Source organism: Arvicanthis niloticus, chromosome 15, assembly GCF_011762505.2.
Source record: "Arvicanthis niloticus isolate mArvNil1 chromosome 15, mArvNil1.pat.X, whole genome shotgun sequence".
Classification (NCBI taxonomy): Eukaryota; Metazoa; Chordata; class Mammalia; order Rodentia; family Muridae; genus Arvicanthis; species Arvicanthis niloticus.
The window spans coordinates 51,211,422-51,756,041 of NC_047672.1; the positions used below are offsets into that span (position 1 = coordinate 51,211,422).

At 37.6% G+C, this 544,620-nt stretch overlaps 2 protein-coding genes across 10 annotated transcripts; one reads left to right on the forward strand and one right to left on the reverse strand.

Annotated features, from left to right (window-relative positions):
• Positions 1-100,266: 100,266 nt before the first annotated feature.
• Nxph1 (neurexophilin 1) lies at positions 100,267-390,552 on the reverse strand. Its single transcript, XM_034518767.2, has 3 exons — positions 389,927-390,552; positions 388,955-389,118; positions 100,267-102,216 (listed from the first exon to the last, which is right to left on the reverse strand). The coding sequence occupies exons 2-3, from the start codon at positions 389,006-389,008 to the stop codon at positions 101,455-101,457; spliced, it is 816 nt and encodes a 271-aa protein (XP_034374658.1). The 5' UTR covers positions 389,009-389,118; positions 389,927-390,552; the 3' UTR covers positions 100,267-101,454.
• LOC143434569 (uncharacterized) lies at positions 262,685-304,355 on the forward strand. Of its 9 annotated transcripts, XM_076913695.1 has the most exons (8): positions 262,685-262,816; positions 263,988-264,173; positions 270,646-270,767; positions 277,435-277,506; positions 278,588-278,623; positions 278,701-278,766; positions 281,170-281,271; positions 282,272-283,143. In XM_076913695.1, exons 3-8 carry the CDS (start codon positions 270,757-270,759, stop codon positions 282,288-282,290), a joined length of 306 nt encoding a protein of 101 aa, XP_076769810.1. In that variant the 5' UTR covers positions 262,685-262,816; positions 263,988-264,173; positions 270,646-270,756; the 3' UTR covers positions 282,291-283,143. The 9 variants fall into 9 exon arrangements, 3 of the variants coding, with proteins under 3 accessions (XP_076769810.1, XP_076769811.1, XP_076769809.1); XR_013104178.1 differs by lacking the exons at positions 270,646-270,767; positions 281,170-281,271; positions 282,272-283,143 and adding exons at positions 285,765-286,124; positions 303,904-304,355; XM_076913696.1 differs by lacking the exons at positions 281,170-281,271; positions 282,272-283,143 and adding an exon at positions 303,904-304,355.
• Positions 390,553-544,620: the final 154,068 nt, after the last annotated feature.

Consider the following 544,620-nt stretch of genomic DNA (forward strand, 5'->3'; position numbering starts at 1 on the left):
AGTTACTCAAAGTATATAGCACTGGTAGAAAGAACAGTAGCATATGGTTATAGTGAATTACATGGTTCTTTTAAATATGAAAAATCTAGCATTTTCCCAAATGATAGCTTCATAGCGTTGCTAGTTATTTGTTCATATTTTTATTCATGTTTGTCAGTCTGGTTTGAAATGAAATTACCTTAAGTCCTAAAAATGTGCAAGTATATATTGTTCTTTCTATTTCTACTGTACAGATTCTTTTGAAGAGTCCTCATGGTCATTGTTGATTTCAGTTCCTTTAAATCATCTCCCAGGTCTCTATGGGGAATACAGGATTTTTTTTTTCGAGACAGGGTTACTCTGTGTAGCCCTGGCTGTTCTGGAACTCACTCTGTAGACCAGGCTGGCCTTGAACTCAGAAATCTGCCTGCCTCTGCCTCCCAAGTGCTGGGATTAAAGGTATGTGCCACCACTGCCCGGCTATACAGGTTTTTATATTGAGAAACATCTTCTTGAAAGCCACATAGTAAATACTTTGTGTTCTCGGACCCTTATGACACAGAAAGTCAATTCTGTCAAAGTACAAAAGCAGCCACAGACAATATATGAGAGCATGTTTGCTGTGATAATCTGCATACAGATTTTGGGTCACTAAGGCCCCTTGGTGGGAGAAGGCTTGGAATATCAGATAGTGCTATTGGGATTTGGTGATTTAATTTTTTGAGATTATGATATAATTATATAATTTCTCCTTCAATTTTTTTCTTTAAACATCCCTATGTAGTCTCCTTGACCTACTTCAAATCCATATTCTTTTCCTTTAATTGTATTTTGTGTGTGCATGCGTGTGTGTGCGTGCATGTTTGTGCCTGTGTGTGCGTGTGCATGTGTGTGTGTGTGTGTGTGTGTGTGTGTTTGTATGTGTGTGAGAGTGTGTGTTAAAAGATATGAGTCTTAATATGGGGATTCTTTGACCACTGGGATCATCAACTCTTTGTCTCTCTCTTACACACACACACACACACACTGAGAGAGAGAGAGAGAGAGAGAGAGAGAGAGAGAGAGAGAGAGAGAGAGAGAGAAACATTGTTGATAACATGCTTTGTCATTAATTCATTTGTCAGCTATTAAGGATCCTAACTTTGAAACCTTATACATGGTTTATGTGTTCACAGCTGTTAAAGCAAATATAAATAATTCAAATGTATTTAAAAAACAAACATGAGTAATGAGTGATCAAATAATAATATCAGCATTTAGTATGGACTCTATCTACTTACCATTAATCACTATACTTATCACTCATGAATTAACTCCAGGAAACAGGATATGTTTAAGCAGCATAAGAATTAAGGGAAGTACATCAATAAATTCTTTGCTAAACTTCCTATGACTGCACATTAAAAGAATATTTCTTTTATTCCTGACTATTGTGCTGTGTGTTTACACAAAAAGTCATAATTAGGAGATGTGGGGCTCCACTGCTATCCTCATCATAGCCCAGTAACAGATAATACACTTCCCCTCTTGAGAGTATTATTTTGTGTAGTACTGACAAAGAATTGGGTCTTTGATTGATTCAAGCCACAATCACTACTGAGTTCCTACTGAGTTCTGTGTTGCTCAGCTTGGATCTTTTCAAAATCCCCATTGTGTGAGGAAGTCTCCTGTAGGACTAAGAATCAACATGAATATTGTTCTATCAACTCATATGGATCTCCAAAAACAGTGTCATTTTCTTTGCTGTCTAACATATACTACCTACCAATTTAACCATAAGACACTGACAAAATAGCAGAAACAGCCAACTTCCTCAAGACAACTGTGTTCTGCACCCAAGCAGCAGATGAAACATTTGTCCTGACTTACATCCTTGATGATGTAAAATCTTGAATCCATCTCACATATTCTCTATGATAATACTGTATTTATGGGAAGCATGACTTATTGCAAGATAACTTATTTAAAAATTGACAAGATTTCTAAGCAAAAGTAGCTGGTCTCATGTGTTTGGTTACATTGTTTTCTTTGTACTCTAAATCTTTATATTAAATGTGATTTCCATTATCTAATAGCAAAACTTCCCTTTGGATTTCTGACATTTTCCTCAACAATGAGCCAAATGAGATTATACTACTGGAACCTGGCTGCTTAGCTACCAAAATGCATCCCTACAAATCCTCCTCCTCCTTTATTCAGAACATTCACTGTGGAGCACATGGAGATTATAAGTGTTCCTTGTACTTGGTTGTGCTGATGTTTATATTTGGCCCCAGAATTGTGTATTTCATATATTATTATAATCCAAAATAGTAATCTGTTTTGAGAATGTTTTCTGTATAGATTCTTTGCATAACAAATTCAATAATGCACTAATTCACCCATGTAATTCTTTCAGCATGCTATATGCCACAAAAACATTTTTCATATTTAAATATGTTTATAGAATAAAGCATTTCAAATACATAGTTGGCTGATTACTCTGAGTTACACTAAAGAGCCTCTGAAATATATTATTATGTAACTTTTAGATTAAAAGATGTTTGTAAATGTTTATGACTATCTGATATGGGAATTGATCGATCTAACAAGCTTAAACTGCATTACATTCCCCCAAAATTGTTAGAACCTTGAGGCAAGCCGTCAAATAGAAATAGCAACATTAATCAAAACATGACTCTCCACAATAATTGAAGTTTTCATAAGAATAAGCGTACTGAAGCAAAACAGTTGGTTAACACTGTATTCTCTGCTGAATAACCAAACCTTCATTTGCATGTGCTTTAGTGGGGAGGACTGTCTTAGAGAGAATGGACACTAAGACTTTTTGAATCACATCATCATTGTTTTTCTGCTGAATATTTTACGTCAACAGATATTAATTCCCTGGAAGCCATGCTAACCTACAGCATTTATGCTTTCTTGAGGTCAAAAAAGTAACAACGATTAAAATTCTTACTTTTTATTATTGTAAGGTTAACTAGGTTTGTCGATCTTCATTCCTTCTTTAAATTGCAATTGCTGAGTAGTCACTCTGAAAACAATATATTTCAGGTTGAAAATTATGAGGGGAAAATTACTGAATGCATATGAGTCAAATAAAATCAGAGTCTATCTGTGCCATCATTTTAAGCTAGCAAGCTCAAGAAAAATATGTATTCCGAGCTAGCTAGAGTCTGAAAAAAAAATTAACCTTTATACTGGTTTTCATTATTTACTTTTGTTCATGTCTAAGGACTTTGTTAGTATATTTCAAAGCATTAAAGCATTTCATGGTGATAGTATGAATCTCTAACGCTTAAACCTCCAGTGTTCTCTGGCTACAGCGCTTTAAAACATACTCTTTCTACTTAGATTCCCAGGCTCTCAGTACAGTGGCTTGCTCTTACTGAGCACTACCTGTGGTTGTCATATGCTCTTTCCTGTCTCTAGACATGCTCCTAGTTCCCTATATTTTATAGTAAATGTATTTACTTCCTTATTTGTGGATTATATAGTTTTGTTAACACAAACCACACACCAAGCCAGGCAGATAACATTGCAATCACATTCCTTTTTTATTGTGAGTTATGCCTACATTGATTTTATATGTGAGCATATCTACTTGTCACTGTATAAAGAGTGAATATAGCTAAGTATATGAATACATCAAAAGTCTATGAGAAAACTCAATTGTTGGTTCATTATTAGTGGCTATATTACATAATTCTTTATCAACCTAAATATAACTCTTGAGGTGTCAGGTGAAATATCACTCTGGGAAATACTGACCAGAATAAGTCCATCTGCTACAGTGAGCCTATATTATTCATACCCTTATGTAAATTTCTAGCTGATTATCTCTTACTGAGAGGCATTAATGAGAGTAATAAAACAGGGAGGTCTAAATTAGAACACAAATATTTTTCATGACAATAGAAATGCAAATATGAGTCTGATAATGTTTGCTTTTTATAGATACTCAACTCTAGCTGCACTAATACATATGACACATTTTTACATTCTGCCCTTCCTTGAGTTTTGGACACAGGGAAAATTCCTGTAGGTAAGAAAAATTCCAACTTATAATCTATGATTCTTTCATAAAAAGAGAATCTGATGTTCAACACAGATGGAATTGCATTAGTAGACATGGTCATATAGATTAAATCAGTTATGTGTCTAAATATCTTATAATGTGTTCTGTGAGTTGAGAATAAAGCTTGGAAGAGAAATCACTGATTTTATATTATTTATAAAGTCACAATCATTGATTCATTTAGACTAGCCACCTCTATAATTTCAAAACATTGAAAACTCCTAGGTAGTCATGGTAACACATGTCTGTAATCAGAGTTGGAGGGATGGTGTTAGGAGGATCAAGAGTTCAAAGCAAGTCTCAGCTACATATCAGCTACATACATGATAGCCTGGGCTATATGAGATTCTTTCTCAAAAAACAAACAAACAAAAAACAATAAAACAAACAAACAAATGAAAAGTAAATGGAAAAAAAAGCTGATAATGGTGCACCGAGCTTCTTTATCTTTCCTGATCTCTATGTACATTTGAAGTTGTCACAATTATTGGACTATAAAGTTTTAAAATGAAAAAGCAACCATTTCTCGGGTATAAATAATAGTTATATGTTTTTTTAAAATAAATCCTATGGCACAATTTCTAGTTTTGAAGTCCATGGAAAATAATCTATATTTATGGTGTATAGTTGCTATGCGATTTTCAGTGTCAAATCTTATTTTTTTAATTTATTTTTTATTGGATATTTTATTTACATTTCAGATGCCATATCCTTTCCCCATTTCCCCTCCCTAGAAAACCCCTATCACATACCCCCTTCTCCTTTTTGCTTTTATACAAATTTTTTTAATGTCAACCAAAGGCTTTATAAGTTTGGTAATGCTCAATATCAACCAGAAGAGTAACCTAATACCCAATCTAGATATATAAACTATCTTTGACTGGGGGAAACATGTGAACATCTGCCTCTATGACTGGCCCCCCTCTCTCTTTCTCTCTCATCACCTAGCTCCTCCTCTCCTTCTCCTCCTCCTCTTCTTACCCCTCCTCTCTGTACTCCTCCCACCTTAGCTCCTCCTACATATCACCCTTCCTGTTAAAATAAAACTTTTCTCTCAAAATACAGTTAGAGCATAGCTATACTAATTTATATCAGTAAAGTGCAAGATAGACCTAATTCCCAGTCCATCATTTTGTTGACTAAGAAGAACCTCTGTCATCTCTCCTAAATAAAAGAGGCTTTTTTTTTTCATGGCTTTAGAATAAATGTCAGCTGAAAACCATCCTCTCAAATCTTTTCTCTAAAAATAAATAGCAAGGATTGGCTACGAGACTATAAGTTTTCAACCCCATCAGAAATCCAGAATGACTGAGTTAACTGAGATTATGGGAAGCACAAAGCATAGCTTCTAAAACAGCCAATTTATAGAGACTGCTGGATACCTGGACAGTCCCTATACTACAGAATGTTGGAGCATCCAATTTTCAGCCTTCTGGCCCAGGATCATCTGACAGACCTAGTGATGCAGAATTATTAAGGGCTGATTACTCTGTCTTGGCAGATAAAATCAGTCGACTATTCTGAAAGTGTGTCCTTTTCTGGACAGTAATTTGTCTGTAGATGGAAAGAGGCAATTCTTGCCTAGTGGCTGTCTCACCACAACTGGAATAACTCCAAAGATGCTCAATTTCTTCTTAGAATTCAATACAGGAAGCTGTCAGGAACAGATAGGTCTCTAATTAAAATGAACATTAATACAGAAATGTTTGTAACGTCAATTCTGTGGATTTCTGATGTTTTGAAAACCAACTATCCATGTAAGGCAATCTGGATTGTTGTCTGTTAACTCCTCTCAGCTATTTCTAAAGAAAATACAGAAAACTCCCTAACAATAAACTCAAAGCCATGAATTTGCTATAGGCCCTTAACTCACAGTCTAACCATCTCAAATAAGTTAAAAAAGTTAAAGAAGGACTGGGTCTAAGCCTTATATTCCTAAATGTGTTAAACAGGCCCTGCGCCTATGATAGTAACAATATTCATCTCACTTTTATATTAATAAGAAGCTCATACCAATAAAAACCTTAAATTTGAAATCAAATTAAATTTTGTACCATTTAAGAAATTATAATTTCATCTTAATAACAATTATACATATTTCTACCAGTAAGTTATGGCTATGCAATAAATCCTAGCTAATCCTCCCTGTTCCACCAAAACCACTACTTTTCCCTAGAAAGACAGCCCAATATTAACCATCTCAGTCCCCAAGACCAGAGAATAGGGGCGCTGACTCTTCATTAACTTCTTCAAGCTAATTATGGGTGTTGAGATATTAGAAGAGGGGTTGGAGGAAGAATAAATTAATAAGCCTCTGACACTGTCTTCACTGCATCCAGCTGGAATTCCAAGACATCAGAGGTTCAAGCAGGTGTGCTCAGCTTGCCTGATGAGTAGATACACCAAGGCTATGTATTCTGCAATATACAATTCTCAAAACAAATTTTAGTACCGAGATAATTTTTTGTTTGAATTCTGGAATCTACTGGCTGCCTGCCTCTATCATGTCTAACCCATATAATTCTGGGCATTTCTATGAAGGTGTGCTCCCATCATCCTCCCATTTTCACCTCCCTGCTCTCAAATTCCTCAACACTAGGGAATCCAAACTTTCAGGCACCAAGGCCCTCCACTTCCACTGACGCCTAACCCCTTGCCCCCCTCCAATTACTATGAGGGTGTGCTCCTACCATCCTCTCATTCTCACCTCCCTGTTCTTGAAATTCCCCAACACTAGGGAATCTAAACTTTCAGGTACCAAGGCTGTCTACTTCCACTGATGCCTGGCAAGGCCACCCTCAACTACCTATACAGGTGGAGCCATGAGTCCCTCCTTTTGTGTTCTCGGGCTGGAGATTTTGGAATGGCTACTCCAGCTTGTTTCTTAGGACCATTTGCTTGAAAAATTGTTTTCCAGCCTTTTACTCTAAGGTAGAGTCTGTCTTTGTACTGAGGTGGGTTTCCTGTATGCAGCAAAATGCTGGGTCCCGTTTATGTATCCAGTCCATTAGTCTATGTCTTTTAACTTGGGAATTGAGTCCATTGATGTTAAGAGATATTAAGGAACAGTAATTGTTGTCTCCTGTTATTTCTGTTATTAGAGGTGAAGTTATCTTTGTGTGGCTCTCTTCTTTTGGATTTGTTGAAAGATGGTTACTTTCTTGCTCTTTCTAGGGTATAATTTCCTTCCTTGTATTGGAGCTTTCCTGCTATTATCCTTTGTAATGCTGGGTTTGTGCAAAGATATTGTGTAAGTTTGGTTTTGTCTTGGAATATCTTGGTTTCTCCATCTATGGCAATTGAGAGTTTTGCTGGGTATAGTAGCCTGGGCTGGCATTTGTGTTCTCTTAGGGTCTGTATGACATCTGTCCAGCATCTTCTAGCTTTTATAGTATCTGGTGAGAAGTCTGGTGTAATTCTGATAGGTCTGCCTTTATATGTTACTTGGCCTTTCTCCCTTACTGCATTTAATATTCTTTCTTTGTTTTGTGTACTTGGTGTTTTGATTATTATGTGATGGTAGGTATTTCTTTTTTGGTCTAGTCTATTTGGCATTCTATAGGCTCCTTGTATGTTTATGGGCATCTTGTTCTTTAAGTTAGGGAAGTTTTCTTCTATAATTTTGTTGAAGATATTTATTGGTCCTTTAAGTTGGGAATCTTCACTCTCATCTATACCTATTATCCTTAGGTTTGTTCTTCTCATTGTGTCCTTAATTTCCTGGATGTTTTGTGTTAAGAACTTTTTGCATTTTGCATTTTCTTTGACAGTTGTGTCAATATTTTCTATGATATCTTCTGCACCTGAGATTCTCTCTTCTATCTCTTGTATTCTGTTGGTGATGCTTGTGTCTATGACACCTGATTTCTTTCCTAGGTTTTCTATCTCCAGGGTAGTCTCCCTTTGTAATTTCTTGATTGTTTCTACTTCCATTTTTATGTCCTGGATGGTTTTGTTCAATTCCTTCACCTGTTTGGTTGTGTTCTCTTGTAATTCTTTAAGGGATTTTTGTGTTTCCACTTTAAGGGCTTCTTTTACCTGTGTTCTCCTCAAATTCTTTCAGAGTGTTATTCATGTCCTTCTTGAAGTTCTCTATCATCATCATTAGAAGTGATTTTAAATCTGAATCTTGTTTTCCTAGTGATATGGGAAATTCAGGACTTTCTTGTGTGGGAGAACTAGGTTTTAATGATGCCAAGTACCCTGGGTTACTGATGCTTATGTTCTTGCACTTGCCTTTCGCCATCTGTATCTCCTTAGTGCTACCTGCCCTGTCCCTGACTGGAGCCTGTCTTTCCTATTATCTTGGTTGTATCAGAATTTTGTGGGCTGGGTGTAACTACTGGGGTAAACGCTGGGGCCCCAAATCTGCTCAGTGCTCAAGCTCAGACAGGATACTGCCCGAGTTAGAGCACCTGAGATTCCAGCTTCCTCTGGGTTCTTAGAGATTGGGGGTAGAGCTGCCACCCAAGATCTGCTCAGTGCTCTGGCCCAGACCGGAAGGAACCAGTGTTCTGGGCCGGGAGTGACTTCCTAGGTCCTTGTGGGTCCCAGTTACTCCTTGTTTGGGGCAGGCCTTGATGTCTTCTTACCTAAGATACTGCCCGAGTTAGAGCACCTGGGATCCCCGCTGCCTCTGGGTTCTTGGAGTTTGGGGCAGAGCTGCCACCCAACATCTGCTCAGTGCTCTGGCTCAAACCGGAAGGACCACTGTGTCAAATCTTTCCACAGAAGTGAAGAATATACGAGTATTTAGCATCTCACATGAAAACATATAAAGAGTGTTACTGTAGCTCATAGAGCATAATTACAATGCAAGGTTTCCCAGTGATCCCTAACTGAAACTTTGTATAAACTGTAAGATTCATTATGAAAACCACACCCCTGGAAATAGGCTTCCCTGCTAGGTTACCAGGTATGAGAAAATATTAAGAGGAAAAATGTTGGACACAGAATTAGCAGAGCCAGAACTCTTAGGATTTCATTTTGTTTTGTTACTTTTCAATTTTAAAAGAACTGCAAACAATGGGAAACAAAATATACAATTTGAGCTTGACAACTTAACTAGGCAAAAAAAGTCTCCTGGTTGGAGAAATTCTAATTTTCTCATATGAATAGTTACTGTCTACTCCAATGGAGAATTCAATTACAAGCACAAGCAGAATAAAACATCAATCTTAATAATGGATTTCAATCTGGAATAAAAGACAAAAATAGGTGCATATATTAAGAAATGTTAATTTTAATGTTCACATAATATCATAATATGTTTTTAATGTACTTTGACAAAATGGAAACAGCCAACTTTAACAGAAAATAATAGATAGTGTTAGTTTGTGCATCCAGATGCTAATTTTGTAAGCAGTGATTATGTTCTTCTTATCATGCATTTGTAACCAAAAGCAGTAAAATATATTAAAGTGAAAAAGCACCATGGAGGTAGCACCATCATGGAATATATAAACATTCTAGAGTAGAGAGATGGGGCAAGGGAAAGCAATGCATCATTGTATATATTGTATGGTAGTTTGAATGTGCTTGGCCCGGAGAGTGGCACTATTAGGAGGTGTGGCCTTGTTAGAGTAGGCATGGCCTTATTGGAAGAAGTGTGTCACTTTGGCGTGGGCAGTCAGTCCCTCCTCCTAGCTGCCCCTGAGATAGTTCTCTTCTGGCCACACTTGGATCAAGATGTAGAACTTTCAGCTACTTCTCCAGCATCATGTCTACCTGGACACTGCCATGTTTCCTGCCTTGATCATAGTGAACTGATCCTCTGGTCCTGTAAGCCAGCCCCAATTAAATGTTGTCTGTTTTTAGAATTGCCTTGGTCATGGTGTTTCTTCATTGCAATAAAAACCCTACCTAGGACAGAAGTTGTTGCCAGAAGTGGTTCTTTGAGGAGCATAAGTATAAGGGTAAATCTTTTAAGTATCTAGAATTGAAATTTTTCAATTAAGTATGTTGAAATGTTGTGGGAGCTCAAGAAAAATTATTGTGTTGTAATTGTCAATAGCAAGGCCCATCAGCTTAACGGAACCAACACTCAGGTTTCCAAATGGATTAAATGACATTGATCATAGTACTCACAAAGGCTTGTCAATGTAAAATATTATTTTTAATAGAAAGAGGCATAAATAAACTTTTAATGTTGAAATTGTTACAAATATAGCAGCAATAGGATCATTTCTTCCTGACTTGAATTAAAACGTAAAAAATTACAAACTTTCCTTAGTCCATTTTGGAAATTGTTTATCAATGCAAATTAACTTGTAACTAAAATAACTTTATTGTGTCTTTTAATAAAGATAGAAACCAAATAAATAGTGAAGTCATGGAGACATGATGAATTACCATGGATGAAACTAATCTTTAAAGACACATTTCTCATGAATGTAGCATCTTTAATAGAGACAAAAGGAATACTACTTGGGAATCACAGCTGCTGAAATGTTGCATTTAAATTCCATTTGTTCACTGGTGAACCAACCAATACTAAATGCTTACTTAAAAAATGCTACATTAAAAGTTAGAGTCTATGTATAGGATGAAATAAAACTCAAAATTTTCTTTAAACCTTTCAGTCATTTTAAGTGAATATTTACTAAAATTTGGGGGAAAGCAGGTATTTAATCATTTTTTTTCTCAATAGTTATGAGATACAGAGTTTTTTTAAAAGCAAATTTCTGAATGTTACTGTAACAACATGGTTTATCTATTATTTATTTATGCTTGTAATTGTTTAAATATTTAAACATTTTCAATTGAATTTGTGGTAAGGAATGCAATATATAGCAAGGAAGTTTTCAATATGAGTATCTTGCTTATAGCAGCAGTTTGAAATCATTTGTCAATTTAAAAACAATCATGTTTTAAGTCAGCGATTCTCAACCTGTGGGCAACAACCTTTTTGGGGGCGTGTCAACCAACCTTTTCACAGGAGTTTTCTAAGACTATCAGAGAAAACACAGACATTTACATTGTAAGTCATAACAGTAGCAAAATTACAGTTATGAAGTAAAAATGAAAATAATTTTATGTTTGGAGGTCATCAAAAATTGAAAAACTGTATTGAAGGGTCACAGCATCAGGAAGGTTGAAAACAACTGTTTTAAGCAAAGATGGAAGAGAAACCCCAGGTTGTCATAGTATATAATGTGTTAAGTGATTTTCTTCAGCTTGGGAAAGGAAACCATTCAGGTTGTTCACATTTATTATCCTTCAAGTAAAAGGATTCCAAACTAATCATACTTTCTACTTACTGATAACATGATTTGAGTCAGTCCTTTAATGTCTTAGTTTTCTAAAGTAGAAGGTTTCTTTCACATGGCATTTGAGGGGTGACCTCATCGATAATGCTATCTCATGGGACTTACTACATGGTGGTTGTGTTCACTCCAATTTTGTTGGACCCAACCCATTATAGAATGTATTAAAGACCTCCTTGCTCCTTACACGTGAGTAAAGAAAGTCAAGAACATCTATCTTAGACTAGATATGCCCCATATTATTTGCACATTGTTTAGGAAACAGGTTATGCTTCAAGACTGGGATGTAGGAAGACATGACCAAGCAGAACTTCTTGGCTTGAACCACTCAGCAGATTTCCATTCCTTCCTTGCCAGCTGCATTTCAGAAAATGAAAACATCTCAACTCCCTGACATCCTTTTTTCACATTTATATTCCTAGTTTCCTCTAATGCAGCTAAAACTGTCTCTCCTGGGACTCACGGGAGCCACTATCTAGAACTTTTTTACATTCACATCCAAACTCATAAAGCATCTTGAGTACACAGCCAGACACCGGTTCCTCATTTCCCACTTAAACTATCTTTCCATCACTGAGTTGAGACTACTTAGGAATGATCGCTAGGACTCTATCTCACTAAATGTAATGAATGCAAACCCTAGGTGAGGATTTTTGTTTGTGTTTTCTGTGTCTCAGTATCAATAAAACTCAGTTTACTCCTTAGTCCTTGAAATACTATTCTCCCTACTATAAAGCATCCAAATCCCTTAGTCTTCCATATCTGAGTTTTATTTAGATTATTTTTTCTTTACTCTTTTATACAATGTTAGAATTTCTATACAGCTTTTCCCCATTTTTTCTTCTCCCAAAGTACTATCAAAAATGTCATAGCCTTAAACACTACCATTCACTATGAGTGCTTTAATATATGTTCATTCTAAATATCCTTCCCAACTTTAAAATGAAATCATACATCTTACCACATCCTGTTGTCAATTGTCACTGTCATATTTCTCATCTTCAGAGCATGTCCTTGCATCTTTCCTAAGTCATGGATATCAGTTCTCCTTTCCAACATCCTTCCATGAAGCCCTATAAGTTGAGCTGAATGTTAAGTATAAATATCCTAGGCCTCCTTTGTCTACATTCTAACTTGGGAACAGGAGATCACTTCATATCCAGCCTCACTTCTGGGTTGAGCACTTAACAGACTGTTAGGATGTCAATTCCTCAAATATAGGTTTTCTGGATTCACAAAATACATCATTTTTTGTAGCACCCAGGCTCAGAGGTGATCAGTAACCAAGAAAATGTTGGGAAATCTAGTTCATTCTTGTCTCATCAATGGAAGTGGAAGAACATACGTGTTTGAAGAACATGCAATTCTGCTATGTATAGTTCCAAAGGTCATAAATCATCCAGGAAAAACAACATTATGTGTTGATGTATCTGCTTGGTATACATTGTATTTTGGGGGTACTTACTTTATACTGTTCTACTTTTCCCCTAGTTACACCCAAACTGGCTGTGTATGACTTCTAATGAAGACACATAAGGATATCAAACTTCCCCAGAAAGCACCCTAAGCTTTTGAAATGAAGTCATGTTTTTAAAGTGAAAGTTAATTCGAAGTTAGCTTATGCTTTTTATCCCTAGAGTGGGATAAGTAAGTGTGCAATTGATTTTAATTTAATATTCATGGTGTATTACAGCTGCTGGAGACTATAAGGGCTTTTTTTTTTCTTAAGGAAAGAAAGCACAGCCTGGACCCAGCCTCACCCTTAGAATTATCGCTAGAGTTGCAAGGACACTTTTGAATGCTAAACAACTTGTATGTAGAAAATAGCTGTATAAATACATTTTAAGAGATGGTACCACATAAGACATTCAAAAGCAGCCATGGGCTATGAGAGACTTTAAATAGTTTCATCTCCATGTCACAATACACACATAAAACTGGTGCTGTGATCTCTCATCATACAAATTTCTACCTGAATTTTTTTTTCTACCCAGATCATCTCTTGACTGATTCTTCCTCATCATTCACTTCCAGGTTCAAATGTCATTCCTCAAAGTGAAATCAATTTAATGACTTATTTATGAAAAGCCCTGACTTTCTATATATCCTAGGGTAGCATGTAACTAGTAGTAATCCTCAATCTGGCAAGTATGGGAATAAGACTGTACTTCCTGGATCAGAGTATTTCTGTGATTGATCTTCTGGAATCTTCCATTGCTTTTGATATAATTAATATTATTGGGCCTGTTTTTTTTTTTTTTTTCTCTTAATTTCCAGCTTCCCGCAAAAGCAACAAACTCCAGTGCAAGCTACATAATTATAGGGACAATGTTACGTTTATCACTTTCCCAAGTCAGCTCTTCACTACATGTATGCATATTTAACATGTATGTGTGCTATTGTGATACAGAGAAAAACTTATCTATTTCTTTTTTTTAAGATTTATTTATTGTGCAGTGCCAAAAGAGGGCACCAGATCTCATTACAGATGGTTGTGAGCCACCATGTGGTTACTGGGAATTGAACTCAGGACCTCTGGAAGAGCAGTCAGTGTTCTTAAACCCTGAGTGATCTCTCCAGCTCCAACGTATCTATTTCTAAGATAGTGCTTTTTCATTTATCAAATGAGTCTACTGAAACATGTATACAAGTAACAGTATATAAACTAAGCAATATCTATTTATTTGTTGAGGAATATAGATGCATACATATACATGTACATGCACATACATATAACTAACTAATGGGGGAAGAGGCAGAATGAGTGCATCAGAGGGCTTGAAGAAAGGAAATGGATGGGGAAAATGCTGTTATTTTTTTATGCATGCATCTGCCATAGGACAACCTCAGATATTGTTTCAGGGTCCTTCCATTTTGGTTTTACATGCAGGGTTTTTCACTGGGCTGGAATTTCCTGAGTAAGCTATGTGTTCTGGCCAGGAGCTCTAGCTATCAACCTGTCTCTGTTTCCTCGGTGCTGGAATTATAAGTTTATGTTATTATACCTGGTTTTTTATCCCAGTGATGGGGATCAAACTCTGATCCTTTTGTGGGCATAACGAGCAATTTACCCACTAAACTATCTCCCTGACTGTCTTAGTAAAGATTTTTAACACTAAAAATAATATTGCTTCAGAAATCAGCTCTTTTACATCAATTTGTAAAAGGTCTTTGATGCCAACTCTATTTAATTTTTAACCAAATACATAAAAAAGAAAACAAGAAAATATATGACCTAACTTTCCTTTTGATCTTCAAATTTGTAGAGATTACTATTTTCTTAATAATGAAATAAGTTGACTAAGGTCATTTAAGAAAAAGTAAAAATAATGTAAAAAATTAAAAGAATACATTTGAAATCTATGAAGAGTGTTGCACACCTTTAATCCCAGCACTCAAGAGGCAGAGACATGTGAATCTCTGTGAGTTCCAGGACAGCCTGGTCTACATTGTGAGTTCCAGGCCAGCCAGGGCTTCATAGTGAGACCCTGTCTCAAAAAAAAAAAAAAAAAAATGACACAAAAGAATAAAACAAAAACAAAAATAACAAAGGACAATGTTTGTGGTGGCACATTTTGTTTTTATTAATGAGTTTTAGTTCAAAGACCCAAAGCAGGATTTTAGCACACTTGACCACTCCATAGGGAATTGGAGACAAAGGCATGCATACAGGTTGAAAGTGTTTTAAGAAATGTTTAAAATTTTTACCTGAATACACAAACACAGGTAGGACTCTTCAGGTAACACAGAGGCCATATTTTGTCAGTCACCCTGATCCAGGAGCATCTGCCAGACATGGTACCTCCTTGCCCTACACATTTTGCCAGCTTTCCCTATAGGAAGATGCACTTTGATCTGCAGTTCTTATGAATGCAAAAGTGTCTCTCACTTCCCTAAGAAAATTTATGAATATTTTTCTTTTTCACTCAGCTATTAAAAAAGCAGAAAGTTTATAGTTTTTATATGGTTTTTAGTATATGGTTTTTAGTGGCTATTGAATAACCCAAGTATTCACTTCACACAAGCATTATATTTTTGCTTGATGTATATGACTTCTGGGCCCTGTGCAGTCAGACATACTGTATTTTTCTCACAATATCAAGTACCTTTCACTGCTGCATTTTCTAAAGGCTTCTGTTTTTTTGTAAGACATCTTTCCCAGTGTTTCTGCTTCCACATTGAGCACATCTTTTTGTAATTTGTAGGTATATGCATCCAGCAAGATTAGGGTATGTAAATTCTAAGGCACTTCCTAGCTGAAAATAAAACAGCATAGGTGCTTCTGAAGATTCTGGCTCACCATGAGTTTTAACAAAAACTTGCTCACACCTGTTTGGCCTTCCCAGTGATTTCCCTATTATTGACATGTCTCAGATTGAAAGTCAATCACTTTGGTATTCCTACCAAAGCAGATACCAGATTTATTTCTGCCTTATTCCCACTATTGTCTTCATTGCTACTTAATAGGAAAAAAAGCTATTATTCATCTTTACTATTAGTTATTTTACTTACACTATTCCATAAGAAGATATTTAACACTCTCCAAAATACTTCATATTCAAAGCTCTAGATATATGTACATGAATGATATGCATGTGTGAACACTAGGAATAACATTTTCTGAGTTGTCAAAGAATTACACAGTCACATTCACATGCATAAAAATAATGAAACATCAAGCAATATAACTGTAGAAAATCCCTGAAAATATTAAATAATTTAGGCCTTTAAGCACTTCAGCAAAACAGTGAGAATGGAAACAAGAGATATTGGTGAAAAGGTACATTAGAAAGATATTTGTTGTATACTTCTAAACTTAAATAACCCTAAAAACTACTTCTTTAAGAGTATTCTTTGTGTTGGTCTATTTTTACTTTTGTGGTTTGGGGGATTGAACAAATGATCTTAGCCAAGTAAAAAGCAAGCATTTTACAACTGGGACACATACCAACTTGGAATCATTTATTAATGAGGTCCTCTAGGCACTAGGGAACAACAGTGGAATAGACACTTCAGCTTACGCCTTCGTGGGCTTCATGAATGTCTTGTGTTTTGTACCACCGTGATTCTCCCCATCTCTGGTTGACTCACTGTCTTTCCTAGCCCTGTTGTAATGATACTTTTACCATGTGCCTGTAGTCTTCTCCATCTTCAACACAAAACCCAGGCAATCTATCTGTCTCTCGATTCTCAGCACAAATGCTACCTCTCTCACTTTTCCTTGTGTTTACTTGTTTCAAATCCATTTCTCCTCTAACATACAAAATCCTGACATGCTTATCTCATCAAATTAAACAAGCCTGGAGACAGGGCCTGACACACAGCCACCATGCCTGCTTCTTTTTCCTTTCTAATCAGGATGCTGAAATGCTGTGATCAAAGTCCTTAAAATTACTTTATCATCAAAACCTGATATATATGAAGAAAAGGGAAAGGAAAAGAAGGGAGTCAGGAAGAGAAAGAGGGAGGGAGGGAGAGAGGAAGGGAAGGATGAAAGAAGAGAGAAAATATAAAGGACACACATATGGTGCTAATGGGTGGAGAAGGCTGTCTGTCCTGCTTTATGATTGGAGATCACTGAGAAGGGAAGTCAGTCATGATAAAGCAGGAGGCTAACAAGAAAGGCCCTGTGGGGAGTTCTGAGTTTTCAGTCACCTTTAATTTCCTTAAAATAAGTCACCTGACAAGTAGTCCCAGGAACTCAGAATTGGTGTCCAGAAATTTATAGGGTAAATCAGATCAAAATACAGGACATTCTTCTGTAGGGACCAGTGGAAACAACAAAGGTGCATTCTCAGGAGGCAAAACGAAATAGACAAGTGTTTACTAAACATAGTTTCTGTTTCAAATTTACTTAGTTAATCTTGTGCCTTGTAGTTCTCATTCTAAAAATACAAGGAAAATACATTTCCCTTATTGGGAAATGAGCAAACTGAGGCTCAGAAATAAAATTACTATTCATTGAGAATAGTATATAAACTTATTCATAATTAATTTCAATGCATTTGCCAGTGTTTGGGTGTTTGTGAGACAGTCTAACTCTGTAGCCCAGGCCTGCCAGGAACTCTCCGTTTAATCTAAGATGCCCTTAAATGGCAGTTCTTAGATGAGTCTCTTGAAAGCAGGAATGACAAGCACAAGCCACTCTGTCTGGAGTGTGGTTTTCCAATTCATTACATTTTTGTAAAATTTCTGAAATGCAGAGTACAGTGAATGGTAGGACATAGGATGTATGCTCTGAAAGTCAAATATTGTGAAAAACAATCTTTTAAATAAAAAAAAAATGGTTTGTGATAGGGAGATGTTTGTTTTTCCATCTGACATAGTTCTCCAAAATTTTACAGTCAACTGACATCACTGTCTTTGTTGTCAAAACTAATAACATATGGGTGTCAGTGCTGTAGCACTACATGCTTTAGAACATGATTTAGTCTACTCTTTCACATTTATGTTGAAGGAATATAACTCCATATTTAGGAAACTGGTCTGCTTTAATCTACTCATGTTTTTTTAGACAGAATTATATATGATCAGATCACTTTTTAATTATTGTGGAACAAAAGTGATAATAACCAGTTTTCAAAACATGATTGGAAAAATATTCAAAGCAATTTGACTTTATGGTCTTAATGAGAATATTAAAAAGATAGATAGATAGATAGATAGATAGATAGATAGATAGATAGATAGATGAAATTTAGAAGAAACCATTGTTACCCTTTGGTTCCAAAACCAGCAAACAAAGATCTTAGTTAATCAATGCTCACAAATGTTTGTATATTATCTCTTCATTTGAAACAGAGTAAAATATCCAAAGGTTTATTATATATGGAAAAAACTAAAACTTGAAGGTTACAATGATAGAAGTAATCATCCATTAGATGATATGTCAAATGTAGAATCTCTCAAGAAATAATGTTAATAATGATAATGATGAATGTATAAGAATTCCATGCAAGACACTGACATTCTGTTATACTCAAATATCAGTGACTTGCTCTGACATCATCAGAGAGGCCTCATTCTCCAGAGAATGGAAACAAATATAGAAACTCACATCCAGACAAAGTTTGAGCAAGAGAACTCAAACATTCCATCTGCAATAGGAGGTATCCACCAAAATCTTCCCCTTGAGGCTCAGGGAACCCTGAAGTAGAGGAGACAGGAGAGTGTAAGAGGCACAGGGGAAGGAGAACACTCAGGCGACAGGCCTTCTAAACAAACATAGAAGGAGCAGGGCACACAAAAACTGTGGAGACTGTGGTAAAATGCTCAGGGCCAGAAGGAGTCTGCACAGATAGGGTCCAAGAGCTGAGACAAGAAATGAACACAAGCCCTATTCCTAACTCAAACACTAACTCCAATTGATAACCTCTCACAAGTGAAAACTTAGTTTTCTTCAATGAGGTCTCACTGAAACTATAAACAACTCTTAAGTCAGGCCCCATGCCCAGCAATAGATAACAACACAAAACAAACTCAATGGCATATATATACATACACACACAGATAGAGAGAGAGATAGATATAGAGAGAGATAGAGAGAGAGATGGAGATGGAGATAGATAAAATTATCTTACGGGTTCTTAATATATTTATTATGACTTTCTGGTTTTGTCTTTTTATGAAATTCCTGTTAGTAAAAATGTGTGTATCTCTGCATCTATAGTTTTTGTGGTTTTTTCCCTTTGGCTCCTTTTCTTGATTGTTTGTTTTGTCCCATTTTAATTTGTTTGATTTTGTTTCATCTTATGCTATTATTATTCTTTAGATGCCTGTTTGCTTTTTAACAATAGACAGAATATGTGTGTAACTGCATGGGAAGGGAGGTGGGAAGAATTTAGAAAAGTTATAGAGAGGCAAACTGTCATCAGAATGTACTGTAATTAAAAATGTATTTCAATTAAAAAAAGGAAAAAACAAGAGAAGGAACTGTATGACCCAAATGCTGTGGATATGAGTGCTTCCCCTCCATCCATTTGTTACGAATTCAGCAGTTCCTTTCACTGTAGCTTGCATATAAATTCAGGTGTTTCTCTCCCTATTCATTGCTATAAATTCAAGTGATCCATTCTCTCTTTCTTTTCTTCTCTATCTTCCACTCACACAGAATGGCATTTTGTAAACTCTGACGTTGCAAGAGCACTGAAACACTGATTGATTCAGCCTCTAGCCAGGGAACAGTAGTCCATGCATTGACTGCACTTGCAGCTGTCCAGATGGACGAAAGGCCAGATTTTCATTTCAGATTGGAAATTAAAAGGAAAGGCGATTATCTCCATCCCCATCCCCCATTCTAAGACGTTTAGCCACTTAGTCATTTTCAGAAGAAAATCCATTTATAATTGTTAAACTTACCACTCAATTTTATTCCCTACTACCCCTTTAAGTGGCAGCGTCATTTGATCCTGACTCCAAATCTCCAATTAATTCCAACAGCAATTGTGAATACGTGTTTAATACCAGGATCAAGGGTGAAAGATTCAGCTCTCATTTCACAGAATCTTTTGCGGTATCTCAGGACTCATCACCCTTGGGGACAGACACCTAGATAGACTGAAACAATTCCTATGAAGGGCTGCTTTGCATCAACTTCACTTTTAACTACTAATCAGGAAAACCTAATTAGATGTCCTATTTTCTTATTCTTCAATTTCTGAAAAAAATGTAGCTTAAAAAGAATTCTTCCTCTCTGTTTCTAATTATCATCTCTGGTTATAGTACAGACATAAAATTTGGGTGTTGATTTCCCTGACATCTTCAGCTAAGTTTTTCAGGTGAAAAAAATAAAAACTATTTTAAAACGTAGTTATTTGTAATGAAATTATGTTAGCTCTACTTGACTAGATTGCTTTAGAACTAAAGCTTTGAAACCTGTCACAGGTCTTAAAAATAAAATTGCTTGAGTAGCTGAGGAGAACTGTATTAAAATGCAAATTTTCAGCTGTTAATATTTCTTGAAAAACCAATAATCCCTCAAGGCCACCAATATGTCATAATACTTAATGGAAAAATATCCCTTAGGCAGAATGGCCTTTCTAAGTTGACTTTTGATTAAACTTAAAATATTGTATGGCGAAAAAAATTTAAATGAAATATAAATATAGGAGCTAACTGAAATGCCATCCAATATGCAATGAGGTGAAAAGAAGCATAGACTTCATCCTACTTCACTAACATGTCACTGGTACACCATGTTTAAAGATTAGTCAGTATCCATATATGAACTGTAATACTCTTTTATCATAGCCCAGTAATTGTATATATGTACTGATGCATGTTCTTGTTATAATCGCTCAGTTTACTATTCAGAGAAATCATGTTTCTAAAATATATGTATTTGGACAAATGACAGAAACTATATGAAATGCAAACTACATTAAACAATTAAGTAACTATGAGTTTTAAGGAGTTCCTCGAGGTATTGCAATCTAGACAATGAAGGTTTGTAAAGAGTGTGGTTATTCAAGTCCTAGATAGGATTTTCAACAAACAAGACGCAACACTTTCATAAATTTAAAACAAAGCTAGAATTCAAATATTCTTGGGTAACTACTCAATAATAAATTAAATAGTATCCTACAAATGGGTGATACTGGAAAACACTGCTTGAGTCTTTTAGAGAGAATTTACATCTAAATTCTCTTTTATTTGTTTTAAATGCTATGGTTGAAACATAAGGAGTCCAGCTCTTTGGATAAAGGTGCTTTTGCTGCCAAACCTAAAGATCTGAACTCGATCCCTAAGACTCACATGATATAAGGGAACCCTCCCCCCAAGTGATATGCTACCATAACACACAAGCCATGCACACTTCTGCATGTGTACACACACACACATACACACACACATTTTTAAAAATTAATGTTTAAAAATGTTTGAGGAAATCAATAGGTCCAGTTTTCTGGACTTTAGTACAAAGTCTGAAGATACCAGTGTAATACCATCCAATACTGAAACTGTCATCCTGCAGGGAAGCTCTTTAAGACAGAAAATAAGCAACTCAGATTCAGGAAGTCTCTAAAACTGGCCAGGTTCACTAAACTACTCCTTCCATAATGTAAACACTTTAAGACTATAGACGACTATAGAGAGTTCCCTCTTAGATAAACGGAACTGAAAACAAAAACAAACAAACAAAAAAGAAGAACATTCTCAGATAAGCCCAGTGCCCTGAAAGAAGCAAAGAACAACCAAGCTTCTTGAAAGATAAATAGAATAACAGAGCTGTCTAGAAGAGGGCCAGATCAACTGAGCCACCAGGAAAGAACCTTTTCTAAACTACTGAGTTGCTGCCAGTTATGTGGATGCTCTAGGTTTATAGGTTTTGCGAGCTGTTACCTGTTCTGGCATGGGCTTTGATGATGATGCTGTCTTTGAGTCATTTCTGTTCCCATAAGTAACTCTTCACTCATATTTATGTAAAGAACAGCAGTAAAATTCACTGGTTCACCAAGTTGGACTTTGATGGTGTGTATACATTTGTCTATAGTGGGATCCCTATCAGCAGTGAATAAATGTTTGCACTGTCTCCTCTGGAAAAATTAGTCACATAATACATACCAATGACTACTCCCTTTGTTCTACAATGTTGGTCATCTCTCAGCTAATAGCAGCAAGGGCAAGTGAGACAATATGTGTATCTGTATGTATGATCAGCTGGAATTCACAATCTGTACTGTGTCAGGCAATCTCAAAGTTGTAGTTAAGTATAACTGGTTTAAATTTTGAAATAAATAATTTGTCTCCTAGGAATGTCAGAGAGAACTTCCATGAAGTTTCATTGGCAAGACAGCATAAACATAAGCTGAACAATGATGGTACCAACAGACAGGCTAACACGGAATGGGAAAAATTCATGAGGTCTCAACCCTAGAGGAAGAACCACAGGCAACTAAGAAATGCTGAGAGAAGGAGAAATACTCTTTCTGGAGGAGAACATACAAATTGTTATCTAATACCAAATACTCAGCCATGAAAACATACATGCAAATAGCATTCATTATACAAACTGAGTGTGGTATATTTATGTATTTAGAAATAAACACACCCATGCACACACACACACACACACACACACACACACACACACAACACAACACATATGTAAGAACAATTAATAAAAAAGTAAGAGGGTTTATGACATATGGGAGCATTTGGAAGTAGAAAAGGGAATGAGAAAATGATTTAATTAAATCTCACAAAAATAAAAGATATAATTTAAAAATAAGTAAGTTAATATGTCACTACATTTAAAATACTCTGTTAAGTAAAGCATAGATGCTGTTTATGGTTTTGAACAAATCTGTGTAAGAGTCAAAGCCTTTCATTCATTTAATGATCATTAAGTTTGGTCAAATGAACATGAGTTACTACTTAATCATAAATAGCATGAACTTGAAGACCTGCCTACTCTAACTATGACTCCTCTCTTATTTATTTTTATAATTTTAATGTCTTATAAAGCTAGAAAAATTACAAACAACTGAATCCAAATGATAAATCAGAAAGCATAAGTCCTTTGACATTTATATTTCTAATAAATTTATCTATTAAATTAAATTATAACTAATACATGATGGATTCTTAACTTGCCAAGTTTATTTGCAGAAGAGAGATGGCAAATAAAGCAATTTACTTAGAAATCATTTTAAATTGTCATATTAAAATGTTTGTGAATATTAAGGGTTGCAAATATAATTCACTGGTATAGCATTTGTTAAGAATGTGCAAGTTCTGTGTTTGAGCCCCAGGACCTAAACAAATAAACAAATAAACAAACAAAAGCCAGAAAAGAAAGCTTTGTAAATATTGCACTTATGATTTTCATATATTTCTGCATATTCAGATTAAAACTTATGCTTTCTAATTACAGAACAACTAAAGAAGTAAACATGTGGAGAATCAGAATATATAAAATATTCTATTTGTTGAGATAAAGTATACTTGATCAATAGTGCTTCATCTCCCCATACAAGTGTGAATACATTCATGAATGTAAAAGAATTCTGGTATTTGTATAAAATTCTACATCTTTGACCATGAATCATTGCCCCTTACAATAGTTGCGATTTTCTCTTTTGCCAATGGATCTAGATGTAGTTTGGGAAATGATTTCCAACTTTAAGCAGTTCACAGATATGCTCTAGTTGTTCCTCTATGGTATGAAAGACGACAGAGAATAGTGATCAGAGACAGAAAACAATGGCAAAATCTGACAATGTGTTTAACAGCAAAGGAGTGAGGAAAATTGAGTCCCCATACAGAGAAATAAAGAAATAACTTCAAAAGATATCTCAATCCATATGCAGATACTGACTTGAAATGAATCACAGAGAGAAATGGAGAAGTGGAGGTAGTTAATGACTAATTTGGGCATGATAGCTCTCCTCCAATCTGAAAAGATCTGGTTGTTCCCACCCATAGATGTATCCTAAAAATATTTTTTTTTTATCATCACCAATATCTAGGGGGTTTAAAGCTGCTTCCCCATTTTAAGTTGAAAACAATACTCGATACCAATTTCTCAGCTCTCAGCTTATTGGGCAGGATAGTGAGGAGAGATTGACCAATGGCTACTAAACTAAATATAAGAAGTTCCAGGGTGCACACAGGGGAGTGAGTATAGGTAATGATGGACTGTATAGATCAATAGTAGAAAAGCTGGATACAGTTGTGTATGCCTTTTATTCCAGCACTGGGGAGACAGAGGCAAGTGGATATTTGTGAGTTCAAAGTCAATCTGATTTACACAGAGAGTTTCAAGACAGTCAGAGTTACATGGTAAGATCATGTCTCAAAACTAAAAAAGAAAAAAAGTAAATGTTGATTTTGATTGTTTTAACTATAAAGAAATATTAAATATTTCAGGAGATGTGTAAACATAACATTACTTAAACATTACACAAAGTATGTATATACTGAATAATCAAGTGATACCAAAAATGTTATATAATATGTATTTAACTAACTAAATGTCAGTTTAAAATGTTTTTCTGCTTTGACCTGACTCAATATACCCAATTATTTAAAATACTCTACTTTGAGTTTCATGAAGCTTATTTCTATTCTAAGAAAAAAATATAAATTTTGTGATTTCTTGATTGGTTAGTACTGACTTAATCTCCAATAGGTAGTCATTCCTATATTTTTAATATACAATTAATATCATTTCCATATTTGTGGAATCTTTAACAGCATTCTAAGTATTTTGGCAACACACCAATTTTTTTGTTTTGTTTTGTTTTCTATCCATTTCTTATCCTCTGCCAAAAGGAAGAAAACTAAAGCAAGTTTTATGAACAATGCCAAGGGAACAGAATATTTAAGTGAAAATATAGTGAACAGCCAGGTTATTTAAATTTATTTTCTGTTGTAGAATGAATTTATGATTTCTAAATTCTTCTACTTTTGTCTTTCAATTGCTTATTCCTATCAATTATAACATGTCAATTGTGGCGTAAACATAGAATTTGAAATTCAATTCAAAAAAGATTCAACAAGAGAAAGATAACAGTTAAAACTCAAAATATATATCAAGGAGCATTTTCAAATAGATGTGGAAATATGTTCTACATATTGATATGATTTTGATGTCTTGACCATTGTAGGTAAAGATTTTAGAAATGAAATAATACAAGAAAAGAAAAATGACTGAACAGAAAAATGCATTTATTTACTACATATAAGGCATGAAGCTTGCCAGGAAAAGATTAGGTGGAAAAGGCTCAAGGAAGAGTCAGTTCTCTACTTCAGTTTATTCCATGTCTCAGAGCTACTCAGTGATTTGTAGCTCATACTGGTATGTTGAGTTTTGCTTTATTTGATTAAGAACTGTGGATCATACTCTATGGTAGATAAAGCAGAGACTGAGAGAATGGCCAACCAATAACCAGGCCCAACTTGAGACCCATCCCATGCACAAGCACCAATCCCTAACACTATTAATGATACTCTATTATGTTTGCAGACAGGAACAAATTATCCTCTGAGAGGTTCCATCCAGTAGCTGACTCAGATGTAGAAACATCCAAACAGTGGATGAAGTTTTGGGACTCCTATGGAAGAATATAGGAAGGACAGCGGGCTGCAAAGGTGATAGGAACTCCACAGGAAGACCAACAGAGTCGTCTAACCTAGATGCTTGTGTCTGAACACAACACTATCAGTGTCTGAACAACCAACCAAAGAACATACATCGGTTGGACCTAGGCCTCTCTGCTCATATGTAGCAGATATATAACTTGGTGTTCATGTGAGTCCTAAACAACTGGAACTGGAATGGGGCCTATCTCAAAGCTGTTGCCTATCCATGGGATATGTTCTTCTAGTTGAGCTACCTTGTCTGGCATCAGTGGAATAGGTACCACCTAGCCTAGCAGAGACTTGAAATGCTAAGGTGTGGGAATACACAGGGGTTCCTCACCCACTCAGTGGAGTAGGGAGGGGGGGGATGAAGGAAGGATTGTGGGAGGGGTGACTGGGATGGGGGCAGTGAGCCAGCTGTAAAGTGAATAAGAAAAAAAAGAAAGAAAGAATGGTGCCCTAAGTATCTTCATATTGCATTTTCAAGTAAAGATATAGAAGAGAAAGGTCCATCTAATGAATTGTTATAGATATCTAAATGCCAAGGAATAGTTACTCTACGGTGATAATTTGGTCCATCATGATTCTGTTGTTGCTTCTGTAGTACACGGCCAAGCAATGGAGTGGCTTCCTCAGGAGGAGGTTATCAGAGTGAGAAAATGCATTCTGTAATCTTCACACCACCTTCTAATACAGACAAAATAGCAAACCTTTCCCACAGCCCTCCGCGCTGCAGCCCACTCTAAACAATCCCTAGTGCTGACATCACTTTGCAGCACAGTGTTCGCTACCAGCTGAGTAGCTGATTTTTCCAGCTCTCTTACAAAATCTTTCTTTCTCCTTTTTCTGATCCTCTACCTTGCTGGGCAGCCTCATGCCTGGCAGGATTCTTTAGTCCCAAACTAATTGGCAAAAATCCTCCTGGGAAGATGGATTTCCAGCATTCTAACATCTTAGACTATGTCTGTGATCTTGCCTATAGAAAGGCGGTTGGACATAAGCAAGTCTGTGCTCAGTTTGTCAAATGACATAATTAATGGGAAACTAGAATTTTATTGTTACATTTTTTTCCTAGAGCACCCCTGGTGTTTGCATATTAGCAACTGAGTGAATTTCATTATTTTTCTGAATTTATTATGTTCAGAGCACTTAATCTTTTTTATACATTCAAACTATAATACCATTCTTCTATTTTCCAAATTATTCTCATAGAGATTATATACTCTCAAAGTCATATTAACTACTAGACCAAGGGATAAAGTTTGTTTTTCCCAATTAATTCAATTTGCTTATGCATATTTGCTCTACCTAGATTTTTTTTTCTTTCTTTAAGCTTGGTAATACCTCTGAAAAAGAAACTGGAACTAAAAAAGGGAAAAGAAGCATGTATGTCCAAATAAATGTGTTCACACAGCTAAGAACGTGCAATTTCCCATCACCCCTTAATTTCATTGACTGTTGTGTAAAAATGCAAATGGTTCAATGATGTCAAGAGAGGCTCTTAGATATAAATCAGATAGGATTATGGAGTATTAGTACACTCCTGTCAAACCTCCAGCTCCATACCGACCAGGACTGAATGAGGAGCTTCATTTTATCATCAATTTTGAACGTTCTCTTAGTTTGCATCTATAGTTTACATGTTTGGTTTCTACCACTTTTTAAAAACAAACTTTGGAAGAAAGAGATGGTTTGGTGTGTAAGGATGCTTCCAGCCATACATCACAGTCTGAATGATCCCCAGAACCTACATGGTAGTGGTAGAATAAACTCTTCAGGTTGCTCTCTGACCTCCAAATGTGTGCCCTGTCACATGAGCACACACACACAGATACATATACACACAAACACAAACAAATACATGCATGAATGAGAAAAATAAACATTATGTTCTCAGAAAGTATTCTTAGAAAAATTCTATGGAATTACAAATGTGTCTGATACAAATATGTCCTTAGATATTTATATCAAACATTACAGGTCAAAATATTATACTTAATATGGTATCTAAATAAGGTTTATTCAGAACCAAAATAAATACTTATTATACAAACTTTATCTGGAGATTACTAAACATCCAGAAATGAAATATTTTTAAAAAAAAAAACACTTAGCCTCCTATTTTATAATAGATAATCAGTAATATATTGACAGTGTTTCAAACCTTAATTTGTAAAGGAAATCACAAGATCACTATTCTCAGAGCTTAGTTTACTTAATGAATTCTACAAAAAAAAAAACCATAGGACTAACTAAACATCAAAAATATTGAGATGTACATGGGCATTAATTTATATAGCACAAGACAGTTCAAAATTCCTAGGACATATAAAAGAGTAAATTATTTCTGAATCTCAGATAGCCTTCAAGTAAGATTTTGTGTTGTTTTGATTTAATTCATGAATCTATCCATATATTTAACTATGAACTGAAACATAAGACCCTAATTCTATAACAAAAATAAAATTTTAAATTGAATTCAACAGTATATGATTTATATATACTAAACATAAGAATGGGTGTTTTTATCTGGCTAAATTAACATTGTATCCTTATTCCTACATCAAAGACCTATTTCATATATGCTTCTTTAAAAGACTGAGTGTGTGAAAAAGTAATCCCTATAATTTTATGGAATCACTATTTTTAGAATAACCTATTTCTGGTCATGGAGTTAAGTTTAGGGAGAAGAAAGTATTAAATAATCGACATTCAACCTCTTTTTTTTCTTTAACTTACATATATCTGGAAGAGGCTGGTAAATATTGGCTATTTCCTGAGTATGATTTTATTCAAAGTAATCCATCATAAAAAACAGAGAGAAAAAACAAAGAGATTATTTTACGATATGATTTTACTTGTGTGACAGTGAAACAAACATTATAAATCATTTACCCTGGGTGTAGGTCATTAAAAGAACAAAATCATTGAACTACTGTTGCTTGAGATAACACTTCTTGAGATTAAAGGCTAGCTCATTGTTTCACTTTTGTCATTTTCAGAGAGCAATGCCATTTGAACAACAACCCCCCTCACATATTCTGTAATGTTTTTCATGCAGGAAAAAAAAAAAAAAAAACTAACATTACCTTTGAAGTGCAGTTTACCATTCTTCTAGGTACGAAGCACAATACCAAATCCTGTCTCCCTGGCAAAGGTAAACCAGCCTTTTCTGCTGCAACATTGTAGCTGATTTATTTCCTCGTGAGTTTTAATCAAAGTTTCTCCCTAGTAGCTTCATTTTTAAAACCAAATTGCTTCTCGGTAATGGTTTGTTCTATAACACAAGCAATCCGTTAGTGTAACATCCATTCCTTGATGAAGAAAGGGATGCTAGTTAGAAAGTAAGGGCACGGTCCTTTGCTCTAGCTATTTGGCAGGGGCTGGACAAAACCACCCACTCCTGAAGCTCCCGTTGTTCATTTACTAGACGGCTAGGTGTGCAGCACAAAGGCAGGTTAAGAGAACAATACATATTTGTCCTGGAGGAGTTTGTTCAAAGTGTTGCTTGTTTCCATGTTCTCTCCTGGAGAACTGGACAAACAGTACAAAGTCGTAGTAGCAAGACAAAGCTCTTGGCTAAGAATCTTGTTGTTATCTGAAATTAAATATGTTGATACAACATAATCAAGATTATACTGGTGACAAATATTCAGTGAATTAAACTAAAATTCAGCCACCGTACCGAGGTTGAAGAAATATGAGACCAAGGTGGAGAGATACAAAAACCAATTGTTTCCTAAACATTGAAACCTCTAACTTGGCCAGGCGGTGGTGTTGCACGCCTTTAATCCCAGCACTTGGGAGGCAGAGGCAGGTGGATTTCTGAGTTCGAGGCCAGCCTGGTCTACAGAGTGAGTTCCAGGACAGCCAGGACTACACAGAGAAACCCTGTCTCGAAAAACCAAAAAAAATAAAAAAACAAAAAAAAAAAAAAAACAAAAAACAAAAACCTCTAACTCTAGAAAATCACTTTAACACTTACTTTGGTCAAGTCCTTGGTGATTTAACTTTATAATTCATAACCTAATAGCCTATTAAATTTGATTCTTGAAAGATGACCTGGATATAATCATAAAAATTAAAAATTATTGAATGATACTTAGCTGGGATCCCCAGAACAACACAGTCCTAAATGAGATAAGCCTGAATCTTTAACAAGGCCATTCAGCACCCACATATGCATTATATACATATAAGAATGTGTATGTGTGTGTGTGTGTGTGTGTGTGTGTGTGTGTGTGTGTCTGTCTGTCTGTCTGTCTGTCTGTCTGTGTGTATATACATTTTGATTATTCCCAGTGTTTCTGATGAAGTGTGTGTGCTTTAGCTAATGCATAAACTTGAAAGTTAACATCTTCCTAAGATCAACAGCAATACTCTTAGCCCAAGAAGCTGAGAGTAGGTTTTATAGTCTCCTGATGAAGAAAATAGCCACATCTTGAGCCTGCCCCTGCTTTCATTTCCCTACTACCCCTTCACTGGATCCATATGTTTAAGTCAGCAGTATCAAGGATTCTCAGTATTTTCTAATTGATCCTCTTCGCAGTCATCTAGAGCAACAAACAAAGTTTTCTAAAACAGTTTTCTAAAGCTGCCTAAAACAGAAAATGAAACACCACTGCTAACAAAACCAAGAGCTGGTGATTGTAATATAAACAAACATTATAAAACACAGCTCTTTAAAAAAATGTGAAGACTTACGCAGTGAAAGTGTCGCCACCAACACAACACGAGGCAGTTGCTAAGACAGGTGTGCAGAATATAAGATCTGTTATCAAGGTAAGAATGACACTTTAAACAACTTTATAGTGTCAGGAACATATACATTAGGTTTTTCTTCTCAGAATTATATATGTTACTGTCATGGTTAATTTTACATGTCAACTGAACTAAGCCACTGATGCCCTGCTATCAGATCAAATAATATTCCTGAGTGTGTCTGTGAGAGTACTTCCAGGAGAGATTAGCATTTAAATGGATGGACTGAAGAAAGCAGATGGCCTTCACTAGTGTGGGTGAGCATCTTGCAGCTCTCTGAGGACCTGAAGGGAACAGATAGCAGGAGGCTGGACTGGCTTTTCCCCACCTGGCTGTGTTGGATAACATTCCCTCACCCCCTGCATTTGCCATTCCTGTAATTGGGCTTTGAAACAATGGAATCAATACCATCTGCTCTCCACCTCTCTAACTGTTTGAACTACACGCCTGCCCTACTGTATTTTTTGAATCCCCAGATTTCTGGTTGGTTTGTTGTCGTTGTTATTTATTTTGTTTGTTTGGTTTGGTTTTGCTTTTGTTTTGCCTCAAATCATGTAGACCAATATCTTATGTGGTTTGGGGTGGGCCGAGTTTATTTAGTACAGCTTATAAAAAGCTCTTCACTTAGTACCTAGATTCTTAGGCAAAACAGCAATGTCTATTCCACCTACGTCAGCAGGGTCATTGACACCATCACACTTAGCCTTTCAATTAATAAAAAACAGACTCAGTGCAGAGGAGAAAACACCCAAATGTGCTCATTTGCTGTCGTATTTCTTCCTTTAAATTCTATTAGATTTTTGAAATCAGGACTATTTTTAAACTATCCCTCATGAAACTATTACTTTTTAACCTTTCACCTTCTACTAAGTTTTAATACATCTGAATGCACAGGTTTATAAATAATTGTCAATCCCAAAAGAAAGCAGAACAACCCTTAAAGGCTCCAAGTAAGCATACACAGGGAAAAACGTGTGCAGTGAAATTTACAAAGTGTGCATTGGCATTTTCGGAAGAGAGGAAATTACACTGTTTTAAAAGCACAATGATGGAAATTATTAAATAACATGAATGTAGCTCTGCCTCCTCACACTCAAACTGTCTTCTCTGTTGTTTTAAGTGAATTGCTCTGTTACCTTTTGCCAGGCTTACTGGAACTGGGCTAATGCTGTACTGCTATTTCAATTTAGCCCAGCAGATATTCGATCCATTCTCACATGTGCAAACATCTACTTGAGCCTTGTGGGATTTGTTTCTGTTTCCTCCACAAAGCAGTTGTGAATTTAGACAACAAGGAATACATAATAGTTCATGCTTGATCATCCTATTAATGGAGAAAAGAAAGGACACTATTAAATCATTTAAATTATGACATAGCATTCGTTAATACCAATACAATGCAGACTTAACTTATGAAGTACTTTAATAATTACAGTCAAATAAAGAAAAGAACAATGTGTGGTCTGTGCATTTCCTTTTGGACTGGGTTCTGAATAATCCTGTTCTGCAGAGCACACTCCTAAGCACTCTTTGTGCTTGTTCTTTGAAAACAGCATCTTCCTGACTGATGATCTGGAGGCATGTTTCTTCAGTTATTTTTATTTCCTCAAGTTTTATCTATTAAACCCCTCTCTACTTTCAAAGATTAAACTAAACAGCTCTTCCACATTCTTTGTAGAGCTGTGTTAGTATTCTCCAGAGACAAAGGCAAAGCATATGTCTTCATAGAAAGAAAGTGCTTATTTAAAGAATTGGATCATAAGATTATGTAAGCCACAAAGCCTGAAATTTGCAAGGCAAGGCTGCAGTATAGAGAATCAGAAAAGAATTGATATTGTGCCTTTGAGTCCAAAGACAATCTGGACATAGTGGTTGTCCTTACTCAGTGGTTGCTGTGTGCTGTCTTATCTATTGAGACATTTAACTGGTCCACCTACTCAAGGAAAACAACCTACTTAATGTCTGTTTATTTAAATGCAAACCTTATAAAAATAAATAACTTTACTGTAACATGTAGACTACAGTTTAGACAGAGTGAGATTCTGGAATGTAGACATGATTAACTAGGTAGAGATGACAGACTAGGTATGATTAAGTAACAGTGATTGACATTTCCTAATTGAAAGAATATCCAAGACTAGATGCTGAGTGTTTTAATTACTTGTATCACATTTTCTTCATAAAACCTCTAATAATAAGCCAATAATGTGTAATCATTTATAATTTCTCATTTAATGTCTTTTACCATTTCCTGAAAATTAAGTTAAAAATACTTTTTTACTTATAGTTGCATCCTCAGAAACATTTATTCATTTGATAAATGAATTTTCTATCATCCTCTTATAGTAAAAGACTTCAGAGATATTTTATTAAAAACAAGATAGAGTCATTCTAGTCTTTAAAAAAAAAGATGCTCCATTCTAAAAAAGTCATAGAAAGTTACTCCATTCTAAAAATTTGTTAACAGAATCAGGAAGGTAAATCGGCAGTCCTAGTACAGTCTGACAAGTAATTTGTGGTTCCATGACAGCAACCAGAGAAGAGAAACGAAATCTCATCTGCAGGTTTTAGGAGACATTCTTGGAGAACTGGTAGCTGTTTGAGACACCAAAATGGACTAGAAGTTAACAAGCAGAGCTTCATGCTAAGGGAATAAAATATAGTTTACAGGCAAAAAAAAAAATTACCTGTCATGTTCATGATATTTTATATGACTATATGGAAAGAGCATATTTTATATGACTATATGGAAGGAGTAAACAGAATGGCTACAGAGTGACCTAAAATGAATACAAAACAATAACAACAACAACAAAAACAGATTAAATTAAGTTACTAAATTCCATTAAATATCAACTAAGTGCTAAGTCTATTTTACAAACATTAGTACTTATTCTTAAGTGGATATTATCAATCTGCCCTTATGTTAAAACAAAAATAGTTGTAGTCTCACAAACCATTGAATGTTTGAAATGAAATCAAACATATCAGAGATCATATTTTCTCTACTAAAACACACTACCTTGTCATCATCACCCAGCTGATTACCTAGTGTCCTCATGCTAATATTAAGTCACAGCCCCATCTATTATTTTATCAGGCCAGAGCCAGTTTAAGATTTCAAATGAGGCAAAAGCTTCTCTATTTTAATAATAATTTAACATTTTGCATTGATGACATTTTTAAGCTGCTAAAGAGTCATGTCTTTAACCAGCATTATTAAATTTATGGTAGATAACTCAAAGCATAGTGCCCAAATGGATTTGAATCAACATGTGTGGCTTTGTTTTAAGAATGAGAACCAAAGTTAGGGACTCAAACATGTTAGGCATGTTTTCTTCTACTGATCTACATCCCTAATCCTAGAGACACATTTATACACTCTAAACAATATTGTCCAAAGGCAGTCCCCTCATGACTCGGGCTCTTCTCCTGCAAGGTTGGTATAATGCCCTTCTGGTTCATTAAAAGTCCTGCTGCAAAATTGTTTATAGTAATTTTTTTGTGTGTTGTTTGCCTACATTTTGCTTTTCAAAGTCTCGAAATTTCATTTTGTCATTCTCAATATTCATAGTTGTAAACAGTGATAGAGTCAGTGAAATAAAATAATTTTAATCATCCCTCAGATCAATCTTAGTGTTTTTGTTGTATAAGATGACATAAATAAAATGCTTATATAAGTATATAATTTTAGTTCTTAACAGTCTTCTTATTTTAAAAATTAAAAATATTTACATATTTCATTTGAAATATCTTTCTAGTTCTTCAAGGACTCATTTAATTGACAAAATAATTCATTTAAAAGTCTATATCAGACCTAGGGCTAGGTAATTAAGATACAAAGACTAAAGAAACATAATTGAATTCAAGGAAATCTGGTATACTAAACACATTAATTTATTTCTATCTATTTGTATTGCATAGCCCCTAGTAAAATCAGTTAATTCATGTTAGAAACACTAAAAGCCTAATGTACTGACAAGGCTGAAAATTGAAAATGAAATGTTCATTTGAAAATCAATACAAGGATCTATAAGAACACCTTGTCTCCCTTTCACTTATAAAAAACCAACACTAATACCATAATGTAAAATTCAAACAAGAATGAGAAAAGAATATGTAAGCCTCATGAATATTGATTTAAAAATCCTCAACAATAATTCTCGTAATCCAAATACACCAACCTCTTAACAGAATTACATATTATGAAGAAGCAAGAATTATTCCTGAAGTGCATACAAGATTCAAAAATGTAAGTTCTACAGCCACAGGATGTAGAAAAATTAGCCTAATTAATACAGAACAAAATCAAAAATTTTTTAAGTGTATCATACCAACAACAGAAAATATTCAGTAAAATCCCACAACAAATTTAATAAAAGATTCTAAAACCTTGAAAGAATAAAGCAAAAAAAAAAATCCAATAATCACAATAGCTGAAATAATTCTCAATAGAGACATAGTTTGCATATAGGAAAACTGTGCATTGTAACTGCCCCCAAATGGTGTTTAGATTCCAAACCAAAGTCTTGGTTTGGGAGTAGAGGATCAAATCTAATGTTACAAACAGACTAAATCTATCAATATTTCTTAGCACTTTCTTAATAAGGAAGTTGCAAAAACAACACAGTAAGTTAATAAGACTTAACATGAGACTGTTGAGTTCATGCTGCAACGATAACATACAGCTCAAAGAAATAGAAGAACTTTAAGGACAGGTACTCAGACAGAGACAGGTAACTATTTTCAAAGCTGAATTGAAGAATAGAAGAAAAGTGTGGCTCTCAATCAACATGTTAGGTCAAATACAACTCCATATGATAGAAAAAGCATGATACTTGACTTCCACTACATAGGCTACAACATTACATAAAAATCAACTTCAGATATATCATCGTTCTTAACGGAAAATGTTAAAAAATAAATACATGTCATGATAAATATCCTAATAAGTTTGGGCTTGTACATGTAGATTAAATAGAAAGAGTTGATTAAACTGGACCACGTTTCAATTAAAACTATTTAGGCAAATGTCAATGTCAGGGTAGAGCAATCAGTGTAAAAATGATAACTGTAATGCATTTAATGGATTAAAATACTTGGAGAATATGTAAACTCTGATATGTCACTAGGAAAACAACAAATGTTCCAACAGAACATGGGAAGAGAATTGCAACAAGCAAATAGCTCCTACAATCCTTCTTCCTTGTCTTCAAGATTCCCCAATTTCCACCTAATGTTTGGCTGTAGTGTTCTGTATTTGTTCCCATTAGTTGCCGAGTGAAGCCTCTCTAATGACAACTGGGCTAGACACCAATCTATGAGTATAAGAGAATGTCATTAGGAATCCTGTTTGTTAGTTAGTTTGTTTGATTGCTTGCTTGTTTTAGCTTCCATTGATCTAGGCCCTTTGCACATATGTTACAGTTGTGTAGCTTGGCATTCTTGTGGTCCTCCTAAAGTAGGAGCTGTCCCTGCCTTTGGGACCCTTTTCTCCTCCTTCATCTAGCCTTAATAGCAGAGGAGGTGCCTAGACTTACTTACAGCAACTTGAGATGCTCTGGCCCAGTGATATCATGGGAGGCTGGTTCTTTTTGAAGAGAAAAACAGGAGTGGATAGGGGACAAGATGGAGAGGGTGGGGGGGAGGAGAGCCTTCGAGGAAAGGAGGGAAGAAACACTACAGTGGGAATATTAAATAAATAAATAAATAAATTTTTAAAGCAAATGGCTGTATCAAAAAAGAATACTCAAATGACCAACTAATGCATTAACTAAGTTTTTAACCCCATCAGTCCTGAAAAATGCAAATCACCACCTTATGGAAGAGCACCACATACTTTACAAGTGTTAAAATATAAAAACATGTGAATGGGACATTTACCAACTACTGCCAGCATCTGGAACTCTTGGACACTGTGGTTAGAATTGAAGTCTGAGATAGCCATTTTGGAATAACTATTTGGCAGTTTCTGCAAAATATAAATATATACATTTAAAGCCAGAAGTTCCAATCTCAGATATGTTCTCTCCACATATACTTCTATATATGTAAGTCCTCTTGTATGAAAAATACATAAACAACAAAAACCATATATGTATCTGATATAGTTTGATCATATCTAACTAAACCTTTTACTTAACTCCCCATCTCTATCATACACTTACATATCAATAATAGTCTCTCTGTTGCTTTCCTTCATATCCCTCTTGCTTAACTGTACATGTAAATGAGACCATGTGACATTTCCCTTTCTGAGTCTGGTTTATGTCTAAAACTACTAATTGGCAGTCTTACCCATTTTCCTGAAAATGTCATAATTTTATTACTGGTTTTGGCTCTAATAAACCTTCACTGTGAATATATATCACATTTTTGTGTTAGTTCATTTTGATTTTGGTAGGTTCTTCTACTTGTAAGCAAGGTGTCCTATGTAGCCCAGGCTCATCTTCAACTCAAGATGATTCTTCTGCCTCAGCCTTTCCAGTACTTGAATTACTGGTATGTGCTATTATGATGTACTTAGATCAAGATTTTTAAAACTCATGAAAGCCCATGTCTCCCGTCTCCTGTCTCCTGTCTCCTGTCTCCTGTCTCCTGTCTCCTGTCTCCTGTCTCCTGTCTCCTGTCTCCTGTCTCCTGTCTCCTGTCTCCTGTCTCCTGTCTTTTATCTCCTGTCTCCTGTCTCTAGAAATTAAACAAAAACTTGGATCAAGTACCACATGGAGAATGCATGCTAATATAAAAGATCTACCTAATCATACAGCACAGGAAGCAGGAGTATGATTGAGAAGTTCCAGAATGTTCACTCTTGTGGGAAATACTAATAGACACATCAAGACTGTAGTTAAAACAATGGATGAACTCCCAAAAGCATATGTTTGTGAAACACTGGGGGAATCTACTTAAATTTGTGTAACACAAGTCATAATTTTAATGAAAACCTTGGTAAAAATTCAATAACATACAAACAAGCAGAGAAAAATTACCAAAAATTTCAATTTATCAATAACATATAAAAACAACATAAAAATGCACCCTATAATGCATATAATATTGAGGCATGGAACAAAACTTCTATACTCGTAAAAGATGAATATTCTCTAATTTAATTATTTGGACAAAATCATATACATATATGCATATGTATATATCCTTTGATGATATTCTTCCTCATTATCCTCTATTACCTATTTCCCTTTCAGTGAACTCCTTCCTCCTCTCAAAAGTTCCACTTCTACTTTCATATTTTCTTTTGTGTATATGTTGGCATGATCATGGATAAAAGTTATTTACTTAACAAAGTAAATATTGTATATTGGTTTAAATAACTAAAAAGAATAGAAGACTGGAAACCAGGGTATCCTAATCTTCAATAGTAGAAAGTCAACTTAATTTAACATTTAACTTTGACAAGTAAGGAGTATGAAGAATTTATCCATTGCATTTTACAAGAGGAAAGCTTTTGATTTACTTTCCTTACAAGTTTATTGACTTTTTCCTCTTGCTTGTTCAGCCTGATGTCTTTTAGAACCTACAACCACCAGTCCTGGTGTGGCACTGCCCACATTGAGCTGGGCCCTCCAACATCAAAATCAAAAAAATTCATCCCAGGATCAATCAAATGGGAACATTTTTTTTTTTTAATTAAGTTCCTCTTCAACAATGACCTCAATGTGTGTCAAGTTGACATTAAATTAGCCAGAAAATAACGTTCTTGTATCTTTGAAACCTTGATCTCTATAACAATTAAAAATTTATGTGTGATAAATAATATTTAAAAGTAAGGTATCTCAGATATTTCCAGGTATTTATTCAATAAGCCAGAAGATAATGGATACATTGTCTAAAATGGTACATGCACAATTTCGAGCAACTACCTCCAAATGTGTCAGTGTCATGTATTGACACATGTATTGGTGGTCACACACAGCAAAATGAACACAACACCTTCCCTTCACACAATACCATTGACTATTCATTTAAATGAATATTGAGTTTGGATGTCCTGTTAATGTAGAACAGCTGGGATTTAGCCAGCATCAAAAAACTGGTTTAAGGAAGGCTCCCTAACTTGCCCTCTCCCCACACTTTCAGTCCTTATCCTATCTCCATTCTTCTTCCTTTCCTCTATTAGCTTACCCACTGAATCCAAAGAGATCACAACATCAATATCACAAGTATCTAAAAGTACAAACATAGGTTTCACCTCTTGTCCCTCCCAAATCCTAAGGTCATCTGGAGATTTGACCAAAATGTAATTTGCAATCTAGTTGTTGACATTTGCAAATGTTAGAATGATTCAGATGCAGATTACATAGATGTGTTTCTGAAATAATAACAGACCTACACTTTAATTTTGAATTCCCTCTATTTTCATTTTATACACATGTAATAACTGCCCTCTTTCTATTGTCGTTACGTAGTAAATGGCAGAACAAAGAAGTAAATAAAAGTGTCCTTTGCAATTACTTGTAATTACTGTATTGTATTTGTGAGATGCTGCAGTTGCTGAGCTAAAGAGAAGATTTACTAAATTTATATAATACAGCAAAGTCAGCTAACAACATTTCCAGTCCTTTTGTTTTCATTGAAAATAGATTTTTTTTAATATGTAATATAATCTGCATGTGGCTTTTCCTCCCCCAATTGCTCCTAGATTCTCTCTACTTTCCCACCTACCCAAATTTATGCCCTTTCTTTCGCTCTCTCATTAAAATACAAACGCAAGTCTAAATAATAAAATTAAAACAGAAGAAAATCAAACCAGAATAGGACAAAGCAAACAAAGGAGAGAGAGAGAGAGAGAGAGAGAGAGAGAGAAATACACACTGATACTGAGACACACACATTCGCACACACAGAGAAAATCTCATTAAAAACAAAATCAGAATCCAATAATATATAAGAAAGAGATCTGTAACATTTAAAAGAAATGCCCAGATAACACATTATGAGACAAAATTCCTTCAAAACTCCCACTGAGTTCCTTTTATGCTGGCTGTCTGCTACTGGATATGGAGTCTGCTCTTATGCTTATCTAGGAGGACTCCATTTGGAGGAAAATAATTCTTCATTTGCTAGAAGATATCAACTGGAAATAGCTTCTGGGTTTGAGAAGGGGGCTTGTGTCTACTCACCCTCTCAGCACTGGAACCCCACCTGGCTTAGATCTGCCGGCCTTGTGCATGCTGCCGGCCTCTATGAGGTCATATGTGGATCAGTTCTGTTGTGTCTAGAATGTCTTCTTTCTTGTGTCCATCCCCTGTGGCTCTTGCTTTTGCCTGTCTCCTCTTCTTCAGAGTACTCTGAGAACTACAGGGGGGGATTTAATGGAGACATCCCATTTAAGACTGAGTGTTCCAAGGTCTCTCATTCTCTGCACATTGTCCGGTTGTGGGTCTCTATATTTGTTACCATCTACTTCTGAGGCACCTGCAGGGCTCTACCTTCCCTCTCTGTCTCCATTCCATGGGTACTCCATAGACCCTTGCATGACCCAGTCTGCTTTCCTCACCCCATCATGTTTTGTCAGTCACCAACACCAGAGTCACTCTTGACTTGGGACCATAGTAGCCAAGCTAACCTAGGATCCAGATAGATAATCTTCACTTTTCTTCCTTTCTATCATTGCAAATCCTCTAGACTCATCCTCAGCACCGTAGTAGACTACCTGCAGGGTCCTACTTTCACTATCTGCCTCCATTTCCTGGGAACTCCACAGATCTCAGTGGGACCCAGCCTTTACTAGTGTTCCATTGTTTAGAAAACTAACATTTAAATGTTTTGCTACTGTAGACAAGACCTTTAAATATCTTTTAAAAGATTCCTTTACAGTGGTTTCTTTTTTGAAGTCTAATGTTTCCATGCAAACTCTATTTATAAATATTTCAATTAAACATCAAAGTTATGATCTTTGTGAAAAGACTGTGTCTTTTGCTTCCTTGAACATGTGTTTAGCTACTGTTTGGAAATAAGGAACACTTTGAAGTTGGAAAAGAGACAGCTATAGGAGCTTCCAAGTACCAATTCAAGATGTCAGCATAGGTTCATCAGTCAAAAAACATTTTACAATGCACTGGCTTCTGCAAAATCTGTAAAGAATAACAGTTAATTATTGACATTCCTCAAATTATTATATTTAATTTAAAGGACACTTGATTTTTCATTTGACTCAATGTTCTCAAGCTGCTTCTTAGCCCCAGAGGCTTCCTAGTTTCTACCTATGGTAATTGAAAGGCTTAACTGAGATAGTTATGCCAAGTATCTGGAATCCCATCTAACTCGACTCTGTTATTTGTGCTAGATAAGTCATGCTTACAGAAAGTACACTGAGAATGTAGGCCATGGTGTGAAAAAATATAGCAAAAGGCCACACTAACTCTCAGTCCACAAGTATGTGGGACAGCCATACAGAAGAAGGACATAGATCTCAAAGATTGACTTCCATTTGAAAGGGAGCTATTATGGACATTGTACTATATAGTCCACACAGTGACAATTAGACCTCTTCCTTGTCCACTCAAGGTTTATCCATCTTCCTTTTTTCTAGATGATATAGATAGGTGAGAAATACTATTCACCAGAGACAAAATAACTAGATCTTACTTAGTGACTATGTATTTAGTTTTCTTAATTTTATCATAATAATGATATAAATATACCACTTACTTAAGCCTCCACCCCATGTTTGAAAGACATACAATCAAAAGTGAGTCATAGTTATTCCTAATTAAATCCAAAATTTTTCAACTATCATTCCAGGAATTTTTTCAATATTGTAAAATATGCTTTTGTGACTTTCTATGTCTGCCCCATTACCTTCTGAGCATAAACCAGAAGAATGAAAGAGATCAGATAAGGATAAGATAGCTGTTTCTTGACAGAACACTAAAACACTAGGAAGTAAAAGAAACTTTGATAAACTCTATAAATTTCATTTATACTTCATCTGGGCCAAAGGCCAGCCTTGACTTTGTAGCTCTTCTTATCAGTTTTCTTCAAGAAACAGAATTGCCATAATTAAAGAAAAATAAGTGCTTGATTTTCAACCTTTACTGTCTAGAGAAAGCAAAGTTGGAAACTTCTGTAAAGATTTAAAGTACATAGCTCAGACTTCCCAAGCCAAAGAGTTTTTGTTATAGCTGTAAAACAGTATCATTGTACCCTGAAGACAACCATAGAGTTAAGGTGCACACACAGGTATGCATGTGTTCATGAGCATCTATTGTCATTTTATTTTATCATTTGCAAACCCAGTCCTTAATAAGATCTCATCACAGATATCGTTTGCATTTTTCTGTAGACAAATATGATGAAAACTATCTCAAAGTTTTCTCTTTTGTTTATAAAATGATAGAACGATTTATTTTGTATCTGCTGTGGAGAGTTCTTACTGGTTTGCAAGACCTGCTTGAGTAATTTGCATAAAAGGTATTTTCATGTGTGGTATATTATAACTACTACTTATTTGTGTGAGGTTTGCGTTGTATTTTAACTTTTGATTAACATGTTTTATTTTTGTTGGAGTAAATTCCACACATTAAACTGGAAGACTTGTGCTTAAAAATATTTAAAGTTCATATAATGTTCATTTGACATAAAAGATTATTCTTTAGATGATTGTCAACTACTTAAAAATGTAAAAATATCCATAGCTCTTATAAGAACTATTCATGAGAACAAAGAGTCAATCTTAGTAGACTAACCCCTGCTCTAAATAAACACCTCTGAAAACAACCCAGGATGAAACTGAAATACAAATGAGCTTAGAAGAATAATGGAACTATTTTATTTGACTTAAGTGTTACAATTCCCACCTAGACATGCGCTTAATAAAACTGATAGATTCTGCTTGATGCAGTTCTTAAATTTATTTTGAGAAGAAATGTCTCCAATCCTTATGTGTCTCTAAAAACTTTAGTACATCTTACCTGTAAGCTTTCAATTACATGGAGAGCTAGAAGTTCCTTGGGCACTGTCTTTGCTCCTGAGCACACCAGGGGAACTTTCTACAGTCAGTAGTCCAGCTTAAATTGCACCTTATTAACCAATGAAAAGTGTAACAAAGTTTCAGTTCCTTCCAATCTAAAAGAATGATCGGTGGCAAATGTGGAATGCCCTTACAAAGCCAAGCAAAGTAATTTGAAAAAAAACATGTAATGAGTTTCAGGTTCATGAAATGTGATATTGACAACAGCAGAAATAAATTGCTCCTATTTAACTGACATCCAGCTCAGAAGAGATGAGCGTCAGCTATGCTCCAACAATGCAGTGGATGCTGGACCCTGAGAGACACACTCTATTAAGACCAAAGTGCTATTAAGGAGACAGACTTATACCGTAAAGTTGGAACCAGTGGAGAAGAGAAAGAATGCCTCAATCTATACATCTCAGGGACTTGACAGCACTCGCTTTCTTATAAATCTGTCTAAGTAAAGTTATTAAGTGCCTGAGAAATGCACCATTGGCAGCCAACCTGGGACAACAATGGAAAATGGATAGCCAATAGACAAGACAGACAAGTAAAAGGACCAGGAAAGATGCTTGCTCACAGATTCTGAGAGGTAATAAAACTGGAAATGGAATTTACGCTGCATCTTTCCACACCAAGAAATAGCAAATTCTGAACAGAAACCAAATAGCTGCATTATCACCTGCTACTTCCCAAAGACTAAAGGCCGACAATCTGGGTTCTACTGAAAATGGTCTGGAATTCAGTAGTTATGATAAATAACTCACAATTCTTTAGATGAAAACAAACTTGCAATAAAGATAAATAATGAGATTAAATAAAATTGACTTTTCATGAATTTCAAGAAATAGAACCAACACAAAGCAGTACATCCATTAATTGCTAAATCCTGAGGTTTTGTTCAATTCTGTGAAAAAAAATTCTCCTATATAATGAGTACTTAGAAGAGTAGTAATTTTTAATTGCAGAATACAGAAATTAGTTGCCACTGTGACACCTGCTGTCACTTAATGTAGGAGATTGCCTTTAATCTGCCACAACCTAGAGTTTCATGCCTCTGGTATTGAATAGAAACAAAACTTTTGGAAACTATGTTTTCTTCTTTTTTTATTCATCTCCTAAATACATAGATGACAGTTTCTCAAAGCAATCTAACACTGATGTGTTGTGACTCTGGAGCATCTTGTAGTTAGTACAACTAGAGTTCATTCCTTGTGCTAGTGATAGATTCTCATTCGCTGACTGCCCATCTTTAATACTATTTATTAATTCCCAATTTTTAAACATATGGAGACATCATTTACAAAAGATATCAGATCAGAGGCTCTGGGTATTTCTTCCCATACAGCAATAGTAGGGTTCAAAACGGCTCTTCTTCTGTGATAGGAAATACAGCTCTTCATTTTTCAGCATCCTCGCTGCTCTCTGCTGCCTCCAGATACTGAAGTGCTTTGTCAGCTGCCATTCATCACTCCACTTGCCCTGTCAGTTTTCTTAAAGGAGAGTTAAGAGGAAAATGAAAGATTTGTAGAGCCCATGTTCCTATCAAATTTTAAAGGAAAATAAAACTCTACCACAGTTTTTAGATAAACCAGAATACAAAGATGTTGTCTAACATTATTGATAAAACTTATATCTTTATTTTCTGAAATGAAGGAGAGAGAAATTGACAAACAATTGAAACTCCCACTCTGTACAAATCTCTGCCTATCTCATTCACACTGCCGGTCTTTCTCTGAAATTAGTATTATACAACTGAAGAAACAGGCTTCAATGGAAAAAAAAAAATCAATGGAGAAGAAGTCATTGAACTTTTGTCTCTTCTTTAACCCACAAACTTCAGCTGTACCTTGTTTTGCAGTGTTTTATATAAATTATTGATTTTCAAGTAATAGACTTCCCCATTCCCCTTTGCCTCTGAGAGGATGCCTCGAGGTAACCCCTCTCCTGAGCCATCAAAGTCTCATCAGGATTAGGAGCATCTTTTCCCACTAAAGACAGACAAGGCAGCCCTCTGTTACATATGTGCCAGGGGCCTCAGACCAGCCTGTGTATGCTCATTGGTAGGGCTCAATCTCTGGGAGCTCCCAGGTTTCCAGATTAGTTGATACTGTTGGTCTTCCTCTGGGGTTGCCATCCCTTTCAGTTCCTTCAATCCTTCCCTCAACTCTTCCATTGGTGTCCCTGACCTCAGTACGATGCTTGACTGGGAATATCTGCATCTTTCGCTGGGAGAGCCTCTCAGAAGGCAGCTATGCTAGGCTCCTGTCTACAAGCACAACATAGTATCAGTAATTGTGTCAGGGATTGGTCCCAGCATATAGAATGGACCGCAAGCTGGGCAAATCACTGGTTGGCCATTCCTTCAGTCTCTGCTCCATTTTGTCCTTGAATTTCTTTTAGATAGGAGCAATTTGGGGTCAAATGTTTTGTAGGTGGATTAGTGTCTGCATCCCTCCACTGGGGACTGTGTCTTAAGACAAGATTCTTAAATATGAGGAAGCCTAGATTAAATGACTCCCAGACTACAATCTTAGAAAAATAAACAGTAAGGAGGAGGGACTGTTTGGCATAAATGTGACTGAGACACATTTCTAAAATAAATCAAGCTCATGAGTAGTTGTCAGGTTAGTCTTACCACTGCCAGTGTTCCCTATATTTATATAGGTAATCTACTGACAACTATCATTTGGGAAACTTGACATATGATGCTGTTTTATTTGTGTATTAAAAGCTCCCGAAGTGATTTTGTACATCATCTAGTTTTAGTAACCACTATCCCAATTTATATTATAGGGATTTTCATGAATGGATTTATAGATGTGCTCAGATTTATTTATCAGACTTCTCAGCAGATATTTAGATTTATTACCATTTTAAAAGAATTTTAGTAAGCCTACCTTTCAACAGCACTAAGAAAGAGAATATTCCACCTACAGTTGAGCAATTATTTGTAATTCAACTTTAAGCTTTGTTTACAAAGAAGTTGAATTCTATAGAATGCTATTTTTATTTCTGGTAAATGCCTGAATCTTTACCTAAGTAAATTATTTCAATAATGATCCACAGCATACTAGCAGTACAGATAGCCAAACACAAAATGGAAATATGCATATGTACCAAAACAGTGTACGGTCTATATGCCTAGGCATTGTATATATTTCTATCTTACATTAATCTATTAATCTTCAAAAAAAACCTGACATTATTTTTCCTTTATAGAAGCAAATGGAGAGGGATACAAAACATAAAAGAGTTTGCTTATTGGTAGGAAAGGAAGAACTGAAGTTGATGAGGTGATGAATGTGTCCAGAATGTTTTGTATTCATGTGTGGGACAGTCAAAGGATAAAGACAAAAAGTAAAGAAAAAATTTTATGCCAATAACAGTCACCAAAAGTAATGTACACATTATGTGAAAAACATGGGTGAGTGTCCATTCCTGGGCATCTCAATCCTGTGCTCTGTGCCTCTCCAAGCATTTCTATAAATGCACACCTCCAAAGCTCGACTCATAAAAAGGGACACAGCATTGGGAATTTACTGCTTATTAATTTTTATTACCTTTCTTCCCCTCACCTGACATCATTAGCCCTTCATCCATGGTGTCCGAGTGAGTGGTTTCTGTGAGCTCTGGAACCAGACAATAGCAAGCAGTGTGTCATAGAATTCCTATCTTTGTGAGAATAAGGAGCCCGTGGATGCCCAGGAGAAAAAAAAGAAAAAGAAAACGAACTAAATGTCTGTGCTGCTTGGTTGCTTTGCTTTCTCACACCCTCGCATGAGTCATTGTACACAGGAACATCATCTACAACATACCCTCTCGTTTTATACCAGATCGGTTGAAAAAGCCTTGCTTATGTTCTGGTGGCCAATTTTAAGTGTACTTCCTGATGAGTCTCTGATCTTATCAATAGTCTATTGGATTTTTTTCTGATCTCATCAATAGTCCATTGATAAGAGAAAAATATCATTTTTTTTTACTTTGGGAGAGTTTCAAGTATTTTAAATTATGAAAATGATGCTTAAGACCCATATGGAGTTTTTATCTCTCAGTTTTCTATCTCACATAAAACTTTGGCTCACCTATTATATCACGCAAACCCAATAAATAATCAATACAAATAAGACCACAAGGAAAAGGGAGTCATAGCACTAGAATTCTCATCCCCCTTAAGAGTGACCCAAATTTAATATTAATCAAAATAAAAATTAACAAATGGATTTAGATGAGTTAAATATCCAAAGGGTATGCATTTGGGTAGGTGGGTGGAGAAGCTTGGGATGGGAAAACTGTTATCAGAATATACTGTATGAGAAAATAATTTTTTCAGTGTTAAAAGCTATCACTTTTCAAGCACATCTCAAAAATAAAAGCCTCGCAATAGCTGGTGCATGCATCCTGATTACTCATGACGTCTTACTCTTTGATGAATTGAGGGATCAAGGCAAAGGAATAAGGAATGATTGAAAGTGTTTTAAAGATTTACTTGGAAACGTTGCTTATACATCCTTAAGCACCCAAACACCTGATGATGTTTGTGCAAACACATATATACATTCTAAAATGTTATTTTATAATTTATTGTAAAATTCTTATGCTATGCACACTTCTTGATACATAATTCTTTACATAAAGGGTTTTTTCTTTGAAAGTATTTAGGCTTCCATAAACACAAAACTCAAGGATAATTATCTTCGATTTGTCCACAATACACGGGTCATTCAGAGATAGAAATAATGTTAAATAAGACATGATATATCCCTAACACGGGGTTACAGATGACAGCTATATTGTGTACTGTACTAGTTACTTTCTAATGCTATGAGAAAACACTGTGACTAAAGCAATTTATAGAAGAGTTTATCTGGACTTAGAATTCTGCATCCCAGAATCAGGCATGAAAGCATATGTCAGCAAGTAACAGTCATGAAGACTGAAGTGGGATGCTGAGAGAGTGGGATGCTGAAATTTCACATCCTTTACCGCAATCATAAGACAGAGAGAGTAAACTAGAAGTAGGGGGAGGCCTTAAATTCTCAAAGTCCACACACATGCCATACTTTCTCCAACAAGACCACTTCTCTTAAACTTCCCCAAATGGCATCATCAGTTAAAAACAGGAGCCTATGAGGGACATTGTCCTTCAAATTTTACATGTACATATTAAAATATTTGGATTATTATTATTAAAATGGATGATTTGCTTTTTTTTTTTCATTAAAAAAATGAAAAATCAGTCTCACTTCTTTTCACTCCTCTTGAGATAGCCCCCGAGGTTAGACTCCAACTAAGACTGATCTGTGGAGATCTTGTTTTCAGTGTTAGCTTGTGAACTATGCTGTTTCTGAGGGAGGATTAATTTAGTAGTTGATTTTTAGCTGGGATTGTTGTTGTTGTTGTTTTTCTTGTTCTTGTTCTTGTTCTTGTTCTTGTTTCAATTGCTCTGATTTGCTTTGTTTTCCAGAACCAGAATCTCTACAATCTTCCCATCATTATCACTTCCATTCCAGCAGAACTCACTGGTGTGGGTAGGTAAGATAGCTGAGTCACCCCTCAGTAGGGCAGAGCAGGTCCAGAGATGAACTTGGGTCAGGTGCTTTACCACCACTACACAGTTTTCTTGCAGAATGGTACTCAGACCGCTCCTCAAGAGCAGGCTAAATAACGCACCCTCTCTTGTGTTCTCTCTCACAGAAACTTATTTCTCCCTCATTGGTATTTGCTGCATTTCCCAAATGAACCTTGAGCACTCAAAACTTTTTCTATGTATCTGCTTCTGGCGTTAACCTCAACTAACACAATTTTCTTCTTCGTTTTGGATCTGGTCACTTCATTCTCTTCTACTCAGAGCAAGCCTCTGAATTAAGGAAGACAAAGCAAACTCACTTTGTGACCACAAACCATCAAAATCCCTAAATTTCTCAGCACAGACAGAGCCCAGACTCTGGAAATAGAAAGCTCACATACTTTATTTGGACAGTAAGAGAGTACAATCCTCTCAACTTAATTTCCTGGTTTCTATACTCATATAGTCGACAATAAAGAATAAATCTTGCCCAGTATGGTAATTTTCATTCCATATGACTAGCTTTATATGGGAAATAAATATCTGGCCTATAGAAACCTCATTCTCTATTATTGTAGATCCTATTTTATTTTTCACTGCATTAAAATTTATATTCACATACAAAGCAAAGGCATTTCTACAGGAAAATGTACCACAGTCTTTTTATATAAAACTACTCAAAATTTTGGTGATTGAACTAAAATAATTAATTCTTCTGGACTGAGTTGACTTCTCTTTAGCTATAACTGGAGATATCAGACAAGTCTAGGCAGATACATGTCTTGGGCCCATTCAAGTATCTTGGTGTTAAGGGTAATATTTAAAACGGCGACAGCGATCTGGCTTGTAGTTATGGAGCTGCCATGTTTCCAAATAGGCTAGGCCTGAGGCCATGAGAGGCAGCTGTGTGTTCTTGCCACTCAAGCCACTGGCTCATGTGGCCAAAGACACCCGCCCTGCCACCCACGAGATGCCAGCATGGGAGATAACTCTCTGTCTACAATGCTGTCTCCACAAGGCTTGGCTGAGCCCAGACCATCCGGCCATCCATGCAGTACTCAGTAGAAATGAGACTCTAATGCTTAAAGATTATCCAAAGGCTCTATATGTTTGGTAATGCTCAAATAACAAGATGCCCACATAATTAGAGGTGTGTCCCAATATCTAACCTTATGATACAAGTTGTTACCCAGGACTGATGATATAAGTTGTTAACCAGGACTGCTCTCTCGATACATGTGTGGTCTTCCATGGCTCCTACATCTCTGCCTCCCCTAGCTCCTCCTCTTCCTTCTCCTCTTCCTCTCCTCATGCCACCTACTTCTCATACAGCCCAATCACTGAGCTTTATACAAATGTAGTCGGATTGTTTCCCGCTACATCTTGGTGGCTCCAGGCGGCTTTTGGAAAGGTTACACTAGAAGTCATGCTAGCATTTAAATGGTGGAATTGCATGTTATCTGTAGCCTGAACAATAATTGTGACTGCCAAATTGATTTTCATTAATTTTGTGGTAATTTATATTGAAACGTTTGGTAATAGTTATGATATTCTTACATCTTAGTTTTGCTCTTTAATACTTTTACTATATTAATTACCACATTTAAAAATTCAATATGGTGAATTATATAATGTTTTCATGTTAGTATACATTGTGGAATAATAAAATGAATTGATTACTATTTTAGTAACCATTTAATTTTCATATTGAGGTTAATTTATTTTGAAAATAGTCTCTTTTCTCATATGATACTTTCTGATCACAGGGTCTCATCCTTCTACTCCTCCCAGCTTCCCAATCTCAACTCGACTGTCCCCCATATTCACTCCCCTGTCTCTTTTCAGAAAGGAACAGACAATAATACAAGACAAAAGCACTCATACCGAGGCTGGACAAGGCAACTCAACAGGAGAGAAGCATACCAAGAGCTGGCAAAAGGGTCGGAGACATACTCACTCCACTGTTAGGAGTCCCACAAAACCACCAGGCTAAGAACCATAACATGTATGCAGAGGACGTGGTGCAGACCCCTGCAGGCCCTGTGCTTGCTGCTTCAGTCTGTAAGCCTATGTGTGCTCTGCTTAGTTGATTCAGTGGACTATGTGCTGCTGGTATCCTCCATCCCCTCTGACTCCTACAAACATTTCTCCCTCTCTTCCATGGAGTTCCCCCAGCTCTGATGGCAGGGACCTGAGAAAATTTTAAGGTCTACTGTATAGGCTGAATTTATAGCCACAAAATACTAACATTATAATTATAGTCTCCTACAATGGGTCTCTAGCCGGCACTTTTGGGGGTAACTGCGGCTCCTGCCTTTTTGAACTTACATGCTTCCTTCTCTTTGGATTTCACCTGCATACATGTCACTCATTTTCTTAAGTCCTTTCCTAAGGAACAAAAGAATGCTATTCACTCTGGTTCTCACTTGTTGAGGTTTCATGCATTGCAAATTCCCTTTCCTAGCCTCCGGCTCCTCTCTTAAATTCGTTTGTGCCTTGTATTTTTGGCTTGAATATAAATTGTTCCATTTGCAGTAAAACAAATTATCAATGTATTTCTCTGTATCTTGTTGACTGAGTTTAGATAATCTGTGTGTCTGGAATTTGAGTCATACCTTTATTGAAAAGTACTAAAAGTTATTTCGACAGTGTAGGAAAGAATAATGTAACTATTTACCTCAGGTTCTTTTAATAACTGAGGACATACATGTATCAACTTTATTTCTACTCCTTCGTGGTATATAAAACAGGATAAACTTTTTCTCTGGAAAGGGGAAAGACTATAAGCCTTAGTAATGAACCAGCGAGGTTTTACTTCCCATTCTTGTAGGATACGCTTTCTGACAGTTCAGCCTAGTGCATGATTGAATTCTAGAAGTCAGAATCAATTAGAAAACAAGTTTCAATAAAGGATGTCCAATTTCTCACTTAATAACTGTTTAATTATGAATGATAATGATCAGAATTCCTTGTCAAGATCTGGCTAATCACCAATGGTATCAGTGGAATGAGCTCAGTCAGCGAAAGGAACATATTTAGGATAAGTTCAGAACAGCAATGGGGGAACATATTTTAGAATAGACAAAATATGAGGTACTGGGAAGATACCTAAGTGACTAAGAGATAGTTCTAATTTTCCAGGACCAAAGTTTGGTTCCTAAAGTCAACATCAGATGGCTCACAGCTGCCTGTACCACCAGCACCTCTGGCTTCTGTAGTCACCTGCGTGTACATTTATATGCCTTGATACCTCATAAAAATACACATAATTTAAAATAATAAAAGTTTTTAGGAGAATAAACAAAATGAAAATCAATGAAAAATATTTCTACACTCATAAATACAAATCACATGAATGCTTGTGTGGGTGGAGTCCTGAGTAAATAAAAGTATGACAAGCTTCAAATAATTGTTGTTCAAATAATTGTGTAATAATTGTGTAATAATTGTGACTGCCAAATTGATTTCCAGTAATTTTGTAGTAATTTATATTGAAACGTTTGGTAATAGTTACGATATTCTTACATCTTAGTTTTGCTCTTTAATTCTTTTACTATATTAATTACCACATTTAAAAATTCAATATGGTGAATGAATTATATAATGTTTTCATGTTAGTATACATTGTGGAATAATAAAATGAATTGATTACTATTTTAATAACCATTTAATTTTCATATTGAGGTTAATTTATTTTGAAAATAGTCTCTTTTCTCATATAATACTTTCTGATCACAGGTTCCCATCCTTCTACTTCTCCCAGCTTCCCAATCTCAACTCGACTGTCCCCCATATCCACTCCCCTGTCTCTTTTCAGAAAGGAACAGATAATAATACAAGACAATAAAGCCTTAATGTCACTAAATAATAGCTCAGATACAGAAAAATCTAGCCATAGAGCTACTGTGGTGCATCTCTCTATAAGTGGCTCAGCGGTGCCACCTGGAAACTTATGGGGTTGTTACTTTAATGTTGTTTTGCTGTTCTTATTGTATATAGTATTGTATACTGGTGGTGCTCACTAAAAGGCAAGAAAAAAATCCAGTTGGGATAGCACTTTTTCTTCTGAATTAAACATTCTTTAAAAGTCTTTGGAGTCTCCTTGTAAACATTAAATATAAAAATGATAAATTGATTATGGTAGATGAATTTTAAAATATACATCGTTGTATAGCATTCTTAGATGAAAATTATGTAGATTTGACACTTTTGTCATGAGGAAGGTAACAGTGAGAAATAGCCAGAACATATCCCAATAAATGTCGTACACATTATTTTACAGGCATTGGGAACCTACTAGAATATTTAAAGCATAATGCAATTATCATAACTTTCCTGATGGAGATTTAGTAGGAAACTAGAAGATAAGTAAAAAAAGACAAGGATTTTCAATATAATGGTTTATATAATGATAAAGAAAAAAGGAAAGCCAGGCAGTGGTGGCACATGCTTTCAATCCTAGCACTTGTGAGACAGAAGCAGAGGCAGGTGGATTTTTGAGTCCGAAGCCAGCCTGTTCTACAGAGTGAGTCCCAGGACAGCAAGGGCTACACAGAAAAAACCCTGTCTTAAAAATAAATGGATATATTCAATGCATGGGAGAGACGTTTGGCAGGGAGAAAAATAAAAAATAAAATAAAAAATTGGAGAAAATGAAACGACAAATATTTGCTTTCACATACTGGGAGAATAAAAAGTAAATGCCACTAGTGGTCAGAAATGTTTTATGTTCCTTATTTAACTAAATTGAAGCGTATTATGTAATTAGAAAATTGAAGGAGGATGGGGCTACAAAAATTAAATATTCATTAGGGTTCACTGCCCATCAACTGCTTTATCATGTTTAGATCAACCAGATCTAATAATTTCTTGATAAATTCATCACTTTTTATTAGAAAAGTAATTGTAGTTGGTAAAAGATAGTGGTTACAATGTGTCACACAATTAACATAGTGTGAAATGAACTAAAATTGTTATCTATCGATCATCTCTGGAAAGAGTAGATACTGGATTTAGAATACTTAAATGTAAAGCTTTTTTCTCAATGTTTTATCATTTTGTTGAATCAGTTGAAAAATATTTATTTAAACATTATAAAACTGTATCATATTCTGAAAGATACTTTAAACATAAAGAAGAAAATCTGATAGTTCAATATTTATTATCAATATTTTATTAATATTAGTATATAACATATTTTGTATACTATATATAAACATATGATACTTATAATATTATAAATGAAGAATATTAGTTCTCTGAGAGTTTCACAGTCTTATTTTTAAGTATTTCTTTGGTTTTAAACATGACATCTTAATATAAAAAGGACAACATAAATTACTCCTTTTGAAAACTATGACTGAGAGCTCAAACTCTAAACTGCATATTTCTTCTCTGTATTTCAAATTTTTATTTTCTATTTTAATAAATTTTCATTTCATACAGCCAATATGAGTTCTAATGAAGAAAATAAAACATAATATAAAAAAATAGAGAATAAATTACTTTGATCAGGTCCCTAAACCTCTCATAGGTGTTTTGATCTTTATATGAATCTTTTCTCTTTTTATTAGTTTTTTCTTTTGATCAGTTTTTTGTGATCATCTTAATCAATTCTAAGAAATCATCTAATATTTTCTATGTGTACAATTGTCATGAAAGTTTGACTCCATTTTTTTTTGCCCACTTACAAGTTTTAAACTCTATTCCTCCTTTCTTGCTAAGCATCTATATTAACTGTTCAGAAAGCCCCAGCTCCTCTCTCTTCTTGGTCAAGTACATTAGGAACACTTAGTACATTAGGAGCACTAGAGAAACAGCCTTACAATGAAAATCCCATCCTATTTTTACCTCTCCTTCTCTCTGCCTCTTCTCTCGGTCGGTCTGTCTCTCTCTCTCTCTCTCTCTCTCTCTCTCTCTCTCTCTCTCTCTCTCCCTCTGTGTGTGTGTGTGTGTGTGTGTGTGTGTGTGTGTACGTGCTCTCAGCTCTGCTCTGCTTCATTCTACTCCTGCTTCATTCATTATGTTTTTTTAATCTCAAACCCCTCCTATTTTCCTATCTCTGGCAGATATTTCAGTCTGCTGGCCATGTTCAGTCTACTTCTTTCTCTCTCTATTCTCGACTCTCCCACATACCACTGCCCCTCCAATATCTTTAATAAAAACATTCCACTAAACCATATCATGGAGTGACTAAGTCATCAGTTTATACAAACACTTGACTTCTTTGTCTTATGTCCAATTTGGGAGAGAAAGAAGACATATTTAGCCTCTTATCTGAAACTAACACAACTGTCAAGTTGGTGATAAATTTTATTCAGAGATCAATATTTTATTAAGACAAGGGGATGGTTCAGGAAAAAAAATGTGTATTGCACAAGTATGAGGAACAAGTTTGGATCTCCAGCACCCACACAGATGTTAAGTCCCAAAGGTGTTCTGCTTGTAATCACATTTGAGATAGGAAATTGGAGATATGGAGGCCTTAAGCAAAATGACTAACTAGACTAAACAAATCAACAGGCTTTGAATTTCTTTTGGGGCTTGAGAGTGGTGTTTGTGGAGAGTAACACTATTTGTGTATACTCGATACATGCTCAAAACATGTTCTCACAAACTTTATTGAAGCATACACTTAATTGGGCCATCATCATACTTTCTTATTGTTTGCTGATACTTTCCCATCAACATGCTAATTCAGGGAAAGGGGTTCATTTATTATTTTACTCCCAATATTTACATAATTAGGAAATGGTATTTTAAGAAAAGTAATAATGATGATTAGAGTTTTACATGTTAAGTTTTAATTGATATGAAGCCTATACCTACCTGTTCAAGTATTTGCCTTGAGGGTGAGACTCATGCAACTTCTATTGATCCTATTAGGAGCATACATTTGAAATAAGAGTGATAGGTTTTAATATCTAAGAAATTGACATAAACACTTGTTTACACTGAGTTAATTAAGTTAATTACAATTAATTAATTAACTTAATTAATTGCAAGTTAATTAATTAACTTAATTAATTACAAGTTAATTAAAACATGTTTCCTTGAATTAGGAAATTTTGCATATGATGTAATAAATTGCAAGTGATTTAAGTATAGATATGTATTTTTCCATTATGAAGTCAAAATCTGTTTGCAATGTCATAGTTAACCTGTGACACCTCTGTGATTCACCTCTCTGATATTGGCACAGCCTAGTCTTCTGAGCTCATTTTCTACCATCTTCTTCCTTCACACTCCTGTCAGTGCTATGGTTGAGTCTGTTGGTGGTGTGTCTTCATCAAGTATTCTGTCTTTCACCTTCTTGAATGAATGAATGAATGAATGAATGAATGAATGAACGAAGAAGTAAACTACATTTTGGAAATGAACTCTTACAATATAAAAGTAACTCTTTAGTCTCAATAACTTGGACTTTTAAAAATATGAATGCTTTCTTAAGGGACATTGGAAAATCATTCTCAAACCAATCACTGAACTTCCCCTTTGCAGCTGGCTTTCATAGTGCTAGAAGGCATTTTGAAGATATTGTGGAAGAAACAAACATTGATGTTAATATGCTGAGATGGACTCTGCATGCTATGATACTGGTCTACATGGCAAGATCTGTCTGCTGGTGAAATGGTGCCAGAAGTGTTAGAGATTATTGTAATGTGAATGAGAAATGGTTTCCATAGGTCCATGTATTTGGAAATTTGATCCCCAGTTGAGATATTCTAAAACTTTAAGGACATGGAAATTTAGTGGAGGAAGTTATATATACCAAAGTAATGATAGGTTTTCAGAATGTATAGCCCTGGCCTAATTCCTGTTCTTTTTCTGTTTCATAAGGGCTGTGGAAATGTGATCTATCTTCAAGCTCCTGCCACCATGCCTTTCCCTCCTTTATGAACATCTAGACCTCTGGAATCATAGGCTAAAATAAATTTTCTTCCTTAAATTGATATTTGTCTTGTATTTCATCAAAGCAACAGAAGACTGACTAATGCAGAAGTTGGTACCAAGAAGTAGGATGTGTCTGCAAAGAGCCTGTTGATTTCCTTTTTTGGAGGAACTTAGATTTTGGATTAGAAAAGAAGTTGGATGTTGTAAGCAGATCTTAATAGACCATTCCAGCAGGATACTAGAAGACAGCACTGCAAAGAGTAATATGGTCTATGGACATCCTGTTTATGATGCTTCAGGGGGAACCAAGGACTTTATTAGCAAATAAGATGGAAGTTGTTTGTGTGATATATTAGCAATGAATCTACCTGGCTTCTGTCTGCATAAGAAGAACCTGCTTGAGGCTAAATGAACAGCAGTGAACATGTTTCTTTGGCAGAGAAAATGTTAAGACAACATAATGTTGAATCTGTGGGATGATTATTACTGATTACTTTTAAGAGGTTTACTGAAAACAGTGCAAATGAACCAAAACCAAACCAAACCAAACAAACAACCTGCAAAGCTTTTGGTGGGGTGAGCATTTGGGATATTACAGCCAAGACTGTGGTGACTGGAAAGCTGTAATGGTTAAGTAGATGCTTACACTGAATTATAAAGATAAGAAAGGCACCTTCAGGTCAAAATCCCACGCACCTAAGCCTCCAACTTGTACAGAGAGCCCAAGGCTTTAATACTCCTAGAAACCATAAGAAAACCTCTGCAAATGTAGTCTATCCCAAACATGGTGGCAATGCCTTCCACAAAGTACTGGATTTGGGGACATGAAAGATCCAAGAATGAAGGGGTCCAGGAGTCTTCAAGGTTTCAGAGAGCCACTGAAGCTAGGTAACTTGAGGAAGGTCTGGAATCTCTGTAAAAAAAGTTTTGAGACACTATTGAATGAAGCTATAGAAATTTAATGCATCACCTAGCTTCTCCTCTCCTTCTTCTCCTCCTCTTCTTACTCCTTCTCTTCCTCTCTGTACTCCTCCCACCTTAGCTCCTCCTACATATTACCCTTCCTGTTAAAGTAGAACTTTTCTCTCAAAATACAATTAAAGCATAATTATTCCTAATTGTACCAGTGAGGTACAAGATAGTCCTAATACCCAGTCCATCATTTTGTTGACTAACCAGAACCTCTGTCATTTATCCTAACTAAAACACTTAGTTCTGAACCTGGCTTTTTACCCTTGGCTTTAGAGTGAATGTCAGCTGAAGACCATCCACTCAAATCTTTTCTCTCAAGGTAAATAGCCAGGATTGGCTATGAGGCTATAAGTTTTCAACCCCGTCAGAAATCCAGAATGACTGAGTTAACTATAATTGTGGGAAGCACAAAGCATAGCTTCTAAAACTTAGCCAATTGATAGAGACCTCTGAACACCTGGACACTCCCTCTACTACAAAATGTTGGAGCATCTGTTCTTCTGCCTTCTGGCCCAAGATCATCTGACAGATCTAGTAATGCACAATTATTAAGGGCTGATTACTCTGTCTAGGAAGATATAATCAGTCGACTATTCTGCAAGTGTGTCCTTTTCTGGACAGTAATTTGTCTGTAGATGGAGAGAGGCAATTCTCGTCTAGTGGCTGTCTCACCACAACTGGAGAAGCTAGGTGATGAGAGAAAGAAAGAGGGGGGAGACAGGGAGGCAGATGTTCATGTATCTCCACCAGTCAAAGATAGTTGATATATCTAGGTTGGGTAGTGGGTTGCACCTCTGATTGAGCATTACCAAACTTATAAAGCCTTTGATTAACATTTTTTTTTTAAAGTGTATAAGTGCAAAAAGGAAAAGGGGGCATGGGATAGGGGTTTTCTAAGGGGGGATGGGGAAAGGGGATGGCATCTAAAGTGTAAATAAAATATCCAATAAAAAATGAAAAAGAAAGAAATTTAATGCAGTGGAGACCCAGAGATATTGAGGATGCCAGAGATGTGAAACATCTGCCAATGAAAATGGAACACCAGTCCAAGAGCGAGGTGTGTATGTGAAGCACACCTGGAAGGGTAGAGCCACATAAGCACTTTGAAATAAAAGCACTGAACAACAGACATGAATTTACAGGATTTTAAATTCTTCTTACTGGCTTTCAATTTTACTTTGGCCCCACTCTTTTCTTGTTTTGCCTCCATTCCTTTCTATTGATGTGGGAATGTCTATTCTGTATTATTGTATGATGGAAATATGAAATGTGTTGTTTTAGTCTATACAGAGGAGTCACAATCTCTTGAGTTTCAGGGGGGTGATTTTTTATTTTAAACAGTGTTGAGACTGTTAAATACTATAGAGACTTTTGAGACTACATTAAGTAAATTTTTCCTTATGATATGGCTACATGCCTATGAGAGGCGATGGTTGAATGTGATTTGAATGAGAAATGTCACCCATGGGATCATATTGATGGCATTATTTGGGCAGGTGAGGGACATGGGATCCCCATGGAGGATGGATGTTCCTGGGGTTAGGATTTAATACTTTATAGTCATACTTTATTTCTTATTCTCTTTTATTCTGGGAATTGTTGAAATGTGTTCTCTTAACTCCTGGATCCTGCTGTCATGCTCTTCCCTCCATGGTCATCAGCTAAGCCTCTGGAACCATAAGCCAAAATAATTTTTTCCTCAAGTTGCTATTGGTTGTACCATTTTACCACAGCAGCAGAAAGTAATGAATACATGTGATAACGATTGGATTGAAAGTCTGCTCTATATAAAGGAATTCATGCCTCATACTGTAAGCCAGGCTTGAAGCCTACAGCTGGGGAAGTCATAGGTCCTGGGTTGGGGGATCTATTGTTCTTCATTTGGCCAATGAACATTGCATCAAACTGCCTTCTAAATATTTGTTTATACCCTTAGACCCGTGCTGCTCTCAGTGTTGGTCAGAGGAGCTTGCTTTTGAAATAGGCTGTAGTCGATGGAGAGATGAATAACAGCTCAAATGTTCTGAGAATCAATGACTGTAGTGCTCAGCTCTAAGTGGGACATCTTTATCAGCTCTTCTGCCAATATTAATCATGAAGAGGAGGCAGAAATAATGTAAAGCCAGAAGATGAGGAGAAATGATGAGAAATGCTGTCTTCTTTTCCTCACTTGGCAATTATACTCATGAACCCATGGCAGCCACTGTTACCTGTACAAAACTTGGACAAGATAAAGACAGATATTTGGATCTTGGTTTTTTTTTTTTTCATTCATTTTAAAACCATCAGCTTTTGTTAAGGCCATTTTTATTTAAAATTATTATTGAATGGAATCTATTCAACTCATACACAGGGAGATTCATGCATCCTCCTACAACTCTCCTCTTTATCTAACTTCTCAGGATCTGTGGATTTTAGCATGTTTATCCTTTACTTAACAGCTAATGTCCACTTGTAAGTGAGTATATATTATGGAGGTTTTTTTTATTCTTAATTGCCTTCATCAGGATGATTAGAGCTGCAGGAGGCAGGGATGGATCGAGAGAGATAACTGGAATAGGTGAGCATTTACAGGCTATATGGAAACCTAGTACAGTGGCAATATTCTAGAACCTATGAGGGTAACTGTATTGAGGATTCCCAGTAATGAGAGATGTGAAGTCTGAATTATCTTCTATAACCAAGTTAGGTTCCCTGTGATAGAAATGGGACACCAATAGAGTCACAAAACATTCCTATCTGAAAGATGTGCTGGGGCATTGATGGCCCAGTCTTTGTGGGAATAGCCAACCAATGACCTATTTAACTTGAGGCCTAACCCAAGAGAAGGAACCCATGTTCCACACTACCAAAATGGCCAGGATCCTGACGCTACATGGCTCAGAGACATAAGGTACCAAACACAGCTGACAAAAAAAACATTAAAAGGTTGCCATAGATCAGTGCCTAGCCCAGTTATTATCAGAGGGGCTTCCTCCAACAGCAGACAGAAGCAGATACAGAGACCTATACACAAACATTAGGTGAAGCTCAGGTTAACCTGCCACAAAACAGGGAAGAAGGACTGTAGGAGCCATAGGAGTCAAGGATAACCGGAGAACATGTCCCACAGAATCAATTAAGAAGGGTTCATAGGGTCTCACAGAGACTGAAGTGACAATCAAGAATCCTACAAGGGTCTGCATCAGGCCCTCTGTGGTTGTTTAGCTTGGAGGTTTTGTTGGATATCTAAAAATGGGAGTAGGGGTGTCTCCGAAATTTTTTGACTTCTCTTAGAACTCTCTCCCTTCAGTTAGTTTGCTTTGTCCAGCCTTGAGCTGTGGAATCATGTCTAGTCTTACTGCATCTTCTTTTGCCAAGAGTGGTTGATGCCCCTGGGAGACATGCTCTTTTCTTAAAGAAAATGGAGATGCATTGGATGTAGGGAAGAGAAGGCTGCATTTGGGATATATTGTATGAGAGAAGAATAAAGAGAAAGAAAAACTATAAAAAATAATAAATGTGTGTGTGCGTGTGTGTGTGTGTGTGTGTGTGTGTGTGTGTGTTATAGTGTAGTGTATGAGTGGTTCATAAAAGTAGACAGAACCATAAGAAGAAAATATATCTTTAAGGGAGAGAGGGATGTTGGGATTCATGTGACATTAAAGCAGAAGTAAGGAGTATTTTGATGGAGAAAGGAGAAGAACAACAAGAGTATAAGAGAAGTAGTTTGGGGACATAGAAGAATAAGATAAATAAGACCAGGTATAGTGCCAGGTGTTTGAGAATGCCATATTACAGTTCATTGCTGTTCAAATGAGGTAAAGAGAAAAAAATCATAATACCTTGACATCATTATTTATGTACTATCAGTATTTTATTGTTTAAACAATTATTTTAAACAAAAAGATGAAATTCAATCTTCTGCTTTGTTCCCCTGTATTTAAAAATATTCATATATGAAAGCTATACTTATGATCTAAATCCATGAATCAATGTGACACATCCATGTAATACTCAGAAATATCAATCCCATATTGTAGTGCAACTTTATGCATGATGCTATAATATTTAGCATTTCATTATAACTCATATTTGTCCCAAGTCTACCTATCACATAATTAGCATATTCTGCTTAATTAATATGACTGAGTATTTGAAAATGTAATCACTAATAGATTTCACTAAGATATTTTTAACTTCCAATTAAACTTCTATATTATGTCTTTTAAGCTTGCCACCTTTCGTGGTTTAATAAATTCCTCATTAAATTTGAACAGAATTCCTTTGTTGTTAAATTTTTATACATTTATGGTCAGATGAGATGATTTAGTGGGAAAGGTGCTTACTGTTCCAACAGGAGTACCTAAATTTGAGTCCCCGGACTCCTTATAAAAAGCTCTGCATGGCAGGACACACCTGTATTCACAGAGCTGGGAGACAGAAACAGAAGGATCCCAGAGACTCTCCGTCATGCCAGTCAACCAATTCAGCCTCAAAGGGAGATCACATCTCAAAAATTATAGTGCCCAGAAATAGAAGAAAACACTACACCTCTAACACTACATTAGCCTGAATTTGAATCCCTTGCACTCTTATAAAAAAAAAAAAAAAAAAAAAAAAAAAAAAAAAAAAAAAAAAAAAAAAAAAAAAAAAAAAAAAACTCTTAATGTCAGGGTACACCCAAACACACACACACATTTTAGGGGTATTGTTTTTATTTTCCTCTTTTAAAGTTTTAATTTATAGTGTGGGGGTTAGGTTTTGTTTTACCTTTTAAAATTTTAATTTATAGTATAGGGGTATTAATTTATCTGCTTTTAAACAAAGTGAGAAATATCATTAGAACTGGAAAGGGGGATAACATTTGAAATGTAAATGAATAAAATAACCAATAAAAATGAGAAAAAAAAAACCACTTCTGGGAAGAGCAGGAAGGACAGCCTGGATACCTGAATATAAAGCAATTGAAACAAGCCATGGATCTCCATGTGTCTCTGTTGAGCGTGTTCCCGTTTAATACCAGATGGATGGGACTGGACAGCACAGCAAATGAAGGCAGAATTCCCTAGTGGAGAACCTGTCCCCTCTCACACTGCCAGGTGTACAAAGGACAGATGAGATCAGAACTTGTTAATAGGATAAGAAAAAAAAATCCACGATTTGCAAATTGAACCTGTGAAAATGTAACTGATGATAATTGAAAGCTAATTATTATCAGCTAGCATTTGGCAACCAGGTATGCCAAGCCACCTCAAAGGCAAGCCAGGGGGGATTGTGAAGATGTTGTCTCTTGGCCCAAATCAGATAAAAGTGTTTCCTGACAGAAAGTTCAGCAGAGGAAAATTAATCTTACCTTTGTAGTGTTTTGGCCATCCTGGGATCTAACCGGGATGCAGAGTATGGTAAAAGCAAAATGATTATGGATTTTATGTCATTGACACCTTATACTTTTCTAAGTTGGATTTTTCCAAGTAAGAAAAAGCAGAAATACAGTAACCACAAAAGCCACATCGTTTGGCTGAAAGTCATTCTGGGAGCATGCCACCTCCAATCTTTAAAAAGCTCTGAGCACCAAATTCACTAGCATAAAGTAAAGGATACTTTTTGTCTAATGATGCATACTATATATTCCTGTAGTGGCATTTCCTTTACAAGTAAATATTTAAATAAACTGTGCGATAAAGTCAAGGTCATAAAGTTAGTAAGCAGCTGACTTAAGATAGGAACAGAAAAAAAATACCTGTTCTTTGGTGCAATTTTATTGTTGTTCTCTGCTGCTTTTTGATGAAAATATGTTTTATGCTTGAAAAAAAATAATAGGTTCCTTCTTTTTTTTCCCTACAATTTTTTCCATGACTCTGCCAATTCTATGATACAAAATTTTAACAAAGGCTTATTGTATTCAAGTTCATTTGTATAGAAAAGAAACGACAAGTGCTTTTTCAATGAGTGAACATGGTGAGTGCACCTATCTAGGAGAGAAAGCGAGGATTACCAAGAATTCTGACAGCCAGAGCCTCCCTTGGATAAGAACTACTGTCCTGACTCTTCAGCAAGCTTTATCCGGCCAATACTAGAACTTTATACAAACAAAGAACAGTTTGTGCATTTTTATGGTTGTGTAATCTTTTTTTTACATATTTATTTATTTATTATTGATTACTTTATTTACATTTCAAATGTTATTCTCCTTCCTGGTTTTCCCTCCACCAACCCCTTATCCCTGAGGGTGCTAACCCATCCACCCACTCCTGCCTCACCAGCCTAACATCCCCCTACCCTGGGGCATCAAACCCCCACAGGACCAAGGGCCTCCCCTTCTTTTGATGCCAGACAATGTTGATCCTCTGCTATATATGCAGCTGGAGCCATGGGTCCTTCCATTCTTTGGTTAGTGGTTTAGTCCCTGGGAACCCCAGGGGCGGTTACTGGTTACTGGTTACTTGATACTGTTCTTCCTAGGGGTTGCAATTCCCTTCAGCTCTTTCAGTTCTTCCCCTATCTCTTCCATTTGGGTCCAGATGCTCAGTCTGATGGTTGGCTGCAAACATTCATATTTGTATTCATCAGACTCTAGCAGACTCTCCTCTCAGGGGACAGCTTTACAGTGGTGCCACTGCCAAGGTTGCTACTGCATAGTATGAAAAAGCAGGCTAAGAAAGGCACAGAGAGCAAGCCAGTCAGCAGCCATTCTCAGTGGCTTGTACTTCAGTTCTTGCCTCTGTATTCATGACCTACTTGAGTTCCTGTTCTGACTTCCCTTGGTGATGGAATGTTACCTGGAAATGTAAGATGAAATAAACCCTTTTTTCCCCATTGCTTTTTATCTGAGAATTTTATCGCAGCAGGAGAAACCCTAAGACAGTACTCAAAACTTCTAGCCTTGTATTACAATATGAAAAACAGAGTATTTCAGGGGACATAGTCTAACTATGGATAGGTAGTTGAGGGGAAGAAAATTATCAGAAATAAGTTCAAGGAGTTGAAAACTAAAAGTGGTCTTCCATGCTGATTACAGAACATTCACAACTAAGGAACCTCTGTAGTTTGAAAGACTTGAGATGCTCACACTCGTCTTGGTGTCCCTATTGCTTCACCCACAACTCTGTGGAAAAGGTAAGCATTTGATACATCATAATTATTAAATTATACATTAAATGATACATTTTAAACTGAATTATCTTTCTTGTTTTTCTGCCTGCATCAAACCAAATGACGCAGCCAGCATGCATAGAGTCTGCACAGATATGCACCAGGTCTTCTGTGTATATATTTTGGCTTCTAGTTTATTGTTTCTATGGGTTTCCTGAGGGTGCAAATGAATGGACCTGTTTCTTGTGCCTTCTCTTGTTTTTTTTTCTCTTTCTGTTTGTTTATTATGACAAATTCTGATATGTTAGTTTTTGTTTTGTCTTTTCATATTTTACTATATGATTTTATTTAAGCTTATTATTAACCTTAATAAGGTTTCCCATAGAAACTTGTTTGTTTTCAAATGAGAGACAAAAAAGAGGCATGAATCTGGATGGAAGAGGAGTTGAGGAAAGGAACTAGACAAAGAAGAAAGAGGAAAAAAATCTATATTAATAATATGTTATGTGAGAAAAACTCTATTTTCAATAAAAGTATAAAAGTATTAATTATAGAAAAGACTAATTGGTTAGGTCAGTGTGTTTAAGGGTGTACAGCAGGATGCCTAAGAGACGAAAGTGAAGAGGTCCTCTCTGTGGAAGGGATGTGGGGGCAGAAGGACACAACTGTCACCTCTGAATAAACAGCTGGGCCATTTTCTTGAACTTGCTGCTGCTTTTCTTCTTGTTTTCTCCTTAAGAATCTAAGTCCCTACTCTTTAATTTAGATGCTAATGAGCAGTGCAATGACTAAACCATGGGCATGAATAAGGGGAAGGCAGACAACAGAGGTCTTAAGGGGAAGCTCATGAAGAAGATAATAAACTCTTGATGAATGCAGCATCACCTGCACACTCTGACCTGCTATATTCAGGGCAGGAAGACTCACTCCTCTTTCTGAACCCGGGGTCTGTTCACAGGTACCTGCTAGAATGGTGCAAGCTGAATTAGTTCTATGAATCTCTCCTGGAAACTTCCTGGTATTTAACCTCCCCTGACCTTCTGCTGGCTGCACAGAGATGGACATTTGTCTCCTTCTGATTGGTGCTCTTTATTCCTCTTTTCCACATCCTGTACTAGGCTTCCTTGATTCCCTACTAATAAGAACGTAAATGTCTCTAGAAGCATATCATGCAAATTTTAACCCACCCTGACTTCCATGTGGCAAACACTTTTCATCCCAATGTTTCTTAATCTCCTTTGTTCTGTAAGCAAGAGTAAGGACTGAAAGGTACAGGTGCAGTTGTTTATGTGGGTGGTCAGGATTCTAACTGAGAGGAGGATCATGGTCTTCCTACTTGACCTCTCCGGCCTTCGAGTACTAGAGCTTATGTGCGGGCAAGAGTCATCTGTGCTTATACTGAAGTCACAGCTCAGCGCTGGACATAACTAACTGGTTTTCAGTGGATGATCATAATTAAATTTGACATGTGACTGTATTTCTGAGGCTACCTTTCTTCAAAAGCTCCTTTAAAAGAGTTTAAAGAACTGTCCTCTACTTTCTGGAGTTCTCTATCACTTTTTGCTCTCACATTCTTACTGTAGGGTTTCCTGAGTTCCGAGGAGAGAGATTTAAAGGAGAATTCCCATTTAGATCTGAGTGTTCCAAAGCCTCTCACTCATTCCATAATGTCTGACTGTGGGTCTATATACTCACTCCCATCTGCTTCAGAAGAAAGCTTCTCTGAGGATGGATGGGCAAGTCATTATAGCAAAAAGTCATTTTATTGCTATGTTTTTAGGTTTAGTTCATTCTGTTTGTGGGGTTTTATTGCTGTGGTTGGTGTTACTTTGGATTTTTGTTTGTCTTGTTTTGTCTTTTGGGGTTTCGTTTGTTCTTTATTTTTGCTTGGTTTTGCTTTGTTTTGGTATGGTTTGTTTTGATTTTTTTTTTTAAGAACAGTAGTATTTGGATTTATCCTAGTTCCCCTTGGGTATTTAAAGTTCTTGATCACCTAATCAGTTTCAGGCTTGGCTTCCATATTATGGAGTAAGACTTCAGTCAAATCAGACATTGGTTGGTCATTCCCACAAACTTGTGCCACCATTACCTTAGCATAACTTGAAGGCCAGAAACCTTATTATCAAAGAGTCTGTGTTTGTATTGGTGTTTATGCTTCACCTGTGGAAGCATGACAGAGTACCTCTCTAAACCAAAGATACTTGTATGAAGGGTGAAATATGGAGGCACCATCTCAACTTCCTCATGTTCAATGAATTGTGTAGCTGCTGTCTTCAATAACGGAGCTTGGATCTCAGTTTGTAGAGAAATCTTGGCAACAGGATGGGTTGTTTGGAGATTTTATGGGACCCTTTTAGCCAAAATATGTAATACAATTATATAGAAACCAATCATGGTATTGAAAGATTAATTTACAGATTAAAGATGACCATTTAGTGAAAGGTATAGAAAACTTATAAAAAATATAGAAAGTTTTTATGAACCCTAGACCTGAGCGAAAGAATGCAGGTTCACCATTTCCACCAAGAAAGTAGAACTAAATGTAAGATTTTAGGCCTTCACTGCCCCGAGATACATTCTACATTCCGGGAGGGGTACATTATCCCTGAGTCAGAGGACACTTGCTGGATTAACATTCAGGAGAGGAAAGAAGGGGCTGGTTAACATTCCTCAGACCTCAGGGAAGAGAACCCACCTGCAGGTGGGGAAGGCCCAAAGCACAGATGGTTGGCCAGTCTTACAAAAAATAAGTGTACAAGATGTTTCCGCATGATTCCGACTGAATTACGGGTTGGGACTTTTTGAGACTTTCTACTGTTTTTATGTTATGTTTCTTTGGTTACTACTTCACCCCCCCCCCAATTGTGGGTTCCCCTATATAAGACCACCCCTAACCAGACTGTCTTGTCAATTCCTCTGCTTCTGCATGGGTTATGAATTAACCATCAACTGATTGATCCTGAAGTATACCTCTTGCTGTTGCATCAAGAACGGTGTCTTGTGAGTTATTGAGTGGCTGTGAATTCCTGAGGCTTGAAGGAGGTCCTCCCTTCATGGGGGTCTTACATTAGGGTTCTGCCTACCTATTATTTGGTGATTTCATAACCTTGATATATTCATATGTCTTAGGGAAGAATCTACTGCATTATGTTTCCATAGTACCTCTCAAATAACCTTTAATTTGATTAATTAAATGACAATTAATCTCTCCCTGTATTTCCTGTCTTGGCTCCCTCTTCTCTCCCTGTCTCCACTTGATCTTCCTGTTCCAGCCCTCTACCACATCCATCAATAATTATTAATTCTAGTTTCCTTTCTTTGGGATTTCTATACATGCACCACTCACATACCTCTAATCTATTACTCTGTACCAAACTTCTGTGATTCTAGAGATTGTAACTTGTTTATCATTGACTTAACAGATAAAAGCCAAATATAAGCAAATACACATCATTATTTGTCTTTCTCAATCTGGGTTCCCTGAGTCAGTATGATTTTTTTCTACTTTTGTCCATTTCATGATTTTTTTTAGAATAAATAATACTCCACTGTGTAAATGTACTATTTTTTTTTTTTATCCATTGTTTTGCTGGTGAACATCTAGGCTGTTTTCAATTTTTGGATCTTATAAATAATAAAGTAATGAACATGGATGAAAAGTATCTTTGTGGTAAAATGAAACATCCTTTATGTATATACCTAAGAGTTACTAGATCCTGAAGTGTATCAATTCTCATATTTCAGAGGAACAACCAAAGAATTGTCTATACTTGTTGTACAAGTTTACATCCCCACCAGCAATAGATGAGTTTCCCTTACCCTGTGTCCTCACCAACTTAATTTGTCACTGATTTTATTAATTTAAGCTGTTCTGAAAGACATAAGATTAAAATCTCAAAATAATTTTGATTTGAATTTCCCTGATGACTAAAGGTGTTGAATATTACTTTAAGTGTTTTTCAGTTATTTGAGTTTTCTCTATTGAGAATTCTGTTTAGATCAGTACTCTACTTTTGATTGGGTCATTTGTTGTGTAGATTTTGGGGGGAGATTCTTTATATATTATGAATCTTAGCCCTCTATTGGATGTATATTTGTAAAAAAAAGAAAGAAAAAATTGTTGCTCTTTGGGTTGCTGCTTTGTCTGAATGACAGTGTCCTTTGACATGCAAAAGATTTTTAGTGCCATGAGATACCCTTGATTAATTGTTGCCCTTAGTGTCTGAACTAAGTACATTCAGTCAAGAAGTCTTTTCTTGTGCCAATGAGTTCAAGGATATTCCCATTTACTTTTTTTGTTAGGGCCAGTGTATCTAGTTTTATGTTGAGGTTTTGATCCATTTACAATTATAGGGTGAAGAGTATGGATCTATTTGGATTATTCTCTATGCAGCCATCCAGTTTAACCAGCGGCATTTGTTAAACATGCTTTCCCACTTTTCAGCATGTATTTCTGGATTCATTATTAAAAAAAAAAAAAAAAAAACAGGTGTCCATAGATATGTGGATTGTACCTGGACCTTGAATTTTATTCCATTGATGTATATGCCTATTTATTTTCCAATACTGTGATGCTATTATTACTATAGCTCTGTAGTACAACTTGAAATAAGAAATAGTGATTTCTCCAACACTTCTTTTATTATAAATGATTGTTTTAATTATATTGGATTTCTGTGTTTCCATGTGAATTTTAAGATTGTCCTTACAAAGTGTGTGAAGGATTGTGTTGAAATTTTGATGGGGAATGCATTGAATCTGTAGATTGCTTTTGGTAGAATGGCCATTTTTGCAATATTGATGTTAAATCCTACTGATCCATGAGCATGGGACATCTTTTGCATCTTCTGATATCAACTTCAAATTTTTCTTCAGTGCCTTAACACTTTTATCACACAAGGCTTTTACATATTTGGTTAGAGTTATTTTACAATAAATTATATTATTAGAGGATGTTGTGAAAGGTGTTGGTTCCCTGATTTCTTTCTCCTCTGTGTTTGACACTAATATATAGGAGAAATAGCAACTGTGAGTCAATTCCATATCCAGCTACTTCACTTAAAGTGTATATCAGCTCTAGGAATTTACCTATGGAATATTTGGGGACATATCTTATCATATTGTCTGTAAATGAAGATACTTAGACTTCTTCCTTTCCAATTTGCGATCTCCTTCATTTGTCTTTCCTCTATTTGAGACTTTAAAGTACTATATTGAATAGGCATTGAAAGGGTGGATAGTGTTGTCTTATTTCTGATTTTAGTTGAAATGTTTTGGGTTTCTATCCATTTAAGTTGATATTGGCTATAGGCCTGCTCTAATCTGCCCTTATTATGTTACCATATGTCCCTTGTATCCCTAATATCTCCAGGACTTTATAACAGAAGAGTATAAGATTTTTGTGAGTCTGTAGCTTGCGCATGGGCACGGGTCCAGTTGAGCTGAGTTTTGGTTCCCCCGCATCTGTTGCCCCAGGCAGCTGGAACTGTAGCTCAAGGAGACAGAAGTGCGGGAATTTGACTGAGTTCACTCCACGCAGCGCTGGGCAGTTGCTGACCTATGAGAAGCCACAAGCTCCTCCTGGGCATTTCTGCATCTAATGAAATAATCACGTGTGTTTTGTTTCAGTTTGATTATACGGTAGATTACGTTCATCATTTTATATACATTGAACCATCCCTGCATATTGATTTCGGTGGATGTTATTTTTGATGTGTACTTTTACTTTATTGAGAATGTTTACATCTATGTTCATGAGGGAAAACAGTCTGTAATTTTTTTTCTTTGTTGGAACTTTATGTGATTTTGGTTTCAGAATAACTGTGACCTCATAAAATTATTTGGGCAATGTTCTGCTGTTTCTATTTTGTGAAATATTTAAAGTGTATTGATGTTAAATCCTCTTTGAAAGTCTGATAGAATTCTGTGCTAAAATCACTTGACGCTGGGCTTTTTTTGTTAGGGATACTTGGCTTTTTTTTGGTAGGGAGACTTTTAATGACTGCTTCTATTTCACTAGAGGTTACAGGTATGTTCAAATTGCTTATCTGATCTTGATTTAACTTTAGTAGCTGGTATCTATGGATAAAATTATTCATTTCTTTTAGATTTTCAATTCAGTAGAATACAGATTTTTAATATATATCTTTAAGTTACTCTGGATTTCTTTGATGTCTGTTATGTCACTTTTAACTATAATTTTGTTAATTTAGATCTTCTTTATCCACACTTTAGTTAATTTGGCTAAGGGTTTGTGAACATTGGTTGTATGAAAGTACTAACTCATTTTTATTGATTCTTTGCTTTGCATTGTTGTTACTTTTGTTGTTTCTTTCATTTTTATTTATTTCACCCAAGTTTGACTATTTCTTGCCATCTACCTCTTTTGGGTGTGATTTCTTCTTTTTATTCTAAAGCTTTCAGGACTGCTGTTGAATTACTGTTATGAAATTTATCCAATGTTTTTATGTATTCACTTAATGAAATTCGTGTATTCACTTGTCTCTTAGAACCATGTCCAATAAGTTTGGATGTGTCATGTATGTTCATTTTCATTCAATTCTACAATGTCCTTAATTTCTTAATTTTCTCTCTACCCATTTGTCTTTTGGTAGTGAGTTGTTCACTTTCCATGAATATGTAATCTTTCTTTTGTTTCTGTTCTTATATATACCCATCTTTAATCTGTCTGTGGTGGTTAGTATGTGGTTAATTGGGAGAGAGTTTCATAAAATGCTGAGAAAGTATAATCTTTTGTGTGGGTAAAATATTTTATAAGTATCTGTTTGATCTAATTGGTTTACAATATGAGATAGTTCCAGAATTTCTCTCTTTATTTTTCTGTCTTCATGATCCATCTATTGGTGATGTGGGTTACTGATGTCTCCCTGTGTGAGTGTGGGAGAATCAATATGTGATATATTATGCTGTAAGAATGCTTTACAAACTTGTGTCCCCTTGTGTTTCAGGCATAGATGGTAAAATTTCAATGTCTTCTTGGTGGGATTTTCCTTAAGTATGTGGTGTCCTTCCCTATCTATTCTGATTAGTTTTGTCTTGAGTCAATTTTGTCAGATATTAAAATGACTTCACCAGCTTGTATCTTAGGTTCATTTTGCATGGAATATCTTTTTACTTTGATGTTATGTCTATTCTTGATATTAAGATGTGTTTCTTGGATTCAGCAGAGGATAGATCTTGCTTTTATATTCATTCTGAAAATATGTGGTTTTTTATCAAGGAATTGAGACTATTAATGTTGAGAGATATCTCTAAGCAGTGTTTGTTTGTTGTTGTTATGTTGTTTCTGCTGCTGCTGCTATTGTCATTTTGTGGGGTGGGGTGACAGTGGTGGTGGTATGTCTGTGTACATATGTGTGTTTGCTCTCTTTAGATTTTATTTATTCCTTGTGTTTTCTTCAGTATGTTTAACCTCTATATAGGTTAGATTTTTCTTTTGAGTGCCTTCTTTAGAGCTAAATTTGTAGAAAGCTATTGATTCAATTTACTTTTATCATAAAACTTATATTTTCCATTTACTGTGATTAAAAGTTTTACTGGGTATAGTAATCATGTTCTCTTAGATTATGTAGAATACCTTTCCAAATCCTTTTGGCTTTTAGAGTCTCCATTGAAAACTCAGGTGTTTTTCTGATAGGTTTGCCTTCATCTGCTTCTTTGTCTTTTTTTCCTTGAAACTTGTACTATTCTTTCTTGGTTTTCATTGTTATGTGCTGAGAGGAATTTTTCTTTTTAGTATAATCTATTCGGTTTTATGTATACATCTGGTTTTTGTTGAGAACCGCACTAGCCCACATTTGGGGGCCAAAATGTCAGGGACTACTCTATCAATGTTGGAACCTGCACTGCCAAAAGCCTTGGGGGCTAAGTTGTTAGAGCCCACACTGCCCCAAGCTGCTCCGGTCCCCAGGTCGGGGTTCAGCAAGAGAGAGAGAGTGAGGATGGACTCGAAGAATGGAGACCAGTCAGTGTGTGATTCAATCCTGTTTATTCTTCAGTCTCTCTTCCTAGTCCAAGTCCCATGTTCCTAGTATCAAGTCTCAGGGCCCTAGTTCCTAGTACCCAGTCTCAGGTCTTAATCCTAGTTCCAGCTGTAATGAATCTCAAGTCCTAGTCTCTTTCCCAGTTCCAAGTTCCAAGTCTCTTTCCGAATCACTAGTCTTCTTCCAAGTTCCAAACGCCTAATAACAGTTGCCTGTCTTGTCTCAAGTGCCTACTCTTTCTTCTGTCTGACTCTTGCCTTTTATATGTCTCACTTCTTTAAGTCATGCCTTTAAGTCTAGGCTCTAAATCACACCTTTAAGTCTCACACACCCAAGGGAAAATCCTGGGTATCTAAAACAAGATGTTATCAGAGTGTGCTCAGCTGTTGTAGGCTATTGTAAACAAGTCTCTTGTCAGAGTATATGGCTCAAGATGGCTGCAAGGATGATACCTGCCTTCTGTTGGCTCCCCACAGGTTTTCTGTATTCTTTTTGTACTTTGATAGGAATTTTTTTCAAGTTACAAAAATTTTCTTCTATGATTTTGTTGAAAGGCTTTCTTTGTCTTTGATCTTGGTTTCTTCTCCTTCTTCTATTCCTATTATCCCTAAAATTGGTCTTTCATGTTGCCCCAGATTTCTTGGATGTGTTGTGTAAGAAACTTTTAGATTTAACATTATCTTTGACTAATATATCTATTTCTTTTATTGTATCTTCAATGCCTGAGACTTTTCTTCCATCTCTTATATTCCATTGTTGAGGCTTGCAACTGAGTATCTTGTTTGACCTTAAATTTTTCATTTCAAGATTTCCATCAGTTTGGATGGAACATTCAGCTTTCTTCCCTCTTATTGAGTGCATAAGCTGCCCTCCTATCCCATAAAATTCCTAAGTGTCAGCGCTGAATACCTAGTGAAACATTTTATTGCAAATCACTGCTGCCATACCTATCAGGATCCCAGATGAATATCCTACAAAGCAGAACATGCGCGCGCGCGCGCGCGCGCACACACACACACACACACACACACACACACACACACGAGATACAAATTATTTTTCTCTTTTCCCATTTGGATCCCAGGAATGAAACTCAGCTCTTTAGGCTTAATGGTATTACATACACTAGATGACAAGAATCCAAGAATCTTTATCCACTAAACCATTTCGCCAGCTCAGGTTTTAACTTTATAACTAGAGGGAGATTTTCCTTTGGGAAAAATGAATTGTGTTATACAATTAGTAAATATCTTAATATATTTACTAAAAGCTGGTATCTATCAAGGAAATGACATGAACATGCAGGGAGGGACTCCAGAAATATCAGTCATCTTTCACTGTAACAAGAATAATCACTGTTTTTTAACAAGCAGTTGAAAACCCAACTTTTGGTTCCAAATAGTGAATAATTTCAGGCAACATAAAGGAATGCTACTTTCTTCTAGCACTGGTGTTGTATACCCTTCCATGCTAATCCTAAAACTCAAACATACTCTATATAACATCAACAAAAGCAAGTGTCAACTAAGCTCCACAAGGTCCTTCAAACCTGAGCCTCTTTGTCTTTTTGTTCTGTCTCTCTCTGCCTCTCTACGCATCTCTCTCTCTCTCTCTCTCTCTCTCTCTCTCTCTCTCTCTCTCTCTCTCACACACACACACACACACACACACACACACCAAAAATTGAATGCTATTTATTTAAATCATAATTTTAGGCCTGATGGAAGTCAACTATGATATTGCTCAAAAAAAAAAAAAAACAAACACACACACACACAAAAAAAACAACTGTTTCCCGTTGCTGCATAAAGCCTTAACCACATAGCCAGGCATATCAAGAACCTCTACCTAGGTCCCCCAGAGTCGGACATACCCAGAGACAGATACCCACAACTATCCATTAATCTGATCAAAGGTTCCCAATGGAGGAGTTAGAGAGTAAATAGAAGGAACCTTAAGGGCTGGTGGCCCCATGAGGAGAGCATCAATACCAACCAGCCAGAGCTCCCCAGGGTCTAAACCACCAGCCTAGGAGCACATATGGAGAGACACATGACTCCAGCTGTATATGTAGGGGAGGATGGCCTTGTCGGGCATAGGTGGGAGACAAGATCATTGGTACCCTGAAGGCTGAGCACAGAGGGAGGGGAATCTGAGGGTGGGGAGGGGGGCTGGGAGTAGGTGGGTAAACACCTTCATAGAGGCAGGAGGAGGGGGGATGGGATAAGGGGTTCCTGGGTGGTGGGGGAAATATGGTAAGGGGATAAAATTTGAAATGTAAATATTATATCCAATAAAAGAGGGGAAAAAATAGAAAAGCGGTTAGAACCAACATTCTTAATAAAATGTCAGCCCTCTTTAAAAAAAAAAAAACTATCTTGATACTAAAAGTTGTTTTGAGAATTGTATATTGCAGAATGATCAGCCTTGGTGTATCTACTCAACAAGCAAGCTGGGCAGACCTGCTCAAACCTCTGAGGTCCGGGAATTCCAGCTGGAGGCAGCGAAGACACAGCATCAGAGGATTGTCAACTTGCTCTCCCCCCCCCCACTCCTAATATCTCAATGCCCATAATCAGCTTGAAGAAGCTAATGATGAGTCAGCGCCCCTATTCCCTGGGCTTGGGGACTAAGGTGATAAATGTTGGGCTGTCTCTCTAGGGAAAAGTAGTGGTTTTGTCAGAATAGAGAGGATTAGCTAGGGTTTATTACATAGCCATAACCTATTAGTAGAAATCTGTATAATTAATATCAAGATGAAGATATAAATTCTTAAATGGCACCAATTTACTTTGTTTATAAATTTTAAGATTTTCATTGGCATGAGCTTCTTAGTGATAAAAGAGTGAGATGAATATTGTTACTCCCATAGGCATTGTACCAGTATAACACATTTAGGAATACAAAGCTTAGACCCAGTCCTTCTTTAACTTTTTTAACTGATTTGAGATGGTCAGCCTGTGAGTTAAGGGACTATAGCAAATTCATGGCTTGGAGTTTATTATAAGGGTGTTCTCTATGTTTTATTTAGAAATAGTTGAGTGGAGTTAACAGGCAACAGTCCAGATTACCTTACATGGATAGCTGGTTTTCAAAACATCAGAAATCCTTAGAATTGACATGACAAACATTTCAGTATTAATGTTCATTTTCATTAGAGACCTGTCTGCTCCGGACAGCTTCCTATATTGAATTCTAAGAAGAAATTGAGCATCCTTGGAGTTACTCCAGTTGTGGTGAGACAGCCACTAGGCAAGAATTGCCACTTTCCTTCTACAGACAAATTACTGTCCAGAAAAGGACACACTTGCAGAATAGTCGACTGATTATATCTGCTAGACAGAGTAATCAGCCCTTAATAACTCTGCAGCACTAAGGTCTGTCAGATGATCCTGGGCCAGAAGGCAGAAGAACAGATGCTCCAACGTTTTGAAGTAGAGCGAGTGTCCAGGTGTTCAGAGGTCTCTATAAATTGGCTAAGTTTTAGAAACTATGATTTGTGCTTCCCACAATTATAGTTAACTCAGTCATTCTGGATTTCTGATGGGGTTGAAAACATATAGCTATTGACCTTAAGAGAAAAGACTTGAGTGGATGGTCGTCAGCTGACATTCATCCTAAAGCTAGGTTCAGAACTACATGTTTTAGTTAGAATAGATGACAGAGGAGCTGGTTAGTCAACAAAAGGATGGACTGGGTATTAGGACTATCCTGTACCTCACTGGTACAAATTGGCATAATTATGTTCTAATTGTATTTTGAGAGAAAAGTTTCATTTTAATAGGAAGGGTGATGTGTAGGAGGAGCTAAGGTAGGAGGAGTACTGAGAGGAAGAAAAGGAGTAAGAAGAGGAGAAGAAGAAATAGAGGAGAAGCTAGGTGAAGAAAGAGAGAAAGAGGGGGGAGACAGGGAGGCAGAGGTTCAAGTATCTTCACCAGTCAAAGATAGATGTTATATCTAGGTTGGTCAGTGGGTTACACCTCTGATTGAACAATTCCAAACTTATAAAGCCTATGATTAACATTATTTTTAAAAAATGTATAAATGCAAAAAGGAAAAGGGGGCATGGGATAGGGGTTTCCTAAGGGTGATGGGGGGGAATGGGTAAAGGGGATGTCATTTGAAGTGTAAATAAAATATCTAATAAAAAAAAAAAAAAGAACCTCTACCTAGTTGCCCAGTCTTATCACATTTCATTCTTATATACATTAATCTAAATTGTCAGAAATAGCAGGCACTCTGCCTATAATATCTTCTTCCTTCAGCTTATTCAGTCTGAGACATGAATCAGCTTAGCTTTCCTGCCTAAGACATTCATAATTGCCAATTCTATAATTCATTATTCCATAAGTCTGAGTGAGTTTCATTGTTTATTTTCTGAAATTTCGTTTTTGATTGAGTAGATTTCACTCATGGAAGATAATGTGGCTTTGCTCTGTATCTTCTTAAGACCTGTTACGGTCCCAAATATACAAGAGAAGATTGCTACATGCCACTTTGTTAGCCAATAATTTACTTTCTGTTTTTGTATTGTTTAGTTATTAGTAGTTATTATTGTTGTTATTTATTATTATTTTTATTTTTTTTCAAATTATATACTTTGTTCATATCTCTTCCTCTCTCTCAAAAAACACACACAGTAAAACTTGTTTTTGTGTTGGTCAGCTACTCTTGAGCAAGAGGCCTGCCTTGTTGGAATGTAGCTAATACACCAGTGCCATTCCATTGGAGAAAACTGATTTCCCCTCTCCCAGCAGCTACCAATTGCAAATAGCTTCTTAGTTAAGAATGAACTTTCTCTTTCCACACTGTGATTTTTAGATCACTTACAGTTGTGCAGGTTTTATTCATGCTGCTATAGCTTTCTGTCTGTTTACATGTGCATCAACTCTGTTATTTCTAGAAGACACTGTCTCCTTGGAGCCATCCATCCCCCTGTCTCTAACAGTCTTTCTTCCTTCCCTTCTCCATAGATTCCTAAGATTTGAGGGGAGGAGATTGATGTAGACATTGAATTTGGAGTGGAGTGCTTCAAAGTCTTATACTCTTTGCATATGGTTCAGTTGTGTGGGCCTCTGTATTAATTACCATCTACTTCAAAAAAATTCTCTGATGAGTGTTGAGTCATTAATTTATGGCTACAGCAATATGTCATTAGGAGTAATGTCAGTGCTGTGTTCATTTAGCAGGATAATAGTAATAGGTTTACCACTAGGGCCCATTACCTATGTAGTATCAGGCTTGGGGGGCTCATTCTCAGTGCCAGGTCCATACTTACTGTATGGGCTTCATAGCCAATCCCAAAGTAATTTGTCATTTCTGGAAGCATTTTTTTTTTTCTACTGTTGTACTGTATGAGTAGATCTATCTCCCAGGAAGGTCACTATTGTATGTCACAGGGCTTGTAGCTGGGTGATATTAAAAATATTTCTCCTCTAGCAGCTTGTATAGGATTTTCCAGCCCTATGAATGCTATTCAATAGGAATGAAGCATCTAATTGGGAACTGGTTTTATTACTCTCTGTTTGATGTTATAGATAAGTGGTCTCTTCTGCAATAGGGACTCACCCTCATGTTGTGAAGGGCATCCAATAGCATTTTAAAAAGTCTATGATATTTAGGAAGTTTGGGAAACCTCTTTATCCAATGACGTAATACCATACAACCCATTTCAGCTGCTGTCGTTTTTCAGTGTGTGATAAGACATCTAATTTGGGCATTTCAATTGTATGGTAACTACATTTCAATTTCTTTATATATATTAGGAAGCCTATAGATGCTACTAGAAGCTTCTTGCAGATTTTCACATTGCTATTCAAAAGGCCTTTAGTGAGCTTTATTCTGCTATTAAGGACTATAATTTAGCTAAAAGCTGATTTGTTTTCACTTTGAAGATGACTTCTTTTCATATTAATTTATATAAACATAATATATTTTTAATAATAATTTTCTGGATATTCTATCCATTTACCTGAACTTTAAAGAGCAAATGGTTTCCCTTCACAAAACAATATGGTTTTTACTATCTGTAATTGTTTAATAATCACAGATACCAATCTTACTCAGAACAACAACAGCCAACCTTCTACTTATTAGCATAATCAATTTAATTAATAGCAAAAGAAAAAATAAACTGTGTGATTTTACTTTGCCCACAGGATACAGTTATTGCTAGGGAGTTGTTGTTTGTTGTATTAACATATCCTCTCAAGTCTAAAACTCAAGCCATTACAAAGTTTTCTTAATCTGGGGAAGTGCTGCTGCTCAAATTTAATATGAAATCCTTTCCCAGGGGAAAAAAAAAAACACTCCCAGGTGGGGAGACCCACTGTTAGAAGCACAGGGTTATAACTCTGTTCAAAATGGCCTTGCCATGAAACTCATTCCTGGATTTTAGCACCCATGAAATTAGAGGAATGAGCATACCTTGAAGTGGTTTTATTTTCTTTTAGTAAGCAGGACAGCTCTTCCTTGCTTTGCTGCTTCTTGAAGGTTTTTGGATCTCCAAATGGCATTAAAAGCTAGAGAATGGAAAACAAAAACTACGAGCAATTGCCCAGCTAATGTTTGTCTGGAATGCAAAGTCGGGGAAAAAGTAGACCATCTTCAAAGAATGTAATCAGCTTAAAATGAGTGGTAAAAATTCGATATGTACCAGTGCAAATTTGTGCAACAAATTACCATCAGCCATGTGCAGTCCGGGAACATATTTGCTATTTTCATATCTTTTTGACTTTCACTGGAAAAAAAACATAATCACAAAGACCTTAAAAATATTTTTTCAGGTTTTCACTATATATAAAATATGACTATATATGACATCCACGAAAACTCAATTAAATTTTCTTCAAAACTTTTTAGTGTAATGTTGAAACCACTAAACATACATTTGTGTGGTTATAATTGATGTTTCTAGAAACAAGAAAACATCAAAAGAAACAACTTGTTTTGGTGAAATCTTTCAGAAACACTATAGACAGAGCCAAATCGATTCTTGGAACTTGTTCTATAGACTGACAGTGTCAGATTTGTTTGTGTTTAGTTAGTTAGTTGTTTCTGATGGTGCTAAAGTTTAAACCCAGGGTCTTGTATGTACTAGCTGTTGAAGGAACAATGAGCTGCATTGCCTGGTGTCTGTGGGGTTCTTGATCTAAAAAAAAAATGTTAGAGGCTGCATTAATCCAACATGCACTGTGAACCTGCCTGAAGGGACTGTGTTTTAAACTCATGTGCTCACAGGAAATAACTATGCTACAACATATTATTAATAAGGCCACATTTAAGTATTGATGAACAGGTATGAAAAATCAAAACAAACTATTTCCATGGCAGTAAATTACACTTTATAAATGTAGGCTTTGTTGTTGCTAAAGTTCTTGCTATGAATCAGTTGTCTTATGATGATTCTGGAAGGGCCAAGCCTATGTTTGATGTGAAGAATGTCTAACTATATGGCTTCTTAGGAATTAATAAAACGAGTAACTTTGAGGGGAGGTTCAAAAATTTTCATCAGGTTTGTGGTAGTCAGAATTTTTATTGTATACTAGTTCATTATCTTTGATACAACAAAAATCAGTAATCTAAGTAGTTTAACAACCGAAATGTACTTCTCACAGTCAGCCGGGGAAGTCCAAGGTCAAGGTGCATCAGGTTTGGTATCTTAGTTTCTTCCTTACATGGTATTTTATTTCTGTCCTCTCAGGAGAAGGACTGAGGAGACTCCGGCTTTTTTTTTTTTTTTTTTTAAACGGGAACATTAATTCATTAATGAGCATTTCGTACTTAAAAGCAAATCACCTATTGAAGTCCCATCTTCTGTTAGCATCGTCTTGGGAATTAGGACTTCAGCAGATGAGTTTTGCCAAGGACACAGACAGAGTGCTCTGTTCTTCTCCATAGCTCTTCTTTCCCACATACACTTTCTCTATTTTTCAGAGAGTAAAGCAGACACTTTTAAGATAGTTATTCCTTCATTGTCAGGACTAGAAGAATTTGTAGGGCTCTATCTTGGCATCTACACAGCTCCAATATTTACTCCCTCAGAGTTTAGCAAGAAGCCATAGTAACTTGAAGATGTGTTATCATTGTTCAGACCTTATAAAAACCCCTCTAATATGAAGTATATAGTCCATAGAACTCTACAATACAATTTCATAAGTATTTAAATGTAGAAAACTTGTCTGCTTAAATTTTGGTCAGTGTAGCAGATAATTTCCACAGAAATTATGATTCAAAAGTAGATACAAATCTCACAAAGACAGAACTTTACATGTCCTGTTCTTGTTGTTTTAATACCAGTGTTTCTAGTAAGGCACACTGTAGAGTACAATCTTATCGACTGAATAAATAGAGTAAAATATTATGGAATGAATAAATGCATTTTAAAACATAAATTCTCTTATTTCTGAGATGCTGCAAATAAGAGAAAATATGGTAAAGGCAAAAGAAACTGGTCATTCTGATCTTCTAGAATATAAAGTAGATCTTGACTAACTCTCCGGGTTCATACAATAAATTCTGTCTCATTTATATACATATACATATACATATACATATACATATACATATACATATACATATACATATACATATACATATATATATATAACCATTACCAGCTAGTATCACATTGCTGCTTGAAATGTAAGTAAAAGTAATTTCTTTATCCACATATAAAGGGGTAAAATATGTTCAACCAGCTTCTGTCGGAATCCTGCAAGCGTATTCCTTACTAGTTGTGGCTCCAAGCTTTTTCCTTTATTCTAGTTCCATTTGCCTTTATTTAGAAACAGCCACTTCTAAACAGGAAAGACATAAGTATAGCCAACATTTATTGGAAATTTAAGTCAATAGGTTGGGTTAACATTTCAACATAAATGCTCTTAACATTCCTTTGGCAATCTCACCGTGAAGAAAGTGAGGTTGAGCAAATGCCTCATAGACTTCTGAGCTGCTACAATCAGGTCACTCTTTTTTTTTTTTTTTTAATTTACAACTTAAATCTAATGCATATATTTAGATAAAAAGGATCATACTGGTTTTCCATTATCTGCCTGTGAGAATTTAAATGAAAAAAAAAAAAAAAGAAAGCTCAACCAAACTTATTTTCTTCCATAATTTTTAATTGTTGAATATTTACTTCCTATACCTCTATACATAAATATAATCCCAGGCTCTGAGGTAACACTGTGGTTTAAGCTTCAACAAAAGCAAGGTTTCTGAAAGACAGAGTCTTATTGAGTTGGGACTGACTGACAGACAATCAATATAAGAATGAATTCATAGTCAAGTTTAACATAAAATATGTGAAAGCATTCTTCAATGTCCCTTTTTTATGAGAATGTTATGTACTAATGAGTCTTTTAAACACTATATTTAGCTTTTTATCCCACAATGTAATGTTGAAAACTGAAAATTTGGAGAATGAAAAATTTAGAGAATGAAATAAATCACATTGACAGCTACCAAATACAAACAAACAAACAAACAAACAAACAAAAAATCCCATTTCATTACATTCTCACGTTTTTTGTTGTTGAGGTTCCTCTAGGCAAAATTGTTAACATCATTTGGGCAGATTCATCGATATATTCTGGTGTTTTTCCTATTTTTGTTTAATTAACGCATTTAAAGCATTTTCAAAATGTTGTTTTTAATTTTCACATGATAGTTCATCAAGTAGCTATCCTGTGATTAACTTAATGGTTTTCTTAGTAGATATTTAATTTCTATCAAATATTTGACCATTTAAAATAGCACTTTGATGATCACATTGGAATATAAAAATTCTATATTATTTTTGGTACTTTTCTTAAAATTCTTGGAATTTATCTTTAGAATGGAAATTAATTACTACAAAATATGACCATTTTTAAGGCTTGATATTTACCACAAATTTCTTTCCAAAACGTTACAATTTTCACATTGTAACGTTTAAGTTTTTGGAGCATTGTCTCTTTATTCTTTGATCTGAACTGAACATTTCTTTCTATGAAACTGTTGAATTTGAGAATAGCAGAGTTGACATGAAGCCTTTGAGTTTAGCACAAGGTCAGTGGAGGCTTCTGAATATCTTTTGGCTTCCTGTGTTTCACTGGGATGATCTGGTCTCTCAGCTATAGAGCAGATCTCTCTCAGGCTGTGTTTCTCTAGTTACCAACAAAAATGCTTTGAAGTGATAAGCTTTGAGGCCCATGGTTATCTGTGCTGAGTTGTAACAGAGACTGGCTCTTCCTTTGTCTCATCTTCCTGAGGGAAAACTATATAATCATTGTAAGCAAAATGAATACATAAAATAATGAAGAGGAAATCCTTCTTATATAATTTATAAATTAAATTATAAATACATCATTTTCTCCCTTCCCTTTGATGTGAAATTCTTAACTATTTGCAATGCCATTAGTCTAGCAATAATCCTTTTCAACATATATTACATTTCTTCTGGATATATTAACACATAGAATAGCATATTTATGATTTTATTATCACTAAATATAAATAACTATAATAAACTAAAACTCTGAGATCCTGAGATTTTACAGAGAGAATGATAAGTCATTTTTGTTCTACAAAACATCCAATGATAGATATCTGTTCATAAGGCATATTTCAGAAACTGAAGAAGTGTCTCAGTGCTGACGAGTACTTACTGCTCTTGCAAAGGACCAAAGCTCAGTCAACTATGTCCACAACAACTTTTAACTCCATCCTGGGGATCTGATGCCATTTCCTCACTTCCTCGGGCATTTGCTTACATGCTTGCATGCTAAGCAAGGAGTTTTATGTAGGTACACACACATATATATCAAAATAATACATAAATATTAAAAGAAAGCATGTTTTGAACAATGTGAATAGGATACATTATATTCGATAGCTCTGTTTTCAGACATTCAATATTTTCTTCATATTTTTTCATTTATGAAATCAAAGAATTTGAGTAATTGTGTATGGATTTGTGAGTACTCAGGATGAAATCTTATGTGGATTTCTGAGATAGAATCTGAGCTAGAATTTGAAGGCTTCACTTTCCTTGTTCTATTATAAAAGAAACAATAGATGGCAAATAAATAAGATAAAATCTATGATAATTTCATAATTCCAGATAATCTGCTATGATAGTTTTGAGATATAAATGTCTTATATTTCAAAATGAGCAAAACTTAAAACTACTTAGATAGATTCTGATTAATATTTATTTATTGCTTATGAAATAACTTGTTAAACACTAATTTATTCAGTTTTTTAAAACATTAGAACAAAAGCACAATTTTGTTCTGTTTTGAAATTTATTAATGATAAAAGGCAGAATCAGTGTATGCTGCACATATTCCACCTTAAAAAATATTCGTGTACAAAGTAATAAAAATTGATTTAATAAATTTAAGCTATCCTGACTTTCTTGGATAAAATTATAAAAGCCACTACAGAAAGCAATGTTAATATATATACACATAATACCACCTCTATAATTATACATATAAACATGTACTTTTCCATAAGAAAGCAATCTTAATTTCTATATACAGTTAGAGCAAAACTTTAGGTATAACCAATTTATCTTCAGGGTATGAATCCTATAACCCTAGTGAATAACTACAACTACATATAGTATAAGCCTTACACTGCATTTTATTTCTGCTATTCTCTATATGCATTCTTATGATAGGATTACCTTATAAACTAGGCATGTAGAAAACTGACAAAACTGACATCAAATAGAATTATTATAACAATGTACTATAATAAAACTTGTGTCTGTTCTTTTCTGCCTCTCCCATTACTGCACTTTATACAGCTTGTGATGTTGTAAAATAATATTTAGATCAGCACTTTTCATCCAGTGGGTGGCAACCCCCTTTGGGGTGGAGTAACCCTTTCATGGGGGCCACTTAAAACCACTGAGAAACACAACACAGATATTTATATTATGACGAATAGCAGTAGAAATTACAGTTATAATTTTATAATGTGGGTCACCACAACAAGAGGAACTGTACTAAAGGGTCATTGCATTAGGAATGTAGAGAACCACTGATCTTGATGAAGGAACCCATGACCTCTCTTGAGATACCTGAATTTCATACATCATTTATTCTGTGTTTCAGTGATATTATTCAAAAATAATAAAGTTTACTAGGGCTAAAGCAGGACACTAAAAGAGTTAATTTGATAATTAAGATGCCACAAAGTGACAAATAGGCAGGTACTGTATTCAATGATGATGTTCTGGCAAAGAATGATTTATATCCAGGGAAGAATAGAGCAGAGTGTTCCAAGCTTTTATCATGCTAAGCAGAACACCAAGCAATTGAAAAATTATAAATTATTTATATTAGAAAATTTCCATTTAATATTTTCAAACTATACTTGACAATGACTTTCTGAAACCATAGAGAGTGAAGCCAGAGGTAGTTGCAAGTAGGACACTACAAGATTATGTACCTAGAGTAATATCAAATGGTACAATTTGATTCAATCACAGATTTATTGATCATAGAAAATACAGTCACAGTATTAGAGTGAATTGTTCTGGGTCTTAGTAAAATATAAGAAGACTATGAGATCTAAAGAGGAAGTTACATGAGTGAAAAGTATTCAGCAGTACATAACTATATGTCAAAAGAAATGGATCACTTAAATGTAAAGAGAGAACCAAGTGATTTGCATATTCATTAGGTTAAGCCAGAAAATCCAACAGCAAAGAATATTTTCATACAGTTCTTTATAATGCTTGAAGACTTTAAATTTGTGCATTTATGATTTTTTAAAAGGTCATATCAATCAATCTACATTATTTCTATAATGAAGATAGGTCATTTCCTTAGGCAGTAATACCTACATTTCTTTCTGGACCAAATAATTACTGTTTGGTACCATCAAAACTAATAGTAATAGGTAATCTGCTGATTTGCTTCATAGGGAATTGCTATCATAGTATGTCTTTGCCATTTCAAGGCCAATTTACATATTTGGAGTGCAGAGATTAGGGTAATGTATACTGCATATAGCATTGTAGATGTAAAATGAACTGCTAGAATTATCTAATATCACATACAAGTGTTGATGCACACATTTACCATTACAAATATGTAGACACAGAAGAAAAATATGTTTTCAGAGATGACAATTTAGAAGTGGATAACCAGTTGGTATTCTTTCCCCTAGGGGAGTCTTCTTTCTCCTGCCCTCAGCATTTCCACAGTACAGAATTGAAGCCTTATTGGCTTTCTCAGTTCCCTTTCTCATTTTTACTATTGTTGTCCTTGCTGAGCAAACACTGGGGTCGTCGTATTGATGAAACTTTAGGAGTTTAGCTTCTGATGTTACTAGGAGACACAATCTCACAGAAAATGTCCAGATCTAACAATCTTTCTACCCCCTCTTCCTTAGTGTTTCTTGAACTTAATATGTATGGCACTGTTTTGTAGATGTATCCATAGGGACTAGACTCTGCTACTCTGCATTTGATTGGTTGTAATTTTCTATAATGGTCTCTTGCTGTTGCAAAGAGAACTTCCCTTGATGAAGCACAAGGACTGTTATCTCTGGTCAAAAAGTTAAATGTTTAAATTGTTTAGGAATTATGCTGGTTGAGTAAAGTGGTGGTTTTCAGTCAACCCTGAGAACTTATATACATGAAATATTTATAGAGATTGATCAGGATATAGTATATATATACAGTATATATATACTATATCCTGATCAATCTCTTGCTATCCTTGTAGTGATCACTGTTATCAGAGAATTCTTTGCATTTCCAGTTTTCAAACCTCCAGGTGGGCAGAATGAGTGAGAATGCCTCAAACTTTTGTTTGTCTCACTATATTTAAGTCAGCCAAAACTCATCAAGTCTTAGGTATCGTTAACTTCCCCACTATGCCTTTTACATACTTAACTTGCACACTATGTGCTAGGGAATATCCTTATTTAAGATTTAGTTGCAATCTCTTCAGAAAATAATATTAAAATAAAGAACTAATCAGTAATCAGCAGCTGATCATTTTCTATTCAATTCTCTAACTGAAAATTCTGGGTTGTTTGTTTACTAGTTTGTGCACCATAGCAGCCTATTCCATGACATGGCAATGATAAACCTTACTTTATTACACATTTCTAGTCTTACCTATAATCCAGGCAGAAAAAGGTTCAGAGAATCTCTTTATGCATTACAGCTCAAGATATCACTAATATCCTTAACCTAAATTAATTCTTTTTATGTTGCACAACTTAGAAAAGTAATATATCAGTCTTAGGACAAAATGAATGGAAGACCAAAAGTTCATTTTAATGAACACACATCACTAGAAGTTTTTAAGACCAGCAGAGCACAGGCTTCACCTTTGAGAATCTGATTGGGATAACACATAGAGAAAGCCTAAGCCTATATTTGCTGAGTAGTCTGTTAGTCTGTATTGTAATGCTAAATAATGGTCCTGGTTGCCTCAGGGAGGGAGAGAGATCACATACACCAAGTGATGCTATGTAACCTTGCACTCCAAGTTATTTCTGGTGAATAAAAATGCCCACAGCAGTAGCTGGACAGTGTTTTGGTTTCTGGGCCTGAGGTTTGAGACAGAGATCACTAGGAAAAGAGGGAGAAGGTAGAAAGAGAAGAAGACAAGAAGATACTATGAAGTATGAGATTGTGAGAACTGGTCATGAGTGCTGGCCAGTCGGTAAAATGGCCTAGGTGGAATATGGTAAGTCGTATCTTTGGGTTATTGGCAGAGAAGTACACATAATAGTATGGAGGATAACTATATGCCCAGTTTTAGTACTGATTAAGACTTAGTGTAAATATAAAAGCTTGTGTCTTTTATCTGGGAACGGAATGATCAAAGGCATGGTATTACCACCACCCTTCAATTAATATTAAATATTTATCACATCTATTTTTCAAAAATATCTAGATCCCTTAGGATCTCAGTGGGAGTTGTAAAAAGGGATTACTTTATACTGAAGGTGTATTTATCTACATAAATACAGGAAGAAAAGAACACAGTCATTTGTAAATCACTTTGTCTCAAGAGACTTCACAAGCCTATTGTGTTTGCTTCTGTAGTAATTTTAAAATGAGAGATACCATTGTCATTCCTTTTTACCATTCTCCTCTACTTCTCATCTTAACATATAATCTCTACTGAAATAAGCATAATATTGTATTGTTGTTATGCCTTTAACATTCTACTTAGATCCTCAGGTTAGAACGTATTTGTACAAAAATCAGTAATACAGTATTCATCAAGTATAAAGCAAATCAAGTTACATTGTAAACCTTATGTTACTAAATCCTGACAATATTTGGAGGTAAATGTTATTACATCTATCTTACAAATTAAGAATCTGAGACTCAACGGAGGTAAAAGGATTTTTGTCAGGTGCACGAAAACAGCTTATCTCATGTATAAATTTTGCCAACCTTTTCTAAATCCAATCTATCAAATGAACTGATCTGGTTCCATTTCTACTCTTTTTTGGATTCAAGATACCACGTTTCCCAGGTCAGGGACCAGTCTTCTCTACTAGTTGATATAAAGAATTAAACGCTGATACAGGGGTCTGTATTTTGCCTTCATAAAAGTTTCAATAGTGGGAAGTAGACCTTGAAAAATAGCATCAAAATGTGCAGTAACACTTTCTTTTCCTCTTAGAGAACTTGGAACCAGAATGAGATGCTTCTTCCCTGCAAAAGAGCAGTAGCAGAGACATTGAATCCATAAATATGCCTTGGGATGACAGCTTGCCGGATTTAGTGAACATAAATCATCCCAGAAAGCCCTAAATCTCATGCACTGCCATACAGTATTTTAGCAGAATTACAAAGTCACTTGCACAGGGGTGAAATTATCAACTTACTTTCCTCCTGGTTTTAAAAGGAATATATTTCAGGCCAAAGTTGGGTTGGTATTTATTTTGCTCGCAGTCTCATACTGTTGCTTTAATAGTATAGATTATACACAGTCCCCAAAGGAGCATGTGTAAGGTCGCCAGACTGAGGCACTGTTGGAAGGAGATGCAATGTCTAAAATGTAGGCTCTTGAAGAAGCAAGCCACACGATTGGTCACATGCTTTGAAAGTTATATTGAGAGTCTGGTCCCTTCCTCTCTCTTTTTGCTTCCCAGCTACCAGGAAGTGAACATGTTTGTTCTACCATATACTCCTCATCATGAAGTATTCCCTTGCCACTGGTCTAGAAAGCAAGGAGCAATTGGGCTGAAGCTAATGATTGTGAACCAAAAATAAATCATTCCTCCATTTAAGTTGCTAATTTCAGGCATAGCACAGCAATGGATTGCTAACACAACAAATTTCATGTAAAGGTTGGTGAGAAATGTATCAAAAAGGTCTTTATTTGTGTGATATTCTACTCATGCAAATTTTTGTAGAAAAATGAAAATTGGCATCTCATTTCTAATACAAATAAACTGGATTAAAAATCGAGAATATAATTTGGTGCAAAATATTACAGTGCTTTCTGCATGCCTACAAACTACCTCATCCCTCACCACAAAAACACATCTATATTTCTGATGATATTGCTATAAAATTCTTCAGTTAATTTTAGATGTTGTTTGTCTTTTCACTTTTTAATTGGTTGTAATTCCCTGTTTGCATAGACCTTACATCAATTTTAATAATAATAATAATAAAAGCTCAGGTCATTTAGGAATGTCTGGCAGAGCAGGAATCAGGAATTTGCTCCTCTGTGACCTGATCCAGTGATTTAGCCAAAGACTTCATTTCCTCATCTCTCTAATACTGTTTTTTTTTTTTCTGCCAATCTGAGAAGGATTAATACAAAAGATGTAAAATGGCATAGTGATAGAATTTTTAAAATAAAAAACAGTATTTTAAAAACATAATCCAAAGGAAATTGATCATGTAAAATAAAGATTTTCATAGATTTAGGAAAAAAAATTAGGCAACTTTTAAAAATTGTATAAAAATTATAATTTATATACAAATTTTAAATAATTTCAGAAGTCCTATATTCAAAAGAAGGAAATGCTTAGGACACTATTAGGTCATTATGTCCCTCAGTTAGTTTTAGCATAACTTTTTTTAAAAAATGTAAGCATTTCATTGCTTAGACAGGGAACTTTGGAAAACTGGAGTAGAGTACACTCAGCTCTCTAGAAGTATTCGGGCTGAGGGTGTGGCCCTGTGGTAGAACACTTTCCAAGTGTATATAAGACCCTACTTTTGCTCCAAAGTAGGTTATAAGTTTGGATTTGCTTTTAAAACAATTAAGTTTTGGTTGTTTGCAAGTTAAATATTTGTTGATTAAGAACTATTACCATGGACGATGGCAATATTTCAAAATGAAAAAAAAAAGTCATGATTTGCCAAGAAGATATAATGTACTAGCTCTGTAGGTACTGAATGATATATTCTCGAAAGCACATGCAGCCAAAATGGCAGACCTGCAGCTGTAGAGCTGTTTCAAAAGATAAGAGCAGTTGCTGTTATGAAAGATTTCTTGATTCAGTTCCTAGAAACTATAGCAGCTGCTTTATATGCAGTAGACATGAACTCACATAAATGTACACACAGACTCTTAAAATAAATGGTAGAGATAGATAGATGATAAATAGATAGATAGATAGATAGATAGATAGATAGATAGATATACATCTACTTTAAAATGACATAAATGAGAAAATAGATGAAAGTAATATTAATAGTTTCAAATTTTAATATACTTATTAATGAAAAAATCAAATATGCACAAAATCTGGAAAGATATTGACTATCTAAATGTTTTCTACCAACCTGATACAGTTGACATCACACAACTTCACAACAATAAAAAAAACCATCACTTTTAAGATCATATAAACAAACCTTAACTAATAGAATATATGCTGACTTACAAAATAACTCTCAATAAAACTAGAGTTTACACTCATGTAGGCTATTGCCCTGAGCCACAGAGAAATAAAAATAAGTAGCCAAAAGTTGCGAAAATCCTTAAATATTCAGAAATTAAACACCATACATCTAACCATATCATGGGCCAAAGACAAGAACTCTTTGAAAACACATAATAATAACAATGAAATTAGCATATATCAAAATGCATATGTGAAAGTGACAGAAATATGTTGATAAGTAGATCATGTACATATGTTCAGTCACTGATTTTTACAATGATTTGATAACTTAACAGGGAGCACAGTTTTGTTAACAAAAATAGTGGAAGAAAATTATTCTCCTTTGAAACCACTGTATCAACTTTTATGCAGAACACAAAAGCTAACTTTAAACATATTGTATACCTAAATAAAAATAATGATACTCAGAAAATTCTGAAATAAAATATATAGAGACAAAAAGGTGTTAAAATAACAATAATTCATCAACTATTTAAATGGCACATTGAAATTCTTTTTTCTTAAAACCTCATTAATAAAACTAGACAGTAAGCTAAGAGTGGACAAAATTGCTTATCTGACAAGCTTTAATTAATACCCACAATATATACTTTAAAAATAATAAGTAGAAATTCTACAATTCAATTTCAAAATAAAAAATATTTCAATAAACTATGAAAAATAATATGTTTATACATTGTTAATAAGCATCTAACACAGTACCCTGAATCACATGTCATGAAGAAAATACAAAGTTAACTACTAGCAGATAGTTTTACATATGATTTATAGTAAATAAGACTGACAATACCCAGTGTGAGAAATCCGTAAGACAACTATAACTCTAAACCATCCATAGAAATGTAAAATTAATAAAACCATTTCATAAACTAGTTGCTCTATTTTGCAAAAGCATACTCTTATGATCATAAATCCCATATTTCTAGTCATAATTATTCACCCTAAAGGAATAAGACTCAACACCACATAGAATACAAACTCACAAATATCCAAAACAACTGACTTCACATTAGCTAAAATCCAAGTGATTCTTAGAACATAAACTGAATGACTCTCAAAAACAGTATAGAACCTGGGAAGCTAGTAAAAAATGAATGTATATTTCACCATGAGAACCTAGAATAAGAAAATGTTTATCTTTGTTGAAAGATGGCATACCAATTGTGGTGTTACACTGACTACAAAAAGACATAGGGTGATGGGGTTCTGTGTTAGGGTTGCAATGGTAAGTACAGCCGTATACAAGTCTATTAAACTATACCTTTAAACTGATTACATGCTACTATGCAAGTTTTACCTCAGTAAATGTGCTTTCTGAAGTCTTCATGTACAAAGTATCATTTCGCAGTCATGACTGAGAAAGAACATATGATCAAATACAAATTTGTAGTCTTAGTTTGATACAGATTTTCTAGAAGCATTTTCCTATCTCAATGTTGACTGTAGCTTATCGTCAGGCAATTGCAAATGGAAAAATCAGTAGTGGAATCAAGAACTAGGAAGGAGCAAACCTAGCAGGGAAGAGGAGAAAGACAGCAGAAAATGTTGACCCTACAAGCCGAGTATGGGGTGTGAGAGCCAATATAAGACACACAACTTGTCTGCTTAGGAGCTCTGAATGAAGACGGCCATAATCATCATAGGAAATCTGTTCCTGGGCAGAATGTTATTATCTTGTCCCTTCCAGCCTGCTGCACAGGAAGCAAAGCACATTTTATTGGACAAAGAAGACTTTCAGAAAAGCAATGGTTAAAAAATGTGGACTGAGGTGATAAGGAGGGTAGAGATCTAAGGGAGACGTTCTCCAGGTCTGTTGGTGAATTGCTGGAAGGTCACACACAACAATTAGAGTACATTTCATAAAATGTTGGGCATTGGCATATTCAAGTCAAGGAAAATGTTGGCTGCTCCATATGCCATTTCTAGTCATTTAAAAGTAAATATGTCTTTTGTAACTATAATTGTACAAGCCAAAACATCTGACCCAAACTTTTGAAATCTGCTTTCTATGATTCAGAAACGCTGAAAAGTGTAAATGCCATCAAGTTCTGTGATCACATTCTATATGAAATCATGGATAGAATAAAAATCAGAGGCAGCACTCATAAACGTGCAGCTAGTCCTCTTTCAGGGGTCTTTATTCAGCACTTTCCCTGGATAACTCATTACGAGCAATGTATTTAGGATGAATGTAATAGTTAAGAAGCTTAGCTAATAAAACTATGTATTAAACTATTATTCTGTAACAGAAGATCATAAACTATTTTCACAGTTGACAAGAAATAGTAATATGAAATAAATCTCACATATGAAATGAATCAGTTCTACCTAGTATTGTGTGTTTTACAAATTATATAAGTCACCAAGAACCTATGGCTGTAACTATTCAAGTAGCAAATGTATTTACATTTCTAAACAAATATAGATTTCGTATGTTTAATATACAGCACAATACTTTTGAATCAATTATCCATCAGCAGCATATTTATCTGGATAGAATGAATCAGCCCCGAAGGCACAATGACATACACAATTACATGAACAATAGATTATTCTAGTCACATTAATTAACATAACGTTTGCATATTACAACTCAAAGCTTCTTTCTTGTGTTGTAACTTTCTAGTTGCACAATTAAGAGGAGATGGAGATGGACTTTCATGTCACTACCTACAAACTTGGAAAAGGTTTGCTGGCAAAATTGGATCATTCCAAAGACTTTTTGATGAAATATTTTGTTTTATTATTTGTTATTAATTTCTATTCCAAAATTAAAATGCATAAATTATGTTTTAATAATTGTTAAACATTAATAAAATGTTTACTAAAATGATTACATTCCTTATAGTTAAGTATATAATGAATATACTTTTAAAAGCAATCTTAAATTTTTAAACATTTTTTACTAATTCAATTAATATTTCTTTTACTCATTCAGTTTCACTGTTATTAAAAGTTTTGAGCTTAAAAACTCTCTTATATGCAATGAAACTAAATTTTCTCTTCCAATAAAAAAGCTGTATGTACACTTTGGGAAATTTCATAGCCAACATTAAATTCTGCTTTGTAAATCACCATATTTGCAGACAATGTGAAAATGTGTTAGATACCAATTATAAGTAACTAGACTTTTTTGAACATAAAATATATGATAAAGTTATATAATGTGCATATATGAAAATGACATGATGAAACCTATTATCATATTTAATTATTATACCTTAATAAGAAACAAGAAATCTTCAGAATCCACTATCTACTTAATTACTCCTTCCAATTTACATAACAGTTTTCCTCTCAATTTTCCAGTGAATTAGCATAACATGAATCCTATCCAATATGAAATAAAGTGTTCTTCAATTATTTTCAAATAGTCACAACTCAGGAAAATAACTACACAAAAATAATGAAATGCATTAAAATGTTATAAATACCCAAAGAAGATATATAAACTTTTCGAAATGTAAGTTCCTTTCCTTTTCAAGGTTTCTGAAGAGATAGGCCAACAGTACTAATACCAGTCAAATAATATGTGAACATAAGTAACTGTCAGCACATTTCAAAATGTGTCTTAAGATGTTTGTTTGCTTAAAGATTATATTGTTCTTATTTTATGTGTATGTGTGCTTGGCCCGCCTGGCTGCATGCACAGTATGTGCATGCCTGATGCCCTAATAGACCGGAAAAGGAAATTGGAACCCTTAGAAGTATAGCAACTGGTGACTGTTAGCCACCATTGGTTCCTGGGAACAGAACCAATGTTCTCTGCAAGAACAGCTACTACTCTTAATTCCTGAGCCATCTCTGGGTTAAATGATACATTTTTAAATAAATGTCTATCTACCTCTATACATAATCTAGATATAAAACATAAAACTAAGCCATCAGTGGATCTTGTTTCTTTCATGTCTCACCATCTACAAATGAATCCAGGGCTCCATCTTTGCAGTATATCCAGAATTTAATGACTTCTTGTTGCCTACACTACTACCACCTTAATCTGAATATGACACACCTCATCTCTTACCTGCCTTATTATAGCAGTTTTACACCTGGTCTTCTTACACTCGTGCTTCCCTTTTATATAATTTAGTTTCATCATGTAATTTATCTGCACAAAACCCTCTGGGTGCTCCTATTGCAGTCAAAGCACTGCTTGATTTTAGCCTAGTTTATCTTTCTCTGCAGTCTTCTCTCTGCTCTATCTTAACTAGCCTACACCTACATAGCCAAATGTACCTCAGCCATTTACAATGCTGTTTGCCCATGCTCTGATGTACATTATACATAAGTGGCTTGCTTCCTTTCTTCTTTCTAATGTCACCATAGAAGAACCAGTTACCAATGGTAAATATGAACAATAAACTGATAAACTTTTGTATCTTTTGTAGTACTTACTACCACAAAAGCATAAGAAAGTACATTTTTAGTGAGGGTTGTCTTCTCCCATGATGTTGTAAGATTCACAAAGTTGGGTACAATGTCTAGATTTTTTATGGCTGCATCTTTAGAATCTACACAGGGCATAGCACATGAAAAGCATCGAATAAATATGTTCAATGAATAAATTTATACCCAGGGGTAAGGGAGGCTGTCAGACACCCACTTTCCAGGCTCCGTAAGTCCCCGCTCAGAGGCTCAGGAAGAATTTCTGTTGAAGTTGACTGATATCTGAGACATACATTGTGCGCCTGATATAGAAATGTAGTATTCAAATATATAAGCCAGGCAATTAAGGGGATATAGACTAAGTTTTTGATGTAGTAAAAAAGAAAGCATTACACTGATATCCTTAAGCATAAGACTGAATAATATTTGTAATTCAGTATATTACCTAGAGGAATGATCCGTGAGATTTCCTTAAAAACGCTGTTCTTTTTTGCGTGTCACTTTGTAAAATTTACTATGCTATTTGGAAACTATGAAAAAATGGGATAATTTAGAGTGTGGATTGAAAATATTATTTATCCTCTACTACCTCCTTCCTAATTCTGGAAGTTTCCCTTTAATCCAGAAATACCATTGTGATTATTATATAAGCAAATATAAAATTATGGAGTTAAACTGGACATAAAGTAACCAAGAGTTCTTTGCATGCTAATAAGTTGCTCTGTCCTTCAATAGACTTTATTCCATGATTCACAGTATACTACTTCTTCTACTTCTATAAAAGAATATCTACAAACTCCATTGAATGATTTAAGTTATACCCACCAGATATTAATTTCATGCTATGTTGTTAATTGTAGAAAAACATTCTAATCTCTAAGTTTTCTCTGGAACTCTGATATCCATAGAGCAGACCCTAATAACTTAGGCAACTCAGGTTTGTTGAGGAGTCTTCCCATGCTGTCCCAAAGGTTGCATAAGACTTCCATGGGTCCGGTTTTATTTGGAAAAGGTACCTGATTTTCCTTCATCATTATCCTATTCTGCCATCTCCAAAGGCCCACATCCCATCTGATCATCCACAGTCAACACTGTCAAACAATTTTTGTATGCTTGCATCCTAACCTTGTGGATCCATCAGCCTCTGCACTCAACATACTAACTTCACTCTCTGTGTCCTATATGTTCCCTATTAAAATCCTTGCACATTTCAAAAACTTTCACATACAAGCAAGGAATTTATGTTCAAAGAACTGCTAAAAGCTCTTTCCCGGGAATATGCTATCATGAATCAGTACATTTCTAGCAAAACAAAACTCCTCTGTGATGTAAATAAGAAGCACCTGCTTTGAATGGAATGTGCAAGGTGGGATTATTACTATATATTCTTAACCTGCCCAGCAAACATGGTAGATATAATGCAGACTGTGTATCCTAGTGCCTCAAGATTTCTCTTTTAGTATAATGTTTTCAAGCTCTAAGGAAACAAAATGAGTTTCTTCTTTGGTGGTGGTGGGGGGGTGGGAACCTGGCAAACTACAAAAATAAAAAATAAAGGGAATTTTAAACTCAACTAGTGGGGAGGCAGAGGGGGACAAAACAAGGTAATGGGAGGTGAGTGAGTATGATAAAAAAAAAAACATACATGTATGACATTGTCACAAAATAAATCACAATGTATTTTAAAAGAATGAACTAGTATAGGAACCACCATAGTGGCCAAAATGCCCATCAGTGAGGAGCCAGGGGAGTAAGGTTTGGAGGAGTTGCCAAAGATGAAAACAGGGCACAGGGAATTTGTGGGAGGAAGACAAATGTGTTTCTTATTATTATACACTGGAGTTAGTTGTGTGCATACACCATCACATATCAACATTAGGTACTGTATGCTTCTATAATTTATTGGGTATCAAGTGTACCTCAGTAAGCAAACCCATTATTGTATGGCTTATAGCAAACAAAATATTGTATTTTTGGCAATCTAAGGTATGTTAATGTTACACGAGGTTTTGCTAATAAGTTCTATTCCCTTAACACTTGAAGAGAATGTGAAGTTGATGATCAGGCTCAGGGACTGACGAAGAGAGTTCTCAGACTGTACTGGAAGAAAATGAACGTGGTAAAAAAAAAATGGTAGAAAGTCATCTCCTTTACACCGTGTTTTCTTTAAATAATTATTGTTTTGAGCATTAGTAGTTATGTGCAAGTAAATTTAAAATTTTGCATGAATAGAAGTCAACTTGGTAGTTAGAATTCCAGGAAACATCAGTGAAACACACAAAGCAGCCCCCAAAGCTGCTTCCATGTAAAAAAAATTCAGAAAACACAAAAACAGTTTTTGCTATATTTGTTTGCATAATGAAATAGTGAAAGAAATGAAATTAAAACATAAGTTTAAGCAACCTTTTCAAATTTACCCATGCATTCAACTTCATATAGAAAATATCCTATGTTTTGTATGTGTGAAAGTATATCTGCGAGAAAACTCAATTCATAACCTAATAACACAAGAAGATTCTAACTGAACACATATAATAATTATCTGAGTCATTTTCAGTGAATAATAAAGTTACCATGTTGAAGGTTTCCTAAGCATACAGCAGACAGTTCCCTGAAATGAGACTCCGAACAGGAACCTAAAGTAATTCAGAGTTACATTACCAATCTCCATGTTGCTAATCTGCAAGTCGCATATTTATCAAGCTCGAAGACATCTCTCTGTCTCTGACCCAAAATGATTTAGCAAATAGTAGTTTGGGAAATGACCTTGACTGCTACATTTGTGTACTTGCAGTGACAATCAGAGCTGACTTCTGCCTAAGCTGGTGCCAGGGATGGAATTTGTATAAGAACATTGTCTGAGGGATCCTGAACATGAAATTATAATCATCCCCTGAACAGATATCATGTGACATGTATGCTCCTGAAACATTGTTAGAAATGCAAAAATAAATATATAAACTTAATATAAAAATTAGATTTCATGAAAGTTAAAGAATTAATTTTGACAATGACAATTGTGTGTGTGTGTGTGTGTGTGTTTAAATGTAGTTACTTAGCAGTTGCTGCATGCTACCAAAGTTCTTGCTGTATTTCTTCAACAGTCACAATTGCAAGGATGAAGTCCAAACCCTTGTTTAACCAGACCAGCGAATCAAGACTAGGAATGCATAGAGCTGTTACTTGAGACCCTAACACAGAATCTTTAATAATAAAACAGTATCAGCCAGGTGGGAATAGAAATGGCTGTGGGGGTTGAGGTGGTGGTGGTACATACCTTTAATCCCAGCACTCAGGAGGCAGATGCAGGTGGATCTATTTATTCAAGGCCAGCCTAACCTACAAAGAAAATCAGTCCAGGAGAGCCAGGGCTACCCAGAGAAGAATAGAGGTGAGTGTCTAATCCAGGTTAAAACCTAGAATAGATCTAGACTTTCCCTATCAACAACTGCAGCCACCAAGGAAAGGCAGCTCAGCTCACACTCCTAGAAATTTAACCACCTCCCTGTAACTCATCAGATATGATGCATACCCATGCAAGGCAGAAATACAAACACTGAAGCTCACTTGGTCAAACTTAAGACATTTTTCCATGCATGGTTTAGAATGTTTCTCTCAACAGTGGAAAAAAAAAAAACACTAGAATTCTTTCGTTGTAAGATGTATCTGCACCCTAGTAAAAAGAAGCACACTTATGTTTCTTACTTTAACCATGTTTTTTTCATTGAGTATAAAATTTGGAGAGCAGACCATAAATTTTCCAGTGTTTCCCAGCAACCATTCTCTGATACATATATGTCTAAAATCTCTTCAAAAGACTGACCCAGTAATCAGGTTTTAAGACTTCTTCTCAGACTACAGGAATGAATTCATGTTTTTGACACTTATTAACTAAGTAAATAGTGATCACATTTACACAAATCAAGTTCGAGGGTTTTTTTAATCTTCAAAGGTGTCCACTGACTTCTATTTGATTTGAATAAAAGTACGCTAAATAAAATAGATTGACGGTTAATAAAGTGAGTGCAGCTGATTTGTCAACTAGGTCTTTGGAAGTTTATATGCATATCTGTTTGTGTTTGCCTCTGGCTAAAATTTGGCATGCACAGTTGATGGTGAAGATGCAAATTCCTCTTCCAAAGGCCTGTTGATACTGGTTAAGCAGCTTTTCCATGCAAAGCAGTGGAAAACAAAAAGAAAACAGTTTCTTGAGCTGCTCAGGATTTGTTTAAATTGATTGTGTTAAAAAAATACATGGCTTACAATTCCTTGCTGAAGTGAAGACTCAGGCAATACTTTCACATTTAACAGGCCTCTCAAGTCCTTGCAGAATAACACTAGTATCTGAATTATTCCCGCATTATTCTCTTTCTACCCAAACACAAAAGTTTCACTGATCGTCATGGAACCGAAAGCTGAATCTATATTATGCTGACATTTTTATTTTTAATCATAAATGGATAAACAGACAATATTGTTTCTCATCGTAAAGGCAAGAATTTATGATAATACATTTTTTTTTCTTAATTTCAATTCTGTTGAAATGGTTTTTTAAAAAAGAAAACTAGGTGACTGATAGGCTCTTGCTTCCTTCAGATGCACTGTAGTCCTGTAGGTTTTCTTCTGTATCTTCTCAAAAGTGTGAGATCATTTTCAAAACCTGAGAGGTGTTTCTTTATCACTACATGAAGTTCATTTTTTCACAGGATCAATACATTTTTAGACATAATTAAAACTTAGTTAACTGGCTCGCTGAAGTAGCAAGTTGCGCTAATAGAATTTTAGTATGCATATCTGAAATCTCCACATTGATGATCTTCCTCTACCTAGTTCCTGGCAACCACAGGAAGAATACATTAGGTACGGATAAATTGTTGAACTTTGGTGTCACCATGAGTTCTTTGTATAATACATTGTCAGTGTTGAAAATGTTGGAGTTTAGAAAGATATTTATAGGCCCAGAAAGAGTCTGAAAGTTTAGATTTCTAAATAATTGAAATCAAAAGTTGCCTATGTGTTTTCATTTGTTTCTCTAAAGAAACCTATAAAATGGCAGATAAATGAATCACAGTGTTAGGTATACTCTTTATGTTTTTAAAGATATATGAACAGTATTTTGCAGGGTAGGGTGGGCACTATAGAACAGAGTACAGGGGTAGAGTCTGAAGCAGGTCTTTATCTTACTTTGAGTTATGGATTGGAAAAACAAAACTTCAGACCACATAAATGAAAGCCACAGTTTCAATCAACAAATAACCCTAAAGAGAACAACTGATTTCTTCCGTTAACTCTTTGTATTTGCTGGGAAACAAGTCTGAAGTGATCATGATTTATAAGCACCAGGAAAGACTTATCTGAGACAAGCTTAGCAAAAGGCTGGAATGCATGAAGCTCTTACTGCCTGTTTTGTCACAGTTCTTCTAAGTTTCATGGACAGTTGATGCACATACTGATACAGATGGCTACCTACAGGTGGCAGGTGGCTCTAAGGACACATAGAAGGGTATCCATTTGCTTAACAGAAGAAGATTCCTTCCTGAGAGTTCTCATTTTAGAATTTTGTGGCTTTGTTTCACCATCATCTTTCTGTTGTTTACTCTATGGGAAAGATTCCTGGTTTAAGAATGAGAGAGGGTAACAGTGGCTGAGTGCTCTTAATCTGACTTCTTTGACTAACTTTTGAGATTCTTCATATTTCAACACCAAACCTGTGGTCTTAAAAAGGAGTGACCTTGTACATTTTCTTCAGCTGTTTATTTTTCTAGGGTTGTGTACAGCAACTGTAAAAATAAATCTTAGTGTCCATATACAATGCTACATACATAGTTTGATCTCCTCTGGTATAAGTCATTTGAGACTTGGAGCCCTCCACTGCTGTCCCAATTTCTCCAGTAGAACGGTGTCATCACAACCACTCAGGGAAATTCACATCTTCAACACAGGTCGGTTTTCTTTTAAAGAGAACACATAGCCTTCACTTCAAAACTCCAATTAAATAAAGGCTGTACATGGGAGAAAGTCTACTTATTATAATTAACTTAGGCAACAACAATATTCTCCCTATGTTCACTGATGATTTTTTTTCTTTCTTGGTACTCTTGAATAGCTAACATTACAGTAAACCAAAAATGCATGCAATGTTGTATGCCACAATTATTTCCCAGGCTTGAGACTGAGACTCTTAAGTTGTTTTGACTAGGCAACTAATAGCAATTTAGATAATTCTGCTCAAATTCAAAGACGTGTGATGCAAATCCATGGCTGTGTTCCAGCACATTCTTCTTGTCAGAACCATTTAAATCACCATGTTACACACATAACGTATTGAAACTCAACTTTAAGTGTTTTATTTTTATGTACATTTCTTTTTTTCAGAAATAAAATATCTAAATACAGACAGTGTAATGTTGTATATGTATAGCTTTCAACAATACTTGAGCTGAATAGATGCTTTGTATATTAAATTTGTCTTTTTAATGGAGTTCACAGCTACGTTGATAAAATTGATTCCTTAGATCCTTTTTTTTTCTTTTTAACCAATAACAAGCAGAGAGACAAGTACAATTTAATATTAATAAGCAGCTCAAATAACACTTGGTTAAACTATATACAGTACAAACCATTCATACAAATGAAGACTAGGATATTGAGTTTGTTACAATATGTGTAGTAAAGATAAGACAGACACTTATAACTTACATGGTGTCTGTCCAGCATTTCCCTTCTTATGTAATGATCAGAACTTGTGTTAAGCAGCCTTAGTTGGTCTCAACATTGCAAAGGTCCGGTGATAGGCAAGAAAAGCTGTAATCCCAGTGTCCGCCCACATGTAAATTCCAAATGTTTGCTCATCTTTACTGAGAACAAGCTCCTCCCTCCATAGAAGGAAAAGCCATCCTGTATCACCTTGAATGTGCCTACTGTATGCTGGGAGAAAGCTACTACACTGTGTTGTGTTCATAAAATAAAGAATACTGAGCTCTAAAGACACAATTTTTTCCATTTAACAAGCATATAACTCCTACAGTAGTATTCACCAGCACAGCTACTCCAAGCAGTAGGAATGCATGAGTGGGGATTATTGATTAGCATGGACTTAAGACCTTAAAAGAGACTTCCGTAACAGCATGTTAGACACATCCTCTGTCTAGTTAATTCTTTTTGTTTGATCATAGTTTATCCTGAACCATCATGAGTCAGACAATGAAAGCCCTCTCAAAGGGAACCGTGATAGATGGGAGCTGAAATGTGCAGGAGTGGACACTCATGTGCCTCTATACTGACAGCATGTCTTCAGATGAGACTCTGAGATCTATGGTGATTTACAACTATGCTGAGAGATGAAGCTGACTGTGCAGAAATTACATCAATTGTTTTCCACTAGCATGTGTGCACCAGTCAACAAGAGCAGCAGTGTAGACACATTCCAGGCAACAGATGTGACCTTCTTCCTTAAGGTGACAGCCCTGTCCTATGACTCCTCAGACTTCAGTCTCACGCCCTGTTGTTCATCTTCATCCGGAGGGGAAGTAAGGTGTGTCACTGTGGTAGTTGTAGTCAGGGCATACTTTCTGTACTAGTTTATAGTCTGTACTATAAAAGGAAATGTAAATACAGATCACCTTGAAGGGCTTAGAGCAGAGCCAGGACACGTGACTTTGGGTCTGCTCCTGGTAACAGGTTTTTGAAGGATCGTAGTTGCAGAGTGTGTTCTTGGTGGCCTTGTCAACCTTCTCGTATTCAATGCGACAGTTGAAGGACTTGGAATCTTTGGCATCAATCACGGTTTGTTGTGCCAAATCGAATTCCACGATTTTTGTTGGGGGCACTAAGCTGACAGATACATTCCCTTGACCAGTGGAATTATGCCTGAAATAAACACTAAATGTTCCGTTGCCGTGATCTACAATTTTCCCAGTTATCAACAGGTTTAGCTTCACTGTTTTGATGTTGGAATGAAAATCTCCCCATCCAAACATTTTCTTAAATTTGCCGGTTTTAACAATGGGCCGTCTTTTGGCCCTGGGCCGAGGCTCCTGAAGATCTGTGGAGTTCCTCAGCCAGTCCCAGAGGTCTTGTTCAGAATAAGGTTCTGGGGTGTCATAGCGCAGGTCCAAATCTGTGTCATTTTCTTTACCACGGAAAGTCTGTGAGAGGAGCCGACTAATAGACAAGTCTTTGCTGCTTTCTGTCCATATGTGCTTTAGTGTGGATTTGCTGCTTCCTGACTTCAGAAGTTCCGATTTTCCACCATTTGTTAGATTGGCACACGTGACCTGAGAAAAGAGTTTAAAAGATGAGTGTTTATTTGTATCCCCACATCTAAAAATAGGCAACACATGCATTCCAACCCTTGTTGGAAGGCTTAGAATTAAATGACTTTTTTGCTGCTGTTGTTATTGTTCTTAAAAGCACCTCCAGTGTCCGGCCACCATTTATTAGGCTGTGTTAAAATACCACTTCTATTTTTACTCAACAGTAGGAAAGAGGAGGTGTGGGTGGCTGAAAACCACCAAGCCTGACCTGAAGATCCAAATAAAACATTGACTAAAAAAGAAAAAAGGCTGCCTAGCATGAGTAAGCCAAATTGAATTCAAATATCAACTAAAGTAAACAATCTCTCAGCACCAAAACCCACCTTTGAATAACTTTTATAATCAGTATGTTATTTTTCAACTTCAGAATCACCAGAAGCTCTAAAACTACCTGACACTTATGAATATGGTAGCTGATACCACATTTACTTTTAAATTTTTAGTTGCTTATGTGAATAATATTAGAAACTAGTTATACAAAGGGAATGTGACATGTTTTAATTTGTCAATGCACACACACACAATTACACATACTTATTATCACAATCATAAGCATCAGGCACAACACATGTCACTTTTTTAATTTCAGGGCTAAAAAATGTGGTTTAAGAAAAGAGACAGTTAGACATTTGACAATCTGAGAAGCAACACAAAGTCGGGAGATCACTTCAAATGAGGCTGTAGGAGTCATGTTTGGAAGACATTCTCCAAGATCTCATCTTGTCTCTGGGAAACAATTAATTCCTCAAAGAACCCAGGGGTTCAAAGTAACAACTACACTAATGGCCTCAAAGCAACAGTTGCTCATTCTGACATGGGTCACTCAGGACAAACAATTTGTAAACACAACCCAGAACCTACAGAAACTTACAGGACAAACAATTTGTAAACACAACCCAGAACCTACAGGAACCTACAGGAACTTACAGGACAAACAGGAAGCAACAGCCAATGAAGGCAAATCACTGGCCTCATGGACATTTGGCTGAGGTTGTTGAAGGAATTCCCCTAGATGCCCATTAAAACACTAAGTTTCTCAATAAGGTCCTTTCTCAAACATGAGTCTGATGACTATTCCTATGAGGTGCATTAGGACTGTATTCTAGACCATGCCCTCCTGTACCCATAGACTTATCCATGTGTGCTTCTTGTTATGACACAGTTCCCTACCAACAATATCCTTCTATCAGATGCTTATAATGGAAAGAGTTCACACCACGTCCTAGAGTCCATAAGCATAGGAACCAGGATTTGTTCCCTGCTCTGCCACTTCCTTGACACAACATAACTGGTGGAGGACCATTCTCACAAATAGCAGACAAAGTTGTTTTATTTGAAAACCTGATGATCTTAAGAAATACTGTACCAGTTTCCGTGTAAATTTACTGCATCAAAGATAAAATATGGTTTTCTTGTGGGTTTTTATCTCATGCCTTACAAGTCTAAAACTCTGGAGAAGCTAGCACAAAAAAATCTAAAAAGCAAACAAACAAAAACCAAAACCAACCAAACAAACAAACAAACAAAAAACCCTTTCAAGTTTAGAGTCAATTATCTCCAAGGTTAGAGCTATGCAATCTATGCCAACCTGGACACCCACAACAGATCGAAGAAGATTTTACAACCAGATAGACAAAACAGGCAAAAGGATAGTTGGGAAATTAATTTCATACTTACTCTATACTCATTCCTATGTCTAATTTTATTGAGTAATATTCCCCATTCTATTTTAGGTCATAGTATTCAGTGTATGTTAAAATGCTGCTGATATTCTAGGAACAGGATGTGTTGCTGAAAGAATAGACAGATAACAGTATGGACGTGATCACACATAAAAGGAAGTTAAGGCCAGACTTCTGTTCACTGACATTCTTCACTCTTGGTTTATCACCTACCATACAAATCAAGACTCTAGTGTCCACAGAGAGGTAGGTAGAGTATTTCCATCTTAGAGTTATGCAGGGAATTGGGAGAAGGGTGTCTTTGCTACCAAGTTTTCTTTTAGAAGAAATGCTAAGTATTCTTTCTTCTGTTGATCCTGTTCTGCCCTTACATTGGTTTCTCTGTTTTTCCTCTACCCAAACTGTTTCCTATGTTTTCTCCTCATTAATCAAGAATGGATCATTCAAGAAGCATTCCTGACTAATAACAGCAACATTTTAACGTAGACTGAATACTATGACCTAAAATAGTTGGGAAAATATTACTTAATGGAAGAGAATTAGACATAGGACTGTGTATAGAATGAGTATAAAATTAATTTCCCAACTATCCCTTTGCCTGATTATGTCAATCTGTTATGGGCTAATATTAGTATCTCATATGAAGTCAAAATCACGATAGTTTCAGTGTTAATATCCAACATCATAACAAAATAGTAGAATCAGGTGAACTTATTTTGATAATTTCCTAAATGAAATGCACTTCAAAGTATATTATTTTAGGATGAAATGATTGTACTCAATTATTGTACACTAGCCAGTAGACTCCCTGGATTCAGTACCCAGCAATGAAACAGAAAAGGGGTAAATAAAGGTGGATAAAAGCAATTTAAGAAGGTATGACGCAGACAGCTATTATCACCTATAATATATATAATTGGCAAGACCAGTACTGATCTTTTAGTTTTAGAATTTTTTTTATGAGTATTTGCCTTTTATATTTCAATAGCATCTATTTTGTGGTTAATCATTCAAATGTATACTTGCCTAACCATACAGGCATCCTTTTCCTACAATCTTCAGAGAAGAAAAGACATAAATCCATATACTTTTCTTTGATTCTTTTCCTCAGAGTTAGATGTGTTTCCATTGTTTGGCTAGCAAAGATAAATTCAAGCATACACAGGGTAGCTTTTATGGCACTTTAACTCAGAATCAACAAAGGACCGTAATGCGATATTTCTGCCAAGCACTTGTTAACAAAGCTGTAGTGAAATTGTCCCAACACTAAAGAGGAAAAAACACTTACAGTACAATTTATCAACAGCAGATAGAGAATAAAAAGGGAAAATTGTGTAGAGGTAGGGCATATGATTTAAAGAAGAACCACCGTATCCACGATATGCTATGATTCTAATGAACAAGCAAAACTCTGGTTTTTTTAGGCAGAATACCTACGGGTTCAGATCTAAATTATATTCTCCACAGACATAGTGATTATGAGAATGAACTTTGGAGTAGATCACCTGAATCGCAGACTAGGCTCTGATCCTTGACAACTGGGTTATGTGCAAATCTTATATAGATACTTATGTCTTTCAAATCTAGAAACTAAGGGGTATTTCCCATACCTCTCACAGGGATGGTGTAAGGATTACATCAGACACTGTATTCAAAGCACCAAGGAAAGTCTCTGGCATGTGTTGAGCACTCACCATCAGTGTCAACGCTCATAGTCATCACAATTTCACATGTGGCTTATGGACATGAGTGCCCATGGGTAACGTGATGGTATTTGCAAGTAGCCAAAGGTTTGAAGAAAACCTGTCTTTAGCAGGGCTATAAATGTAAACAATTTTTAAATATATATATATATATTACTAAAAGTGAGAGACAATGGGCAAGATACATGCCAAAAGTTTCATGTAAGAAAAAATGAAATAAATCCTAGAAACCTGTTGTGCAAAATTATAACCTTAGCCAGCAAAACAATATTAATTACTCCCAAATTGGTTCAAAAGGCAGCCCTAATGGGAAGCATACTCACCAAAATAAAATATTATAAAATATATCTTAGCAAACTTCAGAATATATATTGGATCTAATAATTAAATGTGCTGAAATATTTTTAAAAAGAGAGGGAGTACATTGTTTTCAAGTGCTGATGTGACAACCTAAGAAGCATGGCCAGTTAAACAAGCATTAAAAGACCAGGTAACACAGGACAAATGTAAGTTCAGCTATTGACTATCTCAAGCACCAAAAGCAATAAATGCCTCTGCCTTAGGCAGTCAGGTGCAAAGCCTCCAGCACTGCAATCAAGAAAATCCGGAGTGTGGTTTCCAAATCAAAACTTCTTCCAGCGGTAACTGTCAGCCATACCTTTATATGCTGCTACACATTCTGGTTTTTTTTTTTTCTCTCACTTAGTTGAGGAGAATAGGACAGTATCTATGGGAGAATATCAATAATAAAATACCAAATTACAAAAAGCCTTAACAATAGGTCTCTTGATGTCTTCAATATTAACTACTGTGATTTCTTTTGTTTTATGAATTCAATAGCTGTGGAATGAGAATCTGTTAATAAGAAATTCAATAGAGAAAATCAAAGATAAATGGTGCATGCATGGTTCTTGATCACAAGGATTTCACAGGCTAATCTGGGGATCAGAACTGTGATGCCACCAAGGGCAAGCGTAATGTTCTTCAAGATGAAAAGTTTAAAAAGAGCATGGATATAACACAGGAGATGATCCTAAGATCTGAAAGATTACATTGTCTTGATTTTTACGTAGTAGATAATGAGCTAGAGGGATTCTTTCAAACACCTGGAGCATAATGTGGAAAAATAACAAAGTCCAGAAGGGAACATGACAAAGGATGACATGGCCAATAGTTTCCTACAGTGTCACTATGACATCACGACTATCTCCTCTCTCTGTCTATCCAGCAACTGCCATCTACTCCCTTCCTGATTTCAAACTTTTATGTGTCACTCATAGTGAAATCAAGCCAAAGAAGAACTCCATCAAAACCAGAGATGAATGTGAAAGCCATTACATGTATTATTAGAAAGTTTGATGTAGCCATTCCATGATGCATGTGGATATGTGTGTGCGCATAGATGTATCAATATAATTACACCATACTTTGGTATGCCACAGTAGACTCACTTTTTATTTGTCTACAGGATGGAAATGAGGAAGAGAGAGAGGACGGAAGGAAAATTTCTGTCTCTGGGCTCCAGGAAGTTTGTCAGCTACATGGATGGTACATGCAGAAGACCACCTCCATATTGTGAATGTTCTACTATTAAATTTAATTTTAATATTAGGTAATAGAGAATTGTTGAGATTTGGTTTTGCCTTGTTTTTAAAGTAGGTAATCCTAGCTCTAGAAAAATCACCCACTAGGCATCATAGGCAAATTGGTAGAGGAAACTCTTGAGGACCGAGAGGCTAGTTAAATGATTAATTGCAAGACGTGCTGATGAAATCAGTACTAAGTAGTAAAAGAAAAAAGAGGAAGTAGAAAACACGAGTTTCACCAATATTTTACAAATAGAAATAAATCAATTTTGTTACTCATTTTTTAATATTTATTATTTTGAGACGGAGTCTCACTACATAGCTCAGGCTGCTCTTGAACTCATGATCAAGACCGTGTTTCCACATCTGAAGTGTTGAAATTACTGTTTGCCACCAAGTCTGATTGAATTGGATTATTTATTGACTAAAGGGAAACACAAAAATGCTGAAAATTAATGAAATTTCTTATACTGTAATGAGTGCCAAAGTAATAATTTTCTGGGATGCAAAATTGCATCTCATAGAAGCATCTACAAATAATTCTTGACATCCAACTGGAATGTGAAGAAATGGGCCTGAAGGTGTAATAACTTACCCAGTTACAAAAAATCAAAGCATTCTGAAATATTTTTGAAATAGTATTTTCCATATAATATTACAAACAAAACATGAAATATTTGCTAACTGATTATTCTCTTCCAAATGATAATGATGTCAGCAAGGTATGTTTGCCTCTGCACCATCCATTTAAATGTGTATTTTTAAGACTATGCATCTTGGAGAACATAAGCATTAAGCACATTGACAGAGTGTGTTTCTGAAATGAAACATTTATATCTGAGACAGGAGCTTTGAATGGAAATATATAAGGAACAATGGCCAATGCAGGTGAAATATGCCCATATAATAATACTAGCTCTTACTTGGTTGGTCCACCTTTATATGTCTTATGGTTAAGCTTTTAAAATCTTTTATCATTGATTTCATATCATGACAAAGTGCTATTGCAGAATCATTGAAAAGCAATATTTTTAATGAAATAAATCATCCTTCAACTTCCTTCCCACCTAATCTACATTTCTGGCCATCTGAAAAAGAGGTACCTAAGACACCCATATTTCCAGATATATAAAATGCAATGAGATGCCTTTTAATTTCCACCAACTTCATCACTGTACTGTTGTCATAATGTATTAAAATATATCATTTTCTCTGTGTCAAAGCTTTCAATGCAATGTTACCTCACACTTGTTAAAGTAGTTCACATGAGATTGTTAAAGAAAAATAACTATTAGTCAGACTGTGAATGAAAATAACAATCATGGAAAATAGAGATTTGTTTAAAGGCAACAAATAGAACTACAATTTAATTCAGTAACCACATTTCTTAGTATGCATTTAAAAGTAATAATATGAGTATCTCAAAGTTATATCTGAATTCTCACATTCAATCCTTCACAGATTAGTGAAATATAACACCTAGCTGCATGTTTACTTATGAATAATAAACACATGAAGAACATATGCACACATACACACATGTAGCAAGAATACGTGTAGAAAACATCATATAAAGTAAAACAACTCACTCATTGAAATACAACCGCAACATAACCTTACTACTACATGCACCATGCAACAGCCAAATTCCAAAAAATGAAAAAAGAATTGAACAGTAGTTACCAGAGGATAGGATAGGAAAGTGAGAGCCCATTGGTCAATAGGTCCATACTATAATTTTCAACTTATGGAATTCTAATAAGCAGCATAATGATTAATATTTATAAAACTGTAAATTTTAAATAGACAAAAGACTAGTGTTTAGTGTTTTCACCAAAAAGAGTTAACTACATAGTGTCATGCTGTATTAAATTACACACAGTAATCTCTTTATAATGTAAACATATGATACTAACATCGCATTTATACCTTAAATATGGACAATTTTTGTCATTTCGTCAATTATCCTTCAATAAAACTTGTCAATTATCCTTCAAATAGAACTAAAAGTAAATAGTTTTTAAAACTAAAAGTGAAACAAACAGAAGTTTAAGAAAGAGCAATAACAGAAGTTATGAAATTTCCTCCCTCAAGTCTGAGGCAGGCTCCAGTAGCAGACCTGTTTCACTGGCAATGGAACTTCTCCATGGATGAAGAGCTTCCTTTAACCCAATAAATGCCGGAAGGCTGTGTGGCATGGGAATCAAGAGAGTGTGTGTGCTGATCAATCTTTATTGAGAACGTGATTCAATGGATAGAACCCTAAGCCATTAGAAAAGCATACCCACTGGGTTTGTCAGTATGGACACTTCCAGACTGAAGCAGAAAAAAGGGATACCTGGACACCTGCCAGCAAAGGTTTACTTTCTTCTCTCTGCTTCCTGGAGGCAGTTCTTGGCCTCCTCAGTCATTTCTATTATTGATACTATGGTGTGCTTACAGAAAGGAGCCAAGCATGACTGCCCTACAAGAGGCCCAACAAGCAGCTGAAAGGAGTCAGATGCAGATATTTAAACCCAACCAATGGACAGAATCACAAGATTCCTGTGGTTAAAGCTGGAATAAGCTGAGGAGGAGGGCAACCCCACAGGAAGACAAACAGTCTCAACTATCCTGGACCCCTGAGATCTCTCAGACAATGAGCCACTAACTAGACAGCATACACCAGCTGATATGAGGCCCCCAACACATATACAGCAGAGAACTGCCTGGTCTGGCCTCAGAGAGAGAAGAAGCACCTAACCCTCAAGAGACTTGAGACCCCAGGGAATGGGAAGGTCTGGTGAAGTAGGGGTGAAATGGGGACATCCTCTTGGAGACTGAAGAGGAGTTATAGGTTGAGGAACAGTCAAAGGGCAAACTGGGAGGAGGATAATGACAGGACTGTAAAACGAAGATTAAAGCCAGGCAGTGGTGGCACACACCTTTAATCCCAGCACTTGGGAGGCAGAGGCAGGTGGATTTCTGAGTTCGAGGCCAGCCTGGTCTACAGAATGAGTTCCAGGACAGCCTGGGCTACACAGAGAAACCCTGTCTCAAAAAAAAAAAATAAAGATTAAAGAATAATAATAGCCATCCTCCCCAGAGAATCAATGGATGCACCAGATATGAACTGACAACTCTGAGATTATGAACTAAAAACAAATAAACAAAACTAAACATACAAAAAAACAAAATTTTCTTAAAAGTTAGGTTTTTTTACACATTTGTCATGGAGACAGAAAACTGACTAATACAATAGGTTTTGAATGAAATATCATAGCTTAAATGTTAATTTTTACATGTCATTATTAATATTATTTTGGGGACACTTTTTTCCAGTTACAAAATGCAGAGGACACTTATTGAGTTTTTGTAAAGAATAAAAGATTTATATGGCAAATTTAGAGGATCAAGCTCAAGCCTACATATTTGGATTTATATTTGTCTCATTACACAAACTTTTAAAAACTGGATAATTCTGAATAAAAACTAAAACAGTATTTCCTCTATAATAAACACATATACAGAATCTACTTATCAAATGCATAAACCAAGGCCCTACACAACCTGAATACAACATGGGAGAGCAACTCTACTGTTAGGTTACAAGAGCCCGGAGAAAATGAGAACAAGACTTCAGACTGCACATAGCTATGTTCATCCTATCTTCTGAATAAACACACTATGTCTGCTTAGATGATCTAAACAAACTGACATGGATGTTTCCATTGTTTGGACAATTCTTAGAAAAAGAGCAATGGGTTAAAGGAAGATTTTTCTGATAATGTTACAGTGCAAGCAGGACAAAAGACTAACTTGTCTACAAGTATATTCGATGTTGTCCCCAAGCCATTCATTCTCATCAGTTCGAAGATTTCTCAGTGGCCATGTATATCTGCCACATGCACCTTGTGGAGAATCACTCACTTCTAACACTGCACACCAACTCTCCCTTGTGTTTCTTCAGTGAGAGCTGATGCTAACTTGTGTGTAAGAAAATTGAGATTTTTATTTAATTCTGTTTTGTGCAAAAACTCATAAGAATTATCTTTAAAATATTCTGTGTGGTTTAACACTTGGGGAGGCCATGATTGATGGACAGCAGTGAAATGTTGCTAAGAGCCTGTCTTTTTCATCCTTTGAAAAATTTTACCTTTTCTACCACAGTTATTGTACACATATACACACAAGTTTTTACACATGCATTAATATTGATGAGAAATTAATAATTATTAATCTAAATAACCCTGCTTAGCTATTCTCTTTAAATATAATTACAGATTATTCAGGTTTGTATTATCAAAGTTTTCTTCTTGTTGATATATGTATGAAAATTCACAGTGACAAAACAACTCAGAAAGATATGGTTAACTTCTTCTGTGACTTCTTTGTGAAATATGTACAGAGCATCTCATGTGAGGAACCCTAGATTCATAGTTAAAATAATGAACAAACTTCTCCAAATAGCATAATGGAGGCCTGTTTCTTCATTAATGCAAAGTCACTACTCGTCATTTTTCATTATTCATAAAATGGTTAGAATGTGCTAGTAAATCTATGTTTCCCCTAGCAGAGGATAAATGTACTCTATGTATGGACAACTTTCTATCTGAATCAGCGATCTGAATGAATGACTACATGGCAAGGCCTGCTGTGTAGATGCAAACAAATAAATCTGCGGATGCTTAAAGTAAAATAAGTCACAGGTATGTGTACCAGGGACCACAGCAGGAAGTATTAGTTCATACTCTAGTGGCATTTGAATGTTATAACATTCAAATGTTCATGGGCTGGAAACCTTTTCTCCATCGTAGCTAGAGATGGTTGAACCTTAGAGAGGTAGACCTAGCAAGAGGTAATTATGTCATGGAGATTCTACACTCAGAAGCAAGTACTATACTTCTTAGGAGAGTGAGCACGTTCTCACCGACAGCTTAGTTACCAGAAAACAGATTTTAAAAAAATGAGACTCTTCAGATCAGCTGTCTACTCTGCTCTCATTCATGCATTTCTGCATGTGATTCTGTCCACCACTGACCCAGAATGAAGCCCTCACATAGAGACCCAAGCTTGGACTTTTTTTGTAAACCAGGCATTTTTTTTATTATGCTTTGAGATACAAGATACAATAATATAACTTTGGAAAGTGTGTCCTTTCTTTCTTCTTTTTTTACTCAAATATTAATTTTTACTTTTTCACACAGAGATTATAAACACAAAAAGGCTGGATGTGGGGAATGGGATGAGACAGGAGCATAGGTGTTCAGCGGGAGTACAGATATCTTTCAGAAGCTCCTTAATCATAAGCCAAATTAAACCACTTTCCCTGATAAAACATACAGTGTCAGGTATTTTGCTATAGCAGCACAAAACAGGCCAATTCAGGTTTCAACCATTTTCAACAATGTGATTCAACAATGTGTATATGCCCAGATTTATATGAAGACATATTTCCATAAAACATATTTAAGTTAATTGTATTTCACTCTTTTATGCCTAGTGGGTGGTACTATTTACCAGAAAATGAGTTGTAATGAAATGAACACATGCTACACATTTGACCTTTTCTACATGGTACATGAGAGCATAGTGAGGAGAAATACACAATTTATCAAATAGGGGTTGGAATCCGTGAGAAAATAGTGATATTGATAATGTATATAATATGCCTATGGAATACCCTGTGATATTGAGAAACTGATTTGAAAACCTTTCCTTAGACAGAGGAAAAAGTCCTGTAAACAAATTAAGTGATACCACCTGCAAAGGAAATGCTGGTGGTCTGTGGTGTTTAAATCCTGGATTATCTCAAAAGAAGTTATTCATGGTCTCTTTCTTATCACACTCTAATGCACATACACTGCTGAGAGCATTCTTTGTGCATAGTGAATAAATCAGCTAATCCAGAAAAGTAAAATGGGGCAAATCTCCTGAGAGTGAAGACCCTCCAAATTCTATAAACATTTCAGGGGCCAGGGGTTTCCCCAAAGCAGGAGAAAGCCAAGATATTCTGGTTGCATTTTCTAAGATAATTAAAGCATAGCAGAAAGATGGTATACCTTGTCTCCTCCTTTTAACAAGAGATGGAAATCTGTGGTTTAGATTGTGTCAAAACTTTTGAGATTATACAAATGAATATCTTTGGATCATGCCTCATTAGAGAAAGAGTGATTTTTTACAAAGTATACCCACCCAACAGGACCAGAGTCCAATTAACTATTAAGCATAGCTCTGGGAAGACATGTGTAAGGGAATATTCACACATCTATAACTATATATGTGCCACACACATGAATATGCACACAAGAGTGAATGTATACAACCTGTTTCTCTGGAAAACTCTGAGATATCTTTTTATAAAAATTCTTAGTAATATTCATAGCACCTGTAAACACAGCCTAAACATCTGAAACATAGCCTCAGAAACACAAATATGTATGGGTCTGATCTCATTCTTTTTCAACAGTCTGAGCTAGACTCAACTTGTACAACTCCTTTTTTCTGCTTCTATGGTTCTGATAGCATGACATATGAAGTAACATAATTAAGAACCAGGTGGTAAAGTGGATGATATTTATACAGAGATATCCTAAACAAACAAAAAGATAACGTCTAGATTTAGAACCTTGCTTTAAGGAAAGCCAATCAGAAAGCAAATGAACTGATATGCTTGTAGTAAAACACAAAGAGGAGAAAGCAGAAGTTTATTTAAAAGGAACTTGAATAAAGCAATTGCTCTAAGCCAAAGTATATCTCAATAAATATTAATGGAAGAAACAGGTCATCAACCGAATGGCTTGAACAGAAGAACCCAAAGACAGTGAGAACTGTAGGAGAGGCTGAAACAAAGCGATCAGATAATTATTAGTTTTTGGTAAGAGATCAACAAATCGTCAGCTCTATCTTTAATGCCCCCTCAAATAGGAGAAATAAGAAAGACAAGATGTCAAGAGATGTTCCTACTCTCTATGACCCCCAAATAACTTCCTCATTCTGACAAGTCATTAAGTTACCTCTCTTTGAGAAGCTGGATAAAGGTCCACTAGAGGGAGCAGCTGAGACACATGCCAGCTGTCTCTGTTCATGGTGCTGGAAGTCAGACAGTTGAGTCACCCCCAATGGTCAGAAGGTTCATAGAACAAAGGCGTACCAGGAAACTTTATTCCCACTACTGGTTGATACTATCTCAGAATGCTACATCTTCTATGAGCTGCAGAAAACAGTAAGGAAGTGTGTTGCTCAAAGAATTAGTAGAAGCCATTGTCACCTGGAGAAGCTCTTATGAGTTTCTATAGCTTCTAAAGCATTGTTTAAGGACAAAATATTCAAGTTTGTTTATATATGGTAAAGTCCTCTAGATCAATGGAACATATAGCAACATCTAGCATCATCTTAATCTCTGTCATTTTTCATATGTTCTATTTCTTCAAACCACAGGATCATAGCATAAGTTTCTTCATTTACTAGCATCCATCTACCCACTCCTTCTGCTAAGATAATTTTACATTCTCTAAATCAACTTAGGCCTCTAAATGAATCCGTCAGCACTCCCATAATATTTTATACTATTCCGTTGTAAATATAATACATATGTGAAGGAGGAAATATACATATACATACATATATACGTAATACATACATACATGCATACATACATAGACTATCATCTTCATTTGAAGGTCATCTCATGTGTTTTTATTATTTTTCTATTACACATTATTTAATCTACATATATGACAAAAACTAAAAATATTCACTGGATGAATAAATTTATGTTTGGGTAGAATGCATATTCACATACAACAACAATACTTTGCAGGTGATATTTTTCATAAGCAAATAATAAATTCAGTTTCTGGATCAAATAAATAAATTTATGATGCAATCTTTCATGTGAGTTTTATCCAATTTTTATTAACGTGGAAAGTGATGCAAGGGAAAGGTTAGCAACAATAACCTGTCAGAATTGTTACATTTACATTTATAAATGAGTATATTTTATTTTTGGTTTTTGAGATATAATTACAGTATTTATTTTTTCCCTTTATTCTCCATTGACTATCTTATATATGTCTCCTTTCAATTTCATACCATCTTTTTCATTACTTATTCTCTCTCTCTTTCTCTCTCTCTCTCTCTCTCTCCTTCACTCACTTATACACACACACTTTTTAATACATATACATATTTTACTTTATGTAAAAAAATGAGTGAAAAGAAGTGAACATGCCTAAACCAACACGAAACAGCACTGTGAAAAATGTGTGAGAAAAAAAAATAGTGAAACAATCTGCTGACCAACAACATTTGGCATCATGCTCTGGTTTTTCATCTATCCATTCCTAGAAATTTGATCCCAAAACAGTTAACTCAAGAAATGCAAGTAACAGTCAAACAGAACAGAGTTTGTCAAACTTCCTGGAGGTATTTTGTTTCTCAAATGGACATTTTTACTAGGAAATAATAATTTCCTTGAAGCAAGCAGTCAGGCATATGTTAGTTTATTTCATTGCACAAATGCTCATTTGCTTGAGACATGAAATCAGATTTTGAAATGTGAAGGAAAAAAATCAAATTATGAATATGTTTCCAAATGCTTTAAATGATGCTGTAAAGTACCCATTAACAGCATGGATTAAAATGATATTAAAATGTGAGTCTTGGGGGCTTTTAATTGGCTTTATTCTATAAGGACAACAAATTATAAATAATAGAATTTGGTTGTGGTGGTGGTTTTGCTTTGTGGCCACATAGTGAAAAATCCATGACTGTTAGAATAACACAGTATTTGAAGCTTAAAGAAACTTTTGAAGGTATTTTATAATTTGAAAAGCTAATCATCATACTTTTGAACTTGTATGAGATACCACAATGATTTAGGACAGATAAATTTGTGGTAAAAGTTTTCTTAGCCTCGAGCCCATTATTTATGATACAGAGGTTCCCTTACTGAAAATCAGAGTTTAGAGTCTCCTTCAGGATTTAAATCAGCATGTCACATTAAGATAAGAAACTGGCTCATGTCCAAGGAGTCTCTTGATTTCATGGACGAAGAGAACGTTAGAAATTCAGTAACATTTGTCAACACTGATACAATAAGATGATAACTTAAGGATTTGTAATATCATAAGTTTCTCTAGGCTTGATTATGAAAAGTGCTTGAGCATTCTCAAACCTAGGTCTAAAATCTAAACCATTACCCTTGACCACTATGATGGAAAAAAAATCAAGCAAGGTTCATTGTCACAGGGCTTTAATTAAATAAAAGATAAGACAGAGCAATTATTCTTCACAATGTGATACGAAGGCTATTCAATATCTCTTGCACAAATACGATGTCCATTTTCAGAACATTTAGTTTTGAAAAGAGAAAGTCAAAATAAAAGGCATGTTATGTTTACTCTTTCTCCTCAGCAAAATATAAATTTTAAAAGTCTACTATAATTTTTAAAATTTTTCAAAAAGCACTTCCATAAAATAGTTTTTATATCAAATTTTTCTGTAACTCAAGTCACTCCACATGTGTGAATAAAAGACTTTGTTTTAAATTATGTATTTTGCCTCTGTGTGTGTGTGTGTGTGTGTGTCTGTATATTATATTCATAACTTGCTAAGGAAACCAGGCAATGGCATTAGACAAACTGAGTCGGTAGTTACTTGATTTTGAGCTACCATGTGTGTCCTGAAAATAAAACCACAGTCTTCAAGATGAACAACAAATATTCTCACTAACTGATCTATCTTTTAAACTTCAGAGGTCCAACAGACTCCTAAAAGCACCACAGGCTATTAATAGTCAATGCTATTAGTTACCCTCCAAATAATAAGACATGATTGATAAAGACGTTACGTAGTTATGTCATTGAATATTGACTCTCAGTTTCTAACAGTGGAGAAAAGCAAACACTAGTCAGTCTTACCCAACTATCAGCCGTGTAAGCTGCATTATCAACATGCTGCTAAATACATCCACTATGCATTAGTGGCACAAATATTATAGGAGCAACCAATCACAATTTGATTGGATTTAAGGCTCACCGCATCACATAGAACTCATATCTGACACCATTAATGAAGCAAGAAACTGAGACTAGATAAAGAGCACATGGGCCCTGAAGGAAAAATCTATTACAATTATTCTGCTAAATAAATATTTCAATAAAATAATTCCCAATGACGTCTTGCTATACTAAGGTCAGTTCTCCTGGAAAAAAAAAAAAAAATCTCAATGCTGAAAGCATACTTTACATCTTTCTTTCTGCTACAAGCCTCAAATTTAATGATTTTCATTAAGAAGTACTACAGGAAATCCAGAGTTCAATGAGCTGAAATATATTATGAGGATCATGTGTGAATCAGGAGTAGAGCTGACAAAATATGTTATGTCGAGTAACATGTCCCAAATGTACCACTACTTTGTTTTTTAGAAAAATTGCATATGTCATAATTGCATATAAAGATAGAATAAGATGACTGTGTATTTTCTCATGTTGAAATCTTGTTTTACTTGGATAGACAGGAAATGCCTTTAAAAAAAATGAAGTCATCTTTCTCTGTGTAACTTTAGTTCTTTAAAGACTGAAAGAGTAATTTTCCTTCACTAAAATCTCCATATTAAATAGTATTTGTGTCTAAATGCTTATAACGTTTCATTCTGATATAATTTTTCAGCTACAAGTAATTTCACATACTCTTTATGTGAATTAACAAATTAAATTTACTTCCTCACATAATACATTGTTTGTCTTCTGTTCTCTTACATATATTCAGATATTCATGTATGTGTTTATTTCCGAGTCACTCCAAGAGTAAATCACACACATCATGTTCATTCAACCCTATATACCTGTTGAATGGGGTTCTTAAAGAAAAAATACATGTTCATATGAAACCACATTTTAGTTAGCAAAATCAAGACATAACATTAGCACGTTGTTGTGATTTAATTTAAATTCAGTGCAAAAATGACATCTGTCAGGCTAATGACTATTCTGTGATGATTATCATGACTGAGGATTCAATAAGGGTCATACATTTTCTGTTTCTGGGTGCCATGCTCCTTTGGCTGCCTTTTGTCTGTTTTTTTTTCTTTACAATTGTAAGGTAATTTCTAAAATACCCCTCAGTTTGCGTTCAACTGATGTTCATTGGCAGTCACTTTAAATAGAACTAGATTCTAAAACTTTAGATTGTCAACAATGCTATCAGGGAAAATGTATCCCTTGATCTGAGAGGTTAGGAAGCAATGTTGTCAGTAACTGTAGAAAAAACAATTTTGTACTGTGTTAAATCATAGCCTTACAAGTCATTTAGAAAACGTAATATAATTTTACAGGCAATTACTCTACATTATATACAATTGTTTTACTATTATTGATAATAAACTCATTAATATTGTCATTTTGTGGTTTCCTTTTCTTCTCATTTAAGCTAAATGAGGCTAAGTTTTCTTTTTTCTTTTTTCTTTTTTTTTTTTTTTGCTGGATTCACTGAACTGATCTATCAATCAGATGCTGACACTAGATTCATGCATCACTTAATGACAGAGAGACATTCTGCTGATAGGTGTTTCTTCATTGTGCAAATATGGTACAAGCCTATATAATGTCTACTGTCGTGACCTGCATGGTTTCAGACTTGAACTGACTCAATGATGAAGGAATAAAGAAAAGAAAGACACATAGTCAAATATCTGGTAAGCTAAGTGCTCTTTTGGAGATGTATCAACAGCCTGGAAGCTCAATGCACTTATTATTTATCACTGAGTAAGGAGATGGGCTTAGAGTATACAGATGACTGAGGATGGAGAAGATCAGAAAAATGAGATGAAGGAGGACAAGGAGGAGGATAAGAAGGAGGAGGAGTAAAAGGAAGAGGAGGAAGCAGGCTAGTTAGCTTGGTAGAAGGTCTCTTTAGGAGAGTGCTTTCAGATTGCAATCATTGGTGGAGAAGATGCTGAGGCTGATAGTTTCTTCATGCACTGGTTTTATCTAAAGATCAATGTTTACAACATTTATACTAGGACCAAAATAAGTCTTTGCTATTTTTCTAAGCCTAACATAGGGAAGGTCTTGTCATTTTCATGGGCCTGATGACTTGGGGTCCTTGGCATGATCATTCCCACGTCAATGTCAACAATATACATCATTCAGGACTCCATCCACTGTCTATAATTTATCAGTGCCTCAATGTAGTCTTTTGAAATTAGTAATGGTAAGATAGATGAGGCTCCTGCTAAAATAACATGGGAGATTTGGGTTGTTTGTTTGTTTGTTTTGCATTTTTAAAAAATTCTTTTATTGGATATTTTATTTATTTACAATTAATATGTCATCCCCTTTCCCATTTCCCCTCCCTAGAACACCTTAGTCCATCCCCCCTCCTCTTTCTTGCTCTTATACCATTTTAATTATATGCATGTATTAAGGACAGCTCTAGGTCGAGGGTCTAGCGATACAATAGATACAAATAGTCAAGGAACAAGCAAGACAATAAACACAAATACTCAAAGAAAAAGCAAGGCATTAAACCTAATTACGTTAACACTCCCATGATCAGTGTTTCTAAGGGCTTATCAGGATGACTAAAGTATCTGAGCCTACTTCCTTGTCCTAGCCCAAATTCATTTTTGTGTCTGAAGCCTACTTACTTGTTCTAGCCTAAAATTTAAAATTCTGTCTGAAATTACTTCTTTGTTCTAGCCTAATATTTAGATTCCTGCCTAAAATTACTTCTTTGTTCTAGCCTAATGTCCAATTCCCACCTAAAGCCTAATTCCTTGTCCTTGGCCAATGTCATATTCCTGCCAAGCAGCCCATTTCCTTGTCTTTGTACCATGTCAGATTCTTTCGAAGCAGCCCCAAAGGCTCTCCACCTCTCCCCCTTTTTTATTTCATTAACATAACTGAGCCTGTCTTAGATTGTTCCCATGGCCTGAGGCCAGTATTTTTATTTTGGTCAAGCTTCAAGAATGGCATATATAGCTTGATCATGCTAGCCCTTACTTGTCATGGGAATACTTTTATTTCTGCCCATCATGTTAAAGCTTTTCTTTAACAACATCAACATGTTGGCAGCCAAAGTACATGGCTTGAACCTGAAAATGGACCCCCAGACAGAGTTACTAAATTAACAGGCTATCAAGCCAAGGACGGGTAAGATTCTGCACAGAGCCTTACCAACCTAAAGCATAAGTGCCTTGCTTTGGATAATGTATATTCCATGATGAGTAAGGAAGGCATTTTTGTCAGAACAGGAGATTCTTTTATGCCAAACATTTTTCATAAGTAGAAGTAACGTACTCTAAGATAACAACTAAATCATATGGCAAGTGTTATGGTTAATCTTGACTGTCAACTTAACTGGACTTGCAATTAACCAAGAGGTGTACTTCTGGGCAGTTCTATGCAGGAATTTCTTCAAAGGATTAAGTGAATGAAGAAGACCTTCCCTCGGATCAGGAATAAATGGCCCAGAAATAAATGTCTAAGGACACACAGAGCTGTTTTTGCCTTCCCACAATCATCCATGGTTATCAGTACATTCACCCTGTTGCTACCTCCACATTGTTCTCAATAGAATACAGATTGTTTACCCTCCAAACATGAAGACCAGGTGCTTTCAGGGATTCTTTAAGCCTTTAGTTCCAGATTCAGGGTTCTAAGCTAACCAATCTTTTCACCTATGACATCTACCAGGGTCTCAGTCTCTACAATATGAACAAAAGCAGCATTGAATAGTTCAACCTACACTTTGTAAGATACTTTAATAAACCTCTTTTGTAATGCATATTCATTCTATCCATTTCATTCCTCAGGAGAACCCTGAATAATAGAAGTACATTCTTAAGCAGTAAAATAACAAGACACTCAGGAAAAAATACCAAGTAATAAGAATCATATGCAGTTGAATATACTACTCTTTTTCTACATTCAAAGTTAAACTCAGGGAACTAGTGAATAAGATCAAAGAGAAGAAAAGAGATCCAGTGCCTAAGTCACAGCTCTAACTTCTGAACTAGTCCTTCTAACCTAAAATCAGAACATAGTTCTGTGGTACCAGAGAAATCAAGAAAACTAAGAAGGAAGAAAAGGAGAAGGTTAATATACTTCCTATTGGTGCTACTATTTAACAAGTATGTGCATGAAATGGTCACTTCATGAATGGACATATTTGCAGAGTACACACTTCACCAAGAAAAGATGTCATCAGCCTTTTATGGATATGGAATTCTCAGTTCAAGCATGATCTTAACTACAATCCCCAAAGAAGCTAACAAGTTGATTAGAACATTTCTGCTACAACACAGCCAGCAAGGACTACACAGTTAGATGACAATGGATTTCAAAGTCATAACTTCTGATACTGATATTTTCTCATTCTACACAGAAGCATCAATACACTCATAACAGCATGACCTTAAGAATTAAAATTAATATGTATTAACTGATGAAAGGTAATAATTTAACTTCCACTCTTTAAGATGGCCACAGGGCCACATCTCTTGCCTAGGAAGCCTGGAAGAGCTGGTCCTGGTGGCATGACTACTTAAGAGCTGGCCCTGGTGACACACACATGGAAGAGTTGGCAGGCTAACCAACTCAACTACCACTCAGTCCTAGATTCAGGGCTGTGAGCTGGATCACCCCAACATCTACCCCAACTATGAGATGCTGGAGCACATGAGTGGGCCTGTCCTACAGAACTAAAGCTATAGGATCTCCATGACTCAGGGCCACAGCAGGATATCAGAAAGGAGTCTCAGTAAGGATCCAGTATTGATGATATAGCAGAAGGCAGGGATCTCAAAGGAGACCAATGACTTGCTGACATGAACATTGTAACTAAAGCTGTTTGGACAAAAAGGTATATGGTGGTAAACACCATGACATACCACAGCTTCCAGGGAAAGATGTTTTGTTCTCGTTATTTCTTCTTTTTCTTTTTATTGTTTTATTTTCTTTTGTGGGGAAGGTCACAAGGGTGGAATGTAGATATGGACAGACTGGGAAATGGGTGAAATAGGGTGCATGATATGAAATTCACCAAGAATAAGTAAAAATCATTTTTTGAAAAGGTGGCCATATGGCTCTATGTAGATAACTCTGTATGTAAAACTCTGTATGTATGTACAGATCCATACTTCAAATTCGGTTAGCAAATTTAATTGTTATCAAGTAGTTTGGCATAATGGTTGAGTGCTGACCTTGGTTCCAGACTGCAGCCTTGTATCTAGGCCCATAAAGCAGATGCCCTTGCCCATGAGAACTTTTTAGAGTGTGAGTGTCCAAGTCATTCTGGCAGGCAAAAAATGCAATAATCTTTTTGAAGTGGTTATCCTTCACACAAAATTTTTATTAGTAACCCTAGTTTTAGAATATTAAATTATAACCACCCACATAGAATTGGGGCTGTTTATCCTTTTTGAATAACACAAGGATTAAAAATACCATTTGATATCCCTAAGGAGTTGTACTAGCAGAGTCATGACATGCTTGATCTATGCTTTACAGACCTTGCCATTAGTGTTTCAGAGAAATCTGTACTTTCTATTATGGTAACACCTTTGTTGGCCTGCAGCCATCACCAGCTTTGGTTGAACTGAACCATGAAGCTCTGTCTCTGTAACTAGGCCAAATAGGCCACGACCTGACAGGATATAAGCAGTCATTGTCTCTTACTAAATCGGAAATCTGCACTTTGCGTATTTTAAAACAAGTATCCAGTTACCCTATAAGGTATAGCTGCCAAATGAATAATTAGATTTTTAAGAGACTATAAAGTGTATCAAAATGCTTTTCACTGTGCCAAAAAAAAAAGTCGATTTAGATTTTATTTCCTCTCCACCCATGTTTTTATCCCCATTCTTTGGCACTCAGACCAAAAATATTTCAACAACAAATAAATATACTTCTCCAATACAATATACAGTAGAAACTAAGTCTGGATGGAGATGAGGAGGGGGATGGAGATGATGAGGGAGCTAACACACTCTATACTGTGAAATGCAGACTGTTGCCTAAATGGCTAGGAAGTTGTATATGGTTGGTAACTAATATTGCCTTGATTGCTGAATGCGATTACAAAGAGACTTTTATAAAATCCAAAAACTGACTGAATGAACACTTTAATGCCAAGGCTCAAAAGAGAGATTTTTTTTCTATTTAGAAATTTAAGTGCCCTCCCTCCCCAATAGCTACTGCTCCCTGGAGATGTCTAAGTGGCTCAACTCACAAAGCTTTAATGGAAGAGACACAAGTGACTTTAAAAAGATTTGGAAAGGGATTGAAACGTAGCTGTATAAAATATCCTATTAACTCTTGCCCCCCGTTTTATATTTTGAGAAAGATTTTTAACTAAACTCTCAAAGCTCAATACCTATGATGTCATTAAACATTTTTCACTTCAGTGAATTGTAACTCAGGGACATTTGCAACTACTCTTTTCAGCAGGGGATTAAACTTTCTGGGAATAAATTAAATTGGGTTAAAATGTCTAACACAGTTTTCAGATGAGTGCTTTATTCGAGTAGCACAGAGACATGTTAACTTTGAAATGAAACTCTAGTTAGGTAAACAACGTTTGTCAAGAACCAATTGCTCAGGTGCTATGCTGCTCGAAGCCTACTTTATTAATACTGGGCTGTGATCTTCAATGCAGGTGCAGCAAAGAATTTTAAATGCAATTAAAACTGAGCTGGAAGGCCACACAACTGGATTTTAATCAGAAGTTGAGTTCAAGCCTGCTTTACATATAATATGTGCAAAGAAAGATATTTTTTCACATTCAGTATGGCTGTGTAAATGCTCAGTTTTAAAAGACAGCAAATTTATTTCAAGGAGAGAGGCAAAGGAAAAGCAGTGCCTCACCATGAAGGATGCTATAAGCACTAGAAGACAGCTATTCTCAGGAATTTATGAATACATTATTACATATTCATAGTTAGGATTTTTAACACCTTAGCCTATCAAGTCAAAATTAAAATATAGAGGTGCAGACCTGTGAAAATGAGCATATGCATTTAATTTCTACATGTGTTTGCAAACAGATCTGTATACATAAACATATGATCCATTTTTGAAATTTTATGTCTTAATTTATTAGAAAAATTATAATCCATTGCTCTCAGATTCATTTTAAAATAAACATGGAAGCCATAACCACAAGAAGTTTGACATTGTTTCATTACTAAACCATATTCACAGAGGGTAGCAAAACAAGTTCATTACATTCTCTGTGAACCAGGAAGGAGGAAGCATTTCTCAGGAGTAGCATAATGGAACATTACTGTGGATGATATCTCAACAAACATTTTCCTGGTTCTTTTGGCCCAGAAAATAAGGACATTTCAGTGTGAACTTTTTTTTAAGTTAAAAAATATAACTAATAATCCAACACCAAGTGGACAACACACAAAGGGTATGCATGCAAGCAATGATAAATGGAGTTACCATGTTGTATTTATATACTTTTGTATATAGATACATATGCATGAATATAAATTTTTGAAGTAACAATAGTTAGAGAAGAAGAAGCCATGAAATTAAGAGGGATCAAGGAGAGTATACGAGGGCTAGAGGGAGGAGAGGGAGAAGGGAAAGGATGTAATTACATTTTAATTTAAAAATTGCAGATGAAAAATACAAGTTAAAAAGGAGGCTTTGATAGAAGTCCCTAGCTGGTGTTCAAAATTCTCATTAAACTAATGATTGAGTTTTAGGAGCCTCATCAAAAGTTGGGGAAATAGCTCAGCAGGTAAAGACCCTTGCTTTCAAGCCTGGTAACCTGAGTTCAGTCTCCTGGCCCCATGTGATAGAGAGAAAAACCAGCTCCTGCAAGTTGTTCTCTGACTTTCACAGACATGAAATACACAGAACTACATGTAGGTGTATGCGTGTGCATGCACACACATGCACAAATAGTAAACGGAAATGTAACACAAATTTTAAAGAGTCAAACATATCTGAAAATATTAAAAATACATATATTTTCATCTGCATCATAGGAACAGTTTTTAATTCATGTAAGATCGGTGATCTAATTTTTTTTAGCTTTTTATGCATCAGTGTGAGAGTTATCCTAAGGTAGAGAACATACATAACAAAATTTCCACTTTTTAAGTCCTGATACATATACAACAGCAAACTAACAAAGACCATTACTTTTAATAATTTTTCCTAAAATAGTGTCTAGGAAATGGAATTAGAATGCCTGGAAACAACATTTATTCAAGAAAAAGATGCAATGTTTCATGAGCCCTATGTGTAAACACCTCTGCAAACCTACAGAGCAGAGAAGGACAGTTGCAAGCAGGACCAGGGTCTCTTGAGAAAGAAGAAATGGATGCATTTGAAATTACAAATTTCATTAAAGATTACTTTGCATGTTAATTCTTGGGACAAAGTTCAAAATGATTAACAAATCAAGGGAGGATCATAAGGTATTCAATGCCTGAAATCTTCTACTGTACTAGTCAAGCATAGGGGCTGAAGCATAGGGAGAGAGAAAAGGATCCTGGGATAAGACCCAGAGTAGAATGCCCAACAGAGGCAAGAGAAAGATATGAAACTATGCCAGTGACCCAGGACATTAGTGCTTGTCCATTCTCACACAGAATTCCAGTGCTTTAACAGTGGAGCATACTACCTGAACGTCCTTTCTGTACTATTTACTATTATTCCCCATTCAACAGCCAAGAACACAGACCTTCAAACTAGTATTTATTTTATCACTAAAGCCAGGAAACTCAAGAGCTGCAAGGCTATGAGAAGTAGAGAAATACAAGTTATACATAGTTGAACTTCATATGGTCAAAACACACACACACACACACACACACACAGACACACACACATATCTCAAGGTTTTAAATAAGCTTGGCTTACAGGTTTTTGCTGGGTGGCATTTACAGCTATCTTTGACCATATGAATGAAGCCCACAAGTCTTCAGTTAAACAAGTCTGCATGATTAAATGTATATTCATAGTTATTTTATCAAGAATATTATGAGTGTGATGAGGGGATGTATGTGATGTGAGAAACACCCTGATGAAAAATTTTGATACGTGAAATTTGACAGATACCTATACGACTTTACCTCTTTAATTGTTTTCTTTTGTTGTTATTTCCTTAATATTTGTTTTGTTGTGTTTCTTTGGCCATCACTATGACTTACGATTTTTGCCATTAGATTAGCGTCATATCATAAGCCCTGTCTTCTCTTCCTCTCTCTCTCTCTCTTTCTCTCTCTCTCTCTATCTCTCTCTCTCTCTCTCTCTCTCTCTCTCTCTCTCTCTCTCTCTCTCTCCCTCTCCCTTTCTCCTTTTCTCCCTCCCCCCTCCCTTTCTGATGTCTTTGCCATCCATGGTCCCTGTTCATACAGCACCATCATGCCAATATATAATGGCAATATGGCTTCATATTCAGCACTAACCTTTCTCATCAGGATTTTCGGTACTAGTGGTACTTTTATTTTACAGTGCATCTCCCTTCATCTCTTATCTCACTGCTAGAGCACACCTGCAGTCTTATGCACTGTAAATATGAGGCTATCACTTCCCTTACCCAGAGAGCATCCAGCCAGCTGAAGACTCTTAATGAATCTGTGTTTCCTTTACACAACTCTAGCTGTCCCTAAATCATAATTCATTGTAATCATCAAAATCGTAATTCGTTGTAATCGTCAAAATTTACTTTATTTGGGGTTATAAAATAACAAGCATATTTTTTCCTTTTTATAACTGATTATAGTAGCCCCAAAAGGAATCTAGCTTAAAATTAAAGAATCAGGAGTTCAGATGTGGGCTCTGATTTACTAGTTTTGCTACGTAAGTGAAATGGCTAATTTCTCGAAGCCTGACTTCTTGCCTGCAAAATCAAGGATGTTAGGGATGTATGCCGTAGTGTTTATTGGACAAGTAAATGAGATAATGTCTGAAAAGCTGGTACAGAGCAATCATTTGACTCGGTGCCTTTATTAGTTTGGATCTTTTATTAGGATACAATTTAATATGATTTTCTTTTTTCTCTTATACTGTCGCAGTCTAGACACAGTGGGGAACTGGCTTTGTGCTTCTTTGTGTCGTTCTAAAGCATATTCTATGAATAAAGACTCCTTCTTCAATGGATACTCCACCAATATTGACTGACTTTTTGAAGGAGTTTAAGCTGAATGTTTATTTGTCAGAGAAGTTGATTTATTTTGCTGTTGTACTCCATCAGAAAAATGTAGAAAAATGAAATCTAGTAAGTATCTGATAGTTGCTGACATCAAGATTTATTACCTAGGTGAAGTATTTAATGTATATTAAATTCAATAATACAGACCTGTAAAATATTATGTCTCTTGGTCAAAAATAAGAAGTAATCTGATCGTAAAATTAAGCACATTGAATTCAACTTGCTTTAGAGAAGAATAATGAATCATGTCATCACAGTCTGTCTGTCTTTGTTGCAGAATAGCTTCCACACTGCAACCACATAATTATTCCCAAAGTTTTCTTTCCACAGTAGCCACATAAGCTCTATGAGATATGACCAATCATAGCACACAATTTCTTCCAGCACAAGCCTCTCCTTAACTAACATTAATTCCCCCTTTCCTCCCATCAGAGCATAAACTCAGTGCTCAGTCCATCCTGAGTTCCATTATGAGTTTAAGTCACTGTTTATTTTACAGTAAGCTTCATCCCCACTATACACACACACAAACACACACACCCCACCACCACACATATCACATCTCACATACACATACATACACACATACACCACACACATACCACACCACACACATATTCCAAACACTACACCACACGCACACGATCAGATACACACACACACATACACACACACACACACACACACACACACACACACACCACATTGGGCTCTTTTCGGAAAAAAAAAATTCTCCTCAGCCTCCACAGCTGCCTTAGTTCTATTACCAAGTGTACCATACAACTTGGTTGACCCTCTTATTCTAAAAACACACAACCTTATACTGTTAACTGTTATTATAGATACACCCTATGTTCCAGGTCACACTATAAGCTTTTAAAGGGGAAAGTGTCAGCTTATAGTTCAGTCTTTATGGCTCATAGGAAGAATACAGTCATCCTCTCATGAAAAAACTGTACTATCTTTCTTATATTATTGGTAAATATGCCTGAACCATGACTGTAACCCATGTGATACTGTTTGATTGATTGCGAATAGAAACAAGAAAAGGCAAAGAGAACCACATATATAAACATCCAACAGGCCACTGGAGTCCATGAAAAGATATGTCAATAACTTACCTTCCTAAGAGTATTGAGTATTTAGGACACTCATAGGCAGTCATTATTTGGAAATGAGCCATCTTTTCACTTTCCGTTTACTAGAAATCTTCCTAGGAAATGACTTGAAATTTATTCTGCTTTACCTGAAATTGCTAAAGTTGGAAGTACTTGTATAGAAGCATGATCTATTTTTCTTGAAATATGGTATCTTGCATTATCATAAAACCATAACATTTGACGTGATTTTGTTCAATAAAACACATAGGCAAACCCGAGAAGATTTATGTGTTTGGCAGTTGGTTACACTTGGCCTTCAGTGCTACTTGATTAACGGGTTTCTCCTTGAGCTTGTTTTGCTGAAAAGAAAGTCAAGGATTAATTCAGAAATCTTAGGAAAATGTGGATCTTGATAATGTGAATTTTAGAAGATAGGGAATTAGTCTCACACTTTAGCACACTGCTGTCCCTCTTCCATAGAAGGGGACTTGATTAGAAGGCAAAAATCCACCTCAAGATTTCCAGAAAGGCAAGGAAGCCCATTGTTCCCAGCAGCCTGGAGCCATTTTAGCGGCAGGCACTTGAGCATTTAATGAAAATCAGGTTGAACAGTGTGGTATCAGGGAACTGCCCAGCCTATCTGTCTGCCAGAAAAAAAAATGTTCAACTTGCTGCAGCCCTCCTGTTCTAATCAAAAGCTCCAACACCCCCATAACATCTCAGAATTATTCTTCAAGCCAGGGCTGATGCTGAAGAAAAAGCTTTTAAAACTATGAATATGGCTACTGCTAATTATACAGTTCTACTCAAAGGGCAAAGGAGATTCTTTTCTGACCCCTGCAGTGATTAATTTATGCCCCGAAGCATAAGATTTGATTACCCCTCTCTTAGCATGTGTAACTTGTGAGCCTTATTACTGGTCATAAAATTATTCAGCCACCATAGTTGGTTCAATGGCCTCCCGAGGCAGTCCGTTCAGCTATTTGGCTTCCTGCTGGTAGAGATATATAGCCTGACATTGGCTCAGGATTTACCTGATACTGGCTTCATCAGTACATATTTGATGTGAATAATTTCTAAGTTTCTAGAAAATTGTTGTGCCTGCTTTTGAAAAGAACTAGACAAATAAAGGACCAATAATCCAATAATCGGCAGAATACTCATTTAAAAAAAAAAGGATATATTTTAATTGAAGCAAATGTTCCAATTTAGTCAGAAATCTTCTGGGTTTTGAATTCTTGGTTAAAATCCTTATAAAACACATTAGTGCATGTTTCTGGCTCAGTAAGTACAGTATTGTGTGCTGAGGATACTTAATGCTTCCCTGATATCTATAACTCCCAGACTGCCTCAAGATCTCTATCCTGAAAAATTGTTGTGGTGCTACAGAAAAGTGGGTAACAAAGAGCAGAAGCAGCCAAGGCCTGTGAAGCAGCCAAGGCCTGTGATGCTCGGATCTTTCAGAAAATTCTGAAAATATTTAGCCTGTGCAATTTGCTTTTGTTCCTTTATTCTTTGCCTAATCATAGCGAAGACTTAAGGCCCCGAAACACCTCAGGGTAATTAAAACGTATTAGAACCAGGGCAAAGAAAACATGTGGAGACTTGCAAACATACAAAAGGATGAATGGAAACATTTTTTTTAAAAAAACCCAGCAGACAGTGCTTGAAAGCATGGGCCTTTAAGGTGGCTGAAGGAGAGGGAGAGGATCAGCCCTAAAGTCTAGTCTTGAATAGATTAAAACCTAAAACATAAAATTTATCTTTGGAGAAACACAGTTCTGATTCTTGACTAGGTGTGCTATTGTGATATTTTGTAACTATTTTATTATAAATCTCACCAATGGACACTGTTAGGGCATGATATCCACAACTTTTCACATTGTGTGTACAGATCACCTAGGGAGGAATAGTTAAACAAGGAGTCTGGCTGTCGTGAGGTTGGTATACCTAGTGACATTACATTGGATAAAACTGATTTACCTCTTCCCAGCAGACATCAGTTGCAAACGTCCTATTGGTTAGGGTTGAGAAACTGTGTATACTTTCCTTTCTCTTTGTTGGGATTTTGACTGGTTTGACTTTAACCAGGTCTTGTGATTTTGGCTTTATTTATTTTTCTATTCATACACACACATACACACAAAGGGGGGAAACACATAAAGTTGGGTGGATGGGGAGTTTGAGAGAGTCTAGGAGGAGATAAGGGAGGGAAAAGAATATGATCAATGTATGTAAAAAAAAATATTAAATGAAAAAGTTGAGTTTTGATTCCAAAGATTTTTGGATAAAGCTTGTGATTCTGAATTTTTCATAGCTCAGATAATGAGAGGTGTTAGTTTGTGAATGAACAACAAGACATGGATAGTAGTGAGAATAATCTCGCTAGAAATCCACCAATAATAAATGTCGTCAGTTTCTTACAGCATTCTTCATGGTATACTACAGATAGTCATCAGTTCTATAACTATGGTTCTGCAACTATCTTTCTATGGTAGGAATAGGAAGACAGTAACTTGGGCATGCATTTCTCCTAATGTCTGCTTTGTCTTGAGCTGAAAATTTAAAATATTTAATCATAAAAGGCTAACAACATATCTCTATACATGTAAGTCAGATGAATTAATAGGCATCAATTTTTTTATATCTGATCTTTTTTTCTGATAGGAAAAGAATTAAGAGTACATTATAGTCTGCAGTTTGGTTCTTTGTCACTATAGTGATTCTAAATGTAGGACGAAGCCTTTGTAATAGGATGTAATAAATATTTTCAGTTTCATATTAATCTAATTTAGAATTTGCATATTCATGTATATGAGTGTATATTAAATTATTTAAAGATTTATGTTTTCTATCCTAGCAAAGTTTCAGGCATTGATCATTTTCAACAGAAAAAAGGAAAGCTTTTATCTCCACTATTTAAGCAATTATTCTAAACTATGTGAAAATGAAGACTAAGGAAAAGAAATTTTTAAAGTTAATTGTTTCTATAATACAATTTCTTCCTGTGTGTGAAGTCATGAAACAGTAGAATTACAAAGTTAAAAGAGGCTTTTAGGGGAGATTAAAGGACACCCTCAAGGTCATACTACTTTTGACTAGTATACTCACAGTTATGTTCCCTATTTTATACAATCTCTATCCTAGTTGATGTACAGATTTCAGAATCATTTCTATTAACCATAAAAAACAGGACCTGATTCATTAACTAACCAAGTACATATGGAGAACTAATGATGTAAATATCACTGCCTGTTATGTATCACTATGCATATATGTGACATATATGCAGAATGCAATCATGGACAGTGTTAGTGGTTCCTCCTAGGACACATGAGAAGTATATTGATGGGTAAGAATTTACAATACATCCAGAATAATCTGAGTAGAGTTATGTGGCATGTACATATGAAATCATATCATAAACTAAAGGAAGTAAAGTTTGTGATGGGCCTTTAGAATTAGATCTCATTTTGGCTAAAGATAACAGAAAAACTTGTCTATGAGAATCTAGAAGAAGCCCACATGCATTTCTTGTGACTAGAATAATAAAAGTAGAGAAAAGTGAAGAGCTTAGAAGAAAGATATCAAAGATATATTTTGGCTTTTACCTAAACTACAAGAATGAAAATAACACTATCAGGTGTCATTACAACATATTAAACATTTTCTTAGATATTCACATGCAGTATAATATAGTCAAACATCCTCGGGTAAGTTTCTTTCTTTCTTTCCAACCAAGTACAGTGTCATACTCACAGAAGACCTTTGTGGCTATGGAATTGGCCATTCAGGACAGGCAATAATTGATTCAGTACTGATAAAGGAATGTCCATGTTTTCAGCAACAGAGATAAACTTTCTTTTGACTGCCACGTACACTGTGGACATGGCCCTACTGGATAGAATAATAATAGCTACATGAAAAAAAAAAGCCTGACAATAAGAGGATAAGTTTAACTAGCTTACATGACTGTTCTGGGCTGCTCTCTGGAAGATTATCTTTGGTTAATACACATAGGAAACGCAAATGTCTTTACACAATGACCATCCTTGATGATTAGATGCACATCGTAAACAAGTCTTCATGCTCAGCACACAAAATACCTAACAAGAAACTCAAGTACAACAATCAACTGTGTGCTGGGAATGTATGAGATCCTGGGTTCATGCCGCAGTGCATGCATGTGCTCGCGCACACACACACACACACACACACACACACACACACACACACACACAAGAAATTACCCCATGAAACCTTAGACATTAGAAAGTAGAGTGGTAGCGCACGCCTTTAATCACACCATTTGGGAGGCAGAGGCAGGCAGATTTCTGAGTTAGAGGCCAGCCTGGTCTACAGAGTGAGTTCCAGGATAGCCAAGGCTATACAGAGAAACAAAAAAAATAAAAAAACAAAACAAAACAAAAGGAGAGAGCTTAATATATAAGAGAATAGATAGTAATATCTCACACATCTATTCTGACTTCTTGAAACTGCTTCAACTTGATTAAAATTTTTCCCCATTAATAATTGACTGCTGCTGAACACGCCTCAGCAGATACTCAGTCTATGAGGGCAGCTAACACTGCATGCTGACTTGATGGCCTATTGTTTGGCATTACAACTTCATCAAGGCCTGACAGCTTTCCAGGGACCATTTCACAAAAGTTAAAGATTATTGATTGGCAGAAATTGACCTAGTTTTGCTCTAAGCCCTGAAGGTCATAACTGTGATTCTTTTTCCTTTAGAAATTTGTCAGATGTTACTCAAGTTTATTTATTTCCAGATACATCGAATATTATTGGACCTTCTGGGTCATTAGTCACAAATAGAAGAATGGTTTTCACTGCAGCCTGACTACCCTTTTCTTCTGAAGAGAAGCCTTTTGGAAACAGGAAGAAGTAAACTCAAGTGTGGCATGTACTGTCTCCAAAACACAAATAAATTAAATGAGTATTAGGTCACCATGGTCTTTGAAAATTAAAGAAATGTTGGTATAATTTTAATAAAAACTATAAAAGTTCACTGTTGATTCTGCCATGACAAACCATTCTGTAATTAGTGATGTTTTTAATTTTTATGAAAACAAAAGCATTTTTCTGATCAATTGCTGTGCATCAGGTCCAAGGGGCTTGGTTAATCTGGCTCAGCAGAGAAAACACATCTGGAACGACAGCTGCAATTGGAATCGACGCCTGATTGCATTTAAGATAATCCACAGCAGTTCTCTAAGACATATCCATCTTCTTCAAAATCCAAGTGAGTTAAATGAGAACATAACAAAAATCGCTACACTTGCATATTTCAAGTTTTGATGACTCCGTTGCTCTGTAGTTTATCTGGGGCTGCCGTTGCCTTCATTTTTTTTTTTTTTTTTTTTTGGCAGAAATGGGAAGTTCTAAGAGTTTTCTAATCTCTTGCTGTGATAGGTCTCATCATATTAGTTGGGGGTCACTATAAGAAACTCTACAGTTGACATATAAGCATCTTCTAATTGCACAGAAAAAAACAGCAAAAGTAATAATCACATTGTGGACCAGTTGACCTAGTAGGAACATAAACTTTTCTCCAAAACACAAATGCACATTCAGGTTTTAGATCTCAGCCAGTACTTGCATAAATATGTGAACTTCTTCAAAAGTTGTGTGTCCTAAACATCCAGTTCATATTATCCTTGTCTTGGCCTTAGATACTTGGCAGCCATATCCCCACATTTCCTGGTAATTGTGATATTATTTTGGGTTCTCATAAATTAAAATAAGTTTACAGTTTTGTTTAGTTGGTTGGTTGCCTGGTAATGCCGAAATATACTTGAGAGTTTCATTCTCACAGTGTGTGGTTATCCAAGGCAGTATTTGCTAATTAATCCCTTTGAGGAAATAAAAAGATAACCTATTTAGTGGCTGCGTGTTCCTTTGTGGAATATGGCAAGAAAGAGTAAGCAAATGCTTTAAGCTAGTGTCAGAGTTCACATTGAAATCATATCCAAGGGGTGATCCCACCATTAGATGCAAGTTTTTGTCTTTCTTAGTGAATAAAGCAATACAATAGAAAGACAACCTATATTTACTGTTGCTATGAAAACCACAGAAACTACAACACCAAAAAGTCAATGCAGCTAATAAATGCTGAGTTATTATTTGCCACTGCTACTTTCTACTGGACTTTATATGTTAGACACTGACATTGGGACCTTTCTCTTCCAAAACTTTCCATATCCAGAAAGGCTATCTCAATGCAAAATCTCTGATCACCACTGGTCCATAGGAAATAACATCTGTGTAACTCTACAAAACAATGTATCTTTCCTTCTCTGGCCTAAAGGACTGTTTCCGGGACAGTCTAGGGTATGACATGGCTGTGGCTGTAGTAGCACTGAGAGAAGGAATTGATTGTACTGGTCACAGAAATTCAATTTACCTCAGTATCTGCCTACACATGCTTTGGAATTTTTCCCCAATATAATAGCTCTGAAGTGCTGGGAATTGAACCTTTGTGGATGCAGATCATGATTCAATGAAGATTTTTGTTAACGAACCAGCTTTCTGAACCACTTCCAGCTGTGTAAGCTGAAACACCAAATCACAACTTTCATATCAATGAGTTGAGCTTTATGCAGTCATAAGTTGTTCTTTTAGTCTAAAATCCCCAGAGGTTTCAATACTATAATTCCACAATATAACACAGCATCTTGGGTCATGTTTCATATGTGTCTGGAGCATTTTGATATCTGATTGTAGTTATGGATCTATAAACAGTGATGTTTTACTGAACCCTGAGAAGAATGCCATTCCCTTGAAGAGCAAATGTACCAATTAACTGAAGACACATTAAGCAAGGTGAGCATAATAGACTTTTTTCTTTGCTATTTAGGGCTGCTATGAAAGTTGTTCTCCAATAATGATTTGCAACAAAGGCATTAAAGTCATGAATTTGTCTGCTCTTATTTTTTTCTTTATTGAAAATTGATTTTTCTATACGCTGTATTCCGATTGCCATTTCCCCTCTGTCTCTTCTTCATAGGTCCTCTTCACTTTTCCTTCCATCCAGATCCATCTGCTTTCCATCTCGCATTAGAAAGCAAACAGGCTTCTAAAGAATAAGAATAAAATAAAACAAAAACTAATACAAAAGAATGGCACAAAACAATGGAACAGCAAAAAAAAAAGTGCCCAAGAAAAACACAAGAAATAGATATAGACACAGAGATGCACTCCTTTGCACTCTCAGGAATTCCATAAAAACACAAAACTGAAAGCCATATAATATGTAAGCAGAAGAATTGTACAGTAAAAGGGGAAAATAAACAAGTAAGTTATATAAATATACATATATAACAATAAATATAGAGAATTTAAACTGGCATATACATTATTATGCAAGACCTCTCTAAATACCCTGTTGAGTTTGTTTTGTATTGGCCATATACTGCAGTGATGCAGCCTTAAGCATATATTGTTTCCTCAGTGAGACTCCTTTGGCAAAAATTGATTTTTAATTGCATTTGGTTATCAACTGGAAAGTGCTTCTGGATTGAGAATGAGGGCATGTATTCAGTTCTCCTTCAGCTTTAGGGCCTCATTTGATGCAGACCCCTGCCCTATGTACGCTATCCAAGTCTCTGTGAGATTACGTGTGCATCAATCCTGCGATCAATCACGATTCTTGGTGTCCTCCATCCTCTCTGGCTCTTACCAAGAATATAGGTTGCTCCCAAAACATTATTGGCAAAGTTCTGTTATTTAAGACAACTTCCATACAATTCATTGAACACTGAAAAACTGTGCTGGTGTCTACATGGAGCCTTCATCTCTATGTGCTAGCCTTCATCTCTATGTGCTAGCATCTTTAGTACAGAAAATTACCATGTATCCCCAAAGGAGAAACATATATACCAACTCCAAACTTTTTGATCTACAATCATGTTCTGTGTACAGTATATGCTATGCAACGATGATACAAAGCTTGGATATAACCAACGAATATCTTATTTGGCTCAAGGTCCATTCAACCAAATGGAAATCGTATCTGATACTATCTAGTGACTAAGAACATGACACTAGATAGCCCAGGGAATTAAGGGAAAACAAAATACCACTGTTCTACTAAAACTATGCAGCGAGAAAATGTCTCCTAATGACATTACGTTCTCTTTATATATAGGTGCCTTATTCAGCCATCATAAGAGTAGATTCTGCCTGCACAAGATGGAGGTAAGCAGAGAATCACAGAAAACATTAGGCATAGAGTGAAAAACCTTGAAACACTCAGTCCTAACCAGGATGTTTCCATCAAACCCCTCTCCTCAGGGTTCAGGGAATTCTGTACAAGTGGAGACAGGAATTTGTCCCTCACTAAAATGTTCAAACTTGTCTTTTCACCTAGTATATGAAAATGTAGAAATTATACACATTTACAGGGCATCAGCTTTTTTAAAATATGTATTCATTTAGAAACACTTTTATTTATTTTATTTACTCTTCCAATATCCAGTACCAGGTATTTCATTTTAGCAATGGAGTGGTGGCTAATACAAATATATTCTCCAACAGTGCAGTCTGAGTTTAGATCAGGTTAAATATATCCATATTCCTAAGCACTCGTTATCTCTTTATGATGAAATATTAAAAATAATTTCTTTTGACTTTTTCAAGTATATAATACCCATTGTCATCGATAGCCACCCTGGCATGCAATAGCAAATTGAAAAAAGAAAAGCTTTTTAAGGCCTATCAAACTAAAATGAGTACTATGCATCCATAGTCTCATTCTCTGTATCTCTCTGTTGCTCTTACTCTCTAGCCTCTCGCAGCCATCAGTTATACTGTCCCACCCAAAGGATTTGTTGTCACCATCGCTACTCTAACAGCCAAGATTCAACACCCATTTTATCACTCCAATATCTTGCTTCAGCAAACACTTCATTTAAACCCACCGGAGGCAATGATTTAATTATGTGCCACTACATACTATGAGCAAAGGGGTCAGCACTACTTGCAAGAAAATACCTAAACAAACCAATCTCACAGTTTTAACCAAAATCAGAGTGTATTTCCTAGAGACATTCATAGTGCTAGCCATACTGTTATGTGAAGTTTTGTTGGGAAAACTAAAACTAAATCCAGCGTTTCAACCAAGAGGATATAATATGGAACTGTTAAAAACTAAAGGGGAATGCAGGGTACAGTGCCTAGCAAAGATAACAAATGTACAAGGAATACAGTAGATGTATAGGAGGGAGCTTTGGTGCTACATGGGGGCTAGAAGCTCATAGACGGTGTAGAAGTTGGAACTCTGAGGACGGTCACTGCATTGTAGTTTGAACAACTCTGAGAAGGTACGATGAGGCTTGTTTGGTGAAACCTGGAAGTTCAAGTCAATTTATGTTGCTAAATATGCTGACAGTGACAAGCACATGGGCAAGTTAAGTCTATTCTCTTCTACTACAATCCCCAACCTCTTTCAGGCGCCCCCTACTGGAGGACTCTAGCATGAGCTTTGCTTAAAGAGAATTGGACTCTGCTGTCTTATCCCCATGAGAAAATAGCTTTAGAGCCAAAAGATAATAGCTTGATAACCAGGACACATGCTAACAGAAAAAAAAATAGGAAAACATCACAGAAAAAATTATATAGGCTTAGGAACTTGGTTTTAGTCTCGACCATATGTCTAACTAAATGTAATAATTTTAGCAGGCAATTTCATATTTCTGAACATTAGTGTCACAGGAAGAACTCTCCTAACAATACTATGTCTGCCTTATTCACAAGAAGCATAATGGAGGTCAAGCCTTTTGAATAAGTATAGGCTGCTAGAGAATTATAAGTGTCCCTCACTATTATTGTCTATACTAAAGGAAGGTAGAGAAATAATAGATGAATGAAATTCAGATAATCTTAAAAATCTTCTTTTAGACAGTTTTATATTTATTCTTATCCAATCAGTGTGTCTAAGGCATATGCAAAACAATTAACTGAGATCCACACCTAGCCTCCTGCAGAGTTGCTAACAAGCAGTATATCCATACTAGGAGAGTAACCCTGTAAGGATGAGATACCAGGACCTAGCTAATCCCTGTGTGGACACAAATATGTATTGTCAAAACACAGTCACATAATAGTTATGCATCAACCTCAACAGCTACAATAATCTTTTGAGATGCCCAAGAAGCCCCCCAAAAAGTAGAATTTGAAAATGGAATTATTACCCACTAGAATGATCAATCATTTTTGTATTATTAAAGTGGATGGATAATATAAAGCAAATAACAAAATTGGAATGCAGACAGTTTTTTTTTTTATTTTACATATGGATCTTGAGTACTTTTGAAAAGGGAATATTTAAAAAATAAATTTGTACCTTTTAGATAATAATATTTCCATTTAAGAACCCCAACCCCAAGCAACAGAGAGAGGGGGAATGGAAAAAGGGAGAGAGAGAGAGAGAGAGAGAGAGAGAGAGAGAGAGAGAGAGAGAGTTCTGTACATAGCTCTCAGATTCTGGTTTGTTCTAAATTGGGAAGGATTATAGACCTCCTCCTTATTTCAGAACTTCAGCTCTAGTGAATTAAACTGAAGGACATCTTTCAAAGTAAATGATACTTGTCCAGCCAACAAATAGTTACTATCTAATTTGTGACAAATTCAACATTCTGAGACTATGAAAATGAGGAATAAATCTAATATCTAATAGATGATAACAAGTGGAATGAGTGCATAAAATGCAGTGGACAAGGAATTATTCCTACCTGCAAGTTCTAGGAAATGATTCTCAAACGTGACCTTTAAGACGAGCCTAACAATCCAAAATCAAGCTTGCTATTTAGAAAGTAATGAAAGGGCCATAAAGATAAGACAGCTGCATGGCCAAGGCAGACTCATGAAAGGCAGCAAGATATCAGGGAACAATCGGTAGCACTGTGTCCACAGAATTTAAGATGCAAGCGGTGGAAGCAGAGGGGACAGGCACAGACAGGAGGCTTAAGCTGGGGAAGAAACTGAGCCCAATGAATAAAAGGATTTGTTCAAGTGCTGCAATGTATGCACTTGGTTCTGTGGTTTACAGGATATTAACAGCATGCTTATTAAGGGAGAGGAATCCTCTAGGTTATTAATGTTCCCATGATAGCATTGATACTGGTAAAGATGAAATGTACTATAAAGAACAGAAGTTGAAAGAAGTATTTAAAGGGATCTTATCAGGATGCCCTAAAATTCTAAAAAAGTTAAAAGGAGGAGTCCAAGATGAGGATAGTGTCCGTCCAAGCACTACGATATGAATACGAAGAGGAGATATAGGCAACACTTAACTGATTGATTCACTTAACTAAATAATGCATTCCAAGAAAGCATTATTTATTTGCAATTAATAATTATGTATTGCAATTGATTGCCATAGAGCAGAAAAAAATACTTTTTTCTCTCAACCACTTACAAATGCAACAGCTTTTCTCAAGTCCCAGGATAGGCAAAACTAGATAATGAGTGAACCAGGCCCATACCATACTGGGCCACAATTAAAATAGAGAAAACAGAGGAAAGAGCAAACCCTGTACTGTTTAAGTGTAGGATGCTGTAGACACCACAACAGGCATGTCTAGGAATCAGATATATAGCTGAGAAACTCAGTAAAGAAACTTATCAAATGCTGTGCAAGCATTGCTCCTCTGGCCATAATAAAGAACCAAAAGTATGAGAAGAGACAAATCCAATATGGAATTGACAGACCATATTGTACTCTAATGCTACTTTGAAAATACTTTTTGATTGGAGGTAAAACAATATTTGAGGTTTTATATTATCAGACCCAGGTATTGATCCCCATAGCAGACAGTTAGAAGGCAAGGCCAAAGAGGCAGAGCATCTGTGACAGAACTTATGAAAGTAATGACCGATGATGGAGTATAAGAACTATCAAGAAGCAAGTAACATTTCATCTTTTATGGGCAACAGGCACAAATGGAGCCTGATTTAATGTTAGAGAAGAAATTTCACTTGTCACCTGTCAAGCACTAATGCAAAAGAGAACTGGGACCAGTAGAAACCTTCTTCACAGAAAACGTGGAACGATGACCAACAACACCATGTTTCATGTTAAAGAATGTGAAGAATGCTCCAGCTGTACCAAATAGAATGAGCTTACAATTTAATATGGCGCATAAAGGATGGCAGCCTCTCAGGTGCCTCTGTGGAAAGCTTTCAGACATGTGTAGCCTGCCTTTTGCAGACAGTGTAATGGAAAGTAAATTTATCTTCACGTTTCCCCATTTGCTTGGCTGAGGTGCGGTATCTCTGGTCCACACTGGTTTTTTTTTTTTTTAAACCAATGAAATATTTCCTAAACCAAGTAATTTGATTCTGTGCAGATAGTAACCACAGGCAGTGTAATTAATTTCTTTTATATCTTCAACAAAGTAAGTGAGTGGCTCTTCTCTTTCTAACCGTAAGACAAAGCTAGACACAAATCACCATGAGAGGCAAGGTGCAACATGAAGATTAGTGAAATGCTAAAAATCAATCTTTAATACCGTGTCCATTTCCAATGCAGAGTAGCCCAAACAGACGGAGACAGATTATTTTAACTTGTAATTTTTCCATCATCAGAACTCTGTCAAAAATTTTGATATAGCACAGAGCGTGTTGATATATTTATTCTCTGGTAACGATTTTTCTTAAATGTTGCAAAGTTTTTCAGTGTTGAAATTAAAATACCTGGTGAAAGTGCCTGGGACTACGGCTCACAAAACTGTCAAATCCCTTCAAAATTACATTTTTGGTGAGAATTACTGCCAACTTAATTCCTCTCAGCCATTCTTCTTCAGAATAATAATATTGTTGGTACCTGATAAGATAAAATGCTGACACTAAGGAGAACATTTCTCTGTGTGACTGTCTACAAGGAAGAAGGCAGACACAAAACTGAACAGCTTTCCTTCTGAACAACTGCTAGTTTTAAGATCTGAAACTAAAAATCTATAGGTTTTCTGCTTGTAACACTCATGAATCAAGTGTGATGAGACAGACCTGTGATAAAAAGAGATAATTCAAAATACATATAAACATGCTTCCAAATTGAAATTAAAAAAAATCACAACAAAAGAGGGTTTCTTACTATACCACCCAATAACTGGATTGAAATAAAAACAAATGCTGTAATTACGATTTTCTAAAATTTTCATTTTAGCAGCCTGAATATTATTAGAGCCGTTCTTCCCTCCAAATTTACCTTTTTACTAAAATGGTTCAGTTGACAATTTTATTTTATTATTAGTGGATGCACAATTTAAAATTTAAGCATTTATGTCAAGAATATTAACAGGGTATTACACTACAATGAAGAGGGTTCTAAAAAGCAATGTGTGCTGGCATGACTGAAATATGCAATGAACATGATCTTTGGAGCAATTTGATTAAAAAGCAGTACCTGGTGCGGGTTAGCCAAGTGTCTTGGGGAAGTTCATCTAAGAGACTGATTATTTCGCTCTTTCCAGAAATTAAGAAACCAAAGATCATCTACACTACCACTACCTAGAAGCAGTTTTCAACTTAGCAGACTAATATTCCCTCACACAGGAAAATAGTTTATTATTCAGAAATAAAATGCATGCTTATAACTTACACACACTACAAAACCTATATGCAGTGCCACCACAAGTTTTATTTAGTATGAAGGTACAGATGAGATATACTGAAGTCAGAGTCTCATTCTTATATAGGATGTCATCAATAAGATGCTAGGAATCAACTTACTAAACACTATGCATGTCATTGTTGTTAATGGCTTGGCTTTTTCCAAACAATAAACAAAGATTAGTAGTATGGCACTGAACAAGATGGTTACAAAGGTTCCTTCAATATGCATAATAATCACATTTTAGAAAATTTAGTATACAGTAAAATTATGGAAATGTGAATATATAACACATAATTGTAAATATGCTTCTGCTTGCATGATTCTCCAGTGAAAAGAAAGAATTGTGAGTGCAATTTTTTTATTATGTAAAAGTCACCTACACACTGTAAGATAACTGGTGTTTCTTACTGTAGTGACCTTATAATATGTCCCTCATCTCTGCCTCCGTCTATCACACCCCCTCCAAATCAATTATTCATGTAATAGCCAGGGGGACACTTAAAAACATTGCTAACCCTACCATTTCACACACCCTCAACTCCAAACTGCCTCTGCTTGTGTTCATTTTCCACACAACGCCAAGGGTGACATTTTTAAAAGAAAGGTTGTGTTGCTTTCAATCTCTCCATGACGATCTTTCACTTTTATACCCTGACCCAAATTCTTGGCACCATCGTCTGCTAGAGTGCCAACATCCAGTTCCCTCACCACATTGTTTACTTTCATCCTGCTCATTCTCTGCACAAACGACCTTCTTTCTAGTATAAAAAAGCCATACCCTTTCACACTGAAGACTTCAGCTCTTCCCTAGATTTGTGTGCCTGCCAGAATATGCAACACATTCATATAACTGACATCTAATCTGAGGTTATGCTTAAAATGTCATGGACCCCGAAAATCATTTCCAACTCTCTTAAGTCTGATGAAGCCCTGACCCAATTCTTTAAATTATCTTACTTTGTTTGTATCACAGAATTGATTGTTATATGGCATTTTTGGTGCACTTCAGACTTTATTAAGTTTCTTCCTTGAAAATAAAAAGTATTCAATTAAACATTAGGATGTATACACTACCTGTATAGTCATTCCTCAGTGTATCTGCTGAGTGAATAAACGTGTGAGAGGCTAAGTATTTTAGTAGGGGTCATGAATATGTTCCTTATCATCATGATTTTCAAACTGCATGGGAATAACCCTAGAGATGATTAGTAATTAGCAAAAAGATACACCAAAATACAGATGAAGCCGTAACAAAATGTGGTATATTTTACTAAAATGCTTTCATACAATGGCATTTTAGACAATATATCTATATAATAGATAAAAATATAAAATTAATTAGACCATATGATTTATGTAATCTTGTGAGATAAGTCATGCTTTCTGTGAAATTTCAAACTTTTAGCAGCTGCTTGAAACATTGATTCAAACATCTTTAGATATATGGCACAATCATCTTTAGTTTTAGGTATAATTATATTAAAAGAAGAAAAAAATAAAGAGAAGGAGTTGTTTCATGAATATGTCCTGGGTGATGGATTGGAAAAGAGCAGCATTAGAAATATCACCAAAAATGATAAGCAAGGCCTCATGTGGGAGTAATTGACTTGTAGGGTTTGGTTTTTTTTATTAGAAAAATTTAAACGTTATTTTCTGCCACTGGTGGTCAGGTTTTGTTGTGGAATAAAATACTTCTTCTATATTAAATCTGGGTTGAGAATAGGGTACTTCTTAAGAAGAAAAGCCAAGGGGCTCTTATACATGCTAAACAATGGAAGAAGCAAGAGGCGTAACTAGTGTGCACTTGAGTCTTAAGATGCCGATGTCAGTAAAGGAATGTGGAGGTAGTCAACAAGCATTTAGGTCAAGAGGAAGTTATGACTAAAGTTACATAGTCTGAAAATAAAGGATGGTGCTAACGCCAGACATAGTACACTTCAAAGAGTATCTGTCATAAAGCTCTTAATTATAGCTATTATATCCACAACATAATGCACCTTTCATCACAGAAACTAAAAGTACCCTATTCTCAATCCAGATTTAATATAGAAGAAAGTTTTATTCAGTACTACCAATGAATATTTAATTTTTTCCAAAAGAAATGTTTTAATAAAAGTGGATTTCCTACTTCTGCCAGAAATCCAAATTTTTGTCCAGTACGTTTAAAAGTCTAAACTCTGTAATACTTGACTTTAAAGTAATAATGTATTCAGAGATTTTCTTTCCTAGGCAGACTGAATTATCACTGGAACTCCAAATCCTGCCCTGAAGTATTCATTTTAAACTTAATTTCGCACTTATTTTCTTCAACTTTTTCAATGTGTTACACTTCTGGGAAGTTAGTGAGCTACCTGAAGGGAAAGTTATTTCATGTAACTTTTTAGTCATATTACAGGATGGAAGGATTGAAAAGTAGGAATGAGAAATTTTGTAGGTGATTGTCATTTCTTCATTAATTACTTGCTAGAACTTAAGGAGGGATATCCAGGATATTTAAAGCATGTCACCCCATCCCCATTTGGCACTTTATTGGGGCAATGTACCAACTATAGTTTATTAAAGATTTTTCTTCTATTATATGGAAAAGTCAAGAAATTAAACCATCATCTTCAAGTTCCAGAGCCATCTATTCAAACTTTCTGATGGGACTTCGAAAGGTAACCTCCATTCCAAAAAATCAGTGATGCTCTGACAAGCATTTGGAGACAGCAAAGAAAAATTCATTTCTTCCAATGACACATGCAGGAATTTGAATCACAGAGATCACTTTGAAGCTGCACTGAGATAGTTAAAGCATTGGAGCAATGAAAATGTCCCAATGTCAAGGGACTTTCATTACATACAGTTTGAGAAAATGGTCCACACAAATGTGTCTGTTCAATCACTATTTTTCCAGTACTGACAGACCATCAAAACTGTCACCATCATTTATGGGAGGGTAGTGATCTTTTTACACATTTGGCAAATGGGGAACTTCTTTTTCAACCAGAAAGTCATTTTTGCAAATATAATCCTTCAATTTTCCTTTATAGAGCCTTAAACCTTCCAAAGATATTTTCAATTGTTCTTGGGTAGTCACATGAATAATATGCACTTTAGGTAAGATAGCCATGTAAAATGTCCAAAGTTGGACTTTTCACGGGAATACAGAAACACATTAACAATTGTATTATACCAAAGGGATAAAATTATTTATTGGATCTTAAGAGAAAATACCTCAAAATAGGTACAAGGAAGCATGTGGAATTATAAGATAATCATTGTGGGGAGAAGTTTGCCTACAATGGGAAATGAACAGTAATTAAGAAGCAAGAAATTGAGATAAAATAGTGATTATTGATCATCTTATTTAGGTCAAGCAAAGCTCCAACAATAAGACGTCAAGTGATGTCAATGTATTAGATAGCCATCTTAGAGTATATGCATACTGTTTCAGGGCTAGGAATTAAACTTTGGAGTAACTAAAGCTTCCTGTAAAAGACAGATCACAAATGATGGAAATTTAATTAGAGCACTGCTCACTCAGTTCTTCCCAAGATCATGATAGTTTACTGTTTTTCCACTTGGTACATGAGAATGTGAAAGTAAGCAGCTTTTCTCTAGTCAAGTTTACATGTCTAATAGGCAATACAAACTCAAACTCGAATCTGCCTGACTGTGAATTTTATCTTCTTTCTCCCAAATATGGACTGGATTTTGTTTGTAGGATTAGATTTTCTTTCCTATTTACATTTACGAATTTTCCACAGGGACCTTCCTCCCTCCATGTTTTGACTCTGACTAAGCTCCATATCTACTCTCTGTTTCTCTTTCTGGCATCTCAATTTTCTTTTTCTTTGCCTTAGAGAACCTCCTAAATGTTTAATCAAGATGTCAGACTAAGGCTTGTCAGAAGTCATAGCTTTTCTGGAAGGGGCTTCAGTAACTCACCTCCTTGTACCAGTTACAGGCTGTGCTTTGTCTAGGCCTGATTTATTCAAACACCCTTTTCCATGTCAAAGGTATTCAGTGTGGGTCATGTTATCCTCTGCAGCAACAACACTCCTTTCTACGACACATGTCCATCTTCACCTTCAGCTCTGAAGTAACCCTTACCTTTTCCTGAAACAAACATAAATCTATAGTGTGTTCTGTCTACAAAAGATAAAGTGAACTGAGCTAACACAAAGCATTCATGCACATTATCAGAATGGAAGGAAACAGTAGGAAACTTGTTCAACAGTGTTCTATGAGAAAAATCAGCTATCACCATTTTAAATAAAATGGTCTAAGAAAATTATTCAGAGAAAAGGTAGTAGCTAAGCCAGGCGTAAACTTCTCTTTAGACCTTACTTGGGATAGTCTAGTCTAACAATAATAGTCTTCTGATTCTACTCGCCTAATATTATAATCATATAGTTTGTTTTATTTTCTACATTGCGTGTGTGTATGTGTCTGTGCATATGCACACACATGCTCCTGAGAGTGCATGTTTGTGGGTGTGAGGTGACAGCTTGCCATTTGGTCAGACTGACCAGCCAGAAAGATCCAGGGATCTTTTGGTTCCCTCCACCAAAAGCACTAGATGTTTTCCAATAAGTTTTTTTTATTTATAATTTGTTCTTTTTAATTTTTTTCTGAAATTTTAAGTACATTGTGTTTCCTTTACTAATGGTTTTTAGTCTTTCAATCTTGTCTGATTATGGTTAATTCTTTTTTTCAGGTGCCAGAGTGATCCTGAAAATATTTTATCAGATCATTTCATTTCACTGTCTCAATGAAATATACTCCAATTATATCCCAGACTATCTAGAATAAAATCTGAATTCCCTCTAAGGTTTGTGAAGCCTATTAGTCTTTATAGGCCTTTCTTACTCTCTTTAGTACCTTTTCCTTATGTAGTCCCACCTCCTCAGATAATCACACTGTTCCTGGTCCCTGGTATTTTGTGCTAGCTCCTCCTACTGACTAAAAAGGAATCTCTCCAGACCATCGCCTGGCCAGCATCTCTTGTCACTCAGACTTCCACTGAAATTCATGCCACGCAAATGAGCATCCATAACCATCAGTATTTTATTTGAGCTCTGGGTATTCGAATCCAGGACCTCATTCTTGTGCAGTTAGTACTTAACACACAGATCCATCTACCTAGTCATATAAAAGAACTTCTCATAATCAGATAAGCCTATGCATAACATGCTTGGCAATGTTGCATAGCATAAATTCCTCAATTTCTTTTTGTAGACATAGCCTTAAAAGAGAAAGAACTCACTGGAAAGTTATAAAGAATTTTTTCCAAGGGATTGTACTTTATCTCCCAGGGAGCTTTGAAATGCATCAGAGCTGAGTGAGCCATATGTCACTTCAACCAACCAGAGTCAAGTAGACTCTTCCCATTGTTGGCCAAAAGGAAGTCTCTAAATGAAAGAAAGAAAGAAGTCTTTAAGGAGTCTTTACTTAAATCATGATGTCAGAAGAACCAGTTTAAAAGCCTATCAACAAGCTGACCCATTAAAACCAGAAAAAGAAAATATTTTGAAGTAAGTAATTAATTTAGCAAAGCAAAGTAGCTGTTACTGAAGGTGGCATATCGGTAACAAGAAGGGCAATATAAATGTCCATGTAAAAGTTATTTGTCCTTATTAGCAACCAGAAAATACCAAGGTTATTTATTTCCCAACTATAATTGTTAAAAGTACTAAGGAACACATGTATAAGTGATAAACCTATAAGTGGTAAACCATTCATAATTTTCACCATTAGAGTTTTCTGTTTTATGCAGTCCATCACATTTGATATCTCCATTGTTTAATTTAAGTGGTTATTTTTGTGTGTGTATTTGAGTTCATATGTGTCTCTGGGGATATTATACAATGTTCAATGATTTCATTTTATCAGTATCTGTTTTCTTTGTACTCTTCAGTATAATAAGTAATGGCAATGTAAATGATTACTCTTGCCCTCCCTCAAAAAAAAAAAAAAAAAAAAAAAAAACAGGTATCTTTCAAAGCAAAGCAGCCAGCCAGTGTGTGAATTAATTAGTTCCAAGATGTAAATAAGAATCAAAGACCATGGCTACAGGGATATAGAAAGCTCACCATATTCCTTCAAACAAAATCTGTGCATCCCACTTACTAACTAATGATACCTGTTTCCTCTTCTGCTTTTAAGGTCCACAAGAGGTTTCTAAGCAGAGGAGACTACTAAACTAAATAACTGGGATATGGGTTCAAAGAAACACTTAAACCTTTCACATGCCTCTGGCAGATTTTATCAAGGGATTCAATCATAATTACCAAGTTTAGTAAGCCTGCCACAGATGGATGAGTCCAGATTGCTTCATTAAGATAATCCAATTTTTCTTTCTCAAAATGCCCATATTACTCTGTCACAACAGGAAAGAACTTGAGAGGTTGATAGAGGGTGGGAAGTACATTCTATTCACTCAGCCTTATTCTTCTCTACAAAGGTGAAACTGAGCTCAGATTTTCCTGGCATCCTTAAGTGCTATGGCTCAAGTCTTTCTACAATTGGGAATAATCATCTCCCTTTTCATTCTCAAAAAAAGATTGAAATTTAGACAGTCATATAAAGCATCTATCACTCTATTCATAAACAAAAAGATAACTGAGTAAGTTTATTTTGTTTTCCCTTCACTTTGCTCTGTTTCTCCAAAGCTGGCCTACGTGAGCTCTTTTATTAGCTTCCTTTCTAAGTGAATGCTATCAATCGGAATCTGTAACAAGTTCAGTAATGTGGAGCCAGATTATTTATGCTCTGGTCTCTCACCTACCTGGCTAAGGTCTGTTTGCACCCCTCTATACCAAAATAGGGGTTTCAATAGCTCTCTGGTAACACAGCAAAGTCCTGGCTTCTAAAGTCAACATCCCTTTCTTCTTTTAGACAAAGGCATATAAAGGGTTCTTCACTTACTCCAGGTTGTTCATAGAACCTTTGTAAATTTCTTTAATCATGCCTACATAGTTAATCAAATAATTTCATCCCCAATTTCATGCATCCTGTATTTCTTGCTAAGAGGCTGGATGATGGAATGTGTCCTCCTTTTTTCCTTTCAATTTATCTAAAGTGAATGTAGAAGGCATACCTAATTTGCTTATGAAAAAGTTTAAGCTCAAAGAAGAATGAAATTCAATTTTAGGTGCCCCTGACTCTACAAGCTTCATCCTGTCACTTTGTATCAAGTTAGTCAACTTATCAACTGTTTCCAATATTAAAAAATGAAGGAAAGAAACATTTCTTATAATTTCTCATCACAAGAGCTCATGAATTGGGAGATGGATGTAGTGGTGTCCAGGAGGGGGAAGGAGACTGTGGATAAGATCTAAATATATTATATATGTGTATAAAACAACTAAAAATAAAAGGGAAGAAAATATTTTAATTATATATGTATATATTTTCATTTAGAAATACTTCTGTATATTTTTTTGAAAATAATTTTATACTATATATTCCAATCGTGGCTTCCTCTGCTTCATCCCCACTCAGATCCTTTCCACCTTCCCATCCATCCAACTCCATGCCTCCCCTATCGAGCAAGTACATTCATATGAATTGAGCCCTGAACTAGTTAGAGAAATCAGTAGACAAAAACAAAATAAACGCCATATAAAACAAAGGTACCTAGAGACTTTAACAGGTGTCAGCTTTAAAATGTGATCATATAAGATATTAGAACAACATTAGGATAGCCCTAAAGGCCAGAAACCATTTCTTTGACACTTATCAAATGCTTTCTGGTAAACTGAAATCTGGATCATTTGCTGTGTCTTAACAAGGAACAACTGTCTGCAATCTCTAAGTATGATTCCAAATAAAACTGAGATGATAGTGTAGATAAGAACAAAATACATTATTTATTCTCCTTTCTAATTATACACTGCCTCTTTATGAGTGCCAAAGATATAATAGAAGATAAATTTATTTTTCTAATTTAAGTATAACAGACTAAACTCAACCACTGCATATCTGTTTTGCCTGTGGTGTCACAGATCAATGACTTGTACCATTTGCTTGTAAAATCTACAAGTTTCAAATGTAAGAAATCTACAGCTTTTGTCTAAGATGAGTAGGACCTACAAAATAATTCAGAAGCAGCATTAAAATATTGCATTCAGTGGAAAGGTGAAAACACGTTGACCAATACTGATTTTAGTGTGAAATATTCACCACAAACTCATATGTTTGAGTTCTTGTTCCTTAGTTGCTGCAGATATTTGGGAGGTTGTGGATCCTGGATGGCATAGTGCAGGTCTCTGGGGATGAACCCCTGCAGATAGAGTTTAGCCCTGTTTTCCATCTATGTCTCTCTGTTGGATGCTACACTCACCATGTGAGAAGCAGCAGATGCACAATCCTGCTACTGTGCCTTCATGACGAATGGAAATTCCCCTACACAGGAACCCAAAGTGAGTCCTGATCTCATCAATTTCTTCTTCTAGGCATTTTTGTCACAATAAAAAGACAATTAATACACTAAGATCCAAACTGTACTACATTAATTATGGGCATGAACAAACTTAAGGAGAGTTAATTCTACAGACAGATGTGCAAAGAAACTTACAACAAAAAAACACATATACCCTATGACTTCCATTAATATTATGCTGACTTTTTTTTACAATTCTCTTACCTACATTGAGAAATCAGATTCCAGAGCAAGAGCTCAGTCTGTTCTGCATTGTGAAGATGCTTTCATTTAGAAGGCTCATTCAGAGTAAGTAAAGGCTCCTCTAAGACACCAGGAAAGTATATGTTGTGAGTGCACTTCAAATTGCCTGCATCAGTTTTCAAACATAGACTCTTTAATATTTTGACACTAGAAGACTAATGTTCCCTTAACTCATCTGTTTTATGCTAAGTTGAATTACTTACAATACTTGAATATTTACAATACTTACACATTACTTACAAACTTAAAATAATTGAAATAAAAACCTATAAAACCTGATAGTTCTGTTTTAGAACCCATAAAACTACAATTCCATTTACACATGTGGTATCTGATCTTAAAACTGTTTTGCAGAGAGAAAACTTATTCGAAATGTGTCAGCAGAGAAAAAGTTCTATCAGTAACAAAGGTGGCAACTGATACTGACACTATGTCATTTTGACAAGTATCATGCACCAGGCACTTAGTCAGATAACACACAAGTGTAATCTCTGTTCACCCCAGAGTCTCATCATCTTAATACTGTCCTTCACTAAAAGAAAACAAGTGGACTGTGTAGTTGTAGGTTGGAGTTTGTGATAAGATATATTTCTTGGGCTATGTTGGCCCAAGGAGTAGCACTATTAAGAGATGCCTTGTTGGAGTAAATATGTCACTGTGCGTGTGGGCTTTAATACTCAACCTAACTGACTGAGAGTGAGTCTTCTCCTACCTGCCTTCAGATAAAAATGTGGAACTCTCAGCTCCTCCAGCCCCACATCTGTCTAGATGCTGTCATGCTCCTGCCTGGATGATAATGCACTGAACCTCTGAACCTGTAAGCCAGGCCCAATTAAATGTCATCCTTATAAGAGTAGCCTTGGTCATGGTTTCTGTTCACAGCAGTAAAACCCTAAGGCAGGGTTGGTCTTGGGTACTGTGTATTCAGATGCTAAGTTCTGTGCCCAACTTCAAGTTGCAATCTAGACATGAACATTATATTGACCAATGTGCTATAAAGAATGTACCCCAATAATCTCTCATTGCTAATAAAAGAAAGGCAAGAGGCTGTAACTGGGCAGGGGTGAGAAGAAGACAAAACTTTGGATCGAGTGAAGATATCTCAGGTAAGGACCACGAGGAGAGAGAAGGGAAAAGGAAGGGAAAAAAGGAGATTGCCAGGTAGTAGAATGGACTATGAGGATGGACCATGAGCATGTGACCAAGAAAAGCTTGCTCTGAGGACACCCATAAATGCAGTTGGCGAGTACAGCATTTATCTGGTTATTAAGAGACTAGTTGTGTTAAAATAGCTCAGAATCTGCCCAGTTTAGGTTTCCAGTTTGTTAATAAAAATGCCAGGTTTATGTGTCTTTTATTCTGGACCTATTCAGGCTAAAGTGGGTATAGAAATGTCTTACAGGTATCTGAGAGAAAAACTGGGCACAGCAAGTCCAAAAAAAAAAAAAAACACTACTACAGTTGATACTTTCCCAAGATCTCTTTGTACCTCAATGGCAATACCATTATTTAAACCCATTTGTTTCTGATTCTGACTCAAGTACTCTGAGAGACAGAAAGGTCCAATGACATGGATCTGACAAAAAAAATATTCTTCAGTAAGAAAAGTAAAGGTAAAATGTGTTTTGAAGTAGTATTATCCTACATGAAACTCTGCATGTTCACTTTTTATAAAGTTATCAATTGGGAACAGTGAAAGATTCACATAAAATTAGTTGTACTCTTGAGAATTGATTACATCTGAATGGTTTTCTTTGCATGTTAGTAACCTCGTCCTTTCTTAACTTCCTTCTTGCCACACAAATGCCTCACTACTTCCATTGGTTTTCCCACACAGAGCAGATCTTCTGAAAAGCAAACCCAGTCTTATGAGTTTGCCCTTCTGTTATAGTTTACCTGCACAAAGCTTGAGGCACTAAGCCCAGCCATTCCACGTACTAAGGCTGTGGCTTATCATTTACATTTAGCATGGCTTTTTATGACAGGGAGCTTGTTCTGCGCCTGGGGTCTTTGAGTAGCACCTTCCAAACTACATCATATTAAAAAAACAATTTACTTTATTGCCAAAACAATTTACCTATATTGCCAAAAAGTAAAACTTCCTACTTTTCTTTGAAATAACTTATAGACAATGGAATTATCCTACTCTAAATACTATAATGTGTAAATCAGAATACAGTGCAGCATTCTTAGTCAGAAATCCTACCTGAGGTTAGCAACAACAGTTTCAGTTTGTCATAAAACTGAGCTTGTTTGGAGAAAAACAGAACAATAAATGAGCTGCAAATTCATTCTGGACACATTTTTTTTAAATGTTACTATAGTCCTTTTAGCAGAGCTGCGACTAACGGCTGGTGAAATTAAACCACTTGTCTCTTTGGCTTTAGCATATTTGTGGAGTTAACCTCCCTTGTTATTTTTTCTTGCTTATCAGAATGGGAGTATAATTCTGATATGAGCAATTACATAAGAAACTATAGTTTATCTGTGTACAGATGACCTTCCATCCAACCAGACATCTCTACTCTTCCCACAAGACAGCCAGGCACGCTATTATTTCTTCAAAGGTCATATTCAAGTGGAACAAATACACCTGATATTTTCAACATTATTTGCATGTAATTTGCTTATGCCCAAACAGACTGATTTTGAGGAGTACAAATCTAATTTAAATTTTTCCTGAACTACCATAGTGAAATGATAACTGTGCTTTCTGAATTTTGACAGCAGTACAGAATTTTCATTAGATGTTAGAAGAAAACATCAAACACTTGAGGAATGGAACATATTCTAAATGCAAAGTAGAAGCAGGAACCTTGCAGATATAAAGCACCAGGCACATTTGCTAAACTTAAGGTCATACCTAGCAAGAAGCTTCAGAAATACTCCATCAAACACTTAATTTAAAGTAGCTTTTTGTTCCTGGGGTGGGAGGGGGTAAAGGTTACGTTATTTATTTTAATATGCTAGAATATCTCTCTATACAAAACATAACCAGTTAGAAAATAATTCCTTTAGTTTGGAGTATTAAAAGCAATTTTAAAAGCAGATAGCATAAATAAGAGATAATTTGCAGCTATCAGTTCATTAAAGCCTAGTGTGAATGAATTTGAAGGAGCATCACTCATGAACAGATGCTTGCAGGGGCTGTCAGAAGCTGTTCCTGAGAGAGGAGGCAATGGACAAGCAAAGGACAGAAGACAAGGCTGAGGACCCAGAGTAAGGTCCCCACTTCCAGTGCTGCCCATGTCTAGCTCCAGATAAACTTGGTGGACTCCCACCTTGCAAAACTCTATATTCTGGACTGACTGTACTGGGGGGAAGGGAGGGCAGAACCATTGTTTTTTTTTGTTTGTTTGTTTGGTTTTTGGTTTTTGGTTTTTGGTTTTTTATTGGAAGATAACAGTTCTATCAAATGCATGTTATGAAATATCTTCATCATCAGTTGTAGAAAAAAAGTAATTAATTGAAAAGGAGTAAACAAGGGCTGCCACTGGATTGCCACTATACCTAACAAACCAAGTTCAATCCCAGGACTCATGCAGTATAAGGAGAGAATTGACTCCCTCAAATTTTTTCTGACTTCCATGTGCAGGCTGTAAAATCCATGTACACACATAAACTAAACTACACACACACACACACACACACACACATAAATTAATAAATAATAAGTCTAAACAATAAAATGGTGAGAAAAATGACTGCCAGAAGAATATGGTAACTATAACAGGAGCGATGGCTTGCGACTTCATGTCCTTATGAAAAATGTTGGTTTCAGAATACATTTCCTGTTAAAGTAAAACCTTCCCAAACACACGCAAACTCTCATTGCAGTTGCTGTTCTCTACCTGTGCTGTGTTGCTAAGGACGAAGTCGAGAAGCAATGCCCAAAGTTTCCTCCATATAAGGAGGCTTGTATTTTCTATTTTCTATTAATCAGTAGTCTCTCCTTCCAACACTCATATCATCTTGAACCATCCTATAATGAAGAAATTAAGAATTAATAAAACCAATCAGAGGCTAGCCTGAAAGAAAAGTCAAAATAATAGGAAGATGAAATGTAACCTTTCTCATTAACTATGACATATCAAAGGCCAAGTTTCAAGGCCAGCACAGCAGTTACCTGTCTCCTGAAAATGAGGCCTAGTATGACCACTACCTCATAAAGAACACAGGTAATAGCAAAGGTACCTCTCAGGCAAAAATGGGAAATTAACAAACACATAAGGCCAGGTTTACAGAAAGCTTCTTCATGATAAATCAAACCATGAAGTCTCAATAGTGATGCTTCACTATCTCTCACCAAACCCACTTACTGTTCCTTTCCCAGTTCCCTATACACTGAATAGTTTATTCACTTCTCTCTAAACACACTCTAGTCCTTTCAATTCTCTGTGCTTTCCAACTCCTACCTGCACACAGATACAAGTCAAGTTCCTCCTCTAGTAGGTAAATCTAACTCACACCACAGACAAGCTTCCCTAGTATACTTATTATGAGACTCATTACTTTATAACATATTGTTTCTACCTTATTGGTCACAGTCTACGTCTTGTCATTGCTATTAATCTCTAAGTTCCATAGAGGTAGATCTTTCATATTAAGTAATTATGTTCTTCAATGTCTTGAATATGTGTATATACGTGTGTGTGTGTGTGTGTGTGTGTGTGTGTGTGTTTCCATATGTGTGTGTGTTTGTTAGTAAGTGAGTCTTGGGAGATGGCTCAATTAATAAACACTTGCCACACAACAGAGTCTAATCCCATAGAACACATGTTAAAAAAAAAAAAAAGTCAGATATCTGGATTTACATCTCTAATACCATTGTGCAGACAAACATTGGGGAAACCTGGTGCTTGCTAGTCAGATATTTTAGCCTAATTGGCTACAATAAGTTTAAGTGAAAAACTTCAAAAAGTAAAAGAAGTGTGGGAGTGTGGGCTGGAGAAATGGCTCCGTGGTTAAGAGCACTCATTGCCCTTGCACAGGACCCATGTTTAACGCTCAGCATCCATATAGTAGCTTACAACTGTCTGTAACTCTAACTCAAGGGGATCTAATACTCTCTTCTGGCTCTACATGGGCACCAGGCACACACATGGTAAATGTACGTCAAACACCTATACACACAAAGTATAACAGCAGCAGCAGCAGGAAGAGGAAGAAGAAGAAGAAGAAGAAGAAGAAGAAGAAGAAGAAGAAGAAGAAGAAGAAGAAGAAGAAGAAGAAGAAGAAGAAGAAGAAGAAGAAGAAGAAAATAAATTTTTAATGAATTGGGGGTGGAGAGATGACTCAGTGACTAGGAGCACTTGTTGCTCTTGCAAGGACATATTTTATTCTAAGCACCCATGTGGTAGCTAGCAATTGTTTGTAACTCCAGCCCCATGAGATTCAACACACTCTTCACATCTCTGTGGTCACCTGTACATACCACAAACACACATACATAGTATTTAAAATACAATGAATCTTTTAACAGATTTAAAATAAGGTGGACAACAGTTCACAAAGACACTCAGTGCAGACTTATGGTCTCCACGTGTTCATACACACACACACACACACACACACACACACACATACACACACCTATACACATAAACAGATACGGATATCTACAAACTTGTACACATACATAAACACAAAAAAGTGGGTTCAATGTCTAAATACATGTTATGATGATATGAAGGGGAAAGACAGCATAGAGCTAGAATCAGCAGTTGACAGTCTTTATAAGTAAGAGATCTAGGGCATGCAAGGTGGCTCAGTAGGTGAAAACACTGGCTCAGCAAGCCTATTGATCCAAGTTCAGATCCCTGGAAGCCATATGCAAAGCCAAATGTCATCACATGCATCTGTATCTCCAGAGCTCCCGCTGCAAGGTAAGAGGTAGACACAGGAGAATTGCCTAAAAGCTTGCAGGCCAGCCTGCCTGAAGTACAGTGTTCAGTGGCAGGATCAGAGGAAACTGTTTTGACATAAGGTGGAAGATGAGCATCAGCTCCTAAAACTTGCACATGCAGAGAAGAGGGAGACAGAGTTAGAGAGAGAAAAAAGAGACTGAGAGGCAGAGAGAGAGAGAGAGAGAGAGAGAGAGAGAGAGAGAGAGAGAGAGAGAGAGAAAGAGAGCGGAGAAACAGAGAGGGGAAATATATAAGGATGATAAATTCATATTGAATAATTATCTTGTAAGTTTAATGTCTCATGGAAAGACATAAACTCTTCAAAACCTTTTTATTTTTCTTATTCTCCATCACAGTAGCATTTTAGCACTGTGATCATCTGGACCACGCTTATAAGTCCTGAATCACCATGAAAAATAGGATATATTGTTAGGTACATATCCATGGAGATATGGACCCTCCTTTTTGAGACCAAGAAAGAGCACATACAGGGTACTTAGCTAGACATAAGTTAAATGAGGCCCAGAATCCAGATTGTGAGAGCAGAGCTTAAGGACCCTGCTTGCTCACACAATCTGTCTCATGAAGAATAAAATATGTTCTCTCTGCTCTCTGAAAATATTTCACATCACATTTTAATGACTTGAACTACAAAAAGGTTAACAATGTGTTTTGTGCTACATTTTAGAAAACGCACCAGTCCTCCTTAATAAAATGCTGAAATGATTTCTTTTGACTGATGGTCAATAATTGCATTTATGCATGCCTAGACTAGTCAGTGGGTATTCCCTTCCAGTAAGCATTAGAGGCATGACATTGTATTTTAGCTTGGTAACTGTATGTTGACTGCCCCTTGTTATTTAAATGACCTTCATATAAACCCAAAAGAAATGTGATAGAGTGGAGATGTTATAAGCAATCTAGGACTGTATTAAACATTAACGTATGATTTTTGATTATCATAGTTATCACTAAGTTTCAGAGTAATGTAACCCTGAACCAGATGTGAATGAAAATGTTATAGGATTGTATGTCAGATGTACAAAGTAAAGTGAACCTCTCACCATGGGGGATCTGATCAGAGTTTCTGAGGCATCTTGCATTTCAAAGTCACTAGTACAAGCAATTCTTAGGGTCTTCTAGATGTGCTTTCTTCCCATGCAGACCCACTCAGATTTTGTTCCTGGTAACTTAACTACTCTAGGTAGTATCCCTTAACATCTAGTGCCTAGCTCTCCCAGGGTTTACTTGTTGTTTGTTTGTTTGTTTGTTTGTTTATATCTCAGTGTCTAGTCTTGGCCTTGATCTCTTATTTCTGTCCCCCGCCATGAGACCAACCAGGTACAGTCATCCTCATTTCATTTTCTGCCCCTGAGTAGCCTTCTCGGTGAGACAAACATGCCGAGGATAACCCACCACTCCTTCCCCATGATTTATAGAGATGTTTTCACAGGCCTGCTCACCTGTTACTTCTCTTCTTTCTGCCTTCCTGTCATGGTTCCTGATGTTGATACCTAAAACGACTCCTGTCTTGCAGTCTCAACTTCCAGGTTTTTAAAACAGAGACAATGCCTTTGCCATTTTCTGAAATTAACATTACACCTATGTGCTGGATATGTTCCAACACAGAGATGTGGAGGCTAAACTGACCTGTGTTTCCAAGTTGACCATGATGACCCATGACCCACCTGACGTGACTTGCGTGTTTCTCAAAGCAAAAGACTTCCATGCTGCAGCAGTCACAAGCATCTTAGTTCAATATAATAATTAATATCAAATTTGTCAGTATGTCTTATGAAACCAAAGCCCTTATGCAGATCTGTTAAGCTGAAAAAAATTCCTTAACTTTGTTATTATCCTCTTTGTTCATACAGCCTCTTAAAAGTCATGTGACATTCCTGTCAAGTTAAGGGCAAGACTACTATTGCAGCAGAGGTCAGGATGTTCACCTTATGCTACCTAACGAGGTTTTATAGCTTAGAGTAGTTCTATTAAATTTTATATTACAACACATACATATATGCATGGTCCCTTTGGTCTTGAGAAATTAAAGAAACCTACATTACTGGTGAGATTATCCTGCAGTAACATGCAACCTTCAGAAAAAGGAACATAAATCAAATCTATGTGATATTAATTTTGTACTTCAGTATATGTCTTATTGTAAGATAGAAAGTATTTATGTGTATTATGGTAGAAATATCTCAAATATAGAAGTAAAAGAACTGGATAGTAATAATTGTATACAATCTTATTACTACTATTCTCTCTCTGACACTAAATAACTTGGAAATGTACATATACATGCACACACACTACACACACACACACACACACACACACACACATATATATATATGTATATATGTGTATATATGTATATATATGTATATATATGTATATATAATGTGTACATCGTTGTCTAATCACCTAGCATAACAGAATGGGTTTTTCTTTTATCTGTGTGAGGAGCAGACTATACTTGGCCCCTAGCCAGCTTGTGATGCTGAACAATGAAGTGTACCTGTGTGTACCTGTGTGAGCCTGGTTTTATATGTGTGAAATGAGAAAAAGAACTAGATATTCTCCTAAGGATGACCTAGTTGAAGCATTCGAGTTTCTGTAAGCCTCAGATCATGATGATCCTTTGCCAGTGACAACAGTCTGATAATAGGAATTTTCCCCATGGGTTGTGTGGGAGCTGTTTTAGCACTTCTGAGCTAGTAGGAGATGCTGATAGCAGGTATTTTCAGCTGAAGCTATCTCATTAGTGATGCCAACTCCAAGTTTTGACTTCATATGAATAACTCCTATGGTGACCCTTGTATTATATGTATTCTTTCCCTCAATCATCTTGATTCTATGGTGTCCTCAGTTACTCCTAAGTGTCTAGACAAAACACTTAACTTATTCAGAAACCCCACACTTGCTTTCTACTTTTACACACACATACACACACACCACACAATTCAATTCATTTTAAATACTTTTCTGTGACCAAGTGAATGTTAACTAGGTATCGTGTGCAATAGCCATGAATTACTCTTGCATCACTCAGAGAAAGGTCCGTAAGAAAGTATATTTGCTTTGCTCAGTTGAAACTATGATTGCCTGATTGGATTACACAATTTTTAAATTTTGAGATTGTTTTTATGTGTATATGTATTTCTCATACATGTATGTCTGTGTATCATATCCATGAAAGCTCCTATATAGACCAGAAGAGGCTATTAGATCCCCTGGCACTGGAGTTCCAGGCAGTGTTATTCACCATGAAGGTGCTAAGAATTCAATCCTGGTCCTCTGACACTCTTAATCACTGAGCAATCTTTTCAGATCCTGCCTTACAGGAATTTGAAGCACAGAGTCTATGTCTTTTTAATTTCAGCTATAAGCAATCATTCTGGATACAGTATGCTGTGTGAGCAGGTTTTTCCTGGCACCTGAAAGAAAATGAGTTTTTTTTCTTCTTAAAACTAGTACATAAAGTAATTCCTGAATTTGCATCCAAACCTCTTTACATATCTGTTGTTTCATGGGTGCTAGAGAACTGATGGAAATACATTTTTCTTCTTTTGTACAATTATCAGTATAGGCAAACCTACTAGCACCAAATAAAAAGGTTTCCAATGATGACAGTTAATCATACCTTAGACAAATGTCATTCTGCTTCTGGAAAATAGTCATTGGACTAGGTACCTAGTGGATAAGTTATGAGGTTATTATAGGCTCTTTCCAGCATGATCAGCTACAGTGCTAAGAAACTTGGTTTACCACCTGTTGTAATGAACACTTGAAATAGGGACATATTCCTACATCCAACAAGTTACCTTAAAACTATCTCTCATCTCCCTCATCCTTAAAGATATCTTCTCCTTAAGTTGCTGTTTACATCATAACTGTTGGGCCTTGGACGAGGTAACTCCATTTAACCTGCCACCTTCAGTCACGTAACACACAGGTAGAGGGCGTGATTAACCACCTCCAGAGATTTAAATATTAATGAATTATCAAAAGGCCAGGGGCGTAGCTAATTAAGTTATTCCCTCCCCTTCCCCCCCTATAAAAATTAGGCTTCCCTGGCTTTTGGCGGGGAAGCCCATACCATCTATATCCACTCAACACGCCATGAACAATAAAGCTTTGGAAAACCGGACTCCACGTGTTGCCTGGTCTCGCAGCCAGATTCCCAGCTTTTGGAACCCTGGATCCTTGCAGCCTCTGGCCCGCCCACCCACAGCTGCATGAATGTGGGACCCTCCGCGGTGGGGTGGGAAGCCTGCCGCTGAGACCCCGCCACCGGACTCCCTCCCCCCCCCCCCCCCCACCCCCCCACCCCACCCCCGCGACATTTTTTCCCCACACATACCCACATAAAATGAGATTCTGGTGTTTTCTGATGTTTAGAATAACTTTTGAATTTAATATAATCTATGTGCATTTTGCATTAATTCTTTGGGTAACTATTTGGAACGCAATAATAACCATTTTGATTATGGTGAGTTAAAAATATTTCACCAATTTCTTCTATAAACCTAAATTATTTCATAGTTTTAAAAGCACAGCTTTAGAGGGGGAGAAAAAGAGAATTATTCTGCAGGCTAGTCATAGGGGCTAGCATCTATAATCACATCACTCTGATGTAGGTACAATAAGGTCAGAAGTCCAAGGTCATCCTTGACTAGCTAGTGAATTCAAGGTTAGCCTGAGCTACACAAAATGCTCTCTCAAAGATTAACAACAAAAAAAGAGAGATGTATGGGGAAAGGCAGGAGATAGGGCCAGAGGGACAGGAGAATGAATGGCAGTCTGCAGTGGCCAGGCTGGGACAGGAGAGGGCTGGGGAGAATCTCTAGGAAGGCTAGAGAGCCTCTAGGGTAGGCTCCAAGGAGTCAATGTGTGTGAGCTTTGCTGAGATGCATAGCAGTTGGGATATGGAACTTGAAGTGGCCACTTCCTGAACCCAGGTAGGACCCCCAGTGGAGGGATAAGGACATTGAACCCACCCAAAAAAACTCGACCCCAAATTTTTCCTGTCTAAGACAAATGCAAAGATAAAGAACAGACATTGAAGGAATGGCCAACCAGTAACTGGTCCTACTTGAGACCCATCCCAAGGACAAGCACCAATTTCTGACACTTATCAATGATAACTGTTATGCTTGCAGACAGGAGCCTACCATGGCTGTCCTATGAGAGGCTCCACATAGCAGATAGCTGAAACAGATGCATATACCCATACCCAAACACTTGGAAGAGCTTATAGAAGAGTTCAAGGTTGGATTAAAAGCCCTGATGGGGATAGGTACTTCACAGGAAGACCAACAGAGTCAACTATCCTGAACCATTGGGTGCTCTCAGAGACTGAGCTGCCAATCAAGAGCATACCCAGGCTGGACCAAGGACCCTAGCATATATATATATATATATATATATATATATATATATATATATAGCAGATAGGCAGCTCAGTCTGTATGTGGGCCCCCAACAACTGGAGCAGGGGTGGAGCTGTTCCTAAACCTGTTGCCTGTCTATGAAATTTGTTCCCCAATGGGCTGCCTTGTCTGTCCTCAGTAAGAGAGAGGATGGGCCTAACCCAGCAGAGACTAGATGCCCCAGGGCATTTGGATACCAAGGGGAGGCCCACTCTCTCAGAGAAAGGGGGAAATGGGAATTGAGGGAGGGACTCTAGGAGAAGGGAATGAGATATAAAATGAATAAATACAAAAAGAAGAAAAATAAAGATATGATTCTTTTTAAATTCTTAGATATTTAAATTTTTAATAGATATTTTATTTATTTACAATACAAATGTCATCCTTTTTCCCTATTTCCCCTCCCTAGAACCCTGATATAGCATCCCCTTCCTCCTTTATGCTTTTATACCATTTTGATTACATGCATGTATTAAGGCCAGTTCTAGGTTAAGGGTCTAGTAATACAATAGTTGCAAATAGTCAAAGAACAAGCAATAAAATAAATACAAATATACAAAAAAAAAAAAAAAAAAGCAAGGCATTAAGCCCAATTACATAAACGCTCCCGTGATCACTGTTGCTAAGTGCTTATCAGGATGACCCAAGTATCTGAGCCTACTTCCCTATCCTAGCCCAAGGTCATTTTCATGTCTGAAGCCCACTTCCTTGTTCTAGCCTAAAATTTAGATTTCTGTCTGAAATTACTTTTTTGTTCTAGCCCAATGTCAGATTCCTTCCTGAAGCCTACTTCCTTGTCCTTGACCAATGTCATATTCCTTCCAAGCAGCCCATTTCCTTGTCCTTGGCCCATGTCAGATTCTTGCCAAACAGTCTCAAAGGCTCTCTGCCTCTCCCCTTTTTTTATTTCATTAACAAGACTGAGCCTGTCTTAGGTCATTCTGAAAAGAATTCCTTCCTTACCTATTGTGGAATATGCATTATCAAAAGCAATGCACTTTGTCTTAAGGTGGTAAGGCTCTGTGCAGAATTTTACCCATCCTTAGCTTACCAGCCTGTTAATTTAACAACTCTGTCTGGGGGTTCATTTTCAGGTTCAAGCCATGTACTTGGCTGCCAACATGTTGATGTTGTTGAAGAAAAGCTTTAACACAATGGGCAGGATTAAAAGTATTCCCAGGAGAAAAAGGGCTAGCATGATCAAACTATATATGCCGTTGATTCTTTTATGGCTGTTTATTTTTACTTTGCTTGCTGTAAATTAAATGTGCCAGAATTCTGTTTCACTAAAAGGCTTCTTTCTCTAGAAATCAAAGACAGAAAATGTTTATCTCTTCTTCTGTTTACTCTCTTGGAATGAGTTCCATCTGTCCCAGAGATTTTGTGAGACTACATATTCCAATACTTAAAGTATCTGATTTTATACAACCTTCACTCTTCCTTTGCCATCTGAAGGATATCATGAATGCTTCTGGAAATATGTCTCTGGCTTTTCTTGGCAGTATCTTAGTAAATAAATCATCTAATGCCTAGTGTTTGTATCATGAAACTAATGCTTCCCTTTTGGCCTGTCATTGCTTCAATGTACTTCTTAATACCTTTTCATTAAAATGTAATAACCTCTGCAATGTCTAATACCTAATAATAACACTATGTAACAAATAAGCTACCTCCCTACCCATCCAACCTTATCTTCTGTGTATGTCTCTCTGTATCTGTCTCTTTCTCTCTCCCTCCCTCCTTCTCTCCCTTCTATTTCTCACCTTCAGAAGGAACCACAGAAACACAAAAATGAAAGTCAAAACAAAATAACAAACTAATACATCTAGATAAATAGTGAGTTCTGAAATATAAATGTATAAAGGTGTATATTTCAGTCAGTACATCTTTCTAGTCAGAATGCCCTAGAATTTGAAGTGTCACCTGTAGATTATTATTTTGCCTAATTAAGTAATTAATTAATGTGTTAAGAACCACTAAGAACTACCCAGAGGAAGCCAAGTTCTATATAATAATTAAGTACTCAGCTGCCATTTTAAGTCAGTAGCCAACATTTTATTTCTAGCAACATAAATGTATGTTTTGAAAATATGCTTACATATCTAGACATTTTCCCTGTGTACAAACTTTGAGAATATATATATATATATATATATATGTTCTAACAATGCACAAAGAAAAGGATGTTTGTTTTCCTCCAAAAAGTCTTTTCTAACTATTTTTCTAGCTAAAATAAAAGTCACAGATATATTTTAAAAGGAGATGATTTGAGGCTCTCAGGTGCAGTATGCAAGTGAGTTTAGCTCCCTGCTGCTCACTTTAGTTCACAGGGTCACCTGGGTTGCACACAGCTTCAGAATTTTGTTTCCCTCTGATACTTTGAACAAAATATAAGTGCTGTGTTAAGCACACTGTTTCATCAAACATAATAGATGCTTAGAATCACAGAGCTTTAGAAAGGGGAAGTTGACACCTGTTTAGTTGTTTAACGTATATTGTGGCTAAGCAACGTGTTCTTAGAGATGTTCAAAACTAACACAATTGAAGATTTTAATAATAGCACATTCTCAGCTCTGACTATGGTCAGATTGTTTAGAAAAATTATCTAATATTATAGCCACAATCCTAAAACCTATCCCAAGAGCTTTGGTTACACAGCTAAGAAATAGAAAATGAATAATAATTAAATATAGGTAAGGTCCAGGATGGAAGGCAATGTTTGGGAAGAAATAGATAATAAGTGCTTCTCTTATTATTCAATGCCTAATTGAATTCGAGGTTGGAAGTCTTTCCAATGTTTTAATGGGCTGAATCTAGTAGCAATTGCATGAAATTTATATTTAAGCATCTTGAAGCAGAAAGACTGGAATTTCAAAGCCAATCTAAAAAATTAGTAAGATACTGTCTGGAAAAAAATAATACTTAAAGGGGACTGAATTTTATTTAACACACAAAGCTTCCTTATTTTCTTATACACCATCTTCCATGGAAAACATCATTATATTCAGCCTCTTTGAGCCAGGTAGTCTACACATTAAATGCACTGCAGATACAGGCATTGCTTACTCTGTTCTAGATACTTCCTAAGCACCTTGTACCCATTGCTTTTTGTAAGCTATTTCCTTTACCTCTACAGTGATGAATTTCTATAATGTCAGTCACTGGCACATCTTCCGTCATAATTGGTATGTCAATTGGTGATTGTGATGTCCAAGGACAAATCATAACCTTCATCAGGAACTGAAGAAGTTATGATTGACAAGTTGTTTCTAGAACACTGTCTTCCAGTTTCTATCTCTCAATAAGAAGACAAACACCACTGATATTTACTAAAAAAAAATATTATGAGACAAAATGTATGTATTTTATCTTAAACATTTTAGTCAGGTATTCTCAGTCTCATTTTAGGTATTAAAACACCTGAGAAGTTACTTATGGAACACCACAGGAAATAGCTGGAAGAGCTGGCATTTCAATCTCTCTGACTCCAGAGTGTTCCTATTCTTTGCCCTAAACACAAAACCAGGAAGGCTTAGCCTAACCAGTCTTTGTTCTATTTTAGAAAATAATGATACACATTCAGTCCAAAAATCTCTGTCAGCCCTGGTAGGACAAAGTCATGGCTACACTGGCCACTAAATTGGTTTAGAAAAAAAATTAATTTTGCAACTTTACCTGCCTTGACCAAAGGGGGCTAAACTGTAAGATCTCTCACCACCACCAACTTCCCCCCGCCCTCTCACCTTGGAATACTGTCTGTGTTTCTAGGTCAGCTGTTCCTGATGAGACTACATATCTTCACTGAATGATGTATATAGTCTCGTTAGCTGCATCCCTTCTGTGATAGGCCTCCAGAGAGCATGATTTATGCTTTGGTGCCTGCTGCTGTCTGTCAGCTTGGTTCACCCCAAATTGACAAGAACTTGCTTCATTAGCACTGGTTCCATCCAGGCCTTCTGCCATCGGGCTCATACTTTCCCATGTTGTCTGTTCATCCGTATCTCCCATTATCGTCTCTGTTCTGTGAGTGTCTGGAACCTGCATTCACTCAGAGGGAAACTGTTTCCTTTCTGCCTCTGACTACCAGCCAGTCTCCATCTGAACACATAAATACGTCTCTGAAGATGTAATTTCCAAAAGGGAAATTTCTTTTTAACTACTGTGCAATGTCTGAATAGAAGATAACATGACCATTGAGTCAAGTCCATTGACAAATAAAACTTGTTGAATAAGTTCTCTTTTTATTTATTTATGAGATTATGATACAATTACATTTCCCCTTCTTATTCCTACCTCCAAACTCTCCCATATACTGTCTTGCTCTCTTTCAAATTCATGACATTTTTATGTTTTAATTGTTGCTATATGCATATAAACTAAGAAGACACAAGGTCTAAATCATTCACTTTTCTGGTGTCTGGGAGTATTTAATGCTTAAAATTAATGAATTCTGATGAAATTACCAAATATAGTTGTTTCTTTGTGGCACTATGCTATTGTACACCACTTTCCTACAATGGTGGTAAAAACAGCCCCTAACATAGATTGAATACTTAGTCTTTGCTAGACAAGAATTGTTTCAATTTTATTAATTTGGTTCAGTTACTTTTTTTGTCCATACAGGCAAATAAACACAAACTATACTGAAAAATATTATTATCAAATTTCTACATAAAAGCATGAAGCAGAAAGCAGATAGGTAGTCCAAAGCAAGATAACTACTTACTAACTGAAGAAAAGCAATAGAGACTATCACACTCATATTCAAGGTTCACATCCTTCACCCTCTTGTACACACTCTTCCCAACTTGGTAACGAGTACATGCACATAAGCAAATTAATTTGGCTTTTAAACTATTATTTTGCTATTGGGTCCTCTAATTTACAAATATTAGCAGTGGCAGCATCCTGTAATTACATCTGCAAATTTAATGTTGGTCTCAGTATTTATTATATTTAACAGTAAATATCTCAATTAGAACCATCTACATGAGGTGCATTTTTTCTTCTATATCTCCCAAATATCATTAGCTTTCCTTTATAAGTTTTTCCTTTTAAGAAAGTAAATTTTCATTCCTTTACTAAACTTAAAGTAATTGTGTATAAATTTGGGAGTTATCCTTGATACAGTATCTAAAACTGGAGTAATTTTGTTTAGTATTTACTCAGAATAGAGTGTGTGTTCACGATTGTGCTATTTTCTAGTTATCGTTATTTTTTATTATTTTGTAAAATCAGGATGTGTTTCAGTCTTTGCAGATGAGTACGGATACTATGATTGAGGCAGAGTAATAAAAGATTCACACCCTCATCTGTCTCCCTGCCCCTAACTTTAACAGCACAAAGGAGAAGAACAGAGGATACGGTTCTGAAAAGTAGTAAGAAAGAAGCAACAGAAGAAACAGTGGAAGAAAGGCTGGAAGAAGGGAAATCTTTATAGTTGGAAAGAAGACTGAATGTTGATGGTGACCCTCATTCATTAGTAGTTCATGTCAGTATGAATCGAAATCACTGGCATCACCTCCCTGAAACAATGTTCACGCCTAATTCCATGCCCACATTTCATGTCTTCAAAATAGATACCTTTCCTCCCAGGGGCTTCAATCATTCACAGCACAGCACCTTGGCTACAGAAACTTGGGAAGGAATTGTACAGGACCATTCCAGATTTATCACTCAAGTTTTTTTTTCCTAAAGAGGAAAAAGAATGCCTCCACTTTTACTTAACATACCTTTGAACATGTTTTTTTTAGAAATGATGAAAGAATTAGTATTTGCATAATAACTTCAATGGAACCAGTGTCAAGCCTATTTTTTCTGATCATCAGTGTTTTCCTGAACCAACCTTACCTAAGCCATTAAAACTATTCAAAATAAGACCTAAAATGACCTCGGCACCATGATGGCATCACCCACCCACTGAAGAAAGAGCTTCATTAAGACAACTCCAGGAGTATAAATAGCCATTCTGTTTTTAAAGCCCTTAATGGGAGGTAATTATACGACCTTCTGCATGAGCTCATTTCAGGACTCTAAAACGCTTTTCACACTGAAACTCAGGGAAAGCATCAGGGTTTTCCTTCTCTCTAGAAAATATATTAAAGGAAGAGTATCCCAGAACCAAACCTCTTAGTACTAATCAAAAAGTTGTTTTTAGAATGTTCAAAGCTTCCATGACTAAAGACAACTGGATGCCTAATATGGTAAAATTCTTGTCAAATGCAGAATTCTTAAAATGTTAGAATTTTATATAATGACTAGCCCAATCTTTCTCTCTTTCACACAGAAATAAGAAATATTTATTTCAGCATTATCACCAACATAAACGTATAGTATCCATTGTTTGCTTAACACATGATACAGAAACATTTTTACCATTATGTGTAATTAGGAAAGTGTTCAAATTTATTTAGTCAAATGGAATGAATGTTCTTTTGTCCATAAAGCATGTTAAGGGAAAAATTTTAGGAGATCTTGATGGTGATTCAGAGAGATGGAAACATCTTAGGTAAATCAGACTGTCACACACGCTCTCTCACACTCACACACACACCCATACAGATTAAATGGCCAGCCTATGTGCCAAGTAAGATAATAAACATTAACTAATCTAAAGAATTGAAAAGAAAAATCCCCAAAAGGAACATGCAATAATAATAATAACAATAATAATAATCCAGAAATTTGTGGATAACAGGAAAAGAGATGCCTGTATAAGATTTGCATGGAAAGAAAGAAAGAAAGAAAGAAAGAAAGAAAGAAAGAAAGAAAGAAAGAAAGAAAACCATCCATTCAGGTACTTGAGATGTTTAAAAGTTTAGGTGTTTGTCTTTTTAATGTTTGTATAGAGAGGTGTAATATGTCAGACTTTGTTTTATCACTAGCTTCCTTTTCAAAGCGTATTCAGTTTTAAATAAGGACATGAGGTGGCCCAAAGGTAATGTTAATAGCAGTTACAAGATTTATTTAAATAATGAAAAATAAACTTCATTGAGATCAAATAAAAAGGATGAGGTTGTTTCTGGAAATGTTGGCACAAAAGATGGGTAAGTGTACTTTAGGCATTTTCCTTTGGATAAGAGATTGAGACAGTAGTTGGCATCACTGAAGGGAAACTGGGATCACAAGTCATGATGAATGTTTACTGATTAAAATTAATTTTATGTGAATTTGGGTAAGGCTAGTTTCATTGTTTTTTTCATTAGTTTTCATTAGTTTTTTTTTCAAAATTTAATAAGGTAAAACAAAAACCATCACATCAGAGATGGATAAGACAAACTAACAGGATAAATAGATCCTAAGAGAAGACACAAGAACCAGAGACCCACTTGTTTGCACACTTGGAATCCCATAAAAACACTGAACTGGAAGCCATAGTACAAACGTAGAAGATCTGGTGCAGACTGGTCTCAGTCTCTGTAGTTTCATGTGTGCCTTGCTCATGTTGATTTAGAGGGCTTTAATTTAATTTCCTGGTGCCCTCCATCCCCTCTGTCTCAGACACTCTTCCCACCTCCTCTTCCACGGGGTTTCCTGAGCTCTGAGGGGAAGGATTTGATGGAGACATCACATTTAGAGATGAGTGTTCCAAGGTCTTTCAATGACCCATGACATGAGAATGTCCTTGGGAGTCATTTTCTTAAGACATCCTTTTTTTTCTTTTATTAGAGTTGTATTATCTGGTTTTACCCTAGGTCCCTGGGCTATCTAGTCGCAGTTTCTTGATCAACCAAGTAGTTTCAGAATTGTGTTTGAGCAGAGTACCTTCCGGTAAAAAAGAAAAAAAAGGAAAAAGAAAGACACACACACACACACACACACACACACACACACACACACACACACACACACACAGAGAGGGGGGGGGTTAGTGGGTGAAGCCCCTACATAGACACCAACTAGACATCTCCATCTTCAATGACTTATATAGGTGCTGTCTTCAGCAACAATTGCTTTCAGTTTATGGAAAACAATCTACCATCTTTGTAATAGCTTGGGTTGTTTGGAGATTCTTGTGTGGCTCATTTGGCAAAAACCAAACAAAACAAAAACAAAAACCTCTTAGATATTATTTAATTCAATTGACAGGAGATGACCAGATCAGACTCTGTTTCCCCCATTATTTGGTGATTTAATTTAGACTGCCTTCACAAATGTATATTGTTTATGAAATTTACTGTATTAGGTTTACATATTAACCCTCAAATGCCCCTTAACTTTAGCTGTCTCTCCCTATATACCCCAATATACTCCCTATATGCCTCTTTAACCTCTTCCTTCCCACTTGATCCTCTCATCCCACAATGCCTATCCATTCATAACTATCTATATTATTTTCCTTTACTAACAAAATCTATCTGTTCCCTTAGTCCTCATACCAATACCTTAGTCAGTTTACCTACCCTTTGTGGTTCTATGGACAATGGCTTTGTTATCATTGACTTCAGAGTTAATATCCACATGTAAATGAATCCTTACCTTATTTGTCTTTCTGAGTCTGTAATACCTGACTTGAAATATTTTCTTCTAGTGTCACCAATTTGCCTGTAAATTTTATAATGTTATTTTTAACGGCTAAATACTACTCCATTATGTGAATGTACCACATTTTCATTATCCATTCTTCTCTTGAGGAAAATCTAAGTTATTTCCAATTTCTTCCTGTTATAAACAGAGCAGCAATGAAGACAGTTGAGCAGTTGCCTTTATGATAGGATAAGGCAGCTTTTGAGTATACGCCCAACAGTGGGATAAATGGATCTCGATGTGAATCAATTCCCATTTTCTTGAAGAATTACCACACTGATTTCCATAGTGGCTGTACGAGTTTTCACTCCCACTTGCAATGTATGAGTGTTCCTCTTATTCCACATCCTTAAAGGAAGATCTGTCACTTATTTTGTTCATCTTGGCCGTTCTGACAGGTGTAAGAAGAAATCTCAAAGTAGATATGATTCACATTTTTCTGAGGGTTAATGAGGCTGAACATTTTTTAGTGTTTCTCAGCCATTTGAGCTACCTCAATTAAGAATTCTCTGTTTAGATCTGTACCTCAATTTTAACTGTTTGATTTGTTTTCTTGATATACAGTTTCATAAATTCTTTATATGTTTTGAGTATTAGCCTTCTATTAGATGTGGAGTTGGTAAATTCTTTTTTTCTATTTTGTAGGCTACCACTTTATCCAAATTATGGTGTCCTATTCCATGCAGAAGTTTCTCAGTTCCATGATGTTCTATTTATGAATTGTTGATCTTAGTGTCAGTGTTACCAGTGTTTAAAAAGGCTTGTCCTATGCCAATGATTTTAAGATTTCTTGCTATCTCTTCTATGAGGTTCAATGTATCTGGTTTTATATTGAGATCCTTCAACCATTTGAAGTTGACTTTTGAGCACAATGGATCTCTTTAAATTTGTCTAATTTTTTTTATTTAAACTATTGGTTTTGGATAGAACATTTTAGTAAGAAATTAAAGCAAATTACTTTTTTTTTATTAGACATGACAGAGGTAGGCCGCCAGAAGACTAGATTCCAGAATTCAAACAAAAAAATTATCTCAATACTAAAATTTGTTTTGAGAATTGTATATTGCAGAATACATAGCCTTGGTGTATCTACTCATCAGGCAAGCTGAGAAGACATGCTCGAACCTCTGATGTCCTGGAATTCTAGCTGGATGCAGTGAAGACACAGTGTCAGAAGCTTATAAATTTAGCAAATTTCAATAGTGAAAGTATATTTGGTAAATTACCCTAAAGAAAGCCTATTAAATTAGAATAAAAACACTGACTTTTGAGTCAACCGTAATTAGAAAGAGAGAGAGAGAAATAGGAAGTCAGGGGAAAAAGAAAAACAGTCAAAGTCTAACAGACGTTCATCTCAGAATTTGAGCATCCAGCTCAAACAGCAGAAAACCAAAAATGTAAACTGGCTTCTACTACTGGGAATCACTTCTGACCTTCAGGAGAAAAGTCTCACTGTTTGTTCTTAAAACAAAAGATTGTTAAGTCCTTAACAACTGAAGATTAGCCTCTTGATCAAGAGGATAGCAGTAAGATATCAAAAAAAAAAGATTTTCTAATTATCCATGCATGAATATAACTTCACACAGGCTAAGAAAAGCAAGGCAAGATATTAAACAAGAAAACAGGAACTGAAAAGAATAGCAAAGACAAGTTCATATTATATGCACCACCTTCACCACCTACCCAGGTAGCACCATATGAGAAGAGAAAGTATTTGCTTGCAAAAAGGAAGGGGAAGTCAGCATCAGATTTTTCTACTACTGTATCATAAGCTCTGCCCAAGTAAAAGCAAGTACTGGGCCTGAAGTGACAGCTGACATTCTTTCTATACCAGTACTTTTGTCCTGGGAGAATTATAGCCTCTGACCTCCTTACCATAAACCCAATTATCAGACTCACAAAGAGGAACCAGAATGGAGCGTTGAAACGATAATTGCTAAGTACCAAGTTCACCAACGTGCTGATTCAGGAAGATCAGTCTGCATGAGCATTCTAGATAGTCTACCTGTGGCTCAAATCTGATGGCTGGATTGGAATCCTATGATAGATGGGATGTGAAAAGCATTTCTAAATAAAGCCATTCTATAAATACTATAGGGATTATTTGTATTTTCAAAAGTATGAATATAAAGGAAAAATAAGACACAATAACAGAAAGGAAATAGAACATAACAACAAATTTTCAAAAGCTGAAGCTGATGTCAGAGAAGCAGTGGTACACAAACTGCTTGACCATTCAAGATGATTTTAAGAAACCTCTGAACTTCAAAACATATACAGAAATTGTTTAATATAAAACACTGATCAACAATAATTAGGAGTTTGAAGCTATAAATTTGTTTAAAATAGGAATTATAAAAAAAATGAGTGGAAATTCTGTAAGAAGTAATATTAAAGCTGATCCAAAAAAGAGAAAGAATTAGTGAAACCAAAGAAGAATTACTAAACATGTATAATAGAGAAGAAAAAGTAAAAGCTGAAAGGTCAAATGAATCCCAAAAGAGGCATGGTATATAGACAAATGAGTATTTGGATAGTGGGGCATCAAGATGGGAAATAAAGAAATGAAGGATACAGAGTTTATTTAAAGAACTACTAGTGAGAGCTGTGGGTATAATTCATTGGCAAAGCATGAAGTTCCACTAAGCACGGCATATACTCTGTACTCAATCTGAAGAGTCCTTCCTTACAAGAAAAAGGAACAACAATAAACTCTCTAAATATTGGTAGGCTTCCACCTACTAGCAATAAAGTACCTATAATAACAATTTGAAAGAAGGATATATTTCAGCTCACAGTTCCTTAGGTATTAATTAGTTCATGGTTTTTTAGCCTTGCTGTCAGGAGCCTGTGGCTAGAAAAGAACCATGATGAAGCAAGTGAAGTGGACCGGAATGGTATAACTCACGATGAAATAAGAGTAGAGTGAGAAAGAACGAGAGGGGCTGTGCAGCCTAAAAATTTTGCGGAGATTTTACTGTGAGAACAAGGTGATTGGTGTTTTAAAAAAAAAAAAAACATTTTAAAATGTTAAATTACTTTTTAAAAGCATTGGACTATATTTTAGGTAAGCTTCCTCATAAACCTAGAGAAAAAGAAAACTAAAAAGAAACCTAGAGAACACTGATTCTCAACTTGTGAGTAGCTAAACATCCCTGACATGGTGGTCAACTAGACTATCAAAAAACACAGATATTTATATTAAGATCCATAATAATAACAAAGTTACATTAGGAAATGGAAACAAAAATAATTGTATGGTTGGGAGTCACCACAACAATAAAGGTCCAGTGGCATTAGGAAGGTTGGGAACCACTGCTCTAGAAGCTAAACAGAGCAAGAGGAATAAAATATCACTCAAGAAAAAGATCTAATCTCATTAGAACACATCCAGAGCAGAATAAGGAAACAACAGATTTCCAAAGAAACCAGGAAACATTAACAAACTGGCAGTGCTAATTTCTTACCTATTAGCAATTACCTTGAAAATAAGTTGATTAACTTACCCAATTGTAAGACTTAGAGTGCTTCAATGGATTTCAATAAAGAAGATCCAACTATATACTGCCTTTAAGAGACCCAATTAACTTTTATAGACATCCGTAGACTAGCAGTGAATGGAAGTAGTTGGAAAAAAATATTCCATGCAAAACAAAAATTAAAAGGAAGTAACTCTGTTTATACTTATACCAATGAAATGAACACTAAGTCAAACGCTACTGAAAAACAAAGACAACTCTTATATAATGATAAAGGCTTCGTTCAGCAAGAGGATATGACAACATTACAAACATCAACACTCAATAAATACTATAGCACCTAAATTCAATAATAAAGAAATTGTTAGTGTCAAAATAGATAGTGATGGGATTTAGTATGATAGGAGTGGAGACTTCAGTCAGTATGACATTTTCTACAGTCATCAAATCATCCATACAGAAAATGTAAGATATATAGGAAACCAAGTATGTATCAGGCTTAAGCTAGAATATATACCAATAAAACCATCATATAAAAAGAGTCTTCATCCAAATGTAATAGAAATTACATTTATTTATTTTTTAAACCTTTCTTGTGAAAGGTACAGGAACAATCAAGTAGATTTTAAGCTACAAAGTGAGTCTTAAATTTAAAAAAGGATTCAATCATATTGAATATTTTTCTGAGCAGAGCATGAAAACAGACATCAACAAAAGGTCAAATGTTGATGAGTTCATAAATATTGGAAACTAAGCAAGATACTTATAAATAACCAGTATTTAAAAGAAAATACTAGAAGACCAATTGAAATTATCTTGATCCCAATGAAAATGGATACTAGACTTACAAAATAGTTTTATGAAAAATCTGAACTTGAAAAAAAATTCCCCTCAGTGTTAGCAGAGTGGAATACAATGATAAAGATTTGAAGAAAGTAAATGGACTAGAGACAAAAGTAGCAAAAATTGTGAACACCAAGAGTTGATATTGGCAAACTTTAATAAATGTTAAAACAAAGTAATAAATAAAAATAATGAAATAATCTGAAATAAAATCAGAAATGAAAAAAGGCATTACTAGTAATGCAATATTTATACAAAGGACCTTAAGATACTACAATTTAAAGACATGTGCAATGCATAAATGCTGGACATGTAAAACCCTTCGTGATTGAAACACAAATAAACAAAATATCTGAATGGATGATTTGAACAAAGATTAGGTTAGCATTAATTATCTCCTGTCATGGAGCAACCAAGGATATAGAGATTTCACAACTGACTCCTGACATCCTTTGTGAAGGGCAGGACAGAGATTTTCAAATTGAGGGGTAGAAAAAAAATCCAAATTTATTTTATAAGGCTTGAAACTACAGGACAATACCTTTGATGAAGGTGGAGGAAAAGTAACACAAAAGAAAGTAGCAAATCAAATTTTATTAAAATGATTTCATTTTATTATATCAAAATGATTCCGTATATTAAATGGTTCTGTATAATGATCAAATGGGATTTTTCTCAGAGGTGTAATAATGGCTCAAACTATACAAACCTTTAAATTTGTATTAAGAAAACCAAAGACAAAAAACTATATGTTCATTTCAGTAGATGTAGAAAATACATTCAAAAATTATTACCAACCTTCTATGGTAAACATTCACAGAAAATTAGATACCGAAAGAATATACAACAGAAAAGGATGTATATAACAAGCCCACAGTGAACATCACATTCATCGGTAAAACAGGGAAAGCTTTGTGTTGGATTATAAAGTAGAATATTCCCATATCCCTTCCTTGAACTACTGAAAGTCTTGGATGAATAATAAGTAAGAGAAAATAAAAAGAACTTCTGAGTAAGAATAGAAGTGAAATTGAAATAAATTTAAGAACTAGTCTTATTCAAATAAATCTAGTGCTATTTAAAGCAACATGCATATTCAGTTCAGTCTTGGCCTATGGTATCCTTTACAGAAATGAAAAACAAATCTGTTTTCTTTTCATTGAAAAACTATTTTTAGATATTATATTATGATCCACCACTCTGTCTCTCTGTCTCAATTCCTCTGTCTCTCTGTTACTGTCTTTCTCTGTCTCTTTCTGTCTTTATGTTTTTACATTTCTGTTTTTCTCTGTCTGTCTATGTCTATCTATTTACCTTTCTATGTTTCTATCTTTCTATCTATCTATCTATCTATCTATCTATCTATCTATCTATCTATCCATCTACATATTTTTTCATCAATTTCACAAAGGCAAACAACAACAGCAAAACAAAAAAAATTGCTAATATTTAGTTTCTTACCTGATGTCTATGACAAGCCTTGGTTCTTGATTAGACTTTGCTCACTTATCTAACTAAGAAGGAATCATCATACAGATGATTGACATCATGCAGACTAATTATATGCACCTACTAGATAGTGAGAATCAAACTTGGAAGCTAAGACAAGGAGATAAGACATCTTCTTTCAGGGCAGTGGTTTTCAGTCTCCTAATGCTGGGACCTTTCAATACAGTTCCTCATGCAGTGGCGAACTCCCCAAAACATAAAACTATTTTCATTGCTACTTCATAACTATAATTTTTCTGTTATAAATTATAAGCATGTGTATTTTATGATGGTCTTAGTGGACTCCTGTGAAGAAGTCAATTCCCAAAGGGGCAGTGATGCAAAGGTTGAGAACCATTGTCTTAATATGTGTGTGTGTGAGAGTGTGTGTAGGTGTGTGTGTATTTACTCATAAGCCATATTTAATATGCGTGAATTTACTACTCAAAGTAGGTGAGAACAGGCACTGGACACTTAGGAAGCTATTTTAAGATCTATAATAAGTTTGGAAATTGAAACTCCCTGAAAAGTCTTATTTTATTTGCTTAATATATTTTATTCATTTCATGGCTTTAAGCTAATTGTTTACTGTTTGTTCTTTGTGTATAAGTGTTTGTGCACTTGAATTTTCTTGGTGCTAAGATGTGTAATTTTATGTGCCACCCATACTTGGTGGGGCATTATTTAGAAATATGAGAAATGATTGTTTTAGTGCAATCAAGAAATGAGGCTTGTCACCAGTTAGGAAACTAAAAATTGAAGATAATTTTATATTGGAAGAACTTTTATCTTAACTTGGCTACTTCCATACATTTTGGATACTTAGAATAAATTGAGTCAAGGACGTCATTTATATTAACACTTAATTTTTCTTATTTCACACTGCCTTTTAAATACCCCTTATTTATTTATTAATTATTGCTCGACACATTTTGTATACAATTAGATTAAATTCTCATAATAATTCTAGATATGATGAAACAGACTGTTGTTTAAGATGTGAAGATAAGAGGTGAGGACTTTGATGTGGGCTTCACTGGGGAGGAAGTTGTAGGTCAATATCAATTGATACTCTTCACTGAATCTGTTTTATGTGCCACAACTTTAGAGTGACTCCAAGTTTCAAATATTTGAAGGAAAAAACAATTGGCAAAATGCTTAGAGGTTTGAAAATGAAGACCCCTCAACGTTATTCTTCTGTGACTGCTTATTATCCTGAGCGACTTTCAGAGGAAGCAATCATGCTCCTGTTCTTCCCTGCGCGAGTGACACTTCTTAATTAAAAGAGATTACCAAGGAAAAGATCATTCCATCTAAGGATATGTATAATGGTGTCAGCCACATTTATTATTAAGTATGAGAACCATATATAAATTATGTCCTTTGATTTTTCAAGTAATGTCTGCATTTCTCATTACAAAATTAACTACTTTTAATCTGAAAATTTTAGATAAGGAAAGCTAGAAATTAAATGTTTAATCTTCCAGTCTAACCTTCAAATTGATACCTATTATGCATTTAAAATACATATATTTGTCTACTTCCAAACTTATTATTGGAAGAATGATGTGAATCATTCCTTTTTGTATAGAACTGTTGCAACCAAACATAAATACTGTACAGTTAATGCTCATGTTGAAAAAATATTCCCTCAGTTGTAATCGTTGAAAAAGATTTCTGTTCCAGTGAATGGGTTCACGGTTGTCCAATTGGATTTAAATTTACATTTCTTGTTCTACAGATAACTCCCTTCAAATGACATGCATTTTACATGCAAGTCTTATTGAATCATAAAATCTCAGTGCATTAGACACTGCCATCTTCAAGATGAGTAGCCATTTTTAAGGTAAGTAAATATGGGAAAGTCTGCCCCTGATTTTTAGCAGTAGTTGAGCTAATTATAAACACTACAGAATGATACCTAGTATATCTTTACAGCAGTTTTGTACACAGGTTTATATGCAAGCAGATTTTGAATTCCATTACTACCTTTGACTAATTCTATATTGCTCAGACTGTTAGCTGAATTTGTCTCACTTTCCTTATCTGCAAAGTCGTAACAGTAATAAAGAAAAGGATAGAATAATTTTGTATATTATTAAAGTGGGATAATGGGTATAAAACATTTTCATAGTGGGAGTATATAAAAAGATTCTCAATATATGTTTTGTAATTATCATATTATCAAATTAAGTAAACTGAAGTTTAGATAGAAAATAAAACAAATGTTAGCTAAATTAATTCTATGCAGGATTATTTTACCCCTATGATTCCAAACATCCCATACACAGCCTGTGTCAGCATTTCTGTCCTCATTTTATGACACCTCAAAAGCTTATCTATATAATCCTTGATGCACCTCTGCCATTCTCCACAAGTTGGGTAAGAGCTGACTTGACTGTGCCGTCTCCAGCTGTACTGCAAACAATAAGTGTGCTGGGCTGACAAGGTAACTCATTATATTTCTGAAGTTGCACTCATGCACTTCTGTTAAAGGCCATTTCCTTCTGGTAGCACATAATAGACCATCAAAAATAATCCTGTGGACTGTACTCATTTAAAGTTTTCGAAATAAAATGTTTCTTGGGCCTAAGAAACCTGTTTAGAATATTTTATCTCCACTTAGTTCTGATCAGGTAACACTTCAGGAAACTCTCTTTTCAACTATACTAATTAGCTTTAATACTTCTGTTGTTCTCCTAAAGCCCCCCAAGGGGGCAAGCTCTACACACACAAGGAAGTACCTGCAATCTACCTTTGATTCCTGGAGCAACTCCATTTGCTGATCTAGCAACCTTATAATTTTATAACTTAACCAAAAAGAAAATTTTCCTTCTGCCAGCTTCCCTTTATTATTCTCCTACAAGTCATAACATGTAAGTATTAAGAACATGAAATGCATACATACACACATATACACGCATACACAAACACACATTCACATATATACTATATAACACACATATATTATATTTATAAAATTACAAAACACACATGCATGTATGTGTTATAATTTTAGGTAAATATAAAATAATATAACCCTAAAGGCTTTATTAACAAATTTTGTGTTATTTATTTTTGCATACCTCCTTCTCATTATGTACTGACTTCCTTCTTCTCAGATCAGAGTACCTGTCCCATTATTCCACTTTCTTTTTCATATCACCTGTATCAACTATTTACCTCACTAGATACACACACACACACACACACAGAGAGAGAGAGAGAGAGAGAGAGAGAGAGAGAGAGAGACCCTTAATAATACTTTCCTTGTTATACTGGACAGTCACATCTGAGAACTCACATGCATTATCTGTATTTCTAGGTCTATGTTACCTCATTCGATATAATCTTTTCTAAGAATAGTAAGTTGGGTTACAGTATAGATTTATTTTTAGTTATTTGAGAATTCTCCAAACTGATTTTCAGAGTGGCTGTTCACCAACAGTAAATGAGCTGTCTTCTTTCTACAACTTTGCCAGCATTTAGTGTGTGTGTGTGTGTGTGTGTGTGTGTGTAAGGATATTAAACTACTTGGGTTGGCAATGTTCCCCACAAGAACCATAGACTAAAAAACAAAATCTAAGACAAGCCAAGATAAACCTTCCTTTTTAATTGTTGGGGGCCAACTTTTAGCAGAAAGCGGCTATCAGCTTTGCAGCCATCTTGAGCCATATACCCTGACATGAGACTTGGATTACAATAGCCTACTACAGCTGAGCACACTCCGATAATCTTGGTTTAGATACTTTGAGATTAAAGGTGTGTGAGATTAAAGGTGTGTGAGATTAAAGGTGTGTGACTTAAGAGTATGACTTAGACGTATAGAGATCAGAGTTAGAGACAAGACCTAAGGGCATGATTAAAGGTGTAACTTAGAGGCGTGGCTTAGAAGTAAGACATATAAAAGGCAGAGACAGAACAGATCAGAAATCAGACTATAGAGAGAGAATCAGAGACAGCAGACTATAGAGGGAGAATCAGACAGGAGACACTTAGAGGAAGAAAGACTGAAGAATAAACGGGGTTGAATCACACACTGTCTGGTCTCCATTCTTTGAGTCTGCCCTCACCCTCGCTCTTGCTGAACCCTGACCCGCAGACCGGAGCAGCAGCTTCGGCCGGGATACAGTGGCTGCCCAAACGTGGGTTGGCCCGGGCCTCAACATTTTGCCTGGGCTGCAACATTTATTTTGGCTGCCCCAACGTGGGGCTAGTGTGGACCCCAACATCATTTTGGCGCCCGAACAGGGACGTGTGTGTGTGTGTGTATGTGTGTGTGTGTGTGTGTGTGTGTAAGGATATTAAACTACTTGGGTTGACAATGTTCCCCACAAGAACCATAAACTAAAAAACAAAATCTAAGACAAGCCAAGATAGACCTTCCTTTTTAATGGTTGATCAGATAGGTCATGTGAATCCCAAAACAATATTGATCACACATGTATTTCTTTAGTAGTTGTCCCTCATAGTTTGATGATGGACCACTATTGTTGAAAGCACTGCACAGGTAGAACACAGAAATCCAATGATTTGAGCCGTCTCTGACCTGAATGCCTCTTTCCTGTAATCTAGCTTGCATGGATCTAAAAAGTGCTACACAAGCTTCTGAAGGAAGGTGAGTGAACAGTCCTACTCAGCTGCAACCCCTATGAACCATGACAAAATGCACATAAAGGTGCAGAAGTGGCATACAAATGTCAGTGGCAACCAACAGCTCTCTAATTGAGCATAAGGCCCACTCAATACACAAGAAAGCATGCCTGATACTAGAAATCTTGACAGTTTGCCAGAGTAAGTGAGGTCAAGAACCTTAGAAAAGAATCTATTACCTTCCCTTTGTTAGACCAACATCATTCCTTAGGACATTCTAAATCTTATCTTTACACCCACATCTCTGCCACCCCTCATTAAAGACGCTTCTCTTTATTACAAATGGAGACCATAATGAACCCCATACCTGGACACAATACAGAAATCAACAGTTCGTGGGAAGCCCAGGTGCATTGAATACATCTACATCACAACTCCTATACCTATGGCTCAGTGAAGATAATGGAAAAGGAACCCAAAAATGAAAAGATAGAATTCCATAATCCCTTCTGTTACAGTCTTTCCTAGAAATGGCTGCATAAGCAAGTCTAAAATAATCATAATATCCATTTACATGTTTACGTAAAAGAAGTGTATCTTCACATGGTTCTACCCCTAGACAAAGAATTACAGAAAACTAATGATTCCAAGAAAAAGAAAAGAGCACCCTTTCCCAAAGATGAACCCCCGTATTCACTGTCCAATGGGAAGTGGTTGGCCCCAAAACCATATACATACACAAAAATCAAAATGTATTCAGTAAGTAGTATTTACTTTTATTTGCTTATACATGATTCTTGTTGTTATATATTTAATAGTAATAAAAATTTTTAAAGATTATCAACTTGAGGGGGAGGTTCAAGGAAAGGTAGCTGGGAAGGAACAGAGAGATGAAAGGGAAAAAGGAAAATGATATGGTTGTATTTAATTAAACTCATGTGTTAAGAATCGGAATTATACAGTTCCTGTTACAATTCATTGTGGCTCTCTAGATGATTCAAAACAGCCCAGTTTCTTCTAGGGTACTCTCATACAATATGAACTCTTGCCTATCACACTGGTCTTATATCATTAATTTGTATTGCTGTATTTTTACATCTGTGACCTAAACTGCTTCTATGAAAGCATAAACACACAGGAGCACAAGGAAAACAAATGTAGAAAATATTGTGTAAAATAATGGAATTTTAGTGAGAGCAACAGATAGTTATTAATAAGCAGGAGGGTGAGACCAAGATCTTTAATATCTATAAATATTATTTGATTGTATAAAGTACAAATAAGTGACAAATTTATATAAAAGGTTTTTCTTTAAAATATTTGAGGGTAGCCATGATTAAGTTATGTCTCTTTTCAGTAAATCTGTGAGTTTATTGAGATAACTTAAGAAGATAATTTATTATGTCTTAGATTTGTTCATCGCTGGATATCACCTTATCTTAGTGTCTCATAGTTTATATCAGATATATTTAATTGTAGTTACAATATGTTCTAAAATACTAAATCAATTTAAACTCAAGAAATACTTTCTTAAATACTATTGTGTACTTAATGAAAAGTCATTCTCTAATAAAATAAAGTGCACTTGATATCAGTTAGGCACTGTGGTAAAGACTAAAGTCAAAGAATGAGTAAAACATATCAGTAGGAACTTGTGCTAATGAGCACACAGGCATTATAGTTGATTTTCTTTAAAGTTACAAGCGAGCACATATGGTCCTGTCTGATAGAAATAACTGCACTTCCACAGTCATCAAATATTGGTTTGAACACAAGTAGAGAGTATGAAATTAACTTTGAATGATTACATCTCACTTAATTTTTATTTTTACAGCATTCTCATATTGCTATTATTCAAACAACGAAACTTTTGATATCTGTAATTTGTGATCACAAAGATATCCTTTATCCCCCAGCTACTACAATACATATTATCATTGACCCTCCTCTGCCAACTGTCATTTCAGTAGGCATGAACTCATCCCAATGACACCCCAGTTTTTCTGTAATATATCTTTTGTACTTCCATAACTTTACAGTCTCAGTGGTGGTTTTCTTTCTATTTTTGTCTTTGTACTTTTGTTTAAGTTGAGAATTACAAATGGAATATTATGTTGTTTCATAAACTTAATTGTTGTGTCAAGTGGACAATATAGGTGAAATAAGTAAAACATAGCTTTTTCCCTTAAATAACTAAAACTGTATATTTTGAAGCAGCTACGAAATCACCATGTACATAAAAGTATAATGAACGGTTGTTGAATCAGAAAGCAACCAACTGTGGGAAACATACCTTACTCTACCACACATGACTGGAATGCAGAACTAAATCCATGGACAACACAAGATTATTCATTCCATTTATTTTACATATAGTTTGTGACAGCAAATTGCTAATCACTAGAGACACTATATAAAGTACCCTCGTGACTTTACATCATTGAAGACAGCCATGAAGAACAACACATGCAAAACAAAATATTGTTTAGAACCTAGCATGCAAAGGATGTCTGCAATTATCATAGGATCTAGAAATTATATCATAGAAAAAATCATTTGAAAGGAACCGAAAATGCATATTTGCAGGGCTTGGAGAGATTGCTCACTGCTTAAAGCCACATGCTACTCTTGTGCAAAACCTAAAGGCTGCTTACAACAACCTGTAACACAAAGCACAGGACATCTAAAACACTCTTCTGGCTTCTGAGGCATCTACATTCATATGCACATACCCATACAGACACACACACACATACACATGATTAAAAACAAAAATACATCTCTTTTCAAATTTCACACGCAATGGGAAGAAGCCAAGGAGAGAAAAAAAAAAAAAACTGTAAGCAGAGTGGGAGTGAGCGAGAGTTTTCTCTGAACAACTGTCCGTGAGCTTCTGTTGAGCTACTGGCTCTCTCTATTCAGGGGCATTTCAATAAAAAGATAATGATATATGAAAAGGTCCCCCTCATTATCAAAGATAAGGTACCACTGCTCTCTTCCTATATTTAGAAATATTTCACATTCTTAGGAAAGAAAACATAGTGGGGAAACTTGATGTCACAAAATGCTGAATTTCTGTAATTCTATGATAAACTACCTAAATGGTAATGGTTCCTTAACTTATTCTTGTAAATATCTGCCTTTGCATTCACTCCTTGGATTGCTTGGTCTCTCTCATCCTTCTAACACACACACACACACACACACACACACACACACACACACACACACACACACAGAACCTCAGTCACGAACATCCAGGAAGGAGATATGGTGGTTTGAGTATGCTTAGTCCAGAGAATGGCACTATTAGGAGGTGTGGCCTTGTCAGAGGAAGTATTTCACTGTGGGGATGATCAGTGAATGAGGCTTTCCTTTTAGCTTCCTGGAAGACAGTCTTTGCCTGGTGGCCTTTGGAACAAGATATAGAATTTTCAGTTCCTTTTCCAGCACCATGTCTGCCTTGATGATACTGAACTGAGACTCTTAACCTGTAAACCAACCCCAAATAATTGCCTTATTCATGGCTTTCTTACAGCAATGGGAACCCTAAGACAGGAGGTATACTTAGAAGTACCACATAGCAATGCTAAAATCATTACATTCCAGTTTTTTAAAGTAAATCAATGTTTAATTTCTTATTACTTCTCTTACTTTTGAGATTATAATATAATTATATCATTTTCCCCTTCTCTTTTCTCCCTCCAAACTCTCACATATGCGTTTTTATTGATCTTTTTCAAATTCATGGCTTTTTTGCATTACTTTTTGTTATATGTAATATAAAACATATATACATATATATCCCTAAATACCACTTGTTCAGTCTTTATAATGTGACTTGTATGTATGTTTTCAGGTATGACCATTGGCATTGATTAGCCAGTTATTGAGTCCTTCCTCTAGTGACTCTAGAGATTAGCAATTTTCTGTCACAAACTATATGTGAAGTAAATGGAATGAATGATCTTTCAAATAGTTGGAAAGACTGTTTCTCTTAACCTCTGATGATAATTTTATATTAATTCTAAAACTTAAATATTTTACAAAAACAGCACATATGGTTGAAAAAATATTCTTCTCCAAATACATCAAAAATCATATGCCCATATTCTAAAACAAAAATAAGTACAGTCATTAGAAAGAAATGATACTATGACCAAACATGGAATACAGAACAGATAGAAGAGAGACTGGAATGGAACCAAACTTACAGAAACAACAGAGAAGAAAACTGCAGTCTAAAGTAGGCCTGAGAAATAGCTACTTCCAAGGTGAGGACCTTTCTTCCCACAGGAGCGTCAGAGAAATCCCATCTCAGAGTCAGCAAATTCAAAGGGCACACATTCATGGGTACAATTAATTAAAAGACCATCAGTCAAAAAACAAGCACAGTGCCAGGATTGGCCCTCCTGCCTCCAGTAGAGGAAGAATGCAGCTGAAAGTACTGGCATCTGCTGCCCAGGGTAACACCTTCAGAATTATTTGCAAGAAAGGAGAATCTTTTCAGAGAGGGTTCTTAGCCTAAGTATCTAGGTCAGAATTTAAAACAAAAGTAAACTTCCACAGTGTTAAGAAAATAGATTAATACCAGGTAAGTTTGCATGACCCAAGTGTGAAACACTCCAAATTCATCTTAGTGAGGAATGACCTGATGTTTTTGGTTCAAAAATTATGTAGTCATGGTAAGGAAGAATTAGTGATATATTCACAGAAGAATAAGCAGAGAAAAATAAAGCAATTCAAATGAGGAGTGGGAAGAATATACACAAGTGAGAACAAAGTTACAAAGCTGTGTCAGTCAACCGCAGGTGCTGACATAATCAGAATGATGCACCTGAAGAAATGAACTAACCAAAAGAAGCGACTACAGTCGGGGAGGAGAGGGAAGCAAGAGGCTGAATAAGAGAACAAGGCATTCATCAGTCAATTTAGGGGTCAAACACCACAGCGATGGCTAACTAGAAAAGACAGAAATGACAGGAAAGGAAGGATACAGCAAATAATGGTATTTAGAGACATATGTGCACAGCTTAGATACTGATGAAAACACTGCACTTCTTCCCAGTGGCTTAGGGCATCTGGTGGTCCTGTTCTTGCGGTAGGCTAGTAAAAATTTAAAATTTGTTCTTTGGGGGTAAAATGCACAAATTTGTGGAGTAGGTGCCAAGAGACCCATGTAAACTTGCTGTAACCCATCAGCGTTAAGGTCCAAGAATGAAGCTCTTATTTTATTTGATGTTTAAACCTTATTCACATATTACTTTGAGAAACAAATTTTAGTGCTTACTATAATAGCTTAAAGTTTTAAAACAGCAAGAAGGAAATTTCTTGTAAAACAAGTAAATTATAAAACACAGAAATAGGTGAAATTAAACAGGTTAAAGTCAGAATAAAGACTATGACAAGTACTGTCTGAAGATATTTTCTAAGACAAGGAAGAGACTTCCTCACAAAACAGACTGTGTAGAATCAAAGTGCTAAGTTTCAGCCTAATTTAAATTGTATTCTACTAGAATGTTTTCAGATAATTCTAAATTTTATCTGAAAGACTAAGAATTATAAGATAAACATTTTGAAAACTTAGCGAGTAAGAACTTCATTGTATGGTAAAATATATCATAAGGCTATGTTTACTTAAGTATTACATTAATAACTAATAATTGTATTAATTCAACAAATAGTGGTTATTAGTAATCAACACAATATATCCATGTAAGGCAAAAATAAGCCAATAAATTCATAGAAGAAACAAAATTATTTTACAACAGTACATATATTTAATACCTATTAAATGTGATCTTAAGATGAAAGATAAGAAGAAATGAACTTGTCAGAAATGGTGTGAATGGGTTGGATATGTATTTTAATGATAGAGCACTTGGACAGCACGCAGAAACTTTTAGTTTAATCCTTAGCAACACACACACACACACATATACACACACATACACACAGATAACACAGAAATGCTGATAAAAACCTAAATGTTCTACTAGCAAGAACAGTAGTATATACATAGACTTGAGTTCCATGTATTAGAAAATAATTTTGAACTCTGGAGATAAATAATGAGGCATTTTTTTAAAAAATCAGAAGCATTTAAAATGCAAATTTCTATATAAATTTTAAGTTCAGAAGTCTTCCTGAATTAATCATAAAACTTCAGCATCTTTAAGAGAAAGATTTACAACGACATAAAATAAAGACTAATAATTCCTTTAAAGCAAAAGATGACACAAAAATTAAAAGAGAATGATAAAATTGGGACAAGAACTTGCAATATATACAGAGTTAAAATATGCATAGCAATTCCTCAAAGCAATAGCAAAAAGTTTAACAGGGCAGAAAAGTAGTTGAGGAACATGGTCAAGCAACTCACAGAATCTAGGTGAATAGCCAATAATGTAATTTACAAAGACCCAGTCTCATTAATAACTCAGAAAGTATCAACTGAAAGAACAATGGCTAGCTACTATAATAGCAACATTACCACATATATTAAAGGCCTTTTTATTTTTGCACTGAAGGTAGCAATATTTATTCATACAACCTTTCACGGCAGGATTCAGCAATATCTTTATAATCTGATACTCATGGTTTTTTGGTGAATAGTGTCTGAGTCAGAGTGTGAAAACCTGCTTGACTACACAGAGGTGTAAATATCCAGGGAATTTTCTTATTCCCAATTATCTATATAGATACAGACTTTTTTTTTTTTTTTCAAATTAAAACAGCTATAGTCAGGTCCGAGGTTTGATAACATATTTGCAGGGTCTGACTTCTCAAGATAATAATTATATCAATTAATCATTAAACACTTCATCTTTAGCTTATATAAATTTTAGTAATTATGTGATTGTTGTTATGCCCTTGTGGAACAGATGGAAAAGGGTTTTAATGTCAGTCACTTACTACTTGCTTTTTAACACAAGCTATGTTATGCTAAGCAGTGAGTGACTGTGTCCTAGATGCTTTGTGTTAGCATAGATGCATTTGTGATGCTAATATTGGATTCTCAGTTTGGAGATGAGGATACAAATGGTTAGAGAGATTAAGGAATTTGTCAAAAGTTACACAGCTAGTTACAGGCTTAGCTCTTACACTATGCTGTACCTATAAAATGCAAGTGAATGATGCAATGCAATGGGTAAAGCATACTATATACAAGACTGATTTGTTATGAGTTATACTACACAGAATTAATTAAAATGTCAGAAATATGTATTGAAAAAATATGTAAACATTCACCTAGTGAACACTGCCCTAACAAAGAAAGTTTTAAGTGTCTTTGCTTTATCTTCTAAGAGAACATATATTTGTTACTGTACCGAAAACACAAGATTTTATGAAAAAAAGAGATACAGTTGATCTCAAGATAAGAAATCTACTCATTTTTCTCATTCTTTATTAAATGTCCCCCTACATTTTATTACCTCTTCATATATTCCATAATTCCTTACTTAACTAGAATATTTAAGAGAGGATACACTGGAGCTACCATCCTCAGCCTCTACTTCAGCCACCTGGCCATAACGACCTGAAGCATCCACAGATTGGTGATCCCTCTGTCTTTTTTCTAATCTACCTAAGACAATGGGCTTGCCAATGACAATTTGGAATCCTTGCTCTTGGACATGGTTGCCAAGGTGTTTGTTCGCTTTTATTAGTCCATCGTAGATGTTGGCTCTTCTCCCAGACTGGCTGCTTTGTTTTCCTAGCCTGCGATTGTTTGGACCATCTGCTTCACTAGATCATCATTGTCCTGTTTAGGTTCTCCACTGAGAGTTGCTACAAGTTGGAGTTTTTTCTTTATAAAACATGGCCACCTGCATCACATCCATTTTTATATCAAATTCTCCAATTTTCTGTAGCTGACTTTTGTTTTTTGTTTTGTTTTGTTTTGTTTTGTTTTTTTTATTGGATATTTTATTTATTTACATTTCAGATGTTATCCCCTTTCCCCATTTCCCCCTTAGAAATACCCTATCCTACCCACCCTCCTCCTGCTTCTATGAGGGTGTGCCCCCATCACTCATCCACTCCTACCTCCCTGCCCTCACATTTTCCCACACTAGGGCATCCAGCCTTCACTGGACCAAGGACCTCCTCTCCCACCTATGCCCCACAAAGCCATCCTCCCCTACATGATTCCTAGCTGGAGTCATGGGTCCCTCCCTATGTGCTCCCAGGCTGGTGGTTTAGACCCTGGGAGCTCTGGTTGGTTGGTATTGTTGCTCTTCTCATGGGGCCGTAAACCCCTTCAGCTCCTTCAGTCTTCTCTCTAACTCCTCCATTGGGAAGCCTGTGATCAATTCAATGGTTAGCTTCAGAGTATCACCTCTGTCAGGCTCTGGCATAGCCTCTAGGGAGACAGCTATATCAGGCTCCTGTCAGCATGCATTTCCTGGCATCCACAACAGCATCTGCCTGCCTTTAGTAACTGCACATGGAATGGATACCCAGGTGGGGCAGTCTCTGGACAGCCCCTCCTTCAGTTTCTGTTCTACACTTTGTCTCCATATTTGTGCAGCTGACTTTTGTATGTTGAAGGATTGTCTTTTTCAATCGGAAGGCTTGTACTTGGATTTTTAAAATCTATGCACTTTTAAATAAATCTTTTTGATGTGCTGTAGCTATACCATCAGAATTACCACTAATACATTACCCAGCTTGATAAATACCCATGCCTATGTTAGCAGCAAACTTGACAAAGTTCAGCAGCATTTATGAGGCTCTGATCTTGTGCTACCAATTGACAAAGATAAGAGTATATCAAACCTAAAGGTTATTTCTACACCTGAAATACACAACATTTAGGCCAAAAGCAGCTGCAGATACACCTGCAATAGAGAATAATCAGAGAGCTACTGGTCTCCCTCGCTAGACAATAAAACTAGAGTCAGCAACAGCAAGCAAGGTAAGCGGAAAGATGCTTAAGCAGTGGGGCTTCAAAGAATAGAGCTGAGTAACAGGCAAAGCCAAACACATTCATGGTTTATATGTTGAACCTAGCCCACATCTGTGGTCAGTGGCATGGGGTGAGAAAATAGCATGTTCAGTAAGAATCACTATACAATGTACTTTGTGGTCATAAAAACCAGAGCACTGTACCTACTTTGGAAATCTTTCAGGCCAGTTATCCAAGCTGGCCTGTTGGCAAACCTTCTGTCATTGCTCCTATTCTAACATCTCATTGATTGAAGGGATCCATTGTCCTTAACGTCCAACAAAACTCACTCAACTTAAGCCTTAGTAGCCTAAAATAGAAAATGAGTAATGTACATCAGGAAGACAGGAAGACCAAGAGAATGAGAGACCTGTAGAAGTCAGTGCTGAGCATCTTCAGTGGAAGCCTAACAAAGGATAGCATATGCCATCACTTGCCTTTCTACACCCATAGCAGACAGATATCAGCAGTCAACCACAGCACGCTTCCCCCAACCCAGACGCAGTCTCATCATTTCCCTTGGCTCACTCTCCATGCACACTTACTAATTGATTAGAATTGGCATTCTATTGGAATTGAAATCAATTTGCTATCCTGGAGTTGCCCTTTCTCTTTTCAGTCCTTTGCTGTTAACTTCTCATGAAACCTTTTTTAAAAGGAATATTATTATCTTCTGCAGACAGATGGCTGTAGAACCCATACCTATTAATATGGGAAGAGGGTGACTTGCAGATATCAGAGGCACTATGGAAATTCTGCTGACTGATGAACACTTTTATGGGCCAAAAGGTATTTTTTTTTTTTTTTGGATCTTATCTAGAAGGCAGTTCTTCAGATAAATTTCTTTAAATATTCCCAAAGTGTCCTGAGTTAAACTTTTGTTTAAAAGGGATACAGAGACAAACACAAGGCACTTTCTCTTACATTCACTCAAAATCCCAGAGGGCAGTTGCCAGAGTTTGGCTATTATGTGGAATAGTCTCCTGAGTCTGTGAGCTCAAACACAATCCTTTTCAGAGTGGAAATGAAGCTGGGCACAATTAGGCAGAAAACGATATCTTTTAAGGAAAAAAAAAGCTCTATGCAGGCTGCAGTCCAACTTCGGTTAAAAACTAAAAGGAAGAAAAGCTTTTCCACTTGGACAGAGAAAGTGACCTTCAGTAGGTGTAGCAAAAAGTAGTGCTTGTAAGCATTGTATCCTCTGGGTTTTATTTCTCTCAAGGAATAGTACTTTTCTATACGTGAGAAGTAAAATTCATATACATTTTAAAATCTTACAAGTTCACTGAAATAATTGACCAATTTTCTTCAGCATGCATATTCTAAATTTGGCTGAGCCAATATTGTCATAGATGAAAACTTACCAAATGTTCCCATGTATCAAGTATTTCAATTTTGATTTTCTTTTACATTTTGTTTTTAAATGTCTCAGACACATTTTTCCCAGTTTTGCCCAAGATTTTGTCCAATGATTCTTCGTCTACATTCTCTCTGTTTAATTTTTCAGTTGACCATGGCATTACCTTTAAATTTTAACAGTGGTCTGTCTCACTAGTGAAATCTCATAACAATCTAGAACTTTAGAGAATATAATGAAAATATTACCAAAGCTACTAAATGTACTTAAAATATGACACACACACACACACACACACACAGAGAGAGAGAGAGAGAGAGAGAGAGACTCACTTGAAACTCTGAAGATACTTTTTTTTTTTAGTTCAACAGCTGTCCAACCAAATTGAATGAAATTGAATGTGATGTGAGATTTTAGGACAGAAAGACTCCTGTGTGTTAGTTCTTAACTTCCAGCCTGCTGATAGCTGTCATTCCCATAACCTCTGAAGAAACACATGCCACAAACTGGCTATGAGTTCACTTCAACCTTAGTGACACAGCATTTTCTTCCTATTTCCAACTCTTATTCAGCAGCTGAAGCTCTACTTGAGAAACTGCACCCTGTTTGACTGTTTCAGATAGATAAGACCTCTAGCCTCTTTTGGATAAGAATGGCTAATTTTTTTTTTAAATCTCAAGATTATAATTATAGCCTCAAAAATTGCATTTCTAGTGATATGAAAATCATGAAGAGGAAAACATCATTTCTATCCCCAATACAAACTGACACAAAATTATCTGCCATTTAGTACTTCAAAATTGCCTACTAAAAGATCTTAACTTCTAAATTCTAGCTTTCTTCAAACATACAGCTAGTGAAATTTTCTAAGATTGGGTCCAGAAAGGAAGTCTTTGTCTACATGATTTTCTATTAATTAAGCACACTGGCATTAAGTCCTGTCATTTGCTGTATGGTTTCCACCTTCAAGCAAACACTCAACAAAGTAAGGCTGTTCTTTTGGAAATAAATGCTCTGGGAAATATCTATAGTGCCAGAACTGTGAGAGAAAAATTTACTCCAAAGGATATTATTCCAATGGCCTTATAACTTAATGCAAATGTATCTAGATTATGAGGCTGCAACAAACACAAAACAAAACCATACTAATTTCTTCCTCATCCAAGACATTAGAAAAGAAACTGAAGCTCCCATGAGATGGATTTAAACACAACATCAGATCCACCTTTAGACCATTAGACCTTCCATGTGGTGAAGCAGAGGGTCCCAGTACAAAGTACCCAGTTACAAGTGCGTTGGAGTAAAGATTTGCTAATGGCTATTTAAATTGGTCAAACATTTGCCATGTAAACTAGAAAAATATTTAAATTCAATACAAGCAAAAAAAAGGTTTTGTTAAGCAAACTTGGAGGTTTGGGGGGGTTAAATGTGCGTTCAAGGCAGCTCACACAAGGATCAGCCCAGTAAGCTATATATCAAGAATCATATAGCCTTCCTTCTGCTTCTGTGTTCAGTTGACTCTAAGTTTCTCTTTGCATATGAACAAATGCTACTACATAAGCAGTTGAATAACTGATGATGTGTTTTGGAAGTTCAAGAATGCAATGAATTTTAGTAGATCAAGAGGACTTGCTAAGGCCAACTTATGCTGTCTGCTCAGAGCTAGTCACAGAGCACTGGGTCACAAGTGAATGAACTTTGACATTGCTACAGTTTTAAGAATTGAAGTTCCCTATATGATTTTCAACAGGGACATGTTGTTCTGTCAGAAAGTTTTGCCTTCTGCTATCTCTATGTTTGAACATTATGGCCATTTGGATGTCACTTTAATGATTTTATGTGAATTGTTTGAGTGTATGTAAAAGCACATAAGCATAGCTATAGCATTAATTATTCTTTAAATTTCTAACAACTAGTTTTCTACATACTAGACAAATGCATTCACTTCTTGGAAAAAAATTTCTAAACTTCTACAGCAAAAGTGGTACATAATATAAATGGAAAAATAGAAAAAAAATGTCTGCCCTGAAATATGTTCATGATTCTTCCTTTTCATTGTTTTTGTCCTTTTCCTTTAATTCACTTTTTATTTTTTTTTTTAGTGGAACACGTGTGCCATTTATTTTTTTTATTAGATCTTTCATTTACACTTCAGATGCCATCCCCTTTCCCCATGCCCCCCCCTTAGAGAACCCCTATCCCATGCCCCCTTTTCCTTTTTGCATTTATACATTTTTTTAAAAAATGTTAATCATAGGCTTTATAAGTTTGGAATTGTTCAATCAGAGGTGTAACCCACTGACCGACCTAGATATAACAACTATCTTTGACTGGTGGAGATACATGAACATCTGCCTCCCTGTCTCCCCCCTCTTTCTCTCTTTCATCACCTAGCTTCTCCTCTCCTTCTTCTTCTCCTCTTCTTACCCCTTTTCTTCCTCTCAGTACTCCTCCCACCTTAGCTCCTCCTACACATCACCCTTCCTGTTAAAAGGAAACTTTTCTCTCAAAATACAATTAGAGCATAATTATGCCAATTTGTACCAGTGAGGTACAAGATAGTCCTAATACCCAGTCCATCCTTTTGTTGACTAACCAGCTCCTCTGTCATCTATCCTAACTAAAACACTTAGTTCTGAACCTGGCTTTTTCCTTGGCTTTAGGATGAATGTCAGCTGACGACCATCCACTCAAATCTTTTCTCTCAAGGTAAATAGCTATAAGTTTTCAACCCCGTCAGAAATCCAGAATGACTGAGTTAACTATAATTGTGGGAAGCACAAAGCATAGCTTCTAAAACTTAGCCAATTTATAGAGACCTCTGAACACCTGGACACTCGCTCTACTTCAGAACGTTGGAGCATCTGTTCTTCTGCCTTCTGGCCCAGGATCATCTGACAGACCTTAGTGCTGCAGAATTATTAAGGGCTGATTACTCTGTCTAGGCAGATATAATCAGTCGACTATTCTGCAAGTGTGTCCTTTTCTGGACAGTAATTTGTCTGTAGAAGGAAAGTGGCAATTCTTGCCTAGTGGCTGTCTCACCACACCTGGAGTAACTCCAAGGATGCTCAATTTCTTCTTAGAATTTAACATAGGAAGCTGTCTGGAGCAGACAGGTCTCTAATGAAAATGAACATTAATACTGAAATGTTTGTCATGTCAATTCTAAGGATTTCTGATGTTTTGAAAACCAGCTATCCATGTAAGGTAATCTGGACTGTCACTTTTTAATGTATTCGCTTTACATCTCACTCACTGCCCCTCTCCTCATCCCTCTCTGCCATAATCCTTCCCCTATGCCCCTTCCCTTCTCCTCTGAGCGGGTAGCAACCCACCTGGGTATCACCCTACCCTAGCACTTCAAGTCTCTGTGAGGCTAGGTGCTTCCTCTCCCACTCAGGCCACACAAAAAAGCCCAGCTTGAAGAACACATTCCTCATGCAGGCAAGAGCTTTTGGGATAGCCCCTGTGGCAGTTGTTCAGGCCCCTCATGAAATCCAAGCTACACAGCACTTCCTGTAGCCATGTAGGAACTCCAGTGGATCAACAGAGACATCAATCCACGCACAAAGTTTCAACCCCAAATTTATCCTGTCTAAAAGAAATGCAGGCATTGGTATGGAGCAGAGACTGAGGGAATAGCCAACCAATAACTGGCCCAACTTGAGATCCATCACATGGACAAGCACCAGTCCCTGACACTATTCATGATACAATGTTTTGCTTGAAGACAGGAGCATGTGGTCCTTCTTTCTCACAGTCTTCATCTAAGTAAACTGTGGCTCAAAAAAGAAAAAAATGTTATATGAAATTTTTTTCTAGTATACTAGAAACTTTTAGGAGAGTTGAAAGTTCTATTTTATAGTTTCAACTCTTTGTCATGGAAGTTCTTCCCATAAGAGTAGAGATAAATCAAAATGACAGTTTTTTACAGGAAAAATTTTGACACCATCATCATCTCTTGAGAAGGGCACTTTCTGGAGTAGAAGGGACCCAATTACCATAAGTAAGTTGAAATCAGTGATTCCCTGCTTCAGATGCTTCCCAGCAGACCTGATTAGGAAGTAAGGAAGACTAGCCACTAGGCAGAGAGAAAAAAATTAGTAAAAACAAGACCTAACATGACAGGTGAGCCACTCACTTCTGACAGCTTGACTAATCAAAGAGAAACTACTAGACAATCCTAGGAAGGTGCAGGATTATACATAGGCACAGAAATGAGAGAAGCGTATAAGTGGAATGAACATAAGTGGAAAATGGGGTACTTGGTATTTTAACATACAAAATCTTTCAAGTTATCGGTAATTGATAACTGCTTGGGGAAATAGAGACAGTGTTTGTAAGGTTGGGGCCCCTGGTGGGTTGACCATGATCCAGTGTAAGGTTAAACATCCAAGAGAGTATATGGCCAATACTAATTGTGCCTGATGGGTTTTTGTTTGTTTGTTTTGTTCTGTTTAAGATCAGAAAGTGGAGTAGGTTGGCAAGGGGGAGTATGTGTGGGAATAGTGGAGGAGGAGGCAATATGATCAAAACACATCCTCCAAAATTCTCAAAAATTAATAAAAATGAGAAAAGCAAATTATTAATTCATATAGACATATTTCCCCTCTAAAAAGAAAAATTACCAAGAATGCTAAAGGATGAATTTTATTATATACTTATACACTTGCAAAATATTTTTACAACTTCCATGCCAAGCTGACTATATGTGTGTTTTCATTGCTTCTTACACATGTGTCTTATCTTTTTCAAGGAGATACTTTGCATCTAGAATACCATCCAGTACTGGGCCCCAAATCCACAAGTGTTTTAAGAATAATGAGGATTTATAAATCACAGTTTATGGTGATTTGAATGAGAATGTGTTCCCATAGGCTCATATATTTGCATGCTTAGTTGCCAGTTGATGAACTATTTGAGAATATTAGGATATGTGGTTTTGTTCAAATAGGTGTGGCCTGATTGGAGGAGGTGTGTTATTGGAGATTCCTTTGAGGTTTCCAAAAGCTATGTTAGGCCCAGTCTCTGTCTCTATCTCCTCCCTCTCTCTGTCTCTGTCTCTGTCTCTGTCTCTGTCTCTGTCTCTGTCTCTCTCTCTCTCTCTCTCTCTCTCTCTCTCTCTCTCTCTCTCTCTCTCTCCCTCTTACTTGTGCTCTCTCTCACTCTCTCAATATAAATCTCTTAGCTACTATTTCAGCACTATGCTTGCCTGCATGCTCCCACCATGCTCCCTACCATGACGATAGTGCTCACCCTCTAAAACTGTAAACAGGCCCCAGTTAAATATTTCCTTATATAAGAGTTGATTTGATCATGGTGTATCTTCACAGAAATAAATCAGTAAATAAGTCAGGAACATTTCATACAGAGAGTCATTTTTATAATAGTTTCCTAAGATTATGAGTTGAGTTAAATTCAACCAAGTACTAGAAGAAGCATTAATTGGAAAATCAAACTGTTTTACAAATTCTCATTATTTTCAAAACACCTACTGGTGGCTTTTGTGTTCAGTACTGGATCTTTTTCCAGATGCAAAGTCTCCCCTCAAGGGGAAAAAAGAAAGGAATATGTGAAAAGGCAATAAAAGCACAAATATGGGCAGTTTGGCATGACATTTACAAAAACTATTTTCCAAGTGTATAAATACATAAAAAAAATCCATTCTTTAACATCTCTTGATAAGCAAAAGACCCTAGTGTATAATGTCACCTGAGATTGACTCTCTTATTATAATATTATGTCAATGTGATGCTACTGAGCCTCCATCAGTCAATCTTACAACATAAATTGTACAAGAAAAGTTAATAATGTACTTTTTCTAAACCCGTGGGTAAAAGGCAGGAGAAGAAAATGCTCACTAACCTACCCATCTGGGTTTCTCTACCACTGTAAGCAATGTGATGAAGGGACATATAAATTTACAGCCATAATGTAAGATATCCAGGGCGAGATATCTAATTCCACTGAAGCAAAGGGTTGTAGAATCTAAATTATCCACAGTAACTGTCTAGGCTGATAAATGCAGCAGATAATTTCTGGCCTCTGTAGTTCACTTTGTCAGCGTAGCTATGACTGTGTTTGGAGAGTCCCACATAAGGCTCTAAATTGACTCATTTGTAATATACGGCAGATGGTTCTTCCCATTTGTTACTGGGTGTTGCTCTATACCCTCCCATAACTCCAGCCTTTGGACAGCGATCGGGACATTTTTCACCAAGTAGCCTCCACTTTATAGATAATACTTTGTAGTTACTGCCTACCGATATAAAGAGCAATTTCAGCAGTTCTGGAGAATTATCCACATAGCAGCTTGTAGTATCATTTTAACACACCAAACTCAAAATGAGTTCACATTATTTTTAACTAGGTATAAGAACCTAGCCTAAGATTTTAAAAGAAATGATATTTCCCCCCAGTTGCACATAGGTCATTATAAGCTTCCTTTAGGAAGTATTTATTATGGTTCATACAAAGTTAATTTTCATCGCAATTACAAATGGGCTATAATTTCTGAAAGTCGGTTTCTTAAGCTTTCTAGAGCTCAGTTAGCCAATGTTTGATGCCATACAGTATTAATTTCAAAACTCTTCACTAAATCGTACAAACTTTTATGGGTGGATAAAAGGAATCCTCGAGGAAAAAAAAAGAAAAAACGCTGTAAAATGTTTGTGTCTATGCAGTGGATTCTTACAAATATAGGCTTTAAATTAATTAATTCTGTGATCAAAAAAATAAAGACAACAATATGAACAAATAATTTTAAAGTCACTTTGCACCAATGCTTCTAAAATGAAACCTCAAGAACGTTTTATTCATTCTTCAATTCTTTCACTGTTCCTCCAAACAGGAAAGGACACACAAAGCTCTTAGAACAGTCTACTGAACTATCTTACATTTTGCCAAGAATTAGAATGTCTTGACCAATCTCATTAGCCTAATGATAGTAAGATGTATGAGGCTTTTGTCTCCCTAGCCCACTATGGGGTCTGGCTCCAAGGGAAAAAGCAGCCTTCATAAAACAACCTCAGCTGATAACAACTGCTCAGCTGTCTGCTGAGACCATGCTGAAATCTCTGCTGAATGTGGACCCCAGATCCAAACCTGGGTTCTTCATTTATCATTTGCATTTCTATTCTTTCAAACACACTAGGCTTTTACAGAGCCCTCAAAAATACAGTTGACTTATCTTGATGGAATCTTTGCATCCATTTTTGATCTATAAATAGAATCCTTTCCTGGCCCGTTTCTTTGTCCATGTACAAAAGTTCTCGTTCGATAAGAAGAAAAGGATTTCTAGTTTAACTACCCGTTTATTAATACTATCAACAGAAATTGCATTCCCCCCTTGAGGGTCCTATTTTAAAGAAAAGATCTGTTGTGAGATTTCGGTTTTGATATTTCTTCTTACATTATTAAGGAAGAATCCACAAACGCTCCAATGATCCCCACCTGGTCAGATTACTTAAGTTCCAATATTTGAGCTGATATTTTGTCTGCAGACAGTTGCCACCAAACAGACTAACATATTAGTGATATTTTTATTTGTACTTCTCATCTCCTTTTACCACAGAAACCTTCTGCAGAAATATTAGCAAGTTACGAAGCCATCACGAACTTTGTTTTACATTTCCTTGGCTTTGATTCAGGAAGGAAACCATAGCTGCTATGTTTAAAAATAAGACTAACTTCTGAGCACCCAAGTGTTCCTCGTTGTCATGATCTCTCATTCTGACTCTGGCAATTATTCTCATATGCACCCGAGATAAGCTCTCCAGTCTAGACACTGCTTCTCCATTGTCCTTTGCTTTTGCAAAGTACTTTTTTAGCCATGCAGTAGCTTTCATCCACAGACCTCAAAGTGGTTCCTTTCCTCTAATATGCCTTTATATCCTCTAGAGAACCAAAAAGCTTTTTTTTAAAAAAATATATATATATATTGTAGTTCCAGCCTTCTTTTATAGGTGAAATCTGGCCTGGTTGCTAAGAAGCATGGATTTGAATACACTCTGTAGCAGCAGTGTCTACCTTTTGCTTTTAAAATGGTTCTTTTTAATCCATTGAAGTGCATTTGACTATCATTTTTAAAAATCTCCTTTAAAAGTCAAAATGCAACTCTCGGGAAACCAATGAATCTCATTGCCACGGTATGGTAGGTCTCCTGCTTCCAGATCTATAATCATTTCTTCAGTGTCAGTAATAAAATGCTTCAGTAACCTCTCCCAGCCCCTTGGCAATCTGCCTAATAGTGTCAGGCCACTCTCCCCTGAAATCCTATGACTCAAAGAGCCAAGAGTGATGGGGCTGCTGCCATGGCAACTTGGAGTATTGAAGGCCTGGAAGTCTTGTCTGTTTTACATGAGATATTAGCTTAAGAATATATGTTACAGAATTGAGGTTTAATTCATTACGAATGTCCCACTGAGCCTAGTGTGTGTGTGTGTGTGTGTGTGTGTGTGTGTGTGCCCATGTGTTTGTGTGCCCATGTGTGTGTGTGTGTCTGCTTGTGTGTGTGTCTTTTTGTGACTTTTATTTTTGAGGCAGCTAGTGATTCTTTACATATCTCATGTACCAAGTGGATGTTGTTCATGATCACTTGAGTCTCAGTCACCTAAATAATTGAGTTATGCAGTGCATATGAAATTCTGCACAAATATGAAGTTGTGTTCATCCTTTTCTATCAGCCAGTTCACTCTGACACACACATATTATTACCCTACTGTGTGCCAAGCACTGAAAGGACCTTGAGATCACTCTCTAGTAAAGATTCCAGGTAAACAAAAAAAAAAATAAGTAAACAAATAAAGATGAGGCATGAAGTCAGAGATTCTCACAATGTATAAATAGGATGGATGCAAGTTACTCTGTCCACTTGAAAGAAGAGGCCAGGAAAGATAATTTCAAACTGCTTGTATTAAGTGTGCATTGAAGTTTAGAAGGGTATGATGGGAGAAGGGTCTTGAGAATAAGAAAATGTAAATAAGGTTTGAACAAGATAATGAAGAAAATTATCACAGCTAAATAATCTCTTGGTTGCTATTATTAACACAAAATCTAAACAGAGCATGCCAGTAAGAGTCCTAGAAGAAACTACCCAGGATCTACATTACAGAGGGCCATATGCAGCATGAGAGTTTCCCAGTGAGATAAAGAATACTTGGATTTCATATTACCTAAAGTCACAATCTTGTATATATTAGTACCAAGAACTGGGCACATGCGCTAAAGAAACCTGTCTCCATTAGTGCCCTAACAGGTCACTTAAAGGAAAAGAACGGAAACTCAGGTATTTGGTAAAGTCATGAAGCTTGAACAGCAGCCTGGTACCTATCTTGCCCAAAAGCAAGGACTAGAGAAAATATCATGAGGTATCAAAAACAGGATAGGAGTGAGGTAAACTGTTAACAATGATTACATGCTAGTAAAAATGCCAAAATTCCCTTTTTTGTTTTATATTTTTGTGGCTTTCATTATAATCAGATAATTTTATTTAGCATAAAAAAAAGAAAAAGACAAATTTTACAAAAATTTGTATCTGGACTGGAGAGACGGCTCAGTAGTTTAGAGCTCTTGCTATTTTTCTAGAGGACCCAGGCTTGATTCTTAGCACCCACATGGAGGTCATCAACCATCTGTTATTCCAGTTTCAGTGGATCCAATGTCCTTTTCTGGACTCTGTAGGCACCAGTTTAGCACCTACTCCATACACACATACACTGGCAAAACACTCATATGTATAAGAGGAAAATGCATACATGCTTTAAAAGTCTATCATTTTAACAGTTATTGCTCACAGTGGAGACAAATACCCAAAGGCACACAGCCTCTGCTTGTGCATCAGCCATATGGCATCAAATCTCAAGACATCCAGCGTAGATGCCAGGACCTCCCTGATCCTCTTCGTACAATTGGCTTTCCTCCTCAGATTTAGTCTAACCTCTCTTTGCTAAGGAAGTCTCCATGTTCAAGGGGAAAGATGTCCTCTAGCTGGGATTCAAGGAAGAATAAATCATTGTAAAAGAGAGAACAGCACCTTGAATTTTCTGTAGCCCTAAATGAACCAAGAGAACAACAGATTAGATAACTGATTTGCAGACCAAAAGAAGATTATGTAACTAATTGAAGGTCACAGCTGAAATCAGTCACCTTGGGACCAGAGGCCAAGCCTCTGACTCATTGTTCTAAACCCTCATTATGTCATCAACTTGAAGGAATGCTGTGGGTTAATCTACAAATGCACTTTTACAAAATCCTTTCCAAAACCCTTAGATTGACATTGTTCTAGAATAGCAGGTGATGCTTGAATCACAAAGAGGATTTGAAGCTTTTTGTTTTGTGATAAGAGAGATCTGAAGACTTTGTTAAGGAACTTGGTGAGGATACAATCCACTTTGTGCTCAAGCCTCTGGCAAATGTTCTGAGAATTTGGGAACCACAGAGTTAAGGGGAACAGGAGGATACCTAATGGAACACGCCCCTCTTCAGATCTGTAATCTGTAGTTCAGAGTAACAACACTGTTCTACACAATTCCTCCAGCCACCAACAGCTCTGCCAGGACTTGGCCAGAGAAAGTATGTGTCTCTCCAGTTTAGTCACTTAAACAGAATAGTACCAACTGTACATTTTTCTATATATTTAGACATAATAAGGTACAAAAAGTTATAAAGAGTTTTACAATGGAGGAAAGATATAGGGTTGGCAAGAATAAGCAACTTGCTTTGCCTTGTCTGATCATCTTCAGAGTCTGTTTGCATTCCAGAACATACTTTCCAGTTTTCATAACAAGTTGGAGCCTAGAATTGGAATGATTGACTCCAGAGACTTTATTCTCTTCTTTGGGCAACCATCCTACTTTCTAAAGTATGATGCAGCCCCCAGCCAAGATTAACATGGCCAAATAGTGAGAGAAGAATCTCACTATTTGAATCTCACTATTTGAATCTCACTATTTGAATCTCAGTATTGAATATTTTGAATCTCAGATGGCCTTTTATGACAAAGAAGCCATGACTTGATTCTGTCTTACCTCCTCCTCAGCTCAGCTTTCTTTCTTCTTGTGATGGTCTGCCTCTTCTATAGGTCACCATGACAGCCGTTTTGAACAAACCTCTAGCTTAAGTTTAAAAACTACTCTTTTAACTAATCCCCAAGGCCTTTTGTCTATACTGCAATTGTCCGTCTCTTTTTACCTTAATGACTTCCACTCAGATTTAGAATGTTAACAATCTTCCTGCCATGTGTCCTGTGTCCTCTGTGTTTTATTATATGATATAGCTCCTGCATTTGCTTCTGATTTGGTCTGTTTGCTTGTGTTGTTGACACCATTTTTTTCTTCTCATCACCTTGAGGCACTTTTACAGGTCATTCCCAGTTTTTCTTTTTTATACTGATTTCCCACATCACCATGAATTCAACCAGCAACCTCTGTGGCTGACCCCTCTCAAATTGGTGACTCTAGTCCGGATCCCCTGAGACCTTCTTCTAGCACATACTCTCCTACAGAGCTCTTCTGCACCCGAGCAGATGCTTCTGAAATGGAGTACATTTCTTCCCAACCTTCTTTCCCTAAAACTTTCCTGTCTCTTTTTAGAATGTGTCCATATCTAGTCTGCAAAGCCCCGATGTTAAGAATCCTTCTTAAGAAACTCCTCTGATGCTTTGGGTTAACAACTCACCCAGTGCTGCCAATTATCCCAGCAACATCTGCTCCTTCTTCACCACTCACTCTGCTTCTGCTGTAGGCTCCAATGCCTGACCTATTTCTCCCCATTCCCCCTAGCTCGGTTATTATGATAAAAGTCTTCAGCATAGAGAGAAATTGGAAGAATAGCACAGTACTCTACTAAACATCTATACAGACTACATTCAATGATTTTTAACATTGTGTCAGATTTGGGTTTTGTGTATCTGGATTAGGTTATAGGTATAGAAATTGATATAGAAATGATTATAGTCATTGTTATAGAAATAATTGTTCACATAAGTGTCAACATAGTATTATAGTTTGGAACTCAAAAACTTCTGAAAGGCCTATGTATTGTAGACCTTGTCTCCAGTGTGGCATTACTGAGAAATAGTTCAACCACTGAGTTGAGAGGTTTATAGAATGTACCTTAGGTTTTTGGAATGTATCATGAGCTTATAGACCCCTTCAGCCTCTTTCTGTTTTTTTATGCATATGCAAATAAGTACACATACATACACACAAACACACACACATACACACTGCAAACAATGGAATTTGTCTTCCATCTACACCAAATGTTATCATAGATAAAAATAATAATAGTATCTAAAAACTAGCCATAAGTCAAATATCCTCACTGATGCCCAAGACAGATTCATAGTTAGTTCTTTAAACTATGATGCAATTACATCTTACAAATTGTGGTGGTTTCTACTCATTCTGCTTCTTTGACTGCATTTTTTGGTTTGTTTGTTTTTTTTCTTCCTCTTTGTCATGGCAGTATATTCTCTTTTGGAGAATGTCAGCCAGTTTGAATATGTCTGTTTCCTTAAAAAGTTGTTTATCATGTTTCTATTTTCCTTATAACTTACAGGAGTCTAACCAGTTCTAATTTTTCTCTAATTTGTGATGTATATTTCCCCTAATCTTGACTATTACATAACACAAGGATTCTTATTTCTATCTCCTCAAAGTTTAATTCCTCTCTTAAAATCCCCCTGCCCTCTAATTCTATCTGTCAGTCTCTACCACAACTAACCCTCCATAATAAAAACAGGTTTCTTGATTTTATAACTAAAACTTTGTCAAACTGTCCTGACCCATTTTTTTTTTTTTGGTTTTATTTCTAACTGATCCCAGTTTAAATCTTAGTTCCAGAGAAACTGCTCCCCAGAGTGGGCCCCCCTTATTCACCTCTCTGCTTCTACTTTCTCTGGTTTCAGAACACACTGTTCTCCAGAATTCTAAGCAAACATTTGTTGTGAAGTTTCTTTAGGACACTGCAGTGTCTAATGTCATTGTCTTCTTGGAACTCACAGTTCTTGATGCTCATAGCTTCTCCTTATGGGTCGTACTTTCAAAGTAGCTGTTTACTACGTTCTCATAGATAATTTAGCACCTGTACACCTTTTTAAGTTCTGCTGACCATTTTGTCTTTATCTATATTTTACATTCTACTATGGCAAGCCTCATTTTAAACTCTGTTTTACATTCTACTTTGACAGGGTTCATGGTTATATGCTATCTGATTAAAAAGTCATTCAATAGGAGTCATTTTATTACATTTTTTTTCCAGAACAGTAATATTTGGTTTTCCCCTAGGTTTTGAGGCTATCTAGTCTTTGGTTTTCCAAACAGCATTGGGTGGGGGGTTCTATAGCAATAAAATAAGTTGTAATGACACTTTGTTCAACTCCTAGATCGCTGCCTTGATCAGCCATCATCAGAGAGCTTTCTCCTGCTGCAGTTAAGAAGAAACACAGAAACCCACAGGCAGATATTATATAAAATACAAATCCTCCCCCTCAGATTTCAGGGAAATCTCGGAAAGAGGAGCTGGCAAGAGTATGAGTGCCGTAGAGAATGGTGAACACCAACCAAACAAGATCCTCAGAATCAGCAGGATCAAGCACACTCAACTGGATTCACAAACTGAGGCAGCATGCAAAGTGCCTGCATGGCTCTGTCCAAGTCTTCATGATACATATTATGCCTTCTAGTTAAGTGATTTTATTGGGAACACTGGGGTTTTAACTCTTGTGTCTTCACTTGTGCATTTTGCCTTCTCTTTTCTTGGTCTTGTCCAAGTCCAATGTGATAGTTTTCATTTTATCTTATTATACTTTATCTTATTATATTTCATTACTACTCCTTAGAAACCTATTTTTTTTTTAAATAAAAGACAGGATGAGAGTGGATCTCAATGGGAAAAGATACAAAGAGGACTAGAGAGAGGAAAGCTATAATCGGGTTCTATAATGTGAGGAAAATAAATCTATTTTCAATAGAAAAAAGTCATTTAGTAAATATTTTTTCAACTAATCAGTAGAATAGGTAGCATATAACTAAATAAATATAAAACTCACAGCTTGAGAGAAACTTAATCCCTGTTGAATCATACTGATATGCAAATATTGCTCTAGATGTTCATAATAACTAACACTACATCTGAACACCAATTTTTCCTGTATCCTTTAGTTACTTGTGGCAGAAAGTAGTAAATACAGAGCTAGACAAGACTGAAGAACCTGAATGTAAATCCCATGTCATCTCATACCAAGTGTGTGCCTTTAAACAACCATTTAAGTGCTTTAAACTTTGGTTTTATTATCTATAAAAAGGGAATGGTATAGAAATGGGATAATACATGCATTGGCACAGGGGAAACTTCCTAATCAGATCACCAATGGTTCAAGCTCTAAGATCAACAATTAACAAATGGGACCTCATGAAATTGAAAATATTTTGTAATACAAAGGACACTGCCAATAGGACAAAATATCAAGCTACAGACAGGGAAAAGATCTTTACTAACCCTACATCCAATAGAGGGCTAATATCCAAAACATAGAAAAAACTTAAGAAGTTAGACTACAGAAAACCAAATAACCAAATTTAAAAATGGGCTACAGAGCTAAACAGAGAATTCTCAACTAGAGGAATCTTGAATAGCTGAAAAACACTTAAAGAAATGCTCAGCATCCTTGGTCATCAAAAAAAAAAAATGGTTATCAAATTTCAGAACCCTGAAATTACACTTAATCAGAATGCCTAAGATCAAAAACTTAAGTGACAATACATGCTGGCAAGGATATGGAGAAAGAGGAACACTCCTCTACTGCTGGTGGGATTGCAAACTGGGGCAACCACACTGGAAATCAATCTGACGGTTCCTCAGAAAATTAGAAGTAGTTCTATGTAAATACCCAGCTATATCACTCCTGGACATATACCCAAAAGATGCTCCTCCATATCAAAAAGTCTTGTGCTCTGCTATGTTCATAACTGCCTAATTTGTAATAGCCAGAAGCTGAAAACAACCCAGATACCCCTCAACCTAAGAATGGATACAGAAAATGTGGTTCATTTACACAATGGAATACTAGTTAGCTACTAAAAATGAAGTCATTATGAATTTTGCAGGCAAAAGGATAGGACTAGGAAATATCATCCTGAATAAGGTAACCCAGACCCAAAAGGGTATACCTGATATGTACTCATTGATAACTGGATATAAGCCAAAATGTTCAGAATACCAATGATACAACTCACAGACTACATGAAGCTTAACAAGGAGGAAGGCCCAAGTGTGGATACTTCAATCCCACTTAGAAAACGGAACGAAATAATCACGGGATGCAGAGGGAGGGAGGGACCTGGATGGGAAGGGGATGGGGAGAAGGGGACAGGATTAGGTATGTGACAAGACAGGAGAGAAGCCCACTAGGCCAGGAGAATGAATAGAAATACGCAACTAGCAGGGCTGTGGGGTTGGGGAAAACCTCTAGAGTCCCAGACACCAGAAATATGAGAGGCTCTCAGGACCTAATAGGGATGACCTTAGCAAAAATGCCCAAGAGTGGGGAGATGGAATCTGAAGAGACCACCTCTAGTAGACAGACATGGTCCACATTTAAGGCATAGGGCCACCTGCCAATCTTCAGTTTTTGACCCAGAATTCTTTCTGTCTAAAGGAAATACAGGGACAAAAATGGAACTGAGCCTGAGGCAATCCAGAGACCTGCCAAATTTGGGATTCATCCCATGCACAGGCACCAAACTCTGACACTATTACTGATGCCATGTTGTGCTTGTCGACAGGATCCTAGAATGACTGTCCTCTGAGAGGCTCTACCTGCAGATACTTACAGCCAACCATTGGACTAATATCAGGGACCCCTGTGAATGAGTTAAGAAAGGACTGAAGGAGCTGAAGGAGATTGGAACCCCATAAGAAGAACAACAGTATCAACTAACTGGACCCCTCAGAGCTCCCAGAGACTAAGCTACCAATCAAAGAGCATACATGAACTGGTCTATGACCCCTGCTACACACGTAGCAGAGGACTGCCTTGTCTGGCCTCAATGGGAAAGCGCACTTAATCCTGTAGAAACTAGATGCCCAAAGGAATGGGATGCTAGCAGGGTGAGGTGGGAGTGTGTGTGGGGGGGAAGGGGGTACCCAGAAGCAAATTGGAGAGGGGATGGGGTGGAAAACTCCTGGAGGGGAACCAGGAAGAGGGACATTTGTGTTGTAAATAGATAAAATAATTAATAAAAAAGTAAAAAAATAAAGTATGGTAACACATTTCTTTCATGTGCTGTGGAGGTAGCAAAATAATAAAAATAAAGCTTCCTCTAACTTAAGAGAACCTATGTGCTTGCCTCAAAAAGGAAGAACAAATCCCATGTTAAAAAGACTCTTCAAATACTTGAAATCAATCATCTGAAGAATTTGTAGGTAGTAACTTTGAATGTTAATGTCTATTAGCTCTGAATATTTGCCAATGCTGCAGATGCTTACTGAAGTGAGGAAAGAACTATAAACCTGGCATTGCTAAGATACTATTCTATTCATCTGAAAGAGGAGAGGAACTTTCTCTGGCACAGAACCTGCATGAATTTCCAAGGCAGACTATTCTCAGATGGATCTGATGAACTCAGCCACTTACAAGATGGGTAAATGTGCATACTTCAATATTAGATGCAGAAAGCCATAATGACTATAGAACAGTACTTCAGTGTTGCCAAGAGAGAGGATCACCCGACATATTTAACCAAATGCCTCCTATGCAGTCAACACTAAAGAATGTTACTCTTATGTGATCATTTCTCTATACAGATCCTAAGAAAAGAGTCTGTTCCAAGGCTCTTTTCGGAAGAGGTGGAAAGCTCTTTCCACCAAACTATTTCTTCCTCGCTCTTCTCTTTTGCTGCAACTCTTCCTATTGAGTCACTAACATCCTTCTTCATTCCAAGTCCAGGCAGGTGTTCCTGCACAGACTTCTTCCTCATCACATGCTCACACAGTAACAATTATACTCCATTCTGCCTCACCCCTGGAGACTGTCACTTTGCAATCTATGTTGGTTTTATCCTCCTTTCACATATCCCAATGACAACATATTATATGTGAGTGCATGTATGTATGTATGTATGCATGTATGTGTACTTTTTAAAACTATATAAATAGAGAGCATCAAACTTAATATTCAATCCACAATGAAATGTCTTTTTCTACCAACTACATTATTAACCTTTCAGAATAAAAATGTCTTGTGTTCCAAACTCCCCCAGTTTTGCAATGATAATTATTTGTTTAATTAAAACAAATCATGACAAAAAATATCTTTCAAAGTTCATAGATTATGTGAAATGTAATTTTTACAAAAGCCAGAAGAGAACAGATCAAATGTGAACATGCATTTCCAAGCCTTTCCTATATCCACTGGGCATTTAAAGTGACAAATCAGAATTTTAAATTCTTATAAGATGATTCTGTTGTTATTTAACTAGAAGTATATTAGGATTCTTTGTGCTTTATATGATAACATCTAATCAAGTCATCTTAAAAGGAGATTTGGGGTTCATGTGTTCATATCTATTTCCAAAATTTATTTTATTTTTAATTATATGTCTGTATGAGTTTATTTGTGTGGGCTTGTGTACATGAGTGCAGTGCCAGAGTCCAAAAGAGGGCACCAGATCATCTAGAGGTTGGGTAACAAATGATTGTGATCAAGCATACTTAGATAAGAAACTAAATATGGGTCTTCCACAAAAACAGTATGTGCTCTTAACCACTATGTCATCTTTCCAATAACAAGTTCATGTAGTTTGAAAGTGCAGAAGTAATCTTAGCATTTTTGTTCAGAGGGTGAAGGTGAGGGGCACTCAGCCAAACTCTCCATTGTCCCCAGTTTTACTACAGTCTTCAATATTAACCTCGATGAAGTATACAATTTGTAGATACCACTTCAAACTCTTTGTACTCAGTATCCCACTTCAGAAATAGACTGGATAATTATAGAAGATCCCTATAAGACTTTCTGATGCACAATTAATACTATCATCCATATCTTCTTCAAAGTTCAGTGTGCTCATATAGACTGAAGAGGTTGTCAATAATAAATGCAGCTAACACTATGGACACACATAGGAAGAAAAGAGTAGGCTAAAAATGCATATATCTTAAGTTTTAAATTATTGATCCAACTACTTTGTAGCTCCTCTGAAAAACCACAAAGCATCATTTGCCCAAGCAAACAAACAAAATAAAACTAGGATTAACAAAAACTCAATAAAGGTTTGTAATGGACAAACATTCCTTAAGCAGAAACAAATGTTAATAAAATAGGATGACAGAAGATGACAGACCAAGCTAAGCAAGAAAATGAGCAAGAGAATACTGACTAGACAGATTGCCTAATGTCTTCCCAGCAAGAATAAATGATGCTCAAAATACATACTACCTGAGACTATACAATAGGTACATAGTAAGGGTTAAAAACATTTACAATAGGTATCAAAGTAGAGAAAACAATGAATGGATAGCACAAAAGTCAAATGACACATTTCTTGTACATACTAAACTTTTTTTCTGTTTAAAAATAGTAAGACATAGCTTTGAGTAGTGACACATGCCTTTAATTATAGCACTTGGCAGAAGATAGATCTCTTTGAGTTTGGGGCAAATCTTGTCTATATAGTAAGCTTCAGCACAGCCAGGGCTATGTAGAAAGTAGAAAGACCAGAAAGAGAGAGAGAGAGAGAGAGAGAGAGAGAGAGAGAGAGAGAGAGAGAGAGAGACAGAGAAACAGAGAGACAGAGAGAGAGAGAGACACAGAGAGAGACAGAGAGAGACAGAGGGACGGAGAAAGAATGAAAAGATTTTAGGTTAATGCTATTCTTCTCCCATATTGTTGCATGAGCTATTCTGTAGCAGAAGAGAAAGAACTGTAAACCCAATCCCAATACCTTTAACAGAGGCATATACAAGTCAGCATTGCTTGAATCTGAATAATGCTAGCAAATACGTGAGAAAAGAATGCACATTCTTTAGCTCTTATGCAGATTCAAGAAATAAATGTATTGGACTGGGTATCTTCTGTACTCTCAATCAAGAGATCTTCTGAATAAAAGAATGCAGCAGCGATCACACATTTGGGAGAGACAAGACTCTTGCTGAAGGGTAAATCCTGATCCCTTGTTTTCAGCATCTCATTTTGCATGCAAAATTTAAGCCTCATGAATGGCTAAATGCCTGAAGGTTTTTTCACAAACACAATACAGCTAATTTGCCTTCTTCCTGTCAACAGGAGCCTATAAAGGATGAAGGGAAAATGTGATGAATGTGCTTGGGGTTCCTGTATATGAAGTTAATAAGATAATTATTGATAATTGCTTTCATATAGCCACTCATCAGTTGATCATCCACTATTCTATTGGGTGGTAGTAATGCTCTCCAAAGGAAGGATTCTATGGCTATTATGATTAATCCTCTTCTTAGAATCAGTGTTGCCCATATCAGATGCATGCAGTCTGGTGGCTCTGGCACTAATTAATTGAGTGTAAATATCAAACCAAATGTGCTTTCTAACCTCTAAACCACTGTCATGAAATATATGACCAGATACTCACACTTCAATTATGAAGTACAAACATGACTAGCTATTTCTACCCTTTCAACTGGTTTTATCTCCACACAAAGGATGGTAAGATGCAGGATAAAGAAAAGCACCAATGACTATATAAAGGCAGAATAACTCTGCAGTGAATAAAAACCCTTAGCCATTCAGCTGTGGATAGCCAAAGCTGAATGTGATTATACCAATCTTTCTAGCTTCTATATTGCTTCAACACCAAGTGTCAAGTTTTTAACATGGAGCAATTGAACAATTTGTAAGATCAGCTCTAAAATGATAGTGTCTCAAATTCAGTACACCTGATATAGGGGCTACATAATTTTTCCTGTGGAAGGAAGTGCTGTGTGCTACAGAGTAGCTACAGACTCCCTGGCCTATCTTTTGACATGTTCTTGTTATTGTTGCTTGTTATTGGGTTTTTTTTCTTGTTGCTGCTGCTGCTTCTCCTGCTGCTGCTGTTGCTGTTGATGCAGAAGTAGTGCATGCAATGACAAGCAAGTGCAGCCTAAATGGCAACTTTATGAAGTGGATGCTTTTTTTTTCTGCTTTTATGTCAAGCATTAAGTGCATCTCAATGCCCACGAGCAGACTAACTCTGCAGTGAATAAAAACCCTTATTCATCCATCTCTGTCTGTATGTCCTCTTACTCCATCAACAAACCATCCTGAAGACGTCTCTGCCTTCTTTGTTTAGGATACAATATTTTCCATTAGATTGTAGAGGGCATCCTTAGCAAAGGCATGGTCCAGTTTTTACCTCACCTGTTTAGCCTCAATCACCCTGCAGTATTTTGTTCATCTGTGATGAACAACAGCCATGTTGGTCTGGATCTGGCATGCTTTCTTCCACCTGCTTTGGAGCCACCACAAGTACTGCCTTCCCTGCCCTGTGGAATCTGGGTACCTTGTCTATCCTTCACAGGGGCCTTCTAGGAATTCTCTGAGAGCTAAAAGTAAATAAGAATCCCGTGGTTCAATGAAGTTTTTAACAAGTTGAGGGGAAATGAACAAGGGTGTGAGCATATAGACATCTGAAATTATAAAATGTAGAGCTGTGATAACTTCCCAGTAAGGATCATGGGGTGCTGATGGAGACAGAGTTGATGTTTTATGCAAGGTCATCAGGGAAGAGCTTACTGATAAGCCAATGGGCTCTCTGGTGACAACTGTTTTGAGCTGAGAACAGCAAGATCAAAGGCTCTGACATAAGTTTATCTGTATGCTCCATAAGCACAAGAGGACAATGATAAGGAAAGAGAACAGAAAAATGAGGTCAGAAATGTAACTGTAGGCAGCCATATAAAAGCTCCATTAGATGAAGTAGGGACTACAATATTTACCTTGAGGTAAGAATTTATTGCAAGGGATTTGAGCAGAACTCTAATATAATCTGACTTTCATTTTGATGAATCACACTGACTATAATTTGGAGAACAGATTCTATGACCACTTTGTGAAGGTAGAGAGCAAATTAGGAGTTCACTGTTTTGTCTATTTACCAGTTAAAATTTTTAAAAATTGTGTTTCAGTGCCACTAGAAACTCAGATACTGAAGCTTGTATTATCTTTTGAACACATGGTATTTCTGCAACTTTACATTTTTTTGTATGTTTTGTTTGATAAATACTTGTCTCCATGGTTGGCCCATGAGCCCCTTCAGGAAGGGCTATAATAGAGTTTTCCTTTTCTCATGCCAAGTGAGCACAGAACACCACTTGTCTTCAATAAATATTACAGAATGAAAAAAACAGGAATAATGGAGAAAGGATATAAGAGTAAGAGGGGAAATATTGACACATTTTTATTTATAAATGTGTACTTATTACAGGTATTCAAAAAAATCCAACATTCTTGATCAAGTAAAGTCCGTTAAAAAAAAAAAAAAAAAAAAAAAAAAAAACATATAAGAAGGATTATGTTCTCCCTTCCATGGGAGTTTGGTCACCAAGACATAACAGGAAGAGAGCTTACTATGCCCCATGTACTAAATGTCCTATTGAATCCTATGCAGAACCTTGAGTGACTTGTATCATTGCATTTGTCAGAGGAGTAAATGAACATGGAGATGCTAGGTACACACCAATAAACAATAGAACTGAGGAGTCCAATTCATGGTTAGTTACCATGCACACCGCCTGCTACAAAAATAACCAATGGCAATTTTATTCAAGATTTAGCTCTTGAAATCTGTCCTAAAAACACATCATCCTTGTGTTGAATGAATAGCTGTGCTTATCACAGATGTATTTCTGGGCAGATCTAATGAGCAAATTTTACCCTCATAGAAACAATTCCAATCAGTGCCATAGAATTTCATTTGAATTTTTAATGAGGCACAACAGGCAAAATGTGAGAAAAGATGAGAATTGAAAAATGAAAAAAGAAAGAAAAAAAAAAAAAAAACAGGATACACCTAACAACAGAAGTTACAATGTCTGCTGCAGCATTACAATACAAGGCAGGATCTTTTAGCTGAAACACCATATAAAAGACCTTAGTTGGCATAATACATTAGTAAGAAATATAATTTAGTATCACTTTAAGGCATAAAATAATTCTTATTTCAGTATGTTCAATAAGAACAATAACCATCACAAAAATGAATCTCTCATTTTGATAAGTCTTTGGAGAAAGACAGGAGAAAAGTCAATTTAAGGCTATACTTCAGAATTTTTTCATCATGGCTGCATAATGAAACATGGGCTGCTAAAATATTTACGACAACTTTCATTACTTAAATCTTTTCAGTGAATTTCATTTTGCCAAAAAGGACCTTTTCATTTTCTGTAAAAGAAATGATCATCTCTCTAGACTTAGAATAGCCTTGGTATAAACGTTTGTAGACACGAACATATACAAACATATTACATACATATATGTTTGGCCTCCTCTCAGAATCAGATAGCAGAAATGTAAATTAGCTCAATTTTGAGGAGGAAATTAGAATGCTCATACAAAAATCTCACTATTTTCATGTTTTGATATTAATATTCTGGTAGATATTTGCCTCATGGTAAATATTCAAATAGCATTCAAAATAAGAATTTTATAAAGGTATTGTCTATGTAATAAAGGATGAGTAAATAAACTCCAGCACTGAGATTCTGTAATCTTATGTTGACACTATAAACATCAAGACTATGTGAATGGCATACTAATAATTGAAAGCAGGTAAACATTAAGACAATTATGCTATATTTTAACTTCTGTAAAACACATATCACTGATAAAAATTAATTTGAAAGAAAAGTTATCAGAAATTATTTTAATGTGGACAGTAGGGATATAGGCTATGTTTTGAATTATACACACCTTCATATGAGTTAGAACACACTCATGCATGTACATATGATTTTTTTTAACTTTCTGATGAAAAGAATAGCCAAGATATGTTTCTTTTTCGATAGAAATTATTAGTTACTTTTATTTGTGTGTGTATGTGTGTCTGAATGCATTATACAAGGTACTGTTATAGGAGGATATTTTTACATATTTATATAATTATTCATTAAAAATGGTCCCCATACCTTGTAGTTCCCTTTATCATCCCTTCCTCCTCCCGCCTCTCCTCTTTGTTCCCCTTCACTTCTATTTCTATGCCGTATGTACATATATGACTTTATGAATTCATATGAAATCTAGGAGACTCTTATGAGAGAAAAATACATGACAGTTGGCTTTCTAAAACCAGTTTAATTCACTTAATATGACAGTCTTCTTTGGCCTGACAGAATGCTTTCAATACTACTTTTAAAAATAAAATTCCTACAGTCAATTACCACCTATCATTATTATGAAACATAAAAAAATACAAAAACCAAAATAAAAAGTTTAGGGTATTTAACAGTTATCTAGAGAATAAAATAAAATTTACCACACATTTACCACATAGCTCCTCATGTAGGAAACCACAGGTAAATAATGGTCGCCTGTTCCTTTCCCTGTTATCCAGTAATTCACCTAATCTGCGTTTCTTTAGCCTTTTAAGAACATTAAGAGGCTATATCAAGCATACCAGGATAAAAACACCCACTGTGTCCCCACTCAGCTTGTTAAGAAATCAAAGAGAGAAATCAGGTTAGTTTGGCATGATTTGTTTTTGATGAACCCACGTTGCCTTCTAATTATCACATTATTTTCCTCCAGATGTTTGCAAATTGAGTGAATGTAGATTCTCTTTGTTGAAATGCACTATGAAAGCCCTGGACAATAGCCTGTGTTTGAAAGCTCCCTCCACGCCACCCCCATAAATAAATAAATAAATAAATAAATAAATAAATAAATAAATAAAACCCTGGGTTGGCTAGCATTTAAAATGGAGCTTATCTGGATAAAAGAAAAATTTTACATGCCTTAAAATATGGTGATAACCAGTAAAAGGAGACAATTAATAGAGCTAATGACTGAAGAAACAACCGAATTCTCTAAGACAAACACAAAGATGTTTGCGTATCAAAGGCTCCAAGCACAGTTACACAAATGGGGACACGGATACACAAAGTGACGGGGACACTGAGCAATGCATCCATCATCTTTCCACAATTTAAGATAAAAATCAAAATGAGCTTTTATTCTTAACCTCCTGCTTAGGTAGATTCACAGAAGCACATCTCCTGGCTGATAATTGAGACCTAACTTCAGGTAAGATAAACAAAGAAAAGAGGCTGGATTTTTTTTTTTCAATACTTTTATCTCCTATCAGCAGTGGCAGTGAGTAGACAAAGCATTTACAGGATTGTTGACCTCGGTGTGTGTCTCTCTTATCTACAAAGCAAGGTTAATGATGTCTGACTGAGAAGAGGATTTAATGAATGAATGTAGCATTCTGGGAACACAGAGGGCTAGCATGGTAGCACTTGAACTTTTGTTTTGTTTTGTTTGTTTATTTATTTGATTTTGGTTTGGGTTTTGGCTTTTTAGTCAGAATCTTCTAAAATCTCTCTTTTCATCATAAGAGTTGATTCCGAAGTTTCTATGAGCTGCAGTTTATGGACTCTCTCATAATTTGAGAGCCTAAATGCTTGTTGAGATTAGTTCTTAACAAAATACAATAAGTAAATCATTCCTTTTTAAATGTGCTGAGAGACTTAGAATGTTCATACAGTTCATGCTACAGCAAGCTTCTCCTTACTCTTACTAAAACTTGATCTCTTATCTACAGGAATATTTTTGAGAAAAAAGAAAAGAAACCCCAAGATTTACTGAAATTACCTTTCTTATTTTCAAATTCCCTGAGTTGGTTTTTATGTTCTTTTTTTCCCTGTGCTATCCTTTTTAATAATAAATACTGGAATTGTCTGTTTATGTGGCTAACAAAGATGTTTGTAAGTAGGAAAGTGATTAAGTAAAGGTCAGTATAAGCATTCTATGAAACAACATGAATTTTTAATAAAAACATGAGATTAATTTACAATTAGTGATAGAGGATTCTATAATGTAAGAGTTGGTGAGAAAATAGTGAGTTAAAACTCATTGTGTCTTCAGAAAGTTTCTCTATAAGTAAAAGGGCTTTATGGGAGGAAAGCCATTCTATGAATTACCCACCAGACATCAAAACTTGGGGGGAAAAACGCATAAGAGAATCTGAGAATCTTGTCAGAGCAAAGAATATATTATATTCTGTATCTACTGATTTTCTTTCACTTCCTGAACTTACACATACTTAAAACATGCGAACTGTTAATGTTTAGGAAGGAAATGGAGCAGGAAATGTTATAAAGAAAATTGTTTCAATATTATTATTGTTGCTGTTTTATACTTACAAGTTACCTTTAGTATACTTGGAAATGAGTATCTGAAACATTCTTTACTCTTTTCAATTTTTCTTAAGTTCAAACCCAAGCAAGGCCCATGCCACTATGAACTTCAATGCAAACTCAGAGAAATTTTCAATCACAACATTCCAGAAAATACCTTGAGTTCTTGAAAATGTTTTTTCATTGATCCCTTTATTTGGATTTCTTAACCTAATTACTGTCAATAGAAATCCAGTCTCATCAATTCTCTATCTCCTTTGCTCTGCCAAGATTCTCAGATTTTCTTATGCTCCCCACACCCCAACCTCCAGTTTTGATGTCTGGCAGGTAATCTATAGAATGCCTTTCCTGCCATAAAGCCCTTTTACTTACAGAAAAACTTTCTGATGACACAATGATTTGATCAAAAGGACAAGGGTAGCTGAAATCCGAAGAACCATCTGGTACTAAGGAATTTGAGCTCAAAACAATCTTCAATCTTCACAGATCTTGTCCATTCAGATCATGCAGATACCTGCCTTCCCTTCAATAAAAACAGATGAGCTACAGTACAGTGTCCTTCTAACATGCCACGCATGATGCAATCTGTACAATGAAGAGAGATATATTATTCATCATATGGAAATGTAAATTTAAAGCAATTCAACGTCATGGCCTGAAGAGTGCTTGGATTTCTCCTAGGAAAGTTACAATTAGGTTCACAGCAAGGCTTCCAGATCTCCTAAGAAAGTTCATACTCTTTGCTTCCCTTAATTAAAATCTTTCTTGGTGAAATTGCAACCAATGTTGTCTCAGAAAAGATTATACAGTAAAGTTATTTATGTTAGTAACTTTCCATTTCATTTTAAAATAAAACATTATGAAACCTTCATAGCCTTCACTGTGGCAAGCAAATAAGTCAAAAATCAAGGCACATAACTCTTACCTTGTCCAAAAGCAAAACCTCTAAATCAAACAAGTGTATTTAACAAGTAATACCTTCCTCGCAGAGGGATTTGAAAGTCTAAATGGCAAAAATAATCATCCTCAGTGATTTTAACAGCGAAATGCTATTCTGTGCCACAGCATAAAATAAAGGAGGAATCTCTTTCTTAGAATGGCAAAAATAAGAAAAGCATAGTCTATTGTGTCGGATTTAATAGAAGAAAGATTCAACAACTTGGAAAGTATGCTTTAAAATTGTATCGTGTTAAGGATTACATCTGCAAAATGGCAGTCATTACCCAATTATCCATCCCCACCACAGAATCCTTCACATAGCCACCTGGATTAAGAGAAGAGTTGAAGCAGAACTTGGAGCTGTCTAAACTTTGTATCTCGGTACTTTCTTCCTTCTGCTGTCAATCTTTTTAAGATTTAATTGACCTTTATCCTTCTCTTGCACAGAGTGGTCTGTAAAGTGATCACATATAGTCCTTGACATATTTTCAGACTTAAAGATTACAGAATTTCTAAAATGAAATCTTTGGGTTTGGTGGATTGGTTCTGTATACTGAGCTCCTAAGATTGTTTCTTGATTACTGAACCTGGTTAGTACACATCTTATTATTGTAAAATAATAAGAAAGATAGACAGATACTGGACATACAACATTGTTCAAGTTTCTCTGTGTGAGTCTCATTCTGAAGTTCTACCTACTTCTAAAAGTGATTTTTAAATGTCAAAACTCCATAGTATAATTATTAATATGTTTAATGTGATGTTTTGGATTTATATCTAAATAAAAATTACTTATAATCACTTTCGCTTCATTTGGTATGAAAAGCAAAATCTTTTGTGCTTTGATATTTATTTTATCTGAGTATGTTAATAGAATATTTCCTTTCCAAAACATTTTATAGGCTTGTTTGCTTATTTATTTTTGCTATCCAGTGCTTTCCGAGCATGTATGTGTATGCGCCACGTGTGTGTTTGGTGCCCTCAGAGATCAGAAGACTGTGTCTTAGCCCGTGAAGCAAGTTACAGAAAGCTATAAGCCACTATGTGAGCCCTGGGAACTAAACCCAGGTCTTGTCCAAGAGCAGTGACAATCTAGTCTTAGCGTTGTTGTTTTAGGGCTGCTTTAGTTCCACCTTCACATCGGCCATTATACAGCATTCTCTCTATGTCTGTTTATATACCTTCTCATAAAAGAACACTAATTATCTTAGACTAAGGAACACCCTGTTCCAGTATAATCTCATCTTAATTTAACTCTCAAAAATATATTTCAAATCAGATCATGTTTATGGGTGCCAGGAGAACACAATGTAAGTAACAGTGTGAAAACCCTCACAAATGGACTCATAGGGTATTCTGTAATTTTTTTTTTAAGAAGTACAATGATGAGTTTAAAAAGAAAGGAAGTGAAGTTATTTTCTAGACTGGACTGAGCTCACTTCTCAGGCAGTGAGCTCTTACAATGCAGAAGTCTGTTTCATTAATAACCAAGGGCAAAATGTGGTCTGTAGTAATTATACTGATAACATGATCAACTAATGAAGTTCATTAGTCTAGTTGATGGAAACAGGGATTTATTGACTTTTTTATTTGTCACTGGTAAATGAGCACTGTATAAAGTGGCACTTCTCGGGCAAAGTATGAAGGCAAATGTATTCTCCCTGCATCTCATCAGTCTTAATTAAATTGTGCTTTTAACTAATTTAAGCTGAAATCATCCAGAGCATATAAAATTTAAACACCTATTTAAGTAATAATCCATATAAATACTATATTAATTGTAGATAGGCCACTCATTGTTACTAAATTTAAAAGGTTCCAATATGTGAGTGTGTGTGTGTGTGTGTGTGTGTGTGTATAGTTATAAATGTATATATTTGCATTATGAGATTAAGACTAAATTACATGAATAATGAAATTTATTAACACATTTTATAAGAAAAGCACCAGAAATAATATAGTCAGCAAACCTAGAATTCTACTTATTAAAATAGAATAAATACATTTGAAGTAAAGGAATGAACATTTACAACGTCCCAAGAAATTGCACATTCTCATGATTTAACATGCCATGCCATTGACTATTCACTCTTTTGGGGTTGTCAATAGTGTCATCAACATCATTTCTTGATTTCCACACATTATTCCACACCTAATCACCAGTTTAAAAAAAATACATTCAGATTTGAACCAAGGACCCTGTGTACAAATCTCAAATGTATCAATATAGCCAAGCTAATTCATTTAAGAAGCTTTTAAGGGGCAGAGGGTAGCATTGCTATATCCTGACCTAGTGCACACACAGGTCTAAACACCATGCCTCTGCTGCCAAAGCCTGGTGGGAATTTTATGCTGTATTTGTTCCAGACTGCTTTCTTGATCCCCATTATGTTGTTAGCTCAGCAGAGGAAAGAGATGGTTTAAAAAATGTCACAGTAGGAAGTGCTTTAATATTGAGTGGTAAATCCCCAGAGGCAAATGCAAAATACATCCACATGTTAGCCTTGCCTTCCAAGCAGACTCAAGATTGTTAAAATAAGTGACTTGGGTTTCTTTGCTTTGGTTGGAGCTGTTTGTGGTTTGGGGTTGCTTGCCTGGGGAAAAGGGAGTGTTTACCATGAACCATCATGCTTTTATATTCTTAGGTATTATATAAGGTGTCACAAAATAAGAATTCCTCTCTTTCATCTTGTATCTATCTACCCTTCCTACACTTAGTAGAGCAACAACAACTAATATATGTGTGTGTTATTAAATTATTCATCAACTCAAAAGGAAAATTTGTCTATTATACCATGTTTAATAGTATCATTGGAGGTCATTGTTACCCACCCACTTCCCCCTGCTTGCAATCACCAAGAACTATTTTTACATATTATACACAGGACAAATTATGAATATTCAAATGTGATCTAATTAATTCTCTAGAATGACAGATTCTGTCTTTCAAGAGAAAAAACATCAGCTTCCTTTCTTTTTTATTTTTTTTTTCTTCACTGTATTGAAGAAAATAACAAAGATATTCCAAACACAGCCTCTGGAAATTAAAACCAAGAATTGTGCTTTAACAGAGCTAGAAATAGCAATATTAAGGTCTTCTGAAAAAAATCTACACACGCCTCTGATGCCTTTTGATGCTTTCTCTTTCTGATATCATTTGATTTTTCACTGTCCTCACTCTTAGAGATTTAACTTATCTATTTTCAGAAGTGCTTAGGTTTCAAGATCCATTGCGATTCTTTTGTAGGCAAAATTGGTTTTTGATCTCTGATGTTGAACATCTGCAAACGACATTTATATGCACGGTAATGACACCCAATCATAAAGGATGTAGAATAATCTGTCTGTGTTACAACAGATGTCAATTTTTGTTGCTTGTTATTACAAGAGGAAGTGGCGTCTCTCTCTCTGTGACAAGCAACGTTGCTTCTAATCTCTAACAATAAATGTACCTAGAATATGTACAGAAATGGCATTCAGCCTGAATATCCATCACCGTTCTGATTGTTTGAAATGCATCTGGACCCTTTGAGTATATTTACTATGATTACTCAGTTCAAGCCTTTTCACACCATTGTGTGTGTCATCAAATGGCAGTAATGAAAGTAACTGCATCCATTATTATAGGTTTTAGGACGCTGCCATCTGTTGAGTATTAGCCTTTGCCATTGCCCAACTGGCATTGCAGTGATCCAAAATTACACAGAAGGCACCCCACAATAATGCATTTTTATATCACCTTTCATTCCCTCTCAACAAAGAGTAGACCCTCCTTAAGCTGTCCTATTAGGAATGTAGTGATTAACAATGAATCCCAGTGAAGTGATTTGATGTCATTATAAAACTTAACATCAAAAGCTTCAGAAGGAAAGAGAACATACAGAGTACACATCTCAGTAAGCAGTAGTTGTGATAGCAAACAATGATCTAAATAGACAAAAGTGACAAGTACCTTTCTATTTCCATAAACTATATGAAAATACTCCATAAATCCTTTCTATGAAGTAGATGGGATCAAGTTTATGTAACATTATATGCTTCCAATGTCATTTGGAATTTTTAATACAAGTCAATGTATTTTTAATTGCAAGATTAACAGGAATTTATATTTTCAAACCAAAGGACTGATGTTTGACTATGATGTTTGACTATGCTAGCACCAGCAGTAGTTTATAACCATACAAAAGCCCACAAATAACACTTATTTGTGAAAGTATCCAATGTAAATGAAAAATTGCAGATAAGGCATAAATATTATGTGATAATAATTATTATGTGATAATATATAAATAGATAATAGATAAATATTATGTGATAATATGTTAGATATTCTAAAATGCAATGAAAGGACATATTGTAAAGTCAAAACTTTTAGTGAATTTTCTATTTTCAAAATTGTTCAGTTGAAAAAAAGATTGTATAATTTATTTTCAACAAAATGCTTGGTGAGGGCAAAACTATCAATAGTGTAATTAAAATTAAAAAATAATATAGTAACAAATGCAAGGGAAAAAGCCAGAGGCAAAAAATGCAAGTGATATTCATTTAGTCTGTTTTCTAATTATACCATGTTATACTTTGTTTGTAGTCTTCAAAAAAGTACAGTTCAATGACCATACACTAGGTACTCAAGAAATATTACAGAAAATGACCTGATATTAAAGGACCAGGAACTATTAGAAATGGTCTTAAAGAATTTTAAATTGACAGACATTTTTTAAAAATTTTTATGGGGCTAGAGAGATGTCTCAGTGGTTAAGAGATGTTCTTCTCCTGCAAATGACCCAGGTTTAGTTTCTAGCACTCACATAGTGGCTTACAAATATCTGTAACTACACATCCAGAGTATCTGATACCCTGTTCTGGCCTCTTTAAGCACCAGGCAAAACATTCGTATACATAAAATAAATAAAACTCTTTAAGAAATAATTTTGGCAATTGTATGTAGATCACTTCTCACTACATAAAATTTAGTACTACATAGAATGAAACTATCACAGGACTCTGCTCTGGAAAATTTCACCAACACTGAAAGCAACAGTTAGCCCTGTCTTTAAGAGAAGGAAAAAAGAAGCATCTATGCATTTTTATGTTCTCTTAATTACATGAGCTACGGCTAATCTAAAACATAAACACACTATCTTCATTGCCTTTGTCCAGTCAAAGAAAAATATTTGGACCATTTTAAGACAGAAGAATTGACTTCAAAGGCCAGAGAGATTGTCTGAAGACATGAGTACCATCTCATGAACACACATTATAGAAAGAGAGAATTGACCTCCACAAGTTGTCCTCTGATATCTATGTACATGCTACGTTACACCCACACCTACTCCCCCTACACACACACAAACACACATGTGTGCATACACACATGCACACAAACACACCAAATGTTCAAAAAATAATGAATTTTATTAAAAATTGACTCTTTCTAAATAGAATTGAAGACTTTATTATTTTCAATAATTCTGTAAGAAATTAAATGAAGAAGGAATAGTATCTAAACAACAGCAACAACAAAATAGCCAGCCATTTATATTTAATTTTTTTTCAAGAAATTAAAATAGAATCTGAAAAAGAGAACTTGATAGAATGCAGATAAGACATACCCTTTCTATTTAGGATCCCAGAAAAGATAAAAATAGCTATCTTTTAATGTCACTTGGAGTGCAAACAAAATCATTTTGGATTTTAAGGATGATGCAACTCATTGAACAACAACAAAATGGTAAGAACAATGATGTTTCAAAGTGTTATACCAGATACTAAGGTCATTATTAATAAGCAGCAAACACAGTGTAGCCTAGAATAATATTTATTTACTATATTTCTATACAACATGATTTATACTCCTGAGCACATTGCAAAGCAATAATCTTTCTTCCTTTGAAAATGTTCAAAAAAAAAAAAAAAAAAAAAAAAAAAAACTAAGACAGGTTATAGCCCTTGAGTATTTGATGCATGCATGTTTCTTTAAAATCAAAAGGAGCCCATTCAATTCAACCACTATTTCTTAGGCACTACTACATTGGAAGCACAATGATATGAACTGCAAAACACACAGGGTAAATGTTACCTATCTACCTAGTTCACTTAGATCCCCAGCCAATAAGAACATGGTGTTGGAGCTATGGTAGTGAACTCTCTTGTTACACAGATTGTGGTAGAGAGGAAAGAACAGTAAGGTATTAAAAGTTCTGAGAATCGAAGTCTCTCCACTCTTCAAATCTGATGGACAGAGTATGTGTGAAAACACGTCTAAGGAAAGCCCAGCAAACAAATAGTCCTAACAGAACTGAGCTAGAGCACCAAATGAAGCATTGCTTTCTTTCTAAATCAGGGCATTCTAAAGGGAAGAGTCCCTACCAAGATGAAAAATAATTGATCAGAAAAGACCACAAAATAACCGAGTGTCCAAATTTTAGAGACAGGAATGGGTAAGAGGGCTTAAAGGGAAACTCTTGGAAACACAAGAGAACTCTTAAAACTCAAAACAAGGGATATGAATTTATTCTACAGGCCAAAGTAAGTCAGACAATAAGTAAAGATTTTTGAGTTGAGGAGTGAAATGTTCATGTTGCTATTACAAGGAAATAAATGGAATGCATTTGTGGATCTTTTATACTTTAAACACAAAAAGAAATAAGTAAAAGAATATTCACTGGCATATTAACAAAATGAGGTTTATAACTGGCAATTTCTCTTCTCGAATGATATTACAAAAATGAAGTTAATTGGTATTCACATTTCTACTCTATTCTATCACATTCAATATTCTATCATTTTCACCAATAGTGAAGATATTATTTCTGATTGTTGTAACCTAAATGTGAGGGATTACAGACCAAAAAAAAAGTCTAAAGCTATATAGGTATTTAACTTTCCATATTGATTAAGACAAAATGTGGCCATTGGCCTTTGGTCAGGACACTTACTGCTATTGATTAAAAGCCAAATATTTCCAGCAGCCAGCAAATGATGGTGGCACTTTCCCAAATAACCTGAAGTCTGTCCTAGAATAGCACTGTGAGAGTGCATTACGGGAAGGGGGATCAGTTGTATCTGGGAAGTGGAGGTGTTTCCCATCACAGGATAAGGCAGCAGAAAGTAAGCACAAGGACAGAAAAATTCCCTGACTTGATGTATAGCAAGGTAAGAACCTATGTCCCCATTCTCGATAAAAAAACAATTAAGGCATAACATTGATGAGAAAAGGCCCAGACACTGACCTTTGTGGAACAGTGGCACCTGCTTATCCTGTGAGGACGTGGAGAATGTAACCAAGACTAATCTGAATCCGCAGCAGTCCTGCAGAATGTAACTATTGGGAAATTGCTGCAGACACAAACTTGGAGGCATTGTTTGACCCAGTAGGTTTCCCTTAGTGGATCATCACTGATTTGGGAGGAAAATCACTTCTTAGTCTTAGTCACCCTGCAACTTAACACCTCGGCAGGTGAAGGTTCATCTACTTAAAAAAAAAAAAAAAACACATTTTGAATATTTTAGATTTTTAATATTTTAAAAGACATTTATATTTTTTCATGTGCATGAGTGTTTTGTCTGTATGCATGCATGTGTATCACAGGTATGCCTGGTGCTCATGGAGGTCAAAGAAATCACCAGTTCCCTGGGTTCTAGAGTTACAGATAGTTGGAACCCCTCACGCAGTTGCTAGGAACTGAACCTGGGTCTTTTCCAAAAGCAACAGTGGGTTTTTTGAAACACATTCAGAGGGTATGATACAACTGTAACTAATTTCATGAAATTCAGTAAGGAATCTTCCTTACTAGCATGGAAATAGACATTTGTAAACACTTCCTTTTTAAAAAGAGTATTTGCATTTGTAGAATATACTGGAGATGAAGTAGTCTGTTTGAATATGTTTCTCACATCAAAGCTGAAATATGAATCAAGTAGAGAAGAGAGAAGGTTCAACGAAAACAAGTGGATTAAAGTTTAGGAATACAACTCATTTGTCACACTGTGTAACCCACAAACTTCCTCTGGATAGCTCTGTCTGTTCTATTCAATCTACGGTGGGCACACAGTTAAACAGTTGATGCTGGTCCTGGACACATGGCTCTTAAGGCAAGTCATCTCACCATTGTGCTGCTTGGAAGTCTGTCCAGCTAATGGTATAAGCACACAATCTAAAGCCACTAACCAAATCTCAACAGATCAGAAAAAAGGGCCAACACCACAAGGAGCCAAGTAGGTCAAGAAGTGAATGCGCTGAAGCGAGTATTAGTTGGAAATAAACTGAGTCTTAAAAACCCACAGAACTGGAGTCCAGCTTCTAAAATTGTTCTATTCTGTTTTGGGTTTTTTTTTTTTTAATAAGTGGTTTCTCTCAGTCACTGGCAAGGATTCTATGGGATCTACTATAAGTGCCAAGAGGAAAAAAGAGTAAAGTAAAATCAAGCAGAGTCACCCAAGCAAATGTGTTCCTTGTGAAAAATCCTTTTGAATAATTATTAGTGAATTAGTGCTTGAATCCACTTTCTTGTTTGAAAATCATATCAATATCATATGAGTTCATATTGAATATGCATTAAACACATTAGAAAGGGGATTTTAGATATTAGACAATACCTCTTATCATGGCTAACCACCTCAACTAGAATTCCTCTGGGGTATTTCTAAATCCTTCTAGCCCATGTCCTTTCATTCCTTAGGATTCACTTTCAAATTTACCCTATTCTACGTCTGCTTACTTATCACATAGCTAAAAGATACATGAATAGTTGCTAAAGCTGAAAGTTCTATATGGTAATTAATCCTAACTAAATTTATCTCCCTCTTTTAAAAACAACCTCATCACATGGTAATAATAAGACCAACTAGATTTAAATATGTTTTCTTTAATAGGGCTCTATCATCATAGTTTATACCTCTCTATCCGTTCTAACCATGGTACTTGCAGAGTAACCCTGTTTTTCATAGTTGAACATAGTACAGATACAAGTGATTAAATTCTGTGTTCAAGAGATGAAGACAGCAAAGGCATCAGGATAAAAAGGTAATCCCAAGTCTGAGTACAGGAATGAATGAATTCGCAAACACTTCACATGCTAAGAACTTCTGCCTCAATCTGATAACAATGGAAGCCTATTGTACTTATAAATCTGGAAGACTAGGATGGAAAGTTGGGAAGAAAGTCAAAAGTTCAAGACAGAGAAAGATTCTGATGACCTGAGGGAAAGTGGTGACAGGGAACACTAAGATGATGAAATCACACAGTTGAATTCTATGTTTACATCCTCCTAGCATCCCTTAATCTAAATGTCCAGCCAATGTTGTGCTGACTGTAAAGATCGTTCCCAACCTCAAGTTCATCACAAATATCTTCCTGTCTACTCAAGTTACCTGCATAGACCTGTCCTTTGTACATTCTCATACAGACTTCTGGTTGTTCCTCTTCTAAAACTCAGTTCATCCTGCCTTGTCTTGGAGTTCCTTCTCTGTGTGTTTAATGTCTCTATCTACTACAATTTTTTTCAAGAGTTTCCTTTTCCTAGCTGGTTTATTCAGTTATAATGCTTCTCTCAAGAACAACCAGCACACACACGCCTTTCACAGAGCACGATGGCTTATGTGAGTAAATGAAGAAATTCACATACCTCAGGGACCCTTGGCTGCTTTTGCACAGCTAAAAGCAAAACCAAATTCCATAGCCAACAGCAGGCATAGGTGACGAGGAGCAATCGAGTTAGCTTAAAGCAAAACCCACATTGGACTGTGAGGAAAATAATTAGATGAAACATTTATAGGTAAGAACCGATACATGATGTTTATAAAAAAAAAAAAAAAAAAAAAAAAATTTCATCTTCCTGCAAATCACAGTGGCAACAGAGATCCAAGGATATTTTATTGGCAAACCACAAACAAATAAACACTAACATTGTGAAGATACTGGTGATTCAGTACAAAATCGTTCATTTTTCTCTCGAGCCATGGCCCTCCATTCCAACACTAAAATAGAAAAGAAAACTCACCCTAATGATTTCCTATGGAGATACAACCAAACACAAGCCCTTGTGACTCTGGAAATTTAGTTAATAGGCATAAGGAAAAGGTATCCAGTATAAAGGCTTTTTTTTTCAACTGCTACACCTCATGAAGGGAACAATGTTCATTTCCACCAATATTAACCAAGGAGATGATAGCACATCAAGCTATTCATTATTGACTTATGAAATACTTTGAATTTCATAATTGGGAAGAAACGAAACACAAAATAAAAGTCATCCAGAGACCATGATTTCCTAAGAATTCCTCGGCATTAATACCATTCGGCCTAAATCCCTTTGAGAATAGGTGCTTAGATGCTGAGAGAAAATAATTGAACAATTTCGTGGTGACATTAAACAGCAGCTCATAATTGACCTCAATATGAATAGCAATAAAGATGGAGAGAATGGCATATGCTTTACATAGACAGTGTGAGCAGGATCCAAATCCAAATGCCTCTGACTCCATCACGGGAGAAGGATATGAGAAAGCTGCCTACCAATCATGCAAAGCCGTTTGCTCCCTGTAGCAGAGCTGGATGTTTTCATCCTACCTTGGCTAATTGACTGCATGGAAACAATAGGCCTGCTTTCCCCAGCAAAAGAACTCAGACTTGCATTGATCCACGAATTGACAGATGTGGTAGTACCACTTTCTTCCTAACAGGGCATTTCAATCGGCCGTATCAAAGCGAAGTGTTGTGCAATTCTCTGTATAATCAGCACTTACTGCAGCTAAAAAGTGACTGTTCCTCAGAATAGTAAGTTACATTGCCAAATATAAGGGTGATCACTGATATGTGCCCCTCCTCCCACCCTGGTACCATCTTCCAGACATGAAGGTCTAAATAGAGCCTAAGACATTTACTTAGTGCTCAAGGTTTTTAGACAATTTTGAGAACTGAGTGAACAAACAAAAATTGCCTGTTTGGTTTTAAACACTGACTCCTCTGAGTGGCTATCCCCACAAAATAGATTATTTAGAGTCGATATTTAAAATAACTGCATATTTGAATTGGCATTTAAGTAAATACAAGAACTAAATTCATACCAAATAACAACAATATAAGTAATCATGCAATACTTTTATAACCTCTCTAAATTTAGCATCTTCCTCAAGCCCATCCATTGGACCTTCACTTTCAGATGCAGGTGCCTTTCTATTTACTTCCTTTTCCTCGACACACATCAATCATTTTTTATACTCCAGCATTGGCCACCTAGTCGGACTCCCTTCTATCATGTTTACCCACTTCATATCTGTACATAAAAGCAATCGAACTTATTAAAAATTGTCCCTTCAACTCCTAAATCCACTAACTTTGAAAAGACGATTGAAGTCCTTTAATTGGTGGCGGTTTCTCCATTCTCACCTCCTGAACATCCCACTCACATTTATCTACCCCAAATCTATTAACAAGGAATTCCAGATAGCTGAAGAAACTTTGCAGAAGTGCCAGCCACCAGGATTGCTGTGCTCGTCCCTGAACCATAACTGTGCAGCCCAATTCTCACTTGGATGGCTTCTCTTTTTCTCTCCAATAAATGCCTCACCTGGACTTGTCCCCACAAAAAGTCTAGAAACTTCCTTTTCTAGAGTGCTATTCTCTAGTTCTTTTGGTTGCATTTATTCTACCACATTAAGACCATGCCTCCCCAACCTCTCATACTAGAAGATAAGTTCTCCAAGACTATCTGTCCAAGGACAGCTTTGACAAGGCAAAGAAAACTGAGGGGAAGCATAGAGTCAATGATTACTCAGTGAGCAGACTTTTCTCTGAAGGAACAAAGCTTGATTATCTGGGGCCAGCACTCCCTGTGACTGGTGAGAAACTCTCTGAACTCGAAACTCTTTGGAGGTCAGAGAGAACAGAAAAATAATAAGGGGGAAAATTATAAACACACACATACACACACACACACAGGCTTAGTAGATGAAACAAGCTGCAAAAAGCTCCCACAACTTTACACACATACATGCATGCATATATATGTATATATATATATATATATATATATATATATATATATATATATATACATACATTCACACATTCACACACACACACACACACACACACACACACACACACATTTGGTGGTTAGAGCAAACTCCAATGAGTTGACTCCAATAACTTCATTTTTCTCTTATCTTTTTTATACCATCTAAGACAGATTTCTCTACATAAGAATAAGATAACATCATAGCCACAAGTTACATATTCTCTACAAACAGTAACCACAAAATCATCTTCTTCAGTAACAGATTAAAATCATTACAGAAAATGAAATTACAACAGGATTATTACGTATTCAACTTTTGAAACTCATACCTAACTAAATATTCTCCATCTATATTTCTCTCCACAAGTTTATCATAACCCCAAAGCAATAATTCTTTTAACATTGATTAACAAAGTTAAGCAAGCCAGTAGATAGTAGCAAGTTTTTCCTGCGTTTAGCGGACAACAATTTGTATTTAGCGAGAAACATATCATCTATTTAAGGTCTTATTTTTGAAGTCTTGTTCAGATAAAATGGCTAATCATCTTATAATCCATCAAAGCTCACTATTATTCTTTCTATCTAGTCTGCAAGGGATGGGCCATTTTCTAACTCTATTTTATCTTCTTTGTAGAACAACTTAAGCCATCTCCCTACACTTTTTATCAACTACCCTAACTTCCTAAAACTATTTAAATCAAATCAGGAATTCTGTAAAGTCATTAGTTCATTTAAACAATATTATTTTATTAAAGTCCATCTTCATATTTATCTACAGAAAAATTGCCCAATAAAGTAGGCTGACTCCCAAGAGGCAACCACAACCTGATTATAGGCAGTGAGGGTCTCCCCATGTTCATTCATGCTGTGCTCAATATTTGAAGACTATATCAATGACAATCTGGGAAGGCATAACGGCAGCAAGAAGCAATCCAGAGACAAAGCGCCTGGGGCTGTGTCTCTCTGAAATACAGCCATTATAGCTGTGCTAAACCATGAGCCATCTCTAAGAAGCTCAAGTGCCCGCTGTAGTTCTTCCTGCATGGTACCCTCCAACTATCTGCAAAAGACACGGTGAACATGGGCTTTGAAATGAAAAGAAACAACTGATAGTAAAATGACACCATCTATCAATGAGAGGATATCTTTGGTGGCCATTTAACCAACAGAAGATTGATGTCAAATGCATATTTAAAAAGTCAAATGTGATCAAAATATATTGTATACATGAAGTAAGTTCCAAATTATTTTAAAGTATCATATAATAAAAATTAAATAAAAGATAAATAACAAAAAAGAAATAAGTCAGTCTATAAAAGAGCAAATAAGGTGAATACATTTTAACTAAGATCTAATAGCTAACAAACCCATGACAAGATGTTCAGCATCCTCAGTTTCCAGAAAAATGCAAATCAAGACTACATTCTGATTCATCTCGTTTCAGTCAGAGTGACTATCAACAAATAGGTCTCAAGTAACTTTGATTAGTTTGGGGTGTGCCAGGGAGCTGACATCTTCTTGGTAGAAATAGACAGACACTATTTAAAAATCAATACAGAGGTTCCTCAAAATGGTAAGATTAGAACTTTCCCATGACCCACCCCTTGACTTCTGAGTACATATCCAAAGAAATCAAAGCCAGTTTACAAACGAAAGCTAAATTCCATACTTGAACTAGGTACCCAACAGTTGGGAAATGGATAAAGAAAGATGACGTACATATACAATGAGGTTTTATTCATCCATAAAGAAGAAGAATAGTATGGAATTTATGAGAAGAACCATGGCACTGGGCACCTTCTGATAACTGATACAAGCCAGACTCAGAAAGACAAATATCAAATGCTTTCATTTACATATGGAATTCAGAGGTGCAAAGCCATAATGACAAAACAAGAACTATTAAGTGTATATACAGGGAGATGAGTTAGAAGTGAGAAAGACGGACTAGTGGAAGGGATGAATATCATCAAAGCATGTTACATACATGCATGAAGATGACACAGTTGAATTTTGTATAATTAATATTTGTTTTTAAAGTATGGTGGGGAGACTTCAGAGTTCTCTGATTTTTGATCCTGACACCAGCTGTGTTTACAAGCTGTGTATAACTAGGCAAGTTGCCCAACCTCTCTGAGCTACAGTGTACTCAACTGCTAACAAGGACTGTGGCAATATACACTGAAATGAGGATTACGAAATGTGGTCTTTGTAAAGCTCTAAACCAGTAATGTTCAGATGACACTATTTTTTCAGAATGAAAAGTCAGTGAGACCTATTGGTTAATCTCCAAGGAATATATGGTAAAATCTCAGTTGCAGTGTTGTGCTGGAGGATATAGGCTGACTTAATAAAAGAAGTAACAGGCAAGCTCATCCCAGCTGAAACACTTCAGCAGTTTTGATACTAGGGTTTTCTTTTTGGGCCATTTAGCAGGAAACATTCTTCCAAGGGCCCTAATACCTAAACATTTTCATTACTTCCTTCAAGGAATGCTACTCTGTCTCTTTTCAAAGTTTGCTTCTCAAAAACACTCAACCTTTTCAGAGTTTTATTTCTCTGTTATTGTGCTTCTAATAGAACTTCCTAGGTAAATCAGAATGAGCTAATGAGTTTACTCACACAGCACGAATGAACTTTCCAATCCTGACTTCACTGCTTACACCAGAAAAACACACTCTAAAGGGTCATCAACCTTATCTAGTTTTATATCCATATTAAAAAAAAAAGAATGACATAACATATCTAGAAAAATATAGAATGCATAAGTGAGTAATAAATTATTTGTCTTCTCTGTTACATACACTTCAGACATATCAAACTTACGTATAAAGGTTTAAATGCCAATGTGTATCGAGGAACACATTAAATTTAAACATCAACTCATCTGCAAAACTTAAAAATTATAAAACTTGTATTTGTCATTCCTCAGAACTGTATAAAACTGAGCTGCAAATGGGCACAAGGGTCATGCAAAGTGCTGGAGAGGGATGAGCCTTGTTCTGTGATCTTTAGAGTAGAATATCAAGCCTCAAAACTTCAAAAGGAAGATTGCCCCTAACCCAAATCACAAGACAACATGAACTGATATAAACGCTATTCTTTATACTATGATATTGTAAGTGGAATTTGACTTGCATGATCTGTAGTATCACAGCAGTACAAACAATTTTATCAAAGGCTTCCCAAACATCTGCCTATTGGAGTGAATGTATACTATTCACACACTCAATCATTCATATGTACAGTGTATTTCTATAATATCAATTAAATTATGAGCTCCTTACCTTTGTGTACTTTGTACATTTTTAAATAATATTGCTACATCATTTCTAAACTATTGTAATTTTTCACCTTTTCAAAGTGCGGTATACACACACACACACACACACACACACACACACTTATATACGTGTGTGTGTGTGTGTGTGTGTGTGTGTGTGTGTATTTTAAGATAGTAATCAATTGTCTTAGTCAGTGTTCTATTTTGTGAAAGGACACCATGACCAAGACAACTCTTGGAAAGGAAAGAAAAGAGAAGAGAAGGGAAGGGAAGGGAAGGGAAGGGAAGGGAAGGGAAGGGAAGGGAAGGGAAGGGAAGGGAAGGGAAGGGAAGGGAAGGGAAGGGACAAGAAGAAAAGAAAAGAAATAAAGAAGGAAGAGACAGAGAGAAGATCATTTAACTGCGGTCTTGCTAGCAGATTCACAGATCAGTCCATTTTTATCAAAGCAGAGCATGGTGGCACACAGATATGGTGCTGGAGAAACAGCTGAGAGTTTTATATACTGATTTATAGGCACAGAGAGACCGAGACACTGGGCCTGGCTTTGAAATCTCGAAGCTCACGTTTAATGAAACACTTCCTCCAACAAGGTTGTACCACTTAAAATCCTTTTCAAATAGCACCATTCCCTCATGACTAAGTATTCAAATACATAAGCCTACGGGGTCCATTGTTTTCAAACCACCATAAACTTATAGACACATCTTAATGCAGAATGTGTTCAGTTTAATTTCAAAAGTCCTAATACTCTATCTCAGTCTCACCATTGTTTAAAAATCCAAAGTTGTTCTTATACTCATGGCTAATTGTAGGCTGCTGGTAGATCAAAATAAAAACAGATCTCATATTTTCTACATACAGTGCCACAGAATACACATTACCATTCAAAAAGGAGGAAAGGAAGCATAGGCAACAAATACCAGACCAAAGCAAGTCTGACACCCAGCAGAGCAAACAACAAATTCTACATCTCGGTGTTTGATGTCCAAGCACTCTTCAGAATCCAGCTCCTTCCAGCTTGGTTGACACGAACACATTTCTACCTCTTTAGCTGGCTCCACACTTGATCTTCAACTCTCATTGGAAGATACCTTATGTTCTTGGCATTTCCAACATATTGTGGTCTCTAACACTCCAGGTTTGACAAAATGGCCTCTCCATGTCTCCGTGCAGGGTGACCCCTGACACTCCCCTGGCTGTAGCAGCTTTTCTCTCTTAACCAATGAGGGAGGTTTCACAATCTTTTTCTTGTATTCTTAACTCTAAATCCAGAACCACATGGTTGAAGCTGCCACGTTCTGCTGCCTGATGGTAGCAGAGCTTGGCCTCCTCATTCATTTTCAGCATCTTTCTTTTGCTGATGATTTCTTCTACTGTTTGAGCTTTAATTCCTTTTGGCAAGATGGAAGCTTAGCTGGGTGGGGCCTTGTCCTTAGGACAACACTTCCTTTATTTTATTTGGCATCAAGCTCTTTAAACTTTTTATCTCCTTGAGCAATGGATTTAGCTATGCTACACAGTCTGGTGCTCGTTTTCTTCTCAAACTATATATTACCTTTCTCTCTGTACAGCTTGCTCTTTTTCATGATATATCTACATAAGACCAGTCACTAATAACCACATGTCACAGTCAGTAGTAGCCTGTCTTAAAATCTTCTCTGCCAACACCATTAATCCAAAACTTTATATTTAGCTTCAGACAGATGTTATTTTGGACATTGCCAGAAAGCAACTACATTCTTCACCAAAACATCACAAGAATATTCTCTAGGTAATTTACTAATATTCTACCTGTCTGATATTTCTTGTGTTTGACCCTCACAGTTCTACTCACTCTCAGCACTTTTATTCCGTGCTCGTACTAGAGTGGTCCATTAAACCCTGCATAAATCATTCAACTGATATTCTAGTCCAAAATTCACAAAATCTTCCATATTCCTTCAGAGAAGAGCATGGTCAGGCCTATCACAGTAATACCATACTTTTGACACCAACTTTTGTATTAGTCAATGTTTTGTTCCTATGAAGAGACATCATGACCATGGCAATCTTAGGGGTAAAAAAAAAGCACTTAATTATGAGCTTGCTTAATTTAACAGATTAAAGTGTTATCATCATGGTAGAGACATGGTGGCATGCAGCATGAAATGATACCAAAGTAGCTGAGAGTTCTTCATATTGACCCATAAGCACAGCAAGATACTGGGTATGGTGTGGGTTTTTGCAACCTCAAAGCTTATCCCAAGTGACACAATTCCTACATGACGGCTACACCTATTAATTCTTTTCAAATAGTGCCACTCCCTGATTAAGTATAAGTATTATTATGTAAACAATGTCAACTATTATTTTTATTCACATTTGAAGTATTAAAATTTAACATCTCACTTGTTTAAGTAAATAGTAATTGTATGTACTTAATATATTCTTATATCCACTTAAAGTGAAATAATCTTCATTCTTAAATCCAGCTGTCTGTGTAAGTTAGTGGTAGTGTATCTTTATACCTTAAATTTCTAATGTTATTGGTATCTTTTCAGGCAAGGTCTTACTCTATAGACCTGATTAGCCTGGAACCCACTGGGCAGGTTGAACTCAAACTCCTGATAATTTTTCCCCCACGCTCCCATGGATTACAGGAATGTGCCAAAGTATCTGCCTAAAACATGTACTATCCCTTTTTAAATGTATAGTTAAAAGTGTTTCTTTAAAAATGTCTCTAGAGCACTGTAATTTAAAATCAGATAACCCACCACAGTGACCTTGAGATTCTGCTCACCATTGCAGAACCTGGGCCTTCATTTTTGCCACCTACAGAGGCCTTAGTCAGATCCTAGAGCTCTTGCGACTCACCTAGGTTTGCATATCTTTCATTTTTCTGTCTCTTGCATTAATAATTGATGAAAATACATAGTCAACCTACAGCTAATACAGGAAGCTTATCCTAGAAGAAGATAAAATACTGAAAAGGCTGACTTCCACAAGAGAACAACCTATTTAAATTTCAAAGTGCCAATTGGAAGGAGCATGGTCTTCTCTGAGTAAAGCAGGGTTTCATTCAGGAAAATCTTTCTTCACAGAACCAGGGTAATGTCAAGTCAACTTCTGAGGAAAAAATAACTTGTTACACTCTCTTAATAAAATTCTATATAAGCCAGAAAAATGTCATGTCTCTTCCCAACAGTCCTAGCTATCATTTGGGAGAAAGCAGCTACTGAGTCCCGATCCTATTCACCAAGTCTACTTTTGTCACAATCTTGCCCCTCAAACAAGCAAAGATGAGCATATTTTACGGTGAGAGAGCTACTGTTTAGGAGTATGAACTATGTCTCTGTGTGTCTAATGTGTAGTTGTAGTTAGGAAACCAGGCTTTCCTCTGTGCACACACTTCTGAACAAACCTGGACTACTTCCTTCTCAGGGTGCTCATCATTTTCATGAACAATGGACTTCCTCAGATCAGAAATAAGTGCAACTTCAAAACAGACCTTTTGATTTCCTGGAGAGGGTCAAACTCAGAACGTTTCATCTTCCTGAAAGTTCTAGAGTGAAAGAAATGTATTCCCAAAGCCACATAGTATGTGTACATGCTAAATCAGCTCTAAATCTGCTTTCTCTCAAATTTATATTTTTTATTCATTCACATCAATTTGGAATAGTTCTGTACAGCAGAGGCATTTCAGGACGGATGGCCATTACACATCCTAGGGAAGATCAGCCTTCATTGGAGATTTTGCAGAAAATACCTGCATTAATCATGTTCAGTTTCTTCTATTTTCTTCTCTTTTAGAAGAATTTTGAATTAACTATACTTACTCACACATTTAAGTTTGGATTAAAAGTTCGAATTGTTAGCTGAATTGTCGCTTAATTTATAAAAAAACATATTCTTGCATGTGATATATTATATATCTGCCTTAAACAAACCTTTCCTAAGTCTTGGAATTATGGTTTAGGTGTTCCAACTATGAAAAAGATTTGACATAACAAATCAGGTGTACACTGATTAAATGGCCATACTATACATGTTAACACATCCCTAGGACAACACGGTCACATGGGAACATTAATTTTAAGTTAACAAGGGAAGGAAGTGAAGGAGGAGAGCAAAGAACAGCAGGACAATAAGATAAAATTCTCTACCTACATATTCTATGATGAATATAAATATTGTTGTGCTCTTTATCATTCCTTGCTTTAAAAAGGTTTTAACAGGCCTCACATCCACCTTTAATTGACTCCACAGGCATGATTTCAAAATAAGAAATTAAAGAATCCCCCATAGCTTAAAGGACTAGAGGGCAATTCACTCCACAAAGGAAGGGAAATCAATTTTTGTGTTTTCCTAGATTTGCATGTGAAAACGGTTAATATGACACTAATTCTACAAATATGACATGAAAGTTGCACCTCGAATTTTAATCATCTTTCTAATCAGTCCTTGGGGCTCCATTTGAGGTGGATAAATTCAGTTTGCAGTACAAATATGATTTCTATGTATTACAAACAACTCTTGAGTTCTGAGTCACTTTCAGACCTTCAGAAGGACTTTCAAGTCAGTCTGGTGCCTTCTCAGTGCCCACCCAGGGTGCAGAGGTAAAAAAGAAAAGCAGAGGAAATAGTGTTGTCCCCAAAGAAGCAGACATTCTAGTAGGCAATCAAGCTTTGTACACAGACTGGTTCTGGGGAGACTGATCTCACTTGCCTCAAAATATAAGGTGGGGGAAGATTGAAGATTGAACTTCAACCTCTGGTCTTAAGAAGCATGCACAGCCAACCCTAAAATATTTTTTATAAGTATTACATCCTTGCAAAAAATTGTGCCAAGACCTCGGTTTTACCTAATTAAAGGAAATTACATGAATATAGTGGCAAGGATGTCGCAAGTAAGACTCAATAAATGGCAAGTGTCACTGTTTTATAAGAAGGTATACTTTGAATCAAATGTATAACTGTGAAGTTTCGCATGCCTATAAAAAGTAAGACTTACTAGGATAGGTGATTAGGAACCTCAATAAAATTGAACTATTGGTGTGGTCTTACATATATCCAGCTTTATACAACCTATTATGCATAAAGGTTGGAGAACTGGCCACAAAAGTAATTGTCTATTCTGTGACATTGGAGTAGATGGTGACACATCTTGTCTCATCTGCTAATGGTGTTCTTTACACTACTCCATCCATGTCTCCTCCTCCAATTCATTAAGTCTTTGTTTAAATGTCACCTTCTTCACCATTCATCCCAAAACCACTTGTAATAATATATTTAGAAGACACTTAATTCTTATGATCTAACTTTCCCTTCAGATTCTGAACTAAAAGTATGTCCAGTAATAAGAATATGGAATGGTAACAATGGGTTGTACAGAGTGAATGCCTGTAACCAAGGTAACAATAAAAGGACACCAGCCAGCGTATCCCAAAACAAAAGCAAAAGCAACTATCAAAAGACAACTTCAGCTCTCTCCTTTTAACCCACCATCACAACATGTAATGCTCACTTCTAGCAAGCTTTCGAATCACCTATAACAAACGGTCTACTCTGTTCAAAACATGCCTCTAGAAATGGGGCAGGGGGATGGGCGGTAAATCCTATGTAAACTGGGAGATAACCGTCTACAAGTTCACAATACATGCAATTCTAACACGAGGCAACTCTGAAGATGTTAAAAGATTATAAGGGCTCTAAGGTCGTATAGAGGTTTACAAGATTAAAGAATAATGGGCGGCTTAGGAAGGTATGAAAGGTCTTAGAAGAGACAAGATTTAATCTGGTTCCTAAATCATGATAAATCTTCAAAGGATGACAGAAGCAGACTACTTCAGCCCAGACCAAAGAAAAAAGTCATGGCAGGAAACTATATAACATGTTTAGTGAGCAGCAATCTTACTCAACTCTGATGCTGAAGAGTGGTGGAAATTGTGGAACCAAATTAGAAGTCGTGGCCCTATGTCTCATTGTCCATTATTCCTTCTCTTTATTAATTACTTTCTGTGTCTCTGTGAAGACATATCAGACATAAATAACTTTAAGAATTAGTGATATATGTTTATCTCATAAATACGGATACTTTACCCCATTTACCTCATAACCTGCTTCTTCTAACTAGGACCCTTCACAGTTTTCAGAACCTCCACCAAAGTGTTCTACACATGAGCCCAAAGGAGACCATTCATATCATAACAATAACATTCTCTAAACCTCAATGTTATCATCAGCAAAATGGAGATAAAGGTATATGACTACCTCAACTCTCTCTTATAGAGGCCAAGCATGGTAAAGCATGTAGTGAGTATCTGCTCCTGTTGCCCTTGCTGCCTTTCCTTTATAACTCCAGAGATGAGAAACAGTACTCTATTTTCTTCTTTCTATTTCCCTTGTGTTATTTTGAACTAAGCTATTCCCTGGTAGCAAATGAAACATTTCTGAAGCTGCATGCATGCTTTAAAGCTTCTGGGTGCCATTGTGTACACAGAAGCAGTACCTAATTGAATAGTAGCCTAATAGCCTCAGAAGCTGCTGCAATTAAACTGAAAAAAAAACTGTTGATTTAAAAATAGCAACCTTTAGAGGAGTGGAGGAATGAGCTCCTGTGTGTTGCCCTGACATTCCTCTCAACACTATTTTTAAAAGAGCAAAATTAAACTAAATAAATGTCCAAATCTAAATTGCTCACCAGTTCAAGAGAATTGGAGTCAATGACTGTGAAAAGGTCCCCACCCTCAGGAAGCATCACTGATGAGGCCAAAACAGACCTAAGTTAAAATAAATACACAAACATACAGAATCAAACAATTAATGTATTCAACTGGGAGAGTATGGATTCCATTTCTTTCAGAATTATTTTTAAGTGAAGAGGCTGAATTTATCATTTTTTTTTCAGGATCTTAGAGTTCTCCAGTATTGGATAAAGCAAGTACTGCCTCTCATGGTAAAGAGACTTGAAGGTGAAGGGTCTGATTTTGCCACTAAAATCCAGACATAACTTCCTACATGAAATGAGACACAATCTAAAGTAGCCAGTCCATCCAACTCTTCTTCATGGCTTAAATGCAGTGTAGCCTTCTCTAGAAACAGAAGCTATGGCCGTAGAATATGACCACCTGGAGCCTTTGCCTGGTGTCCACCTGAGAAACAGACTTTTTCATGAAGCAAGTGGATCATGAGGCTGCTATGTCACAGCAAGTATAGAAGCCTTCCCTGGTAGCAGGAGGTTCTATAAAGTGCTGGGATTCTGACTGCAGGAGGGTGATACAAGGAAGTGAATGCTGAAACTTACCTTAGTGTTTGTGTCACTAGATTGGCTTGCCCACTAATATCAGATTCACTTCAATATCTAAGTGACTACCTGAGAAGTCTGTGATGCTATGAAAAAAAAAAAAAAAAAGCCTGGACATGAGCCTAGCCTTTAGGTTCATGGCCACTTGAGATTCACTGGGGTGCCTCCTGGCACTGTCCTACAGAGCGTTCTGATAGCGGGGAAGGCTTTCATATTCACGGTGACTCACGGAACGGCTTCATGCTCCTTTGATCTTGAACCACTGTCTACATCAAGTGTGGTCTGTGAGATTATGGAACTGGGCTCTTTTATTTTAGTCAGCTATACTTAAATTTTTATTTAAATTTTATACCATCTTTTGGTCATATTTTTCCCTCTCTCAACTTCTCCCAGATCCTCCCAACTTGTTCTACTTCACGTTGTTTTTCAAATAAAACCAAACAAGCAAACAAAACAACAGCAACAAACAAAACAGGAAAATCAAAAGAAACTAACAAAAAATTTAAAAATACCAAAACAAAACAAAACATGGAATACATTTTGTATTAGACAACTACTAATGACCATAGGGTCTGCCCTGGAGCGTGGAGTGTTTATATGCCCACTAGCACTCCAATGGAGGAAACTGAATTTTCCCTTTCCCAGCAAGTATCTATTGTAAATAGTTTGTTCATTAGTAATTTTGTGCCCACTTCCTTTCTCCAGTCTGGGATTTTCAGTTTTGAACTTGTTCAGGTCTTACTCATGTCACTGTGGTCTTTGTGTGTGTGTGTGTGTGTGTGTGTGTGTGTGTGTGTGTGTGTATATATATATATATATATATATATATATATATATATACTATATATATATATTTTATATATATTTTATATATATATATATATATATATATATATATATATATATATATATATATATATTGCCAGCCCTGTTGTCCCTGGATGATGATGTCCTTAGAGTCATTCGTCTTCCCTGGCTTTGAGAATCTTCCTGAATCTGCTTCCATGTAGATCCTGAGTCTTGAGTTGAGGGGTTTCATGAAAATATTCCACTGAGGTGAGTGCCTCATAGTCTCTCATACTCTGTACAGTGTCCAGTTACTGGTTTGTGTGTTAATTACTATCTTCTGCAAGAAGCTTCTCAGATGGGGACTGAGCAGTGCACTAATCTATCAGTACAGAAATACATCATTATGAGTCATTTTAATGTTATGTGCCTTTAGCAGAATAATAGTAGCAAGTTTCCTCCTAGGGCCCATGAACTATCTAATCTGAAGCTTTTGATTACTTCATCAGTGTCAGATGTGAGCTAAAGAAACCTGTAGTAAGTAGTTACCCATTTGTCATCTAACAAATAACTGTGTGTTCTGCTTTTCCCAAGCTCACATGTCAACAAACTCAAAGCAGATCCGATTGTTTGTTGGAGGCATATCTTCTGCTGACTCTGTAGTTTGGGACTAGAGAACAGTATTTTTTCTCTCCCTTTTGTTGGGGCTGGACAGATCCTGGTACTCCATCTCTGCTGTGTATCCTACCAGCATCTCTGGTCTTCTACATGATGCCATCCACATAGTTTCCAGACATTTTATAACAGTGGCTGATAAGCATAGTTACTTTCTTCCTCTAAATAGCAACGCTGCAGAATCCAATCTTACAACCACAGGAAATTACAGTTTCCAGAAATTTCTTTCTAAAACCTTACACCCTGTGGCTTAATATAATGGAAGTAGCTGGGCCTGCCAAACAAAGACATTTCAGCTCCACCTCTCCACTTTTTGACTCTGCTTCTACTTTAGGTGTCAAGTTTCATCTTATACATTGTTTAGTCTCCTTTTATATTTTTCATTGGTAGTCTGGTTTTCAGAGCCCAGAGGACAGAAAAATATTTTAGAAGTTAAATTTTTATATTTCTAAAGGTCAGTCAGCCAAGTGTGAAAACAGGCAAACTTTATTCCACCAGAAAATGTGTTTGGAACCTTTCTTTCTGCACTGATAGAGACACACTGTTTTAATCTTAAATAACAAAGTAGAAAATCTTAAGTTTGTTTGGTGTGGATGTCTATAGGATGCTAATAAGAAAAGGGTTGGTATTTTTTAAGAAAGGAGGTAGAAGCTAATATGAAAAGAAATTTTTAAGAAAGGAGGTAACGTGAACAGCGTATACAAATTATACATCTACAGACATTATTTATACAGTTATAAACAATGAACTGACAAAAAAGCTACAATTTTCATGATTGTATAGTTACATTTTAATTGTTCCTTCCTGTTTTTCTATACTCTAACACAAGTGTAATTTTACACCAATGAGAGACAGGCAGCTGATACGAAGAAGTGAATTCTCTAGTACCATCTCTGTCCTTTGTGACTTCAAAGTGCATTAGGCACATAGCCCAAGCTACATAAACTCATAAAATTTACCAGGCTAGAGGAGTTCAGGACATCTGGCCTAGGACCCTTGAGCAGGTATGTTCTCAAAAGTATACATTCCTGGTCTATTGTACAAAACGGCCACCATACAAAGACAACAGGGTTTCAATTTATTTCCCTGTACTAGAACCTGACCTTCCCTGCTGCTACCCTTAAAACATCCTACAAATTCTATCCTTTAGTTCAAGAAGTTTCTGCTACTCAGACATAAGAATAGCCTCTGTAAAATATATTAAACATATTTTAAAAACACTCTACCTCTGAAAAATGCAACATGTGATTAAGAATTAGAATTATATACACAAAGCCAGGGAGTTCAAAATGAAGAGTCCCAGAGCAAGTGTTCACAAACAAATGTTACAGATATGTTATGGTTATAGAAACACGTGCCTGGGATATGACTAGGCAGTGAAGAAAAATGTCACTTTGAAATCTCTGGCATGTGTATTTCCAACCATATTTTCAAATTAGTTCTTGTTAAAAATAATAAAGAATAGAATTTTCAACCATGTACATTTTGATCCAGTTTTATTAAGCTATTCCTGGTTATCAGTGAATGTGTATGGACAAATACACACACTTACTTCAGATGCTTAAGCAAAATTGATGATAGACTCTTTCCAAGAGTTGGATTGAATTGTCTTTTAATTTTTATTCATAGATTTATGAGTGAACACTTAATGCCTTACTCCCCACACATCAGATATCTATATATCACTGCTCAAAAAGAATACAAACATGTAAAGAAAATGCTTTGAAAATCACTAAATTTATTTGAAAATAAATTTTATAATTTGTTTTAATCATAGTGTATATATGCATATGAATATGTCTAAATTATAATACAGTGTTTAAAGTTTCTACTTAATGTGTCTCCCCTCACTATCCCAATAACATGCCATTCTTATCCCCAGACTATGTAACCATGGTCTCCTCGAGCCTACCTTCCATCTTTCAATTTGCTACCTCATCTTCAACAATAAATAAAGCCCACTTCATCTTTGTTATCTTTGCGAACCACCACAGTACTTGGAGTTCTCAATTTCTCTGTGATCTTGAGTCCTCATTCACAAATCAGTAATACAATTTCACCCCAGAGAATATATGAGATTTGCTGGTTAATTTTCAATGAATCAATCCTAAATTTCACATAATACATTCTTTCAGGTCCAGAAACAAATTTTTGACAAGACAGCCTCCATACACAAACTTGCCCACTTTCAGCTTTGCTCTACAGTTTTGGTACCATTTCCCCCCAAAATATTTTTGAGTTAAAATTTTGTTTCAGATTTCTTATATTTTTAAATTATACTATTGAGTCAGCTGTTTCTGTTATTATACAACCAATAATGGCATGCTGTACTTTTGATAAAATCATTCACATTTTCTCCATCTCTATATAGAGTTTTATATAGAATAGAATTTATGTAAAAATATCAATGACTACTCAATATCAACTTTCCCAAGGTATTATTCTTAGTATTCCCACGAAAAAATATTTTAGGAAGAAATCATCATAATTTTAACTGAGAATCCACCTAGTCACTTGAAGAAGTAGTCATTTCCAAAGCTCAATAAAACCCTCCTGATAAAAATGTATCTCCATCACAAATTGCAAATTGGCATGAGAAGGAATCTGAAAAGATTGCCAAGGCTGGCAGTCTGCCTCTCCTGCCCAGTCACTTAAGAGAGTAATACCAACTAATTGCAAATGTTCCAACATATGTGATGTACACATATCCTTTTATTTAATATACAAAAGAAGGTCCTTGAAATATAAGCAGTCCAGCCAAAACATGCCATATTGCCAGATGGAAGATGAGTCTGAGAATAAATTCACAAACAGATTAAAATTCAGTGGAATGGGGATAATTACAGCAATAAGATAGCAAAGATGTATTGAATGCTTAGAATCTGTTAAGGTACTGTGATGTAGAACTACAGAAAGTGGGACACGGTCTCCCTGTTCCTAAGATTCTTTTTACTAAGACTGACTGTTCCATTGATAAGGTTAATGAAGATTTACCCAGGAGTGATCATATTAAGAGATACTATGGAACAGACTCACTCTCTAAGCCCAGGTCACTGTACAAAATTAATTGCTTGAAGCAGAAGCCCTAAAACTCCAGCTGAACTTCCAAGCAGAGAGTGTCCCCGTTTGAACGTCGCAGGTGCTCACCTATGAGGAGATTAAATTATTTATATATTGGCACCAAAAAGTATGAACAGTGAATTCATCTGATTATATTTTAAAAACACAAATAAAGGGGGATAAAATATATAAGCAGTTCTGATGAATGATTTTTAACAGATATTGAAAAAAAACAAAATCATTTTTAAAAAAACACCCTGATACCAGTCCCAAGAAAAGCTATATGAAAACATTATATTGTATAAACCTATTTTCCAGCCTTTGAACATTACTGACTTCCCAACCAAAAAAAAAAATCATCACAATGAGAAATGACCTGTTTTTAAAATACAGAAACCTCTTTTTACATTCAAGTGACATAGAGAGTCCTGATTCACTAAAAATTTCCTGTGCAGTTAGTCTCAGAAATTTTTTAAGTTATATTTTATGATGCAATGTAGTATCTTGAATAATAAGGCCACTGAAATAGACACCCATTTGAGAAAGCCTGCCTTTGTACAAGAACACTGGAAACAACTAGACAGGAAGAGTGGGCATAGTGTCAATCCTTAGGAAGCCTCTGCACGAATTCCACAGATTCCATCTGGAATTGCTGCTTAGGCATCTAAAAGTTATGAATGCATATTGAACAATTTGGTATCCATAAACCTAATCACATTACCATGGAGCCGCTCCTCTGTAGGGGCATTAAATACTTTGCCTCATCATGGACACCTGCCTTTGTGTTCACCTCCCTACAAGTATGTTTAGTTCACTGGATCTTAAGTTCTTGCAATCATTTGATTGATCTTTGATTCCCAGATAAAGACCAAATCAATGACTTGCATATACAAATATAACATATTCTTTTTTAATAGGAAAAAATAATTATTCTAATGAGGGAAAGAGTTGTAAAGAAAGAAAAAAAGGTAACATATCTTGCTCTCCAACAGTGATTTGGGCCAAAATATTACTGATGCCTCAGTAGTAAATTACCCTTTATGACCAGAACTATTATTTCCCCCAAAAAAGAGATAGAGATATTCCTGCTACATGGCCACTCTGGCTGTAATACAGACATGCCCTTAGCACAGACTTTAACCCCTCTGGCTGAAATACAGACACACCCTTAATATACACTTTTAATCCCAAATGGTGATGATAAAGTTAATCTGTAGAAGGAAGCACCCACATTTGAAAGTGATGTCTAAGAGAGAGGCAGACAAAGTGATGAATCAGAGAAAGATTTGAAAGAATAGGGTATGCCCAACTCTCAAGAGAACAGAGAGAAAAGAGAGGTTACTTAAGAGAACAGCACAGAATGAGGGAAGATGACAGAGTTTCACAGGGACAGTTGTACGGAGACAAGTTGCAGAGAGAGAACAAGTTAGACACAGGTGATCACAGAACAAGCCAGAGAATGGGAAGGATCCAGAAGATTAGAAGCTATTGCCAAAGTTAGTATAAGGCCAAGCAGAGTGTCTCAGTCAGAAGCTGAACAAAGCCAGTTTGACTCTGTCTTCATGGAGAGAAGTTTTGAGCCAGAACACATGAGTTAACTAGCCAACCAGAGTTCATAAAGAGCTAGGAAGGGTGAGCTTATTCAATAAATCTCAGAGGCTGAAAACACTATAAACCTAGATAAGACTGTACTGAGGCCAGAGGCTTCCAGGACTAGGCATAGGTTTTATATATATGATAATTGTATATGATTTTATATGCATATGTGTGTGTATAAAATTAAGGATACATAGTATCTTTAGTCATTATCTGTTATAAGTTTTAGAGAAATAAAGAAGGGAAAAGATAAAAAAATGCATAGTATCTCATCCTCCATACTTATCTACCTGAATATAATTTCATAAACCCTAAAGCTCCCTAGGCCAAAGATAGAAGGTGCAAGGTGAGTGTAGCTGACTCCCATTTAGAATTTGACCATCATTCCTTTGCCACCTAAAGGTTTAGAATTTATAAGGATGAAACTTCACTCAAAACAACTAGAGGACTATAGTAATTGATAGATTTATCTTCAAATAAAATCTCCACAAATAAAGGAAAGTGTTAAGAAAACAAAATAAGTCTGGCTGTACAGGCAAGATATTCAAAGTGAAATAAATTAGAAGGCTAAAACGGGAAAGACGTGTTACACATGCTCTAAAGGGAATGTAGTTCATCTTCACAAGTCTCAGAATACCATATGCTTTGCCCCCCTCCCCACAAGAAGGAAAAAAGTGACCAATACGTGTCAGCCTACATGAAGAGAGCAGACTCACTTGGATGTCAGGGAACTTCAGTCAAATGTCAATCAAGAGAATCCTAAGCTATCCAGAGATTTAGCTGGATCATTGCCAGTCACTACCATGACTGATATCTTTTTCTTCAGACATCGAAACATTGGAAAATAAAAGGAGAATATGTCTGGCCACTGCCTCTTCAGCAGCTTTGCAATTTTTCTAGGATCAGCCTTTCTTCTCTTCGTAGCCTCCTAATCTCCCAGCAGAGTGATAGCTTCTCCTGGCCTACGGAGCACTGTCTCTGGTTACTAATTCCAGAATCACTGGTTCTTTAATCATTTGCTGCCAGGAATAAGTCAGTAGATGTTAGTTAAGTATAAGACTCACTAGGAAACCCTGTTTCTCGCCTCTTTCCCTTCAATCTTCCTAGGTGGCACAGACATTGAAAGTGTATGCTGCTAATAATAGAAGCCTGTAAAGCGCTCCTGTAGGCTCTATATGTAATCAGCATCATCTTTCACCCAGATTCACTGTCCTAGTTAGTTCTGCCAACTTGACACAGACAAGAATCACCTGAGAAGGTAGTTTCAGTAAAGGGACTGCTCAGATCAAATTGGCCTGAGGGCAGGTCTGTAGGTAAATGTCTTGACTGTTAAATGGTATAGGATGGTCCAGCCCTCTCTATGAGATACCGTGCCCTGCTCAGGTGATCCTGGACTGTAGACAAAAGCTATTCAAGCATGGCTGTGGAAACCAGCTAGCAAAGAGCATCCTCCATGATTCTTGCCATTCTTTCTTGGCTGTGAAATGAGTTCTTTGGTTGATGTAATTTTTTTGTAGAATGGAAAACATACTTGCCTTCAGATTCCTGCCTTGACCCCCTCAATGATAAAAAAAAAAAATAACCTGTACACAAAAATAAAGCTTTTATTTCCCTATGTTACTTTTTCTCATAGTGTATTGTAACAGCAATAAAGATAAAATTAAAATATACAGACCTTAACAGATATAAAGTCCCTTACGTCTCTGTGTTATTGGTCATGAAAGGTCTCTGAGCACATTTGGAATGTTTAAATAGCCCCTGGAGAGGAATTTTAATCCAGCAATGTGACTTTTCTGATTACACCCTATTAGGTCTATGTGATCTGGTTAGAATGTGGACATACCCTTAGTACACACCTTTAATTCCTCTGGCTTAAATCCTTTAGTACACACATTTAATACCAAACAATGACATCCAACTAAGGGACATAAACCAAGTGACAAATCAGAAAAAGAATTGACAGAGACAGGATATACTCAGCGCTCATGAAAAGCTATTTAAGAGAAAGTCAAGAAGAAAGAGTTCAGTCCACTGGGAGTCAGTACAGTGAATGTAGTGCAGTGGAATTGAGTTCCTTTGTGAGTTCATGCAGTTCAGTACAGGTCAGTAGAGGCAGTTGAAGCCAGAAAATGAATAGAAGACAGAGCACTAAAACAAATTGCCAGAGTTAGTTTCAGGCCTAGCAGAGCAACTCAGTAAGAAGCTGAAAAAAGCCAGATTGAATCAGTCAGCTTAGAGAGGAATTAGAGCCAGACTATCTGAATTGAACCAGCCAGCCAGAGTTCAGAAGGAACTAGAAAGGATAAGTTTATTCAGGAGTAAACCTCTGAGATGACAAATTAGGTGAGTAAAAGTCACATTTATAACCCCTTCCCTTCCCAGCAGAGCAAATAGGGATGCAGCTTCAGTTTTGCTTTATAACTAGCAGTCACCTCCCCCCCCACACACACACACACAAAGTAGTTGTGGAAGAAATTGGTGACTCCCAGATTCTTTTACTCACTGGATCTCTTGATAAATATATATGTCATCTTTACATAAAGACTTTATATCTATTCTCTACGGGTATTGAACAGAGACATGCAAACCTGGCAAGTGGCTTATTCCCTTTCGTATGGATCCTAATAGACCCCAAGGGATTTATCAGTGCTGGGGAAATCCTGACAATTCTCCAGGCTTTCTTGGTGCCACTCCTCTATCTGTTCTCTGCAATGCTTATGGGAGATGCTTATGGAAATCACCTATAACAACCATGTGGATTAAGAGAAATCTGACAGATAAAATCCTTTACTGTCTAAATTTTTGCTGATAAAAATTAATCCATGAGCAGAAAGTTTGTAACCAAATTCTTGGCCTCAGCTTCGGATGAGTTATCATTTCTGGTGAATCTTGTCCTTGCCTTCACTAAGTCTAAGCTTCTTTTCTCTCTGTCAGAGCACGTATTTTAGGGTTGTCTAACTGGCAGGAACATGGTAACACAGAAGTGTTAAGTTCTCTGTAATGAAAGGTGTGAAGAGAAAATCTGGGTTCAAGTTCTAGTTCATTCACATTCTGCTGTACACTTCACTTTCAGATCTTCCCCTTAACTCTGACAAGGTACTGAAAAGCTGGCCTCTGCTTGCATCTTCAGCATTATGCCACCACATTTTCCTCTCATTCACCCTTATCCATTCACACTTGATTTTTTTCAACTCTTCATACAGATTGTGTACTGCCCTAACTCAAAGCCTTAATAGACTAGAGTAGCCTGGCTCCACATCACCTGTCACATTTTCGCTGCAGATTGGTTCTTCAGTCGAGTCGTGCAAACCTCAAGTGAACTATAATGTTTTCAGAGAACATTTCTGACCCTCACATTAGTTTGTCTTCCTTTATTTTATATTTCATAGCAACCTGCATTTGAACTCTAGCAGTAAGAATGACTCTTGTGACCGTTTCAGTGTTTATCCATGCTTCAGTGAAAATAGACTTCATCCTTCTTTATCTCTTTATGACCACAATAGTTAACTCACTGCGAGAAATGAGGTAATCACTCAATACATATTTATTAACTCACTCCTTGTCTGTAACATATGCTCAGTCTCCAATAAGTCACAGTTATATTACATGAAAGAAATTTATAAATACCAAAATTAAATTACAAATTGCTAGAAGAATCCAAGTTACTACAATTACCTATGTTGGTCTGGATTTCAAAGGCATAACTGTAGCCATGTCTCTATGTGCTGAGACTGTGATTCAGCTTTATTATTGCTAGGCATCCAGCTAAGATTTGAGTATAATCCTCCCATACAAATGATGGAATAATATGAAGGCACAGATCAACATCACAGCCTATGTTATTCCAAAACTTAATAACTTAAAATGATAAGAAATATTTATCTTCGGCTATTATATAAGGAAGGAATTTTTATAGAAAAGTAATTTAAGAGTAGATTACCTGGGTATTTGTGAAGTTTGTATCAAACCCATGAAAGGATACCAAAGAGCTAAAGTTTGAGTAGGGATAGAAAACCTACTTCCAAGGTGACTGACTCATATGATCAAGAGGAAGCCTCAGTTCCTGTCTCCAAGGGGCTCACCATGAAGACAGTATGGGCTATTGAAATGTCTGCATGATGTGGTAACAGGCACTGGTCAGAGAAAGTCATTCAGAGGAAACAAGGTAGAGAGCACAGGGTTTCAAAAACAAAGTCTTGGTAACTTGACAGTATTATCGCTGTCATGATTCCTGTCTTGAAAAACTGTAGAAAGTGACTTTACAGGAATCTAACCCAGGAAGGCAAGGAAGGCTGGGGGCCTTGAACCTCCAGACATTTTTTTCTCTGCCCAAGCTCCTCTCTAACAGTCACAAAGGGTTCTGTGATTAGAACTGTAGATCAACAAACAAGAGAGTGGATTGATAAATTGAAGCTATAGTTTCTGAAGTCAGTAAAAGAAAACACAAGAGAGATGCTGGATTAACCAACAAGACCACATATACAAATTCCACAGTCCCCTCAGCAAAAAAAAAAAAAAAAAAAAAAAAAAAAAAAAAAAGAGTTTACATCTATTGATTTAAACAAAGATAGTCATTGGTAGTTGGAGACAAAGTTTGTCCCTGAACCCAATCAAAATTTTCCAAACCCAGTCTTCCTGAACCACTACAATAGCTGATAATTAAATATGTAAATGAACAGGCTATGTCTTTTATGTAAGAAAATGATGATGATTAAACATTTAGATGCTGTCAAAAATCTACCTCTTTGCCTCATTCCTGTGATGGAAATTTATAATTTAGCTGCCTTCTTGAATGTAACAAAAATACAATACACAAAACAGGGGGTCTGAGTTTTCAGAACACCTGACTAATACAAGCCTTTTGTAATTACCATTTTAAAGTTCTAATAATAAGGTTATTTGCATTTTCTTTGACACTGCTTTTTTAGGAGAATTTCTAAATACCTGAGGAAATATTTGTAAATTTTGACTACCAAACAGCACGGGCAATCAGAATAAGGAAGGAGTGTTGCATACCAAAATTGATTGTGTTAATATTCAAACTTGTAAATTCGCTCCAGAAACATGGTTTGCTGTTGACTTTATGATCTAATGAGCCAAAAAGTACAAATAAAATACAGCAGTGTTACAATAGCCACCATCATCTCCCCAGCTAACGAATAAATCAGAAACCCAGTGCTCCCTCTGCCTCATGTTCCTGACTAGATCCACCACTATTTGCTGGATCCTATCTCTTGGAATAACAGGGGTGGACATGGTCTTGTATAGAACTAATACAAAAAAAGACTCTTTCTTCTCCATCACAAAACCTCCCTTGTGTTCTAGATACAGCCTTCTTCCAGCTCCCAGTACAATCTTTGCCACTTTCTTCTTCAGGTTGTCCTAGCAAAATTGCCCCTCACTGAATCCATTGCCTCTTCAAGGAAGCCTTCCCTGGTTTTCAGTGAAAATTCAGTTGTTCCATTAAATACATTAAAATACTATGTATCTCTGTGTAAGCCTTTACCACAATTTCAAGTATTATTCAATGCAGGACGATTTATCTTGGATGGCCTCCACATTGTACTCACTCTCATTTTAAGGGTACAAATGATGACAATGTAGCTCTTTATGATATTCCTACTTCTTGGCATGCAGCTGATACTTAACAAATGTCGATGGACTGAATATATGGGGATTTCAAATGCCTACCTGGAATATAACTTAGACTGTGTGTGACATTGAGACACATTGGCAAAAGGAATTACAAAAGCAAAACCACACCATTTCTCTTGATGAATTCTTATACATCTATCAACAGCTGGATTAAAAACGAAACACTTTTAGGTAACCTTGAAAATGGTTGTCTCTAGTTTACTTGGAAATGTAACAGAAAGTGAAGTCTTCCTGGTCAAGATTGAATTGTATGTGTTGATGGCTGTCCTGTCCTATACAGAAGGCTCTCTAGCATCTTATAGAAGAAAGAGAAAGAAAGACGAGGAGCAAAAGAAACTGATTGAGGAAGAGAATGTAGAAGACATCCTCCAGCATTCGTAGGACACTCTCCATAGGTTAGCCATGGTTAGCTAGCCTTTTCCCACTAAAAAAACTCTTCCCTTAAAAAGAAAACTAAGATGGCATCACAATGCCATGCCCATTAGTACAATTAAAGGAAATATATCTAATCCATACTTCTTACAAAAGCAGGAAAGTATAATTTAAAAATTACCTAACCAGAAAATCCAGTGGGAGTCTAAAAAGGTATTTGTAGAACTTCTGTTGAAGAATTACCAGCAGACACTTAAAGAAAGACATTGCCTATAGGTAGAACAATTTTTACATACTTCAGCTCATTAAATGCATGTCTATGCTTTCTGTTCATTTCAGCAAATTCTAAACATGAACTCCAAATTTGTATTAGGACAGTCATATATAAAACAAAAGAATTTTAATGAGTTTTCTACCCTAAATACCCAGAGGTACAAATTCACATTAAGGATTAATGACCTGTCAGCTTGGACTTAAAGGAGAGAAAAGACATTTTAGTTGCAGAAATTTAAAAATAAAAGAGTCCAAAGTGAGAAAATATCATTTTTCCTTTTATGTCATAAAAATGACCTGACCTGATTTATTCGCTTTAAATTGACCAAAAGGAAAAAAAATGTGTTAAATGGTTTGCTTTATGAGCAAAAATTCATTCTAGGGAAAGTTTTAGGACAAAATTAGAAAGCCAAGTCAGAAATACTTCCACTCACTTAAACAGTGCAGCAGCACTGTCAGAGTCAAATGGAATACAGGCAGAAGCTATTTACATTTTAGGCTTAACAGGATGTCAGCAATGGCTGTTGTAATGTTGAAGAAGTGCCTCAGCCTCCTAGCCAAGCATGTCTGGTTGCAGGTGCCATAAAAACACTTGAATAGCTATTTCAGACCATCAATGCAATTTTATCCCTACTTTTTAACATCTTATCTATTTCAAGCAAACGTTAATGCTTGGTTTTCTGATTCATTTACACTTGATGCCAGACAAGCTTTATTTGAGGTGCTGTGAATCTCCTTTTCCCCCTTTGAATCAAGAAGCAATGTTATGACAGCAGACGACAGAATCCAAAGGCTGAAAAGATCAAGTTGAATTTGAAACTCAGAACCTTCAGCGTTTAAACAGATTTCAAATTTAGAAGCTTGCATTCTCTCAGCACCAGAGTGTTCAGATACAGAGACATAAGGAAATACAATATACCTGTAATTGTTCCAACGCCTTTTTTCTCTATGGTTTATTTTACCTTCATTTCATGGCAGATGCTTGTATAAAAGAAGTAACATCTTCTAATGCTTTACCTTCAGCAATGGTCAATGGTCCAGAAGGAACAACATTAACCTGTCTGTATTCTAGTATCCCTGAAAACATCTGTGTGGTGGCAGAAAATGAGACAATGAAATAAAACCAATCTGGTTCAGAGGTCAAGGAGGACTGCTACAAATGATGCCTTCTCAATCTGACTGTGGTCGTCTATACAACACCAAGCCAGTTAACATTCCAACATGGATAACAGGAGAGATTTACAACGGTTCACAGCTAAGGAGCTGTTATCAGTTGATGTCAGAATTAATTTCTCTATAGAGAGGGCCACTGGTAGGCTAGCCAAGTTCTGGTGGGTAGAACCCTGAACCTGTGTATCTATGGGCAGTATTAATTGGACTCTGTGGGTTATAAAACAGAAGAAGAAATAAAATCAAAATTATTAAGAGGGATCTGAGGAGCTTTGGGAAGAGGAGGTAGGGAGTTATGGAGATTGAGAAGTGGAATTAGATCTGATAAAATTATGTTGCACACAAAAAATAAAAACAAATTTAAAAGCAGCTCTGTCTAGAATATTTAAAAGAAAGGTGGGTGTAGAAGTTATTTGTTTCTCTACATTTTTATATAAATATTGTCATAAAGAAAGAGAATCATAAAAAAAGGACATACTGTGTGCTGAGTTTTAAAGCAATGTGTATCTGAACAGTCTTGTAAGTGGCATCTGTGCTCCTGCAGCCTTGCTCAGAGAAAGGAACAACTTTGGAGTACATCATTAAACAGGAAAGTCCTAGGAACACGCTGAATCCTCAATAAATCTTTACGACATTCACAACCCTATACCCACCAGAGTGCACATTTAAAGGTCTTCATGACATAAAGTTGCCCCGCCACTTTCTAGCTTCCAGGTGCTTAATGCAGTCACTGACAGAAGTGTATAAAAATCAATTTATGTTCAATAAAGTAAATGTCAATGGTATCTTTAAACATGATGACCCCGTGGAATCGTTTATTTCCAGACGTTCAAGTTTTGATAGTTGATGACCTTAAATATTTATTTGGTCATGATCAAAAAGTTCAGAAACATTTTATAATTTATAATTAACTGAAAGAACATGTTAAAGTTATGACATTCTTCAGCTCAAAAGTTATCCATGGCTCTCCTCTCCCTAGAATAGAAAGAGAATCTCACTATAATAGTGTGTTATTAAGATCTCCTGCAAGCCAGTACTGAAGTATTCTCCTTTAGCTTGATTTTACCCATCCACCACTCCCGATGTATGCCCCAGCACATTCTTTGACTCCTTGAGATTGACTTTCCTGCCTCTTACTTTCAGTGATCACTTTTACCATTTCTGTTTGTGAACAACTAAGACTGAATTGGGAATATCTCTTCAGAACACAGTTTTGATGGTATGTGTGTTAAGACCACTAATGTCATCTTATATCCTTAGTCCAGGAATTCTACTTTACCACCTCAGAAATAATGCATCTAAAATGGATTTAAAAAAACAACTGTACACCTAAAGCCCAACATGAAAGGATCATTTAAACCACTAAAAATCCATACAATACATTATTGGTTACTGGTATAAGGACATTAACAGACAGTCTTAATTTAAAAAAAAAAAAGACACTCATTTAAACAAACACAATAAGGGAATATATAAAAATTATCAATGTTTCTAGGTCTGAAATAAAGTTTCCTGGCTGCTTTCATTATCTCTATATTACACACCTTCTGCATATATGTCATCAATATGTAGTGAAGGTTTTTATCATATATTTTACAAAGATCTCCACATGCTTCCATCTGAGAAACCTCTCCGTGACCCTTAATAGAATTAAACCTTAACTTTTCGATGGTTCTGCATCACACTTCCAGCTATTTTAAATTGCATTTTCTCTTTGATGTAGTTGTTTAATTTGATTACCAAAAAAAAAATCTTTTAATATATACCAGGCTGAAGAATTTCTAAAAACAGATCTAATTAAAGAAACATTCTCTATCTATAAATTAGATGTTACCTGTAATAGAATTTTATTTTCAACACCACATTCCTTGTTTGGAGCGAGCACATCTGCTTAATGTTAGAGCCTCCATTAGAAACCAATTGCGGAACTCACCTTCCACTGCGGCTTTACATCTGCAGTCTGTTTGATAACTTATGCCTTAATTATAGGCTGTCGTCCCACACAGTGTTGTATTAAGATTATAGAGCAAGATGATAAAGTTTATGGAAGACTTAAAAAGTAAATCAGGAGCTTTATCACAAGCACAGGAAGGAAAATCATGGTATGAATTTCCCAGAGAGCTTGTTTTGTTTCTGTCTGCAAAATGGATATATAGATGCTTTTTAAATTGAGGTTATAATTTTTTACTTGACACTTCATTAATTTCTCAGTTCTGTCCTTAAGCCTTAATACTTGTGATATTTTATATAAGTAAATATATATTTACATTCTTCATTTGGGACACTAAAAAAGGCTGTCATTTAGAATAAATAATATACAGCTAAAGCTGATTTTCGGGAAAAATATCACATATTTTTCTTACGTGTATATCTTCTGAAATATTTGGTACAAATTTCAACTTAATAAATTATTAGTATTCATCTGAGATTTAAATTTATCATGGTCTTCTCCACTCTTATTTGCTAAATCAGGCAACTTTTGGCTGGAGAGTAATTGGTTGTCCAGAAATTTCACAATCTGGCTGGATAACCTTTCAAGCTCACCCTGAGGAGCATCTCATTTCAACTCAGCAAGTAGTGATCTCAAATACCTAAATTCTCTGCATCTTTCCAAAGAAAGCTGTAAAAGAAAATAATCCACCAACACTGATGCCAAGCCTCACCGGGAGCCCTACCTCTCCCAGTTGCACAGCCTGAATTCCTGCCAAATCTGTACAGGAGAATTACATACAAATTACCAAGCTCTGTTGTGCCTTATGGTTTTATTTTCATGCATTTCTACTGAACAGAAAAGTCAGAGATCTTTGACTTCCTGAACTCTGAACTCATTTTTTTCTAAGTATTTAATGCATGCTAGAAAAGCAATTCTAACATGTCCTTGTTCTATTATACAAGGACAGTGTGGAGAAGGGTCATTCTGGGACTTTTCATGGACATTAAGAGAATGACCAGATTTTCTCCTTAATAATGAGACTCCGTATTGACACACACATTTTTAGTGGATCCCCTATGTAGTGTGGGCTGCTTAAGAATGACATGCAATAAGGAGAATCAGTTTCCTTATCTTCACTCCTCAAACCCACTCATTTAATAATTCTCATCATCTTTCACCTAGAAATGTTAATAAGGAAACATTCCCCCAGGAACTCTCCCTGCCACCCATCACCCCTATCCTACTCTTCCTGATTTGACCATTTCCGTAAGAGACTCTCATTCTTTCTACCAGCATTACATTATTTATATTTGCCTGTGCTTCCTTCAGACCACTTTCTCCAATTTTCGTGTGCTTATGAATCACCTAGACCTCTTACTAGGGTGCATGGTCTGATTCTACGTGTAAAATTTCAAACAGGTTCCGTAGAAATACTGAAGCTACTACATAAGGAACTTCTACCCACTGCCAACAATGCCTTGGTAACAAAGTTCTATGTTATTTTTGTGGACACTTGAGACATCTCCCATTCCAGTTAATCATATTATTGCTGTGCTTCTATGTTAAAAATTCTTGATGATTCTCTCTGTCTTGTTACTAAACTACAAAAATAAACCAGTCTATAAGAATAACTCCACACAGTCCCATCTCTCCTTCCTCAGTCCTAAAATCTACCTTCTAACTATAACCTTTCTTCACTTTTCCTTGCAACTCAAGCTATTGTTCTTGTTCACATATATTGTTCACATATTCTCTGCCAAAAGTGCACATCCAGTCTTTGCCTGAACGGTGTCACTTTTCTGGATATACAAAGATGTCATATGTTTTCTGTGGAACTCACTATTCCCTTGCTCAGGACAATGCCCAGCGACCAAGATGGTCACCTGTCCCTTTTATAATGAATGTCTTTAGCCTGAGTGTGCAGATGCACTGATTTCTATCATATGTTTGCAGTGTACTCAATAATATATATATATATATATATATATATATATATATATATATATATATATATCTTTTATAACATGATAAATGCTAAGTATCATTTACACTGCACAGAAAAAGTGCCGTTTTTTTAAATTTGTTGAATCTTAGTCAAGAATCTTAATTGGTTTCATTATAAACTATTTTAGCAAAACAAAAACAAAGCAAAACCTTATATTAGTAGACCTCCGCATTCCTTATATCTTATATCATGACAATGTCTGACCATCCCAAATTTAGTAGAATGACAGTAAGTTGTATTAGCATGGCCAGACATGCTGGTGCACACATATAATACCAGTATTTGGAAAGCTGAGTAAGAATGGCACCAAAAGGTCAAGGCCATCCAGAGCTACAGAGACAGCAAGACCTTTTCTCAAAACTAAAACCAAATAAAATACAACAAAACCAAACCACTCTGCCGCTCTTGCTGTGGTCCCTTAATCTGCACTTTCTTACTAAAATTGTTTCAAGTCATCAACTTTCATTTTCAAGGGTCAGTACGTTAAAGGTTTTTTAAAACTAGCATATTTTTCTTTCTTGGCAGACCCTTAACATTTGTAAGATGGAATTTTTATTGATTTTTATTATCAATCAGTGTCTGCCATGGTATTCAGCAAATAAGCCAGGTACAAATGCAAATAAATGTAACATTTCACTCAGTATTTTTAGGCAGTTATATGCCTCCAGCCTTAAAGCTTACTATGTACAGAAGAACCATAGAAAAACTCGTCTTCTGAAAATACAGTTGACATAGACCTCAAGTACCAGCAAGGTACTTGGCTGTGCAGTCTTTTGACACTGATTCAAAAATTGTCACCATCCTATTAAAATGGGAAGCCTTTGCTAAGGATGTAAGCTTTTCTGTATTAGAGAGAGGCTATCTGATGACCTGTTGTTTGACAAAAATATCAAATTTGAAGATCTACACAAAGAAAATACAGCTCCAATTAAAAGGTCGTAATGTTGCAAAGAGAAATTTAAATAAGAAAAGTTTTCCCTAGTGCATTAGCGAAGCTTGCGTTATCCAACACAGCCTTTTCTTTTCTCAATCTGCATGATAAGCTGATGTGCAAGGCATTGTGTAAAAACTCATCATTTATAACATTTGCATTGCCCATCAGATAAAGAAATTCACAGCACAGGAAAAGAATGAAGCTAATGAAAGTACATTATTAGTTCTTGTTTGCCTATTCCTTGGCAAAGGAAATTGGGTCCCATAGAGAAACATATATGAAAACTTTAAATACAGAAAGCAGTTGAGGAAATTAAATCCCACTGCATTAGTTAAGGGCCAGTAAGAGAAGACAAAGTTTCTACACACTCAGGGCATTTTAAGTTAGCACTACATAACTTTTCCTATGCTATTCATCTGTTTCAAAGAGTCTTGTAATAAATATTAATTTCAAAGCTATACATTTTACCCATCTTTGGAAGTTGCATAGGGCATCAGAAAAGCTTTGCTCTTTTCATCAGATATAGGCCCTGACATTTCCAACTACAGAGATTGTCTATATTTAAATAAATCCATTTTGGTCTGGGATCCCTCAGGATGATATTTTCTAGTTCCATTCATTTGCCTGAAAACTTTATCATGTTCTTGTTTTAATAGCTGAATAGCATTCCATTGCCTGAATGAGCCACATTTTTTAAATCCAATTTTTAGTTGAGGGACATCTGTGTTATTTCCAGATTCTGGCTATTATGATTAAAGCTACTGTGAACATAGTTGAACAACTGTCCTTATGGTATGGTGGAGCATCTTTTGAGTATATGTTGGGTCTTGAGGTAAAATAATATTTGCCAACAACTGGAGTGGGGGCTTACCCTGACTCTGTTACTTGCCTGTGGATCCTATTCCCCTCACTGGGTTGCCTTGTCTGGCCTCAGTGGGAGAGGATGTGCCTAGTCCTACAGTGACTTGAGGTACCAGGATGGGATGGTACCGAGGAGGGATCTCTTCCTTCTCAGAGAAGAAAAATGAGAGGTAGGGAAGGGACCCTGTGAAGGGAGACTGGGAGGAGGGTAGGACTTTGATCAAGATATAAAGTGAACAAATAAATGAATTAATTAATAGGAAAATAAATTCTTTGCTACAGTTATGGTGAAATTGGACTTGATTTGGACTGTATTATGTAAGATCACTCTCAGGTTTAAGAATTTGTTAAGTTCTGGGCAAGGAATATAAAGGACACCCTTGAAATTATTCCAGAGAAATCAAGCCACAATAATACCCCCAAACCATGTGTTCTTTAACTAATCTCTGCATATGTCAGTTGAAATCATCACACTCTGTGCTGTCACTGAAAATAAACTTCAAATAGATACAACCTGGCTCGCCTCAGAGACATATGCAGACTCGAGTCTGGTGACAACAAAAACTCAAGAGGCAAGGAAAAGATTTCAAGAAGCCTTAATGTCAGTCACAATATTTCATAATTTCAAGTGCATTAGACTGTTTCGTTCATTCAAAGTATAACCAGAATGAAATGCTCTTGTTTAGAATAAAACATTTTAAAGATGTGCCTCCTTAAATATGTGATCTCACAGAAATAGTTTCCTCCCGAGAAAAACATACCCAGGGCCATCGACTATGCAGTCCCTGCACACAACCTCTTCTGTAGATGACAGACTCATTTGATTCCTAGGCATGGTATTTACCATAGGATCGCTGTCATAAACCAAATACAAAATATCTAACTGAGGCAATCAAGCTAGAAAGAACCTAATGTTTGCCATGTGAATCCTTACTTTCAGTTTCCTTGCATCCATTTTTTTTTTCTTGAATGAAGAATGTATATCTAGTGAGGTTGAAGGAAGGCTACAATCTGAGTTGTGGAACTATCCTCCAAACAAATAGAAGTTTGTATCACAAAGTGTTCCATGGAGAAACTTCGAAAGTTTCCTTTGGGAAAGGCATTCTGTCCTCAGGAAAAATAAAAATAAAAACAGAATCCAGAAAGGGGAAAGAGGACTGTCTAAACCCCTTAGCTTTAGAGACTCAGGAAGTGTGATGCTGTGTTTCCTGGGAAATGAACATTAACAGAAGGAAGCAATAGGAACTGGATTTTTTGATAGTGGAGGCTCTGTCTGGAATCAAATCACAGAATTCCCAAAGGTAGAAGGCACAAAGGTGCTTCCATACTTGTCCCAAGAAAGGGAGTTAGTTGCCATAATGCTTCTGGGGGAAGACTAAACCAAAAGAGATTTTTTTTCTTTTTTCCAACCATCACAATTCACTAAACTATGCCTTAAAAAGTCAGACCATTATAAAAGTACTTTTACCAAAACTCTGGTAAGATGCAGCAATTGAAGGACAATGTCTGATTGCCCTATAGAACATGTAATTGGGGCTCTGAGGCACACATGTGATCCCAGAACTCTATAAGCAGATATAAGTACCAAATGTGGATTCTAAGTTTCCATTTTTCATTTGGCTTATGTACTTGGTAATTTTTTTTTTTGCCTTTCAAATGCCAAGATCTTTTTGCATGGATGCATAATACAGGCACCGAGAAAGTGCTTCCTTCCTTGTGCCTTTCTCTCAAGAGAAAACCTCTTGAGAGGACAAAAGTAGACACTCTAAGGATAGCAAAAGAACATAACCACATAACGCTGTTTTGAAAGGAACCAACCATGGTAACAGTGGCTAAGAATCTAGCTATCCTTGCCTTCGAGGTTTCTGAGAATGACCCTGAAAACTGCCAGTAAAGTCATGAGAAGTAATTCAGTAATTCTCTTCTGCTTTGAAGTGGAAATTTTCTATTGGAGTTCCACTCTTAGTTCTAACCCAGTACTTGATGGACTCTTGAAGCCCTCTTCCTGAGAAAACAAAATCCAGCAAATAAGAGAAGACTCCATAAAATTATTTGCTATTGGCAGCTGAGCAGTCAAGTAAACAAAGCACAAAATTATCGAATGCATCCCGCTCCTTCATTTGTTTCCAAAATAAATAAATAAAAAGAGTATATACAACCTATGCACTCTTCTGATGCATCTATAGCCAGTGACTAACAAATTTTTCATTGTTGTTGCTGTTTAAGAAAAATGTGCCACACTTCACATGGATAGATGTCTGAAATAAAAGAAAAGCATGCTGCTTTAATGAATTGCTGATCAGTATGTAACATATCCGAGTGACACATATCATTGTCCCTTCCCATCAGAAATATGGAGGAGACACTCAATCCTGTGGGAAAGCTACAGTGTTTACTAACTAAGATGCCAGCCAGGATTCCTCAGTTTGAGATATGCCTTCAGCAAGGTGTTGCCAACTTTCCTTGCAGTAGGCTGTTCTGCAGGCTGAGCCAACAACTGACACAGCTCTTGGCAGCCTTCGGAAAGAACTGTGAGCTGTAGCAAATACTGAGGCGAGAGCCAGCAAACCCACATCATCTATACAGTCATTCTCAGGCACCACACGAGTTCTATTTTTATTAACAGCACCATTTAGACTAGGCATGAAATTAATTTATTGCTACACTGATTTAAAGTAGTTGTTTTTCAAATTATTTTTACAATTTGGCTTGAATCTGTTTCGCTACAGGAAAAGAGGATGGCGCACAGACAATGAACAAAGGCAGACTGCATAGCTTCTGAGTGTGTTTGGAAAGGCTCATGGTATGCTTGTCCATGAAGTAAGCAATTAAAACGAGATGGTATAGACCTATAATTTCAGTGGTCTGGAAGCAATAAGAAGAATGGAATGTGGTATCCTTAGTTCTATTCCATAGAACTAGAGATGACATTTTCAATGCCCTTTGCACATAATCTACCCTGTTCTGATTCCAACTGGCAGGGAACCCTTCTGGCCTTGGCAAACTGAAGAAGCATCACTTATTCATTTGGTTTGTAGCTGTTTGTTTTTCCTCTTTTAATCTCAATGGCCCATCAATTTTTAACTAAGCTCTCCCCGGGGTTTATAGTTCAGGCAAGCCAGTTAACTAATATAAATAACTCTCCTGAAGAATTTCTTGGTATATTACTAGCTGAGAACGGTGGCCCTTGCACATGCTGGGAAAAGAGATACAGCATCTTTTGAGAAAGTGAGTAGCCCTTCCCTTATCAAAAATAATCACTCTAAGACATTTTGTTTCTTCTGCAATCATGTCTGTTTATACCATGTCTCATACTGTGTGTTATTGTTTTCTTATTGACCGAGTCATAAATTATTTCCTAAAGTCTTAGATACTTCTTCACTTCTTATGAAAATAGTAACATTAGTATACAAGCATTTTAAAGTAGCTTTGTGCTTTACAGATATTAGTATATTATTTTATTGTACATTCTAGGGGCTTAAAAAGGAATATAAACATTAAACTGTCTAGTGAGTGAATATTGCCAAAGAGCTATGAAGATTCAGCTGCAATGACTGGATATAACTTCATAAAAGAAGACTGATTTTTGTCTATAGAGGCACTGTCTCTTATACATAGTTATCACATGGTAGCCTTTTATTCTCCTAACTAAATAATGTGGAAGACTGAGAACTGAAAGTTTAGAGTGGGAGCTGACAGTGTTCTTTGCGATATTTGATAGAGATGTGGTTCTCGCTTGCTATTCCTGGGTTGGACTAGTCCTGTTGGACTAGTCCTGTTACAGATAAGAAAGTCAGTGATCTATTCTTGCTTTAAAAGTGAGATTCAATTCAAATAAAAATCTAAACAAATAAATGTTATGAGGATTAAAAACTTCATTAAGTGTTTAATGAATGCATATCAGGACCTGTAAATTCATATATAGGATATAGATGTATATAGACATATGTACATATCAAAACATGATATCATATACCTTTACTATAAATAATTGTTAATTCTTTTATTTCTTGACAATTATCTGCACTGAATCATTAACTAAGTTTCTTGATTTGGCAGAACTATTCATGTGTGTGTGTGTGTGTGTGTGTGTGTGTGTGTGTGTTTGTGTGTGTGTTTGTGTGTGTGTGTGTTTGTGTGTGTGTGTGTGTGTGTGTGTGTGTGTGTGTGTATTCCTTTTTGTAGTGCTCCACATTTTTTTCTGTGTGAGCTCATATGGATGCTTACAAAATCCATCATACCTTCCAATAAAGTCTTTCAGTCAACTTAGAGTTAAGAGATCTAGGAGAAATGTCACCCACAAAAGATTCAGTCAGGGAATTTGTGTCTGCCAGCAGGATCTCTGGTCCATGTGACACAACTGGTTTTGTAATCTCTGCTCATTTGTTTTTACCCTCAGGCTGAACATCTGAGTAGAGGGCCTGTCTTCAGGTAGCTGTGGAGTCAAGAGTAAAACCTACCACTCTTCACTGCTACCCTCTTCTAATTACTGCAAATAGCCCAGGGGAGTGAGAGAAACTATGAGGAAGACACAATGAAGTACACAGGCTTCCCTCATCTCCAAAAGGAAGAGTTTTAACCAGAGGTAAGGAACTCCCACACATACACACACACACACACACACACACACACACACACACACACACACATGCTCACCCATTGCCTATACAGCTAGCTCAACAGCTGTGACTTGTTCTGGCTCACCATCTAAACCTCCTTCCTAGAACCATTTTCCCTTTTAAAGCATCAAAACACCAAAGCACAAGCAAGCATTCCCTTACAAGGATCAGAGCCCAGTTGAGTGTCCCTCTCTGTGCATCTGTGTATCCTATTGGGACAATATATAAGATTCCCATAGCTATCATGGGTGTTGCTGCCCTTCGGCTTAGCATTGAATTACTTGAAAAGTGGAGGGGATGCTGTTGTTCTTACGGTCATTGATACTTCAACCCAGAGGGTCCTGTTTCCTAAACACTAGGAGAAGGAACAGAGGTTAGCGAGGTAAAACACAGCCAAAATGTCATATGCTGCAGCCAGATGTGTTGTAAATAACACTTGTGGGGTGTCGGTGTTAAAAACTGCATAAGGAGAACAGGTATGGAATGTTAAAAATCTTAGCAAATTCAGTCTTTGTCTAAGTATGTAGGAGTCAAAAGACAAAGAAAAGGGCCCTAACCTAAGCCACTTCCTAGTAGTGACTTTACATCCTTCAACAACTGTGCCTGAGAATTGCACACAAAAAGTTTAGGAAAGCTGATCTAGTAGACCTAGCAGGGGCATGTATGGGGATTATAGACACAGCCATGTCATCTCAGAGTCCTCTCCAGCTCTTCCTTTCCCTGACATTTCAGCAGGGCCTGGTTGTCTCCCAAAAGGAGTTTCACTAACACACTGCAAAAAGTGTAATGAATACTTGTCACAATGTACCATTTGAGGACGCACTCAAAGTAACATGGATTTGACTTAAATGGCTACTACCGAGATGAGCAGAACCATGAGACCAAGAATCCATTTTATTGCAGTATGTCACACCAAACTCAGTGGCAGAGATTGGAGCAGCTCTCTTCCAGAATGAAGAGTATATTCTTCAGAGAGTCGTTGCTCAGCTCCTCTATTTGCAGATGTCAGGAATCTTAAGATAACTACTACAAGGAGAAAGCCAGTCTCAACTTGTCTTTTGTTTCAGAAAATGAGAAGGCAGGGTCTAAATAAATGAAACATCACAACATGCAGTCTTCCGATAATGCTAAATTTCTAGATATTTCCTTTTTGTGTGACCCAACACTACCATATCAATTCAAACAGGTGTTTGAAACATTCAGAAGTGTATTGGGTAAATTAGAGTTCTGCTTTGTACCTAAAGCACCAAAATAACCTGAAAAGAGGTCCACTTTTCTTAAGTAACTAATTCTTGGAACAGTGTAGGCAATGCAGCTCTCTTGTTGTCATTTTCCCATTGCTACTCCACAACAGATATCTGTAATCAATTCTGGCCATCTTTCATGTCAGCCTCATTGTGATTTCAGAAAAACAGTGCTCCAAGGAATCACTACAAGTCTAAAAAAATAAATCAAAGCTAGCAAGCAAGTTAAGAACCCCTCTCCTGTTTCTATGAGGATATTCTCCCACCCACCTGCCCACTCTCACTTGTCTTTTTGTTACTGTGACTAGAAATACACACACACACACACACACACACACACATATTGTATCTGCATATTTTAAATGGAAGTTTGTGGTTTGAACTTCTGAAATGCAGTATGCTATATCCAATTCAAATAGTGGTAACACATTGGCTCATTCCACGGACAACAGTCTATTTTAATTTCTATGATTGAGCTCCGTGTCTCTGCAACCGTGTCTTAAAGAGGAAAAGTATGACATGAAAATTACAGAACTGAATGAACTAGTGGGTTCCATTAACTCAAAAAGAAGCTAGAAATTAAACCCAGCCCAAGATTTCTAACCACCTGGGTGCCTTAATGACATTTAAATGTACCTAAGGACTTAATGTTAAATGTTTTAAGAAACTCAGCTAAGAGACTGTTTTAAAAATAGAATACAGTATATGTCAGCAGAAGCTAACTGTGATAGCTCAAAAAATTAGGAAATAAAGGAAATTCAGGAGATGCTATATTTTTATTAAAATTGGGAATCCTAATAATAATAATCAATATTGTATTGGTCTGGCACATGTAAATGTTTGTAAAAGCACCTAAAACAAAGGCAAGGCTTTCTCACCTAAGCAAAACTGTAAATCCATACCTCTGAAGCCACAAATAACTTACTAAAAGAAAGAAGACATGTGTTTCTAATCAAACACACCTTGTCTATTTAAGGCTGGTATTTTAAACGTAGAGTTCAATATTAGGATATAATCGATCATCAATATTTTTCATCTTTCCTTGGAGTTTGCTATATACTTTCAAAGCCAGAGCAAAAGCAATACAAAGCTTAGCATAATAATCCAGAAGAGGGATGGCAGTCATCTGTCTACAAAATAATTAAATGAGAAGTAAGGTGAAAAGCTCAGCAGCCTATTCTAAAGTTGGTCCATAGGTGATGTGGGCCTATGAGATATGAGATTCCAGCTCAGGATGTAGTTAGTCACATTCAGTGTTTAAAGGTAGATTTCTTCTGAGGGTCCATGATCACCCTAGCTACAGGATTTGTTAAGTTTTTGTTTGTTTGTTTGTTTGTTTGTTTGTCTATGGTGCTGGGGATCAAACTTGAACTTCATGAATTCTGGTCCACCATTCTGCCATGAGCACATCCCTTAGCTGGCAAATATCAGTTTTTTCACTGTGTTCAACGAACCAGGCATGAGTTTTCTTCCTTACAACATCTCTTAATTCCAATAAGTGATCAGTTACCCACACGCAGTCCACAGTCATGCCAATTACATGCCAAGATATCCCGTTAGGTATGTCTTGCCTACCAGGCTGGTACTGCAGCTCTCGGGGTCCTCTGCTGGGTAAGATCATTGAGGACCTTTCTTTTCCAGCAGCCTGCCTAGCACCATTCAACACTATAAACACTACCCAGCAAGGAGCCAAGCTTCCAGTTCAGGTCTAGCTTGACTTTTCTTCTGTGTCATGCACCTAGAGTTTTAAAGTAGGACTACTGATAACATAAGAACCTCAAAAAAGAGATGTCTAAACCTTCTTTTGTTAACAAACATTCTCAGTAACAGTCATTGTAATTGGTCCTCATATAGATCAGCCAGGTAAGGAAAATTCAACAGCTGGCTTTACTGTTAACTCTTTACTGACATTCTCTCTTGGATCCTAGCTTCTCTCATGTGTCAAGTCTTGAAGGATTTTTCAATGATCACTTAAAGAATTACCAATTTCAACAACCACATCTTGGAAAGACTTGACAAGATTACTCTCAAGAGCCCACACAGCTAAGGGCTGGGAGAGTGGTTTGGTGGTACAGCACTTGACTAGCACTTGGAAGGTCCCAGGTTCAAGTACTTCAAAATGAAATAAAAACTTCCCCAGTTGAAATAAACAAATAAGGATAAGATAAGATAAGCAGATAAGAGTCTGCTTTATGGCAGCTGATGATATTAAGGAAACCCATTAAAACTTAATAATTACCTAATTGAAAGAGTTTTGCTTTGTTTTGTTGTGTTGTGTTTTTGTTTTGTTTCATTCTATTTTTGTGATGGTACTTCGGGAATGAGGAGGGGCTATTAGTCTACAAACCAAAGGTCAGATCATCCAAAGCTGGAAATAAATTAGGAAGAATGTTCAGAAAATAAAGAGTTGTCTGGACTAATTTTCTCACTTTAAATTTGAAGATAGCTTTGGCACAAGGAGTGACCTAACCACAAAATATGAAAAACTACTCTGGGAAGATCATAGAACCCTGCGAAATGATTTAGCATATGAATTTCATTGGGAATTTGGCTGCCTTTAGAGGATCATGACTACTTGAGAGGGAAATGTTTTCATGGCACCAGTTCTGTACAACACTCAAAAACACCATTAAAGGAAATAGCATTGGATAAGAAACTATTACTGCCTGGTGCTGTGCTGAACACAGTTATGTTATTTTGTTCTTGAAACCCTTAAAGGTGACTGTCATTAGTTCTGTTCTACAAGCCAGGAAAATCAGGCCCTGAGGGGAGGGGTCAGTAATTTACCCAAGATTATAAGAATTACAAAGGATTTTGACCTAATCCATCAGGCTCCAAAGCAAGTGAGCCCCAGGACATCACACAACCTTCCATGTGAAGGCTTTAAAGAAACATGTTAATTGATCTTGTAAGATATTTGAAACTAAGCCTGCCTTAGGAAGAGAGATTAACAATTTTTTACATTTAAGCAATTATAGTACATTTGTTTCTTAGAGTTTGATAAAAGCTACACACACACACACACACACACACACACACACAAATTATGCTCTATAATAATCACATGCATTCCTAAACCCATTTTCAACTCATGAACAAAGGACTTTTTGGTCACTTTTGATGCCTCAAGGAGGAGACAGGAGAGCGAAAACACCAGAGTCTGAAACCTTGGGGTCACAGCACACTGTTGGCATTTGACTGTTACTAAGTAAGCATCTGCGTCACTCACTGGCATCTCAGTCTCTTCCTCTGTCAATGGGAGTGGGGGGGAATCAATAATCAATTCCTAAGTTGTGACAATCAACTAAGAAATCATGTCGGCAATAAATAAAAGTTAATCACCAATGTTTTTTCCCCACGAGAGGAGACGCGCAGGAGCAAGCAGGATTCGAACCCACAGGTCAGAGAGAGAGCGCAGAGGGTCCCACACCCTCTGCAGGCAGAGGCCTTAAGGGCTGCGCCACCACCAGTTCGCTGAATTACCAATGTTTTTACTGAACAGTTCACTGGCAATGGCTTTCTTTACTTACATAAGGAGACTTTGTGAAGTTTCATTATGAATCAATGTGTAATGATCTATATTTTCCAAATATGCTCAAAATTCATGAGGTCTTCTGTATCATGGCAGTGCCTCAAACACACACATAAGTTGTGTGTGTCTCTGATGGAGTGATGTTATGCTTGCTTGATACATAGCCTCTAATTTGCTTTTTAACTATGAGCCGCCTTTCTTACACTGTTGCTCTGAGCTTGGTCTAGAAGGACCAGGGTCACAGCTAGCCCCACATGGAACAGAACTTAGCAATCACATCCTAACCCTGCTAACTGACTGGTTGCTGTGCTGAGCCATACTATGATAATTTGATATGCAGTAGAGACCCTTAGAATCCAGTGTTATGCAGCCACACTTCCTGCTTCTCCCAGAATGGATCCATCATAAAAATACTTCCTACTTGGTGATAAATAGCCATAGCAGGTGCTCAGTACCTGTGCCTAGGCATTCAAGGCCCATGCTGGATGGAGGATGTGGGGAAAGCCAGTGCACAAGCAAACACAGGCTACACTCAAGATCCTCTGGCAGAGCTCAGGAGAAAGACTACACTTCTGCAGCAATAAATAAACACAACTGTCAACCTTTAACCCCAGTGCAAATTACAGCATCTGAAACTAGGTCTTTTTGTTCCCACATACAGATAAAAAAGATGATCAGGGACACAGTCCATAGCTAGGCTCAGTTTGGTTATAAAATGCTGTCCCAAGAGTTCTATTTAAACCAGATTTTTAAAGGAGATCAAAAACGTAGTGGAGACACACAGATCCCAAGCAGAATACGTTAGAAATGGAAAGAGTGAAGGCTGGAAACCAGGAATGAACAAGTCAGAGACAAGATGTGTAAGGAGACAGGCTAAACTCTCACAGAGGGTCCTTGCCAAGAACAAAGAAGTAAGGTTGGAAAGAGTGAAACACAGGGTCAGCAAATCTTGACTTGGAGCTTTGACATCCTGATGTGCTTCTGCCTTGGGAAGTTTTTCTTCTTTCTTTCAGACAAATGCCTTCTCTTCAGTCCTCAAAGACTCACAGGCAGAACAAGGTGCTTCTGTCACACAATGCTCGGTCCCTTTACAAGCCAGCCTGCTGCGTGTTACTCAGCAGTCTGTGGCATTGCTTTTGTGGCATCAGGGTTGCTTAAAGTCCAGACCTGTCTTCTGTCTGCTGTCTTCTGTCAGAGGTGTCTAAGTGGATTCCTTACGCATCCTTCAAAGAGTCACACTTCAAAATGGGAAATGAAAGGCCAAGTGGCCTTAGCAGAAAAGGCAGTTCTTAGTTGATTCACAAACACAGTCACCAATAGAGTACAGAGTAGAGAAGAACACCCACAGAATGTCAGTCTAGCAGCTTTGTTTATTTTCCAAAAATCGGTGAACCAAATTCACTCCCAGCCATTGGGACCACGGGTTGTTGACATCCACATACCTGGGTGGCAGGTAATCTTCACATCGAGTGACTTTGCTACTGACATACCCTTTATCACAGATGAAGCCAAACTGCAGAGCTCTACCACACTGCCTGACAAGAACTAACCTTCACTGATGGAATCCAGGTATTGCCTGATTCCAAAGGAACCTGAGGTTCGCATAAACCACATCATGGCAATGTACCAACAATTTGAATGGATGTGTGCTTCTTAATCCAGGATGCTGAGGAGAGCTGCTGCTCGGTTCCTTGTAAACCCTAGAAACACTTCGGAAGCATCGTGGCCTCAGTTTCTAATCAAAAAGGAGCCCTGAAGCACTGGCTCATCCTGATGGATGTGAGGTGATATCATACCATATGGTCCATGTCTCTTCTTCTCTGATGAGTATATCATCCCCGCCCCAGTTTGCATCGCATCTGTCTCATTAGACTGAAGAACAGCCCGTGGCTATTATTGCACGTTTAGGCAACTTCAGTAAATCCTAAACCACTGAAGTCTGACACTGACGCAGTAACAAGCATTTACACCTGCTAGTTTTACTCTTTTTTTTCTTTTATCATTTTTAAGCATTCTGTGAATTGTGTGTCTTGTGGCGACTAATAGCTTAGCTCTTAGTAAAACACGGCTCTCATCCTGACTACCTTAAATGTGTCTCTTATACCTCTGTGACTTGAACCACACCCTCCTTGTTGATATTACAATTTTGTCTCCTTAATATTATATTTTAATATGCAATTCCACTGTTAAAGTTTTAAAGAAATATGCTCAAAAATAAGTGTCAAAAAGTTTTCTAAGGACCACAAGAAACTCCTAACTTCATCAGAGAGCTATGTGAACCCCTAACAGATCTCATTTGCAGACAACCTGCATGTGGTCTTAATCAGAGCAAATGATCAAGGTGATCCTGAGGTATGTATTGACTTGCTTGCTTAAATATCTTAGCCTGGTAGATCTCAGGGATTCATTAAATCCATGGAGTTGGAAGACTCAAAAAGATGAAGAATGCCAAAATCTAAACTACAGTGCTACATATGTTATAAGTTGGTGGCCTGAGAAAGTTCTCATCCCAACTTCTCTATTCCATTAAAAGCCATCCTGGTAGAAAGTAAAACTCAGGAATACCCCCAGCAGACCAAATAGTCATGGATCTTGCTCAGGTTCAAGCAAAAGCTATTAAATAATATTTAATCAAACAAGCTTTTATGTATTTGAGTCGTTTATTCTCTAGCATTTAAACATAGAAAATTATTATATTGCTTATGGCATTCTAATAGAAATAATAATCACAATATGACTGTCATCTCCATCAGAAAAATAATATGTGTCTTTGTACTGGAGAGATGACTTAGCATTAAGAGTGCTTCTTGCTCTTCCAGAGGACCTGAGTTCAGTTCCCAGCATGGTCGGGTGCCTCACAGTTTGCCTGTACCTGTAGCTCCAATATTGTCTTCCTACCTTCACAGGCAACTAAACACATCTGACACACATACACACAAACACAAGAATAAGAATTAGAAAAATCTAAAGGAAGCTATTAAATTTTTAATCTTTGGGGAATGTCAATTTTTTTAACCTCAAGGAGACATAGACATCTGCACACTAGCATCTATTTTTCATTCAATGCACTAACCATCAAAAATTATTTTTGTTCAATTATATTGTCATTATACTTTTTCAAGCAAACAAAATCCGTACCGCTTCCAAAATCAGCTTTACCAAAACTCTGTTTCACTTTCTCTTCATCTCCATCTTTTTATGTAGAAGGGATCATTTGGGAAAGTTTGAGAATTTAAATGTGGCTGTTTCCCTCCTTCATCAGTTTTGCAGGAATTATTAGTTTTGTTTAAATAAATATCTGAGTTATTAATAGTCTATAAATAGTATTTTCAAAGTACTTCATACATGACCATTAATGACTAAATCCTGAAAACAAAAAAAGAAAGGAAGGAAGGAAGGAAGGAAGGAAGGAAGGAAGGAAGGAAGGAAAAAAGAACTTCTAACTGATTTGCTTAAAATACATTGTAGTTTAATTTCCTTGACAAAGGGTAAACACAAGTAGTTCTGAATGCATGGGATTAAATAATGCCATTGAAAGAATTGAGCAATACACAATAAAGTAATCATGCAAAAATGAAAAATAAAATGAAGTTTCTTTTCCCATTCCTGTAACCTTATATGTAAGAGAAAAACATGACAGCCTAGACTATATTTTTAAATTGGAGAACTGATTGGCCACTTCAGAAAGAAAACAGTTTCAAAAATCCTAACTCGACAGTACACAAGGTTAATGCTGTTTGAAATGCAGAAGCCAGAGTGATAGTACCTACATTACCTGGTATTTTACCCATTTATGCACTAGGAACAGACATGTTTATCTTTCACCTTGACATCTGATTGCTAGGCTAATGCCATTTAAAACTAGATGGAAGAAAATTATATTCTCCTAAGGAGTCAGCTGATTCTTTTCTTAAAAGCCAAGAGAAAAAATAAAGATAGCCATTTTGATTCAAACAAAGTGCTACCCAGAAACCTGTGGGTACAAATCGCATCAGGCCTCTGTAATTTTTGCTTGCTATTGGTTATTGCTGGGATAATTGCATAGGAACACGATTTGTGTAATTGTCAGCAGTAGTACTCCTGGACCAAGGACCAAGGCCTCCTGCAGATTTCTACAAATCATTACTTGCTAACAGTTTTTGTGCATTTTTTTCCTTGCAGATCACTGGAGTTAAGCCAAGTAGAATTATTATTCTCACACTTTGGAAGATTTGCATTAATGTCTGAAAGTATAGACAAATTTTGTAGCTAAGTAAATGTGTGCCCTTTGTTTAAGAAAAAAAAGACACCAGCGTAAGGGGAAAAAATGTGTCTCTTCAAAGCTGTAGATATATGTGAACAAATTAAAAGTTAATATGATAAATGAGGCTAAAACACTTGCTGCCCAACCAAGGACCTGAGTTTGATTCCTGGAACCAACAGGGTAGAAGGAGAGAACTGAGTTCCATAAATTTTCCTTTGACCCCATTCTGCTGTAACATGCATGTCTCAACACACACGCGCGCGCGCGCGCACACACACACACACACACACACACGCACACACGCACGTACACAGGCACACGCGCGCACGCAGGCCTGTAAAAAATTTTTAAATAACACATACAGGTACTTCTCAGAGTTGTTATGACAAAAAGTATATTTCTAAAATTTATGTTAGTTTCTGAATGATGCAATTATATTTATTTTCCCTTTGACTCATTTACATGCGAAATGTCTATTCAAGAAGCCATTATTTTACTTATAAGTTGATCTTTATTGTTGAAGTCAATAAAATATAAAGATGCTAGCCTCCCCAAGATATTTAGGTAGGAATTCATAACATGGCCAGTGCATTTTATTACATGTTTTTTATTTTATTCTGAAGACCCAACTTCAGGGATAATGATATAGATGAGTCTACAATGGAGAATCCTTGAATTCAGTGTAAAGTTGTAAAATCCTCTTGAAATGTCATTTAAAATTCACCTTAATTTTGCTTGGATTTGAAGTTGTTGGTAAAGTCATTACCAATATCCAGAGCCCTATAATCCAACTTTTACACCCTTGGCACTCTGTGAGCTGTCAGTTCCCTCTGGAATCACTAATTGTCTCCTAGATATTTCTATCCCCTGCAGCCATTGAAGGCTGCCATCGGGAAGACACATTCTCTGGTGGTTTTAGCCAAGAACAGAATCTGTCAGAAGCTTGTACCTGACACTGCTTTTGCTACTGACTCCAGATCACCGCAGGCAAATCTTATAAACCATCTCTTAGCTGTTTCCCCTGTTTTAAAATAGAGCTGCATTTGATATCATATTCTATCTCACTGAGAGACAGAATAAGACATAAATATCACCAAATAAAACTTGCATTCTACAGTTTGTATCTTTATTGTTACAGTGCTTAGTTTATACCTTTTGCCTAAGGAAACTGGAACAACACTGGGGAAATTTTAAGAAACAATAGTAGTTGAGTCATTATGACCACAGACACAATCTAGACTGTCTGATTATAAACCTAGTTCTGTTACTAACTAACTGTGATCTGGGATAAATTTTTCTATACTTATATTTCTTCCCCTACAAAAGTATTAAGTTACTCAAAATATAACATATATACTTAACATGTACCATTTCTTGGACAGAAAAAAAAAATGTTAGCTATTATTAGCAAACAGTTTGCCTTTGTCTTATAAGATATATTTACAAACTTATTTTCTATTCCCAAAATTAAAACAAAACAAAATAAAACAGTCTTAAACTGGGGGGCTGTGTGTAAACAGTTCCATTTTCAACAGATGAAGAGAAAACAATGCCTTGTTTATTCTTAGCAATAACTTACTCAGGGCAGGATTCTGTATCTTGTTTTATATTTAGATTTGATTATTGATGAAAGCCTCATTAAACAGGGCTGGTATTCAGCATACTACTTACAATAAAGCCTATAGAAGTAAGGATTCACAGCGGTTTTCCATGTGTTAATTTCTATTTGTGATGGGCAACTACAGTCCAATAGGAACAGATTTAAAATAATTACATTTCATTTGGACTTTTGTCAGCCGCAAGTTAGCTCAGCACAATTTAATGGAAAAGTGCATTGCCTCTTGCACTTAATGAGGCCACATCTGATAAGAGACTCTGGTGGGATCTGGAATCATAACAGTAATGAAATCCAAGGTTTAGGCTCTTGGTTCATTAGGCAACAAGACTGGCTCTTGAGTGTACTCATTCCCTAATAGAAAGAAGCCAACTAGTTGCAATTTTTAAAACCTGTTTTTAAATCTAGGGAATGACTGGGCTTTTGTCTTTCAAATATTAAAGAGTTTCGCAATAGCTGTGGCTCCAATTTTTAGGAATTCATATGTTGTGATCAAAGTTGCTCTTCACACAGCCCTGTGTGACTTTAACCATCATTTAACTGTTTCAGTCACTGATGAGGAAACTGAGAACTACAAGGGAAATGTACTCGCCAGTGTGAAGGAGCTAATGAGAGCCGCAGACAAAACCAAGTACACTGTTAGTAATTACTGATCACTTCCTAGTCGTGATGTTTAGGATGAACATTCAATGATAACTTGATAGGGTTCAGAGACTGGCCCTTGCTGCAAAGGAAGCCGCTGAACTGTGAAGAATCCAGGAATATCAATTCCTCAAACTGTTCTCTCAGCTTGATGACACTAACTCAAGTCCCAGCCATGCCAAAGGCAGCAACATGGGCCACACTACGTAGTCTCCGGGGAGTTAGAAAATAAAGTGTTCTGAACACAATGCTTCTCTCCATTCTCCAGTATTTGGACAACCACTATGTGCACATCTGAGGAACTTACAACTTAACTAGGTCAGAGAGTTTGGGGATTTGAAAGAAGTATCTTGACAACAGTCATCAAGTTCTTTTCAATTTCCTTTAAGACAGAAAGGGCCTGCTCAGTGAATATTCCCTCAAAGAAATAGTGCAACTCCACAGACAGCTTTGGAGGCACTGCCAGGCACAGATCACAAGCAATGTGGTTTTTGGCAGTCCTGGCCAAAACACACAGTGAATACAATAAAGACCATAAAGCTGGGCTTGTTTGCTCTTTAAAAAAAAAATAGATTATTGTTTGATATGGGACTTTACAAGGGTCAATTTCAATTTCTCTTCCGAAATCTGGGGGAATTTCAGTAACCATGCCTTTTCTTTAGATCATTCATTCATTTATGGTCTATATGTTTGTCTGCAGTTTCCAGATATGCATTTCTGAATGAGATATGCAGGCAGACATGAATCTAATAAAGCTTAACCTTCAGAGCTCCTGGCTTAGAGAGAAGTCCGGGCATGAGGCATAATGTATTCTCAAGTAATATTTTTCTACAATCTGATAAAGAAACTACTTTAAGGACAATTAGCCAAGACCATTTTGCCTTTCATATGTTTGAACAGCTACCTAGGCATACACTAAGTTAGCAAAAGTTATATTAATCAGACTTTAAAAGCAAATAATAGTTATTTCCCTATAAAAACCATGTCATCGTTAAACATCTTAGTTTATTATCCAGGAAAATTCTACTTTCTGATATGTCAGCTCATTTACAATGGCCACACTAAAAATTAACAAGGCTAAGGATATTTTGTATTATGAAATTTCTTTGACTGTAGTAACAGAACACGTAAGCAGAAGAAATACAAGATTCAAGATGTATAGTCAGATGTCGTCATCACTGTCACTATCATGGCTGCTTTGTCATCCTCAACACTATATTTGCCATTATTTTTGAACCAGAAATGATGATAGCCTCATCAACAGAGTTTGTGTGACAGCTTACTGAAAGAGAGACAAAGAAGGAAATTATGAGTTAATTTGTGATTAATGAGCAGGAAAGCAGGAAAGCAGAAGACAAACTTTTTTACCTTCTTAGTCTGGGTTTGTTATAATGGTACCAAACTTAGATGTTAAAATTTGTTATTTTGTAGTTTTGTACCTATTGTTGTTATTTTGCTTGCTTGCTTGCTTGCTTGCTTGCTTGCTTGCTTGCTTGCTTGCTTTTTAGATGGGGTCTTATTTGATAGGCTAGGCTAGCCTGGGGTCCCTAGCTATTATCTTGCTCATTCTCTAGGCTTCTAGGATTACAGGTGTAAACCACCATTTATAGACCAATATATCTAAAACAGTGACTAAGAAAGTTACTACAATTAATTCCACTGAGGTGACCACAAATGTATGAAAAGAGGCTCCAGAAACACCAGGGAAGGATGGCCCCATCTGGTTTCAATAATCACTTGATGCGACCTACTTTCTTTGTGTTTGCAATTTTCTCCAGTTTCTGCATGTTTCCCAAACTCAATTTCCCTTTGGCATGAGTGGGAATAACATATGTTAATGTGCTCACTTTTGTAAAGTAAAAGAACTGAAGGGCAGGAATATTTCTCTGAATATGCTTGGAAAGGCTAGCATGTCAATCTTCTTGCCACTTGCATCTCTAATTCATTACAGCCAAGTGCGGAGTCCTGTGAACATGAAAAAGAAGTTTCCGGTTCATACACCAAACCTATGCAAGTTTGCAAGGTACCTAATTGTTGATGTTTTCAATAGCTAGAATCAAAATATGCCTGACCTTTTGTTACAACCTTTAGGGCAAATAAAAATGCAACAGCTGCTCTCCCTACCTACTGTACATATTTTTATTCCATATACAAAAGTAACTTCTTTGTTCGTCAACATAATTAAGCCCAGATACTGACTTCCTATGCCAGTCTGTGGCCAGGAGCTAACTTGAAAAAGACTTTGATGTAATTGTGTTAAGGGTTGACTGTGCTCAATACCATGGAATGAGTAAGAAAAAAATGATACCAAAAGGGACATATGTATTCTCCACTGGATGTTAATATTCTAACTGAAACCCAAATACTTAATATTCATAATATACATTTTAATCATGACAATCCTCAATATTATAACAATCAAATATTTCTTTTAAGTATTAAACAACTGGTTAACCTCACAGATCACAATGTTCCCATGGATAATACAGTATGTTTTTAAATCATAAAGAAAAAAACCACCTGGAGGTTAATATTTTACTTTATGTTAATAATGGTGTACCAAGTTCTCGATGTGTGTACGTCCTTCCAGTAAATTCCTACATATAAGCTTCTGATGAAGTGTACATTATTATTTGAAACTTGCCTCTGTAAAAATAATAATAATGATGATGATGATGATTATAATGATGATGATGATAATAATAATAATAATAATAATAATAATAATAATAATAATAATAATCTTGGCAGCATAAATAACCAGATCTTCTACTATAGACATGAAGTACTGATATATATGAGATCAGGTCCTTGCTCAACATTTTTATAAAGTGATGAAAAACAGTGATCCCCAAATGACAAAGTGTTCCAGAGACAAAGTGAGTACTGGAACACAAAGCTACAACCCTCTCCAGCCCCTCCTGCTCCACATGCTGCCTCCATTAGACAAGCTATTCTTTGTGGTGGAGGAAGAGCTCTTCAAAAACAGTCCTCTTTATTTTAGAGGCATAATGGTCTTAAAGAAATGTTTCCCGTGTTGCTTCTGGATAATGAGTTGCTCCTCTATTAAACCCATATGCTTATTTCCTACTCTATAAAAACAGATGGCATTCCTTCAGCATAGAAGCAAAGAGAAGCAGGTAAGGTATCCATTAAGTGATGATTCTGCTGTGGTGAGGTTTAACTGAAGTGATCAAATGAATTTCTACATTCAAAGCAAAGAAATAAAAGAGGATACAGCCTTCCATCAAGAGGACATTGTACATATTTACATTTCACTAAGGTAATGTCTGTACAGTTTTTCTTGACTTTTGAAAAATTCAGAAGATTAATTGTTCATGTTGAGGACACCTATACTCTGCTTTATAAGTGCTGGAAACCACTCTTTATACTATGGCATAATGCTTCACTTTGAGAAGTAACAAGCACTATAGCACTGATAAATAACATTTTAAGTACTGCAATAAAATTCATATAAATAAGACAACTTTAAAAATCTAAATCCTGCCATCCTATACCTTAGTGCATGCTACACTAGGGCATTACATTGCATGCCCAGCTACACCACTCATTTGTTTACAGCTTATACATGGGATGTCTGCAGACTGTGTTTCATAGGCAAAGTACCTTCTCACATACAAATTCTCATGACTCTTCACAGAAATCAAGAATCTATATCTTCTCATGGTTAAGCAGAGGTTTTCAACTAAAGACATTTTGATTGTCACAGCTAGGATAGGTGGATGATCCTGGAAACCAGGGATTAGAGGCCAGAGATTCTGCTAAAATGTGTACAATGCATAGGAGATCCTACAAAATAAAAGACTTTGGGAACCAAAATATCCACAGCAAATGTCTAAAGTAACCATTTCTAGGAGTTCTTCACAGTAAGATGTAGTTTTAAGTCACTTAACCCTAACAAATGCATGTTTCAATCGCCTTACTCCTGTGACTGCTTGTGAAGTTTTCTTTGACTACAGATACAGCAATGAAACCCCTAAGTTAAAGAAAATGGAGACTTCAGTCTCCGTAGTTTACCTTTCTTACTAATTAACTAAGTGAACTCGGGTAAGTCACTTAACTTCTCACAAGCTCTGGTGTTTTTTATCAAGAACTGAGAAAACCAAGCTAAACTAATTCTAGAGATCTTTTCCAGTTTTCCAGTTCTATTGCTCAAATGAGAAGTGGAATCACAAGTGTAGACATTTTTTAAATCAAATAATTGGCTATGCAACCACTTGCATTATTAAAACCTAACTAAAGAATGCAGAGACAAAAAGTTTAAATATCAGTTAGCTGATTGGTATTTCTTATGTTCCTATTAATAGACACAAAATGTTCAACTGCACTGTCAATAAATTGATTAGCATCTGTTATCTACTAAGCATTCTGCCTATTGATGTAAAGAGAGATGACATAGTGTGTATCCAAGTGCACTGAAATCTACTAACAAAATTTGAGCTTTGTCCTTTATCATTATATGAAAATTGTTACATCATGATTTTCTTAAGATCTTTAACCAAATACAAATTCCTGAGCCTTAGTCTTAATAAATATGAAGTTTTGGGAATTTGACCCTGCACTTGCATTGTTATGATCATCCCCAAATTAGTATTATATACTATGGTTTAAATTGTTGAACTTAAAAATTCATGCATAACAACCTGCTTATAATATTGTAGTCTTGATTGTATATTAAATCCTGTGTAGTAAATACCTAAAGATAATTGGCAGATCATAATATATGGAAAGTCTGCAGTTGAAAAATAGTGCTTGAATGGATGAAATTTGGAAAGTAAAATAGAACTGGGAAAGGCATTCTGTGGTTTCAGCATAAAAAGGCACAAGATAGTAGTTGAGATACAACTGGACACCAGGGCAATCTCCTATCAGTATTTATGCAAAGTTTGGAATGGTGAAAATATCAGCTACTTATACATATAGTATAATTAGTAAACTAATTAGAAAAGTTTACCCAAAAGGACACCCACTGTAGGGGGAAACATTAAGTCTAAAATACTTATATCTTTTGTTGCTCTCAACCTTAGTCAACAAAGCATTTTTCCTCAGTGAGAAGTGATTAATATGGAGAATAATAATTGATCAGAGTATGGAGAATATGTGACTCTTACTACTTAGCCATAGATGGAACATACATACCCAAGACTTGGGGAAATCTCAAGGAAAATGGGGTAGAAAAAATACAAGAGCTAGAGTTTGGAGAGCAATGTTGTAAAACATTTTCGGGGCCTCACATGTCTTCTGCACCGTAATCCATAGAAGCTATCATTACCTGTACAGGTTCTACCAAGATCAAGCCAGTTAAATTTTCAAAATAGGTAGGGAAAGATCTCCTAAGGCCCCACTACTAGATGAGAAGCTATTGATAGTTGATAAATTTCTAGAAAGGAAGAATTACTTTTCTTTGGGGGTGTAGCCACTGGTATGATATCATGCTTCAGTAAATGGCCCAATGCCTGGACACATAAAGACAACACTAACTAGACTCCATGGGTTATAAAATAATGTTTTTTTAAAATGAAGTTGGGAGGGAAATGTATTTGAGGCACAGATACAACAAACATAGACTGGATACATGTATGACTTTCTTTCTTTTTAATTGAAAATAGATTCTTTTATACAATATATCCCAACACACAGTTTCCCATCTCTCTACTCCTCCTAGCTCCATGTACGTTGTCCTGTCTCCCCCAGATCCACTACCCTCTGTTTCCTCTTTAGAAAAGAACAGGCCTCCAAGAGATGAAAGACAAACAAGACAAACCAGGTACAATAAGACAAGACAAAACATCATCATATCAAGGCTGGATAAGAAAACCCTATAGAAGGAAAAGAGCCTCAAGAGCAAGCAAAAGAATCAGAGAAAAAAAAGCCCCAGACAGAGTTATCAATTTAACAGGCTGGCAAGCCAAAGATGGGTCAGATTTTGCACAGAGCCTTAACAACCTAGGACATAAGTGCACTGCCTTTGCTAATGCATATTCCATGATGGGTAAAGAAGGCATTTTGTCAGAATGACCTAAAACAGACTCAGACTTGTTTGTGAAATTAAAAAAAAAGAGGGAAATGTGGAGAACTTTTGAGGCTGACATTGGCCATGGACAAGGAAATTGGCTTCAGGCAGGAATCTGACATGAGGCTGGAACAAAGAAGTAATTTCAGGCAGGAATCTAAATATTAGGCTAGAACAAAGAATTAAGCTTCAGGCATGAAAAGGATTTGGGGCTAGGACAGGAAAGTAGGCTCAGATATTTTGGTCATCCTGATAAGCCCTTAGAAACAGTGATCATGGGATTGATCACAGGACTTGCTTGTTCTTTGGCAATTTGTATTTATTGTCTTGCTTGTTCCATGACTATTTACATCTATTGTATTGCTAGTTCCTCAACCTAGAACTGACCTTAATACATGCATGTAATTAAGATGATGTAATAGCAAACAGGAGAAAGGGGGATGGGATAGGGTGTTTCTGGGGCTGGAAATGGGGAAAGGGGATAACATCTGAAATGTAAATAAATAAAATATCCAATGAATAAAAAAAGAGTTAGAGACACACCCACTCCCACTGTTAGGAGTCTTATAAAACCACCAAGCTAACAGCCATGATATATAAGCAGAGGCCCTGGTGCAAACAGCTGAAGCCTCCACACTTACCTTTCAGTCTCTGTGAGCTCATATGAGCCATGTTTAATTGATTGGGCCATGCTTTCCTGGTGTCCTCAATCCCTCTAACTCCTACAGTCTTTTCTACTCATCTTCTATTGGAGGTTCCCCTATCTTGGATGAAGAGACCTGATGGAGACCTCTAATTTAGCCTCTCTGCATAATGTCTGGCTGTGGGTCTCTACAACTTCTCCCATCTGCTGCCAGAGGAAGCACTTCGAATGATGACTTGACAAGGCATCTATTTTCAAAGAATAGATTTAAATGTCATTTTAAAATATATGTCTAGGTTAAATTTTTGTCAGTTTTGAGACTGTATATGCAATGTAAAAATAAAATGAGGGCCAGCAAGACGCATGTGATGGCTGTTATACATTGTCAGGTTTTTAAAATAATTTTTAAAATTCTAATGAATAAAAACATCACCCACCAAAATTAAACAGACCCAAAGTCTGTATATTCTATTGAATGAATATAGAGTGGGAATCAAAACAATGCTGTACAGCTTAAGTTTATACTTTCAGAATCATATATATTTATGCACTTATGCAAAAGGAAAATCCTGGGAAGGGGGGAACTTCATTTGAAAAAATTGCCTCCAACAGGAGGATCTTTGAGCTTATCTGTGAAGTTTTTTCCTGATTACCAACTGATGTAGAAGGGCCTAGCCCACTACAAATTCTGTTCTCCCTGGATAGATAGGCCTGGACTACATAAGGATAGCAGAACATGTCGTTCTGATCAAGCCAGTAAGCAATGTTCCTCTACAATCTGTGCTTCAGTTCCTATATCCAGTTTCTTGCTATCCAGGAAATAATCTGCAAACTGAAATAAATGTTTTCCTTCTTAAGGAGTTTCTGGTAATCTATCACAGCAACAGAAAAGTAACTAGAACAATAGTCACCAAGCCTGTCTCCCTAGAAGTCACATGGTGGAAGAATTATTTAAGAGCTGTTTTCTGTAAGTTGTTTTCTGTTTTGTCACACACACACACACACACACACACACACACACACACACACACACACATTTAAGAATATACAAATATAATGAAAATTTTAAACAATGAAAATATGCAGTAATTCTACAGGTCAGTCTCCTAATTGATTGATCAAGAGCAATTTTTCTTTGCTGAATACATCTTATGTCCTAGTTCTTTCTGAGTAAAATAATATATATAATTATACTATTTTATTAGTCATATTTATATACTTTAACATCATGTTTTTTCCCTTCTGACATAGAAATGGTTTCCTCCTAAATTCAAAGGATATTTTTACTTGAACTGTTGCCAAGCAAATTTTAATATTTATGGAGGACTTCATTGATTTTAAACTTATTTTCATCATTAAAGGATAGTACAGGTACCAGTGAGATGGCTCAACAGGTAAAAACACTAGTCATATACATAAGTCCAATCCCTGGAGTCCAAGGTGGCTTCTAACTGTTATCCTCTAATTTCCACGTGTCCCCTGTGATATATGCACACAGCCATCCATGCACCACATACACAAGCACCCACACTCATACACACACAAATCAATAAATAAATAATATTTAAAGAATATCATCTTGACAGGATCTGGAATCTAGGAGAAAATTCTCTGGACAATCCCATGAGGGATTATTTGGATAGGTTAATTGGGTTATTAAAGGGCCACCCTAAAAGTGAACCGCCACATTACCTAAGTTGGTTCTTCAACTGCCTATAACGAGCATATGGAGGCTTTATTCTACCAGATCAGATGTAGTGTGACCAGTTGTTTCAAACTCCTACCGCCTTGTTCTCTACATTCTCTCAGCTCCAACAACTCACTCAAAAATTGACCAAGGTCCACATAAATTCCCACCCTTGTGTAGTAGACTGGAAATTCTCTTGATGCAATAAGCTTGGGAAATGGCAAGACTAAAGTTGTTTCCCTGTTCTCAGAGGGAATGCACATTGCTATCTACTATCCTATGTCTTCAAACTTCTGTGACATTTTATCAGTTTGTTGCTGTTTCATTTTGCCACTTTAATGCCACTTTTATCCAAAGAAGCAGTTCTAGTGTAAGTGGATTACTTTATAATGTGAGTTTATTGGATGTGATGCCAGTAGGTAAGAGGCACACGCCTCATGTGGGAATATCAGCTTCCATTACAATATGAAAGGAATACGTTAGCTTTACCATCTAGTTCTCAATAAAGTCTTAAAAGAATCTACCTGAAGAATATTTCTACATTTGTGTACTACTTCCCTTGGATTTTGAAAAGACTAAGTCCACCAATACTAGAAAAATATTTTGAATACCCAAAGCAGAAGTGAGTTATTTTCCCAGATGATTTCTCAGACATTTCTATGACTACACAATGACAACACTTATTTTTCTCCCAAACTGATAACATATATTAATTTTTAAGATTACAGAAACTGTTAATGAATGTAAAATTAATATGTGACAGGATAATGTAGTTCTTAAAAAACATAAAATAGAAAACAAGCAAGCTTATGAAAATAGATTTGTGGTTTAAAAACCTCTAAGTGAAGTGTAAGTATATATTGCATATTCATTAGTAGAAATAACATTAAAGTTATTAACAAAAAGAAACATTTATAATACATACATTAGTGTCATTTTTTCAACAATTACTAAAAGTAGGAAATACTGTTTCTGCATTCTATAAGCTAAAAGTATAGCAGTAGAATATTTTCTTGTGCTATAACCACCTACTTTGAAAATTTTATAAGTGGTATTTTTATTGAAGGTATTTTGGGTAATTTCACAAATGCAAGTTTGTTGATGATTTATTCAACATGTGCTTTATTTCCAACATTAAATAACATCTTAAGTTTATATCTAAATGCCATAAAAATTCTATTACCCATTTCTGCATTCTACGGTCAGACCTATACATACTATGTGGAAGTGCAGTTCCATAAGCAATATAAAAATCTAATAAGCATTCTGACAAAGAAAAGATTCATACAGATTTTACTGCTACTCATTTTTACCTCATTTAGGAAAGATAAAAAGATAAATATTTGTACATATCATATTGACATTTTGTGATTCCTATCATCTTTCTGGCTTGTTTTTTAATCAGAATGACCACTGTTTTAAGTCAGTTTGTAAGATCATAGAAGAGGAGCCAGTATCCTCCACAGAGCACCCCCCACTCACAAGCCCTTTACTCATCATCTTTAACTCATCTGCCTTTCCCTACTCGCTTTCATGTTTCTGAATACAAGCATTGCTCTTTAGAATAAAGCATAGATAAGACAAGCCATTTAGCTATGCAACTTCATCCTGATCGTCTTGTTTTTTACTCCTGCATGTTTTTTTAAGTAGATTTAAGTTACAATTCTTGGTTACATGGGTGTCTTTTGTTTATATATTTGTCTGAAATACTGTTCACTGTTGAGATAAAGGATTTGTGCTGTGATAACATCTATTTAATTTGTTATGTTTTCTTAGGTTCACATGAGTTGTTAATAACTTTAAATATTTCCATATTTTGCTTTTCAGACCTCCAAACACATTGGGCAATATATCAGTTTTAACTCTTTTCCACAGACTCCCCTTCAATAACCTTTTCCCTTTTGTTCAAATCGACAGGAGTTAGTGGTTGGGCCTTCAGCATTTCTTTCATCTCTGAACACTAAACTAGAGAATTCTGACAGTGTTTGCCAGGAAAACATTTGAATCGATACTTTTGCCTGACCAGGCTGCTGGATTCAGACCATCTTCTAAAAGTCCATATGACTGCTGCAGTGATCCAGAAACATAAAAATCTTTTGTCATTGGAGAATGAGGCAAAACAATTTGTGTAGATGCTCTTCATTGGATTTATTCATGCCTCGAATACAGACAAGCAGTTGGCATACATTATATCTGCTGCATCAGTCTGCATCATTAAAGCTGGAAGAAATTATTACTATCCCTGCTTACAAATGATGACACAGAGATACATAAATAGTGAGTAATTTTCCAACTCTTGCATAGGTAGATATTAACCAAGTGTAGATTCAATCCCAGAGTGACTCTTACCCCTAAAATATGTTCATCACTACTTCATGCATTATCTACACATTGTAAGATGAAGCATGGCTCAGCTCCACTTTCTGGGAAGAAAATCAGAATGCACAACTGAAAAATAAATGGAAGTGGTTTTGGTATTTGCAAAAACAAGTAAGTACTAGTTCTGGCACTTCCTAGTCAAAAAAAATCATGTTATCTGAAATAGGATAACTATTGTGAACCAATGGCTACTAGATGTTTATTTCTAACAAGATATGTTAATTTTTATCATTGCTATTTAAAAAAAGAAAATTCTCACTAAAGCAGCTTAAGGGAGAAAGGACTTGTTCTGGCTGATCATTTGAAGGAATAACACCTATCGCAACAGAGAAGATATGACAGCTGGAGTCATGGTAGCACTGTGTCCATTCAAAAAGCAGAGATACGAATATTGGTACTAACCTTACATTCTTCTTTGCCCTGTTAATTCTCATAGCCCCAGACAAATGTGTAATTCCATCTATGCTCAGGAGTGGTCTCTGCCTCATTTAAGTCTCTCTTAACAGTCCCTCAAGGACATAAAACCAGAGCTATGGCTGCTTGTTTGTTCCAAATCTAGTCACAGTGACAATGAAGATTAACCATTTGAACATGTTTTATGAATTTGATTCTATAAGAATATTTGAAGGTGTAGGTTATTATTAATTCTGCTCTTATTGTTATCACTATTTCATGATTAGTCTTATTTTACAATGAGATGCATGTTTTCATGGATATATATATCATATATTTTATACATATATATATCACCTCTCAAACATCTCAGACAGAAATAAATACTATTTATACAATTTTTAATGTAGAAGAAAATTCTTACTTTTCAAAATGAGAAACATGGCTTCAAAAAAAAAAAAATACAAGCTGGATTAGCCTCCCGTAGATAGCACCCAGTGTAGTTATTCTTGCTTTAATGGTGTTCCTTATATTGTGAGCTACTTAACAAAGCAGAAAGATAGCTCATAGAGCTACTACAGACAAGAGACAAAATAGAGAAAGAGTAAGCATTGTGGAAGTCTGGGCTCAGCCATCCATCTATCCATCCATCCATCCATCCATCCATCCATTCATCCATTTATTCGTCCAGTTCATTAAGAGATGCCAGAAATTTAAAGAGTAAAAAATAAATGCAAAAAAAATAAAAGCATTTCACTCTTAGAAGTTCATGGCATAAAAGCAAATTAAGAATTGATTTATTAAGAATTCACAGTAAAAACAACACTTTGCAGTCACTGCTCAGAACAAACACTTTTTTTTTTCATAATTTGGCAACTTGTCATTCAAACTTTCATAATGGAACTCTTAAGCAACTTATATTCTAGTCTTATCTTTCCATCTCAGTAAATGACACAACCATCAACTAACTATGTGAAAATGCCAGCAAGCAGCCTTAACTTTTTTCAACCTATGTCTAATCCATTAAACAAATCCTTCAGATTGTATCTTAGAGTTTCATCACAAACTCTGTCTCTATTTCTACTGCATAATCTAAGTCACTATACTTTCTTATCCAAGATATTGTAATTTTCTGCATAGTTCCTCTTCGTTAACACTGTACCTGAGACCCTAAAATACATTTTCTACCTCATAGTCAGAATGTCATATTTTAAACTAGGGATGGTATTATAGTACTCCCTTTTTTAAATCTACTAATAATCCTAAGAGCCTTCTTCCCCTATTGTTAAACAAAACTTATTGAGTACTTCCTTAAATAGGCAAAATAAATTATAATTAACTTATTTAGCCAACTGGTAATTGTCCAGGCAACCTACTAGCAGAAGAGCCATTTACAACCACAGTGACCATAATATATCTCATCATACTTTCATTAGAATAATAAACAATAGTTGAAAAGGTTGTTACTAATCCAATCTTTGGGATATAATCATTAAAATATAAATATTCTAAAATATTTTTATAACCCAAAATCTATCTACTATCAACCATCAATGGTTCTTTAAATAATCATAAATGAACTTCAAATATTCTGTATTATTATGTTCATTTACACATGTGAGTTCAACCCCTGAATAGATAACCTCTTCTTGACTTTAAGCCTCATATTTACAGGGATCTAAAAGAAACAAAATAAAAAGTTTGATGAGCAGAATGAATTTAGCACTCTCCCAGTGAGACTGTGAAGGTAGCCTGATACTGACACATAATCACCAAGGTGACGCCTATTTACAAAGTAGGAGTAAGAAGTATTTGGAAAGAGACAATACCTGTCTGAGCAAAGTATCATTTAAACTGGGACCTAGAGATTAAAAAGAAAGTAACAGAGTTATTCTGGCAAAGGGAGAGTTGAGAGGTGCATGGGAAGAAAAGAGAAGCTTCCAAAAGACATAGCAGTCTGATGGGTTGGAGAGGATCATGGTGGAGATGTCCTGTCAGACACTGTTTCACTGTCTCATAACACATCTAGAGTCCACCTTTGGAAATCCAAGCCTTTTACCATAGTTACAAATTGATTAAAATCATTGCAATGTGTCCATGAGGAAACCTTCTCTAGCTTCTTCTTGGAAAGATCACCTGAGTATGTTCTCCATTTCCTTCTAGTACTTGTCTCCATGTACAGATTTACTTTGTTGTCATTTATTATTTCTTTCTTCTTCCCCTGAACTCTAAGTACTGAGAGAATAGAGCAGAATCTTGAGTGATCAACATGCTATTTTATTAATTCTTCAAGGGTTCCCCTTTTTGTTTTTCTTTTTTTTTCATTTATCTAATGTGCATCCCAACCGGACTCAGTGTAAGCACAAAATAAGAAACTAGATTATTTAATGCTAGTCTCTCTTCTGCTAAAAGACAAGAGTAATCAGTAGTACAACATCAAGATCATAAATTAAATAGTTTTTACAATAATCTTTTGCCAAAGATCTTTGGTGAACCATGAGATTATATTATGTATTCCTTTATATTGTCTTTATTATCATTATTGGCTATTTGCTTTTTTTAACACAAAACAACCTAACTCAAACACAGAACTACTATTTGCATAATTTGATCAAAAATCATTGATGTTTTGTCTCTATACCCCCTCCATATTCTAATTTTGGGTTTATCTAAACTATTTCAAAATTTCTAAGTAAAAAGAAAAGTGCTTGTGAATTATACAAGCTTCAGAATGCTGTGTTTCTTTTCTTTTGGTATCCTCTAAGAATTAAATATAATTACATCTATGTAATTAATTACATAAAGTAATCAGCATTACAATCAACAATTAAAAAATTAAATGTAAACAATACAAGCTGGGTACTGAGTTCTCCTCCACCTCCTTTGGATTATTTCTTTTCTTCTTTTGTTTTTCACAGTATTTGGGTCATAATGGTAAATGCCCCAGGTACACAAAAGTATAAATCTGCCCTATTTAGTAGGCCAATGGCCTATGTTATACTGTTTATTCTGCAAATTATTTTGAGTGAATGCTTAGTTTTCTCATGAAGAAAAGTTTTTAAAATGCTGCCTAGTATAATTCTGCATCTAGAGTAGACCCCTAAAGTAGATTTGAAAACATATCAAATATTTGAGAAGATTATACTTCTCAAGATATCATTATTACAAGGTATTTCTGCTTTGGCTCACACAGATAAATAGGATTTTCTTCTCAAATTTCTCAGAAACCGACAATAACATCTCTCTCCATTTTAGACACTCTGCTTTTATATGAAAGATTATGAAATGCCTTAGTTCCAGAGCCCTCTATCCCATTAGCTACCAAGCAACTCAGTACAAAGTAGCTTAATGCATCCCTGCTCCTGGGAGGGGATTACTGGTGAGGCAGATTGTTCTACACAGTCTACAATTTTTTATACCCAATAGTTTCCAACCTTGTGGTAAATGGCTTCACTGCGCCACTTTACAGCAATCACTTTGTCAAAAAGAAAATGTTTCCAGAGGTTCTTTTATGGCCCCAAAACATGCTAGAACTGTTTTCATTATGTTTCCTTTTACAAGATGTTATTTTCATAATAATTATCTTTGAGGCACTAGTATTTGTTCAGAATTCAGAATGACCTCTGTATATACCCAGTAATAACTAAACAAATAAATAAACAGTAGAGAAATTCCATTTATCAAGTGATAGCTTGATCTATAAAATAGCACCCATATTGATTTTATGTGTTTCCAATGACTTGATTGATGTTGTTTTCATGAAACTTAATAAGTTTTGGCATCATGCATCACAATGTGTTGTTAACATTTGGTCAAAATTAGAAATGAATTATCTCTGTGTTTGTTTATTCCAGGGATTAGTCCTCTGGATACCCCAGGTTAATTTTCAAGGTCAGTGAACTGAGGCATACTAACAGAGCTCACAGAGAGTTTTAAAACATACCCTCTCACCATTCCCTCCTTCTTCCTTTTGGCAACAAGATATTAATAGCTTTTAGCTTTTCTCTCTGAGTCTTTTGGAGGTGACCAGGATGTATGCTTAGACATGAATAGCAGGCTGAAGAAGCTGTCTTAGGGGACTAACAACAAGAGGGTCTACTTAAAATTAATTTGCTTTTTTAAGTGAAGAAATATTTTTCTACTATACAAGTAATAGAGGCTTTTTATAGTGCATTTTAAAGGCATAAAGCCTAATGAAATAAATTAGGACAATGCCACTAGCCACAGGTAGCCATAAACAAGAGGAAACTTGATTTGGTTTTCAGATATTTTCTTTATTGTTCTCTTTATGGATGCATGCAACTTGTAATCAACATCTATTCTAAATCATCCTATGCACCACTTAACACTGATCTGAGAAGAAAGAATAACAGATTATTTTCCCATCTTAAGTTCCATGTGGTAGGTTCTTACTTTTGAAAGTATATGTTAGCTGGTGAACTGCAGGGTCTACAGAAGAACAATAGATTACTCAGGAAAATGACATCAGGGTTAAATTAAAAATTAGATATGGTGGCAATGCCTACAATCCTAGTACTTGAAGATACAAACAGAATAACAAGGAAGGAGTTCAAGTCCAGCCTCAACTACATATTAATTCCGAGGCCAAGCTTGGCTCTATGAATTCCTATTTCAATAAAAAAAAAAGAACAAAAAGTTGAACAAGTGAAATCATATATATGTGAGGTTAAAAATAAAAGAATAGGTGGCAAGATTATATCATAATCTGAAAAAATGGATAGATGGATGGATAGATAGATAGATAGATAGATAGATGATAAATAGATAGATAGATAGATAGATAGATAGATAGACAAGTAGATAGATAATAGATGGATGGATGGATAGATAGATAGATAGATAGATAAGTAGATAGATAGATAGAAAAATATACAGACAAGAAGATAGATAATGGATGGATTGTTGGATAGATAGATAGATAGATAGATAGATAGATAGATAGATAGATAAATAAATAAATAAATAATGGATGGATAGATAGACAGATGTTATAAATGGAAACAGATGTAGATGACATAGAGATCCATGATAGAGATACAGATAGACATAGATATGAATACAGATATAAATATGAATATAGATGATGGAGATAAAGATAATTTAAAGCAATAAATAGATAAGCTCTAGTTGAAAAATCAATAGTAGTGAATGGTTATGTGTATGGTATCTAAAATTAGGTAAATCTGGAATCTTGACTTTACTTAACCATTTTACAACTATGTGACTAAAACCAGGTTACTTTATTTCTCTATACATCTGTGTTCTTAACTGTGCAAAGTAAGTGTAAGTGAACAAACAAGATTTTAAGAAGGAAATAAACATAAAGGACTAATGGCACTGCCCTCGGACAGTAAGCACCCAGTAAGAATTAGCAGCTAGCCACAGTCATAGCACCATGATCAGCAGACTCCAAGATCAATACTTATGTACATTACCTCAGTTATTCCTACACTTACCTAGAAAACAGAGTTAAAAGAGGATACTTTATTGTCTCTACAAAGGAACCACAAATGAAAAGACCCACCATCTTGCCTAAAGTCATAGCATTTGCTAAGTGATGAATCCCAATTCTCCTCTGAGACTGCACACAACTGGTTTTTTTTTCAATATGATTTTTGAATACTTCCATTATCATAATCAAAATAGAACAGAGACCAAAGATTCTGCAAGTTAGTCAAACTCCCAGTAGATCTCTGACCATGATTCTTTGATGCTTTGTGACTTATATGAGAAAGTCACTTTCTGTCATTTTCCCAGAGACAGCTAACCCCAACTCAAACTCAGACAGTTGTATCCAAAGCATTGTATAAGGTAGGATGCCAGAAAAATACTAAAAGATAATCCTGTGCCAGATGAGAAAATTGTGCCAGTAAGAGGCCAAAGTGTAAAGGCACAATATGGGGACAGGTTTGCAGCAAAAGGCTTGTCTCCTTCCCTGCCTGGAGGTGTCTGCTTGTGTATGATTGATTTTTATCTTACACTTGATGGATTGATACATAGATTTAATTATATTATGTGTTATCCCATCAATACTGCCTTAGCTATTTTACATTCAGCCTGAGTACCAGATTGAATTAAATGGTTTTTTTAAAGCCTATAAAACAGGAAAATATCTTTCCCTGGTTGGTATTTTTTAACGTGTTGGTTACTAAGAGTCTGTAAGCCAAAGCGGGTTGTAAAGTTCATTTGCTAGTGAGTAAGCCAATTTGACTTTTATAGCTATTAATTTTTTATGGAGCACAAGGCAGAATTACTGGTGTTGCTCCTAACTTAGACCCCTCTGTAGCTACTGGGAATAAAAGCACCTGCATTTGGGAAGCCATTATACTGACCATATCCAAGAAGACAAAAGCTTATACACAAACTGTCTTCAAGACTGGTTACATATAGCCAGCCTAAGAGAAGCCACATGAGAAAGCATAGTGCTATTGTATTACCACTGGGTGCTATAAATCCTAAGATTCATATAATATTGATAGAAAGGGACTTAATCATATAAACAAAAGCATATTCACAGCTAAGGCATTCCTAAGAGCTATTAACTCACCTTCTTTTGTGTATCTACTATGTACCATGTATGAGTCTACCTGTGTAAAGTTTATAGCAAGGAGAAAAAGACAAAGGACCTGTGACATAGATTTCAGTAGGTGGAGTTAGACAATAAGAAATTTTAGGAAAAAAGTGCTAAAATGTCAATAAGGACAAAATAAAGCATAGACTTCAGTTTTAGATAGGGCAGTCTGGGATGGTGTCTCTGATATTAGGTGGTGAGTAGCAATTGCACCTTCCTCCTCATTTGGGTAGAATGAGTTAAGATTTGAGGAGCCATATAAGAAGCTGTTTGTGGGAAAGCTGCTGCTTCGCTCAACAAGTAGACTATAGCTTAACTTACCCTCTAGGGCACAGCATTCTATAGTTCTTTATTGACTGTTTCAGATTTTGCAGGTACCATATCAGGGCTGGGAGACTCAGCGCACATATGTATAATGCATTTGTAAGTAAAACATTGTACACGGTACTTTACATAATAGACTGCTAGGCAGAAATCATTATCTCTACTTCATCAATAAGAAGTGACATCGAGTGGGTTACAAAATACCCAGGTTCCCATCTCTGCTCACTGCCAGAGAGAAGACAAAGACTGTTTTGTGACCTCCTTATTTGAACTTTCATGACACATATAATCTTAAAGGAAATTCTTTATCTTTTGGAGACAAAACCGATCCTCTTTTGTACCAGGATAAACATAGCTCCACCTCACTACTAAATGGATCTCAGAAAGCAGTATAACTTAACCCCCTACGTTCAGACAAATAAATTAGTATTAGCCTCATGTATAAATGATGCTCTCACCAACAGAGTTCAATCAACCTAAGAAACAGGCTGGTAACTTTATAGTACAAACCAGATGTCTGAATAGAGGCTCCTTGTAATCAGAGACTGTCAGCAGGGCTGGAGAGGCCGGCAAGGCCCTGCATGGCGTCATTTATGTTCACCTCTCCATGAGACCATCTGCTCTGTTGACTCGCCTCCTCCCTCATGCCCTCTGTGGCCCCATCCAAGCACATTCCCACCATCACTTACAGAAGCCCTATAGCAATTCTCTTCCACTGCCCGCCTTCGCACAGTGAGCCTCCAGGCATACCTGCTGCCTGCCAAAATGGTTGTCCAATTATTACAAACTAGATCAAAATCCTAGCAGCCTGTTTCATGGGATATATTTTTTTCTCCAAAGGCAAGTTTTCACAATGTAGCAGGAGCTTTTCTTTAGTTCACAATCCTCCTGCATCAGCCTCCTAAATACTGGGATCCGAGTTTATACCACCATTAAGCAAAGGAGAGATGCTCAGGCTAGAATGACCTTCTTTGTTCACAAATAAAACCTGAAGGATTCATTACAACTAGTGGATCCTAAAGTCAAACTGGAGTCCAGACTTTATGTTCTCTGTAAGTTCCCTTTATAATCTCTCATGTTACTTTTTGATCTTAACATTTGTTAAGATCTACAAGGAAAGGTGTTTGCCAACAGTCTGATGACCTGAGTTCAGGCTCACAGACCTACCTGAAAGACCAGAACTAACTCCCACAAGATGTCTGCTGAAGATACATACACAGAAAAATAAAAAAGTAATACATCTATACATTGGAAAAGAAACTATCTCCAAGATACAGGATAATAAAAGTTATACTACTGTGGGGATTAGGGCTTGGCTTTTTGATTCAGAATCATACAACAGCCATCTACTCTACCCTTCTATGGGATAAAGTAGTCCTTGGCATACTCTTCATGGTGTTCATTTTATCTGCCAGCAACTGAACACGAATGATGGGCCAAGAGGTATTTCCTGGCTTCTGTCATTGCAGGATGTAGAAGGATAAGGCTAAAGTGTGACTCCAATCAAGAATGAACTAAAAGAGATCAGGATTATTGTCTATATATCATCAGATACATTACAAAAAATAACAAGTGATTATTTCAAAGTGCTTTAAAAGTCAATTTGCCTTTGACATGATTAGCATAATTAATATCATTTTCATTTTAAAAATGACAAAACTGTGACACAAGGTAAAGAAGATCACACTACTACCTAGTAGAGAACTGGGAAAGAAATTAGACTCAAGCTATTCTCATCCTGTTATGCATTAATCCAGGCTTTTATGTTCGGGAAAGGGGGAAAAGATGATAGTTTTTAAAATTACCAGATTTACTGAGCACTGATTATAACACAAGACATGTCTTACTATTTTAATCCTCACAATATTCCTATGAGCTAAATGTTTTTGTTGTTGTCTTCATTATACACAGGTTATTGGACACACACATCACAGCATCCTTTTAGCCACTGGAATAGTACTGGAATGCTAATAAGTCAGGGAGCTTATGACAGAGAATTAAACAACAGCTCTGTATGAGAAAGGGTTCAGGTACTGCTGCTTAGCTTGGGAATGAAGAAAGTCACATTCCAAGGAGGAAAGACCTACAAGCACCAAGTAAAGAGAGTAATTCAGGGTGATGTTCAAAGATGTCAACATCCTCTACTTCAGTTATTCATGAAACATATAACAGTCTTCCAGGCATGGATGCATAATCCCACAACCAGGGGGTAGGGACAGGAGAATTGTGAGTTTGAAGCAAGCTTTGGCTATGTTGTGAGACCTTTGACTAAAAAAAAGAAAGTCATACGTACGTACATGTACATGTGTAACAGTATATTTTGAACCATAGTCATCTTCTTATTTCTACAGACCACTGGAAATTATTGTTTCTATTACCTGTGTTTCTCTCTTCTTTTATGTTGATTAAATGTGGTTGGTTGGTTGGTTGGTTGGTTGGTTGGTTGGTTGGTTGGTTGGTTGGTTATGGGTATGGGGGTGGGTGTGTTTCAACCTAACACAAGTTAAAGTGATCTGGGTAGAGAACCTTACTAAGGAGATGACTCCTAATCTATTGGTATTTTCTTGATTGGTGATAGATATGGAAGGGCCCAGGCCATGGTACTATGGACCTTCACTGGACAGGTGGTCCTGGATTGTATAAGAAACCAGGTCGACCAAGCTATGGGAGCAAGTCAGAAAGAAGCATTTTTACATAACCTCTATTTCTGTTCCTGCATTCAGGTTTCGGTCTTGAGTTCCTGGCTTTATTTCCTTCATTGATGAACTCTACCCTGTAAAATGTAATCTTTTCCTCCCCCAAGTCACTTTTCATCTATGTTTTATCACAGCAATAAAAAAACAAAGAAACCTTTCTCCAACTTCCCAATATCCCTCACCTCCAGCCTCTAGAATAGCTGTTATAAAACCCATTAACCTTTATTCCTTAATAACCACATGCGGAAGGCAACTATTGTTTGTCTTTCTGCGTCTGCCTTCAGTTAACACGCCCTCAAACTCTACCCATACTGATGAGAAATATAAGGTATATTCTTTATACAGCTCGATAATACGTATTGCACATACATAGCACATTTCTTTATCAAATAGCACATTAATTGGCATCTAAATGGATCTCATATTTTATTGTGTATACTAGAGAAATAAACATGAACATGAAAGAATCACTCTGATGTATGTACATTATGTACATAGGTTGAGGTATATCTCATAAATAAAAACAATTGCTGGTAGTTAAAATATTTCCAATGCTTAAAGATATAGATTTACCCTAATTTGATCATTATCCAGTGTATAGATTTTATTATTCCTTACCCTTTGAGTGTTCAGCATTAAACAGCACACTCATGTGATATCCTCAGACTCAAGGGAGATTGTGGAAGAGGGGGAAACAGTGTAAGAACCACATGATGGAGAGGTAGGCAATGAAATGCTGCCTGTGGGCATGGTGAGATTGTGGCACTCATAAATTCATAGTAGCTGTGGTTCTCTACAAAGGGCCTGCACAGAACGAAACCTAGACGTCTTCAGTCTTTGATAAGGAGAATCTTGTGGGGCTCTGTCCCACCAAGAAAAGTCCTTTTTTTTTAGTGCCTTAGCACTGGTGAGTTAGTCAGGCATGCTTCAACGAATGGTTCCACATCCAAATTTCATGAGTGACACAGACCAAACCCAGTGGGTCACAGGGGAAAAAAAGGACCATGAAGAAGGGACTTACTGGGAGAAAAGTAAGACAGCAGGAGGGAAGAGTGTGGCTAGATAATGTTTTATATATGTGTAAAACTGTGGAAGAATGATGTTTTTAAAAAAATCAATAGTGAAAAAAAAAAGTAACTGAAATCTGCCAGCAACTAGTGAATTTTAAAGAAGATCTTGAACCTCAACTGAGAGCTGGATCATGGATGTCAGTCTTCTCATAGCCTGAAGGAAAGATCACTACATCATGCTTAAGTTCTGAACTTCATAATCAATGAGGCAATGAATGGCCCCTGTTTTAAACTTACTAAGTTTGTTTTTTGTTGCCTCAGCAACAGAAAAATAACAAGTTCTTTTCCAGTAAACACTCTTCCCCTTCTGAGGTCTACTGGAAAAGCAGGTGTCTCAGCTTCAACATGAAAGTTTAAATTTTAGGCCGTTAAGTACAATTTTCCTGAGATATCTCTACTCTCTAGTTAAATAAAACCTTATGCAGTCAATCCTTGATGGTTAAAGAAAACTGTTCCTTGGAAGACAAACTAAGGGAGAAATGCCCTCCCCATGAAGGAACATATTTAATATGCAATTTAAACATATTCTGAGATAAAGAGTCTTAAAACAAAGAAAATCCAATATGGTCCAGACTCTGCTCTTCATCTGTGTGGCTTCCTGTTAAAACAATCCCTGCGTCTGTCCATGTTGTTTACTTGTGCGATACAAGCTGTTAGAAAAACAAAGCAATTCTGCAATCCCAAACCCTATAAATCCCACTACAGCCTCCTGAAACATGTCCAGCTTGGAGCTCTAGATTGCATAGCACTCCTGCCTACTGGGGCTCCTCGTAGAACTGTAATAGAAAGGCAGCCAGGGACGCAGTCTGTGCCACTGAAGCTGGACACTGCCAGGTGGCCACAGATCTCTTCAGAGGGGAGGAAAGGGTCTTCACTAGAGTAGCTTTTGCTACCTTGCTTTCTCTATTGTCTGTTCCCAACAAAATGAAACTGCTCCTGTACTCCACCACCCTATCATCCTCATCGCTGATTACTGTGTTCTGGGAACTGAGGCAAAGACACAGTCTTGTAAGTTCAGTCAGCTAAAAGGCAAAGGCAAAAACAGAAAAACTAAACTACAGGGGGAAGTCTGCTGTGGGAGTATTCTCACCAAACCATCACTTAGAATGATAGTTGGTCATTAATGTGGAGCCAAAGACAACTGGATTAATTCTCAGAGCCCACTGAGAAGTTGATCCAGTTGCGGGTTATCACGCCTTAGCTTTTTTACGGTATAGTAGCTCGGTTTCTTCAACAGGGAAAATGTCAGCCAAACCATTTCCAGTTGGATTCTCAATGAATGAGCTATTTGAAGAATTGACCTCTATCAATTCACTCAATAAGCCTCTTTCTCTCCTGGCCAGAATATAAAAATATGCTCATTGAGTCAACTGTATAGAATTCTCACTCAAAAGCACAAATCCATGGATAGAATTATAAAATATGAAATCCCAGTTTCAAGCACTGGAACAGCTCCCCCTTCAGAGTAGCCCTGTTATATCCTCTATATGCTGAAGCCACGTTTACTGTCACCTTTTTATGAGAATATATGTTACTCCTAAAAAGGGGGGCAAATTATTGCAGCTGAGATACCAGTGATGCTGTTGAAGACAATATAATAAAGGTAACTGTGGACTGTCTGAGCTTATCTAAGTTTCTGCCTACTTTTGGTGCCTATTGTCCAGTCAGCATACATGGGGAAGGCGTGCTGGCCCAGAACACATTCAAGACAAGCCAAAGGTAGTGTGTGTGAGGCAGTCCCTTTCTTGTGAAATTGAACGCAACTGAAATCTTTTTTATTATTATTTTTATTGGATATTATATTTACATTTCAGATTTTATCCCCTTATCCCCCTTACCCCCACCACCCAGGAACCTCCTATCTCAACCCCCCTCCTCATGCTTCTATGAGGATATGCCCTCACCTACTCCCCCCCACTCCCACCTCCCCACCCTTGAATTCCCCCTCCACTAGGTGTTCATCCTTCATTGGACCAAGAATCTCCTCTCCCACCTATGCCCAACAAGGCCATCCTCCCCTTCATGTACAGATGGAGGCAGCTGAAATCTTTACAGAGTAGAAAGCTGCTCCTCAAAAATGGCTTTGCCTTCTTCTACGCAGCAGAAGCTGTTTCTCTAGTCATTAATGAAAGGGGTGTGGTTCTTAGGTCTGATTTTGCTGGATTTCAATTAGTAGAAAATGTCTGTGTAGTCTCATTTGGAAAATTACTGTGGGGAAATTCCTGATGAGCTATCACCACAGTAGCTCAGAACCGTTTTAGACAAAGAAGAGGAATTAAAAGCTGTGATTGCTCTCATCACCCAAGGAAAATAACTTTTTAAGATATCTTCCTTGCCTTTGTGGAAACACTGGCTTTGTCTCTAGAACTTTATTCAGTACTTTATTCAAACAAAAGTAGAAAGCTACACTATGTCATCGAATCTGCGTGAGGGGAGAGCAATGGAGGCATGGGTTTAGCTTGTCTGAAGCAGCCCCTTGCAGATGAAACTCTCCCAGTCCTTCTTAAAGATGCTTCCTTCAAGAGCTCAGTCTCTCCAGAAGACCCAGCCTATAAGTAGATATTGGATGGAGATATCCTGGGATTACCACACCCATGCAAAAAGGATTCATGGGCATATAAATAGATTTTGTATATCCTCAACAGCTCCCAAACATTACTTTCTCTCACACTTGGCATTTTGGCCAAATGCTTATAGGTCTCCAAACAAATAGTAAAGGATAGAGACTCAGGGCCATGTGAAGGGATGTGAGGAAAACTGACAAGACTTTAAAACTAGATGCATAAGATCAGCCTACACTTAACTTGGGCACTCAGTTATCTGTCTAATCCTGGAATATCAGTTACCTGCCTCGTCTCTCCCATGTCCTTAGGCATAGCGCCACTCACTACAAATCAGTCTACGAAAGAGGTGAGAAATTTTCAACTGCAAGAAAATTAATTGATACTCCCTCAAGTATATTGCATCCTTAGAATCCGACATTGATTTTATTCTTAAAACTTAAAATATATCAAATTATTAATATTATTCACTAGAACAGACAAGTTTTTGAAATGTTTGTACAAGCTGCACTTGGCTGTCATTGAAAGGCCAGTGCATAGTGATATTTATCAGACTCCCCAATGATCTTTATACTATTCTGAGAGAAAAGCTTTTAGAAATTTTCTAGTTAGGAAGGCATGGTTGGAAGGATCCTGGCTTTAAGATGCAGGTGATAACAGATGTCTAAATGGCAAAGAGGTACAATATTAGAGTTCTGGCTATGTATGTTGTAGGCTAGCATTTTTAAGAGGCAGCAATAGGCTTTCTGCCACCACTCTTGAAGACTGCAACTCAAAATGGACATTAAATCAGATTTAGTTTAGTCAAAGAAAGTCCTAGAACAGAGTTTATCAGTATTGATTGTTAAATCCTGTTATATCATCTCAATTGCCTGTTATCATCAATAATGAATAGCATCGTCATTTATGATTCATGCAGCATATTTATTTTGTAGATGAGGAAACTCAAACACATGTTAATTTGCCTAAATTATGCAACTAATACATGCTAGAATTGGAATTAAGGTCCAGTTCCCTCTCCTTCCTATAACAGCGTCTATGTGCATTGTAATGCTTTCCTGAGGCTCTATGGTCCTGGAAACCTCCATGCTTAGAACTTGGAACAATCACTGCCTTCAATAGAGGTATAAGGTTCATCTGGGGCCTGGGCTTCAAGAAAGAAAGCAGGAATGGATCCAGCTTTGGCACAGCAGAAGGCAGTAGGCTAAGCAAGCCAGGCTTGCGGTACCAATTCATACTCTTCATAGCTAAATTAGCTTCCAGTAATCTAGGAAGAAATTAAACTCAATGACAATGGATTAAAATTAATAATCTCAAGCTGAGGACTTGAATTTTGATTCTCTCACTAACACCCCATGTCTTTTAAAAAGAATAGTGTTGCAGCTGATACAAATTCATAAGCATATCTCTCAAAGAATTGTCTACTCTATAAAATCAATAATGCATACTCAATAAAATAATATTAACTACATAAAACAAATTAGATATTTCCCTGTGGGACATTTAGCCATGTTGAGAATAATTAATTGTCATATCCAGTTATGTGAACGGACTCATAAGCCCCTATACCATACAATGAAAGTATCTGCTGTGAATCCTACACGGCCCTGAAGAGCTAATCCAGCAGGAAGCAGCAAATGATAGCGCTATCTTCATATAAAATTCACACTGCTTTCATGTACTCCTCATGATGTCCTCTTGTTGCCCAAAGATCATTACTGTCTTTGTTTTGTGTTGCTCTCTTTCAAATCAGTGGTGTTGCTCTCTTCCTGAATGCTAGGAATGGAGTCCAGCTCTAAATTTTGAAACACACTATTCCCAAATAACAAAAGCAAGTTATAGGTTTGCAGACAGTAGTCCTTTAAATAGAAGTATATGATCCTTCTTTCCACATGCTTCTCTCTTCTCCTAAATATCAATTTTGCTTCCTTAGAAAAGTGCTGGACACAAGCTGCCATAGTGGCTTCATGCCTCTTGTGTAAGGCAGCAGCTTCAGTCTGCTACCATGAAAGACGTGGTTCTCACCATCATCTAGCCTTCTCACATGTCTCTTCCTTTTCCTGATCTCTGGACATCTAGCTCTTCCTTTTCTTACAGAACAGTTTCAGTGTCCTTGAGAATATTTCACTCAGGAATCATATTGGCCTTATCCTGGTAACAATAATTCAGCCATTCTTCTATCACTTCCACTTTATTCTTTTTTTAAACCATTCAATTAGTGCAGGAAAGGCTACACTAGGCTGTGGATTTCCAAAAACACAGGTCACTAGGTCTCAAAAGTATGGCCATTGAAAAATTCGGATCTCATGTGAAATACCGTATGGATCCATAGGTTTCCATCTTTGGACTGCTCAGAGAGCTACTCCAACTCTATCTTGAAAGGTAATCATTGTAAACTGAGCTAGTCAAGTGTGCCATGGAGGAGGGAGAACTGGGACATTGTTCTCTCATAGTTTCAGTGCCTTTCCCTGGAAGAGGCAGACACTCTACTCACCAGGAAACAATCAACTAGCCCACATGACAAGAGACCTGGAAAGTACATTCCCAAATGTTCCAGGAAACAGAAAACCAGACACAAGTGATTCTATAGCCTCTCCCACAAGCCCACAATGAGTTCACATCCTGTCCTAGAAGATGAGGATGGCAAGTGGAAGGAAATGAAAATGATCTTTTTTTCCTGACTCTCCAGGTTATTTTTATTGTTTTCAAAATTTTAGGTAAATATTACTTTGTGGTGCAAAACAGAATGCAAGTTTTTTTTTTTAGGTTATCAATTTTGAGAATTTTTGTCGAAAACACGACTATAAAAGGCAAAGAGAAAACAATTATCTTCTGATGTCATTGATTTATATTTTTTGTTTGTTGAAAATGTTTTCTTCAATCTGTTTTACGTTTTTCTTTTGTGTGTTTTTATTTATGTATTAAAAATGTTGCACAATATATTTTTATCATACTCTTTCCTCTCCCCTAAGAGCTGCCAGATCCTTCTCCCGTCCATCCATCCAACATCTTGTTCTTTCTTTCTCTTAAATACATAAAAACAAAAGGCACAAAAAGGATCTGAAGTATGAGTTCTGTTGGCCAAGCTCTCCTCCATGGGGCCTCCCCTGGAGTTGGCTCTCCAGAGTTTTTAAGAACACCCAACCTACCTATCACCAGGCTTGTACTGGAGCTCCCAGAACTGTCTCAGATGCTCTAAACTAGAATCACCCATAGAAGGATTTGTGACAAGAAAACACCCTATCTGACCAAGTTTGGCCTCTTCCATATGCCGTGGCTGCATTGTGGGGCAGCACAAAAGGTGTGCTTCCAAAACAAGCAGATGTGCAAGAGAGTCAGAATGGGCTCATGTCTGTCTCACTCCACGACCTGTGAACAGCACCACATTAAAACCTCCCTATCTGCTCTTTGTTCTCTGGGACAGAAAGGAACTGGCAGTGATGGGCAAGGTCCTACCGAGGAGAAAATAAAATGATAAAATCTGGCAAAAAAAAAAGAAAAAATGGGTTTGTAGTACAAAACGACCTGATGGCATATTCCTCCTGAGCTGCCGCCCACAGGAAGACTCCAAGCAAAGGCTGTTGTGCCCATTAACAGATAAGAAACGTGAAGCTTCTCAAGTGTGGTCAGACAGCCCTGCAAGGAACAGTAGGGCAAGCACCTGTAAGGTTGCCGGCTTATAACCGCGCCAGTTAAATGAGATCATGTTCATTCGTCACTGACAGCTTTCAGGGGGGAAATGGATCAATAAGCACATCCCTTTGGGTCACTTTCCTACTGTGTTGGATTTATAACGGCAAATGTTTAAAGAGTTCCCATTTACCTGGGGTTTTATGACTGTTATAATTGCCAGAGCTGAGAGAAAGCTGCCTTCCATCTGGCTTCTCCTCCTGCAGAGAGCAGTCCAAAAACCATGTCATCTCAATCACAGAACAGAAACTCTTTGAAGGAAAACAAATGCTGCCTTTTTTTTCCTTAAAAAGAATTTGTTGAATTGCCTGGAAAAGTCAGACAGTGACTTGCAAAAATCCTTTCTTTTAGGTTGTCTCCCTACTGGCAGAAGAGGACAGATCACCATCATGGAATGTCTGAGTGGCTCATCCTGGGCAGCATTAAAGATTAGAAGATTATCCGAGTCTCTCCTAACATCATGGTTAAGGGTTATTTTTTCCCCGTAGAGATTTCTCATTTCTAGAGGAATTCTCTCTGACCAGTGAAGAATATCTTTATTGCATGGCATCTCCACACAAGTCCTGATGAGCACACGCACAAAGTAACTGGGCAATATTGACACACTTGTTACAGCAGCTTCTCACTATGCCCCTAAGGGTCCTCAGACATTATCAACTTGTTCTTAATCCACCAGCAAGTACATGACCTATAATATGTACATATGCACAAATATGCACACATGTGTTTACATATGTGGGTGTATGTGTCAAGATCTGCATGTGTGTAGATATTCTTTCATGGTAATAAATAGTGAAAATCAATGTTTTTCTATTGCTTTTCTCCCACTGTACCCTTCAGACTATAGTTGACTTCCAAGCAACACACATACATATGATAGAGAAAAGATAAAGATAGAGAAAAAGTAAAGGGAAAGGAGAAGAAAACATAAGAAAAGAAATCCTGGCATCCAACTTATCAAGATGGGAATATTAACATTTCATTTTAAAATGGTATATGTTCTCATTCCTAATTATACATGGGAGGGGAGTCATATGTTTATCTGTGCTTGTGTGCTTGTGCATGTCTGCCTGTAAGACAAAGAGAAGGAGAAAGTGTGTGTGTGTGTGTGTGTGTGTGTGTGTGTGTGTGTGTGTGTGTGTGTGTACACGCATGCATGTGTATTTCTTTTCCTTCTTGGTAATCCCTGAGTTTAGGTGTGCTTATGGGTTAGCTGTGTTTATTGCAAAAAACAAAACAGCATTTGTAATGTTGAAAAAAGTTGTGGGAAACGTTACTAAATCAGGCAAGGCAAAGGCGTTCTGAAGTTGAACAAATGAATACAGCGTGTTGCTTAATCAGCTCTTAAGAGCTCTCTGTATTGGAAGCAGTTGCTTTAATTAATGGCTGGGGTTCATTTGCTTCAATATTTTTTTAAAGCATGGGTATTGAGTAGATTTAAATTTAGCAGTTAACAACTTTCTTTCTGCTGTTAATTTAAGAGAGTCTTTCTTTATAAAACAAAGAAATGAAAATTCTGTTCCACAAAAGAAGATAGAACTCAAATAGGTGAAAAGAACTAGTGAGATTATGCATAAGCAGTAATAGAAGAAGGCAAATAGAAGATAGCAAAGACATATTCTATACCATTTATTTTCAATGCTGTCCATAAAGGCTATTCATCACAACTCCTCCAAAACCCCATGCCAATAATATTGTCTTCACTCTAGGAACAATAATAATAGTGAAGAAGAAGAAGAAGAAGAAGAAGAAGAAGAAGAAGAAGAAGAAGAAGAAGAAGAAGAAGAAGAAGAAGAAGAAGAAGAAGAAGAAGGAGAAGAAAGAAAAGAGAAAAGAGAAGAGAGAAGTAGAAGGAGGAGGAGGAGAAGGAGGAGGAGGAGGAGAAAAGGAGAAGGAGAAGAAGGAGGAGGAGGAGGAGAAGGAGGAGGAAAAAAGGAGGAGGAGGAGGAGGAGGAGGAGGAGGAGGAGGAGGAGGAGGAGGAGGAGGAGGAGAAAAGGAGGAGAAGGAGGAGAAAGGAGAAGGAGGAAGGAGGAGGAGGAGGAGGAAAAAGGAGGAGGAGGAGAAGGAGAAAGGAGGAGGAGGAGGAGAAGGAGAAGGAGGAGAAAGGAGTAGGAGGAGGAGAAGGAGGAGGAGAAAGGAGTAGGAGGAGGAGAAGGAGGAAGGAGGAGGAGGAGGAGGAGAAAGGAGGAAGGAGGAGGAGGAGGAAGAGGAGGAGGAGAAGGAGAAGGAGAAGGAAGGAGAAGGGGAGAAAGGAAGAGAAGGGAGGAAAAGGGAGAAGGGAAAAAGGGAGAAGGAAGAAGGAGAGAAGGGAGAAGGAGAAGGAAGGAAGGAAGGAAGGAAGGAAGGAAGGAAGGAAGGAAGGAAGGGGCAGAGGAGGAAGAGGAAGAGGAGAAGGAGGAGGAGAAGGAGGAGGAGGAGGAGGAGAAGGAGGAGGAGGAGGAGGAGGGGGAGGGGGAGAAGAAATGGGCTTGGGAAAACCTGGAGAAGGAAACACAAAGTTCTCCAACTGTTAGGCTGAAGCACAAATACCTGAGTGTCCAGTAATATTACATGTAACAACAAGAATCACTGGAACTGTAAAATAAATGCAGATGCCACACATTTCTTAGTTTCTTCTACAAATACACCTTAGAAAAATACTAGACACTGCAACTGTGTTGTTGACAATGTTGGCATTCATGCTTCTCTTAATTAAAGGTACATTTCTTCAATGTGGAATCTAATTGTACACATCCAACCCAGTAAGTGGGAATAATAATGAAATATACATGACGGAAAAAGTGGTCTGGATAATTTTTGGATTCCATATTGTACTATAGTCTTTAATAATCTGTTAAAAATTTCATCTTTAATGTAATAACATTTTACATACCTCTTATGCACAAACCACTGTATCCTAACCTAGATTAAAGCATACCTCAGTTCTACCAAATGTCACAGATGAAGTTCAGTTCCTAAGCACTGTCCTTGCTACCTTTGTTTTATTGGCATATTTAATAAACATCTTACAGGCAAAAACAAAAGCAAGAGCATTAAACATAATGGAAATTTTTCTAGTACCTTTTGCTATCAAAACATAGATCGCTTCTTCAGAAACATCAGAAATCGTCTTTGTAGCTCTCTCCTTGGTGTGGATATTATATTGTTTCAGAGAACTGCCAAGAACTGCCCCATATAAATGTCCTATGTGCAATATAAGGAATTTAAATGCTGTCCCTGCCTTCCTCCTCTGTGAGCCCCACTCTACGATTCCTACAACCAGAATCACAGACACAAATATGGGTAGAGATCTCTTTAGCAGAGACTCAATATTTCAATACCATATGTTCTTATTAAAGAGGAACAATCCAAATATACCTGTGGTCTTTGTGCATCTTTCTGACTATTTCAAACTCAAAGTGCAGTATCCAATAACACAGGTAAAGTCTCGGGTACAAGAATGACTTCAGACCCTCTTCATGATCACCAGTACAGAGGGTAGGCTCCTTAGAACAAATGTCACATGTAGATCTCTGTGTCTTAGTCACATTGACCATTACAAATGTCATGTTCCTTTACTTCACAGATGGCTATCCCTCTATTACAACTCTCTTTTTTCTTTATTCTGGCCCCTTAATTTTACTTTTTCTTCAGTCTCCAATTTATAGGTGACCCTCTCTATGAGCCTCTAAATATAGGTGAGGTTCCTCTGTTACCCACCGCACCCTGCCTTAACCTGTAACAACAGCAGGGACCTGCTCTAGTGCAGCTCACTGGCCTGTTGTTACGCACACGAGTGTGTATGGACATTGAGATATTTGCTGCCTCATTATGGCTGCATCTATCTAGTGGGGATCAGTAAATATTTGTGACTTGATTGAATTCATCAACCAGTTACTTCTTTATCCAATAGCAATTTATAACTTTTTATTAAATGATTAATTTTATTGAATTTAACCTTAAAGGACAAAAAATAAATAACTTTTCATGCAGCCTGCCCCGGAATAGTGAAATGTTCAACCTTTTTTTTTCTTTCAATTAACCTTCTAAACTCTGAATATTGTAGTCTCTCTATAGTTATTCTTTTTTTTTTTTTTCCAAAGAGGTTTAAGTTTTCATTTGAGTTAAGAGAAATGGCATGAGTTTTATTTACTTGCTCTCCTTCCTGCTTCTCACTGAAGCTCTAATCAAAACACTCCTTCCTCTTGGCAACTGAGCAAGTGTACAACAAGGACAAAAATGAATTGGTAAAGTAATTTCTCACTCAGGCAGAGGACTTGGGCAAGTGTTTTCCTCAAAGGCAAAAATTATTCTTTATTGATCAACTTAGTGGGAACCTCTGCAAGATGAAAACATCTCTAAGCCCTGGGTGATATCTGGAAAATCTCAGGTGATATTTCATATAAAACAATTTTATTCATAGTCAGCAAATACATTATCAAGTAGACGCTTGAGGCTCACTGTTACTTCACAGTGGACAACTAAACAAATGTTCTGGATCTGCTGGCTTCCTGATTCATAGCTCTAATGCCTTGGAGTCAAAGAGGGCAGCTAGGCAGACAGCGGATACATGGCTCCTAATAAGGAAATATTAAGTATACAAAACATAAGAGATATGGAAGGCAGAGGAAGGAGTTAAAATGAGGGACCCAAGAAACAGATGATGGGAGAAGAGGGGAGAAAAAAGACCTTCTGAATAAGAGGGGCATTTCTTTAAAAGGCCTGAGAGAATTTGAGCAATAACATAATGATATCCACAACTTAACGTAACTTGGACAACAAAAATGGTGTTACAGATGAAAAACAATAAATGCAAAGGTATGGTGGCAATAAAAGAAAATAACTAATAAATAATTCTGTGAACCATCTCTGTAGAGAGAATATCTTATAAACATTACCTGTCAATAAAAAAAAGTCAATGGCCGATGACATGAGGCAGGAAATAAAAGGTGGGGCATGAGTAGAAAGAGAAGATTCTATGAAATAGTAAGAGATAAAAGAGAGACACCAAGAGAGCCTCAAGAGACTCAAAGGAGACAGACAGAGGAGACAGATAGAAACCAATAGGTAGATGAATTCAGGGAAGAGACACTAAGGATACACAAAGGAAGAACTGGGCTGGGACTGAAGAAGAAGTAATTAATCAAATGGAAGACACTGAATAGTTTGAATGGGTTAGGTAAGTTTGAGCTTATCAGGGAATGAACCAAAGCTTTTCAGCCTAGGCATTTATTTAGTGATAAATATTTAGTCTCAGGGTCATCATTCCGGGAGGCAGTTCTGGGAAAAGAAAACTTGGAGTTTAACAATTTTTATTTATATATGGTGTCCCATGTTGGGGGCCTTAGATTTTTTCAGAACCTACTTTATTTACGTTTCTTAAACACTTTAACCTCCCCTTTCTAATGCACCAACCAGTATCAGGGAGAAAAGTAAGTTAATAGGAAAAAGGTGTTCTGGACCTGTTTAGAAGCAGTTCCTGGGGGCAATTCCATTATTCACTAGTTTTCTCTGGTCTTCACTTCCTAGAGAGAAATTCACCAAAGAACTTCTCTTGGTTTTCTAGCTGATTCTGGCCACTTCCACTGACTTGTGACAATTTAGCAGAGTCTTGCTGTTTCTGCTGAATCATGCCATCAGTACTAATTTATGTTTGGTATTTGGTACTGGACTGCTGGTATCCTGACAAGAAGAATATAATCACCCACCCACCCCCAAGGAACTACTTCTAAACAGATCCACAATACCCTTTTTCTATTAAAATTTTTCTAGCTACCTCTGATTGGTGGGTTAGAAGGGAGGTTGAAGTGTATAAGAACCCCAAATAAAGTAGGTTTTGAAAAGATCAAAACCTATTTGCCTCCTATGGCAAGAGTATTAAACATGTACTTAGATGAGTGACAGGCTGGGGAAGGAAATAGGGAGACTTCAGAGGAAAATGTGAGTACAGAGTAACAAGTAAGGCATGAATCATCCAAAAGAAAAATGTGCGCTTTACTCAACTTGCCAAGTCTTGTAGGGTTGATGTGATAATATCTACATTTCATATGTGAGTTTGCTCATGCCCTTAAAATGCTGAAGTCTACAGCTCTGCCAATGAGAATTCAGAAAATGAGTGCTTCCCAACAGCAATTCCCAATATGGATCAGGTCTCGTTTTGGTTTTCTATGTTAAAATAGAATCATTCTTAGTAGTCAAGGCTGACCATGGACTTACTTTAAGGTCCAACATGGTTATCATCTCAGGGTCCTCCTGCCTTAGCCTACTGAGGGTTGGAATTACAAGTGGACTTCACCATGCAGGATGTGGATCTGCTCTTATCTAAAGCTCCTTGGAATGCCCTGATAAGAAAGTAATATGAATCTCAGCAGTTGAAGCATTATTGTACTTTCAAAGGGGAGAGATAATTTTAATATGATATGCAAGTCTTTGGAGAGAGGAGTATTAAAGGGGGAAAAAAGAAGTTTACAGTGAACAGTGAGTTACCACCCACTGGGTAGATGTTACATAATTTTAAAAGATTTCTCTCAATTCCAAAAACTGATAAACAGTTTTTACAAACAAGATATGAACGATCCCCTTTAACCAACTGTTCAAATATCCACCATTTAGCTGTGAAATGTAGCAACTCTCCAGGATTCTCATGGCAGGGGATAAAATATTACCATTTGGAACAGCACAGTGTGCCACAGGCCCCATGATCTATCACTCAATAAACAGTAATTGATGATGATGATGCTGAATCCCAAAGGCCAGTGGGAGTTCTTCAGAACTGCTCTCTTATTTATCCCACCTCCCACCTGGACACACATCTGGCCAGAAATACAGATTTTTTTGAGTCACTCATAACCAGCCCTCATGGGAAACATTTTTAGCCCAACTGCATTAAAAGTTGCTTTAAAGGGTCATTTTGAGTAGACAGTTTCTACAAACTGCCAAACATCTATTGACCTGTTTATTCATCTGTCTGTCAGGCTATAGGATACATAAATAAACTCAGGAATATTCTCTCTCTCTTTCTCTCTCTCTCTCTCTCTCTCTCTCTCTCTCTCTGTCTCTCTCTCTCTCTCTTTCTCTCTCTGAAACAGAAGAAATGCCATGAATGAACATTACTCTATAGGACATATAAGACAGAAGATTATAAGAATTTAACTGACTACAAAATGTTTGGAAAGTAAGACAATAAGTAATTTTTTCTTTTACACTGTGTAATGTTTCTTCACTTCACTTGAGCCACTGACTTAAAGCAGTAAAGATTAGTGGGTGAGTTGCTGGTGTAGTTAGCTTGATAGACACCTCCATCAAAGGCCAGCATGCTTTCAGAGGCTTTCATAAGCCATATTGCCTTGTCACTTTTTGAATAGGAGATAAATACAGTACTCATACCATCTCCAAAACTGATCATCTAGACCACCAGAGAGATTCAATAACAACCTGTCTGAAGCATGCATCGGACAACATTCATGAGTCTACACTTATGATCTGAGCAATACATGAGGAGTTAAGTTTTATCTACCATACTCACATATGGACAGGAAATAGAACTCTCTTATTTTTACTGTCTCCCAGTTCACTGGCTGGACAAAAGCCCAAGATTGAATCCAAAGTCTGTTAGTTACAGTGTGACCTTGAGGATGTTTCTGAACTTCTCTGAGCTTTCATTAGAAATGAGGGTAATATTTTTAATGTAAATATAATAACTTGTAGGTTTCTTGAATACTAAAATCTTAATAACTATGGGGAACAAAGAGATGCTCCACACCTTTAGTTACTAATATTACAAAAAGACTACTGAAATTCATCTGCTGACATTCTAATCCTCAGTACAGCATGGTACAAATGTATTTGCAAATGTAATTACCATAATGCCATTAAAATGAATTAAAATGAGCACAAATCTATCGGGACATATGTCTTGTTAAGAAAGGGATATTTGAAGCCAGATGCATCTCACTAAAAAAAAATAAAGACAATGTGAAAAGGGAAACAATGGCCATTAAGCTCCTCTCAAGTCCTCGTCCATGGGAAGTTCCCAGACTCACTCAGGAACAGCAGCACCAAGCTCCCCCAAGTGATTGTGTGCCAGGGAACCTTGCCCTCCATCTTCATAATATAGTTTGCCTGCTTATCTCTGTTCAGAAACTTTCATATTCATTGTGTTCATTTCCACCCACTTTCAGGGTTCTTGTGGAGGTTTAAAGTCAATATGAAACATCCTCTTTTTTATATAGCTGGGGGTTATTTGCTAAAAAAATATGCCAGAAGCTTTTAACATTTACTATTCACAAATGAAAACTCCTGTTCTTGAGCGTGCATACTGAAGGCTAAGTTGCTGCTATGATTTGAAACTTTACTCTCCTCCATAGGTCTATAGATTAAAGATGAAATTCCCAGGATGTCTTGATTGACAATAGTGGAAACCTTTAAGAGGTGAAGTGATTGGGAGATTTTATAACACTGAACATATGCAGGCCCTTGAATACTGTGAGGAGCATTGTGTCCTTCTTGCCCATTCTTTCCTCTATTTCTCCTTCGATTGTATAATCCGCACTCCTACCATCACATACTGCCAGGACAAAGTCACTCCTGCCATCACGTACTGCCAGGACAAAGTCTGGCCTAAAATACAGCGGAGCTTAATTACCATAAATTCAAACCACCCAAACTATAAGCTAAAACAAACCTTTCAGTTTGTACATCAGTGGTTGCTTTGGATATTATAATAGAATACTGTCTAGTACTCTCTGTTTTCAACTGAGAAATCCTCCACATACACACACAGAGAGAATCTACAATTTCTCATTTGAGAGAAAATACTTGATCACCAGCATGTTATCAGTAACATAATAGATATACCTTGTATTTGTTTACAATAACTATGGAATAGCATTCATTTGTGTTATTAGTTTACTTGGGGTTATATAGATAACTCTACAGTGTCGAAACTGTGTATTCCTATTAAAATCACTTGATCTCATAATGAATGATGACACATCCATCTATCTGTATATTCTCATTGCTTGCTGTGGGAAGGGCATTTAATAAATGTCTATCAATTACCTGGATCAACAATAACTGTAAAAACCCAAGAGAGTTACAGGAGAGTAAAAAGTCAATTTCACAACCCCTCTCTGTCCATCACAATGGTATACTAAATTAAGATTATTGCATAGTTCTTAGCGTTTCCTAAAATTAAGGCAAGAAATTTCAATTTTCTCATTGCTTCTCTTTAATGCTGTATTTGGAAGAATGCCACGACAATCCCTCCGGTTCCTTCCTGTCATCTCCTTTAGAAGAGCCAACTCATTTAGACACTCTAGGGGCTAGTTTGGCAGCTGTCGAGCTCAGGATTATGAATCTTGAGCCCTGGCAACTGCAGCTGTAGTGGGTCTCATCTCCAGTATCTGCCCTGGCTGGACTCCAAAGGCCAGCGCTGCCATGGCAGGGTCTCTCGTTCCTGGACTGTCAGAACCTCCTGGTGGCTACTTTCCTTCAGCCAACCTTGATGAAAGGAAATATGCCTTCAAATCAGACCTTCAAACCATGTCTCACTAAAGCTGTTACACCAGGACTGACACAGTAGCGTCTTCAAATCTTCTGTGTGAGAGTTTAAAGATAACACTGACAGAGCCAGAGCAGAAACAACTATTCTTACCCGTGTCTTATTGTTTGTCAGCATGGCAACAACTCTGAGGTCAATGGATGGGGTAAAGAAGGAAAGCTACTCAGTAAATTATTTAGGGAACGTGTTTGGTCACCCCATTGTAATTCCGCTACTAGTCTCTTCATTTCTACTGCTTACAAAGTGAAGGAGACATTTCAAGGTCTCCAGGTGAATGAATGATCAATCTGCACTGGGCATAATGGCCTCACACCTGAGAGAAGGGGCACAGTGCCAGATTCCTTTGAATCTGTTCTGTTGCAAGGCCACTTGCAACAGAAATTTAAAATCAAAATCCAGAACAATATTAATAAGCAGAACATGTTCCATTTTCAGGAAGGAATTAAAACTGTATTTAATAGTTTGTTTCAACAGTTGTGACTTCTATAGAAGCAGAGAAAAACTCTCTAGCCATTAACTCAGGAAGTGTCACAAATATAGCGAAGCCAGAAATGTGGCAGGATTTCACAAGCAAGGTATTGAAGATGCCCCAAAGGACTCACTATTGTTAAGGGTTACAATGTGGTTCTTCAATGCTAAAAGTAATGCAGTATGACATCCTAATACTTCCTTATACTTGTAATTGAAGTAATACCTGTTGCCATAGTTGATTAATCTGCTCTAATGTCCCTGGCGGTGGTGGTGACACAAGTTCCTCGATATCTGCCCCAATGCTTTGGATTCTCAAATGAAAGACACACACACACACACACACACACACAGAGGCACACACACAAGTCTTATATTTAATATGCCTTAATCAGCTCAATGACTGGACTGGGCTACTCCCAAACTTCCATGTTGCTAATGCCTTCCCTCTGATACTCCTGAATTATTACTTATTAAAATTTATATTCCATCCGTCTCACTACCTTAGACCCAGCTCTTACATGATTATATGCTTCCTCTTGTGCAGCTCTCAAGCCTGAATCTTATTCCTTTCCTGGCATGGCGATTCTCCCTCTTCCTCAGTCCCCTTGCCCTTGAATCCCTGCCCAGTCATTGGCCACCAGCAACTTTATTTACCAATCAAAGCCAACTAGGGACAGGAACTCTCAGCGTCTTATGTGCAGACTTGTGAATTCTCATGTAATTTTGGAAACCCAATTAACATAATACAAGCAATAAACACAATCCACAACAATTCTAGTTTAAGCCCAACTCCATTGCTTTGCTTAAAATAAGGCTTATTTGCAATGTTACAAACAACTTCTTCAACCCCTATTGATTTAAGGTCAAGGAAGCAAAGAAGACCAAACTAGTATCAATGTACTATAGGTATTTATCTCCCAGGAACCTGGGACAAAATAAATGGATTCTTCTAATAAAAGGCTTCAAAAATTAAAACATAAGTGAATTGAAACCAATAATTGACTGAGAAAAACTACGTATACTTTCAATAATAAATAACAAACACTTGAAATATATTTCTCCAACTTGATCACGTAGAACAAATTGTAATAGTAGTCATAAATGAATGCACAAGTTTGTATATACCTCAAAAACTTATAAAACCTTGAAGATAAATTCATGTACACTTCCAGAAAGAGTAGTATTCTCAGGCCTCTACTTCCATACTTCTTATCTCATTAAAATCAAAATGTACTTAACCATACAACTTCAAAAAGCTTAAAACCATTATACTCTCTTTATGTCTGTATTCACTGAGAATCAACAAATCTCTATTCAAATCAAGCCTCTATTCTGCCATTCATGAAATGAGGAGATTAATGGTTTCTTTAGATGATGCTTCTTAAATGATCTATGAAATACATGTATCTCATGTAATAGTGACAAATATTTGGAATTATTAATATGATTTACACTCATCAATGACTTATAAATAATCACTTTAGGATCCTAAACTGCCAGTGTTGAGCTTTTCTCACTTGCCTCACTAGCATATTCCCATATCATACCTGGATTTTGGCCCTACTCATATCTCTGGTCTATACAGACCTCTCCAGGCTCTACTCCATTTCCACTACCAGCACATGAGAGTAAACAGTACACAATCCAAAATCTGGGACGAGCTCAGAAACACTGATCCAAAAACAAGGAATATCAAACCAGGAGCCTTCACTATAGGATTTATAACTAAAGAATTTCCCCAACTCTCTTCCAGCATGGTTCTTAAAAGCTGACATTAAGCAGATGCTTGATGGAGAAATAATCACTTGAAATTCTCAGCTACATGACACAATGCCACTACTGTGTTTTCTCTTCCTCATTACATGGAGCACTGAGGAGGAGGTCCCACATGGGTTTGCCTTTGTCAGAACACACGATAGCTGTTCAGCTACTGCTGGTACAGAAACTGAAGTCACCATAATAGCCATGTTCTCCTCAGTCTCCCAGTCCCCTTACCCTCTCTCCTCTTTCTCAGATAAAACACAAGTTTCTGCACTCGACCGACCTTCCAAAGTCCCCTTAGAAGCACACACAGGACATGGATGGAGAACACAATAGGAAAAAAAGGACTCATATGCAGCTCCAGATTCCCTAGGGTCGAGTCACATCATAGGAAACCTTGGCAAACAGGGATATGAGACATTAGAGAGAGAACAAGACGTTATTGAAAGGGAAGCAAGATGTGAAAAGAAAGAAAAGGACAAGGATGGGGGAGGAGAGACACAGACTCTAACTCGGAATGGTGGTGCCTACCTATAATCCCAGCAATGCGTTCAAGGACGGAACATTATGAGTTCGAGCTCAGTCTGGGCTACACAATAATACTATGTTGAAAGGTGTATGATGCTGCTTTATATGACAGAACACAAGTAACTACTGCATGTAAAAGAGAATGTGCTGCTCCAAAGAAAAGGGGTTTATTCCAGAAACTTCCACTTGTTCATTAACGTGGACTTAAGCTATCTGCATTACGCAGCATCTTTCAAAAATTAATTTCACCTATGCAATTGACAATACAAAATCAAAATAATAGAGTTTTTTCAGTAACTGTGAAATATATATTTTAATTATTAAATAAGATATGTGAGTTTTACTGTAGATCTCCAACATACATACAATAAACTTGGAAGTCACAAATTAATTCATAATTTCATTTTAAAGATACTAAAATTATTACAAGTCTTGTTTCATAGTGCTTCCTGCACAGCTCAGGCAACAGTTGTGAAAGACAAGGTCTCCCTTGTCCAGAAATGTGCCATTGTCATTAAGAGCATCCCATTTGGAAATGTTCTGTATTATAATTATTAGATTGCTTTATCATGTGTCTATTTCTATTTCCTCTAAGAGCATAATCACCAACACCCCCCCCACACACACACACACACATACACAAGCGCAAATGACCACAAACAAGTTACCAACACCTCAGGTTGACTTCTTTAAAAAAAAATTGCTCTCTTTCTTTCACAAAAACTTCACTTCAGAGAGAGTACAACTTGGAGTACAACTTGGAGTAGGAATTAGGCATTAGGTAGCAGGCACTTGGAAGAGAACTTGGAAGAAGTAACGTGGAACTTGGAGGCACTAGGGACTAGGAACTAGGGACTAAGAACTTAGGACTTGGGACTTGAAGAGAAGAAGAGAGACTGAAGAATAAACGGGATTGAAACACACTCTGTCTGGTCTCCATTCTTCGAGTCTGTCCTCACTCTCTCTCTCTTGTTGAACCCCGACCTGCGGACCGGAGTGGCAGCCTTATGAAAGAAAACAGCAAGGCTTCTTATGAAAGAAACAGCAAGGCTTCTAATCCTCCTGAACCCCCATTCTAAACACTAAGAGGGAAACATGCTGATAAAATACAAGCTCAAATGTGTGAAGGGTGAGTTCTTGGACCTGACTCATCCTCAGCTGGTAGGTTCCCATGGGGTAGAAGACTATTTCTGCTGTCTCCTCGAGTTAACCAGAAAGTGAGTCTTTATCAACAGTTCTTTGTGTGGCAGGCAATGCTCAAGGTGTTTCTTAGATAATTCCTCCATTCAGTTCCAGCAGTTGCCTTATGAGGGGGTTTACTAATATCATTTCTGTCTTAAAAGTGAGATAAAAGCAAACCTGAGAGATGAATGCCACGTAACCAAACACTAACCCCACATACCCTTGGCATTTTAAGTTCTAATCTAAAACTCTAGGCAGCTTTGGGGTTGTTCTTTTAAACTCAGCTGTAAGTGTTCAGGTATTTATCTAATTGTAATTTTGTTTCACAGGTAATGTGACAGCAGAATTGATAATATAAAGACTCAATTATGTGAGAACTGTTCTCCTGTAAGGACTATCAGTCATGATTAAAAGAGTAGTTTCCTGGGAAGTGTCTACTGTCGAAAGCAAAAACAGTGGAAGAGCAGCGGGCGACTGTCAATATGAAACCACATTAGGCAGCTTGGCAAAGCATGAGGTTACCTTTCAGAGGGTATTCTTGATTCCATCATTAATCAGCTTATCCCCTCTTTTTGTATTGACTGGCCGTCCACTTCTATAGAACACTTCGGCTAATCTCAGAGCTTTTTCCACTCAGCCTTCAAATTAGGTAACTGCCTAGCCACAGGGCGGGTAGCAATTTATGCCAAACAAATCATGAAGTGGGAGGCAGTGAGGAAGCACTGTTCATCCCCTTTTCTGCTCTCCTGTGAGGAGGAGAGAAGGTGACAAATGTTCGTGTGTTTGTAAACTGTACTAATTTACAAGCCCACTGTGGTCTTTCTAATGTAACATTCCCTAGAGGAGAGTTGAAGAACGATCTAATAGCATCTTTCAGATCCAATCAGTAGCTGAAAGATTATGCACCAAGAACGCCTATTTTATACTGTAATATCCTGCTTTTGCACAATTTGAAGAGCTACCAAAAGGATCCATGATATAAGTAATTTTGATGTTAAAAATAAAGAAATTTAACATGAATTAATATGTGGCTTCCCAAGCCTTACCGTGGAAACAACACTGTGAGTCAGAACTAGACTTTTGTAGACGACTACAGCTCAGGGAATCCACCAGGATGATTGATTCTACAGCTTCTAAAGTCTACTACCCTCATGGAAGGTGCCTGTTATTTAGCAGAAAGTTCTGATTTTTTGCTTTCTAATTTTTTATTTGAAAGGGAATAGATGATGCCTGGGATTCAGAGACACCTACATGCATTTTAGAGTTAATTTTCTAGTAAACAGTAAATCATGTGATAATTAAGAGCAAACCAGCCTTGAATATTTCACTAGCTGCTATTGAATGCTCATTGTATGTAAAACCTTAAAGTAAGCCTATATCATGAGACCCAGAATGGACATAAGTTTTATAAAACTATGGATAAAATCTGATGGCTCTCCCTGATTTCCTAAGATGGAAAATGTGATTTTTCAAATGATTTTCTTTGGGTCCTTCTTCTAAGAACCTCTGATTAGTAACCCAAGAGTCCACAGGTGTTTGAGTAACTCCTGGCTCACAGATGGCTGTTTTCTGCATGTGGGTGAATTATAGATAAACACTAACATCTAGCACTCGAGAGGAGAGTAAGAAAAGCCTCTAAAGATCAAGAAGGTTGTGGTTGTGGTACTGAAAACTAGGTGAAGTCATTAGGAAAGTTTTAAAGGCCAACCAATTACTATAGGTCTGAACTAGGGTAGAAATCAGAATAGGGCGGGTAAGGATGCCTATAGAAAGAAGCAACTCTAACAGCAAGTTCTGGACCTTGCTTTTCCTTGACAGCAGGAAATGATGGTTCTTTGGAGCAAAGAAAAGTCAGAAATACAATCTAAATTTCATAAAAGGAAATTCAATTTTTCATAATCTATTCTGTGCTTGGTGCTGCACACGGAATCCCCACCCCCCACCCCAGCTTCATCTTTGAAGACACTTTTGCTACAGGGCTCTTAGGCAGGATTTTAAGTTGACAAGGTAAATAGAATACAGTAGACTGAATTTAAAATGGTTTAAACAGGAGACATTTACTGCTCACAGGTCAGAAGGCTAAGAATTCCAAGGTCTAGTCTCCAGTAAATCTTCTGTTGGGGAGGATCTGTGCCTTGGTTTCTTGGTCATAATCTCAGGGTCTCATGTAGCCCAAGCACAGAAGACTGTGTCAACTCCATTCATAATGATGCAACCCTTTTGATTTACCTGCCTCTCAAATACTCCAGCTCCTGTTACCAACACATCGGGCTTTCAGCATATGAAGCTTAGGGATGGGAGGAAGCAAAATTCTGTATATAGCACTGAGGGACCACGAAGTCTTGGGTTTCCCTGATAAGCACTGCTTTTCATTATTAATCTCCAGCCTAACACAAGCCCCAGAATAACTAACACACAAGAAGTAGCTGCAGTTTCTAAGACTCTGCCACTGCACATGTGTGAGCACCAATTCTTCTCTAAATGTAGGAGGAAAAGAGTCTAAGTGAGTCTTGTAGGGTTGGCTAACAATGAAATCTTTTCAGTGGCATTTGATTAAAGAAAACACAATGACAAACATACAAATGAATGAATGAATGAATCATAATCAAGTAAAATATTATCCCATCTTCAAGGAGACATACTAACAGGATGAAAGTCAGGATGAACATTACTGTCCTACAAAACAAAATATATCATGAGAAAAATATAGCACTCCAGCACTTCAAAGATAAAGATTGTTTGAAATAGAAAAGTTCTTGTGTTGGGAGAGGCACTGGGATGAGCTATGTGCCTGGCAGGAAAAAAAAATGGCATACCTAGTTTCCACATCCTAGCAGTCCCCAATCAGCACTTTCTAGACACTAATGTTGCCAGCTCTGAGACACAACATACCCTGTGGATAGTCTGCTGGCACCCAGGGGGATGGATTTTACCTGTGAAACACTCTGACATCTTTTCTGCTAAACAGTGGGCCATGCATACACCCGTTCCAATGAAGTTTCAGGTCTTAAACATGAGTTAGAGGGACACAGTTTCTAATTTACTTCCATTTTGGAAGCTGTGTCTCAACTTGAGGGTGACTTGCTACTCCTATATATTTTAGTGTTTCTTAATTTCTTACTAACTAATCCTACATTGCTTTAATACATTGTTGCTCTTACTAATTCTTAATACTATATATTCCCTATTTAAGCTATTGCGTAAGTTTGTGTTATGGTTGGATCTTGTCTATTGTATCAAGAGCAATAAAATTCTACTTATTAGGTACAAAACAGTGTCAGGTATATAAGAAGCATTTTTTATAAACGTATGTTAATCTTCAGAAAGGTTAGAAGAAAACAAACAAGAGAAAGAGATAACTATACTTTTAGATCTACTATAATATGAAAAACTCCTTATTCTGGAATCCCTAAGAAAAACAATCCACATTTTTTAAAAATTTTTATTTACATTTACCCATTAGCTATATTCTCATAGAATAAAATTGGTTGCACATCATACTTGGCAAAGCCCAAGACTTTATAAATATTATTTTTAAATTAATATCTAGTGAAAGTTTATGTGATTTTGATTCATGGCTAATTATAGGACAAGCTAAATGATGGATGAATATTGAACTCATGCTTATCTCTTCATTCCAAAATCAGACATTTCTGCTTATATGGCTGCCCCACAATAAAATTGAAATATATAAGTTGTTCCTTTCAATATCCTTTGTTGTAGATCTTTTAATCTGATTCTTATGACTTAGTAGAGTTGCTAGGGAAATTACCTTTACTGTCCGTTTTGAGAAGCAGAAACTCAGGTTAAAGGCTGAGTGACTAACATGTTGTTCTCACAGTGATGACTGATGGTGAAGACCAATTGGTGATGAGAGAACAGATCTGAGCTCTCCCCGCTTCTAGTCAAAAGTTGTTCTGTCCCCGCCCCCCATTGACTCCCCAACAGTAACGGACAAAACTGCCCCCCAAATAAAAATAAACCTTGAATTAATTACTTTTCTCTCACTACATAATATCTCAGAACAACTTCAAAATTTCCATGCAGCTCAGTGTCTGGTTATACAGACCATGAGGCTTTACTGATGCTATCCTATCTCTCAGATGGGATCCCATTAACTGTCACTGTTGTAGCTGTCCCGTTTCTCCAATGGGGAGTCATGATGATTCATCTCTGCTTACTGCACTGAATAAAACTGGGGCAGTCACATAGCCCTCCATGTTCTCCATTTATTCATCTGTAAAATGTCAATAATGTATCAGAAATCAAAGAGATATTTTCTCCTCTAAACATCTGATTCTAAATTGCTAAACCTCTTCTAACCTTGACTCATTCACCCACCAAGTACAGTATTGTACTGAATGTTATACTAAATTCCTACCAGTCCCCAGGTCCTAACATTTGGAATGACTCCAGAGTTTTGACATCAACTTAAGGTTTTATTTTAGAAAGCAGCTCATTAAAATCACCACTGAACTTTTCAAATTATATTCTACTCAGTAGCAACCTGGATTCCAAAGGTGTAGATTGACTAAAGAACCTACATTTCTGAAGGGTATGGATACCCAGGTGTGGGCAACATCGCACCCAGGCACTTGAATATATTGTTCTATAGCTATATCTTGTATGCATGATGCAACTCCTAAAAGCTTTCAGGAACAGATTATTTGCCTTTTTATTACTCAATAACAAACTGCAGTTTTTCAGTTTTGCATTTTGCACATGAAAAGCCTAACTCTAGCTCAGTATTGAGAACTGATAGCCACATTATATTATGAAATTTAATAGTGACAGATCCTTAGTGCTTGAAAGAGCCAGATGACAAAAACTATATCTGTGACAGCTGACAGACTTTTCAAAGCTCAGAAAGCAAAAGCCAGAAACATATGTTGAAGATCCCAACTCATAAACAAGCACCACAGAAAGATTTAACAGCAAACCGTATATTTCCCGAATGCCCAACTTTGCAAGATTTGAGCTTTACAGAACTCATCTGCAGATTACCATTGAATATTGTTTTATTGGACACAAGGCTAAAGGTGTGGGCTTATATTCAAATTCTGGCAAAACAATAAGCTAAGAACAGCTAAAATAATCTTTGACCATATTTCTGAGACAAGAAGGCCAACTGAAGAATATATGGTCTGAAATTATAGTAATCTGTTTGAAATTAGGAAAGTAAAAAAAAATTGTATTTGTTATTAGAGCTATAGATAATGAAGCCATTGCATCTAATGGCCACAGTGTTATTGCCATTCTATTTGAAACATAAGTTCTTTTCAAATTCTGATGTTCTAATAGCAGAAAAATACCCAAAGCAACCTAAGTAGTGCAGTGCTGTTTAGAAAATTAAAGGATTGTGTTTAGAAATAAAAATGGCAAATACATGTCACAAAATGTTAAAGATTTGAAAGAGTGCACCTCACTTGATGGTCACAGTAGCCAAAGGAGCCAGACACAATTTCTGAAACTCACAGAGGTCAATGCTCTTGCCAAGCCCCTCAAAATGAAGTGAATCCTCAATGTCACCCAGTTTCTGTTGATTCAAGCAAGGGTTCTGTATGGATTAGGGAATATGAAAGCAGCTGTGTGCCCACTCACCTGCTTCTACGTATGTTGTTACACTGCTGGTGTTAACAGGTCAGTAGTGAACCATACTGCAACAACTTTGGCCAAATCCACTTCCTTTTGCCAGTCTTCAAAACCACTCAACACAGCTAGGAAATTCAATCCTCAGATTCCAAACTCAAGCAGCCTGCCCCTCAAGCCTGTGTCCCTTGTTGTTACAATATTCTGCCTATACCCAAATAAAGTTCTAAGACTCCCTATCTGGAGGAGTTTCCAAAAAGCAGGGTGTCATCTGTTTTCCAACGAAAGTCAAAAAGAAAAGAAAAAATACCGCTAACTACATACACTGTTATTGTGTTCGCATATGGAGCTTGCAGACAGAAGGAATCGGTGCTGTAAATGAAAACTGGGAGACTCATGGTCAAGGGTGATCCTATACAAGCACACATCAGACACCAAAGAAAGCCCTGCTTATTGGTCCTCTTGAAGTTCCAGACTTCAGACCTCATACTTCTGCCAGCAGCAGTCTTTGCTTCTCTGAGTGAGTACAAGTATACAAAAACCATGCACACACAAACACACAAGCACACACATACACACACATATACACACATGCATACACACATGCATACACACATGCATACACACACATACACACATACATACACACTCACACACACATACACACACATATACACACATGCATACACACACATACACACATACATACACATACACACTCACACACACATACACAAACACACACACATATACACACACCTTCACATACATCCATACATGCATTCACAAACATACACACACATATGCACACACAAACACTCACACACACACACACAAATTGTTGAGAATGTTGGTGCCTGTATTATATTATAAACACATTATCTATTTTATATAGTTCATTGAATTGATATAAAACTATAAAAGATATGAGGAAACTGTTTTGCCTGTGTTTCTTCCTTATGCGAGAAGTCATCCTCCCCTTTAACTAACATGGATACGTAAGGAATCTTTCTGTCTAGACCTTCTCCCTTTCTAGTGACATTTGGTACACAGGCTCATTCTCAAGGGTGTGCAACTAATACATGAAGCAAAATTCCCATAACAGAATGAAGCCTGTTTGGGCTTCCTTGTGCTGACTCCAGCATCTGTTTTTCTGATTTTACCAGACTCCAGTATTAACTGCAGGACTTGTGTGTATCTGCTCACTTAATTTTATGCTTATCATTGCACTGCTAGTTTTAGCAGCTTTATAGTGAAACCTCTATAGTGAAATACAGAAACTTAATAGTGAAATAATCAAGTTCAACTCTCCTTGCTAATCATCACATCCACATTGGCTTTTATGCACTAACACAACTTAGTTCAGAAAATCACTGTTTATATTAAGACCTGTATTATGAATGTCTCTGCTTTGGCACTTGATGAAAGCAGTGTTGGAGAACATTGAATGTTGGATGTTCACTGGTTAACCCTCTGGTGTCTGCTTAAGTTTGCCATAGCTGATAGTTACTGGATTATTCCTTCCAACTTATTTCAGAGAGGAAATTTGTTATGCTCAAGAACTTGTGTCATTTGTGGTAGATGGGGAGGAAACGTTAAAGCTCATTTGATAAGACTAGTTTATTCCTATCTAATGCCTCCAAAATAAAACTTCTAGATCCAGGAATAGGCTGCACTCTGTTGAATCATTGAACAAAGGGGACCCATAGACACCAGCAAACACCACAGGCAATTGACAAGGCCATTGGTTGCTCCCCACAGCTCTATTCCTGAAGACACTACCTACTTATGTAATAAAACATGGAACAATCAAGCTGGTCCCCAGCTATAAGTTTCGACCCTACTGACTAGCATTTGTGGTGCTGAAAAGTACTTTTCAGTTACCTATCAGAGTGACCTACCTGCAATATACTCTGTAACAATACTGGCACAACTATTATGAGAGTAACCACCACCTTCTTGATTAGATTTAAGAACCACTCTATGAGATGGGACCAATATCCGACACTGCTAAAGTGAGTAACAGTCTGAGACTATGACCGTAGGATAAACCTACTACTATTATTCTGATAAAAAAAAAATGCTGCAATAAAATGACTCTTAATGACTTATTGCTATACCCATACAAGAGAGTATCTCTAATCATTCATCAGAGAAGTTTCTTCTTGTAGTAAATGAGAATGAACCAAAGACTCACAACTGGATAATCAGAGGACAGTAAGAGACTTTGGAGTACTCAATCCTAAATGGGATATCTCTATCAAACTCCTCCCTCAGGGTTCAGAGGTTTATGCAAAAAAGGCAAAAAGATTAGAAGAACCAGAGGTAGCGGATAACTCCAGGAAAACAGCATCATCTAGATACAACAGGATTGATATACATATGATCTCTCAGAAACTATAACAACACACAGAAGACCTGCACGGTTTCAAACCAATCAAGAGCCCAACATGATCTTGGAAGAGGGGAATTTGGCACAAGGTTCTACCAGCAACCAAGAAAGCTGTTTCCAGTTGATACCCACAAGCTGAGAAAGGGAATAATCAATGTTCTTCAATAGAGTGTCGCTGGGTGTAGCTTTTTGTTTTAGCTGGTTGGTTGGTTTTGTGTTACTATTTTATTTTCTTGTTTGTTTACTTATTTTGATTTTATTTTATTTTGTTTTAACTTTGGCTTTTTGCCATTTGACTCATTTTTGCAATTTTGAGTGAGTGAGAGGAGAGAGAGAGAGAGAGAGAGAGAAAGAGAGAGAGAGAGAATCAAAATTTCAGTAGGTGACAGGATCTGGGAGGAGATAAACAACAGAGAAGGATATAATAAAAGTATATTGTATGAAACATTTTTAATAAATAATTAACCAATTAGAACAAATTGTATTTCTTCCTTAGTGTATGAATCAAAGAGGACTCTGATATAGCTCAGGGCTGCTGCCTGTCTAACAGAAGTAATTATTACCCAGTCTTCTATGGTACTTCATCTTACCTGTAATTACCTCATATGAGGTTTATATTGTGCAATACTATCCAGCTCTCATATGAAGTTTTTATTGTGCAATGTCTACCCAGCTCTAAGCTAGCCATTATTTGTTCATACCTCCCTTCAACTAATCTGCTTTCCTTTCACATGTCCCAATTTTATCCTTCCAACTAAGTTTGGGGAAGAAGTTGGAGCAAGGACGCATGAAATGTATCATAGATCCTTGCTCATAATAGCTCCCCAAAATAGTGTTTTCACTGACAGCTTGCATGCTGGCACATTAACACACAATTATCAGTATCTATAAAAGCATAAATTCACTGTGCTATTAATTGCCTGATAGAAGAGAAAAGATGTTCCAATAAGAACAAGCAAAATAAGATTCTATTTTCAAAATGAAAAGGACTTTCTAGAGCGGAAATTTCAAAATCAATGCATCTTTTCTTGAATCCCTTTTGGTTTACATTTGTAGTTTTTTGTTAATTTCTCATAAATTGCTTGTGCCTGTAAGACAGACCGAAACATTTTTGAAAAGAGGGGAAAGAAAACAGAGAGGCTGATAAGCCAGGAAGTATTAAAACTACTCTAAACATCCCATCTCAACCAACATAAAAGCCATCTCGACTCCAGTTTTTCCCCCTCACTGAATTAAAGCATTCAGTCATGATGTGACCAATTTCCCGATCTAATTTGGCCCTTTGCTTGATCCCTAATTGCTTAGTGATAAGAACTAACTGACACAGATGAGAATAAAAGTAAAAAGATCAGCAAACCCCAGGGATATCCCTTCAGAGTGAGAAATCATGTGAATGCAGCAGTTGTAATGATTATATCTTGTGCATGTTGAAAATTGTGTGGTTTTTTGCATATTTTTGCATGCACACCTACACACACACACACACACACACACACACACACACTTATATTAGTTGTGGTAAGAAAATAGCTTAAGTAATTTGTTTCATTACCCCCTTTACTCTTATTATGTGCACTACTGTTATTAAACAAGTAAATCCAGCTATGAGAGGAGACAATTGCTCCTTTCTTCTGTGCCAAGAAAAGAGTCCTTAAATTTCAGCACAATTACAACCACCTGATATTGAATTACTGATTGCCACCACCTGGAGTTTCTGAGCTAGGGTGGGACCCAAAGGCTGCATTTCTGACTTAGTTTACAATGCTGTGATACCCAGTCTGACAACCAGGCTTTAATAACACATTAAAAGGCCTCAGGATAAAATTCTCCTTTGTCTTCGCTGATCCCAGGAGAAACTCTGAGTAGATAGATCCTGAAGCTCCTCATGACTATTGGCCTAAATGTTAATGACCATCTTGACTCACAAATTGGAAATGTATCAAAACACTAAAGAAAGCAATTGAGCAGCAGAATATGGAATGGCTTTTTATATTTGTGGATCAGCATAGTTGATAAGGTGCAAAAGCTATATTAGTGAAAGTGATCTACAAATTGATTGTAATCATAATGAAAACTCTTGTGATAATTTTGACAGAAACAAAAAGAAATCCAGAAATTCATATGAAAATCCAACAGACCCCAAATAGCCAGAACAATCCAAAACAGAACCTGGTCTTTAATTATACTCCAGCCATAGTAACAAAAATAGCATGGTATTGGCAAAAAAGACAGACATGCATACCAGTGGAATAAGTAGAGGACCCAAAAGTAAACCTATGAACTGCTGCTGCCTAATTCTTAGCCATGGTGCTGGTAACATTTAATAGCAAACTGGATAGGCACATGTGTAAGACTGAGAGTATAGCCCTTTTTCATACCCTTAACAAATTCTATTCAAAACGATTCAAAGACCTTGATTTAAGATCCAAAACCTTTGGAATAATAAGAAAAAAATTTAAATATAGGCACAGACAATGACCTCCTAAATAAGATTCTAGTAGCTAAGAAAATGATAGCAGGAGTTGGCAGGTGAGATTACATGAATTATAAAGCTTCTGCACAGCAAAGGAAACAGTTAGCAAGTGAAGAGACTGCCTACTGAACCATTGCCAGCTGTATACCTGACAGAGGGTTAGCATTCAAATTATGGACTGAGTAGAGTGTACAACTAGCATACACTAAATGCACACTAGGGTTACTGCCTAATCTTAGCATATCTATAGTCCCAGTTCTCTAGGGTTAGATGTAAGATCAAAAATTCAAGGTTATTTTCAACTATATAAGAATTAAACCCAGGCTAAACTACATGAGATTCTTTCTCAAAAAAAAAAAAGTGTTACATCCAACACAACTTAAATACCAAGTCAATACAAAAAACAAAAATGTATTATAATCAAGCTGTTACTGATTGATCAAGGCCACAAAACAGACTCAGGAGCTGAACTACAACTCCAAGCCAAAATGTTATTTCAGGCTTTTAACCATGAAGACCACAAACATCTGTGCCAAGTTACAGTTTCATTTTTTTCTACCAATCAAGATTAATTAAAGGATAGGGGACTTTCCTAGGAATATTTCCCCATGTGGTACACTTACCCTATTCTCATTGGTTGATTTATTCTACTAAGGTGACTTGCCTAGCATTCATGTCTTTCTTTGTCAAGCAGGGTGTCAGTTATCCATGGAGGTCTTGAGAACTTTAACTTTATTTGGCCACAATTCAACATGGAAGCTTTAATTAAAATGGCGTCAGTTTGATTCCTTCTTACAAAATAATATTCAGAATATATAAAGAACACAAAAATTTACACATGAAAAAACAAATTATCTAATCAATAGCTGGGAAATTAATCAGAAACTTCTCAAAAGAGTAAAAAATGATCGAAGAAACATATGGAGGTAGGTGTCCAGTCATAAAGCATGGGAAAATGTAAATGAAAACTTCATTGAAAGTCTATCTCATGTCAATAAAAATGGCTGCTATCAAGAAACTGCAATTGATGGTGAAGATGGGGTTTTAAAAAAAAGTGCACACTGCTCAGAAGAATGTAAATTCATGTGCCACTGCAGAATGAATGAAGTTTCCTTAGAAAAGTAAAATTAGAAGCACCAATATGGTCCATATATACCACTTTTAGGTATGTATTCAAAGAAACTTAAGTCACAATGCAGAATATATCTACATATATATTCTTATTTTACCTCTTCTCACATAGATAAATCATAGAATCAGTCTAAATGTCCAATAAATTAATAAAGATAATGTGGCCATCTGTGGTGACACATGCTGGTAGGATTTGCTAAAGGAAGCAGAGGCAGGAGAATCATGAGATTAAGGTGAGCCTGGGCTATACATTTTAAGTGGTGGTAATCCATGCCTTTAATCCAGCCTGGTCTACAGAGGGAGTTTTATAACAGCCAAAGATACATAGAGAAGCCCTGTCTCAAAAAAAAAGGGGGGGGGGAGAGAGAGAGAGAGAAGAATGTGTGTGTGTGTGTGTGTGTGTGTGTGTGTGTGTGTAATGAAGTTATATTCAGCCAGAAAGAAAAGAAGAGATTTTTTTCAACTGTAGGAAAATTGGTGGAACTAAAAATCATGTTACATAAAATAAGCCACAACCAGAAAGATAGATGTTGCATGTTTTATTTCCCCAAATTTATATTAAACCACAAGACATGAAAGTGGAAGTTATCCATTTGGGATGAGTGGGAGGGGCCATAGGAGATAGGAAACGGGAGTGAATATGATCAATGTACATGTGTCAAAATGACATGTAATGAAACCCCATAGTATTTCACAGTTAATAACAGGATATTTAAAAAAAATAATGAATTCCAGCTTATAGTATTGGTCAAAATTGAACATGGCTTAATGCTAAAACTTCTTCCTTTTTCTCCTCCAGTTAGAAGAGTTAGTATGAAAGAGAAACCTGGCTAGCTTCATGAATTTTCTACCTTGTGCTCCAGCAACTCTGTGGCTGGACAGGGTAAGGTGAGGGTGTTACATAAGAAGAAAGAAGATCCTGAAACAGCAGGGTGGTAATAGCCCTTAAATTCTTTAGGCCTGGAAAATCCTGAACCTAACTCATTGGTAGTGATTTGGAAGTTCTTTGAAGAATCTCAATGATGAAGTTCATCTCCTATACTGGTATACCACAGTAACCAGCAGCCACTCTTTCCTCAAGCCCTACAAAACTTGTGTTGCCCATCCAAGTTGGCCCTTTAGGGTTTATCTGTCAGTTCATAAGGCCCTATTGGAAAGATCCACAGCCAAACATAATAGCTTTTTTTCTCTTCTGTGCTTCGCCAAACTTTGTACCAACAAGTTCCAGAAGTACAGACCAATGTCATGGTCACCACCTCAATGCTGTTACCACCATCCTCCTCCCCCTGACCATGCATGTATAAGCTCAACCCCTCTAGGTCTACTTCCAAGTTCAGGGAATATATTTTTATTTTTAAGTGGCTTTATACAAATCTTCACAAAGCTTGAGGCAAATCACCATTTTACAGGTAAGAGATATAGGCATAAACAAACAAGATGACAGTATTTACTGACAGTTAGCCTGTCGCCTATCAACTTTACCTCTAGTCTTTTTGGCACTAAAGACCACATTTTCTTCAACACAAAGTCTTACTCTGTGCCCATCAAAGCCCAGCAACTGCATTGCTTGCATCTCATAGGTGCATTCATCCATAATACAATAATATATGCTTAGAATAAGAGCAATTAACTTAGTGATTTAAATTCAAGATAATTCTGTCAACTTGATAAAGCATCACAAAATTAAGACTACTGACTGCTCAACCATATGGAAACCACAGCTTGTATTAGAAAACTAACCAACTACTCAGAGTTAATGTAGTCATGGATCTTGGTGGAGAATCTACAACTCCTTCTTACTAAACCAGAATAGTCCCAAATTATCTTTTAAATATTTGTTCTTATATCCAGCGCTGGATAGTTTCAAGTGAACTTGACACAAGCTAAAGTCATCTGAGAGGAGGAACCTCAATTAAGAAAATGCCTCCATAATTGCAGGTTGTAGGCAGGCATGTAAGGCATGTTCTTAATTAATGATTGATTGTGAAGGGCCCAGCTCATTGTGGGTTGTGCCATCCCTGAGCTCATCAGCCAGGGTTCTAGAAGAAAGGAAGCCACAAGAAACGAGCCAGTGAGTAGCACTCTTCCATGGCCTCTGCAATAGCTCCTGCCTCCAGGTTCCTGCCCTGCCTGAGGTCCTGCCCTGGTTTCCTTCAATGGTGAGTAGCCATGTGGAAGTGTGATACAAATAAATCCCCCTATTCCCCCAAATCCCCCTATCCCCCCAAAAATTAATGAATGCATTTTGTCTGCTCAATCAAAACCTTTGATGGTGAGATGGAATATATTCTTATTAATGGGGATTTTTACAGCCATTTCTCTGAAATCTTTACTATGTATCTGAGAATATACTTCAGTGTCAGAGAGCTTGCCTAATATGCTTGAGGCTGGAGGTTCAATTCCCAGCACTGCAAAATTACTTTAGTGATCAGAGAACCCAATAATGTGGAGCTAGAGAGACGTATCACTCAGTGAAGTTCATGTTATGGAAACATGAAGACCAGAGTTTGGATTCCCAACATCCATGTTTAAAATGGGAGACATGGACAGAAGCACACTGATAGCTTTAGCAGTGGGAGGTGGAAGGCAAGAAAATTATTAGAAAATAAAAATGACAATTGTCTCCTTGTGAGCCTGCTGGTGCCTTGACTCTCAGTAAAATTCTCCAATATTATAAGACTATTAAGATGTATATAAGATGCTTCCTAACAGCGAAATTACTTTAAAAGTCTAAAGGCTTCCTAAGCTTCCCTCTACTAAAATTCTGGGTTCTCACTTTTACATGAGCAAAAGAAACCTGGATGAAATGCATCATGACCTCGTCTTATCCAGAAGAATTCAATGCCACTGTTTTTCAGTCACCCCAAATTTTTGGAAAATTCTCTCAACTTAGAAGATAGGAGAGGGAGAGGGAGAAAGAGAGGGGGAAGGGGAGAGAGATGAAGAGGGAGAAGAAGGGAAAGGGAATGGGAGCGGAGGGGGAGAGGGAGAGGGGGAGGGGAAGGGAGAATGAGAGGGAGGAGGAGAGGGGGAGGGAGAGGGGGAGGGGGACAGGTCAGAGGTAAAAGAAGATCAGTTTTCATGCACATAACTCTCTCATCTGAATAAAAGTAGATTCTTCAAGGCTTTTTCTCTGAGCTAAAAATGGCCCTTGATTCCACTCAAATGTTATTCTGACCATGTCATCTTTCTGATTGCAGATATGTGATCATTTACTATGCGGCTGACCTTCGTGAGCTGAAAGTAGGCAATTAATTTTTTCTAATCCCAAAAGTGGACTCTTACTCTAGGTCAAAGCAGAAAAATATACTGTGGCCATATAACAATGAAGTTTATACTGCTCTCCAGGTTTCTGTTCAAGGTAAATTAGCCCAAGCTGCCCCCCCTGTTCTATGAGGACAAAATGGTCTCTCTTTACATGGTACAGATAAAAACTCTGAGAGAATATGTAGCTTCTGGGAACAGCCTTGAGCCATCAAAGCCATCACAGTCACACTAGTAACTTACCTGCTTTCAATTCACTATACCAGCAAAGTACAATTTGACTCGTACCTTTCATCTAGCAATGTTGAAATCACCAAAGTTAAGGTTCAACTCACCATCAATTTGAAATACACTTTCTTCCATGGTAAATGCAGAGCTTTGGGAGCTAGCTCTCCCAAGTTGCTAGCAACCATCCTGTGTTACCTGGCACGAGGGAGATGGAAGATTCCATACTTTAACCCTGGTGATGCCTAAAATGGTGTATATTCTAAAGGCCACAATCCCTTCATCACAATTCCACCTTGGCTCGCAAAACAGCTGGACCGTCTATTATAAAGTAGCCCAAGATAAGATCCTGAGGGTGCTGAGGGACCCTGGATGAAGCGGGAAGGTTTATTCTTTGAAAATGAACTTCCCCACCTCATTGATTCTGATAGATTACACTTTAGACGAGTTTTTTTTTTTTTTTTTTTTTTTTAATGCCTTTCCTTCTTTTTCCTTCTGTCTCTTTCACTTACAGGACTCTGGCTACCAGGGAAATAATCGATAAATAGAGTTTCCAGCCAAACTTAAGGGGATACGCTAGTAAATGCTACGCCATGGAGCATTGAGAAGGCTCATTGTGCAGCTTCAGAACCATTTCCATGTCATTAACTTTAACTGCTCCTTCCACCAATGGGACTGACTCTTAGAAGCATCATCAGCATTCTTTCCTTCCAGTCTCAGGCATGACAACAATGTCGGCAACAGTGATGAGGACGCCACTGTTCACATGCATAACGCATCAATGTCTGTGGAATCGTTTGCGTGCCATTTAGTTCACGAAAGCCCCATGGAGGGAAGGCTTTACTAAGTCTATTTCCCAATCAAGTCCCAACAGCCTGTCAAAATACATGGTTGCTAAATGTTTGCAAAAGAAGTGTGTGGAATGTTTCCTTTTATCCTAGAAATCAATTGCTTCTAAACTGGATTACCTGTTCCATTGTATAGAAACAAAAACTGAGAGTTGACAAAGGCCAAGTACCCAAGGCCAAGGTCATAAGGATATCAAGTGGCTAGATTCCATCCAAATTAATACCCTTTGACTTAAATTTAGTATCTACCCCCTGTAACGGTTTCTATGATTGACATTCACACTGTGGATAAAGCAAGTAACAAGACAGGCATGCCAAAACACAGGGATAGCTCCACTGCTGCAAAATAATAAGCTAAAAAGAAAACTCTAAGATTCTGAGGTCATATCACAAAAAAAAAAAAATGAAGCAAGAAGTCAAGTTCAAGAGATTGGTCATTATTAATCAAATTATAGATCAGCCCCAGTAGCCACATATTTCCTTGCTCTTACACTCAAGAGACCCTTTTGTAAAACATTCACAGAAAAAGATCGATACCTCTCTGGAGTTAAATGGCATAAATTATGTCTCAACATATACACCACAGGAGTTTTACTGTGTGTTGTATACAGTAATTGCATTTTATAGATGGCCGTGGAAAGCTTCAGTCCTCATTGATTTTGATCATAAACTAAACAGCAACAAAAGGAAAAGAACATCACTTTAGATGAAGCAGTCAGCCAGCTGAAGCTGCAAAGGAAAATGAGTTTGGCATGCTGAATCTGATCGATTCATGCTTCCCGGAAAATGAATGTAGATGCTTCAGGCCCTTCATTAGGGGACAGTTGCGTCACTTCACAGTTACAGTGTTCGGCCAACACTCGGTGGTGGTGGTGGTATGGATCAGCAGGACGGAAGTGACAGGAAGTCAAGGTAAACCATAGTCCTTCCTGGCTCTCCCGCAGTGTGCTCGCCCTCTGAGTGGCTTGGGAAGCAAGGGAACTGAATGTCTGTGTTCTTACTGTTTTGGAGATATACTGTCAAAAATCACAGGCCGGTTGTGATGTAATCTGGGAATCATCAGTCTGTCACTAAAGTTCCTGAGTTCCAGTAGGGTATTTTTCAAGCACTACCCTGAAATGATTTCCTTCATTTCTTCATGCCCTTCACAGCAAGCAGCTCTGAGAGGACGTTAATGCGGCAGAACTCCTCTTTACCCTTTTTCAAGGCCAATTTTGCAATATGAGCAAAATGATTGGAAATAGAGTCCTGGAAACACTGAAACCATCTGTCAGGGACTCAGTTAAGAAGATACACACTGTTTCACAGCCAGGGATGGAGATAAATTATGCCTGGCTGGAAATGTCCAAAGCAAGTTGGGTTCCCATTCAAGCTTATTAGGACAAATTACATTTTTTTTTTATTATTCATTGCCCTGGTAAAATCACACATTCAGATGATGATCAACTGTATGTTATACTGAGGGGAAAAACTGGGATGCTAATGTTAACAAAAATATTTTTTTTTTTTTTTTTTGCTAATAGCAAATGGTAACCAGAGCAGGTGTCACTATAAACAACCACAAGCATCTGTCAAAATGTCTGTAGACCAATTTACATTCACAGACGCAATCTTGTGGAAGGTTTCTGTGCATTTTGTAAAAATAACCCCATTAATATTTAATCACAAACTCCAGAAGTTCTTGGCTAATATCTATTCATGAAATGTACTAGGTAAAATATTATTGCGTAAAGTGTTAAGGAGCTGGAGGGTGGGGCAGTTATGATTAAATTATACAGCTGTGGATGTCAAGTGCTAGGATACGTAGAACATTGTCTCATTCTTCCCTTAAATATTTATTGCCATTTTAAAACTATTGATCTCTTATAGTAACAACAACAGTGAATCTAATATTTTATAACACAGATTTTTATAGTAGTGAGCATTAGTAGTCCAGATGTTTCTGTAAGTGTTGGAATGGAATTAATCTTCACAAGAAGCAAAAGCATCCTCTGATTGTAACTGTGGTGATTCATCACATCACGTGTTCAGGAGTTCTGTCTACAAAGGAACAAGTAGATGCAATGTGTTAGGAAGCAGCCTGAGTGTCTGCATCTGTAAGCATTACCAGTCTCCTCATCTTCTTGTTCCACTTGTTAAACACTGAACTGTACATGAATTGAAAAGTTAGCCCGGTAATGTCTATGTTAATTACATTATCATTCATGCATTCTTTCCATTTCTCTTGTGGTTCTTTAAAGAGTATTATTTAGTCATAATTTCCCTTTAAGTAACATTTGTAAAGGCTTATTTTAACTAGCAGAAGACATTGAAAAAATATAGAGAATTTGAATGTACAGTTTAGGTATATGTCCCAGGAGAGGTTCCAAAGAGCAAGATTAAGTGACTCAGAACCCTTGCTTTGGGGACCAAGAAACACCACTGTCTTTGGCTTTTCCAGTGAGGATCCAGCAGAGTAGGGATGGAAGCACCAAGATCTAGGTTCTAGAGAACAAGATGGGCTGGGGCTATATTAAATCAGAGAGCCAATTACCTATTAACAGGGTATTAGAAAAGATGTTTAACCCAACCTAAAGATTAACATCTCAGAGCTACTAAGATGAGGTAAAATCTTCAAGACTGAACCATTAATAATTAGTTTCTGAACTGAGAGCTGTTCTGACTTTAAAGGTGAAGGGGAAATGTCCATCTAAAAGAACTGAGGGTGTACTAAAGCAGGTCCTCTTGCTGAGCCACAATTAATGCTAAAATAAGCAATAAATCTAAGCACCTTAGTCAACTGAAATACCAAAGCAGAAACCTTAAGTTTCTAAGATTTGAGCATTGTTTACAGAGAAGCCAGTATTCGCTACAAATATATTAACTCCACACAGCTCAGGAATCTATGAACAAATCAAATGTCCAAATACAGTAACAGTACCACACCTCAGATAGCAGTCCTCACTCAGGGCTGTTTACTTATTTTCTCCCCTTTCATTTTGGTAGTTAGTTGTTTAATGCCCTCTACTAGGCCACCCAAGATTGTTGAAACTGGAACAAAAGCTTAATGCAGCCATAAAAATTCAGACCCTCTAGAATAAGAAGGTCTTCTTCTCTGTAGGAAAGCCTCCTTCTTTTCAAAGAGTTCCAAGTGAAGTACTAAAAGACAAAGTAGGCATCTCACAAGCTGAGAGCCAAGGCCTCCTTAGCACATGGAGAGAGAGAGAGATGGCTAATGCTTTAAACTCATCTCAGACAATGAATCTGTCAATCGCAAGAAATGCTGAGGATGGGATCCTGAAGCCATGTCCCATATTTTAGTACTCTGTATGTTATAATTCCAAATACAAGGAACCAAGTAAAAGGAGTCAAAAAAGTTGGCGTCAAACATTTAGAGCCAAGATTAAGACTTTAGGATGATTTAATAACAAATTCTTGCGATCCATTAGTTATCTATGGTGTAGAAGGACAACTGCAGAACCTGTCATCTTAGGATAGCTTTATTGAGCTCTTGCTATCTTCTAAGAACTTTAAACTACAATTCATAGGGTAACTAATTTAACCCTTATAACATTTTAAAGCATCTTACTCTGTATTGTGACCATTTGCAGATGAGGAAGTCTACTTAATTTGGTTTCATTCCACGTCCCACAGTGAGTTCGTAATGGTTCAACATCAGAGATGCCTATTTGAAGAAAGTTTGAGATAGACAAGTCCTCTATAAACCTTCAAAAAAAAAAAAACCCAAAATCAAATAAATAAATAAATAAATAAATAAATAAATAAAAGGCAAAATAGAAAATGAAGATGATATGTAAGATAAAATGCACAAATAAAATTCTCATAATAGAGATTATAATGCCAACATAAATGACTGTAGTTCAAAGAACACAAAACTAAAAGATCTGCGGCCTCAGTTTCAATCAGTTTTCTCTCAACAAGAATAGATTTATTCCTTTTGGAGTATCAATTATTCAATTTATTCTCTAGAGTTGACAAGTCAGTCCACAATTTAATGTTTTAAATATTAAAAGGGTAAAAAAAATCATTACTTTTTGAAGATTGGTGCTACAGTTAATGGATTATTTACAAACTAATCATCATATTGTAGTGGAAGACAAGTATAGTTGTGATATAGGGGGAAGACAACACAGCACATTAGTGTGGGAAAAGAAAAGACGATTCTACCAGGCCAAGTAGCATTTTCATGACTTTTGCATTCAGTGTTAACACTAATAAGAAAGAAGAACTGAGGGAGATTCAGTGCTGAGAACAGATTGCCCCACACCAATTTATAATCCGCAGAGACTGATGTAACCTGGAGGCACAGGTTGACAGATGAAAGTTCCCCAAGGCCCTACATAATGCCCTTTTCATTTGTCTGTACATTATGGCATATGTCTCTTTGTTTGGCTAGTTTTGTGTCACCTTGACACAACTTACAGTTGTCTGAGAGGAGGGAACCTCAATGAGAACATGCCTCCATAAGATCCAGCTGTAGGGCACTTGTAAAATTAAAGGATGAGAAATGACCCAGCTCACCGCGGGTTGTGCCGCCACTGGACTGTTGGTCTCAAATTCAAGAAAGCAGGTTGAACAAGCCATAATGAGAAGGCCTATAGGCAGTACTCCTCCATGACCTCTGCATCAGCTCCTGCTTCGAGGTTCCTGTCCTGTTTGAGTTCCTGTCCTAATTTCCTTTGATGATGAACAGTGATGAGTCAAATAAACTCTCTCCTCTCCAACTTTCTGTTTGGTCATTGTTTTTCATCACAGCAATAGAAACTCTAGCTAAGACAGCCTTAAAATTGCAAAATAAAAGAAAATAGTTTTAAATTTGAAATAATGTAATTATATGAAAAGTCTCAGAAACTCAGGGCATATCTAACAGTGAACTCAGCCCTGCTTGCAACTTCACAACAACTACCCAGTGTATTTGTACTGAATTTTAAAATTATATTCTCTTAGCTTTCAATTCTGAATAGAGTTACTTGGTCCTAGATAAGTTAGTGAGGAGTTAAATTAAAAAATTTATATTTCAAGAACTGAAAAAAAAAAAAAAAAAACCCGAATAATGCTACAATTGAAATCTTAACTGTCTCCAAATACAGGATCATAGTTGAAGAGCCTATTCAATGGTTAGTGGGCACTATGTGTGTGTGTAGGGGGGATGACTGTCTGTGGCACTATCTAGCTGGAGAAAATAGATCACTGGGTCACTGGAGCAGACCTTTGAAGTAACTACCCTGCTCTTAGTTCTAGGTACTCCCTCCTGGTTCACAAGATATAAATAACTTCTAGGGCATGCCCCACCTAAATCCCACTCTGCCTTACTAACCATAGTAAACAGAAACTATGAATAAAAATACACTTCTTTAATGTGTTTCTTGACTGTATTTTTGTCCCAGTAAGTAGGAAGTAACTGGCACCATGATTATTAAAGATATGTATTACTAATTCATAAGGAGTACTCTTCTTGTGTATTTAGAGTATGGATGCCTAACAAAGAACTATCCAGTAGTACTTTGCCGGGCGGTGGTGGCGCATGCCTTTAATCCCAGCACTTGGGAGGCAGAGGCAGGCGGATTTCTGAGTTCGAAGCTAGCCTGGTCTACAGAGTGAGTTCCAGGACAGCCAGGGCTACACAGAGAAACCCTGTCTGGAAAAACCAAAAAGAAAAAAGAACTATCCACACAGAAGCTTATAAGAAGATGACTAATTATAGAAAGCACACACACAATATGTATTTACTCCACAAATAATTATCAAACAGTTATAACAGTTACTCTGTGAGGCTTGCAAATTACAATAGGAAACAGATTAAACATGAGTGCTTGTTCTTGGGTTATAATATCAGATCATGGAAAATCATGTAAAACATGTAATATTTAACTACATATAACATTTTAAACATAATAAATCCGTAACATCATACTTAAAATGAGCAAGAAATAAAGTATTTGAACGGTAAATAAGAGCTTCAGGATAGTTTAAGTAAAGATATTATTTCACCTTGCAGTGGAATAAAACATAGTAACCAACCAGAATAGGAATATCCAAATAAAATTAACATCGTGTTCAAAAATCTGACAACAAAAAGAAACCAATGCATGCCTGGAACTGAAAGGAAATTGTTGATGCTAGACCCTGGTTCTTCCTCCCACCCCCAGGCTCCCAGAAATAAGACTCAGACTCAAAATACATTTACAAACTTTTTGCCCATACGGAAAAGCTATTCTCTGACTAGATATAACTTAAATATTTCATTTATTCTAGCCTACATTCTGCCGTGTAGTTTGGTACCTGTGCTCCGGTACCATGTGTCCCTCTCATCACATCTTCCTGGCAAATCTCCCACCTGGATTTCTCCCAGAATCCTTTCTTCTCCCAGATGTCCCGCTTTCCATTTCCTGTCTAAACCATAGGCTATAGGATTTTTAATTCACAGGTGATGCATCTGTACAATACACAAGATATTCTCTTTACAAAAGATGGCAAAGAATATTGGAAATCAACTCTGAAATCACAGAGAATCGGTTGGGATTGGTAGGCAACTGCTAACCCAGCATATCATCCATGAACTTTACTTAGTCAACCAAGTAGGTATGTCTTACAAGTAGGTATGTGTTACATTACCCGGACGACATGGAAACAAAGATTCTGTAATGCAATGACTCATGTAAGGCATAGACTTCGGAAGAGCGTAGTCTTCATGAAAGAATGAAAGAATTTATCTTTTGAGAAAACAATGCTCCCTTCATAGTGATGCCCAGCGTGAGAGACTCAGCAAGGACAACAAGTTACTCCAGAAACAGGATCCTCATCCAAGTGAGTGTGAAGGGGATAAGAAAGTGAGACCGTAGCCTCCTCCCCCTACTCCAAGTGAGCACTTAAAGAGACTCACTTTCTGCTCTGAGTCACACTTGCCTTACATTGGAAATGGCACAGGGCCATTTGGCTGCATGGACTGCATGCTATTGCCTTCAGAATGATAGTATCCACAAGCAGGGAGAGAAGAGCTCCAGCTTCCAAGATTAAGTGTATCATAAATAAAGATATTTGTGGATCTGATCTTCTTCCTAGTATCTGTCCATTAGTACAAACACAATAAAAAAATGAATAGCATTTATAAGGATATCTGAGATCCCTTCATGCATGGATATTTCAAATCTGAGTGCTAACCCATTTTCTAGGCATTTTATCCTAAAATGTCAGGCTGGGAATGGAAATCCAAGTAGGATTTAATAATCAAAGTCAATGTTAGATGAAAATGAATGACACTGAATCCGCCAATGTTTCTGGCAGCTGCCATTCTTATTTTTGTGACATTGATTTGAGCTTTTCAACTGGGTAGTGAGCTTATCAACTGTAGCTTCCTCTTCATTTTCACAGAGGGTCCTAATCAATACCAATCTCTAAAATGCCCTCATCAGGAGAACAGTTTGCATTTATTACTCCCTGTACTTTAGCTTTCCTATGTGACTTGAGATATATTAGTTAGAATTTCTTAAGTGGGGGTTTTTAACAGTATGTTTTAAACACACACCAAGACGTTTCCATGTGAGATGTCATCTTGAGCTCACTCTTCCCCCAGAAATAAAACACTGTCCGACCTCTATGTCCACTTACTTTCTGAAAGAAAAAATAAAGAACCCTATGGAACCAGAAGAACAGAGGAATTCTTCCTTCTGTGCTTCTGCACAATGAGAAGCCAGAAGGTCTTCACACATGATTGTCTGAGATTTCCATGAAGAGCTGGGACGAAAGCTCCATTTTCAATCTGTCTATCTTGAAATCTCCACTAACAGGGCACTCCAAAGGAGAAGCTGACAGACAGGTTTTGGCTCTCTTCAGAAACTGGTGTCTGAAGGCGTGCATCCTCATAATTACCTCACCTGTATATTTACTTTGGATAAAAAACATGCATATATTATAAGTTTCACATATAAAAGTCTTTGTATCTAAAAACACTATTAAATGGGGAAGGCAAAAGTATCCTGGAACTGAAAAGGGAAAATATACATGGATGAATCATACAATATTTTCCCTAGATGAGTAAAGAGAAACCATTGTGATAGGTGATCCTGATGATCAACTGAGACAGGCTAAGAAATTCCTAAAGTACTAGTGAAACACAGCCTTGGGTGTGTCTATGATACCATTCCCAAAGGCTACTAGATTCTGCCCTAATTTATGAATGAATCCCTCTAGGATAAATGATCTGGTAATGAGAAAAAGAGACCCATATTAGCAGGTGCTCATTCTGGACCTTTCTTGTATTCCCCCTTTCTTTGCTTCCTGACCTCATGGAACTTAACAGTCTCAACCACACAAATTATCATCACGATGGCACTCTAAATACAAGGTACCAAGGAGTCATGGACTAAGCAATCTGAAACCATTAGCTGCAATAATCCCTTGCTCTCTGAAGTGGGTTCTGGAATGTAGTTTGGTCACAACTGTGTATAAGTAACAAATATAGTATTATTTTATGAAAATAAATGAGAACATTCAATATGTCCACCAATGTCCAATTTCCTATACCTAAAATATGGTACTTTATTAGAGACTTTTTTCTTGTCATTTTTTAAAGAAGTTCAGTTTTATGACATTTATTTAACTGAGTCCAGAATAAAATCCTGAAGCAACTTATCAAATGGTTCTATTTTGTGAAGTTAAAAAAGATGACAAATTTTATGTCATTGATTGATATGACTTCTAAACTTTTTAGTTTGAATGTATTTTAAATGTATTTTTTGAATATTTTGTTAAGAAAGTTCTGGTGATTTGTAGAAGGAAGGAAGGAAGGAAGGAAGGAAGGAAGAGAAATCCATAATACATTGAGAGCTCCCATCATTGGATCCTGAGTACTAAGTGTTTCCATTGACCTGCTGCTTGGTACCAATCAAAGAAACCTGCAGGATATAAAGCAATCTGATTATTTCAAATACAAAATAAAAAGTTCCAAGGGTGAAGAGATAGACAGCAGAAGTGCATTTACTGCCCTTCCAGGTGACCCACGTTCAGTTACCAGCATGCTTATCAGGTGGCTCGCAACCACTTATAACTCCAGCTTAAGGAAATGGAAGCCTCTAGGCCCCTCAGGCACCTGAACTCTTGTTCACATACTCACAATCATGTACACACATACTCACACACTCATGTGCACACACAGGCACACAAACACAGTTTTCAATAACAAAAATAAATAATTTTTTAAAAAATTCTTTGGTTTAAATTTTTTTGTACCTTCTATTAGAAACTTAATAAAATCTCACAAAGTATGACCTAAGATATAAATCTTCACCTGTGATTTGCAAGGCTAGATTAAAAGCACCATAATTATATGGGATCCTTGACCCAGGCCTGCATCTCAGTGACTGTGGCAACTCTAGTACCAGCAGCATGCCTGGTATACAGAAGACAGTCAGCAATTTCTGCAGGCCTGAATTACTGCAGGAAGAGCATATGGAGGATCAAAGGCTCAATGAAACAGATGGCTCCACAGACAAGGCTGTAAGAGATACTTCAGACATCCTCTCTAGACGAGTTCTTAAAAGAAGAAATAACGAGAGTGTCGTTTATTTGAGCTGCAGACTGTGTTTGCATAGTCATGACCACAAATCCCCCAATTGTTTCCTTGAAATCAGAAGAACATTGACCAAGACAATGAGAGATTCAGAGTCTTTTCCTACTTAAAATCATAGACTGATATGTCTATGGTTTACATATAATATATGTGCATATATACAATAATAGGTCTCTAAGAACATCAGGCCTCATGGTTTTTGAGTGACTTTTAGTAGACCCCAAGATGCCACAGGAGTGTTTTGAGGACTTGAAGAAGCCACTCTGGATACTCATTTCCAAAGAACTTAGCACAGCCCAGTATATACTGATACTTATATAGACAAATTAAAATTTAAGATTTAGAAAGATGCATATTATGCTATTATAAACAATTATTAATTCCATTTATCTAATTCAACTTTCCATATATATACATACATATATATGGATATGTATCTATATATCTGTATATATAGATACATATCCATATATCTGTATATATGGATATACATATACACATACAAATCTTCACCTGTCATTTTCTAAGCTAGTTTTAAAGCACCATGATTATATGAGATCCTTGCCCCAGGGCTGCATCTCACTGACTGTGTCAACTCTAGTACCAGTATATCTAGTATTCGTGTGTGTGTGTGTCTGTGTGTGTCTGTGTGTGTCTCTGTGTGTCTCTGTGTGTGTGTGTGTGTGTCTGTGTGTGTGTGTGTGTGTCTCTGTGTCTGTGTGTGTGTGTGTGTGTGTGTGTGTGTGTGTGTGTGTGTGTGTGTGAATATACGGCTCCAACAACCTAAGAGGTTTTCAGAAATTGGTAGAACAAAGCAAAAGCCAGACTGATTTCCTGTGCAGTAACTTCACCTTAAGACACCTCCAACCTAGCAAATCCTGAAAACCTAAGAAATCGGGAAGCTGAAAAGTAAATAATACACTGTGTTGCTCATAGCTTGTATGATGTCACGCAAGGCAGTTGCAAAAGAACTCACATTGGCTTAGTCCTGCATATAAACAAGTAATTCCAATATATTTAGAAAATATACCTAGAAATGAGAAATGAGAAAAGCTAAGCATCCAGCGCACTGGATGGCTTCTACATCTGTAGTTAACTGTTAAGTGTCAGAAATAGGTCAAAAACAGTTGTAACCACCCACTAACTCCATTCACTAAGTACAGAGGCAAGGCCCACTAACCAGTCTCCTGGGCCCCATGTTCTACTATCTCTCTGAAAAGCAAGGGTAGTAAATAGGACTCAGCTCTTGAGCTCTCTCTGGGCTAGCCATGTTAATAGGTACTCTGAATTTGAAGGTAGCTTGAGTAGAAAGGAGTCAATGACAATAAGAAACTTTAAGCTTTGGACCAGAAGGGAGAAATGGAAGCAAGCCCTGAAGACCTTATTTTTCTCTGATTTAAAATATCAAAAGACCAGAATAGAAAGAAGGTGAAAGACAAAAGATTGAAATCTGAGCTGGAACATTCTTTCGCTTTAAGTCCCAGTATCTTCCAGCCAGGCTTGGAAGCCCAGTGGAGGAATCTAAGACCCCCCCCCCCTCAAAGTCATGGAAACAGTAAATTCTTTCAGATAGCCCCCTGGCCTCGAAGCTCCCTGCTAAAAACAGAGGAGTGCGGGCCTGGTTGCAGCATAGTTGATGGTGCAGGAAATGGTCTTCAGAAAGGAAAATGAAAACAACTTCATTTCACTGCGGCACCATAGGATGGCTGTGTTTGGGCGCTGCTGACAGGGGCCAGATTCCACAAGCTTATTTGGGGAAGCCAGCGAAGCTCACGGAAACACTCTGCCCTGCAATTTAGCCCCAGCTGTTCAAGCTGAGGCTGCTCTTTAAAGTGAAGCAAACTGGGGAAAACGCTGAAGTTCAGCAGTTTCACTCTGTTGGGCCCAAGCTTCCACGGAGTCCCAGCCCACGGATTCCGTTCCATGGGCCAGATGCTCAGGGCCTCCCGAGCCAGTCTTACCGAGAGCTCTGTCAAAAGGCAACAAGATCGTGCATCAGGTCCAAGCCAGAATGCAGCTAGCCAGAGAGGTCATCAGGTCTTAGTCAGCCTGCTCTGCCAGCGTTGAGTCTGATCTGTGAAGAGCCGTCTGAGGGGTCCCAACGCTGACATCATCAGAATTTAAATTTAAACCAGCCATTAAAGCAAAGTAAACCATTTTATGGTAACTGGTGGGTGAGGTTCTTTTGTTTTTGTTTTTGTTTTTTTCATTTTGTTTGCTTGTTTTAGCCAGGTGTACAGATTGTATAGCCCTCTCCAAACACTAACATTGTCCCCGTCACATTGCTAAGATACAAGTAAATCGAAGAATAATACAAGCCAGCTCTCTGTGTCACCTCTGACCTTTATTTTGATGTCACACTCCTAAGTCAACCCCTAGATCATAACATTTTTCCAGCCATGAAGAGATGCTCTTATGCAGGCAGTTTTTCCTTCTGGAGATACTTCAATGCCCTTGGAATGCCACAGAAGCTCAGTAATGGTATATCTGCAAAGGTATTCCTAAAACACATTCAGTGGCTTTATGCAAATAATTGCCCTTCCGTCCTTCCAAGTCACTCTAGGATTGTTTGTTATTGTGTTTATTCGACGTGAGTTTTGCAAAATAAATTTAGAAGTAGGTCAGTACAGTTACAGCTCCATTATTTTTTAGGATGTTGACAAAAAAAAGGGGGAGAAAAGGCACTGCATATAGTTTCAAAAATACTAGTCAGTAGAACTAGAGAAAAGGCTCAGTCAATAAAATACCTGCCATGGAAGCATGAAGACCTGAATCATATCCACCGCTTCCAGGTGAGGAATCTAAGTGCTCTCCTATAACCCTAGCACTGAGATGGGAGACAGATAGGTAGAGATCCTTGAAGCTCACTAGCTAGTTAGCCTAGCCAAACTCACAAGCTTTGGGTCCAACAAGAGAGCCTGTCTCAAAAGCTAAAACTGGAGGCTGTAACCTGAAATCTCTACACAAATGTACTGACATGTAGGAATACCCACAACCTCACTCCTACACTACCAAATGCACACACCATACATACAATACCACACAAAACCAACATAAAACAAGAGAGCAAGAAATCTGGGTGAGTGTCCACCAAGCAGACTCAATGGTTCATCAATCATTTAGCCAAAGAGAAAATGCAGCTTCTCCTCCCTCCTCAAGCCCCAGCATCCGAACAAAACCCTGCTACGCAAGCCTCTTGTGTCCACTTTCTGTCAGTAATTGAAGTGTCTGGAAGATAAAAGGAGCCTCGCCATGAGATGAAGAAATAATTCCTTTAGAAACATCCATCTTGACAACAACTAAATGTGTGGCCAGTGATTGCAAACACTTAGTGAATCGCTAAGCAATGAAAGATCTAATTTTCAAGACTGTTCAGATGGGATGGGGGGGGGGGGGGGACTTGTCTTCCACAACAGGCAAGTCCTGGTGACTCATTTTTCTTCTTACAATTCCCAGGTGACAACGTACTAACAATGGAGGGCTAGATTAAATAAAGATTAACTCCAGTGTCTGGAAAGTACTGCTTTTGTAGACATTGTAAGCAGCTACACAAGGAGTGTGAAGACATAAGTAAGCCACTTAGGGCCACAGTTTAGCCCACTGGGCATTACTGCCCTGACCCCAGGTGTTAGAAGTCTTCCTGGGGGACAATAATCCTGTGTCACATTATTTTTCCCTGGAGGCAAATACAATGTAGAGAAATTCTGTACAGCAGAAGGAATGATGTCTATTTTTGAACAGTAGGAATTCTTTGCTAAATTGAGCACACTGTCAGGTAAAGGCATGCCTCCCCTCTTCAAGTGTCTTTTAACTTTAATAAGCTCTCAGATCACAAAGATGAGGGCCACAGAACCGGCTTTGAGAGAAGAAAATTAACATTCAAACTTCGGTGCCTTCATTGTTTTAAACTTTTAATTTTAAAATAACTAACACAAATATGGAAAAAATTCACAAAACATATGCATAGCTTAGTGTGTTACTGTAAGTTGAACACACCACAAGCTCTGCCTAAATCAAAATCAGATCTTTACCATTCTCCTAGGAAATACTGTCTACACTTCTCATCGTATCTCAAATACCTCCTTTCTCCCAAATGATAGGCTTTTCCAGGTTTTATCGTAATAATCACATTTCACAGTTTTATCACATAAATGTGCATTCCTGGGCACTACAGTTTAGTATTGCCTTTTGTAAGTCTGATTTTGTTTCCTCTTCCTTTATTTTGTTATTTAAGACAGGTCCTTGCTATGTTGTATGTGATGACCTTGAATTTGAGACTTTCCTGCCTCTGGGTTTTCCAAGTGCTAAGATTGTACATATGTATGATAATGCCCAACCTTTCGATCCACAGGGTTTTAGCTCCTCCCTCTTATAGTGCATTTGGTTAAGGACCTTGAGCAGTTGATCTATAGATTTTTTATCATCCATATGTTACAGACTGACATGATACAGTTTGGTCCATTACTTTGCCCTGAGTATTAGTTACAGCCAAACCATTGGATCCAGAAGCTTGGTGAGTTTGGGTCTATCTCTTTGCAAAGATTCAAATTGGTGTCTTCCAAGCATTCAAAACCACACAATATCTGAATATCTTTCTTTCTGTGTTAGCAGTTGATGATGTATTTAAGGTACCTAGATCTTGTGGTTCATTTGGAGATTATAAAATTATGAGAATTTTACTCATCAGTTATTTTCTGTTCATTAATTAAGCATCTTATTTTTTCATTAGAAACAAGCTTCTTCTCATTTATTACCTGGTTTTCAATTTATAGTGGAAATATGGGATCAGTATTTGATCCCTTTGCTCTATTTACCTCCAAGTTTATTACAATAAATGAAGGTAACCAGGCTTTTGAAATACAACTATCTCTTGTTATCCATAGGAGGTTGTCCCAGGAATACCCTTGGATACCAAAATCTATGACTAGACAAGTTCTTTATATAAAATGGAATAGAATTTGCATATAACCTATACACAGTTTAATCCATTTCTAGGTTATTTGTGATACCTAATACAATATAAATGTTAAGCAAATCGTTTTTATAATAAATTGTTTAGGAAATTGTAACCCTTTATATGTATCATAGAGATACAGTTTTTAAAATGTCTTCAATCCAAAATAGGTTGAACCTGCTGATACAAAAATCTCAGAGGTATTTAGAAATGACTGTAGAATTGAGAATTTGTGCATTCACACTAAATTTATGAGTTGGATTCATTACAGCTACAAAGTGTTTGAAGTTTAAATTATACCAATAAACTTCCTATTGAGAAAGCTCTTAAGTAAATATGACTATTCATTATATTTTTTAAAGATAATGAGTGATTAATGAGTTTCTCACTTCACTCCAGTAGTTTCTTACAGGTTCCTGGGTAAGAGTTTCAGAATGATGATACAGATTCATTTAATATATTTCCTGCCCCCTGGTTTCTTTTAGAAGAAACATTATTTCAGCATCACTACAACCTGGGTTTTAGGTGTGTCCTTGGATGCTAGGTAGAATACTGTTTGTAGGCTTCTCCAGTAAGAAGAGATTAGACATGGGCATATATTTGTCCATGTAAAATATGTCACAAGTCCATTCAATTCCTCTCATCTTAAAAATAGAAGAGCAGGTCTTTTATTCAATTATTTAAATATAATATCTGTATCTGCTTTCTCCTACACAATAGTTCTAATGTTGGATGACATATGAACAGAAAAAAAAATCACACAGTCACTCAATTATTTTTCCTGCAAATTACATGCCCAACTAAGAACAATGCTATTGCCATCCGTGCAATTGATAGAATTTTGAGGCTTTATTACAATATCCTTGCCTGAACCATATCTTCATCTTTATCCTTATTATATATCTACATTTTATTATATTGTTTCAAAGAGACTTTCTTCCTTTTATCCCACATTTAAGATTTGTTCTCCAAATAACTCCATGCTCGGTGCTCACCAAGCATGGTTATGCTCCTCTCTCTCTAGATGTCTTCACTGCGTGAGCTTCGTTCTCTGGTAGCTGTCCTCAGGAAAATCTGGGGACTTCACTCTATGAGCTAGGGTGTGTTGTGAATAATCTATGCCCATATGCTCACATGCAATTTTCTCTAGTTCCAAAAATCTTTATGTCGTATTCTTTTTCTTTGAATTCCTTAAATATATTGCTCCATCTTCTTCTGGCATAAAGAATTACCATTAAAAGTATGACAAAATCTAATTATTTTCCCTTGTACATCACTCCCTGTTTTATTAAGATATGCAAATGAGGGTCTTTATTTTTTTACACCAGGATCTACTGAAACATATCTTGGCATCAGTTGTTCCTGATTGTCACTCTGGGCTACATGCTTCAATGTATGTGTTTCAGAACTCTCTGGTTTTCTGTTTCCTCGAGAATTTTTTAATTTTAATATTATGGTTTTTTTTCTGCTCTCTTAGTTACTTCTTCAGAAATCCCAGTTATACATATTCTGGGTCCTTTTTTGTTAGAATTGCTCATTTGTGCACTCTGCAGAACATGTGTCAAGGAGGACATGTAGAGGTCAGAGGACAGCTTGCAGGAGTCAGTTCCCTCCTTCCACCATGTACATTCCAGGGATCAAACCCAGGTCATCAGATTTGGTGGCAAGTACCCTCAATTGATGCTAACCTTGCTATCTCGTCAACCTTGACATTGATCCTTTATTCAAACCTTTTTCACATTTCACATATTTTGATCTCCAAAGCTGCTGGGGTTTTTTTTTCTTTACCTACTACATTATTTATTCTGTATTTATTATAGTTGACTATTTCAGAATTTTTTTTTCTGCCATTTGTACCCTCGTTTTGAAATATTTCTAGTTTAAATATGGTGAATGTCTGCAGAGAGCCATTTTCCTTTATGTTTTTACTTATATTTGTACAATGGATTTTTATGTGATGAGCATCTTCCTATGATGATCTTTTGAAGCAGAGGGGGCAATGGTATACGTTTGTAAATAGCTATGCAAGGGAATTTCTAAATAGACAACCCAGCGTCACCCTCAGAGAATTCCCCAGCTACAGCACTCTGTCATCATGTATCCTCTTGTTAATTCAACACATGTCTAGTCAGTATCAGCTACATGTGCAGCAATGAGATTTAAATCATCAGGAAAGCTATGAGTAATTGATAAGATTAATGGTTGATAAGATAGACATGACCCATGTCATTACATGAATATGGAATCAGACAGTTAAAAAAAAAAATACAGTGAAGACCTAAATGGCAATCTACTTCTATGGGTCTCAACATTTTTCCTCTATAATATGGATGAGAGACAGCAGAGTAGTGACTAAGTGGAGGTCCCAATCAATTCTGAAATCAGGTTTCCTTAAAGTAGGGCTTCAAACTCTCCTCTATATGACCCTGATACAGCAAGCACCCCTCCGCTATCCCTGAACCAGGGGGTGACTTCTATTAACAACCATTGGTCTAGCTCTAGCACTAAAGTACCATTAAACCTAGAGTTATATTAAGAAGCCCATTAAAGATGTGATAAAAAATTAAACACATTTGCATCTTCCTATTTTAATTATTTGGTATCATCTACCTTATAGACAATAATTAATATGTTCTGATATTTAAAAGCTAAAATGTCAGGATTACTGGTATCTCCTCAGTTATCCCCATGTCAAACAAATGCAGGTTCATTGGCTGGGATGGCTCAGCTTGGCCGCCTACAACAAACACCTAAGAAAGTAGTCACCTGCGACAAATTATGAAGAAACACAGAGAGTGGGAAAGAGAAAGAGGGGGAGGAGAGAAAGAGAGAGGGAGGGAGGGAAGGAAGGAGGAAAGAGACAGAGAGAGAAGGGGAGAGAGAGGAGCCTACAGTTGTTGATGGGAACTGTGGAAGTCTGCTATCCCAATTCAGAAAGAGTAGGAACTATTCAGAGTTTTACCCCACATCTCTACTTTAGAACCAAGAGAGAAAAAAAAGGGGAACTGTCCAGCTGCCCCCTAACAATATGTTTTGGGGTGCTGCTTACATGGAACAACACTCAGGTACAAACTTCACAGCGGTGCAACCACGCTGAGCTGAGCTGAGGGCGTTTGGGATGAAATCCTTGAACAATTTTTCTAATTCCAATAAATCTGGATTAAAGACAAGGGCTGGTATCAGATGCTCTTATCAACTCAAGGAATAGTTCTGCCTTGTAAAAAAAAATTTTGTTGTTTACTTATATTTCAAATGTCCCCTTTCCTGGTCTCCCCTACGAAATTCTCCCATCCCATTCCCCTCCCTTTGCCTCTATGAGGGTGCTCCTCCACTCACTCACCCACTCCCACTCTGGCATAAAGACTCCACAGGACCAAGGGCCTCCCATCCATTGATGCCAGCTAAGGCCATCCTCTGCTACATATGTAGCAGGAGTTATGGACTGATCCATGTATACTCTTTGGTTGGTAGTTTAGTTTCTGGGAGCTCTGAGGGTAGATTTAACTACAGAAAATTTATTAGTTGTTTTTTTTTTTCTTAACAGAAACTATTGCTATTGTGACACGCTCCATAGCTAATAAGGGAAAGGTAACTAATACATGTAATGTTACTTATGTGTTTCAGATCGGAGGAAATTTAATGTAAAATATCACTAAAACTAGACAAAAGAGCAGTACAGTAATGATTCTCAACTGAAATATTATGTTATGTGTTAATGAGTCAACCTCAAATATAAATGTGAATGGGGGAGCAAAGTAATTGAAGGCAAGCTAAGGTTGGAGTCATTTTGAATAGGGAAAAATAAATATGGTCTAAATTTAAAAAAACAATTCAAGTTACCAAGACAGAGTCAAAGGTCATGTTTTATTTAAGGGGGACTAAAATGCATTGAGAACTGAAACACTTGGAAAGAATTGGGGAAAATAAGGATGAACCTGAGGGAAGATGGCAAGTTGCTAAGAGAAAGAATCAAAATCTATTCCTACAAATTTCCACATTCACTGACATTGCTATCCCTGGCAGGAGAGTCGGGTACTTGGAAAGAACATGTTTGGAAAATTAATGAGAAATTAAGGAATGGACATATGGACAGATTTCACAGAAGTGCCACCATAGAAATGCTCACTAAAAGGTACTGCCAAAGGCAGGAGGCATCGTAAGAGGGCTGTGACTTCCTTAAAGCACATACAGAACAGGAGAAGGGATTAACTGTCTTAGAAATGAGAAATTCATAAATATTTTCAGTTTTTTTTCAAAATGGTGAGTTTGGACACACACACACAGAGTGGGAAACGTGTGGGAGAGCTTAGTCAAGTTACTTTCAAGAAGTGACAACCCTGTCGATAAATCACTCTACACATACTGATTGCCCCAACAGCCAATAAACAAAAATAATATTATAGGCAAAGATGGAGACACTGAGGACACTGGGGGCATTGAAAAGAAATATAAGACCTAGATGTGGGGTGTAATTTTTTTAAAAGCTAGAGATCAATGACATAGAACACAAATGCTGGCAGAGTCCTCATTCCGAATGTAACTGTTCTGCTCCAATCCGACAGTTTAGCAATCCTTAGCAACTTCCACATGCTAGTTCTTAGCAGCTGTGTATATGACACAGGATCTTCTTGTTCCAGTAGAATGGGGAAAGATGAGTGAAGAGATAAAGGGACCAAAATAATCACAAAGGGGGAACCAAAAAGTAGTATAGTGTAAAGAAAACATTGGACCAAGGAAGAAATGTTTTGGTTTAACCACCAGACCTTAGCACCTACCCACCCTAGGAGACAGAGGGCGAGAACTGTGAAGACATTTACTTCAAGGAATTCATAGAGGACACCTTAGTGTGACAGTTGGTTTCCAGCTTAGTAATTTTCATTTCTTATAAAATTTCTCCAATCCATGGGTTTCTTTAATTGTGGTTCACAAACAGATGTGTACTTATGTGCCCCAACATCAAATCTTCCAGAGTGCTCCGTTAAGTTTGTACCAGAGCCGTGTCATGGCACAGTTCTGTGGTTTGGTTGTAGAACAGAAGGATTCTAGTTATAGAACAATAATAAGGTGCAACAAGACTTCCAGGGAGACCAGGCGGTAAGCTTTGAGTGGAGCCTGTATGAATGCGAATGTGAGACTGCGAATCAGACTTCACATTCCAGAGCAAGTATTCTAAACACAATTTAAACAGCTGGACTCTAAAGATTATCAAGGTAGGAGTCTTATGAGGTAAAACTTAAGCAAAGGGAATAGCACTGCAGTAAAACCATACCTCATGCCCCACCCCAAACCAGCATGCCCTTTATGGCCCAGAATGATCTCCCAAGGAGGGAGGATGCCAGAGGCAAAACTTTCCATCTGCCTCTCTGCCCTCATTACCGTTTCCATTCTCACACACCGGCTTGGCCATGTACATCCTGCTTAGCCTGCAAGAAGGAGCATTGCAGAAATGGGCAGTATGGCCACCATTTAATAATGTATTTATCCTGAAATCCAGTTGCAAGGGAAGGGGAAAACAGCTAGAAGGTAGATAATATATGACAGCAGAAAGAAAGATCTGAAAAGGAAGTTGGACAAAAGAAAAGGGGAGGGGGAGAAGGCAGGCTTGTATGAAGCAGACTAGAAGGAAAGTGTAAATGACTAGAGCTGGTGTGGGGTTCAGAAGACAATGGCCCCCATGGGCTCATATATTTGAATGTTTCTTCCTAGATTGGTGGAAATGTTTAAGGAGGATTAGAAAATGTGACCCTGTTGGAGGTGTGTCACGAGGGGTGAGCTTTGAGGTTTCAAAGCCCATGCCATTCCCAGTTAGCTAGGTCTCCCCTTGCTCTCTTTGTATGTCTCTGTCTGTCTCTGTCTGTGTGTGTGTTTATCTGTCTTTTTCTGTCTCTCTGTCTCTCTCTCTCAAACCCTGTGAGCCACTATACAACTATGCAAATTACTATTTCTAACACTTGTAATAATCTGGGGAAGCTGGGGACATCTTCACAGTACAATGGGCAATCCTTAAAGCTCCCAAAACAGTTTACAGTATACATACTATCTTTTGTAGTTGAGTTTAAACCTTCAGGAGTTTGTATACCTTTATATAGAAGAAGAGAAGTAACTGTAAGAGAAATCCAAGAAGACAATAAGATGCTCACCATGCTAGCATGAGTTTATTTTCCAAAGAGCTGTGAGAGAGTTGCTTCTTTTTCTTTTCTCTATGTATCCCAATTGTAATGCTGTGTGTGTGTGTGTGTGTGTGTGTGTGTGTGTGTGTTTATATGTGTGTATCCAGAAGAAAGTGTTGCTTTGCTTTTCTGTGTCTTTTAGCACCCCACCCACCAGATGAAAACTTGACATGAGAATCGCTCACATCGGTTCTAAAGTTTAAAAAGAGTAACACGTGCAACAACTAGAAGACCATCGTTTTTATACTTGATTCTCATTTCCATCCAAAAACTCTCACAATCCCAGTCACAAGGAAGAAAATAAATGAAGCAGGGCTTCAGACTTGACAAAGCAACAGTGAAAATTCAAAAAGTTTAGTGTCACTGGTAATTGGTTATCAATCATTAGAAACCTGGTTTTTTGATTCTGTGTACACAGAGGGGCCTTTAAAGATTGACTCATGAGCTGTCCGCTCACTGATGCTCCAGGTATTCATCAAACTCTTTAGTAATTTAGTGTAAGCTCCACATACCTGCAACAGCTCAAGTGGAAAGTGAAATCAGAGTAGCCTATAAAGAGAAAATAACATCTTACCCACAATGACAATGTGTGTTCTTTTGGGCTTGATTCAAATAGATTTGCCATATTGGAGCAAGAAGTTAAATGGAAGGTCTATCATCACTGGAGGTTGGCAGCCCACTTGGTCTTAGGACAGTATTCCAGTGTCCACTTCCAGTCACTGCTGAGGCCTCAAAATGACTTAAGAATGTGATAGCTGGGAAATGAGCTTACACATATAGAAAGCACAGCATAAGAAAACACACGTGTTAAAATAGAACTAAAGTTAGGCAGAGGGAGTTAAGGTGTTTGGCCCAAATGCAATAATAAGTACAGTAACAAGCAATCTGGATAAATCCATTAAGATGGTAATTATATAAGTGGATTTTTAGCTGAGCCCACCCACTCCCATTCCAGTTTGAGACAGCAGGGGGTGTAAAAGGATACTAGCAATGTCATCTGACTGTCATCCTGTCAACAGTGCAGACAAATGGTCACCATGAGAAAATCAATAGCAGTAGGAAAAAGACATTCTTGTACATTTCTGATGGATAGCACAGTCTGGATATAGTACATTGAAGCAACTAACTTAGATGATGCAACTCACTGCTATCTGTGGTTTTTAAGTCTTGGTGGGGAGAGCTGCACCACTGAAGCATTTAAAGTTCTAAACACTTGATAGCCACCACTTCTTTACACTGAAAGCTCAATCCACAGGTTCTCTGGTGACAGGGGAGAAGATACCAAAACAAAACAAACAAGCAAGCAACTCCACCTAAAACAAAATGAAGAAAACAAAATCCCCCCAAACATACAAACAAAGGAACAAAAGCAAACAAACAATTTCCCTGAAATTCTGGTTATGGCTCTTCTAAGAGAGAAGCAAAAGGATCATCGAATACACCACATCTAAACACCATGGCTGGAGAAGCAGCTCTTAGCCAAGTCTTTGCCTAGAACACATGACGCTAATAGAAAGCTCCCTTTCCATGCTCCGTACATGAGATGCTCCAGTGAGGAAGGGAACTGGCTGTTTCCTGTGACTGACACACGGAAGCTGGAACACTGGAGTATTTGTGGCTTTATCAAATTTCCAAAGTTTCCCAAGCCTTTGGGAAACCCACTGCTAAGTGAAATTTTTTCTTTCAATGAATTCTTCTTCAGGAGTGTTTTTTTTGTTGTTGTTGTTGTTTTTGTTGTTGTTGTTTTTTTTTGTTTTGTTTTTTTTTCCTCCAAGAAGTAAGATGGACTCTTAAGGATAAGGAGTGATGGCTTGAACACCAAATTTTACTTTATATGGGGTGAGAAAAACAGTGTTCAATGAACAGCTTCCCTGCTTTGGCCTGGAATATTGGTTGGTTGGTTGGTTGGTTGGTTGTTTTGTTCCTTTGTTTGTTTGTTTGTTTGGGGGGATTTTGTTTTCTTCATTTTGTTTTAGGTGGGCTTGCTTGTTCGTTTTGTTTTGGTATCTTCTCCCCTGTCACCAGAGCATTCTGTTAGATAATTGTGCTATCCTACCTAAGTTTCTCTCGGCCAAGCCCTTGGAGGGAAGAAGCAGTAAGCATGGCTTTCAGATGGGGAATCTCTGTTACACCAGAGGTAAGCCATCAGGCAGCCCAGGGGCAGAGTTTGGAACCACAAGGGCAGGCACAGCCTAACATCAGCTCTGATTCAGGGTGACTTTGGACAAACAAGCCAACCCTACTGTAGTTAAGCCCTTCATTTGTAATATGCCAACGATATTTTCTTTCTTACTGGGCAGACGGGGAATCAAATAAAATCATGAATATAAAAGTACTTTGAAAAATGTTCACTCATAAAATCACAGAGTTTTAGAAGGACCTGAGGGACCACTTAGTGCAGTCCCTTATTATACAGATGAGGAAACAGTCCCCAAGCGCTTAAATGACTTGAACAAAGTCAAACAGAAACAGCGCTGTTGTGTGAGCCAAAGTACGATGATCACAAATTAATAAAGCTCCTGTGTGCATGCAAATGCCTTACTCACTTATTTTTCTTTTTTACCACAAAAAGAAAATCTATTTTCTATAGAAATGAAAGGGAACTGGTCTGAAATACATAAGACACTGTCCTCATAGGCTTAGACATGATAAAATAATATTTTTTTGTTTTTATGGCCATATTGTAGGGGGGCAAGTAAATTAATTAATGACTAAGAATTACCCACCATGCACCTCTGAGAAAATATATTCATGTTCACAAATGGTAAATAAACATTTGTCTTTAGATTATAGGCCACATACTGCTTACAGCCTCCTCTTGGAATAAAAATAATTTAAATGTCATTCTTTATAGTCTAACAAAGTAGTATCTGTCATACATATTTATAATGAGAAATGTGAAAGAGTATTAGGGCATTTAGCTTCATGAGAAAAGAAAAACTTGCACAAATAAATTGATCTGGTCTCCAGGGAATAAAATACACACACAAACAGTATATAGATATAGATGTATATTGATATATAAATATAACAATATATGTGTGTGTGCATGAATACATGTGTAATATATGTTCACATATATGTGTAACATATGATATATATATATGTGTGTGTGTATATATATGATATATATATGTGTGTGTGTATATATATATATATATATATATATATATATATGATAGGGAGAGACAGTAATTTCAAGCATGAAAGAGTTGAAACATGTCTTAGTGGTTTCTCTGTTTAGTTAAAGGCTGTGGACAAATTATCCTCCCTATTCCATGACAACTTAAGATTTTTCTGTACTAAGAAATAAAATAAAATGAATTCCTGAGAGAAATTGTCTTCTGTCCTATATACCATGTTTACCAATTATTCACACAGTCATTGGGTCCCCAGTTGCTGCCCTGAACAACAAAATTGAGAGTTTGAATACTCACCCTTCTGTACTCTCTTTCCCTCCACCCATCTTCTGAGGTAAAGTTCAGTTTCACAGGGACACATATTTTATGTTAATAATAGTTCTGTAACCCAGAACTTTCACTGCTTGTGAGTCCTTCCCATCAATGTAAGGATCAATTCCGCTTTAAATCCCTTTTTGTCTGTAGCCTAATCTCTACCATGAAGAGTGTGATTCAAATGTGGCCACATAGTACCACTTACTCTCTTTAATTCTGAAAAGCAAAAGTTGGAAATTCCACACAAATCATTCAGATTCAAGTCTGCCGAAGTAGCTCTAATTTTCAGATACAACCCCACTAGAAAACCCAGCCCCTTTCCCTTTATATCCCCTCTACCCAGCCATGTGAAGGAAACCTGATAGGTTCTAAGTTATTCTCCTATTCTTATCTGTACCCTAACCTCCAAAGAAATTTGTAAAAACCTTGAACTGGAGAATTTTGTAAGATCACATCCTCCTGTCCAGGCCAACCATCCTGCTATTTCCTCCCATTTTTATAAGAAAGGTCAATTTTCATCAACCACGGGCAGAGCCAGTAGAGAGGAGCAGAGTTCACAATTGCCATCTCTGAAAGCATTCCACAAAAATAGCACCTTTTCAGCAAGGTTTTTACGATAATTGGTTGGCAGGACATTTGAAAGAACTTGACAAAGAGCCATTATAAAAATCTTTATGAAGATAAGGCTGCAGGATGCATGAGCGGGAATCTGAGAGGTGGGTGCTTGCTTTGTGCGCCCACCTACCCCATCCCTCTGTACAAATCTGAGAATTCCTCACTGGCCCAGCGAGGCACCAGGTCTCTCCCTTCCTCAACTCTATGCCTGGACCTAGTCTGCATTTTTCTCTAAAACTGGCATCTGACAGCAAACTATTTAAAATTCAGAAATAGTATTAAAGTAAAATATGAATTCCTAAGAATTATAAAAGAGAGCTATGAAGTAAAATGCTTTGGGCGGGGGGAATGACTTCCAAATTTGGGATTTCTGAATTAGACATATGACAATATGTCCATATAACAAAAAGTTTAAGTATTTAAATTTCTCATAGTCTTGGGTTACCACCCAAGAATTGATGTCATTTATATGTGTATTCAACCATCATAGTGGTTAATGTAGGTCTCGCCATGATTCCTCTGGCAACAAAGGTACAGCATAAATAACAAATAGACTGGATACCACATGCCTGGAATACTGAGCCATGGTCAACCCTAGACACTTTAACTAAACACATCCTAATCATGTTCTTTATTAATCTGACCACATGTCAGCCACATTCCTATAATATAAACCCTATAGACAAGGCACAAAAGCACACTGTCTAAAACATTGAACACACAATAGAGTAAAAAGCCATGCAGCAGACTGAGAGAATGCCCCAACTTGAACGTCAACTTCTGCAAACTTATCTGTTTTCATTATATTAATAAGAGAAACTCAGGGTAACTTCATATTCTTACTTGGCTACTCGTCTGATATTTGTGTGACATTTCATGTTCTAGCTAAGTTCTAGATTGCAATTTATATAATATACTATACTTCGTATTCTGGAAGGTTTATAATCATATATATATATCATATATATATATCATATGATATATATATATGGGTATATATATATTTCATATGATATATATATATATGGGTATATATATATATATATATCCCCTTTTGTATAAATGATTCTATCTAAATAATCTTGGTGGATACATATTAAAATGTGGTATATAACATGTTCTTTACTTTTTTCTGCTTAATTTAAATGGAGTATAGATGGATCACTATTACTTTCTCTTTATTTTTGTGCAATTTATTTTACCACTAAATGCTCAATAAACTTTATTAATTAACTGCATATGAATTACAGGCATTCCAGCAGAAAGTAATCAATAATACTGATACTGTGAGATGCTCTGAAAAACTTGAAATTAGCCTCTAAATAAACAGCAAATGTTTAGTAATAAATTTTCAAAGGAAAATAGGACAAACACCCAGTAACTCCTGTCTTCAAAGAAAATGCCTATTTATTTTCAACGGAACAGTTCTAAATTGAGTGTTTGCTATCTTTTTACTGATCACCAACATTAACCAACTGGTCCTCGTCACAGTCTAATTTCTCTAAGCCTCCAGGAGGCTTTGACAAGACCTAAAGACACTAGGCCAACAGTTCAACCTTTTAATAAATAGGCTAAAATGTCTTCACAAAAGTTTATGCCAGCCTCTTACATTGCTTCTCAATATATATAAAACCTTCTGTCTTCAGCTCCAGTTTTATAAAATTAAGAGCATAAAGAGCTCAGATGGAAGAAAGTCTGTAGGAAGATTAGAAAAACTCAGGAAATTAGTGTCCTAAGGGGAGCCATTACAGAAGCCTAAATTGAGAATATCTCAGAACAGACAGGAAGTGTCTGTAAATTATATGCCGACTATATCCAGATATGCATGATCTGGCCGTAGGGAGAGTTCTGAATGAGGCCTCATCACCTGATGCTTCTGTGGTTTCTCATTTCACAGTATTTAGCTACTAATATCCTTTCACAGACGTGTAAAATACAGTGACCTTTTAAATCAGATTTTAGTTAAAGCCTGGCATACTTTAAGTACCATTATTAGGAAAATCCAAGAGAATCAATGTAGCCCCAGACACTCACATTGGAAAAAAATTGGGAAAAAAAAATGCTCTTAGAGTGGTATAATTCTTCAGGATTATACTTAAATAATATTAAAGTTTTGAAATAAAATTCAGTCAACACTAAATACCAAGAAGTATGCAAAGTGCTTTACATTTTTTCTCTCATTTGTATTAATCATCATTGTAGTAATCATTCTCAAAGCAGCCCAGGAGTTGGGGAAAGCTATACCTTGATTAGGAACACGGACGCTAACAGAGCTTAGAAAACTCTAAGCTCTCTTAGATTAACACAGTGGTGCCTGGGGTGATGGTTAGCACTGAAGGCCATGCTCTCATCAGGTCTGATAAATCCAGACCCTATGCCACTCTTCCACACCAGGAGCTAAGGGAAGCAAACCAAATAGAGAAGGAGGAAATTAACTACATGTAGTGTCTCCTAAGCCGGCTCCAAGACCAAGACTCTTTCCTACCTTTCTTCTTTATGGGTAATGTGGGTAATAGTGGGAGAAATCAGATAAAAGGATTGTCCCTACCTTGACGTCCTTATCAATATTTTAAAGAAACTGGGAATATGCAAATTCTTACGTCCCCTCGAATCTTTATCTAATTGTGAAGCTAAAGAAAAACGGAACATGAATAGATCAGAAATCCAGCAAACATTGCCAATAACTTTAGTCCCTCAGTCACAGATGTCTACATTTTATTTTTCTGTTCATAAAATTCATAATTAAAATTGCAAAGAGCAGCCTCATCTGTCCCCTCTTTTTCGTGCCTCCATACATCTCTGCTTCTGCTGACCTAATAAAAGAACTCATCTTCCCCATATCAATTGATATACCAAGCCACTGATTAGTGAGTGTCCGTTTTGTATATGGATTAGGAATGCATTTAATACATCAACTCCGTTAGCTGCTTAATGCCATTTTCAAGATTATAAAGCATATTCAAAAGCTCATTCTACCAACTTCCTGACAATGCCACAGTCCAGGTCTTGATTTCCTCCAACTCATTAATTCTTTTGTGTTTTTTAAATACTTTTCAAGGCATTCAGGAAAGTCAGAGAGAGTCATTAAAGGCCAAGAGCTCAAAAATCCTCTTTCTACTACTTCAGGTTTTTCACAGGTCATTTCATTACAAGTGGCATGAGTGTATTGAAGCAACTCACACAAAAAGCCTATAATTCCCCACCCCCTCAAAACATGTTATGGACAATCCATTGAAAATGCCCTGTCCAGGGGATTCAAGACTTTAGAACATGGAGTAGGGGTGCTTCTTCCAGGCTCACCCTCCAGTTTTCTTAATAGCTTTCCAAGGATGTTATAAACCCCATGAGAGTCACATTGTATGACATGAAGCCAGCTATTGCTAAGTAAGGTCTGGGGAATAATTAGAAAGAAGGCATTTTGACTTTTAAATATTCTACCATCTTTAAGTGGTTTAAATAATTTCTCCATGTTAGTGCCACCAGGGAGAGCAGGGTGTCAGCAGAAGAATGGATGTTGTTGCTAACAGCCAACAGCTGGGAAGGGACTGTGACAATACCCCCTGCTTTGCAATACTTTCCTGATATCTAGTGCTGTACTGTCTCAGGCATCTAGCAGCGTAACAAGGGAAATGAGAGCTCATCCATCTGCTTGTCAAGAGCTCAGCAGGCATCCCCTGTATAAGCATCCCTGCTCCACCCAGGCTGAGCATCCCTGCTTATACAGGGATGACCCAGGTTGAGTTGGATCATGACCTAATAGGAAGCCTTTCAGGGGTGAGAGACCTTTTATAGTAATTAATCCTCCAGGAGACACAATCCCCAATGTCACCTATGTGTAAATGAACAAGTGGGAAATTCCGTCATCCTAAACCTTGGTCAAAATCATACTGAGGAAAGGAAAGGATTTACAAAACTTCCAAAGGAAATTTTGCTCCTGAAATGATACACAATCATCCTCTGGACAGTTTAATTGACTTTTACTCAGTGGTTTCCATCGAATGAAGACTTCCTCCCACAATGGAAAGCTTTCTGATTTAGGGCAGCCTTTTCATGATGTATCTTTTGCTGTTGTCCTTTCTGTCAGAAATGTCATTGTTCAGATGACGAGCTCTGCCATTCCCACCTCCCTCAATTCCAGCTGTTATTCCAGCATGGTGTTATCCATGTCTTCTTCTCTTCCACCTGGACTGTCTTCTGCTACCAGATTAGCTCATTAAAGTACACTCTGATCATTTAACTCTTACACAGACAGACAGACAGACAGACAGACAGACAGACACACACACACACACACAAATCCAATGACTAGCTATAAAGCCAACCTTAGCTCATATGAACCCCTATCTACATATGGCCCCAGCCCAAGGCAAAGTGCATTTGCTGTATGAATTTGCAGGAGAGTAAACGACTTCCAGGTTAGCTGCCAAGGGTAAGAAAAGAAAACCACAGGTATCTCATTTCTACTGTGTACTTCTTACTCCATTAAACTCCCTGACAAGCAGAAAATTAAAGCTAAAGTCACTCAAAATAAAGCACACATGACAGAAAAATTAGCTACTGTTTTTCCTCGTTGCAAGTGCCAATGATTAAAAAGTTGCAGAGGGTATAAGAAGTGGCCTGCTCAGTATGGAAAAACACCAATGAGTCACCATTGGCAGGGAGGCCCCAGAGGTCTCCAAAATAACAGAGACTATTGCCATCACCCTTGGTTCATAAATACATGCTAATAGCCTGTTGCTGAAGACAATACATACTTTAGTTGTAGGAAACAGATCTCTAATTAGGAAACTTCATCCCTCATAGCACCAGAACATGATATTCAGAGTGCTGAGGGCAAAGTACACTAATGATCATACTCAATGTTACAGCCTACATGCTATATAACACTAACCTTACCTGCCAGGCAAGATGTGTCCTACTAATACAATGTGGCTTGACTATTATCGGGTTGTTTCTAATTGTATTTGAGGCCTGTTCAACAGGAGGAAATTTCATACCTGACATTGTAACCTTGGTCTAAATCCCATGGCTGGGAAGGTCATAGGCCTTAGGGTAGAACCTATGTTGTCATTTAGCTAAATGATCATGTTCTCAAATTCACCTTCCAACTATTTATGTTTATTCCCACTGGCCTGAGAAGCCCTCAACCTTAAGTCAGAGATGTTTCTTTCTACAGTAAGCTGTAGTCAATGCAATGATGCATAGCTGGTCAAAGTGCTGAGAAGACATTGAATGCTTGGCTCTAAACTGGACATATTTATTAATACCTCACCCCTGCTGAAGCTCAGGGAACGTCGTGCAAAAGGAGACCAAAACATCCAGAGGAAGGGAAAATGTTCTGTTAACTGCTGTCTTCTAGACATAGCATGGTTGACAATCTTGTGAACGTAAAGCAGTGGGTACCTGCACAAGACCTACACAAGAACAAGCCAGTAAAAATTCCTACATAGATAGAGGACCTCCACCCCCAGCCTCTAGGAGGAAAAGCAAACAACAAATGTTAGAATATGCAAGTACTAGGAAGATATACAGATGGAGTTGAGGAGGTTAGAAAGGAGAAATAGAGGTGTATATGATATTTCATTGTGTACATGTATGAGAGTCTCAAATAAATAAAAATGGCCTTCTCATAGATTTGTGGTATAAATATGAGACCAGATATTATTTTTAATAAATGATGCACAGCACATGAATATGTATATGTATTATATGAGTCTGTAGAATCTTTAAGAGAGCGAAACAGAAAAATTGAGAAGAATTAAATAGTAACACCTTCTGTTTCACATCCAAGATCACATGGCCACAGCCTTAGCCTTCACTCCTCCATTCTTCTCATTCACAGTTTTGTGCCACCCACTTCTTAGATCCTTACAGTAGTTAAAGTTACTCTTTCTCAAGTAGTTAAAGAACAGAAAGAAAAAAGATGGCAACTGAAAATGGGATCTCCCACCCCAACTCTCTCTCTCTCTCTCTCTCTCTCTCTCTCTCTCTCTCTCTCTCTTTCTCTCTCTGTCTCTGGTCAGGTCACGTGACAAAAAGATGGAGATCTGGAACCTGAATATTTCAAGGGCTAGTGGTCCGCCTTCGCTTTTCCAATGTCCTCCTCAGCCACCCTGTCCTCGATGTACTTTCTAGTGTTCTGAGCAAACTCTACCTACCACATTTTGAGCAAATCTAGTACTCTATAATCAGTGTAAGTCAGCTCTTTTTAGTACCTAATCCATAACCATTCTAGACACAAGAGCTAAATAGAAAGAAAACCAAAGATATAGAAATGTAATGAGTCGATACATGTGCCAAGGGATAGCTTAGTCCCCTCAGTCTTGAAAGATGGTTACTAATTCACCTAGTTCACAGAAAAGTTAGAGCCCTCCCTATTCCTAAGTGATTCTACCAGCAACAGGCAGCTAATAATTGCAAGGGCTGAGATGTAAACTCAATTATGTCTGCATCTGCTCTAAACCTGGTTTTGTTTTACTTTTTATTTCCCTTCATTCCAGAAGACAAAAAGTCTAGAGTAAAAGACCTATTCAAAATAGTGTTGACTTATTTCTCCAAGCTTGCTCGTCATCTGGTTAACGTAAGATCTTTTTGGGCTCCAAACCTTCCTGTTGATGATATCCTATAACTTATGAGCTAGACGTGATTCAGGGAAATTCTAAATAAAATCTTAGGCAAAGGAGAATCAATTTTGTTCAGAAAGTTTAATACTTAAATGTATATAGTGTTGGTGGTTTTCTATTTCATTATCTTGTAGTGAAATCTAGCACAAAGCAATGAGTAGATGGGCATGGAAAGATAAGAAGAGAACCTCTTTCTTCATATTTCTTTGGAAGTTCAAGGTCATGGAGAATTGAGTAAGAACAAGAGGGGTGTAGTGGGTTTGGATATCATATCAGAAAAGGAGGGAGAAATGATTTAATTATGTCATACACTCAAAATATAAGACTAATTTAAAATTTTTAATTATAAAAATGTAGTCCAGGATAAAATGATGGGATTCTTAATATTAGTGAATTCAATGTTTACTAAGATCCTTTATATACAAAGATGCTTTTGTTTTTCTCATCTGAATCCAACTAAGAGGAGGACTTGGTATGAATGCAAGAAATGTCACACACTGAACCATGTGACAGAAAGTTACACACATATTCACAGGTCATCTCTGCATAGCTCAGTATGGTTAAACACTTATGTTTCAAGCACTTTATAGCTGCTCTCCTTTGCAAGGGACAGTCGGTAGATGTCATTCGTGAATCCACTCATGCAACATGTGTTGATTGCAAATCTGGTCATCCATTGTTTTCTGTACGCCCGTAACAGCCTCCCAGACTTCCTCATTGGAGCTGATACCCACTCCCTGTCATTATTCCTTCTGCCTCCGCTTCTACTCCATTTCTGTTTCGGTCTCTACAGACTCAATTTCTTTCAGTATACGAAAACCCTGGTGGTCAAGTTTAATAGACCGAAAACAAAACTGAAGTTATTAACAGGAAAAATCAGTGCATGCATTTGCATTGATGTTTCTAGAAGAAAACGGCGGGACGGAGCACAATTACACATTTTTTTTTTTCCAAATTAAACTGAAAACACAGTTCAACGTTTCAAAACTCTGGCACTCAGAGTTGTTTTCTCTGACGATGAAACTGTAATTATACTATTGGGCAATTTAATTAATTTTGTGTTTTATTACAGAAGTTCATGATTCTGCCTAAACAGAGTTAAATTAATGGAATATAAATCAGTTTGTCATGTCTCCAGGAAATTTTGTAAATGGTGTTTGCCTTTAATTTATAAAATCTAGAAAAGTCTCCAAGTGATAAATTAATCACCTTTCTCTCAAATCTCGTCATCTAGAAGTGGGGTAAAAATGCATAATTGTACGTCCTCATTAACCACTTTGTCTGCAAAACACTAAAGTTCTTAGATAAGCTTTAATTTATTAATTTATTAGACCACAGAGACATCACAAAATGATCATTACACTCTTTCATTTTGAAAAAACTCAGAAAAAAAATTATGAACTAAATAGTGTATGAAATCTACAATATAGTAGAGGGATTATTTTATATTATTATGGGTTTATAAAGACAAGAGTTAACTTATAGATTCAGTTTTTTTAAAAAGGAATATGCCACTACAAAAAAAAGAACATGCCATTTATTTCTTCTTAATCTTACCCAAAAATTCCATTTCTAGTCTTTACTGTCATATAAAGTTGTTCTTCTTTTTGAAGATTATTTAGCCTGCTAAATTTGCCATTTTATTTGTAAGTCCTACACAAACTACCATAACACATCTTTCTTCTTTCTCTCTCTATGTCTGTGTCTGTCTGTGTCTTTTCATCTCCCCACACTCCTCTGCTTTTCTCTCTCTCTCTCTCTCTCTCTCTCTCTCTCTCTCTCTCTCTCTCTCTTTCTCTCTCTCTCACTCTCATTCTTTCACTAATTATGGGCTATTTTTTCAACAATGCTATTGAATATTAAGCACGTTATACCATGTTACAGACTAGCTGATTTTAGATTCCTCCTGTATAACTAGCTATATAATCATGAACTGATCATTATTTTGTGATTTCTTGAATAACTTTGCTAAGGAAAATATGAGAGACTAGTCTTAAAGCATCCTTGTTCATCATTTAACATCAGCTAGGCTTGTGTCTCATATAGGAAAGAGGCAAACTGGATGCGATCTCTTTAGTCCTCAGTTGTATTAGCGGCGCTATTTTATATTTTGTAAGCCGGCAGATTTTCATAATTTTTAGGACAGTCTAATTCTGGAGCTAGAAAGACTGCTCAGCAGTCAAGAACATGTAGTCCTCCTAATGATGACCTGACTTTGCATCCCAGTCCCAAGATCAAGTGGCTCACATCCACTTGTAATTCTAGTTCCAGTGGATTTAAAACCCTCTTCTGGCCTCCATAGGCACTGCATTCATGGGCACAAAAACACACACAGAAGTATACACATACATATAATTAAAAATAAAATCATAAAAGGCATGCTAAGTTGAAATAAACAAGTCCAAATAATCAAATAAGAAAAGGAGTTAAGCCAAGCATGCCTTTTATCCCAGTACTGGGATGCAGAGGTGAGTGGATCTCTGAATTGGGGGCTATCCTGGACTACTGTGTGAGCTCCAGGACAACCAGGCTACATGAAGAAACCATGCCTCGAAAAAACAAAAGATGAAAAGGATGAGGAGAAGAAAGGGAGTTAAAGGAATACATTTCTTCAACATTAGGTTGTATGACATTAAGTCTAACAACCTGACTTAGCTATCTAACACTAAATAAGAAATGAATTGCTAGTCTAGGCGATCTTTTGCTTTTAAGAGAATCAGTCAGGATATTGTCTTATTTTTATAGAGCTCTATAAAAATAATTAATTAATTGGCAACAAAAATGGCAGAGCTGTCTGCCTTTGCCTGGCAGAAATGTATACACAGAGGAAATGGAAAAAATAATATGTATCTAACTTTCGCCATCACCCTGAGAAGCAAGAAATGGATATGAAAATAGTCTTTGTGGCATTCACTGGGAGCTCCCTCTGAGGAGAATGCTGGGATGATACACTTATGAGCAAAGAAGAGAACGCCAAGAGCTATGAGACCAAATGGACCAACAAAATGGGAGTACCTGCCTTCTGAGGCTTCTTTCAAGTGTTCTTGGGGAAAAAAAAAAAAAGTAGGCAAGAATTAGGGCAATGAAAAGCATCTTTCCAGTGGGAGGGAAAAAAATGATGTGTGACTAACTCTCAGTTTTTCAGCTGTCTTTAGAACATGGGCCTCCAGGCCAAATTGTTCCCTGCACCGTGACTTCTTGCTGCTTAATATCAGCGCTCGCTCCATCCATACACGAACTCTGATCTAGCTGATATATAAGAGGCACACATTGACTCTATGTGGAACTGTGCATTGGTTGTTTCTCTTGTTTTGTAAGAGGCTGTGAAGCTTCCTAAGAAACATAAACCACACAGAACGGAGAAGTAGAGATCCTTCTGTTTCTAGCTTGGACCCTGAAGCAAGTGTGGCACCACTGGGCTTACCTCCTACCCCTATTTTTTCCCCATTTATATCAGTTATATATTGTGGCACATGCCCAAGACCACCAGGCATAAAGGGGGAAAACCAAGATGGAATTTCTCTTTCAGAGCTACAGGCTCTGAAACACCTCTTACAAGCCAATTTGAAAAAAATAAAGAATCCATTGTTCCTTCAGAGTGTAAAAGTCCACCTTGAACAAAAATATTCAATTGAGCTTTGTGGACATAAAAGGGACTCTGATATGAGAACCATGCTTGGATGTGTACCTAGACTAAAATCTAATGTGGTTGGGGAACTGAAAAGCTTATCTAGAAAGTAGTCTGGGGAGCAGGGTGCAAACAGAAAGTCAGAAACCCTTGGCCAAGGAGTCTACTGAAATATAAACCAAAATCAAAATGTTTTTATCAACCTCCATCCTACCAAGTAAATAGGTATAAAAAGGTAGCATGGCTCAAATTACATGTCCCATACAACCAGAAATTTATTTCTTCCTGGGTTTAATTTAAGACGGCTTTATAGATTTTTATGTACAATTTTATGGTTAGATAGAAAAATCAACTGCTTTTTTTCCCTCCAGTTTTTTTTTTCAGTCTAAAATCAAATAGACAAGAAAAAAAAAAGTTATGCTTCCAGTCCTGTCAAATTCCTCCTCCACCATGATTCACTGGTCCCTGGTATGTCATGTCTGGCCTGGACGAGAAGCAGATGTCATTCCAATAAGACCTCTGTTTCCTTGAACCTGCATCTCCATTCATCATTTTTGTCAGATGCTGAGTGCACACAGCCTCTTGAACCAGACTCAAGGACCCACAGCCTCTGTGAATTCTAAATGGAAGGGAGGATCATTTCATGAGATTCCTCAGACTGTAGCAACCTTAGAATCCAGAAATACTGATGCACAATTAGAACATTCATCCAAAGATCTACACATTAGTTGGCTGCTACCAGGATGGTCCAGAATTCTTATTTCCTTAAGCAGCTCGTTTTGGAGTAGGATGGCTCTTATAACAGGCAAGCAGTAAAACAGTATAAAACACTGCTGCCCTTAACTTCTCTCACTAGCAGGTGGAAGGCAAAAGACTTGAGTGCTGTGTTCCTCAATCGGAACCCAGGCAAGCTATAACTATTATGTGCCTCCACTTCTCCGCATATAAAAATCATCTATAAATACATCACCTCCCTTTCATTTGGGGAGCTAAGATTACCTCCAGAAAAAAATATTCAATGTGCACCATTCCAGAGAATTGTCCATTTTGTGTAAGGGTTGGCAAATAAATGGCGAAGAAATAGGCCCCGGGACATATGGAAAGGAAGCCATGCCATCTCATATTTGGTTTGAATGAGTGAAAATCACACCATTGAACACTGTAACAATCACTCAACATTTTATAGGTTAGTGGTAGCTTCCAACAGAATCTGAAATTGAGCATTGACCCAAACCTTTTTGGAAGAAGTAACCCAAATGTGGACACTGAAAAGCAGCAGGCAATTTTCCTCCCAACCTGAGCTCACAAATTGCTTGGAAATGTTAACACTAGAATCTAGAACACTGTTGTATTCTTACCCTTTCTGGTAAGTGCCACTTTCTCTAGAAGGCAATGGCGGTCCAGGCTGCAGAGATGCGCAGATGGTGTGCAGAAAGTGAGAGATCTGCACTCATTGTGAGCTGAAATGGCCTGGCTGGGAGATAAAGCTTTACCTTTCCCCTTCTGCAAAAGCCTAACAGCCTTGATCTCCATGAAAAGATGGGCTCCTTTCCTATTTCAATGACACCACAAAGGACAATAGGGCCAGAGATTACTCATCAAGACACAATACACAGGACATCAATTACCTTTATGCATAGAATACTACAGCAACTGGTTAAAGTCATAGGGTTACAATTTTAAAATGGCTACAAATTGATCTTTGATTTAAGCCTATTTGTTTCTTATAGCACATTTCTGCAAGCACTGCACTAGTTCCTTTTTATTGCATTTAGTTCTAGTAGAATTAATTATATAGTTCATAAAATAATTTGTTGATTTATATGAGTCTTATAGGGAAAAAAATCAAACAGGATCCATTTCAAGGTTACCTCTGACAATATAGCACAAATACCTAGTTGTTCAGGCCCATAATTCATGTTAATAATGTTTAAGTGCCCAAATGATGAAGTCAGTAACTATGTGAGTGAGTGCTAGACTTATATACAGTTCTTTTCATGGCTCCACTCCCTGTTTCTGGAGCACCGCTTACCATGGGTGCTACATATAATAATACAGCAACTCGTAGGAAAGAACAGTGCTAGCTATAGAAACCACCATGAATATGGGACACCAGGAAGCTTAAATCTTGCCCATTTGAATGTGACGTCTCAATGTTGGGGCTCCAATAAACACGGATATTAACAAATAGTTTGCTCATCTCTCTTACCTTACCTTTCCTACATCCCAAAAACCCATTCTAGAGTTACCGTTCTCTTTTTAAAGAGAACTTTTGTACCAATTAATATGTTTTAATACATCATGGGCACAGGAAGAGAGATATGTTTGAGGGTCAGAGACAAGGATCAATCATCAAACACATACTTCCAAGGATCTTCATACTTTTGCTGGATATCCTTATGTCAACTTGGCACAAGCTAGAGTTGTCTGGAAGGAGAGAACCTCAGTCGAGAAAATGCCTCCAGAAGATCCAGCTGTAAGGTATTTTCTTAATTAGTGATTGATGGGAGAGGGGCCCAGCTGGTGGTACCCTGGCCTGGTAGTTCTGGGTTCCATAAGAAAGCTAAGCATGGGGATCCAGTCAGTAAGCAGCACCTCTTCCTGGCCTCTGCATCAGCTCCTGCTTCCAGGTTTCAGCCCTGCTTGAGTTCCTGTCCTGACTTGCTCCAATGATGAATTATGATCTGGAAGTGTAAGCCGAAATAAACCTTTTCTTCCCTGAGTTGCTTTTGGTCATGGTGTCTCCTAATCCTGTAGTAACCCTAACTAAGACAATCTTTAGCTGTGAGTGGCCCCAGTTCTGTGATTGCACTAGTCATTACAAGACAAGGCACAAAATGAACTAAGGACTTGAAAAGGCTGTAAAGTTATGTAGAAAACACCTAAGACACAGAAAATTATCTATCCGATCATCCATATCCCAAAGTTAACCAGAAATCTTCCGAATCTCAAATGCACTATTCTTGTTTATTCACTTGCTTGCTTGCATATTTTGAGACAGGTTCTCACAGCGTTGCCCTGGCTGGTCCATAGTGTTCTATGAAGTGCAGGGACTGGCCTCAAATTCAGAGAACTCTGCCAGTCAGTCTCTGCCCTCGGAGTACTGTCTTTTAAAAAGGACACACTATTCTAAATTTTTCTTTTAGAAATAATTTTAACAAATGTTTTAAAAGCATAATGTCTGTGCAATGTAACAGAAGTGCCATTCACTTTTGGAATTTGATGGCGCTGATACTTTAATAGTCCTCACGGCAATTGAAAATCACACCATTCAGATAATCTTCAGCTAAGGGAACTTAATAAAGAAAATAATTTAAAATTTCTTAAGGCAAATAGTTCTTTATGAATCCTAATAAAAACCCTCGTTGACCATATTTTACTTCACAAAAACAACCGTATCCCAATATGCAATTGTTTCGGGATGCACAATCATACCAGAAACCAAGGCCTTGATGTGTTTTCACAAAATATTTGCTAGTTATGAAATTGTTTGAAGTTTCCTTTTGCTGCTGTTGTTTTATTGTGTTTGTTTGCCTCTTCCCTGCTAATTAAAATTTCAGAATGTTTTTCAGACGTTGACTCACTAAGAAGGTAGGAGTTCATGTCAAAGTAAAAGGAAACTGTTTAGCTCACTGAAAAGAGTAATGACACTCTAATCATAGTTTCTAAATATAGAAAATGCAGTATAAATATTGGGTCTGCCCCTCCCTTTCTCTCCCTCTGTTATGTTGTCCCTCCCTGTTCCTTCCCTCACATCTCCTTATTCAATAGTAAAGCGCCTTTGAAGAGAAATGAGATGCTTTACATTTTTTAGTTCATTTTCATCTAAAACAAAAAAATTCTGGTGAGTTACATTAGATGTGTTCTTGCCAGAAGTCTGCACAAGTCAGATGCCTAGGGTGCAATTCTCTAAGATCTTTCCAAAGAAGAAAAGTAGGGACCACATTCATTTCCAGAACTTAAGAAACAGTAATCTATCCTGATGCTTTCTACCAAGAAAAGGGGGGGGGGGGGGGGCGTCCAGTTAATGTTTTTGAAATTGCATTTAAAAACAAGAGAACTTGTGAAAGGATTCTACCTTCAATCCCTATAACCATGATATCCTGCCCCCAAATCTTCGGAATGTTTTATGAATCAATCCATGAATTGATTGTCAGAAGAAATATTGAAGAAATCAAGAGATAGCTACATGATGCCAACTATTGAGTCACAGTGTGAACAAGTAACTCATTAAGTCATCACAACACACACACGTTCTTAGTGTTAAGGCGTTCAGGAGCCCTAACATGGAATATGTGAACATGCTGGGAAAACTAGAAATGACACACACTATAATGCCACTGTTCCAGAGACTGAGGCAGAAGGATGCTGGCTGAAGGCTACCCTGGTCTACAAAGTGAGTTTTTAGCATAGCTAGTGCTACATAGCAGGATGCTATCTCAAAAAAAAGAAAGAAAGAAAGAAAGAAAGAGAGAGAGAGAGAGAGAGAGAGGAAGGAAGGAAGGAAGGAAGGAAGGAAGGAAGAAAGAAAGAAAGAAAGAAAGAAAGAAAGAAAGAAAGAAAGAAAGAAAGAAAGATTAAAGGAAAACTATGTCTTTGGAATTATGTGATAAATATTGATAAAATTGGGAAGAGAAATAATATTCAGCAGGGCTACAATGTTTCATCAGTAATGATATATTAACAAAAAGACTATAACAAAAAGCTGTATGGACTTGTCACCTACAAAGCTGGAATTCAGAGAAGCTAATTGTGACGATGCACACTCAACATTCTAAGGACAGGAAGACAAAATCTGGGGCGGGGGGGGGGAACGAGCCTTCAACACTACTTTGAATTCTTCTAGGGCTAACATGAAGATTTCCTGACTTATTTCTAAATGCACAAACACACACACACACAGAGAGAGAGAAAGAGAGAGAGAGAGAGAGAGTTCTAAATAGACTCTTACGAGCCACCACTTTACAAAGCAAAATTCTTTAGTGTTTCAGAGATTCTTTATAAAGGAAAGGCTATTGTCAAAACAATGTCCTGGTTAGAAGGAGCTTTCCTCTGTGTGTCTCTTTACTGGAGAAGTGCTGACAAAGGTCATTTTCTGAGTCCTACATTCACTTCCATAAACTGTTAGATCCTCCAACATCAGTGACTAATCACTGAGTTTTCTCATACTGTCTTTTCCCATGACTAACTATAGTACTCAATTCTCATTTAAAATTTCATGAGATGTTTAAAGAAAGGAGGTGTGAGCTGCTTTCCATGAGGAATGCCATAGTGGTAGACACTGAGCAAGTTCATTAGGACCCTGAAGCCCAGTGCAAAAAGACACATGTTAATGCGAGCACCCGTTCACCTACAGAACATTCTTCCATTGTCACAAACATTTCCCAAAGACTCAGTACCCACCTGTGTCATTTCCCCATTTGAATATTGCATTATGTGTAAGTTCATATACTTTATCATACAAACCAGAACACTTTTGGTCACTAAAGAATCGTCACACATCTACTCAGAGTGAACCAATGCTCTTCACAGTAGAAGAATAATAACCTAAAGGCTTTCGCAAAAGAGTGATCTCAAATCATTGTTCAATAAGCAAAATAATCTCTCAAAGACAGACAGAAAGCTTGAGCATCTTCCCCCAAATTAGCTGTGTAGCTCAAGGTCAGTAAGGGAAAGAAATTCCTCCTGATGCTGACAAAGCCATCTGTGCTTCAGAAATGGCTGACAGGTGCCTCCAGAAGAAGCAATCAAATGCCATTAACAATCAAAATCATGACAATTAAATACAAGGATGTATCAGGGTCTTATTATCCAAATTGCAAGGAAAAGAATTCAAACCCCTCCTTCTCTCAAAGAAAGCAGCAGTTAATTTACTTTCCAAGTCCATTGGCTGCTGCTAAGGATTCCAAACCTTATTTTCTGGAGAATAATACACAGGAAAAAAAAAAAACGATGATAACTGGAAATGGAAAGATCACACACACACACACACACACACACACACACACATGCACACACACTTTCAAGAGCATATTCTCTTACTGCAGATTTCCATCCAGGCCATTATAATGACTACAGAAATGTATTCTGGGAAGGTTTGGCATTTTTAAAAGTTCAGAGTTGAGAGCACACATTCTATAAATAAGTCTACAATGAAGTGCTAAAGCATTTATTTCTGATTTCTTATTTCACAAACTGGGAACTAGGCATGAAAATATAGGGCCATAAAATGCTTAAAAAGTAGATTACTAGAAACTAATAGAACATATTAGTATCCATTGAGCCAATGATGGTTCAAATGGCATTTTGAATTCTTGCAGAGAATATGAACATGACCTTCATGGGTACCATTTACAGAAAGCAATTTTATTTACATTTTTAAATCCACATAAAGGTGAAAGATGATACTGCTACAAAATGGAACATTTAATTTTTTGCCCCAAGGCACAAGTAAGCTCTCCCAAGGTCAAATGTAACACAAGACTGAAATGAAACAGACTCTTTCCCATCATCTCCTGCCAGAGGATTTCCACATTGGCCAGGAAAATCTTGAACCTACTTTTATTCTTAGTAAATAGAAAGAGTTCTAGACTTTATATAAACCTCATAATTCTATAAAATATTTTGTGGGAGTTTTGCTACCTTCATTTAAAACCACACAAGCAGAATGTGACAGAAATACCTGTATTGAACTAAACCATCTGGGATTCTTCTTTACTATCACATATTTTAAAAGCTAAACAGATGTATTATTTTAAATCTCTTGCTTTGTATCTGTTAGCAAAAATTGGTAGAAGGCTGTGGATTTCCATCTCTGTGTGTGATAAATCTGTTACCAGACAAAACCCTTTAAAATAAACATCCCAGGAAAACTAGAGGTTCTGTGTCAGACATGTGGTGTCCCCTCACAAGAAAACCTCTCCTCTTTCCCCTCACCCCCGACACATTTACCTGCTTAGACACAGCAAGCAATTCAAAAACACATGTGTGTGATTTGTTAAAAACAGATACATATGTTATGAGTCATTTTCAACTCCATCTCAGAGGACTGTCACCCAGTGTCCTGGTCTAACTTCATTGCTTTACCCTGAGACTCAGTGATCATTTCTCATATTGTACAGGCCAATAGATGCAAACTTCCTACAAGTCTTATGCCTCTCATACACTCATCAGAAGCTGAAGAATTATCAATGCCAGTCTTACATAGATAGACTATCCCCAGTTAATGAGAAACCACATCTAATAAAACTACTGAACTACAGGAGTAACACCTGAAATTTTACATATACACCAGTTACTTGGGCACGAGCTTCCTGGAGGAAGGCCAAAGAAAATGTTTTTTTTTTTTTTTTTTTTTTTATTGAATTAGGCTTATATTCCAGACCCACAATGGTATGGGAATACATAACTGCACATGGAACGTACCCATATAAAGATCAACACCAAAACAAACAGATATAATTTGGTAAACAGAAGCTTTGACTCAAATATAAGACCACCTGAGTTGAATGGTTTTTTTTTTTTTTTGTCTTTCACCAATTATACCTTCAATATTTTATTTATTTCCTTATCTATAAAATGATGAACTATGAAGATCACCAGGATGGGCATAAGAACGTGGTGATATTAATCATAGCAACAGGATTGAACTAGTATCATCTCATAGCATTTTAAGATACAGTGTAGGCCAGTGGTAGGGCACTTGCCTGGCATGTACAAGGACCTGGTTCTAATGACAAAGGAAAATGGAACATTTTATCTCTTGGCTGGTATTTCTACAGCCTCCCCTCTCTCTTGTAAATCTAAGACATACAATAAGTGTTTATATTAAAATTTAAAAGAAAAGAAAACTCTCCTCTTGGGGACCCAGTCCAATGACTGTGAAGGATGTATGTGGCAGCAAATAGAAGTTTGGGGCACCAATGTGATAAGGACAGTGAGGCCATCAGTCTATTAAATTAACTTGTGCATACTTTTTAGGGAGTTCACCAATGCCTTTCACTTATGCCTTTCACACAGTCATCCAGGTGTTCACCTAAAAACAATTTCAAAGGTGAACTCCATCAGGCCATGGACGATTGAATCTTTAAACCCACTAGGCTTTCAGTTTTTATTGTAACTCTACTCAAATTTTTAAATGAATTTCAAACATTAAAAACTAAATTAAAAGCAAATACTGATCACAAATTAATTGCCACAAAATTAGATACCTCAGCACCAGTTCCTAGTGTTTGTGACTGACATTGAAACATAACAAGATTCCTTCTCTGGATTAAGCAGACTTCATTGACCCTGCCTGTGATCTCTTCCATTTCCACAAACATCTGACCAATAGAAGTTTCTGAGAAGCAGTGGGTGGCTGTACAGCAATCAACTAATAGAAAAGCTAAACAAAGAATAAGGTAGCCATCAATTAATTCTTGTGTGTCATCACTCCAGAGACTCTGCAGGCACGACCTGGAAGGCTGTCCCAGAAACCTTCCTTTGTAAAGAGTAGCAATATTTGTCACTCATTCATCATCCTTGCTGTACTCTACCCCATCGTTCTAAGCACCCTTATCACACTAACTCGATGATTCAACAATAACTATGTTGTGCAAGAGGAGTTTATTAGTCACGTATTACAAATAAAGAAACTGAGACAGGATCCGAAAAGTGAAATGTGCTCAAGGTTATAGAATTCAAGAAAAAAAAAGGCATTATCTTCCTCTCATTACACACACACACACACACACACACACACACACACACACACACAAGTCTTTCTGAATGTTGCATCCTTTAAAAATTGCAACAAAGGAGCTGAAGAAGAGAAGAGATCCTGGGATAGCCAAACACAGTCCTATTTTCTCCCTCTTGTGGAAGTCATCATTCATTGGATTGGGAAAACTTAGTCAGTTTCTCCTCTCGGTGATTCCATTTCACCATGAACTCCTTGTTGGCAACCACTCAGCAGCCACATGGTATCACCGGTATCTTTTGAGGGAATATCAGTCATCTTTAGAGATGTGGACTCATCTTTGACCAACCCATCCCCCAACTCTTTTCACCATGGTGGAGCAAACCCTCAGGCTTCATGAATGTATCTGGCCTCACATTATACAGACCGATTCTAATTGTGAAGGATTTCAGTCAAGAATGTAAGGTGGGATTCAGTGTCTAAAGCCAAATCATTTCCTTTTTATGCTTCTGCTTTACGTTTTCTTTTTGTGTTCCTCCCTACAGAACAGTTTTTCAGGAGGTGCACAGAGAAAAGTGAGCATTCAGCTCACTGGATGCTAACAGCAGCTCTGAACTGCCCTTGATAATAGTAAGAAACTATGGCTGCCCTGTTTGGTAAGGCTCTTCGAAACTCTGCCTTGGTAAACTAAAAGAAATAAGGTTGAAAATCTAAATGGGGTGCTCACCATTCAACTAAATATTTCTTGTGAAAAGGATAAAACCTGTGTCACGTTCTTCAAGTTCTTCACGTCAGTAGCAATTGCATCTCACATCAAGACTGAAGAAACCGTATTCAGTACAACCTACGAATAACTTTCTTTCATACACAATAGTTTGCATTTTTTTCTCTGCATTTAATTCTGGAAAACAATAAATAATGCCACTGTGATACAAGAAATTATCCACAAATTGAGGATTTGACTAAGAGTATTTCACAGTTTCAATTGCAGAGGTCATGTTCCACCCTGTTATAAACCCAGCTGCCCAACAGCAAACTACAATAGTATACCAATAAGCTTGAAAATTAAATTTGGATGAATAGTGACATTTTCACTGAAATTTCTTAAGCTGGAAGCTGGAACGGGCTTCACAGAATCCAGCTCATACATCAAATCCTGGGCAACATCAGCAGTCAATCCACCTGTTGGTTAAGTCAGGATATTTTGTTATTAATTTGGAGGACTTGATGCAGTGAACAGTTCTGCCAGGGATACAAAAATGATTCTAGTTAACAAGAGAGTGGAATAGAGAAAGAAACAGTGTAAAAATGTTCCCCTGGCCTTGGCCATGCCTAATTCTCAGTGATTCCTCCTTTATAATGAAATGCAGAGTAAAGAACAAAAGAAGTTTACAGTGGGGGGGGCGGGCTTATGACATTTCATAAATGTCTACAAAGCAAATCACATAATATGTAAGAAAATGTTGTTTTATATTTGTTTGAAGGAAGAAAAGAATGAGGATCTGAAATTTTTCCAAGTATTGCCTGAATAACAAAAGATTTATTTTTAAAAATACTGCATTTAGAAAGCCGGTTTGTGAAGTTTGGTGCTGAAACAAAAATGTCTGTCCATTTGCTTATTCAAAATTACACATAAAAAATTAACAGGCACAATTTCCATAAATATGCTACTGATAATTTTAGACAAAATAATAAAATGCAGTTTGAGATTCTTTTTTTCTCATCCGTGACCTCCTAATGACCTGTGGATCTGTTTCTAATCTGGTAAGACAATAGATAGATCTGTCCTAAAAATTTTTATTATGTCCTTAGATGTTACCTTGAAACCTTAACAATCAGTTTCGAAATGAGTCAAGTCCATAAAAGAAGAGACAGCCTTATGATTAGCACATCAGTGCACAAAAAAACGGACAATAAAATTTCCATCACATTGTCGAACTCACTCAAAACAATCAGATATTTCGCTGAACCGTTTACGACTATCGATTGCACAGCAAACTTGACTTTATAATCTTCCTCTTTTAAACAGGTGCAATATTTTACAAGGGCTTCACAAGTAGGAGGTTGTGAATGTAAAGCAGTCCATTAATTTTATATAAGCTATTTTATATACCTGTGGTCTCTAATAATACCCAGCCACAAGGTTACAAGGAGAGGAATTGTCTTCCAAAATCCAACTGCAGTATACACACGTGACTGACTTTCCAGTTATCATGCCTGTGGTTTCTCTCAACCAACATTATTTTCATGCTGGAGATGAAACTACAGATAGGTATTAAAGAAAACATGCTGGAAAAACCAACCTGATAATTTAAAGACAAGAACTTATGAGGGGAAAAAAAATTGTCCCCACATGGATTCTGTCAAAGAAATGAACATTAAAAAAAGAAAAACCTGACCTGGTTCTGGAATGGTCCATGTGCGTGTATGTGCTTATTCTGTACAGAAAAGAAATCTCCAAGGCCAAGACAATTCCTCTAAGCTTTTCTACCACAAGTTTTCTAACAATAACCTCTTGAACAGGGAAATCAGCACCTCTGCTTTTTAGTCTGTAACTGTCGATTGTATCAAAATGTAGCCGGTTTGCACTGTGAATCATCTCTGTGCTGTCTCTGTGAGGCCCTGTTAACCTATGTGTGAGTCTGTGCCTTGTGATAGACTGGGGGCAGATGAGAGGCAGTAGAATGTAGGTCCCTGTGCCAGCTCACTCCTTCAGTTTAGCTGCCTACATCAGAGGGTACTTCACTCCAGTAAATACAAACCTGGCCTTTTGTTCATGTAAGTTAGCTAGTAAATGTCTTTCTCACGTTAGTGGGACCTCTCTGTAAAGAGGCATGACTATGGGGTCTGGACTCACAGGAATGCTTCTATAGTCTTGAATAAAAGTAAATTAAAAGGACATTTCTGCTAATATCAAAGCAGGCTTATTACTTCAATATAAGCACTTCTTTAATGTTCCTTCTCAGCATGCTACATAAATATAAATAAAAAGGCTCTCCACTGGATATATGTCTCATATATCTCACCGAGTTTAATTATAAAGCCTCTAAAAATGAAAACAGCAAAAGGAAATGGTACCAGTAGATCATACAGCCCTGGTGTTGTGTTGGCTGGCTGTCTCTAAGAGCACGGAAATAAAAGCACCCAGGTAGCCATGAATAGTTGTGCTTCAAGGAAAACAAGGTTAGAATTGTTGTTGTTATTGTTATTGTTGATGATAATAATGTTCTTGTTCTTTCTCTTCTTATGGGTATAACAATTTTACTGTAACAAAGGAAGAGTTAGGTTTTCTTAAGTCCACATGTGTTTTCTGTGTAATCATTGGGGCCTGATATACGACGGAGGACTCACAAACTAACATGCACGCCTCAGTTAACGATAGAAACGAAAACGTTTCAGGAAACTGTCGTTGCCGATAAAAGTTTCATCCTGAAGCCACTCACAGAGACTGTGCCAAGAAGGTAACGCTGGAGAAGGAAAAAGAAACTGAGGAACACTTCCAATCCAGTGGGCAAGACCCTAGATAGTTCAGTGGGTGGGGTGGGGCCCTTTCATAGTTGGGTCTTGGGGAATTATGGAAGACTGACCTCCAGGCAAAAAGACAGAATTTCACAGAAAGTGTGCTAGTTACAATTATCTACCCGGGAACCTTGGAGAATGCTCTGGAGATATTGCGCCTAAATTTTCCCTTTCTTTTCTTTCTCTGGATCTCATCTTTCTGCATGCTAACTTCTGCAGGTTGATGGGGCGCTGCCTGCTAGATCTCTGCTCCTTTAATACTGCCAGGAATTTAGGAATCTGCTGTCTTGAAAGGATTGACTCAGCTAAGGCAAAAGAATCAGACAACTTCCAAGCTAACCTTAGCCTTTGACACAGACAACCCCTAGCGCCAGCACCTGGTACTATTCCGTTTATTTCTGGAACGTGTCAGCTGTGTGGCCGCTGTTGAACAGGGACTGCGCTGCGAACACTTTAAGTGACTGCAGTGTCAGCTCTAGAGTGCGCAGAGAAGTCCGTGGGGAGTATGGTAGTGTAAAGGGGTGGGGGGCTGCTTATGTGGAAATGCGAAGGTTTTGGGGGGAGGGGGCGGTTAAGTCGGATTATTGTTGTTGTTTGTTAAATATAAAGGAACTCCCCCGCCGTATCCCGGGTCTAATGATGATAGATTCCACTCTGCATCAGGCCCCATGCCGGCGAACCTAACCACGGAAAATAATGAGGCTATATCCCCATTCGTCTGCATTAAAGGCAAGCCAGGCACTTTCGATAGCAAATATATCGATTCCCTTGCCTAGGCAGTGGTTTGTCCTACTCCCCGTGAATAATTACTATCCTTTAGAAATTCATAATAATTAGGACTTTTCTGCGCCCTTCCCCCCACTCTCTCCCACCTCAAAGCTCAACATTTTAAAGGCGCCTGATCCAGCACGGCATTTGGGTAGTTCTAGTCACTTCTCAGTGAGGGTGATGGGGCCGATATAGCTATGCCCAAGTGATTTTGTTCCTGAGAACAGATAGACCGTTTCCCTCTCGGTGCCTCAGTCTCCCCGTTTGTGACTTACACATTGCTAAAGAGTCTTCTAGCTGCACGTTACGTGATTCATGTTTCTGATTGAGAGAAAAATAGATTTACAAAACAGGAAAGTGAGAGAAAGGAGGATTCTCGTGCCCCGCCCCTAATAAACTGATAATCACGTGACGTCTCAACCCTAGATGGAGTCCGAGGAGGAGAAGGTTGTAAATCAGAGGTTCTGACCACAAAACACACACATTGGGGCCCTAGCGACTGGACCTTGGTGTTCCTGAATGATTGGCAAGAGCGAGTGAGTTGTTAAAATCGCACCAGGGTGGTTGGATGGTGGGGGGAGGGGGTACGCAGACAGCGAGCATCCTAACTCGACTTTAAGAAGAACTGCGGGGAAGGCCCTGCGCCTCAGGCTGGGCGGAGCTTGAGGCGCTGGCCGTGGTGCTGAATATTGCTCTCCAGGCCTCAGATAATACCCGGCGGACTCGGGCCTCAGTCCATTTCAGAGCTTCTCAAAGGAAGACCGTCGCTGGCCAGCCTGCATCTCCAAGAGTACTGAAGGTCGGTGATGGAGACCAAAAGTTTCCCAGAAGCACTGGCTTGGTGCGATGGCATGGGGTTCAAAGGCAAGAGCGTTGCAACCTTATTTTTATAAAACCTGCTGGGATTTCTCCTGATCACAGGAGGCAAAAAGTAGACAATGAAGTGCGTGAATGCGAAGGATTTGGGGAGGCAACCTTCCCATCCAGCTTTGGACCGAGGAGTGAGTTGCAGAGTGAAGGGGATGAAGACTACTACGTCGAAGAAAGTTTCTCGATTCCTACAAAGATGGCTGAGATGCTTTTCCAAATTAATATGGGGGGTGGGAGGGTGGACCTAGAACTTGGCGTCTGGTGTGTGAGGTGAGAGCCTTCTCTCTGGCGGGACCAGTGTACTTGGCCTTGGTTGGAGCCCTTGGCAGCTGCTGAGCTAAGATGAGGGCGCCCGGGTAATGTGGGTGAGGCCGGGCTGATAGCAGGTTCTCAGGGACGCGCGTAGCCCCTCGGCAGCCAGTTTCTAAGGAAACACTTGGCTCTTCCAAGCAACAATTTGTCACATTGTGGGAGAAAGAAACAGTACAAGAAAAGCCTCTCGGTTCTCCTTTCTCATGCAGATGAGGCGATGTGCTCCGCCTGGGCCTGTGAATCCCCACCCCCACTTCACTCCCATCCCATTTCCGGCTTGAGCCAGTAAAATACCCTCATTCATTTAAAGGAAGTGTGAGCTAAGAAAGCTTTTCTGGAGTTCGGCTAGAGGGGCTCGTGCTGCCCTCTTGCTACTCCAGGGACCCCTCTCAGCTAATCGCCCGGCCCGTAACTCCTGGACTCCTGGATTTCCACCCTCCAGATGAGATGGCAGGGGGTGGGGTTCTACAATAAAGCGCAGCCCAACCCAACAAGGAATTCTATCTGTATATCCCCCAAACACACACACACACACACACACACACACACACACACCCCGCAAACCCTCACCTCTGTAGTAAAGTACACCAGGAAAAGCTGTTTACAGAGTAGGTGATTAGGTTTGCAGCTGGCGACAGAGAAGCAGCGCGCTCATCAGAAGTTTAAACAACAGTCAGTGCCGGGAGGGCAGACGACAAAGTTGAAAAATAAACAAACATATTCTTAGGCGCGCGCGAGGGGGACGAAGAAGCCGCCAACACATACCATCTCAATAAAAAGCCGCTCTTGGAAAGCTTGCATAGTAATTGAGACAGGCGCTCTTTTCTGATCTGGGTTGGCATTTCCTCATCTCAAACTGACAGAGCCAACTCAGGAAATTGCTGGTAATATTCATCTGGGGAGCACTTTCATTAAACGTAATTCATTCGACTTTCACAATAAATTGAGTGACATCCTTACAGCGGAACCTTTTTATCCTTGATTAAGTGCTTGCCAAGCTTTGGTTCCCCACTTTATTGTCACATTCCTTCAAGCAGAGTCGTCAACATGCCAATCTGCAGCAGAAAAATGAGCGCGGTGTGTTTACCAAGCTCCGGGAGGGGTGAGTGCTGACACAGTGAAAACGAGCTGATCTCGAACTTAACTAGCGGATAAATCAAGACCGCAACTTCCAGCAAACTCGAGGTCGGCCCGGAAGAACGGTGACCCGAGGAAGGTGGCGGGAGACTACACCTGGACCCGCCTTGCGACTCCGTGGCTCACAGAAGCCGCGGACCCGACGGCGCCCGCTGGCAGCCTTGCTTGCCTCCCTTTATTTAAAATGATGACAACTGTTAGGTCTTTAAAATGAAATCTGAAGATCTAAGAGGACAGAATTGTCCCAGGGGGAACTTTCTTGAACTGATTCAAAGCTAGACATTTTCTGTTGGGAAAGAAAAAGAAAGAGAGAGAAAGGAGAGAGAGAGAGAGAGAGAGAGAGAGAGAGAGAGAGAGAGAGAGAGAGAGAGAGAGAAAGAAAGAAAGAAAGAAAGAAAGAAAGAAAGAAAGAAAGAAAGAAAGAAAGAAAGAAAGAAAAAAGAACGCTCACTTTCTAGGCTTCTGTTTGAAAACCGGCAAACTTACAGAGCTTGCATCGGCCTGCTATGAGGGTAGGGGAGAGCAGGGCATGCATCTTATTGCTGCTTCCTCAGATTCCCTTTGACTCTTAACACCAACACCGCGCTGGGGAACTTCACTGGCTGACTGTTAGGATCTCCGGAACTCCCAGCCTAAAGGCCGCAAACACTTCAGTACTCCAGGACTGGGAGAACAGGAAGCAGGCATCTCTTTGCCAGTGTGTGGCCCTTTCTCCTTTGAGGTTCCCAATTGCATTCCCCACCCCTTATAAAATAAAATAAAATAAAAAACCTAGGACAGAGAATTGCTTATTTGAAAAAGCAATATCCATATGCTTTCTTCACTCAAATGCCCTTTTGAAAATATTGTCGACGTCGGTTATTACCAGGACAATGCTGTCAATTTCTGTAGTCTGCAGAAAATCTTCCCTCAGATAGAAAAGTAGGACATTGGGCACCTATCTCAAAAAAAATCAACCAATTTCCCTTCCACCGGATATATTTTTCACCCAGACAACACTTTCATTAAAGGGAAAATAGCCGTCAACAATTTAAAGCCAAATAGAAATCAGCCTCACACAAAAGAAGCCACAAATTTAATAGCTTTCTGGGAAAATACCAGGAACAGAGTTGGTGAATTTCTGGTTTTCTCTCCCTCCTGCTCTCAGTGTGGAAGGCAGTATCTTGGAAGCTCACACTAGAAGGCCCAAGGCCATAATAATACCCCTGTAAATGGGACAAAAGGGTGAACTATCCAACTGCTTCTCACACCTCTGAGAGCTGCTTTCCTGGCTAAGGTAGGGTTGAGCCTTTTGGAAAAGAACCTGGAAGTAGCAAAGCCTTCTCCCTGTCCTGAAGAGGCCCAGAATGCACCTTGGGACTGACAAGACTGCATGCTGGGCTGCTGAAGTACAGGGTTCTCAAACTATCTGAGCTTGATCCTGTATCTGGACATGCCTCTGGGACACAAAGGGGGGGCAATTCGGCCTAAGGAGGAAATTTTCATGCCACCTCCAAGAACAAGCTTCAGCAGGAAGCACTGCTAGTTGTGACTGGGTAGCTATTTTTATCTACTATAAGAAATAATTTCAAATTGATTAAAGCTTTCAGTGAGCAGCTAGCTTAATCTCTAAAGGACAGAAAATACACAGACCTAGTCTGAGTGCCTGCTCTCCTGTTTTCCTTTGGCCTTCATATTCCCTAAGTGCCATCTTCATAGTGAGTTAAATTCACCTAATGTTTTACCTGCTAACAATTCAGCAGTAGAGGTAGGAGCTAAAATATCATGTCCAAAGGTTTGAAAAAGATTTTCAATTATTGCTTATTTTGACTAAGAAAACAACCAAGTTATTAGCTACTGTAATTCCTAACAAAACTGACAGGACCTCTCCATTAGGACAGTGCTATGAATGTACAAATGATTGCAGTAACAGTATCCATTCTCTGTCAGATTCTCTGGACTCTATTTCTGAATAACTTTTCTTTGTGTGCCATCAGTCTTCTTCACTCTTTGAGATGTCATATTTTCTCCTGGGAGAACACCTCTCCCTTTTCGCTGGTGTGATCTTCAGCTTATAAATCCAGTTTCTAACCCCTATTCCTCATTTCTTTTAAAAAAAAAACAAACAAACAAACAAACAAAAACCAAGAAACCATCTTTGTCCACTTTACCCAGTGTGTACTTTAATTCGACTTAACTGCTGTAGCCTAGTTATCTCATTATCGCATATTTAAAATATCCTGGAATCAGTCCAGAGAATAAAGATAGCAGGACTTTAATAAAGATAACAAGTCACCCCATAGGTTTCCTCCTGCTGTTCACATGTTTAAATCTGAAATAAACAACATTTAGTAAACAGCAGTTTTCCTTACATTTATTTATAAAGCATAGTCTCCTGTCTTATTTCTTTCTTTCTTTCTTTATTTATTTATTTATTTATTTTTATGGTTAGAGTTTGCCCAGTGGTGAAACTTGAGAATTCAGAATAGTGGTTAAGTTTCCCATTGCAAGAGAGAGAGAGAGAGAGAGAGAGAGAGAGAGAGAGAGAGAGAGAGAGCACACTTCTGGTATGAAACAATATGGACCCATCTCTCAATAAACACATTGTAAACACACAGAAAATTAAAACCCTCAACTTAAGACAGACATTCAGAAACCTCTGGGCCAAGATACACACTTTGTCAGCATTTACCCACATGCTGGCTGTGGTGTATGGAGCACTGGTCTGCCAGACAGAGGCTTGTCCCTCATAAGAATGACTCTCAAAATTCAGAAACACTTAAATTCACGTTCTATAAGCAGTAACCTAAAATATTTCTGCATAGGAGATATCTAAACAAGACTTGCTCAACATGTGGAAATTACTCCTTGGGAAATGTGGCTGGGATCCCACAGCCATAAAGGAAGAGTGTACTAGAAACATTAACTAGGAAGCAAGACACTGAGTGTTCTAGTCATTTAACTGATGGTGTAATTCACAAAATCGAAGAATTACTTATTAACTCCTCCCTGGCTCGTGATAGCTCAAGGAAAAAAAAAAAAACCAATGGTTTTTGTTTTGTTTTTGTTTTTTGCCACCTTGCCTTCTTGGGGTTTAACTTGAAGCTGCAGCAGCTAACCTGTATGCATCTCTCTGTCACAAGATTTTGCAAAGGACTGAAATGTCCTGGGGTGCAGTCACAAATGAATACTTGGTTCACTGGCTGTGGCTGGTGCTTAATGAAACTCACAAAAAGCAGCTTTCTTGTGTGTGTTTTCGCCTGTTCATTGCTACAGAGTTTTAATCAAGACTCCCTATTTCTCCATTTACCTAAAGCCACCCTAACATTAAGTGCCCAATTCATCCTTTGGAACCCATTTTTATGATAAAAGTCAGCCTCCTCCTCCTCCAGAAAAGCAGCCTGGAATTTGCTGGCCGGCCGAGAGCTATGGGGTTGCAATCCCTGAAATATCGTCTTGGGTCGCAGCCACCCCTAGTCTTTTTGTTTTTTTGTGGTGTGTGTGTGGCTTCTAATCCCCGACTCACAAAACAACTTTAGATTGGAGAGAAAAGAATGGACTTCTAAATCGCCTTCTCTTTTTTATTGTTCACATTTCGTATTGTTTTGAGTGAAATTGGAAAAATTGTCTCCTTTCTCTGTATTGCCAAAAGGCATTCAGGTAATGAAGTCTGTAACTAAACGGTAATTGAATCAGCATAATTTGCACACTGAATGGTTTTCAAATGCTCCCAGTTTACAATTAAAGGAGAATTAATGCGCTTGTTGTTGAGAACGCCGGCGCATTAGAATAAATCTAGCACTGTTGTTGTAATGAGTGGAAAACGGTTTAACTGCCAACAAACACATTTAAAATTTAACACAACGTATTGATTTCACTTCTGCTTTTGATAGATTATTTTCCCGACTATCGAAATACTCGCTCCAAGCAATAAACTGCACCATAGCTGAGAGCCCTGGCCTTCGGTGTGTGGGCACAGCCCAAGGACGTAAGACAGTCCAGAGGTTCGAATCGTAAGGTGTGCGGGAGAAAAGGGGCACGGTTGTTGTGATGATCAAGGGAATCAAAGGTGTTCCTCCCCTGCGGCTTTCACTTTTCATTTTTCACTCCCTCCCACCTTACCCAATTTAAAAAAAAAAAAAAAATTACTGTGTTTTCTTTGATGGAACTTTCCGCCTTCCAACTCCTGGTTTTTAATGTCAGTGGGCTTATGGGACACAGGTGAGAGTGATCATGACAGAAGGTGGGCAATAGAAAGGACACCTTTTGCATTAGGTCTGCGTTCTAGCGGGGAAAGCAGGGACCCGCGACAGTCAGAAAAGCTGTTTTTTGGATTGGCTGCCCTGGATTTCACCTGTTTACCCCCAAGGTGTCCTGTGGGCGAGGACATTGATGCACAGCGCCCTCTGGCGTCTGCTTCTGCTAGAGTCAGGAGATAAAGGTGCAAAGACTGGCAACACCAAGGGTTCTTGAGATGCAGCCGGAAGCCGGAACCGGGTAAATACACGTACTCACACGCGCGCACATATGTACCAGATTCACAGAACTCTCAGCCCCGCGATCGCAGCCATCAGAGCTAAGGCCGAAAAACACGGCCACTTGCAGGGATAGCACAGTATTGCTTCCAGGCTTGTGGATTTTGATGCTCTTGGGAATGAAAGACACTAACACCACCCTCAGTCCCATTTATCCAGCCGGTTTAGAAACCTCCAGCTGCTACTGCAGCGCCTGCGCTCCTCGCCCCTCCACAGAACACCTTGAGTTCTCGGTGCACTCTGGTGGCCCGGAATCAGCTGTGGGTTTCGGGGCGCTAGGCTCAACTTCGCCGGCAGAACGCAAGTGTTCCTGGCCCTCTGAGAAATCAGACGCGGAAAAAAAAAAAAAAAGCATACTCTCCTAGGTTCGCGGTGTTGCGGATCACTCACAAGTCACACAGGGCGATTCTCCCTGAGTCTATTCTAAGATTGTGTCAAGTCCAAACGTCCGAAAACTGTTTCTGGAGGAATCCGGACAGGGCAAGATTCTCTCCTTAGTAACAAGGCCTTCCATTCCCTAAAAAGAAACCCCCTCACTGAAACTATGGTTCTGTTATTTCATGGCAACTAGACCTTGGAAGGAGAGGGAGGGTTGGTTATGTTTGCAGGTGTATCTCTGATCTAAGTGCCTGGTCGTTTGCTATGTGTCTGGTTGGGTGAACTTACACCAGCTGCACCCCTGCAAGTCTCAGGAAGTTACGTGCACTTTTTTCATGTGCCACAAATCCAAACCGAGGGCGCTGGGGCAGTGGGGCAGTGGGTAGATTCCTGCTCAGCTCTTATAACCCACCTCCACCCGCTCTCATGTAAACTAGGTGAGTGAAGAAGTGCCGCTAGGGGTTTTATGATTCCCAATACTTTTCTTCTTTCTTTCCTCCCAAGGCATCCTCACCTACTACCTCCTTGTTTCCGGACCTGTAAGGTACGGGTACGCTAGTCGCTGTTAAGAATCACGGTCCGGGAGATAGAGGATAGAGCAAGAAACAAGGATGAAAGCCTGAAAAACTCCCTCAGGAAACCTAACAAAGCTTCCCAAAGTTCTTCCACTGTCTCTGGGAAGACACAGCTCTCACTGAACTGACAGCCTCGCCCTCCCGCCGCCCCCCCCCCCCTTCCCCACCCCAGTTGCTTGGCCTCCAGGTAAGGGGGGTATCTCAAAGATGCCGGACGGATCGCGACTTACCAAGTAGACCGTGGGCTGCAGAAGGAGAAGAACGTACCAGCACGCAGCCTGCATCCTCCCTCCTCTCAAACTTCCTTGGCGGTGCCTTGGCTGAGTCTTTGTTCCTTCAAAAACATAGATCCACCTGACATCCACTTTACAGAGCAGGGAGCGCTCTCAGCAGCCTAGATACAAATGAAATTAGACATCCCATGACCACGAGGACAGGGCTGATGATCAAGCGGGGGAAAGGGGGTCTTGGTGTGGAGTGATGGAGTCAAAAAACTGGGAAGGGGGACACGAAGATTGTAAAAGCGAGTCAATCCAGCTCCAGAAACAAGCGAGTGCGGTCCGCAGGCGGGCGGGCTTGAGCGGTGGCAGGGGCTTCCCAGAGCCCGGTGCGTCTCGGAAGCCAGCGCCCGAACGGCCGGAGGGGGTTAGGCACACAGAGAGCAGCTCACAGGCTGGTTAGGAGGCCAACTGTCTCTGGCAGCCAGACCTGCCCTAGTGTTTGACAGGCGGGCGGCTGGGACTAAAGGCGGCGGCTGGTTCTTCGCCAGCCCTGGCAGGGTTCACACACGTACACAGCAGCAGAGAGAGATAGCAAAAGCGAGCGAGCAAGAGACTGAGGCGAGGGGGGCGCGGGCAGAGAAAGGGTAGGTAGAACTGACCCGGATTAGGTGCCCGTGAAATGGGGGGTGGGGAAAGGGGATGCAATTTGCATACAGGAAAGCGGGGCTCGGTTTACCCATTCCAACCTCCTGAAATACAGATAGACACACACAATCACATCTCTAGCTGTACTTTTTTGAACCAAGGGGCGCAGCCAGTTGCTAACTTCTACAGTGGCAACCTGTCTGGGACTCTGAGGGTCACCTATCAGACGTGCCTTATGACCAAGTAGAGTTCCACCCCGCTGCCCCTTCCTGGTGATGACCACCACCCTGCCCCAAGGTGTCCCTGCCAACAACAGTGGAGGCGACCGGTACATACCGCACAGGACTGGAGGCAAATGCAGCGAGCAAGGACCGCTCTGAACAGGCTCCATGGAGGAGCTACTACGGCCTGGAGTCTCCAGCGCCCAGGACGTGCCCTCCCTGGAGCTCCGTCTCCATGCTCGGGCGAGGACCGGTCCAGCTGCCTCGTCCAGCCTTGGCGGAGTCGTTGTCCCAGTGCCCGGGTCGCGATCCGGATTGGTCCGCGGGATCCTAGGCTTGGCACAGTTGGATTCCCGGTGCAGGAAACTTAAGAGGCAAGAGAAGGAGGGGCAGGTAGAGAAGACGACGGAGGAAGGAAGAAAGGGAGGGAGAGAGACGAATGCGCCGGGTTGCTGCACCCGACCGACCCGGACTGCCTGTGTTGGCACTGACACCAGCAGCCTAGGACTCCCGGATTTCCGCGGTTGCCAGAGGATGGAGAATGACTTAAGGGGAGGAGACTGGGCAAGTCCTCCGGACTTGAACTTGAGCGATAAGTCGCGGACCTTTCGGAAGAAAAAAAAAAGCCACACAACAGGCGCGATGAGTCCCAGTTTCAGAAGAAGGGGTGTGGTGGCGAGAATTTGGAAGCTGCACGCACTGGAAGCAGCTGCAGCTTTACCAGCAACGCTGGAAAGCCCCAATGCGACTGGGGTTTGGTGTCGCGGGCGCTGTCCGAGGTCCTGCCCGGCCACCGGGGGACGCTCCGCAGAGCGCGGTTTCAACTCCCCGCCGCGAGTGAGCGGCTTTTCTCCTCCAGGTCTCGGCTGGTCGAGCTTACAGCCCCGGACACCAACAATTACATTGGCACGTGGGTGAACGATTCCTCAAAGACTAATTAATACCGCGTGTAAACAGATTCCACTCTCAGGCTCTCTGCGGGCCTCCTGGCCCTCAGGGAGAAATGACTCCTGCAGCGTCTCCGGTGGCCAAAGCGCCCCCTGGGGGAGGGGGTCTTGGAAGGAAAGAGACCGCCAGGGGAGTGGCGAGAAGTGAGGCAGGGAGGTGCACAGGGCAATGGTAGGTGCAGAAGAGAGAAGGGTGTCCCGGCTGGCTTCGGGAGGGGCGCTGCTGCCGGGAACAGTAAACCTGTGGCTGCGGTGGCCAAAGGCGGGGATGCTGCGGACTGCCAGCCATTCAGCGAGCGAGGCAGCAGAGAGGACTGTGCGACCTTGGACTCTGGACTCTTCTCAGCGGGCTGGGCAAAGCAAGAAGGGGGAACATAATCCTCTTATGTTCTAACTCTCCCTCTCTCTTCTTTCTCTCTTCCTTTTCCCCTCTCTCTTCTCCCCTAAGTCTTTTCTGTCCCCAAGCATCTTTTTTTATTTATGTTTCAATTTTTTCCACACCCATTCTTTCCTTATCCCCATGTTGCCCCAAGTTCCCACCATTCCCCCTTAAACCTCAACTCTGGTTCTTTTCATATGGCTCCATCCTCTCCAACACTCATGCTTGAGATCAGCTCCATGAAGATTGAGACCAGGTCATTCTTCTAACATGTCCCCATTCAGGGCACAGGGAAGAACATCAATAAAGACCTTTCTCGAATGCTGGTTATTTCGTTCTCCATTAGTCAGAACCTGGCCTTGAGTGATAGGTATACACTTCGGGACAATGCTTTGATATTCATCTATAGGAATTGAGTCAACATTTACCTCAGGAGCCTGAGTTCATAGCATCAAAATATAATCGTGAATTTTTAGTGAGCTTTAGAGTTTCTTCCCCCGCCCCACCCCCAAGGCTTGTACACCCCAGGCTCTATGGATTCTGTCCCAGTCTATGTGACCCAGATTCAGTGTGCCTTTTAGACATGTTAACCACTGGCTGAATTCCCCTAGTGAGCACAGGATGCCCGGCAAACAGAGCAATGACAGTCAAGCAGAAGTCCCATGCTCATGAGCACAGGCAAGAGAATGCTCACTGAGAGTCAGATCTCTCCAAACAGCTGCAAATTAGATCTCACTGGAGGACTGAGGTTCCTGTGCTTTGAGGCCTGTATCATCTTCCCACTTGAACTGGCTCTTTAAGAAGAAAGCTCTCCTAATTTTCTAAGTTGAACCCTGCCACTGTAATCACTTAGAATTCATTGAGGCAGAGTAAGAGTGGAGCATGCTTTTTAATGAGGACTCTGGGACACACTCTTTAAAAGTAATATACATGGGTGCGTAGCATGATGCCAGTGTTTACTGGGATCTTTTCGTGTATTAGAATTTTTATGTTCCATAAAGTTTAAAGAAGAAAAATTGAAGTATGAAAACATCTATATCTGCTGCTGAATGGTGAAATCGTGGACAACGTTTTAACCAGTTTCACCCTCTAAGGATCATAAGGGTATTTTAAATATAATGGCCAATTGTACTCAAGTTCCCAGGTTCTCCCAAGCTAGAGTGAATGGTCACCTGGATGCCCAAGCACAGTGCTCTCATGAGAGGACAGACTTTAGCCTTTGGGAAACACAGATAAAGAAAGACAGTGTTGAGATATACCAACCTCTTCTCTTTTCTACACTTTTTTCAAAAACATTTCACCATTTTATATATATATATATAATGCTTGTGGAATAGATCAGTGACCTCAAATTTTCCAAAATTTCTGCCTGAATGGGACTGATAATTTATGAAAAGCACCATAGAAACCCAACCATGAGACACTTCATTCTATGACAGGTCAGGTACCAAAAAGCTTTTTTATGTTAACATCCCGAAAATGACAGATATTTACACTTACAAGATCCTACAAGTGACTTGACCTGGGATATGAAACAAGAATGTACCACTTTTTGTGTCATCAGAGAAGTGATTTCCCTGATCAGAAAAATACCAGGAGCCCCTGAGTAACACACAAGGACCCATGATTGTTACTGTTAGATTTCTTCCATTTTAATGACCGAATAATCATGGGGAGGGGCACAAACACGGCATCTTTGCCTGCTTTCCTGTGGCTTGCTTTTAAAGACAAAAGCAAGAACATGATTCTTAAACATTCTTCTGTTTCAACGATTCCAGCACTCCACAATGCACAATAATAATAATCTGCCCAAAGAACAATGATATTAATTTCTTCAGACTTCAAACTATGTTATGAGCCCTTTTAAAAAAAATCACTCTTTTCCTCTATATGAAATGACCACTTCAAAACATAGCCATCACCTTTTGCCCACCAAGTCTACCTGGTCAAATGTATAAAGACTAGTGGTATAAAGCTTATTTCTATTTAAATAATACATGTTTCGAATGACTTCAAAGGGATGCCCCCAAAAGGAAATGACAATGTTAAGTAATTTTCTGATAATTAAAACCAAAGATTAACTTTATCATATATTTGAAAGATACTGTTAATTCTGTTAAATACAATTACCTTTTTTGGCATGGGTAGAAAATGCAAAAGTTGAAGTGTATTTATCTTGGGATCAAAGAGAAGAGAGAAATAAAAACTAACTTCAAATTTGACAAAAATAAGTTGTAAAATGAATTTATCTTAAAACACACTGAATATCATATTCTACCCCAAATCCAAGTAAAACAGAAAACTGTTGTTATGAAGCAGCCAGCTGTGATATTACTTAAGCTTCAGGCCAAATTATATGCATTTTTCTTTACATAGCACGAAATTAGACCTATTTTTTTTTCTTGATGACATCAGAAATGTAGAGCGGCATCATTTTTCTACCCTGAATTCATTATCAGCTGATGCTCTGATGTGATACAGTCTTGAGCAGGTGCCTGCAGAGTCTACGGGTCTCAGCCCCCACCTCTATCTAATGAGGAATTAAGGTTAGATAATAAATAAAATTTATTTCATTATATGTAATTAAACAAGGAGTCATAGCTGAGTTTAAAAACTTGACTGTGTCACAAAGGTGATTGTATATCACATGATTTTCAAGGATGTTAGCAACTTAAAAATGCATTATTTTGTTCAACACCCCAATGAGTCTCAGGGTGTTTGTGAATTAAATTGGTTTTCTTTGCAATTCTTTCCTGCCTCATCCTTCTAACCTTTTCTCTAGGTCAAGGGTTGACTCTATTGTATTAATCATACCACTTTCTCATAGAAATTGTTCTGCACATGTTTTTAATGTCATTGATTTATGAGAATCTGCATTCAGACTGGCATCCTTATTATACTTATGAATATTTCTTACAAAAGAGGCAAAGCTATTTCTATCCCTTTTCCAAAATTCCTAAATGTCACCCAAGACAACTAAGAAAACTTCTGACCCCTCTACACCCCAAGGTGTTCTGCTAGTACAAAGAAGGATCATTTGAGACATGGTGAAATGTTGGGTTTGGTTTTGTTTCTGCCAGCCTAGAGTGCTTAGTATTTCAATGTAGTTACATTTGGTTAGTAACTGTGCGGTGTGTGTGCTGTGTTGCCATAAGAAGAATGCTTTAATAACAAGATCACTAGACTAGAGAGGAAAAAATAGCCATCAAGTTCTGGAAGAAAAAAAAAATAAAGAAAATCAAAAGCTCAATGGAAAAGGCATTTTTCCTTTTAGAAGTAATTTATATGCTCAGTGTTTGTGTCCATATTTCATTTATTCTGCTAGGTGAGGACTCAGGGTTTTCAAAGGTAGGTTGGTTTTAATTATACTCACAAACTTTAACAAGAAAATGAATACAAAAAGAGAAATTAAAGACAGCCTGCCTTGAAAGGGAAGTTGAATGTACTTGATAGAAAGATTGAGGTCATATCCCCAAAATTATAATTACAATTTTTAAATATTGTAACTAAACAAACCTTCGCATCATAATCTAATTACAGAAATTTGTCATAATGGCCCCTCCAGAGATTAACTGACAGTTCCCTAAAGCAGAATCATTAAGACAAAGGACTTGACTGCCAATGTTCTGTGAACAAAGCAAAATATAGTATTTGCTTTTAAAAGAAAGAACAGTGGAACTCCAAACCCTGTGGAGAAAGAAGAATTTGTAAGGGCCATGATGCCCAGTCTTGTGGTAACCAGAAGCAGAAAATCAATCTGAAAATGTATATGTATTTTATCTTCATCATCTAACAACATTCCTAGGTTTTTTGAAACACAAATATTGTTCCAACTTTTGTTCTGATTAGATATTATGAATCCAGAGTCTTAAACAAAATGACTTAGATATGCAACAAAGGCTACTTCGTAGAAGTAAGATTATTTTTCATTATTAGATCTTACTCAAATAGGGATTTCACAAGGAATCAACAAGCTTCCTAATTTCCTATTTGAACATCAAATAAATGAAAGCAGCTATTCTGAAATTTCTCTATGTTTAACTACAGGAATCATGACATAAGAATCACATACTGTGTTTTTCTACTTTCAATTAGTAATAATGTACTTTTGGTAAAGTTTGAAGTAAAATGATTTCACATCAAATTTTGTATTAAATGGATGATATAATATCTTTAAAAAAAAACCTGCATTTCTCAGAAGTATAATGGGACCATGGAACAATACATACATATACCAGAAACTATGCCCTTGGGTTTTTTTTTCCCACAATGCCCCTAGTAAGCTCTTGAACTTGAACCAAGAATTTCCTTTTGAAAGAAAACCTATGTGATCAGACAAGTGTAATTTTCTTCATTCTTTTCTAATGAGGTTGACGCAGAGCAAACCGGGGATCACTGGATCATTACTATACCTGTCTTCAGCTTGCAACCGCCCTACCTATTTTGATTTCAGTGTCTCTATTTTGCAAGTTTTTCAACTAAGCCCAGCCATTCCTTTTCTCATCCTTTATTCACTGATCTTCACTCATTAGACTCTTCTCATGTACAAGTCTCCATGAGTAATTCTGCTTCTCCATCTGCCCTGAGGAGACAACCTTGTCTTTTAACAGCTCCACAGTTTTATGACTACGAATATCCAGTTACAACCAAGTTCCTAAGTCCAATTCCGATGTCTTCCTCCAACCAAATATTCAATTGTCTACATACCCATGCAGATGTCCTTAGAGATACTTAAAATGAACATGACTAAACCACAACCTTATTTTACTATATAGACTGCATGATGCTGTTTGTTGGTATTATTTTGATTGCTGAGACTAAGGAACTTTGCCAAGAGGCCTCTTGTGAAATGAGGCTTTCTATATAATACTACTCTCTCTCTCTCTCTCTCTCTCTCTCTCTCTCTCTCTCTCTCTCTCTCTCTCTCTCTCTCTCTCTCCTTACTTGTTTCTCTAGCCAGCAGGAGGCCAGAACACACAGGGAGAGAGACTCATTCCCCATTCCCCTCAACATGAACCTGAAACATGAAAGCATGTGAAACAGACCTGAAGTGACACATTAACTGGGCCAGACGTAGCAAGGTGATCTGCTGTCATGTAGACTTAAAAATGAGATTTTACCTACTTCTTAGCTGTCGAGATTTGAGGTTGTTTTCTGCAGTAACACAGCCAAAGTTGATTAGTTAGCAATACCAGTACTACCCCTAGAAAGCTTAAACATCAGTGCTGGTCTATGAGATGTAGGCAAAACCAAAGAGAGGGAAGTGTAAAGACTATGTGAGCACATATCAACTATGGAGGTCACTGATGGAGCTCGGGAACTGCTAATAGGTAGGTATGCACACTGGGAGCATGGTGTTAGCGATTCTGTTGAGTTCATCTTGAACACTGTGCATCAGAGCAACAGGTCATAGAGGATGTCCTCTGGTGGGTGGAAGTATTTAACCCTTTAGATCAAAGAGGGGGCAGAAAGAAGAAAAATACGAACCGGGAGTGATTAGTAAAAGAATTGAGCACAAGAGAGAAGGAACTTACTAAAGAGCTAGGAAAGAGGTGTGGGAAAATCATTTTGATGGAGTTAGTTGCTGATAGTATATATTCTAGAGTAAAAATGAAGAAAGAGCATGGGAATGGAGAAAAGTACACATTACTCTGGGTTCTGTCAGTGAAGAAATAGAAATATAATCTACGGTCTAGCTGAAGAGCCCTCACACATTAGGAAGCAGGATCCACTTGTATCTATCCTATCAAGAGTTTAACTACAATAGAAGAAAAGCTTCATAGTTTTCTTTTCACCAAAAATGGAATGCAAAAGCCCAGTGCTGAAATGCCTGGAGCCCAGTTTTCCCATGTGCATAGGTAACTAGGTCCAGAAGTGAGTTGCTTTTAAACAAGGACAGGGGTTGACTTAGATTTCCTTCTCCTCATTTCCCTTTTCACTTGGTCTTAGGGCAGAGGATGTGGTGGGGAACGACAGTAATAAAGCATAAGATACTAATGTTTACCTCCCATGTGAATTGGTTTCTTTTCTTCAGATGATTTCTTGTCATATTGTCCTTTTACTTCTTGACACACATACAGAACCTTTCTTTTCTTTCCTGCCTAAAACTGAATTATGTTAGGTATTTATCTTTTGTTTTTAGAGAAATCATTTATTCCAAGAGAACTCTCACTCAGAACAGAGAGACTCAACATCTTCTGAGTCTCATGTGAAATGCTTAGCTCATACCTGAAAGTACTCCATCCACTCCTCCCATCCCACGAGCAGTCCTATAGCTGGAAAGCTTCTAGTGCACACTAAGCCACAGTTTGCATGACGCTGCTTGCTTAATTTCCACCTAGAAGATTTGTGTGCTTTATTTAGCTAATTTTTGACTAAGAAGGTGCTTGGCCCAGTAGGCTTTGGCCTTTAAAAGGATATATATTTTAACACATATCTAGATGATCCTGAGGAAGATTGTCCAAATAAACTTTGAGAAGATTTGCCTTTAAATGTGGTAAGTTTGAATTTTAAAAGCTTCTTAGAGCAGAGATCAGCGTTCATCCAAGTGTCACTTACCCCAAGTATCAAGAGTGCATATTTGATCAAAAACATTATAAGCATGTATAAAATACTCAATAAAAAGCAAAGGGAAACTAATAGCATAATTAATTTTGTTTAGTTACTGTACAGTGAATACATGTAACATCACATTGTATTTTATAAATATAATGATTTTTGTCGTTGAAAATAAAGTATTTTGAAAAGATACAGCAATGTAGTGTTCTCAAGAACAGTTGCTTCAGCCTATTGCACTGTGGATGGCCCCTCCAATCATTTCCAACCTGAAATTCTCTCTTATATGTTCCCCTTGATTGGAATTTGATGCCAATTAACCAAACAACCCATAGGCTTTGGTACTGTAGACACAGCAGTAAGTACATATACACAAATCCTTGTCAAGGGAGTTATCATTCTTACAGATGCTGACAATAAGTAGAGTAATGATTCAAGTACATAGCAAGTTAGATAGGGATACGTTCTGTACAGAAGATGAAGAGGTAGAAGACAGCTACAGGAGTGAAAACACAGAAGCAGTTTTGAATGCAGTGGTTGGCAAGAGCCGTCTTGAGAAGCTAAAATCAGAGGTAAAGTAGTAAGCCATCTAGAAATCTTGGGTAAAACTTTTCAAGTGGAAGGAAATGCAAGTGAGGAAAGTTTAAGCAGTGATAGACTTCATGGATTAGAGAGGCAAGGGGAATGGCATTTTGTCTAGGGAAGAGTAAGCCAGACAGGGGTGACACAAAGAAGAAAACAGAAGTGACAGTCTGAGTGGCAACTGGGAGCACTGAAACAATTTATCTTGATAAGATGTTACAGTGTGTCTTAAGCTTGGTGGAGAAGTGACACATCCAAACTCAGGTTTTAACACAGTTATTGTAGATACTGTGTCCACAGAAACTTTCTGGGCTGGGGAAAGTAATTCCAGCATCCAGGGGGCCAAAGCAAGAGGGTCTCAAATTCAAGGTCAGTCTGACTGCATAAGCAAGGCTGTCTAGAAAGAAAAGATGGAAAAACAATAACAATCCAAAAGAAAAGAACAACAGTTCATAGGAGAGGCAACCAGTCACTGAAGCAATCCAAACACTATGCTGTAGTGACGTGGTGGCATGGAAGATGAAGAGATGACAAGAAGTAACTGACTCTGGATGTATGTTAACAGAAGGCAGGGGTCATAGTGTGAAGCGTTGAAGATGGAATGTTGGAGAAACTGTTGAATACTTGCCCTGTGTGCCCTTCTCTGTGGTGAAGAAGACTGTGGAAGAGAAAGGCATGCAAAGAAAAGCAGGGAGTTGCCAGCTCAGCTTAGAGCCTTGGAAATTTAAAATGCCTATGAGATAGTCAATGGAGATGAATCATGAGCCAAAAATTCAAGGGAAAATTTTAAGATAAAAATATGAATTTAGCTATTGCCAGCATATTCATGGCGGGTTTTTGTTTGTTTGTTTGTTTGTTTTTTAAAGATGACACTCTCCGACAGGTGCAGATAAAGACAAAAGGATTCCTGGAACTCTTCAGTAGAAGAAGTAGAGGAGAACGGGTTGGACCAAGACATATGAGTGAATCATGTCTTGGTCAATCGAGTATGACTGGGAACGACCAGTGAAATACGGAAGTACTTGGTAACCCTGATAAGAGCATCTTTGTGAATATAGACCATACTATCAAGATGTTTTACAAGATCTCTCCAACTTCCTTCTCCCAAGTCTATACACCATATAGGACCTGCTCATTTACTGATTTTACTTTACCTTCAAGTCATGCTGAAAGTTTCCTTCTGATCATGCCTTCTTTTGGAAAGCTCTTGGTGGTAGCAGTAAATGGTTTAAACTGCTCTGTGCTCCCAGAGGGTATATTTGGCTCTGTAGCCACCCAAGAGCTGTGCATTCATGAATGAAAGACACAAGCACATCGTTGTTTTTTAACATGTCTTACAAGCTCAATGCTTGAGCCACTCTTGAACCTCCACATGGTTAACACACCCCCTCCAATATTCCTGAGTTAATATTTGTTAAATCTATACTTCATCTCTGCTACCCCAGACTCAATCAGAGGAGTGGTCCCAGGACCACTTCTCTGGCTCTTACACAGGGCTCTTAAGTCTGATCTTTCTCCTTCCCCCATTGTGGTGATTCAGCTCCTCCTCTCCTCCACTTTTCTTGCCTGGGAATCCTAAATGTCCCGCCTCTTTATTGACCCATCAAAAAAAACAACTGTTGGTAGAGACCTGCAACAGACATGTGAATTCCCATGCAAGCACAAATTAAACCCCCAACACTTGGTGGATCAAATCAGCACCTCATTTCACAGATTCAGCAACTCCCTTAGGATTTTGTATAAGTTCACACCCACTGTGAGCATTCAAATTACATAGTGAACTGAGCGTTACTCTGTTGTCCTCAGCCCCTTTCCTCCACTCTCCCTCCTAGACCTTGTGACTCAGTTTCTGTCCCTCAAATTGACCTGTAAAGAAGTCTGAAAACTGGCCTGTTCAAACTTCAATTTTTAGTGTTTCTGATGGGCCATTTTTCTGTCATTTGAATTATAATATTATCCCTATCTGGATTGCCTCCTTTAATTAAAGGACCTTTTCCTCTTGGGAAATAACCAATAAGGAACCCAAATCTCATTTTAATGCTATTTGTTTTTAAAGCCATTCAGATTTTGTATCTTATCATTTGCAAGTCAGTAGCATGAGGTTTTTCTTAGCCTATCTACTGCAGTAAATAACTCTATTTTTATATACATTTTACTGTTTAAAATGTTGAATCAAGTGCAACAATATGGAATTTCTGTGAAATCTGTCACCTAGAATTTCCAGAATCAATTAAAAGTAAGATGAGAAACAAAATCTTACTATACTTAAAGACACGTGATAATAAATGACAAGGTGAATAGATAGGAGGTAAATGGATGAAGAGTTTTCATCCTTATCTCACACATTATCCTATGCAATCAACCAAAAACCATGAGGATGACACAAATTTTACAGGTTATAGAGTACTCTTAGGACAACTAAAAAAAATCTCACGTTCACTCTGAGGCAATAAAGTCCTGACTTCCAATTCTAGGATCATCTCTTTTCTCCTCCTATCACAGTAACTTCATATATATATATATATATATATATATATATATATATATGAATCACCACTAATTCAAAATTGTTTTCCAAGTCTTTTTAATTTAGAATTGATGGATATTCTGTTTGCTTGTTTTTTATATAAACATTGTAGTTCTACAATTTAGTCCTTCCCTCTCCTTTTTGGTAGTAAATGAACGTGTAGTCTCACTATTGGTTTGAATATTTTACTCTTACCTTTTTGTACAATATCAGCACAATAGAATTCACCTTAGTGTTTAAGAACTTTCTTTTTTATGATCACTTAAATCTGAAAAGCTTACCCAAATGGCCACTGACTAAAACAGCAACGGCTTACAGACCAGAAGTGTTCTCTGGGGAAACATTTCTTCTCTGGAGTGCACCACATGACCCTGATTACAGATTCCCAATCTTAAGAGCACAAAATGGAGAATAATTTATCAAGCAAGTACATTCTTGAGACCATTTCAGCTCTGTTGTGGTTATATTTTTGGACCCTCTATTTAATTTCTCAGTTTTAGAACCAACAGCAATCAAAGAGAGTCATTTACTCACATGTATCTAAAGATGACAGAACTCCTCCAGCTTAACAAGTAGTTTTTGTTTTGATTTGAAATTTTGTTTCTTTGTTTGAAACAGAGTCTCACTATGTATCCTCAGCTGGCCTAGAACTTGATATGTGGGCACAGCTGACCTTAAATTCTCAGTGAATTTCCTGTCTCCACCTCCCTACTTTAAAATTATATGCCAATCCTCCTTAGCACAAGTGGTTTTGTTTTATTATTAATTATTAACTCTGAGTAATAGGTAGGAAGAAAGGAAGGAAAGGAGGGAGGGAAGGAGGAAAAGAGAGGGAAGAAGGGAGGGAGGGAGGGAGGGAGGGAGGGAGGGAGGGAGGGAGGGAGGGAGGGAGGGAGGGAGGGAAAGAAGAAAAAGGAAGGTCTATAACAATATCCCAGGATATAAATGAAATATATATTCCATTAAGAGGCACCAACTAGTAAAGGTATCCTTTGTCATCCAAAGTGCTCAGATAAGTGCTTCATCTTATATCTCTTCCCCTAAAATTATCTGCTGTGAAGCTTGAAGTTGTATGAAATCTTCAAAAAAAAAAAATTGCACATAAAAACAAAGCAGCCACTTTAAAACTATCTTCAACAAAGGAATATCAAGGTGAAATAATCTAATTTGAAGATAATTGGATGTTAATAACTACTCTTCTCATTTTATCTAACACTAAATATTTCATAATTATTATCACAGTGAATTATGAGCCTGCAATGTGAGTGGTTTGGAATTTAGATTCTGTAATTTAAAATAAAATGAATTAGATCAGCTTGGTTTAATTTGAGAGTATAATCTTGCTATTTATGACTAAGGAACTATTGTCTCTTTAGAGAGTTATGTATTTCAGATCTCAGATTTACTACTTCTTCCTCCTGTTTTAGGTTTCAGAATTAACGATGTGATGGGAGCTCCCAGATATTACAGAGGAGTTTGGCAAATAAGGCTGATTGAAAACCTCAGCATATGCTTTTTAAATTCATTTTTAAAGTATAGAAATGCAATGACAATTAGCCATGAACACTGCCGTCTCTTCTGCCAAACGTTAATTAGATTCCAGGAAGTGGATGCCTCTCAATGAAAATGAATAAAAATAGCTTCAATGAAATGATTATGAAATGGATTTTCACACCCAAGAGTAAGGATGAGACATGAAAAAGACTGGCCCATGTAGCAGATGTTTTTCATTCTCTTTGACAACGTGAGCAAATGGAGGATGAAGGCGCTGACTTCACCTTTCATCATGTGTTCTGTTCAGCTACAAGATTTACAGTGATCAGAGAGAGGGGGGTGAGAAAGAAACTTGAAAACAAGAAATAAGCACACATCCCTCGAGATTGTTTACAGAACGCTGATCACAGTTTAGCTACACAGAGACCGTGACCTTGAAGATTAAGAAAAATTGAAAATGAGAACACGGAAACAAAGGGACATTGCTCAGCCAGTGTCATCCGTCTTGAAAAGTTTTTGCCCCGTGAGCACTGTATAAACTCTATTTCTCTCATGGAAGAACTGCGCCTGGATTTCTAGTGAGAAAAGCAATCGTCAGAAGAAAAAGAAATCTGATCATATGCATCATATTTAACATAAGATTTCATAGTCCTCTTGATTCTGACAATGAGGTAATTTGTAAAGGGCGCTAATTGTGGTCAATTATTATGGTCCTCTAGCGCCACCTAGTGTTTCCATACAATGCTTTAACCCAGCTCACCTATTAAACCAAATTAACAATTTCTTAGGAAGATAGTCATATCTTTTGAATAAAAGGAAATAGAAACATGTCAAGGTTTGATTTTGATATCTTGAAATATTTTCCACTTTTTATTTTAACTGTTTAAGTTTATAAAGTGTCACTGTTCTTTTTGTCCAACAAAGTTTTTGTGTGCATCCTTGGTTCGCTTCCATTGTTCAAAACCTAATAGACAATGTTAAACTGAAAACACAGCAATGCTCGAGGTTAGCATATGTCATCTTTGTAACATATGATAATCACTTCTTAATTCGTTGAGTTGGGCATGTCAGAGTATAACATCTATACATCTAAACGCTTTAAAAAATGTGTAGCTGTTATTGTTTTAAATATGCTCCTGATGAGTGGGAACAAGAAAGCTACTTTGACAGTGATATCAGTGTCTGCATATGCATAGTTAAGAGAGAGGGACAGGGACTCTGTGACAACCCCTATCCCCACCCCACCTTTCACTGAGCATCCCCAAAAAGTAAGCACCTAACCAGAAAGCCATCAAAGAAAACTCACTAAAAATGTGATAAGGACACTGAAGTGTAGCTCTCCACAATTGATGGATCCTGGCAGGGGTGCAGGAAGAGAAAGTCTCAGTTCTATTTAAGGGGAAGTCCACAAAGAGTTTGCCCTCTTTCCAGTGAATATATAGATAACACAAATTGGACTTGGGGTTTTTTCTTTTAGGAGGGGGCTGAGGGGGGTCACAAGGGAGGGGCAGAGAGTAAGTGAAATAGAAGGAATATGACATGAAACTCCCCCAAAAAGTCAATCAAAACATTATGTTGAAAATGCAAATGAAACCATCATGCCGACTTTACAGAGGCAGGAATGAAATCATGGAAACAAAAATAACCGTTGAGCACCCAATTTTCTCGAACTGACGAAGTGGATTGAGTAAACAGTCGCCGTCTTGTTCTTTACAATGTGTAGATACTGTGAAAAGGTAAGGCTGGTAAAAGCCACGCTCTTGCAATCACACTGCTGAGTTATAATGAAGTGCATCTCAGACTGGATTATGCCAACACATAGTCACATTTCAAACAAATATCCAGTGGCAAACAAAAGCTAAATTTTGCAAACTGTTGAATAAAATTCTAGATCGATTTCTTCTGGTTCTCAAAAGGAATAGCTGCTACTGTGTGGTCAGCATCAGGGCAGTCACCCTAAACCAGTGGTTGAACACAGCAAAACATAGGGATGAAATCTAAGCATGTGCTCACAGACACCACTAAAATGTCTAATTTGTCTTTATGATAAGTACTGAAGGTAATAACATCACATGGAGGAACAACAGTATTGTTACAAAACTACCCTTTCTGCTTGTCTGTGGTTGGATGTCAGGACACTACACTACTTTAGGTAAGAACACACAAAACAATGAGGCTGGTCTCCTGGAAAAGGGATCAGGTTTGTTGTGGCTTATTTTTTTTAAGTCTTCTCAAAGTTATCCAATAACATGAAAGGCAGAATGGATCAGAATGATTAGGGTGGAGTCAAATAAGGAGCAAGTTCTAAGCCAGAGGAACAGCAGTTGGGCAATTCATACGATGCAGTTAGTCTACATATGACACAATAGATGACTTGTCTCATGTGGCTTGTAAGGTGTTATAAAATTCTCCTATGCCTAAACATCTTTTCTCCTGTTTGGGAAGGTGTCCTCCTCCCTCCTCGCAGGGCCCTAGGTTCTCCATTTGCAAGTAATTGCTGTCATTTAAAGTCTCTGAGAAGGTGTTCTTGGTGTGGAGTTCTAGAGCCAGAGACTATGAACACCCTCGAAATGTATGCAGAATGCTGTCTGTCCTCTTCCTGTTCTGGAAAGCAGGTACAGTATTCTAATTAGATGCACAGGAAGATCCTGCTCTAACTACTAAAGAGTTAAGTAGCACTTTGAAGGGGACATAAGTGACCCCTTCCAACAACTTTATTAATGTTTATTAATGTTACTATTATTGAGACAGTCATCATCGTCCATCAATCAGCGCTATCTAAAACCTCCTGTCAGAACCCAGGCAGTTTTAACAAGGAATTGCCACCTTGGACAGACTGAAGTACCAAATCTAGGTGTGATTGAGCCTGTCTAGAAATGGGGCCCACCTAGAGTGACAGTCCTACTTTGCTCTGCACACCATTTATGATGGTGGTCTGGGTCACTGCTGCCTTCTGCCTCTGCCCTGGTAGTGGCCCACTGCCTGATCGCCTTGCTCCTGGTGTAGCTCTTGTGCAGTCTTACAAAGCACACAACCAGAGCGATCCTTGTAGGAGCACTGCCTTCTCCTTCCACAGCCCTACCCTTCTTCCAACTACAGTAAAGCATAAGAAGGGAAGGGGTCACAAAGCATGCTGCTGGTACATCTCCCCTTTCTTTCTCCTGCTAGATCTCTCCATCCTTCAGTCTCCCTTCATCTCCTGCATTGTTGTTTTGCTGTTGTTTCAAGCCAGGAATACCTTCTACTGAAACCTAAGGATCAAGTGCATTCTACTGGGCCCCAGGATTATTACGTTCTCTCTTCCCACCTCCCTCTCCCTCTCCCTCTCCCTCTCCCTCTCCCTCTCCCTCTCCCTCTCCCTCTCCCTCTCCCTCTCCCTCTCCCTCTCCCTCTCCCTCTCCCTCTCCCCCTCTCTCTCTCTCTCTCTCTCTCTCTCTCTCTGAATGTACTCTTTTCTTGCTACCTATATAATTATTAGAATTCAATCAATTATAGAATTTATACCTATAGAATCATTATTTGGTTTTCCACTAGTTTCGAAAGATCTTCCCTAATAATAATGACATACTCTGCTGTTGAACACCATCCCTTTCTTTCTCTGTCTTTGACTAACATACATGGGTCTTAAAACTGTAATTTAAACCAAATTCAGACTGTTTAGATCTACACATAACTTTCCAATAATATAAAAAAGGGATAATTACTTCATAGCATAGAGGTCAAAAGCAAACTTTTGAGTTGTTCTCACACAAAAAAACCACACACATTTATTATTTTAAAAATACAAAAGAAGATATTTATAGCCTTAATATATCTAATCTGAAAACCTGGGTTTTTCTTAAATAACAAGTATGTACTTATATACCCTAAATCATTTTTGTATACGTATTTCTATGTGTATGTATGTATATATGTATGTGATGTGTATATACTTGTAAATCTGGGTGTGTGCAGGGGTGTGCACATGTATATGCATACCTATGTGTGTATGTGTGAGCATGAGTACATATGCAGGCATGTGAAAGCCAGAAGCAGTCATCAGGTACTCCTCTGATCACTTTTTGCCTGTATTTCCCTGAGCCTGCAGCTCATTAATTCAGCCAGAATAACTGGTCAATGAGCTCAGTACTCTGCCTGTCTCTGCTCCCACCCCTCTACCACATGAGCTCTGGGGATCTGAACCTAGCTCCTCAACTTTGTATATCAGGCATGGAACCAACTGAACCATCCCCTCAAGCCTATGAATATGTTTTTGATATTTAATATTCCTAACAGACCATAATTTGTTTAACCATGCTTCTATTAGTTAAAATGTAAATAGAATTTTAAAAATGCTGAAGTTCATCTTATGTCCGCATAAAATTCCTAAACCAAACTATTTACCATTTAACATGCATTTTCCCAAATTGCTACCATATAGACTTGTGCCGATTGAATTCTTTCTAGTACCACGGGAGCACACAAGCATTTTGATGTTTTGATGTTGTTGTTGTTGTTTTTGTTGTTGTTTTATTATTTCTACCCACTATGTATAAAACCAAACTTTATAAATGGCCATCGGGATTGAACCTTATTCTTATTATAACAATCAAATTTACTCAAACTTCTACTTCAAGTTATCAGGTGATTCTAAAAACACTTAAATTATTCATCTCAACAATTAAAACTTCAGACAGCAGAGCCTTACCAACCTAAGACAGAAGTACATTGCTTTTGATTTTGATAATGCATATTCCATGATGAGTAAGGAAGGCCTTCTTGTCAGAATGACCTAAGACAGGCTCAGTCTTGTTAATGAAATAAAAAAGGGGAAGAGGTGGAGAGCCTTTAGGGCTGCTTGGCAAGAAGCTGACATGGGCCGAGGACAAGGAAATGGGTTGCTTGGCAGGAATATGACATTGGCCAAGGACAAGGAAGTAGGCTTCAGGAATCTGACATTAGGCTAGAACAAAAAAGTAATTTCAGGTAAGAATCTAAATCTAAGGCTAGAACAAAGAAGTTATTTCAGGCAGGAATCTAAATATTAGGCTAGAACAAAGAAGTAGGCTTCAGACATGAAAATGACTTTGGACTAGGACAGGGAAGTAGGCTCAGATATTTTGATCATCCTGATAAGCCCTTAGAAACAGTGATTATGGGACTGTTCACAGAATTGTGTTTAATGCCTTGCTTGTTCTTTGACTATTTGTGTTTATTGTCTTGCTTGTTCCTTGACTATTTGCATCTATTGTATTGCTAGACCCTCAACCTAGAACTGACCTTTATACAGGCATGTAATCAAAATGGTATAAAATCAAAAAAAGAGAAAGGTAGATGTGATAGGGGATTCTAGTGAAGGAAAATGGGGAAAGGGGATGACATCTGTAATGTAAATAAATAAAATATCCAATAAAAAAATCACAAAAAAAATCAAGCAGTATTTCTTAATGTAGTTTTTACATGAGGTTTTGAACCCAGACTTGTTCTTCTTTTAGATTTTTTTTACACTACACCATGTTCCTTTCACTTCCTCATGAAGTTTAGATCAGCATGTCAATTTCCATAAAATAACTGTTCAGTGACATGGATTTTGTTACTTTTATTTGTAATACATTCCCTCTTCTTTATTTTCTCATTTTTTAAAGTATTTTTTTTACTTTTGATATTATAGTATAGTTACAACAATTCTTCTTAAATTAATGGAATAAAATTGATGTTTGGGCCATAAAAATGTGTGTGTTGATACTATAGTGTTCCTGTTAGTAAATGTTTTGGAAGGATATGAGTCTGCCTCTGATATTCAATCTCTCTTGTTTACCTCTCTTAATTGAAATTCCTGATAAGATCAGCTAAATAAATCACCTGCCACTTAAACCTGTAGATACTTGGTTCATGCCCTACTCCTGGCTCAGTGTTTATTGGGAGGAAACTAAAAATCTGTGCATTAACCAAGAGTTATTTGTAGATATTATGCATCCCATAGAGAGAAAACACAATTTTCCAGTACAGTCTGTGTGTGTGTGTGTGAAAATACAGATTGATTTCAAAGCACTGTTAAATTCATAAAATCTTTTATCATTATTTTTCAGAAGATTCTAAAAAATGTCATTGATATTTTTAAATACACTTTTGTTAATGAAGATTTGAAGACTCGTTATCTTAAGGCACATCTTACAGAGTTGGAAACAATTTAAATAAGCTTCAGAGCATGGCTACAAATGTGGTAATGTTAGCTAAAGTGTGTGTTTGTAAACCCAAGAAGCCAAGATAGTCGCTTTCAGATAATCTTCCTTTAGCTTTCGTTCCAAGTTGGATAAAAATAGAATCATCTTAACCCTTTCTGGAATGTTCAAGTCCTGTCGTTTTTACAATGAGAGATGCTGCAAAGCCTAAGAAAGATCAATGATGACTCCATCTTCAAGCCAAGTTTCCCCTTCAGTACACTGTCTGGATTTGAGTGAATGCAGTTCTATCCTAAATGCTACCCCCAGCAACTCGGTAATGTCCATCCTCTGACACTGATCTAAGACCTTCCCTGCAGGGTAGATCAGTTAGGGGCATGAGAAGTCATGTAGCCTTTCTTGTAGGATCAAGAAAGGCTGCAGAGAAACTGAATTGTTGGGATGGCTTTCTTGGATTCCTTGCAGCCAAGTTAAATACCTTCAAAGCCTGAATGAAAGTGCTAAAGCAGACCCAGGCAAGAAATAGAAGGTTGATTTTTATAAAGAGAAATGAAAGTGTTCTTACTCAATTCTTGTGTAAGACCATGAAACCTTACAGCTTGCTTTATAGGCAAGAGCAGTGGAGCAGGAAATTGCTAATGCAAAGTCTATGGAAGAAGAAAAGAAACAGAAGGCTAGCAAACAAAGGTGGAGAGATTTCAATATCTGCCCAAAACCACTGCAAAGGAGACTAAAGGGTACAGAACATGCATTCAAGAAATGAAATGTCACCTAATTAATTATAGCCTCAAGCTTGAGTCATTTTAAGAAAGCTTATGAAGAAAGAATATAGAATTAATTCATAGCATTTAGTAAGCAGGAGGAATTTTTCCTCACCAGCTTTGAACTGCCATTGCATTTTTTATCTGGTTAAAATGGCAGTCATTAAGCAGACAATAGTTCGTAAGCAATGGTTGTAAATTTTTTGGTATTTAACAGAACTAACCTTTTAACTATTTAGAATCCACTGTATACCTTTTATCTGTAAGTCACTGTACTATTTACCTACTATTCCACACAAAGGGGCACATATAGCTATCCTAGAAGGAATTCCTAGAAGGAATTCATTTCCAGCTCCTTTTACATGTGCTGTTTCTTCAAAATTAATTTGCCTAAATAGCACCCAGATCTTGGTTTCTGAATGCTACATCCCAATGAAAGATGCTTGGTTCTTTAGAGAAACTGGTGGATCTATGGCTGGGACAGAGAAATATAATACAGACTTGGAGCATACCAGAAAATAAGGAAAGAGAAGAAGGAAAGAAAGAAAGAAAGAAAGAGAGAGAGAAAGAGAGAGAGAGAGAGAGAGAGAAAGAAAGAAAGAAAGAAAGAAAGAAAGAAAGAAAGAAAGAAAGAAAGAAAGAAAGCAAGCAAGCATAGAGGGCAGAGAAAGAGGGAGTGAGGAGAAAAATATACGTTCTGATTATATGATTATATGATAATATTTAGTATATAAGATCCACCTTTTAATCAAAAGTTTAATGAAAAAACAGTACCGGAAAACAGCTTCCAAAGGCCTTCTTAAAATATGTATTACATATATGCTTCTTTAACCCTTTCCACAGTAGCTAAGGTTTAATTTTTTCCTACTGTAAGTAGGCTAGACTAAATGACTCTTCTATCAAATAAGTGATGAAAGACACAATCAATATGTTACAGTGAAAGACTACTTAAGTGATCAAAGTTAACATCAGCAGTGGTGACTCATGCTGATGTCATGTAATGTTGATGTGATGTAATGAGAACATTTGACCTGTGTGGGCCCTTTCTTAAAAAATCCATGGTCTGACAAGATGGTTGCAGAGTAAAAGGTGCTTGCTGCCAAGCCTGAAGACCTGGGTTTGACACACAGTTCCCCCATAGTAGAAGGAAAGAAATGATCCTTAAATGTAATCTGACCTCCACATGTATATCATGGCAATCATACAACTACATGTGCATCCATACACAATTAAATAAATAAATGTAATTTTTATAAAATGTACAACTGCATTCTAACCACAGGAAAACACCAGGGAGACTCAAATGGATAGATATACTACAGAACACCTGATAAGCTCTCTTTTCAAAGACATGAAGGTCATCAATGCCAAGAAAAGGCCAAGATTGTCACTGAAGCACCTGAAATAAAAACAGTAACATAACATGGTTGCTTAAAAGAGAAAGAAGACTTCAGTAAATAGAAGAAAGAAAGAAAAAGAGAATCTGTGCTCTGTATTATTAAATTCTGAGTTTTCACAAAGGTTCCACAATTGTGTGTGGTATTAATGTGAGAAAAAATGGCTGAAGCAAAAGACCTATCTTTCCTGTGAGTTTCAAAAAGATTGGTTTATGGTCTGTGAGAAGCCTTAGTGCACCCTCTCTCCCCAAATTGTTCTCACTAGTATATTTTCGGGGTGGCCAAGAAAACCCTCAGAAGAGTCTGAATATTGTATGATCAGAGGAAGCCAGGGTCATGGGTATGATGCACCTTCCACTCTGTTGGCTCACAAGCACCAACCCTAAGTTGGTAGTCAAAGCCTTTTGAAAACTTTTGAGAGCCTGGATGTTTTCAGTTGTGGCAAGATGTGCACAGAGATCTTTATGCACAAGGGTCTTTATACTTTTTTGTAAGTAGTTCAGTAGCTACATGCACCCACACTGTTGTACAGACACTCTCCAAAAGCTTTAATATTGCAAAAGGGAAATAAGGGAAATTCTATACCCATTCAAGACTGGTCCTCTCCCCGCTTCATTCCAGACAAAACCATACACTTTTATCTTTATGAATTGAGTGTTCTAGACACCTCACCTAAAGAAAATAATACACTTGTCCTTTGTGACTGGCTTATTTCTAAAGTCCTCAAGTTTAGTTCACATTAGAGGAGATGCACTATTAATGTGTACATACCTACATCTATTTGAGAGCCCGTTCTCAGTTTTTTTTTTTTTTCATTATATGGAGACAGGACAAATTAGTAACTTCTACTTTTAATTTTTGAGGAAAGGCTAGGATCTTTTCTATAGCTGCAGGGTGATTTCTACGATACCATAGAAGGATGCAGAAGTTGTCACTCATTCCAACATGATGGTTTCAATAGTAGCCACCCTAACAGTCCAATATACTAGATGTTGTTTTTGTTAAACCCATGGCACATAAAAGTGGAAGTTTTCTCTACTTGTCCCAAACTCAAATTTCCTGTTTTATTCTGTCCTTTGATATAACTGAGGCATTCCTTTTGACTTATGTGACAGAATGAAGAACAAAAATGTTTGCTCTCCCTGCTTCAGAGGAGACACACAGCCACATTTATTTCTAAGGGAGAAACAGGTGATACGAAGTATGTGTGTGGAGGAAAGGAGAATGGGAAGAAAAATGTGAAGGCATTGGGTATTCATCTGAGGCATTGCAGGTGTTATGGATTACCAGACATGAAATTCATGGTGTGTGAAGTTCACATCTGCCTTGAGGTGAGTAGCCCTCTCATGACTCTCCCTGGGGAAGTATAAAGAAATACATATTCATCCCAGACAGAAATGGCACCAGACCAAAGAAAGTATTCCATCCAAGTTCTAACTGACGAGTTTGTTGGTGCTGCTTGCAGGAGTTTTGGAGACTCTTAGGCAGCCATACCACAAAACCATAACACTAGTGAATAGTTTGCCTAACAAAACCTTGGGAGACTCCCCTGAGTGTCCTGATTCCCACACTCTTCCAGGAGGGAGTTTCCATGAGATTCATTATGGATGCTCTGCCCCAAGGTGGTGATGACCATGTCTAGCCCAGTGGAAAAAGCTCCACTACTGCAACCCATAGGAAAGATAAATGGAGCATAGAGAGAGGAATCTGCTCTTGGCATTTTAAAAAATATTGCTTGCCTGCTGTAGCCGGCGATCTTATGCATAGACATCGCCTCTGATAGAATCTTCTTCCTCCGGCTCTCTGCATGAGCAATTGTTGCCTTTCCCTCAAGTCCTTCATCAAATATCATGTTATTATAAAACCTGTGCTTACCATCCGATTAACCTTACAGGTCCTGAGCTAGGGAGATGGCCCAGTGATTAAAGTGACCGTTGCATAAGGCCCAGAGTTTGGGTCCCTGGAACAAATATGAATGGCAGATAGGAAAAGCAGCCTGTCTGTAATTGCAACCACAGAAGATGCTCAGAGCAAGCTGGCTCGCAAGGCGAGTCAGATCAGTTAGCTCTGAGTTTGACCCTAAGAACCAGCCTCCATGAATAAGAACCAGTTCTCCCTGGAAGAACAACACAGGAGGATTTCCCCACATCAGCCTTGAGCTTCTGCAAGCACATACACCTGTGCATGTACTCCTGTACAAGGGTATATTCACTATACAAACAACTCATATATACATGTGTACAAACTGCACACGTAGTTAGATGAAAAAAAATTACAGTTTTAATCCGGCGGGCCTCGTGAACCAATTGGAACTCTTTATTATCTTGTTTTAAAATTCATTAATTTTTATTTTTCTCAGAGGATTTATCACTCTCTAATAGACTAAAGGATTTAGATATCACATAGTGACCCACTGCTTATCATCTTTTTCCAACTAGAATAACGGCTTCACGGGAGTAGAACTCTTTATTCTATACACTAATACATTCCAAACATATAACATTAGTCTTAGTGCGTAGTAAGTGATCAATTACTCCTGTTAAATAAAAGAATGGACTGAAAACATAACTGGAGCAACCACCCAGCATCCTGCATGTGTGACACTCTAGCTTTGACTCCTTGTACCAAAGGAAAAAAACCACAAAAGCAAGTGCCTCCCAGTGCATGGACATGCAGCAACAGAATCAGGGAAGACCCACCCAATTGTCTCCATGGAGAACAGAAAGCAACGAATCAGAAGCCGAGGATGACTGTATCTAGGATCAGGCCTGCCAGCTCTGATGTACAGGTATGTAGTAAACAGCTATAAGATCTGGAAAAGGTAGGTGGGGTTAGATCTATATTGACATTACTAATCTGATCTGAGACTCCTATGTCGGTGTGGCCTAGGAAATTTCACATTCTGTGAAATACAGAGAATATGACATCTTCTGATTGTTCCAAATTAACCTTGCTCCTCCAATCATCGGTGTATTTGCAACACTAAGGATTTAGTTCCTCAGACTTCACTCCATCTTTACTGTGTGGGTTTCACTCATTATCTGTGGGTCTTTTTATTATTTGTTTGTTCACTTACTCTTCTTATGATCAGTTTTTATTCTTAGTGTGGTGGTTTGAATAGGAATGGCCCCCATAGACTCGTGTGTTTGAATGCTTGGTCCATAGGGAGAGGCACTATTAGCAGGTCTTGCTGGAGTAGGTGTGGCCTTGTTGGAGGTGATATGTCACTGTGGAGGTGGGCTTTGAGGTCTATGATCAAGCTATGCCCAGTGTGGAACACAGTCTCCTTCTGCTGCTTGTGGATCAAGATGTAGATCTCACAAAAATTTCTCCAGCATCATGTCTACCTGCATGCTGCCATGCTGATAATGGACTAAACCTCTGAAACTCTAAGCCAGCCCTAATTAAATGTTTTCCTTTATAAGAGTTGTCCTGGTCATGGTGTCTCTTCACAGCAATAAACCCCTAATTAAGATACTTGGATTCTTAGTCCTTGAAAGAAAGAATTGGAGTTTTCAGTACGTAAAATAATTGGAAATAGTATTAGGTACAATGAGCCAAGTGACCTCAGAGTTCATCACAGTATATGGGTAGACAAAAAATGAAGGGTCCCTCAACCCCAGGACACCCTCCTCCCAATGTGTGTGTGTGTGTGTGTGTGTGTGTGTGTGTGTGTGTGTGTGTGTGTGTGTGTATGTGTGTGTACAAGCATATAGACAAGGTCAAGTTAAATTTCAGATGTCGTTTAAGAACTGTATGATGCCACAGACAGAAAAGAAGGGAAGAGGAGAAATGAGACCTCCCTCTCCATGCTAATGCTTACTGTTTTGGCTCAGTTTTAGTTTTGGTTTTGGTTTTAACTGTTCTCCAGAAAAAAATAAACTAAAGCTGAAAGCACCACACACTGTGTCTTGCTTCTGCTGCTTCATTGGGGATGGAGTCCAAGGTGTAGGACAATTTCCAAATCTTTGCATTTTTATTATCTTGACACTTTTGAGGGTGAGTTTTTCTGTAGACTGTCCGGGTTGGGTCCGACATAAGTGACACTCTGTCCTTCTTGCTGTTTATGTGAATTCTCAGGAAGCTTGAGGGAAAAAAAAAAGTGATTGAGAAAGTCGTCGGGGGATGCTAAGTTCTCTGAAAGATTAAAAAAAGTGATATTTAAAAAAAATAATAAACTGCTCATAGCAAATGCCTTCAGTCATGTCAGCGGTAGTGACACCGTGACGTGGGATCACTCAAACATTGCTAGAATGGAATAATGTAGCACCAAACTTCAGAAGCAAATTTACCATGTATGTCACCTATCCTAAAGGTTTCTTGAAGTCCTTTAACCCCAAAGCTTTACTTCTGAGAATCTCTTCTCCAAACTAAATGAAAACTCCATTATCAGAGTATCATTTAAAATTTGTGAAAAAGAAAAGACAAATATCTAGACATTTTTATAGTAAACTGTTGCCCCCCCTTTTTTTTTTTGCCTACTCAGCGCCTATGCATTCTTCTGATTTAAGAGCAATCCCAGGAGTTGAAGAAATGAGGCACTCACTTCCCATAGGCAGAGAATGTAGATCAGTGAAAGAACAATCTGTCTAGCATGTGTCTGGGTTCCATCTGAGGAGAATTTAGAAGAGGAGGGAGGAAGAGAGAGAGGAAGGGAGTGAGGAAGGAAGGGAGGGAGGAAAGGAGGGAGGGAAGGTTGGTGACCATGCAATGACTTATGACCTAGGCTCCACCAATTAGCTATATGTACCTAGAACCTGAAAACCTGAGGAGATAACACAGGGAACCAGACTTTGTTAAAATGTAACAACTAATAATGATTATCGTAAAAGTTAATGAATTACAACATTATTTCAACTCGATAGAGTTTTACTGAGTAACCTATGAAATGCAGGGCATTAGCCAGGAATATACGGTTGAATTCAAAGTTCCTGTTTATTAAAGGTAATTGGTATTATTAGCTAAATGTTTCTCTCTGAATTTCATATCGTAAAATTCTAGTCCCCCTCGTGATGAAATTTAGAGATGAAGACTTTGATCAGATCCAGAAAGTCACCCAGGGGGTGTCCTCATGATGAAATTAGCACCCCAATACAGCGAGCTGTCAAAGTGCTTGCTTTCTCCACAGGACCACAGAGAAAATACAGTCATATGCAAACAAGTAGGAAAGTCCTTGTCCAGGAACTGAGTCAGACATCACTTCATCATAGATTCCCAGGCCTATGAAGCTATGAGAAACAGATCCCCATGCATGTTCAAGCAGCTCAGTGTATGGGATTTGGTTATTGCAGTAAATGAAGCTGACAAATCAGAGAGGAACACATGGAAACATCTAAACATCCTGAATGTTAACAAAGGATTGTCCTCACTGTAGCTGGTAGCCCTATATTAATGAAGTCATTTGAAGAAGTTGATAAGGGATGTCCATTTCTCCTCATCCTCCCCTTCTCCCCACTACTGTCTTACAGCTTAAGTGGGAACCTACAATCTGTTTTGGTGATACAGTTGCAAAGACATCACTTGAGGAGAAAACTTATACATCAAAAGCATTTCTAGGTTAGAGAGATGGCTCAGTGGTTAAGAGCACCGGCTAGTCTTCCAGAGGTCCTGAATTCAATTCTCAGCACCCGCGTGGTGGCTCACAACCATCTGTAATGAGATCTAATGCCCTCTTCTGGCATGCAGGCATATATGCATACAGAACACTGTACTCAAAATAAATAAAGAAATAAAGAGAGAAAGAAATCTTTTGGGGGGAAAAAATGATTTCGAGCCTGTACAGCTTTATATCAGAAAAATTCAGGAACCATGTAGGGAAATAAACTTTGAAAATGCTTAAACAGGTGTACTCAGCACCAAAAATGTATAGCATTTAACTAATCCAAGCAGCTATACATGATTTTAATTGGTATTTGGGTGGCTCTCCTAAAACCTAGACTTAAACATGGACAATACAAAAAAAAAAAAAAAAAAAAAAAAGTTCATATGCCAGGGGAGAAATGTAAAATGTAGGAGTCCTTACAAAGACCTTGCTGTGTAGCAATGCCAGAATTGGTGACCCATCTGCAGCTCACATACCTTTTGTCCTCTTTGTATTTCACAGGGAACTAACTGGTGCTTTCTTTACTCCAGTCTTGAGAAATACACTAATGAGAAAAGTACTCACAAAAGGTGGAAAGTCTTTATGTGGCTTTTCCCTTCGTCCAGTACTCAGGATGTTAGCAGAAGATAGTACCGAGACATGAGCTCTCAAGACCCGAAGTAACTATAACAAGAAACAACGTCAGGTGAAAATTTGAATGATTTATTCAAGTGGACTCGTTGGCAGGAATGATGGACCATGGGGATTAATACACCAAACTAAGGGAACAACCCAACAAAACACTCCTTGACTTCTGCATCAAGGTTCCCCACTGTGTGCAAGAAGGCTTAATGTGAGACAAGTGTTTACTAGTTACGATATATCTGCGATGAAGGGACAGCAAGTTGATGGAGAACTGGCGGATTCTCAAGGAAGACTTGTGCATTAAATGTGTCACCAGCCTTCAGAAGAAATCTGTGTTCCTTGGGACTTCAAGTCACTTGCCAAGGATGACATTAAATCTTGGCTGACCACTAATGTTCACCTGTTTGAGAGCATCCTGATGAATATTGACAAATTCTGAATCAAGGGCAGTTTATGGTAATTTTTGCAGTGCCCCAACATTTACAGAGGTCATTTCTCTATGTCTTTAGGTATACTGTTACCAACCTTACAGCTGACAGACTCCCTTCCCTGGTTTTTTGAATTCTGGAGCCAGTAGAGAATGTTCAGTCTCATGATAATCAGACCCAAGATTTCTTCATCCAGTTGATAAAACCTAACTTTTATTTACCATAAATAAAATCATAGGTGACATAAAACATCTATAACTCTAAGGATTTTGCTTCTTCTGTTCTTTTGTTTCATTTTCTGAGACACTGTAGTCCCAATTTGTGTTGAAATGGTAATTCTTCTGCCTCAGCATCATGAATTCTGAGGTTATAAATATGTACAACCACTCCAGGCTACACCCATAAGTTTTAAAAAATAGCAGAACTACCTGGTCATAATGAACAAGTAATAGAAACACATTAATTCAGAATATGTTTCTACTTCTAGGAGACTCAATGAGTATTCAAACCACAAAAATAATTTTGACTCCTGTGAAAAACAACAAAATCAGTTTTTTTTTTTTTAGGCTGTAAGAAATTTCAATTTTTCGCTTATGTTTGCTCAGGAGTAAAAGAGAATGATTCTCTCTTGCATGCACACACCATGAATGTGGCCTCCCTGCTTCTTGTCCAGTAAATTCAGTATCACTGCCCAGTTCTAATTGCGATTTAAAACTCCATGACTACAAATATTCACAGTGACATTTGAGGAACCAACACACTGAAGATAATTAAACAGAGTGGCTGCTGTCACAGCAGGAGGTGTCACCTAGAGGCTCCCTCAGACAGCGAACCAAACAAGTTCATTCAGACAGTGAAGCATTGAAGTCTTCCCCCAATACCTGAGAAAGTTCCAGGGATCATTCCTTAGAACACAAGCCACATGAAGTCAGGGGCTTCCATTTTCCTCACTGGTGTATTGTGAAGGTCTAGATTAGGATCTGCCACGTGACATGCGCACTTGTAGAGCAAATGAATGTACAATTCCATTACACGCTTGGGACAGCTTGTGCAGAAGACATGTGAGACTCAAAAACTTTACATTAGTGATTGGATGTTAGTTCTACCAGTTGCTGCTCTCCTCAAAGGTGCCAATTTAGCTACACTGTTCATGAGGAAATTTAATTGGCATCAATTGTATAAATTTTTTAGAAAAGAAAAAGATGTTTTTCTTCTTTAACTTCTTATTGATTCTTTGTGAGTTTCCCATCATGTACCCAGTCCTGCTCATCTCCCTGTCGCCTCATCTTCACCTTTCTTCTTGAAAATTTTCCCCATTAAATGAAACAAAGAGAGGGGTGTGGGCTTGGGGAATTCTGTAGAAGGGAGGAAGAAGGATTGAAACAGCCCAAGAGATCAAGAGCACCACAAGAGAACCTACAGATCAACTGACCTAGGCCCATACGGGCTCATAGAGATTTAACTGCCAACCAAAGAGCATGCACGGACTGACCTAGGCCCTCTGCATATATATAGCAGTTGTGTAGCTGGGTCTTCATGTAGGACTCCTAAAGCTGGAGCAGGGGCTGTCTCTGACTACACTACCTGCCTTTGCATCTCTTTCCTGTAATTGGGCTGCCTTGTCCAGCCTCAACAAAAGGTTTGTTGATATCCCTGGGAGGCCTCACCTTTTCTGAGGAGAAAAGGAAGAGGAGTGAATGAGAGTGGGGAGAGAGGGAGGGACTTGGAGGAGGTGGGGGAAGCTGCAATCCGGATATAAAGTAAATAAATAACTTAATGAAAAAAAAAAGAAAAAAAAGCATAGAAAAACATCTCATCTTGGAGGCTGTATTATGTCACAGTGTGTCCCACAGTACATCCCTCTGTCCACACATCTTCACTTGCAAATGTTCATTGCAATGAGTCATTGGTCTGGTTCAAGGTCTTTGGCTTCTGTGACACCCTCAATATTGAATCCTCCTTGGGACTCCTCCCAGTTATCCTGTTGTTGTCCTGTGTCATGGAAATCCTGCAGCTTTGGATCAGCAGGGCTGACCCTTTCACACATCCCAACAATTTGAGATGATATAGATTTTGGGGTGGACTAACTCAGAGCCCTGGATCTGGGCCTGGACGATAACTGAGCTGCTCAGCCCGCTGGCTCCCCCTTATTCACACACCACCAGAATAAGCTCTCCTCACTGCTCCTGCTAGGCCACCCAATGCCGTCATCAGCAAGATACATCTTCAGCTCTCATGCCCTTGGGGCCAGCTCACCCACAGCCATGCCTCTAGAGCCAGCTCAACTGTATCCCATTCAAGGGCCCACTCACCCAAGTGCTGCAGCCTGGGAGGGGCTGGGTCAGGTCTCTGGGTCTCCGGTCTCTCATACTCACAGCGCTGGCTCATCTCTACCTTACCCATCAGGGCCAGCTCAACTGTGTGCCTTACCCAGGCAAGGTGCAGGGCCTGCTTTCCTGAGTGCTACAGCCAGTGAGGGGGCAGGGCTAGTTCCCCCCCCCCACTCTCATACCCTCAAGGCCAGCTTTCCCAATTGTCACAGGTGGCAAGAGGTGAGGAGAGGAGTACATTATCCCTGCACCCACCCCACCTCACTGCAGACAAGTGACAGGGACAGTCACCTGCACTCTCTCCACCAGCCCAGCTCTACTATGCTGACCAAGTGAAGCACAGGACTGCTCTCCTGAGAGCTGCGGTGAGAGACAGGGCCAGCTCCCCCAACTCCCCAGGTGAAGCACACAGGATATCACCCTAGTATTCACACCACCTCATGGCCGAGGAGTGGCATGGCCAGCTTCCCTCATCACCCTCAAGGCTGCCTCATTCATGCCCCTTGAACCAGGGCCAGAACAGATGAGGTGCAGGGAGGGTCCAGTCTCCTGAGTACTGCAACCAGTGAGGGATAGGACCGATTCACCTTCTCTCATGACCCCAGGGCCAACTCTCTCCACTGCCATAGGTGACAAGGGTCAAGAGGGTGTTATATAACTTTTTTAATTCAATATTTTACTTATTTGCATTTCAAATGTTATCCCCTTTCCCCATCCCCCCCATTAATCCCCTATCCCATCCCTCCTCCTCCTCCTCCTTTTTTTGCTTTTATATCATTTAAATTACATGCAAGTATTAAGGTCAGCTCTAGGTTGAGGAACTAGCAATATAATAGATGCAAATAGTCAAGGAACAAGCAAGACAATAAACCCAGATAGTCAAAGAACATGCAGGACAATAAACAACTTTCAATGAAAGTAGACTACTATCATTTTTTTTTTTTTAGATCAGAAAGAGTTTACATTGATCTGATGAATAGTATCTTCCTAGGGTAGTGAATTCTGTGCCTCTCTGACGAAACACCAGACATAAAAAGTATTCCTAGGAGGAAAGAGTCATTTGGGCTCATAGTTTCAGAGGTTTTAGTCCATGGTCACGTGACCCTGTTGCCTGAGAGCTTACAGTGAGTCAATGCATCACAGTTCAAGAAAGCACGCACCTAAAGGTGGCAGAGAGAAAAGAGAGATAGGAAAAGAGGCAGACTCCAGGATACCCCTCAAAGACATCATCAATGAACTGCTTCCTCTGACTAGGTCTACTTCCTAAAGACTAAAGACCCCACCTGCTACCTGCTACTGAACAAACCTCTAGCACTTAGCCTTTGAAGGGGATTTAAGATACAAAACCATACTAATTAATCACCTTACTTAAGAATCACATGGATTCTCTAACTCCAAACTTAGTTCAGGAAACTTTTGAGCCAGACAGGACATCATGATACTGTGATCCGCAAATCAATACAAAAGTCACATGTGGTTGGTGGTGGGGGTAGAGTAACTGTGTTCAGAGAATGAGTTGTTTTATAATCCCATAAAATCAGACTGAAGACAATTCGTGGAATTTTATGTGTACAGAGATCAAAATATTCTCTCCAAGATAAAAAGAAAAGTTGTTACTCCTACCACGAAAAACAACAGAGAGCCTATTACCTGTTTGTGTCCTACAGGCAACATTGAAGGACAGTGTATAGCAAGAGCACAGTGACCGGAATCCTATGCTCACTCTGATCCTGACTACATCTTGTCTTGCCAGATTTCCCAGGATTCCTTTCATGTCAATACCTTTCTATTTACATCAACCAGGATTTATTTCTTGCATTTTCATGCAGGCCTCCTTGTGTGTAAAGTCCTCAAAATTAGAGCATAGAATAAAAAAGTACAGTTACAATAAATGCACAAGTGTAATCTAAATATGTAAATAATATGTAAAAGTAGCAAGAAAGAAAAATGCTACACATGCATAAATTAGTGCAAGAAGTTTTAAAAAGTGTTCAGAAAACTCAGACGGAGATACATCAGGCCATTGAGTAGTTTTCTCTGAAAATGCAAAACTAAAAGCTTTTCTCTCTCCTTCCAGTGTCTTCTTCCAATTTTCTATAATGAATACCTAATTCCTTTATAATAGAAAATGCTTATCTTGCAAAAATCAGGTTAGCAGGAGATAATAAAATTTGAAAAGACTCCATATATTAGAAGTTGTTAATGTTTTGTGTGCTAAGATAGACTAAAATCCTCTCTAATAAAAAAAAATCTGTTAGAATAAATGAACCAATACAGAAACATTCCTTGAGTTCATTAACAGTCGCATGCAGCCTTTATTATTCTGCCTGCTCAGCGTATGGAAATCACTGAACAGTGCTGTGTAAAAGGGAGTATAAAGGGGACCTTTGAATGGAACCTTGAATCTGGAGCCTGGCTATATTAGTTTTCTACTGATACTGTAACACACAGTGCTTGGAATAATGTGAGTTTATCATCTTACATGTACAAATATTACAGGTCTATAGCAGGGACCATGGGTACAGCTCAGAAGTAGCATGCCTGCCTTACACTCACAAGATCCCAAACCACACACACACACACACACACACACACACACACACACACCATCTGTGGGCATGTTGGCAGCGCGATATTATTTTTTCAGAGGTCCTAGGGAAGAACTTTACACTTTCAGCTTCTGGAGGTGCCCTGAACTCCTTGATCCATGGTCCCTTCACACACTCTGTCACCCCCTGACATGCTTCCATCTCTGTTGTAAGGACTCATGTGAGTACAATGTACCAATTCAGATCCTCTAGGGTGGTCTCCTAATCCTGAATTCTGACATTTACATCTGTAGAATCCCACTGGCTATGTAAAGCTTGTCGTGGATTTTAGAGATTAAGATGTGTTCCCAGGAGCAGTCCCTCATTCTATCATCCACTTGTGGACTTTTACAATCTCAGCTCAAATTCAGGACTACTGCATTCTGGAAGTGGGCAGGGTTAGTGGTTAGTTCTTTTGGGGCAGTTCCCCCATGGAAGTCCTCTGTCTGGCCACTACTCACATCTGCTGGTGTTCCTTCCAGCCATCCCAGGGGCACTCAGAACACTACATTTCAAAACCAGATTTGTTACAGATTTTCTTCTCTCACCAATGTCTCCCTTGAAAATGTTCAGAAAGATTGGAGGTTTTCAATACTGGCGGTGAGGGAATCTCTACTCCTGGACTGCCATGTCCTTCCTGATACCTACCACACATGACAATATTTGACATTTATGTGGTGACCACTCCCAATGAAAGATTTTATAGCTGCCAATGGGAGAAGTGAAGCATGAGGTGTGGGTCATTATGCAGCTGACAGGCATCTCGTGGAAGGAAATAAGATTAACAGCTGAGTTCTATTGGGGCATTTACATTTTTCTAATATCAACATAGTTATAACAACAACAGAAAAATGCCCTTCTTGCTATTTTTCATAATGCAGTGCCAATATGGCTGAGAAAAGCAGAATATTCGCATCTTATTTATTTCATTTTTCAGTAAGCTATTGTTTCACAAATCACATTTGTCTAGCATTTTAAGATTACAAAATATTTCTTTATGGTACTTAGTGTATATATCATTTAATTAAATCAATTTACTAAAGTTCACTTTAAAAGTATTTTCTCTTAATGTTTTACTCGACCTTTGTTATGTTCTTAATATGCTTCCCAATTCATACACTGAATTTCACTTACCAGAAGAAATAACAATGACCAGTAAACATATGAAAAGATTGTAACATCTTTATCCTTCATGGAAATGCAAATCAAAACTCCATCTCATTCCAACTGGAATGGCTACTATCAAGAAAACAAGAAATACCAAATATGAGCAAAAGGACCCTCTTACTGCCACTGTAGAAGCCACTGAGGTAATTTAACCATAAAACCCAGCAACACTGAGCTTAGGTAAATACTTGTAGGACCAAAGCCAACATAAATTAGCCATACCTGAACACTCACATTTACTGTGGGCACTATCTGTGAAAACCAAGTCATAGACTCATCATAGGTACCTATCAACACATGAATGGAAAAAGGCATATACATACACAATGAAGTATTATTTAGCCATTAAAAATAAAATAATGTCATTTATATGACATAAATAATAGAACCAGAGACATAACATTAAGTTAAATAAGCATTCTCTGACAGACAGTATTATATATCTTCTTTCCTATGTAGATTTTTAAGGAATCAAAGAAGGGGAAGAGGGGATAAGTCAGAGTAATTGGGGAAAGTCTGTTGTTTCATACAAATACGATACACTAGTAGAAACAGGAGCTTTGAGTGTTGATTAATATGCACAGTGATAATGCTATACCATTATATAGTAGAATTCTGTTATAGCATAGGACAAATGAATGTTTTATCTCTGGAGAAATACTCTCTCTATTCTCTATGGGGAATGATTCATTTCTATTTGAAGATACATCCCACGACTAAACAGAAAGTTTGTCCATGCTAATAACCAAGATGTCATATATGCCACCCATAGCAGTAACCTCTACAACATACACAAAATTAAGCAGAGTAGTTGTGGCCTCTGGATGCCTGTTGGACTGGCTTTAGCTGAACACACACACACACACACACACACACACACACACACTGAACTCTCAGACGGATGGTTATGTTGTTAGAGTAAAAACTACAGAGTCGTACTACCAAGAAAACTTAAAAGTTCTTCCCAACCAGAGATGAGTATTCATCTCTAAAGCATGAAGTGCACACATGTTGGTCTACCTCTCTCCTGAAGGGAAGATGGAGCTGGTCTCTGCCTCTAATGTTCACTGTGAATCAGAAAGCTGAACTGAGTAGGAAATGCAAAGAACCAAAAAGACTCCCTCGAATTCTCATCTACCAGCCTTTCACTGTCCTCTGGAAGAGGAAGCGTTGAACTCTCACGCGGCTTTGGAGAACAGATAAAAGCAAAAGGAAATAAAGCAGATACTGGAAGGCAAGGATAAAACTGCACATATTGCAGCTGCACAGAAGTCTGCAATCTGTGCTATGACTTATGACACAGTTATTGAAAACAGCGTGGTCCAAACATAACTCCCCAGGCCATATACCCTTCGATGCTTTTCATGTCATATAAAAGAAGACTGGAAGGGATGCCGAACATGAGGACATACACTTTCCATCCCAGAGCTCGGGCAGCAGAGGCTGGCCAATCTCTATGAATGTGGCACCACCCTGGTCTACGTAGGGAGCTACAAGCCAGCCAGGCCTCATAGTGAGGACATGATGAGGAGCATGGGGAACAGGACACAAGGGGTTGGCCTGAGAAATTATTTTTTGATGTGACAGTTAGAGTCACTCCACTTAATGATAAAGTTTTCTACTGTGAGGGAAAGAAAGGTTTCACAGATTGGAAGTAGGTTAGCAGGTTAAAGGATGCAAACTGTTAGAAAGTGTTTAATGTCACACTGACTCTAAACAGGGTACTGATGAAAGGGATGGCAGAAGGAAGCTAACGTTGTGAGAACTAATTAGGGACTTTACATCACACATTACCTACCCCCTCAAAGGCATGCCAAAGCAACTGTTACGGAGATGTGTGTATTGTGTTTAAATGTGTTGTTCACAGAAAGATGAGTCCAGGGATAAAAACACCACACGTGTCACACATATACTGTAGTTGTTGCAAGACTCCTTTGCTGTCAAAGTATCATGGTTGTGTTGAATTCAGTTCTGTTAGGGAAAATGATTTTCTATGGGGAAAAAAATGACAGAAGAAACAAACATTCAAGGCGGACAGAGAGAAATTACACCACAGGAGCAGCCAGCGTCAGAAGCAATAAGCCAATATCTGAAATAAAATAGATTATTTTTCCTCTTGTGCAAAACCTTGAAGGCAGCTCACAAATGCTTCTTCCAAGTCCATTGTTTCTTTATCACTGTCTCACAGAGGTGTGTTGGTAGCAATTTAATTATGATCACGTTTTTCCTCCCTATTCATCCCATTGATATTGCCCTGGGCCTTCAACTCATGGCCCGGAGCTGCTCAAGGTAAAACTCACATTGCACATTTATCACCATTCTCGTTGAGGACATGAGGGTAGCAATACACAACGCAGGAGGGTGGTGGACAGTCAGGAAAAACAGAAAGCCATTCAGCAAAGCCTGGTTGAAAGTTGCCTCATAAAGACATGATCTTCACTGAGTGACTGAGTTCTCCCAACCAGTCTCACTCTGAGCTATGCATTCCTTGAGCTCGACACTGATGCTTTATCTAAAGCCAGACAGAGAAGACACATGTGAAGTAACAAGGAGCTGGAGCTACAGCCTGACATAGACAACAAAGGACAAAGCACTGGCATTGAATATACCTATCAATATGAAACTACTCAAGAGATATAAGGGAGAGGCCACTGAGCCGGCAAGCATGACAGACAGAGCCCAAGAAAGTTAGTGACATTACCTACTCTGAGAGGTATTAACTCACAGCCAGCAGCAGTCATGAGATGAAAAACGGCCGATTCCATGCACAGAGCCAACTCCCCAAGAGGAAGAGCATAGTACGCACCGTGCCACAGTGGCAAGGTCAGTGACTATCTAGAGTATGCCCCTTGATTGTTGGGAATTTAGGAATCCTGTTTTAATCTCAACACTCCCCCAGTAAACTGGAGAGATGTCTCTGCTTGGGTATTTGAAAACTTAACAACTGTGCCAGAGGAGCTAGATTGAATCCCAGCACCCACAGGAAAGCTCACGCCTCTAACTCCAGTCCCAGAGAATCTTGACACCCTCTTCTGGACTTCACGGGCACTACATGTAGGTGGCTCACAGACATGCATATAGGCAAAACATCCACACATGTGAAAATAAATACATTTTTTAAAATACTCTGCCCATTTCTGGATTGTCGTTGCAGCCAGTTTATGCAGTGCTGGGAATCTAGCCCAGGGCTTTGTGCATGCTAGGCAAACACTCTACCAACTAAACCATATCCACAGCATCCTGCAGTCAGGATGTAAAGTCAATTAATGATGTCCAGAATGCCACTGAGATAAGCTTGGGTGTTAAAAAAAAAAAAACTAAGCTGTGTCCCAAGCTTCCTGTAGCCACAGTGAAACTGAGAGACGGAGAACAATTGGGAGTCCAATGGAAACTCAGCAAGGAACACATTTCCAAAGTACCCAACAACAGCTTGAGGAAACTCATTAGGAGGAAAAATGAAATGACTCGTGAAGCTGTTTGAGGTTATCCCAACTTAAAGTATGAAAGACACAGCATCTGAGATCTGAGGCCTTCCTTGAAGACAAGCATCTGAGAAACAGATCTGAGTAGATGTGTACACAGCCCTTTAACACCAACATCAGTCAGGGTTTCAGGCCTGATGACCCTGTGTCCCCAAGCCCCATCACAGAATCTGACGTGTGTTTCCACTTGGCTAAGTCAGCCACTCTGCATCCGCAGGGGGAATGCCCCATCACACAGGTCTTCTCCCCTTCTCTCTGTGCATCTATTCCTGGCAGAGATGAAAGCCAAGATGATTGTAAACAGCCTGACAGCTCTTTTAAGACAAAGGAAATGATTCTTAGCTGGACAAAGAATTAAAATCAACTCATGCAGAAAGCACAAACATTTCAGAAAACAAAATTTAAAAAACATTATAAGACAAGCTATTGGTGTATATAAAATGTAGGCTGTGGTTTGAAATGTCTTTTTACAAATTATTTTGCTTCTAATAGACTCACATAGTCCCAATAGAGCTGGCCTGTTACCCTTAATCCTTCCAAATATCACTATTTTAAAGAAAGCCTTTTGTTCAGAACTTTGCATGTCCTATTAAGAATCATCATCATAAAACACCCACAAGATGACCCTCAAGTTTTAGTTGTGTCTCCCGATCCTCTCTCCTTCCATCCTCCCCCAACCTGATCTCTTTTATCCCAGCCCCTCTAACCCCCTTCACCATAATCGTCTTTTCTATTTTCTCTTCCCAAGGAGATTCATATAATCCCTCCTTGAGCCCTCCTTGTTACTTAGCTTCTCTGGGTCTGTGGATTGAGCATGGTTATCCTTTACAGCTAATATCCACTCATAAGTGAGTATATACTATGTTTGTCTTTCTGGGTCTGAGTCACCTCACTTAGAATGGCTTTTCCTAGTTCCATTCATTTGCCTGCAAATTTCATGTTGCCGTTGTTGTTTTTAACAGCTGAGTGATAGCTAGAGACTTAGTTCAATGGAGACGCCCAGGAACGTAGGCGGCTAAACCTAGCTAAGACTCCTATCAGTAGGGGATGTAGAGCCTGAACTTCTCTTCTCCTCTCACCAGGCAAGGCTTCCAGTGGAAGGACTGGGACACCAGATCAGCCACATAGCCTTCAACCTACAATTTGCCCTGCCTACAAGATGTACTGGGATAAAGATGGCGTGGAAATTGTGGGAGTGACCAACCAATGACTGGTCTAGCCTGAGAATCATGCCATGAGAGGAAGCTCACCCTTGACTCTACCTGAAGGGCAAAGAACCAGAACCCCAGAGACCCACAGCTGCAGAGACCCAAAACAAAACATTAGGTGGTATTCTGGCAATCCTACAGAAAAGGGGCAAAAGGATTGTAGGAGCCAGAGGGGTCAAGGAATAAAACTCACAGAATCAACTAGCCTGGGCCCACAGGGGCTGGCAGAGACTGAATAGACAACCAGGGAGCCTGCATGGGACTGATCTAAGCTCTCTTTATGTATGTTTCATTCTTTAGCTTGGTCATCTTATACAATTCCTAACAATAGGAGCAGGGGCTGTCTCTGACTCTTTGGCCAGCTTTTGGAATCCTTTCTTCCTTCTGAGTTACCTTGTATAGCCTTAATATGAGAGGAGGGTCCTAGTCTTACTGCAACTTGATATGCCATGCATGGTTGATAACTACAGGAGACCTGCCCTTTTCTGTATCAAAACTGGATGAGGGCACAGGTGGGAGGTGGTGAGGAAAACAGGAGAAACTGTGAGGAAAATAAAAAAAACAGCAGTTGAAGAGAGAGAGAGAGAGAGAGAGAGAGAGAGAGAGAGAGAGAGAGAGACAGAGAGACAGAGAGAGAGACAGAGAGAGACAGAGAGACAGAGACAGAGACAGAGAGAGAGAGAGAGAGAGAGAGAGAGAGAGAGAGAGAGAGAGAGAGAAAGAGAGGATCCTAGCCCTTAGGAAGCTACTGAAGGATGATGATTGCTGAGTTAATGGCCAACTTTGGCTATATAATGAGATATCTTATCATAAAACAACCAAAGAGCAAATAGAATATACCTCAAAATCGGGTATAGATGGATTCTAGTCTAATTAGCACTTTGTATTTCAGCACCAGGTGATGCTATTTAATTTGTTGGTTTATTGTTTCCAGTCTTAGTTCAGAGGTTCCCATTCTGATGACTTATTGAGTTTTAAATGAGTGGGTAAACACTCATCAAGAAAAGTGGCTGTGTTCAAACTTCTCAGGCCACTGTGGTAACATTAAGCTTCCCAGGTGTGACAGAAGTATGGCATTCTGTCTTCAGTATTTTATAGTGTTTATGGTAGAAGTCGCAAAGAAGTACCCAAGCCTGCAGGTGGCTTTTCTTTTTCTCTCTTTTACTTTGGGGGAGGGGGTTATAATCTTTCTTCACCTCACAAAACCACTGTCAGAACAACTTTTTTTTATTGATATTAAATGAAGAACTGCCCATGCCTTCACATTGCTGAAGAGTAGAGGTAGGGAGATGTGGCGACATAGTCTTCTACTCTCCCAATCCTTAGTTGCTATTACATACTTGAACCAACCAACCCTCTGCCAGCAGATGTTCACCTCTGCTCTTGTTTATTGGTACACAGGGCCATGAGATGTGATTCTGATCTAAAGGACATATCTTTGTTGAAACTTTCCCCAATGATGCAATGTAAGTTCTGCAACTGGGTTCCATGATAACTTTCTCCCAATAGGCTCACCAGGAGCACTGGAAATAAAATCACTCGGCTAAATCAGCATCAGAAGATGCCATAGACACTCAAGTGACTCCCTATAATTTAGCCTAATGATGTAGATGTAGAAAGTGCTACTTGAAGAAAGGTGGTAAGATATCCAACAAAGAAGGAAGATATTGAATGGATGAAAATACAAGGAGGAAAAACAAAGCCATGGAAGAAAAGACAGTGCCACCCACAACTGAATTCCCTTGATACAACTCAAGGACCACCACAAAAGGACAAGGATTTGTCTACCCATATGCATACGAGTAACATTATATAGACCACCAGATTATAACTGTACACACACACACACACTCAGGCAACAACAATTAAAGAAAATGAAATAAATTTGAAAAAGATCAAAGGGTACATGGGAGGGTTTAAAGAGAGGAAAGGAGTAATTAATGTAATTGTAATATATATATATATATATATATATATATATATATATATATATGAGCTGTCATGTTAGAATCAAAATGAGATGATGAGAAAGAGGAAGGGAGAGTGGGAGCTATTTCCAAGAGGTAACAATGTCATACAGTCACTTGGAACAAGAGCAAGGACATCCCCCATGTTTCAAGCAAATCTATTAATAAAAGTCCTGCTGGTTTGAGTGTTCAAGCCCACCTACAAGTCATTAATATACCCTAATCTCATCATAGTCTAAGTCAACAGTTCTAGTGACATAAAAATCTTGGTTTCATTATTTCAGCTCATTCTCAATATTTAATAACAGGAGACATTTTGAGGGCACGAACAGGGTTACTTGTCAGGAGCTCCTTTTACAGAAAGCTAAAAACAAGCCAAGAGTGACACTTGAAATTGATCATCCTTTTAGCCATTCTGTCAGACTTCCGAAAATTAATGAGTGGGCTGCAGGAGAGAAGTGGCTTACCAGAACATCGCACAAATCTGCTGATCTCAACTCGCTGAAATTCTGCTTACCTAATGCAAAGCTCTAAACACTTCACTTCTGCACAGTGCTTACATTCTACCCAAGTCTTCTCAGTTTCCTTCATATGACATTACTCCCTCCTCAGGCAAGTCGCTGCAAAATATGAAAGAAGGCAGAAGTCTCAGCCTCTCTGTTGATGGCACATGATGAGAGCTACTGCTCCTTCTTAAACTACAAAATCACTGTGCTTATATAAAAGTCAATATGGAGAATGCAGATACTACAGATACTACGCATTCAACAGTATCAGTTGGGAACAGTAAAGAGAGAACTACTAGAGGCTAGAGACACAGTGAGGAAATGACCTTGGTGAAGAGATAGCTCCACAAGAAGACCATCTCTGGCAAAGGTAAGATCCTGCTCTCTGTAGACTGACCCCTGCCAGTTTTCTAGATAGCCATGCCGTAAGCATGTTCTCCGACTAAATACTATAGTGTACCCACAGGACAAACATACAGAAACCCAAAACTTTAAGGATATCAAATAACACTATTACCATAGCAAGAGTCAAGTCAGCATAATTGAATAATAAACTCCATATATATAAACCCTGGACCCGAATATGCTTCTTCAGCCCTAAGCTATCACAGGCTGCACAGCATCCAGTGGGCCTTTGAGGAAACTGCCCTATCTTGCAAGTGTAGGCATTTCTTCCTCCTTCTCAAATCAGTTATAAGGGGAGCTTAGCCTTAAATGCAATTCCCCTTTCAGTGACCAGTATTTAAAATTGTAAGGATCTCATGGCCCACTAAATCAAACTAGCAGGATGTTTATGGGCTCACAGGGACTGAAGTGACAAGGTCTTCCATGTAGATGTCCTGGCTGTTAGCTTGGTGTTTTTGTAGGACTCCTAACAGTGGGAGGAGGTGTGTCTCTGACTCTTTTACCTGGGCTTGGGACTCTCTCTCCTATTGGGTTGCCAAGTCCAGCCTCGATGTGAGGCTTCTGCCTTGTCTTATTGTATCTGTTTGGTCGTTGTCTCTTGGAGGCCTTCTCATTTTTGAAAGGAAATGAAGGGAGAGATGGGAGGAGCTGGGAGCAGTGAAAGGAGGAGAGAGCATGGTCAGTGTGTGTAGTATAAGAGAAGAACTTATTTTCAGTTTAAACAAAAATCTTCATCCCTCTCCTAGGGCTCAGGACTCTTTATGGACAAAGGAAAAGAAAGATTATAAGGGCCAGACGCAGTGGATGACTTCAAGAAAACCAGTGTTTTCTGAACACACCAGGGCTGTTGTGAACCAGACCTGTGAGATCTCAAGCCAGACAAAATACCAACATGGAGAGAGGAGATGGGCAGGAAATGCCAGCCTTAGCTGAGGACCTATTGGCATTTGGTAGCTACTGGCAGAAGAAGAGACATTTTTCTATAATGGTGTGACACCTGGTAGGTAAAACACACAAACACACTCCAGGGCAGGTTTACATCTTAGAGTAGTTGGTACATTTATAAAAAAAAAAAAAAAAAAAAAAAAAAAAAAAAAAAAAAAAACGTCTTTAAATGTCTGTACTTAACTTGTACTCTGAATTAAATAGATCCCATGACATGTCCTGGGCTAATAACTACTAAGCAGTACTGCTTTCACTTGGTAATTGAATTATATCCTTTAAAATACTCACAAACACTCAGAAATCATCTCAGTTAGGCATCAGCAGTATTATCATGTCTACGGTTACTCCCTGATCCTCTGCCTCTCTATGTCCTTCTCTTCCTCTTTTGCAATGATCTTTGATCCTCAGATGTGGGAGCTATATTATAAATGTGTCCATTTTGACCCAGCTTTATAACTGCATTTTGATTGGTTTTGGTTTTCTCTAATGACCTCCATCTGATGCAAAGAGACATCTCCTTGGCCTTATAAGGTGGACAAGGGAAATCTCACATGAGGAATCTACCCTACACAAAGAGCTACAGGTAACTGAGGAATGTTGAGAGCAAGAGAAATGCTCTTCCCTAAGGAGGAGCACACCAATTGGTTATTTAATACCAGATGGTCATTTCTAAAAGCATACATACAAATAACATTATACAAACTGGACAGATTGTATCTAGATATATATATATGTATATGTATATTTGAATATATATATATCAAAAATTAATGAAAAAAGGGAACATGAATTTGTATGGAATATGAAAGTGTTTAGAGGGAGAAAAGGGAAGGACAGAAATTATGCAATTATATTATAAGCTCAAAAAAAAAGCCTTTTTTAAAAATACAAAAATTAACCAAGAATATGCTTCAATTAACTCCACAGAAGTTAAGAATTTGAGTGAGTCACTGAACAAGAACTGGTCAGAAGAGATTAGACATGAGCGGATTCCTGACATGTTTGGATAAGGTTGTTAGAATTAGGAACACTGAGAAGTGGAGACACAGAAGCAAGGATGCATTCCACATGATGAGAAGATCACATGCAAAACCTGGAGGGATGAGCAAGTTGGAAGCTACTAATGAAATAAAACTGTGCTGATTGTTTTGTTTTTTTTTTCTTAAAAGATGCTTTGGCAATTGGTTTTAGTGGCTCTTGATTCAAACTTCTATTCTAACTTTCTAAAATATAATGCTGCTATCTATAAACCCAAACAGTGATCCGAATGCAAAGAGGGAATGTACTGTTACCATGCCCTCCACTTCTCCTAACTCTCTGCACTGGGTGTGAGCTGCTGCAGATCTGAGTGGGGAGGGGGAGTGGTGATAGCCTTATGCATGCATGACTGCCATCAGAATCAGATGCTTCATTTATGGACACATAGCACATAAAAGAACAAATCCAAGCACTTACTATAGCGGCTGGTGATTACTGACTATTCATTAGAAAGGTATTTGGCTTTTTCCAACATAACCTTCATGTTCTTTGTGAAGAAATAGCCCATCAGGCCATTCTCCTATAAATTATGCAGCTCCCTATTTATTCGTTCTTCTTCAAGAGCCTATGCCCTGATTTATATAAAGAACTGTTTAAAGGTTCCTACAGCCTAGGGATTGTAGCTAAAATACTGGAATCACACTAGTGAGAGAGGGAAAAAAAACTAAATTCAGCTCTGGAAGGGATGCTGCCCACATTAATACTTCCCTTGTGCCCCAGTGAAACTCCCTCTGACAAGCAGGGCTAAAAATGTGTTCCCGTAATTGCTTCTTTCCCTAGCATTGCTGAGCAATTGCTTTGCAACTGTGCCCTCCCGGCACACATACATAGAGTTATCATGATGTGATCCCCAAATGACGCCTGGACCCAAAGAGCAATGTTTTATAAATCCGGCAGTCAAGAAGAATGGGAAAGATTAGCTGGAGAAGTAATTCTGTTTTCAGTGTAGCAACATCATAGGCTTCCATCCAGAAAGAAGAGAAATGCACCCAGAATACAATCACAGCTTGCACTTGGCTTTATCTGTCCTCTCTAGACAGTAGCCCACATAGCCAAAGACAGCCCATCTGCATGCTTGGGCTTCTCGGCATCTGTTCCCAACAAAGGAACAGCAACACATGAGATGTCATGCAGAGTCAGAGAAATGCTTTATATCTTCAGGTTATCCCTGAAAGAATGTATTCATCCTCCCCAGCATCTATCTGAAAAGAGACAAGGTAAACTTTGGAATGGCCTTGAGTTCTTTACCTTTAACAAAGAAAGGTACATACAATATCGCTTCTCTATTCCTTCTTAAAATTACAATTAAGTGTGAATTAATATGATCATAGGGGAGGATGGGTGCCGTGGCACATGTGTAGTGCTCAGAGACAATTTTTTCCAATTATTCTTTCCCTCCACCTTCATATGAGAACCGGGTATGGCCAAGCTTTCGTGGCAAGAACCTTTACCCACCAAGCCATCCCACCAGCCTCCATTTCTATTTCTTGAATTCTGACTCTGTATATACTTTAGGTAGACACATACTGTTTAAAATCCAAAAAGCTTTCTGTGATAAACATTCCTCCTCTTTTTCTTAAAACCACTTCTTTAACTGATCTTTGTAAAATGCAAATATTTGAAAAAAAAAACTGCAAAGCTATTTGGATTGGCCAGATTGTAAATTTGCAGGGTCTGACCTCCAGATGTTGTTACCACATAATTGGTGTTTATGTTTGAGTTCTTTAGGATACCAACTGGAGTGTTTTGACCTGAAACGAGAGAGGCATACACATAGCACCCAGTTATTTTATGTGCATGTTTAAGTACTTATGCCAGAAGAGATCACAGGAAATCTATTGACCCCATGAGATTAAAGGTTTGCTGGGGGCTACTGACTCTTCTTGTTAAAAAAAAAGTGACCAAAGTCTCCACTCTAAATTATACCTTCTGAATATCTGGAGAGGAATTGGGTAGCTCCGGCTTTGATCTGTTGTAACCTAACTTCCCTATGAAATGCCAACTGGGCACAATCTTTTCTCTGCTTTCTTTATTCTGTGTAGCTGTTGAGTCCTCCAAGTAGCTAGGTACACATTATTGGAATATCTTATCAGGAATTTTACTTCGTTTCCTATGGCTGCTCAAGTAATCTTAAACTCTACAAAAGGGTATTTGAAATAGGTGATAAAAGATGGTAAAACTTTAGGAAATTACTTAATAGAAAAGTATTAAAAACACATCAAAAAAATCATTAGGAGTTTCCAACTTAATTATTCCTACTCCCGTGCCAAACCATACGCCAACAGCTGAAAACTGGGCTTCGTGTTATGAACCCATAGTTTGTGCCATATTTGCTCACAAAGTAAACTTTTTTTTAAATCTTAAAGTAAACAAACTTAAACTCTGATAGTTCTCATCCTGAGAGAATATCTATGAACCCCTAACATTCCCAAGATATACTATAGTCTAAGATATTCTTAGATTAAGAAAGAAAAGTCCCCACTGTTACAAAGGCACATACCAACATTTTCTCCTTCCTGAAATATCCCTACTCTATTCAATAATAGAACAAACAGGTAGCTACTCCTTGTGGCTCAGAAATATGGATGATGTTTCTAACTAATGCTTATTTCCCTCTTGCTGCTGGCTCAGCTTGTCTCTCCTGTTGGACGGTGGGTAAAACCACTGCTTTAACTTATTCTGTTACTTACGTAACAAAGGTTAAACCACCAAGGTCAATGTTGGCTATAATCCATCACGTTGCCAATATGTCTGCCATGATTGATGGAGCACTGCCCCGCAGGGTCTCTGACTTCTGTTACTGTCACATTTTTGTCTCTTAGCCACACCAGGAATGGATCTCTGAGATACGGCAGTGTTTATCTCCCAATGACTTTGTGGATTCAAATGGCTGGGGAACTGGTCTACATCCACATTGCAGTAGAAAACCATGACTGGCAGGTTTTATGGACCCGAAAAGTGTACTGAAGCAAGCATGAGCTGGGGAAAGGACCGAAACTTAGTCCTTTGCTTGAGTGTTAAAATGGATGATTCTTATAAATAAATAAATAAAAACATAGCCATGATAAACACATTTCAACCCCTAAATCTTAGATGATGTAAAGAAGCCTATTAAAAACCTTAAATTTTTAGCAAAGTTAGCAATACATCAAGGAATTTTATAGCCTTTTTTTTGGGGGGGGGGTTAATCTTGCTGTTGTTGATAATAGGCAATCTTGGAGACATGATTAAAATCCTAACCCTAGGTCAATAAACACAATACTCTTGATTTCAAGCTTTTCCTTGAGGCAAACCTGACAAGTCCAATACAGACAGAAGCACAGAAGTCGATTATGGGGGGAAATGCAAGTAGCCCGTGTGTCTACTTCCTTTTTGGTCGTCTTCCCCCTTTAATCAATAACACACTGAGTCTCCAGATTCTATTGGATTCGGTTTACAAAACCTTTTGTTTTGTTTGTTTGTTGTTGTTGTTCTCACTTGTCGCTAAGAAAAATCATTCAGGGCATCATTGTGGATCTGAACTAGTGGAGACTGGGAGACTGCATGAATCAAAAAGGTAAAAAAAAAAAAAAAAATGCTCCCTCCCCAGGGAGGCAGCCAGCTGTCTCATTGATTCAGCTCTGCTCTTGCTGATTTGGAGGCTACCCTGGCATCCGATCTAGAGAGTGCAGTATAATAAGGTACGACAATGGAAGCTGTTACCAGGGAGAAACAGAACATCTGGTCTGGAACAAAAGCAGAGTCCATTGCTAAGAAACCGCCTGGACATCATCGTTCAAGCGTGAATTCGCCTGGTCCTGTCACCTGAAAGAAGAGCTCTTCGGAGCCAACTAAGAGAAGAGAAAACAGAGCAAGAAGGAGAAGAAGCCCCAAGGAAGAAATTACGTGTTATTTTCTCAGAGTTTTTTGCCTAAATGTAGAGTAATTTCCAATCAGCCTTCTGGGAGGTTGATTTTTCAAAAACAGAAATTTCAAACCAGCAGAGATGCACTGGTTTGTGTCTTCTCATTCTGCGGTGTGAGATTTGCGGGGGTTTTCTGTTTGTTTAGCTTTGTTTGGATGGCTAACGCTTCCTCTGCCGCCGTCCTGCTGTTATAAGCAGAGCTAATGATTGGCATGCATTTTGTAGAACTATTTTAACTGCCAAGGACCTACTGATGCAGGCAGCCACTCAGAGACCAATGAGAAGTGTCAGGAGCCATACATACCGGCCACATGCCTTCTCTCAAGCTGGGCACCCACACTGGCCCCTGGAGGGGCTTTGGCTGTTCGGGTTGCTTTTTAAGCTTATTGTTGTTTTGGTTGCTGTAAATACTGAGCAACACCTTCAGAAAAGGAGAATCTGACTTCCAGTTGCCTTAAAATGCTGATTAAAAGGTGGGGGGTGGGGTGCTTTCCCTGTTGACAAAGGCCCTGTCAAAGTGAGAGCCGTTATACTCTACATAAGGTTTGTGCATTTCATTCCTTTCCAGAACCATCTGTCTGGATTTAATTCACTGATAATTTTATCAGTCTCCCCATGCGTTGCCTGAAACCTCTCCATTGCATTTTTTATTCTCCACAGATGTTAACTCTTTGAATGACAGTCTCAATGCCTTTAGAATTTTGATGAAGACACACATTCTCTCTGAAGGATCCAGCCACTGGCGGCTCTTTCTCACCGCCCTGATAGACCCACAATTGGTCCTTGCAACAAAAGTTGTGCTTGTCCCAGGCAAGCTGATCTACTTGCAAAATGGTATCCATAACTTTGCTGAGGAAGATTCCTGAAGGGCACCATCTTAGGCACATGAAAGAGCACTTTGGATGCCTTTTGAAAACATGTTATAAGAATATATTGTGTAGGAATAGCAACCTATCTTCCTACCAAAGTAGTCCGTACATATAATACTATCCTTTAAAAAGTGAAGATTATCCAAAACCCCTTATCTATTTAAAGGTTAACTATTTGAATAAACTGTCTTTTCTCAAGACCATGATTTTTGTTTTTTATATTTTTCCTTTTTTTTTTTTCTTCTCTCCCTCTGACCCCATTCTTTATTAAGATAGGTTCTTGCAATGCCTAGGCTCCATCAACCCTCCTACCTCAGCGTCCTGAGAGCTAAGGATTATAGACATGTACTATTGCATCAAGCTTAAACTTATTTTTATACTGTTTATATTTCATCAGTATGGCAAATTCTTGAGAGGTAAAAATAGAAGGAACAAAGATTCGATTTTGTCTTATAGCTTTGCAGGTTTCAATCATCAAGAGTCAGCTGTATTGTCTTGAGGGTATATTGTAAGCTAGAGCATCATGGCAGGAGGGTGAGATGAACAGAAATGCTCATCCTATGATATCCAGGAAACAGAGAGCCATGAAGGAATAAGATAACCTTCATAGGCACAGGCCAGTAACTTACATCCTCCAGGCCCCAACTAAAATGTCGTTGTATGGTTGGTGTCACATCTTGCTTTAAAATTTTCACACTAAGCATTTCTAAGTGTCTGTATTTATCAGGATTTGGTTCTGGGCATGAAAGGAAATAAATAAAAAATTCCCAAGATACCCAGATCCTTGCAACCTAAGAGGGAAGATGAAACACAAAGAGATGTTTGGTACAAAGTGCCATACAAATAGAAGTAAGAGAGAAATTTACTTAACCAAAAGCCTGGTACAGACTTCACAGAAGCAACCAGTGGTTAGTGGGCCTAGGAATCCTAGGAAGATAGGAGTGGAGGTAAGGATAAGAATGTTTCCAGGTATAAGAAACTCCAGTGCTAGGAACTTAGTGAGGGCTGCAGCTAGTTCTAGGAATACAGACTCTATAATGTAGCTAGAGCCTGGGCATAGAAAGGGAGGAAACCAGAGACACAAAAGTGGAAGAGAGTTGATCTGGAGATAGAAAGACACCACTGAGAAAGAATGAGGCACAATGTCAACTGCACTTTCAGAAATAATTGAATTCACTTGTCGGACAGATTAGAAAGAAAGATGATAAAAACAGGGGGAAATTGGAGATGTCATGATAAAGAAAAAAAAAATAGAAGTCCTGGGTTAGGGCACATGCATTTGCAATGAAAATCTGTAAATTTGTTCAGACTTTCCAACCAACAGATGGAAGAGATGTGTCAAGTTGAAAGCCTCAGGTGCAATGAAGAAAACACTCAGACTAGCCTGCTCTGCAGATTCGCCTCTTCTAGTATAGCACTTGATCATGCAGATGCCACCACTGTTTTCCAGGTGAACCTAATCCAGCCCTTGGGGGAAATGTCTTCCTCACACTAAAAAATTGTTTCTTTCTTCATTTAGCACTGATACTGGTTCTTGGGCAATCACAAACACCCTGGCATTGGTTTTGTGCCTGCAGAATCACAGGTTTCACTGAGACGCATCCTTCTAAGATGCAGAAATGAAATAATGGTCAGAAAAGAAAGGACTGACTCCAGGGTATTCCAAACCCCAGGGGCTTGACATGGAAGAATGATGGAAAAACAAATCCCTTCAATAAAAGAGTAGATGACACTTTTAATATAGAATAGTCAACAATGAAAATGTATGGCTTAAAATCAGAGCTTGTGATGACAATTATTATTATTGATCCTGTGAACAGCAATATGATATGCTAGCTAAAAGTGCAACTCTTCTCATGAAGATTTACTTCTGTGACTTTTGTTTATTTTTCCTGAGTTTGAGGATTGGTTGCGGCCACAAACCAGGCCTTCAGAGTAGAAAAAAATTCCATTAGAGCAAAGTTTATTTAAAACTTTCAAAAGAGGCACCCAGGAAACAACTGATATGAAATGACTGTAGCAAGCAGTATTTGAAAAACTGGCGGCATGGTTCTGCTCCACCTAGCTCCCTGGCTGCCACCATGTTCCTCCTCTGTGGTCCCACACTAAATGGTGTCAGAGGCGCCAGCCCAGGAGCGATGGCCCTGGCTCCGCAAGATGTTAGAGTGGCTGCTGTCTCTGCCAGTCAGCTCTGTGGAGTCTATGGCTCTAAGCACGGCTCTTGGACCAACTCTGCCACCCTCACAATGTTCGGCTCAACTCCAGACAGTATCCGCAGTGCTCACGGTACCCGGTAGAATGAAGACTCTTAATGCTTAAAGATTATCCAATGGATTTATATATTAGCAAATGCTCGATACACAAGGAGCCCACACAAATAGAATTGTTACCCAACATCTAATCTTTTGACATGAATAACTACCCGAGACTCCTAGAGACACTTATGTCTGCCTCCATCTTGCTTCTTTTCCTCCTTCTCCCAACCTCCAGCTCCGCCTACCTCTTCTCTAGCCAATGGAAGAGCTCTTGCCGTAAATGATAAAAGCTACTGTTTGCCAAAATACATGCCCCTTTTCTCCTGGATAAACAGGTAGACTACATTTCCCAGTCACCCTGTGGCTAGGTAGATTCCAACTGACTTCTTCCAGATATAAAACGATCAGACATGATGCTGTTCAGTTGTCAGACTTAAAAATCTCCTGATGTGTTCCTCCATGCTCCTTCTTTGTTGCTTTCTGATGCAGAGAAATGCAAGAGCATTCATTTCACAGCCCCCAGTACTGGTCAGGTCAGTGAAACAACAACAACAAAAATAGTGTGAGGCTGTTTGCTCAGCAACTTGCTGGACTGTGGTGTACATGAGAAGAACACATCCAAGAGTCATTATCTGGTCAGTCACTAAGACTTGAAAACTGTATGTTTGCCACAATTAGCTCGCCCTGCCTGATAAAATTTTAGGCTTTGTAGTCAGACAGAATGAGGTCTGTGTCTCAGCTCTGTAACATAATAAACTTAGAACACATGACAAGTGACTTCATCTCTTGGAGCCTCGCGTTCCCATAAGTGGGAGAGGGAAAATAGATCTGCTATGATTATAAAATACAATATATGTAATTTTGCACAGTGCCTGGCAATAGAAAGTCTATGATAGAAGGTAGCTATTAATATCTCAGTAGAGAGGACATGATTTGTATAGAATTATTAGCCAGCCTGGAAATAGCACTGGAAAGTGGAATGAGAAGCTAGCTTTGGGGAAAAAAAGAAAAAAACATTCATCTCGAGCATTTCCTGAAAAAGATAACTACAATTGTATCTTCATCTCTTCTGAAATTTTTGCTTCTAATTATAAGAATGTCTGGTTATGAAAAGCTAAACAGAAACCTAAGATTGTGAGTTAAGGTTTGTGCTGAGGAGATGGCCCAGTGGTTAAGAGCCCTGGCTGTTCTTCCAGAGTTCCTGAGTTCAATTCCCAGCAACCACACGGTGGCTCACAATCATCTGTGATGGAATTTGATGTCATCTCTGGTACTCCTGAAGACAACAACTGTGTACTCATATACATTAAATGAATTAATTAATTGATTGATTGATTAAGTTAAGATTCAAATTCCAATTCTGGAATATCCATCTTGGTCATGACTAAATGGCTGACATAGAACTTACTCTCCTACTATAAACCATAAAACTAGACAAAATATATGCAGCAATTGTTGTCAGGATTGGATAACAAACTTCCCAGTTTGTAGGAAGTTTTCTGATACTCGACAGCAGAAAAACATGTGAGGTCAGCTTTATTTGTGACTCAAGATCGCTCTCTAAGACATTCTGAATGGAAGTATTCTAACTGTAAGTCTCATTAGGCAGAGGACAGAGAGAGAATAATTTTCCAGGAAAGACACTGGAGAGAGAACAGATGCCAAAACTAGGACATCAGGATGCTATATGAACATGTTCCAGGAGACCTTCGTAAAGCACTAGGCAGCATGTGAGCTGGGTAAGACTCAGTAGGGCTTCTTAAAGTAACTGCAGGGAGTTAACTCCTCAGTTTCTTGGTCTCTAATTAAATACATTAATATCGTTATCCTAGTTGAAATGTGTCTTTGAGTGCCTTGAGAGGAAAAACAATATATTATTTATTTTTGTATCACTTTGGTGGAATACTCAATTCTCTTTAATAGTGACCACTTTTGAAAACTCTTTAAAGTCAACTTTCAGTAGATCTGCAAGGGACAAACTGCAAACAGAACACTGAATGTTTTTCACCTTCTTTCCCTTGCTTAGATATGAGATGCATTTAGAACAAACGAGCCCTATCTTAAAAAAAAAAATTCTGATAATTTCGTGCAGTCATTTGATATCCAGACAGTATCCAACAGCACAGGTCCTACTTCTGTCTCCAAACCATGTAGCGTCCTCTTGTAAGCTCTTGAACTGACCACTAGGTGGCAGAAGATGTGTGGTCAATCAGATGGACAAAGGCATGCTAGTTTAAAGACATGAATCCCAGACCCCAGAGAAGAGTAATACTTGGTTGGACCTTTCCTACAAGTGTGATGCAAGTCATTAGATAAAGGCTGTTTATGGCCTGTAAAATGCCAGTCCTTATGATCTCTCTGCATCTTAACAACCACAGTCCACAAATTCATGGACAGGTTTGGTCCAGCACAGATTCACATATCACAAATCTCAGAAGCCCACAGCAGGACAAAACCAATGCAGATCTAAATTCAACTGGCTCAGACTCAAGGGCAGTAGTGGAGATAAGAGAAGTAGATCACAGCACAATGAATTCTTTAAATCCATGAGTTTGTACATATAAATGTACATATATAACTATGTATATCATATAATATGAAAAAATAAAAAAACATTTCTATAGGGTAGAGAAATAACTGCTGTTTTCCAAAAAAAAAAATTATAACTACAGATGTGATGATAGAATTCAAAAATTACTCCAACCACGAAAGTAATCATTGATAAAGGTAAGAAAAGAAATAAACATTTAAACTATGAAGAAAGGTTGTGGGAGGATGGGAGAGCCACGGTTTCACCCTCTGGTTTACTTACATGGCTTTGTGATAGTGGGAAAATCTGATGGACCTCATGGTGCCAAGGGTTCAAATTGAACCCTACTAGGATGAATCCAATCTGGCCTGCTGTGTCTCTTCATTAAACACGCCTGGATGGACGACGGTGTGTGCAACATCAACTCTCTAGTAATCCTGAAAACAAAACCATAAACCCAAGGATAGGCAAATGACTAGACAAACCCAATTTGAAAAATAACCAACAAAACAGCTGATGGGGTTTCCAGAGGAAAAGAGAGCCATCCACAATGAAAGGCCATGAAAGAATCTGGCAAGTGTTGAGTTAATATGCTGTATGATCTGTGAAAATTCCTGGGTTTGTCAATTCCTGCCCCCCTCATCAGTGGGTGTGTGTGTGATGTGTCGGGATATATACAGTGTGGATATAAATTCATGTGTATAAATGTAGGCACCCATATAATGTGTAAAGGTGGACTGCCTCAGGTGTTGGTCTAAATTTACCTCACATCTATCTATTTGAAAGAGTCTTTTTTCAATACCACAAATTTCAGAATGTCTGGTCCACAAGCATTGGAGGCTTTTCCTGTCTCAGTATCCTACTGGGGTACAGATGTGTACTTCTAGGTCTGGCTTTACATGACTTCTTGGGATCCACAATTAAGTCTCTGTGCTTTTGAAACAAGGGTTTTCTCCACTGGACTAGTTCTGAAGAGTTTTCATTCTTATGTCAACCGCTAAATGGCTACAGATGCCATTATTAGGACAATTATAAAAATTTTATTAAGGCTTTAGGTTATTTTTGGATTCGTGTTAATGTGTTGGTTATGGTGTTAATGTTTGACTACACTGAAGTCTGCCAATGCCTTAGAAAACAATGGGAAGTGTCAGAAAAAAATCTCCAGCTAATTTTCAAATGGTTCAAACAAGAGGGAAATTATATTTTATTCTGGTATGCACAAAGAGGTAGGATCCTTTCTAGGCTGTAAGCACCAAAGCTTATAGGTCCCTTGAGAGCTATTCTTAGGCTGAATGACAACAGAGAGGCCATGCCAGGACAGAAGTAATGAAATTCCAATATTTCACACTAGGTGGTGGGCCTGTGGGTCTTCATTGTCCTTTTCTTGAATACACCTTTGTAGGAGGTTGAATTTTACTTGGGGTATTTTCTACTTTGGTGGGTAAATCTCATTTAATAATATCATATCTGTCATGATCCATTATGCTAGAGGAGAGCATGAGAAACAGACCAGACATGAATATGGAAGGAAGCTCGAGTGAATCTAAGAAAATAGAGTAAACCACCCAGACCACCTGTGTTACCACAGGAAGGTGTTCTGTATTGGCCAGTTGTCAGAGCTGGGTAAAAGTTGATATTTCTTCCTCACTACTCCTCTGATTATGCATATTTTCTGATAATCTCTGGATTGCAGAAATAACTCAGGCCAGAGGAAAGAGCCATGCCCTTTACACATGGGCAAGGCTTTATTCTCCTAAGTTGCCTTGCCAGTCTAAGCCTCAGAACTAACTACCAGTGCATCTGTGTCCCAGGGTGTGCTAGGCTCTAGGCTGCAGGCCCATTTGTAGATCCACATATGGGCTTCATAGGGCAGCAGCATGTGCTGTTGTTGGAATTTAGTCTCCATCTAGAGTGGAAGTGGGTCATCACACCCACATCAGAGAGAAGTCAGACTTCAGAGCTGCTCTCAGCAACCAGGCTATTCTCCCACAGCTTAGCATACTTTGATACTTTGCAGGGCTCAACAGAGTCAACTATGGAATGTTTTTTTAAAGTGAGAAACTTAGTACAGAGTCTGTGATCCACTGAAATACATTTTTCTAAAGAACATACTCTCAGGAAATGGGGCATCTGGTGTCCTCTCATTCCCTGTATTTGCTATGCTTCATCCTTAACTATGTTCAACCTGGAACACACAGAACTTCCCAGAAGTCAAAAGAAGCAATATATTCTGGCATGGACCTGCCAGGTGTTCACTCTCCTTGGGCTCTTTCTTCTTTCTGCTTGTGTTCTTGTTCACTGCTATGATATTTGCAAATTAGACACCTGCATCTTTTCCTACTTTATCAATCTTAATGCAGGGTAAGGGAATAGAAACCTCAAATATTTCACAGTGTTTGGAAAATGTTGCTGATGTCCCTATGTTTCTGTTGTTCACCTCTAAAAATAGAGATGAATTCCTTACTGAGCTGCCTGAGAAACAGATGAGAATGTGGCATTGCCTGCTTGACCATGAAGTCCTAAAGAGGTGAGACTCAGGGTTAACTTGGTGTTACCATAGCAGGACTTGAAGTAGACCTTTATCTAAATCATGTATGGTTATAAATAATAAACACCTTAACTAAATCAACCTCCTATTCTAAGATACAACACACCAGTCCATTCTCTTGTGTTTAGTAGTACTCGTAATCTGAATGGCAAATGTTAGATGCAGGGAGAGTTTAAGCATAGCTAGAGACTGGGGCTGCAGCTCACATGGCAGGATGCATAACTAACATGCACAATGCCCCAAGCTCATTCTCCAGCAACGTGTATGGTGGTACATGACTGAAATTTCACAATTCAGGAAATAAAGACAGAAGTATCGAGAGTTCAGTGTCATCTTCCAAAGTACAGGATATTTGACACCCCCTTGAAGCTACATAAGACATCTCAAAAACAAAAATAAACAAAAACATTTTGTTATATTTCAACTAGAAGGTTAAGGTGAACAGGTCAATAATATTATTGTTCAAATATTTCATCTGGCCAGGCAGTTATTAGGGTTTACTGGGGTTTCTGGAGGAAAAGGGACACAGCAGCCAGAAGATGCTATGGAAGATGTTATGGGGTGCCTCTAGAGGAGAAAAGGTATCAGTATTCCTACCTAGTTGTAAATCTTACAATCTACAATAACACCTGCCAGATAATATATGTCCACCTGCACAGTAGAGACACTATTATAAAAACAACTAATTATTCTCTGATTGGACATGCAGTTCAGTGCATAGAGGTAATTACATATGGGTACTGTAAACTCAGAAAAGAGAAAGAAGGAGAGAGAGAGAGAGAGAGAGAGAGAGAGAAGAGAAAGGGTAGGAGTGAGGGAAGGAAGAAGAGAAGAAGAAAGGAAAAAAGAGAGAGAAAGAAAGAAAGAAAGAAAGAAAGAAAGAAAGAAAGAAAGAAGCAAACAAAGAAAGAAACAAAGAAAGAAACAAAGAAAGAAACAAAGAAAGATGGTTGTGATGTCTTAGGCCATAAATTCAAACCTTTCAATGTTGTTTACCAAGATTGTCATGGTAACAAACTACCTTCTAAATAGTTATGTTTATAGAAAAATAATGAGAAAGCAATTCTAAGCCTCAATCAGAGATTTCTCTCTGTTCAATAAATGGCATTGGATGCAGTGATCCATAGCTGATCAAGATTGCAAAAATAAGTTATAGTTGAACACTCAATCCTAAAATGATATTTATATCTCTCAGACTGATGGTTGTAGGGCAGAGAAAACAAGACAGGGAGAAGGTCTTTGAAATGCTGAGTTCTGGACACGACCAATACATTCATGACTGCACAGCAGCTTGGATGCCTGCAATGGGTCCACACAAGACTTCACCCATTAATAGTCATTTATGGATTGGAATCAGGCCTGTGTTGTCCTACAACCCCCTGATGAAATATTGGCTTCTAGTGGATTCTGGGAAAGGGGCAGTCATTGTCTTCAACTGAATAGCCACTGGGGTGCCACGAGGCTCCAGTGGATAGCTCCAAACCCATGCTCACACAGATGAAATTAGTTAAATTCAGTGAGTCTCAGAATGGAAAAAGAAATGAATGTTTGAATGAGAATTATAGAGAAGAGGAGTTAATAAGGGTACACGGGGGATTATAGAGGGTAAGAGGTTATAGTACTCAGAATGCACTTTATATATGTGTGGAATTGTCAAAGGACACACATAATAACACATTCTGAAGCTACATTGCAGTATTCTAAACAGATGATTAAGTAGAATGTTTGGAAAGCCATTTATGTCAAATGACATTTTGTTGGGTCACACAGGTGAAAGGATGTTTTGCTTAAAGCAGACACATGAATGAATGTTTTCCTGAAGCAGACACAGGTAAAAGGATGTTTTACTAAAGCGGACATGTGAAAGAGTGTTTACCTGATGCAGACACAGTGAAGGGATGTTTTGCTATAGCAAAGAACATGAAAGAACATGTGATGAGGGAGTATAAATATGACCCCACAGACAGTGGGAGAGCACTGAGCATTGGTTTGCTTTGCTCTGCATCACTATTCTTTGCTAACAACACACTTGTATTGGTTTTGCTTGTGGTAATGCAGCCACTGAGAGAAACTCACCAAAGAACTGCTTGTAAGGTTACTGGTGCTTCTTGCTGCTTCTGTGGCCTTGGGCCAGTAAATGAGTCTTGCAGTTTCTTCAGGATTAAACTACAGCTGCTGGTTCATGTGTGGTGTTGGCCTGCCAGGAGGACTGGGCTGTAGCTGCTGATTCATATTTGGTGTTTGCAATGGGACTGGACTGCTGACAAAGAAGATTGAGCTCACCCCTAAATAACTATTGCTAAACAGGCCCTTCCCCATATCCTAATTGTTGGGAGCCGACTTTTAGCAGAAAGCGGCTATCAGCTTTGCAGCCATCTTGAGCCATATACCCTGACGTGAGACTTGTTTTTCAACGGCCTACAACAGCTGAAGCACACTCTGATACCCAACATATCTTGTTTTGCTGTTTACTGCCCCCAGCTGCAAGGCGCACGTGGTAGCCACGCCTGCAAGGCATGCGGTTCACGTGCTATTCATGTGCTATCCACGCCATACAAGCCTGTAAGGTGCACGTGGTATCCACGCCTGTAAAGCTTACGTCATATCAACACCTGCAAGGCACATGGTATCCACTCACCTACAAGGCACGTGGCAAAAGCCTACAAATACCCCAGATTTCCCTTCAATAAAGGAGACTTGAGACTTGATCAGAACCTCTGTCTTGTCTCCATTCTTCGAGTCTCTTCCTCTTATCCCCACTCTCTCTCGCTAGACCCCAACCTGCGGAACAGAGCGGGCAGCAACACTAATAACTTTTCTATTCCACTACCTCTGCAGGTTAGCGAACAGGAGGAGAGGTTGAACATTTATTGAAATAGGCTGCAAAAAAAATATGCCTACAATGAATAGAATTAAAAGTGTTACTCAAACATTTCATGTTTTCAGACATTGTTAGGCAAACTTCCTCCATGTAAAACCAGAAAATAAACATTTGGACTTTAAAAGTCATATTGACTTTTTTTTTAACTATTTAATGTGATTGTTGTCTAGTGAAACTGTCACTATACAGCCATAGATGAGGCATGAAAAATGGCTTATTGGGCCAGAGTACTTGCAGATAAGCCTAATGGTCTGAGTCTAGTCTCCAGAACTCATATGACACAAAAATATAACCAACTCTTCAAGTTGTCTTCTTGCCTCCATGTTTGCTGTGACATGAGTGTACACACACACACACATCATGTACATAGATACAAATATATGACAAATAAATATATAAAAGTAAATAAAATAGCAACAGACAATACATAACTCATGCATGTTGTGTTTCTATAAAACTTTATTTACAATCAACAAAAATTAAATTTCATAGACTTTTCATATGGCTTAAAATATTCATTTTTAATTTTTGTTTCAAACTTATAAAAATACTGAAAATTGTTCAGAATACAAGAGTTCAATGTGACAGAAATCTAACGTAAGTGGAATTCAATTTCTAAATGCTTACAGTAAATGATATTGAAGTCAAGTCATGTTTATAAAAAAAATGAGGCATATTTAAAGTACTTCTTTAAAAGGCTTTCCTTCATCAGTAATGTGTTTGGTTTTTTTTTCATTGTTTTCTAAGTCCAACAGAGAATTATAAATCTATCAGTAAGCTCTAAAATGATTTTTAGTGAGTGTGATTTAAGACCATAAAACTGAACATGCTTGAAATAGTCTAAGTGGCTTGAAGATACCACTTAAGAGCACACTCATGGCCATTTTTGTGATGTAAAGCCCCCCTCACCTGTACAGTATCAGAGGGAACATATTTTCTTTGAGCAAGGGCTGTGATTTCCCCCTTTTCATAAATAATCACCTCAATTAAGTAGGCTATGTTCATACCAATGGAAGGTAGAACCCAGTACGTTTCCTAGTGATGGGAACTAAAATACTATAAAGAACTCTTGTGAAGAAAAAGTTCATTATATCATTGTTCATCTTTTCCTAATTGACTTCCCCAAGCCTTCAAAGGCCTACGCTTGAAATCCGGCTCGGTATTTTTCCATGACATCACAATGGTCTGAAAGATAGGAACTCTTCATTTCACAAATATTTACTGAGTTTCTTCTATAATCCAAGGACTTCTCAGGGAGGGCTGGCAAAGCAAATTAAGTGCCCACTGTCATGGCCATCAAATTCTCATGAGAGAAGACAGCATGCAGAGAAGAAACATGTTTGAGAAGGATGGGTACAATGAACAGGGCATTGTGGCTGAGAATACCAGCAAGTCTAGTTAAACCAGATGATGAGAGGGTATCTCTTAGAGGAAGTGACACTGTGGTTGGGACTCAATTGGAAAGAAGATGTTGTTGTCATTAAGAGCAGGGAAAGTTCCTGTCAGACAGAAGCACAAACACCTACAGAGGGAATGGGTTTGTCTACACAAGAAACAAATACAACAGTAGCAGACAACGCCTTTGTAAGCCCTGGTATAAATTTTGGATTTTATCTTGTGCAGAAAGGACAAGAGCTTAAGGAGGGAAATCAGTTAAGTTTAATGAAACTAAACATCCCCAAAGGAATAATTTTCATAGGGTTCCCTGAGCAAAATCCAGATGGTGAGATGGCCTGCGTGAGGAAACACCGGGAGCTTGTGAAATAAGAGTTTAGAAAACAAGCCTTTGCTTTTGATCTTCTGTGTCTGATTTAACTTTCTCATGGTAAGTAGATAAAAGGATGTACACTTGACTTCCCCAAGCATCTTACTAAGAAACAGCAGGATATCCCAGAGGAGTCCTTGTGAGGAGTCAGTATTGATGGTGTAGCAGAAGCCAGAAGTCTCAAAGCACACCAGTGACTCACTGCAATGAACATCTGCACATAAAGCTATGTGGACAAAAGGTTACCCTGTGTGACACACTGTGACATACTGCAACTTCTATGACAAGATTTGTTGTTGTTGTTGTTGTCTTTTGTTTTCTTTTTGTGGGAAGAACTTGCAAGGACAGGATGGATATGGAGGGATGGGGACTGGGGTGCATGATGGGAAATTCACAAAGAATCAATAAAAATTAAAAAAAAAAAAAAAAAAAAGAATGAAGCCCATCTGTGTAATACCCCATCCCAATGCACTTAATGAATACACAAACTTATTATTGATTACCTCTGTTTCCTGCCCATAATGTTTATCACTATTTTTTTTAATTCAGAGAAATCTCTCAGCTCTTAGATATGCATCAAGGTGCTTATGTCACCCATATCTGGCTCATAAGAAACCACCATTTTTTGGGGGTTTTTTTGTCTTTGTTTTTGTTTTTACTAAAGCAAAAGTATCACAGTTGTCTAGGCCAGAGGTATGGCTATGAGCAGATCAATAACAAATGAGTGCAAAAAGAGCTAGAAAGATGATTCAGTGGGTAAGAGTGTTTGCTACAGAAACGTGAGACTCCCAGTTCAAATCCCCAGCTCTGGGGATTTGAATAAAAAGCCAGGAATGAGCATGTTCAGCACTCTCTGGGGAGAGAGACAGGAAGATTGCTGGGATTCGCTGACCACCAACCGAGCAAAAAATGGTGCGTTCCAGATTCAGGGAAAGGTCTTAAGGGAATAAGTCAAAGAGTGATAGAGGAAGGCACCTTTTCCCTCTAACTCCTGAATATATGTGTACATGGACATATGTGCATTGGCACATAGACCTTCACAGACATGTAAACACAAACACACACACACAGAGAGAGAGAGAGAGAGAGAGAGAGAGAGAGAGAGAGAGAGAGAGAGAGAGAGAGAGGGAGGCAGACAGACAGAGTGACAAATAGAGACAAACACAGAGAGTGCTAATGAACCTGTAAACATTCAGAGGGGAGGCAAGGGAAGAAAGACTCTAATTTTTATTTCAGAGACTGCAGATATGGCTCAAAATTCATGAGCACTCCCTGTCCTTGGAGAGAATTCCATTCCCAGTACCTTTATCAAACTGCTCACAGATGCCCTAACTCCATCTCCAAGGAAGTCAGCACATCTGGGTTCCACAGGCACCTGCACTCATGTTCATATACACATACACACACAGAGAGACAAATACACACACACACACATACACACACACACACTCCACAGACGTCTTTAAATTTTAACTTGAGCAATTAAGTAGATAAAGTTTCCCTATTCTGGGAAAGTAAGAATGGGGGAAACTGAGTTTTGAATGGAAACAGGTCAAGCATTTTATTTTGCCCATAAATTTGTTCCTCGGTGCCCACAGGATTTTGGTCCCAGCGCTCCTGTAGCATTTTCCGTATCAGTCTGCATCTGCTCACCAGTTGAGAGCCAAGCTCGGGAGATGAGGATGGTGTGGGGCTGGAAGTCAAGTTTAGTCATCAGCTAGCATGCAGGTGAGATAGAGAGAGAGCTGGTAGCCCCTGAATGTCTTTGTCATAGAGGGACAGCATATGTGTTCTTTTCCTCCGACCGATCATTGCAAACAGCCTGAGGTTAGATCTTATAAATCTTCAGATAAACATTGCTTTCTGTAAATTAAGTAACAGCTTACACATTCTTATACAGTCTGAAGGTCACAGATACCCTGGCTTTAGTAAATATAAAGAAAGAGTCTTCAGCAGCTAAGCCCTCAATCATTTAGGATTGGCTTTTCTTTAGAACTAAGTATGGCAGGAAAATAGGAGGGAAGGAGCCCTGCAAAAGTCAGCTCGTAAAGGATTGTCCACTGTCACACAGATGCCCAAGTCCCTTGTACAAAATGATGTAACATTTGCATAAAGTCTATACACACAGTAACATGCCTTAAATGAGCTGTAGATCACGAAAATATCAAATGCAATGTGAGCAGCTATGAAAATAGTTGGCAAACAAGAAAGACCTTCAATTCACAATTAAAAAAAAAAAAAAAGTTACCAGAAGAGCCCACAGATATGGGAGAGCAACTATATTAAATATCATTTAAATGAATAAATTTAAATAAATAAATATAAATTTTTTAAAATGAAGCACTGTTTTATTTTTTTGGAGATGTTGTGATAAATGACCACAAACCCACTTCAGACAATGAAAGTGTGTTCTTTACAGTGCTGGAGACCAGCAGTTCACAAGCAAAGCACGAGCATGTTAGTGGATTCTAATAGGTTCATTCCAGCCCTTCATCTGGTGAAATCTGAAGTGAAGTTGTCAATTAAGAAAAAATAAAACTACAAGATGATCAAGAAAAGAAAAACTTTGTATGCAGAAAATGAAGGTAGCAAAATCAGCTGTCCTTCAGATGTGTGCTTTTCCAAAGGGTTTTTTTGGGGATTCTCTTTGTTGTTAGTTTGGGGTTCTTTTAGCTGATAAATTTTAACAACTGTAGACATGAGAGATGTTTGATAAACAAAATAGAACTTACCTTTCATATAATATATATATATATATATATATATATATATATATTTCAGGTAATATATGACATGTATATTATTTATTTACATATTTAATATTTATATATTAAATAGTTAAATTATTTTTATTGTATTAAGTTAATATATAAAATGAATTAAATGATGCTTATATTGCTAATATTTAATATATAATATATTTAATACAAATATTCACTTATCAATTGTCTATCATCCTGGACAAAAAGACAAGAGACCAGGCAAAATCATAGGAGACATGCCCATAGAGACTTCTGACAGCTCTATGTACTAAAACTTATGCTTTCATCCATACTTTTCCTAGTCAGCTTCTCATAACTTCCTTGGGCAAAATCCTCTCCCATACATTGTTTCAACTGGCATCTAACTTTGAATTCTAAGCCACCCAGAGATGTATTCCTGCCCTTCCTATACATACAAAGTAGACAAACTTCAATATACTCTCAATTGCAAAAGTCCCAACCAAGAACTTAAAGTAATTGTCAACCAAACATACATTCATCCTATTGGGAACAGGGAAACTTAAATTTATTTGTAGCTGATTGGGATTGTAGCCAGAAATAACATAAATTCAATAAATAAATAAATAAATAGATAAATAAATAAATAAATAAAGTCCTTGAAAATAAAGTCCAGAGTTTCACAAAATGAAAGTTGTTTGTAGCTTTAAACTTCAAGGCAAGTTTGAAAAAAAATTTTTTTAAAGATTTTATTTATTTTATATATATGACGAGTACACTGTAGCTGTCTTCAGACATGCCAGAAGAGGGCATCAGATTCCATTACAGATGGTTGTGAGCCACCATGTGGTTGCTGGGAACTGAACTCGGGACCTTTGGAAGAGCAGTCAGTGCTCTTAACCACTGAGCCATCTCTCCAGCCGGCAAGTTTGAAAATTATACAATTTTTTTTTAATTTTTTTTTTTTCGGGACAGGGTTTCTCTGTGTAGTCCTGGCTATCCTGAACTCACTCTGTAGACCAGGCTGGCCTCGAACTCAGAAATCCACCTGCCTCTACCTCCCAAGTGCTGGGATTAAAGGCGTGCGCCACCACTGCCCAGCAATTATACAATTTTTAATCAACTGTTTCAATCAGTGCTGGCAAAAATTAAGTTCTCTTGTAACAATGAGACTGAGGCTGTCTCAGGGAGCTTGGGAGCAAGGATCTACTATGGGAAAGGTCAGCAAAAGCGAATACTGGAGGTTTGTGGCTTCTATGCTTCCTTCAAGTCCAAAAGTCATCATGCTTTCGGATAAGGAGGCCTGAAGTTTGTCTACAGCCTCACCTTCTTATTAGCCTGACTTCTTGTTAGCAATGACCTCGTATCTCTCTTCTAACTTCCTAGGCCAAAGTTTTTCCTATGTTTATTTGGTTTTTCCTTGACATAGTAAGGAGAAAACTATATTTTTCTTCGATTAAAATAACTGAGATTTTGAGATTTAATTCCTGATGTTTCCACTTGTTGGCTGAAAAAAAAATTGTAGACAAATTGACCTCTGAACTGAATCAATCATTTAGGGCAGACATGAGAGTCTAACACTAATGACTTGGAGATAGGTGATATTCCTGCTTTTGGATCCAGATGCAAGCTCTCAGTCCTAGTTCCAGCCATATCTTAGCCTGTAGCAACATTTCCCTGAAGTCATGTGTTAGACTCTATTCGTCTGGAACCATAAGTCTAAATAAACCCTTACCTCTATAAGTTGCCATGATCATAGTGTTTTATCATAGCAATAGAAAAGTAACTAATATAAGAGAAGAAAGTGTCTATGTAAATTATACTTGCATGTCACCTGCTTCCCTGCATTCAGGGAAGACAGTGCAAGAATTCAGCAGGAATCTAGAGAAGAAAACTGAAGCATAGAATATGGAGGAACCCTGCTGACTGACTTGCACCCAGACTAAGGTGTCAGGTATCTTTAAGTACAACTCAGGACCACCTGCCCAAGGATAATGAAGCCTATAGTGGGCTGCTTCCTCCTGTATCAACTACCAGTCAAGGAAATGAATCACAGGCATGCCCATAAGATGGTTTGATGGAAGCAAGTCCTTAATGAAGGTTCCATCTTCCAAAATGGCTCTTGTTTGCGTCAAGTTTCCGAAAACTAACTAGCGCAATAACCAATGTATATTTTCCATTGTTATTACAAGTACTATCTAGGTCTTGAGAACCAATGCTATTGTCTTTCTTGAGTTTATATTTTAGTAGGAAATTAAGATAATAAGCACATTTTAAATTAGGAGTTTTTAATTATTTAGATTATATGATATAAGATAGATAGATAGATAGATAGATAGATAGATAGATAGATAGATAGATGAATAACGGAGAGAGAATGAATAGAGCAGTCAAAATTGTCTTCAAAGTAGCATTGACGGCAAATTTAGAATGTGGGACTTCTGTGTCTACTGACCTATTCTTTACTTTTTATATATACCAGTGTTTCTACTACCCTGATATCTGCGCACCTCGCCTTTTTTCTTCATCCAGTTTCCATATTAAACCAGACTGACTTATTTACAGCTGCCCACTTCTTATGTATGTCAAGATCAGTTCAAAATTTAATAATATCCAAAACCTGGTCAATATTGAGTCAAATCATGTTTAAAACAAGTAAAGTACTAATTTTAATGTTTTAAGGATGTTTGTCAGAAATGTGGTTAGAAAATTGTCTTGTGGGAAGAATATAGGAGCAATCGTGAGTGGTGATGTGTGTTTACAATCCTAGCAGTTGGAAAGCAGACAAGAAGAGCATGACCAGTCTGGACTACATAAGGAGACTGTGTCTCAAAAACAAAAATCCAACAGTTGGGGGTGGGAAGCAGGGACCAACTTCAGCAAGGAAGCCTCGCAATCTTTTTCTTTGAGACAGAAACATGTTTTGGGATAGGTTTTTTTTTTTTCCTCCTTTAATTTTGAAACTTCAAATCTTTAGTTATTACTAAATTCTTATCAGAGAGAGTTTGATATATGGCTTTCTTTATATTCCATTTAACTTTACATCATTTCTCTGTGGTGAATTCTCCTGGCTACAGATGCCCTTTTTATAGATAATTGAGTCTGTGAATGAAACCAAGACATTTGAAGGAAATACAGCTGATTCTTTTTCCAGCATAATATAACCCTGGCCTCCTTCCTAGAACCAGTAACATATGAGGCAAGTGACAGCCCTTGATTTCTATCAAAGACCCAAGACTATTCCCTGACAGTTGTGGGGCAGATTTCCAAGCTGCTTCATCTACTCCACCATCTATTCAGGGCAAGCAGCCCTTGGATAATAAATGAGGAGCTGCCGAAGCCACTAACAAAGAAAGAATGGATTGATAACTTATCTTCACTTCACTAAAATCCAGGCGAAATATTCATTAAGCCCTTTGTGAACAAAAGATACCTAGATCAAAGAAAGAAGGAAGGGACAGGAAGGAGGAGGAAAAAAGAGAACAAAGAGACAGAATCATCAGCAAAAAGGGGGATATTTTCTACTCTCAAGAAGTAGCACAAGAAGCACACAAACTCCTTAGCTAAAATCACAGAAAGGGTCGTGTGCGGCTTTATTACAGGAAAGCAGAACTGTGCATTACAGATCATTACGATCCGTGCCGTGCGAGGGAAGCACTGACACACACAATCAAACCGGCTACTGAGGCATGGGACCACGGTGCAGCAGCAATCACATTGAAAGCAGGGCAGTGGCAATACCATTTTAAATTCGTCTGATAGACAAACTGTATCAGTTAAATTTTCTCGGGGTGAATGAGTTTAGAACTCGTTATCTACGGAGCAGCCTGTCCCAAGATGCCACTTTATTTATCCAGATGGAGATTGGAGACTGTGGGTAAACATTACAGCTCCAGCCTCAACATGCTTTGTAGATAAAAGAGCCAACACAATATTTGCTCTCTGTGCCTCTGCATAAGGTCTTTCTCCAACGCAGAAGGGAAGGATGAGGAGTCAGGAGAAAGTGGATACTTTAAAAGACAGGGCACATGGATCTGGGAAATGGCAGATGTGTTTACTACGCAGACCACAGGATGTAGGAAGTCATTTTGTCTTTTAATGTTCCTCTCTATGTTTTTAAACAGCTGGGCAGTATTCTAATCTCTCCAAGCAGCCTTCTAGAAGAGTAAGCTTTCTTGTGCATAAAGGTACCAGCTAGCCTAAACACACAGCAAGGTAACTTCACAAAATGCAGGTCATAAAATACATATTTGTTTTACGGTTGGATTTTCACATTTTCTCCGTTCTCCTATTTGGAACTCTAGTTAGTTCCAGCTTAATGAAGTGAAGTGTCTAAAATAGAGCTAAGGGACAAATGTTTTTGTGAAAGTACAATAAAAATCACTCTTAAGGCCTTAAAGGCTGCTGGAGACAGTTGGAAATATTGTGTGTGGAGAAGATGAAAACCGGAATACAAAATTTAAGCATTCTATATAAAATTTTCACCAGTGCTCTTTTGAGCGGTTTGCAGATATTTGTTGTACTTACTGAAAGGAACAGCTGGATCTGAACTAAACAAAGGGCTCTGTCTTGAAAGATGCCCTAACTCTTCTAATGAAAGTGGAATTCTATTATCAGTCCAGACCATCTTACAGGAAATTTTCTATTTTACCTAGAAAAGAGAACATTGTGACTGTGACTATTTCCCCCAGCACGCGTACACACACACACACACACACAGAGAGAGAGAGAGAGAGAGAGAGAGAGAGAGAGAGAGAGAGAGAGAGAGAGAAAGAGAGAAGATGTCATTGTGCTTGCTGATTGGAGTAGAGGGTGCTGTATTTAGAATTTGTCATAAACTGCATCTTTGTTGACTGTGACAAAGGCTTGGGGATTCTGAGGTCACAGTCACTGTGGGATCTTCATTATGTGGCTTTAATACTACCTCTTTTTGTCTGCTAAATGAGGAATGGAAATTAGTCCATTTTCCTTACAATGCTCTCTGGTCTGAATCTTTTTTGAGGGCTGTAGAATGGTACACCTTTCTTTACTTTTGGTCGATTTGATTGGTTTGGTTTCGGTTCTAGGCAAGCAACCTCAATCTAACTGAATAATTCTTTACATATGCACCGTTGTGTTTAATCCTGGAAATAACCCTGTAACTTACTGTTGTTTTGAAGTAGTTTTAGGTAAAATAATAGTCAAGCCTAGCAAATTTAAATATAATTATGACAACTTCACAGATGCAAAAGTAAAATTGGTCTAGCATATGCAAGTCTATGGGATCACAAAGACAATTTAACTACTGCCTAGAATATAATTGATCGCATGACTTCACTGTAGACTTGCAGCAGAGAGCTAGACAAGGTCAACAAACTTGCAACAGGTCACAAAACTCAAAAGTATCAGTTTCAAAATATGATCCAGTTTTGTTTCCATTCCAATTTGTGAATTATCACCTTCAACCACAAAGCCTGCTTCCTGAAATTCCAAGACAAGCCGGAAGTGGGCATTCTCTATAATTCTCATTATCAAATTTAAAACACTACTCATTCAAATAAGTAAAGATAGCATAACTCAACAGAATAGATACATTTTCAAAAGACCAAGAGAAAATAAAACAGGAACTAAAGATTCCATTACAGGGGCTTCAGTGTTACCCAATCCTTTGATCATGAATTTAGATACCAAAATGGTATCTAAATGGCCATTATTCCCTGTTCCTGGGAACCAGATTTTTAAAAAAAATGTTTTGAATCTACAATGCTTTGTGGGTTGTGGGGGCTGGGGTGGCTCCTTAGCTTGCAGTAGCTGCCTACAAAGCACAGAGCATAGTTGCAATTAAAGAGGCCAGCTCAGTGTCCTGCAGAGGTCTCATCATTCAAAGCCTGGGTGGCTGAACATCTTTTGTCATGTGAATGGCTTGCTGCTTAAAACTTTCGCCCATCGTAAATAGTCATAGGCAAGCCGCAGTTGCCTTGCACAGGGAGAAGGTACATATATTTTGTCCCATCAAAGATGACTTGAAGAGCGCTCCTCCAATTTGCTAGGAGAAAAATGGCCTTTAAACTGAGATTAAGAAGGGAGAAACTTCCAATAAAAGGGAATATTTTTCAAAAACTTGCAAGTGACTGCAAAGCCAGTTAACACAGAAAACCTTGTCACCTTAAGTATGCCATTTGTTACCACACATGCCGCAATACATCTATTCATCTTCTTTTAATTGCTTGGCTGTGCTAGAAGCACAAAGCAGCTTCACTGATGCAGAGACTGTGAAAGAATATTTTGTCATGGAAACTTTGAAAACATTTCAAAGCAGGAGCTCTTCTCTGGTGAAATGAAACCTTCTAGCTGTTTGTTGAGCATTGTGTTTGGCTGATAAGAGTTCAGAATAAGAAGGCCTTTTCTCTGAATGACTTTATATCTTCTTTTGCTTGATGTGGCAAGGGAAAAAAAAAATGCCTGCAATTTTTCAAGCAGAATTTAGGAGACTAGTGAATTATTTTTTTCTCTTTTCTTCCAAAAATAGAAAAATAAGAGAAATTATCTTTAAATCAGCAGGGAAGTCCATCGTTAATACTCTAAGTGTGTCTGATATCAATCATGGAGTCATGAATCTGTGCTTAGTATGATTATGCATATAATCTGTGTGTGTGTGTGTCTGTGTGTATAGGTATGTGTATGTATGTATATGAATGAGTATGTGTGTATGCATGTAGGTAGGCATGTGTGTTTTGTATGTGTGTGTGTGTATGCACATGTATGAGTGTGTGTAGTCATATGTGTGTATATGCATGTGTAGAGCCATGTGTGTGTTTTTGTGTGTGTGAGCATGTGTATGGGTCTGTGTGTTTGTGCATATGCATGTGTATGAGTATGTGTATTCATGTGTGTGCGTTTGTGTGTGTGAGTGTGTGTGTATTCATGTGTGTGTGATTCAAATACTGGGTATGAATGGATTTTAAATTCGTTAATTTTAGGCATGTGTGTCAGTGAGTGTGTATGTGAGTCTGTGTGTGTGTGTACATTGGTAAGTAGATGGGTATACATGCATGCACATGCTGGTGGAGACTGGAGCTTGACATCAGGTGTCGTTCTCAATCACTTTCCCTCTTGTTTCTAGAGACTGTCTCTCACTGAGTCCAGACCCACTGATTCAGCTAGTTTGGCCAGGAACCCAGACTCCACCTCTCCAGCACTAGGATTACAGGCAGATGCTGGAGCACTCAGTTTTGTTTTGTTTTGTTTTGTTTTGTTTTGTTTTGTTTTGTTTTACACAGATGCTGGGGTGCAAATCTAGGTTCTCATCAGCCCTCTACCAACTCAACTGTCTCATTTTTTCCATCCTCTCTTTATATATATATATATATATATATATATATATATATATATATATATATGCTTCAAACTTAGTTAGACAATTACACAGAAACAGCCTAAGTACCTTGGGTTGTTACTAAAGCAGATCAGACAAGTTTCACTGACATGTACAGCCAACAGAGACTTTGCCCATCACAAATCTCTGACTCCTCTCTATGAAGGACTCTTACATCAAGTAACTGCAGCATCAATATATAGACTATCTCAACTTCACAATACACATGGGCAACCTCATTGTTGATGAATAACAAAGATCAGCCAGTGAGAGCCAGGGAGTTCACAGCACACATAACACAGCAACTGTTCTGGCTCTTGAGAAGACCAAGTCCCTGTTCCTAGAAATAATAGACAGCTTGAATGTGGGTATTTTTCTAGTTTTTTCCATTTGACAGTGTTCTACCAAAATACATGGGAAAGTTATTGGTTTATTGACTTTCAGGATTCAAGATGATTGTTCAAAATAGAGAAATGGGTACAAAAACTTTCCAAGAACTGAACTTCCTCCTAATCATACCTCAGTTCCCACATAAAGTCTATTTACTGGGCATAAAGTCTGCTACCAGGCAGGAAGATGCACTTGAAAAAAAAAACAAAAAAACAAAAAACCTTCCCAATTCCCCCTACTATATATTGTGTCAGGGATAATTTGGGCTTTCAATATCATTGTTAAGACACATTCATTGTATAAATTAATAGAGATGACAGCAGGATTTTCATTAGTATACACACAGTACGCTGGCCCTGTCCCATACCCTCTCCTACTTCAGACACTACCTACTCCTGAGTATTCCCACTTCTATTCTCAAATCAGCCTCTACATATGATACAGGATGCAGGATACTTGTCTCTCTGTGTCTGGGTTACTTTATTCAACATTATGTCTATCAGGTCCATCCCTCCACAGCTAAATCTCATTGGTGACTTGGGAACAATTATATTAAGCTTTTAGATTTCTTAGGGACATGTGGACATTTTGACAATATTAATTCTTCCAGCCCACGAGCATGGTATCATTGCACCTTATACTATATTCTTCAATTTCTTTCTTCAATATCTTGTGATTTTTCTTTTCTGTAGTTTCCTTAAGTTTGTCCCTAAAGGGTAATCTGTCTATTCTAACCTGGGACCATTTTTCATGAGTTCTTTCTCAGAAAAACCTTATCCTGCTACTTCAATGTATTTGTTCTTCAGTTCTACTAGTCACTTGATGACTAGTAGATTTTGCTATGTATAAAGTCATAGCATCTGGCAATAGGAATATTTTAGATTCCGTCTTTCCTATCTGTATAAATTCTATTTCTTCTTCTTGCCCTACTGATCTTGCTAAAATGTGTATTTTAGTGTATTAAATAAGAACAATGACAGTGATTTCCTATATTTGTCCAAACTTCACAGAAAAAAAATGCTTTCTGATTTTCCAGTTAAGTATGATGTTGGCTATGTCTTTTGTTATGCTGAGGGATGGTTAGCCTGTGCATATTTTGTTCAGAGCTAATATCATGAAGTGATAATTCATTAAATATTTCTTCATCATCTACTCCAATGACAATATGATTTCTACACTGAATTCTATTAATATTTATATGATTGTTTGCTTATGTGGAAATATTTTGCATTCCAGAAATGAAACCAACTTGATTACAGTGTGAGGTAATTGTGATATGCTACAGAATTTGATTCTGTAGTACTTTGTTGAGGTGGGTTTTATTTTATTTTATTTTATTTTATTTTATTTTATTTTATTTTTCATCTGCCTTACCAGGAATATCAGTCTATATCTTTTTTGTGTTTTGTTTTCTTTGTATATCCCTGTCTTGCTTTAGTAACATGGCAATGCTAGTCTTATAAACTGAATTTAGAAGAATCATTTGTCTTTGAATTTTATAAATACTATAGATACTTTGAGAGACATTAGCACAGTTTTTTGTTTGTTTGATTGGTTTGGTTGGTTTGTTTTGTTTTACTTTCTTCTATTTTGGTGAAATCCAGCAGTGAGTCTCTCTGTTTCCAGGATGTTCTTTGTTAGAGACACTTTACTACGGATCTGATCACATCATTTGTTCTTGACTATTCTAGCTTTTTCAGATCCTCCTGGTTCAGTTTGGTTAGATCATATATGCTCAGAAATATCTTCTCTTCTAGATTTTCCAATTTGTTAGCCAACAGTTTCCCAAACAACCTGAAATGTTTCTGCATTTCTCTGATACCAGTCCTAATAGCTCCTCATTTATTCATTCTCTCTCTGTCTCTGTCTCTGTCTCTGTCTCTGTCTCTGTCTCTCTCTCTCTCTCTCTCTCTCTCTCTCTCTCCCTTTCTAACTCTCTAACTCTTTCTAACTCTTTCTAACTCTTCTATCCCTCTTCCCTCTCTCCCTCCCTTGTCCTTTCTTTCTCCATCTCTCTCACCCCCTCCTTCCCTTTCTCCTTTCTTCACTCTCCACTCCTTTCTGTCGAACTGAAGATTGTCCAAAGATACCAAGGTATATGAAATACTTAACCAAGAAAAGCATGATTTTAAAAACCTTAACATACATTTATCCTAAAATCTGGATTTTACATTTTCATACTCTTCCTTCATACTTCTCTTCTTCACGCTTATTTCTGTGGAGGAGAGACTCACCCTTCCCCAGCAGTGGAGACAGAGCAGTGGGCACTAGAATATTTTCTTTCCTCTGTTTGCTCATGTCCCAGGTCTTTAGATGTTAAAATTTCCTTTCTTTCTACTGTTGAGTTCCAATGGTCTCCTATAATCACTGCCTAAATGTGTAGTATTACATCTGCTGCTGCAATTCTTTGTGGGGAGCAGGTAAGGGCTGGATGCCTCCATTCACCCATTTGCTTCTTATCTATACTTTAAAATATTTCTCTCCAAGAAGCAATCTATCCTCAAGTCAACCCAAATACTTCTACAAAATACACAAAGATATACATTTTTTTCTTACTAATAACTTAACTAGTATTTTTTCTATAATAATGCACAGGCATTTTAATATGTTAGCATGGTGTGACAGTTGAACTTGATTATCACCTAGGATTAGGAGATTTAGAATCATCTAGCAGACACATCTTGGACATCTCTGTGAAGATGTCTCCAGATAGGATTAACTAAGAAGTAAAGACCCAGCCTCAAAGTTGGAGGGCACCTTCCAGCAGGCATTTCATATCCAGAGAGGCACAAGAAAGAAGCATGTTGATAGCCTGCTTTCACTTCTCTCTCTAGAGCATATCTACCGGTGCAGGTTGCCATCCTCCACTAACATCAGACTTCAGCTTCTTCAGCCTTCTAATGTGGATCCTCCAGGGCACTGCAGGCCTTCATCTCTGAGTCAAGCCTGCTACAGTATCCAACTATGTGGTCTGAGCCATGACCAGATTCTCAGCCTCAATCTCCAGATTCTGCAACCAGAAAGTCATTGTTGAACTACCACATCTCTATTGTATAAACCAATCTAATAAATACCACTTTGTTATATGCTATAAATATGTATTTCGTATTTTACCATACATACATCCTATATATTATATTTTGTTACTGAACCCAATTAACACTACTCAATCTATCCTGGAGGCTGTGTTGGCAGCACAGATTCCTTTCTACCTGCCCTGATGTTATGAGTTCCCAAATGAAATACATACACACAACCCTTATACTTTTATATGCCTTAAACAGCATGGTTCAATGGCTGGGCCACTTCCTAACCTCCACGTGGCTGATGTACTCTGATATTCCTGAGTTATTACTTACTAATATCTATATTCCATCTTTGCTGCCCCAGACCCAGACTTGGCTGAGTTCCATGGTGGCTATCCCTTTTTCTCTCCTTTCTCTCCTTCCTTGGCCCCCTGTCCAGGTGGGACCCTAAAAGTCCCACCTCTGTCTCACTTCTCAGCCATTGGCCATCAGAAACTTTATTTACCAATCCAAACCAACTGTTGGCAGGGTCCCTCAGCATCTTATGTGCAGATATGTGGATTGTAGTATAATTTTGGCAACCAAGTTAACAAGCAGCATTAGCCCAAACCCACAACAATGTTTCTCTAAAGAATCCTGTCTAATATATTTGGTCTATAATTCATAAGTTAAGAGAAATACCACAAATGAATAAAAAAGCATTTTGATGTTTAGAACATTACAAAATTGGGGGAAAGTCTACTTACAAACATACTTTGATATCAGAGAAGTTGATATCTCCATCAATAAAAGGCTTTAGATAAATAGGTACATATGTCATTGTGATAATTCCGTAGCAGTGAGAGCAAAGAACAATATAAAATTCTTCTCCACAAAGAATTTCCCCTGGTGTTTTTGGTGGATGATGTCACTGTTTCAGTAGGTCCCACTGCAAACATTTACATATGATGAATATAATAGTTTTATTTTAAAAGAAAAAAGACAAGTTTAAAAGCTCACAAATGTCATGTGGATTTGCTATTCTTAACAGAAACTAGAGACAAAACTAGGATCCTTAAGGACAGGGCCAGAGGCCACTATGTAACTATCATGAAAACAGGTAATTCTGTATAATGCCTGTTTTCCATTATGTTTGATTCATGAAAAAAATGCTTTCATATTATTTCTTCTTATTATTAGTATCATTGTCATATGGGAAGATATCAGCTTTTTAATGATTTAGTTTCTAAATGCTGTGATGATTTCTGTCCTTTGAGTGACCCTACCATTCACCTCTTCCTCAGTTGCAGAAGAGAGGGTAGGAATTGCAGCAAATCAAGTAACAAAGCAATGGAAAGGTCATTGTGCCAGGAACTGCTATTATCTTTCTGACAAAAATTATAACAAGCTTGGAAAATGGCACAAGTTGAATTTTTTTAATAGCCTACAACTCAGAAATAAAGGATACTACCAATGGTGCAGATTTTAAAAATAACAGAAGTGGTTTGTATTCAAAGAAATGCCATAATTCATGTGTAGAATTGATTTTTTTAGACTTTTTGCTGAGACTATCAATAAATGAAATGACTGTTAAATCTAGCAATGGTTGGAGTAATAGGATGCATGTCAACTAAGAAATTGAAAGATGTTTCATTGTTCACCAATATTTCAACTACTTGCCTCAGCACAACTTAATACAAACCATTGTGCCCTAAACTCTCAGCTTAATACAGCCCATGTGCCCTGAAGTTCTGTAATTGTTCAGTAAAGGTTTATGTTATTCCTACTAGATTTTTTGATAGCATGTTAACATATTATTGTATGTATACTTCTTCTTCCAAAGACTGATCTAAGCATAAACACATTCACACACATACACACACACTTACATATACATATACGGACACATACACACATATATACACATACATATACATACATGCATACATAAACATGCATGTACATATACACACTCACACATACATATACACATACATAAACACACATACATAGACATGCATGCACACACACATACACACATAAACACTCACACATACATAGACACATATACACAGAGACAGGAGACACATACACACACATACACACACACACATATATATACACACACACAAATATATACACATGCATACACATACCTACACACACATACAGACAGACACTGTGTGTATATATATATGTATATATATATACACACACACACAAATATATACACATGCATACACATACCTACACACACATACAGACAGACACACAGAATACATACATACACACATACACATATACATAAACACACATACACTCACACACACACACACTGATTTGCAGTAAGGTGCCAACATTGACGGTAATACATTTTACTTTCCAGCGTGTGTTTATGAATTTAGACGTTATGGAAAAATATTACTGTAGTGTGACATTGTTGCAAGGGGATGTGAAGAAACCCCTCTTCACTCCAGATGGGGAATTGATGAGAGGACTAAAGTATGGACATCACTAAAGTCAAACTTGGTGAGTCAGTGAGGCTTGGCGAGGTGACTTCCTGAGAAACCGAGATGACTCAATGACAGCTGCATCACCAAAACCCTACTCCAGCATGGGTGACAGATCATGAAAGCTAGAAACCTGGACAATACACTAAACAACTGATCCATTTATAAGTCGGAGACTATCTTTCTGGCAGCTCATCAGGATACCTAGTTGTCTATGCTTTAGGTGCTTCACTGCTCTCTGCTTCTTCCAGGCAGCTTGGCTCATCTGAGGCTCTTCTTAAGCTCAGCTTGTTTGATGGTGTCTCTCTCAGCAGCTTTTACAGCTTATCCATGCTTAGGGAGGCAGGACCTAGTATATCTGGTAAGTTTTAGGGACTTCCTGAGTTTAAGAAGCTTCCCTGCAGGATAGAATATCTCATCTACCTTGAGAGCATCTTATTGTTATACCTCCTTTCTAGCATCCTGTGTCTTTAGAAGCTTCCCTCCAAAATGGATGTTTTGCCCAGATGAAATTACTACACAACAGTTATTAAGTGAAAAGTTGCTTCAGATATATAAATTGCCAGTTATCATAAAACACAGATTTTATGTTGTATTTATTGAGTGTTATCTAGCACAATGCATGCATGATTTCTTCATATATATATATATATATATATATATATATATATATATATATATTTCTGAAGAGCCATGACAAGTTTTCAAGGTAGATAGTACTATTACTTTCATTTAAAACCAAGAAATCTAAATTAAAGAGTTAATTATATTGCCCAAGAACAGTTTTCTATTCATATTTTCATCAGTCTACCAATATTTTTCCCAATAAAAAACATACACGTTTCCATTTTGCAAAAAAAAAAAAAAAAAAAAATTACTTTGACAAAAATGTACCAGTCATTCTTCAAGGTCCTTTCTTAAAACACAACTTCATAACAAAGATAAAAATGGCTCTCTGTGTTACATTTATTTTCCACCTACTATTATACTATTGTAATGAGTATACTCACACTTAGTAACCTCTGAGAGATGAGATATTCCTAACGTTTAGGGCTCTCTGAGTTGAACAGATGACTTGAGGTAATCAGCTAAGTGCAGTATATTCTTCTCTTGATCTTTGATAAGCTTCTAACATACTGACCAGGATTCTGATGGTTCTGAAAGAAACGGGAAAGATGGCTAAAGCAAAAAACATGTTAAACTTCCAAGTTGAAGCTCAGTAATAATGCAAGTTGTATAAACTGACATTGCTTCTCTCTTTCTCTCTCTCTCTCTCTCTCTCTCTCTCTCTCTCTCTCTCTCTCTCTCTCTCTGTGTGTGTGTGTGTGTGTGTGTGTGTATGTGTGTGTGTTTGTGTGTGTGTGTGTGTGTGTGTGAACAGATGCATGTATACCTGTAGGCACATGCATGTGAGGGCCAAAAGTCAACATTAGATATCTTTCTAGGTGGCTTACCACCTTACTTTTTTGAGACAGGATCTCTCACTGAACTTGGATCTCACCAAGGCTAGACCAGCAAGGCCCAGACATCCTCCTGTTTCTGTTTCTCAGTTCTGAGATTACAGGCCTATGATCCTTTCCCAGCATTTTTATGTGGATGCTGGGGATTTAATTCCAGTCTTCATGCTTATGTGATTAATAACTTTACAAACTGGATGGACTGGAACCCACTTTGCTGATCAGGGTGACCTTGAATTCATAAAGCTCTGTCTCCTCTGCCTCTTGAGTGCTTATCATTTTTGTATTTCAGTTTTTCACCTCTTTGAATATAAATAAGGAATTTAGAAGTACAGAAATGTTGAGGTTTGATCTGTTGCTATGTATTATAATGCTAAGTGCTGGTCCCCAAGTCCTGGTTGCCCCAGAGACAAGAGACTCCGCACACAGACCCAAGAGATGCTATGTGACCTTGCCCCCATGGTATTTCTGATTGGCGAATAAAGATGCCTACAGCCTATAGCTGGGAAGTATTGAAATAGGTAGGGCTTGGTGTTCCTTACTTTGGGGTTGGAGAAGACAATGAGGAGAAAGAGAAGAAAGTAAGGCGAGAGGAGAAAGACGCCATGGGTTAGGAGTCAAGAAAGCATGCATATGAGAGCTAGCCAATTGGAGTTAAGAGTAGCCCAGATGAAATCAAAGTAAGTAATAACTCTGAGTTATTGGTAGAAAAGTAGATTGTAATAGCATAGAGGGTAGATATCTGCCCAGCTCTAGTGCTGGTTAAGACTTATTGTAAACAATAAAAGTTGTGTGTCTTTTATCCAGGAACTGAATGATCAAAGGTGGGGTAGAAGCCCAGATTGAGATTAAGTATCTGCTACCACACAGAAAGGCAACAGATCTATATGTAAAAATATACAGGTCTTTGTATAAATGCTGAAGCTTGCAGGATTCATTTAGCAGGTTGTCAAATAAGAAGAGAACCATCTGGGAGCTACAGTCCAAGATACTCTTGGGTAACAGGCCACTGAACAAGAATGACAGATTACTTAGAAAATTTTCGATTCTGACGATTTCACATATCCTTCTCTAGCTCCAATCCAATCGTCCTATCTGATAGCTGTTGAATAATGAAGTTTAAATTATCTTGGACTCTTATCATACCTTCAGTAGCCATCTTTCAATGTAGCTCTTGCTCATTCCATTCCTATTATAATTTCTAGTGAAAGAAAATATCAAAAAGTCATTTGAATTCATAAACTAAAGATATATCTATACTGACAAAGTAAAGTATGGGATAAAATTCATTACCTTGATAAAGTAATGAGCATGAACAGTCACTGTGAATAATCAAGCCAAAGGAACTTTTTCTCTCAGTGGTCGGTTACTTTGGGGCTGATTTATCCATGTAATTGCCAACGCTTTTCATTTTATTTTGCCCACGTCAACACAAGGAAGTTTCTGCACTTGATTTTGAAAGCTTCACTATTTCATGTCACGTTAGCAAGTGAGGCACACATAGAAAATTCTGGACGGGGTTCTTGTGACAAATGACTTCTATGGTTTGCACGTGTCTCTTCAATGACAGCTGCTGGGAAGAAACATCACTTCCCAGCTGCACAACTTGACCCTTATCTCCCTTGGGAATTAGGAGGAATTGAATGTTTAGCTTTAAAGTGGCACTTCACACAGTCTCACTGAGTATCATAATCGTGCCCGGAAAAAAAAAAGAAACAACAAAAAAAATCCCATCATTGGCAACTGATGGGCGAAAAAATAGTCCTCGAATTGCAGAGATAATAAGCAGAATGTTTCCCCCATCCTTGTTTCTTAATTCTCCATATTGTATTTTATTAAATGATGCAGTTTGCAATTAAGGCTCTGGCAACCTTCTTGCCTGCATCAACAAGCCAAACAGAAACACAGTTAAAAGGGCAGTATAAGCCCCTTCCAAAGGCCATCTGCTTTCTTCCTGTTATGAAACTCTAAATCATCAGCAAAACTCTAAAGACAATATTTATAGCGCAAATATAAACCGCATTCTGAAGCTGCTTCCAAGCAGGATTAGTGGAGCACTAGAAAACCTGGTTAGGTTTTGTTAACTAATAACTAATCCAAAGCTGGTCATTGTACTTATTCCATATTTCAAAATTTGGTCACTTATTCTCTTGAAAAAAAATTATTCAAGGCTCTCTGTGTGCCAGAGACAGTAGTAAGGTGTTCCTATTTCCACATAATCAAAGAAGAAAGTGATTCTATCATCTGTATCTTACCCGTCTAGTTAGGTTGCTCAAAGTACTACTATAAAGTCTATAACAAATTTAAATGTCCGTGCTTAGTATCTACCATCAAGCAACAGGAGAAAAGCGCATACTCATTCCATATCCTATGCAAAAATAATGTAAACATGATTGTGTCTTAGGGGAGAATTTGTATTTCTACAATCACAATTTTCTTTGCTAATTTTCACTGATAAATCTGATAAAACATTCTCCTGTTGTTTTTAACTCTTTCAGAAGAGGGAAACCAATGATCATAGTGCTTTAAAAATGTCATTGCGGGTGTTGGAGAAATGGCTCAATGGTTAAGAACACTGACTGCCTCTTAAGAAGATCAAGGTTCAATTCCCAGCACCCACACAAGTTTCTTTAACTCCAGTTTCAGACAAGCTCTTTGGCCTCCATGACTACTGTGTGTATATACATGCACAGATAACATTCCAGGAATTCACCCATATTTATAAAACTAAAAATAAAGGTAAAAATAAATTTAAAATTTCCTAAGAACCCAATGTCTTCTTGAACTTCTATTCAACTTTCCCCAATCTGATCTAACAATACCATTTAGCCATGATTCACAGTGAAATAAGACAGAATCAACTGAGATTAATTTTGTATAAACAAAGAAAACTGAATTAAGGCTAACAAGTGTGTTGGAATTCTAGCCACTCCTAACAAATTCATAACTTATATCAAGAGAAAAAGAGCAGGTTGTGATGCCACATGACTTTAGTTCCAACACTGGGGAGCAGAGGCAGGTGGATCTCTGAGTTTGAGGCCAACCTGGTCAATAGAGTGGGTTCCAGGACAGCAAGGACAACAGAGAGAGAGAAAGAGAGAGAGACAGACAGAGACAGAGAGAGACAGAGACACAGAGAGAGACACAGAGAGACAGAGACAGACAGAGACAGAGAGAAGGTTATCTTAAAGAAAAATCTAAGATATATAGTGATAACTTAGCAATTAAATACAAAATAGAAGCCGGGCAGTGGTGGTGCATGCCTTTAATTCCAGCACTTGGGAGGCAGAGGCAGGTGGATTTCTGATTTTGAGTCCAGCCTGATTTACAGAGTGAGTTCCAGGACAGCCAGAGATACACAGAGAAACCCTGTCTCAAAAAACAAAAGAACAACAACAACAAAATACAAAGTAGAAAGAAATCCAATGTTAGAAGCTAGAAAAAAAATGACAGTGTATTTTAATGATATTTGAAAAATTGAAATCCTGATCATCTGGAATGCTTAAAATCCCTGTGGCTTAGAAGAAAAGTATTTAAAAGTTAAGCTGGCTGTGTTTGAAAAATGTTATAAAAAAATACATACACTCAGGAAAACCTCAAGTAATTTGCAAATTGAAATAAAAGAGATATGACTACTTCTGCTACTGGGAAACTTCCAAGTTAGAAAAGTGACACAGCTGGAGACTCCAAGCGCTGACACTTGACGTATCAAAGAGCTTTGTCGCCAATCATAACATGCCCATGGGGAGTGGGGGACTTAGGGCAAAGATGCGGCTGAGTACATGACCTTTCCAAGACTTCAAGGAGCCATGCTAAAGTTTAGAAAGAAATACACGGAAGAGAGAAAGCCATCGAAGCTCACTTTATACCTGTGTTTACAGGGAAGTTCTTCTGGGTCTGCTTGGTGCTCAGGAAATGTATTAAGAGTAGGTAGATCAGAAGCCTGCTGTTTTCATGGGAACTTCTTGCTAAAGAAACTATAAGCCTGGCTTTAAAAAAGATTGTCACTGACATTTGAAGACTTACCATATAACTATTCTACTAAAGCAGGATATTGCTGAGAAAACCACAGCAGCATCAAAAGAGAACTCAACTCACATTATATTGGAAAATTGCCATGTGTTGTTTGAGTTCATTGAGAGTCTGGCACTGAAAGCAAGGTTGCCAGTCCCCCTGGGTTCCAGAGCCAAACAAAATTGTCCCTAAGTGTCCTAAAACAGTGTTAAGCACTGCTCCTACCTATGCTGTGACAGGAAGTGAAGAGAACAGCAAAAGCGCCCAAGAGTAATAGTAGTGTGTCCCTGAGAAGAGCTAGAAGAAAAACCATTTCCAATAGAGTTGTTTCTTTATCCCATGATATGGAAATGCCTGCGGTGTGAACGGAGAGACAGAAACTCAGCCATCAGAAGCTCATTATCGAGAACCAGGACTGACATCCTCAACTTCTCCAGTTGACTGATGGATATTTGTAAGCACAAAATTCAATTAGGTGTCTCTCTCTCTCTCTCTCTCTCTCTCTCTCTCTCTCTCTCTCTCTCTCTCTCTCTCTCTCTCTCTCTCTCTCTCTCTCCCACAATTGAAAGCTATAAACTCCTGACTTGATCATGTCTCTCTAACTGCTGCTCTACCCATCTGCTACTTTCTATTTATTCTTTTACTTTTTCTTGACATACACTTAATAAACTCACTCATTTAAAACTGAAAAGAGAACTGGTCAGAGAGGATTCTACGTATCACACAGAACAGAGGACATATTCTCCACCATCCACTTTAATATGGCTGAAGAAAGTAATAGAAAAGAAAGGACATCTTAGCAGGTATAACTTGCTCCAAGAAAGTACAGTTGGAAAAAAAAAAAAAAAACCTTCTTAAGGATTGAAACTATGAACTAATTGATAATCATTGACCTTGAGACTTAATCATGTCTGCTGTGCAATATTTCTATGCTGAGTGTTTCCAATCATTTTCTTCCCAAACAGGAATGTGTACCATGGCTTCCAGAGTACAGCATGTGTCACCTGCATATCTAGAGGAGTGTGAAACCAGTGCAGCTCCTTAATTCTTAGAGCATAAGGACAGTTCATAATCCTTAGAGCAGGACTTTTTCCCCAGGCTTGACACAGAAGCCCACGTATCCCAGCCTTCTTGAAGCAGTGACTTCAGGACATATTAGGTTTCCTCCTTGAGGTTGAGTTGAGAGATCATGTGAATGAAGAAAAAAATCAATTGAAATCTGGTGATCAGACAGGTCACAGACAGCAGAAAATTGAAGTACCAACCTAATATGTACAACTTTCTCTATATATCCAAATCCCTTTGTACCTATCGGAGAGGAGTCACTCAACAGGATCAAGCCAATAAAAGATGAACATGGCAGATGGTCTCCACATGTCCTGCTCTGCTGACCTAGAAGGCCAGATCCTACATGAGAGAGGAAAACCTTTTAATTATGAAGAGTTCGCTAGGATTCCAAAATCACAGCATAGATGAGTAAAGGTTAACTTCATGTATTTTAAAACGTAAATTTCATTTTCATCCTTTCCATAACGTGTTTTAGTAAGGTCTGTAATGAGCCTCATGGACTCTGGTACTCATGATAGAAACTAATGGGTTTGGGAAGATCTCATCCGTGTGCACATTAAACTGGGATACCCCATCCTCTTCCTAGGCTAAGACTTGAACGCTTTTGGCTTTATCTCAGACAATGAGGTAACAAACTTGCAGAAGTATGCTTCCTGCTTGTACAGAGGAATCTTTTGCAAAGAATTAATCCTTAGGAGGAAAAGTTGTGTGCATGTTTAGCCCACAGGAAACCTTGCCCATAGAAATAGAGAGTGTTCCAGAGGTGGTATATCTTAATTCACTTTTTGTCTTGACTGATTACATACACCTTGGAAAGACAAGGGTGTCAGGGAAACCAAAATTTATTAAACTGACATTCCTCTAGCTCTTCAGTAGGGCTGTGGCCTTCAGTAAGGGACGTCTGCTCCTTTCCTCAGTGGGAAAACAGATTTTTGAGTGGACCAATGTTGTGGTGTTGCTTTCTGTCATATTCAGGGTTGTTTTGTTTGCTCTATTTTACCTCTTTTTTAAAAAATAATAGAATGTTGGTTACACCCGCCTAATTTCTGAGAAATTTGGGGTTGAGAGATCTTGCTACTCATTGTCCATGATACCGTGTCAATTTCAGAAAGAAAAAAAAAATAGTAATCTGAGGTCCAAAGAAGTTAAAAAAATTTGATTAATGGCTCATAGACAAAGTAGTAGAAATTGTTTTCGATTTGGCTTAGAGCTTTTTTTATGCCATGTACTACCTTTCCCTCCAAGAACACTTGTAAGTCTAAGTTAATTTGCTTTTGCTTTGTATACTGTCATTCACCATATACGCTTGTAAGCCATTGTCATATATGTCACCAAAAGTAGTCAATAAAGACCATTGTTTCTTAGGTATGGGTTCTTTACTGAGGCCCCGCTCTACTCTGACTCTACCTTATGTATTCTGCTCATGAATATAAAAGCCTTCCTGGCACTGACCTTTCCCTCCACATGGCAGTCGTTCTCTATAGAACCAAGCTACGCGGAAAGTCCCAGCATTCACCCTTTTTGTGGGAAAAGTGTTACTACAAACAACTCTTAGTAACTTCAACCTTCTACTCACCTCTTCTACTTTGCAATGATGGTCACCATTCTACCTTCTTCAACTGTGAATTGTCTCCCTCAGAATATATGTTACAAACCAAAAATAAGACGTTGCCGTGTGTATTTTTTTCTACTTCAAAGACACAAAAACCATTTTAACCGGCAAGGCCCTGGAAACAGAGCTATGTTTGCGTCTTCCTGGATAAGAGACAGAATAAAGAGCAGATACAGCATAGTTTGGCAGCATGATCTTTATCCTAAGAAGTCATACCTTGAGCATCAGGAACCATCGCCAGAAGAGAAGCATATGTTGCAGTGACTTGCTACTTGAGATCTCCACTTCCCAAACAATGAGCTTAATAACGGGAAGCAAAGCTGCAGATCCTAGGCGGCTTTTCCAATTCATTGCTGTTTTTATGAACATCCCAGCACAGTTCACCTCATTAGCCATTATGGAGACTTTAATTCTTGAGTTAATCTGATGTTCATTCAGCAGAATGAATATTAATATCTTTCTAATGTAATTTTTAATTAAATATAGCATCACCGTTATTATACCCAAAAGATCTAAATAGAGTTTGAAAGAGAAGACAGACACTATCACAATCAGAATCAGCAACTTCTGTTCAAATGCCTTTCAAAAGGCTGATCACCTATGAAGTAATGAGAATAAATTGTGAGATAATGTAGGGCAGATCTAATTAAGATAACAAGCTATGATTATGGACATGATTTTTTCAGGGTTAAAGCTCTTAGCAAAAGACAATCTATGGATATATTTTAACCATCCTCTCCGCTCTATTCACCTATATTAGCTATGCTTCTTAAAACTGGAAATATTCATCAAATGTAATGACCCTGACACTGAGCAGCTACAGGATTTCAACTATTTTGCTATCACTGATGCATTTAATAGCTTGACAGACTCCCTTTTTTTTGTAATTTTATACATTCAATTAAAATAGCATCTTTTTAAGTCACACCACACGAGGAGAAAGAGAGACATTAGGATCAACATTCTCTCAGTACCTTGAAAAGTATATTATGGAAGACATTTTGATTTAGTTAGAACAGATTTGAATGGATATTTCTGGAATGAGCTAACTAATTAGCCTGGCTCCAATAACAGTGGCAGGTGAGACAACCAGAGGAAAGGAGTAATTAAACATTGCAGGTATGCCTGAGTGCTGTCTCTGCTCCCTCTCAGAAGTAGCAACTCAGAGCAAGGGAAAAAAAAAAACCAATAGGAAACCATGTCTCCTTACCTCACCATGGTTAAAAACTCAAAGAAAGTATTTTCTGAGAAATGAAGAACTAAAAAAGAGATCATTAGAAGGTCCCACAGCTGCAATATTTCGCAAAGATTTGGGGCTGCTCATCAAAAACTTAATCACTCATTAATCAGAGGAGAGGAAGCAACCATGCTCCAAGAGATGCTACTAACAGCTCTCCTCACATCCTGTGCCCACCCATGCTGGTCCTCAAAGAGAAGTATTTTAATCTGATCAGTGAAGCTGTGTAGAAGGAGATCCCAGACTCAGGGTCATCTGTACCCTACGTGATTTATAATCACATCAAGAAGCATCATACTATGGGTCTTTTTGAGACCCTGGGGCATACTCCAATAATTCCTAGCAAGAAAAGTGTGGCACTGACATTGTGCCTGGCTGTAGCTACAGAACAGTTAGGGCTCCATTAATTCTCCAGTCTCCAGGACCTTTCTGATAGCTTTCAAGGCTGCATCCAGTAGCTATTCACTGAAGTTGAAAATCCATAAGAATCTTTGAAATCACAGGACAAAGCAAAAGGCCAGAGCCCAGGAAGATAGAATCAATGCCTTTGAAAGCACATGAGTTGTTAGCTCCATTTTTTCCTGGATTTTTACTGAATTTATTTTGCCTTCTGTTTTTTTCTATTATATTACTCACCTATCTCCCCCCCCCCCCTTAACCAATGTCTATGGTGTCTTGGAAAAATATTGCTAATAATTCAAATTTGCATTTGCAGTACTAGCTGAAACACTCCTGATCCCTCATTTCCTTCACTCAGAAAACTGTCATCTTATAAAATGGTTGTGAGAGAGAGATGAGGTTGTGAAATGTAAGCTTGTTGAAAGTGATAAGCCTCTATATAGTTGTCAGAACTGCTCTTCCAGTGTGTGCTCCACGTCAGACAAGCTTGGAACGCAAAGCCACTGGTGGCAAATGCGTAACTAGTAATCGCTCGGTACCTTCAGGAAGGACAGGTATTATTTTCACATTTTCAGGGTTGTTTCAAATGCCGCTTTCAGGGCTAGTGAGAGACGTGAGATCTGGGAAGAACTAGAGCATGGGCACCGTGTCCTTCGAGACCGGCGATTTATGTCCATCAAACATGCCTCAATATCATGACCCGTTGCTTTCTCTTTAGCACCCTTGCTCAACCTCAGCGTGTCTATTTTCTTTCCTCTCTTCCCTAGGGACTCAGTAAGAGAGTAAAAGGAATATTGTGGGATTTGTAACCAAAAAAATCTTACGCTACAACTTACCAAGTGAGTCAGGCTTTACAAACCTGGGGGTTATCCTCTGTAAAATGAACTTACAGGTAGAGCCCTGCCTACTTTAACTTAAAAGCACCTTGGGTGTGAATTTGTAAATTTTAAGCAAAGCTTCCTTCTATCCTAGCTCTACACTTTTATATATTTATCTGGTGATGGTGCCACCAGACCAAAAAAAAAAAAAAAAAAAAAAAAGTCTGGTAATATCAAACAGATTAAAGAACCCTGGCAAGTCTCATAATTGAGAAGGTTAGGGTTTAAATCTACTCTTGACCAGGTTCCTGTCCTGGAACACATGACCATGAAACCCCATTGAGGCTCGCTGAACATAGAGCCTAGAGTTGTCCACGTTAATGAGATATCTAGATGGCCCCAAGGGTTTAGTCAACAAGTTTCTCTTCCTAGGTATCCCCTCCTGCAAAAGGTATTTAAATTATGTGCATCCTTTCCACCATGAATTAACAGTTTGGACAAGCAAGGACTGTCTTCTTCATCAAGGACCACCTGCAAGGCAGGGAAGCCTTTGTCATACAGAGCCAGTCTCCCCGCAGAAGACCCCTCCAAAATCCCAGCACTCACCCTGATCTATGCTGGATTCCCCCACCTCTACCCCAGGCTCATCACAGGCTTCTGACACACACACACACACACACACACACACACACACACACAGATACACACACCCCATTCTCAACTCATCAAGGTTCCCAGTGGTATCTGGGTGCCCAGGAGTTTGAGAACTGCAGCCTCCATCACAACCTCTGCCATTTCTCTCCTAGAAACACAGGCTGGGACTCCCCCCAACCCCCTTAGGCTGCATTTAGTCTTCCCTGAGCAGCATGGCAGTGTCCCGTAATCCTGGCACCCCAACTAGGAGAAAGGAATGTGGCCTAGAACTGCTGTGCCCCACATCCCAGCAGCATTCTGATCCCCCAGTGATGAGGCAGAAACACAGAACCACATATACCAATAAAGATAGGCTGTATTTCACCATTTTTTTCTAGAGTTATAAACCATTTCCAGGTATCTGCATGTGCTTACAATCCACACCACATGTAATCCCCTCTCTGCCTGGTGAACACTTGCAGAAATTTAAGAATTTAACGGAAAAAACACCTGTCTTTGGGCCCTCCTTGTTTCTTCCCATCTCTCATCTCTACCGATCCCTTTCTCATCCCACATGTACCTGGTTCCACAAATCTCTTCTGCGGTGTCTAAAACAATAGTGTGCACACAGTGGTTTACTAACACAGTTCACCTCCTAACTGGGCATGGCACTGTGACGACAAACATAATGCCTTGGCCATCCTCTGTATCCACAGAGCTGTGGAACATCATTGTTAGCAACCATGATGGATCCTCTTGCACCATCCTTCCCTATAACAACACACATTAATGCAACCTTCGGGCAAATTCAGGAGATTTGGTGGTAAGAGGCATCCTGTTAGGATTCTCTAATTTTACTTTGTTCAGCCCTACTTAAAGAAGCAAGAAATTGTTGGAAGGCAGTGTGGAAAAGGGAAAATACTAGTTAGTTGGTATGTGTCTAAAATTAAGATTTATAATCCTAAGTAGTGTCAATACTCACAGACGTCTTGGGGTTGTTGTTCAGTTCTTTATGTCCCTTCCAAGGCTGTTCTCAGCACTTAAAAATCCAACCTTTGTCTTCTTTACTTTTACCTTCCTTCTCATACAACCAATTTAATCATGTGTTAAGGAAACAACCTTTTTCTACATAATGCAATGGCTGGAAACTTTGAACATCTGATTTCAATTAAACTGAATACTGTGCCAACCGCCTCAAGCTATCCCAATAGAGCACAACAGTAACACTTGTCATGTTTTGACAATTGCATGCTATGTTATTCCAAAGAATCTATAATTTGATATTTTTACTACTATTTTGTGCCATATTCACATTTCTTTGGTGCTTTGATCTCAAGGTTACATGTTAGGACTTCTGATATTCTCACATCTGAGGCCCTTCAATTGAAAACCTTGTCTCTCTTCCTTCGTTGGCATTTGCTTAGCCTTCGGTGCTGACAACTTTTATTTGGAAATATTTTTGCAAGGAATAATAACAAACACAAAGCACATGCAGGATTTAACCAATGTTTGTTGAAATTGCAAGCCAACACCATAAAATAGCATATTTTATAGCATGGGACTAGAAAATATGTTATTTCTTAGCTTAAAAAAATTGTATCTCTTTTACACGAGGCAGGAATATAAATGCATTGTTTCTCCAGTCTGTCTTATAGGTATTCATCACCACATAAAACAGAGGGATTGTCTTGAGCAATAGAGTGTAGTATACAAAATCAATTTCACTTAAAGTTTTGCCCATTTAATTAAATTAACTTCTGGGGTGGGTGTGGGAGAGGGAGGCCCTTTCACAAGCACAGGCTTTTAGATTACCTGAGACTTCTGTGCTCCTTGCCATTATTTTACTTAATTACATAGTAACTTTTATTAAAATTGTTATTATAACCGAAGTCAAGGTTTTTACTCTAAATATGCTGTATAACATATTGATAACTGCTTATTAAAGATGCATTTCTAGTATTTTAAATCAACAGATTCTAGTCAAACGAATCCTTGCAGGAGGACAGTCTTCAGTTTGACTTTACTTAAAGAATCAGTAGGTTTATAATCCAGATGGTTTTGTTATATAGGATTAGTACTAACCTAAAGCCAACTGTTTATAACTTGATAACAGATGTTTATTGACATTTTCATACAAACTAAAGTCCACAGTAGCAGAGCGAAGCACCATTTCATAGAAAATGTGTCTTTGGTTCCTTTTCAATGTTTCTCTAATAAATATGAATAGACAAATCTCTACACTATTGAAAAGCAAAGAAGACCTGCTCTGTGGCACCCACCCAAGTGTCGCTGCATAAATGAAAAGAAACGAAGGCTGGAACCAGGGACTCCCAAGAGGCTCAGCCATCATCCTATGAAAGTTTAAATTGATTGCCCATTCTTCAGCCTTGCAAGCAGTGAAAAATGGATTTTATCTTTCATCTTTTTTTCTGTAGTAACTGTTTGAAGGAGTGATGCTTCCCAATAGAATTGAGTTTGGGGTCCTTTCGTTGCTGTTTTGGTTTAGGTTTCGTTTGGTTTTTAATGGTGAGAAAGCAGAAGGCAGGGAGAAGAGAAACATTTAAAGACAGCTCAGCAAATCCATGGGAAGTTTCTTACCACAAGTCTCACAGTGTTTTCAGATGGAATGCCACCAGAATTACAGATGGACCGCATGGCCCAGAGTTATACTAAATAACGCCCTGATCTAGATCTATACAGAATAGCAATATTTATGTTGACCTAACCAGTTTTAGATTTGACTTAGCAAGTCTTATAAAACAAAGAAATGAATTCCTAGTCTGGAAACATGAAATGCCGTCCAGACTGTGACAGTATCTACTTGTCTGAACCATCAACTTAAATGCTTATCCATCACTGATACCTATGATACTGCAGTATCAACTTAGACTCCGGTCCATAGCTGATTTCTATGCACTACTGTAGTTTTAGGTCTTGAACATCACAGTGTTTGCTATTGCTTCAGGGAAGAGATGGTAATAAATAAATTGTGTTTACTACGAAATGCAAGAAATCTCGTTTAGTGTAAATAAGGGTTTTCTTGCTCACACAGGAGTATTTTTTTAATTCTCATTGCCAGTACAAACAGTTCTAGGAAAGCCAGAACACGGGGGTGTGTGTGTGGGGGAACAATGATCATCCTGACCTGGCTTGTCAAATGCTTTTACCCACAAGGCATGTCTCTTCTTCCAATCAAACAAATGGAAGAGTTTAATCCTGAGGCCTCAAATCTTTTTTCTCCCAAAGCTGCCTTGGGAATAGGTTAGGGAGCTCTGATTCTGCACTAGCAGATGCCACAGTTGACACTGATCTGTCCACTGAACACAAATTGAGAAATGTGTGGGTGAATTCTCATTTTTAGGCATCTCAAATGCCGTAAGAATATCAAAAGCCAACTGGAGCATGAGGGATAGCTAGGCCAAAGGCTGAAACAGAAAGATCCTTCAATAAAGTGGGCTGGTTTCCCCTGCTGACCTGTCTTGGTTTTAGTTGGTCATTTCTTTTGGTTTTCGAGATAAGGACTTATGTATCTGAGGTTGGGCTCCAGCTTATAAAGCCAAATCAACCTTGAATACCTGATCCTCCTGCCTCTACTGCCCAAGCACTGCAATTTCAGGCATGTGCTAACCTTTTCTATTGGAAGGGTTGGATGAAGAGCTACACTGCAAAAATAGGAACATTGGGAAGCTAAGGAAACAAAAGTAGCATCTCAGCTTGCCAAAGTTGGTAACTTGGCTGTGACTACAAAAGTCTCCGCCCTTAAAATGTAGAGATACTGGAAGAATCAAAGCTTTGCTCTCAACTCACCAGTGCAATCCTATTCTTGGGGATGCTTTTTTTTTTCTTATAATAGACTGTCCCTTTTAAAAAAAAAAAAAAAAAAAAAAAAAAAAAAAAAAGACTTCCTTACACAAAGTGATAAAAATAACATTCCTGAAATAAAGACTTAAATACACCAAAGTATTTATCATAACAGTTATTCCTAAACTCAGTTAAATCTTGTTTTCAGTGTAATTTCAATCGAATTTCCAGCAGTCTCTTCTCTTTCTCCCAATATCTCTCCTCCTCCCTCTCCCTCCCTCTTTCCCTCTCCCCTTTTCTCTCCCTCTCTTTAAGTGGAAACATCTAGTTTCTTTGGAAAGTCAGTTATGTCAAGTGATGATTTGATGGGGCACACAGGTGAAAGGATGTTTTGATATAGCAAACATAGGAAAGGACCCATGATGAAGGAGTATAAATGACACCACAGACAGTGGAAAAGGAGCACTGAGCACTGGTTTGGTTTGTTCTACCTCACTATTCTTCACTAACACACATGTATTGGTTGACCTTACATAATGTTGTAGAATCAACTTGTAGTAACACTGCCATTGAGAGAAACTTGCCAAGAAACCAGTCCTGTGGTTCCTGAGGCACCTTGTCCTGGCTTCACCTCAGGCTAGTTGGTGAGCATTGAAGTTTCTTCGGGATTGAACAATGTAGCTGCTGGTTCGTGCCTGGTGTCTGCCTGCCTAGAGGACTGCTCTGCAGCTGCGGAGTCATATTTGGTGTTTGCTACGGGACTGAACTGCTGAGAAAGAAAACAAGCTCTCCCCCAAAGAACTATTGCTGAACAGGTCCACTTCCCTTATATATTAATAAATTTTCTCTTCCACTACCTCTGCTCAGTGGTGGGCTAGAGGAGAGGTTGAACCCTTATTAAAAGTAGGCTGCAAAAAATGTACGTCTATACACTCCTTCTTCTCTTGCTCCTGCTCTTGTTCTCTACACTCTCAAAACAAAGTTAGACAACTTGCCTTATCAATTATCAAGACTTATAATAAAGTTTTAAGAATAAGCCAAAGTGTTAATGATATAACAATTGACAGACCAAAAGAAGAATAGAATCCAGAACAAATGAACCTATGTATACATGTATGGTCATTTGATTTATAACAAATATAGTAAGGAAAGAGTAGCTGTGTTTTTAAATTAGCTGAATCACTTGGCTATCCATTTGGAAAACATTGAAACATGGCATTACTTTACATTATACAAAAAAAAAAATCAATTATCGATTGATCTATACGTCAGAGAGGTAGAACAATCAAAATCCCAGAGATAACTTAAAGAAACAACTTGGTGACCTTGGTAGGCAAAGATTCATTCAACAGCACAAAACTACTAATCTTAAAGGAAAGCCTGACACACTGAACCTCAATAATTTTAAAGCTCTCTGTTTATCAAAAGTCACCCCTGAACAGCATGAAAGGACAAGTCCACAGAAAGAGAACATGCTTGCAATACCAATAGCAGACAAGCATCCAGATTCTGAATTTTATTAAGAATGTCTGTCAATCATTACAAATGTGGCCTGGAAAGTGGACCAAAACTACCAATTAAAACTTTAACGGAAAGTATTTTATTAGTAGTAGTGAAAAGGATAGATAGTTCATTTTACTCCAGTATTAATATCTAAGATTAATATTAAGATCCATAGGAAAAAGCTTATTATTGAAATACTGGAAGCTGTTTATATAAATAATTAGCAAGAATCTAAATGATAACAATTTGTATATAATGCAGTGTAACTAAACTTTATTACATTCCTCTTTTCAACTCTCAGCATCCTTATCTATGACAACTTTTCAACACTGTTTCTTGAACACTGATTGACCTTACAACCAAAGGAGAGCATGGAACATAGAACAGAAGAAGGATAAGCTAAGTGAGATCTCTTTGGAGAAGGAGGCAAGAATGTGCATGTAATGAGCACAAGAGCCACAGAAACACCACTTCATCCCTCTCTCTCATATGTACTTACATAACAGTTTGTGTTCAAATGTGTGTGGACCACAGTTAGAATTCATCTCCTGTAACATTCTTTGACCAAGAACAATTGTGTCAAAAATGTTGATAAATGAATCTGCTTAACCATCTGTGGTGGTGTGAATAAAAATGGCTCCAGTAGGTCATACATTTCAATGCTTGTCACTAGGGTACTAACACTACTTGAGAGGGATTAGGAGGCGTGGCCTTGTAGGAGTAGGTGTGGCTTTGCTGGTGGAAATATGTTATCTGGGGTGGGCTTTGAAGTTTCAAAAGCTCAAACCAAGTTCAGTGTTTCTCTGTCTTCTGCCAGTGAATGCAGATGTAGAACTCCCAACTACTTCTCCAGCACTATGCCTGTTGGCACACTGCCATGTTTCCTGCCATGATGATAATGGACTAAACCTCTAAAACTGAAAGCAAGCCCCAATAAAATTATGTCTTTTATATGGTCATGGTGTCTCTTCACAGTAACAGAACATTGACATTGTAGCAAAATAACTCTTTACACAGAACAATTCTTGTTTTATTTAGAGTAAGAAAAGTCACTCTATCTAATATCATACAATAGTTTTGACCATGGAGTATAAAACTTCAAGAATATTAGTAACAGAATTTCTAATGGAAAAGTCTGAAAACTGGACTAGATAGTACCACAATGAAAAACACGGATAAATCTGACCTCAGTCTATTCAACTTCTTGAAGCCCCAGTTTCCTAAAATATAAGACAGAAATTATATTAACCATCCACTAGGTTATCATACATAGTAGTAACAATCAAGTGTATGAAAGGACTTGGTGGGTAGAAGGTTCTTTTCATTTGAGACAGAGATAAATGTAGGCCATGCTGGTCTTGAAATTTCTATGTGCTGTGATTATAGACATGAACCACATGTCAATTTTATGAAGTCCTGTGGCTCAAGCTCGGGACCTAGTGTGTGCTAAGCAAGTACTCTATTGACTGAGTCCCATACTTAGCCCTGTAGAATATTCTTCCCATCCTCTGCATTTATTACAGACTGTGGTGGGCCCTGCCCTCAGCTTATAACTTTCATTTCTTCTTCACAGACTAGACCAGAGACTTGTGAAGTGAAGCAAACCACATAGGTATTGAATTTTCCCAAGGAGAAGTTTTAAAAGATACTAGCTAAAAGCTTACAATAGCAATCCTAAGAACACAAAAGCAAAGATATTGTGTGTGTGTGTGTGTGTGTGTGTGTATGTATGTATGTGTGTGTATGTTTTTATTAGATTTTCTTTTTCTTTTTTTTAATTTGTTTTTCAAGACACAGTTTCTCTGTAGCATGTAGCAGACCTGGCTATCTAGGAATTCACTTTGTAGACTAGGTGAGCCTTGAACTCACAGATATCCACTTACCTCTACTCCCAAGTGCTGGGTTTAATGGTGTATGCCACCATGCCCAGAAATAGTTTATTATAATATATATTGATGTTTTCAAATGTTTGTAGAGGCTCATTTGAAAGTCCCTATCATGATTGTTTTCATTATTGGGTAATTAAATGTACAGTCCCAGGGAGATGCATGCATTAGGTAAATTCCTGCAATTATATTCATTAATGTAAATTCACCGACCTCATTATTTTAAGATTTCAAGTCAGCATCCTTTTACAACTTCAATTAAGGAAACTAAAAGAAAAAAAACAACTGTTAAATTCAGCTGATCACATTTTAAAATTCTGTACTGATTAAAAGTCAGCATGTACAAGTTTCTGATCTCTCTGTGTGATGCCCCAGATCTATCATGGTACCAAAAGAATGAGTCAGCCACATTGTATTCCCTGCACATACATTCTATTACGTGATATTTTTCCTAAACCTCCCACTCCAGTCTTGTTCTACCTTGCTTACTAGGTTACTAGTGCTAACCTGTACTACTGGAGACCCCCAAACTACTCTTCTTGCTTATAGAGTCTGATCACCAAATGACTACCCCATCTTCAAAGCACACCTCAATTGTGCTGTCTCCCACACCGGGAGAACTCCCCTTACTCTACCATATCTTCAACTGATGCCCCCTGTAGAATCCCAACTACTTTTCAGACTATCCACACCCTGAAAGTATTCACATTAAGGAACTGTATTATCTCTCTATTGTGTAAATTCTTGTACAAATAAGATAGAATTCTTCCTCAGTCAGTTTTTTTTAATAGTTTTGACTAGGTTTTACACCTTCATATTGAGTGAAAATGTCTACCTAGGGACATAAATTTCTACCTTAAACAACCCACCAGCCCACACAAAGCCTACCGTAGGCTGCAGGTAAACTGCTTTCACAAGACTCATCTATAGAAACTCAAAACATGTCCAAGGAGAAGCAAGAGAACATACCTAATACATGCAGATGTGCCTTAGACCTGCCTGCAGGGGACCTAAATCTTAATTACTGTATATTGTTGGTCTTTTCATCTTTTCTAATCTGGGAGATGAAAAGGATGCTATTACCTACCCTGTTCCAAGCTCCAGGAAGGAAGCCCACATGGTCCTTCCTCATCAGCAGGCTTTTTTACCCACTAGGTTTTAGAATGTTCCAATATATGACATCATGAGAGTTGAGCAGGGATCAGTGTATTCATCCCTCTGCCTCTTCTAAGGGGTAGGTTCTATCAGCCTATCAAAGGTCTCAGTAACACCTAGCACACAGCTTCATTGTGCTCAGGCCCTAGTAATTTCCTGGCCTCAGCTAAGACTTTGGAGTCCTAATGCCATCTTACCATCCACTTTCTACCACCTTTGTCCAGTTATTTCCCTCTGCAATGCCCACACAGCAACAACATTCTTCAAATTTCTTAATATGAACCGGCTGCTTCCTGCCATCACTCTGGGTGATACAAATGTTTTATTTATGATCTTGGAATTTTAATATTTATGATGTGATGGCATGTTTCCTTTTTTTTTCCTTAAGCAAGTGAGTGTCATATGACAGCGTGTTCTTGTAATGATTCAGGGTCATCAGAAAAACTCTCAGAGATAACATAATTGTTTATCTGCTTCTTCTATCTACTGTCCTTTTGTGCTTTATAGACATTGCCTCATCTAATCTTTCCTTTTACACTCACATATATACACACGGGGGCAGTGGGGGAGGGCGGGAGAGTAGGATAAGAACTAAAACTGACCAGCAGTCCATTGTATAAAGTCAAAAAAGGATAGCTGTTGAGTAATAAATAGAAAGAATTCTATTTCTACAGTCTAGGAAGATGGGTTCATAGGCAAAGTGCTGTACACAAGTATAAGAACCTGAGTTCAGATCCCTAGTGTTCATGTGTGACCATGCTCATACACACATGCGCACACACACACACACACACACACGCAAGGCATGGCAGCATTTGTCTGGGTGTATGAGGGCAGAGACAGGAAAATTTGGGGATTGGTTGCCCTGTTAGCCTAGACAAAATAGCAAGGCTGGATGAGAAACCATGTCTGCAAAACTGAGGAGAAGAATAACTGAAGGCATGCAACATAAACTTCTGGCTTGGGCATGTACATGTATGTGCAAGTACATGTATGTATACACAAACACACACATACATATCCCACACATGTTAACACATACAAAGAAATGAGAACATGAAACCAAGAGTATCTCTCTGTCAAAAGTGTGTCCTTACCCACTAGATGAAATGAAGCCATGGCTTGATGGCAACATGTGGTCTTTGGGAAGGTGAAAGAAGGCATGAACAGTGTGGAAGCCATGAAGCGTTTTGGGTCCAAGACCAACAAGAAGATCATCACTTCTGCCTGTGGACAAGTCTAATTTCTTTTGACTTCCAAGCATTTTACCCATCAAACTTCTGACTGAAGGGGTTTGAGGCCCCATGGGGAGAACAACAATACCAACCAACTAGAGCTCCCAGGGTTTAAACAGCCAGCCTGGGAACACACATGGAGGGATCCGTGGCTCCAGCCATATATGTAGAGGAGGATGGCCTTGTCTGGCATCAGTGGGAGAGGAGGCCCTTGGTCCTGTGAAGGCTGGACACCCAGTGTGGGAGAATGCAAGGGCAGGGAGGTGGGAGTGGGTGGATGGGTGGGTGAGCACCCTCATAGAAGCAGAAGGAGGGAGATTGGTATAGGAGGTATCTGGGCATGGGGAGGGAAAGGGATAACATCTGAAATGTAGATAAACAAAATATCCAATTAAAAAAAAAATTCCTTCTGTAGCTCAGGAGAGCACCCCCACCCCATCTGCATGCAATTACCCTGTAATCCCTGCTCTCACTGAAGTTCTTTGGGTTCCATATTTTCATTCCCCTTCAAGTCTAGCTGGACTGCAAAGTTAAGCTTATGATTATGAATATGAATAAAAACTAAATAAGAAAAAAGAAAGAAAGAACTCATGGTCTTCACCACCTCACTGTCACGGAGAACTGGTGAGCTATGTAGGAGATATATTGATTACTATAGTCAGTTCTTCTGGCTTCACAGTGATGATCAATTTATCTCCTCTAATTGATTTCCCTAATGCAAATCAGACAATTACTGCCCTCTATGTGCACATGCTTATTGCATCCAGCCTTGCCTGTCTAATCGACTTCTCGTGATCTCCTATTGGTCAAGTAATAGGAAATTTATCCACAATGGAATTACATGTGAAAATAAGACTTGCAGTTTCCTAACTGAAGGCTGACAAGTTTCGGAACATGGAGCTGTTTTTCCTCAATCAGCAGCTATATTTTAGATAATACTTGTCTTAGTTACTTATATCATCACTGTAACAGACTGACAGAATGATGCACAGACAGATGGATTTAGTCTAACTCACAGTTTGGGGGAATATAGTCCACTATGGCAGGATAAATGTGGTAGAGTCAACAAGCAGAGAGAACTGAAACCCAGTCCTCAGTGACCCACTTCCTCCAGCAAAGCTCCACCTCCTAAAGGTTCCCTAACTTATGAAAAATAGCTCTAACACCTAGGAATAAACACATCTGCGTGTGGGTAACATTTCACACTATAACCATAGCAGCACGGTACCACATTTTAAGATCCAATGAAAATCACTGTTGTGCCTTCCTGCACTAAGCCATGTAATGATGATCACATAGACTCTCTAGTTGTCAGTGTCCCAACTGAACCTATCATCAACATCTCCCATTTACGGCAGCAGGAGCCTCTAGACAGTTCCAGTTCTTGGCCATTCACCCACTTCTAGCCACTTAATTCTTCATAGCTGGCATCCTAGACATAATGGAGCAAAGATCTAAATCTATCAATTTATGAATCAGTGTGTGTGTGTGTGTGTGTGTGTGTGTGTGTGTGTGTATTACACACATACACATTGTTTGGGGGGGCGGGTAATGAGGTTATCCAGATTATCCACTAGAAAAGACACTAGAAAGCTAAATTGACCCATGTTCCTTTATTTCACCCAACCTAGACTCAAACAGTTGATCTTAATACTCCTCAAGATGATAAACAAAAAAGTGCAAAACAGAAGAGAAGGAAAGTAACCTTTGAAAGAGGGGAGGGGATGAATGACAGAATATGTCATTCATTCTTGGAGTAGGGAGCTGAGGAAAGAACCTCTCCCTCATTCTAAGCATTACTAACTCTAAGAAATACATATACGTATATATGTATACATATATACATATATATACATATCTTAGAGTTAGTAATGCTTAGAATATACATACATATATATGTATATATATATGTATACATATATATGTATATGTATTATATATATATATGACAACATTTTGCTATTTGCTCTTAGCATTAATTTAAGCTGCCTTCTTTTGCCAGTACTGTTCACCTCTTGCCTCCTGCCAATGGGCACAGGTGAACTTAATGATGGTTGTCCATTAGAAATGCTCCCAGAATCAGAATCTGGAGTGGGTTGCACTTCCAAAGCATTGTGGGTATTCGTCAAGAAGAAGACTCAAAGTCCCATGCATGGGGGCCAAGGCATAACCAAGGCAATTCCAGCATGAGCATGGTGCATGGGATGAGGGTGAGTTGAGAAGATCAATAGGAAAGTTGCCCTTCAATGTCCCACATGGCGCTTGATGGTATGGCAGGAGTAACGAGTAAAAGATGATAAGGCGGGTCCAATCCTCTGCTTACCCTACCCTATGATAGACCCTCCTCTCAACCCTATGCACATTCCATAAGAGATTTGGGGCCTGAAAACTAGCACAACAAACACAAATGAGATGATTTCTAAACTCAGCAACAGGAAGAAAAAAGGACTTGCAGAAGATACCAAGTGTGCGAGGGCCATCCACAGGCTACTCTGGCTGGGACACGGGCAGAGTCGATACTGGAACACAAAGATAGGGTAGAGGACTTTGAAGGCCTGAGGCTTGTTTACCGTGGGTGTTGCTATAAACTGCTGGAGGTTTCAGTGATGAAAGATCTAACTTCCCTTTAGCAGGATTTCCCTGAATGATTTAGTAGATAAATTGAAAGCCAGACACTGAGGCAGGGGGACAGTCCAGAGGAAGTTTTACTTTCCCTAGATCTATTTGTGTCCTGCACAGAGGCATTGAAGAACGTGTGGATTCTGAGCATATTTTGAAAGTAAAACTATCAAGACCAGCAGAGTGGTTCCATAGGAAATGTCCCTGTCTCTCTCTCTCTCTCTCTCTCTCTCTCTCTCTCTCTCTCTCTCTCTCTCTCTCTCTCTCTCCCTCTCCTAAAAATCCCTGTGAAAGTAGAAGCTTTTGTGCCCAGTACCTATCAGGCATTCAGTAAGTGGTTGTTAACTGGGTTGATTTATCTGAAGTATTTAGATTATGGTATTGTGCTTTTTTTTTTTAACCTTGTTGCATCTTCTTCCATTTGTAGACACTATTTATTACAGGTTTGATCTCATCGCTCTACCATGAGCCACTTCCGCAAACTCAGTTTAAATTGATCTACACTGTTTAGAAAGTGTCATATCAATTACACAGCTTGGCTGCCCTGTTCTGCTAACCAGTATAAACAAACAGCTTTGGACCTGTTGGCCATGGCATTAGGTCATGGCTGAGTTCTAATTGGTTTGATTTAATTAGCATGGATATTGGGGATGCACATTTACAAGGGCAGACCATATAACGATCAGTCTTGTGCTGATGTAATGTTGTACCTGGGTTCTGTTTTGAGTGTATGAGCCGCTGATGAAACTGCTTTGACAGAGCCAGTCTGATGCCAGGACAATATAATGAAGCCAGTTCAGGCAGGTGACCCTAAAGCAGCAGGCAGGTGGCAACACTGGCACAAAACTGCCCAGTTCTGTCTTTGGTCTTCTGTCACATAATAAGATTTATTTATTTTTCTCTGAAATTCACATGACAGAAGATGAGATGGGTCAGAAATGGGCTAAGAGTTGGAATGACATCTCCCTACTGAAGTGACTATGAACTGGTCTGTCTCTTACAGTAGTGGTCGGAGAACAGACTGCAGCAGACATTCACCTGTCCACCTAGTGTTTTCATGTGGTCCAGGCAGGGGAGGGGAGATCCCAGGTGTTCTCGCTCCTGTGACCTCCCCTTTGAGTCTCTATTCCTAAGAAGGGTGAAATGGCCAGCTGGCATGGAAACCTAAAATTTGTAAAAAAAAAAAAAAAAAAAAAAAGTAACACAAAGTACTCCTGTCAAAGGATGACATTATTCTGAGTTTATTAAACCATCGAATTGACTTTTATTGGCAATTTATGAATTGGAGCATCAGCAACTGTGTTTCTTAGAAGCAGTTCTTCTCTGCATTGGAGAGAGAGAGGACTGGAGTCTCCAGTTATAAAAGGGCTGAAGACAACAAAAACCCTGACAAATGGACTGGGAATTGCCTGGTGTTAGGCTTCTTCATGATGCTCTCCTCAAAAGAGGAGGCTCCTTACACTGGCTACAGTTTGTCTGCTTGGGGATTCATCTGTTCTCTCTCTATTCCCTTCCCCTCCACCCCTTTTCCTTCTTTCCTTTCCTTTCCCTGACTTCTCAGACAGCTCATAGGTAAACTGACTATATTATATTTGACATCACAGAACTCATCTATAGTGCAGTTTGTATATACATGTCAAGAAACTGAACGCTTGTATTTGTATTCTATTGCTACATAATAGAATACAGCAGTCTGCAAACATTGCTGGTGGGGCACTAAGCTGGTCCTCTGTAAAAAAAAAAAAAAAAAAAGATTGCAATCAAGGTGTTAGGTAGCTCTGTTCTTTCTGGAGCTGATAATTCTCTGCCAAATTCACTTGGTGGGTAGCATTTAGAGCCATGTGAGCCTCTCCAAAGCCTGGTCATACTTTGGGAGTTTGCTATCTTAAGACAAGCAGAGCTGGGAGGTGGTGATACATGCCTTTAATAGCAGCACTCAAGAGGCAGAGGCAGGTGAGTCTTTGTGTGTTTTAGGACAGCCTGGTCTACTTAGCAAGTTCTAGGATACCCAAGGTTACCCAGAGATACATTATCTTGAAATAAAAAAAAAAAAAAACAAAAACAAAACATAACAAAACAAAGCATACAAACAAACAAAAAAATGTACAAGATGCATCATCTCAGGCTCACGTTTAAGAGCTGTTATTGATCCAGTCTGGTCCACATGTTAATTATGCCATGTAACGTTACAGTACGGGATTGTCATAGGAGTACCATCCTGTCACATCTGGCAAATAAAGCAAACGTCTGACCTGCACTGAAGAGAGAGCTATTACCAAAACACACTGGACAAAAGGACAAAGAAACCCACTGGAAGGTACTTTAGACTGAATACAACACCACTTAAGATTTGCTTAAATTAACTGCATACTTTGTCACAAGTATAAACTGTCTTTGTTTAAAATAAAGCCCAGCCATTATAACAATGAATAGAATGGAAACTCAAGCTTTCCAGTAATTGACTAAGGATCAGAAATAGAAAACAGATTTTGTATTCTGACAGGCTTGTCAAAATATCCTATTTTGTATTACACATTGTTCTAGGTAACGCACTAACAAAGACCAGTTCCATGATTCAATGGAGGATGTCTAAGCACCACATGTCACTTTCTTAAAAGAAAAAAATACTGACAAAAAAAAAGCTTGCTCAAAGTCAGCTTGGAAGAATTAGAGACTCATTTTAATGTAAAACCGAAGTGTACTTAGTATAGGAAAGACATGATAGAAGATGTTTATATTAGTCCATTGATAACCGAAAATGTCAGAAACCCTTTTGCATATCAAACAGAGCTGATATGCAATTTTTGTCATATATTGCCAAAGAGGCATCTCTAGCAAATGCCTGGCTACACAGGCCAGCAGAGTGCATTTACAGAACCAATCCACAGCAGTCCTTAAGTGTTTTTTTTTTTTTTCCTGGTAGTCTGTAATCTGGTATTTTAACCGTAAAGTACTGTGAAGACGTGCTTTTCTGGTCATGGCTTCTTTGAGCGATAATACCTCTTGTGTGTGGATGTCAAATTCTTTCCCTAGATTTGAGGTTTTTCTACTATTATTTTATCAAACATGTTTTCTATTTCTTTAATGCTTACATCCTTTTTCTAGCCCTTGTTTTCATAGGTTTGATTTCTTAATCACTTCCCAGGTTCCTTAAGAGTTGTAACCGTGTTAGTCAATTTTTTTTGTTTGTTTGTTTGATTGATCGATTGATTGATTGATTGTAGTTTTTCCCTGATTTTGCTTCCTATCCCTGATTCTTGCTTTTGCTTGATCTAATCTATTAATAATTTCTCCAATTTTGTTTTTGTTTAATTTCTTGAGTTTTTACTTCTAGCATTTCTGTTTGGTTTTATTTTCAAAAGTAGCCTATTTCCTTGCTATTCTAATCCAGCTAATCTATTTTTTTATCCAGTTTCTGAATTGAATTCCCTATGCATATCCCTATGTTTCCTTTTGAATTTTTTTTTATCATTTTTCCAATTAAACATTTAAGTTCTTTGGCAGTTCAGCCACCTCAGTATCTTTGAATTTGGTTGTGGAGGGTTGTGATCTTTTGGAGGAGGCATGTTGCTTTCTAGTGTTTCTTGTGTTTCTATGTCATGATCTGTGATCTGTTGGGATTAATTTCTCTCTTAGTTTAATCTGAGGGTCTTTATGGTGAGCAAGCTTTTCTTGGGGGCTCAATTCCCAGTAAGAAAGGAAAAAGGAAACTCCTTGTGGAAGAGTTCTTGCTCTGCTAGTCTTTCGAGGTCTAGCCCCAGCTAGACCTGAGGATGCAGATTGTTTCCTCGGTTTTGAGGCATAGCTTTGTCTCTGTCTGCCTCTGTCTCTATCTGTCTGTCTCTATCTGTCTGTCTGTCTGTCTGTCTGTCTCTGCCTCTATAGCAATCTTACCACCTATTTGTGATGTCCAATCCTCTTCTTGTTCTTCCTTTCTTTGAACTACAACCCATTCTTTGTTATTTTAACTCCTCTCTTTCACTGCGATAAATGGGAACAGCTTCTAATACACCATCTTATTCCAAATGTCTTCATCCTTGAAAAACTGACCACATGTGTCGTGAATCAGAGCATACGTCCTTGAAGGGATGTAATTTTTATTGGATATTTTATTTATTTACATTTCAATTTTTATCCCCTTTCCCAGTTTCCCCTCTGTAAACCCCCTGTTCTATCCCCCTCTCCCTGCTTCTTTGAGGGTGCTCCCCACCCAGCCACCCACTCCCACCTCACTGCCCTTGCATTTCCCTACACTGGGGCATTGAGCCTTTAGGATGTGATTCTTGAGAATATACCCAGACTATTTTCCTGTTCTTTTTTAAAATGTGTTTGTTTGTCTGTTTACTGTAGAAGAGTGCTTTGACTGCATGCATGCCCTCATAGCATGTGCATGTCTAGTGCCCATGAAGGTCAGAAGACCGTACAGGATACCTTCAGATTGGAGTTACTGACAGTTGTAAGTTGCCGTGTGGGTGCTGGGAATTGAACCCAGGTGCTCTGAAAGAATAGCCTGTGCTCTGAGCCACCTCTGTAGACTTTCCTTGTTTTTTATAAAAATATTGACTATTCCAAAGAATTTAAATTGCACCTATTACTAGGAACAACTTTTTATAGAACATTTTAATGAATTTGGTAGTGACTGAAAATGTCACACACTTCAGGGTTCTTTAAATAACTCAGCAACCTGAAAACACAAACAATCCATACTCTGAAATGTGATACCATGAGATTATTCTACACCTTGTACTATAATCAAGTAAATCTGAAATTACTTTAATCAAGCCCTTACTGTTAATTTAAAGAGATAGAATTATACTATAGATATGGTACATTTTCAGAAGGAATGAAATGGAAACAATTGTGTCCTACACAGAAGTGCACTTATAAGACTCTTCTGTGATCCCCACAACAGATATTTATGGAGTACCCACTGGAGTTCAGGCAGTCCTCATCTCCTGAGGATACGACAGTAAGCCAACAACAATGCAGAAAGAGCATGTTTTAAGTTCTGACAACCAAAGTGAGGTCAGGATGAGTGTATGGTAAGTCAAAGGAAGAGTTTGCAGATACTAGATTTTAAGAGGTAGCCATAGGCCAGCATAGCATAGGGCCTTAACCATTAATGATAGGGGGTAGTCTGGGTTCTAAGTGTAATGAGAAGCAATTGAAGTTTGAGTTACTATATATATATATATATATATATATATATATATATATATATAAAGATCTTATATCGTCCTATGTTACTGTGACTATCTTTAAATTACTTGAACATGCAAAGTCATTAAATTATCTCACAAAGTCTATGAGGGAGGTAACATTTCTTTTCTATTACACAAATAAGAAAACTGAGCTCAAAGAGATTTAGTAGCATATCATAACAACATTTGTTTATATATACTATAACCAGAGTTGCAATACGGACAGACATTTGATTTTGAAAGTCACTTTGGCCACATTGAAGAGTAAAATCATAAGATAGTATTCCATGTCAGAGATGAAGGTGGGTTTGATCTGGGGGTGGCAGTGGAAGGGGAGAATGGCTGGATTCCAAATATATAGACAAGGTAGGGCCAAAAGGACAGCTAACGAACTGAAGAGGCAGAGCGCCTGGAAATTGAGTGGCTATGAAGGGAGACATGGGCATAATATGAGAGTTGAATATGAAATGGGAACTGGGAAGTCAGATAAACACTGAGGCACATGTTACATGTTTGCACAGGGGTATTAAGTGAGCAACAGGCAAATTGTTTATACAGATACAGAATTCAGACAAATGGTCTATTTACTTGTGTGGATTTATTATTCATCAGCTGTTTAAAAATATATACTGTAACCAGAGTTGCACCCCCAGATCTAACCCAACTTCATCTCTGACATGGACTACTATCTTTTGATTTACACTCTGCAATGTGGCCAAAGTGACTTTCAAAATCAAATGTCTGTCCTCATTGCAACTCTGGTTACAGTATATATGTAGTTTTAATGTTTAAAAACATCATACAGATGTTTTTAAAGTAATAACACTGAATAAGATGACTGATAATATGATGAAATGATGATGAGAGATAAGTGCTAGACACCCAAGGAGTAAGTCACAGTCACCCGATTTATCCCTAACTTAGCAAGGGCCAAGCTTAGGAAAGAAAAGGAGCTAACAAAAGGATGCTGAGAAAATACTAGTAAAAAAATTATAAAGTATTGGGGGAGTGGCCCAAGTCCAAATGATACCACTTCAAGAAAGATTTAGAAACTCTCTGCCAAGTGCCTCAGAACGGAGAGTTCAACTGCAGTCAAAACTTGACATTTGGATTTCCCAAGATTAAGATAACCAGCAACTTTCACAAGACCAGTCTAGGTAAAATGCAGAGACAAAAATCCTGATTAGGGAAGAATTCAGAAATACTAGGTGTTAAGCAAGTAGTGACAGAAAAGTCTGAAGATCTCTACAAGAATTTCAGTGTGAAGGAAAGAAGAGAAATAGGCAAATCTGCACAAGGTCTTGAGAGCCAAGGAAATCCAGATAACATGTCTTTATGCTGATTGGAATGATCCAGTAGAAAAAGAAAATTAAGGATCCAAGATAGAAAGGTGATCTGATGTCTGTGGTTCATGTTCCCACTGAAGGTCATGCAGATGTCCATGGTCTGTACTGTCACCAGGGGCCATATTCATCTGAGTGACCTGTACTCAGGCCTGAGTACATGAGTACATTCAACCTGAGGTCATGTTGATGTCTGTGGTCCATATTGCCACTAAGGGTCTTGTCTGGGTCTGAGATCCTACTGCAGCCACCAGAAACCCTGTGAAGGCTCATGATCCTTGCTTCTGCTGACTCTGAAGAACAAAGAGGCTAATTTTGCCGTGACATTACTGACTGAAGAGTCACAGTTGAGAGGAAGAGACACAGAAGGCTACTTTGAAAACCCCTATTCTCACTCCAACCATTTTCCTCCCTCAAAAAAAAGGAATAGCTTAGGCAGGAAGCCACCAAAAAAAAAAAAAAAAAAAAAAAAAAACTCCTAAAAAGTGTGATATGGATGCTGAAGAGTAGTTCTCCACAATGACTTCTGGCCAGAGGCTTCAGGTGGGGAAGGGCTCAGTTCTATTCAAGGTGCAGGCCACTGAGAGTGTAACCATGCTCCAGTGAGTGTATAGATAACACAAACTGGACTTGGTTGTTTCTTTCTTCCTTCCTTTCTTTCTCTCTTTCTTTCTTACTTTCTTCTTTATTTTCATTTTTAACTTTTTGGGAGTTTGGGGGAGGTCACAAAACAGGGACAGAAATGGAAGGACTGAGAAATAAATGTGATCAGGGTGATGTGACATTCCCAGAGAATCAACAAAAATGTTATGTTGGGGGGGGGGGAACATAGAAAGGTAAGTAGAGTGATCAGGGAAGGGGTAAGAGAAGGAAAAGTCCTCAAAAGAAACACAAGTTTCATAATAAGATCAGAGATAAAAAAAAAAAAATCACCTATCAGTATTGTACGTGGAAGCTGCTCAACATGGTGGTAAAAAAAAAAAAAATCAACGTTTTCTAAATGAATCAAGTTCTATCATCAGCTAAGAGCACAAAGAAAGGACAAACCAGAAGTTGGAAGTTTAGAGACCGAGAGCCACTTGTGTGGTATAGCTATACATAAAAGTGAGAAACTGGATAAATAACAAAGAAGTCAAATTGAATTTCATGTTTTATTCTTTCTAAGAAATTTCTAAGGAGAAAACAGCTTCTCCTTAATGGTCCTCAACAAATCCCTGATGTCTATGCTTGGTGGTCCCCAAGGCTGCTATAACAGAACTACCTAGGAGACATGTATTTGGCCTTGTCTTTGAGGGTGTTTCCAGAGAAGTTTATCTGAGAAAGACACATCTCAAGGTAGGTAGTAGGATCTTATGTGCAATAACCCAAACTGAAAGAGGAAGAGAGAGAGAGAGAGAGAGAGAGAGAGAGAGAGAGAGAGAGAGAGAGAGAGAGAGAGAAAGAAGAAGAAGAATAAGAAGAAGAAGAAGAAGAAGAAGAAGAAGAAGAAGAAGAAGAAGAAGAAGAAGAAGAAGAAGAAGAAAAAGAAGAAGAGAAGAGAAGAGAAGAGAAGAGAAGAGAAGAGAAGAGAAGAGAAAGAAGAGAAGAGAAGAGAAGAGAAGAGAAGAGAAGAGAAGAGAAGAGAAGAGAAGAGAAGAGAGAGAATCTGATGAATGTCAGCATTCCTTACTCTGTTTCTTGGCCAGGTAAGATGTGAACAAGGGGATGAGTCATAACATGCTACCTTGGGACTACCCATCCCCAAATATTTTCCATCATGATAGACCATATAACCTCAAACTGAGTCAAGAGAAACTTCTCCTTATTTGTTCACAGCAATGAAAAGGGGGGAAGTAACACAGTGAGATGCTCTGAAGAGTGGTGGCATCGATGAAATAAAATCCCAATCAAGTTTTTAAATTATGAACATCATATGTTGGAATTGATGAGTGGACAATTAGGGGGATATGTAAGCTTACAGTCATTATTTCAGAGGCTGTAGAGTAGTCATGACAGAGCCTAGGATATGACAAAAAGAAAAAGAAGAAATAGTTGAGAATGAGGAGATCAGGGGATCAGGGTCAGGGCACTGGAGGTGTGACTTATGTTTCATTACTGGAATAAATGAGAATAGAAATAAAAACAGTGCTGGACAGGGGAAACCCACTGCCAAGTCCAAAATTAAAACAAACGAACAAAAACTAATCGAGGAGCAGTTCTTTCAGAATATAAATGCATGTGCTTCAGAGAAACCGTGCTTTTGAGGATAAAAGGGACTGGAGACAGCAGTTGGAACAAGGACATGTATCTCTACCTTTGAGGTACTCATAAAGCATCATGCACTTCAGATGCCTTTGGATTACAAACAGGAAGGATGCACTGAGAAATGTTGGCCTGTGTTCCAGGAGACATCTCTAAATGGTCTAGAAAATCAAATATCGAGGTTATTAGCCCGAACAGGGAGAAGTGCTAAGCCTCATATGGACAAAAGTAGTGATGATAAAGACCTGGGAGGCTGCTGAGGATGACCAGGGTAGACATCATGCCCAAACCTCGAGCTCTAATGGCTCTAAGCAAGGTGGATCCTTGCTTCTAACTGGTACCTCCTTCCTAAGGTTATTCCTTTTGATGCCTCCCCTGCTACACCTTGCAGAACACATGGAATTCTGAAACCCTCCCTCTCACCATCCTTCCTTATCTTATCATAGATTCTGAAGACTAATCAAGAAATTAACCACCCGTAAAACCAGAGTGGACTTCACCACAAAAGATTCCATGCCTACAAAAAAATAAAACTCTCTTATTCTTCCACCTAACTGAAGGGTTTACTCACTCAATAATGAGGCCGACTCAGAGTATGAGACATGAGGATTCTATCCTCCTGCCTCAGTCCCCAGTGTTGATTATATCTAGTCCCTGGCATTAACATAACACCAGCATGTTTTCTTCTACAAAGTGAAGAAAAGTTATGATTAAACATGTAACCAAAATTACGAGACCTACAGATGTAAAAACATGTTTTTGACCCTATCAGTAAAAATTCATGCTGGGGTTTATAGTGGATATGGAGGAATTGTGTTGGCTTCAGATTCTCTTTAGGCATCTGAAAAGACACACTGCTAATTCATTATGGTTGTTGTCTTAGTTAGGGTTTCTATTGCTGTGAAGAAACACCATGACAACTCTTACAAAGAAAAGCATTTAATCGGGGCTGCTGTACAGGTTCAAAGATTAAGTTTATTATTGTCATGTCAGGGAGCATGACCTTGTGCAGGCAGACATGGTGCTGGAGAAGGAGCTGAGAGTTCTATACCTAGAACAGCAGGTAGCAGGGAACAAGAGAAAGACGAGGCCTGGTTGGAGAATTTGAAACCTCAAAACTCACCCCCCAGTGACACACTATCTCCAATCAGGCCACACCTACTTCAACAAGGCCACACCTCCCAATAGTGCCACTCCCAGGGAGCCTATGGAGGCCATTCCTTGTGTGTGTGTGTGTGTATGTGTGTGTGTGTGTGTAAATGAGTTTATTGATGAATACACAAGGTAAAGGCTCCCCATACCCCACCCTTCTCAACAACAGATCCCAACAAGAACAGGAAAATAAGCATTCTTGGGACAGCTTTTAGCCTCCCACACCTGGCTCCAGCATCCCAAACTTCGCAATACGGACCAGGCTTGGCTGGGTACAAACACTTGGGGAATCTGACCAGAAAGAGCTCTGAGGGATGTGTGCTTCCCTGCCTTTTGTACTTCAGTTTTTGACAGAGACACACTTAGGCCAAGGAGATCGGATACAGGGTAAACTGACTCCCAATCTGATCAAGGTCAAAATGGGCCTGAAGGGAAGCCAAGGGAAGACAGCAAAGTCTCTTCAGGAGAGGTCCTTTTGTCTTCCTAACTCTCCCAGGGGTAAAATGAGAGGTGGCCTCCCAAGGAGTCAGACAGCTTGGATGTCTCAGACCAGCAGAGGACTGCAGCTGTTAGCTGTCACTGGTGGAGGGGCTGAGAGGGGCCTCAGTTTCTGGGGTGGACACATTCTGATATAAACTTTTCTTTCTGCTTGCCCTGACACATTTTCTTTTGGGACATACAGTTTGCTTTGGGATGAGAACACTGTATTTATAGTGTAAATCCCTTACACTACTCGTCCCTTACACAACTGACTCTAGGAATTGGCATCAACCAAAGAACTTGGTCAACTTGCTTTTCCATCCAAGATATCACCAACCTACCTGACTCCCACACAACCCTGCCTGGTGAGGGAAGAAAGGAGAGATGGATTTTTTTCTTTTTTTTTTTCCGCCAGCCAGCAATCCTCTTCAAGATTCTCAAGTCTCAAGGAACTTGAGAGAAGCTTTGCAACTGCATGGAAACAGGATCACTCCAGACACACTTTTAAAGGGAGTCAGTCTCTACTCTGATTTTTCCAGTTTCTCCTTGGGCTCCAATGAGTCAGGTCTGAGCCCTGCATGAGGTCTTTGGACCCTGGCATGCTTCTGACTTGAACCATTCTTATCCAAACCACCACAGTCACTAACTCCGTTGGTGCCACATTGCCCATTAGTATCTTCTATGGGCAGATCTTGGGCTAGAGGCCTGGAAAACAAGGACCAACAGTGACTTCTTAAAATATGCTAAATCATAATACAGTTTAGAACAAACACTACAAAGCCAATAAACCAAGTAGTAAGAGAAACTAACCTAAAGGAGGCAACCAGGAAACGTCTGAGAAAGTGACATTTTTAACTGAGACTTGAGGAAGAACAGAAGAAAAACACAAAACTCACCCCCTCCCCCGCAAAAAAAAATCCAACAGAAGAAAACAGTATGAGAGAAATCCTTGGGTAAGATAGCATTTTAAAACCCTGGTGTAGATGGAACTGTAGGGATGAGGTTAGAAAAGAAAGCAAAGGTTGAGGATCAGAGTCAGGAGACTTCATCACTGTGTTGCAGGAGGCTCTTAGAAGATCTTCAACCCCACAGCCAGTAAGCAGCAATTCTATACAAACTATGTACTACATGACAGGCGCTAAGAGAGTTGACTCACACATGTCCTTGATTGGGGACCAACAGCTATCACTGTCCCTTCTGCCCTTCCTGTGTGTCTAAATTCATCTTCCTATTCCTCCTACACAGAGGAAGCTGATTTGGGAACAACATTTTAGAAAGACAGGTATATCGATGGGATTCACTTTGTGCCTAGTATTTAAGAAAGAACCTACTGGTTATTCCAGTATGTCAGCTGACTTAAGTGTCTCTGACTCAGTGTGGAAACCAATAGATGATAGCAAAGCTACCTGCTGCTCTAAATAGTAAAAATTATAAATGATTCATGCAGAAAATGGTTAGTGTTCCCAGAGTAAATATTTCCCCACAGTCATTTATAAATAATTGAAGCTTCTGTTTGAGCCACCTGTCTGCCTGTGTTCCTAAGGTAACTAAAGTGAATACAGAACTGGCTGTGACTCTACTTCCTGCTTCAAAAGCCACGGGAAACAAAGATGAAGAGGTTTTCTGTGCATTCTCCCCAGTTGAATCTTCGTCCTCACAGACATTCCAGAAGCCGTAGACAGTGCTCAAAAAAGAGTTGCTAAAGACGAGTTAGACAGAGGGTATTGAGTGGGTTGTGAAAAAGTAATACTACAGAGTCTAAGGTGCCGGGTGGGTTCAGTGTGCGTGCGTGCGTGCGTGCGTGAGTGCGTGCGTGCGTGCGTGCGTGCGAGCATTCATGTGTATGAATGTGGGCATACATGCACACGGCATGGAGTATATGCAGGGGTTCAAGGACAAACTTGGGCGTTATTCCATACCTTGTTAGAAGCAAGGCCTGTTAGATTTTTTTTTTCTGCTGTACACATCAGGTTGGCTGAAGTGACTTCCTAGGGACTCCCCTGTCTCCCATTCCAGTTCCTCACAGGAGCACTGGAATAACACATGTTTGTGCTATGAGTTCAGCTTCTATGTGGGCTCTGGGGATTTGAACTCAAATTTCTATACCTTCAGAGTAAGCATTTTTACTCATTGAGCTATTGTTCCAGCCAAGAAACTGGATTCAGTCCCTTACTTTGGAGCTTATTAGAGTCGCAGGAAAATTCTTGTACATACTAAATCCTGATTTTTCATATATTTACACATATTTACATATATATAATATATAATATTATATTTTATATTATATATTATATATATTATATATAATATATAATATATATAATATATATAATATATAATAATGTTATATATAACATATATTATATTATATGTTTTATATATATATATATCAGCAAATGACCAAAAAAAATTTTAAATGACCTCATAAATTTCTATATGATAAAAGAGAAAAATAGTACATTATAGAAAAGACTAGGAATAATGGAATTCTGAGTCAACAGTTTGGAGAAACACTAAGGTAAGGGAGATGATCACTGTAAGCTACAGGGAACATTAACATTACACATGGAATAAATTGCAACCATTAAATGTGAGGTCAAACACTAAGCATTCCATAAAGTTATGGTCACTCACACTCATGTATAAAAACTACAGACATGGGCTAAAAGAACCAGAGTCGGGATTCAAAAGAGGGGTATGCACCCGCTATAGTAGAAGAAACTAAAAACTTAGGATAAATAAAAGAAACAAAAACCAAACTTCACCCTGCTTCTCTTTACAAAAGGAAGGCTCAAACTGCAGGCGGTACATGGTCAGCTGGTGAGCTCTGAGCCATGCCAGCAACATCTCAAATCTTTGTGTCTAAACCCCAATTTTGCATTCAATCCTGCTGCCCAGTATGGAGGCTGGCAGAGAATGGGTCTTGGGTGAATGACAGAATAAAACCAATTAACTTACTTTAAGATGTAAATTGGCACAAATCCCATTAATTGCGGGGTGGGGCAATCTGTTAGCAAGAAGTAGCTACAAAGACAAAACAATTTAGAGTCTTATATATTGTGTTATTTAAAAGGGGGAGTGGATTTTCCAAAGGACCATTCATTTTTTAATTCATATGTAAACAAAAAAGATCAGTAAGATTTCCACCTGGCCTTTGACACTTTACAGTATCACATGGGAAAGGCAGCCATTTTAAAACTAAATATAGTGCTATTGGGGAAGCCTGAAGGATTCTAATGCAGCCACCAGATGTCACTATTGGTTTAAACAAATATTCCAAACCTAGCTCCAGGCTATTGTATGTGATTTTATTTTTATTATTATTATTATTATTATTATTATTATTATTATTATTATTATTATTAATCTTCAGATCCTAGCAGTGCATCCCAAGCTAGGCATGTCAAGAAACAAGGATGTAATTACTTCCTGGCTGAAAAATCAGAACTGTGTCTAGAACCCCAAACACTTTCTAGTCCTTTTCTTCTTTCATGTTTTGTTTTGTTTTTCCATGCTTTTCAATTAAACAAGCCCAATGATTCCCTCAGGCTAGGGAGCCACAGCTGTAAAGAACCATATCAAAATAATTGCCTGGATCAAGTGTCAGTGCTTGTTCATTTGCCTTTTTAAAACTTCTGCTGTGTGTACTGGCAAAAGGACCTTCACAAAGAACTTGCTCATCAAAGTCTATTTAAAACTAATTCTTTTCATATAGGTGACATTTAAACAACGGTCCCTAAATACAGTTCATACTTGTGAAATCTCAGATGAATTGCTCATCAAATGGGCAAACCTGAGATTAGTTTTTAGTTTCTCTATTACTATAAAATAGTTTCTCTATTCTCTATTAAAACAAACAAACAAAAAAATCTGCAGTACTCTGTTCCCAACCTTTTATTTCCTTTATAGGCCAGGAATTTACATAGATTCATATTATCTCCAACAGATCTCTCGTATCAGGGACCTCACTTAAGTATTCCAAGAAGAATTTAATTCTCTCTGTCCTTCCCACCTTCAGGAGTCTCTGCAACAAAATGTCTAATACCTTTCTATTCCTCAAAGCGATACATCTTGGAAGTTGTTAGCCACATAGAAACTCTCAGCATTATGTTCTGGACTATGAAAACCTCAAATCAACTGTGCATGACAAGTGTTGGGACCCAAACACCAAAAACAAGGCAAAAACAGAGAACCACATGCACCCGGAACACAGAGGAAGAGACCACCAAGGAAGCATTTGCTGCTGCCTTGTTTGGGTGAAATTGTGATTCCAGTACTGTGACCTTTTTTATGGCCATGTGCTTTTGCTTTTGTTTTATTTGACAGGAAAACTATGCTCAATATTCAAAGTGTCAAAGAGTTGTGAGTCGAGATAAAGCAAAGCACATGGTTGGTTTGCTTTTCTCCCAGGGAGTCACCATCGTTGTCTGACTACCAAGTATACCTACAAGCAGTGCTCTGAAGGTCATTTGAGTATGCTCAGTGCTGTCACTGTCTAGGTTCCTGTGTGTCTTGCTGCTTTTTATCTGTAAGATGCCACATGTGGGCCTCTCAGACATTCAGTGTTCTGTCATGACACATTTCTGGTCAATGAGTAATTCATCAAAGCTTATGAAATCATGTAGTGCCATTCCTTTGCAAATGAGGTACATATTACAGCCATTAGCATAACTGTATCAATCTGATTTCATATTTTCAGTGGAGTGTAGAATAGAAATCTAAAACTGGAAAATAGGAGCCAGGTGAGGACAGGGAGTTTTCATGAGGGGTCATCAATCACAGCACCTCAATAAGAAACATCCTAGATAATTGCCATAATCTGCAAAGAGTAAGTGATGCACATTTCATGAAGATTCTTTTTTTTTTTTCTTTAATAGAAAATCTTGCACATCTTACCCAGACTGAATCTTTTACTGGTCGTTCCTTTGATCTCTTTTTGAAGAGGTGGTTTGAAGTAGGTCATTTATCACATAAACCCTGATAGGTTTCAACCACAGCCTTGGATGTTCATGCTCGAATCCTACCCCAGAGATTTAGATTTAATCGGCCTGGGTATGCTGGAGTCGTCAGACATTTAAAAGCTTCCCAAGAGGGTCTAATGGGAGGCAGAGATGAGAAACACTGAACTTCATAGTGCATGTTTGCACGTATTAATGCATTGCTGCTTCTCGAGTCTCAGTGTTACTGTAAATGGGTTTACTTCTCAGTTAAGTTAAACTTGTACATTGGGGAGGGGCTAAAAACACCTCACAACCAAGCAAAAGAAAAATCACAATAAATAAATGTACTTGTACCCATCTTTGAATTCATGAGTTTCACGGAAAAACTTCCAAAAGTGATTTCTTTCCATTAATTATAATTTTACCTTTTAATGACTATAGATTATTTTCATTTAGTATATCCTGATAATGATTTCCCTCCCCAACTACTCCCAAACCCATTCAAATTTAAATTGTTTTCTCTCTCTCATTAGAAAACAAACGCAACAATAAAAATTGACAGACTAGGACAAAATAAACAAGCAAAAAGGAACCAAGGGAAAAAGAATACAAGAAACACATACAATCACACACTCGCACATACAGAAATCTCATAAAAACACAAACTCAGAAGCCACAATACATAAGGAAAAGACCTTATAAGGTATAAAAATGACCAGACCAAAAATTATGAGAGAAGCACTTTTCAAAAACACTACCGAGTTTGCCATCAACTGCTGGGCATGGTCCTGACCTTACTGCATACCCAGTAAGACTCTGTTGAAGAAAACTAAATTTTCCTTTGCAAGAGTTGTCAATTGGAAGTATCTTCTGTGTTAGGTATGGTGACTTATCTTGCCTTTCAGTGCTGGCAACCATGCTACTTGAACTTGTGCAGGCCCGGTGCACACTGCCTTTGTGTTTGAGTTTTTATCTTCATCAGCCCTTCAGTATCTAGAAGGCCTTATTTCCTTGGTGTTTTCCATCCCCACTAATTCTTTCTGCCTCATCTTTTGTATAGCTGCCAAAGCTCTGAAGGGATGGATTTGACCTAGAGTCTTTACCTCTGCTGACTAGTGTTCACAGAACAGGAAGATACTCAGCACACTACCAAAGGAGAAAGGTAAACGCCAGCCCATATAACCTTTGCTGTACAGTGGTGACCTGTCTGCATGTTATGCTGGTACAGTAGTGGTATAAAAGTTGTGCAAGTAACCAACCACTATCTGATTGGGTTCAAAACCCACTCCAAGAGATGGAGCCCATGCTTGCCACTGCTCAAACGGCCAAGAACACGAGAGTAGATAGGCTATGGGCCAAATACTACTGTTCCGATAAAGGAAAGTAGCAATGCAATGGCTCCTGATTACATTCTGCTATATTCGTAGATTAATATCTTGCTAAGCCAACATCATAAACTTTTTTTTCCTGCAGTAGATGAGAACTGATGCAGAGACACAGGGCTAGACAATGTAGAGATCTTCTTACATTTAGTCCTGAATGGCATGTGTCCACCAAAAGTGAATTCTAAGGAAGAGCCAAGACTACCATTGAGGATGAGTGGAGATGGGAAATCCAATAGAAAACAATTTGCTCTTGAATATACTTTCAATATTTCTATGATTCCTTAGATTATGTTTTATGCTAGTAAATTGTAACTCTTACAGATTTCCCATGAGACCTGAAAAGCATTTATGTCGAGTGATACAAAAACCTCAGACTCAAGCCTCCCCTCAGTTTCTTAGTCTGTAGTATTCATCGAATGAACGAAGACAATATCAGAGAAGTGTAGTATAGGACAGAGTTTAGTGCCAAACAATAATAAATCATTCTGGGTGGTAAAGGTGGGTACAGCCTGAGGACAACCACTGTACCAAACTCTGTGTGTTAATAAACTGTATTGATTCTGAAAGATCTCTGGGACAGGTTTCTTGAGGGGCATTTTCCTGTTCAAGAGATTGACAGGCCCACTTGGATTAACGGTTAAGAAAGGGGACAATAATATATCTTTGGTTTTTAACCAGAAACTGTCCTGCTAGATTGTAATCTTGCAATATTTCTGTAAGTTCACAATGTCTGCCTCCACCCACTAGCAGAGATACATATAAGCTTCCATTCTTTGAGTAGTAATCAGCTCACGTTCCTGACTTTGAAGGATTGCCAATTACGAGGAAGGGGTCCATCCTCAATGACCTTCAAGGATGTTTCTTTCTTAACTAGTTAGCAAACATACATGACAACACATGTTAAGAAATGTTAATTCAAAGGTCTGTCTTTTGAGGCACTAATGAGTAGCACCTGGAACAAATGTGTTATCCAAAGATTTCTCTCTGCAGTTCTGATATACCACTTGCTATTAGGCATTCTCTCTGGATATATCACTAAACTATAGTTGGAACTTATTATGCTTTGGAGCTAAACAATATTCCAAATGTTGAAGGCTTGCTTCCCAGATGGTTGCACTACTGAGAAGTGATTGGTCATAAGGACACTAATTTCAGCAATGAGCCAATCATTATTTACATATCCTACTGAATAGGCTACTAGGAAGTGTGTCCAATATGGATGATGTGGGTCCTTCATTGTGGTTGAAGGGCATGTGCAGTATACAGTTCCTACTAACCCACTTTAAGCTCTGGGAGGACCATGCTACCAGCTCCGACCCAAGATCCACCCAGGATCCTCAGATAAAACACAGACACACTAACTTTTTTTTTTTTTTTTTTTTGGTTTCTAGTGATGGGCTGGATCCCTAGGTGGATCAATCTTTGTCCCTGCATTTCCTTCTGACAGGAGAAATACTGGATTAATATTTTTGAGGTGGGTAGGTGATTGGGCTCTTCTTCTAAGCCTTCCTTGGCTGTCATGCCCTTCTTTTCACTCCCAGCTCAACATCTCTAAATCTTCCCTCAAGTTACTCAGTTACCTTTAGTCCCAGCTCAGAACCCGAAATCTTGCCCTCAGCTTAGTTGTGTTTCTAATCTCCCGCCTGCTACCACAAGCCCAGACAGAGAGGCTGCCAATGGCCTCTCTACCCTAGATCTCACATGGCTGGTGGCTCTTTCTCCCTCAGAAGCATGGCGAATCTTTTCTCCTCTCCCATGTCTGCGAGCCTGCATGTGGGGAAACTGGAAGTCCCGCCTCTTCCACCAAGCCATTGGCCACTAGCATCTCTATTGACTGATCAAGAACCAATTGGGGAACAGGACCTTTAGGGTTCATACCCAGATTTCCAATCAGCATCAGAACCACCTCCTAGAGGCATGCCTTGTCCCTGGCCTCTGTCTCTCTTTGCCTACTTCCTGGCTGCCACATGGTGAACAGGTTTTCTCTGCACTGCTCTTCCACTTGATGATTCTCCCCTGACGTAAGTCTAAAAGTAATAAAACGATCTACAACTTAAAGTTTTAAAATGACCAGAATAAATTTTACTCATGTATATGATGTGTTTACTGTACCCTCTCCTACCTCCCTCCCATTCAAATCCTTCCTTATTGGAACAACATTTTTCCCTCCCACTGAGTCCTTTAGTGTTGCCAGAATGTATATAAGTATAGGACTACTCACTACAGCATTGGTAGCCTATCAGGAACTGCATCCTCCAAAATATTGACTCTCAGTCCCTCAGCAATCATCAGTTGAAAATAATTCCTCAGTTAGGGAGGGCCTCAAAAGCACCCCTGCTAACCATCTTCATATTTTTTTTTTTACTTAATCTTTGGCACTTCTTTTTTTCCACTTTTTAAAAGATGTATGGTCTTTTCCCTCATGATATTAGACTTGCTACACTTAGGTTATAATAATAATTGTTATCTATAAGAGAACATCAAAGAATATTTAAAGGAAGGCAAAACCCGGCAACCTAAATAATGTCAAAGAAAATTTTTGAGAATATCTCCTATAACTTCCAAACCCTCTTGAGAATATGAAAAGTTTGAGGAAGAGAGAAAGGCTGCCTCTGAAGAGAGCACTGGGGGATGAAGATTGACTATTTGTAGCTTTCCCCCATCACACATTGTAGAGCAGGGGTTCTCAGCCTTCCTAATGCTACAGGCTTTTAATAAAGTTTCTCATGTTGTAGTGACCCCCCCCCCCAAACATTAAAGTATTTTCATTGCTACTTCAGAACTGTAATATTTGCTACTTTTATGAATTAGTATACAAATATCTGTGGTTTTCCAATAGTCTTTTGGGGGTTGTGACCCACAGTAGAGAGGATTCTAACAGGCTCATTTGGAGACCCAGATGCTGCACTTTTGAGATTCTGGATCTGATTTGTACCTTCAGCCCATAAAATCCAGGGAGCCAATATGGTTGAAAAACTGCTCTCAGGAAAGATCTGCCTATCACTTCAGAGTTTTCCAGACGAAAACACATCACTGTGTTTCTTAAGGACCAGAAGAGAAAGCAGAGGGGAGAGCAAGTATTATTGGGGGACAGCACAAGATGGTGAGAGTGAAGCCAGACTCCTGGGATACAAATCAAGGAAAGTAAGTGTTCGTTGGAACTGTAATAGCTCTTTCAGCCAATAATGAGAAACAGCAGGAAGGAGTTCCTCAGGGAAAGAAATGACAAAAAAAATTCCCAAAACAGCCCAAGAAGAAAGAAGATCTACTTTAAATAAAAGAATCCAAAAAGGGAAAATAGAGAAAGCTAATGAAAGTCTCTTTACAAGACCAGCATGCAGGGAAAGGAGGCCCAGACTGGGCCACATGAGGCTTCCATATTAAATTAAGATCAGAGCTTGGTTAGTGTCTTGCGCCTGCAATCTAATTAGTGAATGGGTTCTTGTGTTCATGATCTTAATTGACAGTAAGATGGTCTATTACATACATACATTTAAGCAGAAAGGCATAGTATCTGGGGAAAATCTTTAACCCGTACTATGTAATGAGGACTGTAAATAGTGTGTGTGTGTGTGTGTGTGTGTGTGTGTGTGTGTGTGTGTGTGTGTGTGTGTTTAGTGCTGGAAAAAAAAAAGGTGATTTGGTGATACTCCCAGAATCCTGAGATGAACACACCAGAAATATGTGCATATATACATACATTTATAAACAAACATCTTGTGAATCCCCAGAACTAAGGAGTAATATTCTCAAGTTTTACATCTATGTCACTTGAAGACTATTGCATGACCCACAGTCATGGACCTGATCTGAGAGCTTTGGGACAATGCTTTCTCAAGCTAGCTCCAGACCTGCTGACTCAGAACCTGCCTTTTAACAATATCCCAGAGGGAGCCATCCCACGTGAAATTTGAAGAAGCATTGCTTTCTGGGCTGTTCCAGTCCAAGCCTTCCTAAAAATTTTTTTGTGGGATCTGAGTACTGTGATTGATTTTTCCTGTCCATTACAGCTGACACCATAAAGGACTCACAAAAAACATATTGCAGCACTTTGGTGTTACCCTGCTCTTAGCCAGTTTCCTCTAGTCTCTCTTCTCTTCCTAGGTAACCAGTTAACTTTTAGTCTGGCTTAAGTATTATATGTCATCTCTTGCACTAAGCATGTGTGTCTGGTAAGGAAAGTAAACAGAAAAGCGGATCCCCCAGCGTCTGGTATTTTCAGGCCACCCAGTAGCTTGTTTTTTTCACTGTGGCCACTGGTTTTCAAAGTTGCAAGATACCAAATGAAGGACAGCTTTGCAAATCATCATAGCCTCAGGAAAATGTGCTTGGGTGGTTTTATCTGCAGAAATGGAGACAAATCGGCTCCTTGAGCTCTTCTCTCTCTCTCCATTTCAACCTCTCTGACTAACTGGAAAGCCCCTGGCTGCAGAGGTAGAGGCAAATTACCATCTAAACTTAAGTAAGTAGGCACAAGCATCAACATATAAACAGGTCTCATGTCGGAAAGCCAAATAAAACAGAACACAGCACCAGAAAGTCTCCCAAGCCCACACCAAGTCTGAGAATCCTGAGCTCATGGTGTGTAGAAAATGCCAAATCAATTTTGAATAAATAAGTCATAAATGCACTAATGGAATAAACTGCCCTGGAATTCCTGTCCTTGAATCACTTTACTTCTTTAAGTCACTATGTTTCCCTAAAGTCTTCATGTAATGTTGCTTCTCACACTTGACCTCACCTGGCAACGTACCAAATTCTGTAGTATTTCAGTAAAACAATACTGAAATCCAAACAGGGCCACTGTCTTGAGACCTCTACCAATAAACTAGTACACATTCAGGTACTACACCATTCTGAGTAACTGCCTAATTCTTGGAACCCGTATATTCTTCCCAGTAAAACAGAGCTACAGCATCTTCTATATGGGGTTCTTGTGTGATTTAACTAAACTAACAGCTATGGAAGAACACAGGCCAGAATGAAATGCATGTTGAGTTCTCAACAGCTCACTGTACATTTTCTATTACCTCACCAACCTCAGCACATTGCTCCCACATCCCTGTTTATACCAAATTTGAGAATGACTTGAAAGCCCATCAGAATAATTTTGAAGTATTTTAATTTACTTATTAAAGTATACATATTGGGCACCACATCATATTTCTCTATGTGTATGCCTTAGAAAAAATATTCAAGTCAACATAAACCCATCTATCTCCTTTCATTGTGCTATGACAATATATTCAAAATTCTTTCTCCTAATTTCTCCAAGATATTCAGACCTGATCATCTGCAGTCATACTTGGTGCAAGAGCAGACTTGAACTTTCTCCCATCTAACTTAGTACGTAACAGCCAGCTTTCTCCCTTCCCCTTTATAATCCTAAGCCTCTTGTAACCCCCATGTAACTAGCTAGCCTCCTTAAGACTAGTGGTTTTAGATTGCATGTTGGAGTAAGGACCCACAGTATCACTCCACGCCTGGTTTATCATTTGGCATCACGTCCTCCACAACCAAGCATTCCTACAAGTAGCAGTTTCATCTTGTCACGACTGGAGTATTCGTTTGTGTTTATGTCTCACAGTGTATCTACTCACCCATTAATAGACAACTCATTTCCGTTTCTTAGGTGTTTTGGTTATTTTGCATGGGGCTGCAATTTAATTGGGAGGGCAGACATTCCTTACTTCTTCCACACACACTCACTTCCTTTAACTTTGCACTCAGTTCTAGGATGGCAGAATCATGGGATGGCTCTATTCCCTCCCTTTTTCTTTCTAAATTCCCACGTGCCCCGATGAACGGAGTCTGAAATGTGTTCTAGTGCTTGTCAAGGTTGTTTCTTAAGAAAAAAAATGATTTTTTTTCCAATCTCTATGAAGAATGTCATTTTCATTTTGATATAGAATGTTTAGAATCTGTAGATTACTTTGTGATAATTGGACAGTCTAAGACTATTAATTTTTCAACTCATGAGTAAGGAATATATTTTCATTGTTAATGTCATTTTTAGTATCTTTTGCAAGTATTTTACAGTTTTTATTGTATTGTCTTGCTTTGTATTAAGTTTTCAATTTTGTAGCTGTTATAAGTGGGGCATTTTTTCAGATAATTCTCCATTGGTATATAGAATTGTTGTTATATTTTATAACCATTAGTGTATTTAAATCTTGCTAAGTTCATTTGGTAGTATTAATAGTATCGTGGTGAAATCTGGAGTTTTCTCTAATTAGGACTCTGTCATCTGTGAACACTGATGGTTTGCTTTTATCTTTTCTCATTTGGATATTCTTTATTTCTCTAGCTTAATTGCTGTGGCCAAGACTTCTAATACTATGTGGAACGAACAGGTAATGGTTAGCATTTTGTTTGCTCCACATCTGGTACCTTCTTCCATGCAATGTTAGCTGTGAGCTAGTTTCATATGGCCTTTACCACGCTATGATGCAGCAATTGAAGTTGTCTAATCCCATAAATTATTATAAGAAGCAGAATATTTAATTAGATTCCCTCTTTCTAATTTCAAAATCATTTGTTAATTCATTTATTCTCATTTAAAATATTTATTGACAATTTCATAAGCATCAAGTATAATTCAAATACATCCAACTAGAAATAAGCCTCATGAAGAGAAAATTCCAGAGATTTTGTTGGTACAAAGTTCGCCTAACTCAGACAAAGCTCAAGGTTCAAATCCCAGCATAGCATAAACCAAGTAGTGTGAAGCATAACGATCCAGCATTAAGGAGGTTGAAACAAGAGGATCCATAGTTCAAGATCATCTTTGACTATGCATTGAGCTGGAGCCCATCCTGAGGTACATGAGATCTTTCTAAAAGCAGGGACACACACACACACATATCTCTCTCTCTCTCTCTCTCTCTCTCTCTCTCTCGCTCTCTCTCGCTCTCTCTCGCTCTCTCTCTCTCAGACACACACAGAGCAAGAGACAGAGATAAAGACAGATGCAGACAGACAGACAGACAGAGACAGATTTATAAAAAGTGTGTGCTATTATGAAGTTGCTTGCTATTTTTTTCTGTTCTTTATCAAGATCAATCTACAAAGTAGTTCATGTGCACATATGCCAGTGGAAATGTCAACAACAAATGTCTCTGGAGTAATTATTAAATATAAATACTCATATAGAGGTTTTTTTTAATATAAACTCACATTAAAGCTATGCCATTAGAAATACCGGACATTTTATATTTATATAAGATATATAAACATAAAACATTTATATTTATATAAAATGTCAGGTATTATTTGCAAACAATATTTCATCATTTTGTCACCTAGGGAGAAAAAGCTCAAATATTGGACTATCTGAATCATAATGGAACACCTGCCACTGTTTTTCATCTCCATTTGATGAGAAAAGTCATTGTTAGAATGTAAACTCTCCAGAACTGTAAGCTATAGCAGCCATAATTCTTCCTGGAACTGACCATTAAGTATGGCACAGCACATTCTATTTAACCCTGCTCATTAATGAGTTGTTTTCATTAGTGTTCCTGTTTAGTTTTCTGTTGCTGTGATTTAAGTCACTCTGACAATGAGCAATTCAAGGGAGCAATGTGTTTATTTCATCATAGAGGTTACAGTCCATCACTGGGAGAAATAAGGACAAAAACTCAAGCAGGAACTTGAAGCGAAAACCATGGAGAGATGCTGCTTGTTAGCTGGTTCCCTCAGTGGCAGCCCTATGCTCAACCAGCATCTAATATAGGCCAGGACTGCCTGCCAACAGAATGATGCCATCCACAGAGGGCTGAACCCTGCTGCATCAATTATCAGTCAAGATAATCTCACACAAACACGTCCACAAGCCAATCTGACCTAGGCAATTCTTCAAATAAGTTTCTCCTCTTGGATGATTCTAGGCTGTGATAAATTAGTAGTTAAAGCTAACTGGGACAATTAAGTATTGATATATCTTCAGATACTTCAAAAGTTGTTAAATCAAGCCATATGACTCAGACTAAAATGATTCTACAGGAATTACAATACTATTCTATGTCTTCTTACATAGGTTTCTTTCATGTGATTTTTATAACCTTTATTTCCAGGGGTGTGAATAAACCTTTAAAAAAATGTAAAGTATAATTTTGACATTAAATATATGTGTAAAATTATGAAAGACTAAATTTTAAAAGTATAAGTATATTCAAAGATGTAACTAGGGAATGTAACAAAAAAAATCTGAGAAAGAACATATACTTTCAGAGATAAAATGTGAAGTTCCAAGAACATCTGTAACCACAGGAAGAAAAAAAATGGTTCTGGTAGACATAGGGGAAAAAAAATGGAACGTCTGATTAGAACAGTGAGTTGCAAAACATTTACCAGGCAGAAAGCTACTGGTAACCAAAGGTGGGGCACAGGAGTGGCTCCCACTGCTTTTGTTTTGCTTTGTTCTGGGCCCCTCTCTAGGTTTGTGGGAAATAGACTGTCAAGTGTTTAAACAATGTTGCAAAATTATATTCCACCCCAATGATCTGGCAACAAAGTTCCCTGTTACGTTCATAGAGTGTTCCACATGTAGATGCAGGCAAAGGGGTCATCTATATGCCCATGGGGCAGTTGAACAATCATTTGACTTCAGCATTTCCTCTGGCCTAGAGCCTGTGTTCTGTACATTCAATAAAAGATACTGAACTAATGAGAAATTTGTTTAAATCGGTCCATTTACTGGAATTTGAGAATTTATTGTAACCTTTTGATGTATGTATGTTATATTCTCACTAATAGAAATTAAACTATTAAATAGGCTTCATTTAATTAAAAAATGCTAAGTTGGTAATATTTTTCTGCATTACTAAAACAGATGATCAAATATACAAATAATTAAGCACTTTCGTTAGAATACCGACATGAAACCTAGCTGGAATGCTAAGATGCCACACCTCTCCGTTAGTCAGTGTTCCCTACCCAGAGAGTAAACATTCAAGTACAGATAGGAGATGGAATACATCCTGATAAAGCTTAACAAACAGCCAATACTCTCCAAGATAGCTTTTAAGAAAGCTTAGGCTAAGACACACAAAGTATTATTGCCCTTGTTTCTTTCACTCTGAGCTACTCCCTGTTCCACTTGTTATTCCAGGAGATCCACTATTCTCACAGCGGCAAGGGAAGGAATCAACATAAAATCTGTCCTTAGTGCCAAGCTATGGCAAGGAGGCCAACGGCAAGGAGGCTTACATTTACCCCTTGCTTAAAGTTGTCTTGCCCCTTGCTATCCTTATATGCCAGCCACCTAAGCCAAACTATTGTATACTTTGGATATACAGGGAAGATGGCTAGGCCACTTCTCATACAGGGAAGAAGAACATTCTAGCTCTCTTACCACATACGAGTCGGGATTAAGGAAACAGGGAAGGCTACAGAAGAGGAGACGGGAAGAGTGTAAGAGCCAGAAGGAACGGAGGACCAAGAAACAAGGCTTTCTAAATCAAATATGGTCAAAGCACATAGGAACTCATAGAGACCGAGACAGCATGCACAGAGCCTGCATGGGTCTGGACTATGTGGGCCCTAGAGCTTAAAGGAGAAGTGGACACAAGTCCCAATCCCTAACCCAAAAGTAATCTCCAATTAATAACCACTTACAAATGAAATCTGAGTTTTCTTCAAGGGAGTCTCACAGGGAAAACACATGGTATTAAGGGTAGGCTGCTTGCTTAGCGGTAGATGGCCAGCAGAAAGCAAACTCACTAGCATCCTTGGATGTTCCTTGTCTTACCACGTAGATACATCCTTATTTCTTTTCTTTTCTTTCTTTCTCTTTTTGTATTAATTTCATCTTATTTTTTAATTTTTTATTGATATATTTTTCTTCTGCCTTTAAGTCATATAGATCCTCTGAGAATATATTACAGCTTTCAATTTAGTGCTTTTCTCAGATTCCTGAGCATGAGAACAGGTGGGTCTCTGTTTCTTGTGCCTTTTCTTGGGCTCTTTTCCTTATATTTGTTTTTTTTTTTCCAATTCCAATGTGTTAGTTTTGTTTTATCTTTTATATTATATATTATATTAACATATTATATTTCTTTAGGGGACTGTTTCGTAATGAGAATCAAGAAAGAGAGTGGATCTGGATGAAAGAGGAAGGGGTGATGAATTGGGATTAGTAGTGAAAAGGGAAACCATAATCATATATTATGTGAGAAAAAAATCTATTGTCAATAAAAGAAAAAACATTCACCATAAAAAAAAAAAAAAAGAAATACGGTTCCCATGTTAATTCTTGTACATAGTTAAGCAATTAGATGAAAACTTAGCAGGATGTCCCAATAATATGTCATGGATGAAGAGTCTTACATGGTGGTCAGTTGTTTATCTAAAGGTAGATAAGTCCACAGATGATTGAACTCACCATTCAAGTGTGTGCTCACAGTCTTTATTTATCTTTGTGTCACATCACAAAAGTGAGTTTCTCTTTGTTTCAGGTTGAGTTTTTTTTCTCAGTCCTTCTGCATAAAACAGGTTTGCTTGCTTCAGTGGGTGACCTTTTTGCTGGGATATCCTTAACTGAAATCATGCTTCAGATGAAATGTGAATGTTGTAGTATTTACTTAGGTTTTCTTTCGTGTGTGTGTGTGTGTGTGTGAGAGAGAGAGAGAGAGAGAGAGAGAGAGAGAGAGAGAGAGCAAGAGAGAGAGAGAGAGCGAGAGAGAGAGAGAAACTATTCTCATTACCTTAGTAAACTCTATCATGAACATTAAAAAGAAAACAGAAAAGTGAGCATGAATGGATGTCCACCAAACCTTAAATACGTCCCACCACATAGTTAGTTTACCCAGTTGGCCTATGAATAAAAAATATGACCTGCCCAATTTGTATGAGGCTCTACAGAAACTAAGGGAATGGTCAAAAGTGAGCATGCTCCTCAGCAGGTCCCTTAACAGAAAGAAATTGCCAGAATCCTTCCCATGCACAATGGAGAGAGATTGTAGTTCCCTTTGTGTGACATTAAAAGTGGCAATTAAAATTCTACCTAGAAGTTATCATCAGTCTTTCAAGTTCATGGAATAGAGCTGACTTAATGAAGAGAAAAAGGAGACTCTCCAGAAGCAAAGGTTAATGGCAAGTTCTCTCTAGACAGTCAAAAGCTAAGGCGACCCTGACAAGTCAGTTGTGTTTTCTTTCTATCTCTCATACTTTCTTGTTTCTCTTGCTTATGCATAAGCTGGCTTCTTCTCTCAGTCCAGTCCTCTTCCAGCTGACTTCCTCCATGTACCCAGACACTTTCCTTCTTACATAGACATGTAATATTCTAAGTGGAGACTCAGCCTGACCTTTAAGTACAGCATCAACCATTCACTGACTTTTCTCGTGTGACATTCAGTTTACTGCCCAGGATGGTTTGATATTAGGTTCTAAATAGTGGTCTTGCCCTTGAGTACACTAACCTCTCAAGGCTTCCTATAAATGAGCCTTTTATTCCACACAAGAAATAAAACATTCGGGATTCACTTTTCTGAACCTGGTGTATTTTATTTAACATAGTGGTTTTTACTACTATCCATCCTCCTGCAAATTTCGTGAGCCTATTTTTTTTTATGGATAGAAACTTGCATTTCTATCCATAAAATTGCATTATGTGATTACCATGTTTCTTTGCCCCTTTATCTGTTGTTGATGGTTACGTAGGCTGGTTCTCTTCCCTAGTAACTGTGCATGCTAACTTTTATAAAGAAGGGGAGAATGGGCCTTTTAAATATACAAGTCATAAATGGCTGTCTAGAGATCAGCTGGATCCAATCAGTTGGCCAAAATGTGCATTCTGTGAGCACAAGAAGCCAAAGTTAAGAATGCCCTGGCAACTGCTCCAGGATGCCTGCTGCACTGATTAGCTCAATATCTTCCTTCCTCACGATCTTGCCCAAACACAGCTGACTGAGAGCAGTGATTTCCAGTTGATTAAATCATGTGTTAAAATTTTCCATTTTTGATTTATTTCCTACTTCTTTCGCCAGTTTTCTCATAGTGTAATCTGTAAGGATCTAAAAACAAAAACTTGATTTGAAAGCAGTCCATTTTCAGTGACTGGAATAATTTTAACATGGCTGCCAAGAGGCTCTCATGATTTAGTCCAGTTTTGCTGCTAAATGAAATCAATGATTTGAGCAAGTTGGTGCCTAACTGAATATCACATTACGGCTTTCATTCACTTATGTTTACATTGCCATCTTAAATAAAAGTATTTCCAGTAAAACTAGCCAAGTTTCCTGTAACTTTATTTCAATGTGTACTTTTAGTATTACAAGAACTACCAGTGTATTTGCTTGGTAACTATGTCTCTTAGAGATAAGCATGATGCAGTTTACATTTGTAATAAGATTCTAATCAGGGTAAGAGGGTTTTAAGATGTGTGTGTGTGTGTGTGTGTGTTCGCATAGCATTAAAAAGGCAACCTGAAATTTGCAATTAGAAACCATGGGACTATGAGATAGTTCAGTCAGTAAAGTACCTGCCATATGAACATGACAGCATGAGTTCAGTATTGAGGTTTTGTCTTTCATTGTCTATTGTTTAAGTGTTGGCCTCCAAGATTTCAACTCTGTGTGTAGTCTCTTGGACCCAGCCCCCAAATTAATTTTCATTGGTGAATAAAGATGTCAATAGCCAGTAACTGGGTAAAAGAGACATAGGAGGAATTTAGGCTTCCCAGCCTTGATACCAGGAGGAGACAAAAAATGAAGCTGCCATAGAAGAGGAAGACCTACAGGAGGAAGGAGACCCACCATGAAATAGCTGAGCCATAAAAGCATGTCCATGTAGGCTGCTCAATAGGTTAAGAGAAGCTAAGATAAAACATAGTAAATAATAATAGATAATTTGGAGTTATTGATGGGAAAGTAGATTCTAACAACATGGAGGGTAGGCAGCTGCCCAACTATTGTGCTACCTAAGGCATATTTAAAAATATAAAGACTAGCCTTCTAGTCTGCACCTGGAGCAGCCCTAAAGCTTCAGCTCTGCACCCAATCCCCCAAAACCCAGAGAAGTCTGGACTCCCCAGAGCTCTAACACACCCAGGAGTGTAGGATGCTGAAGGACCATGGTGGCTGCCAGAACAATGGGTGAGACATGGACAAAGAAGGATGCTGATCTGTGAGCTTGCTGAGTGCCCTGACAATGGTGACTGGGAAGCTGTATTGGACATATGTTCCCAACCTACCATTGTTTACCTATACCTCTGATAAGACAAGCTGCCTTGCCTCAAGTTTTTAGACCTGATAGAACAGAGAATCAAGAAGAGAAGTTATAATGACTCTTGTACTGTTCTTAAATGTGACCAGTTATTCAGACTCAATCATGGGCTGGTCTATAAATCAATCCAATATTGGAAATAACAGTCTTCATTTGGAAATCTGTTTCTGCACATTTTCAGAGACATATTTGGAAGTTAGTTGCAGTTCTCTATGATATTATGTTAGTAAGAGATAAAAGTTGGGGCAGGATCTGAATTTCAAACAAGTGTTAGTACATGTGTTAAGGCTCTTTTAATTGTCAAGTTAAAATTACTTTTATTTTATTTATTTCTTCTATAGTATTTAATGTAAGTTTCATTGATTGTACACCTTCTAATTGTATTAGTGTTCTGAAATCTGCCATGTCAGTTAAGGAGGTCTATCAACCAGCTTTTGTTTTAGTGCCCTGAGTATCACAGAACCTTGTTATTCTAAAAATAGCTTGCAAGTACTGGAAGAAATAAGTCAGGTTTTAAGTAGAAGCAAGAGGGTAGTAGGCTTGATTATTGCTGGTATAACAGCTTTAATTACATTAATTGCTAGCACCACTGCTTTTGCAATTGCTTTGGCACAAGAAGTTAAGACAGCTACTTTTATTAATCATTTAGCAAAAAATGTTACTAATGTGTTGAATATACAAGAGGATTTAGATAGGCATTTGGAAGAATGGATTGATGCTCTTTATCCTATTCAAATTATTGGAAGGAGGTTCAGAATTTAAGAGTAAGGAGCCATCTTGAGTGTCATGCTAAATATCATTGGATTTGTGTTAGTTCTAAAATTTACAGTGGTGGTCATTATAATTAGGAAAACCTTTAAAGATACTTGCAGTGTATTTGGCATAACTCTAACACCTCTCTGGAAGTTTTAACAATACATAGGGAGCTTATGAATTTCAAGAATGCTGCTCTGCTAAACATTGATGCAGTAGATACTGCTGATAAAATTACCCATGGCCTGAGGTTAGTATTTCTATTTTGGTCAAGCTTCAAGAATGGCATATATAGCTTGATCATGTTTGCCCTTTTTGTCCTGGGAATACTTTTATTCCTGCCCATCATGTTAAAGCTTGTCTTTAACAACATCAACATGTTGGCAGCCAAAGTACATAGCTTGAACCTGAAAATGGACCCCCAGAAAGAGTTTTTAAATTAACAGGCTGGTAAGCCAAGGATGGGTAAGAGTCTACACAGAGCCTTACCAACCTAAGACATAAGTGCATTGCTTTGGATAATGCATATTTCATGATGGGTAAGGAAGGCATTCTTGTCAGAATGACCTAAGAGAGGCTCAGTCTTGCTAATGAAATAAAAAAGGGGGAGAGGCAGAGAGCCTTTGGGGCTACTTGGCAAGAATCTGACATGGGCCAAAGACAAGAAACTGAGCTGTTTGGCAGGGATATGACATTGGCCAAGGACAAGGAAGTGGGCTTCAAGCAGGATTCTAAATATTAGGATAGAACAAAAAAGTAATTTCAGACAGGAACCTAAATTTTAGACTAGAACAAGGAAGTAGGCTTCAGACATGAAAATGACTTTGAGCTAGGGCAGGGAAGTAGGCTCAGATATTTTGCTCATCCTGATAAGCCCTTAGTAACAGTGATCATGGGAGTGTTCACAGAATTGTGTTTAATGCCTGGCTTGTTCCTTGACTATTTGCATCTATTGTATTGCTAGACCCTCAACCTAGAACTGACCTTAATACTTGCATGTAATTAAAATGCAAGTATGTTGCAAGTAAGATGCATTTGTTCATCTGGGAACATAATGGTCAAAGGCATGTTAAACATACCACACCAAGATTCTTTCTTAATACTTTTTTTACAACAATTTAAGTCCCCATTAGTGACATAAAAGACTAGTACAGTAGTGCAAGGCAATGATCCTAGCATGGAGGAAAGAGAGAAAGGAGGATCCCTGGATCATGCTGGCCAGTCAGCCTAGCCAAGTCAGTGAGCTCCATGTTCACTGAGAGTCCTTGTTTCAAAAATAGAGTGGGCAGTGGTTGAAAAGAGACATTAAACATCATTGTGTGACCTATCAAATACATGTACATACACACACACACACACACATACACACACAAGGAACAAGGCAGATCAATATAACATTGTGCAAAAATAACAAGAATTCAGTAACTACATATATGGATAAGTGAACAGAGAATAGTAAAACAAATGTGGAATACGTGTGAAAAAATCATAAAATATAATGTAGAGAGCAAGGATATAGTTTTTCACTCAAAGGATCCCAAAGACAAGATAATACGAAGCTTCTCAAATGACAGTGGAAAATCATTTTGATCACATTGTTAGCATTCTCCTTATTAGTTTGAAGTTGTAGCAAATACAGGAATATAAGAACAATTAGAAGTTTAATGTATTGAAGAATGAATTTTAATAAAATCTTATAAACAGAATAATTCTCATTTAACTAAAAATACTCCTTCCATCCTGTGAAGGCTTAATGCTCCAGTGTAGAGGAATGCTAGGGTGGTGAGGTGGGATTGGGTGGGTGGGGGAGCATCCTCATAGATGCAGGGTAAGGGGGGGGACGGATAGGGGAGTTGCAGAGAGGAAACTGAGAAAGAAGATAATATTTGAAATGTAAATAAATAAAATACCCAATTTTTTAAAAAGTCATTCACTTAATCAAGTAAAAAAAAAAAAGAAGTATGCTCCTTCCAATCGAGAAATACATACCAACACAAGCCTCTAGAATCCACATACACCCACACAGACAAGCAATCCTGCACACACATGCATATAAATAAATCAAATAAATTCATAATTTTAATTCATTAAAATTTTAAAAGAATTATTCTTCAGAAAGTAATTGATAATAAAACGTTTACAAAAAATTGGGAGCATTGGGAAAAGTAAGAAGAGCAAGACAAAAATCAATTTATGAAGGAAATTACAGCAGAATAAATATCAGTAATGGGATAGCATAGTAACATGGCAGGAAGGAAGTAGTTTCCGTAACAGAATAACAAAATTGGAAAAAAAAAAAAAAAAAACAACAATTATTAGGAAGTTTTCTTACACAACGTGGACTGACAGAGGCTGAGCTGACATTTATTTCCCAGGACATGCACATACACAGCACAACCGGTACATAAGAGCTGTTTGCTCCGATTTGACATTTCCACTGTGTTGTTTCCTGGTGAAAGCTAAGTCTGAAGAATGTCAGCTTATGATTTGTAAATTGTGCTTATACTAAGTCACATATGGAAGAGCAGAGATCAAGAAAAATAGAATAACTTGTTTAGAAAATAATGTCTCTCTCCATTAAACGTGCCTCATGTCGTTCCAGCCCCTCTGAGACATGAATAAAATGTCAGTTCATCAAGGACGATATCAGAGAGATGTTTTCGTCTTCTCAGAGAAATTCCTTTCCTATGATAGAGGAAGAACAAGCAAACAGCACAAGGCTCCTCCACCTCATAATAACTCTTAACTTCAAAACACAAGAGAAAAGCATCGTTTTCTCTAAGGCAAATAATTTCAACATCAGCTCTTCCAAGGAAAATGCTAATTCTTCCGTGTCACTATGAATGTAATTCTCGGATTTATTATGTACAGGAAACATTAATGCTATTTCTTATCCGTGGCCTGAAATGCTTTCTGACACATGCCGTATGTCCTCTACAGTGCAAGCCTCTTAGTAAAGAAAGAAATGAACAAAGCGAAGTCTTACTAATTTGAACTGAGCATTTTGACAACCAAAGAGGACGGACCAAAGAGATGTAGCTTTGTGTTTGCATCTACCTGTTGCTTCAAAAATATTTCAAAGTGATTAGTCCCATAGACATTCAAGGTTGAGTTGCAAAATGAGGATTAAACTAAAACATATGCTTTCCTTTTGGTTTTGTTTTATTTTTAAGGATGTTGAGCCAAACATCTGACCCAATCAGCAGCAAATCATAAGAGGCAGGAGCTGGGTGGTCTCCAAATTTTATGGCTATTAAGAGAAATAGCAGTCTATTCTTGTATGCTCTCGGTCTTTAATTTTATCTCTTCAGGATTAGTCAGTGAGGATGCAATAGATCAACTGATGCAAGTGAAGGAACTAGGAAGAGGGAAAGGAAAGAGGGAGAAAGGAAGTTTTGTGACATGGAAGTGTCTGCAGGATGTCAAAAATCAACAGGGAGAACAATCCTAACCAGGTGATGGGGTCTCCCAGGGCCCGGACAGCAATTCTTCATCTGTAAAGCAAAACAAATGAAAAGGTACATTGGTATTCTTAAGGCCTAAAATCTCTCGATTAACAAACTCACACTATATCAGCTCGAATGTGGGCAGTTCAACTTGTTATACATGGACTTTAACTTGGCAGATAAATTTGACCAGTCATTAAGTCCAGACTTGACAGAGCTAGTTTGCACTGTTTTCTCGGGGCACTGTGAGTCTTGATCTACCTCTTCCTCCTAATTGCCCTAGTGTTGAAAATAATTTCTAGGACAAGAGTGTGTACATTCCAAAGCACTGGTTCTTATTAAAATCCAGGGGGGCTCCCTGGATCCTACCTTGAAACTAACAAATGAGAACCTTTGAATGCCAAGCCCAGAAATACATATTTTAATTAATTATTTTATTTATTTACATTCCGAATACTGCATCCAATTCCCCCCTCCGAAGTTCTTCACTCATCCCTCCTCCCCAGACTCTGAGAGGGTACCATCCCCCCACAGGCATCCCCCTTCCCTGGGACATCAAGTCTCTAAAGGATTAAGCGCATCATCTCCCACTGAGGTCAAACAAGGCAGTCCTCTGCTCCATATGTGCCTGGGGCCTCAGACCAGCCTTTTTATGCTCTTTGGTTGGTGGCTCAGTCTCTGGGAGCTCCCTGGAATCTGGGTTTGTTGAGACTTATGGTCTTCCTATGGGCTCTCCATCCCCTTCAGCTCCTTCAGTCCTTCCCTTAACTCTTCCATAGAGGGTCCCTGACCTCAGTCCAATGGTTGGATGTAAGTATCTGCATCTGTCTCAGTCAGTTTCTGGTAGAGCCTCTCAGAGGACAACCATGGTAGGCTCCTGTCTGCAAATACAACATAGCATCAGTAATAGTGTCAGAGTTTGGTGCCCACCCATGGGATGGATCCCAAGTTCAGCCAGTCACTGGATGGCCTTTCCTTCAGTCTCATTTTTGTCCCCGCATTTCTTTTAGACAGACACAATTCTGGGTCAACAATTTTGAAGGTGGGTTAGTGTTACTAGAGGACCTGTCTGACTACTGGAAGTAGTCTCTTCAGGTTCCATCTCCCCACTGTTGGGCATTTTGGTTAAGGTCACCCCCATTGAGTCCTGGGAGCCTTTCATGTCCCAGATCTCTGGAACTTTCTAAAGGTTCCCCATAGGTCCCTGCCCAACCCTACCCCTGGAAGCCTTATATTTCCATTCATTCTCCTGGCCCTCTGGTCTTCTCTCCTGCCCCCCATACCTGATCTTGCCCCCTTTTTCCATCTCCCTTTCCTCTCCTATCCAGACACCTCCCTCCCTCTGCTTCCCATGATTATTATGTTTCCATTTCTAAGTGAGATTGCAAACTGGTACAACCACTGGGGAAATCAGTCTGGTGGTTCCTCAAAAAATTAGAACTAGTTCTACCTGAACACTGTTCTACTCCTGAGCATATAATCAAAAGATGTTTTGCCATACTACAAGGACATGTGATCTACTTATGTTCATAGAAACCTTATTCATAATAGCCAAAAACTGGAAGCAACCCAGATGCCCCTCATCCAAACAATGGATACAAAAAAAAATGTGGTTCATTTACACAATGGAATACCATTTAACTATTAAAAATGAGAACATCATGAATTCTGCAGCCAAGTGAATGGAACTAGAAAATATCATCTTGAGTGAGCTAACTCAGACTCAAAAAGACATTCACAGTATATACTCACTGATAAGTGGATATTATCCAAAAAGTCTAGAATACCTATGATACACCCCATAGACTCTAAGAAGTTAAACAAGAAGGAAGGCTCCCGTGAGGGTGCTTCAATCCCAGAAATACATATTTTTAACAGCCTTTCCATCTCCCACGTAATTATCAGCTTAAGTCTCGAGTTTAAGAATGTGTATCAATGGATAATGAAGAGTGTTAGAATTCAGTAAAGAGCATATTGTAGAGGCTACTGTTTTTTTCCTCATCTGTATCTATTGATCATGTGCAGTCTCTATATGGAACACCAGAGGGGAAAGGCACAAACAGGATGCCATAAAAGAACTTATGGTCCAGTCCAGGATAGTAACAAAGAAACAGAAGATCAGCATATACTTTGAGAAGTCTTAAGATAGAATTCACAGCAGGAAGCTTTGGCACTGGAAACTGGGAAAGTACCTAAAGCAAGTACCATCTAGGCAGAGAGCGACAGTAGGGTAGGAGCCATCCTGATGAAGATGCCATAAACAGAAGTGAAGGCAGTGTGTTCAGGTGCAGCCCAAGTTGCGTTCAATGATATGGCAGCCAAGGAAAGAACGACATTTGGATATAGCAATAATACTGCTGGCCCTTATTTTGGGAGTGGCAGTTACAGTGGTGGGTGGAGCATAGAAGGATGGAGAAAGTAAGAAGGAAACAGGAATGCGGCCGACACTGCTCCTCATCTTCACCAGAAGCTGCTTTCCCTCTGTCTGCCTGCACCTCAGGGAAAGGGAAGGTTTTACTCCTTTAAGGACAGAAAGAGAATAAAACTAGGCATGTTAGGGGCCAGAGAGATAGCTCTGTGATTAACAGCACTCCTTGTCCTTGCAGAGACACAGGTTTGGTTCCCAGAACCCGCATTACAACTAACAACTGTCTTCACCTCTTTTTCCAGAGGATCTGATGTTGGCCTCCTTGGGCACTTACACTCATGTGGCATGAAGGAAAACCATCGTATGCATAAAATTAAAAATAAAAAAAAAAACTTTTTTTAAAAGAAAGAAAACTAACAATATTTTCTTCTTCATAACCGTGAGTCTAGAGATGGACACGTGACTCAGGTCTGGCTAAAGATCTAAGCAGTCCCCCAGGCTTTTCACGAAGCTAAAATAAGTGCTCAGAAGGCAAAGCTACCGTTCTTTCTTGACCAGCAGAAAACTGGAGGTGCTACTGCATCCTAGAATTGTGAAGAAGACTCTTCCCTTCTAAGCTGGGTGTGAAAAGTTGTTTCAAAAGGTTAAGACACTTGCTTTAAAAGCAAGAAGACCTGAGTTAAGGCCTTAGTATATAATAAAATGCCTGACCTTGCTTGCCATTGCTGGCCAAAATGAAGAATGTCAGTGAGGTGGGAGTCTTTGTGGTTTTAAAATCCTTCACAGGCCCTGTCTCTATCTCTGTCTCTGTCTCTGTCTCTATCTCTGTCTCTGTCTCTGTCTCTGTCTCAATCTCTGTCTGTCTCTGTCTCTCTCTGTGTGCTTCTTCTTTTTCTCTGTGTGTGTCTGTCTCTGTGTGTGTCTGTCTCCCTGACTTGCTCTCCCTGTATTACTTTCCCCCATCATGCCCCCCTCTGTGTGTGTGTGTGTGTGTGTGTGTGTGTGTGTGTTGTGTATGTGTGTGTGTGTTTCCTGTAGATCAGGATATAGCTTTCAGTTATTTCTCCATAAACATGCCTGGCTGGCTGCCTCTTGCCATGCACTCATCATTATGATGATAGACTAACTCTCTGAAACCATAACTGAGCCCTCAATTAAGTGCATTTTCTTATAGAGTTGCTTGGTCACAGTGTCTCTTCACACTAATAGAACCTTAGTTAAGACAGAGAGAGTTGAAGAAAGACATCTGATTTACTCTTTTGACCTCTATATATGTGTACACAAGTATAGACATCCATGTTCATACATGCAGAGAAAAAAATAAAACACACAAATTGCAAAATACTGACCTAGCCACTGTCATTTAGTTAAGTTGACAAAACAACCTTGGAATTGTCCTTTTCTTAGTCTGTATTTCTTGGAATTGGAGAAAAGAAATGGCTTTATTATTTAAGCACTGTTTGTTGTACAGTCCTTTAGACTGGTAACTGGACAAATTTCTAACGATTTCATGAAGTCTGAATTGATAAAATAGGTCCAGATTACAAAGAGATTTGCAATCTGTTTGAATCAATACTTTTTAAAACTTTGTTTCCTCCTGATAGTGGGGATTACATTTAGGGGCCTTGACCTGACTACGCTAGGCAAATGTTCTGCCTCTCAGCGGTACCTCAAACTCAACTCTGTCTTTGTAGTACAGAAACATATTGCTACAACTCACAGCTTCTACTAAGGCTCAGGGAACATATTGAAAGGGGAGGCAAAAACAATGTAATAGCTGCAGAGCAGAGGTAAATCGCTGTCTTCTAGATATGACATGAATATTGTAATATTTCATGAACTCATAAAAGCTATGATCACCTGTACAACATCAAGCCTAAGTTCTGCATAAATGGGCAGGTGCTTCCTAGTTCCCACCCCTTCCTGAGGAAGTATTGGAAATTAATAGCTGTTGGGGGAAGAAGAGTCTTTTTTTGAGGAGGTGACCACGGATGATAGGTTTCCCATGCTTCGGTAGATGGTCCCACCCATGCTCATATACATGTGGACAGAATTAATTGGGCTTAGTGGGTTATTAAAAAATACTCTTTAAAGAGTATTTACATTGTGAGGGGCACATATAAGGGAGGATACGGGCAGAGTTGGAGGAGGCACATAAGGGGAAGATATGATCATATTCATTGTATACATGTATGAAACTCTCAAGGATAAACAAAATTAAGATTTACTTTACTTTTTCTTTATGACTATGTATTTAAGCATGTGTACAATAAGTATATGCATGCATACACATACGTATATGTATACACACAGAAAGAGAAAGAGAGAGAGGAGAGAAAGAGGTCAGAAAAGGGCGTTGTGTTTAATACCTTGAAGTTAGAGGTATAGCCTCTTGTGAGCTATCGGGTGCAGTGCTGGAAACAGAAGTCACACCTCTGCTAGAGAAGCAAGTGTTCTTAACCACTGAATCCACTTCCAAGAAAAAATATTTTAATAAATTAAACTAATACCTATGGCTGGAGACTGCGAATTAACTGCCTGCTAAATATTTACTTACAGCCATTAACTAGCGCTGCTCTCAGTCTTGGTCAGACACGGATCTTTGTGCAATAGCTAATAATTAATACAGAGACTTAAAACTAGTCAAAGCACTAAGAATAAGTGACTTAGCACTAAACAAGACATCTACATCACCCCTCCCAAGGTCCAGCAAACATCACCGAAAAGGTGAGGCAGAATTTTAAGAGCCGGAAGATGGGGAGGGTTACCATGAAACTGTATTCTGAGCCCAGTGACCTGCTGATGTAGTCAGGTACACTCAGCGGTTGTGCAAAAGTGGTCTGCGCAAAGCAGTCAGATACAAGACCTGAACAAAGACGAAGACATGTCAGTAGGAAGGAGATGGTTGCAAAGGACAAAGGGGTCTTAAGGAATGGGGAGACAGTATGCTCACAATACACTGTATGCATGTATGGAACTGTCAAAAATTAAATTTTAATCATGTTTTAAAGAGATACCTCATCTTTAAAAATAAATAAATAAATAAATAAATAAATAAAGCCCTCATTTCATTTCCATGGAGAAAGAATGAGCTCTGTGTGGTCACAGCAGGAGATAACATCCCACAAGGCGCCGCCAGATGACTTTAAGCAAAAGAGAAATAATTAAATTTGTGTTTTAAAATGATCAGTGTAGCTTTTAGCTGGAGAATGAATACAGGTCCAGGAGGAGGAGAGAGAGCTGACAGGGCTGTGTAAGAAGCCTGGGTGCTGATTCCAGTCAGGGCAGGCAGGGTGGGCTGGTGAAGGGAGGGGGGCGGTAAAGGGTGGCGTTGGTCCAGGTAAGATAAAAGCTCCCATTTAAACAGCTCAAATCTAACCCTCTGTGCTGAGTCCTTGGTTGCAAACTGCAAGAAACACAGATTGGCTATTAGTCTACCATGCAGGAAGAAAGAATGGAATTCATAATTGGAGCTTTAAGTAAAGTCTTTGGAAAGAGATAATTCAACCTGCTAGCTTTTACATAATCTAGCTTCTATTTTAGTCTAGACTATAGAATCTATAGGCTTCATGTGGTGCCAAGGCTAATACTTACTCAATACTAATTTAGCACAAAGCTTATTGAGATTTTTCAGGTTTCTTTAGGGCATGAAATATAAAATATGAGTCAGTAGTCAGCCCTTAAAATATGTCTCTATCAATACAACAGAGTGTGGTAGAAATGTAGAAAATCATTTACTACATGTTTTCCAGAAAGAATATAGTGTATGTGAGATCAAAGGCAGATGAAGCCTCAGGCTGTAGTAAGAATCCAACAAATGAAAATGAACTGCAGGAACAAAATTGCTTTGGAAACCAAAGAATGATCAAATGCAACTATGTATGAAACTGAGACTAACTAACCCAACTGAATTGTGAAATTTTCTACTCCTGTAACGGAAAGACAAAGTAGGTACTTTAATTATTATTGGTATAATTTTTTTTTTAGATATACAAAACTTTTTTCCTGAATTCTGATCTGTTTCAAGTGGGTATTTCTTTTATTTGCTTTCTTTTTATTTAAGGTGGTCTGTAAACCAACAACACATCACAGGGGGAAAAAGATGATAGGAACCCAGGGTGAGAGACAAAAGGCAAAAAGAAAGGGACAGGAGGATGGGAAGGAGGAGGCAGTTTCCTCTGTACGGAGTAAGACTTACTGCTTCTTCTGGTTGAGTGTTGGAACTGATGAGGCAGGTAGCCCATATCACTGCCAACTTAGCCACCAGCGCCTGGAAACTGTCCTCAAGGTCACTGGAGCAGATGTAACCTGAATAACAAACTTGTTGATGACTCATATTCAGAAGGCAAGTTCCTTACACAATTATCCTTCTCCTGCCCAAAGCTAACAATTTTCAGTGCTTTTAAAAGTAAAACTATGCATTAGGCTTGTATAGAGCTGTATTGTTCATGAGTTTACAGCATTTACATGCATTCTCAGATAAATTCCTAATGGCATTTTTGACCTTTACTGCCTCTATAGAGATTGAGACTTAATGGTCCTTTAAATAAACTGAATAATAGTTAGTTACTTAGTTAGTTAGTTAGTTGGTTGGTTAGTTAGTCAGTAGTTATTTTGAGATAACTTCTCACCATGTAGTACAAGCTAGCCTAGGATTCCTAGTCTTCCTGTCTCAGCCTCCTGAGTGCTGGGATAACAGATATGGGCCATCATGCATAGTCGTGTTTGCATAACTTTAAATGTGATTCTGAATGCAAACAAGTTTGTGAGATACTAGATTAGTTTCAGGTCACTGAAGTGTTAATTCTGTGAAATTAGATCTCAAAGATTCTACTGTCAAGTCTATGTTTGGAGAATTATATTTGGTTTAAAGCTCTAGATAACAATTACTCCAGTTAATATATGCTGAGATTTACAGGAATAAGGGTTTTCAAATTCTTCTCCTTGAGTTACCTGAGATCATTGTTAGAATTTAGGAGCCTTCTCTAAAAGTTTCCAATAACAGAGGCCCTACAGAATATAAGTATTTTACAGGTGTTTAACAGATTTGTTGTGACAGAAGCATTTGTAAAGAATGTCAGATTATGTGGGACAAGAAAGAAGACAGCAAGGATCAGTTACAAGGAGAGAGTAGAGTTAGCAGGGCATCTATAAGAAGAACGGGGAGGAAGGGAAATCTACTGAAACATTCATTGTTCAAAAATGCCCTCATGACATCTAATACCTTGTATGCTCATCTTAAAAATAGTATCAGACCATATAAATACCGTGACTGGAGCATGGAAGTCTGCTATGAAACACTGTGAAGAATTAATGCAGACTTTATCCAAACAAAGGCAAGAGAATTCACTTGATAATCTTCCTTCAAAGAGCATTGCTAAATGTAAAACTTCCTTCATTAATTGACAATCGACTTTTGAATCAAACTCGTATTAAGCATCAAAACCCAAAACACTGTGGTGGATATGTTAGAGGGCACAGGTAGATAGTGAAGAGTCCTTGCCCTAAATGACTGGAGTGCATATATAAATTTGTTGAAATTTTTTAAGCACTGGAGCAAAGTCTGGCTTAACATCTCTTTGTTCTTATTTTTGAATTTTGAAAGTTTTCATCTAGTATAGCTTTGGTAAGCACTCTGAGAACTCCAATAAGAATCTGGGAGAAACATGAAAAGGTGCCGAAGCATGGTATTAAGGTGTGGGGTAGAAGTTTCTGGAGGTCTCTAGAAATTGAAAGACATTTGCAGGGAAAACTGGCCTTGGCAATTAGAGATGACAATCAGTCTGTGTGGATGAATCATGAGTGACTGTGGGGAACAATGAGCAAGAGGAGACAAGCAGAAGTCAGTGTTGCAAGGCCCATAAACCAACTAAGGGGACTGATAAAGGTTGGAATGTCTTGATTAGGTTGTTGGTTTTGATGTAAGCTTTGGCAAACTTTAAAGTTGGGACTGAAGCCAATCAAAATAATATGTAATTAACTTCATTCTTGAATAACTCCAAGATATTGCCTCTGTCTTCTAATTTCCATACCCTGCCCCCATCCCACCACAATTCATCATAATATGACTCAAAATACATTTTATCTTGGGTGGAATGAAGTTTTTAAATTCTAGGTAATAAACAGTCCAGATAAGGAAATGGGCTGCTTGGCAGGAATATGACATAGAACAAGGACAAGGAAGTGGGCTTCAGGCAGGAATTGGACATTAGGCTAGAACAAAGAAGTAATTTTAGGTAGGAATCTAAATCTTAGGCTAGAACAAAGAAGTAATTTCAGACAGGAATCTAAATTTTAGGCTAGAACAAGGAAGTAGGCTTCAGACATGAAAATGACCTTGGGCTAGGACAGAGAAGTAGGCTCAGATATTTTGGTCATTCTGACAAGCCCTTAGAAACAGTGATCATGGGAGTGTTCACAGAATTGTGTTTAAAGCCTTCCTTGTTCCCTGACTATTTGCATCTATTGTATTGCTAGACCCTCAACCTAGAACTGACCTTAATACATGCATGTAATTAAAATGGTATAAAAGCATAAAGAAGGAGGGGGGATGGGGATTCTAGGGAGGGGAAATGGGATGACATCTGTAATGTAAATAAATAAAATATCTAATATAAAACAAAACAAAACAAAACAAACAAACAAGAAACAGTCCAGAGAGAAAGATAGTGAAAAAAATGGAGGGGAAATGCACAGAAGAGTTCAGCAACATAAAGACAATTGTAATTTCCTTAGATGAGTCATTACAGAACTTATTATAAGGACTAGAACTTTAGTTTTGTTGTTTTGAGACATGTACCCAGGCTATTCTTAAACTCTTTATGTAGTCAAGCATAACCTTGAATTCTTAACTCACCTGCCTACACTTCTCCAGTGATCATAGGTATGTGCCACCATGTCCAGCTTATGCGGTGCTAGGGATTGACCCAGGGCCTCGTGCAAGCTGCACATACACTCTTCTGACTAAGACTATAAGTGTTAAAGAGAAACTTACTCTGCACTGGGAAAATAGGCAATGTGCATTGATGGCCAGACCCCACCTATTAGAGGCTCTGATTTGTGAAAATATAAATTCATTTGAAAGATGAGAACTTAAACTGAATTTGCCTCTTGAAGACAGCTGATGAGGGAGGTGTTTCTCTTGGGTCAGTAGCCAGAGGTGAGGCTCCATCTGAAGTTGGCAGGAGACGTTAGCAGTGTTGCCCACATAGTACAAATTTTACAGACATAAACAGTGAAAGATTTAATGGATTGTGGAGTTTAGGACCATGGTCTCAGAGAGCTGATGAGGTCAGTAACTGTGTATCAGGAACTGAGTCCCTGTAAGGAGGCCATGAGATGCCACTGAATGAAGCTCTTCAGGTGAAATGTAAATGCACAGACTTTGGCATGCTAGAGACACTATATGATCATGAACTATGCTGAAGAGAGTTGTGTGTGTCGAGTGGTACCTGATCAAGAGAAAGGCTGTGTTTGCTATAGGCAGCAGAACCTCCTATGCCCTTTGTAGGCCAGATGACTCCATTATGAGCCCCAAAGGCCACAAATAGAGTTATAATGTTTGGGTCTTGCCCTGTAGTGTTTTGATCTTACTTTTATCTGATCATTATTTGCTATGGTCTCATTCTTTTCTTTTGGAATGGTAATGTTTATTCTGTGACATCCTATATTGGAAGTATGTAATTAGTCATTGATTTTACAGGTAATCATAGTTAAAAAATTGCCTGTAGTCTCAGCTAAGACTTGTTCTTCAGGATTTTAAGCAGTGTTGGGATTGTTAAGTACTATAGGACTTTTGAAGTTAGACTCATATCTTGAATATGAGCAAAGCTGAAAACCCTATGGGATCAGGGTTGAAAGGGTATGGTTTAAAAGTAATGTGTTTCAGTATCAAGTTGACAAGGGTGAAGTTGTGATAGTTTTTAGTGCAATGGAACCAGCTGCTTCAAGTTTCTGTCTCCATTGTATCCTTGCCATAATGGTTTATATCCTTAAACTATGAAACAAAAAAGCCTCCTTCTTTGCATCCTATATTAGATATTGTGTTGAGGCAGTGAAACAAGTAACTAATACAGCAACCAATTGGAAACATGAAGTAAACTATGAAAAAGGAATTCTGTGGGGCAGTGGACTGTGAGAGGCAGCTGGGTACCTGGTTGACCTGGCTTCGAACCCTGGAGACCCTCAGGGATGGTAGGAGTTTGGCCTTGTTCCTGGTCCCCCAGGTTCCTTTCACATAGCCACAACCCTCTACAGCCCCTCCCAAAGAGAGGTTTGTGGCAAACAGTCACATAGTACAGATAGAGAGCATGACATAGGCCACAGAGCCTCAAGACATCTCCATATTCATGAGATACTTAAAGGCCAGAGGGCGTAGACAATTAAGCTTTCCTTCCCAGACCCTCCTTCTTGTAAAAGGTATTTAACCTCAGGCCCACCCTGAGACTATGTGGTCATCCATTTTCTGCCATGACAATAAACATTTTAAGACCATGGACTACACCTCCTCTTTGGGGCCCCGCTGTGGGGAACCGTTGAGAAGGTCTTCAAGTACTGAGCCACCATCTAACCTCCCGCTGACAACCTCTCTACCCTTTAGCCACGGAGGTCACCAACTCAAGTGAGCTAGCCAAGCCAGCCATGACCCAGCCAAGCCAGTTGCTATTGTAAGATCCCCACAAAGAGAGGACCTCACCCAAGCCTCAAGAATTCATGGCCACCCAATATCTCACAAGACACCGAACTTGATGCAATCAGCAAGAGGTATATTTCAATCAGCATGCTGAGGTCAAGACCCATGACCCATGCAGGGGCAGTGGGATCTGACCCTAGGCTTTGGAGGCAGGGAAAATTTAAAGGCAAAAACCACAAGGAAAAAACCACAATGGGGGGTTGGGGGGGACCACAGCCCAGGGGGAGTGAAGGAAGGTTATTGGAGAGTGCCTGTGGAAAGTCCCAGCCCATTATTCAGTTTGTGGCAAGGTCCAAGGAACAGTCATGGGGAACATTTTGTATAGGCTATTCTCAAAGAGCCTATTCACAATCAACCATCTATCTTGTGGTCAGCCAAGTTCCTGAAACACAGAGCTCACAACCAAGCTGACCTGCACTCTTGGTTCTGCTCAGCTCATTAGGAGTTTTTAAAAAATTTTAACCCATTCACTATGACCCCAAGAGTCTCATTCCCTGTGGGACTCTGCAGGCTCATCTTCTCCTCCCTCACCCCTTCAGCTGCAGGTAGATCCAGCCCATAAGCCCCCCATCTCAGTCCTTCCACAGCCTCTTAGCAATGCCAGAGAGCCCAAGGGCCTGAGACCAGTCAGTTCCTGGCCACCTTGGCCCAAAGATCCCCAACTCAAGAGCTCTGGCCCTGCGGGACCCCAGACTGTGTTCTCTTCACCTCAGAGTGGAGCTCTTCAGCTTCTCACAGCCTGACCCAGCACAGGCATGATGTGAACTTAGTCAAATTCCCACATCTCTGCCTCCCTGAGCCCTGGCCCCAGCTCCTTGGGGCAGCAGACACGTGGTACCCACGACTCAGCCCAACAGGACCCACACCCAACAGAATTCAACATAATTTTGACCTTTTCAGCCTTGCCAAGATAACAAAGAAGCATAAGAAGGAAAAGATTTCTCAGTCCTACATAAGTCTGAGAGGAGATAAGCTTCTTCTTGAATGAACACTAAAAAAGTACCTAGTGATGTCTTAAACTCTGGCAATGTGTTTTAAACTCTAGCTTTATATGAAAAATATGTACATACACATATATGTACATAGCAACGATTAGTGAAAAAAACTAATGAAACATGAATGAGGCATGAAACAGAAACAGAACAAGGAAGGGTGTAAGGGAGAGTTTGGAAGGGGAAGGGAAATGGAGTAATGTATGATATTATAATCTCAAAACAATAAAAGAATAAAAAACAAAATAATATGGAAGGAAAAGGGCCAATGTATGGGTCTTCCTTGTGTGTTCCCTTCTGGAAAATTTCAGCCCACCGAAGAGGTAATGAGATTCCTGTGATTGCTTGTAGCTTTTCCACCCAAATCTCCCATACCCTCAAAAGATTGCAGACAAGGAACAAGGTCACTTGAAAGTAGTGGGAAAGCAGGAAGAACTTGAGCCAGTGTAAAGGTGTCTCCACCAGGGAGGGTCCATGGGTCACACTAAGCAACTCATATTCCTCCTGCAGCAGCAGGGAGGGAGGACATCATGGGCTTTTAGTATTGAACACTCAGTTCTAGACTGACTAATGCTATTCCAGTCCCTAAAAGTACTGAACAGCACTCAGTGAAGAATTTTGGAGATCATATTTCCCAATCCAATGTATTTCATATTTGTTGGCTGGTGTCAATCTTTAAGACATTCTTTTTACCAATTATAAACTACTTTTATTCCATAACTAAAAAATGTCAAAGATTTCCACGGCGTATATATGAAAATGGAATATTCCCTCCCTTCCAAAACTTGCCAAAGAGCCTTAATTAACATTTTAAATGGATATGGTTATAAGATTTCAGTGTTACGTGTGAAATACCTATATAAACAAAATCATATTTTCAATAGTGTTGTACAAGTGGTGATGTCACTTTTTAAAAAAGGAAAATGTCTTAATCTCATTAATAGTTATAATGTCTCAACATAACATAATTCCATAATTTAGTTAACCCGACCTCCTGTTAGATGGACGACTTTCAGACTTTGGTTGTTTATCCTCAAACATTCACACTGTTTATGTGCTATTTCTTCAGGCAAAATAGTCTAAGTAGACATGTCAGTCAGCAGATATGCACAATTAACATTTTAGAATATTGCCTGATTGCTTTCTGTTAAAACATGTAAAAATCTTTGCTTCAGTCCTCAGTTTATGAAAATATGACATGCCAGTTTCCCAAACTTTTGCCAACCCCATGCATCACAGTTTTCATGTCTGAGCTGGGCAACTGTGACACACGCCTTTAGTCCCAGTACTTGAGAGGCAGAAGCAGGCAGCTTTCTGAGTTCAAGGTCAGCCTGGTCTATATAGTGAGTGTCAGGCTAGCCAGGGCTACACAGAGAAACCCTGTCTCAAAAATCAAAAATAAAATTTCATGTCTGTCCATTTCACAGGTTTTTCCAAACATTATTTGTAGATGGCTTAGTGATATTTTAAATTTTCAATTTCTTCTTTTATGAATCTGTTCCTGGTATTTTCTCATTCTTTAGGTGGGGTGTTCATAATATAAACAGCCATTTTTTTTTATATCAAAATAATGTTCCAGAGCCAGATAGTGCTTCTAAGGTTCAAATGTGGAAGGTCTGCACTTAGACTCATATATTGAAACACTTAAACCCTCAGCTAGTGGTATTGTCTGGGGGAACTTATGAGATCTTCAGAATGTGGAACCTAGTTTACAGTGGATTGTTGTTGGGCAAGTCTTGGGGTTGACAGTCCAGTTGGGCTCTGTGCTCTCCCTTTGCATCCAGGTCCCAGCATCAGGGAATAAGTAGCCTCCCTCTACTGTCAACATGGCCCAGGCTGCACAGTTATGACTGCTCCCTCATTGTCTGAACCAAAATGAAGCTTTGTCACCTTAAGTTGCTTCTTATCAGGTATTCAGTCACAGACATAGTGAAAGTAACATAGTAGTGGTACATACCATACATATTTTTAAAAATATGATCAGAACTCATTCATGGAGATCAAAATAAAGTAAGATTTTTTTAAATCTTGTCTAAAGTAATTAAATTAGACTCCATGTTACTCAAAATGTTGGCCATTAGGTAAAGGAGAGCAAAGCTCCTTAGGAGATGAGTGAGATAAGCATTACATGGGAGCCTTAAATGAAGTCTCTACAAGGAGAAAGTTTCCAGGGCATGATGGGAGAAGAGCCCAGCAAACTGCCTGAGTAGAATGTGGATCCAGGAGTGTGGGATTTCTAAAAGGCAGGAGACTAGTGAAGAGAGAGTAGCACACAGAGAGCTGAAGGGTCTGCAGAGCTCCCTTGTAAGCCAGGTAATGATCAGCTCATTCATATGAAGAATCACTACTGTAAAGTCTGAGCTGCATTAGTATTTAAAACATAGACTGTCTTAAACTATATCAAACGTGTGTTAGCGTTCTGTGGCTGGGACAAAAAAAAAGATTAAGAATTTGTAAGGATGAAAAAATGTCTTTTGTTTCATGGTTTCAGTCTGCGCTCACTTATCTCTGTAACTCTGGGTTCTATAGAGAAGCAGAGTACATAAGGGAAAGTATGTGCAGGAGCAAATCTGCTCACTTTACAGGGACTGAGCAAAGACAGAAGCAGCGGTATTCCTCTCAAGGACACAACCCTCTGATCCAACTTCCTTCCACTAGGCCACACCCACAAGAGATTGCATCACTTCCCGATGGCCTTGGAGGACCGTGGAAGAGCTCAACCTTAAGAAGTTCCTTCCCACAAAGCAGTGCAGCTGGCTACATGAGACTTTCTTCCCCATACATTCTCTCTCTCTCTCTCTCTCTCTCTCTCTCTCTCTCTCTCTCTCTCTCTCTCTCTCTCTCTCTCTCTCTCCCTTCCTCCCTCCCTCCCTCTCTCCCTTCCTCCCTCCCTCCCTCCCTCTCTCCCTTCCTCCCTCCCTCCCTCCCTCTCTGTCTTTCTGTCTTCTAATTATATTCTACAAGCTAGATGAGGTCACATGGTAGCCACACCATGTTGTAAGGGAATCTAAAGATGACAGTTTTTAACTGAGAAATAATGTGCTCAGCTTAAACATATTAATGTAGATAAAGGAGAGGATGAAGGTCGGGAATTTATTAAAGTCCCTCCCAAAAGCAATCTTGTTACTAAAACTAGATGGGAGAAAGTGTATTAGATTAAGAGTTAGAAAATAGGGACCACGGGCCCAGGGCAGCTTCAAGTCCCTGATTAAATAAAATATTTAACCTATTCTTTAGCTGTGCTGCATGTATACTCTGTGCCAGAGGTCTGAGTGGCTCTTGTAAACTCATCCTGCAAAAATGGAAACAGAGATCCCAAAGACCTAGAGACTTCCATCCTAATCTTTCAGTTAAGTGCTATTTTTGTTTGTTTTTGTTTGTTTTGGTTTGTTTTACTAGAAAGTGTGATCCTTTGAGAGGTTATTAGCCTTCCATCTACCAAGCCAAGATACAACTATGAACTCTGGACTCAGTGTGCCCAGCTTGGTACAGCTCCTAGTGAGAAGCAAAGCCATACCCCATAGGGCATGACAGACAAAAGTCTCCACCTGCAGTGAGGAAGAGATCCTCTTTCGATGACACCTCTAGCATTTTCCTTGCAGAAATTCTAATGAATCGTAACTAGGATGAAAAATCAGAGAGCCCTATTATTTGTACAGAAATCTAAGTGGGTTCTGTAATGAAAATAATTACCTTTTTCTCCATGTAAATAAGCCTCTTCTCTTCACCAGTAGTCTTCATTTTGAAATGAAAGGGAGCTTCATTTTAATTAACGAAAGTTAATGCTAATTAAACATGTGTTCTATTTTCATATGCACACACAAATTTGCTTAAAGATCTCAGCAGCTCTGCAGAGACCGTAACAAAAGCATTGTTCTGCTACATGTGCAACTCAAATTGCCGCCGAAATTAAACCAAAATGGGCTAAGATGCTTAGTTCACATTCTTGAATGTATAGTTCCTTTAAAAGTAGACTTGAGAAGGAGGCTGAATGGCTTCCTAATAAACTTTAACCCTTATTTAAGTTTGTAATGCCAGTAAGAATCAGGAAAAAAAATGTTTTAATGATATTTTTTAAAATATCATTTTCCAAGCTTTATTATTATATTTTGCTTAATTTTAATCAACCAAGTGATTTTAGTTATTAATAATTTGGGGCTTAGACATATGAAACTACAACTGTCTACTTAGTGGGGCACTCACTGTTCATTTTCCACTAGAAAATGTGGTCTTGGGTGATGGGAATTAAACTACTAAATTATGTAGCAATTCCTTAAAGCGGATGGTGTTATATATAAAATAATAATATAGATATGTGTGTTGATATTTATGAGATGGGTCAGTAAAAAGTCCGGCATGTTGAAGGTGAAACATGAATGTGAGAAAGTGACTTGTGGGGGAGGTGCGGAGATATGGGGGAAATAAGAGATGAGGGAGCAGGAATTAGAAGGTTGCATTGGTTGCATTAGAAGTTGACAAAAAACCAATTGACTAAAAGAAAAAAAGAGATTATGAAGCTTTCCTCTTGAAAAACTGACTTTCTGTATAAATTAATTGGGGAAGGGGGGCGGGCAGGAATGGTATGTGTATATGTATGTGTATGTCCGTGTCTCTAGAGGCCAGAGGTCAAACTCAGGTGTCATCGATCAGGCCATGTCCACCTTATTTCTTGAGATAGGACATCTCACTGTTCTGGGACTCACTAACTAGGCTAGATCCAAGAGACCTTGGAATCCACCTGTCTCCATTCTCCCACCATTGGGGTCACAAACACAGACCTCCACGCCCTTTTCACTTGGGCACTAGAGATCAGATTTGGGTCCTCGTGGGTAACCACTTTACCAACTGACCTATGTCCTCAGCCTGTGTACAAACTACTTTTATAAGCAAACCACTCCCTCAAAATGTCTCAGATGTTAGCGTTCTCTTTGAGAATTAAAGTAGAAATCTGGGAGCTTGGTGTTATAATTCTTTGATTTCCTTTATGAAGATCAGGGTGGGGAAGTGGCTACTTGCTTTCATCTCCATACAGAAAAACGTCATGAGCAGATACTTCATTTGAAAGGATTTGTCTTATTGTTTTATTGCTATGAAGACACTCCATAACAAATGTAACTCTTTTTTAATTATTTTACTTATTTACATTTCAGTCATTGTTCCCCTTCAGTCCTCACTCCCACAATTCCTCATCCCATTCCTCCTCCCACAATTCCTCATCCCATTCCTCCTCCCGCTTGCCTCCGAGAGGGTGCTCTCTGTCTGTCTGTCTGTCTGTCTGTCTGTCTGTCTGTCTCTGTCTGTCTCTCGGTCTCTGTCTCTGTCTCTCTCTCTCTCTCTCTCTGTCTCTCTCTCTGTCTCTCTCTGTCTCTGTCTCTCTCTCTCTGTCTCTCTCTCTGTCTCTCTCTCTCTGTCTCTCTCTGTCTCTCTCTGTCTCTCTGTCTCTCTGTCTCTCTCTGTCTCTGTCTCTCTCTGTCTCTCTCTCACACACACACACACACACACACACACACACACACACACACACGAAGCCTACCCCTTCCCTGGGACCTCAAGTCTCTTGAGGATTAAACACATCCTCTCCCGCTGAGGCCAGACCAGGCAGACCTCTGCTACATATGTGCCAGGGGCCTTGGACCAGTCAGTGCTTGCTCCTGGTTGGTGCCGCAGTCTCTGGGAACTCCCTGGTTTAGTTGAGACTGTCTTTCTGTGAGGTTACTCTCCCTTTCAACTTCTTCAATCATTCCTCTAATTCAACCATAGGGGTCCTTTACTTCTGCCCAATGGTTGGGTTTAAGTATCTGCTTTTGTCTCAGTCAGCTGCTGGAAGGGCCATGCCAGGCTCCCTTCTGTAAACACATCGTAGCATAGTAGTGTCAGGCCTTGATGTCCCCCCATAGGATAGATGGATCCCAAGTTGGGCTGGTCATTCCTTCAGTCTCTTCTCCATTGTTGTGTTTAGACAGGAACAATTCTGGGTCAGGAATTTTGACTCTGGATTAGTAACCCTGTCCCTTCCCTTGTTGCCCTGTCTATCTACCGGAAGTAGTTCCCTCTCTCCACTGTTGGGCATTTTGGCTAACCTCACCCCCAATGAGTCCTGAGAGTGTCTCACCCCTCAGATTCTCTTGGCCCTCTGGGCTTTTCTCCTGTCCCCTTCGCCCCCATATCTCATCCTGTTCTCCTTTCCACCTCCCCCTTCCCTCCCTCTGCCTCTCATGATTATTTCCTCACCCCTTTTACGTGGGATTGAAGCCTCCTTGCTTGGGCATTTCTACTTGCTACACTTCCTAAGGTCCATAGGTTGTACCCTCCGCATTCTGAACTTTTTGGTTCGTATTCACTTATCTGTGAGTATATAAAATGAATGTACTTTTGGGTCTGAGTTACCTGACTCAGGATGCTATTTTCTAGTTCCGTCCATTTGCCTGCAAAATTCATGATGTTCTCGTTTTTTAATAGCTGAATAGTATTCTATTGTGTAAATTAACCACATTTTCTGTATCTATTCTTCAGTTGGGGGACATTTGGGTTGTTTTCCAGCTTCTGGCTATTACAAATAAGGCTGCTATGAACATGGTGGAGCACATGTCCTTGTAGTATGGTGGAGCTTTTTTTCGGGTATATGCTCAAGAGTGCTATTAGCGGAGTATTCAGGTAGAACTATTTCCAATTTTCTGAGGAACTGCCAAATTGATTCCCAGAGTGGTTGTACCAGTGTGTTATCCCACCAACAATGGGGGGGGGGGGTGTTCTTTCTCTACATCCTTGCCACCATGTGCTGTCACTTGAGTTTTTGATCTTAGCCATTCTGATTGGTATGACATAGGGTCACTTTGATTTGCATTTCTCTGATGGCTAAAGACTTTGAACATCTCTTTAAGTGCTTCTCAGCCATTCAAGGATCTTCTGTTGTGAATTCTCTTTTTAGGTCTGTACCTCATTTTTTAATTGGGTTATTTAGTTTTTGGAGGTTAATTTCTGGATTTCTTTATATATTTTGGATATTAACTCTCTGTTGGATGTAGGATTAGTGAAGTTTTTTTCCCAGTCTCTAGTTTGCCGATCTGTACTACTGACAAAGCTTCTGTCTTTACAGAAGCTTTTCAGTTTCATGAGGACCCATTTATCAATTGTTGACCTTAGAGCCTGAGCTACTGGTGTTTTCTTCAGGAAATTGCCCCCTGTGCCAATGAGTTTGAGGCTCTTTCCCACTTCATCTTCTAATAGATTGAGTGTATCTGGTTTTTATGCTGAGGTCCTTGATCTGTTTGGACTTGAGCTTTGTGGAAGGTGATAAATATGGATCTATTTTCATTCTCCTATATACAAACTGCCAGTTACAAAATGCAGTCTTTTTCCACTGTATGCTTTTGGCTTCTTCCTCAAAGATTAAGTGTCTATAGGTGTATGGATCTACTTCTGGGTCTTTGATTCTATTGCATTGATCACCGTGTCTGCCTCTATACCAATACCATGTGGTTTTAATCACTATTGCTTTGTAGTACAATTTGAGGTCAGGAATGGTGATTTCCCCAGAAGTTTTGTTGTTGTTGAGAATTGTTTTCACTATCCTGGGGTTTTTTTTTTTTTTTTTTTTTTTTTTTTTTTTGTCATATGAAGTTGAGAATTGCTTTTTCCATGACTGAAAAAAATTGTGTTGGACTTTTGATGGGAATTGCATTGAATCTGTAGATTGCTTTTGCTAAGATGGCCATTTTCACTATATTAATCTTACCAATTCATGACAATGGGGGATTTTTCCATCTTCTGAGGTCTTCCTTGATTTTGTTTTTCAGGGATTTGAACTTCTTGTCATACAGATCCTTCACTTGCTTGGTAAGAGTTATACCAAGATATTTTATACTATTTGTGGCTGTTGTCAAGGGTATTGTTTCCCTAATTTCTTTCTCAGCCTGCTTATCATTTTTACAAAGGAAGGCTATTGATTTCTTTGAGTTAATTTTAAATCTTGCAACTTTGCTGAAGTTGTTTATCAGCTGTATGAGTTCTCTGGTGGAATTTTGGGGGTCATTTATGTATCATATCATCTGGAAATAGTGATACTTTGATTTTTTTTTCCTTTCCAATTTGTTTTCCCTCAGTATCCCTTTGTTGTTTACTTGCTCTAGCTAGAACTTTGAGGATTACACTAAATAGATAGGGAGAGAGTTGGCAATGTTATCTTGTCCCTGATTTTAATGGGATTGCTTCTAGTTTCTCTCTATTTAATTTGATGTTGGCTGTTGATTTGCTATATATTGCTTTTATTATGTTTAGATATGTGCCATGAGTTCCTGATCTTTCCAGGACTTTTAAAATGAAGGGGTGTTTTATCTTGTTGAAGGCTTTCTCAGTAACTAATGAGATGATCATGTGATTTTTTTTCCCTTTGAGTTTGCTTATGTAATGGATCAGATTAATGGATTTTCATATATTGAACCATCCCTGCATCCCTGGAATAAAGCCTACTTGATCATGGTGAATGGTCATTTTGATGTGTTCTTAGATTCAGTTTGCAGTATTTTTATTGAGTATTTTTACATCAATATTCATAAGTGAGATTGGTCTGAAGTTCTCTTTCTTTGCTGGGTCTTTGTGGGGTTTAGGTATCAGAGTAACTGTGACTTCGTAGAATGAATTAGGTAGTGTTCCTTCTGTTTCTGTTTTTGTGAAAGTTTGAAGAGTATTGGTATTAGCTCTTCTTTGAAGGTCTAGTAGAATTCTGCACTAAAACCATCTAGCCCCAGGCTTTTTTTGTTTGGGAGATTTTTTTTGATGACTACTTCTATTCCCTTAGGCGTCATGAGACTGTTTAGTTTACCTGATCTAGATTTAATTTCTTGGTACCTGGTATCTATCTACAAAGTCAACCATTTCATCACCTTTTCCAATTTAGTAGAGTATAGGCTTTTATAGTAGGATCTGATGGTTTTTTAAAATTTCCTCAATTTCTGTTGTTATGTCTCCCTCTTCATTTCTGATTTTGTTGATTTGGATGCTGTCTCTGTGCCCTTTAGTTAGTTTGGGTATGATGTGTAGCATGTGATTACAAAAATAAACAATTCTACGATATGTCCTAGTACACACTGGCAATGGTGGTCTCCCACCCCCATGGGTATTCCCCATGCAGCAGTCTTCCCAGGTTCCCATGGTTTGCTGTTGCCAGACTTCTAGTATCTTCTGAAGCCATGCGACCTGCTGGCTTTAATCCCCTAGCCCTGTAAAATGAAAACTCCAGAGGCTTGTAATTTGTCAGCTAGATTTATAACAGTAAATCTTCAATCCTCAAAATGCCTACACAAAGAACTCAAAAGTCAGTTGATATAAATAC

Bases quoted from the DNA above. Each gene is read 5' to 3' on its own strand.
- LOC143434569 (XM_076913694.1), top strand. The intron at 277,507-278,587 runs GTACCTAATTGT...CTATAAAAACAG, and splicing joins AACCTATGCAAGTTTGCAAG to ATGGCATTCCTTCAGCATAG. The intron at 278,767-281,169 runs GTAATGTCTGTA...TACTCCTCCTAG, and splicing joins CATATTTACATTTCACTAAG to CTCCATGTACGTTGTCCTGT.
- Nxph1 (XM_034518767.2), bottom strand. From the start codon at position 389,008: ATGCAGGCTGCGTGCTGGTACGTTCTTCTCCTTCTGCAGCCCACGGTC. The intron at 102,217-388,954 runs GTAAGTCGCGAT...CTCTTTTCTCAG, and splicing joins TGCAGCCCACGGTCTACTTG to GTCACGTGTGCCAATCTAAC.